This window comes from Arvicanthis niloticus, chromosome 3, assembly GCF_011762505.2.
Source record: "Arvicanthis niloticus isolate mArvNil1 chromosome 3, mArvNil1.pat.X, whole genome shotgun sequence".
In the NCBI taxonomy this organism is placed as follows: Eukaryota; Metazoa; Chordata; class Mammalia; order Rodentia; family Muridae; genus Arvicanthis; species Arvicanthis niloticus.
Window position 1 is genome coordinate 99,088,418 of NC_047660.1, and position 576,716 is coordinate 99,665,133.

The 576,716-nt window shown below is 40.2% G+C and overlaps 2 protein-coding genes and 1 long non-coding RNA gene across 17 annotated transcripts; all 3 read left to right on the forward strand.

The window, feature by feature from the left end:
• Positions 1-18,032: 18,032 nt before the first annotated feature.
• Slc4a7 (solute carrier family 4 member 7) lies at positions 18,033-107,107 on the forward strand. Of its 10 annotated transcripts, none has more exons than XM_034497712.2 (26): positions 18,033-18,270; positions 41,946-42,027; positions 46,505-46,651; positions 49,840-49,978; positions 50,665-50,825; positions 52,208-52,357; positions 58,530-58,645; positions 60,044-60,103; positions 60,754-60,911; positions 63,245-63,332; positions 65,275-65,421; positions 67,917-68,023; positions 70,004-70,178; positions 73,228-73,361; positions 74,454-74,699; positions 80,596-80,701; positions 82,075-82,236; positions 82,739-82,852; positions 84,506-84,667; positions 84,798-85,049; positions 87,570-87,638; positions 91,232-91,405; positions 95,379-95,510; positions 98,904-99,001; positions 100,927-101,034; positions 103,170-107,107. In XM_034497712.2, the coding sequence occupies exons 1-26, from the start codon at positions 18,223-18,225 to the stop codon at positions 103,249-103,251; spliced, it is 3,417 nt and encodes a 1,138-aa protein (XP_034353603.1). In that variant the 5' UTR covers positions 18,033-18,222; the 3' UTR covers positions 103,252-107,107. The 10 variants fall into 10 exon arrangements, with proteins under 10 accessions (XP_034353603.1, XP_034353607.1, XP_076787698.1 ...); XM_076931583.1 differs by lacking the exon at positions 60,044-60,103 and adding an exon at positions 55,016-55,384 and having other exon boundaries at positions 18,050-18,270; positions 52,208-52,396; XM_034497710.2 differs by having other exon boundaries at positions 18,051-18,270; positions 52,208-52,396.
• A 2,361-nt stretch (positions 107,108-109,468) lies between these two features.
• Positions 109,469-285,797, forward strand: Nek10 (NIMA related kinase 10). 4 transcript variants are annotated; one of them, XM_076931584.1, is made up of 37 exons: positions 109,469-109,650; positions 121,349-121,459; positions 121,668-121,728; positions 126,472-126,602; positions 128,086-128,184; positions 137,444-137,528; positions 141,812-141,853; positions 143,612-143,690; positions 144,727-144,794; positions 146,514-146,593; positions 147,574-147,660; positions 150,072-150,296; positions 152,991-153,130; positions 154,617-154,678; positions 156,646-156,723; positions 157,959-158,023; positions 159,188-159,290; positions 159,375-159,503; positions 160,015-160,152; positions 162,223-162,268; positions 164,465-164,586; positions 164,705-164,807; positions 188,749-188,824; positions 219,786-219,915; positions 220,502-220,572; positions 227,656-227,869; positions 238,785-238,968; positions 239,057-239,143; positions 241,067-241,121; positions 247,345-247,382; positions 253,650-253,679; positions 258,642-258,742; positions 264,822-264,932; positions 274,965-275,073; positions 276,861-276,913; positions 276,993-277,048; positions 280,089-285,797. In XM_076931584.1, the coding sequence occupies exons 2-37, from the start codon at positions 121,386-121,388 to the stop codon at positions 280,144-280,146; spliced, it is 3,390 nt and encodes a 1,129-aa protein (XP_076787699.1). In that variant the 5' UTR covers positions 109,469-109,650; positions 121,349-121,385; the 3' UTR covers positions 280,147-285,797. The 4 variants fall into 4 exon arrangements, with proteins under 4 accessions (XP_076787699.1, XP_076787700.1, XP_076787701.1 ...); XM_076931585.1 differs by lacking the exon at positions 253,650-253,679; XM_076931586.1 differs by lacking the exons at positions 109,469-109,650; positions 121,349-121,459; positions 121,668-121,728 and adding an exon at positions 123,119-123,251.
• Positions 285,798-308,862: 23,065 nt separating this feature from the next.
• Positions 308,863-313,687, forward strand: LOC143441611 (uncharacterized). 3 transcript variants are annotated; one of them, XR_013109175.1, is made up of 4 exons: positions 308,863-309,019; positions 309,857-309,949; positions 311,707-311,882; positions 312,316-313,687. It is a non-coding gene; the product is annotated as an uncharacterized LOC143441611 (long non-coding RNA). The 3 variants fall into 3 exon arrangements; XR_013109174.1 differs by having other exon boundaries at positions 308,863-309,015; XR_013109176.1 differs by lacking the exon at positions 311,707-311,882.
• Positions 313,688-576,716: the final 263,029 nt, after the last annotated feature.

Consider the following 576,716-nt stretch of genomic DNA (forward strand, 5'->3'; position numbering starts at 1 on the left):
CTCATTAAAACTAGGGAAAGGTTTTTGGAGGATTGCTGGGGCCAGATTTCTAGACTACTCTTTGCCTTTATAATTTGTGGTCAGCCTGAATATAAGCAGGTGCTATTTCCCTGTTCAGTTCAACTAGACCCTGACCACATCTGCAGTCACTTCCCAAAGGATTTGTTGTGAATAGCTCTGGTCTTGTATTTTGATGCTAATTCTGTTTTCCTGGGAAAGGCTGCAGAAGAGGAGTGAATCAGTATACAGGAGACTTCCTGTGAACCTTCTGCCCACCTTAATCTGTAATATAAAGGCTAGAGCTGGTGGTTGGGAAGTAGAAGCAGAGGTGGAGCAGAAAAGTTTGGGGACAAGGAGAGAAGATGGCCATGAATGTCTGCATGTCTCTAGCAGTCTAAGGTAGTTATTCATATCACAGTTAGGTAATTGGGTTAACAATTCTAATTGTGTGGGCATCTTGTGTATTGAGTATTTGCTAATATATAAATCCATTGGATAACCTTTAAGCATTAAGAGTCTTATTTCTACCGAGTACTGGAATTGTTATATCTACTGCATGGGGATGGTGGATATTCCCTGGGTTTTGGGGGCTGGACAGCACAGAGCTGATTGGTGGAACATCTCATGGGACCCAGGCTGGTGCCATGGGCCAGCCGGTGCACCTTTATTGTGAGAATTTAGTGCAGGAACATGGCGACCAGGCAGAGAGCTAGCTGGTGCCTCTGCCGCCTTTACAAATACCTCCCGCAACAAGAATTGACCACAAAGGAGTAAGGGATTGAAGCCTTACCTCTTTTCTCTTCTTTCAGATTTGCACAAAATATTCTTGCTTGAGTAATAGATGGAGCAGATAAATATGGACAGAAAGTTTGCTTTCCCTACTAACTTAACTTCTCCATGTACCACATCCTCTTTTGCAATACTCTAACAGGGTTGTATAGCCCTCCTCTCAGGCAACACAGGATCCATGTCAGAGCACAAGGTATCCAGAGGCAGAGCTTTTCCTCCAATCTTCAGAGTGAGCCAGACTCAAAGTGTCTTTTATTAGATTGGACAAAAGAAATTTTTATCACTTGATTGATTCAAGAAATCAATCCAAAAAAGTGTTAAGCACATTAGTCTACTTTCTTTCCATCTTTTTTTTATTAATAATGCTATCATGTGTCACCTTTGGTTGATCATTCATAGTCGTGGGTGATTCTATCCAGAAACAAAATGAAAGTTAAGTACTGTGGCCCATGCTTCTAATTGCAGTGCTAGGGAAACCAAGGAGGATGCCTGCAATTTTAAGGCAGATTGTGTTACATGAAGAGACACTGTCTCAGAAAACCAAGGGAAGAAGACTTGTCTGATGTAATGCTTCCTTCTCTCATATACTCTATATGATGCAGGCACTAACATATGTAAACCCCAAACCTTATACAACCAGCATTACTCCAGGACCATCATCTAAGAGATGCTACAGGTTGGCTCAGTCCTGGTGCTTAACCCACACAGGTCCTGTCACAGAGCTACCCTGCACAGTAACTGCTAACTGTACACAGCAGATAACCACGTTTTGTTTAATTAGATGACAAGCTGAAAGTTCCCATGATCCTCTACTTAGAGTAATTTTCTAGAGACTCCCTTAGATTTCAAGAAAATATTAGATTAGATCCAGTGGCCTCTTACAATCAGATCTCAGCAGCTATATATCCAATCAACTACAAATCAGAACATTTGACAAAAATTGTACCCAGATTGAACATGTGCAGGCAACTTTTACATGAGTAATCTTAGTACAGCCTGAGGTCTACTACATACCATTGGTATTGCATTGCAGAGATGACTGAAAGTATATGAGAGAATGTGTGTACCTCACACTTTAAATAAAGAACTTGAATACCATGAAGTGGGAGGCCCATGCATACTGAAGCATGATTTTTTTTTCCAGATAACAGATGCTTAGGGCAAAGTCTGGAAGGGGTTGGTTCTGTGTTCAGCAGTCCTATCTCTGTGGAATTGGAATGCATTTTTCATGGCTTGTAGATACATCCAACTACTCAGAACCCACCTGAACATAATAATACAGGACTCTGATGACTGAACTGACATGTGGGCACCATCTGTACAGGGTCAATACCCTCCCCTTCCCCAGGAGAACTTGGTGTAGTCTGAAAATACTAAATACCTAATTACGGTCTGGTCTTCCTGGTGACCAACCCTCACCCTGGAGCCACCTGGTGTCACTTCATTAGAACAGGAGAAGTTTCTGTCACTGAGAAAATCTCAGGAGATTGGGTTCTCTGTGCCAGGATTCAGGCTCTAAAGCCAAATCTCACAATAAAGGATAAAGCCTTACCCCATCAGTCAGGGTTACACGAGCTTTATTTAGCCTTACCCCATTGTGGTGAGAATCTGGAATTTTGGTTTCTTAAACACACACACACACACACACACACACACACACACACACACACACACACACACAGAGAGAGAGAGAGAGAGAGAGAGAGAGAGAGAGAGAGAGAGAGAGAAATATTATAAGAACATGTTTTCCATTTAATCCCAGATGTTGGGTTATGAGGCTACCTCTCAGCAGCTGACTATGGTTTGCCTCATGCTCTACCAGAGGCATGGTTTGTCAGCTGGAGATAGTTTCTGTGATTGTGTGACATTTGGAATTCTAGGAACTTCTCAGAGGGTATATAAATTCTAGAGCCCAGATAGGTGAGATTGGGGTTGTTGATCCTTCAGGAGGGTTAGTTGTAGTTTGTTGGTAGTGACATTCAAAGAATAAATAAGAAGAAATAAATTAGATTCAGGTCTCTCTCTCTCCCCTATATCCTTCTTTCTCTCCTATCTAGTGATGGGGGGGTGGGGGACCGAAGGGATAAAGGGTGGAAATAGAAGAACACACAAAGCAGCAAAGACTGGCTACACCCCACATCACAGTCTTACCCCATACAGGGAGCTTCACGAGCTTCGGGAGCTCTTGCCAAGAGTTCCTTTCTAGCACTGTCACAATAACACAAGCTTAATTCAAAATCTGTATCCAGAGATGTTCTAGATGCCGCATTGGTCCTTAGGGGTGGTACAGTGACCAGACACATCTCTGTTTTGACGGAACTCATTACTGTTTAAGTCACTCAACAAAGAAGGACATCATGTAAATAAATACCACTAACAAGAAATCACTAGAAAAGATAAGATTGTAAAATCACGGTTCTCAAACACACTTTTTCAAATTCTGGATATTGTGGTTCCATCCCAGTTCTAATGAATCACTCACTGTATTCCAGGAATTCATATATTTTACAAAAAAAAAAAAAAAAAAAAAAAAAAAAAACCCACTGTTTTGTCTACATTTATGTATGTGTACATGTGTGAGCTTGATCACTTTGAAGGTCAAAGATAGAATCAGATCCTCTGGTTAGAGTTTGGTGGTTGTGAACATCATGCAGATGCTCGAAACCAAACCCAGGTCTCCTTTAAGAGCAGTACGTTCTCTTAACTGCAGCGCCATCTCTTCAGCTCCACCTTTTCTTTTTAAAGATGCCATGGGAAACTAGGCTTGATGGTGCTCACCTGTAACTCTAGCATTTGGGAACTGAAAGGAGGGTTAAGAGTTCAAAGCCAGTCTGGCCTGCAAAAGCCCTTGTTTCAAGACAAACCAAACCAAACCAAACCATACCAAACCCAAACAGCCACAAAGTTACATGCAATTGCCTAGTTTCTGCCCAGCCTGTTGCCCTCTTAAGTATCTCAATTATACTATTATATTTTCCTTCGGTTGCAGAAGGAGATTAAGCCTGCTCATATTGATCCAGTGGTAGTGGCACATGATGAGTTTCTTGCTACCAGCCCCAATGTTCTGGTTCCTGAATGAAAGACACACATGTATGCAGCCTTATATTTTGTTATGCCTTAAACAGCTCAATGGCTGGACCATTCCCAAACCTCCACATGGTTAACACATTTTCTCCTCCAATATCCCCAGCTCATCACTTACTAAACTCTATACTCCACCCTTGTTGCCCTTAGACCCAGTGGGGGGTGTGTTTGTGTGTGTGTGCCCTGGGGATCGTTCTTTCCTGACTCTTACATGTTGGCTGTCTCTCTGTCCTGCACTTCTCAGGCCTGGTACTTCTCCTTTCCCTGGCATAATGGTTCTAATTCCTTCTTCCTCTCGTTTCCCTTGCTGGAGAATCCTAAAGTCCCATCTCTGTCTTCCTGCCCAGCCGTTGGATGCCGTCAACTTTATTTACCAATCAAAACCAACTAGGGGCAGGGCCTCTCAGCGTCTTACACGGGGATTCTCATGTAATTTTGGGAATCCAAATAACATAATACAAACGTTAGACCAAATCCACACTATCCCTCCACCAAAAGCATGTGACAAAAGCCAGTAAGATAACAAGAAAGAATGCGTCAGTTAAGAGTGCTGTGGCTTCATCAGCCATAGAGTATTCTATGCTTTCCCCCTTGTAGAGCCACCTTCTATCTCTCCTGAAGCTTCCTTTGAAGCTGTGTTCTTTATAGGTTGCAGAGTTTCACAGATTGTTTTAATGAAAAATACATTATCCTTATATTGAGAAAAAAATAAGTATTAAGATAAAATAATTTAAAATACCATTTGAAGAAGCAGAAGGACTCTGGTGAGTTCATGCCCAGCTTGTTACATTGAGAATTACAGAATGGCCTGAACTATACAGAGTAACTCTTTGTATACCATCTTATAATGCTTTATAAAAGAAACTTTTCAAAGTTCCATTTTCTTTTCTTGATCTACTCCTCTTCTTCCTCTTCTTCCTTTTTTCCTCCCCCTTCTTCTCCTCCTTTTCTTCTTCATCTTGGCTTGAAACATGATGTCACTCTGAACCCTGGCTGGTCTGGAAATCACTATGTAATTGTTAATGATGAATTAATGTCTTTCCTGCTTCACGTGAATTCTTGGTTTATGGATTTGGGTTACCATGCCCAGCTAAATATAACTTTCAAAGAGCCAAGCAGAGTGTTGGGGGTGTGGCTCAGCTGACGGAGCACTTGCTGTATACACCTGAGGCCCTGGTTCAATCCCTAACGCCATGTACATTGCATTTGGTAGCTCCTCCTTATAATCCTAATACTCAGCATGTGGAAGCAGCTGCAAAGGTCAAAAACAGGCAGTTTGAGGCAGCCTTAAGGGAGGCTACATGAATCTGTTTGTTTCTTTGTTTGTTTGAAAAGTTACAAAACTAAGCTCGTTATTAGTAACCAAAGCTTTAAAAAAATTTTTTTTTTTTGGCATTTCATTATAAGCCAGTCCTGGGAGCACAGGTTTATAATCCCAGCTACCCAGGGCAGTAGGATAGAAAGTTCAGGGCCAGTTTGAGCGATGAAGTAAGATCCTGCCTGAAAATAAAAAGTAAAAAGAAGCCAGGAGTGATAGTGCATGGCAATAATTTCAGAGGCAGGGGGATCAATGTAAGTTCCAGATTTATAGTCTGGTGATGATGATGATCATGGTGGTGGTAGTGATGATGATGATAATGATGATAAAGTGGACAGGATGGTTCAGAAAAGTATAATTATGTCATAGAAGAAGGAGTGGAAAGAATGTAAGAGCCAGAATGCTGTGCAATACTGTATGGGTATGGCATGGTTGTTACATACATGAACTCATAGCAGCAATGGTTACTTATACATTGTACTCAAAACCAAGCCAGTTAAGTTCGGCCTGCAAAAGAGTGGGGCTCTCAAAGTCCCACCCGTAGGAGGGGCTTTCGGAAGTTGGTGCCTGAGGAAGGAAAAGGAATCACTTTTCTTTAGAAGTGTGGTCAATGGAAAGTTCATGTCCCTGTAAATGAGTCCCTGCCCATGTGTATGTGCACCAGCTGGACTCAGGCTTAAAAGTGAATGAATTATAAAAGACGGACATGAAGTATGAGGGGAGATGTGAGGGGGCTGGGGAGGTGTTAAAAGAGAAGAATCAGGAACAGACATAGTCGAAATGTATACATGTATAAAAATTTTAAACAATAAACTCATTTTTTAAAAAGGCAAGTGCACTTTTAAAAGCCACACGTGGCTTGCTGATATGGCCTTCCCTATCTGAGGTTAAGCCAAAGCTGAGTGTGCCAAACATGAGCTTTCTGTGTGATCCTGGGTGATCTTGTGTGCTGTGTGAATGAGTGGTAGAACACAGAGCAAACATTTCCCACAACAACTTTTCTGGATAATGGAAGTAGAAAAGAAAACAATACAAAAGAAAAATAAAACAACAAAAAATCTGAACAAAGAAAACTGATGGATTTTCAGAAAGTGATAAGACTATAAGACAAAAGCCAGTGGGTAGCAACCCTTACCCGGCGACATAAAAGGTCAATAGGGACAATATTACATCCATAGGACATCAGCTTGGCAAACACAGATCCGAATGGGATGAGATTTCTGCCAACTGTTCTAAGTAATCTTCAAAGACTTTTCAAACAATCCTTCTTTAGAAGCTCCTAATATTACCAGTTGGTTAGGAGCTAGAATTTCCTTCTTTGTTTGAAATTCTGTAGGCCAAGATATTGGCTTATGTAGAAACATGGTCTGAGGTTGGGGGTATAGCCCAGCTTGCCTGACATGTGCATGTCCCTGGGAGCTATGCCCAGCTGGAGTAAGTGCTGTTGGTCTTCAAAATTGGGCCTTACAATTGAGAAATAGGACTGTGGACTGGATTATCCCTACTCCTCAAGTGACATGTATACTCAAGTCTGCTCTCTTCTTTTTGTGTCTGTCTGCTTGCCTTTTTTTTTTTTTTTTGATACAGGCTTTCAGTATGTATCCCTGGCTGGCTCATAATTCAGTATGTAGAGCAGGCTGGCTTTGAACTCACAGAAATCTGCCTGCCTCTGCCTTGAGTGCTGGAATTAAAGGTGTGCTCTGCTCCACCACTCTTGACTTTCCTTTGACAGTTTTAGATTGTAGTAATTGAAACTAGGATGCCTGTCATTGTGGGTAAGTGTTCTATCACTGATCCATACCTCTAACTCCTTAAAAAAAAAAAAAAAAAGCTTTATTTATTTATTTATTTACTTATTTTTCGGACAAAGTCTTAACTGAGTTACATAAGCTAGCCTTGAACTTACTCTGTAGGCCAAGGCTGGCCTCTAATTCATGACCCTCCCACTTAAACCTATTGAATGGTTGACATTACAGTCCTGCATCACCACATCTGGAGGCCTCCTCCTCTTCCTCTTCTTCCTCTTCTTTCTGTCCTCCTGCTCCTCCTTCTCTTTTTTTTCCACTTCTCTTAACATAGTGTTTCCCTATATAGTGCTTGGTAATCAGCCTCCAATTCATGATTTTCCTGCCTCCACATCCCAAATTTTGGTACTATAGGCAAACATCTCCATACCCAGCTTTAAGCAATAACTTACACCTGAATAAATGATAACACTGTTTTGAGAATTTTAACTCCACAATAAGACAAATTTTTTCTTTGAGTTCTGGTTCCCTAAATGTCTATTACACCTTCCTGTCTCTTTAAATGGGGCTCAGGGCTTTAGGTTCCCCTCCAGTGCAGGTTTTTTGTTTTTTGTTTTTTGTTGTTTTTTTTTTTTTGTTGTTGTTGTTTTGTTTTTCTGAGCTTGTTGCACTGCACTTCAGAGACTTCATTGAGAACACTTTCATGAGAGGGTTACTGAAGGAAACTTTGCTCTATGTAAGGAGTGGTATTCTTTATGTAAAATGGACAACAGGGATCTATCTAATGCTTCCATTGCCAAAGAGGAACCACCTCCTGAGAGTAACTGGATCATAAACCACACCTAGATATACTTAGGTGTGACCAGAGTAGACTCTTTTAAAGACTATTGCCTAAATCAAAGCACGTGACACCTTTATGCTGGAGCATCTCTGGAGTGGACCAACACACACTTCTTTATTCCCCGCCTGTTATTCAAAGGTACATTACAACATTCAAGCCTGACCTCTGAGAAGTCTAGGGGGTAAGTGACTTTGAAGTACCTTTAAATTATCAGAGCTACAAAAGAACAACGGGTTCTTAGCCTGAATAGGGCCCTTCCAGCCTTCAGTTTTAATAAGTGTAGTTCCTTCTGGATACATATGTGCAAAAAAGAAATTAGAAGCAGATACACAGTTGGCAAGAAACCTGTGGAAAGAGGCAGGGCACACCTACAATCTATGCACTTGGGGAGTGGAGGCTGGAGAATCAAGGCCGCTCTGAGATCTTCCCACAAACAAACAAAACAATAAATCCTAAAATAACTAAAAGGTGATAATTATAATTATGTTATTAAGGATGCTGTGGTAGTCGCTTTCAAAGCAAAGCATGATAAAACTTGTAGAACCACAGACAGGTAAAATCTAGTGAATGAGAGAGCAACCTACCAATCTTTTGCTTCTAAGTTAGATTTATAAGGCATTTCCATAGACTTCACCCACTAATGTATGGTTCTGTATCAGTTACTTGAACCTTACTGTGATATGATTTCTGACCAAAACAACTTAAGAGACAACAGATTGCTTTTGGTGCACAGTTTCAGACAGTTCAGTTCATGGTTACTCGGCCTCCAGCATAGCAGGGTACCATGGCGCAGGGTACCATGGCCGGAAGAGCATAAGGCTGGATGGAATAGGGCTCCAACTTTTAAAGACCAGCTACTAATGACCTACTTTTAGTTGCTGGGTCCACCTCCTAAGGGCTTCACACCCTCCCCCAAACAGCACCACCTACTGGGGAACTGCCAGCTATGTAAGTTCATAGTTTTTTAAGCAGTGTCTCTCAATGTAGCTCTGGCTGGCCAGAAACACTGTGTAGCCCAAGATGACCTTGAACTCCTTCTAATCTTCCCAGTGTGTACCACCATGTCTAGCTAATTCATTCTTTAACGTTTTAAAGCTTACATTTTATTTAGTAGGAGATAGGGAATTTGGCACCATGCATGTACAGAAGCAGGACAACTTGTGGGAATCAGTTTCCTCCCTATGGGTTTCAGGAACCATCAGGCTTGGTGACAAGTAAACTGCACTTCATCATTTGGAGTTTTAAAACATATTTAGCCAATTTCTGTTGATGAGAGACACACTCATAGTTGCCCCAAATTTTTGTTTATTGGGTTTTTGTTTTTGACAGTGTCTCTAGTGGCCTTAAATGGGAAATTGTCTTAGCCTCTTGATTGCTGTGATTATAGGCATGAGCCATCACCTGCAAGTTTGTACAGGGGTTGGGGGGGGGCACAATTTCCTTTGTGTTGTGTGTTAAGGTCCAGATTACTTGTATGTGGAAGACCAATCCTTTAAAGATGAGAGTAGGCATTACGAAGTGGAATCAGGTTTAGTGAAGGGCTGGCAATCTGGAAAAAAACCAGAGAGTTTCAAACTTTAAAGCACGACTTTCCAGGAGCTGAGCAGTACAGAGGCTTTTCTAGGGAGGGGAAATCAGACCCGAGTAAAAAGGGGGCAATATCTTTCATAATGTCATCCAAGATGTGTCGCCCTCCTCCCCCTATCGAATGTTTAGGACATCACATTGCACATGAGGTTTTAAAAGAAAAGCCCTGCTTTGGGCCTCCCCACAAGGCTAGGCTTAGCCACTGGCTCCAGTATGCCAATCAATGAGCCAAGAGACAGTAAGAGCAGAGAACATGCATTCACTGCGTTCATACTGGCAGGAGGAACAGTTAAAAGGCCCACCTATTCACATCCAACTTTAGGTTCTGACATGAGGTTTAGGCTTAAATGGAGGACAAGATCAACAGCTGGGCATGGTGACACATACTTTTAGTCTCAGCACTCAGAAGGCAGAGGCAAGAGATCTCTGAATTCAAGGCCAGTCTCATCTACAGAGCCAGCTCCAGGACAGCCACTACATAGAAATCCTATGTCAAACACACACATATACTACCCCCAGAACAAAACAAACAAACAAACAAAACCCAAAACAAACCAACAACCAAACAAAGATATATCCATCATTAAGCAGTCAGTTTTCTCTGAACCATCATTGATTAGTACACCATTTTCTTGGCCAGTCTGGTTCCTATGATATGACTCCTTCTTACCCACCCACACGGGCATGGGTCTGTCCTATGAGATTTATATCCTTTGACACCAAGGTGACCAAATGTTTAGGATAATGACTTTTTATCTTTCTGTCTTTTGCCACAAAGGGGTAGAGATAGGTTAAGTAGCAGAATCAAACAGGAGTGTGACCAAAATAAAGGACACAGTCAAGACTGTACCAGGCCCTCAGACCTTAGCAGGAGTGACACCTTGATCAATGTGCCATTCAGGCTGTAAAACTCAGTATGTAGCTAGCACTGTCTGCCAAAACAAAAACAAAGGCCTAACTCATCAAAAAACATAATTCTGGGAAAAGTCTTTAAATTAAACTAACCTTCCTTTTTTTGCTTAGGCAGTTCAGCTTCTGGCTAACTTGTTGTAAACTCAAGTTTGTCAGTTCAGGATATGGTGTTTTGTGCTTAAAAGTTCACCCTGAGAAAGGCTCAGGGTTACACTAGGATCAAACAACATCCAGTGTAGTCATGGAGCAGCTAATAAAGTTTTTCTATTGGTTTAAAACCCCAAGTGGTCTTCTCTGGTGGATAGTCCATAACAAAAATGAAGGCAGACACCAGACTTTCCTCCTGCTTTAGCTATCTTGTGGGTCTAGGTAGAAGTCAATGGTTGTTTTCTTTTTTAATTAACATCAAATTGTAAATGTATTTCTGCAACATAGTCCATCTCCTGTGGTTCATTCCACTAGTGTTCTTCTTTGCAATACATATTTAGTGTATAGCGTTGTGATCCTCCTGCATGCTGGAATTAAGGGTATGTGCTATCACACTCTCCACTTTTTCTGTGTTTTGTCTGTTTTTGTTTGTTTGTTTGTTTTGAGTCAGAGTCTCAGTTATGGAACCCTGGCTGGCACGAATCTCTCTATGTAGACCAAGCTATCTTTGACCTATCCTCTTGCTTCTCTTTAGAGTGCTGGGGCTATAGGCGCCACACTAGGCTCTTTTCCCATGTTTCCCTAAAACATACATATTTACTTTTACAAAATTAGAGTAGGGAAGGGCATTACAAAGATCAATGAAGGTTCTCTGCTCTTTGAATCTGAAGGGTTATTTCTTACTCAATATTATAATTACTTAGGTGAGGCTTCTCTTTGGAGTTTAGAATGCCATGCCTCAGGGAGGGGACCTCAGCCTCACCTTCATGATTAGTTAGCAGAAGGGCACAGGGAAGGAAGAGCCAAAGTTACCTCCTCAGGAGTCTGAGATCCAAGGTCCTTCCTTTGTGCCCACTTTTTCCCAGTGCGATTTCCAGTCAGATAACAGTGAGCTTTATCTGTTCTCACTATAGCCGCTCTACTTAACTGTTGCTTTAACCAACCATTACTGCAAGTCTGTAAGGATACTGTATTTATTCCCAAAAGAGCTTCCAAAAGTTGTTAAGGGGAGATGATTCACCTAAAGTCACAACTAGGAGCCTAGAGAGAATCAGTTCCAAGCTGTCCCAGCCACAGCTGTCAGCTTTATCACTGATCTTGTCGTTATTTCTCCTGTCTGAGATCAGGCTGTACCTTGCCTGAAGTTATTTTATTTTGTTCAAAAGTATCTTTCCAAATTGTGCCTGGCTCTGAGAGACTCCCTTTAATAAGCAGCTGTGAGCCCCATTTTCAGCATGAGGACAGTCCTACCTTTAGGTAGATGTGTGAGCAGTCTATCACACAGATGGCACTGTTTGATAGATGACTTATTTCTGGGACTTACTTATTTCTCAATAAACACCAGTTCATTTGAGGTGAACTGGGTGAGGGGCACATAGGTGTATTAAAGTATTATCAAGGAATCAGGACAGGGAATTTACTGGGCACACCAGGCCAAGAAAGAGGTACAACCCCCTCACCTGAACCCCATAAAGAGATGGACACCTGGTACTGCAATGGTGATTTTCCCCCTCCACTTCATCTTTTTTTCTGACTATCCAGTGTGGATTAAGAAGCAATAGACAGAACCTCACTGTCCTAGAAGTGTTAGGTTGGTTTGGTTCCCACTCTTGATGTGGCCTACTTGAATTGACAGCTACAGATCCTCCTGTTTGTCTTTAGGACCCACTATCCTTCCATCCTTCTGATTGTTTGTCTGGGTCCAGTTCTGGCTTTTGTCTTCTGCATCTGAACTCAACTCTATAGTGCAGTTTTGGCCCTGTACCCTGATTCTATGGCCTACAGTCAAAGCAGTCTCTTTAGTTAGGATTGGCTTTCCATTGATACAGAGAATCTTGCATCTCCATCAGCTCCCCAACTTCCACCTCTCATACTGGCAACTTAAGAGCACACCTGAAAGCTCTAGAACAACGAAAAAGAGATCACACCCGAAAGAATTAGATGGCAAGAAATAATTAAACCCAGGGCTGAAATCAGTAAATAGACACAAACAAACAAAAAACAAACAACAAAACCCAAAGAATCAATGATACAAAGAGTTGGTTCTTTGAGAAATTCAGTAATATTAAAAAGCCCTTATTGAAATTAACTAAAAAGCAGTAAGAAAATATCCAAATTAATAAAATTAGAAATGAAAAGGGGGACAGAACAACAGGTACCAAGGAAATCTGGAGAATCATAAGGACATACTTTAAAAACCTGTACTCCACCAACTGGAAAATTTAAAAAAATAAAAGACTCATTTTCATGATACATGCCACTTACCAAAGTTAAATCAAGATCAACTAAGCAATTTGAACAGACTTACAACTCCCAGTAAAACAGAAGCATTCATTAAAAGTCTCCAAGGTAGAGGGGAAGAAGAAAAAGAAAAAGAAAAAAGCCTAGGGCCAGACCAGAAGATTTGATTTCAGAATTCTATCAGAATTTCAAAAGAGTTAATGCCAATACTCCTTTAATTATTCCACAAAATAAAAACCAAAAAAAAAAAAAAAAAAAAAAAACCACTGTCCAATTCATGTTATGAGGTCACAGATACTTTGATATCCAAACCACATAAAGACCCAACAAAGAAAGAGAATTATAGACCAATTGCTCTTATGAGCCTACCAGCAAAAATTCTCAATAAAATATTTACAAAATAAATTCAAGAACCCATCAAAAATGATCACTTATATGATCATTATAATCTACCATATAAACAAACTGAAAGGCAAAAACCACACGATTATCTCATTAGATGCAGAAAAGTCTTGGCAAAAATCCAACACCCCCTCCCACCCCCATGATAAAAGTCTTAGCAATGTAAGGGACATATTTTATTTCCACATATTTCAAGTCCACAGCCAGAATCAATTTAAATGGAAAGAAACTTGAAGCAATTCCACTAAAGTCAGGACCAGGACAAGAATGTCCACTCTCCCCATACCCATTCATTAAACTACTTGAAATCTTAGCTAGAGCAGTAAGACAACTGAAGGAGATAAAGGGGATACAAGTAGGAAGGGAAGTCACAGTTCTTAATTTGCATATGATAAGATAGCATACATAAATGACCTAAAAATTCCAGCAGGAAACTCCTACAGCTGATAAACACATTCAGCAAAGTAGCTGGATACAAAATTAAATTAAAAAAAAAAAATGAGTTGCCCTCCTTTGAACAAATGACAAACAGACTGAGAAAGAAATCAGCGAAACAACACCTTTCACAATAGCCTCAAATAATGTAAAATATCTTGGGTTGTCTCTCACCAAGCAAGAGAAAGACTTGTAGAATAAAAATTTCAAGTCACTGAAGAAGATATCAGAGGATGGAAAGATCTCCCATGCTTATACATCAGTAGAATTAACATAGTAAAAATGGCCATCCTACTAAAAGTAATAAAAAATAATTCAATGCAATCCCTATCAGAATTCCAACACAATTCTTCACAGATTTTAAACAATTTTTCAGCTGTGTATGTAAACACAAAAATTCCAAGATAGCTAAAATAAGCCTGAATAACACAAGAACTGCAGGAGGTATTACCATTCCTGATTTCATGTTGTACTCCAAAGGTGTAGTAATAAAACCAGCAAGCACGGTATTTGCCAAAAAAACCAGACATGTTGATCAATGGAATTGAATTGAAGAGCCAGACAAAAATCCACACACCCAATACACCTAATTTTTTATAAAGAGGCCAGAAATATACACTGGGAGAAAGACAGCATTTTTAATAATGGTGCTGGTCAAATTGGATGTTTGTATGTAGAAGAATACAAATAGATCCATACTTGTCTCCCTGGGGGAGGGGCCAGCAGAATCAACATCAAATGCACCTAACACACTGAACCTGATAAAAAAGAAAGTGAGGCATGGCCTTGAATGAATTGGCACAGGAAAAAACTTTCTTAACAGAACACCAATCACCAATAGCACAGACACTAAGATCAATAACTAAAGGGGACTTCATGAAACTGAAAAGCTAAAAAAAAACAAAAAACAAAAACCAGGACAATGTATTTTGGACAAAGTGGCAGCCTACAGAATGATTTTTACCAACTACACATCCAATTGAGGGCTAGTATCCAAAATATATAAAGAACTAAAAAAAAAAATTTAAGAAAATAATAATAATACAATTTAAAAATGGGGTACAGATCTAAACAGAATTTTCAATAGAAGAATTACAAATGACTGAGAAATCCTTAAAGAAATGTTCAACATTTTTAGCTATCAGGGAAATGCAAATCAAAACTACTTTGAGATTTTATCTTATACCTGTCAGAATGCGTAAGATCATCAAAACAAGCAGCAGCTCATGCTGGCAAGGATGTAGAGTAAGAGAAACACTCATCCACTGCTGGGGGAAGTGCAAACTTGTACAGCCACTATGGAAATCAGAGTGGCAGCTCCTCAGGAAGATGGGAATCAATCTGCCTCAAGATCCACCTCTACCACTCTTTGGCATACATCCAAAGGACACTTCATTCTACCACAGGGACACTTGTTCATCCATGAAATTGCCAAATAGTGGGGAGACAGAGCCCCTAATGGCCATCTCTTGTCACCAAAGAAGCTTCCAGTACCAAGATTAGGTTATAATCTAATTGAGCTGTTGGCCAAAGAGCTCCCATCAGAATCTTCAAAGAACCCAGGCTGTTGCCAAGACAACAGGTTTCTCTTCACAAACTGAAAGTCAGGCCCCATTGCTGAAGACAACACCAACACAACTCATTGAACATGGAGAAGTTGGGCTGGTGCCTACATAGAGCTTTTGCCCTATGTTCTAGGGTCTTTGGTACAGGAAGGTATTATGCAGGCTATCAAAAGAGAAGCTTAAAATAATGAGCCAGCCACAAACCCTTTGATCTACAATGATGTGCCTAAAAGATATGTCAGGAAAATGGCAGCACAAGGTTTGTGAGAGAAACCAACCAAGTAACTGATTTGACTTAAGGGACACTCTACAAGTTGGAATCTATACCTAACACAGCTTGGGTGACCAAGAACCAGAGACTAGATTGCTCAGGGATTTATGGTTCCTATGGTGCCTATGGTAATAGCAAATACTACTGGTCTAAAAAAAAAGTAGTGATAATATGACCCATAGACAGACATTAGAGAGAGAGAAAGAGAGAGAGAGAGAGAGAGAGAGAGAGAGAGAGAGAGAGAGAGAGAGACCTTGGAACACACAGCTTTAAATGGAATGTCTCCACCAAACACCAAATCCCTCTTCTCAGGGTTGGGAAAGAGTTTAAGAGCCAAAGGTGATGGAGGACACCAAGATAACAAAGCCCTCTAAATCAACACGATCAAAGCTCATATGAACTCAAAGAGACTGAGGCAGCATTATAAGATTTCTTAGTGTGCAAAAGAGTGGGTCTATGATTCTTGTGCCTTGAGTTCTTTTTTTTTTCTATTGGTTTATCCTATCCAACTTTGATGTTATATATTTTGCTATAAGAGAGTTGAGAAAAAAATTCTTTGTGTGTGTGTATGCATGTTTGTTATGTCTGTAGGAACATGTATATGGAGATACATGTGCATATATGTGTGCAGGTAGAGGTGTAAAGCTGAGGTTGGTGTCTTTCTCTATTACCCTCCACTTTTTAAAAAAAAAGATTTGTTTATTGTTTGGACACACTAGAAGAGGGCATCAGATCCCATTACAGATGGTTGTGAGCCACCATGTGGTCGCTGGGAATTGAACTCAGGACCTCTGGAAGAGCAGTCAGTGCTCTTAACTGCTGAGCCATCTCTCCAGCCCATACCCTCCACTTTTATTTGTTGAGTCTGGGTTGCTCAGTTGGATCCAGACCAGTCTAGGTTGCTGGCTTGGTTGGGAGATCACTGTTTTCTGATTCCCAAGTACTAGGATTACAAGTAACTGCAACACCTGCCTGGCTCTTGTGCAAATTATAGGGATCTGAGCTTCGTTCTCACGCTTGCTGGAAAGGGCTTTATCGAGCAAGCCAGACCCTTTCTTCAATATAAAGTGTATTCATAGGCTGGGGGATGTTGCTCAGTAGTTCAACACTTGTCTGGCAGGTCCTAAACTCCTAGTTCAGAAAAAAAAAATCAACAAATTCATCCATCAATTATTCTTTCATTCTTTTTTTTACTTCTTTTTCTTTACTGACAGTTTTTAAAATTATAGCGTGATATTAGAATGGTACAGAAGAGATCTTCTACTTAGTAGAACCCTGAGTTACTTATCTCCATAAGTCTCTACTTCCTTATCTGTAAAATGGGAACATAACACTATATCCTACTCTATTTGGTGTGGTTATATAGAATGACATAATGTGAGTCATTTATAAAGAAAAAAAATTCTCACAGTTCTGAAGGTGGTGAAGTTTAAGGTGGGAGGGCTGCATTTGGTGAGAGAGACTTCTTCCTGTCAACCTGAATCTGAGAGCAGAAGGTCCCATGGGTATTTGTGAGAGAGCAAGGGAGGCATTTGCAGTCTCAGACCCTTGGATTATAATCTGCTCATGAGCTCCTGAAGCCCTTGCATCCTAAATACCCTATTTTTCAACACTATTGCAATGGGGATTAAGTTTCCAATACAGGTTTTTGAGGGACACAGTCAAATCACATACAAACATACTTTGTAGTATTGTGTGGATTAAAGAGGAGACATGTTTGCAAAATGTCACCGTCTGTAGTTCTAGGTCTTTTCAAATGGTAGCTGTTATTAATGGAAGCACACCTGCTTTTAGACAGTCATGTGCCAGCCTACCCTGTACCTTTCTGAGAAATTTAGAACAAAGCGGGGAGAGGTCTGGTACCCAAAGCGGGAACAGTCATCCAGTACCTTTTGCTATTTATTGTTGAAAATGGGCAGGAGGTGAGTCTTGACCTGCTGATAAGTATTTCTTTCCATAGTCGGATTTAGATTTTCTCAGCTCAACCTTTTATTGTCTTTATTATCATCCTGTTAACAATAGTGATAAGCACACCACAAGCGACACACCTTCACAGAGGGACAGAAATGTACTTAACCTTCAATGACCGTGTGTGATGGAGACCAACACCTACACACTCAGGTAGATATTAGACAAGACCTGTAGGGTCGACCCAAGAGTGGGATTGGTCGTGGGACTAAGCCAGTGCAGGGAGTACTCGAGGCAAGTGGCTAAGTGTATCCCCTCTTTTACATGGCCTAGATCTCTCCCACTGGGAGAGAAACTTGCACAGGCGAATGAATCGGGCGTCGTCCTGTTTCCCTTCTGCTTGTAAAACACGTGGTGAGGAGTCGAATGGGGTAATGACCCCATTCCACTTCGAAAGTCTGTAGAACTTCCGATTCGAAAAACTGAGTTCCACTCTCAGCCTCGGTCAATTAAGCCTTTACAAAGAGGGGCGGGGCCTCCGGGAAACTGACCGTGGGGGCGGGGGCGGGCAGAACCTCCAGAGAAGCTGATTGGCTGATACGGATGTCTGTCTGCCTCTGCCTCCGCCCTACCTCCGAGCCCCTTAGCCACAAGAGGCGGTCGATCGACGTCGGCCCTGGTGCCAAACAGGCAGGGGGCGTGCTCCGGGGGGGCGTGCCGGAGCGCGCCCCGCCCCCGGCCGCCAGCCCCGCCCCCGTCCCGCCCCCGTCCCGGCGCGGCTGCCTCCTCTGCGCCGCGTCCTCTGGCTCTCTCAGTCCTCGCGGCACGCCGTTGCCTCTCTCCCTGAGAACGCCCGGCTCCCGCAGCCGGCGCCGCACTCCGCGGCCAGCTCTCCGCGGCCAGCGCTCCGCACAGGGTCGCCCTCCGCGTGCCCATCTCTGCCGCGGTCGCGGCCTCTCAGAGCTCCGGGGCGGGCCATGGAGGCAGACGGGGCCGGCGAGCAGATGAGACCGCTACTCACGCGGGTAAGAAGCGGGGAGGCCGAGGCCCGCAGACAAAGGCGGCGGCGCGGCGAGGCTGCCGGCGGCCTGTGCGGGCGGCTGCGCGCCGTCGTCGCCTTTGTGTGGCGGGGGTCGCGGGGGACGGCCGGCCTGGAGCCCTTGCGGATGCCTCTCCCGAGGACGCGCGTGTCCGCCGCCGCAGTGCCCCGCTCTCTGCCGCGCGGCACCGGCCGCCGTGTTCTCCCGCCGCGTGGACGCTGCCGTCCTCCAGCCCAGGCTGCTCTTCCTGCGCCCGCAGCCTTCATCCTCTGGCCGGAGTCGGAACCGGCCGTCGGGGCCAGCGATCTGTGGAGTGTTGAATCGCAGGCCCATGAGAAGGACGGTGCGTGTGTGTCCTCCTCCGGGCCCCATAGAAAGAGAATGGCCCGAGAGAGACCCCCAGTGCTCTGCGCTGCGCGTCACCAGTCCAGCCGACCCCGCTTTCCCAGTGAGACTAGCAAGCAGCTTGAGTAAGGGCGGACTTGGGACCTTGCAGAAGTGGGGTTTTCATTTAGATGGGGGCCGGAGGCGGGGACGACGGCACACAGTGGCCCGTTCTCAAGAAACAGGAACGCGTATGTGCCCCACAGAGGAAACTGCCTTCTCCTTTCAAAGGCTGTGACTCAAAGGATGGGGTGGTATTAATTTTCCTACTTCCAATTTTTACTCTGACCAGTGAAAGGGGAGGGAAGGTTGCAGGGATGAATTTTCCAGTCTTTTCAAAGCAGGGTAAAGGACATTTTGCTTTTTTTCTTTTAAGTAGACTTTTCCTTAAGATCCCCCTCCGACGTTATTTTAAAGGTTATTGTGGAGGCCATGGGCAGTGGTCATTCATTAATTCACATTAATCAAATATAAGCTCTTTAAATATAAAGGGAAACTTGAGTCTTAAGACTGTGAAGTTGTTCTGCAGTGGTTATAGGTTTGATGGGTCACAGTGATGAAGTACTGGAAACTCTTAAGGATTCTTTTTCTGGCCTTTGAATGAACCTTCATGTCCTTCTCCAAGAGTATCTGTCAAATACACTGTTGCTTGTTCTTAACCTTATTTGCACATTTTCAGCTGAACAGTAAACAGTATTAGTTTTCATAAACCTGGGCAAAAATGATGTATTCTCAAACACTGTCTACTTAGGCAGTAGCACATAATAAGGCCATTGCCATCCATCCATCCATCCATCCATCCATCCATCCATCCATCCTGTGCAGTAGTTTATTGAGAATCTATTCTGTAGTGTCCAGAGTAGAACCAATTTTTCCCTAATAGAAGCTTCATTCAGAAGGGTGTGGGTGTATGTCTACAACAAGGGACAGGACAGGGGACAAACAGATGGCAAGGAACTCTCAGTTCTGGTATTAGTAGCATGATAGGAGAGTGTTTTGGAAGGTCATACTCCCCAAGTCTTTGGAGGATAAGACTTGACAATAGTAAAGTTAAAGAAGTTAATAATAGAAATAAGAGGCTGGAGAGATGGCCCAGCCACTAAGAGCACTGACTGTATTTTCATGGGACCCCGGTTCAATTCCCAGCACCCGCTTGGCAGTTTACAACTGTTTGTAATTCCTCTTCCAGGGGATCTGGCACCCTCATACAGACATACATGCAGGCAAAACAGCAATCAAGAGTAAATTATAATAGAGAAATAAAATTCTGTAAGCTTCTAGTTTAAAAGCAGCAGTGAAAGTAGGTTGAAATAGTGGAGGGCACTCTGCTTTTTGACAAGCTCGTGTTACTTTGGTAAGTGAAAAATCATAAAAATGAGATACCTGGTGATACTTGTCAATTATAACTTTTAATTTTTTGAGACAGGGACTCACATTGTCCTCAGGCAGGCCTCAACCTTGCTACAGTCCTTCTGTTTTAACCCCACTAGTGCTTGCATTATAGGCACGAGCCACTATGTCCAACTCTCAGTTATAACTTTTACCTCACAATAGACTGGCCTAGCCAAAAGAGTTGACTAAAATTTATATTTATGTACCACCTAAAGTTTATAACTATGCAAAAATATTTGCGTAGCCATTAAGTTGGGGGCCACTTATATTACTTTGTAAATGGAGCCCATCCCTCTCATAATTTAGTATTATGATTTTTCACTGACCATAACATTGGAAGGAAAACTTTTACCTTGCATTATTTTTTGTTTTGAGGGATTGGACTGGGATTGGACTGGGTGAGGGGGAAGCTCACATATGCAAAGCTTGTGCCACCATGTCTGGCTGCAACATTTGTTTTGCATTAACCAAATGTCACCGTTGTAGGTATCATTTGGAATTTATCAAAATTTTATTTTTTAGTGTTGGATAAGTAGTAATTTGTTAGTCATGTTTTCTAGCGTAGTTTTGTCATAGTATCAGTTCTCTAGGTTTAGCAAAGAAGCTTGCTTTTGAGCATTTTGGGAATGTCCCATGAAAAGGTTGTTTCTATGATTTCTCTCATTTTTAGGCTTTTTTTTTTTTTTTTTTTTAGAGAAGCTTTTCCTGTGTGTTTGAGGCTGATTTTTTGATTCACCACATAGCACAGACTGGCATCAAAGTTGTATCAACTTCCTGCCTCCATTTCAAATGCTGGAATTATAGGCATGTTTTACTTTACCCAGCTTTACCTTATAGATACTAAGTATCTCATGGATACTGGGTACTGGAAAGTAGTCATATCAGGTAGATAGAGCCCTGCTTTCAGAGGGTTTATCTTGGCATGTTGGGTGAACACGCTGATGACCTTTACATTTGATTTGTGAATGCCAGTTAAAATATTTCATGATTCTGTTAGAAATATTTGTTGGAAAAAAGTAGGTATTAGGCTAAAAGGAATAAGACTCAAATAATCTAGTTTTTGTGAGTCTGTAAATATCTTCCTTTTGGGGAACTGTAAGTCGCTATTGACAGCTTTTACATATATGGCACCACAGGCATATTACCAGAACTTCTGTTGTCTTATTGGTAATTTGAGGCTATACTCCATGGATTTGTAACAGTTAAGGGAGAGGCAGTACACCTGTCACTTGTCCAAGTGAAACTAGACTTAGATTGGATAGTTGTGTCTGATAGTGAGACCAGGCCAGGCGATGGCTGCTTTAAAAACACAGGTTTTCTTTTGACCAAGCAGAGGATATGAAAATTAATATGCTCTTATACTAAAGTCTCATTAGTTGAATAGGTTAAATTGAAAGAGTATTATGGCACTGGAGGAACCTAGTATATAACATTTTAGTGGCATGTGGTGTGCTTGCTAGACGATATATATTTAAACTTTGGTAGCTACTTGTCAACATCCTGTAATGGGTTGTTTTTCTTCCTCTTTCTCTCTTACTCTATCTTACCACAAATAAGATCTTAAAGTGGATAGGATTTGCAGCTATAGAAAGGGCTCTTTATGTTAAGGCTTGTTTATAAGGTTAATGCTGTGCTTTAGTTATGGATAGATATGCATAGTTTAAACTTCCTTTTTGTTACATGTGCATGTGTGTGTCTGTGTGTCTGTGTGTGTGTGTGTGTGAGTGTGTGTGAGAGAGAGAGAGAAAGAGAGAGAGAGAGAGAGAGAGAGAGGGAGAGAGAGAGAGAACGAGCGCACATAGCACATAAAAGAATAAGAACATGCAGTGGTCAGTTTCTGTTGTGGAAGTCAGTTCTAACTCACCATTTTGGTGCCACACATTTCATACAGCTAGGGTAATAATAGCCATGCACTGTTTATCCTCCTGCACTTTCATTCTTTGATGCATTCAGTAAATTTTAGTTTTGTAGTAGTATGTAGCAATAAGAAAATTATTACAACATTTTTATTAGCAATAAGATTTGGACTTGCTTTCTTTACCTGAGAGCATCATCACATATTTTGTTGAGATATAACAACTTGGAAAAGTTTGGAATTGTTTCTGTTTTTGCTGCTGTTAAAACATCCAGAGGGTCTGTGATTGGCATTGTGATACAGGCTGTAGCAGTGCTGAGGGCTGAGGACTAGAGAAGTGCTAGGTTGGGCCATGACTGCTATTAGAAGAGGAAGATTTAGAAGTTATGTGGTTATGATACAGATTTACATTTTGTCTGGAGCTGATACTGTTTGAATTTTAACATGATTAATGTGGTTTTTTTCCTCCATGGTGTAACAAGAGTTACAGCATATTTTGACAAAATGCATTACTGTTTTAAATACTTTATTCTTGTGCAAAGAATGCTCCGTGGACTAATGCCATTTGCTTCCCACTCTGTTCACATCTTTGTGGAGCTCTTCCTCTGCCTGTGGATTCCAAGATTGTATTTATTTTCTATCAGTCTAAGAAGCTGTTGATTGTATATAATTTCTGATGAGAAATCTAAGAATATATATTCCCTTGAAAGTACATTTACTTTCAAGGTAGAACATAATTTTTAAATTACAAGGTGCATATTTGATAACGAAGGAGTGTGGAATGGTTTCTACAGAGAGTGAGTAAAGGGAAGGCTGATAGAAACTTTTTATTTTTTTGGTTTTTTGAGACAGGGTTTCTCTGTGTAGCCCCGGCTGTCCTGGAACTCACTCTGTAGACCAGGCTGACCTCGAACTCAGAAAGAAATCCACCTGCCTCTGCCTCCCAAGTGCTGGGATTAAAGGCGTGTGCTACCACTGGCCGGAGAAACTTTTTTTTTTTTTTTACAACTGTTTATAACATATAATTAATAACTTGGTGTGCTTGTGCTTTTTTTACTTTTATATACACAATATTTCCTACTTATTATTTATTTAAAAATTCCTTTTGAGACAAATCTTGCTGTATAGTTTAGGGTTGCTTGGTCCTCACTCATCAGCTCAGGCTAGCCTTGAAATCTTAGTCCCTCTTCTCCCTCAGCCTCTAGAGTGCTGGAATTACAAGTGTGTGTCAGGCCTGGCAGTGGTGGCACACGTCTTTAATCCCAGCACTTGAGAGGCAGAGGCAGGCGGATTTCTGAGTTCAAGGCCAGCCTGGTCTATAGAGTGAGTTCCAGGACAGCCAGGGCTACACAGAGAAACCCTGTCTCGAAAAACAACAACAACAACAAAAAAACAAAAACAAAAACAAACAAACAAAAAAAAAACAAAAAGAAAGAAAGAAAAAAACTGAAGAGCTTCTTTTTTTTTTAAATTTTTATTTCCCTTCCCTTTTCCCTTCCCTTCCCTTTGTTCTCTCTGTCTCTCTCTCTCTCTCTCTCTCTCTCTCTCTCACTCTATCTCTCTCTCTCTCTGTCTCTCTCTCCTCTTTTGAGACAGAATTTTGCTATCCTTGGTCTATCTGAAGAACAGGCTGGCCTTGAACTCCATTGAACTTGCCCCCCTCCAGAGTGCTTGCATTACCTACCACATGGCTCTACTTTGAAGTACATTTAAAACGGATTTCTTTTCTCCTTGGTGTTCACATTTCTCCTCTTACATTGGAAGCAGAATCCTTTTTTTTTTTTTTTCCCCAGCAGCAACTCTTATGAAATGTAAACTTCCTTGCTCTCTGAAGTTGAGTTCTTACGCATGCCTGTGTTGTACTTAGCTACCTGGGAGGCTGATGCAGGGAGGTTGCTTTAATCCACAAGTCCACAATTAGTCCATGTAGTAAAGCCCTTAAGAAAAAAAAAATCTTGATTTTATATTCTATGAAATGAGTTTAAAGACCAAATTTTTGTTTTGTGAGAATGATTTATTTAAAAGAAAAAAGATGCCTGTATCAAAATTAACCACCCTATAACAGTTTCCATAGCTGTTTTCTTGATTACTAATTGTGAAAGGTGATTCTTGTGAGTCAGTTCATTTGTTTTGACTCAGAACCTCAGTGAATTTTTTTGCTGGTTTTTCGTTAGTGTTAAATGAAAAGAATTCTGGGTTCCGTCATAGTATACAAAACTAATACAAACACTGTATTTAAAATTGATTTAAAAATAGAGATAACTATGATGTGGCACCTGGGGGCATATGAATCACCCCCCAAAACTTAAAATTCCTTCCTTCCTTCCTTCCTTCCTTCCTCCCTCCCTCCCTCCCTCCCTTCCTTCCTTTCTCTCTCTTTCTCCCTCTCTCCCTCCTTCCCTTTTTCCCTCCCTCCCTCCCTCCCTCCCTCCCTCCCTCCCTCCCTCCCTCTCTTTTCTGGGAGAGATACAAATAGCTTTACATTGAAAATCTCAAAGTTAATTCGGAAGGTAGCTAAAGAACATGTCCTAAAAGGTAACATAGTTTGGCTCCTATCTTTAAAGTTTGCTTATATTTTGCTTAAGCAGTTGTTAGAAGGTTTTGTATCTAATCCATAACATTCACTTGGAATTTTTTTCTCAGATTGTGAAGTCTATAGGAGAGTCTGTCAAAGAACTGTTTGTAGTCAAATAAAATTAGGAAACATCACACATATTTTTTTTAGAAATTCATAATTTATAACAACATATTAAAAGTTCTTGAGAAATCCTGTAACAGATTAAGTATATTGAACTTGGCTGAGAGAATGCAGCCACGTGCAGTGGTTTTTTTTTTTTAAATGATGTACAGTGTTTAGCCTGCATATATGTCTACATGCCAGAAGAGGGTGCCAGATCACATTACAGATAGATGGTTGTGAGCCACCATGTGGTTCCTGGGAATTGAACTCAGAACATCTGGAAGAGCAGTCAGTGCTCTCAACCTCTGAGCCATCTCTCCAGCCCCACATGTAGTGGTCTTTAGAAAGCATGAACACCAAAACGCTAACTAATAGATGTCATAGACCTTGAAAAAGCAAATCCTATGACACCAACTATGTAAACCTGTGTAAGATAAGACTTCTCTGTTTTAGTTAATGTACAGGAGAGATTGAAAATGCATCATTTTTGGGGCCAGTAAAGATAGCACAGCGGTTAAGAGCACCGACTGCTCTTCAGGAGGTCATGAGTTAAGATTCTAGCAGCCACCTGGTGGCTCACAACCATCCATAATGAGATCTGATGCCCTCATATGGGTGTCTGAAGACAGCTCCAGTGGACTTTGGGCTGGAGTGAGCAGGGCCCAGATCGAGCATGGGCCCAGTGGGTCACAGAGCAAATGGGGCCGGAGCAAGAGGGAGAAGGAAATGGGGTGTTGGGGGGAGAATAATGTATCATTTTAAAGGTTGCTTTTTAAGTCGTGTATGGTGGTTCAGTCTTCCAAGCCCACCATCTGGAAAACCGAGGCAGACCATTGTTGTGACTTCCAGATAAACCTGTGCTACATAGGAAGATACCATCTTAAAAGACAAGACAAAACAAACAGAAAAAATATTATGTAAGTAGCCCCCTTGTATGGCAAAGGTAGAGTAAATTATGAGATATCTACTTTATGCCATCGAACAGTTGCTGAAGAGCGGGGATGGTTCTTTCTACTGATAGAGATAGCTAGGTCTAATTAGCTAGGTCTAATTGAATACAGGTGGTACTTTAAAAGAAAAGTAACAATATATATCTGTATAAGTACACTGGAGAGCTAAAGAGGAAACTAATATACATATATCACTATATAGCCAGTGTGTCATCTTTTTATATAAATAATTTTTATGTTTCAACATATTTAATTAAAAAATTTGAGCTCAGGCTGGCCTTAAACTCACTCTATAACTACTCAGGCTGACGTCAAACTTAAGGCAAGTCACTTGTTCACATATTCACAACCATACGAGCCTCTAATTTCTCCTCCTCCCCTCTCCTCTCTCTTCCTCTTTCCTTCTCCTATGTCTCATCTTCTTCTCCACCCCTTTTGGAGATTGGGCATCTCATTATGTAGCCCAGGTTGGCCTCAGACTTCTTATGTATTTCAGGTTGTTCTTGAACAAAATCACTATCCTCCTTTCTTAGTCTCCTTTATACTGCCATGCCCAGTAGATGATTTTTTTTATATTGTCTTATATCATGGGTTGACATACTTTTTGAGAGGTTATTAATAGAATCTAACAAGAATTACTTGATTTTCATTTTGTAAAGGTACTTCATCAATACTATAGTTTATAATAGTATATAATATTTCAAAAATTATAACTAGTATCAATGAACTGCATACCTCTTATTCAGTTATGTACTGAGTTCATTTATCCTTTTGATATTTGAGTTTGTAGTTACTGGTGTTCTAATCCTGTTTACATTTACCCAGGAATTTGAGTCAGTGAAGTGTAAAGGGAAGGTTAGAGACAGTATTTAAAATGTAGTGGCTTAGGTAGGTATAAGGCCATCACAGTTTGGTGGCTGTACTGCTTTTTTGTCAACTTGACACATGGCCTCTAGACATGGGCCACCCCTGGGCAGGTGGTCCTGGGTTGTCTAGAAAAGTGTGATGAGCAAGCCATGTTGGACAAGCCAGTAAACGGCAGCCTCTGTAGCCTGTGCTTCAGTTCTTGTCTGCAGGTTCCTCCTGGGTTTCTCTTGGTAGTTTATAAGCTGAAGTAAAAACCCTATTCTCCCAGAGTTATTTTTAGTCATGGTCTTCATTGAAACCATAGAAAGCAAGTTAGGGTAGTGATGTACAACTAACTTAGATTTTCTTCCTCCTTCCATTGTGAGAAGGTTTGGCTGACCTTAAACTCTAGGTGATCTTCTTTGACTCCCAAATGCTGTGATTACAGGTTTGTGCCACCATGCTGAGCTGGAGTATATTACTGCTTTCCCCTTGTGAAAATACTTAGCTTTTTATTGAGAATTAAAATTTAACATATTTTTATGTTATCCAAGGGCTAGGGATGTGTCAGTGGTAAAGCACTTGCCTCAGGTGCTCTGGTGCCTGCATTAGATCTCCAACTCCCTGAAAAGTAAACTTAACAATTAATTCAGCTGAGTGGGCATTTATTGAAATTACATTGACACAGTTGTAGGGGACCCCAGTCACATTACATTCTTGATTTTGCTACAGAGAGCACCATTAACCTTGAACTCCCTGTGAATGAATCATACATTCATATGTTTTATATAGACCATGTATTGTTGCATCTCTCACTTCCTTACAAGAGAGTTAGAGCTCTCTCTATGGAAATTATTTTTATTTAACCAAGTTTTTAAAATTAACATTTGGAAAAAAAGCATGTTTTTTGCATCTCTTGAAGTTATTTTTTTCATTAATGTATTTTTATGTTTGTATTTTAGCATAAGCCTTAGTGTGTGCTCACAGAATATACAGCATCTTAAGATGAAATGACCAAACCCTCTAAAGGTCTTTTTCTGTTGTTGTTTTGAGACAGTAACTTGTTTTGTAGCCCAGGCTGGCCTTAAACTTACACATAATCTTTCTGAGTTGTTGAGGTTTTTGCATGTGCCCATATATTTTGAGGGCATTTTAATTTTTTGTTTGTGTTTTGAGATGAGTTTTAATTACTTTATTGACCAGGCTGTCCAGGAATTTAGTACTTCTGCCTTTCATTTTTTTTTTTTTTTTGTTTTTTTTTTTGTTTTTTTGAGACAGGGTTACTTTGTAGACCAGGCTGGCCTCGAACTCAGAAATCTGCCTGCCTCTGCCTCCCAAGTGCTGAGATTAAAGGTATTCGCCACCACCGCCCGGCTACTTCTGCCTTTCCTAATGCTATGGTCACAATGTGGTCATTTGGGTATTGTTTTTCATTTAACCTGAAGTAAGGGTTTAAGTAGGTTATAAGTATTGAACACCAGAAAAATGCAAATCAGTTTTTTACCAGTTTTAGATATTTATTTGTTTTTTGGAAACAGTACGTATTTTTACTTGTTTGCTATTTCTTGTGTGGTTTTTGCTTTATGGAAAGCATGTATTTTTATGTACATGGCCAGTGACAAGGATTTCCAAGCTCAGATTTGATGACAGCTGTTTACACTATTCTGGAAGTGCTGAAATTGTGCTATTTCTATTCCATCTTTAGAATTGCTATACAGTAGGAACCTTTGGTATTCATTGTAGGCCTAATGTTTTTGTACACTGTCTAAAGTTTACCCTTGTGTTATTCAGATGATGATTTCTCTGCCCTCATATCTTGTTTCAACTGGGACACAACATTGTAATGCTTACACCAAGAATCTCCTGGCTCAAGTTTGTGTCAACAGTTCTTAACATTTATTCTCTGTGTTGTCAATAAATTCAGATTACCCAATGAGTGGACAGAATACAGAATAGTGTGGAACATCTGCAAACCAGAGGAAGGAGAGAGGGGAGAGAGGGAGATTTATATCATTGAGGAGAATGGAGGATTTAGAGCCATCAGGAAGTGGTCTAGAGAGAGATCGTGGAAACACACAAAAAGCTCAAAAAGCCAGATCAAAAATAATATGCAAATATCATGGGATGGGGATAGAAGGTAGCCAGATTAGTTTAGAAAGTAAAGGTAGATCATTTAATTGTTCAGCTATTGAGATAAAGTTTTAAATAATTATTGGTTTATCTGTATAATTATTGAGGACTAACATAAAGAAATACAGCCACCAGATTAAATCACTGGTTACATTTCTAGTAAGAATAATTTTTTAAATAATTCATCTGCTTTTAATTATGTGATTTAGGGTTTGTGGACCCTCTTTGTGACTAAAGTTGAGCCCCTAGTCTCATGGTGCATTCCTCAGTGGGACCTTTTAGGACAAGTGAATGTTCTACTCCAGTTGTCAGTTTATACAGGAGGAACTGCCTTAGGTATTTTTGCACATGTTGTACCTGCAGGGTACAGTGTCTCTTGGAAATATTTTTGCATTTGGGAGTCTTGGTCTATAATTTGCTAAGAATTTGAGATTCATTCAGAATAAATTTAGCCCTCATTCAACCTTTTACTTTGTTTAGCTGTTTTATTAAAAAAAAATAAGAAATTTGAGAAGTCATCAGATGGTCTTACAAACTCTTTCAAAATATGAGACAATTAAAAGGTGACACAACACATGCAACACATTCACAGTCAGTTTTCACACAAGGTCCTACCACCACCAGATGGCCCCCCGGCAGCCAACACAGCTTTGTCTCCTCCTGCCTGCTGCAGCTTCTTAAGCGATGGATTACAGACAGGCATGATTACCTTGTTGGCTTTATGCATTCTACTGCAATCCAGTTATCTGACTAATCTGTTTAATTAAAATCTATAATCTTAACCTTATTTAGAAGGATCCAGAGTAGAGACTCAGTTGTGAGAAAACGGAGCTGAAGCCAATGGAGATAGTGGTTTCTGGTGGGCCTGAGAAAGAAATGCATGTCAGAGACTAGAAGGTTAGAAGTAGCTCCTCTCTGAGACCCTGTCCTCATTGCCCTTTAGTGTTTGCTCATCATTTCTTGGAGCTCACAGAGAATTCTGTATGCTCTCAGAAAGAATCTGGGAAGTTTAAACAAGGTGCTAATGACCAGAAAAACCAAGAGAAGAATTTCTGTTTTCTTACTGAGATAAGAATTAACAAATATGAAATAGTAATAAAATAAGAATTCAGATTAAAGCATTGTCAAATTGTTATGCAGGTCAGCTGGCAAGTCTTTACCAGATTAGAGCAAATGCTTGTTGCCTGCATTCAAAGCTACTCTTTGAAGCTTTTTTTGGACATTTAGTTCAGCAACCCATATTCAAATGATAATTCATAGTGCAACAGTCCCCATGCTGAACATATTATAAGATAAAATTTCAAATACATTTATAAACAATTTTAGTAACTATTTTACTTAACATTCTTTAAAGCACAGAGATCCTAAACATGTTCCCAGTATTTTTTATGTTCTCTAACAATATAAAGATATAAATACCTCTTGGCTGGGCCTGGTGGCACAGACCTGTAATCCTAGCCATTTGGGAGGCTGAAGAACATCACAAATTGAATCTCCGTAGGCTCCAGAGTGAGTTCAAGGCCACTCTGGGTAACCTACTGAGACCCTATCTCATAACAAAAAATAAAAAGAAGGCAGGGCTATAGCTTGGGACTGTCCTTTCTTAGTATGTGTCGAACCCTAATGATAGTAACAGAACTAATAGTTACAGAAGAAAAACAACTCAGAGGTCATCAGATGAAAGATTTGGGTCTGGGTGATTTCTTGCCCCTTCTCATACTTGTTAGCACAAAAGTAAATTTTATGAGAATAAACAGACGAAGTTAAGGAATAGGAAAGTAAACTGGAGTAAGGCAGGAAGATTGCCAGCTTGAGGCCCGTCTGGGCTACATAGTGAGGCTCTGTCTCAAGAGATTATTTGAAGAATAAAACAGGAGAATAGTATATTAAAAGAGGAATTTCATAGAATCTTTGGGAGAGTTAAGGGAATGCAAATGATACACTCATCTGGAAAATCAATAGGAACTATAAAACAAGTACCCATTTCCAAGAGGTTATAAATAGAATTCATTTTCTTCAGTATCAGACTTTATTTCTTTATTCACTCAATTATCTAATATGTTTATCAAGGAGCAGAGATACAGTATTCCAAGACTTGGAAATTGAAAAAAATGTCTTCAAGTCTAATGAGTTGAGAATGGTTAACATACTGAACAGGAAGGAAAAGGACACAGAGGTTGCTCAGTGTTCAGAGAGTAGGTGCTCTTCCAAGCACATCTTTGGCAGCTCTTAATCTCCTGCAGCCAGGCATACATGTGGTGCACAGACATTCATGTAGGCAGAACACACATATATGTAAATACATAGCAAAGTAAACCACAGACACTGGTGGAGAAGGGAAGTAAGGTAGACCTTTGCCATGGATTCATCCTGAGAGCTGTGTATGTTAATTGGGGACAGCACTATCTCCTCACGAGAACTCTAGAGACAATTATGTGGAAGCTGGAAGCTGACTAGAAAATTACCACATTTTTCAGGCCAGTGAAGTTAGAGGCTTGAACTGTGATGATCAGAGAAAGTAAAAGGAGAAGCAGGCTGCCTTAAGATTTTTAGGCAGCTGAATCCATTAGATTTGTCACTTCAATAAAATAATAGAAAAGCATTGGACAATAGTCATATTTCTACTCATCAGCCAAACAAGAGTGTCATATTTACTGAGGAAAATCCAATGTAAGACAATGTTATTTTAAGTTATGTTCAAGATGATTTTCTAGGCCTCAAAATAGGCTGCTTCTGTTGTTTTAAGACAGAATCTATATAGCCCTATATGACTGTTTTGGTACTTTTAATGACTTTGAATTATCGATGTTTCTCCTGCTTCAGCTTCTATATTGTTAGGATTACATATATGTCTTAGGAAACTCAGTGTATCTTAAACAGAATTTAACAGTCTGAGTTCTGAATGGGCTGCATAGCAAGGCTCTGTCTCCAAACAAACAAACAGTGCAGAGACAAATTCTAGTTGACTTTACAGTATGTGGGTTATGTACTCTGGCTTCTATAGCTATTTTCACATGTGAAAGTTCAGTGCACCAAGGCTTTGTTTTGTAACATTTGGAAGCACATAGAAAGAAAAAGTTTTTCAGCTCATTTCTATGTATTTAAAAGTATTTTATTAAAATAACAATAGGAAGCAAGGCAGTGTTGGTTGGATAGTCCTTGATTTGAATAGTGACCATTAATGTAACTTAAAGAACTCTTGTGAAATTAAGAATATCTGAGTAGCCCAGTAAAGAATGAGTAGCTTCAGAAAGTAGGGTGCTCTAAGAGATGGAATGGGTCAGTGAGTGAATGAACAAGTGGATGTAGTTACTTGGGACTGAGACTTGAACCTAGGGTCTCAATGCATGCTGACCACGTGTAGCACTTAGTTTCATTTAAACTGTTGACAGTGTAGCAGTTGATAGATTTTTCCTCAACCGTAAACGCAGAGATCCTCCCTGTAAGACAATTAATAGGCTTTTTGTCTTGTTTTTTTGTTTTGTTTTGCCTTGTTTTCCTGTAATATGAAAGAGTTCTAAGTCCCAAGAGCTCGAGTTGTGTTGCTTATTTCTGTCTTCCCTTAAGTTGTTACATAAATTATAATATGACTATCAATCCTATTAATAATACAGTTCAAGTTGAAGATTATTTGCTCTAAATTTAGTAATCTTTAAAAACAAGCTCTGGCTAAAAATATTTGGCTTTTGCTGAAATTAAGTAACAAGTTTACTGGTCACCAGCTTACTGAAAAATACAGTAACACACATATATACATTTATATAGTCACACACAGGATACTTAGACTATGTTCTCTTTGTTCTAATGTAGAGATACTTCCTTTTAACTGGTTGCTGCATTCTTTCAGTTCATCTTTCCTTCTTTCTCTCTACCCTTTCTTTCCCTACACTTTGTTTTAAAGATAAAATTTCATGGGACCCTCCCCAACTAGGTGTGAAGTCACTATGTTGTAGAGTTTGGCCTTGGATTCTTCATCTCCCAAGTGCAGAGACTGCAGAAACACCTGGCTGCTTTCAGTATTTCTAAATGTGTTTGTTACAGTCTACAACTGGTTAGTGCACTGACCCTAAGTTGTAGTTATCAGCTTGGAAGATTAGGTAATGTAGAAGACAGTGATTGGCTGTGCCATAAAAGCAACTTAGAGGAGTTCATCTGTATAAAGCACAGTGACCTAAATCAGATGTGTCCTCACTGTCCCTGGACTCTTCAAGGGATTTACTGCACTGTGAAAAACAAGACCTATCCTGTCAGTTTACTATGGAAAGATTTCGGCTGGCGAGGAAGTTACATGTAGGTACCCATTAGGATACATAAGATTTGTGTTTTATTTGCATACTTTAGTATTTCTAAGCTTAAGAGTGAATCTTGGAGAAGTGTGGTGCTTGTTAGCACTGGCTTAGACTATTATCATCCCCTTTGGCTGTGGAATTCATGTGCTGAAGAGTAAAGCCTGTGTAAAGTTAGGAACATTTGCAACATCTTTACCACAAGGGAGGATAGGGAAGGGTGAAATGATGTAAATATACCATAATCTCGGAAATAAATAACTAAAAACAGGTGGCTAAAATGGTAGGAAAGAAATTGTCATTTTAAGCCTATTTAGAAGCAGGTAGCTGCTACATTAATAATCAGAATCTATGGGAGGGCTTACTCTTGGGTTATAGCCGCATGTCTTAGGTGATAGAAAAATACATTTCTAATCAGGATCTCTGATGTATCTTTTAATAATTGCTTTTGGAAACTTTAGTGTCAAAAGCTCTTATACTAGGTTTATAGTACATTTTAAGTAATTTAACATATTGTTCCTTATGCTGTGCCTTGTAAGTAAGTCCCATGTTTTGATAATTTGACCAAGAAAACTATATGTTGTAAATGTTATTTTTGCAAGCAAGAGAAATAAGAGAATAAATTAGTAAAATCTGTTATGTACACGATGTACATATATAGCATGTATTTTTAGTAAAAACTTTTTTTTTGGGGGGTCAGGATTCTCATTTGTGAATTGAATTTTCACTATGTTGATTCTGGGCTTTTAAAAATATAAATCGGCCCATGGAATTTTAAAGTACTATATTTGTGCTCTGTGTTTTGAAGGGATCTTTTTCAAGATTTATTAATATTAATTATGTGTAGGTGTGTATGCTGGAATATGGATGTGTGCATGTGAACCTGTATCATATTCCGTGGAGCTTGAGTTACAAAGTGGTTCTGAGCTCCTTGCTATGGGTGCTAGTCCTCTAGGAGAGCAGCAAGGACTCTTAAACTGCTAAGTCACCTCTCTAATTCCCGGAAGGGATCTTTAAGTGAACCCAATATAAATTTTTAATAATGTCTTATACCTTGAGATATACTGGACATTCGATGGGTTAACTAATAAAGGACTTCCCAGGGCCCGGATATTGCTTGGTGCTGAGAACTCAATGGAAAATAAACCATACATGGTTATTACCTTTTGTAATTTATTGTTCAGCCTGGAAGATAATTAAGTGATTCCATGAGTTTGTTATTAAGTAGGAAATGCTGTGTATATGACAGGTGACGTTGATATGTAGTCTAGTGAATCAAGAATTCACATAATGGTATTTCTGCCTGACTGCCCTTGTTCTTCACTGTAGCTGTTTACTGGCAATGTGATTGAACAGACTGCTTCAACTTTGTGAGTGGTTTTCATCTTTTATATTAAAAAATGAATGGAAGGAAGGGAGGAAGGAAGGAAATTGAACTGGAAAAGCAAAGCTTACTCTATAGATGTTTGTATAGATGTATAGATGTCTCATCATGATTTCAAAAGATGATTCCCTTGTCTCCAGGACCCCCGGCCCCCAGTCATGTCTAAGTTGGAGATTTGAGTTACCAGTTTTCATTCACTGACACTTATCCCTGTTTGTGGTATAATACTCAAATCTGCGTATTTGCTAAGTGAATGAGTTTTTAGTTCCAAGTCATTAAGGAAATGAGGCTTGTTCCCCTTCCTACTCCTTTCTTCTTTCCCTCTCTCCATCTCTGTCTTCTTTCCCCTTTCCTCTTTTTCTTCCTCTAAAAAAATAAATAAATAAATGGAAAAATTTCTGCTGGCAAGGAAGTTACATGTAAGTACCCATTAGTTAGGATTTATGTTTTATTTACATACTTTGACCTTATTCTATAGCTGATTCTGGCTTGGAACTCCCAGCATCCCGGTTATCTCAGCCTCCCAGTTGAGATTGCAGTTGGGAGCCACCACACCTGGTTTATGGACTGTGAAAAGCATCTGCTCAATCACATCTCACTTTGATTTCTATAATAAAGAGGTTTTTTGTTTTTGTTTCCTTTTTTTTTTTTTTTTTTGGTGATACAAGGTCTCACTATAATATACCTGTATACCTGTCTGACCAGGTTAGCCTTGAATTTCTGACAGATGTCTGCCTCCTGTCTGATGGGATTACAGAGGTGTACTGTTTATTGTGCTTTTCTGTATCCTAGGCTGTTGTGAATGGAGTATAGAGTCCAGAGTGGAACTTGTCATAGTTGTTGGCCTCAGCTTTTCATGCTAGAATTACAGGCGTCAGCCATTATGCCAGGCTAACATCAGTCATTTCTTTTTTAAAAATATTTAAAATTGTTTGTTTCTATTAATTTGTATATATTTGATGACTCTTAAGGTATGCCTGTGGGTCGTGGTTAAATCTTGGAGTTAATACATCTTGTAAAAATAGTGAAATACTATGGTTTGTAGTTTCACACGGAACCCCAGTGAGGTGTTTGAATTAGCTTACCACAGCAATCCTGTGTCACATGTCTAAACTTTCATTGTTGCTGAGGGCTTTTCCTTCCAGTATTTGTTTTATGCTTATACCACTTTCCCTGTTCTCATACCTTCCATATCTTTACATTTCATTCTCTCATCTCCTGTAGAGACTTTTTGTTTAAGTTTGGATTGTCTTTAGTTAAAATTCAAATTCCAGCATAATGTCATGACACTAAAAAAAAGTCAGATATGTAGATCAGTAAGTCAGGTGTGGCTACTTACACCTGCCTCTCAGCATTCAGGAGCTAAGATGGGAAGATTTCCTTGGCTGCAGAGTGAGTTACAGTCCCTCCTGGAGTATAGATTGAGGCCTTATCTCAAACCTGACAAACAAAAGTGGGAGAAGAAAAAGGTACCCAAATTATATCAGCATTCAAGTTTGATTCTCTCTTGTCCTAAAGAGATTATTATGCCTTATTTCTATGTAACACACTTTTTTGAGACATCCCTTTATCAAGAAATTCTAGGTATCTCCAGCCTTTTACTATTACAAACACTGTTGTAGTAAATTACTTTGGATACCTGTTAGATTCATATATCTCTTTCTGGAATAAGATATCCATATATCTTATGTACAGTTAATATTATCTTTTATGTTGCACTAAAGTTGTATTTATAAATTTAAAAAATGACATCAGAGCTGAATAATCTTAAGTATAAGATTAGATTGAGCCTCATTTACATTGAAGTAATTTGGATGCTTTTTTGTTCTTTTGTGTTTTTTATATTTCTTGTGACATGGCATTATTATTTAGGTGGGCTTTGTAAGTGATATGATAGATCTGAGGTTAAGAAGGAAACATTTTTATGTTGGTTTTGTTCTTAGCTATTACTGCCTTTAGTTTACTGCTATGTTCATAAGGGCAAAAATGTGGAAAGGGCCTTTTCTATGTGAAAATATAAAAATACTTAACACTGAAAGGGGAATATTTAAAAATTACATTATACAAGAGAAGAAATTTTACTAGGACTACCAGGCTCTGCTCAGAAGTGTGTCTTCAGTGACAGTTTCATTACAAACATTTAATATGTACATGTATTTTTATGTCAACTTGAGTGGAGAGGGAGTGCAGCTCCATTGGAAGGACAACATAGGCTGGCCTGACCACCCAGTTCTCTCAGAGACTAGACCACCAACCAAGGAGGGTACCTAAAGGGATCCATGGCTCCAGATGCATATGTAGCAGAGGATGGCCTTGCCCGACAGCAACAGAAGTGGAGGCCCTTGGTCCCCGGGGAGGTTTGATGCCCCAGAGTAGGGTGATGCTGGAGTGGTGGGGCAGGAGAGTGTGGGTGGGTGGGGGAGCAGTCTCATACAGGCAGAAGGGAGGGGGGAGGGCAGATGTGGGATGGGGTGGTGGTGGAAGAGTAACCAGGAAGTGGGATATTATGGGATGGGGGTTTGTAGAGGGAGTAAATAGGATATCATTCGAGATGTAAATGAGTGGAATGATTAATAAAAATAAAAAAAAAAAATAAAGAACACAAAATGATATTTTGCATGGAGTATTAATTTACTGTGTATTGAAAAATGGTATAAGGCATTATTCCAAAACAATCACATCTAAAGGCCATGCCTTTAGGAGAAATTATTCTTCCCTTCAGATAGTCAGTTGTAGTAATAAATATTAATCGGAGGTTCCTACCCCATCTTAGATCATTTAATCCCCAAATAAAAGACATAAACCTTTATATTTATAATAAGCCTTAAAGCACTAGAGCTGGGCAGATATCAACCCTCTGTGCTATTTTGTCTACTTCCCTGTCAATAACCCTGAGATGTCACTTGTCATGTTTGGCCTGGGCAGCTCCTAGTTCAACTGGTTGGTCCTTATGGCCATGGTCTCATGATCCACCTCCATAATGTCTTCTCTTCTCCTTCCTCGTTCATGGTCAAGCCCAGGAACCAAAGCCCTGTCTACCTCTCTTCTGCCCAGCTACAGGCTGTAGGCATCTTTATTTAACCAATAGTTTTAAAGAACAGGATTTGTACAAGAAAAGCTGGTAAACTTGAGAATTCACTAGTAGGTAGGCAACTAGATCTTCGGTACAGAATTTAGCTTTACAGTATATAGCAGCAGACCAAACCACAACACTCAGTGCCTTTGTTCTGGGAGTTTCAGTTTGTGGCCACATGTACCCCTGTACTTTTTTTTTTATCATATAGCCAGATGGCCAATCTACAGATGCTGTCTTTATTACTCATGTTTTACAGTTGAGAAATATATTTGTTGTTTCCTGTCTTTCTTTGGTCAGTTATTGCTGTGTGTGTGTGTGTGTTTTAAAGACAGAGTTCATATAGCCCAGGCTAGCTTTGAACTCACTGTGCAGTCTCAGATGACCCTTGAACTTCTGTTTCTTCTGCCTCTATATTCCAAGAAGCAATCACACTACTCCTGAGCCATATAACTAGCCCTATGTCTATAATATTTTTAGATTAAAAAAATTTACATTTAAGCCTATTTTAGTGCTTTAAACCTTTAATTTTAGCACTTGGGAATTTGAGGATTGTCATTAGTTCAAAGTTAGTATGGGTAACAGAATTAAGTCCCTCCCTTCCTCCTTTCCCCCTTTACTTTAGGGCTAGGGCTAAAACTTGGTGCCAGACCATAACATGAAAAGGTCCTATGTTTAGTTCCAAGAACTGTCAAAAACTTTCTAATAAAATTGTTTTCACTTTGTTACGATAGTTAAACTTCAGAACTGTAATAGCAACTAGATGATGTTTGACCTTTGTTTTCTTTCAGACACATTTTCTGAGGAGTTAATAATTTGGTATAAATTCCATCGAACCTTTCCCTTCTCTTATTAGGAAATGCAAATAAACAAACATGGAAACAAACATTTGGGCACAAAACTGGCTTAATTGATTTTTAATATCTCTTTGATTTTATTTATACCTCTGTAAATTGTTTTTTTCACTAAATAATATAATATTGAGATGTTTCCTAAGTCTGTATTTAGATCTACTTTCAGGGAACCTTGAATGCAATTTGTACCTTAAAGTCCTTTCCAGGGTCTCCTGCTTCTGCCTGGCAAGTGTTGGTTGGTATTAAAGGTCTTTGCTATCCTAAAACCTACTGTATTCGGATTTCACCCCCCCTACCCAGTTTGTATCTCTGAGTGTGTATCACCCAGAGCCTTGTACATGTTAGGTTAGCATTCTCCTACAGAGCTACATTTCCATCCTATACCCTCCGCCCCCAACTGTGTCAATTATATTTCTTAGTTTAAGATGGTCTTTTTTTTTTTTTTTTTTTTAAACAAGTGATTTTTTTTTTTTTCCTTTCTTTTCTTCTTTTCTTTATAAGTGGAAATTCTAGGTCTGGTTTGGTGCAGGAGGCCAAGATAGGCAGGTCTTTTAGAGTTTGAGACCAACCTAGTCTGTATAGAGAGTTTCAGGCCAACCATGGTTGCACAGTGATACCTTGTTAGGAGTAAACAGAGCCCACCACACTAAGATTGGCAGTGAACTGTATAGTGTAGTCTCCCAGGAGTAGACTGAGTAGATAGGAAAGGAGGCTCCCATCTACATCATAAGGATTCTGCTTTTTGTGCAGGTGGAGATATTTTTCTCTGACAAATATTTAAAATGATAGAGTATGTATATTTTAACTCAATATAGAAGTAAGTATAATGTAAATATAAAGTAAATGGTGGATTACTCACAGGGTAATTTTTTAGTGTAAGCTGATTAGTTAGCTTTGTTAATATATCTGAACACGTAAGTAGAGCTGTGTTGTTTGTTTGAGGTCAGGAGGCTGTTGTATTGTTTTGTTTCTTATCCTGGCAGTGGTGCAGGCTAAATGAAAGCTTGGATGGGAGCAGTTAATCCCTTTAGTGTGGACAGTATGTTGTCTCTGAGGACACAGCCTTGACCTCTTAGGTTCAGGAGAGAGCTTGTTAAATGCATGTGTGGGAACTTAAATGACATGTAATTGTTGAAGGGCAGCTAAAATTTTTAGTATGACTTGTTTAACAGAAGGGGTTTTTAGTTACCAAATCATCCTTTCTTTCTCTTATTAGAATACAAACAGTGATTTAAAAAATAATAAAATAGGATAAAATAAAAACAAACCAGAATAGGACAAAACAAACAGAAGTTAAAAAAAAAGAAGAAACACAAGAACTACATATAGATGTAGAGACACACATCCACATACAGAAATTCTATAAAAACATATCAGAAACCATAATACATATCTAAAAGACCTATAAGGCAAGAATAAAGAGAAAAAGAAAAATAATGCCTAGACAAAGCATTGTGAGACAAAGATATTCCAAAAAATGCCACAGCTTGTTTAGTGTTGGCTGCCTACTGTTGGGTATGGGATCTGTCCTTAAGATGGTTACATATCCATTGAGACTCCGTTGGAGAGAAAGAAATTGGAGATACTGGGTTAGGATTGGGGCTTGTGTCTACTTCCTCCTCTCAGTGCTGGGACTCCATCTGGCTTAGACCCATGCAGGACCTGTGCATGCTGCCACAGTCTTTTGTGAGTTCATATATGTATCAGTCCTGTAGTGTTTAGTTGGCTTTGTTTCCTTGGTGTCCTCCATTCCCTCTAACTCTTACACACTTTCCTCCTCCTCCTTTGCAGGGCTCCCTGAGCCCCAAGAGGCGGTGGGATGGGGTAGGTGGTGGGTTGGGGACTTGATGGAGCCACTCCTTTTAGGATTGAGTGCTCTGAGATCTCACTTGTACATGGTCCAGCTGTGGGTCTCTGCGTTTGTTCCCATCTGCTGCAAGAACAATGGCTGAACAAGACACTGATGTATGTATAGCAGAATTTCATTAGGAGTCATTTTATTGACTATGATCCTTTAACAGATCAGTAGTATTTGGATGTAGTTTCAGGTTCTTGGCTACCTAAGCAGCGTCACATATGGGTTTCCTCTCTTGGAGTAGGCCTTATAACCTAACACTGAGGACTCCTACAAGCTTGGTGCCACTCTTTTACCAGTAACCATTACAGGCAGGTTACCATTGTCAATTAAAGGGTTGGTAGCTGGGTTGATGCTTCACTTTCTCCTCTGATAGAAGATAGAGTACCTTTTAGTACCATGAACACTATTAGTAGGGATAAAGTCTCTAGTTAGTCACCAGCTTTACTTCTCCAGGTGGAGTAAGGTATGTAGGTACCATCTTCAACAATGGGGCCTACCATCAGTTTGTGGGGAGCAACCAAAAACCTTGGCAGTATCCTGGGTTTGAGGATGTTCTTGGGTAGGTCCCCTTTGGTCAACAACTCAATTAGATGTTACTCATCTTGGAACTGGATTTAGTGACGAGATGTTCGTTCAGTTGGGATTTTATTGTTACTCACTTTTGAGCCTGGTTTTGTTTCTGACTTTGGCCCTATTACTAAGGAAGTTTGGAGAACTTAGACTAATCAGACAAACTGGTGTCTTTTCTCAGTTCATGTGTGGAATCATTATAGCATGTTGAAGTGTCAAGCCCTATCAAGTTATTTAACTTCTCTGAATTAACTTGAATGCCATCCATTCAGAGATCCATGTGAGTTTTTCTTTGGGTGTCTAGCTTTAGAAAGTAAGTCTAGACAGCAGAAAACCTGTATTTCCTTGGTATGCTATGCCTGATGCTGAACTTTGTGGGTCAGATTAGTGAGAGCTGAGCTAGTAAGAAATTTACTTGAAAATTAAGCAGATGAACCCTGATCTTGAGTTTAAATAGTGAGAATTTGTGGAAAGCTATTAAACAGCTTGTTATGTACTGTGTGTATGGAAAGGCATTACACTGCAGGGCAGCACTAGTAAAGGTTGTGCAAACCTTTCCTGGCACAACAGCCTGTGCAGGGTCCAGAGCAGCCACATGTGGTTGTGCCCAAACACAGAACTAGACTTTGAGAGATGGGGGATGGATTCCTGTTTGTATCTGTTTGAAGGAATTGTACAAATAAGTTTGTACTATGTAGATGATAGTGATTATAATGTTCTTTTAAAGTCGTTAGGTCTTGAGAAAGGAAGTGTAAACTACAAGTTTCTTTTAAGATGCTACACACAGTATTTTGTAATAAGTGTTTACAGAACTGTTACGTTTGTAGTGCTGGGAAGGGAGCTTTGTGAAACTTAGTCTTAATTTTACATCATGAACCAGAATTTCCCTAGAGCTTACAACTTTGGCTTTTCCTTTTTAGGGAAATGAAAAGTTCTCACTTTTACTTGCTATTTGTTAACTAACAAATAAAAATGGTACTGTACATTGAGTGCACCACTTATTTTTGACCGTTTCGTGTTTAACTGTAATCCATTGCAGTAGTTGTCTTCCTTTCACTATAGGACTTTGGAGCAAATGACTAAACAAGCATTCCACGCTGGCATTTATGACAGCAATCCTTTCACATAAAATTTCTGTTTTCTTTGGTCCTGGGTGTATTTTATTGAGGATAAATTAGTATTTTTTTTAAAATGGTTTATGACACTGTCACTTTCATTCTTACCATGAAAATTATAATTATGGATTTAAAAAATTCCTGTAAACACTTTTTAAAAAGATAAGGTCACTCTCAACATTACTTTGTGAGAAGGCATCTACTTTTGGCTATTTGAAATAATAAAGATGACGAGGTCCTCATGTATATTGGATTACAGTAAAGGAGAATGCCTTGTTTTTAGGGTCCTGATGAAGAAGCTGTTGTGGATCTTGGCAAAACTAGCTCAACCGTGAACACCAAGTTTGAAAAAGAAGAATTAGAAAGTAAGTTCATTTAAGATAATTTCTTACGATTAGCAGGGAAATGACCACATGATGCTTGTCAGTGTTTTCTTACATTTTACTTACTGCTTCTGGAAATGTCGTTTACTTAAAAGACTATTGAGTACTTTTCTAGTGTAGTACAATGAATAACAGTGCTGCAGATGTCCATCTATAACCAGACTATTTCCTGATGTTTATTCTCTTGAAGTATTGCCATAGATAGATTTCCAAAACCCATTCCCACCTCATTGACAGTTGCAATTACTTGTGAAAAGAAAGGTAGTGATTAGGAAATGTATTCCTTTCCCATGGTTTTGGTACCCTGGCTGGAGTTCCAGATTTTAAGCCACAGGTGTCACTAGTTGCCATCAGTTGCTCATTTCATTGGTGCCACAGTAACTACCACTTAGAATTATGCAGCAAAGGAGTTCTTTATTCTCCCTAAAGGGGAAGAAATCCTGTTAGTTTCTTTATTTTTTTTGTCTTTGAAATAGTTTTGGAGTTATAGCATGTCAACATACACAATACAGAACATTTTTGTGTGCACTTTACACGGCTTATCTAATGTTAAGAATATTAAGCCATTTGTGAAAATACAAAAGCTAACACTGGGAAACTAGAAACAGGTTTACTTACAGTTTCCTCAGCTACAGGTTTTGTTTGGAATTGACTGGTTTTCTACTACTGGCCTTTTCTGTTCCAACTGAGTACCCCAGTTGACACAGTTTGAGATATGTGGTACCTTTACTCTTAGGTTGTTGTGTCTCCTTAGGCTCCTCTAATCAGTGTCGGTTTCTAATTCTGACCTGGTGGTCATGACATTGACAGTGGAGGAGAGTGAGTGGGTTATACTTTGTACAGTGGTCCACAGTTTACAGATTGAGATGAAGTATATACCACCACAAGGACTCATGCAACATGGCTGTAGATATTATTTTGTGTTATTGATGAATTAGTGTGGAACATTTGGCTAAATTCATGTTCATGGAAAAGTTTGCATAGACACTTTAAGGACTTTTTATGTTAAAAATTTCCAATTCTGTATTAGGCAATCTGTTGCTTTTAAGAAAGAAATGGAGCCCTTTGCATTTTATTCTGGATTTTTTGCCTCTGCCTTCTGAGTACTGGGCTTTTATTTGCTTGAGCCAACATGCTTGGGTAAAAATGACTTAAAAGTCCAAGAGTACCTCATGTAATACATTATACCAGACGATACCAAAGGTGAAAGCAAAAGAAACAGTTAAGATTCTGGAGCTTTAGTATATTCTCATCGTTCCTAGTCTTTCTGCTATGAAATCATAGAATTTTTATCTTAGTATATTAGGTTGGTGCGCCAAGTGTTAGTTGGGGCCATGAGATTGTATTAATACACAGCAATGGGGAGTTGACTCTTCAGTTAAAGTTTCACTCAAATAAAATTGTAAAATCACTGAGTTTACTTACAGTTATTTACATTAGTGAGAGCTAGTCACATGTACAATGAACCATTTAAAAGTCAGTTCAGGGTTTATATGCTAGTGTTGTACAACCTAGCTTTACTTCCAGAAGCATGCCTGTCATCCCTGCAGAAACCTTGAGTAATTTTTAAATCTGTAAGTTCTGGTATAATTTTCCTAATAATAAAGTCTTAATTTCTGTAGAGATTTTATCAAGTTCTTAGTATTTTAGGCAGAATGCTTGAGTACTAGGAGATGTTTCAACAAATAAGTTCAGTATGTTTCCCTAAGTCTGGTTATTTTTACTTTAAAAGTTGCTAGGTTACTTAATGCCTTTTTTTTTTTTTTTTTTTTTTTTTGAGACAAGATCTTGCTGTGTAGCTCATTCTGCCCAAGAACTTGCTGTATAGCCCAGGTCTGATGGTTAGTCTTCATTGTCAACTTTTAGAAGCCCTTAAAATAATTTTACACACCTGTGAGCATATCTGTGTGGTCATTTCTAGAGTTTTAACTGAAGAGGGAAAACCTACTTCTAATGTTAGGAATACTATCCCATCCATGGCCTAGGATCCCTTACTTAAAGAAAGACAGCAGCAGGGTGGCAAAGAAAACAGAGGACACAGCAGAGTTTTTGAAGTTCCCTGTCTTTGCTTCCTGATCTGTCAGGATACGAGCAAGAGCCTCATGTGTCTGCTGTCATGCCTTATTGAATTTAATAAACTTAATATATGCTCTCAAATTAAGCTGAAATAAATCCTTCTTTTTAAAAAGTTGTTGGTCATGTTTTGGTCTCAGCATTGAGAAAGCTGATGTGAGAAAAGTAGCCAATATACCAGGCTGGCCTTGAACTTAACGTTCAGCCTCCCAAGTGCAGGGATTATGAGCTGTGCCTAGCTTCATTTACTTGACTGATACTGAGTCAGCATATTTGTAAGTAGGGAATTGACAAATGATTAGGATCAATTGTAGTTGGTAAGGATCAAGTATACATTTAAGTCTCATCTCTGAGGCCAAACATGGTGGTACATTCTTGTATTTCCCACTTGGTACATAGAGGCAGGAGGATTCTGAGATTATTGCTAGCCTAGCAAGATCCTGTGCCAAATGCTAAAATGAGAACAGAAATTTGTTACAGTAAAAATTAATTGGGGCTTTCTGTCCCACCTTTGATCATTCAGTTTTCAAATAAAAGACAAAATCTATGTATTTATAATAAGCCTTAACAGCACTAGAGCTGGAAGATATCAGTCCTCTAAGGTATTTTACCTATATCCCTGTCAACCCTGAGATATGACTTGCCATATTCCACCTGGGAAGCTTTTACTCCAACTGGCCAGCCTTCATGGCCAATTCTCATGATCCCTTACCCCACCCACGGTGTCCTCTACTCTCTCTTCACTCTGCTCTCCTCTTTCTTCCTGGTCTCTCCTCAGACCCTCAGCCCTGGGAACTGAAGCCCCACATACCTCTCTGCCCAGCTACAGGCTGTAGGCATCTTTATTCAAGCAATAGTTTTAAATTAAGGAGCAAGGTTATATCATATTATTTGATGTACATGAGGTTTCCTTGTCCCTAAGGCAACCAGGTCTTGGGGGCCAGTATTTAGCATTGCAATACAGCAACAGACCAAACATCAACAAAAAGTCTCAGGATAAAGAGTACTTTAATGTATTTATTTCTTGACCATCTTATGAAATTTTTTTTTATGAAAAGACTCTTAATAGCCTAGTATTTCAGCGTATTGTTTTATTTTATATATAAAGGCAAGAAGCAAGTCTATGTCAAGAGTTTTCTTTCTATAGTTGCCTATATTTTAAATTTGTAGCTCACATCTCTCTGTATTCAGCAAGGCAATACAACTTAAATAATGAACTGTTTACGCTGTTTGAAGAGATCAGATTGTTACCTCTCAGTAGTAGACGTAGTATTGTTGCTATATGTACCCAGTCCATTTCATTCAGAGACTACCTTTTGTTCTTAGAGGGATTAGAATACAAAGGATAGTATTTTTCCAGGAGTAACTTTTCTTATTCTAAAATCAGAGTAATGGTGTTACAAATATAAACTCTTACATGCTGCTATTCTTTGCGTGTATATAGTGTATATATAAAGTATATGTATTTTTGAAGACATATTTAGTTTTTTTTTTTGTTTTGCCTTTATGTATATGTATGTATCATGTTCATACTGGTGCCCACAGAGGTCAGAAGAAGAGGTCTTGAATCCCCTGGCAATGGAGTTATAAATAGTTTTGAGCTTCTATATAGGTGCTGGGAATAAATCTGGAAAGTCTCAAAGCGAAACAAGCAGTCTTGACCCCTGAACCATCTTTCTATCCCTGATTGATGTTTTTAGATTATTTATTTATGTTTGAAGCTTATTGTTATTCAAATCAAAAAACAAACAGAAAAACCCCTTTGAAACAATGAAAAAATAGTAAACATTTACTTAAATGTTAGTGTATTATGACACATGAAGTACTTACTAACCCTTAAGACATACGCTAAGGATGTCTACAAACTTGAATTGGTCCTGAATGTAGGTAGAATAAATGTGTAGAGGTATGTTTGTATGTGTAGACTTAAAACACTTAAGTCTTTTTGTTTATATTTTATATAAGTACATTATCTGCTGTTTTTGTTTTGTTTTATTTTGTTTGCCTGCTTCCTATCTCTTGAAAGCCCTGATTAATCATGAACTCCCATTCTCCCACCTTAACTTCCTGAGTTCTGGAAGGTAGAATAAATGTATCCTGTATTGTATGGTATATGTAGCTTCTCTTGATTGAGTTTAGATGATAAGCTGATGCTTCCATGAGTAATCCATGTGGCTAGTTTAATGATCAGTTAGTATTACAAAGCTCTGCTCTAACATGTTGTGACAGTTTTATAAATTAAATAATTGAAGACAGCCATTGTTGATGTCTTGACTTTGACCTTACATGTCATTCTTTGTTTCTAGAATAAAGTGTGATGTGCTTTCTTGAATGTCATACTATCACTTTGGCTAAGCCATTAACACATTTTAAAAACTTGAAATAGGTCATCGAGCTGTATATGTTGGTGTTCATGTACCATTTAGTAAAGAGAGTCGTCGGCGTCACAAGCATCGAGGGCACAAACATCACCACCGGAGAAGAAAAGACAAAGACTCAGATAAAGAAGATGGACGGGAGTCTCCTTCTTATGGTAAAAAGAAGTTGCCCTCTGCTGATGGCTTAATGTTTTTCCCAAGAAGTTCCATCTTTTTACTTTAAAGTTTCACTATTTTTTTCTTTATAGCCGAGTAATATTCTGTCACATAGCATAGATGTATCATATGTTCCTTACAGGTGACATATGTAATCTGTTGATGGACATCTAGGTTCATGTTCATTTCCTAGTTATTGTGACTAGAGCAACAATGAATATGGATGAGCAAGCATTTCTCTAGCAGGCCTGGAGTCCTTTGGGTATATGCCAAGGAGTGGTATTGATAGATTATTTGGTATTTTTAATTTTTATTTCTTGAGAAACCTCTAGAGTGACTTTCAAAGTGGCTGCAGTCACTTTCGTTTTTATCAGCAGTATATGACAGTTCCCCTAGACCAAAATCTGTGGTGTGTGTGGGGTGTGTGTGTGTGTGTGTGTGTGTGTGTGAGAGAGAGAGAGAGAGAGAGAGAGAGAGAGAGAGAGAGAGAGAGAGGCTGACAGAAGAGAGTGTTTCATAACTTTCTCACTTAGCAGTTGCTTGTCATCCACATTGATTTGTCTGTAGATTTTTTTGTTGGCAGAATGACCCTTTGCTTCCTTCTCACCCTTCTTTGCAGGAGCCATTCTTCTTCGCTTTAGTAGGAAAGTACATCGATGCTTTTTGTTGTTGCTGTTTTGTTTGTTGACGGAACCTTTTATAGTAGAGACTGAGCTCAAACTCTACTGTATTGCAGAGATTGGGCTCGAACTTCAGAATCTCCTGCTTCCACTTCCTGAGTGGTGGGATTATAGGTACCCATCACATCAAGCTTTCCTCTCTCTGTTCTAAAAAGAGGTTAACAGTTGTACACACTTATGGGCTAAGGAGATAGCCCAGTGGATAAAGAACTAGCTCCTCAAGCAAGAGGACCTGAGTTTGATTCCCTGCACCCACATAAGAACCGAGTCGTGGCATGTGTTTATAATCCCAGTGCTGCTAGTGACTCTACATAGTCTAGCAACATAAGGTGTATGTTGTGGATTGATTCTGAAATTATGTTAATCAAGGTGTCTTTGTGTGAAGACTTAGGGTATACTCATTCTCTGAGCAAGTTGCAATTATACCATATATTATTTTTAACTCCCCTTAGGCCTGCACTTTGAAACTGTTCACTAGTTGGACAGAATTTGAAAACTAATAGTTCTGTTTCTGGATAGTAGGTAGCCCTGGCTCTGAATTGTGAGAAGAGGCAAGAAGGATAAGTTCTGTGTTTGCCTAAGCTAATTTCTCAGAAGTGGTTTTCTAGCCTGGTAACACAAGGCAGAGCCTGGCCAATTCTCAGGATCTGGGTTAAAGAAGAATCCAAAAACAGTGCAGTGTTTCAGTCTTGTTGAGAGTGAGAACTGTATGGGCAACAGAGATAGAGACTTGCACAACACAAGTGTCAGTAATAACACAGGTTTCATTCGGTTCAGAACTGTGCGAAGCCAGACTAACCACCAAATATCATCAGGTGCTACCAATGCAGTGCTTAGAGTCTTAGGCCATTTGATCCTTGTTTGTTAGAAAGAGTGGGAATCAGTGTAATATTATATTCTAACTTAAGAGATTAAGAGAAAAGGTGAAACATATTAAGCTGATAGAAAGTGAACAAAGACTAGAAATGGTAAAATGGCTCAGTGAAGAGAATTTGCTGCTCTATCAGAGGACGTGTGTTCAGTTCCCAGCATCCACCTCAGGCAACTCACACTACCTGAAAATCTAGCTACAAGGGATCCAACACCCTTTTTGGGGGCCCTGTAGGCTCTATAAACATGCATACAAACCCCACACAGTCACACATCCATAATTAAAAAATAAACCACTGGGCATAGTGATGCATACCTTTTATTCCCAGCCTTAGGATACAGAGGCAAGTGGATCTCTGTGCCTTTGTGTCTTTATCATTCTCTGCTTAATTGCTCTGAGGCTCAGCTCTCATGAGTATACAATCTCTTTCCTAGTGCTGGGGTTACAGGCACACATGGCTGTTCCTGGGTTTTTATGTAGGTGCTGGGAATTTGAACTGAGATCCTTATGCTTGCAGAGCAAGCACTCTTAGCGCAGAACTTTCCGTGTTTATGTTTTGAGTTTGCCACACACATTGTGATCTACAAAGCTCATGCTTAAGAACTATGTAATTGTGTTTAACAACAAATAATCTCATAATATTTTATGTAAGTATAGTTTTGGGCCACATTCAAAGCAGTCCTTGGCCAAATGTCTTAAGAACCTCTTTAGTGTCTCAAACAAAGGCTGAAGTATCCTGTCTTATCGCCTTTATATAGCATTGCGCTCTCTCTCTCTCTATCTCTCTCTCTCTCTCTCTCTCTCTCTCTGTGTTTCTGCAGATGTAGTGTCAAGAGGTAGTTAATCTGAACAGTGGGCAGAAGTGTGGTTCTGATTGGATTCCTTGGTCACAATAGGAAGCCAGTCTTTTCTCACTAGTAGCAATGAATACTCAGAAATGGAAGTTAAAAGTACTACTTATAGTGGCTCTAAGAAAAATTCTTTAGTAATAAAGCCATTAAAAATCATGCAAGTCCCAAGAGTAGAGCAGTTGATCATAGTAATATTGCTTTGGCCTCTGGGGATTCATTCAACACAAAACCTGTGAAAACCCTGTCGTTTTCTGAAGTTGGCCCTTCGTTTTCACATCTCTCACTCACAGTCCTCTTCAAGTATTCTGTTTGTTGCATCCACAGGGTCTGGAGGATTGCTTACTTAAGGGCTCGATTTTAGTGTTAACTCATTTCTCATGTACAGCAGGGTGGATTTTGTTTTTAATTGAAAGTCTTAAGGTTTCTGCTATTTAATGGGCTAGTGTCTGTTTTGCAAGTTTGTTTCTTGCAATGATCCTGACCTCATAAACCCCAGCTGACAGTTGTATTTCTCTAGAACAGGAGGAAAAGCTGACTTGTACATGTTGGTAGCTTGAAATTTCACTATGTATATTTTGGATTTTGGAAGTAAGACTTGTTTAGTCCTGGCTAGTCCAGGACTTACCGTGTAGATCGGGCTGGCCTAGAGCTTGAAGTTATTTTCTTAACTCAGCCCTCTGGAAACTAGAATTACACATGTGAGCCACCACACCCCAACAAATTATGTGACAAAAGTGTTTGAGTTTCACACTGTACCCAGAATATCTGTACTGTGGTTTGTTAAGACACACCATCACAGAGGGTGCAGTTCATCCTCGGCACTGAAGATGACGATGAGGAGCACATTCCCCACGACCTCTTCACAGAGATGGATGAGCTCTGCTACAGAGATGGAGAAGAGTATGAGTGGAAGGAGACTGCCAGGTAACACTGCTCTCTCTGTTTGGTGATGTGTTTACTTATTCATTTATTATTGAGCTTTTATTTATTATTATTATATTATTATTGTATTATTGAGCTAGGGTCTTGTTTTATAATCCTGGCTAATCTAGAACTCAGGATGTAGCCCAGGCTGCCCGCAAACTTGCTCTAGTCCTCCTGCTTCTCCCTACTTAGTCCTGGGATTATAGGAACAAGTCACTTGCTACTTGTTAATGCCTGGAATTTTTTTTTTTTTTTTTGCTTTTAATTTATTTTCTTAAATATTCTCATTTAATATGTTATAAGAGGGGTTATAATGTGATATTCAGATTGCTTTAAACAAATTTGAAATAAATATCTACATAAAGATGTGAAATACTGCACTTTTGTGGTCTTATTTTTTTTTTTTTAATATAAATTTTGTTTATTACACAAAGGAACAAACGGATGACTTATTTACATATTGTTAACCCTCAGGCTTATCATGTGAAACAGATATCAGGTTTTAATGGCTGCAGACAGTATAAACCATTGGCCTAATTTGTGGAAATATATTTGAAGCACTAATTTGTTCTAGTAGTGATTTTATTTTCTTGTTTTTCTTTTTAAAAATCAAGTTTGTGTTTGTGGCATTAAAATAAACAATGGAATGTTCATGATTGTTTAGTTTCTCTGTATTATTTATTTAGGTGGCTGAAATTTGAAGAGGATGTTGAAGATGGTGGTGACCGATGGAGTAAACCCTATGTGGCAACTCTGTCTTTGCACAGTCTCTTTGAACTGAGGAGTTGTATCCTAAATGGAACAGTCATGCTGGATATGAGAGCAAGCACTCTTGATGAAATAGCAGGTTATATAATAGACCGATTTTTTTTTTTTAACATTTAATGTAATTAAATAAAATTAGATGTTATTTAGGCTCAGGCCTAAACTCATTTCCCCCCTTGCCCAAAGAAGGGACAGATTAAGGTCACCCTTGACTTATTGGCCTGAAACATTGATTTTCTGTGGGAAGTTTTGGTGATTAAGTTGGGAAAGGAGTGATTCTGACATGTACTTTGGGAATATTATCCTGGGTTACTCTGGACTGGGATGGTAATGGAAGCAAGAAGTCCAGCCATTTCTCTGGAGTTATGTGAGGTAGTAAGGCTAGTGTTAGATACAGCAGTGGAAACAAACAAACAAGACAGACTTGAAGGATGGTAAGGAATTAGAGTTGGAAAAAAGAATTGTGATCATTTAATGTCTTTAGTCTACAGTTGCTCAATAACAGCATCATGTTTGTTGTAAAACAAATACTATATAGTCACTGCAGGTTATTACCACAGAAAAACAGTAGATCAAGTATTTGGGTTTATTAAGAAACCCAAAAACTTAACTGTAATTTGTGGGCTATAAATAACTTGAATTTTATCTGTTAGATTTGACTGTGTGCTAGAGATCTTTGAATTGTCATATCCCATTTGTGTATGAATGACTGAAAAATTGAGTTGGAGTTAAGAATATTGAGTATAGACAGATGAGTTCCTCTTTTTATAGTTGTCACAAAATAGAACTTTTATTTTTAAGAAGGAATATTGATACTTAAATTTTGAAACATTCATACTTGTGGTGTAGCCTTGATATCCAGTGCTCACAGAGCAGCTCAGAACTGTAACTCCCAGTTCTAGGGGATATGATACTCCCTTCAAATTTCTACAGGCTCCTGCACACAAATGGTGCACATACGCCCAGGATTAGGCATGTATACATAAAATAAATACTTTTAAAACTTTGTACATATTTATACAATGCATTGAAAGTAGTACCCTGACCACATTTGTTCATAGACGGGCACAGGCATCAGACCTATCAATCTCCCATTCCTTTTATTTCCTGGCAGAATTTACTATGTCAGGGATTTTATCTTCACTGGTTTTGTTCTCTGGCAGAGTAAGAGCTATCACTTTACTGTCTTGCTCCTAGCATAACACAGACACTTGGAGGAAATGTTTAGAAGCCTGTGCCATCGGATATTTAGCTAAATAGAATTTACTATTTCTGTTTCATGTTTTAATTAGAATTTACCATTTTTATATAGGAAAGCAGCTTCTTTAAAATACACTACTTAGTAAAATAAGAATCTTATTAATTATTTCTTGTTGGGTGAATTATGTTCATATTTAATCTTTATGCATATGCTTTCATAATGTTTATATATAAAAAAACTTTTTTTTTTTTTTTATTGACTAGATATGGTGTTAGACAACATGATAGCATCTGGCCAGTTAGATGACTCCATAAGGGAGAATGTCCGAGAAGCTCTTCTGAAGAGACATCATCATCAAAATGAGAAAAGGTTTACGAGTCGGATTCCCCTGGTTCGATCTTTTGCAGATATAGGCAAGAAACATTCTGATCCTCACTTGCTTGAAAGGAATGGTGAGAATGTGGTGTCCAGTTTTTGCTAACATTTCTCTAATGGCATTCCAGTATGTTACAGTTAATATGTGTTGCAAGAAAAGTTGTATTTCCACACTGTTATCATTTTTATTTATCCAAAATTATCATTTCTTAAGTGTTTCTTTTGTTTGTTTTTGTTTCTTTGAGACAGACTCATTATCTATCACGGCTGGCCTGAAATTGTGTAGCTTATGCTGGCCTTGAACTTGATTTTTCTTTCTTAGTCTCCCAATTGCTAGAATTACAGGCCTGTACAAACAAGACCAGTGTGAGATAGAAAACACTTGGGTGAGAAGAAAGCATTCAGTGTTATTAAAATGACATACATTTTTCTTAAGTAGTCTATAAATAAAATTGCTATTCCTTACCCTAAATCACATTTGTTTTTTTTTTTTTTTTTTAATTTTGATTTGAGGCTTCTTGAAATAATTAAATTTCTTAAAAATTATTTAAGAGGCCTAAATTATGATCTGTAACTTTAATGTTTTTAATTCTAAATACTGAGTTTGAACTTGATGCCTGTATCAGATTTTTTTCTTGATGATTTTTTCCTCCTAAATATGCTAAAAGTACTAATTATAGACAAGTGTTTTAAGAACTGATTTTAGATATTTATGTGCTTTGTGGAAGGTTTTCATGATAGGCCTATCTTATACAAATGTAGACAGGTTGGCATCTTTCAGTCTATTGAGAATGAGTCAAACCCAGTTGGTCAGACTTAGTTCTGCCTTACCTTTTAGGGAATAATAGCAGGTTTTGTAGGACTTGAGGAGATAGTGTTTTTATTTTTTAAATTTTACTTTTATATTATTTGTGTATATGTTTTGCCTGCAAATAATGTATGTGTTCCACGTTGGAACATTTGGTTTGAAGAGGGCATTGGATCCCCTAGAACTGGAGCTAAGGATGGTTGTGAGTCACCACATGGGTGCTGGAAACAAACCCAGTTCCTCTGGAAGAGCAACAAGTCTCTCAATTGACGAACCACCTCTCTCCATTCCTCCTGCACTTTAAGTGTTTCTGAGAAGTAACGCACATTGAATGCACATTTGCCTTGCTTTATTGTCTTTTTCCTAAAGTAGGAATGTACCAGTATGATTCTCATTTGGCTCTTAAAATGGAACTGGGATAACAAAACCTAGAAAGCCCAGATGCAGGTGCTTCTGAGGGCCCTTACTGCTTCTAACTGCTGCCATGACAGGAGGCCTAGGAGGCTTGCAGTTTGTGACAAATGGGACCTGGGACACAGTAGCTTTCTGGTCTTTCTGTTCCTAAATGGCTGTTAAATGGTTGTCTAAATTATCAGCCATATGCATAAGGCCTTAACATGTCAGTTGACATCAGCCATTGTTTGTAGCTCAGAATAAGATACATAATTTGGTCATTAAAGAATCTTTTAATCTGTTTAAAATTATGACATTGGTACATTTAAGGGACCTATGTTTAATTTACAAAGAAGTTATACACGGGATAGTTCTGGTTTCCTTCTTCTGTTGTGTTCTCCACTATGCTGAAGTGCGTTCATTCACCTCAAGGACTCTAATAACTTGTATTTCTTTGTGCAGTGTTTTCTCTTTATTTTCTCTGTAGTTTAATTTCTTTTCATCATAACACGATGATTATTTTTGAATGCAGTGCTATCATGTTAATTTCATTGCATTATAATTATAATGTAATCAACTTTTCTGGATGTAGCTCTTAAAAACTAAATATTAGTTGTTTATGTATTGACAGTTGTCTCTATTAACTTATTTTAGTTACCAAATAGTGGGTTTAATCACACTCTTTATTATATTTGACTTTTCTGACCATGTAGCTTTGATTACGTAGGTTTCAAGAGATTGTTCCATTTCTTATGCAACTACTATTTGGTTTTAAACAGCTACAGGAGAAAGAGTGTTTCTCTTTTAAGCCACACTTACTAGTAGTGCCAGGTATTTTAAGTGTAAGTATTTCTATGCTTTTGAAATATACTAGGCTTATTTCTTATTGCTCTTGCTAAATGCTTTGTTTTTAGTTAGCTAATTCAGTGATTGTGTATATGATATACTATGGTAGAAGCCAGATGATGTGCTTTGGAATCCTGATTTAAAACTTGATGTCATCATTCCCTTTGTCTCTCTCACTTTAAAAAAAAAAAAGACAGGGCCTCACTGTGTAATCCAGACTGGCTTGAAATTTTTTATAGACCAGGCTAGCTTTGAACTAAGAGATTCACCACACCTGGCTATAATTTTCTTGAAAAATAATTCCTGTGCTTTATCTTGTGTTTTTAAACTTTATTTAAGAACACTGGCCAGCCCTGTTACAAACATTTAATACCAGTTTTAAGTGAGTTATTAGGTTATGTGGGCTCTTAACGATAATGATCTGTAGATGTTGGTACAATTTAAGAAAAGTTTTTTAAAATAATCCATTCAGCCAGGAAACTGATGACAGTTTAAGAACTTTCCAGTGGTATTGCAATTAATAGTCTGACTGACCTGCTAACACTTACAGAGGAATTTGAAGCTTCTAATTTGTGGTTTGAGTTGAGTTTTGTGTTCTCTGTTGTTCAATGCAATGAACATCATTTTTTACTTATTTGTTTTATCTTAGGGGAAGGCCTGTCAGCCTCCCGCCATTCTTTGCGAACAGGTCTGTCTGCCTCAAACCTTTCCTTGAGAGGAGAATCGCCTTTATCCCTTCTTCTCAGTCACCTTCTTCCTTCTTCAAGAGCTGGCACCCCTGCAGGCTCAAGGTGTACCACCCCAGTACCCACTCCCCAGAACAGTCCTCCTTCCAGCCCCGGCTTAAGTCGCTTGGTCTCCAGAAGTTCCCAACAGACTCAGCCTCAGGCCCCAGAAGTACTGGTATCACCTGACAGGGATGATATTCCCAGAGTAGTAATTCATCCGCCTGAGGAAGATATAGAAGCACTCAAAGGCCAAGAGCAGAAGAATGAGGAAAATACTGACTTCACTCCAGGCAACTGTCCAGAGTCCTCCACGTGTGGTGCTTCCTGCCTCTGGGTCACTTGCACTGAGAATGCCTGTCAGCACATAGCTTGAGCAGCATATGTAGATAATGCTTATGATTGACTTCTGCATGATTTGTGTTTACAGTATATTACAGAAAAAGGATAAGTTTATTAAACTTAGTTATAAAAATACTACAAAGAAGGCTGTACATAAGTCAAGTTCTTAAATATTTTTTCAACTGGGATTTTAGAGGTCATGACATTGGAGTGCTTTAGGAAACATTTTCTGATGTGAACTTAGAAGGGTGGCTTTTCTTGTGGACTTGTAAGGTGAAGAAGCACAGAATGGTAATGAAGAGGTCCCTTTCATTTGCTTGTTCTTTTTTAAAGAGTAGTATATCTTTACTTTCCTAACAAGATAGGATGCCATGTTCATTTTCCCATTCTCTCTCTGAGAGGATTGAATAGTAAAGTATTTTGGCACAGACTTTAGTTTTTTATTTATGACTATGTTAGTCCAAGTTTTCCCTCATATTTTTCAGAACTGTAGGCTCTATACGTATGGTGAGGATAGGATATATTTATGTAAGTAAATATAAAACTTGTTTATGGGGCTGCAGAGATCACTGGTTAAGACTTCATATTGCTCTTGCAGAGTGCCTGAATTTGATTTCTAGCACCCTTGTCAAATGTCTCATGGTGCCTGTAACTCCCTGGAATCTGATGCCCTCTGCTACCCTCGTCAGACCACTCATATGAACATGCTCAACACACACACACACACACACACACACACACACACACACACACACACACACAGAGTAGAATCTTAAAAAATAAAGCAAACTTCTAAGGTAAAATTTTTTTGTTAATTCACAATTTAGGTAAATATTTTTTTTCAACATCATGAATTTTTATGACAAGATATATCAGCTTTTCTGAATAAATGAAATGAAAATGGATGGATTTCTGAAGGGAACTATCATTATTGAAGAAAAGTCACAGGATCAGACATCATTACTTCTTTTTTAACTGCCGTTTGCTCTTAGAACATTCTGCCATTTCTAGCAGGACTCCCTGGAACCTGATATTTAGAGGAGGACTACGCAGAGACAGGAAGCCATAGTTTTTGCTGACTACCTTGATTCTTAGTATAGGAACTGGATTTAGGAGCCAGAAGACATTCCTAATTAAGAAGACAGTTTAACTCATTTGAGTTTGGAAAGAGAGATTCTTGGTAGAATGCTTTTGTTTCTTTTCTAAGAACAAGGTCTTGTGTAGCTAAGGCTAGCTTTGAGCTTCTGATCCTTTTGTCTCTTACCTTCCAAGTGCTAGTATTAACAGGACTACTGTGCTTGGCAGGTGAACTGTTCTTAACATGCACCTGCCATTTTGAGAAAGGGACAGGTTGAAGATGACAGAGCAATTTCAACTGAACTTACTTTTTCTTCCTTTTCTTACCAACTTTGCACACACACACCCATCCTCACAAATTTCTTTGTTATTAGCTCTCAAATCTGATGGCTGAGTTCTTCTAAAATTTGCATTATGTTTTTGTTTTCATTATCTGTACAATATATTTGAGCAGTCAGTAGTGCCTAATACTCACAGTTGCCACCAGACTTTTGATAAAATGCTTCTCGATTTTCTTGTGTGGGAGCATTTTGAAGCCCTCTCTCAGGCTTTTTGAGCAAGGAAGAAACACTATTCTGAAACCATAGAGGCAATGGTCAAACATAAGGAATCTTAATATTTACCATGTTAGTCAGCATCTCAAAAAGTATTTATTTTAGGAAGTAGCTTTTATTTCAGAATTGTTTAATTTGTCTAGAGAATTATCTACATGCCTAAATTAAGTGCAATGCTTTTTATATGAAGGCGTTTCATTCACAATGATACCCCAGTTTGTTGCAGAGAAGTAAGTATCACAGAGGACTTATGTCCACTGTTAAACCAAATGCCTTAATTTTATATTCAATAGTTATAATTGTTCTATTCTGTGAGAATAAACATGCTTGGATTTACCAAGTACATCTGATATGCTTGAAATTGTAGAAGTGATACTAATTATAACAAAGAACTGATACTAATAAATATTAACGGAATTTCTATACAATGGTAGATTGTATTATATTATAGTCTCTTCCTCTTAAAATGTTCAGTGTTTGAAACATTAATTAGTTTATATTCTTAGAGTAGAAGATCTTTTATCTTTGAAGAAAAGTGAGGTGTATTTAGTAGTAGAAATCTGTGTGATGCAATTTGGATTTTAAATTTGTTGAGATTTGAGCTTTTTATAGAGCTTTGTGTTCATGATAGATTAGTATTGTTGATGCTTTTAAGCTGACTTACCATGAAGCACTGCTGTTGACTGTCACCTGAAGAAGACATACTAACACGTGAACATGCATCATTTATAATTCCAACAAACAACCATGCTTTCCATATACTAATTTATAGGCTTGCTGAAGCATAGAGATTGAGTGAATTAGTTGAGCACATGGCTACAAGTGATTTTTTTATAATCACTTGTATACACTTATATACAAGTATTATTTAGCTCAAATTTTGTTGATTATATAGTTTTAATCTTTATTCTTGGAAGATTTGTTTATGGTCTTTTACTTAGATTTCTTAGGAAAAATAACAGTAGAAATTAGACATACTATTGAAGAAAATCAAAATTCTTGAGGAAACTTATGATTAAGAGAGATTAAATGTAGCTCTTAAATTTTCTGAATTACACTAAGAGTTTATCAGTGGATTCATACAGTATTGATATGAGTATCCTATATGAAGCCAGGCCTCACTGAGTTCCATACAATTTACATGAGCTAGGGATATCAAAGTGTGTTTTCTAGATGTACTTGGAGCGATAAGACTCTGGTCTTAGCTCAAATCTTTGGTAGTTCCACACTGACTCACATTTCAAAAGGGTACTGTGTAGATTTTAGTATAATGCTTTGAATATTAAGATACACAATTTCATCCTGTTCATGTGTTCTAATCCATGTTGCTGGTATGAAGCTAACATCTGGCACCTTTTAACCTCTCACATTTGCTTTCATAATAAACCATCACTTTACGGATATATCAGGCTGCAAGATGGGTTTTCTCCTTACTAATTTTGGTTGTGTGTTTTCTTAAATACAGGGATTTTGGCCTCTCCACAGTCTGCTCCTGGAAACTTGGACAATAGTAAAAGTGGTGAAATGAAAGGTAACGGAAGTGGAGGAAGCAGAGAAAATAGTACTGTCGACTTTAGCAAGGTAACCCAGGAACTGCACATTTTCATTAGCTTTCCTACTGAAGAATAACTAGTAATGTGTTGCTTTGTTGCCATTGCTTACATAACTGTTCAGTAGACTGGTGCACATACACTTGCATGGCATGTTTGTGAGGTGTTATGGACAGAAGCTGGAATAGGCTCCAAGTATTTGGATAATTACATGCTTACAGTTTCAGCAGTTGAGAAGAAAACACTGTAAACAGTATGACATTTTTCTTTGTACCTACTTATCAGTACCATGACACATTTTAAAGAGGTCTTTTAGGAGTGGCATTGCAGCACTAACAGAGCCTTCTTCCTGGACTGGACTGCATCCCAGAGTTACTGATGCATGGTGTTAGCACTTTTGGGAATGCCCCTGGGAAGAATGGATGGATAACAAAAGGCACTGATTAAACAACAGCAAAAAGCAGTGAATTTATTTTGTTTCATTGAAATAAAAATACCCCACAAAACAAACAAACAAACAACCCTTATTACGATCAGAACAGAGCACTAAGCATAAGTGACAGCTGAGTTTCAAGACTACCTTTCTAGTGGTTGAGGCAGATAGTGTATTTTTAATGTGCTGCTGGTTAATTGACTATTATTTTATTTATTTATTTATTTATTTATTTATTTATTGATTGATTGATTGATTGATCATCCTGGAACTCACTCTGTAGACCAGCCTGGCAAACCTTGAGATCCTCCTGTCTTTGCCTCCCAAGTGCTGGGATTAAAGGCATATACCACCACTGCCCTGCTTAACACTAACATTTGTACTTCTTATTTCTAGGTTTTAGATGCCAACATGATCCAGTTTTTTAAAGCTTTTTATTCTGTTTTACAGTCTGTACACAAATCACACACACCTCACTGAAAAAAAAGTTGAAATGATTTGTATTGTAGCTTTGTGGAGCTTTGTACTCGCACATTATAGAAAACTTGTCAATAGAAATTTTGACTGTTCTGAAGGTGTTCACGTGGATAAGCCAGCATATGCCTATAATCCTAGTAATCTGAAGGCCAAAGCAAGAGGATCTCAAGTTTGTGGCTAGCCTGGGTTACAGAGTGAGCTCTAGACTACCCTAAATAACTAAATACTCTAAATACTACTAAATAACAAAATCTTGTCAAAAACAAAACAGATAAAAAGGGCTGTCACAGCTGTCACTTCTAACGTCCCTTGCTTTCATTGGTGCTGTTTCAGATTATCAGAAAAGTTTCCTAGCTCAACTGGAGTTTATTCTTTATTGGTGAATAAGTAAATGACTGTGATTTGCATTGTATAACTCTTCTCTGGGCATGGCAGCTGTGGTTGATTTGTTCCTCTGTCACAGTTTGACTTTTTTACTTGGCCTATCCTTGTGTACCCTCCCTGTCTCTTGTTGGGCAGGAGTCTGCCTCCTGGCACTGTAGTTGTGGCACACTGGGTGTGGGACTCAAGAGGCCCTCTGTAAGTGCTGGTTTTATCTTTTAGTAGATAGTCTTGTTAGTGGTTGTTTAGTAGCTTGTGTGAACCTGTGTATGAATGAGAGCCTCACCTACTCTGGTGTCATGTTTGTAACCTTTTGTAATTATACACAGGCAGCTTGAGTCTCCCTTACACATTGTCCCATGTTTCATCAATCAAGGCTATTCGTTGTGCATAACATTTTTTTCCATTTAAGGAAAATTCTAGGACATGATAGTTTTTTTTAAATAAGGATTTATAAAGACATAAGAAACAATAAGTCTGAATAATAGAAAATCATGTAATGAATATGTTGTAGCACTGTGTATAATTTCATTTCATGAGCATTGTTAGTTTGTGCACTGTATGTCCTCACCAGTTTTTAATGAATAATCCATTCATTGAAAAATTTTCAAGTTTATGTTTGATCATATAGAGCTCTAAAGTAATAAATGTTGTAGTAGTTAGAACAATGGATGGTGAGTTTTGCTTGCATTTTTTTGTATTTGTCTACTCCGTTCTTTAGATCTGTGGGAATTTTAGTGTGTATTCATCTTTTAGATCTCACGTTTTGATTGCCAGTAGTAGTCTTAAAATCATTCTTTCATTAATTTCTAAGTAGTCATATTTCTAAATTATTTATTTATCAATAGGTTGACATGAATTTCATGAGGAAAATTCCTACAGGAGCTGAGGCGTCCAATGTGTTGGTAGGAGAAGTGGACTTTTTGGAGAGACCTATCATTGCGTTTGTGAGACTGGCTCCTGCAGTTCTCCTCTCAGGGTTGACGGAGGTCCCTGTGCCTACAAGGTAAGAAGCAGTTTTCTTCATGACTGTTCACATCAATCCAGTGGCTGGAAGAAGTATTTGCTCTGTGTAATAGAAGCACTACTTAGTTACTAATTGTTGATATTCAGTCATTATGCCGAAATGCTTTGAGTGTTAGAGAGTATAAATTATCGTCCCCTTCTCTCAGCTTTTAGCTAGCTTCATTCTGGAACTTACTATGTAACCCAGGCTAGCCTGATTCTTCGTTTAGACTCCCAAATGATGAGATTGTAGACATGAACCACCTTTTCTAGCTGTAATAATATTGTTTGAAAACAACTCTTCACTTTTTTTTTTTTTTTTTTTTTTTTTTGGTTTTTTGAGACAGGGTTTCTCTGTGTAGCCCTGGCTGTCCTGGAACTCACTCTGTAGACTAGGCTGGCCTTGAACTCAGAAATCCACCTGCCTCTGCCTCCCAAGTGCTGGGATTAAAGGCGTGGGCCACCACCGCCTAACACAACTCTTCACTTCTATCATCATTAAAAGTTTGATATCTTATGAGCTATTTACAAAGCTAGTCATTGAGATTCCTTTTTGTGCTGGGGACCTGGCAGGGGGCTTGCTTATGTTCAGTTCTCATTCTGTTCTGGCTACCCTCAGTCATTGTAGACAATGTTCTTTGTGCATTCATGCAGAATGCCTCATTCTGGCCTGATGGAACATTTCCGTTCATGTATACTGTGTGTACAAATTAATCTAGATTGAGACTAAAGAATAATTAGCAAGTTGTGTGAAGCATTTTATGAACCATGGAAAGGAGGGCATCTCTGTGCTTCATTAGCATCAGAAACTTCATGTGAATGGGACTTGTTTTGAAAGTAACTTTATTATATTTTTGTTGGATTTTTTTGTTGTTTGTTTGTGTGTTTTAGATGAAGTCAGTGTGGCCTCAGTTGAATTCCTATCTTTGGAATTCCCTCTGCCTCAGCCTCCTGAGTGCCTAGCTTCTGACATGTGCCACTGAACTGTTTTTTCTTTTTTTCTTTTTTTTAAAATCAGGGAGGTTCCAAAGTAGCATGAAGAGGTTTCGTTGATAGTGTATTCTCATGACTGATTCAGTAAGCTATGAAGAATTAATAGGAATTTGACAGAAATGTACCCACTTTATGTTTTTTTACTCCATTTTCACTAACAATGCAGTGTTGATAAGTGAAGAGGATGATTTGATTACTTCATGTGTAAATTTTCATAAAGCAGGAGGATGCATATTTGGATAAGAATGTTAATATCTCACATAAGAATGAAGAAGTATTGATGAAACCCATTGTTTTATATTCTAGCATACAAAAACAGTTAAAATATGAATATCTGCTACTGTAGTATTAACAAGGATACAACTAAGTACTTTTATTTAACATTAAAAAATAACAGGCTTGATGTTGAAGCTAGAAATTCTTTTTCTACCCAGACAGGTTACTTGACTAATTGCCAGATTTATAGTGTTAAGGCTTTGGTCCAGTATAGTTTCAGAGTGCAGAATTTTTTGTGTGTATATTCTGAAATAATTTCATTTGACAGATGCTTACTTTCAAGAAAGCAGTGTGGGATAAGGGAGGTGGCTCAGATGGCAGATTGCATAGCATGCACAAAGCCCTGGGTTCATTTCCCAACACTACATAAACTGGGTGTGGTAGGGCACACCTGTAATCCCATCTCTTGAGACTGAAGGGGCAGTGGAGGCAGGAGGGTCCAGAGTTCAAGGTTACCTCTGGCTATATGGTAATATCAGGTCATTCATTGACTCTTTTTCTCAAAGAGGAGTTAGTGTGGAAACAGTGAGGTGCTGCTTACCTGTAAGCCCAGCAAGCAGACACTGACCGAGGAGTATGATGTCAGCCTGAGTGACCTAGTGAGACCTTCATAGAATTGTTACAGCTTTGCTTGTTTTTGTCACTTCAGACCAGAATTAGTTGTGTAATCCAGAATGATATGATGGAAATATTTATGAAAAAACATTTCTTTCGTAACTGTTTTACACTAAAGACATAAATTATGAATGTCTTTTGTAGTTTCATGATCTGATTTTTGCTTATTTTGTTTTAGTTTTTGATGTAAGATTTCCTGTAGCCCCAGCTGAGGATGACCTTGAACTCAGATCCTCTTTGCCTCTGCTTTCCAAGTGTTAGAATATCAGGCTTGTCCACCACACTCAGTTAAGTTGCATACTGTTAACATTATTTTATTGGTATCTGTGGGTGTTTGCAAAAGTCTGAGTGTTGTTTCTATGTTTATAGTAAAATAATTTTTTAAAAGTTTCTGGATTTGTGTATATATGTTGCTTCTTTTTAAATCTGCATATTTTAATCTTTTCTTAGGTTTTTGTTTCTGTTACTGGGCCCAGCAGGGAAGGCCCCACAATACCATGAAATTGGCAGATCCATAGCAACTCTCATGACAGATGAGGTAATTAAAATACAGTCAAATCCCTTTGAGCTAGACAGTAAATATGCAATTACAGTCCTTTCTCTCATAGTAAAGCTTATAAAATTATCTTTGATGTCTCTGCTATTTTATTTTATATTCACTCTTCGAACACATGCCTTTGTTTAGGGTTTGAAGACCGATTTCTCAGGAATAGATGTTTTTTTTTTTAGCCTATTTTGCTGCTGTTCTTGTACTTTTTAATCTCATTGATTGCATTGAAATTTTGAAATTTGTTTGGTCCTAAAATTTCAGAATGTTGTTTCTTTGGGCTTTCCTTGGATCTTCTCTGTATCTCCTTACTTCTCTCTTAGTTTGGGGGATGTCATTTTTGGCTGTAACCTCTTTAGTGATCAGCACTTCTGTTTCTTTGTGAGAAGTTTCCAGCAGTTCTTGCCAGACATTGCAATGCTTCTATCTGCCCAGGGCATCAGAAACCCTGGATATCTGAACCTGATCTGTGTCAGCTACTAATATTTTTTCATAATCCCTGCTATTTTTCTGATTTAGACTCTGACCCTTTGTCTTGCAATTCAACTGATTTACTAATTTTTTTTATCTATATTGATAATAACCTCTTCACGTGGGTCTAACATCTGGATTTTTGTTGTTGTTGTTTTGTTTTTGAGTTGGGGTTTCTATATAACCCAAGCATACTTCAAACTGGTGTATAGCCCAGGCAATTTCTCTTGGCAATCTAGCTTAGCCTCTCAAGTGCTGAGATAAAGACATGAACCATCCCATTTGCTTTAAGTTCAGATCCAAACCCTTTCCTGGTATTGTCAGAGGACTTCGCTCTCTTCCACATGCTTTTGCACCCTGATACTGCCTACCTGTCCTCTGCTCTGGTAACAGCTGCTTCCTTTCTGTTTCTTGGATAAGTTTTGCTGTTTATACCCCTATATGTTACAACTGTGACTCTTTTTACCATCCACCCTACCCACTCTACCTGTGGCATGATTTTCCCTCAAATATCACCTCTGTTTTGTGTTTGTTTGTTTGTTTTTACGAAGTCTTGCTGTCTAGCCCAGACTATACTCAAACTCACACCAATTCTCCTGCCTCTGTATTCAATTATCAGAGTTATCAGTTTTTTCTGATAGGCAGACATTTCTTGGTTGCCTATTTTAGTCAGCTTTCTGTTTTGCATTTTGCTTGTTTGTTTTTTGTTTGTTCCTCTTTGAAGCTTGTCATTCTGGGCAATTACTTAACCGTTTTGCCTGGAAAAACTGCATTGTTTTTTGTTTTCTTTTTTTTCCCTTTTTCTTTTTGTCGCGTACAGCATTACACCTATCAAGTCATAGGTAACCAGTAAATATTTGTTAAACAAAATAACTTCTTTGTTCATAATTACTCATTCAGGATAAATAACACTTTGATGGCAGAAATAGAATGACCTGACATTATTGTTATGAATTAATTTGTAATAAATTGCTGTTTATTTGTGAAATATTTTTCCTTTGTATTAACATATCATTTTCTTTTGTTGGTTGTTAATGATTTATCTGTTAATACTAATAATGGGCTAAGTTTTGCCAAGCAGAGTGGGTGCCTGCCACTGATGAGAATTTATGTCATTTGTGTGAGTGTGTGTCAGTGTGTGTATATGTGACTTTACTTGTATTATTTATTTAACATTATATGTATATGAGCAGGAGGGAGGGAGGGAGGTACGTGCACATGTTATTGCAGGTCCCACAGAGTACCTAGGATTGTGTCATATCCTTCAGAACTGGACTTACAGATAGCTGTGAGCCACCTAACAGCTCTGGGAACTGAAAGCCATGTCCTCTGAGCAGTACGCACTGTTAACATGTACTATTGCTCTATCCCAATATATTTGTATCTAAAGTGCATATTTTAGTTTAGGTAGATTTTTCTTTCCACCATAAAATCCTTATGCTTAGTATCTTCTTTTCTGTAGATTTTTCATGATGTAGCTTATAAAGCAAAAGATCGAAATGACCTCTTATCTGGAATTGACGAATTTTTAGATCAAGTAACTGTCCTTCCTCCAGGAGAGTGGGATCCTTCCATACGCATAGAGCCACCAAAAAGTGTTCCTTCTCAGGTAAGAGTCTAGAGATATACTTTTGGGAACTTTTTTCTGTTTTTAAGTTAAAAAAACTTTTTATGAAAAATGCAAGTTATGCGTTTTATGCTGTGAAAGTTACAACTCTTTACAATGGGTGTGGCTCAGTGAGAAGTCTTCTTTAGCACTGAATCGTAGCACTGAAAATAAATTAGTAGAGATCAGAGAGGATGTTCCAGTATTGCCATGCCCCATGTATGTCTTTATCCCAAACAGATTTCTTGTTAGCTGTGTGATTGTTAATGATATTTATTCTGTTACCTGGACATGTGGGTATTTATAGTCTGCTGCTAGTTTGTTATTTGTGTAATTTTAGGTAGATCATTGTATAGATTTTTAAAAAAAATCTGTATGTGCTATTACTAGTACAGTTGTTTCACAATAACAAGTAACTTTGGGGAACTGTTTCTCGAGCAATTTAAATAGTATGGAATAATTTGTCTTTGCACCTTTGGGAAATTTCTGATATATATTTTTGAACTATATCACATGCCAAGTATGGGCTTTAACAAGTTGCATGTTTCTTTTATGAAAATTGCCTTATGTGAGCTTTTTTTTTCCCCTTAGGTCAGTTCTGATTCATTTTGTTTGCCTGGCATATTGCCCATTTGCCCAAACTTGAAATTTTCTTGAAAAGTTTATCTATTACAGTCTCTTTGATTTGTGATGTTCCATTCTGACATATCTTAAGTTTAGCTAATAGGCTAATTATTTATTTTTTTTTTCAAGTAGTAAGTTTTGTTTTTTTTACTGTGTATTTTTTTCTACTTCTTTTCTGCTTTTAGCTGATTTACTTCACTCCTACTATCCTTTAGTAAAGATTTATTTATAATTTTGGTATATATTAAATTATTTTTGTTTGTTTTAGATTTATTTCATATGTATGAGTATTTTGTTTGCATATATGAATATGCACTATACACATGCCTGGTGCCCAGGATCACATAACCTAAAACTGGGGTTATGCATACTTGTGAGCCACCATATTAATAGTGGGAATTGAACTCAGATCCTCTGAAGAATAGCCAGTGTTCTTAACTGCTGAGCCATCTCTTCAACCCCCGTCTTTTAAAATGTTTCCTAAAAGAGCCACTGACTGATGCTTTATATTTTCATATTGTTTTAGATACTACTCAGACTATAATATTTAGTATGTTCTCTTGTTCTATAATGTGTTCTGTTTCTCATTTGATCTAAGATATACATTGGTTTTATCTTTGGCATTTTCAAGTGTGATCTTACTTTTGTAATCTTGTTACTCTGTGTTAATATGGTGTTGTATGTCTAGGTCCATGGGAGCCTTGAACTTCAGGGAGCTCTTAGGACTACATGCGTTACTGTGTCTCTCTTTTGCTCCCTGCATATTCCATTTTCTCCCTCTTTTTATTATATGTGCTTATCTGCACATAGATATTTTTTTAGTCAGTTCTCTCTTTAGGTAACTTGAAATACTCCTTTTGTGTTAACATGGGGGAGAAGATTCTGTATCTTAAAAGTGTTTGTTTGTTTGTATTTTAAGCAAAATATAAGAGAATAATGAAGGAATTTTTTTGCTACTTTTCTGAGAAAAATACTTTAGTAAAGAAAAAAATGTCCTTGGCTTTCTCTTTCTCCCAGATTGATCTTGAAGTCACAGTCTTCCTGCCTCAGCCTCTCGAGAGCTAGCAGTGTAGGTTTGAGGAAAAAGTAGTATCTTTAAAAATTAATGAAAACTTTGTTCTTTGGTAGTTAACTATAGTATTCTAAATATTTTGGTGAAAAACTTATTTCTTTAGGAGAATGTTTATGTTCATAGTTAGGCTGGCTAATGTTTTGTCAGATTAACACAAGCTTGGGTTATATAAGAAGAGGGAGTATTACTTGACGAAATGCTTCCATAGGTAGGACTGTAGGACATTTTCTTGATTGATACTTGATGGATGTGGAAGGGCCCAGCTCATTGTGGGCAGTGCCACCCCTGGGCAGGTGGTCTTGGATGCCATAAGAAACCAGGCTGAGCAAGACATGAGACCCAAGTAAGTCGTGTTCCTCCATGGTCTCTGTTCCAGTTCTTGCCTCAGGTTCCTAGCCCTTACTTTCTTCATGAAGGACTATGATCAGGACATATTAACTGAAATAATAAAGCCTTTTCTCCCCCAAGGTGCTTTTGGTCATGGTGTTTTATAATAGCAGTGGAAATTTATTAAAACAATAGCTATTGTAGAATAGAAATTTGACATGGTTTTATAAATATATCTTATAGTGCATTGATGTTAGAAAATTATAGTCAAGAAAGCTAATTGTAAATTTAAAATATGAACAGAAATTTATCTCCTTTTTAATTGTTATTGATTTAAAAGGTTATTCTAGGAAATTCATTTCTTCTCTGAGAGTACTTGGGTAAAATCCTCATGAGATGTAATATTCCCTCTAGCCATCTCAGATACCAGTTTTCTTAAAATTGAATTCTGAAAATATATTTTTGTGGAATTCAGGAGAAAAGGAAGATTCCTGTGTTTCCCAATGGATCTGCTCCAATGTCTGTTGATCCTCCTAAGGAGGCTGATCATCATGCTGGGCCTGAGCTGCAGAGGACTGGACGGTGGGTACAGATGTTACTTTGGGGAATTAGGTGTTGATTTAATGAAAAGGCACCAACAATCCTTTTTTTAACTCCTCAAGTATTTGGAACTTAATCTCGTACTTTTAGTTTTATGTAGTTTTAAAAATGCATTTTCTATAAGATAATATGACATTAAGGAAAATTTTCATGCATTTAAAACATTTTCAATAATATATACCAATTTTATTTTAAAATAATGGAATATATACTCAAAATTATAGTGCGTGTGTTTTTGGTGACCTCTTCAGAAGGTTCCGCAAGAAAATATGTATTTTTTTTCCAAGTTAAAGAATTATGAGATGAAAATGAAATTGTACTGAATGATTTTTGTACATTGTGCAAGATTTAAAATTTGTGATTATTACTTTTTAAAAAACTGTAATATAAATTTAGACAGAAAAACTTGATTAGACCCTTTTATTAGAGAAATTAGAAAGTTAACTTTAGAGTAAAGAATAGAAATATAAAATGTAATAAAATGTTTAAATTACTTGGTAGTAGTTAATTGTGACAGCATGTTCATACTGTAGAGAAGTATGGCTCTTGGTACTGCACAGGGTACTGGTAGTCACCGTGGAGCCAAACCTGGAGTGAAAGCTTTGTAAAATTAGGATATCATATATATACACACTGTTGACAAGACCAGCAACTAATATATTCAATGCAGACTTAAATTCATCAACTAGAGAGGTGTAAGAGCCTTTATGAATGTAACAGAATAAGATTTTATCTCTATGCCAATAGTGCTGGTCTCCTATTAGCTGCAACCATTTCTTTGTACATTAGAGATAGGGTTAGTTGCTGAGAAGTACCAGTGCCTAAGATGGATATCTTAAGCACCTGAGAGCCTCTTTTGCCACCTGTTAAACACTCAGTTGTTTTTTTGATGGTGACGATTTATTTTCTACATTATCATTGATGTCTTCTTAATTTAAAACTGATTCCATTGGCTACAGATTATAGAATCACTTCTACTTGTCAACATGCCTTCATGGTTTATTTTAGTATTTAACTTAAAAAATTAGCATGGTAATGCTTGGAACATCCAAACCCTCTACAGCTTAAATTTAATATTTATTCATATTCTTGTATTTAGTATATACATAACCACCCATTTCCAGTTCTGAATTTCCAGTTCAGCAGTATTTATATATACCTTCTGTATATACCAGGCAGGATTCAGCTAAATTGAGGTGTGGCATTGAACATGAAGATTCCCTATTTTCTAGGGTGTTTATATTTTACTGGAACATTTTCAGATTAAAAATATCAAAAAAGCTTAATTTTTTTAAAGAGTTGAAATGGTATGGCTTCGATGTTTTAATGTAAACAGATTTTTATTCTTACTAAAACCTCTTAGTTTTATTAATATATACACTATATAAGTAGTAACCTATGGAGATAACTTTTAAGGGTTTTCTTTTTCCCCAGACTTAATTATTCATATAAACAAAGAGTTAAAAGTCATAAAAGTAGTTATTAGTCAACTTCATTATTAAAAGCATAGCATACCACTACATTTACACTAAGAACTAAGTAAGATATAATTGCCTTTTCTATATTTCTGCCCATTGCCTTTTAGATCTGTATTACAGATAAAGAAAAGAGTTGCATTTGCAAATTTACATAAATGACTGGTTAGGTTTTGTTTATTGTATGTTAATTTGTATATATATTTGCATTCAGAGTTAAAATTACTCCTGTAAAGTCATTTGCCTGCAGCTTTTTCAGCATATAACCCATAATATAATATGTATTTTTTAATTTAATGAGATGTATCTTTCCTCTGACATCATTTCATGAGAATCAATGAGTGTATCTTCTATAAGTTATACCATTACTTAAATTTTTATTGACAAAACAGTAAGCACCTACAGTTTTATGTAGCCCATAGATTTAGTTTGAACTAGTTAGAATCCTCTAGTCTACAGCTTGACGAGTTTCATCTCACCTATTTAGGCTTTTTGGTGGTTTGATACTTGACATCAAAAGGAAAGCACCTTTTTTCTTGAGTGACTTCAAGGATGCATTAAGTCTGCAGTGCCTGGCCTCGATTCTTTTCCTATACTGTGCCTGTATGTCTCCTGTAATCACTTTTGGAGGGCTGCTTGGAGAAGCTACAGAAGGCAGAATAGTGAGTACAAAAGATTGGTAGTGGCCAGGCTCCCAGCTCCTCAGAGGCAAGTGTCTGTATGCATTTGTCTCATTATTCCTGCTTGTATTTGAAGAGTCTTCCCACAGCATAAACCTGTCCCCAAGCAGACTTCCCCCAAAGGTAATTGCTGTGGAAAACATGGGGAAGACATTTGAACAGGAGAAGATGCACAGTTGAGGTAAAAATAAATAAATAAACAAAAAAACCAAACAGTTTTATCCTACCTTGCTTGATGAAATGGCTATAAATTGAGTAAGACTTCCATTGCCTTCTGGGGGATGTGTGGGTTGTGGGGGAGATTCTCTGGGTGGGTTATGGTTGGAAATTTACCCATGAGGGTCCCCATCCTGTGTCCTGTTAGTTATCATAGGGTCAGGGTTATGGCTCCAGCTGGTGACTGAGCTGAGACTGTTCAAAACAGCAGAATGTAGCTGTAGAGAGGGTGGGATTTTGAAGTTATGTTTATTTTCATTTTGCTATTAAATTTGTTTGAAAGTTGCCAAAACTTTTATCTGTAATTGAATATGGCCTTTTTTTTTTTTTTTTCATGTGAATGTAGAGTCCCATTTGCTGTACATGCTGATACCATGCTAGGAACTGATTCTTTATAAAATCTTGAATGGCATATTATGGTGGGGTGTAAATATATTTTAATGGCATATAAGTGACATGATTTATAATTCTTGATTTCTGAAGTTTTTTAAAAAAATTTACTATTTAAAGAAATTTTGTATTCTTATAGATAAAAAGGTAAAAACAATGGGTAAATCTAACTGGCAATAGTTATTGGATTATAAAGGCATATCTTTTTTAGAACATGAAGTTAAAACCTAAAAATAGAAAATTTCTAATTCTGAATTTATTTTTTGTTACTAAGATTCCTTTTTACTTTTGCCTTAATCATTGTTTCATATATACATGTTTTTAGTTGTCAAAAATAGTGCTTGTAACTCTTCCTTGCCCTGTTGAAATGTGGCTTAGCTATGAGCTCTTAGAAATACTGCTGCTTGGCTCACACACTGTCTTCTGCTCCTGCCCTTTGACACTGTGTGCCTGACATTGTGTTTGGCACTAGAGTAGGAGGAGAGACAAGTGTAGCAGGGACTGGAGAGATGGGAAGTGGTAGCCTGTGTTCGCTGCATTGTTGTGAGAAAGCAGAGCTGTGGAATTGAAGTTATAGAAATGGAGAAAACAAGCATTTTCAGGTGAAACAATATAGATATGAGGTGCTTGCTTCCAGTGTCCTTATAGAAATGGCAGTTTAGGGAACTCATTTTTAGAGGTTACATAGTAGCAGAAGAAAGTGTAAATATTGGACCACTCATGTGCCAATGAGGGTTGAAATTCAGGTTTGATTATAGGGAAAAAAGGAAAGGTAGAAAGTTAGCAGATTGCTAGAATAGAAGGAGTAAATTGGCCCAGAAATTAGACAGCCAGAGCCTTAGAATGAAGAGAATGGATGTAAAGCAGTTCCATATTGGGGAAAGGTAGCTTAGGGGTCTTATATGGCGATGGGGTGGGTGGGGATAGTAAAGGCAGAGATTCTGCTGGAAATGTCTGTGTTTTTTAACCCACAACTTGGGGAGGGACCTTTAGTTTGTGCCCACCTGCTTCAGTTGACTTTTGTGATGTCCTTTTCAGTTTTTCTTTCTTTTTCTGAATTTCACTTAGATGTTTTCACTTTTAACTCAAGCTCATCCTAAGCTCAATTTTAAAATGTACATATTTTAGTAGAATTAAGGAGTTGGTGATAAGGACCTGTGTTTTGTAGTAAAATCCTATTTTTAAAAAAGAAAACAGTCTTTACATTTAACATGTTATTAATATGGGTACTCATTTTTTTTTTCATGTTGCCAATAGTTCAGTTATATTTTATTTTGTTACTTTGTGATTCTGTTTTGATAGTGTTTGATGATGGTGTTAGACTTGATGGTGAGAATTGCTACATTTGTGTGATATGCCCTAAGTAACAGACAGGGTTTAAAGGTTCCTGTACAAATACTAGTAGAGTTATAATTACCATCACCTTCACTTAAAAGCTTGGGCCGGAAACGAGCTGTCCCGCAGCTGCACTCCAGACTCTGCCCTGCAGGCTTTCAGCACAGCCCTGTTCTCGCCTGCTGTTGTGCTGTCTCTTGTTTCAGGACCCTTGTTTCTTACTACTTCTTGTCTTGCCTTTACCAATCCTGGGCTTTCTCCTTTCTGGATAGCATACCCCAGTTGGCCTTGATGTTTAAGAATGGTAAATTCTTTTCCTTTTTCTCTGACCTTACCCTTTGTCTAGTGGCATAGTACATTGTCATTGCTTCACCATCTAACCTCATTTGCCAGGCTATAATGCTGATAGTGAAATCCAATATTACTATACCTTACTCACTGAACTTCTGAGCTATTGTTGTCCTGTTTTATCTCATTTTGATGGGCTTTAATGATAAAATACTTAACATATTTATTGTTTTTGTGAATTTTTTACACAGGCCTCCCCATCCACCTTGTTTATGTTACCTATATCATTTTGAAGTAAATCAATTAAAACTATCATTCTAATTTTAAAAAAATATATGGAAAGTTGCTTTTATAGAAAACAGTGAGAAAGGGTCACATATTTACCTTCTTTTTTAATCACCATACTGAGTAATGTGCTTTTTATTTTCAGAATGAAAAATACTTACTTCAGTCATATAAAACTAGTAAAAATAACATGTGCTTTTCTGCTTGCATAGGCTTCTAAATAAAACAGCACAGATGAAGCAGAAGCCCCATGTGTCTCCCTTTGCGCCTTGTGTCTTACTGTATCAAGTGTTGAATTAAGGGTGATTGCCAAAAGTTCAATTAAATATGCAAACTAAAGCAAGTTTCTTGATGTACTTGATATATTTGTAATTTTCCATATATATGATTTAGTTTTTTTGCTTTGATTTCGTAACTACTTTGCTAGTATCCATGTTTTCAGATGTCTTATTGTGCTATTAGTAGGTTAGAGATAATTTTTTGATGTGTTGCTTTTGTTCATTTTCCTCTTAAACAGAGTGCAATAGAGTCTCTTTTTGGAGCATCATTAACTGGGATTGCCTATTCATTGTTTGCTGGGCAACCTCTAACAATACTGGGGAGCACAGGTCCAGTCCTAGTGTTTGAAAAAATTTTATTTAAATTCTGTAGGTAAGTAGAAATTCTCATCCCCTGTGTTTGTATACCTTACCTGTTAAATATATGTTACATCGTACCATTTGTGAAGGATATTTAGCTGTATAAACAGTATGTGTATCTTTAGTTTGTTTGGGTTTTTATGTGTTTGTCCTACCAACGTTCCTACTACCATTCCACCCCAGTAATATAGAGATGAGGAAAAATAAGATAGTCCATCAGTGGTAATTTAATGGATTGGAGTAATGATAAGCAAATCATTTGAGGAACAATAAAAATCCTTAGTGCTAGCAAAATTAAACCCATAAGATGTTTATCTGAACTGTTTGTTAGGTGAAATATAGGTCTTACAGAGGAAGTTGACAGTGAAGTAGATCTTGAAAGCCAAGACTGACATTGCCAGGCCATCTTGTGTAAAGGGATAAGGGCTCAAAGCCATCAAATTTCAGGGTTAGTATCTATGGCTAGGCTGTTGAGCATCACAGGCATACTGTAGGTAATAGACTTTGAATTCAGCATTAACAATATTGTTTCCTTTATGACGTGCACTTGAGTCTTTCAGTCTAAAACAGTGTAGACATTTGAGTATTTGATTGTTGTAGTTCTCTTGCTCTGGTTCTCTGCTCATTGGTTAACCTGATTATGATTTTGACGTGGCATGCTCCACTGACTAGTAGTCAATGAAATGACTTAAACTATAGCCCTTTTTAGTCATTTCTTATTTGAAATTAATTCTGTAGGCATAGTTGTGGCTGAAGAAGTAGTAGTGGTGGCAAAATATTGGGGTAGTGGTGTCTTTACCCTTCTGACACATACAGATTTTTTATCTTCAGATAATTTGTCATTTTTTCCATATAGCTGATTGTTAACGTGAGGTCTAATGGTTTTATCCCTGCCTAGCATATTTTCATTGTAAATCTTTAATAAAGTAACCAAGTCTCCCGTGGAAGCAAAAGACACAGCTTCATCCAATCGTGACTTGGCAATTTGGTAATTGTGATTTCTAAAGGAATCCTGTGTTTGTGTTTTTACTGCTTGTTATGAAAAACTTTAGGTGCAAATCTGTATGTACATGGTGATTATGTCTCCACTTATATTTCGAAACAGAGATTATCACCTTAACTATCTGTCATTAAGAACCAGTATTGGTCTGTGGACTTCTTTCTTGTGCATTGTATTGGTCGCAACAGATGCAAGCAGCCTTGTTTGTTACATTACTCGGTTCACAGAAGAAGCTTTTGCGGCTCTCATTTGTATCATATTCATCTATGAAGCTTTGGAGAAACTCTTTCATTTAGGAGAAATATACGCATTTAATATGCACAACAACTTGGATAAATTGACCAGTTACACGTAAGTGCTTCTATTTCATCCTTAGTTAAAATATATATGTTTTCTAAGATATCAGAGCATAAGAAAGATGGATTTTTGTTTGTTTGTTTTTTTAAAGAGCTGGGCATAGTGGCATACACTTTTAATCCCAGTACTCAGGAGGCTGAGGCAAGAGGAAGTACCACAAACTAAAGGTCCACCTGCGCTACATAACAAAAAGAAAGAAAATGGAATTTTTGTAATGTAGTATTCATTGTATTTAGCTGTATCTGGTAATTGAAATATTTATTTCATATGAAATTTTGGTAAAACATTCATGGGTAGAATTATAGTTGATGAAGTTTATTTACTTTTGTTTATTAATGTAATGGTAGGTTTAATTACCAACTTGACATAATCTAGAGTTCCCTGGAAAGAGTCTCGATGAAAGATTGTCTCGATCAGGTTGGGCTTATGAGCATGTCTGTGGAAGACTATCCTGATTACATTAATTGAGGTAGGAAGACCCACCAGCTAAGAGATAGCACCATTCCTTATGCAGGGGATCTTGGAAGTGAGCTGAGAACTGGTATGTATATGCTTCTTGACTATGGATGCAACATGCCTAGCTTCTTTAAGCTGCTGCCACCATGACTTCCCCATAGTGACAGACTTGGAACTGTGAGCTAAAATAAACCCTTTTCCCCCATGTTGCTTTTGTCATGGTATTTTACTGTGGCAGTAGGAAACCAGTACAACTGAAGTAACAAAAGAACTGAAGTATGTGGTCTTCTGTTGGAGTTGGGTTGGCAAATTTAAATGTTATTAGTCAAGGGTCTCTAAAGGAACAGAGCTGATAGAATGTTAAAAAAAACAAAATGTATGTGTCAGGGAATGGGAGTGATTTATTAGTTTGGTTTATAGGATCCATTCCACAATGTCTCTCACATTAGAGAGGCTGAGAACCTATAGTTGTTCTATCCAAGAGGCTGGCTGTCTCAGCAGTCCTGGGCAGGTGCTGGAGTTCTGGAGAATTTCTGGAGGGCTGCTGATCTTCAATGTACCTTGGACTCCCAAAGAAGTTGGTTCTAATATCAGGACCTCTCAGGAATAGGATAGATGCCAGTGGAGTGCAGGCAAGCAGGTAGAAAGCAAAGCTTTTCTTTTTCATTTCTCTTTGTCTCAGCTGCACCCGAAGGTGCTGCCCATATTTAGAATGAGTCTTCCTGCTCCACATAATCTAATCCAGAGACCTTCAGCTTGTGTCCAGCAGCTTGTATCTGAGTTGATTTCAAATGTAGTCAAGTTGACAACCAAGATTAACCATCATAATTGGCAATCTATGCTCAATGTATTTTCCTGTATTATTTAATCACTCTTAGGTATATGGAAGATGTAGGGAGTATTTTTTTTGTACTCACGTATTCGTCACATTTTATATTATTACCTTTTTAATTTATAGTATGTTCAACAAGTGTACTTCCTTAAATATTGTATACTGCTATCAAGAACTGTATTTCATTAGTACTTTTTGTGTCACTGGAGATGTAAGTCAGAGCTTTGTGCACGGTAGGCAAGCTTTATCACTGAACATCTCCAGCCTTTCATTTGACTATTTTTAAAACATAAGGTCTCATTATATATTCTTGGCTGATCTTGATCTAACTACATAGACCTGGCTGGACTTAAACTCTGACTTCTAAGTGCCATTCAGTTCAATTTTGCTTTTGCATTTTTTTTGGGGGGGGGGGGTGCTTTTATAAATGAGTACTGTATTAACATCATTTTTACCCAACCCTTTCCTCCTCCAACTCTTCCCATGTCCATTTCTATCTCAAAATCATGATCTCTTAGTAACTATTATTTTTACATATATGTATATACCAATCATACATACTGACACACATGTGTATATAAATGCAACCTGCAGACCCCAGTTAATACTGATCAAATATGTATGTGTTTAGGTCTGACTACTTGAATAACCTATCAGGATTTGTTGCTGTCAGAGACTGAGTCTCCCTCTCTTAATAGCCATTAGTTGTCTGTGGCTCTTCTTCTAGAGGTAGGGCCTTGTGAGGTTGCCTTCATCCCCAGTGGCATCTCTACCAATGTCACTGTAGGTCTTGACTGTATTGCTAAGATTTCATGGGTACAACTTTGCTGTCTTATATAGAAGGTACAATGTTCTGGTCCTCTGGCTTTTATAGTCTTTATATTCCCTCTTTTGCAATATTCTCTGAGCTATTAGTGTGTAGGTTGTGTTGTAGATACTCCAGTTGAGGATAGGCACCTGACAGTCACTTGTTCTTTACATTTAATACGTTGTGGTTCATTGTAATGGTCTCTGCTGCAAAAAAGAAGCTTCCTTGATGAAGGTGGAAATTACACATAATTGGAAATAAGAATTTCTAGAATGTAGCTAGGAATTGTGCTGGTTTAGGAAAGTGGTAGTAAGTTTGCCTCTCAAGTCCATAACCTCATCAGCCAAAGGTTGTTGGCTAGGTTTATAGTACTTGATATAAATCCCCTCTACTTGAATGGAAAATGAGAATTTTAAGCTTTAGTATAAAAGATTTGAAAAGTCATATGTAGTGGTTATAAAGAATTGCAGATATTGGGGTTGGTGAGGTGGCTCAGTGGCTAAGAGTACTGGCTGCTCTTAGAGAACCAGGGTTCAATTCCCAGCACCCACATGGCAGCTCCCAGCTGTCTGTAATTCCAGTTTTAGTGGATCTTATACCTTCACACAGACATGCATATCGGAAAACATCAAAGCACATAAAATAAAACTATAACAGTTTCTAAAAACTGGAGATATATAAAATTGAAATCAAATGCTTTTGAAGTCGGATCTGCCTAGTATGCTCTCTTTTCTAACAATTGTGTGTGATGCAAAGTAGTACTCCACTTCATTGACTTGCAAGGAGAATTGTAAGCTTTAGAACATGAAAATGTACTGGAGAGATGGCTTAGTGAATGGACTGTGCTTGCTGTCAAAACTGACACCTGAGTTCATTCATTCTCTAGGATTCATATGGTGGAAGGAGAGAACTGATTCCTAAAAGCTGTCATCTGATGGAGGATTGGTAAAGATTTCTTCCCAATCCGAGGCCACCATTTTGTCCTTTGCCTTACAGAAGCTTTTCCATTTTATGAGATCCCATTTGTTTATAGTGGATCTTAGAGCCTGGGCCATTGGTGTTCTGTTCTGGAAAATTTCCCCTTGTGACGATGTGTTCAAGGCTCTTTCCCAACCTTCTCTTCTATTAGATGATTCATTGTATCTGGTTTTAGGTGAAGGTCTTTGATCCACTTGGACTTGAACTTTGTACAAGGAGATAAGATTGGGTCAACTGGCATTCTTCTACATGCTGACCAGCACTTAAGCCAGCACCATTTGTTGAATATGCTGTCTTTTTTCCTCTAGATGGTTTTCACCTTCTTTGTCAAAGATCAAGGGACTGTAGGTGTGTGGGTTCACCCTAAATCTGATAGAAGACTAATATCCAATATATTCAAAGAACTCAAGAAGTTAGACTCCAGAGAACCAAATAACCCTATTAAAAAATGGGGTACAGAGCTAAACAAAGAATTCTCAGCTGAGGAATATCAAGTGGCCGAGAAACACTTAAAGAAATGTTCAACATCCTTAGTCATCAGGGAAATGCAAATCAAAACGACCCTGAGATTCCACCTCACAACTGTCAGTATGGCTAAGATCAAAAACTCAGGTGACAGCAGATGCTGGCGAGGATGTGGAGAAAGAGGAACACTCTTCCATTGCTGGTGGGATTGCAAGCTGGTACAATTACTGTCTCTTTCATTGCTGGTGGGATTGCAAGCTGGTACAATTACTGTAGAAATCAGTCTGGCAGTTCCTCAAAAAATTGGACATAGTACTACCTGAGAACCCAGCTATACCACTCCTGGGCATATTCCCAAAAGATATACATAACATATAACAAGGACACATGCTTTACTATGTTCATAGCAGCCATATTTATAATAGCCAGAAGCTGCTATTATAAACAACCCAGATGTCCCTCAATAGAGGAGTGGATACAAAAAATGTGGTACATTTACACAATGGAGTACTTTACTACTCAGCTATTAAAAACAGTGACTTCATGAAATTCTTAGGCAAATGGAACTAGAAAATATGATCCTGAGTGAGGTAACCCAGTCACAAAGGAACACACATGGTATTTACTCACTGATAAGTGGATATTAGCCCAAAAGGTTGGAATACCCAAGATACAATTTACAGACCATATGAAGCTCAAGAAGAAGGAAGACCAAAGTGTAGGTGCTTCAGTTCTACTTAGAAGGGGGAACAAAATAATCAAGGGAGGTAGAGGGTAGGAGGGACTTGGTAGGGAGAGAGGAGGGGGAGAGGAAAAAAAGGGGGCAGGATCAGGTGTGGGAGGAGACAGGGGAGAGTGCAGAGGGTCAGGAAATTGGTCAGAGGTGTGTAGCAATAGGGGATGGAGAACTGGGGGTAGCCAACAGAAAGTCCAAGACTCCAGGAAAGAAAAAGGCTCCCAGGGCCCAACAGGGATGACATTAGCTAAAACACCCAACAAAGATGATGGAGAACCTGTAGAGACCATATCCAGAGGTTAGGCATGGCCCTTGATTGAGGGATGGGGCCACCCACCTATCTCAAAAATTTTATCCCAGAATTGCTCCTGTCAAAAGGAAAGACTGTCTGTCCTACCTGGGGATCCATTCCATATGCAGACACCAAACCTAGACACTTGCTGATGCCAAGAAGTGCTTGCTGACAGGAGCCTGATACAGCTGTCTCCTGAGAGGCTCTGCCAGATCCCGACCAATACAGATGTGGATGCTCGCAGCCAACCATCAGTCAGGCAAGAGGACCCCAATTGAGGAGTTAGGGGCAGAGCTGAAGAAGCTGAAGGGGTTTGCAACCCCATCGGAAGAACAACAATATCGACTAACCAGACACCCCCCCCCCCCCCCAGCTCCCAAGGACTAAACCACCAACCCAAGAATACACATGGAGGGACCCATGGCTTCAGCTGCATGTGTAGTAGAGAACTGCTTTCTGATTTTAATCATCTCTTATCACATCTGAATGTAAAAGACTTTTGTTTGTAAAAGATTTTGTTTGTAAAAGACTATTAGTGGCTAAGAATGGAGCTAGTGATAGCCTATCATGCCTAAGGCTCTGGGTTCCATCCCTAGCAACACAAAGGGGAAAATGGGTTTTTAATCTTTTGTTAGGCTGCCTAATTAGCAATGGATGACTTTGAACTCTTACTCCTCCTGCCTCTACCTCCTGCAGCCTCTGTTGTATTTGTTTTTAGAATTGCTGGGATTGTAGTCTGTGCTCTCACTGTGCTAAGCATGAGTTTAAGATCAAGGACAGTGAGCATGGGTGGAGCAGGGTGCAGTGGGTTTGTTGGGAATACACTTGTGTGTGTCAAGAGACAGCAGTTCACCCTGCTCCGCAGAACTGGTTCCAGGACAGGCAAGGCTACACAAAGAAACCCTGTCTTGAAGCAAGGGAGAGCTGTGGAGGTAGACCAAGGAGATTGTGATAAAAATTTCACTGTCCACATGATGTCTTTTTTATCCATCTGAAATGTTATCCAGTGTTATATATATCATTGTTATTAAGTAAGTGTGTCATTGACAGACTTGCTTTTTTTTTTCTTCTCCTTTTTCCTCTTTCTGCCTCCACTGCAGAAGACAAGGTCTTTCTATATAACTCCTGATTTGGAGTGTCCTGTAACACACTACCATGGCTTCAGAGTTGGGGTACCCTGCTTCTGCTTTCTATTTCATCTCCTAGTCTATGTGTTTGCTACATGGAAGAAATGCTGAGGTGTTTACCTCCTTGTAATTGATTTAGAAAAAAAATAGAAATTAAATGTAGGATCCTCAAAAAATTATTCTGCTTATTTTTCAGATGTGTATGTGCTGAGCCATATAACCCTAGCAACGAAACTCTAGAACTGTGGAAGAGAAAGAATGTGACAGCATACGGTATTTCCTGGGGAAACCTTACTGTTTCTGTAAGTATATTAGGGACTGGGAAGTATCTTAGGTCCATGGGAAGCTGGTTTTTATATCTGCCTGTTTTGTTTTAGAGGTGGTGTCTCACACAGTAGCCTGAACTGGCCTAGAATTTGTAGCAGTTTTCCTATCTTAGCCTCCCCTCTGCTATGATTCAATATCTGAGCATCCGTGTTCAACTTTTCTCAGCCTTTTCTGGTTATATTTAACATTCATTCTTGATCATGAATATGTAGATTGTTTTTCAAAATATGTTGTTCTGTTATTTTTTTCAATTGTTATTTTTAATTTATCTGCGTGTATGTGAGTGTGTGAGTGCAGATACAAAGGCTGAAAAAGGTGTTATATTTGTGTCAAAGCTGGAATTTCAGGCAGTTGTGAGTATCCAATATGGGTCTCTGCATCTTGCACCTGTGAGCCATTTCTGCAGCTTCTGTTGTACTTGTTTTTTTAAGTGATGTGTCAGGCCTCAGACCAGTGGTTCTCAACCTTCCTAATGCTGCAACCCCTTTAATACAATTGCTGACCCCCAATCACAAAATTATTTCATTGCTACATGGAACTGTAATTTTGCTATTATGTATCATAGTGTAAATATCTGATATGTGGGAATCTTAACTTACAGGTTGAGAACTGCTGCCTTATCCCCAGGGCTGCAGATGTGCTAGTCAAGTGCTTTACTGCTAAGCTATATAGCACATAACAGAATGTGCTTTCATTAAAATTTTAATGACCATTTTGCTGCTCATGGAAGTCCATGTTTTAATCTTAGATATCAAATCAGAGCTAAATTGAATATCTTTTTTTTTTTCTGCTTTTTCTAGGGGAGGGGTGATGAGTTAAGTCTCATATATTCCAGGTTGGCATCAAATTATAAATAGCTGAGACTTACCTTGAATTCCCTGTCCTTCTGCCTTACTTTGAGAGAGAGAGAGAAGGATTACAGGGGTATGCCACCATGCCCAGCTCCAGTTGTCTTTTAAGGCAGTGCTTTGTATATGCTCTATTTAGCATCTGTAAAGACTGCAGGAGTGATTTTTTTTTTTGTCTGATGCTTTTATTTAAACTGTCTATTCTAATACTGCAGTAGTGGCCTACAGGGACGCAGAGGAGACATTTCACAGTTAGAACTCATCATGAGCCTTCTCTAAAGGGAACATGCAGTAGAAAGAAAGGAGAAGGTTGGTGAAATGTTCTTTGAGTGATTTTGCTAGGAGTATATTAATATCTATAATTGATGATATGTTATAGTTAGCCTAATAGAAGCTCTCTAGGTAAAGCATGAAACTGACATCTTAGATTCAACCATGTTCGTGAGTACTCTATTGGATACTTAAAAATCTCCATCTCCTTCCCTCTTCTGCTCATTCAGGAGTGTAAGACCTTCCATGGTATGTTTGTGGGATCAGCTTGTGGGCCTCATGGGCCGTATGTTCCCGATGTGCTCTTCTGGTGTGTCGTCTTATTTTTCACGACGTTCTTTCTGTCTTCATTCCTCAAGCAGTTTAAGACCAAGAGATACTTTCCTACCAAGGTAACTGGGTTGAATTTTGGTGATAATTATGTTTTCATTTATTTGGTTTATTTCAAAGCAAGAATTTATTATTTAAAGTTAGTATTTTATACTAAATAGTTAAAAGAAATTCCTTCTAGTAAAAAATATATTGTCCAGGTATGGTTACACATGCCTTTAATCTCAACACCTGGGAGGCAGACACAGATGGATCTCTATGAGTTTTGTGGTCATCCTGGTCTACAGAGCTAGTTCTAGGATAAAAGTGTGTGTGTGTGTGTGTGTGTGTGTGTGTGCGCACAGGAGGGAGATAATAGTACTGTGAGAAAGTGAAAGGTAGTTGTGACGTTGTGACTTGTTTCTTATGTTTTGAGGATGAGGTGGACATAAACTTATATAACATTGTTAATTATTAAAAGTCTCGTCCATGTATTAGTGACATATTTTATAAGAAAGATAAGAATTATGTGGAAAGGACAGGAAGTAATCCTATGTTTTTATTATTGTAATCCCTCTATTATAGGTTCGATCAACAATCAGTGACTTTGCTGTATTTCTCACAATAGTAATAATGGTTGCAATTGACTACCTTGTAGGAATTCCATCTCCTAAACTTCATGTTCCTGAAAAGTTCGAGGTAAGTATTGAAACAAGTGGCTATTTGGTTTTGGAAATACCAAACTACTTAGTGAGGAAAGGGCTTGAACCCAGGACCTTGTGCTTATTAGACAAAAGCTCTTATGATCTGCAGTCCTCAATTTACCTTTTGCATTGACAAATAAAATTTAAATTTTAGTACCTCTAATCCTTCAGAGTATAAAATTCTTTCATTTATATCTAGATTATGAATTATTTAATTCATAATCTAAAGATTAGTTTCATGTTACATCATTGAAATGTGCTTGAATCCGGTAAGGTGCCAGATTTTTGTCAATAATTGTTTAGTCTAGTTCTGACTCATGGTACTCTGCCATGACCACTAGTTTCCAGAATCTAACACAAGATACTTTAGGAGTTGGTACAAGAGAGATTTATTTTACCATAGATAGTGTATGTAGGGCCATGCTAAAGTGTCATTCTAGTTTACTTATCTATCTCTGCTTGCCAAACCTTTTCAATGAGAACACATTCTCTAAGATGGGCATTGTGGTGCAGGTCTGTAATTCTAAACTGAGGAAGTTGAAGCAGGAGACTTGTGAATTCAAGTCTGGAGTGGACTACATAGTGAGTTCCAGGCCGGCCTAGACTACACAGCATTACCTTGTCTCTTCATAAGAAACACATTCAAACAAACAAAACCAAAAAACAAAAGTTCAACTCTAAAATAGTCTTTGAATGATATACCTCTATTTATAATTGTTTAGCAGTTGAGCTTGCCCAGATGTGATTTGATCTAGGCAGCAGGCCTTTCACTTTCATGTCTAGTTATCTGGTGGCTTGGTGGGGACATTTGGAGTGGCAGTCTTTTTCTTCTCTGCTTCTGTTTTGTATCTTCCCTGAAAGGAACTGCATTCAACAGCACAGTCATCATCTTAGGACTTGGGGAGGTTAAGAAGAAACTTCATGGTTTAAGTCCATAATTAAAACTCATACATGTCACTTTGGTCTTACTTTGTATATATCTTAATTAGTTTGTTTCTTTGTTTTTGTTTGGTTTTTTGATTTTGTTTTTGTTTTGTTTTGTTTTTTGCTGTGAAGAGACACCATGACCATGGCAAGTCTTAAAATGGAAAGCATTTATTTGGGGCTGGCTTACAGTTCAGAGGTTTGGTCCATTATTATCATGTCTGCCAGTAGACATGTTGCTATAGAAGTCCAGAATTCTACATCTTGATCCGTAGGTGGCAAGGAGAGACTGGGTGCCTCACTGGTTGTTGTATATAGCTTGAGCATAGGAGACCTCAAATCCTGTTCCCACAGGGACACATTTCCTCCCACAAGGTCACACATCCTAATAGTGCCACTCCCTTTTGGCCAAGCATTCAAACACATGAGTCTATGGGGGCCATTTCTATTTATATCATCACCACAGTGTATTAAGTTTCAGGGTTGTCTTGAGTTGAAGAAGAGGGAATAGAAGCTACTCTAGAAAGAGAGTGGACAAGTCCCATGACAAGGGCATACTTGTAGGCACAGGATGGATTTCTGTCTTCGTGAATAATTTACCACATATCCTAATCCAGCCTCTTATCTGTCCCTTGGTATTTTATGGAATAAATTCACTTATGTGCTGTGGAAATTTAACACAATAAAGAAATGAAACTTTTTTCTTATTTTTAAACTTTAATAGCCTACTGATCCAAGTAGGGGCTGGATCATAAGCCCTTTGGGAGATAACCCTTGGTGGACCTTACTAATTGCAGCTGTTCCAGCTCTCCTTTGTACAATTCTCATCTTTATGGATCAGCAGATCACAGCTGTAATCATCAACAGAAAAGAACACAAACTCAAGGTAATTCTGAAAGCCTTCTTTTAGAGCATGGGGTATTTTCCATAATAACATTCTTCCTTCTTTATAATTAATGTAGACTTTTAATTTGAAGGAACAATCTATACTTATGAGTGTTCATTTCCCTCTTCAGAAAGGAGCTGGCTATCACCTTGACTTGCTCATGGTTGGTGTCATGTTGGGAGTCTGCTCTATCATGGGCCTGCCGTGGTTTGTGGCTGCAACAGTGTTGTCTATAAGTCATGTCAACAGCTTAAAAGTAGAGTCTGAATGTTCTGCTCCGGGGGAACAGCCCAAATTTCTGGGGATTCGTGAACAGCGGGTTACAGGGCTGATGATTTTTATCCTGATGGGCCTCTCTGTGTTCATGACTTCAGTATTAAAGGTAAAACCCTTGTGTGTGTTCAACAATCTTACTTAACATTTATACTTAGTTGTAAAGAAATAAAACATTGAAATATGTGTGAGTATATAAAATCGGTTTTTTTCCCTGTAATCTAAAATCCATTGAAGTTTAAAAATACCATTTGGCAGTGTTTTTTGTATAATAAGCATGTGGGTGAATCATAGTCTATAGATCCATTAGTTACAATCTGCAATTGGAAGGAATTAATCAACAGGTGGTTAGACCATAGTACAGGAAGTAATCGGAAAAAATGTCAGAAAGCTGGTTTCTTTAAATTACTGTTAATGAACTTAGTATGTTTTTTATACATAATATGTTTCTTGATACAGCACATAAAATGAAAGCAGCAAATAAACACTAGAAAAAAACAAGAATAAGAGTATCATCAGTGAAGCATATAAGAAATTTTGTTAATCACATTTTTCTTATGTCCAGATTTTTGCAGATGTGTATCCTACAGAAAATAGTGATTAAAAAAATTATGTAGCAAAGTATCTAATTTGAAAGTTTTTACTTATCATGTAAAAACCCAATTCCATATGTGTCTTTGCTGTTTTAGTTTTTTTTTTTTTTTAAAGAAAATGGTTGAATGAAAGCTTACACCATTTCTAAAGTAGAAGAGACCCATATGTAATGGCTTTAAAGGATATTCTTTATTGTTGGAATTTCTTGGTCTCATTTCATGGACTGTTTACCAGCCAAATGTCTGTGGACTACTAACAGTGCCCTTAGGCACAGGGTGGAGCAATAAACAGGGTACAGTGTTGTTTTCTTGCAGGAATTCCAGAACCTGCCAATGAAACGGATAGTAAACTGATAGAGCAGTGCTGTATAGTGCTGATTGTCTTTTAAAGGAACTTGGACACAAGAGAAATGTTTTATGTAGTCTTTGGAGGGTGATGGCCCATTGAAGCTCTTTGAAAATTTTCTCTTATGTCTTTTCTAATGAATTATATATTGCGTACAAAATAAAACTCAACTCAAACATGAAGAGAACTGAAATAAAACTTAGGCTCCATATTGATTTTTCAATTTTTAAAAACAATTCTTCACAGACAGTTCTTCCAACTTTTAGTAATTTAAATTAAGAAAAAAAATGTGTGTGTGTGTGTGTGTGTGTGTGTACACATGTACAATAGTGGGGGTATAAAGGTCAGAGAACAACTTCTAAGAATCAGTTTCTGTTTTTCTATAATGGGTTCCAGAGACAACACTAAAGTTTATCTGGCTTACGTAGCAGGGCTTTGACTTACTGATCCATTGATTGGCCCTCGATTCTGTTATTTAACTTACTCTGGTAGTATTGGGTATGGTGGCTCATATCCTAGCACTTGGCAAGTGTGAAGTGCAGATGGGACTAAGACAGAATTGTAAGTTAGAGGCTAGCCTGACTACATAGTGAATTCCAGGCTATGTCAGACTCAGTATGAGATCCTGCATTGAAGTAAAAGAGCAAGCAAGATGGATCAGTCAGTAAGGGACTTGCTGATACCAGGTTTGACAAGATTACTTTCATGCCCAGAATGCACCATAATGGAAGGAGATCAGATTATTGCAACTTTTCCTTTGATCTCCACATAACACATCAAGATGTGCATGCACTTCTGTGTATATGAAGGAAGAAAGTAAGTAAGTAAGTTAGTTGTTCTGGTAGTTATCATCATTGTAACCTTAAGTATTGTTATAATTATATTTTATACACTTAAATTTATGTTTCATCAAACAGAGATTTTTTTCAAAGTCTACTTCAAGGGCATTTTGGAGTTCCTGACATCCTGTCAGGATTCCATCGGGGTTTTTCATATATTTAATTCAAAAGAATGTATTGTCATACACTAAGTACAGGCACAAATTGAAGACTTTCCTTGTCTCCTGATAAGCAGCACTAAAGAGAGTTACACAATCTAAAACAGTGCTATTCTACAGTTACACTTTGTTTTAGAAATTGTAGATTTTTTTTTTTTATAAAATTGTGCTCCTGGGCCTGCTCAGTTGGTAAAGTGCTTGTTGTGCAGCCAGGGTTTCCTACAGAAGACCTGCCAGGATGGGGGTTTGGAATCTCTATGCTTGAATGTTTGAAAGACATTATTAGTAACTCCACTGCATTGATGCTGGGCAACAGTAATTTAATACTTTAGTGACTGGTGGAATGTGAGCTACTTTGCTGAATGTTCTATATATTTGAAGAAATTTAATTGTACAGCAAGCTGAAACAGAGAAAGGCTGTTTTTGTAAAACTAAGCTGTTGACTGCAGTTCCCTTGCTCCTCACACTTGAGCGTACTCCCTTGTAATGAACAGTCTGAAGATCAGCTGCCTCTCAGATGGATAAACAAGAGACCTATTTGCTTCTTTCCTGTAGGAATGTTGGTCTAGTCCTTATGACAAAAGAACTTTTAGTTCTGTCACCATAGTTATCCATCAAATATATTTCTTTATACTCATTACTGTAAAATTATTTCAGTATGATGAGTTCTAATTGTAGTAATTTTATTTACAGTTTATCCCAATGCCAGTTCTGTATGGTGTTTTCCTTTATATGGGAGTTTCATCATTGAAAGGAATTCAGGCAAGTATTTAATAATGGAACTATTTAAAAATTGCAGAAGTTGTGTTTGTGACTAATTTTGGTCTTGTTGCATCAAATTGACATTTACTGAGTGAGTATTGCTCATTGTATATCTTTCCCCAAGAATGAGATGATTATTTCACCTCCTTTTACTCAAGCCCAATGAAAGGCCACATACCCAAACAAACAAACAAACAAAAAGAAAACAAAAGAAAGAAAGAAAGAAAGAAAGAAAGAAAGAAAGAAAGAAAGAAAGAAAGAAAGGCCACATACCTACCTGCTCAGTGAGGACTCGTGTAGTGAGGGAGCATCAAAGGGTCAGGATGGAAAGACCTAGCTTTTATAAATGTGTATGTCACAAGGAAGCCTAGCACATAAATTGTGTTCTGTAATTCTTAAAATGATGACTGATGGAGGAAACGAGGAATTCCTGTTGTATAAACAGGACATTGAGGCAGTGGGGCTCAGTGGAGGTAATGCAATAAGGAGGCTAGAGCCAGTGATTACCATGCTTTGTGGAAACAGTCTGCTAAAATGTACTGAGATTTGTACAGACCTCAATAGAAACTGTAGATTAGCAATGATTCCCACAGTGGCTACCTCTTACAAAAACTATGTTCTACAGTCACTCACTGAGGGAAAGGTAGCTGTCAGCACTTCCCAAAGCCAGCATTTTTTTTTTTAAATCATGTCTACTATCTTAGTTAGGGATACTATTGCTGGGAAGAGCCACCATGACCATGGCATCTCTGATAAATGAACACATTTAATTGGGGCTGGCTTACAGTTTCAGTGCTTTGTCCATTATCATTATAGTGGAAAGCATGGTGACAAGAAGGCAGGCATGGTGCTTACTAGAGTTCTACATCTTGATCGATAGGCAGCAGAAGTTAATGTTACACTAAGCCTAGCTTGAGCATCAGACCTCAAAGCCCACCCCCTAGTGACACACCTCTTCCAACAGTCACACCTACTCCAACAAGGCTACACTTGCTAATAGTGCTACTCCATATGGGCCTATGGAGCCATTTTTATTCAAACCTCCACATTTCCTCCCTGGCTCCCAGAGGCTTGTAGCCATATCATAATGCTAAACACATTGAGTTCAACTTCAAAAGTCTCCATGTAGAGACTGTCTGTAACACTTTCAAACTTGTTTAAAAGTCTAAAGTTCATCATCTCTTCTGAGACTCGATGTAATCTCTTAACTGCAATATATAAAATCAAAATGAAAAAGCAGATCACATATTTCCATTATACAGTGGATCAGGATATACGTTATCATTCCAACAGTGAGCACAGTGAGGGAATACTGAACCAAAGCAAGACTGGCAACCCGCTGGGACAAAAACTCTTAAACTCTGCATCTTTATGGCTCATGTCAAAGTGCTCTTGACATCTCCAGCTCCTTTCAGCTTTTTTCATTGCAACAAACTTCTCTCTCTTGTGCGGGTTCCACTCCCTGTAGGTGACTTTCCTCAGTAGATATCACACAGCTCTGTCATCTCCAACATTTTGGGGGTCTTCAAGGCAGTCCAGGCTTCAACTTCACAGTTTCATATAGTGGTCCCTAGGCCTCCATGCAGGCAAACCCCTGACACATGCTAGGCCTCATGGACTTTTCTTAGTCCTGGAGAGAGATTTTATAATCCCTTTGTTCTATCCTTGACTTTAAAGCCAGAACCATGTGGCTGAAACTGCCAAGTTCTGCAACTTGCTGAGGCTGGAACATGGCCTCCTCATTCAGTTATTATCTTCACCAGCTTTCTGGTTTTGATGGTTTCTTTCACTGCCTAAGCTTGGCTATCCTGAAACTTGGATCTATAGACCAGGCTAGCCTTGCATTCTGAAATCCACCCACCTCTGCTATCCCAGTGTTGAGATAAAAGGCTGTATGCCACCATGCCCAGTTCTAAGCTTTTTTTTCCCATTTTTTTTTTTCACAAGTTGGAAGATTAGGTGGGTGGCATCTTCCCCTGAGGTCACCACTCCCTTTATATTCCATTTAACTTTAGGCTTTCCTTTCATCTTTTTAATCTCCTTGAACAGGTGACTCATCTCCATTCCACTTCCTGGCATTCCTTTTCTCCTCAAGTGGCACATTTTGTATTTTTACATGCTCAGCTTGTTCCTTTTCATTATAAGTATGCATAATCATGGCCATAGCCACTAATAACCAAGAAACACAGTTAATACTAGGCTGTCTGTTCATGTCCTCTACCAAAGCTGCTGATCCATAACTCTTCAATTTAGCTTCTGGCAGACTTGTTGGCCAAAGAAAGAGATGCACATCCTATTCTTTTGTTCTTATTCTTCTCTTCTGAAACTTCTGGAGCCAGGCCCCCATAGTTCAAACCACCCTCACACCACTGTCTACTATGCTCCTACTACTTTTGTCCAGTAAGTCTCACTTAAAACATCCCACTGCTTTTCTAACTCAAAGTCCCTTGTCCAAGCCTGTCACAGCAATACCCCAGTTCCTGGTACCACTTCTACCTTAGAGTGTTTCATTGCTGTAAAGAGACCCAAACCTCAACAACTCTTTTTTGTTTGTTTGTTTGTTTTTAAGACAGGGTTTCTCTGTGTAGTACTGGCTGTCCTGGAACTCACTCTGTAGACCAGGCTAGCCTCGAACTCAGAAATCCGCCTGCCTCTGCCTCTGCCTCCCAAGTGCTGGTATTAAAGGCGTGCACCACCACCGCCTGGCTCAACAACTCTTAATAAAGGAAACCATTTAATTGGAGGTGACTTACAAGTTAGAGGTCCATTGTCAGCATAGTGGCAAGCCTGGTGGCAAGCAGGCAGACATGGTGCTAGAAAGGTAGCTGAGAAAGCCACACTAGGCTAACTTGAGCATCAGACCTCCAAGCCCAGCCCCTAGTGACACACCTCTTCCAACAAAGCCACACCTCCTAATAGTGACATTCCCTGTTGGCCTATAGGGGCCATTTTTATGCAAACCACCATATCTACCATGGTGAAGGAATGATACTATTTTATTTACTTGATTTTTCTAAGTTTTGTGATGTCAGTAGGTTATTTCCAGTTCATAAATGAGGAAATTAAACTTCAAAAACATCCAGTGGGTGATTTCTGTTCATAGCCTTAGTGGTATTAAGCTTAGAAGAACCTTGGAAGACTGTTCGTATTTAATTTTACATTCTGGAAACAGTTCAAAGAGATTCAGTGCATTTGGAACTTGACCATATAAGATATACTTATCAAAATATTATAATCTACCAAAGTAAAATACTTTGTTTTGCTTTTTTGAGACAGAGCTACCCTCATAGGCTGGCTTGAACCTACAGAAGTCTCCTGCCTCATTGTCCACATTGTAGGATTACTGGTATAAACCACCAGCTCTGTTTATTTTGATTTTTTTTCTTCTTTCTCTTTATATCCAGAGATTCTTTCCCAGAACATTCTTCAGTACTATTAGAACATACCCAAGATGTTACAGTTTTATTTAATATACACTAACACACACACACACACACACACACACACACACATACACACACCCCTAAAAATTGTTTCTTAAATAGCTAAAGTGTTTTGATGGGTTCTTTTCTTTTTCTTTATTACATGTGTAGTTTTTTGACCGTATCAAGTTATTTGGAATGCCTGCCAAGCATCAGCCGGACCTAATCTACCTCCGCTATGTCCCCCTATGGAAGGTGCATGTGTTCACAGTCGTCCAGCTGACCTGCCTAGTCCTGCTGTGGGTGATCAAAGCCTCTGCTGCTGCAGTCGTTTTTCCTATGATGGTGAATTTTTCAGATTTATTTTGTTACTAATTCATAATGGAATTATTATTTTCATTGTAATGTTTTAAAAAATTATAATTGGCCTTGAGGAAGAAATGTATCCTTTAAATATCAGAAATATTTTTAAAATGTTGATGAACTGTTTCTAGTTATAAACTAGTACTTTCCATTTTGAGTATTCTCATATTCTGAAGTTGTTTATTTTTAATATTTTAGTTTTTGGACTGGAGAGTTCTATTTTGTAGTTCTAAGTAACTCTAGTACTTAGGACATTCATAGAACAAATGTGATAGGCAGATGCATAAAGCAAAACAACTAAACTATCTTGGTTTTGAAGTGAGTTTCTACAATGTGTCTTTTTTAGAAATTGACAGATCTAAAGGTTTAAAACTTAGGAAGGCCATAGAGGATTTTAGTAAGTCATAATCCACATAATTCATTAAATCATCATTCAATATCATTTTTGTACAAGAATTATGCATATAGGTAGTATTTGTCTTTTTATGAGTTCTATATAGCTTTAGAAAAACATTAAAAGACTCAATTGTTAAGACTAGCTGAGCAATACTTCCTGATCAAAATTAAATTTCATATTAATGTGAAACTATTAAAGTAACCTTACAGATTTAGAAATTAAACCCTGTACAAAATGCCAGGCTAAAGAATCCTGTGGACTTAAAACCATTGTAACAAAATGTTTCTGAAGCTTTGAGCACAGGTAGGGTTGTATACTCAGAGGAAGATGTGCACCATACATAGGCTTTACTATCCATTAAGGTAAAATAAATGTAGCAAAAATCAATAGTAGTCCAGTCTCTCCCAAGTCTGGGGTAAAAGGAAATTAGAGAATAAAGTGTTCATGTAAGCTCAAGAAGAAGAAAAGAGATGTAGCCAGCCACAGGTACACAAGACTCAAGTGGACTTCAGTCCATTGGACACCTAGAACACAAGGACCAGTGAATATTTCTCTGTAAAGGGCCATATAGTAAATACTTTAGACTTTGTTGGTGAGGAGAATATTCTGTATGTACTTAAATAATATGAGAAAAAAATACATTTTTATAATTTGTTACCTGTAAAATTAAAGGAATAGTTGAACTTTTTTTTTTTTTTTAATGCAGAAATGCTAAAGAGAAGAATAGCATTCTTTTTCACTGAGGGAACATTTCACTCTGTTCGGGTTCAAGGTCAATACTGTATTGCTAACGTTGGGAGTATTACTCAATATTAGTATTGCTTAGAATGTGAAAAGATGGAGTTTGATTTTTAGCACCAAAATAAAGAAGTAAGAAAGGAAAACAGACAAACCTCTATTCTCAGAATTATTCTAAAAGTTGTCTCTAAAATCCATTCTTAGTTCATGAGCTCTACAAAAATGGCTGGTGGTCCATATTTGACCTAGGATCTATGAATTACCACTTGATCTGTAGGAAGTAGGTTATTATTCTTCTATGTAATGAATTTTTACAAGTAGTTTAAACAGAAGGTTTAAACCAGGGCATAATCCAGGTGCAAGACAAGACTAGAAAAGTAGCTGAGAATACTAGGCTCAGGTCTATGAATGTTAAAAGATCAGATATTGACCGTATTTCTAGAGATAAGGAAAAGCTAGAAAATTTTCTCAGGGAACACTAGTAAGATCTCAGAATTAAACCTAATGAAGCTGTGAAAGATCTATAGTATCTTCTTATTCAATGCTCAGCTTAAAATGCTAGCATATGAGCTTAACTATTAGCATCATATAGCATAATAAAGCAGATAGTGGTGCTTCAGCATATATATATACTCACTCACCTTTCCACCCTTTAGTTATAATCTACGAAAAGAAACTGGAGAACCTTACTATTGGTAACAGATGTTATTTTGAGTGTCTGGGTAAAAACACAAGTAGTAGGAGATAGTATCTACCCCAGTAGTAGTGTTTAACACGGAAAATAAAAATCTTACAGTAGTGGCTAAACTCCAGAAAATGTTTAAGTTTAAACTGAAATAAAAAGGTTAAAAATGAGACACTTATTTTTTAAGGAAAAAAAAAAGCTTTGTAATATACTTATATACTTGTCAATTTTTACACTGTGGGTTTTGTGGGGGCAGTGTTTTACAATCCTTGTGTCTTAAAACTACAAAAATTACTATGTATAAATTCTGGAGACTAAAAAGTGTGAAATCAGGGTGTAGGCTCACCTTCTGAAATCTGCAGGGAGTCCCTCTTTTGCTTCTTCTTAGGTTCTTTGAAAGGCAGCTCATAGCTACAATCTGAATTGCCCCAGCATGTCTCTGACTCGGTTTGCACATGGCATGACCATTTTATAAGGATACCAGTCAGAGTGTTCTACTTGCCTGCCCCACTCCATCCAACTTAATTATCTTAACTATGTTGCAAAAACCCTATTTCCAAATATGGGAATACTAGGGTTACAACTTCAACTTGTTTTTAGTAAGGGACAGAATTGAGCTCAAAGTGGTATTTGGAGTTGATAAAGCTCTAACAATAGATTGCAATGAAATTGAGTGTTATAAAACTCCCCATTCTTTGAAGTAGTATACATAGATCGGATGTAGCACTAAAGCATGAATTTTACTGCTTTTATTTGAAATGAGTATGTCGGGATAAAGGTGGTATTGTTGTGAACCAGAAAAATCATTTTAAAAATTAGAGAAAGAGGAGTGGGGGGCAATGTTTGGGATGCAAATTAATTAATTAACTAGTTAGTTAATTTTTAAAAGATTTTAAAAATTAGAGAAAGAAATGTCAGGTTTTAAAAACCTGGTTGGCAAAAATGTTCTATATCTTGTGAGCGTGGGGTACATGTGTATAATATCAAACTGTACAAATATTATTCCCTATTATTTAAAGGCTATGTTTTTGTTAAAAATCAAAACTTACAAGAAAATAAGAAATCAGATAAGTATAATTAGGAATGGAGTTTTAATGTCTACTTAACTTCTCTGTGCTTCCATCATATTGTCAGAACAACCAAATGAAAACTAGTATTAAGTCCACACAGTATGGAACTGGCATAGCGATGAGTAAGAAGATCAGAGAAGCAGACTGATAAGGCTAGATGTGTGTGTGTGTGTGTGTGTGTGTGTATTTACATTGCAACTGGTTTACCATGGACAGGTTATTTCATTAAAGGTGGTCATTTTGTTCATCAGGAAGTTTAATTTAATATATGGTGTTGATAATTAACTGTCTATAATGTAACCTCTTATTAAAAAAGAAATCCTGCATGAACTCAAATTTTAAGAGGTAGAATAGAATGTATTAGGAAGGTATCTTTACCCCAGTGATTAGAAAAAACTTAGAGAAGATGGGAAAATTTCCTAGTAAAAGCATGGTAAAGATATTTAGCCATGTGAAGTGTTTTTATGTAATAGGAGGCATTTTAAACAGTGCAGAGTTGAGGAGTTGTACTTTGAGCCAGGAGAAAGTATTTGTAACACATAAGGTAGATGGAAGGTTTCTGCATAAACTAAATGGTACTCTAAAACATCTATGAAATAAGTTACTTTTAAATGAGGAGAAAACAAGGAGACGATGAAACATAGCAAACAACAGTATGAAAAGCCAGTCCCATCTGCAAACATTCACAGGAGCTTTCACAGGACAGCAAGCTGCATATACCTTTCCTCATTGAAAACTAAAGCTCAGACCTGAGGTCAGCTCTTCTAATGCAGTATTGAAGGGTTGCAAAGCTTTTTGTAACTATAGGTACTTAAATAAGGTAAAATCATAATTGAGAAGGGCAGTACAACTTTTAGGAAGATACAGATAAATACCTTTCCTTTCTAATAAGTGTGAATTCAATTTGGGGTGGGCAGAGAGGGCTTCTGAGACAGGATTTCTTTGTGTAGTGTAAACAAACTTTTAAGCAATGAATGCAGCATTTCCTATTATATTTGCTTTAGCAAGTTTGCTCTCTTTCTCTCAGTGTATATATTATGTTTCTGTCTCTCCCGTCTTCTTCAGGTTCTTGCTTTAGTCTTTGTACGCAAGCTCATGGATCTGTGTTTCACAAAGAGAGAACTCAGTTGGCTTGATGACCTCATGCCAGAAAGTAAGAAAAAGAAAGAAGATGACAAAAAGAAAAAAGAGAAAGAGGTAAAAAGGCATCTCTTTGTTTAAGGATTTGCACTATTTAGCAGATGTTGTTACCATCCTCAGGGAACCGTATGAAGCACAGGCACTGCTAGTTATTCCGTCTGCTGGAATGAGGCAGAGAGATAAGCAGTGTTACTCAAGCACTGCTTCTTACCCATTTCCCCATCTTGCATAGTCTATAAAACTGGGGGGGGGGGGGGGGGGGGAAGGTTTAGCAGTACTAAACCATCACACAATAATTTTATGACTGATTTAACCTTAAATACACTAGGTATGTTAATGTGTAGTACAGTAACAGTGTTTTAGTGGTCTGACATACACTAATGAAGTTTAAATGTGCTTAAGATAGTTCATCTGGTAAAAGCATTTACTGTACAATCACAAGTTCACAGTCTTTACCTGCACCCAATTTAAAAGCTGAGTATAGTTGTTTGTACCTGCAGTTGCCATCCTCTGCATCCTAGACAGGAAGCATAGCTCTAGATTCAGGAAAAGACAACAACTGTATCAAAGCAATAGATGAAGTGTAATTGTCTTAGTTTGGGTTTTATTGCAGTGAAGAGACACCATGACCAAGGCAACTCTTAGAAAGAAAAACATTTAATTGAAGAGGGTCAATTCATTATCATCATGGTGGCAAACACAGCACCCTGTAGACAGACATGGTGATGGAGGAGCCCAGAATTCTGTATCTTGATCCAAAGGCAACCAGGAGAGACTAGATTTCACAGGCATCCAGGAGGAGGCTCTCTTCCACACTGGGTGGAGCTTCAAAGCCCATTCCCACAGTAATACACTCCAACAAGACCACATCTCCTTCCCATGTGCCAAGCATATTCAAACCACCACAGTTATGGAGCAAGACACCCGATGATCTCTCTCCTCTATAGGTACATACACAGAGACACACGTACAAATAAACCCATAATCAAGCATAAGTCCCTCAAACTGTTGTATGTTTTGGGACAGGGGTTTTGTCCATGCTGCTGTTGAATTCTTGGGCACAAAGATTCTCCCCCAGCCTTCCAAGTAGCTGGAATTAAGGCATACCACCATGCCTGGCTGCTTTTTTAAGGTTTTTGTGTAATGCTCAGATGTGTATGTGGAGGCCTATATGCCACAACACATTTGGAGATGAGAGCACAACTTCTAGAAGTCAGTTTTGTTGACTTTGATATGGCTTATAGGGGCAGATCAAATTGTTAGGCTTGTATAGCAGCAGGCTCCTTTTCATTCTGAGCCTTCTCTTTAGCCTGGTTTTTGTTTTCATATTCACTATTATATACCACCAATAATTGATCTACACAGTTATATTTAAAAATAAATACTTTATTCTGGATTTAATATTTTGCTTTTAAACTATTTTTATTCTATTACTAAATTAGAAGTAGAAACTGAATATTGCTTTGTTGATTATAGTATTTTCCTCAATATTATTTTAGTTAGGGTTACTTTTGCTATGATTAGACACCATGACAAAAAACATCTTGGGGAGGAAAGGGTTTATTTCATTCACAATTATTTTCAAAAGTAGTAAAGGCTGGAATTCATGTAGGGCAAAAACCTAGAGGCAAGAGTTAATGCAGAGGTCATGGAGGAGTGCTGTTTACTGGCTGACTCCCCATAACTTGCTCATCTTGCTTTCCTATAGAACCCAGAACCAGCAGGCCAGAGGTAACCCCACCTACAGTGGGCTGAGCCTTCCACATCAGTCATTCATTATGAAAATGCCTTATAGACTTGACTACAGTTGGATTTTTATGAAGGCATTTTCTCAATTGAGGCTCCTTCCTCTCTGAAGACTCTAGCTTATATCAAGTACTAATTTTTAAAATGTCTTGGTGTTACTTAAATATAGATAGGAAACGAATATATTTCTCAGCCAGAATTATAACAAGAATAGTCAATTGTAACTACTTGAATGAGGTTCTGATTTTAAAATAAAAGAATTTTGATTCCCTTAACACTGAATGCATGAATATGTAAGTTATTTGTTATTTATCTTGTAAAATATTGTTTATTTGCAAAATATATAAAATAAGCAGGTTATGTTGCTTGCTTTTTATGCTAGTTGGTTCAGAACCATATAATTTAAAGAACAAAAGTGAAAATGCATTTTAAATGCCTAGGGATCTATTTTCTTACTGCTTTTTCTCTGGGATTCTGTGTCACTGTTCCCTGTGTCAAACATGTAGTTTCCATTTTTCAGATTTATTGTTTGGATCAGAATAGCTGATAAACCCCAGCTATCATGTTAGAACAGAAGCAGTAGGAAGAAAATACAGGCAAAAATGAACATTATCTGTGTGGGGAAAACTTTCTAAAACTGTCTTTCAGTTTATCCAAATCTACATTTGATTTACAAATTTGATTTACAAAGAATGCTGGGACTTGAGTATGGTAGCTGTAAATATGGGTACATTGTCATGTAGGCCTAATGTTTCTGTGCAGTGTGTAAAAGATTTTCCTTGTGTTTTTCAAATATTGATTTTTCTGCCCTCATAACTTGCTTCAATCTGGATATTGTAATGCTTACATAAAGAATCTTCTGTCTCATGTTTGTGTAAACAACACCATTTTATTCTCTTCCTTGTCTATCAGCCAATGGCTGGGCAGAAGAGATAAAAAGGTGGGGCTTATTCCAGCCAGGGGAGTGGGAGACAGAGAAGAGTAAAGCTTATTGTGCTATAAGGGAGGAAAAACATCATGGGAAAAATGTATCTGAAGCCCAGAGAGCCAGGCCAAAACTAAAGTGCAAGTGTCTTGGAGATGAGCTTGAGTACTCCCGTCCCTGTGCTTTGGGTCTTTCTCCATTATCAGTGGGTCATAATTTTAGTTCATGTTTTTTGTTCAGGTGGTTTTCAACCTAGGATGACATCCCACCCAAGGGACATCTTCAGTGTCAGAGATACCTTTTTATCACTACCGGACTACTGGAGGGATAGTGGCACACAGTTACATTTGGACTTCAAAAATGTCTTGTATCCACAGATGTTTCCTTAAAACAAAGAATCATGCCTTTTCAGTGTTACTGAGGAAACTCAAGCTCAGTAGAAAATCTTTTATTCTGCACTGTGTTGAGACATGGGATTTCAGTTTTATCTTCTTTGCTATATATGTATGGTAACTAGTGTTCAGACTTAAGTCATACTGATTTTACACAGCATTAGTTATTTTCAGAAATAGAGGTATTCCTTGGGAAATAAGTTTGTGCAAGTAATTTCATGCTGTAAGTATGTGTTTATATTGCCAGAAGAAGTTTTCAGTTAGGACAGATACATTGTTTAAATAATGCTGTCAGTTTGGCTATCCAAGTATTTAGGGTATTTCTGGTAACAGAGTCTACTAGAGATATTTTGGAGGAAGTAATCTCTTCATGTCTGTGCTTTAAAGGAAGCTGAGCGGATGCTTCAGGATGATGGGGATACTGTGCACCTTCCGTTCGAAAGAGGGAGTCTCCTACAGATTCCAGTTAAAACCCTAAAATATAGGTACGATACAATTTTATTTTGTATTTTTTTACATCTGTCAAGTGTATAGATAAGGCATGTAATATTTCTTTGAAATAATGGTGAGTAAATGTTTCTGCAGGGTAAGCACAGTGGCAGGTTAGAAGGCTGGCCATTGAACATTTGATTGATGTGGTGAAAGCCTGGTAACTGTTCCAAGGCTTTGTCTCTATTTTGTGGTACTATTCTGCAGTCTTAATGTTGGGTTTGTTTGGGCAAGATTTTACAGTGTATCCCTGGTTGACCTGAACTCAGCTTGTAGACTAGTGTGTCCTCCAATTCACAGAGATTTATTTGCCTTTACCTCCAGAATGCTGGGATTAAAGGTGTGTGCCACCATGCCCAGCTTAAACATTAGGATGTAAAATATGAACAGAGGTGGAAGTAAAGTACTAGTCACTTATAAGATAATGAGTATTACCCTGTTATTTTAATGTCATCTAATTTCTTCTTTTTGTAGTATCTGGTATTGAGTCTAGGACTGTGTGCATGCTTGGCAAGCCCCACTCAGCTACTTCCTTACTTTTTAAAATCTGGGTTGCTATTGCTATGATCAAGCACCATGACTAAAAGCAACTTGGGGAGGGAAGGATTTATTTTTTCTTGCTTTTCCTTATCACTGTTCAAGCAGTCAGGGCAGGAGTTGATGGAGAGGTCATGGAAGAGTTTGGCTTACTGGCTTATCTTATGACTTACTCAGTGCACTCTCTTAGGGCACCCAAGACTACTAGCCCGGGGATAGGCACCACCACCAACAAATGGTTCTTTGCCATCAATAACTAATTAAGAAAATGCCTTTCATGCTTGCCTACAGCCTGGTGTTGTCTCAGTTGAAGTTTTCTCCTCTTGAATGACTCCACTTTGTCAAGGTGGCATAAACTAGCCAGCACACCAACCCACATTTGTTCTTAGACAGGATCTTAATTGAATTGCTAACTGCCTGTGATTTACTGTGGTCTACTGCTTCATCCTCTGCCTCCTGTAGCTGTAGCTACAAGCTTGCATTGCCCATCTCATTAATATGGTCTAGTGTGACATTTGTGTTTGGATCTTGTTTGCATGAATTGTTTTTCTTTTTGTAAAGAAAATGGGCTAGTTGATATATTGCAACTTTGTCTATGGAATATTCATATTACTTGTGACCAGTAACATTGGACACATGTTATTTATGGGTATGATCATTCCATTGAGGGGTCTGACATCATTTTGTAGTATTTCATAGAAATGTTGAAAGGTTATGTTTGACTTTTATAGTAAATGGACATTATTACTATTCTTTGATTTTGATACAACTGGTGAAATAACACTAAAACTATGGGAATATCTAGTTAAAAGTTAGTGGGTTCATTTTTTTTTTCTTGTTGCTAAATTGCTACAAGCTTCATTTTCAGTTGTGTTTTTTGTGTGTTTTTTTCCACCATTAAAAAAAAAATGATTTGTAAAAGAAAAGAGTCTTTTTAAATTATATATTGTGAATTTTTAGTTGATGAGAGTGTCAGTTGTAAGAGTTTTGACTAAATCTCTATTTTTAGGCTTTTAAGCTGTTTTTTTTACGTTATCTCAGTAATGCAGTCTAGATGATCAGAAGGTGTTGTGGCTGGAACACTGCTGACAAGCTACGTAAATCCAAATTGAATTTTGCAGTGAAAAATTACAAGTGAATTTTGCTACCAAAAAAATGACTGCATAATTTTATGTGTTTAAGGAACACGGATTTCTCTGTGAAGACTTGATAACAGAATTCTAAGTTTATAATGATTTGTTACATCTTAGTTTAAGTGCATGCCAAATGTTTTCTCAATTTTTAAATTGGTGAAAACAAGAAATTATTTAATGCTAATAAAAATGACAACATTAATGCTTTTGCAAATACTGGATACTAACCAAAAAGTGTATTTGTTCTTCAGTATTGACCCTTCAGTTGTTAATATATCAGATGAAATGGCCAAAACTGCACAGTGGAAGGCACTTTCCATGAATACTGAGAATGCCAAAGTAACCAGACCTAACTCGAGGTAGTTATAACTGTTTATGCCTTTGGAACTGTTGCTAGTTTTCACTCAGTAATTTACCTAATGTATCTAAATATATTCTCTTTGCTGGACAAAACCAACTTCACTACCTTTTCTTCCATCTGTTCTTCTATCTTCTCTACAGCCATAACTCCCTGAATGCGCCCCATCTCGTCTGTTCTTCTATCTTAATTGTGTTGTGATGCGGATTGTGATGATTATGTTTTATAATTTTTAAATGTAAAATTGTATTTACAAAAAGACTTCCTTTTTATAATAATAATAACAATAATAATAATTTCTGCCTAGCAGTGCATATATATTTTGTAAATATAATTATATTAAGAAATTGAATATATAGTCACAATTACAGGTTCAACTGAATATAATTATATTCAAATTAAAAGAAAGTTACTAAAAATTATGAATGAATGCCACTGGGCATAGTGACCCACAACTGTAATTCCAGTTTTCAGGAGGGAGGCAAAGGCAAGAAGAAGGACCCAAGTTTAAAGTTGGTGTGTTATGTGTAGCAAGTTCCAGGACAGCCAAGGTTTCATAGCAAGAGTCTAGTATAAATAAACAAGCAGATAGATACATAGATAGATAGATAGATAGATAGATAGATAGATAGATAGATAGATAGATAGATGAGTGGGTGGGTGGGTGGGTAGATAGATAGATACATAGATACATGTGTGAGCAAATAAATAAGTGAATAAATAAATATGCTTTCTTTTGGTTCAAGAATAAAGAGTTATTTTCCTTTTTTTTTTTTTTTTTTTTTTTTTTTTTTTTGCTTTATTTGTTTTTTGGTAAGGTTACAGATTTATTCTCAGGATGATAATTTGGAAGAAATTTAATTCACATACACACAGGAAACCATTTTTATCACCATATATATCTGTATATATATGATATACATGTGTGTATATTTACATGTATATGAATAAATATAATTCAGTTTTATAGTGAATCATGTATTGAAACTTTTGAGCCCTTCCTTACATTTCTTTTCTTTTTTTTTTTTTTTCTTTTTTTTTTTCTTTTTTTTTTTTCTTTTTTTTTCTTACATTTCTTATTATACAGTACTTTTTTGTTGTTTTTCTTTCTTCACTTCAAGTCCTGAGACCTCAGGAACCTTATTTGATAATATTAGAACTTTAGTTCTTATGTTGGGAAAAACAAGATACTTTCCTGGAAGTGCTCAGTTTTTCATATACTGCAAGTGTTTTTCAAGATATGGCTTGTGCCAGGCGCTTTCTGAGTGTTGGTTATTTCAGGTTCTAGGTTAATGTAATTCCAGGCTGGCCTTTTCAATCTGTTCTGTGCAACTGCTTTCTCTTTGAGCTCTACCTTGTGATAAGTATTTATGTATTCATTCCTTTTCTCTTCATAAAGTCCATATTCTGCTCTATCTCCAACTTTTCTTTTTTTTTTTTCTTCCTTTTTTTTTTTTTTTTTTTTTTTTAATTTAAGACTGGGTCTTACTGTGTAGCGCTGGTCTGCCTAGAACACACTGTATAACGCTGGCTGTCCTAGAACTCAGAGGTGTACGTGTCTCTGCTTACCAATGCTGGGATTAAAGGTGTGCACTAGCACGCCCAACTCTTCATCATATATTTTTGATCTTTACTTCTAATGTTCTAAGCTTGACTGTTCCTTCTTTCAGTTTCTGTCTTCAGCCTATAAGATTTTCAGTTCTTTGAACTTCACTTAGTTCCTATTCACATTCTGCCAGCACCCTTGACTGGGATTGTTAATATTGTTGTGGTGAAAATAAAGGCTGTGTGGTAATATTAGTATATATCTTTTATATTTAGCTTGTCATGTGGGTGGGCCCTCTGTTCAAAATCACATGTGTAAATAAACTGTCCTCCCCTTACTCATGCTAAAAAAGTGATGTTAGGAACAGGAAAGGGTTCAGAGAGAGTGGGGGGTGAATGTGATCAAAAAATATAATATCCGCGTATAAGATTGTATAAGAAATAAAAGGCAGCCAGGTTATAATACCAAGTTAAAAATGGGTATTAGCAAGCAGTTCAGGAGTATATTGGAGATACTCTTGTTGACCTTTTGAAAATTTAGAGTTGATTCTTTTAAAAATAATTTGTTTTCTCATTGTTTGTTTTAAACAGCCCTGAAAAGCCTGTGAGTGTGACAATAAATTTCGAAGATGAACCATCAAAAAAATACATGGATGCTGAAACTTCATTGTAAAGTCAAACCAAAAGGAATATATAGAGATATATGCCTATCTGTATATATATTTATACGTATATATGTATAAAAAGCACATGTGCCATGCCATTATGTATAACAGTACTTTGGGGCTTTTTCAAGTAGCGTCAGATATTTGTTGTGAGCACCAGGGAGACTGCATTAATGAAGTGGTCTCTTACAAACGAGGTACATGGTTTTTTACTCCAGATATATAGATATATATATTTTATTTTTTTTTTTTTTGGAGGGTAAAGCCTTTCTGTTATGCAATAGAAAGATGTGGAGAATTTCGTTCAGTCTGCTTTACTTAAATCTCTGTCAGTGGCAATCAAATCATATCAACCTTAAGTGATACATACTTAGTCTATATACTTAAAATTTGGACCTGAATTTCAAAAGATTTTTGTTTCCCTTTTGGTAGTGTTTATAGGTAGAATAAGGAGTCTGCCCATGTGGTGGGAAAATGACATGTCCTGGCTTCTCTGTGGGCTTTCTTCATGGAACTGTCTATCATACTTCACAGGTGATGAACAGAGAGGTGATCATAAATTAATGGAGACTTTTTAGGAAGGAACTTTATGTCTTAGGAGTTATTTTTAAAGTTTAAAACTTTGATATCTGAGCTTCCATTTTGATGGAGATGTTAAAATTTTTTTTATGACACTTCTAATTTAAGACCCACATAAGTCATAACATTTTCAGTTTTAAAACCTATGAAGTGCCCATTATAATGGTTAAATTTTGTTACCTTTGTGGCAAGGCTTTTCCGGTACTCAATACTTCCCTAGAAACCAGAGTCCCACTGTTCTTTGTCTTTGTTCTTCTTTACTTAGGTGATCTAATGTGTCAGGTTCAGGTATCTTTCTGTTGTAAGTAGTAATAAAAAGTCAGCACCCTTTCAAGTAGGCTTGTGATCACTGTTCCTTTGTAAGAATTACCTTCCATTTTCTGTGCTTATTCTTTCTATTATATACAATGTATTTAATTGATTATTATCCATAATTTCCTTTTAAAATTATTTATTATAATTGATGTGATACTTAAATATATAAATATTTGAGACAGTAACAAATAATAGGGTAAATTGTTCCTGTTGTAGATATTTGGTGCTCAGTTGCATTTCTGTTCATTACCTGACAGCAGGTGACAAATTTTACATCCTCAGTATAAAGCACTGCCATATTTACATTTTAAAAGGAAGTTGGATATTTGCTGTACAGCTCAGATCAATGGCATTGTTTTCTGTGCTAGCATTGAGTTTCCAGTATTTCTGAGCTGTCTCTTAAACATGTAGCAAATATTCATAGCTCCTCACAGAATAAGTGAATGCTGTTTTGACCTTTGGGACAGAATGTTTGGGGCCATGAAACTTGATTTGGCAAGAGCATAGATAACACACAGAAATGGTGAGAAACTCCAGAAACACTGAAGGTGATAGAACGCAAAGGTTCGGGCAGATGTTTTAAGAAAATTCTAATGTTCTCTAGCCATTGCAAACTAAATTACAAAAGTATGAGGAAACTGATTTTTAGATCAAATGCATAGAATTGCCTAAAGTGAACTATTTTTATCAAGTTTGAAATCATTTTAGATTATTCTAAACAATGTACCAATTAATGTAATTCCCTCGTCTGAGATCACATAGTTGGAGTCTTATTAAAATAGCAGTTGGCAACATCTGGTACTATCTAAGGAGCTCTATTGGAATTCCTTAGCATATGATAGGGAGTGTCACCATGCTGCTTATGGTCATAGGTGACCTCTGATGAAGTGGTTTCTTTTCACTCAGCAGCACATTGATTTCCAAAGTTTCCATTTGCTGCTAATTATAACCCACCCTCACCCCGGAGGTACCCAAACGAGAATTTTCTCATACCATTTCCATATGTCAGGACATCAAAGGGTTAAATCTATTTTACAGGAAGTGATTTTAAAATTTCAACTGAAAACTACCCGATATCATAATCTTCCTGTGATTTATTTAATTATATATATATTGTATATGTATTATCCAGTCCGGGGGACATGACTTACAGAATACTTTCCATCTAAGATTCACTGTGGTTTTGGCTATTAATGGCTTCTGCTTTCTTTTGACTACTTGACTGACAAAGTGATCTGATATGACTACTCCCCTGAAGAGCAAAGGTAATTTACTGCTTCTTTCAGGTGGTTACATTTCTTGTGCTATTTTTGAAAATAACAATCATGAATATAACATTCATTGCAAGACAGCAAGAGAGATAATTTAGTATATATATTGATTTTTTAAATGCTGCCTTAAATAGGTGTATATGAGCAGTAGTAATTGCTATGTACTGATTTACCTCAAGGTGCAAAATAATTAAACTTGTACATACCCATTTACAGAATAAGTTCAGAGACACACAGCCCTGCACTTTCTTAGATGCCTTGATTTTCAGATGGAGCTTAGTGCTACTGAACACCACGGCCATGGGGCCACCTCAGGACGTTCTTCCCTCCACCATATTTTATTTATTTATAGATGTGTGTTTACAAAGACTATAATGAAGCCTGGTGTTAACTATCTGAAACTTTTCCCTTCTATTGCTATTTCAATCTGAAGTAGGAGCTTTTGAGAAAACAGTCAACTAGCTTCCCAATGTTAAAGGGGTAATTCTATATATATTTTAATAATATTAGATATGCAAAAGTGAAGTACAAGGTCTTTAAAATATTGTGTGAGTGTTTGTGTATGTGTATGAAATCACTCCTCTTAACTTTCCTAAAACTCGTGGCGTACCAATGTTCACATTTGCCAAGCTTTCTCTAAGACACGTAGGATGAAACGTTTTTGTGTGTTAATGCATGTATTTATAAAGATTTGTTTACTGCTGAGAATCATTAACTCTTGTCTTCATCCCCAAAGTGTTTGTTTCTTCCACACACTGGAAGGTTTGGCTTGAGTCTAAGCGTTCTGGCTTTCCTCTCACAAAGGCAGGTTCAAAGTTGTACAAAAAGAAGAGTGGTCTCTGACAGGGGAGTGTCAGGGCAGAGCTTCCTGTAGTTCATCAGTGTGTACAGCTCAGGAGCTCAGCATCTGCATCCTGACAGCGTGCTCAGAGTGGGATATGTGAGCCATTAATAGAACATTGTAACTCAAGTAGTTTATTTAAGTAACTTACATGTCTGAAATTTATTTATGTAGGTTCCATTATTGTTATCATTTGTAGTGCAAATACACGAACTGTCTTCATTTAGTCCAACAATTATTTATTTTTAGAAAGCAAATTTAAATACAAGCTGCATTCAACTTTTAAAATAGTGTTCTAATCAGAAGATGTGATCATTTAAGTTGTAAGGTCTCTTTTAACTTTCTGGAAAGTAAATTGTCAAAAGGAATCATGTAAAGATTATTTTAAAATTTTAACCTGTATGTACTTAGAGTGTAAGCCCCAGTTCTGTGGTTTCCAATCATATTTTTTGCACATTCAATTGTTTTTGTTCTGTAGCTTTTCTTTTGTTCCCTTGTTTAAGATTTTTGGCTTTGTAGGGGTAAGGTGTCTTCCAGTGTTTACTATGTTAGGCTTAAATTAAAATTTAAATTTATTGTCCATTTATATAATATTTGATACCTTGGTGTAACTTCTCAATACAGTTACAATTTTTATGACATTTATAATTGCAATGGTATTTTCTTTTGTAATAAAATCCAAAGTCAATTAAATAAATTGTAGACCTGATATTTTTCATCTATATGAAGTACACGTCTCTACCTGAGTCTATGATGTGAGCCATCCTGCCTTTCACATTTGTTTCCTAATTGTTAGAGAAAACTATTTTTTGTAGATGTTATTGAAAGTTGAAAGAGCAATAAAAGTCTACATAGCAAGTTGTTGGCTGTTGTGGTTTTTTTTTTGTTTGTTTGTTTGTTTTTGTGGTTTTTTTGTTATTAGGAGAGCTGCAAATGTTTTTTTGTGTTTTTTTGTTTTTTTGTTTGTTTGTTTAAGTTGTGGGTGGGGAGAAAGGGAAATGAGTGACTTTTGCTTCCTGCCGCCAGTCCTTATGTCTGAGAGAGACAGAGAAAGAAGAGGAGAAGGAAAAAAAATGATTTTATAATGGCATTTTTTATAGTTAGGAAATGTTGAAGGTAATGTTCATTTTAAATGCCAGTCCAACTTTGCTTTCTGTTTTAAACTTAGAAACTTTACTCAGTGGTGTGTTATCATTTTCTTGATAACACTGACCTCTCTACTCAAGGCCGGTCTCTCTTGATTCAGATTGACTTCACTCTTGTTTTTCACATCAAGAAACTTCTTGTGTCTCACTGTAAAATTGTTAAGCCATGGGAGTGAGATGAAGAAAAATACAGCTTTGGAGAGTTCTGTTACACTTGGGAAAGATAGTTTACACTTGCCACACACAGGACTATTGTTACTGTTGTTTACCAGGAGGGGGATCTATCACTTAGGGCTGTTTGCTGTGGTAGTGCCTGCCTGATCTGAGGTGAGTTTTCTTGGTCAGTCTTGTGTTCTCAGGGTGGGCCTGCTACTCTTCTGCTTGCAGTCAAGATTTCTTCCAGTGCTTGCAAAACTGTTTCTGTTACTGCTTTTCCCCCAATAGCCCACTTAAAGGTCTGCATTGACTGACTGCATTATGATCTCTGCAAATGTTCTCAACCACTAGGCCATCTCTCCAGTTTTTCTTACTTTATGCTATAATTAGGACTCAATGCATTTTACTTTGTATAGTTTAGACTTCATTTCAAGGTAGTAAAGGAAAAAAAACCAAAATCCTAGGTAAGTCTCCTAGGATTGAACTGTATTACAAGATAGGAAACATGGCTCAGGCTTGGCCCCCATAGTCATAAATCTTTATGTTGGAGCTTCTGTGGGGTCATGGATACTTACTGCACAGTGCATGGTGGATCCATGTTTGGAGATAACCATCTGTCTTCCAGAGCCAGGGTGTCATACTGCCTTACGGAGCAAAGGGAAGGTCAAAGTATTAATTTCACATTTATTTAATAGAGAAGTAGAAAATAGGAAGCACATTTGATATCCTACAGAAGACAGAGTCAATCTTCAGCTTGTCACGTTGACTCCCTGCTTGGTAGTTAGGAGTTTATAGAAATACTTTGTAGTCTACTTCAGCTTTACAACTCTATGACCTCTTTGGCTTGGTTGAAAGCAACAGCCTTGGGGTTTTATGCCCTGAAGTTTAGTGCTCTGTGTCTTTTCCCATGCTTCATTTTTAGTATACAACTGTACTTTTAAATTCTTATTTGGTTTTTGTTACGATTTAATTTTTTGAGGTGGTGTGCCATGTAGCCCAGACTACCTTTAAATTTCTGGCTCTCAATTCAAATGCTTACTGAGTGCTGAGATACCCCAAGCCCCAGTATCATATATACTTAAGTGAGTAGGGCCCTGTGCCCAGGGGTGTTGTCAAGGTCACAGCCTTGTGTTTAACACTACAGAACCAGTGGTCCTGCCCTCTCTCCTTAACTTAACTAGTTGCCAGGCTGCTCGGGCCATTCTCATTTACAACACTAGTAATGACTAGACAATGTGAAGAGCAAGTGAGATGACATTCTTAGGAACTGTCCTCACCAAAAATTGACCACGGAGTTAATTCGGTACTTTTAAAGATTATGTTGTGCCTTTTAAAAAGCAATTTTAATGCAATTCGAAATTTCGGGTTTTTTTTTTTTTTTTTTTAATTTTTATTTTTTTATGCACTTTCTGGAAAAAGTTGTGTCATTTTGCAAAGCTACCAAATGATCTGGTGACAGGAGTCTGATAGAGAGCTTTTATGTCTGTATAATTAATGTGTCCTCTCAGCATTTTCTGTCTGAGATGTGCTGTAGTAGCTTGAAGTAATTATGTGCCATCTAAAAGATTCTAAGTAGACTGTCTTGGAATTCATGGCCTCCTCCCCCACTCGCACCAAAATCAAGTTTCAGGCCCTTCACAACCCCAAAACAAGAAACTAAGCATGTGTATCCTTTCTCCCTATAATCTTTGAGAACTAATTTGCAGTTTATACAAATTCTTGGAACACTTGAGGCAATTCCCTTTTTATTGTGGTTGCCAAAGCTGTTCTGACTAGGTAGGATACAATGCCTAGATTAGGTCCCTGCATCCTGAGTTTCACCATGCAGTTCTCTGGTTGCCAAGGTAGCAGAGCAGGCGTCACCCGTTGCTATGGCGCTGCTGTACCTTGCAGCCTTGTCATTCCTGATAGGCTGAGCTCCGAGGCTGCGGAGGAAGAAATGTGAGCATTGGTTCACCTTCTCTGGGCCAGGAAAGGAGTTGACTGAAAAACCAACAGGTGTCAGGACTGGAGCTGGATTGAGCTCGCTCCCGGGTATTCTGCTGCAAGAGAAGGAAGATGACTTGAGGTTGGCCTGAAAGAGGGCCGCCCTCCTGCACGGTGAGTGGTGTAGGCTGTAGGGATGGCCCCCCTTCCCTTGAGGCGCGCTGCAGGGACCTTCCCTGAAGGGGGCGTTGACAGCTTTGGGGTCAGTCAGTCAGAGCCTGCCTCCTGAAAGTAGATGAGCTTCTGTTGAAGAGTGTGTGGTAGGAAATGTGTTCAGCTTTGCGTGGTGCTTCCAGAAACGAAGAACCTGGGATGGATGAACAGCGGGTATGTGTCTTCCAGTCAGCTCTCATGCCTTGCCTCTGGAGGCTTAGGATCTCCTTTGTGAAAAGCACACTCCTGCCTTTCTTTTATAGGATGATGGGCTCTGCTCAGCTCCACCTGAATGTGTCTGCCTTTAGGTAATTTCTGTTGCAGATGTGACTTAGAATGCTCCCCTAAGCCTGAGCCCAGCACCTACACTCAGCACCTAGCTGCAGTTGTGTGTACCTCTCAGTGCAACCCTACCTACCAGACCCTACTACCTCTGGGCTCCTATGGGTGTTACCGCTATCTTCATCCCACAACCACATCCTAGACACCACCTCATCCCCTACGAAAATGTCATTTCCACAAAGCTATCTCTCAGATTCTGCCAGTGCCATGGCTAAACTAATCTGTCCAGTGTTACTGATGGTCGTTTGTCCCTATCCATCCACTCAGTGCTCACCACTGTTTGACTTGTCTTTTTTTTTTTTTTTTTTAAGTGCCAAGGAGTATTTCCCTTTCTTCCTAGAAGCTCATCTTTCACACTTCCCTCTTCCAATTTTTAGTTAGCCAACACCAATTCCATCTTAGTCATGCACAGAACATGGTCCATGCCACATCGCCTGTCTGTACCAATGGACTGCCTCTGTAGGGCACCATGCTCATTGCCCCATCCTTGTCTCTGTGTTGCCTGAATACTTTGATGCCTGCCAGTGTGAGAAGGCGGACTTGTTCATTGTCCAGCGTCTAGCTCAGACACCTAGCAAGTGCAGTCAAATGTACTTGGTAAAAATCTCTTAAGTTATGAGCTTTCCCAGTATTAGCTATGGGTTTCATCTCAAATAATTAGCCTTAAGGCAAATCAGATAGTTTTTGGTTACTACCATAAGATTAGTGCCACCCACCATTGCCCTAGCATATCTTACAGAAAGGACACAACAAGGCCGAAGGAGTTGTGCCTGGAATGCATTTTATGCATTTCAATTTTCAGCATCTGAGTTTGGCATAAATCCAATTGATCCTTGAATTGTCAAAATGTGCACCTATTATTTATCAAGCAAACAAATATTCAGAATTGAGAATGAACTAAAACAGACATTCTAACATGATCATATAGCTAAGAAAAACAGAAATAAGTGTAGTCTAAATGTGAAATCCATACTAATTTACAAAATGACAAAAATAATTTTCCTAAAAAAAAAAGTTATGAGCTTTTCATAACATTCTTATGACTTCTGAAAAAGTCACAGGTATCCTCATGGTAAGTGAATGTTAATTTAGGGATTTTACTTGAATTGTAAAGGTCTGGAATTCATGCTGTATTTTATGCCATAACCATTATGATGGAAGTCATAAGGTGTGATTTCAGATTGTTAAAGAGAGAAATACAGTATGGTTTGCAAGAGATGCATCCTATACAGTTTAGTGTTTTAATTCTCTGCCTCCTATCAAATGAAAAAAAGCCCTTTTTCCTGATGCAAGTAATGATAATGTCACTTACCTCACAGGATTGCTTTAAATCATTTAAGCATTAAATGTATACCAGGCTTAGCAGCATACACATGCAGTTTTCATGTACTTAAAAACAGTGAAGGCAGCAGTTGTTAAATAGCCATAGTCAGTTTACAAAAGGTAAAATAAAGTTTTCAATTTAGTTAAGAGCAGTTTCTAAAATACCTCCTTGTCTTTAGACTGCTTGGTGTATGGCTTCAGTTCCAATTCAGGAAGAGACTCATGAATTCATTGATTCTTTACCGATCATTTGAAGGGTTCAGGATTTGGCCAACTGATGGTTGGGTAAAAAAGTGCTATCAGTAAAGGATGTAGGAGCTGGTGGGGAGTCTAGAATGACTGTCAGAACCAAGCTGACTTTGAGGCTGAGGTTAGAGGAGATAGAGATGTACCCGTGGATAGGTAGAGAGCACCTAGAAGTCCATTCTAACAGGCAGTGTTTCCTGAGAACCTGAGTTTTGGGCAATGAAAAAAGCCTGGTAACATACAAGGTACCAGCAAGCAAGAAGATGAGACAGGAGAATCAGAACTTTGAGCCACGGTTGTGCCTATTTGTTACTTTTCTGGTTCCTCTAATGTCTGATAGGAGGCTCAGGGCTCAGAGGAGAGTCCATCGTTGCAGGGAAGCACAGCAGCGGGGGCCTGGGCAGCGGGGGCCTGGGCAGCTGGGGCACGGGCAGCGGGGGGCATGGGCAGCGAGGGCCTGGGCAGCGGGGGCATGTGCATTGGGGGCATGGGCAGCAGGAACACGGGCAGCGGGGGCACGGGCAGCAAGGGCCTGGGCAGCGGGGGCCTGGGCAGCGGGGGCACGGGCAGCTGGGGCACGGGCAGTGAGACATGGGCAGTGGGGGCATGGGCAGCGGGGACATGGGTAGTGAGGGCATGGGCAGTGGGATATGGGCGGTGGGGGCATGGGCAGCTAAACATATTGCATGTACATGGAAGGGTGTTGGTACTCAGCAGACTATCCTTTCTGCCTTTTTAGTCTGTGATTGCGCCCAGCCTATCAGATGGCACTGTACATATTCAGGGTTGGTCTGCCCTTCTTAACCAAACTTCACTGTTTTCTCTAGAACACCTTCTCAGCTCAGACACAGTGTACTTTATCAAGGTCCTAGGCATTTCTTTACTTTTATTTTTCCCTCTTTTTTCTTTTTGACACAGGTCTCATGTCACCAAAGCTTGCTTTGTAATCTTGAATTCTGTGTCTGCCTTCCAATGACTGTACAATTTAGGTGACAAATTAGCTTGTCTCAGAAAGAATGAGGTGGGGGAATGGGTGGTGGGAAAGCCAGATGTAGGGACATATGCTTGTAATCACAGCTTTTGGGAGGCCAAAGAGTTTAAGGCTGGCCTGGACAACCAGGGGTGGGGGACGGGACTGATACACAGAGAAGGGAAGGGAAGACAAAGAGAGGAAAAAGGAAAGAAAACCAAAACCCACAGTCCCTTACTATTTGCAGGGACAGTGGAGCAGAGCCAGCAGCTGTAGGTACTTAAGCCAAGGTTTTGGAGGCCAAATCCCAGCTCCATTACTGCTGCACAGGGCATGCTGTGGCAGCCTCTTAATCTTTTGATGTCTAAGTTTCCTTACCTGTAAAATAAGGTGGTTATAATACCATATAAGTGTTAACTCTTTGTGTTAAGTTCTGTGCTGGGGACAGAGACAAATAAACAGGAAAAGTAGACCAGACGAGGGAGAACAGGATGTTTGCTTGAGACTGGTTAGTTAAGACTCATTGGGAAGTACTTAATCTTGGTGTAAGTCTTATATTTTAAATTTTGAAATGGAAAGTGAACTTTAAACATACTCAGACCTAATATAAATCATGATAAAAAAAAGAAGCAGATGAAAAGCATCAGTTTTAGCTTGGAATGAAATGTACTACTTCTCATTTGTAAAATAAGTATTTATTAAAAAAAAAAAAAAACCTCTTTGGTTTATTTGAAACAGAATCTTGCTATGTAGATTAGGCTACTCCAAGACTTACTTGCATAGCCCAGGCTGGACTCGGATTTACAATAATCACCCTGGTCCAGCCTCCCAGGTGCTTAGATTACACACTCAGCCACAATACCCTAATTACTTGAATTATTATGACCTTCCCTTGGGTCAGCTCAAATTGCTCAACAGTAACGATGACAGTTATGAGATCAAGAGTTTATTAAGTCTTGTATCGAGAGTATTTATAAGGGTCTTAATTCTAGGTTCATAGCCATCAATAAAACAATTGGAAAAGAAGTCCTCTTACAAAAATTAAACTGAAATTAGAGGAAGAGCACAGAAATCCTGGGCCACCAGGAAATGGCTGCTCTGTGTTCATTGTATTTTGCCAATATTTGGGGTTAATTAATTTTTAATAAAAATGTAGCTAGAAAACTGCATCTTGTGGAATGTAGATCTTATCTGTCACCATTTCTCTCCTGACTGTCAGGATAGGAAGGAGCTTGAGAGAAAAACCATGGAGGAACATTGTATACTGGGTCACTCTTGGCCTTACTCACTGCTAGATTTCTAATACGGACCAAGTCCACCTGCCTAGGGATAGTGCCACCCACAGTGGTCTGAGCTCTCCCACATCAGTCAGTCAAAGCAATTCTTCACAGGCACAGCCACAGATCCATTTTATCAAGATAATTCTTTAATTGAGGTTTCCTCTTCTCAAGCGACTCCAAGTTGTGCCAATTTGACAATAAAAACTTACCTGCTTAAGGATGTATTGTTTTTATTTGTGGAGTTAATAAATAAGAAGAACTTTAGGGTGCTGCTTCAGTGATTGTCATTGACTTATGAATATAATTTTTTCTAGATTCTTTTTTGGTTTATCTTTCAAATATTTTTACTTACTATATCTCCTGTCCTCACCCAGGCACAGAGTAGACTTGGAGTAGAGGTCACAGAGTGCACAGTGTACAAACATCATTAACGACAGTGGAGAGGTTTCTAGAATCTATATAAAGCTGTTGCATTCTGTAACAATGGATATCTTGACAATGACAAGGCTATCTGTTGTCATATGCTCTAATTTTGGGCTGGTACTCACACTGATCTGGGTTAGTCTTAGGAAAGAAATAAAGGCCAGCACTTTAAGGCGTGTCTGCTATTACTACATGGAGTTAGAAGCTGCTGCAAAGGTACTCCATTTATCAATCCTGCCACATCTGAAAAGGTAGTCATAAACGGACAATGGACTTATTTATAGTTTGGCCAAATGAGGAAGATTTTCTGTAGCAGTGTTACAGTTTCATAGAAAATGTGGAACAGAGGCCAGGAACTATGTTATGTAGGTCTCAATATTTCAATCTCTCTAGCTCCAGCCTTTCAGTCCCCAGCATGGGGACTGCCATGTGCTGAGTCCATTGTCTCAATGGTCCAAAAGCTAACAACTGTTTCTTGTTATAACATCTCCTCTCCTGCTAGGAGAAGCTTATATATAACTACGTGAAGAATGAAGGGGAAAGATCATATTACTATTGAAATTTGGGTTTTGTCTATCCCCAACTATGGGGATCAATGGTTTGTTTATGACTACTTTTACCTCATCCATTACTGTGGTACAGTCATCAAATCAAGGAATCGGCAATTATGTAAAGCATTGCAGCATGCTTGTTTTTGTTGCAGATGGTCTATATGAATTTTGTCTTTTAAAATCCTAAAAGAACATCCATTAGAGGAAGACCTGTAGCAGTGCTTCTCAACCTCCCTAAGGCTCTGCACCTTTAATACAATTCCTCATGCTGTGATGGCCCCAATCATAAATATTTCACTGCTACTTCAAACTGTAATTTTGCCAGTGTTATGACTCATAATGTGAGTATCTGATATGCGACCCTGGTGGGGGTCACAATGCACATGTCGAGAACCTCTGATCTATGGTTAAGAAATGTTGCTTTTCATTACCTGTTAGAGAGGTGGAAGTTCTCTAGATTCTTTTCAGTTGTGCAGTTGAGTAGAAGAGGAGCTGGACCTTGCCATCTGATAAACAAGGCTGAGCATAGTTCTTTCAAAGGCATCAAGAGCTAAGCCGGGCAGTGGTGGCCCACGCCTTTAATCCCAGCACTTGGGAGGCAGAGGCAGGCAGATTTCTGGAGACCAGCCTGGTCTACAGAGTGAGTTCCAGGACAGCCAGGACTACACAGAGAAACCCTGTCTCGAAAAACCAAAAAAAAAAAAAAAAAAAAAAAAAAAAAAAAAAAAAAAGAGCTGGACTCAGTATGCTTGTCATCTACACACTAGAGGTGAGGTGGAGGCAGGACAATGGGCATTCAAACTTATGTGAGACTGTATCTCTAAAACAAAGTATAAATGGTTGTAGACATGGGAGGGGAGGATAATCAGCATGATATCACCTGTATGGGATGTTCAGGTTTATTAGGATGCACACTCCCCCCTCTGCTACCTTCTGTAAGCCATCCTGTTCTTCTGATTATTATAACTAGTATATGTCACATGTAAATGTTATTTCAGATGTAAGGTGGGGGAAGAACAAAAGACAGAAATCAGACCCAGATCATAATGGTTAGTAGACTTTATATGATCCAGTATTTTTGTTCCTTAGTGGCTTTACAATCATTTGTTTCCTCAAAAGACTGTTCTCAGCCTAACCTGTGTCAGATCCTTGGAAGGGACCTTCCAAGCACTGAGGAACACACACAAAAAAAATTTGGCTTCAGCAGACACAAATTATGATTCCGGGCCAACAGGAAAACATGTGAACTGACGTTCTTGTTAAAACAAAACAAAAGTAAATAAAACACAAAACTGGGCCTTCTGGGTTAACCAGGCTGTTGCAAGGGGAAAGCAGAGTGCTGTGGTGTGGTGGGCAGAGGCTGGTCAGGGCTCGGCAGGCAAAGGAAGTGAGATGTTCAGGAAGGAAAAGCAAAGTCAGATGCTTGACTCTGAAGAGCATTTAAATATCTAATACAAAATCTAGTGCATTTTGTAGATCCAAAATGAGGAGTTGGGTCTTCAGTTTGTTTTACACTGATTTACAGTTTGTTCCCTGTGATTTCTACTTCTTTCTCTCCCTCCTTCCTTTTACTTATGGCGATTGTCTTAGGTTACTTTTTATTACTGTGATAAACACCATGGCCCAAAACAACTTGCAGAAGACAGGGTTTATTTTATCTTACATTTCTCTACCACAGTTCATTGCTGAGGGAGACAAGGCAGGAACTCAAGGCAGGAACTGGAGGCAAGAGCTGAGGCACCTTGGAGGGGTGCTGCTTAGTGGCTTGCCTCTTTGCCTCGACTGCTTTCTTATACAATCCAAGACCATCTGCCCAGGGCTGGCACCTCTTCCTGTGAGCTGGGCCTGCCCACGTCTATCATTAATTAAGAAAATGTCACACAGACTTGCCTACTGACCAATCTAGAATGAGGTATTTTCTCAGTTGAGATCTCTTCCAAGATGACTCTAGGTTGTGTCAAGTTGACAAAAAAACTAACCAGCACAGTAGTATATATACTAAATGTATTTTCTACTTTAGCAATTCACAAAAATGTATTGAAACTCATAAGTGGGGTTTTCTTTGCTTGTTGCACACCTGTGATAGGCTCTCTTACCTTAATGAGCTTTGAGCAGAGGATAGATGCAATAAGTTCTTACTGTTTTAAATGCTGTTACACACTCACTTAATTCTTTCTAAAGTACTCATAGTATCTGGCTTCTTATTGTGTACCAGTGACAAACGCCATGGCCTCTAAAAAGTCTTCATCTTAGCTCAATTGTTTGTCAAAAATATGACAATACTGGAAAAAATATTTTAAAGTCAATATATTATTTTTGTGCCTTTCAATAAACTTAGTTTCTCTAGGTTACATTGCAGTGAAACACTCATGAATTGGCAGTCCCTTGTCTCTAAGCAACCCTAGATTTTGCAATACATAGGTGTGTGTAATTCTAGGAAAATAACACATGTTTTTTTTTTCATTCCTGTACAACACACTGAAATCTAGTTGTGGCTAGAAAAGAGATTAGCTTTTTGGAATATACGATTTAATTAAACCAACATCATATTTAATTTTATATTTTCTATGTTATCTATACATTATAGTTTTGATATGAGATGTTTGCATTCATGCAAACACTTGGTTCCTGGTCCTCAGTAGTAGGACTGTTGGGGGAAGAGGGGTGTAGATGAAAAAAGAAAAGAAGAAAAAGTAGGTCACAAAGGACATGGATCTCATGGTTAAGGTTAGTCCTCATTTCTTACCAGTCTCTTGGTTTTCTATCTGTGAGTTAAGCAGTCTACACATATCATGTTCTGCTTAACAGAGATACAGGAGGAACACACCCAAGCATAATGGGTGGAAAGCTCTGAAACCATGGGTCCAAATAATCCTTTCCTTCTGTATGTTGTATCAGGTTTTGTCACAGCAGTGGAAAGTCTGATGAACACAGAAAAGTGGTACCAGAGATAAAGGGTTTGTGGTGGTTTGAATAAAAATGGCACCACCCATAGGTCCAAAGGCAGTTGTGTCGTTAGGAGGTGTGGCCTTGTTGGAGTGGTGTGGCCTTGCTGGAGGAAGTGTGTCACTGTGGATGCAGGCTTTGAGTTCTCGTACACTCAAGCTAGGCCTAGTAGGACAGTTTCCTTTTTGCTGCTTGTGAATCAAGATGTATAACTCTCAGCTCATTCTCCTGCACCATGTCTGTCTGCATGCTGCCATGCTTTTTGTCATGATGATAATGGACTGAATCTCTGAAAGTGTAAGCTAACCCCAATTAAATGTTTTCCTCTATAAATGGTCATGGTGACTCTTTACAGCAATAAAACCCCAACTGAGACAGGTTGTCTAAGTCTCATCGTGTGTGTGTGTGTGTGTGTGTGTGTGTGTGTGTGTTTAAACCCTTTGATTTGTAGGAATTAATTTGTAGGGAGATTTGGAAGAATTTGGACTAGAGAAGCCATAAAATTATTCTGAAAGTATCTAAAACCTCTGACAGCCATGTAGATAGTAAAGGCTATGGTCATGAGGTTCCAATAGAAACATTGGTTTTATTGGGAACTGGGACAAAGACTATTTTATCTACATTTTGTCTGTGTCCTTATACATTTTGGAAAGAATGAGTTAACAGGTGATGGTTTGGGCTGCAGAGATAGCTAAGCTGTAAAGAACACTTAACGATATTGTAGAACACCTGAGTTTGGTGTGTTCAGCATCCATTTATAAGCTGTAAAGAACACTTAATGATATTGTAGAACACCTGAGTTTGGTGTGTTCAGCATCCACTTATAGTAAGTAGCTCAAATCCACCTCCAATTCCAGCTCCAGGGAGATCTGGTGCTCTGGCCTTCTCTGTCACCTTCATACACATGTACATATTTTCTCTGCATATATACATACAAAATTTAAAATAAAACGAAAATATTATTACCTAATTAATCTGGTGGAGGAATCACAATTATCCCAGCATTTATGTTGTTAGAGATATTGATAGAAACGATTAGACAAGTTTACCATAAAAATTGGGAACAAATGCAGATTGGAAAGACTTAAAAAACTAGGACATACAGAAATTATTGGGGAAATTTGTGGTTCAGGGAGGCCTAGCTCCTAAAGAGAATACAGCATGAAAATAATGTCAGTTACTATACACTGGGGCCAAAGGCATGATGACGTGAGCATACCTCAAGATCTGGCAAGACCCCACGTGCAAGCTAGCAAATGCAAAGCTAAAGAGAAAAGAACATCTGTGGGCACATAGAGGGTTACCAAAGGATTCATTTTTACCATTCTTAATTGCCAAGGTATTCAGAGGTCAAAGTGACAGAGGTCCAGTGGGGTGTAGCTATTGGTCAAGTTGGTGGCAGACTTTGGTATCATTTATGAGGTACTGGGGTTTTACTTTGTTTGGTTTTTGTTTTGTTTTCAGATATGTACAATGAGAGTTAAAAGGTAATTTAGGCTGCAAAGGGAACCCTGGGAGGCCAGGCAATAAAAGGCAATAGTGGAGTTCCTCCAGTCGGCCCCTGAGACATGGAAGCTTATGTAGCAGTGGAGATCTGTGGATGGCAGGAACATAAAATGTGCATTGAGAAATGTGGCATGCAGCGAGTGCAATCAACCCCAGAAGGGTTTATGTAGGCTGCAAATGGCAAGGCCTGTCGGCTGCTTGGAGCTCATGTACTCTGTGTACTAGACATGGAGCTACAAAATTTGGTGTTTGCTCTGCTGGCTTTCAACCTTTCTTTGCTAGTCTTGTATGATTCCATTTTGGAATGAGGATGTCTATTTTGCACCATTGTGTCTTAGAACTGACCCTCTTTCTTTGTGATTTGTAGAGGCTCACAGGTGCTAGTCGGCTTTGGATTTCAGAAAGATTTTTCACTATGCACTTTTCAAGACACTCTTAGGGTCTGGAGATACTTGGAGAAGGCTCAAGTTATTTTTGCATTCCAAGATTGTTATGAGACTTAGAGGGGCACAGATGAAATGTTAGTTGCTTTCCACTTAGGAGGTTGGGCCTAGGAAGAGAAAAGTCACAGTTAGGGGCTTGACTTTGAAGGCTGTATCTTATTCTTGATCCCTACTTCTTTGTCTCTCTGACTCCTGTCCATCAAGTTGTGAGTTGCTTCTCATAAGCTTCACCGCCTTGATGTTTGGCTTCATGATGTACAGAAACCTTCTTTCACCATGAAAGTTGTTACGTCAGATAGTTTGTAAAAGAAGGAGAAAGCCATGCATATCTTCAGCTTTCTGTTTCTCTTATGCAAATGAGAATCAAAGTCAATTTAGAGAAAAAAGCAAACAGGTCAATTAGTCTGTGTATTGATGAACTCAAAGCTTTTGAGTGGGAAGAAGTAGGCTTAAAAATAACACTAGGAAAAGTAATCATGGCAATACTACAGTGATGAATTCCGAGTGTTAAGATGCCTATTGTGCTGTGTGTCCAGGTAGGCTATCCCCCTGCCACATACTCAGCTAAATTTGTGGACTGGACAAGAGTGACTTGCCCTCATGCGTGCTGTCAATATGTATTGTTCAAATATCGGTGTTCACACTTTAATAATTCTAGGAGGGAGCTGGAAAAATGTCTCAGTACTTCAGAGCACTTGCTGATTGTGCAAAGGACCCTGGTTCAATTCTTAGCTCCCATATCAGGGGACTTACATTTCTTGTAACTTCAGTTTTAGAATAATTTGAAGCCTTCTGGCCTCTACTTTCCCAGGCACTTGAACACATATAGTGCACACAAATAAAGAAAGGTACAGGAATGGAAGTACACATAAGTTAAAAAAAAAACCCATTAAGGAGACAAAGATCTTTAAAAAGAAAAAAGTAATTCTGGAAGCTGGACATTGTCACATACATCTGTAATCTCAGTGCTGGAAAGGGAGAGGCAGCAGAATCACCAATAGTTCAAGCCAACCTGGTCTAAATACTAAGTTCCAGGATAGTCAGGAATATCTAGTTGAGACCTTATCTTAAAAAAAAAAAAAAAAAAAAAAAAAAGGACAGAAGGAAGAAAGGAAGGAAGGAAGGAAGAAAAAAAGAAAGAAAGAACATCATAAAGAATTTTGAAAGTATGGCAACATCTTGACACTGATTGCTTACTTGTGAGTGGCTTTAGCTTTCTCTGAGACTTGTGGGGCCATAAACCATAATGAGAGAGGAATCCTGTGAGCCTATAATGTGTAATTAAGAGTAGTTATGTAGGAAGACAACTGAAGTTGCATAAAATTATTGCCAATTGATCTTCAAGTATTTGTTAGTAGACATATTTTGTAAATATAGAATAACATTTGTGAAAACTTAGTCAGAATACTTTAGTCAAGCCCATGCCAGAAGACATAGGCCAAAGACATGACCTAAATAGATCCAAGGAAGTCCCTTTGAAAGTAAATAATCAATACCATTCAACCTAATAATTCTAATTATTAATTTTTATATGTTTGAATAGACATCATGGATGAATTTGTCTGTTATAATTGAGGAGACTTTGGATTATATAACCCAACTGAAAGTTGTTTCTGTTTCCTTCACAAGGAATGCAATGTTAATTCTGAGGTGTTGATGTTTTACAATGCCTGATCAAGACACAAAGGTGAAGAGCACAGAGAAAGCAGCCGAGAAGAAGCAACAAGGGACCACCACCAGGTAAACAAGTGCCTGTAGTCATTCACAAGGGCAGTGGCATTGAGGTCTTAATGCTTTTGTGAGAAATTATCTCCTGGACTGTAGTGTTTATGCAAACCCTGAGCCCTTTCTAGAGTTTGGAAACAGGCATACTGTCATCTACAGAGACAGAATTCCAAGTGGCCATTTACCGTCAGTAGTAATGTGACCTTGTGCTCTTTTCTTCTAGGGACTATTCGGATCTTAAAAGACTTCGGTGCCTGTTGAACGTTCAGTCAAGCAAACAGCAGGTAGTGTTTTCAAAGGATGTGATGTGACTCCATGGGTTTTTGTAGGGTCCATTTTACTTCCTTGTGTACACTCTTTTTGTTCGTCCAGAGTTGTCCTTGCTTCCTCTGGCTGCTGCTCTCACCTGGGTCAGGCTGGCCAAAGTCTTGGTTGGCATCTAGCCTTTTTGTTTCTCTGCTTGTCGCCATGTGTTCTAATCATCAGGGCTCAAATTCTTCAGTCTGTAAACAGTCAGTTCTGTCATCAAATGCCAATGATTGCCTTTCAGAGCTTCAGGGAAATTCATTCTCTGAAGCACAGTTTACCACATCCTCCTCCTTCATAGAATATACCCCATAATCCTTCTCAAATTGCATCCCACCAAAGGGGGGAGGGTAAGGTTTTGGCTATTTATGTGGTAGCATTCTTTAATGCTTTTATTAGTCAAGAAAAGAATGGAACTATGGTTTTATCTCTAAACTTGACTTTTTAGTTTTGCTTCTAGAAGATTTTGGAAAGGGACGAGGGTACAGGTCTAGGGGCTTGGGAAACAACCTAGCAGCCCTCAGAACAACAGCAGACTCTCATGCAGCACTGCTGACTGATCAGTAGCAGGGATGGGCTTGAATCCTGGTCTCCTGTCTCTAGAGTCTCCAATATTAGACTTCTAAAGTTGTTTAAGAGTTCCTGAGAATTCGGCCATGGGGTGTTGATGTTCTTTGCTTTATATCATCCAAACTCAGCAGAGAACCATAGCGTTTTTATCCATTTGTTTTAGCAATGGCTTCCTCAGGTTTGGCGGCACACGAAGGGCAAACAGGGCAGTTCATGCTTGTGGATTACTTCTTACATGATGGTGTCTTGGCTACGTTTTTACCTTAATATTTGCAATATCCACTTTTCACGGATGGAAAAGCTACAGTATGGAGAAATGAGTATCCCAGGATAAAAGGCTGCTCATGAAATACAATTTTGTAACTTTGCCCTGTGTGCCCTAGCCATGGAGATGCTTTTTGATGAGCTGAAAAATTAACATACAGTTAAAATTCTTTAATGAGTCAAAATGCCCTTAAAATGGCTTGTGTCTTCCATACTATGAGATCCCTGAGGTCTCCTCTTCCCCACTTACTCCAGAAGGTACCTCACCTCTGTTATGTATTAGATCCCATTTCCAACTCTGCACATCCTCCAGTGTAAACACAATACCCCAAGCCACTTGTTCTTGCTTTTTCTCCTAGAATTCATTCCTGTGAGGGCTGTCATGTTTCTCAGGCTCAAATTGATGCCCCTCCCCCTCCCCCACCCCATACACAGCTGCCTTTCCAGGTTGGGTAACTCTTTCTCCATGGTAGCAGCTTTGTCTGTTGCCTTGGCAAGGCTTGTGGTCTCACTTTCTGATAATATCCTTTCACTACCAGCAACATTGACTTATCTTTTGATTCACCATATATTTATTCCACATATTTGGGGCTAGGTTTTCCTAAATTGAACTGTAACCTGAAGACTGGGTCACCATGATGAACATGGACAACCCTGGGCCTGCCAGGTAAAGAAATGCCTACAGTGTTTCTGGATTTGGTTTGGGACTTAAAGCTTTCTGTGTCAAAGTTCATATGGGCTAGATCTCTTTCCCCTCCGTCATACCATTCCCTTGTTACTACCTGGCAGAGTTGACTAAAGTTAATTTAATGATTTTCTCTCTTTAAGCCAAGTAGGAATTCTAAGTCATTTGTCTGACAAGTTCATATCATTTTGCTAAATATTTATACATAAATAATGTATATTTAAAATGCTTGAATTATTTGGGAAGCAAAGAGCTAGCTGCAAGTGAGCATGCAGTGGCTGCCTTCACTTGGAGCTTGGCCCCTAAACTTCTCAAATTCTATGCCTAATTCTATTGTGGAAGTTCCTGCATCTGTCATTCTGATAACAAAAGTGACTCTGAGCTCTGCACTCCTTTTCTGAAACAATGTAGACATGTATATGAGGGTTCTAGATGAACAGACAACTCAGGAATTCCCTTGTGCCTTACTTGTTTCAGGAAGAACATAAGGAGCGTATAACAATATACAATGTATGGAAGTTTATCATAAATTAAAACCAAAGCCAGACATAAAATGAAAAATAAGGACTGGGAGAGTGATACAGTATATGTGTGTGTGTGTGTGTGTGTGTATATATATATATATATATATATATATATATATATATATATATATAATATTATATATATGTATATATTATATATATACATATGCATATATATGCACTGTTTCTTTGTTTTTGTTTATAAAAGAGGTGTGATGACCAATTGCTAAAAGTTCTAGGGAAAAATAAGAATGCACCTGTGTGTTTGGGCAGAGTTCCCGAGAACTGAATGTCCTTCCTTTGATTCTCCATGGAGTCAGGTTGACATTGTTGAGTTGTGCTGTGGCCTTTGCCTCTGCCCACTGCCCTGACAGCCTTGTAGAACTGTCACATCGGAACTGATTTTCTGTGGGATTCCTTCTGTCTGGCAGACCTTGGTCCATGGCTACTCTCTCCTTTCACTTTCTGCCATAACAAGCCCTGGACACCAACCTTGTATAATGTTTCTCAAGCCCATGTTCAAGTTCCTTCTGTCCTGCACTGTAACCCCCCTGATCACTCCGTGTCCATAACTTCCTGACACATCTAGTATGCCATGTCTTCAACAGGTGTGTGGACTGGATGCACTCATCTCAGGTGATTTACTGGAGGGAAGAGTTGGCTGGGTACATTTGACAGCTTCACACTTAAATAGCTGCCATATATTGAGTTTCATGTGATGTGCAAGGAATGTAAGAACAGATAAATGTGATTCTACTTTTGGGAGGCTACATTCAGGGAGATGGGTGATGTGCAGGTTATATAGTATACTTGACAGTAGTAAGTTCAGTGAGCAAGGTCCACTTTGTTAGGGAGGTCTGAGCAGCCTCTAACCTGTGCCCTGGCCTGAAATCAAGAGCTATGGGCCCCTCTGACACAGGTAGCTGGGGCATTGGGCGGGAGGGTGACAGGAGCAGGAAAACTGTTGGGGGTTCTGGACTAAACTTGCTTTTCCATCTGAGGGAACTGGTGGTATTGTGGTTCTTGTTATCAAGTACCTGGTCTCTGCAAATACCGCTACCAAATACAGTTTGCCATTGTGTCTCTCTGAGTTGATTCTTAGCACTGGCTAACTGCCTGCCCACAAGGGGGGAGGCTGAGGCTGTGTCACATCCTGACCCTCTCTTTCTTTTGAGTGGCTTAGACATATTTGCTCTGTGCTTGCTACTTTCTTTCTTACAGACAACTCTATGAGTTTTGTCAATGGCATGGGGTTTGAAATTCCTTAGGCCTAGAGGCCTAGAAAATCTGCTTCCTATTTGTGTGTGTGTGTGTGTGTTTATGATAGTTCCTGTCTAACAGAAAAATGAACTTATTGCTGTGATTTCATATCTAATGTCTTTGGAGTCATAAGCCCACATTTAGAGATCACCTAATTTTTAATGACAAGGTTTTTTTGCCTAGAAGATTTATGGTAATGATTACGAGGCTCATAAGTGTATTTTAAAATTGTTCCTGTGCATAGCAGGTGCTGTATGAACAGTAACTTAAGTCTCATAACCCAGAGTTATACACTGTTATTATTGCTTCTATTGTAATGACATGGAAACCAGTGTACAGAGAGACTAAATACGTTCTCCAAGGTCACAGTGCCAGCTAATGATGGATTAAACATACAGAATCTGGTGTGGATGCCATCTCATCCCTATACATTGTCTGCTTATGTTCTTTTGACCCCTTGCTCATGAGGGGTGTAGATTGAGTGATCAAACTGATATACAAAGGTGTTTTATAGAATGGAATGTTTACTCTCACTATTTTGAAAATTCTACTGTGGCTTGAAGATAAGGAAGCATCTTGGGGGGCGGGCAATGACAACATCATAATTCATTTCTAAATTACAGGAAATAAGCCTTACAGGAAATAAGAAAAATCACCTATATGGAAGGAAATCATGGTATTATATCAATTTCTGTACAATGAAATAATTTAGCCAAAAATAATTTCTTTATTGTGCTTTGCTTACTTCATGCTTAATAATTGACTGTACTTATGGAGCCACTGGTTGATCTTAATAACAGCAGCACAGTTATACACTTATATTCTAGGTGTTCTAAACACACTTATTTTATTATAGTAAATGCAGACATTTAAAATCAGTGTCTTAAGTATCATTGTTCAAATTGAGCAATAGTGATGGGGTTTTGCCTGTTGCTGTGGCTGAGCCCTTGGCGAACAGTATGTACATTGCTGAATGCAGGCAAAGCAACACTGTTCTGGGCAGTGCGTGCTACTGGATTCAGAAACTCTCCATCTGTGTACCTGGAGCACATGAGAAGGTTAAAAATACCTTCTGGTCAGGCTCACCCCAAACCTTATCCCAGCACTGGTGTAAGTTCCCATGGAATATCACTGGCCCAAAATAAAAAGTTTTCTTCCTGTTCCTGTCAATATGAAACAGATTGAGCATACGTTTCAGTGAGCTGTGGCAGGTGATATTATTTGTGATAAAGAGAGCCCAAGTTAGAGGTAAATGCTTAAATCTTGGGACACCTTTACATTTTCAATGCTGTCATCTCAATGATTGGAAAACCCTCATTCCTTTGGCCTCCAACTCTACGTCTCCCGTTCTATGACTTGTTTTATCATGTATTGAATGAACCATGATGGTCATGTGCTCTCTGTTTCCATTTCTGTAGCTTCCAGCCATTAACTTTGACAGTGCCCAAAATAACATGACAAAGTCTGAGCCCACCGTCAAGATGGGGGGACACAGAGCTCGTGGTCAATGGCATGAGTCCACAGAAGCAGTTGAACTTGAAAATTTTAGGTAAGAAATCTCCTTTGCTGTCAGTAGCCTATTCAAGTTTAGTTATTTAAACTTATCATAAAAGTGAAAATTTGAAGTCTAACATATTCTTATTTAGTAATTTTAGTGAACATATAAAATGTTCTCCGGGGCAGGAGGAAGCCCAAGAAACAGGCCAAATAGGCAGGCCTAGGTAGACCTGTCTTTGGATTTCAGGACACCTTGCTGACATGAAGGCTAACAGTTGTCCACTGAGGAAAAAAACCAAGATATTGACCTGAGTAGGTCAAACCCAAGCTTGGTCTTAACTTTTGCTGTGTCTCCCTCTTTCCAGTGGTGAAAATGTATAAAAGAATCTACTGCTGTGAGCAGATGTGGTAGCTAAATAAGATGTTTATTAGGCTGGCAATATTAACTTAAGGGGCTTACCATCCGTTTTTACAGTCTGAGTTCAATACCTGGGACTTACATTTGTGGAAATATAGAACTGACCTTTGTCTCTCTCTCTCTCTCTCACACACACACACACACACACACACACACACACAGACACACACACACACACACACACAAACACACACAGACACACACACACACACACACACACAGACACACACACACACACTAGTAGTTTAAACGTCCAAATTTCTCAGTTGGATAGACAGTATCTTGGCTTTACCAAAGAGTGTTCGTCTGTGTTTCTTTCTGTTGCTGTGTAGACATTCTAGAAGCAGACATTTTGTGGGCCACACCCTTTCTGGGAGTGGCTATGTGTCACAATGTGTTCAGGTCGTTTACCAATAAATACTGTGTAAACAATGCAAGGCATGAAATAGCAGCATACATAATTATAAATGTTATATAAATATTATAAATGTTATAGAATGATCATTTACTTGTTTGGTTTAGCTTCTTTCTCTGGCATTTCATGAACTTAAAACAGTTTCAAAAAGTCATATGACATTCCATGACTTCATATTTTTAACTTGTAAAAACTAAAAATGTGTTGTTACATATTCATTTTACCAGTGATCTTATATAAGAATCCATTACAGCCCTGATCTGGTTGTATAGGAATGTATGGTTTAATGCTATATGAACATCCACAAACGCAGATGTTTACATGACACATGTCGTAGAACTTACTTTGAGGTGATGGGCGTGTAATTTTATTTTATTTGGCCTTAAAATTTATTTGATCTTAAAATTCGCCATTTTTTTTTTACATTGTGTGTGCATATGAGTGAGTGTGTGTGTGTGTGTGTGTATAAAATGTGCCACAGTGCACATGTGGGGTGCAGAGATGACTTTGTGGAGTTGGTTCTCTCTTCCACTCTTGAGGGTAATCTTTATTTATCAACTTTAGTGTTGAATTTGGGTCTCTTTTTAACAGTTGTTGCTTGCCCTTGCTAATATGTTGACTTTAAGACTCTAAGGTCTTTCTTTTTATTGGTAATTTTGTTAGCCCAAATAATGTTTATTATAAATTTTTTTTTCATCTTAGTATAAACTACAAGAATGAAAGGAATTTCAGCAAACATCCACAGCATCAGTTATTTCAGGAGATCTTTACGGCTCTGGTGAGAAACAGACTCATATGCAGGTAAAGCTCTGCCCAAAAGACAGATATCTACCCAAGAACGGTGTGTTTTACAAATCCTGTATGGAGAATGTGCTTTGAAGCAGCCTACAAGTAGAACACAGGGTGGTTGCAGTATTTAGGAATATAAATATTCCAGCATTTATGATTATGTAATATACAGTATATTCACATTTATGGCTTATTTTCTGTAATTGTCATCACATATAAGTATGAGCATATAGAACACAGCACACACACACATACACACACTCTCACAACTAAAGAAAAAGAAGTGATAAATTTCAAAGAGAGAAAAGGCAGGTACTTGGGAAGGTTTTGGATGGAGGAAATGGAAGGCAATACAATGTAATTATGTTATAATCTCAAATATTAAAATAAATAATTAAAAATATATGAAAGTAAAAGGCTGACAAAGGCTATGTAAAAGAAGACAGATGAGCTGGCACTCTGTTCTTATTGGATTCTCTCGTTGGACCTTGAATTTGGTTGAGCTTGGTAACGGGTAGGATGTGGGAGGACAGAGTTTTCTTTCATGTATGTGTTTTGGGTTTGGACACTCAAGGAATGTTTATTGTGTAGTCCTTATGAAAGAGAGGCATTGGTGACCACTCTGGATGACATGACAACATCTTTGCAGTTAATACAGTGACCAACTAGCTGGGCTCTCACAACCTGGACTTAAAGAAAGGATGAATATGTACCCCCGGTCCAAACCACATGTCCTGTTATAGAGAACTGATGAAGAATATTAGACTAGACAGACTTACTTTCTGGTAACAGGAAGAGCTAGGAGGAGATGATGCTTAGCTCCCTTCTTTCACAGGAACTTAGAATGCTGGGTTTTAAGACCATCCTTCTCCATCATTCTTGGATGCTACAGATCTCTGTGTTCAGTTCAAATCTGAAATCAGAGTTGGATAAAGGGTGGACTATGTATTGAGGTCCCCATTGTGCTCCATGTCACAGAATTTGTAAAGATGGCAGGACTATCTTCTCTTCTTAGCTTATATTTAAAGAAGAATTATATCTTAGAGCTTTTCTGGTATGGATCCCTAGCCCAGTCCTCTGTGACCATCAAGGATAATGTTGGATTGAAGGCATAGATTGAACTTACTCAAGCTGGTGAGCATCTGCCATTTGCCAAGAAGGGATGAGGCAACCAAGGAAAAGGAAGAGAAAATACTGAGATGACTGATATGTGGTTCCCCCCTTCTCTCAGCAAAACAATTACTCATATTCCAATACAAGAGGAAATATAGATATTTATAATTTACAGTCAGACAACTAAAGCCTGGATGATACAGGTGGGTGGGAACTTTAAATGTTGGCCCAATTTTGCTTGTGGACAATCTACACATACTTGAATGGCAATTTCACCCTGAGAGCATAGTGTCCTGGGGATTGGCCTTGGCTGTGGAGCATGGTTCTACTGTGCTTCATTTCTTCCCAGTTGTCAATGTTTTTTCTTTTCCCTGTCATGCTCCCAGATATGTTCTCTTATAATCCACATGTTCAGACAACTCCTTTCTGGGTTCTTTTCCTAAAATTGACTTATTCTCTGTTCCACAGCTAGGCTTGTTAACGCAGTCAGCTAGGATAAGCCTGTAAGTCTTTCATGGTAGTTCTGAAAGGAAGTACTGCCTGGACCTGCCGTCACAGGGCAGGCTGCTCTGGATGTGTGTCAATGTGCAGCACCAATCCAAATCTTTCATGCTCTAACAATAATAATAACAATCAATCTGTCCTAACAGGATTCATCTGCAGTAGAGTATGATATTAGAAATAGTCATGACATTTCCATCTCATCTGCCTGGTATCTAAGACCAAGTTGTCATGTGGTGGTTGTGCAGAGAAGTAGCAGTTGTCACAGTGGTGACAGATTCTTTGGTGACTGGTCAACCACACTGCTCTTGTATGCTCCTGCTTCCTGTTGCTCTGTGTTTTGCTGATATATGGCTTCTATATTGCAGTGGGATATGGTAAGCTTGTGAAATGAACTTGCTCATGGGACTGGAGGTAGAGGATTTCATGAAGTTAATGACACAGTAGGTTTGAACTGGTAGAATTTGGTGCACAAGGCTGGGGACGAATGGTGACATGGACAACTGAAGAAGGCAACAAAATGGGACTACAAGAGTTGATTTGGAATATTAAGGTGGGAGGAGACTGAGAGAAATGGCAAGTCATTCTGTTATATTTACAAAGAGGAATCTCCTTATGCCCTGAAAGCCAAAAATGAGTTAAAGGATGTCAGGCCACATAATATGACGATTTTCTTTAGAGAAATTCTGTCAAAAATATCAGAATGAATTCTGTGTTTGGTGTGGTTACTAAATTTGGTGATATTTTAAAGTAAGCTCATTTAGCTGGCCCCTTTCTGGTGTTATTACACTAGAATAGTGAGGCAAGCTGCTCTTTCTTGCCTGTGATGATTGCAGAGGTGAACGGAATCCAGGCACTCTGATTTTAAGTAGAAGAGACCTGTCCAACTCATTTAATGGACTATTTGCCCCAAAGCATCACTTGTTTCCCAAAGCATGCAAGTTGCCATCCTTGCGACAATCACTTTGCATCAGATCTCCTATGTATTTTTCATAAATTTGAGACACTTTGAAAACAAGACTGAAGTCTGTCCTTAATATGCTTAATATGCTTAAGCCACACACCAGAGGGAACTTTGTGCTCTAGATGATATCTGGCCAACCCATGACCTTTTTTTTTTTTTTTTTTTTTTTTTTTAATTTAAACTTTTAATTTTTGAGAATTTTCTATGCAACTACTGTATTTAGGTGCACTGTTCCTTCCTGGCCCCATTTAATGTTGCTCTTTTGTATATGTGTTTAGGGCTGACCACTTTGGATTGGATAACCTTTTGAGGGACTTGTCCCTTATAAGGGACAAAGACTAATTCTCCCTCTCGTATTAGAAATTGACTTTTTAAACAATAAAGTTTATAAAACTAAAATAATGATGGTAATGATAGTACATTACTGTAAAAACTGTCTGGGGAACGTGTGAGATGTCCACAGCTAAGGGGACTAATGCTGTGTTTATTTAACAGCGGGACATGTGCTGTCTAAACTGACACTAGAGTGCAGCTGGTGATGCAAAGGTTACTTTCTGTTTTGATGCCTCGGTCCTCTGCTTGGGCATGTTGGCTCATCACAGAGTGCCAGGACCAGATGTTAGGATGGAGTGAGGATCTCTTTATGGTTTTCAGCTCTTGAAACACACTGATTTGGGTTGACATATTTGTGCTGTAGTCTTACCTTATCACCCTGTAGAGAGGTCTGTACATGAGTGCCATCTGTAACTGATGCAGAACTTTGCTCAGGCTGATGGATTTCTGTTCTTAAGACTTTTTAATGCCCGTTTTTTTTTTCTGAGGAGTTTTTTACTTCTTCTTGGCCTCTTTCATTGGCTCTGTGGTTCTGGTGCTTGAACCACATGTGCTGAGCATGCGTCCTATTCCTAATCCACCCTCTGCATAGCAGCAGTGTCATCTGTTGATGCCACCCACCTCATCCCTGTGCTCAAGAGGGTCGATGAAACTCCCATTCCTCTCTTACTTCTGCATTTCTGCCATCCTGCTGGTCTACCTGAAGCATGGTACCCTACTTCTCTCTGGACCCAACTTGTTCTGATCCCTTATATAACTGGCCCCATCCTCCTCATTCTCATGGCCCTGGGGTCCTCTACTTCCTTAGTATACACTAACCTCCTGGATGCCAAAATCTAGTTCTTTATCCAGAATTCTAACCACCTAACTTAGCTTTTAATGTCATCATCTTGGGACAAATATACAGCTCTTACTTGTTTTTCACTTCTGGGAATGGAACCCAAAGGCTTTATACAGGCTCTACCCCATCCCCAGGAATGGTTTGCTGAAATAGGTCTTGCTATGTATATGTAGCCCAGTCTGGTCTTAAATTCATAATTCTTTTATCTTAGCCTCCAAGGTGTGTACCACTATGCAAAGCACTTGTACATTGTTTGTTTTCATAAGATAATAAAATTTCCTCTATACTCTAAATATGCGTACACTAACATATACATGCACATAGGCACACACAGTCACACACAGCATCACACAGGCATGATGTATATATGCCCATACACATGCATGCACATATGCACATACATACATGTAGATATACATACATGCATACACTTGAATGTATGCACACACATACACACTCACAAACACACATGCACAAAAGTCATAATACTTATGGAGAGGGAGCAGACTCTAAGAAGGCCCAGCTGATGGGTAGATGAGAGTACTGATACTCGAAGAGGGGCCAGGCAGTCTGGGCTGGTGCTTTGTCCTGTGCCTCATGCATTCCTTGACTTCTTTGTTTCTTGAGTATACCTTTAATGGTGGAGTTACAGTCAATAACCCATCCTGGTCAAAGCAGTTCTGTATGAGGGAAAGTAATAAATTTTATGTGGTACCAGGGCAAAGTTTCTTTTTGGTAAATATTCTCTCTCTGCTGTGTGCTGTGGCTTCTCATCCCAGAGAAGCCTGACAGGCAGGAAGCTGAATTACTCTCCTTTTCTAGGGAAGAACTTCTTGTCCTTGGCCAATAGATCACTACTCAAAGCAACTATAGCCTGGCTGGGATCATCATATCTGTGCATGACAGATGTGTTTACCATCTTTACATAAGCTCTTGTGAGCCAGGCATTGAGCAACAGTCCCATCCCAGGAGCCACACTTCAGAGCTAAAAGTTCATCTCTCTTCTCTTTCCCTCTCTTGTCCTTCTCTCCCTCTTCCCTCTCCCTTTCCCCCTGCCTTTTCTTCTCTTCTCCCTTTCCCAAGGCCTCACTTTGTAGCTCAGGCTAGCCTTGAACTCCTGATGCTACCTCAGCTTCCCAGGTGCTATGGTTATAGGCCTTGGGCACCAGGCCTGGCTTTACCTGTATAATTCTCATGTCCCCTGCTGGCCTGGCTCCTGAAGTGGCTTCTCTGCTGTGACACCATCCCTGTTTCAAATGTCAATTGGAGGATTCTTCCTGCTTTGTTATTTAAAGGTATCATTCCTAAAACAGGACTTTTAATTTTTCTCTCAACTCACAAGGAAATTTCAGCTTTTGTCACCACTGTCTGCAGAGCTAACCCAGGCTGCCAGCATTTCTGGCCTGCACAGTTGTAGTAGCCTATCTGGGTTCCTTGCTTCACCTGTGTGGCTTTCCTTTACTTTGTTATCAGCATAGCTTCTGGAAGGATCCTTTCAAAACCTCAGACAGCTCATGTGGGATCTTTGCTTAAAGCCTTCTAGAATATTCCTGGTAAAAACTTCCAAAGGCCCTATTCCTATCCTGCAAGTCCTCAAGTTCTGCCTGCTGCTATCTGTCTGACCACAGCTTCTGTTTCCCCACTCTGCTATTTTCTGCATCGAGCCCAGGGCTTGAGCTACAGGCTTTTTCTGCTGTTCTGACACAAGCTTCTTCAAAGCTCCTGTCCTCAGCTCATATGATGTTAATCTTACCAGAGAGCCTCCCCTGGCCATCCCAAAATAGCACCCTGCCCTAATGAACCGGGTTTTGGTTGTTCTTTGCCATTGCCACTTGATCTACATGGGTCTCTACAACTGGGACTTCTGGGTCCAGGCCTTGCCTCTGCTGTACTCCAAGCTCATTCAGAACCAGGCTGATGGGGCATGGTGATAAATATCTGGAAGCACTGTGCACAGTCCATCAATTAGAAGAAAGGAGACAAATCTTCTGTGGTTCTTGGCCTGAGTGCCACAGGTCCCACATGGTTTTCTTTCTGGGTAGAGCTTGTGGGCTAGACTGCGTGGGTAACAGAGAGGACGAGCATGGAGCACAGAGACCCGAGAGAGGATCGGTGGGGATTCCGGACAGTGGCATTCCCACACGTGTTCTTGTTTCTGTTAAGTTTTTATCAAAGTAGGTATGATGTTTACTTTTTCATTTATTCAGATGAGTCCTAAGGAAAACAGCATCTCAGCATGAGAAAGGCATTCATTCTGCCCCGCAGCATGCACTAGGAAGGTCTGAGCAATAGCCTCTCCACAGACACACACACCCATGTGTTTCCAGCTAGTGGCAGCCTGTCGTTTGGAGCACTCATGTCCCACACCAGCTTCTTCCTTTGTGAAAGAAACAGAAACCCCACCTCCCTTCTCTCTGGTCAGATGTTATGTGTGCAGTGACATTTTCCTTTTGACATTGGTGACAGAAAGTGGCATCCTGGATGAGGGTGGTGGGAGCTGACCGGACCGAGTGTATTAATAGTCCTGTGAAATCAGTGGCCTTCGTTCAGTCAGCAGAGAGCTTAAATACTTGCCCGCTTATGAATTCACTCCTGTGTGGCTGTCATGTGGAGACATCCTCCAGGGAAGCACTGTCATTGCAGCCACATGACTTTTCAGGGCTGCCTCCAAGGACCCATCTCTTGTTCCCATGGCAAACATGTCTGAGAGAGTACTTTCTCCATGTTTACCTGGAGTCCAAGCAAAAGGGGCCTACAGTGGCTGAGTCTGTCAAACAGATGGTCTTCTCCATTGGTGGCTGTTTGCTATGTAGTTCTTTGGCTACTCTAAATCCTGGGTTTTCTAGTTCCCCTGACTTTTGGTGAGCAGAGGTGCATGCAATCCCCCACAGAGCCAGGGCTGCATCCCTTGTGGCCTATCTGTCCTCCTCAGGGTTCCAGGCTAGGAGCCAAGGAAGGCCTCCTTCTGAGGTCATTCTCAAGGGGGCCAAACCCAAGGACTCAGCCATCAGGAATCCTATTTACAATAGCAGACTAATAACTATGAGAAATATTAATAGCCTTGGGCTTCTGTCCCAAAATTGCAAAGCAAAGCAAAGCAAAACAAAACAAAACAAAACAAAACAAACGTGATTTGCCGGGAACGTTCAACTCAGACTGTTCTGGATCTCTTCATTTGGTTAGACTCCATGAAGAGTAAAATTAAAGTCCACATTGAAATTTCACTTCTCTCTCTCTCTCTCTCTCTCTCTCTCTCTCTCTCTCTCTCTTCCCCCCTTGCACCTGTACCCCCGTGTGTGTGTGTGTGTGTGTGTGTGTGTGAGTGTGTGCACACACATGTGCGTGTGCATGCATTCACATATTAAAAAGAAAAACAAAAAAGACCTTTAAATATGAATTTTAATATGGAAAATACCCACAGGAAAGGTCACAGACTTCCCTGTGAAGACTGGCCATGGCTGTCAGGAAGAATACCGAGGAAGAATACTGTGCACGTATCTGTAGCACAGATCCTGTTCCCCTTGGATACTGAAATGCTGTTGGCATTCAGTGGCGTCAGGTTGCCTATTGCTTTTGCAAGCTGTTGCCAGCCACCATTCTTCTCTGGGCAGGGGAAAGGGTCTCTGAGTTTTGTCTAGCAGGCAGCCCAGGGGTTGGTTGAGTCCTATTTTTATTTTTCCAGAGAAACTGGGCTGGCCCCATGGCACAGGGGTCACTAATAAAGTGCCTGCTCTGGAGAGGGGATACTGTTGTTGGCACTGGCTGTGGGCAGTTGCCGATAGCCTTGCTGATGGTAGCAAGCATAATTCCCAGCGAGTTCTGATCGTGGGTTTTCCTTCTGCATCTGTGTACTGGGAGCATGGACTGCAGGGAGTACACAGGCATTCCTGGGAATAAAACCACGGGTCTAGTGCCTTGCCAACCCCCATCTCAGCAGATGGAAGGGGGAGGGTGTGTGAGTGGTTTTGCCGGAGAATGGGGGATGCCTAGTGCAGCCACCACAGATGTCATCCTGACTCATTCACTCAGCTTCCCAATGTGCAGGTTTGGGGGAAGAGTTGAATTCCTCAGTGCTATATAGAAGACAGACCTGCTTCTTACCTCTAGAGCCCCAGAATAGATCTAGGACAGACCAGGGGACAATTGGCCTGGGTTTTCAGCTCAGGTCAGAGTCCTATATGGTAGGGGTATTTATAGTAGTGAGGCAATGCCTTATGAACACCCAGGTGAATGACATTTGGAGTCTTAAATGCTTCCTGTTATTTCCTCATTTCCTTTGACTAAGGATGGAATTGAAGAACTTTTGTGTTTCAGGCCTTTGTTAATACTGGCACCATAAATGATTAATGTTGGATTAGCCTGCAGAGCAGTATGGGGCATGCATCACCAGGCTGGACTTGCCTTCTATGGACAATGACTGGCTGCACTTACAATAACAAGATCCAGGGCAGGGCAGTGGTTAGCTGCCCTTTTCACCTCAGGAGGATACTGGCTGTGTGGTTACTTCTGCACGAAACATGCTCTGTGGTTAGAACAGTACAGGTTATGGGAGTCCTGGTGTTGGAGAGCCACAGAAGGCTGCCATTGGGAAGCACTTTAGGCCCTGAATCATTGACAACCTGTCACATAGGCTGGAAGGGAACAAAGGACTGTGGCAGAAGGTGGGCCTAGAGGCACATGGGAAGACAGATCCCACAAAGCCTTGTGGGCAAGAGGATGGATTGATTGTGAGACATATTCTGAGGGGTGGTGGGCGCTGTTAGGGGTTTGGGAAGCAAGGTGGAAGCAAAGGCGGTTGGTTCCTTTAACATTTTCACCACATTTACTACCAGCTCTAGCTACACCCAAGATGCTGAGTGGTGAAGCATGTGCTCTCTGAGACCAGAAGGACTTGAAGAACAGAGACTGTTCCAGGGGAAGTGAATATCCAGTGGAGCTTCTGTTGTCTTTCTTCTGTATTAACCAAAAAAAAGGCAGTGGGCTACTGCTACTGCTTCTGCTCCAGCTGCTCCTGCTGCAGCAGCCGCTGCCATTGTTGTTCTGAGATGGTCTCAGTGTAGCTCAGGCTGGCCTTGAGCTTGATTTATAGTCAAGGAGGACCTTAAATTTCTGGTCCTTCCCAGCCCTAGGCTCTTCAGTGTTTTGTTGGTTTTGTTTTTGTCCTCTTAGTATATGCCTGTAACTTCTTCAGTAAGCACTAAGTGGTTAGGGCACTGATACTTATTAAGCCTGTCCTAATTATTGGAAGACTTAGCTCTTTATTTTGATTTAGGGAGAGCATGAACTACTACTAGGTCAGTGTGAGTCTCTGATCCAGGTCAGTTTGGAGCGTCCTTGAACCGCAGTGGTGAAGATGGTTTCTGTGTGTTTTGCATTGGTGTAAGTCAAGGGTCACCAAGCCACAGTCCCTTGCAGAGGAAGGACCACTGCCTCCTTCACAGGCCTCACTTTCTTTCATAGCTGTGTGCTGTTTGTTTGTGAACTGTCTAAACACCAACATGCTTTGTCTTCTCTTTCAGAGAGTGGGTGAATCGAGCTCCATCCATTCATTTCTTGAGAGTGTTAATTTGTCTGAGGCTGCTAATGCGGGACCCGTGTTATCAGGTTGGTCGGAAGAAGTAAAACTGTTCTTCACTTGTGACAAAAGTAAAATAATGAAATTACAAACACAGTGGGCCTTGTTATCAAAGTGAACCATGTTAATGTTTTCATTACAAGTGGGGATCTTACAAATATGATACACAGCTCACCTGCTCTTGGAAAAGATTATGAAGAAGCAACTTGTAGTCCCATATATCTGCTTGTTTCTACTTAATCTACAAGGTTCAATGACTGAGTTCTAGTCTACTTGTTCACTGCTACCAAACCTTTGAAGCCATTTCAAGTTCAAGGAGGCACACGGTAGGCCCCACACCAAAGCATGTGTTAAAGCCACAAGCCTCCCTAGGGCAAAGTCAGCAGTGACAAGAGGGGAGCTCACTGTGTGACTCCAGAGACAACCCTGAGAGACAGCATGGCCGTAGCCTGTTAGCTACCAAGATCCCATCCATTCCCAGCTTCCAGTTGGTAACTCTGAGCCCAGGAGAGCACAGGGCCTCCCTCTGTTGGTGTCAGGGGAGGCCTGTAGCTAGAATCTTCCCTTTTGATCACTAGCTGGGTTATGTTGTATCTAGTTTATAGCCTCTTGCATTTTAATGTACATAGGAATACATGGGAATCCAGTAGATACAGATTCTTCCTCAGGGGGTAGAAACAGGCCCCCAATTCTACATTTCTTTTTAAAGATGTATTTTCATTTATGTGCATGTGTATGTGTCTGTTTTGAGTGTGCATTCCATGTCTGTCTGTGTGAATGGAAGCTAGGAATGCATGTTGGGTGCCTGATACTGAAGCTGCAGGTGGTCATGAGTGACCTAGATTTGGGTGCTGGGAATCAAACTCCCATCCTCTGCAAGAAGAACAAGCACTCCCAACTACCGAGTCATCTTTTTAGCCCACTTCTGTGTTTCTAATACGATTCCAGGAGATATCAAGGCTGCTGGGCCATAGTTTGCCTTGAAAAGCAAGGGCTTAGTGCTTTAAGCGGTGAAAGTTTAAAGAATGGCATATCCAAGGAATCTGTGCTAGAACCTCATTCTTTCTGGCCTGGCTCGGAGATAGGGAGGGAGCCGCAGAGTACTGCTATTTGCTAAGTTTACTCTGTTTCTGAAGCACCTAGAGGGTGTTTCTGATCAGCAGGTCTGTAGGTAGGCAAGGAGAGTGCCAGGTCCTCGAAAACGAGGCTGCTGTCTGGGCTGACATGGAGTGAGCTACCTCATGGCCACTTCTGTTCAACCTTGCTAATATCTTGAGAATGACTTATTTGTACATACTGTTGTTGTTGTTTTTGTTGTTTCTTCCAAAGGACCTTGCTTTATGCTGTGTCCTTATAAACTACTGGGAAGGCACACTACCTAGGCTCTTATGGTAGACTCAGTTTTATGGGTAGATTTTTAAAATTTCAGCCAGAACGTTCCTATTTATTTCCCCAGTCATCATCTTTCCCAAACTTAGCACCTAAACAAAATGTCTCCCCTTGACTGGAGTGTTCTGAAGCTCTCGGTCACATTATACCTTCTATTCTGAGGCTGGCCATCTTCCTCACATATATTCCAGCCTGGCCTTGTGCTGTTACAGCCAACTGCAAACCTTTGCATGTGTTGTCAGGGCATCCACCAAATGGCATTCTGTCCTGGCCATCCACAGTCATGAGCTGCAATGAAGGGCTGGGTGAACCATGCTTTTTACAGCTACTTCTGCCAAGTAATGTGAGCTGCATATAGAAGGAGGAACATGTGTTGGGCTTTTCCTGTCAGGCCAGGACGTGCTGACTGATCCTACTCCATGAATTCCAGCCCCACATTCCTCCCCGATAAGTCTCTGGATGGATGAAAAGACCCAAGGCAGAATATTCAAGAGCATTCCAGGAGGAGCAACTAGTTCTCAGATTCTCAGATTCACAGATTCACAGGACATTAGGAAAGATTTTACCTCAGGACACTTTGTTTGCTGAGAAAATTAGTGATGATTGATCTGCTTTTAAAGCATTGCCTTTGTCTATGCTACTTTTGATTGATTGGCAGAAGGTAGATTACACCCCTCTTTAAAGCACAGAATGCACTGACTACTTTGTTTATTATATTTTGATACATGCTGGCCCAGTGTCCCTGGTTGACAGTCTTTCCATAGAAGGGGATTCTCCCAAAGCCTCTGCTCCTGGTATGCCTCCTGAACAGAAGACTGTGTGCTCTGCCAGTTGTATAACACTTTGAGTTGCCAAGAATTCTTGGCCAAAATCACAAGGCCGTGCTAGGGATTACTAGAACACACTCCAGTGAATGCCAGCAAGCCTTTGCCTTCACTGCTCTTTTTTCTCTTCTTCCTCAAGTCAGTGTGCGGGCCTAGGCCATCTCCACTTCTCATGACCAGTCTTACTGCTCATGGCCTTCTAAAGCCACATCTTAGGGTTTACAGAGGAACCCTAAGCCATGCTTCTGAGAGCCTTCTCGTCTTCTTAGTTATATGAAATGTTTGGGCTATTATGCAGATCTCTTCCTTCTTTCAGAAGTAATGTTCTTTTTCTGGCTAGGTTTTATTTACTTCTACTAATCCTATTTCTCATGATGCCTCCCCTTCGGGTTCTCCTCATCACAAAATTATATATATTTTTTCTCTCTCTCTTTTTGATTTTATTCATTTTTTTTTCTAAATCAGAATTTTCACTATGTAGTCCATACCGGCCTCTAATTCAGAACCCTCTTGCCTTGAGTTCTAGAACACTGGGCTTACAGGCATGGACTGTATAATATGTGGATACCTGAAAGCATTTTTTTTTCTTTATCCAGTGGTCCAGGTCTTCTTACATTTATGACTGCACTTTTTTCTTTTCCGTGTTTTAAAAATTTAGTTTCTATTTCTTTAGTGTGTGTGTGTGTGTGTGTGTGTATGTGTGTGTGTGTGTATGTGTGTGTGTGTGTGTGTGTGTGTGTGTGTGTCTGTGCAGGTAGAACACATGTGGAGGCCAGAGCAAGCTTATGAGGAGTGTTTCCATCCACAGTTTGGGTCTCTGGAATGACTCAGGTCATCAGGCTTAGAAGCAGTTGCCTCCATTTGATGAGACAATTTTGCGGGCCTCATGACTTCCCTTCTTAAAGCATCAGGTTATCTCCCCAGCCTACTTCTTTCTATCAAGTCCGTGTACCACTTAACTTGTAAGAACTTAATGTATATATTTTACTCTGGAAGCCAGTTAACTAGCCAGTCATGTATAGCCAGGCCTTTTTCTTTGACTCAGATGACTTCATAGACTTACCTTCTAGCATGTAGAGGCTTAGATAAATGCTTCATGGAACTTCCAACTGCAAGAAAGATGGAAACGAACAGAGAACCCATTTATTTTATTTTTATTTTATGTGCATTATTGTTTTGTCTGCATGTATGTCTGTGTGAGGGTGTCAGTTCTTGGAGTTGTAGACAGTTGTGAGCTGTTATATGGGCACTGGGAATGGAACCTGGGTCCTGTTGGAAGAACAATCTGTGCTCTCAACCATTGATTTATCTCTCTAGCCCAGGAAATCATTTTTAAAGATATAGTTATTTAGAATATTTTCGTAGAGGATTTAAGTCAGATTTTAAGCACAGATGGAGTCCCCCACAGGATAAATGCCCACCAAAGGTAATGATAGGAATCTCTAACACATTGCTTGCCAGAGGTGACAGTGGATCCCAAAAGGCTCCAGGCTGCAGTTGCATTGGAAATGATGGCAAAAGGTAGTGGCTGGATGGCCTTTCTGACGTCCTTTGGCCACATGGGAGCAGGGGCAGCAGCCCATTTGCCTGTGGCTTTGATGCCCTGAAGAGCCCTCCCTCTTACGTAGCACCTGAGTGCTGTTTGCTTCATCCTATTTTTAAATCTTGGCTTCCCTAAAATGTTCTGTCCCCCGTTACCATCGTCGCTTGCAGCGTCTGAGCTCCTGACCTCACCAGCTCTCATTTGCTGCTGCTGCTCTTTGTCCATGAGTTGGTATTTTTAGCCTTGGGAGTTTCCCAAGTCTAACTTTTTTTTTTTTTTTTTTTTTTTTTTTTTTTTTAAATAATAGGAAGACGTACGGAGAAAGGAGGTTACAGTTCTGACCAATGGTTTTTGCTTGTTTGTTTTAATCTCAACAAACACAACTCTTATATTCATTAACAGTTTATCTCAAGCATGAAATGACAAATGCTAAATACTCTGTGTTTCTGTTAGACCTTGAAGAAACAGTAAAACGTCGTACAACTTAGTGAAGGAATCGCTTGTAAAACAGAAGCCTCTTGTCCCTCATTATGCTCTGTTGCTTTTATTTCATTAGGAAATACTCCATAAACTGGGTGGCATTGAAGACCTCGCTCAGGTAAGATGGGTTCTGCCATAACTGGCTTTGCCTTTACATCCTGGGTTACGTTCTAGTCAAGGGTTAATTAAGCATGTCACAGTAGGCTAAACTAGGTGCCCGGTTCTCTCTCAGTGTCTGTGCTTACCGGGCCTCAGGTTAGAGGTAAGTGCAGCAGCCAAGAGATGGCCTCTCAGCTTGTCTTTAGAAGACACAGAAGGGTATTTGGTTGTGATGCTAATTCTCAAGGCAGTCAACAAACGCTTGTGGCTTGTGATGTGTCTGCTGCCTGCTGGGGCAGGAGCAGATGGGGTTGCTAACGGTGGCCCTGAGACAGTGACACTCACAGGCAGGAAATACTGTTCTTGGTAATTAACCTCATTTTACCCAGATGGTTGGGGGTGGGGTGGGGTGGGGTGGGAAGTGCTGTAAAAAGTTACATTAAAAAATTTTCAGTGTTTAAAAATAAACTTTGTAACACTACCACCAAACTCTATCCCAGCCTTTATGTTTACTTTTTTTTTTTGTTTTTTTTTTTAACTTTTGAGTTGGATCTCAGTATGGCACCAAGGCTGCTTCAAATTTGCAATCTTCTTGCCTCAGCCCCTCTAGTAGCTAAATAACAGGTCTATCCACATCCTGCTATTTTATTTTCTTATTTATTTTGCTCATTTATTCTTACATGAGAAATAGTCTCACCGTGTAGCCCGTGCTGGAGTAAAACTTCAGAATTTGCTTCAGCTTCTTGAATGGTGAGTCCTGGGTTAACAGACCAGCAAAAGTGATTCATGATAAATTCACAGTCTTGAGAACTCATTCTGAGTGATTAATAGTGATCATGCCTAGTGGAAATGCTATGTTTGAATATGAAATTCCCCTACAGTCTCCTGTGTTGGTACTTGGTGCCCACTGGTAGTGCTGCATGGAGAATCAGTGGGATCCTTTAGGTGGGGCTGAGCTGGAAAAAGTAGGGACAATGGAAAGTTGCCTGCCCCAGCCCCTTCCACCATTCTCTCTGTTGCCATGAGTTGGGCATCTTTTCTCTGCCTCACACTTCCTTTAGCTTGTTTCTCACAAGCTATGAAAACGGAACGCAGTCAGCTTAAATTCTAGGAAGGTGACCCATGTTCAGTTTTTTAAGTATTTGTTTGTTTGTTTGTTTGTGTATATGTATATAAGTGATTTGTGTTCCCACACATACAGAAGAGGGCATCAGATCCTATTACAGATGGTTGTGAGCCACCATGTCGTTGCTGGGAATTGAACTTGGGACGTCTGGAAGAGCAGTCAGTATTCTTACCCATCTCTCTAGCACCCTTGTTCAGCTTTTAAAGAGAAATCTAACTGAAGGTGTACCTCACAGGGTGAAGTGAGTGTCCATATGTTGTAAATGGCATCATCACTTTTTTTAACACCTGATTTCACACTGCCTGTACATCTCTGAGCCTGTTTCTTAAACATTTTGCTGCAAGGTAAATAAAAAAAAAATCAGGTTACCATGTTCATCTTACATAAACCGCACCATGAAACTATTCAGCTCAAGTCATTTGGGGGATTTTTGAGGGCTTTCAGAATTCCTTCAACTTTTTGAACATTCAGGAAGAAACCATGAATCACTAAACCCTGTGTCCCGCCCTTTAATACCACAGGCCCAGAGGTACTGAGCAGTATTTAGTTACCTTCCTGCCATCCCGGGCTCATCCTAAGACCTGCATTCTTGTTTCCTATGTACTTTTGGCCAGCTTTCTGACTGGCTTGTTGGGTTGGTCTTTTATGCAGTACATGGAGATCGTGACCAACGAGTACCTGGGCTACGCTGAGGAGCAGCACTGTGTGGACAAGCTAGTCAACATGACATGTAAGCACTGTCACCAGGCACCCAGTGAACCCCGTGGGCTTGCTGGGGAAAGCAGTGTGATGTTTATTGCAGGAGATAGGACACCTGCTGTCTTATTAGTGTTCCACTCACATGCTGTGTGCCTTTGTGCCAATGGTAGCACATGCCCCGTCTCCCCATGGCAGCTCTTTCTTTGGCAAGCATATTTGTTTCAAGGAAGAAGTCTTTCATACAAGCAACATCTGCTGTGACGTTGAAAGAAAACCTTTAGATTTCTGTGAAAATGTCAGATCTCAGGGTTTTTTTTTTCCTCTCAAATTTGGGTAATAATTATACCTAGCCCACATAATTTGGACTACCAAGAACATGAAAAAGAAAACTGAGACTCTCTCCTGAAGTCAGCAGCATGGAGGCTGTGGCTTGGGTAGGAGGCATCTTAGGCGTTCCTCTGGCTTCCTTAGAAAGCTTGACCAGTTTCTCTTCAACCTCTCTCCTATTGCCCTTCACCCTACACCTCCCCCTTCCAGTCCCTCTAGGTGTGGCCAGCCACAGGCTTCCTGCTGCTTGGGGTGCCAGCTCAAGCCCATTGTACTTGTGTGGACAGACTGGTTTCTCGTGCTTGCTCACTGGGGACACTCTGGCTCTCAGGGGCAGGGGAGATGCCAGGCACCAGGAAGTTACTTTGAGGACAGCTCTCTCAGTGCAGAAACCTTCCTAGGTTTTATGTTCTGCCTGGCCTCCCTGCTCTTTGTAAGCTAGAATATTTATGAGTAGGGTCTTTTAAGTACATGTCTTGGCCTTGTAATAAGTAAGGTTCAGGAACCTGTTTAGCTTTAAATACAAGGGGAGTTTTACTTTTGTGATATTTTCAAATTTACTATACCAGATGAGCGTCTAGAGTTGAAATATTCAGTCCTGTCTTCCACTGCTCCTTTTGTGGGTCTCTGCTCCCACTTTCTCTTTCTCTGCTTTCCCATCCCTTCCGAGGACAGGGTTTCATGACTACTGCTTCTTTCAATCTCTTGATCTTACTTTAAATGTTTTCTTTCTTTAATAGATATTTTTCAAAAACTTGCTGCTGTGAAAGACCAAAGAGAATGGGTCACTGCAAGTGGAGCCCACAAGGTGAGTGGGCCCCCGGAGTGCTCGGGTTCCACATGGCTCTGTGTGGCATCAGTCCACTGTCCAAGTTCAGTGCCTTGAAGCAACAAGCTACATGTCATTATAAGTCATAAGACTATTCACCCAGCCGGAGATGGTTTCTCTACTCATCTTCTTTTGTTCTTTACCAACACAAGGGATAAATAAATGGTGTAGCATAGAAGGCTTTATTTTTCTATTCTACTTCAGCTGAGTGCATGACTTAACTTTAATGTTGTAAATGGAATGGAGTTGTTTATTGTTTATTTATAAATAAACAAATGAAATTCAGCAAGTAAAAGATATACGTTTACATATAAGCAAAGCTCATCTGTCTTGTAGGGTTTTATTAGTTAGAATCATATGAAATCACCATTGTCTGTAAGTCAGAGATAATTGAATATAACAATTCATGGGATGCAGACTCACAGGGTAGTATGGTATTGTAAGCATATGGAGCAAGTATTCATTTTAAGGGGCTGAAGATTGAGTTCATATACCTAGGGTCCTGGCTCTGCATACCCAGCAACACTCCCCTACCCCCACAAACACGCACTCACACATGTCGGTGTGTACCTTAAAATAAATGAATGTTGGTTTAATGGCAACAGACTACATTTATTCTAACATTTATCAGGCAGATGTAGAGAGCTGATTTCAATAACCGGTTGAGTCCTCTTATCACAGGAAGCCATGTTATATACTGGATCACAACTGCCTAACCTGTGCTGCTTATGGTCTTATGCTTATGTCTAGGTAACACACGGTAGATTTCACTTCAACAGACAGTGATTTCATTGATGCTGCTTACAATTTGACATGACAATAACATTAAGTTCTTAAGTTGGCTTAACAACAACTTTGAAAATGATGTGTGTAGAATTGAAGTTTGTGAAACATATTACATAATGGTGGATGTCAGAAAGGAGTCCAAGAAAGATGCTAACTTCAGCATAAGGAACTATAAAGGGCCCCACAGGATGGAAACAGAAGTCCATCCCAGCAGGCAGTTACTCACAGAGCTCCCACCACAGAGCTCCCACAGCTTTGAAGGGAGCATGTTTGGCAAGAATGTGTTGGGGTACAGGGGTCTGTGTTCTGAAAATTTGGAGGATGAGAATTTACATTAATGAAGATTCAGGGAAGGCGTTATTCTCCAAGGAAAGACATAATAGATTAAGCAACTTGGTCCTAGTTATAAAAAGGCTATTTTTTTCCAGTGGTTCACAGCCTGTGGGTTGTGGCCCCTTTGAGGGTCAAATGACCCTTTCACAGAGGTCGCATATCAGATATTCTGAGTATCAGATATTTACATTGCAATTCATAGTGGTAGCATAGTTACACTTATGAAGTAGCAAGGAAGTAATTTTGTGGTTGGGGGTCACCATAACATGAGGAACTGTATTAAAGGGTTATATCATCAGGAAGATTGAGGACCACTGGTTTAAGTGTGTAACATTGGGAAGAAAAATACAAATAATTATAAAATTATACATATATATGCATATACATATATATATATATATATATATATATATATATATATATTCTACTTGTGTACATACCTTTTTTTTTAATTGAGCAAAAGAAAGAATCCAGAAAAAAATAGCAAAAGGTCAGTGTCTGTGAATTTTTAGAAACAGTACACACCATTCAAGAGGCTTCTCAGACTTTGGTAATTATGTATTCTCTTCTCTTCTTCAGACATTAGTGAATTTACTTGGTGCCCGAGACAACAATGTCCTGTTGGGTACTCTTCTGGCACTGGCTAGCTTAGCAGAGAGGTGAGTGTATCTCAGTATACTCCTCTGTGCAGGAATTGCAGCATTGTAGATGGGAGAGATACAAACACACAGGCTATTTGGTCACCTGCTCAGTTAAAAGCTGATGTGGGAGGCACATGGGGAACAGCGTAGGCTAAAGATTCACCTGGCTAGGAAGCATAACTTAAAATTTAAGTTAGAAAGAGATTTGCTTTTTCTGACTTTTACTCTCAGGTTTCTGACTGCTGTTTGGAGGAACATCTCTGATGTTCTGTCCTCTTTCTTTGGCCTTCAGAACTACTACATTTCTATGCTAGTTGAATCTCCCAGACCTTGTTTCTTTATTCTTAACTATACATTCCTTGTAACATATAGGGCATTTTCAATGATAAAAGGTGGTTTTAAAAACCCACTTTTCTATAGTATCATTATTTTAAATGAAAGAACAATAAATATGTTTTTATGTTAATGAGCAGATTATTATGTTTTTGTGAACAGTACACCATTCCATTCCTCTTCTTGTGGAATTGTGGTCTCTCTTCACAATTCCTTACATGGTATCTAAGTTACTTTCCTGTTGCTGTGCTAAAACACCATGACCAAGGCAAACCGTAGAAGAAAGAATTTATTTGGGGCTTATAGTTTCAGAGGGTGCATCTATGACCATCATGATAGGGAGCATGGCACCAGATAGGCAGACATGGAACTGGAACAGTAGCTGAGAGCTTATATCTTGAGATATAACCATGAGGCAGAACGAGTCTACTGAGTATTGAAACCTCAAAGCCTATACCCAAATGACACACCTCCTCCATTGAGGCCACACCTCTTAATCCTTCCCAAAGAATTCTACCAACCAGGGACCAATTATTCAAATGCATGTGCCTGTGGGGGCTATTCTCATTCAAACTACCACATAAAGTAATATGATCTACAGGGTACAAAAGTGTGGCTGTAGTAGGATATGTTTTTAGTAACTACTAATATTTGTGCACTTGCAGTCCAGAGTGTAGGGAGAAGATCAGTGAACTCAACGTAGTAGAGAATCTGTTGATGATTCTGCATGAATATGACTTACTCTCCAAAAGGTAGGGTCTTATCATCATGAAAGTGCTTCTACGGCAGAACATGGCCTTTGTAGTGACTTGTATCTATGAACCTCAAACTGGCTCCAGAATAAAACTGTCTCTTGTTCTCTCTCTCTCTCTCTCTCTCTCTCTCTCTCTCTCTCTCTCTCTCTCTCTCTCTCTCATTTGTGGTAAAAATGCTTTTTTAAAAAATATCATCATTTATATTTTTAATTAAATATCATGAATCAGCTTGGCAGTTTTTTCCGTTTAAGGCAATATGCAGAAGCTCACAGAGAGAGGTACACAGAACACAGTCATATAATCTTATGATTGGATCATTATTAATTTTGTCTAAAAGAAGTTTACAAGAAGAAACTTTAAGGGTTTTTTTGTTTTTATATATTTACTTATTTATTTTAGTTGGTTTTTTTTTGGGGGGTAGGGTTTCTTTTTGGTAATTTCAGGTTAACACGTGGAATAAAGGAGGTTGCTAAAAGCTATTGTGTTTAAGATATATGAGATGAGATGACTGACTTGTGTTTTGATCACATGTTAAAACCCACATCCAAAACGGAAACACAATGGATTCCTTTCTGTTTAAGCTGTACATTGTTCTAGAGGAAGACTTTGTACAGATGGAATTAGGTGTGTGCAGGCTTGCAAATCTGCACTGTTTGGCATTTAAATCACATTTTTTTTCCCTGTGAAGCCAGGAGTGTAAAATCCTGAGCAATGGAGACCTGATACTTGCGCATTTTTTCTATGCCTTTTCAAAGCTGACTTAACACTGTTTTGTTTTGACTTGATGATTTGAACTCACTCATGGGGCAAGGTGGCAGATTCTATCACTGTGGAGTAAGATCAGAGTGTACAGTGTGAGGTAGGGGTAGGCAAGAACTCCTTAGGTCCTTGAAGTACTGTGGTGCCCTGGAAGAGGCAGTCAACAAGGCTCAGCACAGAATAAAAGTTCCTAATCAGAGTGAAGGGAGATAGAAGAAAATGTCTTAGCACAGGGTATGCTGTAACACAGAGGCAGATCCTGGGTGTGTGAGAGGAATGTGCTGGCAGGCTCAGCTGGGCCAAAGGAGACTGTGTCAAAAACTAGAACAGTTCCCGATAAGTCAAAAAATGTATCTAATTCTGATGAGTTCTTGTTCTATGTCAAGATATTCCCTGAGCCCTCACAAGTCCTCATTTTATCTACACAAAACTCTATTGTTCTTCATATTTTAGAGAGGAGGTAACATAACATGTTCATCCAGATTTTTAGGATGGGTTTTGCATGGTAAGATATATGGAGTTTTACTTGAGCATTATGGGGAATCACAGAAAAGAGGCAGAGTAGGAGTGGACTACATTCACATATCAAGATGTACTTAGCCCAAAGAGAGAATGTGTCTTGTAGAAAGTATGAAAAGATAAAGCATGCTGCTTACCAAAGGACATACATTCTTTCTTGTTGTTTGAGACAGGTGTAATAAGCAGCCCTCTCTAGGCTGGTCTTGTTCTAATAGTGGTCTTTCTGTCTACCTCTTAAGTGCTGGGAGAACAGACTTGAACCACCACTCCCCACAGGACATGTGTTCTTAACAACAGCTGGGAGAGGAGCGGGGCTCAAGAGGGAGAGAAGCATGAAGTTCTCTGGGAATGGAATTGCAGAACAGTGTGGGAATGTGAACCCTGGAGTGTTTAGGACAAAGGGGTGGAGCAAACAGAAAGCTCCAGAAAGGAACAGACATGAAATTAACCTTCAGGAAATGAGCTTTGTTAGAAGACAGAGAGCTATATAACCACTAGCCATGGTCAGGCTTTGAAGGGGAGGAGCAGACAGAGGCAGCATATGAAGTTGTAAGGAGGGACAGTATTGCAGATATTATTAGCTTAATGTGAAAGTAGGAAAGATAGCTATCATGGACACATGGTGTATGTGAGGGACTAAAAAGGGGTGATATATATATATTTCTTTATATATGTAAACTATATGTATTTCTTTATATATGTAAACTATATATTTATTGATGTAAACTATATATATTTCTTTGTATATATAAACTATATATATTATTGATGTAAACTATATATATATACTTTAACCAGGGTATGGGGAACTTGGCTGTAGCTCTGTAGCTAAAGGCAGTTACAGCATATAGAACTCCTGATAAGATAGTAGAACATAGGGACCAAAGCAACAGGGAGCTGGTTACAACAAACGATAGGGGAGGTATATCTGATCTTAAAGTGGCAGGCTCTGAACTGACAGAGAGGCAATTGGCAGAGAGGCCCATCTATCACCCACGACCAATGATCACAAGATGGGAAGAGCAGTGGCTCAAGTTATAGCTTCTGTGTCCTCGTGGTAGCTACAGTCTAAGTGTGACGTCACTGACACATAATTAGTGTGCATCTCACCCTTGCTCCCCTCACACTAGACTCACTGCCGAGCTCCTGCGCCTGCTTTGTGCTGAGCCCCAGGTGAAGGAGCAGGTAAAACTCTATGAGGGGATCCCCATCCTGCTCAGTCTGCTCCATTCTGACCACTTGAAGCTGCTGTGGAGTGTGGTCTGGATTCTGGTCCAGGTATGTGAGGACCCAGAGACCAGTGTGGAAATTCGTATCTGGGGTGGCATCAAGCAGCTCCTTCATATTTTACAAGGGTAAGTAGGGGCTTGGATCTTAAAAATTAGTAGAATATTCTAGTAGCCTTTGTTTATTTGTTTGTTTTGTTGTGTTTTGAGACAAGGTCTCTCTATATAAGCCTAGCTGTCCTGGATATCACTATGTAGACGAGGTTGGCCTAGAACTCACAGAGGTCCACCTACCTCTGCAGTCACAGCACTGGGATAACATGGATATGCCTCTTGTCTTAGTTAAGGCTTTATCGCTCTGGGAAGGCACCATGACCATAGCAGCTCTTATAAAGGAAAACATTTAATTGAGGCTGGCTTACAATTCAAAGGCTAAAGTCCCTTATTATCATGGTGAGAAGCATGGCAGCACCATGGAGCTGTCATGGAGCTGGAGAAGGAGCTGAGAGTCTACATCTAGACCCAGAGGCAGCAGGAAGGGAGAAAAACTTGGCCTGGCTTGAGGATTTGAAACCTCAAAGCCCAACCCAGCAACACGTTTCCTTCAACAAGATTATACCTCTTCTGACAAGGTCATATGTCCTAATCATTTTAAATGAATAATGCCACTCTCTATGAGCCTATGGGAACCATTTTTTATTCTAACCACCTCATCTTTACCCCTGCTTTTTAGTGGCTTCTCTGCCATAAGCATAAAAAGAGATGGTTTGTTAAAATAGCCTTGAAGTTGAAAATTTTGGGGTTATATATTACATTGTAACTATATTTTATGAATTAAGTATCTTGAAGAATTGAGTAATAACACAAATTAGTACCATGTTTGGGAGCATGCTATTACTTAATATTATTATAGAGCATAATTCAGCCCTAAAGGTGTCAAGTCAGAGCTACAGATAGATCTTTCTGCTCAAAAGAGACCACCATGCTTATGATCTCTGGTCCATCAAGAAAGCTCATTCCAAGCCCTAGGCAGATTGGCTAATCCATTTTAGCATCACTGCAGATTATCAAATCAATATGACTAAGACTACATGTTATTTCTTTATAGAATTTCTCTGTGGGAATATTTCAGAGCATTAGAAGAGACTGCAGAGATATGAACAACACGCTTCATTAGTGATTTCTGCCACTGGGAGAACAAAGGAAACGTATATAGCTTGCTGATAATCCCTTTGTTTTTTACAAAAGCCTTAGTTACTTGGAGGTATAGATTATAAATATTTCACCGGTCCTATGACATAATAGGCTATTCTCTTGGTCAGAATAACTGCAAAGGCTGTGCGTGCTTGTAGGATGAAGATGGTGGATGGAGTTATTCTTAAGTAGTTGCTATGTTTTTAATGATGCCTGGAATTCTATAATTAGTTAAGTATTATTTAGATTATTTAATTATAACATAAGGTATTTTCCCCTAATTTGTTCAAGTCATAGTTTTTATTACCACTGAAAAGTAGGAGTTCTTAATGGCTAAAAACTCAGTTTCCAACCCCATCCATGGCATGGTGTTAAAAAACTTGTCCCCAGGAAGGTGATATATGTCAACTCCTGTTGGATGTTTAATATATATGGGTATTTGGAAGGATTTATTTTTTGCTGGGCACCTGCTAGTTGCTGCTGGCCCCTGGTGTAGGTGCAGCCTGGTGGCTGGTAGCTATAGTGTTCACAGGCCGCTATTGCGGGGCAGTTTTCTGAAGGCCCAGTTAGGCTTGTATACCTGCAGCCTCCAACAGCAGGCACATTCCTGATCAGGCACAGTGATCACCACAGAGAGCTCCAAGGTAATTATGTCCACAGATAAGACCATCAAAGGAACTGTTCCTTGCCCCAGCTCATGACAGAAAGAACAGAATGACCCAGATAGCATGGAGATTCTATTTGTGTTATGTGTGAGAACGTACAGATCCAAACAGCTGATGTCATGAGAAATAAATAAATAAAGTAACCATATAAACCACAGGGAGCAAAACAGATAAGAGACAGAGTCTGTGCTGGGAAGCCGTGCACCCAGGGCACAGCAGACGTACTGCAGAGCACAGATTTGTGAGCAGTGGCGGAGGATGAGTAACTGAGCTGGAAGGGAGGAAGTCCACCGCAACGGTGGAAATGATGCCAGGGTGATGACCACAGCCCTGCAGACTAGAAGACCTGACCAGGCCTGGAACAGCCAAACAGAGGGAAAGGTTTAAAAACCTACTTTCAGCCAGAGGAAAGAGAAAAGAGGAGACCAGACAGAAATGGCTGATAGGGCCAGGGGCAGGCAAAGGCAGGGCTTCAAGGTGTGCTCATGGAGACTCCTGGGGTGGGGGTCAGAAAGGAAACACAGTTTAAAGACTCAGCAGGATTGGTTTTCACTAAGAGAGATTTGTAAGGGCGGGGCTGAGAGGAGAGGAAGGATGGGGGCCATGATAGAAGCATAGGGACATAAAGAGAACGAACAAGCAGACAAATAAAAGAACTCAGAGGTGTTCTGACTGAGGTGCACCCACACAAAGACCGCAGTGTCCCCAAGAGTTCAGGCATGAGGATCAAAGAAGGTTGGTCAGGGCCTCGCATCTCACACCGTACACCAAACGTGGTTTTAACTGAATTTGCAGATGAAGCAATTAAAAACATAGAAAACCTCATGACCCAGAGGAGGCAAAGGTTTCTACGTATTTGTTCATTATACAAAATATGAGGGTTTTTTTTTAATGGCATTTTCATTGTGTTTGAGGCACAGAAGAAAAAGAATAAATGGTCTGAACAATAGCTCTCCTTTTGTAGAGACAGAAATTTTGTTTCTGATCGTTCCTCCATCGGAAGCCTGTCCAGTGCAAACGCTGCAGGACGTATCCAGCAGCTTCATTTGTCAGAAGATTTAAGCCCTGGGGAAATCCAGGAAAATACTGTCTCTCTCCAAGCAGGTATCTGTCTTAGAAGACTGAGTTTTGTTACTTAAGACTGCATTCTTTATTATTGTGTTGTTATTCCTTGTTCTAACATTAGTATAGTGGTGTGGTGTATACACGATTTGCGGGGTTCCCAATGTGTAATGGTAAAAACATGTGAATGCCAGAACTTCCTTCAGTACAGGTCTTGGGCTGGAAGGTTAACTACACAAAGATGTGATCTCTGATATGGCTGGGTTAAAGCACACAGCTTGATCTGGGCCAGAGCCATGCTTCCTACAGTTTCCTCGGCCTTAGAATATCCTATTTAATACAAATCTCCCACCTTGCAAAGGGGCAATGAGTTTTTTTCCACACATCAGTTCCAAGGAGGAGAGAGAGTGAGTTGACAAATGCATGGCTTTTTCAAAGGATGCAAAAGGCAAGCTGGCTAAGTCTGTTCCTGGTAGACTTCCTCTGGCAAGCACCTGTCAGGATGCCTGACCTCTGGGCTTAGTAGAGCAACCATGCAGTGTGTGTGCTTCTGGTCAGTCTGGAGCACAGAGCAGCCTGGGAAGGAGCAGAGGGTGCTGGAGACTATTGGAGCTTGGTGAGGCACTGAGACATGGAACAGGTGTGGCAGTGGGCAATGTCATAAAACTGGCTTGCTTTGTTTACAGCTATTTCCTACTGAACAATTGAAGAAGTCTCTTCAGAGATGCATGAGGGCAGAGAACTAAGATCTTTTTTCTCTTTGAAATTTGTGTGCACTTAGAATGCCCTCTACATCTCCACAGTCTTGTGCTGGGTTACCTGGTTAAAGGTCTCCCAGAGTCCATGTTAGCTGCTCTCAGGGCTCCTGGACTTCTGGGTGTTCTTAGAGTGGTGTAATTGGTGGTAACCACAGTGTGATTATAGGGAGAGCCAATGCCTAGAGAGGGACACAAGAGACTTGGAGGCTGTAATTTCCTATGCATTCTGCTCAGTGGGGTACCTAGGGGACACATAAATAGTCTTCTGGAGCTGTATATGTCACATAAGTTTGCTTGACACTACCTGTTTCACATATAAATAAGAAAGGTAAGCAGCTAGTGGCATCTAAGTATTTCCCTCCATCTAGGCCATGCATCTTTAGCCATGTTCCTCAAGACCATAGCCTTCAGCTTTCCTCATGTGAAACATTGATGGCAAGTCAGATATTGTAGCCAGAAGGGCATTGTGGAATTATCTGGTGATGGATGGATGGAAGAGTTCAGCATAACACACCCGTGGAAGGGCTCAGGAGGAAGAATTGTGTATCAGTGTACAGTGTCATGAGAGGCAGCCAGGGAGCAGGAAGGGCTTAAGACTCCTGGCCCCATGAGTGGCAGTTTGTCACTCTCTGAAATGAAGAACAGTCTGATCACCAGGGACGATATTGAAAGCAGTCATTCATTTACCTGCCAGTGTGTTGTATTCCTGATGAGTGTTGGCCACATGTTGGACATTGGAGATTATACAGATTTGGTTGCTTCTCTTCCAGCCTGCTGTGCTGCACTCACTGAGCTGGCCCTCAATGATACCAATGCCCACCAAGTGGTTCAGGTAAGAGCATTGTAATCTGTCCTGTTGGGTTGTATGCATTCCAGAACATTGGCTTGAGGACCCATCATGCAGTTTAAAAAATATTTTAACATTTCTTCTCATTTAGCTTATAGGATTACATCTTATAGTCTTGTCCTTCCTCAGTTAACTTGGTTCAATCATGCTCCAGTTTGCTTTCCTGTTATGATGAAACCCTGACTAATAGCAGCTTCAGGCAGGAGATGGTCTATTTGCCGTACTCTTCAGATAACAGTCCATCACTGAGGGAAATCAGAGCAGGGACTCAAGGCAGGAAACCTGCAGGCATGAACGGAAACAGAGGTCATGGAAGAATGCTGCTTCCTGGCTTGCTCCCCCTCGAGCGTGCTCAGCCTGCTTCTTTATATAACCCAGAACCACCTGCCTTGAGGTGGCACTGCCCACACTGTGCTGGACCCTCCTAAATCAATTAACAATCAAGAACATGGACCACAACACTCATAGGCTAGGCAGAGTTATCTGAGGGCTGTGCCAACTTGATAGCTGAAGCCAAACATTACTTAGAAAGACTGATGCTGACTGATGCTGGTATCTCCTGCCTGCGTAAGTTGCAATCCTTTTCATTTGAGTTCTTGTTGGGGTAATTCCCTCTTGATAAGTTTTACAGAGGGAAAGACAGAAACCTACAACTTCATCTTCAGAATACACGGTGGAAGCAGGGGTGAGATAAATCCATGGACAGTCTGGCCAGTGGGAAGAACAGCCAGATTGCCCATACTTCCTGTTGTCATGGCTGGCCAGCTTTACTACCCCTGAAAATGGCTTCACCTCTCATGAATTTACTTATGAATAAAACAGAGTTATAAGATGATCTATAACATAGCTGTAGCTATGATTAGATTCAGCGAGGCAGACAAGATGTCCACACAAACATACATTAATAGCTGGCAGAAAGCTGAAACAGGCTTCTGTTTCATTCCTCTCCATGTGTATGTTGGAGTAAGTCCAAAACAGTGTCGTTTCCACAGTTAACTTGATTTCTCTAGAAAGTTTGCCCATGTCATTTTTCTTTTCCTTAAAAAGACCTATTTTGAAATGGCTAATCTCTGGGTATCCTCTAATAATCAAAAGCAGAAAGGGAGAAACTATGCTTTACAGTTTAAAATGGGTATTTTGCAATGTATGCACACTTGTGTTTTTATGTCTCTGTTCGTTCATGTGTGTGGGTGTGCAACGCATGTGTGTGTGAAGGCCAGAGGTAGTGATCATTAGGAGATGTCCACCTTAAAAAAGACATTAAGATAAAGCAAACAAAGGATGCATGTGTGAGTTTGCCTATGAGTTTGTGAACATGATAGTACTTGTGCCTGCAGAGCCAGAAGGGGGCGCTGCATTCCTGGAGTTGGAGTTACAGGTGTCTGTGAGTCACCAACATGAGTGCTAGGGACCAAACTCTGGCCTTCTGCAGGAACTGTATGTGCTTTAAACTATGTGCTGAGACAGGGTATTTCACTGGCACAGGGCTCACTGACTCAGGTAGACTGGCTAGCCAGTGATGCCCAGGGAGCCTCCTGCCTCTGCTACTTCAGCACTGGGATTACAAGTGAGACACCTTACCCAGCTGGTCACTGTTTATTTTAACTTCAGCTCTGGGGACTGAACTCAGGTCCTCATGCTTGTGTGGCAAGCACATCAGTGACTATGCTGTCACTCCAGCCCCATAGTTTAAATAGAAAGATGTTTGAATTGCTTTGCTCGTTCATATTCTCTATCCTTTGTTATTATAACATTTAAATCACTTCAAATTTATGTAGACAATTATATAATATTATTATACAATTCTGCAGTCTTTGGCACTTAAAAGTCTTGCTTTGGCATTTTTAGTATTGTTTTTTCTGTTTACACTATTGTGAGGGCGCGTTACTGCTTCTGAATTGCTTGTCTCTATTGCTAATGGTCACTGATACACGATCTCTTTATTTTTCCAGGAAAATGGTGTGTATACAATAGCAAAATTAATTTTACCAAATAAACAATCGAACGCAGCAAAAACTAATCTACTACAGGTAATAAGCCTATCTGTTGCTCTTTATCTCAGCATATGGAGATGTGGGGATCCTGAGATAAAATGGTGTGTGCTTTTGGGGATTGTTTAGGTTAACAATGGGTCCTATGCTGATGGTAAGGGCTGTGCTTGGGAATGGAGTCTGTGAAAACCAGTGACTACAGAAGGCACATAAGACTGAGAAAGAAAGAGAGAGAGAGAGAGAGAGAGAGAGAGAGAGAGAGAGAGAGAGAGAGACTGAAGTAGCTTATTTAGTGGCTTCTTTGGTCATCAGCTGGTTGTACTTTCAAGAACATTTCCCTTATACACCAGAATATAACAACAGTGGAAAAATGGTTATAAACTTTAAACATGAACCATAGTCACCAACATTTTGCCTTTGAAAAGGAAAGCCCAGGCAATAGACTTTGCTGGATGAGAAGTGTTTAAAAGGCGATGAGAAGTCACTGGGCACAGCTGCTCTAGGGCAGCAGAGATCTCCATGGGAATGCTATCAGCAAGGTAGACATGGGAAATTCAGAGAGTACTTGGGCACAGGTAGCATACTAAGCAGCTTGGGTGTATGTCTTGGACAGAGTGACAAAGGCCCAAAGTAGGCACACACACACACACACACACACACACACACACACACACACACACACAAAGACTCCTTGGTGCTTTACTGAGGAGTGAACATTAGGGACTGTGTTCTCAGTGACACCAGAATGACAGAATTCACTTTTGTGGAGCTGTAGGTCATCATTCTTACTAAGTCACAAAAGGAAGAAAGACAGCTTTGAAGGTCAGGTTTGCATCCAGCATGCCTGTTACTGTTTTTATATGCCCTAGTTCCTAGTGGCTACTCACTCACAGAAGCTGTATGAATAGTGAGGTGTTCATAGCATCTAGCAGAGAGCGAGTCTTGAGTTCCTGCAAATCTTTGGTGGTTGGCTTCCCTGCCAGAAGAAGGCTATTTCTCATGTCTCTGCTCATTTTGTACTTTTTAGAAAGGAATTAACCGATGGTGAGAAGTAAGCAGGGCCACATCTCCAGCGTGGCACAGTGTTGCAGTATTAACCTTGTAGGCAGGAGAGAGATCCCAGGGTTGGTGGTAGCTTATGAGTCTGGCCTGCAGCTGAGGTCAGCCTCTCCCAGGGAAGCGTCTGTAATGTTTACTTCCTGGTGATTCTGGACTGAAAATGTCTCACTTTGTTGCACTGCTCTTTAAGAGTGATGTTCTCTTTCCTTTCCTAGTGTTATGCTTTCAGAACCCTGAGGTTTCTCTTCAGTATGGAAAGGAACAGGCCACTCTTTAAAAGGTACGAGCTTGGGGCGACATGGAAGATGGGAAGAGAACGGTTCCATGCAAGCCATGCCTCTCCAGACCTCTCAGTTTCCACAGCTTTAACAGTTTCCACAGATACCTCACATGTGACCGCTGTACAACTCCTCACAGGCCATGTAACTGCTTAGGCTCTGGTTTTAATTAAAGATTTTAACATCTTGAATATATAGAATCAAGATACTTACTTTTTTCTAAACTATTCAGAGATTCCAAAGTTAGTCTGATCATTTCCTCTTACCAACCAAGAGTTTGTTTAGGTGCCCCTAATAGGCTGGGCTAGAGGAGAGTTGGTAAGTCTGGTGGAAATGCAGGCCTTAGGAAGCAGACACATTCATTACACATATGGGGGATGCATACCCTTTGAACAAAATCTAGGTCCACAACTTCGCCAGATTTTATTGGTGAGAGAAGTCTGGATGTTATAACAAATCTTTTGTTGAGAAAGTGTAAATTATATTATTGCTTTATTTTCCTATGATATTTGAATTTAAGGAAAAATATAATTATTATAAACCTTCATTTCATGGCTCCAAACCATCTATTTCAATGAATTCAAACATTTTGAGAGGCCACTGAAGCCAAAACTTTATAAATGCATACTTCTCTCCATTTTTTCAGTTACCGGTATTTTATTCTCATAAAACATTTAAAAATTAAAAGGATATTTAAATCCTAGAGCTAAGTTTAGAACTGTAACAAATGACTTGATGTAAGTGCTAAGTACTTAGTAAAAGTCCAACAAGCATTCTCTCTTAAAATGACTATTGTCTGTAACTCCCAAATAAATTACAAAGGAGGCCTTGGTATAATCTGTTTCAGTTATGTTGTCTTCTATGGCCATAGAAACAAATAATGTAAGGTCCACCCCTCCCTAGTTCTAAGTGTGACATGCAGTACAGGTAACCTCAGTGCTGTGCTGTTCAGTGGGTCTTTAGAACATGGCTTACTCTACAGGAACTACAGCTGTAGTGCAGATTTGTATGATATGCCAGGGCATATTGCTTCTTACTCTGCTGATGACCTAATGAAGTTAGGTTTGTTGGTAGGGTTAGTTGGTGATCCAGCTGCATCCAGAAGGGAAGCATTGGCTCTCCGTTCCCCAGCTCCACTTTAAGTGTGTGTGTGTGTTTCCCTGTAGACTTTTCCCCACCGACCTGTTTGAGACCTTCATTGACATAGGACATTACGTTCGTGATATCGGTGCTTATGCAGACTTGGTATCCCAGTTGAATTTGCTATTGGTAAGTCTTGAGTTTTAAATATTTGGGCATGCTGCTCTGGAGTCAGGATAATAGCAACCAATTTCCCTTTTATGACTTGATTAGGAAGATGAGCTGAAGCAAATTGCTGAGAATATTGAAAGCATCAATCAGAAGAAAGCGCCCTTGAAGCACATAGGAGACTATGCTGTGTTGGACCACCTCGGAAGTGGAGCTTTCGGCTGTGTTTATAAGGTGAGGCTGCCCTGGGAGATAGTTCGCATGTTTTAAAACAAACTTGAAGTTACACTCCAGATGTCCACAATCATTTCAATCGGAATCCTTGTCATTGAAAACTAGTGAAGAAGGAGAGATTGAGATGAGAGTGGCTGGTTGTGTCTGACACAGGGTGGTAATTATGTGGGTGTTGCCTTGGCTCTCAGCTCTAATACCTGGTCACTGACTAAGAACAAGGTGACCCCATCACAGAAAATTTTTTCCCCATCCCAGGAAATTAATCAAAATAGCTTGTCCCAGTACATGACATAGTTTATAAACTTACACCTGCACAGGGAAAGCCTACTGAGCACTGCATCGGGGACCAGAGCAGAAGATAACAGATTTAAGCTCGATCAGCTTAGTGTAAATGCAGCCAGAATCTCATGCTATGGCTTAATTAACCATGTAATTTTGTTATTCTAGTTCACCTGTCTTTGTCTAACCCTCAACTCTCAGAGCATTTAATTAATTATTTTCCTTATTGTAGGTTAGAAAGCGTAGTGGTCAAAATCTCTTAGCAATGAAGGAGGTCAATTTGCATAACCCAGCATTTGGAAAGGATAAGAAGGACCGAGACAGCAGTGTGAAGAACATTGTTTCTGAGTTAACAATAATTAAGGAGCAGGTAAATATTTGTCTTATTCCTGGGATGTCTCCGACATAAATGCCATTGAAGGTGAGCTCTGCTGCCGTTCCTGTACATGCTGTTTATAAACCAGTTCGGTGTGAAATACTGGACATTGGTGCAGTGATATTTTTACCAGTGTTTTTCCTAAAGCTTGTTATTGAGTCATGGAAACTTCTTTTTAGGAGTTTATAGCAGGGCCTTGGATGCAAAACAGTTGAGCTTACAAGCCACAACACACCATGTATGCTTAGCTACCAACTCACTACACAGGAGCAGGAGAAAGACACCCTTACTTCAGTGCTGGGAATCTGAGAAAGACCACCCTCCAGTTTCAGTCAGGAAAAGCCAACCTGATGACACCTGTCAAGTCTGGCTTATGAAATCTAAAATGTAGGTTCTGTTTTCCTTTTCTTTTCTAGACCAGGCTTGTGTAGTCTAGGCTGGTCTTAAGCCTGCTCTGCAGTGGAGAGCGACCTTGAGCTCCTCTCCTTCTGGCTTCCTGTCCTAAATACTGGGATTAAAGGTGTGCCTCATTACCCTCTGGGATATTTTTATTATCACGAGCAGTATATGCTAGTGTGATATAATAGCCCAATTAGCTGTTATTATGAAGGATTATTTGAGGGGAAAAAGGAACACCGAAGAGAAAGAGGAATTCTTTTTGTGATCCAAGAACATGCTGGTTCCTTTTCTAGCTCTCCTTATTTGTGCATTTCTGTTTTTAAGTCCTAGGAAGCTGCCAGCCCACTGCGCTCTGCAGTCATGTTTGCTTGGTGTCTGGGCCAGAGCATAAAGAACAGTCCAAACATGATCTTTATTCACTGGAACCTACAGTTTGACCTCACTCAGTTAAATAGTCATCACTAATGGCATTGCTGTTGACTTGTATTAAACATTAATGGATTAGATCATAAGAAGCCATCCCATCCTTCCACACACCCACCCTGTCCCAACCAGCAGCACAAGCTTAGAACGTGGCTTTGATCTGAGTCCATCTAACGTTTTGATTAGGTGCCAAAGCTAGATGTACCCTGGCTCGTGAGCTAGGACCAGAATGCATTTCTGTTTGTTAGCCTTCCTCCCATATGGCTTAAAGCTGGGGGTCAATTGCTAGTTTATTTGGGTGCTAATTTGTTTAAATACGTTTCCTAAGAAAAAGGGTCTAGAAGAGGTCAATAAGGTGCCTCAGCTTAGACTTTGAGGTCACTGAAGGTTATATACTTGCTCCCTCCTGTGCCCAAAAGAAGGACATCATGGAAAAAGAAGCTGTAGGAACAGGACAGGAACGGGAGGCCCTGTCTGTTAGAGGTGACAATGAGCACACACCACAGAGGCTCTGAGCTACCAGGCTTATCGAGTGGCACAAGTTAGTGTTAGTCCCTGTTCCATGCATCTCCTGGTGATACCTTCCCATCCCTGGTGGGAAGAGAAGAAGAAAGGACATTCTCAGGGCCGAGGGCTCCTTTTCCACTCTGTAAGAGCTGAGGGACAGACCTACTCCTGCTGTAGGAGAGGCTGACAGATGTAGCCTCTGCTTGGGAAGCCACATCCAGGCTACTCTGCTGCTGCTGACCCCAAGGCTGCTGGGTTTTCGTGAGTAGCAGCTAGGTGGGCCCTGCTCAGAGCGACACACAGAGGCCCAAATCACTTACAGGCACAATGGCGACTCCTCTGAAGCAAGCACTTTACCTAGAAACCACATTGTAAGTGAGTAGTTGGTGAAATTTTACATCATTTTTCTTTTTTGAAACTATTTCTTCCTCCCTGTGTAGCTGAGGCCGGGCATTAGGGCAGACCATGCTAAGGGAATTGGCTAGGAACTGCTTACTTCTAAAACTTTCCACTTCACATTAGGAAGTGCAGCACATTCTTGCCTGGTTCACAAGGCAGAGAGGACACTGTCCTTTTCATTAACCTGAAAGCAATACATTTAAAAAAGCCATCGAAAACCTTAAACTGCAGCTGACAGTCTTAAACACAACCACAGTGTAGAAACTCTAAGTAGTCATGGGGGGAAGCTTGTGTTCTGAAAAGTCTGATAAGTGTTTGCCATTTGTTTTGTTGCAGCTTTATCATCCCAACGTTGTACGTTATTATAAAACGTTTTTGGAAAGTAAGTATGAATTGTTTTCTAAGTAGGGAAACATATGTTCGTTACTTATATACATTTATGTTGTTAGAAAATAAACTCATTCAGCTATTTTCTTTTGATTTTTGTTATTTAGAAGCATTGCTTTCTTAGGCAGTAAAATCATGTTTTAAGTGATGATCTGAAAACACATAAACTATTTTGATCCCCGTTGTATAGAGGACCAGTGTGAGTAAACCAAAATAGTTAAATTACTGTACAAAAAAGAACTGGATAGGATCAAGAGAAAAAGGAACTAAAGCATGATGTTTTCTATTTTGTTTTTTTTTTTTTGCAAGCTCCCAGCAGCTTGTGTGGCATCTAGTGGTATTTTCCACTCTTAATAAAATGGATTGGACTCTGCTTTCCAGATTTTTTTTCCTCACAAAATTCAGTAGGTGCCACCAGGTGGCGACGGAGTCCTGGCTGAGCCTACAAGGCTGGACGGCTTGCTTCCTGCCTGTGGGATGGAGAGAACAGTCAAAACTTAGACAAAGCCAAACTTAGTTGCTTGTTTACAAGTGAAGTAAGTATTGAACTTAAGGATCTGTAACATAAAATTCTGAAGTATTAGCCGGGCACGGTGGCGCACGCCTTTAATCCCAGCACTCGAGAGGCAGAGGCAGTCGGATCTCTAAGTTCGAAGTCAGTCTGTTCTACAATGTGAGTTCCAGGATAGCCAGGGCTAAACACGGAGAGAAACCCTGTCTCAGAAAACAAAGGAAGGAAGGAAAAAAGAAAGAAAGAAACTCTGAAGCACTTCTGTGTAAAGGCAGATTGATGGTGACACATAGCTGTCACGACACACTGGGTGCCACTTTACCAGGGCTAATATTAAACCTTTTTTGAGCCAGGCATTATGGTGTATGCCTTTAATCCCAGCGCTCCAGAGGCAGAGGCAGGCTTTATGTGTCCAAGGATAGCCTGTTCTACATAGTGAGTTCCAGGACAGGCATGGCTGCATAGAGAGACCCTATCTCAAAATTAAACAAAAATCGTTCTGTATGCTGGACCATTTGTTGTGGTTTTACTTATTTTCCTTCTTTAGATGATTTCAATGGACTCCTTCCTCCTTAACTTCTAGTTCTTAATAATATCAGGATCATTTCCCGCAATTAAAGGGATCAGATTTAGTTTCTGACTTATACTTAAGAGGTAAGTACAAGTTATTACAAAAACAAAACCCTTAAAGAACCAGACGGCTTCCAAAATGAATTGGAGGAAACTTAAAATATGTGAAATATTATCAGGTTAGAAATTACAACAAAGAAGACTATAATGTGAGAAAATGAAAATAAAGCTTTAGCCAAGCATAGCGCAAATAATACGTATTTCTTAGAATGGTGAAACATGGGATTTATAAATGTCTGTAAGAGAGACGTTAAATGGCAGGCTTTGTTTATTTTGTGCAGTCCTGTGAAAAGCAACAGGAAGAACAGTATGCCTGCTTTCATGCTTCAGTGTAAGGCTGGTGGGGAAGTCAGTGGGCAGGATGAGAGGTGTCTGTCCTTTGCAGACAAAATTGTGTATGTCTATATTTTGTGTACATCCAACAGTCAGAAAAGACACATATCACATACTATTATTAATAGTTCAAATTGGCTTTAGAGGAGGGTATTCAGAGAACAAAAACAGCAACAAGAAAACCCAAATAGTGCTAAACCTTTGTAAACCACAACATAAGATCAGAGTACAGGTCCCTCTACTTAAGAGGGGCCTAATAGTAGTTTCTGTCATGGGTGTTTTAGTCTGTGTTATTGCAATGTCATAGTGTGATCCTTGGGTAAATTTCTATGACATAATCTATGTCACTGTACAGAATGCAGTTTATAATGTAGTTTTCTGAATGTCTTACTTGATCTGCGGTACTAAGAGGCAGGCCTTGTGACTTGGGACAGTTGGCTTGTTGTCTTTGGCACCTTTCAGGCATTCCATGGTATAAGCAGAAAATGATGACACTTGCCAGACAGGAGAAAGTCTGGAGGCAGAGGAGGTTGCTTCTGGGCTGTGACTGCCCCAAGGGCGGCTCTGTGCTCTGCCAGTGTGTAGTGGATCCTGCCACTAAGATTTCAGTTTTGTGCTCCACACACTCTTTGGAAAGCACAGGTCCTAATTTGTGACGTTTTTCAAGGGCTTTACTCTGACTTTACATTTCTGGGACCCCTTTATGTTTTTGCATAGATGATAGGTTGTATATTGTGATGGAGCTGATAGAAGGAGCCCCACTTGGAGAGCACTTTAGTTCTTTAAAGGAAAAACAGCACCATTTCAGCGAAGAACGACTATGGAAAATATTTATACAGGTACACTCCACCCATCATTGAAATTTTCATGATACGACAAAATTCTGGGATGCCGTAGAAATGCACTGTTGGTTACATATACAGCAGGAATCAAATTCGCTTCCCTTCTTGTTTCAAGCTGTGCTTAGCTCTTCGGTACCTACACAAGGAGAAGAGGATTGTTCACAGAGATCTCACGCCAAACAACATTATGTTGGGAGATAAGGACAAAGTGACAGTTAGTAAGTATAAAAGTCTTCAACTTTTTTAACTGAGGAAATGAACCGTATTTCAGAGTGGTGATGCATGTCAGTAGAACTTTTGGCGTGGATGGAGATGTTCTCTCTGAGTTGCCCGGTGGAGTAAGCGCTGGCCACATGATACTTTTGAGCAAGTGGAATGTGGACCGTGTGGCTGAGGAAATGACCGTTTGTATTTCATTAACCTTTGAGCTGGGTATTGGTATGCACACATGTAATCCAGCCTTTGGAAGGTGGAGGCAGATGGATCTGAAGTTCAAGGTCAATTTCAGCTACATAGTAAGTTTGACACTAGTTTAAACCACATGACAGTCTATCCAAAAGCCAAACCAAACCAAACCAACCCCCCCCCCCCAAATCAATAACAAAAAAACCAACAAACAAAAATTATTTTGTTAAATTTTAATTACTTTCCACATCCCTGAGAGAATAATGTTCACACAATATTGGATAACGGCAATACTGTTCTAAATGACTGTTTTGTTCATATGAGAGCTACAGCACTCTTAGGATGCTTCTGTGTTTAATTTAACTCCTCAATGCTTTCTGAGTTTGACTTTATACCTCATAAACGGAAACTCTGATGATTAACACGTTGAGCACATTGCTTTGGACCATTTTACTACACAGTCTGTCTTAAAGTTGTCGGACTTGCAGGGCTTTACAAATACAAAGATTTGTATCCTTTGACATAGCTGTTTGCTTGTTTGGCTGGTTGGTGTTTTCATCTGTAGCAGAAAGATATATGACAGGAGATCAAATTTCATTGGTTAAGACAGAGTGTGGGGGCATTTCCGCACTGGGGAGGCAGAGGCAGAGAGGCAGGAGAGGCAGGAGAGGCAGGAGAGGCAGGAGAGGCAGGAGAGGCAGGAGAGGCAGGAGAGGCAGGAGGGGCAGGAGGGGCAGGAGGGGCAGGAGGGGCAGGAGAGGCAGGAGAGGCAGGAGAGGCAGGAGAGGCAGGAGAGGCGGGCAGAGAGAGGCAGGAGAGGCAGGAGAGGCGGGCAGAGAGAGAGAGAGGGGCAGAGAGAGAGAGAGGGGCAGAGAGAGAGAGGGGCAGAGAGAGAGGGGGGCAGAGAGAGAGAGGGGCAGAGAGAGAGGGGCAGAGAGAGAGAGGGGCAGAGGGAGAGAGAGAGAGAGGGGTAGAGAGAGAGAGAGGGGTAGAGAGGGGGGGCCGAGAGGGGGCAGAGACAGAGGGGCAGAGAGGGGCAGAGAGGGGCAGAGAGGGGCAGAGAGGCAGACAGACAGAGAGGCAGAGAGAGAGACAAAGGCAGAGGCAGGTAGATTTCTTTGAATCAGAGTCCAGCCAGTTCTATGTAGATTCTATCTCCAAAAGATAAATGAATAAGTAAAAAATAAATATTACTACTACTAATAATAATAAATCAAACTTTCCCCTCTAAATTAGAAGGTTTATTTTTACCCCTATATTTTTCTAACTTTCTAGGTGAACTAATTTTTAGTTCAGAGTGATATCTATTTTTCCCCTGAGCCTTTTTCCTCTTGTTTGGGATATTTATAGTTCACTAACGACAAAGAGGAGGCCCTCTTTATGTAGACTTGTAGTCTGTACACAGGTTGATTCTGAGATCCCTACAGTAAAAGGATGTTTGAGAATACACTGCTAGAATGCAGGCTTATCTATGAATTCCTGTAGGAAGATGCTGTAGAACCCAGCAAGTTCTACAGCAATGGATGATAAAAGGATGCATTGAAAAAACAAAACCTGGCCACTTGGTATTGGATAACCAGCTGCTTGCTCTTCCCTGGGAGACTGTTTCTCCCTCTCTGAAAATTCCTTAGGTGCCAATAGTCCTCTGTGTGGGGCTAGAGCTCCTGAACGTTTCCCAGTTTGCTTTCCAATGTCTACTATTGTTGTCTTTTCTAATCTCATTGGCTTTATGAGTATAGCATCTGACATTCTTAGGAAGAATAGTCTCTCAGCAAAGTCTCTGGTTTTCTGGCTACAGTTGTGACTGGGCTCCACAATTTGGCATTTTGATTAGTTATGGTTTTCTGTAATGTTACAAGATACAAGTAATGTTATCCAGACTGAGTAGGTTGTATTTATGTAATGTGTGTGTGTATGTATATATATGTATATATTTTGTGTGTGTGTGTGTGTGTATATATATATATATATATATATACACATATATATATATATATATATATATATATATATATATATATATATATATACACATATGTATGTGACAACACTTAATGAACAAAGAGGCCATGAATTTAAAAAAGAACAAGGAGGGGGTATATTTTGGAGAAAAGAAGGGAAGGGGAAAATGATGTAATTATAAATCTCAAAAAAATAAAAAAAAAATAAAAGTAGTGGTATTAACATTTTTTCTGATCATTGCCACATCCCAGTGGATTGTTTAGACATCAATTTGTAGGTCCCAGATCCCCAATGGGAGGGACATCCAACTTGCACTTGATTTCGGAGCATAAAATGTTTTATAAAATGGGGGTGGTGATGTGGTGGAAGAGAGCACCTCAGCTGGCCCATGTCAAGGTGTCCCTCCCCTACCTCCTGAGAAATTGGCCCTAGGACAGGCTAGTATAAAAGGGAGTTTTATTTTTGGGGAGTAGGAGAAGACCTGGAAAAAGAGTAGAGGCAGAGAGAGAAGTGAGATGAGAAGGATAGAAAGAGAGAAGGGAGAGAAGCAGAGAGGAAAAGGCTGGCTAGGGTCATGTGGGAAGAGAGAGAAAGAAAAAGAAGAGGAGAGGGAGGAGGAGGGGAGGGGAAAAGAGGAAAAAAAGAGAGAAGAGAGGGGAGGGGAGAAGGAGAAGAGGAGGGGAGAGGAGAGGAGAGGAGAGGAGAGGAGAGGAGAGGAGAGGAGAGGAGAGGGAGAGCAGAACAGTGGGGGGGGGGAGAGAGGGAGGAGGAGGGGAGGGGAGGGAGAGGAGAGAGAAGAGGAGAGAGAAGGAGAGAGAGGGGAGGGGATACTGAGGGGTCTTCTTATATGCCTTACTCCTGGCTCCTAACTGGCAGGGTGATTGTTGCTAGGTAATAGTTGGGCAGAAGCTAACAAGAAAGCCATTATATGAACATTCCCCATACCCAAGTGCATTCACAAATCAGGATTCAAATTTATTGCCAGATTTTTAAAAAGTAGAACATACTGTATTATTTTGAAAAATAAAAAAACAACTTAAAATAGAAACTCTTTAGATAAACCTTCAATACAAAGTCACTCGGTAACATTCTCAAGCAAATGAATTATGAAATAAAAAAAAAACCAAGAAATCAAACACTTGTGATCTTTATCTTGGACAAACATTTGCTTAATCATTTGAAATCAACCATAATTGTGTTTACCACAAGCTTTTTACAGATCTGCTTTGTTTTTACTTAAGATTTTTAAAAAATAATTTATTTCTACATATTTCAATTTATAAATCAAAGAGTATTATTAAAATTGTGAGCTTGAATTTCATAGTAGATTGTGGTATATTCTAGAAAAACACACTAAACTCCTCCTATATGGCCATTTAAGTGATTTTTTCCCCCGAATAATAATAATAATAACTAACTGTACATATTAATTTTTTACTGGATAAGCTACAGTCATCTCCTTTGGCTTTATTTAAACATACTGAATTTACTTGATTTTTTTAACTTAGGTTTTTTTTTTTCTTAAAAAAGCTTTATTTATTTATTTAAAAATGTATATAAGCACACTGTCCTTGAAACACCAGAAGAGGGCATCAGATCCAATTACAGATGGTTGTGAGCCACCATGTGGTTGCTGGGAATTGAACTCATGGCCTTTGGAAGAGCAGACAGTGCTCTTAACTGTTGAGCCGTCTCTCCAGCCCCCTTAGCATAGTTTTTATATTTATGCTTTATTTCATGGCACACATTGAAACAGTTTACAGAATAAAATAGTGGCACGATGCTTATGACGTTAATTTGTCCATTTTTTTTTTTTCATTTCCAGATGGCATTTGACTTTCATTGTGATGGTTTAGTTTTTTTATTCCCAGTCGGCCGTCAACATGCTGTCAGTCCAGCTCAGGGTTAAAGCAATGCTCACTGTTGACATCATCGTCAGTGTGCAGTTATTGCCCAGGAATTACCTTTCCTTTCTCACAGACCTTTTTGTTTTCCTTCGGGTTAATAGTTGCCTTCCTTTCTGTGTGTGTTTCTCGTTGTCTGTGTACTCACCCTTATCTCTTTTCAGCTTATCCATGAGGATGGTTTTATCTGCATGGTGTCCACATCGTAGATCAGGGAAACTTATAGTTTCCTATTCCTGGATACCCCACTCTTGTGGCGTGGTAGCAGTGTAGACCGAACTTTCCTTTAGGTCTGGAGCACAGCCATTATTCTGGAAGTTTCCATTTGCTCCCGCTCTTTGCCCTCCATCCGTATCTTGGATACCGAGGCTTCAGCTAAGCGCGAGGACCACCTGACCTTCCTGACTTTGGAGGCGTTTCTTCTTGCTTCCAGAATCCTGCCTGCCTGACAGGAATCCCAGTGCCGTTCTAACTCTTGTGGTACAACCCATGAGCTACTGTATCTCTTCAGAGGATTTCAGGATGTTCCTTTCATCCTTGACCTGGATGGGCCTCTATTTAGAATAAAAGTTTATGTGTCTTTCTCTCTCTCTCCTTGTACTTCAGTTATTTCTTCAGATTTATTTTTTAGTCATTTTAGTCAAATGTTGACTACATTAGTAGTCAATTTTGACTACATTAGTCACATGTTGACTACATTAGTAGTCAATTTTGACTACATTAGTAGTCAAACATTAGTGGTTTTGGTCTCTGAATGTTCCACGATGTTCTCTGCTCCATCCTTGAAGGACCTGGCTTTTATTCTTTCCTAGTGGAAGGGAGACTTCCTTCCTCAACAACCCACATGGCTTTTGTATTTTCTGGGTCCATCTTTGTTTCCCCTTTGCTTAGTTGCTTAGTCTGGTCTCCTTTTTCCTGATGAATGTTTTCCTTATGCCTCTGATAATGAAGGGCTGCCTTTAATGTTACAGAATAGACTGGAAACAGTTGTTGGAATTACTCTGTGTTCTAGCTAAGGCCATCACCTGGAGACTTGTAGCATGGTGGAGAATTCTTCAGAGATCTCGAAGTTGGTAACCATGCAGGCCTTGCTCCAAAGAAGCTGTCTCATGTCTGGCCCATCCCCCAGTCTGTCGCTGTGCCGCCACTGTGGGAACCATGTGTTTGGCAGGCTCAGGGGACCATATTCAATTTGGATTTTCACCCAATTCCCTTGAACACAGCCATCTGCTGCCTGGTGCCTAGTTGGCTGTGGTTCTTTTGGACTTTGAATCTGTGTGGGCACTGTGTGGGCAGGAGGGGGCTTGGGACTCCATCTTTAGCTCTGCAGGCTTCATGACGTTGACCTTTGAATTGGCCTTTGCTCTTTCTTTTCTCAGAGGTATGGAAAGTATGTGCAGGCAGGTCTGTACCCTGTGCTGCTCCTCCCCATCTTCCAAGGTGTCATTGCCAGAGCTCCTCCTTCTCTGTCACCACACCCATTCTCAGAGACAGTCCCTTCCTGAGTTTCATCAAGGCTTTGAGAACTGCAGGAGATAAAGAAGCATGATCAGTCCCCCTTTCAAACGGAAGTGGGCAGGTGGCTATGTCAATTGGGTATAACAGTAGGCATAGCAACACACTTCCTTTTTATGTTGACTCTGTAACTTTAAAAATATATCCTCAGCTTGTGCCAGGTTCCCTGGAAAAAAATAACTTGGGTTTAGAAGAATAGGCAGCTGTTCGCTGTGTTTTCCTTTCTGTCTCTTGTTCTGCTCAATCCTTTGACTTAATACTTATTAAAGTTCCATTTAACAGTTAGTAAGCTAAAAGCGTTTCCATCTTTCTGGACATTTTAGCTTGAGTGAGGGAGCATAAGACCCAGAGAAGCTGGGAGGAATGGCCTTGGGTCAGATCTGCTGCAATGTGGTATTTCTACCACAGCAACGGTGTGACCAGAACAATGCATGACAGCATTTTTGTCAGGGAGTAGAAGGAGATTTTCTGACTAACACAATAATCCAGAGCCTTTACACAGCTCTTTAACAATATCTTAAATACAATAGTTCTATCAAATTCTATCATTATCTGTCACAGTTGATTAAAATGTGGCCATTAGACTCAGTTTTAAGAGGGACTATGGCTTTATTAAAATATTATTGTACTATTAACTAAATATTATTGTATTATTAACATTAATTTTTAACTAAGTATATGGAATCCCCATATTTCAGGAAGCTGGATGAAGTATGTGTGTGTGTGCCCTCACTTGTCAATGCTACTCACAAATGTGCTGTAGCTGATGAAGCGTGTCACCACAAAGGGGCAGTCGTCACACGTCGGAAGCTGCCAGAGCCAGAGCTTGCAATAGCTAGCTGCCTGGATGGATTCATCATGTCTCCACAAAGGGGCAGCCTTCCCTGTAGTAGGATTTTCTTTGTGGAGAGGGAAAGTTTATTTACTTCCAGAAAAGAAGCACATATTTTTCAAATGATATCAGAGATGAATGGGGCAAAGTGAATTGAAAAACAAACAAACAAACAAACAGACAAACAAACAAGATAAAAAGCTGTGAGAACCCAGATGTTCTTCTTCTCAGTATATGTGTTGAGGCTGGCTTGCAGTTGTTTTTAGTAAGCATGCCAGTGGAGTTTGCTGTTACCCGGGAACAGTTGGGAGCACCAGCCTGTTCTGTGTGCATGAACTTAAAGATGCTTTCTCTTTGATTTCCCAATTGAATGCTCCTGGGCAGGCTATGCTGCTCCTTTCTAACCAAACCCAAAACCCAGTCTCTCTGCTTTCAGCATGTGAGTCTGTGTCTATTTGAAATCTACCATTGGCACACAGGCAATGCAGACATGGCTTCTGCATATTTTGGTGGCCTTTGAGGCACAGGCGGAAACAGACACTGGGTGAAGTGGTCTCCCCTTAGTGCTGTCACCTGCCACGTGGCACCCATCACAGAGCGGCCCTGGGGAACACATGCCCAAACCTACATTTCGTATTGCTTGGCCTTTTCAAATGTCCATATTTTAATGGAAAAATTTCACCTCTCCTGCTTCTTTGGCACCCAAATAAAGACAAGAAAAATAAACCACAAACTCATATGATAACAGGTAGTAATTTCAGACATGGGCTTTTTTGTATGTCTTAGAAAGTCACATGTTCCTGCTCAAGGGTGTATATTATACATGTCCTTGTCAAATGATATCTGGTTGATGTTGGTGGTAACAAGGCCATACTTGATTCTGTATGACATTTATCAAAGCTTGATGCTTACCAAATGCTACTGTAAAGCAGGTACCCACAGGGTGGATATAAAGCAAAAGGCCACAGCTTCTGCTCTCTGACTTAATGGACATGTGCTGCTTGACAGCAAGGAGAGCTGGACAGATGGGACCCTTCCTTCAGGAGTTTGTGGTGATGGTGCAGGGCAGGGAGGGCTAGAATGCATATGGAAGTACTGCATCAGTCAGGATGGGACAGGTTATGCTGCGACAACAAGGAGCCTGAAAGTCTCAGCAACTTAAGACAGTGGCAAACAGCAGACTGTGGGACAGATTCACGCATGTCTGTTTTTGTGTGTATTGTAAACTGTTAATGGTTCTTATATTTATAAAGTTTTTGTGCTTTTTAAAATTTTCTTTCTTTCTTTCTTTCTTTCTTTCTTTCTTTCTTCCTTTCTTCCTTTCTTCCTTCTTCCTTCCTTCCTTCCTTCCTTCCTTCCTTCTTTCTTTCTTTCTTTCTTTCTTTCTTTCTTTCTTTCTTTCTTTCTTTCTTTCTTTCTTTCTTTCTTTCTTTCATTTTACATCCTGACCACAGCTCCATCCCTCCTCTCAGCCCCATTCTTACAAATCTCTCCCCTCATTACTCCCTCCCCTACTCTTCAGAGAAGAGGCAGCCCCCCACTCCCACCCATGAGTATCAACCTGCCCTAGCACATTAAATCATTATGTAGATAAGGCTGGTCTTCAGCTCACAGACATTCATGTCTGTCTCTACTTCTATCTCAGCCTCCTGAGTGCTGGGATTTGATGTAAGCGCCCTCGCAGGCAGCATGAACTTTGTTCATTATTTATTCATTTTACATCCTGATCACAGCCTCTCTCCCTCTTCCCCCTCCCAGTTCCACCCTCACAGACCCCTCCCCTTTTTTCTACTTTTTCTCAGAGAAGGGGAGGTCTTCCATGGGTATCCCCTGCTTCCCACACATCCAGACATCCTGTCTGAGTAGGACTAAGCACATTCTCTCCCACTGAGGCCAGAAAAAGCAGCCCAGCTAGGGGAAGGGGATCAAAAGGCAGGCAACAGAGTCCAAGTCAGAGACAGCCCCTGCTCCAATAGGTTAGAAGACCTACATGAAGACCAAGCTGCACATCTGCTACAGATGGGTAGTGGGCCTAGATCCTGCCACTATATGCTTTTTGGTCTGTGGTTCAGTCTCTGTGAGCCCCTATGGACCCAGATTAGTTGAAGACCTCTGTAGGACTTCTTGTATTCTTGACCCATCTGGCTCTCTCAAGCACCTCCCCCTATTCTTCCATAAGATTTCCCGAGATTGCTTAATGTTTGGCTGTGGCTCTCTGATTTGGTCTCTATCAGCTGCTAGATGCAGCCTCTCAAAAAACAGGCTCCTGTCTGCAAGCATAGCACAGTATCATCAATAGTGTCAGGTGTTGCTTCTCTCCCATAGGTTGGGTCTCATGTTGGGTCAGTCATTGGTTGGCCATGCCCTCAATCTCTGCTCTATCTTCATCCCTACACATCTTGTAGTTAGGAAAAATTTTGAGGCAAAGGTTTTGTGGGTGGGTTGGTATCCCCCTTTCTCACTGGAAGTTCTGCCTGGTTACAGGAGGTGGCTACTTCAGTCTCCATATATCCTACTGCTAGGAGTCTCAGCTAGGGTCACCCCAAGAGACTTCTCAGAGCCTACCTTGTCCCAGGTCTCCAGCTTATCCCAGTGATGCCCCACTCCCACTGGTTTCTGTTCTCTTTCTTAGTCTTCTACTACGCCCCAGCCTATCCCCACTCCAACCCTGTCATACCCCCTCTGATCTAGATCCCTCTGTGTATCCACTTCAAATGTCTATTTTATTTTCCTTTCTGAGTGAAAATCACACATCCTCCCTTGGGCCTTCCTTGTTACTTAGCTTCTTTGAGTCTGTGGATTGTGTCATGTTACCCTGTATTTTATGGCTAATATCAATTTATAAGTGAGTACATATCATGTGTGTCATTTTGGGTCTGGGTTACCTCACTCAGGATATTTTCTGGTTCCATCCATTTGCCTGCAAATTTTATGATGTCTTTATTTTTAATATCTGAGTAGTATTCCACTGTGTAAATGAACCACATTTTCTTTATTCATTCTTCAGTTGAGGAATATTTAGGTTGTTTCTAGTTTCTGGCTATTATGAATAAAGCTGCTATGAACATAGTTGAACAAGTGTCCCTGTGGTATAGTGGGAAATCTTTTGAGTATATGTCAGAAATAGTATAGCTGGGTCTTGACTTAGAAGTATTCTGTTTTCTGAGAAATTACAAATTGATTTCCAAGGTGGTTGAATAAATTCACACTCCCATCATCAATGGAGTGGTGTACCTCTTTCTCCATATCCTGGACAGCATTTGTTCTCACTTAAGTTTTGAGTTTTAGCCATTCTGATGTGTGTAAGATGGAATCTCAGAATCCTTTGGATTTGTATTTCCATCATCACTAAGGGTGTTGAACAGTTCTTTAAATGCTTCTCAACCATTATGGATTCCTTCTTTGAGAACTCTGTTTGGCTCTGTACCTCATTTTTTAATTGGGTTATTTAGTTTGTTGCTTTCTAATTTTTTGAGTTCTTTATATATTATATATATAGTTCTCTGTTGAATATAAGGTTGGTGAATATCTTTTCTCAATCTGTAGGCTGCCATTTTGTCCTATTGATGATATCCTTTGTCTTACAGAAGCTTTTCAGTTTCAAGAGGTCCCATTTATCAATTATTGATCTTAGTGCCTGAGCTTTTGCTGTTCTGCTCAGGAAGTTGTCTCCTGTGCCAATGTGTTCAAAGCTATTCCCAATTTTCTCTTCTATTAGATTAAGTGTATCTGGTTTTGTGTTTAGGTCTTTGATCCTCTTGGACTTGTTTTGTGCAGGGTGATAAATAAGGATCTATTTGCATTTTTCTACATGCAGACATCCAGTTATACCAGAATCATTTATTAAAGATACTTTCTTTTCTTCCATTGTATGGTTTTGGCTTTGTTTTTTTGGTAAAAAAACCAAGTGTCTGTAGGTGCTTGGGTTTATTGCTGGATCCTGGATTCTATTCCACTGGTCAACCTGTCTATTTTTATGCCAATACCACATTTATTTTTATTGCTATTTCTCTGTAGTATATCTTGAAATCCAGGAAGGTGTTACCTCCAGAAGTTCTTTTACTGTACGGGATTCTTTTTAGCTATCCTGGGTTCTTTGTTTTTCCATATAAAGATAAGAATTGCTCTTTTAAGGTCTGTAAAGAATTGGGTTAAATTTTGATGGGAATTGCATTGAATCTGTAGAATGCTTTTTAGTAATATGGTTATTTTTACTATGTTAATCCTACCAATCTATGAGCATGGAAAATGTTTCCATCTTCTGATATCTTCAGTTTCTTTCTTCAGAGACTTGAATTTCTTGTCATACAGGACTTTCACTTGTTTGGTTAAAGTTACACCAAGATATTTATGGTTACTGTAAAAGCTATTATCCCTAATTTTTTCTCAGTCCATTTATTATTTGTATAAAAGAGGGCTACTGAATTTTTTTTGAGTTAATTTTATATCTAGCCACTTTGCTGAAGATGTTTATCAGCTATCAGAGTTGTTTGGTAGAATTTTTGGGGTCACTTACATGTACTAACAAATCATCTATGATTAGCAATACTTTGACTTCTTCCTTTCCAGTTTATATATCCTTGGTCTCCTTTAGTTGTTTTATTGCTCTAGCTGTAACTTCAAGTACTATATTGAATAGGTAGGGTGAGACTGTGAAGCCTTTTCTTGTCCCTTAGTGAATTTACTTTAAATTGGCTATTGACTTGCTGTGTATTTCCTTTATTGTGTTTAGGTATCCGCCTCATATCTCTGATCTCTCCAAGACTTTTTTTTTTTTTTTTTTTTTTTTTTTTTTACCATGAAAGGGTGTTAGATTTTGTAAAAGGCTTTTTCAGTGTCTTATGTGGTTTTTTTTCTTTTAGTTTGTTTATATAGTGTATTACATTGTTGAATTGTTGTACATTGGACCATCCCAGAATCCCTGAGATAAAGTCTATTTGATCATGGGAAATGATGTTTTTGATGTGTTCCTGGATTCAGTTTGCCAGTGTTTTATTAAGTATTTTTGCATCAATGTTCATAAGATAAATCAGTCTGAAATTCTCTTTCTTTGTTGAGTCTTTGTGTGGTTTAGGTATCAGGGTTACTGTTGCCTCATAGAATGAGTTTGGCAATGTTCCTTCTGTTGCCATTTTGTGGAATAGTTTGAGAAGTTTTTGTATTAGTTCCTTTTTTGAAAGTCTGATAGGATTTTGCACTAAAACCATCTGGCCTGGGCTTTTTGTGGTTGGGAGACTTTTAATGACTGCTTCTGTTTCTTTAGGGATTGCAGGACTATTTAAATTGTTTACCTTATCTTGATTTTGCTTTGGTAAGTAATATCTAACAAGAAAATTATCCATTTTGTTTAGATTTTCCAATTTTGTAGCGTACAGGCTTTTGAAATAAGATCTAATGATTCTTTGGATTCTCTCAGTGTTCATCGTTATGTCTCCCTTTTCTTTTCTGATATTGTTAATTTGGATTCTGTCTCCTGCCTTTTAATTAGTTTGGCTAAGGGTTTGTCTATCTTGTTGGTTTTCTCAAAGAACTAGCTCTTGGTTTTGCTGATTCTTTGTACTGTTCTCTTTGCTTCTGAGTGAATGATTTCAGTCCTGACATTGATGATTTCCTGTTGTCTACTCCTCTTGGTTGTATTTACTTCTTTTTGTTCTAGAGCTTTCAGGTGTGCTTTATATTTCCTAGTTTGAAATAGCTGCAATGTCTTTATGAATGCACTGAATGCCACTTTCCTCTTAGCACCATTAAAAAAATGAAAGCATTGTGTCCCATAAGTTTGGGTATATTGTGCATTTATTTTCATTGAATTCTAGAAAGTCGTTAATTTCTTTTTTTTTCTGTCTGCCTTTTCCCATTTCTCATTCTGTAGAGAGTAGTTCAGTTTCTGTGAGTTTGTAGGCTTTCTGTAGTTTCTGTTGTTTTGAATTCCAGCTCTAATCCATGGTGATCTGATAAGATACAAGAGGTTATTTAAATTTTTTTTTTTTTTTTTTTTTTTTTTTTTTTTTTGTATCTGTTGAGGCTTTCTTTGTAAGGAACTATATGGTCAATTTTGAAGAAGGTTCTGTGAGGTCCAGAGAAGAAGGTATATACTATTTTTGTGTTTGAGTGAAATGTTCTGTAGATATGTTAGGTCCATTTGATTCATAACCTCTGTTATTTTTCTGTTTAGTTTTTGTCTCAATGACTTGTCCATTGATGAGAGTGAGGTTTGAAGTCTTCAATTATAATTGTATGTGGTTTGATCCTTGATTTAAGTTTTATTAATGTTTTCTTTTACAAATGTGGGTGCCCTTATATTTAGGGCATTAGATGTTCAGAATTAAGATGCCATCTTGGTGTATTTTTCCTTCAGTGAGTGTGATGTGCCCTTCCATCTCTTTTGATTAATTTTCATTGAAAGTCTAATTTGTTAGATATTAGAATGTTGACTCCAGCTTGCTTCTTAGGTATGTTTGTTTGGAAAACTTTTTTTTTTCATCCTTGTACTTTGAGGTAATGTCTATCTTTGTTACTGAGATGTGTTTCTTATATGAAGCAGAATGAAGGATCCTATTTTTGCATCTATTGTGCTAACCTGTGTCTTTTTACTGGGGAATTGAGTCCATTGATGTTGAGAGATATTAATGTCCAATGATTGTTAATTCTTATTTTGATGTTGGTGGTGATTGTGTGTGTGTGTGTGTGTGTGTGTGTGTGTGTGTGTGTGTGTGTGTGTGGTGTGTGTATGTGCTTACTTGCTTTTCTTCCTTTGGTTTGATGGTGTGGGTTTTTTTTTTATTTCCTTGCTTTTTTGGGTGTAGTTAACCTCCTTGGATTGGAGATTTCCTTTTAGTATCTTTTGTAGGTTTGGATTGATGGATAGATATTGTTTAAATTGTTTTTTCATTGAATATTTTGTTTTCTCCATCTATGGTGATTGAAAATATTGCTAGGTATAGTAGTCTGAGCTGACATCTGAATCTCTTAGATTCTGCAAGACTTCTGCCTGTTGAGGCCCACACTGCCTGGCTTGGGGGCCACTGTGTCCCACCCGAGCTGCTGCTCTGGTCTGTGGGTCAGGGTCTAGCAAGAGAGAGAGTGGGGATGGAGGGGGAAGAAACAGAAAGAATGGAGACAAGCCATAGAGTCTGATCAAGGATCAAGTCTCTAGTCTCCTGTCTCCAGTCTCATTTATTGCCTTGTCTATTTAAAGGAAATCCTTGGTATTTATAAGCACAAGCAGGGGAACACAGCTGAAGACTCTTTATCACGTGCCTTGTAGCCTCGGATACCATGTGCACCTTGCAGCTGGGGGCACTAAACAACAAAACAAGATATGTGGGATAAACAAGATATTTATCAGAGTGTGCTCAGCTGTTGTAGGCTGTTGAAAACAAGTCTCTTGTCAGGGTATATGGCTCGAGATTGCTGCAGAGATGATAGCTGCTTTCTGCTAGGAGTCAGCTCCCAACATCTGTCCAGGCCTTTCTGGATTTTAGAGTCTTCACTGAGTGTGTGTAATTCTGATAGGCCTGCTTTTATATGTTACTTGGCTTTTTCTCCCTTGTAGCTTTTATATTTTTCTTTGTTCTGTATATTTAATGTTTTGATTAGTATGTCAAGGCAAGATTTCTTTCATGGATCAATCTTTTTGATGTTCTGTAATCTTCTTGTATGTTTATATGCATATCTTTTATTAGGTTGGAAAAATTTCCTTCTATGATTTTGTTAAAAATATTTTCTGGGATTTGTAGCTGGTAATCTTCTCTTTGTTCTATTCCTAGGCTTGGTCTTTGTATAGAGTTATATATTTCTTGAATGTTTTATGTCAGGAACTTTTTAGATTTATTGTTTTCTTTAACTGACATATTGATTTCTTCAATTGTATCTTCTACTCTTGAGATTCTCTTTTGTCTCTCATATTTTGTTGGTGAAGCTTGGGTCTGTTTCTGTTCTGTTCTCTTCTCTAAGTTTTACATCTGCAGGATTCTCCCAGTTAGTGTTTTCCTTACTGCTTCTATTTCCATTTTCAGGTCTTGAACAGTTTTATTCATTTCCTTCATCTATTTGATTGAATTTTTCTGTATTTCTTTAAGGGATGTATTTATTTCCTCTTTAAAAGCCTCTATCATCTTTGTAAGATTGAAATTTAAGGTCATCTTCTTTTGCTTTGGCTGTTTTAGGATATCCAGGGCTTGCTATGATAGAATAGCTGGACTCTGATGGTGTCATATTGCCCTGCCTCTTGTTGATTGTGTTCTTTTTAAAAATATTTTATTTAATTACATTTTAACGTGGCCTCTAGCCATCTGGTTGTCCCTGGTATTTGTTGGAATAGCATGCTGTTCACCTCTGCTGGCTGTGTCCCAGGTGGATCTGAATGTTCCTGGAGCCCCACAGACCTCCTTGGGAAGGTAGGCAGAGACATAGGTCAGAAGACAGAAGTCAGGAAAGAGTGTGCAGCTCACCTCTGCTGGCTGTGCCCTAAGTAGACTTGGCAGGCAGGGGAGTGGTGGAGGAAGGGTCTAATCTGAATGTTCCTAAATGGAGATCAGAGGATAGTACACTTCTGATGGCATTTTTTTCTTTTAGAAAGAGAGAGTGCAAGTTGCAAATCTGTATGCTCCATGAGGCTAAGATGGTCAGTGACTAGTCCTATATAGAGAATTGCATTTACAGTCCTAAGTTAAAGCAACAAAATTTTTAATTGGTTGCAGCTTGCTCCTCAGATATCACTAATGGCTGTGCTGGAAGCACATGGAACTCGTGGAAGCTGGACTCTTGTCTCATACCTCAAGGGATATACCTTGAGGGAAGCCACACTTTAGCTCTCCAAACATCTGCACAGAAGTCTAAGTGTTTTTATGCTCACTTTATTTGTATTTCTTTATTTTATTTAAGGGTGTGAAGGCAAGTATGTGGCTAGAGAACAGCTTGTAAGTGTTGTCTCTCCTCTTCCACCATGTGGGTCCTGAGGTTTAAATTTGATTGTCAGGTTTGGAGACAAGCAGTTCTACCCTCTGAGCTATCCAACTAACATCATTCCCACATATCACTGGTTAAAGTAACTCAGAATTAACAGTATTCAGATATATTCTCCCTGGTCACCAGTCTCCTCCTCAGTTCAGGACACTCCATTTTAGACTCAGCATGCCACTTGTTGAATTTAAATATGAAGTTGTTAGTAACTACTGAACTTGGTTTGTGGGAAGGACAGGAAGGAGCCTGTAGGTGGAGATAAGGAATCTGTGACCTTTGGAAGAGGATGTGCAGCAGGGTAGGACTCTACTGAAGGAAGACTCTGAATTTTTTTTTTTTGGAAGCCCATGCATGTTCTTCTTGGGTCTTGTATAGGTGTTTTTGAGGCTATGGGTATCTAGAAAGGCAGCAATAAAGAGACTGACTGCATGGAGTTGGGTTGTGTGTTGGCCTCCTCCTGCCTTAGCACCATAGCTATGTTCAAGCAGCCTCCCTTCCTAGGAAACATAGGCTTCTGCCTGTGTGTTTCCTGAAGTTGTTGAAGTTGCTTTATCAAGTCCTTTGCTTTATCATGCCCAACTCCCACATAATCCTTTCTGATCCACTTTGCTCTTTGAAGGTCTTCTCAAACTGCAGATGCTCACTGAGACCATGTGAGTGACTCCTGATTGTATATGCATCTTCCCCACTCGTTCCAAAGGTCTGTGTCAGAGGTGGCTCCTGGCCTGCTGGTCATCCTCTTTGTACCTGGCTCAGTACCTGGAACACAGGTCTTGACATCTCAGTGAATGGACAGTTGATGACAGTCTTAAAGGCTGGATGAGAAAGATGGAGAGCTAAGCACTGTGATCATCTGGTACTTCTGTGGAGCCTTGGTAGTGACGTCATGGTTGGGAGCCCTTCTTTCTGAGTGTCCCTCAGACTAAGAAGAGTCCTTCTGATGGCATATACATCAGAAAACTGGGTTTCTAGTACATTAAAACTATGACCACAAGCATAAAAGCAGAATATGAGTACATAGTGTTGGCATTGGAGAGGAAAGGAACAGAAGAGCAGCACAGGAGATGCCATCTGCTGTGCCAGCCATCTTGAATATCCCAACCAACTGTGAGTGATGGGCTGAGTGTAGACTGGGAATGGTAGGTGCTTCATAAGACTAGAGGAGGAAGCCTACAGGAATGTTAGGCCTTGGTGGCTGGACCGTGGTTTGGGAGAAATTGACACTGCTGATCGCCAAAAACTTGTGACCAGATAGGTCTCTGTGCAAAAGCCCAGACACCTTATATGTTAGAATATAAGTGTGTTAGAATGTGTCACATCTGTTGTTGTGAGCAGGCCACTATCCATCATCTAGAGTGGCAGAGCAAGGGGCAAGGGCAGTGTCACAAAGGAGCAAATAGTAAGAGGACAACAAGCATCTAAGACTCAGCTTAGAGACTGTTGAGTGCTTGAGAGCAGGGGCTGCAGGCTGAGTGAGCAGTATCCCTGTCCCTTGTCCTATCAAAGCTTTCCATGATATAGTGAAAAGTTTTCAGTTGTCAGTGATAACTTTCTGTTCAAATACACAGATGCCTTTATTGTGTCATAAATAAAGCATTTCTTCCCCATTTGTTACTACAAATGAGTAAAGTGTAGCAGAAACATCTCCCACAGCTACTAAAATCTTTCCAATGGCCAGTGTTCGTTCTTTGCTATTTAAGCATATCCCAGTTAGCTATGTTTTTGTGAACATCTGTCTCAGCTCATGCCATTATCTAAATTGATTGGAGTAAACAAAGATGATTGTAACATTCCTTGGTTTTTACCCATTGAAATCAATTTTCATAAGGTGATTTTTCTCATGTTACTTTAGATATTAGGTTTACCAAAGCTTACATGGGGTCAAATTACAGGGAGCTCCCTAAAATTATTGCTGTAACATACTTTCTATTTTCTATAGTGCCAAGCAGTCTTACTAATTTCCTCCACTATATACTAGATAAGCAAGCTATCCAGTTTGTAGATAGTGGTCAACCCTACAGAAAGGTGGGTACATATATGACCTATGCACAGACGTGTGTACATACTTCATCCAACAATGGCATGCAATACTAAGATTTTGCTCCCACAGAGAATACCAGACCCTAAACAAATATTTAAATAAGTAAAGTTATGTCTGATAGTGACAGATGCTCAATCAGATGAATGGATGGAAAAGGGCCTTCAGAAGGGAAGTCGAGTTTTTGAGAGCACATGCTGTAAGCGTCTCTCTGAAAATCCAGATCATGTCTAGTCTCTTGGCCTGGTAGAGTTTGGTATTTAGTCTTCATATTTATCAGGAGCTTTTGCAGAATTAACCTTGTCGCTACTGTTTGTGGTGTGGAGAATTATAGGTTTTTTTTTGGGGGGGGGGACAGAGACCAGTAGTATAGGAGCTGAGTTATGTATCCAGTGCTGGTGACATGACCTAGAAAGTTCATTGGTGGTTAACCTAGTCCCACGGGATTTAGAGGCTTAGAACAACGATCAATTTTTTAGCTTCTGAGGGTGAGGGATTTAGGGGCAGCCTGACTGGGTGACTCTGGCTTAGGATCTGTCACAGATCTGAAGGAAGCGGTCAGCTGGTTGTGCTGCAGGAAACTTTGCACAGGTATAGAGAATAAACTTTCAGGACAGCTGTGTCACATAGCTAGCACCAGCTGGCTCTAGTGTCGAGTGAGTGAGTGCCTTGATTCTCTTACATGTGGCCCATTCTTTGGAAAAGCTTCTCTTCTTGGTGTGGCCTCTTTGGTAGATTTTGACAGAACCAGTAAACAAGAGCGAGCATGCCCAAATCAGAAGAGGGAGTCACTGAAGTCTGGTATCTCATCTCAGGTGCTGTGTGCTAAGCTTTAGTTACAGGTTGCTAAAATAATAATAATAAAAAAATTTTACACCTACCAATTGGAGTTCAGAGTGTTTTCAAAACTGTTGCCACAATGGAGGGGATGCTCTCAAAGCTGCTTTGGTGAGGTATGGTTGAGCAGAGCAGGAAGCCCCATAAGATGCTGACACACCTCCTTGATCAGCATCAGTGGACTCTACTGAAGGACTTCTGACTGGGATGCCCGTGACAGCAGTTGCTTGTTAGAATGCTATGGACCATCCTGACAATCTCTCTGTGAGGTGCTGTGATCCAGGGAAGGATCCAGCTATGCTGCTGATGACAAAGTGCTATCTTCTGGTTCTGTGACACCTGTGGGAAGCTGGTGGGTGCCAGCAGAGAAGTACATGGCTGGCCTTGGGGGAGTGAACTGCCCAGACTCTCTCACTATGTTCTTCTTCTTCTCTCCTAGTCTTTTCCACTGCGAAGCTCTCTATCTGGGTAGCCGGAAAGGAAAAACATTCTAGAGGCCCACCCCTGTATCACAAAGGAGTTTTGATGGGGTTTTTTAGTACAGTCAAATTAATACCATAGTTGGACATTTTGGCAATCTATGCAAAAGTTAAAAATTATCTTAAGATCAGAGATCTATAGAAAAGACTTAATTTAAGTCATGTATAGTTCCAGTAGTATTGAGCCCAAAACAGGAAGATTTCTGAGTCTGAGGCCAATCTGAAATACAGTCTGAGACACTCTTCAGAAGAAAATGAAAAAACCCCAAACCCAAACCACTTAAATTGTAAAACACTTAGAAGAAAACTAAGCCTTATAAATGCAAACAGAAAACAGGTTAAAAAAAAAAAAGACAAGCTGCAGATTGGGAAGAGAGCCTTGCAATATATTTATCAGCCAATGAACAAAGAAAGAAATGAACAGAAACTAAGCTATGAAGCAATTCACAGATATCAACTAAATAAGAAAACTCTCTGACAACAGCAACCATCAAAGACATGCAAGCGAGCCCTGCCCTGGGCTCGGATACATGCTATGATGACCCTGTAGAAGCACTGCTAGATCCAGTGCTAGACTGGGTGCAGCAGCTGGGGTCCTCTAACACTTCCTCGGAGAAGAAATACCAACTCACCATTTTTAAAAATCAAATTAAACATACACTTACAACCCGATTGAATCATTTCTATTGCAAAAGAAAGCCAAGGTTTTGGTTCACATAAAAACACACATGCAACCATTGTTGAATGTTGGGTAGAAATGTAAATGGCCAGCCCTGACTTTTAATTTTCATTTTTTTGAGACAAGATCTCTACTATGTATTCCTGAGACTATGATCCAGAAACCACTATGTAGCCCATGCTCACCTTGAACTCAGGTCCTCCTGCTTCAGCTCCCCAGTCCTGGGATAGTGTGCATGTGCTGTGACATCAACGTTCTTGACTTGGTTTGAAATTAGAAACAAAGCATTCAGTCTTTCAACATTAGCTAGTGTGTTAGCCATACATTTCTATATATGCCTTTTACATAATAAAGGGGGTATGCATTTCTACTCTGCTGAAAGGAGTAAACACTGTCAGGGGCTCTGTGCATTTACTATAATGAGTATGGAGTCTCCCCCCTCTGTGTGTGTGTGTGTGTGTGTGTGTGTGTGTGTGTGTGTGTGTGTGTAGGCCAGAGAACAACATCTGTTGTCTCCACAGTCATTCTTCATCTTATTATCTTAGAGAGTGTCTCAGAGAACCTCTCAGAGTAGTTGGCTGAACTGTGTGACCAGTGAGCTGGGCAGATCCACCTGACCTGATGCTGACCATTGTGTGCTAGGTGCTCACGTTTGTCCAGCAGGCACTTTATCAACTGGGTCATTTCCCTAGTTCTAGTCCCTTCCTCCCCCTGGTAACCTACACTGCATGACTTTTAAGGGCTGAAGCAGCCTGGTATTCTCCTGTGCTAATGAAACTCCTTTGTAGCTATTAGGTTTCCAGCTGTGTGGCTGGATGGGTCTGTGTATGGTTTCTCAGTCTTCTTCATCTTTGCTTATGGGAGGTAAGATTCTTGTTCCTTTTGTGTCAGGGCCATGTTGTCCTAATGATTGGTCATTTGTGTGTAGTAGATCTGATTCACTACTCCAATATCAGACTGGATTGTCAGTGAGTTTTTTCTTCTTTGGCACTTTTTGGCATTGTTGTATTTTGTTAGGAATTGCTTGTCATCAGATTAATATCTGATTGTTGATGTCTCTCTGAAGGACATTAAGCAAGTTGCTCATTGTTTCTGAGCCTCAAGTTTTCTTACATCTATAATATGGGTAAATTTGAAGACTAGTCATGTGCACATTATAATGTAGTATACAGTATACTAACTACACTACAAAGCTGGAGTAATCAAAGCAGCATGGTATTGGCAAAGTAGTCAGATCAGTGGAATGAATTTGAGAGTCTAAAAAGAATATACATCTAGATTTTGTGTATATACATCTAGATTTTGACCAAGGTGTTAAGAATATATATTATAAAAGCAGAATTTGGAAAACACAGTTTTTTAAAATGAAGTTTAACTACTTAACTAATTAATTAATGTTCTGGGAAGGTTTAATATATACCTGCAACAGAATACGACTCAAATGCTTTCTCTCAGCCGTTATAAAAACCAATGCAGCATGAATAAAAGATGTAAATGTAGATCAAATAGAAAAAGAAAACAGGAATGTTTGAAGACTTTGGGATGTTTGGATAGGAGCCTAAAGCACAGGACACAAAGCAAAACCTGACATGTGATTCCATCAAACTGAAAGGCCTCTGGAGATGATCCTAAGGTAGTGAGATGTCTGGAGAGTGGTAGCAAAAAGGATAGGCATTGATGTATCACAGAGACAATGTCCAGGACACATGGATCACTCTCTGCATCAATAGCAAAACCCAAACAACCCATAAAAAGTAGGTATCTTTGAAGGACATGCAGAAATTAATAGTAGGTGTTTTTAAAAGACCCAACACCACTAATCTGCAGAAAAAGCCAAATTCAATCACAAGAATATCATTTCACCCCAGTTAAGAAAGAAATAACACTGATAAAAAAAGATTAGAGGTAGTTTTGTACACCAATTTAAAATAAATAAACAAGTGGCTACTGCTGGGGGTGGAAGGGAGCAGGTGCTGGCCCAGAAAGGGAGGAAGGCAGCCCTGCTACAGAATGTAAACTAGCATGGTGATTATGGCAAACACCAAGGAAGCTCTCAGAATGATACACTAGGACTGCCACATGATCTGGCCCACTGATTTCACTCCCAGGCAAATGCTGTGTTCACAAGAGATAGCTGGACCCTCAGCTTATTGCAGCAGAGTTCAAGTAGGTAAGAAATGGAGACAGCCAGGTGTCCATCATCTGACAGATACGTGGAGAACATAGCCTGGGCAAACAGTTGAATATTATTCAGCTGCACAACTAGAATCCTGTCTATCGCATGGCAACATGGATAGAAATAGATAATTTACTGAAAAAAGCCAGGCACAGGAAATCAAGTGTCCTGAGGTTCATTTGTACATGGCATATAAGAATGTTGATCTCATATAAACTGAGGAGAAGTATTAACCAGAGACCAAGGAGATGAGGGGAGAGAAGGACAGGAAAAGTAAGCCTGCTCCTATGAACAGTAGACTCAGAAAGCTAGAAGAAAAGATTTTAAATGTTCTTCTATGAATAAATATGTTTAGCCCAATTTAAACATTATATAATGTATACACAAATCAAAGTATAACATGAGCCCATAGAGATTTTAATGTATCAATGAAAAGCTCATTTAAATAAGAAAAATAAACATCCTTGATTTTAATGGATGTGACATATAGATATCAACATATCTATTGAGCTAGCATACTGTACCCTATAAACTTGTACAATTCTAAATTCATCAAAAATGTGCAACTATAGGTCTGCTGTGTCTCAGCTGATGAGGTTTCCACGGCAAAGCTCTGATTTAAACTCTCAGCGTAAGTGGGGCGAGTGGCTCATGTGCATTATCTCAGCACTTGGGGGATGGAGGAGGTTCAAAAGTTCAAGGCCATCCTGAGCCACATAGTGAATTTTACACCAGACTGAGAACATAAGATCCTGGGCCAGACATGTGTTAAGTGAAAAACAACAAAACATTGGTCACTGTGTCCAGCATGGCTTGGATCTATAAACCTGACTGGGGAGGCAAGGGAATGAAGAAGGCCAGACACTAAAGAAGAAACAGACACACAGACACAGAAAAGCATGGGTCTGATGGTCCCTGTGTACTCTGGGGAAGTGACACCCAGTCGTCCCCAGCACACTGTCCCCTTTGAACTTGTTATTGTGTGGATCTCAGAAGGAGGGGTTGGCCTTAGATAGAGCTCTCAGTGGTGCAGCAGTCTGAGTCGTAAATATCTGGAAGGAAGAAGCTGCAGTCACTGGTTTTTGCACACACTGGTCAATTGTTAGTAAACACTTGTATGTACTGCTAACATTTGCACTTGGCCCAGAGGGAGGCTTTGACACTTTCCTATGGGACTGAGGCATTGGTTGTTGTCCATGTCAACAATATACATTCATTCACAACTTCATTTTTTTAAATACATTCACTTAAGGCTTCTTCAGATGCCCATGACCAGCTATTAAATACTGCACAGTGTGTGTGTGTGTGTGTGTGTTTGTGTGTGTGTGTGAATATATAATTTAATACTGAATTATTTAATTTTTTGTTGTATTTTTCTTTACTATGCTATGCTATTTTAATCCTTTTTTTAAAAATAAATATGGTCAGTGCCAATAGATGCTATTTAATTTCTGGCTCTCCGAGCTCCATGGTGGTTGTTAAAATTTACTTTACTTTTAATGCTTTTAATGTTTACTTTCTTTCCATCTCCTCCCCTTTTTTTCTTCCCCTCCACCACTCTTTCATCCCTGACCACCTCTATCTGTCCTTTCTCTTCCTTCTTTTATTTCTTCCTTTAAGACAGGATCTCACTGTGTAGCCCAGGCTGGCCTTGAACTCTTTACTGCCTTAGCTCCAAAATGCTGGGACTTCAAGGATCTAGTCACCAGGGCCCAGATATATTTTAAAAATGATCATTTAACTTGGATACCTGTGGTTCATTAAAGAGGAGAATACATAGCACACTTAATAAGGTTATTATCTCACAGTTTCAGTTGTTCATTTTTGGTTGTTTTGATCTTCCTTTTTCTTCTTTTGCCTTCTTTCCCTTTCTTTTCTTTCTTTTTTTTAGACAGTAGTGTACTGAGCACCACATGCTGTTCTGCTTCACTGAATGCTGGGTCACAGGCTAAGCTATCCACTTTTTTTTTTTTTTTTTTTTTTTATTTTTTTTAATCAGATACAGCTTTGAAGGCAACTATATAGCAAAAATGCCAGTCTTCCTATTCATTTGAGAACTCTAAAATAAACAAAACAAAACAAAACACAAAATAAATCAAAACTTCCACTTGCTTTAGTTAGCAAGACTTATGTTAGGTTGTTTGAAAAATGATAGATACCATCATGTCAGAATAAAAAGCACAGTAGTGTATAGTGCATGTGAACTATGGTTGGGAGTAGACAGAAGATGTGGGAGGAGGGGTATCATGAAAACATGCAGAGGAACACGTGGTCTTCTGGGAAATGTGTTAGTTACTTTGCAAACGTCAGGCTAGGGATTGCTAATCCTGGGGAAACACAGTAACACTTTACTCTGTTTTGTGAATTGTAGCTGACTTTGGCCTGGCAAAGCAAAAACAGGAAAGCAGTAAGCTCACATCTGTGGTGGGAACGATCCTCTATTCTTGGTAAGAATGATTGTTTTATGGCTTTCAAGTGACGCACTTAACTATTTTGGTTTTTGTCATTATTCCTGACTTGCAAAGAAGATAGAATTAAAAAAGGAAGTGTATTTAGTAAGTTTTGTGTTCCTAGGTAGTTCACATGAAAATAATTATGCATCCGTATGTATTTAGAGCAACAGCTATAGGAATAGCTCATTTATAACCTATCTCTATCCATTCGGGGCTATCTTCTCTAATTTCTGATTGAAATAGTCATGAACACATAAATCTGCAGATGCATGAGGGCAGGAGTGGCCCAGAGGATGCCTGGGGCAGCCCATCCCCTGACTTGCGTGCAGCAACTTGGTACCTTCCTACCTGGGGCAGGATTTCTGTGTCTTCTTACCTGCCCTGTAGATGGACAGTGACAAGGCCTGGGTCAATGCTGTTGCATCTTGAGTAGATGATGAGGCAGTTGCTTTGACTCCCGTCCCAAAGGCTGGATAGGTAAGTAAGTGTTCTGCTTGATGAACAGACTCCTGTGACTTATTGCGAGCACTGTGAAGGTTCCTTTGACAGCTGTTTTCACAACATGAGACTGATATGTGGCTTGTCACATGGCCTCTATCTGTGTGAACATGCAAGAGAGTAAGATGACATATTCTCAGAGAAAATTTCTGAACTCTCACTTAACAACCAACCAGCCAAGAAGCCTACAATACTCCTGCATCTAGCCAACTGCTATAAATGGAATCCCAGGAAGAGAGCTAAAAATGATCTTAAGGATGTTGCAAACTTGTCTGGAAACAATAACGCTGCTTTGCCCAGTCCCTTCATGAAGCATTCAGAGACACGTTTGCAGAGGATGGGCTTCTATTTATCTTACCAGAACTGTGCGGGTTTGCTTTCGAAACTCACTAGTGAGAAGATGAATAGACATTGCCAATCTTCCTAGCATTTCTTAGACACTGGGGCTGATCTTCATGCTAGAGTTCTTAAGCACAGGATGGCCTACTCGGAACTCAATCCTGGGATAATTTTGTCATAAAACATTAATTAGTCATGCATTCAGTCTCAGCAGATCTCACTCCCAAAAGTGCATGACAATGAGATACGGAGTTAAATTTCAGTTAGTCATTATTTGATATTACATTTTTATTGCCAAGAGTATGAACTAAATTTAGAGTGCTAATACAATAGTACTAGGTTTTTAGTTAGTGTAATGATGCTAGATTTCATTATGACACATGCAGATATGTATATTTATATATGTGTGTGCATGTATGTGTATGAGTATGTATATATGTATATCCATGTGTGTTATATGTATTATCTTACTTTGCTCAGATTTGCCCCAACTACCCTGCTCATCCATCTCCTGCTAGTTTCCTTCATTCCCTAAATTATGTCCCTTATGTCTTCATGTTATGTATGTATGTGTAAATATTTATGAATATAGACTTGAATTTAGATTCTGCATATGAGAGAGAACACTTGTCTTTTTACCCTATCATCTCTCTCTTGTCATTCCTCTGCTCTCATTAGACTCCTTCTCCTCATCTCCTAGTCCCCCTTCTACTTTTATGCCATTAATTAATTCATTAATTCATTAATTTACTTATTCACTCATTCATTCAAACCTAGAATCTGCATATGAGAGAAAACATAAGCTTAGTCATCTTTCTAAGGCTGACTTGTAATGTTGCCCAGTTCCATTGGTTTTCTTGCGGATGATGTCACAATTTCATTCTTCTTTACAGAGGATTAAAATTCACACACACACACACACACACACACACACACACACACACACACACACACATGCACACACGCACACACACACACTCCACTTGTATTTTCTTTACCAATTTATCTGTTGACAAACATGTAGGCTTATTCCATATCTTGGCTATTGTGATCAATTCAACATATAGTTGGACTTACAAGCAACTCAGTGTTTTCTCAAATTATTCTTTCCAGTGTTTTAAAAAAATGTTTATAAGTGTCTGCCTGCAAGTTATGTACAAACACTATATGTATCTGGTGCCTGCAGAACCCAGAAGAGTTGTTATGCTTTACCATGGGGGTTCTGGGAACAAAACCTAGGTCCTCTGAAAGAGCAACAAATACTCTTAACTGCTGAGTCATCTCTTCAGCCCCTGGACAATGTTTTAAAGTGTTCATTGTACAAATCTTTTACCTTCTTGGTCAGGTTTATTTCTTGATATTTTATTATTATTTTGAAGCTATTATGAATGGATTTTTTTCCTGATTTGCTACCTGGCATGTTCATTATTGGCATATAGAAAAGTTAGTGACTTTTATATTTTGTTTTTATGTCTTGGCATTTGCTAAAAGTATTTATCTCTTTATAGTTTTTATTGGTATATGCTAATTATACATAAATATGGATTTCATTGTCATATATATATTATGTATTTTGATCATATTCTCCATTCAATCCCCTTTCTTGTCCTTCCGTCTCTGAACTCTCTTCTTCCCAATTCGTTTCTTTTCTGCTTTCATGTCCCTGTTTGTGATTCATGAGCTGAGGGTTGTTTACAGAAGCACAGACCACCTACCAGTGGCTACAAATGCATCTCTCTCCCTTAGCCACTGTGACATGCCTATCAATTCTCAGGGAGCGTGAGACTTTGTGAGCCCCTCTCTCCTAGCAAACACTACTTGACTATAAATCCTCAGGGAGAGGTATTCCTCATAATTATAAATGATGGTTAGAGCCATGTGCTTAGAAGAAAATATTGTGAGACATTTTCCATTGGCATTCTCCTCCCAACCCTTCTCTGTTTCTTCAGATCGTCAAAGCACACATCTCTGGAACCCCTCTCATTCAGATAGTTTTGGGACTGACTTTCTGTCTTCATTCTGGTCTTTGCACAGTTGCTACTTCTACCCAGTTTTCCTCTGATCACCTGTGTTGCTTGTAGATTCGTTTCCCATATCCTGTCTCTCTCTGAGACACATTGTATTATGCAGGTGGTCCCCAGTGTGTGGCCTTTTAACTTAACAACAAGACAGAATTGGCACACATCCAGTGGAACTGTATTTTAAAGTTTTCCCTTTCCTGGACAACTAATATGCTGCAAGACACCTTTGAGATGTTGGGTGGGGGCTTAAGGCCACCTTAGTTTCTGGGCAGCCACACAGTTGAGGCCAATACTTTACACAGTACCATGTATCTAAGCTTTCACATGCATAGGTAAGGTGTGATATGCATCTTTGACTTAAAACCTTTTCAACTTACAAGGGACTATGGGGTGTGACCTTATTATAGATGAGGAGCCCCATTTCATCTGCTTGGTCATGAACCTTCCCCCCATGTGTCCCCAAGTCCTACTGTGGGACTGACAGGATTTTAGTAAATATTTCCAAGTGACGTGAACTAGGTTAAGTGAGAGCAAGCCATTCCTTACGACACTGGATGAGAGATTAGTGCGCTAATTAAGTAGCTTCTTGAGACTTGCCTGGTTTGGGCTCCATGAAACCTGAAGTGACCACTGTTGGTCTAAGTGTGTCACCCCCTTGAAGACAAGGCCTGTGTTACTTTATTTTTTTGATTAATTTATTTTATTCTTATAGTTTCCACAGTTACCGGGATGGCAAATAGTAGAACTGAGCACACTAAGAATAAAGCGTGGGAAAATTTGGAATTATTGTAACGTTCTTCTATAGTTGGCACATAATTCTGAGGGAAATTACAAGGGAAGTGCCTGCAAAATAAGGGTATAGTACTGATGCAGGTGAGTGGCTGGCTGGAGAGGACAGAGAGAGCAGAAGCAGCGAACAAGGTTGGGACAGCTGTGTGTATGATGGAAAGACTTCTAGAGACAGCGTCAGTGAGACAACTGTACTTTAGTGTTTCAGGGGGAGGGGATGTATGGACTTTTGAGGTTATGGTTGGTCATAACACAGTGCCTACCTATCATATGGGCAGGAAGGGCTGATTGTTCATAACACAGTACCTAATTGTCATACAGTCAGAAGAGCTGAGCAGGATCTACATGCTGGATCATGACACACTTGGAGGAAACTCTGTGCAGGGTCATCATCCAGATAAGGTCAGGCACCTGTGCTTAGAGACACTCCCCGGATAAAGTCAGAGGAGAAGGGGAAGCACCATTGAGAGAGAGAGTCTTCCATTTTGCACCAAGCTTGGAGAGCCATTTGGGCATGGTGGACTGCTGTGTTAATAGCAGGGTCATCCAATAGGTGCTCAGACTAGAATTAGACTACCTGGCTTTAAATTGAACCTCATAATGCTGGCCTCAGTTTCTTTGTCTACTGTATGGGTATAATAACATCATACCCATCTCTTTGGACTGTTGTAAAGTCAAATGCGACATTCATGTCTTGTGTCTGGTAACCATTAAGAGCTTGCTGACACAGAATGATTGTTAATGACTTGTGCTTAGCCCACACCTAGGAAGGGAGGTGCTCATGGGAACAAACAGAACAGATGGCCCCAGGAGTCATATTTGCTTTCTCATCGTTAGAGTGCAGGGAATTTATCTAAGCTGTGTTTGTAGCTCCTCTCCTCTCCCCCATCTCTGATTTTGGTCCCTTGGTGGCTGCTTTAGGATTTTTATGACAACCAGGCCAAGGAGCTGAGAGTTCCAAGAGGAAATGAAGCTGTCGCTAGTGTGCAAAGACAGAAACTTGTGGGGCAGAACTGTGGTGTCTGTTATGATTCTTTGTGGCAGGATAAGATTACCTGAATAATGTCACCTATCTCTGGCCCCCGAGCTCACCCAATCTCTTGAAAATCCATAAACAGGAACACACGAACACACAACTCATGTACACAAATACACACACATGTGTACACATAGATGTACACATGCACACACACTCTGGAATGGGGGAGAAAAGAGAAATGGGTGGGGGGCTTTGTTATCTCCTTAGGTTAGATAGCAGAGGGTTTTGAGACAGCTCAGAATTTACTTGCATTAATTGCACTTAAATTCTAAGTACAACTTGAAGACTCAGTGGAATAGGTCATGTGGTCTCTTGGATGCAGATAGGATCTCCTAAATAGAAACTGATGGAGAATAGCACAGTCTTTGCACTGTCTGCCTCTAGTGCTCAGCACATAGCTTTACTGGCTGATACTTGTCGCACATGTATGCAGAGCTTATTGAGTGGCAGACACCGCCAAGCACAGCCTTTTAATCCTCACGCCTCTGATGAGAGCAGTATGACTCACTTCGGTAACCTTCAGAGAGGCCAAGCATTCTTTCCTGTTACACATCTTGTAAGAGAGGAGCTGGAATCTAACAGCCATAGTCCAGCCCCTTGCACCTCACCACCTGCTTCTCTGCCTGTCCTATGGGCCTTGAGTAAGCGGAGGACAGGCCTGGTGTGTCAGAAACAAAAATTTTGTGCCTCAGTTGATGCTTTGCAAGGACAAGTTTGGTTTGATTTTTTGGGATATAGATTTTTCTTCAGATGGAGTGTTTAGGAGAGTGTGTCCTTAAATGTGAATAAGATGAGTAAGATGACTATAGGAAGTCAGAAGAGCATAAAAGAAAAGTCTTTTTAAAAGAGTGGGGGTAGTCAGAGCATATGAACACAGAATAAGACATAATTGACCACTTCAAGGAAGAGATGAAAAACAATTGATCTCTGTTACATGACTATGTTTAGCTTGTCTAGTTTTAGTTATTTATTTTGGTTTCTTTTTAAAGAGTCATATTTCCACAATTTAAATTTTTTAATTTTATTTTTATTGTATGTATGTTATATGTAGCTTGCCAGCATGTATAGCTTACATACTGTATACTACTGTATAGTTGTCATAGAGAACAGAGGAGGGCACTGGACTCTCAGGAACTGGAATTAGATCACCGTGAGCCATGTGTGAATGCTGGGCACTGAACACAGGTTTTATGGAAGAACTTCTCTCCATTCCTGAATTTTGATTTGTAGTGAGAGGATCTTACCGTGTGAGAGGTCAGGAACGTTTTATGCACATTAGGATGGCTGCAAGCTTTGGCAGCTTCATGCCTCTGCCTCCAAAATGCTTTTCACCTTGTCTTGTCAGGAGGATAAACTACAGGGAATAGCTTACTCAATGGTACATCTCTTTATGCTAATGTATCTAGTAGCTTCCATAGTTAGTATTAATATTCTATACTAATAATTTTAAATTTAATAAGTTTTTCAACTTAGTTGACATTTTAGGATGTCCATAACACCATAGAAAGAATATCTAAACATTTTACCTACAGGCACTTTTCTAAGATCAGCACTACAGGGAGTTAAATTTAAGTTAAACTTATAAATTTGACTGATATCACTTTAGTGACAGGGCTTAGGAGGTGGGCAATAGCTTTTGAAGAATGTGGTATTCTCAGATGACCTTCTCTGCTCCTAAATAAAGCCTCTCAATGTGCTTAGGCCTCTCCCCTGTTGTCTCCTTTGCATTCAGTTCTGGTTGTAATAGCAGAGTTGACAGAGTCTGTGAATGTGATGAGCAGTGTCCTGGAGCTGCAGCCATGAGCTAAGCAGTTGGGGCTCACCACATAGCATTCTCTTCCTTCAGCAGCCAGGGGACGTGCTGTAGATCTAGAGGAAAAAAATCCAGGTTTACTCTCTGAAATGATGCATGTATCCACGTGTATGTATGAGAGGAAGAGTGGGAGAGATCACTACAGTTTTACATAATGAATTGTTAATGATAGATGGATACGATTTGCTGCTTAGCAGGGAGTCAAGAAATATCACTTATTCTGAAAGCAGCAGCCTCATCTTTAGAAGAGTGCTTGCCTTGCTCTTCCCCCGATCTATGCACATGGCTTAAATGCCTGGTAAGCCTCATTACTTCAGACATCTTGCTTCCTTAACTGTCTATATAGGTGGGCCAGCCCTAGTGTTGCTGCCTCTGTTTGCGACTCAGACTAGCTCATGCCGGGTCTGCTTTGAGCAGGAGGATTTGGTGCCATGGGAGGTGAACCCTCAGCAGGAAGGAGGAGAGGGAGTGTGATGAGAGATTTGTAGCACTGTCTTGTCCTCTCGCTTTACTTGAAGCTTGTTCCTCTGTACTCACAGGAACCTGGCACACATCACCTTGCATTCTTGTCTTTCATCATTTGTCTCTTTTGTTTCACCATTTGTCGGTTTGCTCTGCAAGCATTCCCTGAAGCAAATATTTGCTAGAGTTGTTGATTCTGGAGGTGAACCTGGAGCACATGTGGAGGAGGTGTACAGCTAGAAGCAGAGAAAGCAGCATAGAGAAGCATTCTCGGTGGGCTCTTCTCTGTTCCCATGCTTGTTGCAGAACTCAGGTGCATCTTTTATCTAGAAATCCCCTTCCCTAAGGGGGAAACTTTCCTAAGTGTATATTCCTGCCAGTCAATGAGGGGCCAGTCCTATGTACATGAGCATGCCAGGCCTCTCAAGCAGCAGACAGGGTGGGCCTCTGCCTACACAGACTGCAAATGGATGGAATTTCTATATGTTTGGGAGAATTAAGACCAAAGGGTCAGCAGGACACACATGACATTTATGTTGACTAGAGATGCATATTGATAAACAAAACAGAGATATAGTTGCAGGGATAGTCCCCAAGAGCTCAAAGACTTTGTATATGCCAAACCATGATCCCTCTTTTCTGGAAAAAAAAAAACCCCACAAACAAAAACCAAAGCTAAAGCTTTCCCCTCATCCCACAGATAAACTCATCTGTATTGACAGGTGAGCTTCACCAAAGAAGACCCACCTAGTTAAAAGGAATGAAGTTACCCCCAACACATGGAGGGTCCTCCCCTCCCGGTCCTGATTTCTCTGGTCTGGCAGTCATTCCAGGACATTTACAAGTGGTTGTGATGACATTGATCTATCTGTAGAGGGTGGGATGGCCCTCTGGGAAGATTCCTACTCCTCATAATTGCTTTTGTTCAGTCTCCAAGGAACAAGAACCCATGTTTTATATTCAGAAAAGCCTTTGTGTAATCACATATTGTCATTGAGAGACTGCATTATCCTTTATAGAAATCACCATAATTACTTACTCTAGTAATGCACTTGATTAGTATTTTAGAAAGTTGGTGATATTTGGCTTAAATGAAAAGTATATAATGTCACTCTGTAATGCCAGCTGTCCTACCCCATTAACACAATCCTTGGAGACAAGCAAGTAGCAATTGTTATACGGTGAGAAATTTCAAGATTTTTTTTTGTATTAAACATGATTTGTGTTTGTGACTCAGAATTAGCTGTTTCTCCTTGACATATGGAGTCTTGCACTGTACAAGTACTTGCAAACTTGCCTGGATTGTGCTTTTCACTCAAGTGTGTTCCCTGTCAGGTCTGCAGGGACTGTGAAGTAATAGATTAGAAAAATATGTTGCATCATTTGCTTTCAAAAGCAGCTTTGAAAGTAAAGGATTTATTTGGTTTACACATCCCAATCACAGTTTGTTACTGAGGAAAGCCAAGGCAGGAAGCCAAGGCAGGAAGTGAAGACTGGAGACAGGGAAGCCCTGGAGGAATGCTGCCCACTGGCTTGCTATCTATAGTGGGCTGGACCCTCCTACACCAATCATTAATCAATCTTCATGGCAGGTAATGGGGAATCTCTGTGTGGTACTTTACACAAGCTACTTAATGCTTGTGGATGTTACATAGCCTGAAATCTAGGACATCAGAAAGTGTTCTTACATAACTATGTACCTAAATTAAATACAATGAAAGTAATTAAAGGATAAGATAGATTGCCACTAGAATATGTTTTATGATCCTGTAAAAAATAGAAATATTTGAAAATATCACCAGAAAGCAGTAATTACACCATGGCCTCTGCTTCAATTCATGTCTCAGTTTGGTCCATTGAGAAAATGGAGCTGGCATAGTTCCCCACAACAGGAGGTTACACCGGGTATGTAGAAAACAGAGACTTGGGAGGGACAGCAGATGCTAATACAGATGCCTCACCCAGGGTCACCTCGAGGAAACAGAGATGCTGAGATGTGTTAAGAGGTAGAGTTGGGGTTAATCGTTTTGCTTTAAAAATAAAACCACAAATGTAGTAAGCCAGAAGGAAAGATTCAAACTTAAATTTGTTTGGTAATGTAACAGAAAAAAAATACAGTACTTTATATAGCAAAATAATTACCAATAAGTAAAAAATAGTCGTGACCAGGGATCTCGTTGCTGGTCTCATTTTCCCAAAGAATTTTCTCACTTCCTGACTACAAGGAATTTCTTCTTTTTGTAAGCTAAGCATATGTTAATTATATATAATAATGAGTTTGATATGACATTTTCTATTTCTTAAAAAGATTTTGCTTTTAAGTTATTAATGAATGTATGTGGGAGAGAAGGCTTGTGCACACAAGTGCATGGCCATTGAGATCAGAAGAGGATGTTGGATCCCCTGGAGCTGACGTTTCACGTAGTTATGAGCTGACTGATGTGCTACTAGTTCGTCTGCAAGAGCAGCTCGCTCTGTTAGACACTGAGGTGTCTCCAACCGTTTCCCTCATTATGGCATTTTTGTGTGTGTGTGTGTGTGTGTGTATGTGTGTGTGTGTGTGAGTGTCTGTGAGTGTGTTTCTACATGAGTGTGTGTATGTGTGTGTGTGTGAGTGTCTGTGAGTGTGTTTCTACATGAGTGTGTGTATGTGTGTGTGTGTGAGTGTCTGTGAGTGTGTTTCTACATGAGTGTGTGTATGTGTGTGTGTGTGAGTGTCTGTGAGTGTGTTTCTACATGAGTGTGTGTATGTGTGTGTGTGTGAGTGTCTGTGAGTGTGTGTCTACATGAGTGTGTGTGTGCACATGAGTGTGTGTGAGTGTGTTTTTTATATTCACCTCTATTATCTTATTCTGTGGCTTTGTACTCCACACCTCTTTCCTTTCTCCCTCTTTTTCTCTCTCCCTTCCTATCTATTTTTGATGGCCAAAATACATTTCTCCAGGGTTGCTTACAGGCTCCCAAGTAAGGGTGAGGGATTGTTTACAGGAATATATGCTCCCTACCAGTGCCTGTACTGGAGAAAATCTCTCCCTTCCTAAGAAACCATTACATGTCTATAGATATTTAGAGACATGAGGTTTCATGAGACTATTCCCTTCCTCTATATCTCTCTGCATAGGTTGATGGGGAAGAGCTAATGTTCCCTTACTCCTCCCTTAACAGGCTATTGAGAAGTCCAGTCTTGCACTGGTCCTGTGTGGAGAATTACAGTAGCTATGATCTTGAGAGCACATAAGATGGCTGGGGAGATGACTCTATAAACATGACTTTCCCCCATAAAAAGCCAAGTGTGATTACACATGCTCATACCCCTGCGGCCCTGGCAATGGGGCTGGAGACAGATAGATGCCAAGAGTTTCTTAGTCATCTATCTTAGCTGAAAGCCCAAGAGCTTCCACTTAGTGAGAGAACCCATCTCAAGGCAACGGGACAAAGAATAGTGGACAGTGTGCTTGGCTGGCTAGATGGCGTAAACTAAATCTGTCTGGACTCTCAAGCCTTTTGATTGAGTAGTTTTGGACCACACTGTCAGTCATTCTGTCCCTTCTTCCAAACTCTGCAGGGAAAATGGCAAAATGGCTACTTATGGCACAGGGTGTGGCCTCTCTTCCTCATCAGCTTGCATGCAGTTATAATGAGATTGCCATTTTCTGTTTAAGCTCCATTCATGGGAATGAAATGTTTCCACTGTGCATTTATATTGAAGTCATGACTGTTGAATGGCACACAAGCTTCTCCAGTGAAACGTAGTTTTTTACCATGTCCCCCTTGGCTGCATGACAAGGCCAGCCTGGTGGACCTCACAGGCAGTGGAAGGGCCTTCAGGAGACCAGGGAATTGTCTGTATGCTGGGCTCCATATGGAGGGAGTATGTGTGAGCAGGATTGTATCTGATAAGATTAATTGCTGAAACAACTCTAGGAATATAGATGTTAGACTGGTTTATTTTCTCCTACTAATTTTATTTCCATTTTCTTATCTACCATGAGTAAAAGCTATAATCTTAATATTTCAGATATTAACTGGTTGGATAATGCTATTCTTAGGATTTTCTGGCTAATGGCCAATGATTAACAATGGAACACATAGAATCCCCTCCTGCTCACTTAGAGGGCTGACTCCTCTTCAGAGCGGCTGAGAAGATACCAGAGTGACCCTGTATTAAAAGTGCTTAGCCTTTTCTGCCCCAGGTACCCCATGTGTCCCATAGATTCCAGCAGCAACTGTGTGGGTCACTTGGTAACAGCTGCTTCTCAGCCAGACCTTGGGCAGTGTGGAGGCCTACATAGCACATTTTGCAAGAAATATCTGATAGAATATTCTTCTCTCCTTTTTCCTAGTCTTTTCTATAAAAACTATATGCTATATTTTTTGATTGTTCCTATCTAGTATAATTTCAGTATTTGAGGGAAGAGTTGTACCTTATGAATATCACTCCTGAAAGCATCAAAATGGGGCTCTTTGTAGTGTAACCTCAGCAGGACTTGGGCTTACAAGTAGAAGATGGGATAGTGCAGAGCTGGACAGAGTGGTGGAGTAGGGGAAGGGTAGCAGTGGAGGATGACAGATGGGGTATTGTATTTACTGTCCTTTCAACTGAGTAGTTTTGGTGTTGGTGGCTTGTGATATTTCTGGGGCAATGTCCTCTTGATTGCTGCTATCTTCTTTACCACACAGCCTCCAAGCATGACTCTGTGATCCTCCCAGAGTCTTTGGAAGCCCCTAGCAGCCTTTCACAAGTGCCATTTCTATATAGATGAGCTGTAGAGCTTTTGTGGGGTAGTAATGGTTTTTAAGGCAGGACAATAGAAATTAAGGGAGGGCATGGTCCATGTGCTTTCTCCAATTCCCTCACCCTCACCACAGTAGAGAAGGGATAGACATGGCTATGGAACCCCTAAATTTTAAATTAGCAGCCATAGGTAACATTCCCTGAGCACTATTGTTTCTAAATCCTGTGCTTTTCATACTTGTATATAGTAGCTGGGTAGTTTGTGATAAGAATAATCACTTTCTCTGCTTTTAGTTGTCGAGGTTTGCACATAGACATTGCTTGACTTGATAAATCTGGATTGCGTTATTCAACCCTGTAAGAAGGATGATGTGTGCATGGAACACCTAGAGCAGTCCTTGTCAAAGCCCATAGCTGTGGAGTCTCAACACCATTGCACGAGGAATCAGTTCTCAGGAGCTAGACAGATAGATGTACTAGGAAATGGGAGTCTCCATGGAATAAGCTGCCAAAGGACAGGGCAGGTAGGCAAAGAGTATCCTTGTAGCCTTTGCTCAGTCTCTATCCCTGACATCAGACAGCATTGTGTCTGGTCTCATACTCTCTCTATATTGTCTGATATGACAGTGTTCTTATAGGATCAAATGCACCTAATCAAGTGAGACCTTACCTTAATGTGATCATATCTTGAAAGCAAGGTCACATTTATAGAGCCTGGGCTTTGGGACTTCACTGGATCCTTTCAGAGACGCAGCACTTGGGAGACTTAGAAAGATGTAATTTTCAGGGAAAGAGAAATAAGCCATTTAATTTGGAAAATGCTGACTTTGGAAAAAAATTTTTTTTAATTTTATTTTTTAAATAATGAGGCAACATGTCCAAAAGAGGAAAAGGATGCCACAGTCAGGCATCTGTTGCTGTGAAGCAATCCCCAGGAAACTTAAAGTGTATATTTGACTTGTGGTTACAGAGGTTTTGATCTGTGGTCATTGTCTTCACTGTTTCAGGGCCAGCAGTAAGACAAAACATTATGGTGGACAGCAAACCCAAAGCTGCTCATCTCATGATAGCCATGGAACAAAGAGAGAGAAAGCAGCCAAGGTCAAATGCTATACTTCAAGACACACCTAATGACCTGCCTTTTTAAGTAGGCTCCCCTCAAATATCCACTACCTCCCAATATGTCAAACTATAACTACATGAATGAGTGTTTCCATTGATAAGATCAGGTCCTCATGATACAATTATTTTCAAGGGCCTCATTTCCCAAACCCGCTTTACCACAGACCAAACCTTCAACACATTGTCTTAAGGAGCCACATATACAGAACATACCATCCTATGTAGAGTTTGCTGTCAGGTGACTCATGCTGGACTGGATTGGCGAGTGGAAAGGGTGGATATTTAATGGAGAGAGGGGGGCGGGAAGAGGGAGCCCTGAGGCAGCTTTGAGCGAAGAGGTGGGAGGTAGGAAGAAGGAAAGTTAGGAGAGATAGAAGAGAGCAGCATCAGATAAGACAGTTTCTATCAGGGAACAAACACCTTTGCTGAGGTCAGTGGCAGCAGGATAGACTCTCTGGCAGCTATCCTTTTCATGAGGTAATGTTACAGAATCTGATGTCAAAAACCAAAGAACATCCCATGGGTCTCTAATAAACAGGGATGGATTGATTACCCATTGAGGTCTCAAAGGAAGCAGCTTGACAGAGTGATTCAGGCAGTTCTGGGTTACTTGAGGTCATGTTCTCATAAGGCGGTTACTTGTCAGAAATGAATGTTGATGCTGTAATTATCTACACTTCAGTTCCTAACTAGCTGTTACAATTTAGAAATATATAAGCTTTAGCTTTTAAATGTTAGTTTTCAGTTGCGGGAAAAACATTTTTCAGCACTGAACTATTTAAAATACATGTGGAGATTTTAATGCCAGAATGAGATTTGATGCTGGTTCATTTTGAAGCATATATTAATTACACTTTAGTAAAAGTGTATTTTGTAGTTCTTATCCTAAAGTTTCTGATGATAGCTTTTGGAAAGTCACATGTATTCTATTGAGTATTATCATTATAAAAGAAATTAATGCTGGTTGAAAGAATTTGAAAAAATGCATAAACTTACACACACACACACACACACATACATACATACATACACACACATACACACATATATAACTAGCTATCATTAGCCATTACATATTTTTAATTCTCTTATATTGTGAAATATTTCATAAGTGTGACAAATGTACAATTAGATATACTAGGTTTCAAATACATTCTGTCTTATTATATTTATTTAATTGTTTTGAAGAAAAAGGAAATGACAACATGAAAGTTAAGAAAAGGCACTGCCAGAAAGGAGGAGGAAAGAGGAGGGAAAAGGAGGGAGGAAGAGGGAGGAAGAGAGAAGGAGAAGGACAGAGGAAGAGGAAAGGGGGAGGAGGAGAGAGGAGGAGGAGAAGGGAGAAGGAGGAAAGAGGAGGGAGGAGGAGGGAGGGCAGGTCAGGGTAACCAAGGAGAGTTCATGTAACAAGAGTACATTATATGCATTATGAAGATTGGCAGTGGGGCCCAAAGGAAAGAATGTTATCGAACACTTCTTATGTACATTTTCCTTCCTCCCCAGAGAGAGACACTTTCTGGAAGTTGGGGTCCTTCCTTCCTACTCATTTATATACCTTGCTCCGTGTGCAACTTCTCATTACTAAATACAGAAGTATCACCAGTGTCTGGAAGGCCTGCCCCAGAAACTCCTATAAGGAAAGGCCTGAGCTATGCGGAGTAGAAGAGGCTGAGCCAGCAATGCAGAACAGCTTACATGCATGGCGGGAGGGCTGGGGAAGGAACAGCTCTGGACAATTGCCTCTATAGGAATGGCAGTTCCCTACCACCTGCAAAGTCTGCCAGGTAAAGCCTCATAAGTGTCATGGGTCCTGCCTGCAAGACTGTAGGTGGGAACTTGAGCTCCTCAGTATGGTAACTGGTTTGATTCTTTTGAGGCCAACTTGTCTTCCAAAGTGGCTGCACCATTTGATTCCCACCAGCAATGTGTGAAGGCTCCAAGGCCCCGCTGCTCAAGCCTGCTTTTGCCATCAGTCCTTTGAGTGTCCTTGTGACTAGTGATGTTGACTGTCTGCCCATTAGTGTCTCCTGCATGTCTTTATTATTGAGATGTAACAGCTTTTGCTTTTTTTTCTTCTTCTTCTTCTGGGTAACAGACCCATATCATGATGGTGCATGTTTTCTCTCATTTTGTAGATTTTCTTTGTACTGTTTATTTTTAAATTATGATGAATTCTAACTAACCACTTTGGTTACTTACACTAGGGATTGTTATCTAATTGAAAGTTAGAGTCTCAGAACTGTTTTCTTCTGTAAGTGTAATCTGCTTACCTCTTTCAGTCATGTCTGTGACTTGTGTAGAATTAGCGTTTTATATAGCATGAAGAAGGTCACTTCACTCTTTTGCCTATAATTATCTAGTCCCAGCACCATTGGTTAACGTGACTATTCTCCCCACGTTGTGCTGTGTTGGCATCTCAGTTACTTTTTTGTTGCTGTGATGAGATGCTGTGACCATGACAACTTGTAGAGGAGTTCAACTGAGGCTGAGTCCATGACCACCAAAGTAGGGAGCGTCACTGGAACAGTAGCTAAGAGTTCACATCTCAGGACACAACCATGATGTAGACAGAGCCAACTGGCAACAGCTACCCCCAGTGACACACCTCCTCCAACAAAGCCACACTTCCTAATCCTTCCCAAACAGTGCCATCAACTGGGGACCAACATTCACATACGTGAGCCTATGTGGGCCCTTCTCATTCAAACCACCCCACATCACTGGAAGACAGAGCATCCAATGGCTGTTACCATCTGTCATGTTGGTTGTGGTGACAGGAGTGGATATGGTGGAAGATGTCGTTGTGCTTTTGATGAGCTTTTCCCAGTGCCTAGTGAAGTTAAATAACCGTCTTTCTTCTCCATTCAAATTTTCTGTGTGTTTTTCATTACTGAGATTTTTAGGTTTGACTTTCAGTTTTATTTCATCTCTCCTTATGGGTGTTCTTATGTGTGCCCAATAGGGTCAATGACTGTAGGTTTATAGTATGTTTTAATAGCACTGTGTATAAGCTCTCCAAGTTGTTTTTATTTTTAAAGATTTTTGTCTATTCTGCATTCCATTGTTTTCATGTGGTTTGGGGATCCACATGTTAATTTCCACAAAAGTCAGCAGTCTTAAATGGCAGAAGAGTGACCCAGGTTCCACGAGTCCACACCTGTGAATATATTGTCCAACAGTGAAGGGGAATTAAGGTGGAAGATGAATTTGAGAGTGCGCAGTGAAGTGTAAGGAAGCTTTTAACGTGGAGAATGAGGCAGAAGAAGAAATGGGAGGGTGAGTGCCAGAAGGAGGCCTGATTGCAGCTGCTGACATTGAGTCTCAGCCAAGGAGCATGGCACTCTCTGGAAACCTGAGAGATCAGGGCAGGAACTCCCCAGAGTTTTCAGAAAGGAACACAATCATACCAAACCCAACTTTAACCCAAGAAGAACCACTATAGAATAATCTAACTATAAATCTGCCTTACACGTCTAAAGATCTGATTGTCATAGGACTTAGTGAAAACCACACAGCTGTTTATGCAATAGGAAGTCATTAAAGTTTTTAATACAAGATTCTTTAGGCTTTTGAAAAAAAATTTTTTTTAAGATATTAGATAGATTTTAGTGTACACATCACATATTTTTCATAATTTCATTGTCTTGTAACTTCTTTGATCTATTGATTATGTAGGGGTATTTTTTTAATTCATATTTTTCTAACTTTTATCACAAAGCATTTATCAAAACATGTGTTGGATTTATAAGAGACATCTCGTTTATTTACTCTGCATTGGGGAAAGAGCCTTATGAGAAGAGCTCGCTCACTGTGCTGTGTTAATGGGCTGAGAAGGAGGCACTGGCTGCCAAGAGCTCCCCTGTGGCTGCCACTGTATCCTCCACTGACTTCCATATAACCTCTTTTTGGCTGCACTGGCCCTGTATTTTAATGTTCTGGATTTGAGAACTGAGAGAGAATGTGCCAAGAGTTCTGAGAATGCAGCACTCTCCAGCCATGTGCTTCATGTATTTGTATCACACTTGCCAATATCTTATTGCCTAAAGCCACTCACATGATGAAACTTAGATGTAATGTAAAAGGGACTTCTAATGGCGCACAGACCAATCAAGCTGGGTTCATTTTAGAACACTAAGTGACTTATCTGCTATGCCTGATATGTAAGAGTGTTATAAATTCATAAAAAAGTATGTGCTTTGTTTTTTGGACGTGTTCAATACGTTCAATATTCAGCTATACATATTGAAAAATTATTCAAATCTGCTACAGCTTCATTTATGTAAAGGATGCATTGTGTTTTTATTATTGTATATTATTGAAATTACTTGTTTACTTAAAAGTAGTAAATTAGTATGATAGTTGTTTCTGCTTTGTGTCTGTGGGGTTTTATGTAAGCATCCTAATTCTGAACTTGTCCCTCCCACCAGTAACACATAGCTGCTATGCTAGGGATTTTGTTTCCTTGTCCCAGATGCTGTATCATGTTGTTATGATCGGTTATTATTTTCATTACCATCCTCAGTCATCTTAAGTTTTGGGCTGAATTTGTAACGACCCTGTCCGGCTCACCTGTCTCTCATTGTTTATGAACATCTCTCCTGGGCGGCTCTTCTTTCAGAAAGCTCACCAAGCTCCTCTTTCTGCTTTATTTTACCCAGTGAGGTGATCATCTCTAAAGTCCCCTAAGTATTGCACAGCTGGCAATCCTTACTTCGTCTTTGATCTCTCCCTCATTCCACCATTTTACATATTCAAGAAAAGGCAGAGGTAAAAATTACTGTAGTAAAGATATCCCAGGTCTCATATTTTAAACAGTGTTGCAGTTTATAGCTCCTGAAAGTCTGAAAGGAAACTGAGCAAAAAGCTGCCCTGTCCCTGGGTATCACTGTATCCAGCCACATAAAGCCTTGGCCATCACTGTAGAGTTTCCTGCAGCCACACAGAGCCCTGGCCATCCCTGTAATGTCCCCTCCAGCCACACAGAGCCCTGGCCATCCCTGTAGTGTCCCCTCCAGCCACACAGAGACCCCACTACAGAGGAAGCAAGGCAAATCTGGAGCCAAGTAAAGTGCTTTGTTCCCTTCTGTTCTGAAATCCCCAGTAAGTGTACTGAAAGACAGAACAAATGATTGCTTTTACCTATGTTAAGTGGTGGTCACAGTGCTATAAGGAAGTTGGGCATATGAAAGTCTATCCTGTAGGCAGATGCCCTTAGGCCAGTGGTCCTCAACCTTCCTAGTGCTGTGGCCCTTTAATATAGTTCCTCATCTTGTGGTGACCCCCAACCATAGACACTGCCATGTCATAACTGTAATTCTACTACAGTTAAAATCATAATGTAAGTATCTGATATGTGACCACCCCAAAGGTGTCTAGACCCACATGTTGAGAACCACTGGTAGAGGCAGAGATGCTGGGCAACTGCTTATCTTTTAGACCTCAGTTTCTAGTCAGGCTGGTAGAAATAGTATGTGGCAAACCAGAATGTCAACAAAGCAGAACAGCTTAATTTGTGGTCAAGACAGTTTTTCTCTGTAACCCAGACTGACCTTGAACTCGCAGTCCTCATGCCAGGCATTCTACTTATCTCGAGAGCCACAGCTTCAGGAGAGAACACCTCCTGCCCGAGTCACAGACGCCAAGGAACGGTTGAGGAAAAGGCTCTTCCACCTTTGTCTCCCCGTTCTGTCTCTATCTCACAATCTTAGGGAAATTGCTATGACGCCTTACCATGTAGCCTTGACACAATGTAGCCATGTTAGGCTGTTGCCAGATGGTTTATCATTATCCAGACAGTCATGATCAAACACACATATGATGGCCCTGGATATCCCAAGTTTAAGGAGAGGTCTCCGAATGTGAGAACTGAGGTGTTTCCTCAAGGACGTTAGGGGATGGGATTTTTCTTCATTTTCTTCAAGCTGCATGGCTTTTGTTTTGCTTTTGTTGGTAGCTCTCTGTATACAGCTTAGAGAATGGTTTACAGCAGGTGGCAAGGAGTTAGAAGCAAATCAGTGTGAGCCAGCTGCATAGCCCACAGCCAGGGTCTCTTCCATTCTCCATCAAGAAAGGAACATTTATTTCTTGCCTTCGTCAGCCTCATGGGAGGGTAGAGTTTAGACTTACTCACCTAGCATTTTCTGAGCAAACAGTAACTGTTCAGTTTGGAGCATCAATTACCTGTCTTGTAGAATAAGAAATTCCTGGTTTGTTTAAAGACAATAAAATATAAAATGTATGTGTTAGCACTGTACCAGCTGGGCACAATGGCATACTCTGAAATTCTAGCACCTAGGAGGTTGAGACAGGAGCATCCTCTGAGTTCAATGCTAGCCTGAGCTATGTAGTCAGCCCCTGTCTTTGAAAAAAAAACTTTACGTTTTTTAGGATTAAAAACAATACTCATACCACCACCCACTTTAAAATGCCAAAGAATAGGGAAATGCCAGTTTATGAGGTAAACTTTATATTTTAAAGTAGTCTATCTTCTTTATAGCAGTTCATATATTTTTATTAACTTACGTGTTAGTCTCCTTAGCTAGGATATGAATTCTCCAAGGCTATGTTTTGGCCTTGCTTGTCCCTGTTTAGTCAAGTCTAATAGTAGCATGAGTCATAGAGTACTTGCTCAGTAAAGATGTTTGTTGACTGACTGAAAGGATGACTATCTGGAGAAGCTGAAGCATGTCTGTGCTGTTGGAGCTTGTTGCAGAACATCCTTGCAGAGCTGCATGGGAGAACCTGTTTTTCCCATAGGAAACCTGACCTGGGTTAGAGGGCAGTGGTTCTGAGGATGAGCATGCTGCTGGGGTGGTGCTGGGTAGAAGAGTCACAAAGAAAGCCGGGGGTGAGGAGAAAGGCTGACCTGCATGGAGCAGCTGAGAGAGGTTATATCCTGATCTCAAACTGGGCCTGCAGGAAAGGATAGCCTGATGTCACTGTCACCACTAGCAACTTTTACACAGGACTGTCAATGTCCCTGACTGAGAAATAAATTTCTTTACTGTACTACTACTTGACTGTACTTCGTTGACTATAGATGCAATGATCAGTTCCCTGCGCCCTGCCCCCGTGACTTATCTGTCTTGCCGAACTGTAACTCTGTGGGCAGAGTAACTCCTTTCTCTCTTAAGTCATCTTTACTAGTGGTTTTTTGTTTGTTTGTTTTTGTATTTTTGAGATAGGCTTTCTCTGTGCAGTGCAGGCTGTCCTGGAACTTGCTCTGTAGACCAGGATTGCCTTGAACTCACAGATATCTGCCAGCCTCTGCCTCCTGAGTGCTGGGATTAAAGGTGTGTCTCATCACACCTGGCTCAAAGTTGTTGTTGCTTTTTAATCCCAGCAACAAGAAAAGAATCTATGGCATCATTTTCTTTCCCCTGATGAGTTTGTATTTCAGAAACCTCTAAGCGATGTCCAGCAAGCACATCTTGTCTATCTGTTTGATGTCAGCTGGTACCTGTGAGCTCAGAGCAGTGTGATGCCAGACTACAGACAGTGGTGGCTCCTGGATAAGGTTGTAAAGGAAGACTGTTGACACACAGCACAGTGACAGCTATTGCCGTGCCCAGCCATGTGTAGGCTATGACTGGTAGCCATGGGTACCAGCATGACTGTTATGCTCCAGCTGTTCTAACTTCTTCCTCCATGTCTGTTTCTCCTGTCTCCATGTTAAGGAGAGTGCTATCCACTGAATTGAGACAGAGACCTGGGAACCAGGAGGAGGAGGAAAAGGAGGAAAAAGAGAGGCCTTCCCCGCTCACATTTAGTCAGTGTTGAAGTCCAGAGGTTGCCAGGTGTCAGCACAGTGGTGGAGGCCTGCCTGCCTTCTGGCTCTGTATTTTTACTCCTCCACAGGGCGTCAGGGTGCTCTTTGCCTTCTGCTCTGCTGGGATTCATAGTAAGTGGGGTCTCAAAAGAAAGAATGAAGACATTTTCAAGATGCTTCTGAGAGTCTTTTTTTTTTTTTTTAAGTTTTGCCTTTCACCAGATACTCAAGTAATGTGTTCTTTCTTTCCAGAAACTGTATCCAGACCTTCATCTATCTCAGTGCCCCAACTGCCTTCCTCATTAATTCCCATTGACTCACACCCTGCCATGGTGATTACCTTTCATCCATTTCTCAGCAACAGTTTATCTATCTCAAGCAAATACAAACAGCCACACAGGCTTTTATGTGGATATAAATATACACATATATGCATAGATACACACATTTTAGGGCTGTGTGTTAAATCTTTAACTGAGTCACTTCAAGCTCTCTCCATAGGCTACTTTCTAGTTCAAATTAAACATATATGCCAATATATACCATTTATCATGCCACCTTGGTGGGATTATATACTCATGGTGCAGGGGAAACTTGGTCTCCATGGCTGCCTAGAACAGATTCCTTGGCTCTGGTGTAGATGCTCTGCGTTCTTTCCAAATGTATGTTTGGGTGTCCTGCTTGGTTTATGGTGATATGTTAGCTTACTTTCCTTTAAAAAAAAAAAACTTTTTATTTTAACTTTAAAAAAATTTTTTTCATTATGTGTATGCGTGTAAATATATGTTTATTTGAGTGCAGGTGCCCACAGAGGCCAGAAGAGAGCAGTAGCTTTGGGCTGGACTTAGAGGCAGTTACAAGTGACTTAATTTGGGTGCTGTAAACTAAACATGGGTCACCTCCAAAACCAGCAAGCACTCTTAGCTGCGGGGCAGTTCTCCACTTCCACCCCCATTTTCTTTCTTAAAGACAGTCAGAAAAGAGAGGGACATGAATCAATACCTGGGAACTAAATGTACTTTTTAATAGACACAGAATTAATACATTTAGTGGGATGTGAAATTCCTTTTCCATCTTTTCCTTATGGAAATATTATCAGGTGAATTATTTCAATCAAGTGCTGAGTCTCTAAACACTTAGCTCTTACTATGACCCAAGCTCCTTAGGACCCTATACTAGTATTTCCAACACTTGTTAGGGAAACATTTTCTCTTATGGAGTCTCCAGGGACCACTTTTATAGTGATACATTGTCAATGAGATATTTTCTCATCGACCATTTCCAGTTTCTCTCTAAGTACTAATTTCACAGACTCGTCAGCTAATGATCTGTCTCAGCCCTGTTATTTCTCTTCATAGTCATCTTGAACAGTTTGGTTCTTACAAATTTCTATCTATCAAATGTAATCTTGCCTTCTGTGGAACAAACCGATGCCCGAGGGGTATAAACTTGAGTCATTAGTGTGAGGTGGAGACACAGGAGGAGTTAGGAATCCACATGAAATATCAGATGCAGAAGAAACATTGAATCTGAGCATCAGAGAAGTCTCATGGGAGGAGGGTGAGCATCCTTGAGGGTTTCAGTATAGGAGCAAGCTTTTGGGCACCCATGTGATAAGGTGACAAATGACAGTGGAGGTGGATTAAAAACGGGAATGTTTTCTCAGGAAGAATCGCAGGGGAGAAGCTGGTCAACCAGGGACAATGCAGATGCCTGGTGAAAGCTGTCTCCTAGTTGCAGAAACTGGTCTGTATCCTCAGAGAGACTGAACCCTGTGTACCCCTTAGGACCAGTCCTATAAATCCATGAAGCAAAGGAGGCTGTGGACATCAGGGTCCTCAGCTCTAGGTTGTAATTGGTTCAATGAATCAAGTCATTGAACTCCATGGTAGAGTCAAGCTGTCACTGTACCCCAGAGTTCCTGGTTTGTGACACAGCCTGGCAGTGGGTTGAACTTCCTTCTCTATGGTATCATGAGCAGTAGAACTTAGCTCCAAGAGTTACCAGGAAGTACTTACTTACTTACTTACTTACTAATTGCATACCTAGTATTAGGTTTCATTATGGCATTTCAGTCATAATTTGTTTTGATTGATTTTCTTCCTCCCTTTGTGCTCCCATCCTTTTATTAAGTATATCCTTTGACTCTGAGCAGCCTTTTGCTCATGTCCTATTACCTATTCTATTACCATCCCTGACCTTCCTGAACACCTTTTGCTCATCTTATGATCCCCTTCTTAGTTTCCTGTCCTGTTGCTATGATAAGACAAAGGCAACTCAGGGGAGAAATGGGCTCTGTCTCTGGAGGTATCGAATGGATCAACGTTGCATTTGGAGAAAGTCCCCTTGGTGTCTCTGAAGAAGGTAGCTTAGAGCAGGAGAACCTCTCTGCTTTTAGGACAAGCTCTGGCTGTGTTTGGGGACCCATTCCATTTCCTTCATATGACTTCTACTTGCTCTGCATCCTACCAGCTTCAGTGGAGCCTGTCTGTCCCATCAAGGAGCTCTTTGTTATCCTACAGTTCCAGGCAGGGGCCATGTCTGCCTCCCAGTGCTGGTGGTACCCACCACAGAGTGCAGAGGAGTGATGGCTTTCCTCTTCCATCCATGTCTCCAGTTTTCCCTCTGCTGGACTCTCCTTGGAGATTCAAATACCAGACATCACTGTCTTGAAAGCAAGCTCAGTCCTGCTTTTTCCATCCTCCCCCATCTCACAAGCTCCTGACCCATCCCTACGCTTTGCAGATACAAGTCCTCAAGTAAGTTATCTAAACTTAACATGAACCAAATCCACACCAGGGCACTCTACACTCTAGTCTTCCCCAGCATCTGTCTATTCCACCCTTTCCTCAGGCCGCCTGCAGACTTGTAAGAAACAGTTGATACTGAGGTGGGGGCCTCCACTCTGCCTCTTTCCTCAGTGTGGGTGTGTGGTGTGGATGTGTGGTGTGGATGTGTGGTGTGGGTGTGTGGAGTGGGTGTGGTGGGGGTGTGTGGTGTGGGTGTGTAGTGTGGATGTGTGGTGTGAGTGTGTGGAGTGGGTGTGGTGTGGGTGTGTGGTGTGGGTGTGTGGTGTGGTGTGGGTATGTGGTGTGGGTGTGTGGTGTGGATGTGTGGTGTGGATGTGTGGTGTGGGTGTGTGGTGTGGGTGTGTGAAGTGGGTGTGGTGGGGGTGTGTGGTGTGGATGTGTAGTGTGGATGTGTGGTGTGAGTGTGTGGAGTGGGTGTGGTGTGGGTGTGTGGTGTGGTGTGGATGTGTGGTGTGGGTGTGTGGTGTGGATGTGTGGTGTGGATGTGTGATGTGGGTCTGTGGTGTGGGTGTGTGGTGTGGGTATGTGGTGTGGGTGTGGTGTGGGTGTGTGGTGTGGGTGTGGTGGGGGTGTGTGGTGTGGATGTGCGGTGTGGGTGTGTGGTGTGGGTGTGGTGGGGGTGTGTGGTGTGGGGGTGTGAGCAATCAACAATCCCAGCTGGGGTGACCTTTTGCAATGGGGCAGGGCCAAAAATCCCCAAGATGGCAGTTGGTTGGCTCTAAGAGCAGTCACTTACAACAAAGCCTTGTGTTGCTTCCACCACCTCCCAATAGCATCAGGCTGAGGAATAAGCCTTTAACACTTGGGCCTCTGAGAGACACTTGAGCTCCAACCTGTAGCAAGAGAGGACAAAACAGAACTAGTACTTGTGTGTGAAGGAAAGAGAGAGAATTTGGAGGGTGCTTGCCTCATCTCAGGTTAAGTCAGGTTATTTATGCCACTTGGAGAAGCACGTGTCTTTGCAGGAAGTCATTTCCAGAAACACAGAAGTCTGGCTGGGTGAGTGTGAGATTAAATATTGATATTTTAACAATATTCAATATCAATATGTTCCAGAAATTTAGTATATTATATGTGGTTCTTCAAAATGTTCATGTTGAGGCTCTAACTGCCCATGTAGCCACGTTTGGAGGTGAGCCTGTTGTGAGGGTGAGCCTCCAGGTCTGATCAGTGCCTTTCATCAAGCAGACATCAGAGAGATTGATTCCTTTCCCTCTGCCCCATAAGAGGACATAGTAAGGAAGGTTTATCTTCAAGGAAGAAATAGAGCTCTCGCAGGACTTGAACTGGCTGGCACCCATACTCATGTGCTTTCAAGGTTCCAGAGCCTTAAAGAAATAGCTATTGTTTGCTGTAGTCTATGGCATGTGGTTAATGGCATCCAACTTGATTAGCAAGCTACTGTATTTACTGTGTTGCTCAGACTGTCCCAGGTCTCACCTCTGAATCTCTGGGACATACGCAACTCATTATGAGTAGTTTTGTTTGCATCTTTTGTTTTGAATAACCTTATACATGTTCTGCCTTAGCCCAAGAACCTGCTATTCCTGAAATGAGATCTGATTTTTTTTTTTTAATGGAGGAAAAGGAACAAAAGCTGAGGTTTGAGGCATTGTGACCATTGCTACTAGGCCTTGTGTTTCTGGACCTCTGCTGACTTGATGTTTCTATGCATACAGCCATCTGCATCTCCATGAAACTGAATGGAGTTTCTTCTGTAGTCTCCAAACTTTTGGGGATAGACTATCTATCTCTATTGTCTTCCAACCTTATAGCTAACTAGGTTTTAACCATGAATTATTGCCTTCTTTTATTCTAACACACCTGTACAGCTGTGGTGAAATGGTTGCTCTGAACTTCTGTGGAAAACAACTTGTTTAGTTCAAGTATCATATTAATGTATATTTCTGCCTGGTTTTTACATTAGTGCTTCCAAAACCTTGGATGTTTCAAACATATGTATGCCTTCTTGCACAGGGTTCATAACAGTTTTCAGTTTTCTCTGTGTTATTCATCAGGGTAGGTGTGTGTGTGTATGTGTGTGTGTGTATGAATGTATGTATGAATGTATGTGTATATGTGCATATATTTGTGTCTATGTGTGCATGTATATGAATGCATGTATATATGTGCATATTTGTGTATGTGTAGATTGTGTGTGTATATGCATGTGTATGTGTGTGTGTATGTATGTATGTGTATCTGTGCATGTGTGTATATGTACCTGTGCATATGTGTATATGTTCAAGTGTGTGTATGTGTATATGTGTGCATGTGTATATGTATGTGTGCATGTGTGTATGTGTATATGTGCATATGTGTGTATAGTGTATGTGAGTGTGTGTATGTATGTATGTGTGTATGTGCATATGTGTGTATAGTGTATGTGAGCGTGTGAGCGTGTGAGCGTGTGTGTGTGTGTGTGTGTGTGTGTGTGTAGTGTGCACAGTGAAATTTAGCTACTGAGCATCGCTGCTGTGGAAATGAAGAGTCTGCTTGTACACATGAGGCTTTCAGCATGGATCATCTCATTTTGTTCACTTAGTTCCATTGAGAAGAAAGTAAATTATTTAAAAACCATCATAATGTCCAGGTCTAGCATGCTTTGAAATTCACCAAAGTCCAACATTTGTTTTCCTTGTTCGATGAGTAAATAAGAATTACTTGTAATTAGCAGCTTAATTGATTGTATATCAGCAAGGGAGCACTCATGAAAAATTAAAATTGAAATGGTTTGTCTTTGATTCTCAATTAGATCAAACCTATTCATTTTGCTCTCATTTTGCCTTTATTCTCTGTGAAATCACCCTTCTAGAGCAGATGTGTGTGCTGTGTTGTGTGTTTGTGTGTGTATGTGGGTATGTATATACGGTATGTTGTGTGTGTGTGTGTTGTGTAGTGTGTGTATGATGTGTGGTGTGATGTTTGTATGTGGTATGTGTGTGTGTGTGAGAGAGAGATGTGTGGTGTGGTGTGGTGTGATGTTTGTATGTGTGTGTATTTGTGTGTGTTGTGGGTTGTAGTGTATGTGTAGTTCAGATAAATGGTATTCCAGCCTCCCTTCCTATCAAGCTGGTTATGAACTCTGCTTATTTGATTTCTAGAATATTTTAGTGGAATACATGTAGCTCCTTGACATGTACTCAACCCTACACTACTTTTCTGTTCACGTGAACATTTTTATTGTCTATAAAGTACAGCATTTACAGTTTTACACACTTAATTAAAGATGTTTTCAGTTTTTCCAAAGATCTCCTATTTTTGTTAAATGTCATATAAATTGAGCTCTGTGTGTGGGTTGCGCCTTTACACAGTGACAGCACAGACTCCTCTTGGATTAGTTTGACCAAGAACAAGCCCAAATTAGAGTTCTTTAGTTCTCTCTGTGTGTCTTTCAATTGTTCTCTCTTTTATTAGACAATACAGAAAGAATCACACGGGGAAGGAATACTTTACAAAAAAACTTTATCAGACAGCAGTGAGGGAAACCACAAGAAAATCCACATAATCAACTAGGCAAGTCTCTCAGGGGCTCGCAGGTACTGAACTGACAACCAGAGAGCCTGCATGGGACTGACCTAGGCCCTCTGCATATATGCTACAGTTGTGTAGCTTGGTCTTCCTGTGGGACTCCTAACAGTGCAAGCAGGGGCTGCCTCTCACTCTTTTGCCTTCTTTGGGGGCCCCATTTCTCTTATTAGGTTGCTTCAGCCAGCCTTAATATGAGGGGAGGTACCTAGTGTTACTGCAACTTGTTACACCCTGCTTAGTTGATATCCAAGGGAGACTTGCCTTGTTCTGAAGAGAAACAGAGGGAGAATGGAGGGGAGGGAACAGAGGGAAGTAGGGGGAAGAACTGGAAGAAGAGGAGGGAGAGGAAACTGCAATTAAGATGTTAAAAAAATTAAGAAAAAACCCCTTAAATTAAAGAAATCTTTAGCAGAGTTTTACTAAGATTTAAGTCACTGGCTTCTGCTGACCACAGTGCACCCTGAAGCACTCAGTGCTGCAAACACAAACTCTATCTGCAGGTTGTTTCCATCCCATTGGCTGCTTTTATCAAATTATCACCACAACACACTTGTATGTGCCTTACTCAAAGTCGGGGACACAGAAGAATGAATTACTATAAAAATGTTAGGATTAACGTTTGCATTAGCTTAGGCTATAAATGCTGATTGCATGGGAGAATTAGTGGCAAGTAAGGTTGGGTTTTACACTGTCCTCTTAAAAGGAGGCTAAAATTAAACAGACTGATTCACATTAGGCCAGCAGGTTAAGTCAGAAGTGATCTCAGGGCATATTGTTAACTTTGGCTGTGAGGGCCAGGAAGGTTCAGACTCTGAATATAAGAGATGTTTCCAGAAAATTGTATCATCATGGCTCAACACTCATTTCTTTCTTCTTAGAAAAGTCTATCTTAAGTTAGGAGTAAGGGAGTGTATGTGAGGCTTCATACAGTTAACTCTCCTCACCATACATTGTATGCTGGTACATGGGTTGGTTACAGCCGAGGCTGTGAATCAGTGTTGGCTATCCCACTAAGGCTCTGTCAGCCCATGTGTCACCTCAAATAAGCTGCTGTGGAGGGGGCAGTGGAGTTAGATGCTCATCACCCAGCAAGCAGGAGTAGGGAGAGTTGCATGGCTGTGTTCACAGGATTTCAAGAGCTGGGAAAAGAGAGGAAATACCTTGCAAGTCTTTTTCTGAATCACTGTTACCAAAGCCAATCATGTGGTCAACCTCAGGCACCAGAACTGGAGAGTCTCCTAGCCCACTACAAAGATCATGCCAAGGATTTGGGAACTTTGTGGTATCATTGAGGAAGAGGAGCAACAACACTGAGATAAATAAGCTGGGTTGTCCTCACACATGCGCACTACCATGCCTCATATTTTGAGTTCCTAGCTGAGCTACGTTCTACAAGGTGCTCTCCTTCACACTAAATTAAAATTAAAAGAAAATGCCAAATCTACAACCTCTCTTAAATTAAATTCACTTTTAGGTTGTTGAAGTTGCATGGTAATTTCAGAAGAGATACCCAAGGTAGAGACTACCGTTTCTCACAGTGGATTTAAATGTAGTTACCCTCACACACCCGATTTACAGTCAGATAGCTAGAAAGGGAAGAGGTCACATCCATACATTTTTAAAATTATAATCCTGTGTTTTTATTATCACAGAATAAAGGTCATCACATGACCTTCAGCAATAAGCATTTATTTGTTAGACACACAGGCCTGTGGGTCTGCAGACTTTAGGCTATAGATTATGTGGTTGTTTTGGAGAAGTTCTGTACCCTGTATATTGTGTCAGGCAAGCTGTGAGGGGGAAAAGTGACTTGGGACATTTTCTGGTAGTGAACATAAGGTCCTTGAAGGATAGATGGAAAAGCTCTGTGACTCTGAGGCTGAGACTTGGTCCTGATACAATGCTACTTCCATAGCCCATTTTTCAAAGCCAGAAAGCACAGTTGAAACCAGAGATAACTGTAGGTGCTGTGCATAGTTGTCCAAGAAGTTAAAACATAGGAAGGGATGCTGGGACTCCTAGTTCTTTCTGCTTAGGAAAATGTGCCTCTGCCAGGAAACTATGAACCCAGGACATGTGATGGGTGCCTGAGTGATTTTGTGGATTTTAGTTCTTAAACTGTGCCCTAGCTAGGGTTACTATTGCTGTGATGAAACACTATGGTCAAAAGCAACTTGAGGGGAAAGGGTTTGTTTGATGTACACTTACTGTTCATCATTGAAGGGAGTCAGGACAGGAATTCAAAACAGGCAGGAACCTGGAGACAGGCACTAATGCAGAGGCTGTGGCGGGGTGCTGCTTACTGGATGCCTCCTCATGGCTTGCTCAGCCTGCTTTTTTATAGAACCCAGGATTACAACCCAAGGATGGCACCATGCAAAATGAGATGTGCCCTGCCCCATCAATTAATAACTAAAAAAATGCCCTGCAGACTTGTTGTATATAGCATATCTTATGGAGACATTTTATTAATTGAGGTTTCCACCTCTCAGATGACTTTAGCTTGTGTCAAGCTGACATAAAACTATCCAGCACAAACTGAACTGCTTGTTTGTGCTTCTGGATTCATCTGAGGTCAGCACAGTTTAGGGACACTATGCATTTGTCTATTTGTGTCCTATAGTATTGGTGATTGAATGTAGAATCTCCCACATACTAGGCATGCATTTTCCTGTTGAGTCATGTTCCAAGTCTCAAAAAGACTCTTTGATATGTTTACTTAAGCAGTAATTAAGAATTTCAAGCAATTAATTAGTTTTAAATGTAGACATTTCACTTTTACATTTACATTTTACATTTACTTGTGTGTCTGTGAGGTATATTTTTAAAAGTCAGAATACAACTTACATTAATCAGTCTCTCTCCTTCCACCCTGTGGGTCTTGGGAATCAAACTCATAGCATCATTCTTGGTTATCAGGCACCTGTACTGATTGAACCATTTCAGCCTTTGGACTTGTCAACCCCCAAGTACAAGTGTGTTTTAAACAATATTTTTATTAACTCTTTGAGAATGTTATACAATGTAATTTGAATCTATTTTTCTGCTTCCCCATCTCCTCCCATAACCACCTTCTCGCACACCCTATCCTTTCCTTCCCAACTCTGACCTTTCTCTCTCTCTCTCTCTCTCTCCTCTCTCTCCCCTCTCCTTCCCTCCCTTCCCTCTCTCCTTCCCTCCCTCCCTCCCTCCTTCCTTTCCTCCCTCCTTCCCTTCTTTTCTTCTTTCTTTCTTTCTTTCTTTCTTTCTTTCTTTCTTTCTTTCTTTCTTTCTCTCTCTCTCTCTTTCTTTCTTCCTTCCTTCCTTCCTTCCTTCCTTCTTCTCTCTCTCTCTTTCTTTCTTTTCTTTTCTTTCCTCTTTCTTGTCTTTCCCCATACACTTTAGTTTATATTGCCCAGCTGTTCTTGGCAGCAAAGCCTACCCTGATATGGGATAGACCTACCAGGTGTAATATCATTAGAGAAAATAGACTCCATCACTCCCAGTATCTATCAAGTACCAGTGGCTCCTCAGATAGTGACGTGATGGGTTTTTGTAACCACTTTCCCCCTTTTATGCTGGGTTTTTGTCTATCTAGAGCTTGCATAGGTCTTGAGTATACTGTTGCAATTAGTGTAAGTTCATAAGTGCTTCTGCCATCTTGTGTCTGGAAACAACTCTATTTAATGTTATTCATTGCCTCCGAGTCTTAGAATTTTCCTGTTTTCTCTTCTGTGAAGATCCCTGTGGCTTCAAGAGGGAGGATGTAATTCATACTTTTTATTTAGGGCTGAACACCCTCAGTCTTTTACTATCTGTAGACTGACTAGTTGAAGGATCTTTGTGTTAATTGCTATCAACTGCAAAGAGACATTCTCCAAGAAGGGTTGAGAGAAGCATGGGTACAGTGCAAAGTCATTAGTGGTCATTTTAATGTCCATTGACTTGTTTTTTTATATCAACACCACCAATGTGAAAAATTGGACTTATTCCAGTGCCAGTTTATTTTCAGTCTTGTAGTATGTATTAACGTTCCTTATGTATTTCAGCCCAGAGGTCCTGAAGAGTGAGCCGTATGGAGAGAAGGCTGACGTCTGGGCTGCAGGATGCATTCTTTATCAGATGGCGACTCTGAGTCCTCCCTTCTGTAGCACCAACATGCTTTCCTTGGCTACTAAAGTAGGCCATGGGGCACAAAGGGGTCTCCTAATGCTAGTAGATACATCCCGTTCTTCATAAACCCTTGTGACTTACACCACTGTCCTTTCAAAGTGTGTACTACTTGATTTCCTACATGATCCATTCTATCTTATCTTCTTTCATCTAAATATGTATTACACTGTAATAAACTTCTACCTAGTTATATTCATTTGTCATATAAAATTATAAAAATGAATTTCTGACTACTGTTTCTTTGTGGTGGTGGAGATGAAGCCCAGGGCCCTCACATGCTAGGCAAGTGCTCTCCCACTGAGCTACGTCTCCAGTGCATGCATTAGGCCTACAAGCCACCATATTATGTCATCCCACCTATTACTTTATCACGTGCCTAAGGTTAACTTTAACTCAGCTTGGAGAAAATGATTCTGTAGCCTAAAACTGTCTAATTTGCATTGATTTTTATTTGTTGAGATGTTTCCATTTCTGATTAAAATTTGTGTCTAAAGTTATACTATTTATCAGCAAGCCACACTGTAGCCACAGATGACTGCTCACAGACACCCTGGTCCTTTGACACTGCTATTGTTTTCTCTTTGTCTTGCAGATAGTGGAGGCTGTGTATGAGCCAGTGCCAGAAGGTATCTACTCTGAAAAAGTGACAGATACCATTAGAAGGTAAATAGTCTCACAACTTACAACATAAAGCAACCATCATAAAATACCTCATGCCTCTATGTATATATTCACTGCATATGACTAACTACTTATAAAAGGCTCCCCAGGCAATCCAAACCTAGCAAGGTGTTTAAGCATCCTTAGTAATAGTGACTCCTTGGAAACCACTGGGACATCTGAGAGGAACGTGAGATATTGTACAGCTATTAGACCAATCTATAAGGATTTATGCCAACACGAAAAATGTGTGTGTGTGTGAAACAAGTTAAAAGTATGAAAAGCTATTTTTGTGAAATAAAATACTTACAAATATGGAAAAAAGAGTAACATATAAGCTAAAAGAGCTGTGAACAAAGATAAAACTGAAAATATTTTTAAAAGTTAGTGATACTGTATTTTATATTAAGTTATCAAAAAAATGAGAGGCTTTCTCCATTAATATAGCAGGAGTTTAATAAAAGCCATTGCCCCTCTGCACCCTGAGACCTGTGTCAAGTCCCTTCTGACTTCAGGAACTGTCCTTGACTACCTCACACTCAAGTTGATCCTGTCTACTGCTCTCCAGGTTCCAGCTACTCCCTTCATGACCTTTCACCTGCTGAGTTTTCCTTCTGAAACCCTCTCCTCTCAGACACATGCCATGGTTCTTGCCCCCACTCCCTCGAATTGCCATAGAAACATCTCAGATCAGGAAACTACTCCGACTACCCCACTGCCTAGGTGCCTTTCTGCCCACTTAAAAATCATTGTGTCTGTAATTTGACACAGTAAAATTTTGTCAATTTGTTTGGATATCACTTTAGGGACATACTATTGGGTATATCTGTGGAAGAGTTCCCAGAAATGTTGAACTGATGAGAGAAGTCCCACCCTAGATATGGGCAGTCCTTGGAGATCGGGTCTCAGACTGAAGAGAAAGAGGGAGCTGAACACCGGCATTCTCTCTCCTCACACAATGTGTGTAATCACATCACACACTTGCTCTCTCATGCTTTCCCATCATAAGGAATCATACCTCATCTTATGTGATGAGCCAAAAGGAACCCCTTTTCCTTGAGTTGCTTTTAATTGCAACTCAATTGCAATTAAATTGAGTAATTTGATTGTGACACCAAGCGTGGGGGGTGGAGAAACATAAAATTGGTACTGACAGTGGCATTGCTGTGAGAAACCTGAGTACATCATTTGCAGACCTTTGTGTCACTGGTTTGTAGAATAGAAATGGAAGAACTTGGAGCTGCGGCCTAAAGAAGCTCTAGAGTGCTGTAAGCAGAGCTCCTGAGCCACCCCTGAGGTTTCAGGAAGGAACACGAATCTTGCCAGAAGCTGGAATAGAAGCAGCTCATGTTTCATTGCCTCATGCTCCTACTACTGTGCTGTCCTACCATCGTGGATTGTATCCTGCTTTAAGCAGGAACAGAAACAAACCCTCCCTTCATCCCTTAAACTGCTTTTTGCTCAGGTATTAATATTTGGTGACAGCAATAGCAATAACAAAAAAGTAGCTAATGCCCCTAAAATATCACACATGAACACACATGCTTGCTGTTGTGTGCTTCAGTCTCCCTCAGTAACTAGCGTTGAGAGCAGACACTTGTTACCTTGGTTTTGACCTAGTTAGTAGCCGAGCAGTGCCTGGCATAGACCAGACCCCCAGTCAACACTGCCTTGAGAGGTTATGGCTGATAACTTGTGTCACTGTCAAGGCCATCTTGGTGCTTGCACAGTACCACTATTATTTCTCTGCTCCATCAAGCTGAACCAAATCTTTTCTATTTTGGATGTCAGAAGTCCTAGAGTCTCTAGATGGACACATTTCTACATTTTTCTAAGAGTCTGAAACCCTGGTCTCAAGACCAGGGAAAGGGTAAATGTCACCAGTAAGATAAAGACAGGCCACCATCATGAAATACACTCCAAGGTTAGCAATGGCTGTCTGGGGAAGCTAAGCTGTAGGAACAGGCTTCATGGTATGTCCTGAGTTCACTGCCATCAAGATGTTTCGATAAATGGCACTTACTGGGGACTCCAGACTAAGTGCTTTGTTGCTGTTGTTTTGCATTTACATGAGTGTGTAGTGGTGTTGTGGTTTGTGTGCATGTATATATATTTGTTCACATATATGTGGGTGCATGTGTGTGGGCACATGTGTCTAGAGTTCAAAGTTGATGCTTGGTATCTTTTTAAACCATTCTTTACTGCATTTGTTGAGTCTGAGTCTCTCAATTGAACCCAGAGCTCACCAATTATAGTCTTGTTGGCCAATTTGTCTTGGAGATTCTCTTCTCTCTGACTTCTAAATGTGTCTTTAAATGGGTTTTTGGGATCCAAACTCTGGTCCTTGCCCCTTTGTTGACAAGTGCTTTATCCACTGATCCTAGCCCCCAGATAAAATGTTTTTCAAGATGTTTATAATTTAAAATATTAAGAAATGACAGGAAGTTAGACCTGGCAATTTAACTTTATAGCTAACTATAAATTAAGATTGCAGGGCATATGCTGTAGCAAACATTTTCATTTAAAGTTAGTCAAGATTCTTCATTTTTGACATTTACACTGGGAAACTTTTATCTCTAGAAAACCTCAAGCCAAAATCTATTGTGTGTTAAATGCAATTGCATATTTAATTTGCTTTGAATTTATAAACTAAGTTGAAAACTAAGTTCCACCATCATTAGAGAATAATTTCTGATTTGCCATTTTCTTAGTTTCTCATTTTCTTCCAAATATTAGTATAAGTTTCATATATATATATATATATATATATATAAAACCATCAACAACTCAGGAAATTATTAGGTTCAGAGCCAGTTGCTAGCAACTAGACAGAGCCTTGGAATACAAAACAACCACTATACCTGATAATAATTTAGTGATTTTTTTTTATTAGGTAGAATCCTGCTATTTAAGCCAGGCTGGCCTGGGTTCACTATCCTCCTATCTTAGCCTCCTGACCGCTGGCTTATAGGCCAGTAGCAGCTCTTACAGTTATTCTTAAAACTGTGTTATCTCCAGCCACACACACATCGTTTCTTGAGTTTCCCAGCACCCCAGTTTTACTTTGCACATTCTTGTCAAGCACAGCCCACAGTATTTGCATTTCTATTCACACATTTTGTTATCGCAACTTTTCTTTTATAGGAGATATTTTAAATTGGGAGAATTATTTAGCAGTGCTGAAGAGTCTGGAGCCATGCTGGAAGGCTTCTTACTGCTCAGCCTGGTACCAGCATTGCTGGTTCTACCAGTTAGTGCATGCTGGAGCTGCAGGGAAGTAGCAAGGCCGAGCACTTCTCGTCTTTCTTTCTTTCCCTTTTCTTTCCCAAGGAAGAATATTTTCTTTTATGCACTACCTATTCCAAGTATGTGAGTCTTGCTTTATGCCTGGCTGCATAAGCTGTCTAGTGCTTTGTTTTCAAGCAGACGTGGAGACTAGAGAGGTAGCTATGAACTCCAGTAATAATGGAGTCCTTATAGGCTGGCCTTGCCTTCAACTCTGTTTCATAAAAACATGACGTGAAGACAGTTGAACAGTATCCCTTGCAATTTTTTCCATCTCATCTATGACTGGAGCATAATTTTGGTGAATGAAAGCAATAATCTAGGGTTCTCCCCCCCCCAGAATATGATTTTATGCTTATTTGGTTGGGGAATCTTTAAAGAGTACCTTATGCCAGTCTTTATCATATATGTGTCTCTGAAGAAGATGTCTGAGATACTCAAGAGAGCAATGGAGCACCATGAGGTGATGGTGACAACTATGGTGGTGGTCCTGATTACAGTAGTAGAGGAGGTTATGGAGGTGGTGGACTGGGCTATGGAAACCAAGATGGTGGATACAGTGGTGGTGGAGGAGGATATGATGGTTACAATGAAGGAGGAAATTTTGGTGGAGGTAACTATGGTGGTGGGAACTATAATGACTTTGGAAATTATAGTGGACAGCAGCAATCAAATTATGGACCCATGAAAGGGGACAGTTTTGGTGGAAGAAGCTCAGGCAGTCCTTATGGTGGTGGCTATGGATCTGGAGGTGGAAGTGGTGGATATGGTAGCAGAAGGTTTTAAAACAAAACAGAAATGGCTACAGTTCTTAGCAGGAGAGAGAGCAAGGAGTTGTCAGGAAAGCTGCAGGTCTTTGAGACAGTCGTCCCAAATGCATTAGAGGAACTGTAAAAACCTGCCATAGAAGGAACGATGATTCATAGTCAGAAAAGTTACTGCAGCTTAGACAGGAAACCCTTCCTGTTCGGGACTGTCAGAGCCACAGTTTGCAAAAAGTGCAGCTAGTGATTTATGCAATGTAGTGTCAGTTAGATGGACATTCCTGAGGTCTTTTGTCTGTTGTAGCTTTTTCTTTTTCTTTTCAGGTATATTCAGGTATATCAGGTATATTGCCCTGTAAATTGTAGTAGTGGTACCAGGAATAAAAAATTAGGGAATTTTTAACTTTTCAATATTTGTGTAGTTCAGTTTTTCTACATTTTAGTACAGAAACGTTATCAAAATGCGGTTTTGAAGGTGTTTCCTTGTCAGCTAACAAAAAAGAAGATCATTGTTAATCACTACTTTGTATGAATTTTGCTAAAGTTAACTGTAAAGAAACACCTACTGAACTTGCAATTTAGGGGAATCTATTCTCCCCATTTCCAAAACCGTGATGAATGGGCACTGACATGTGGAGAGAATAGATATTTGTATGTTTGCAATGTGTGTTTTAGATAATTATAATTGGGTAATAAAAATAGCATATCTGTGAATTTTAATAGCATTAAGATTACCTTCAAATGAAAAAGATCACAAAAGTTGCTGTTTGGTTTTTGTCTATTTTCTTTCACAATGTAATCATGATTTTAGTGTACTAGATTTATTGAGTCCTAGCCATGTTAAGAACATCTGCATTCCACACTGACCTTGATCACATTGAAGCTGCTGCCAAGAGTTTGGGGTATAAAGTGTTGATGCTGCCCTCTACTTACCAAGGGTGGTAGATGGATGCCATCTCCCAGTTCAACAGTCGTTCACTTTTCATATAGAACCACCAAGTCTGCTGTGTCTGAGAAAACTGATAGTACCTGGTTTATTTCTGCTTCTAAATTTTAAGGTCTCAAAGCCACATTGGTCTGGTCACATTTCTTGGTTAAGTTCCCCCCACACACAACTTTTCAGAGCAAAGGAATAAAAGTCAGTCGTTCGAACCCCTGACTGGCTGGCATGCTTTCCTGTTTATACTGTATCCAATTTGCTGGATGATGAAACAAAGGATAGTAAGGGATCGTCCAAACAAAGCAGCAGAAGATGTAGCACACAGTTGTCCATGCAAGCACCTCACTTCCCCAAATATCTGAATTCAAATTAGGAACATCTTGAGTCCTTAATCCCCAAAGAACACATGGTTATTCTTTGTGTATATATATCTCATTCTAAAACATGTTGGGTGTGACTGTTTGGAGACCCTGTTTGAGAGTTTTAGATACTAAAGTCATATCTATGAAAAATGTCTACTGTTGCGCCAGCAAGTGCTTAACAATCTCTTCCAAGTCCTAAGTATGTGCCCTGCTGTTATTTCTTTGGCAGTTGACCGTTGAATTCAGATTTTACTTGGTTTTAAAAGTATAAACTAAACAAGCAATAAAAAGGGGACTGGGGTGTGCTAGTATTTCAGTATGCTCTCTTGTTGCTCTACTTCTGTGCCTCTGTGAATTATTCATATTTGGATGCATGCAATGCTAGCATGGAACTTTGGTCTTCACAAATACTGCAGTTTTTCCAGGAAACACTCACAAACCAATAAATGTAACAGAAAACATTCCATTTATTAATGGGCATATGTGCATAAGCAGTGTAGAAAATAGGCTCATGTTAGAAACATCCTTCATAACAAAGTGTGGTTATATGAATGGACACTGTCAATGTTCATAGCTTAAACCTGGGTACCTGGTCAAAAGGCTTAGGGAACATTGAAATTAAGCTAAATTGTCAAAAAAAAAAAAAAGTAGAAATGTGAATGGCACTCACTTCACCATGCCTGATAATATTTCCTGCCTGAAGACTATGGAAACATTAGCATTCAATGTGCCAAGTTACTTAAGCAAAAGTTCTTAAGAAAAATTGAGGACATATTCCAATGAAGACTGTCCATAACAGTGTATCCCAACTTGAGTTATCTCTGTGCCCCTGAAATTCTATTATCAGAAGTAAAACACAGAATATTAATATAAGAGTCTCATCAACAAGACCCAGTGAAATGAAGTTAATCAGGTGGAATGAGTGCAAACACCTTTGTTGGCCTAGAAAAGAATGAGAATCCTAATAGCCAGTTGTAAGAAAGGTCAAAATGCCCTCTGTTTTATATTTAATCAGCTTTCACACATCAGCTTTTCATTTTTAGCTCAGATTCTCCCAGTTTGTGACCTGTTCTTTTATACACCAAAATAAGCTATAATCTTAAAAAATTAAAGATATATTTAAAAATAACACCCCCCCTTTAAGATACTGTAACCCAGGTTGGCCTCAAGCTAATGCTCTTCCTGACTCAGACTCCTGAGTGGTGGGAGTTTACTTTTGACTCTATAAACATCTCACACCTATTGTACTGTATTTTATATTTGTCTGTGTCTTGTAAGATCCTCTACTAATTATGCTGTGGTAATATTGACTAGATATGGCTGGAAAAGGTATAAAAAGTTGTGACCTCCCAGAAACTTCTCTTCCTTAACTTGCTTCAAAGGGGCCCTATTTGTTTTGCTGACTAGTGAGCAGGAAAATTCTGGAAGGCAGTCAAGCATACAGGAGAAGATGACCCCTTTTTTTTCACCTGAAGAAGAGACCTGGAATTCAAGGCCTACCTACAACCCTGGGCAATGAGCCCAAGTGTAAAGTCCTATAACTATCCCCTTTCCCCAGAGTTCAGGTATCTTTTAATTAGTGCTGGATTCAGAGCCTTGTCTGATGCTTGCCTTGTCCCAGCTGCTCTTGGGTGCAGATCCCATGATAGACACTCAGTTACACTGACCTTGACGTCCCTGAACCCCCATGCCATCGCATCGATGACCTTTGTTACAATACTTTGTGTTCTCTTAGGTGCCTCACTCCTGATGCAGAAGCCCGTCCAGATATTGTAGAAGTTAGTTCCATGATATCAGATGTCATGATGAAGTATTTGGACAGCTTATCCACATCCCAGCTAGCCTTGGAGAGAAAACTGGAACGGGAGCGGAGGCGCACACAAAGATATTTTATGGAAGCCAATAAGAATGCTGTCACATGTCACCATGAGCTGGCTCTTCTGTCCCAGGTAACAAAAAATCTCTTGATCCTACTGGGGGCCTTTTCATAGTCTGTCGGAGAAAAACTTGCCTAAAGTAAGGAAAATAGTCAAAATCTGAACTGTTTAGTCATTATATAGTTACATATTTGTATCCATTATTATTTTCTATAAATAGATTTAAATAATTCAGAGTTACTGATCTTCCACAGAACATATCCATGTTTCATTGTCTCATGTGAAGGCAGAGCAACAGGAAGAGCTCTTAGACAGTGCTTGTGCTAATCTAATGGGTTGTGTGTGCAGCACCTAGTGCTTATACATATTTATTTTCCTTAGTCGTCTTGTTGCACTTTAGGATAAACATGTAAGTTCAGTCAGAGAAGAAAATAACGTTTGCCTTTCAATTTCTCTTACTGGTTTGTGTAGCCTCTCTGTCTGCTACTGGTATCTTGACCTTGGTGCAAAATCTCACATCTGAATATTTTTGAGTTTTTCTGTCTAGTTTTTCTTTGACCTGTATTTTGGTATTTAGTATATCTCTGATCATAGCTTAAGGACTCTGGAGCTTTTGCCTGGGCACACAGTGGCTGGCAGTGTTTTTGCTCTATCTGACTTTCCTTTCCTGGACCTCAGTAATCCACTGACTGCTGTAGCTACCCATTAGTAGCCACTTGGAAGTGTTGTTCTTGTCTCAAATGTGGGACTCCAGGCCATAGGACCACAGGACTCATTCTTGGTCATCATATCTGGTCATTGAGTCTTTCCCTCTGTCCGAAAGACTTGTTCTCTGTGAGGGAATGAGGCAAGAAGTCCATCTCAAAGAGATAGTTATGACTTCTTCAGTAACAGCATTTCAAAGAAGGTATTCGAGAGGGAAGGAAAGCACTGCTGTGGAGTGAGCTTGTCCCCCCACTGCTGTGGAGTGAGCTTGTGCTGATGTACTCGTCTGTTTTGAAATTGAGGATTTCATGTTTTTGTTTCTTGGGGAAGACTCATCCTCATTACTTTTAGCTGCTGAGCCCAGCTGTGACTCAAGGCTGATGTACAATGGCCTTCTGGTGTTAGGACAGGGTGACCTGGAGCTGTGGCTCTCATTGCTGTTGAGCACCATGTGCGGAGCAGGGCTCACCTTCCCTGTTATTTTCTACCAGACTTCATAAACTCAGGCAGCAGCATGAAGTACACCCTCCCATGCACATTACATACCTTTAGTAGATTAAGATGTTGTTTCTGCCTTAGTGACAATTTGCAGCCTGGCATTAAATCCTGTGACGCACAGCTCTTAGCTAGTTTTCAGTTGGATATGAAAGGGTCAGTTTTTTTTTTATTAGATTGATGTGGGAATGGGAATATTTCGTTTAACATTGAGCAAGAGAAATCCTCTTATCTTTAGCAAAGCACCTTGAGAAGGACTATTTTATATATTTATTTTCAATTCAAAGCTATAAAAATATATCTGTGGGACATCTCAAATATATCAGTAACCCATTCCCCCAGCCCCACCCCCAGCCCCAGCAATTGGCTCCTCAGAGCTAATCTCTATCACTTTTGTCCCATCTTCTTCCCACTCCCAGCCTTTCTCAGATCACTTTAGCAAATCCCAGAAGCACACGACTGTGACTGTACTCTAGTGTGTCCTTACATCTTTGGAGATTGGGTTCAGCTAGAGACATCAGACTCCCAGGCCATGGCTGGAAAAATGGGGCATTGTGTAGACTCCAAGGAAGGTTTTCGAAGAAGCATTTACCAACTTTGGAGAATACTGGAATCAAAAATTTAGTCTATTGAAATCTACAGTATAACTTCAAAAGTCAAATACAATTTTTTTTGAAGGATTTGATTTACTTCCATAAGTGTATGAAGAAATTATTTAATTGTAAGCATGCATTTTTGAAGACTTTACAGCTTGAGGGGTCTGTGGATCTGTGACATAAGAATTCTCTGAAATTACTGACCCATCTGACCTGCAATTTGGCAGTAGTTTTCATAAGCATTGCAGTGGCACATTTTTTTTTCTGTTGAAAAACAAAATACCCAGGAGACAGGAAGCTGGGAGAATGGCTCAGCAGTAAAGAGAACCCCGGCTAGTCTCCCAGAGGACCAAGTTTTGATTCCCACCACCCACAGGGTGGCTCACAATTCCAGTCATTCAGTAATTCCAGTCCCAGTGGATCTATGGCCCTAATCTGGCTCCTGTAAGCACTGTCTGCATGCACTACACAAGTGTATAGGCAGACAAAACACCCATACACATAAAAGTAAAAATAAATAAATGTTCAAAAATGTTTCTTAAAAATGGAAAACAGGGCTGGAGAGAAGTCAAAAAAGTATGTACCTTGCAAGCGTGAGGAGCTGAGTTCAGTCCTGGTACTGCTGTGAGATTCTTCCTATGAGAAATGAAAAGTGTCTACTCCAGACGAGGTACCAGCAGCAGAGCAATGAGTCCACCAGAGTCTGATTAGCAAACTAATGCAGGCTACTTACTAGACTATAGATGAAGGGTTACATAAATGCAGACATGATTCAGATGCAGCTGTGTCACCAAAGGGCTACCCCAGCATGAGTGACCACTGCATACTTGGAGTTTGTTGTGTGACCTGCAGGTAACTTGGCTGCTGGTGGAAGAGCATCCCAGAAGCCATTTTCTTGCATCTGCATGTGGGGAAAGGCTTGTGAATCCTGTTATCTTCAGGAACTTCTTGTTATTTGTGAGTTATTTATTTCCTCAGCCCTATGAGCTTCTCCATTCACTTCTTTTAGTTAAAAGAAAATCAATGCATAACAAATGCATAAAAAAAAAAAAAAAAGACAAAACTTGCTGACCAGGGCCTTCTCAATGCCCGGGGTGAAGACACTTGCTTCCCTGCTTTATCAACTTGAGAGTGACTCCCAAAACTCACGTGAAGGCAGAGAGAACTGAATCCACAAAATTGTCCTCTGGTCTCCATATGTGTGCCACAGCATCCTCCTGAGGCCCACAATGCACCATGCACAGATAAACACACAATAGAAATGTCAACAGTAAAACTGCAGACACCATGGCAAATGCTTGCAATCCCAACATTGGCAAGGTGGGGAAGGGCTGGTCACTGGGCCAGCCTGTCCTGCCTGCTGAACTCCAGTCCTGTAAGAGACCCTGCCTTGAAACTAAGATAGGGCTGCTGAGAGCTGGGAGGTAAAGGTACTTGACCCTAAGCATGGTGAGCGGAGTTTGATCCTAGGGATGGAGGATAGGAAAGAAGTGACTCCTACAAATTTTCCTCTGATGTCCACACACATACATGCCATGCACATGTGGGTACACACACACACACACACACACACACACACACACACAAAGCAATAAATTAAAAAGAAGTAAAGGAATGACCTGAAGTTGTTCTCTAGCGTCAACACACATGAACATGCATGCACACCTGTACACACCCAAAACCACATGCCAAACACACACCAGCCATCTAAGAAGAAAGAAACCACAGGTGCACCTTGTTTACAGGTTTTATGGCTCATTTCCTGGTTAAGTGACATACAATTTAAGATGGCATTGGTTATATCGTATGTGTAATGCCTGCATTAGAAGGGTAGTTTTAACCTGTTGCTGGCTTGTCCAAGTGACAGCTCTAGTAAATCAATGCATGTCAATCATGTGGATTAACACAATCACTGGGTCCCTGATCCCGCCTGAGTTACTTCATGGAGTGTTCAGTCTTTATGGCCCTTTGAGAGATGCTTGACTTCAAACTCAGCTTCAGTGACTGCCTTGAAGAAACACAAAACACTTCTTTCCTTGTACTGTCTTAAGCACACTAATAATCTTTTATTTTCAAAAATCAATCAAATACTAAGAGAGAAACACAGCTTTGTGAAAGAGCCAACAAGAACGTGCTAGTGCATGTTAATAGGCAGCCAGTCTGCATCACCCTCACTGGGCACCCGTTGTTGTTATTATTACTTTTCACTTCATTGTTGGTTTTATTCTAATTAATAATGTTCAATTAGCATATGCAGAATTGAATTTCATTATGGCACCTGTAAACTATCTTTTTAGTCGACTCTCTTCCCTGTCTTCTCCGTTCTCTGTGATATCTGCTGACCTTTTCCCAGTAGCCCTTTGTGCCTTGAGGTTGCATGTGAACTATTATTGCCTTTTTCATTTTTCCAACTGTGTCTAACATTGTCTCTACTTTCCTTAAGGAGTATTATTATTGTTCCAAGTATGAGGAAGGCTGTCCCAGAGCAGCTAATATCAATAATGCAGCCACAGAGCTCATTATGAACTAGTGCCTAAGGGAAGAGAAATTAACGGAACACTGAGATCCCCACACCCGGAAGGAGGTCTATGGTGAATTGGCTGAATGCTGCAGATTAGTGGGTTAGCTCATAATGGGCAGAAAACATTACACAGACCTCCATCTCTTGGGGCATGTACTATTTATTCCCATACTTTACTTATTCTTAATTATGGAAGTTTTCATAATAGGCTGCTAAAGATGAGTATAAATTTATATTTCAGAAAAACCAAGGAAGCTTCATTAACTACCTTCCTACTGGGCCTGCAGTTACCTACTGTGAAAGTGAAGCAAGGCCTTCCCTTTAACTTCTGAAATTCCAAGTGAGAACTGATGTTAAAAATGAGAAATAATTAGAACACAATAAGGTACAGGCTTTACTCAAATACCTAACAATGAGAGGCATGTGGGGTACATGGGCGACTGTGACAGTCTTATAGTGTTTGAGGTTCTGGCACTGCTCACAATGTGTTGAGCTCGCAGTCATTACCCTGTGATTGAAAATTAGTATGAGTATTATAACGAGGACTTTGTTAAGTTCTTTAAAACGGATAGGTGACAGGCATTAGTGTTGGGATTACAGGTACCTGCTTAACCGAGATGTCAGGCTCAGCTTTCGATGTGGGAGCTGGGGATCAGAATGCGGGTCCTTACACATTAGCAACCCTGACTATCTGTTTTATTTCATAAAATTTGGGTAGAAGTTAGGTATGCAACCATTGTCCCTGCTGGTGGCAGAAGGAGGTAGATGTAGCCACTGTTGATTTTATGTCTCTTAGGACCTAAATGTTTGTTTTCCATCTTGAGAGTTCTGTTCTCCATCTCCTCTTGCCAAGACGGCAACTGAGTACAGTAGGAAACTGAGGCATGCTTACAGCAGTGGGAAGGCAGGCCATTCTGGATGCCTGGGCTGGCCTCTGCTGACAGTCACTACTGTGAACCTACTTCTACTTTTTGGTTTGGTGAAATCAACTTTCTTTGTTAAATGTTGGTGTCATATGTGTTCATGATCCTTCAAGCCTCATCTCTAACATGGTAGTCACCATTCCTGCCCTCCTCTGAGACCTGCTTGTGACCTCTCATTGGTACACACGAAAGCTTGAGATACATGTTCATGCTATGCACATGCCATGGGCATCTTACTGGGAGTTGGAGGCACTATCTCAGTCCTGCCAGCTCTTCCTCCTCTCCCGTTCCAGGTCCCTACCATTTAGTTATCCATTCAACAAGCAATATTGTAGGCAGCGGTGGTGGTACCATAGTGCCCAAAGTGTACTAGGCCTTGGCTTTCATGGGCTTTTTGATAAATGTCCAGAGCAAGCGAAGCATTGTGAAGCTGGTCTGAAGTGTTCCCATATTCTCTGACTGCAATTAGACTTTCTTAAACCCTTCTGTATTTCTACTAACACCAGACTCTAGTCTTGGGGTTCAGCTGTGTTGGAGCAGCAGAGAGGAGTAAAGTCACGGTCCCTTGCAGCAAACCTGTCACTCTGCTCTGACTCCTGTCCTCCTTGAGCTTCAGAATTTTGCCATTTCTCTCTAAAATAGCCACCTCCATCCGCCACAGTCTTTTTTAGTCTTTTCTTCATTCCACTTTCCTTGCTCTGTCGTTGTAGCATCATGGCCTAGTCTCAGCAGTGTAAGAGCTATGGGATCGGAGAGTGCATTTTAACATAGCAACTGTATGTTTACATGTTGACATGTAGTCACTGTACGTCACAGCCCCAGCCTCCAGTTGACTTGTCTGACTTGAGCCTCACCTCAGCCTGACAGTCACCTGCATGGCTAACATACACAGAGCTGTAGTAAGCCTCATGGTTAATTAGTCAGGTTCTATAGAGGGACATAACCAATAGAATGTTTATATATTATAAAAGGGATTCTCTCCAGGCGGTGGTGGTGGTGGTGGTATATGCTTTAATCCCAGTACTTGGGAGGTAGAGGCAGGTGGGTCTCTGTGAGTTCGAGGCCAGCCTGGATTACAAAGTGAGTTCCAGGAAAGCCAGAGCTGCACAGAGAAACCCTGTCTTGAAAAAACAAAAAAACAAAACAAACAAAAACAGGGATTCTCCAGATTGGCTTATACAGGAAGTTCTGTGTAGTCTCACAATGATTGTCTACACACCAGAGAGACTGAGAAACTGTAGAATTCCAGTCTACAGGGCTGGGTGCCCCAGCCCTGTACTAAAGTCCAGTACTTTAGCCTGGATGCCACCTCTACTGTCTACCTACCAGGGACCAGGAGTCACTAGGGCATGTGTCAGGGAAACATGTAGCAGGCAGTCATTTCTGCTTACCACTGTGACTTTGAATACAGTAGGCATTTAAAGTGTCACCATGGATTCTAACTACCTAGTGCAGCACAGGTCTGTACCAGCAGATTTGTGAAGAACTGGCTTATGTGCCTGAAGAAGCAGGACAGGCTATCATAAGGACAGGAGTGGGAAGAGCAGGCAGGAACTGCTAGGTGAGAGCAGCGGATGCTATCCGCTGGTAGTTAGATCCTCTCACCTGGGAGGATCCCAGTTGTGCATGAAAAGCTGTGCCCCCAGACTCCATCAGCTCCATCTACACTCTCTAGGCTTTGTCTTCCCTTCCCAGCCTTCCTTCACATGCTGACCAAAGTTATCATTTATAAAACAAATCCATACACTTGACATTGACAAATTACTCTACAGTTAAGATGATGTTTGTGTCCTAGAAAGTTTCAGCTTTCAGTGGATTGGGTGTTCATGATAACGTGGTACTGTCAGGCAGCTTAACTATGTCATCCTGGAGCAGCAGCTTAAATCCCACTCAGAAAGCGGAGCAGCTGGTGTACTAATTAGCAGCAAACATCATTTTTAAAATCATGAGTCTTTCACAAACTCACATCATGACAGGATTCTGACAATAGCTTTCTAACACAATGTGTTCTATGTCTTAGGATTCTTTATTGATGAGGTCTGATCTGATTTTTTCCCTTAAATTCTCAGATGTCTTTACAGTGGGATGCTTAAACTGAAGAGTATGCAAGCATCTGGATGCTCTTTTTTTTTTTTTTTTTTATTTTGGTGTACTTCGGACTTTTAAAATTTGCTATTTATTTATCCATTTGCCTTGTTTTTATTATACCATATGTCATTCACAAATGCTGAGCCTACTGCTAAAAGCTTGTGCCTAGAATCCTCCGCTAAGAGATTAAATTAAGCCATGCAGAAAATAATGTATTTTAAAAGGACAGTGTTTTGGTGAACAATTTTGCTTTTATAGTCTGGTTAATTGCTGACTGAATTTCTCCCAAGGCCCTGAAAATGCAACAAACAATGATGTTGGGAAAGAAATATTAGAAATTAGGAAATTTTGGCTTGTTGGGAAATGTTTTTTGGTTATTAAGTGTTAAGAAAACTAGTCTTTCAGAAGTTCTACTCTCTCCAAACAGATACAATTCTCTCATCCACTCTTCCCCTTAAAATCAGCATAATTTACATATACATATTGTTAGTGTGTTTAAGTGCTGAGCTTACTGGCTTTTGACACATACAATCATTACCCACACACAATTCTGTACACATCCATCTGAAAGCTCCCACACACCACCTTAGATGACTACTACCTGGGGCTGGGGCTGCAGGTCCGGTGGACTTCATATACATCCACTGATGGGTTCTAGCCATATCTACAGGAGTTCTCCATCTTATGTATATTAGTTCTACTTGCATTAGGTTGTATCCCAACTCACCTTATTTTTATAATTTATTAATTTTTATTTATACATTTAAATGTAATATATATATGTATATATATATATATATATATTTTACTTATGTATAAAATAAATGCCTGACACATTTCACTGTCTTGTTACAGACTAATTATTTCCATAATTGGAATGTTTTAGCCAAGACTGCTATAAACTTTATGGCATGAGACATTTTGTGGATATGTTTCTATTTCTTTTAGGTGATACCTATAAATAGGACTTCTCGATCATGAGTAGTAGTGTGCTTTCCTCCAAAAAGAAACTGCTAGCTTTCCAACCGTATATTGTTTAACAGTCCATAGAGCAGGATAAAGAAGATGGTGGTTTGAATGAAATGGCCAATACTTGATCCCCAGTTGGTGGTTGTTTGGGGAGTACTAGGAGGTATGGCTTTGCTGAAGGGGGTGTGTCATTGGGGTCAGGCTTTGAGGTTCCGAAAGACTCACACCATTCCCAGTGTACTCTCTGGCTCCTGCTTTTGGGCTCTCAGCTGATCCTGCTGCCATGCCTTTGCTCCACCCTCACGGACTCTAACTCTCTGAAACCATAAACTCAGGGCCTTGGTCATGGATGACACTTCCTGTACATATTTATCTTACATTGAAAATAAGAATGTTTATGATAAGAAAATACATTCTTCATGTAGTGTAGTTATCAGGTTGTCGCCGCTCTCAGAAGTTTCCAGGACACAGAATACTGTGGCGTGCTGGGCAGCCTACGGGACTGCCTTTCTTCCTGGCTGACGCTCTGGCTGTGTGTGAGCAGTTGCACTGTTGGTTGCACTGAAGTTGGGCTGTGTAAGTCCTCAGCTTTGCTTTTTTTTCTGTCGACTTTGATTGGGATGGTGCGGGTCTCCTGGTTTTCAGAATTAGTTTCTTTATGCTCTTTTTCTTTAGGTTAGTACACAACGTGATGAGTCCACCACGGGGCCTCACTACTTGCTTTGTTTTTATTGATCCTCCCCCTCTAGCCCTGGCCACAGAAAAAAACCCTTTGCTGCAGGATTTGCAGATCCTCACATCTAATTGCACTGATGTCATAAGAAACGGTCTCAATATGTGCTATCGTATTGTGGATTGGACTCACCTTGATCATGATAGGAGGAAACTCTATCCCTCATCTACACCCCAACCCTCTCCTCAAATGCCGAGTATTGGTCTTTACAATGCAGCAGGAGATAACAGCTTATTTAGATTGACCTTGTCATGAGCACAAAGCTTAAAAGTAAGATGTTGATTGTTAGGACAGTTTCTCCTAGATAACAATTGGGAAAAGTTAGAAGAAGCAGAATTTTGTGTGTTTATTTAGAGGAAGAAAAAGAGCCAGTACAGAGAATTCTGAGTAAAATTTGGGGTCTTAGAAGATGGTCATAGGTTTGGAATCAGAAACTAGATATGGGCAGAGCAGAGATGTTAGAAATCTCTTGAGCAACGGAGGAATTAATCCAGGCTCGTTAAAACACACTGGACATCATTGGCTGGAAGACTAGTTACAGAAAATCAAATCAGAAGTGTGTTTCTTTAACTCACATATTAACTCCAACGAAATAAAAGTTGGTGAACCTGAGGAAAAGATTGCTGAAAAGACCCTGAGTTATGATATAGATAGCGGCAGGGCAGGCAGCCTGCAGGGCACACATGTCCTGCTGGGCAGGCAACTTGCACTGCACACATGTCCCGTTGGACAGACAGTTTTCAGTGCACAGATGTCTTGCTGAGGTAACAAGCACATGAATGCTCTCATGGATTTACTAACCAAATACCACAAGATCTTGAGTTTTCTTCCTCCACAAATTTTGGCACCAACTGATTCTGAACAACCTGCTCCTTGAGCCCAAGAGTGCAGCTTAAATTGTAGGAAAATCTGTGAAAAATAAGTAGGCAAACACATACCAGCCTTACAAGAAGGCTTGCTTTGCTTTGGGCATCTTAGTGCCTAAGCAATGGTAGAGTCATGAGAACAGCCTCTGACAGGTCACCAGAAGGCTTCTCTCTCCAGTGTCACAGCATCTGTCCTTCTTACTCTTCTGCCTGGAGCCTGACCTCTTTAATGGCTTCTCCATTTGTATCCCTGTTCTGTATCTTAGCTCTTCTGGTGATCTTTGGCCAAAAGCCCAGGCAGTTCTCTACACTTGCTGGGAATGGATCTACACAGAAAGTGTCTTTGGTATTGTGAATTACTTGGGTGGCCCCTTTTTCAGAGTCATCTGCTTTGACAACCCTAAGCTGTCAGTCTTTTGTGTCATTAAACATCTTTATTTTTATTGAACCTAAGAGACATATTGCATATGGTTTATAATACAGTGTAGCAGAATATTGAGGCCCTGGGCCAGATGAATGACTTAGGTGTGGTCTCACAGTCAACCTCTTTCATCCTCTCAGGAAGTTCTGGAGGAGCTTGTGTTTAGTTCTGCAAGAGAGAAGCTGGAGCCTTGAGTGACAGAGTTCTCATCACTACTGTCCCCTCCCCTTGTAGGGCATGTCATTGCTTGTTCCTCATGGCCTGGCTTGACTGCTACTAATGTTCTTTGGAAAATCTCTTAACTGATATCGGACTGAGCAGATGCCATTGTAAATATTTGAGGAAAGGCTCAAAGGGGAGAGGTTTCTGGTAAAGTGGCCCCTGAGCTCTGTTCCTTGGAGATACTGTTAGTTTGCTTGTTCTCACGGGCCTTTGGTGTGGGCACCCTTGCCTCCAGTCTTTTCTTATATTTTCTTTTTTTTTTTGCCAGTTGGTTGATTTTAGATTTACTTCTTGTTATGGATTAAATGGACACCATGGTTGAAGGTATTTCTTCCGCATTAAGTATTTGCAATGGCATCTTAGACACCAACATGCACATAGTAACAAGTGTGGGTTGCTGTAGAGAAAAGAGAGGATGAGGTACTCAAGACCAAAATTCTCCTTCCAGGAGACCTTTGAGAAGGCAAGTCTGAGCAGCAGCAGCAGCGGGGCAGCCAGCTTGAAAAGTGAGCTTTCTGAGAGCGCAGAGCTACCTGGAGAGGGCTGCCATATCCCCTGCGGGAAGGAGGAGGACAGGGTCTGCGAGGAGGTGCTGTCAGAGGACAACTTCCAGCTGGAGAGTGTGGAGAAAGGTGGGTGTTCTTCGAGCAAGGGGAGGGCAGGAAGGCTCGGGGGACCTTCTGCTGCTAGTCTCACCCTCTTCTTCTTTTCCACATGCAGACCTGTATTCTGAGCTAGATGATGAGCTGGACGTCTCAGACAACTGTAGCAGCTCCAGTTCGAGCCCCCTAAAGGAGTCTACATTCAGTAAGCTTGCTGTACAAGTCTGCCTTTGTAGGACTGCAGTGAGCATGGCCATGGGAGAGAGAGGGTAGATGGAGTCTGGGGCTCCTGTCTCAGGTGCAACACTCCTGTGGGTAAAGCCAGAGGCCAGACACCAGGCAAGGAGGTGCTTTTTCATTTTTACCAGACAACACAGACTGTGAGTAGGGAGCTGAAATGATCAGGCTGCAGACAGCCAAACCACCTTAGAAATGATGGGTGTGGCATCTCATCAGTCCATGGGTTAGAGGAAAAAGAAACTTAGGAGAGAAATTAGCCACCATGCAGCCTAACTTTGGTACAGTTTTTTTTTTTTTCCCACCCTCAGTGCTCCTGTTTCATTTCTGTCACTGTGATAAAACGCTGACAAAAGCAACTTACTGGAGGAAGGGTTTATTTTAATTCATGGCTCCAGGTTACCATCCATCATAGCAGGGAGTCAAGGAGGCAGAGACTTCAGTCACATCACACCCGCAGCTGAGAGCAGAGAGACGTGAATGTGTGCACGCTGCTGGTGTTCAGGCCACTTTCTATACTCACACAGTCCAGACCCAAATCCAGGAAATGTATCATTCACAACAGGCATACCTTGTTAACCCAATTAAGAAAATCTCTCACTGGCATGCCCACAGGCCAACCTGGCTAAGGCTGATCTGAGACTATCTTCTCAGGTGACTCTGGAATGCATCAAGTTAATGAATGAACGCAAGCATTGCAATGACATGTTTGGTGCATCTAAAGTAAAATCAATATCTTAACAGCCTAGGACTATGAAAAATACCATATGTAAATCCAGCCCAATATTAGTCTGAAATGGAAACAATAATAAAAAATTTAAAAACAGATTGAGGAGGAGGAAAGAAAATAAAATGATATATTTAGATAGAATTTAAAGACTATGGAAAAAATAGGATCAAGTCAACTTGGCAGACATGAAACTGAAAGAAATGTTAAAATAGAATTGGAGAAAAAGATAAATATCTCAGAAGAGTACGTTAAGTGGATTTAAGTTTTCTAACTAGAGATACTTTAAAATAAGTGAAGTAAAAATACTTCTGTCTCCTCAGTGGTTATGCTATGAAAACCTCAGGGAAGAAGACAGAAAATAGTCTTCCTGAAGATCCATGTGGAGTGCCAAGGATTTAGTCACAGTCTTTGTCTTCTCTCTATATAATGACTCGATCAAAATGTTGACTAGATCTTACAGATTTTCTGAAACACTCACAATGTCCAATTCTTTGTTCTGTATTTCCTAAAAGCTCTTGCCTGAGAGATAAAATGCCTTGGTTTGCATTTGGGTAGTGATGGGCACCATGCAGGAGAAATTCATGATGCATGTAAATGTATAGCACATTCTGGAAGCACTTCTTTGTTCTGGGGATGAGAATGGTGGTCTTTATCTCTAGAGACAGTGCTGGAGACGCACAGTGGGGAGGCAGCAAGAGAGGCAGACCTTGACACAGAGATGTCTGCACACAGGCTTGAGGGTGAAGGTGATGCAGGCATGCTGTCTTGTCGAATACCAATCTTCTGTTTAGCATCTTTTCTTTGGAAGGAAAACACCTTACAATAACAGATTAAGTGTGTGGTAATGGTGGTTACAATGAAAAACAACTGCCAAGACAGAAAAACTGACCAGTACATAGTAATTTTTAACAGTATATTTGAGCTAATACTGTCAAGAAGAAAAATGGTCATTACAGTGGAGGGAAATTGCCAGGACAGTAGAGCCTCTGCCCTTTAGAAAAGGGGTGCTGAAAGGCACGATGAAGCTTGTGGTTGAGCACTGACCTCGTATACACTGGTCCTGGACTCTCTCCCCAGCACTGGAAACAAGTAATACACAACAATGATAAAAAACAGTTTCTGGAGCAGTAATTTACAGCTATTTCTATTTTCTTGTTCTAGGCATTTTAAAGAGAAGTTTCAGTGCTTCGGGAAGAGAAAGGCACTCACAGGCAAGGTATGTTGTTTTGAGGAGCAGTGGACTTAAAAGTGTATTTAATCTAGGCAGCGTTGGGCCACTTGGAGCGAAGTTGCCCCATGACTAACAGAAGTCACTCTGGGCATGTAGACATAGCAACTGTCAGTTCCTGCCTCCCAGAGCTGGAACCTATGGCTGCTTAGTGTGCTGAAGGGTGCTAAGCCTCAGCCTGGACACGGTGTACTTTGCCTTCTGGTTTTGTGACATTGAAACAACCAGTCTCTCTGAGCATACACTGGATCAAGACAATGGATGGAATAGCTTATTGAGGGTACCTGAGACAATTAAGACAAGGATATGTGACTCAATCCATGGCAAATGTGGGCAAGGCAAGGGACACACACTCCACCTCCGCACCCCCCACCCCCGAGTGTGCTTGTGACTCCTGCTCACACATAAAGGCCGAACTCTTTTATACAGCCACAGACAGCTGAGAAGGACAGTGATTACATATACATATACATATACATATACATATACATATACATATACATATACATATACATATACATATGCTTATATATATGATGTATATGATATCTGATTTATATCATATGTATGCATCCTTGTTTAAGAAAAAGGAGAAACTTTTAAGGAACATTAATTATCTCTGACAGTAACCTCTTAGGGTAAGAACTAAAACTAAACTATTATTAGATTTGGCCTTTGCAAGTCCCGTGATAGTTAAGAGAACAGTTTGGGTGGCATTGGGTGAGGATGCAGGGAACCTCAAAGGCTGACTGTAGTAGTCTCAGAAACTCTAGAGGCAGAAATAGCCGCAGAATATGCGGCGTGACTGGGGCAGTTAGCTTATGGGAACAAGCCTCCTGGGATCAACATAACTTCAGGGTAGCTTATGGAGAGGCAATCTACAGGGAAGATGCCTGTAATATGTATTAATCACCATAATCAGTGGTGATTAATTCAAAAGAGATAGCACCAGATATGTGTGGCCAGAGGGTTGGTGGCAGGCAGAGCACCAGATTTCTGTCTGCAGAGAGAGACCTATACAATTGAGATGGTCAGATCGAGAGGAGGCCATTTATGAGAAAATGTTCTGGGCCACTGTATAAAAGATTGTCTAAATTAGGAATACTTTCATCCAGAAGCAACCAGTAAAAGGCTGGGAAAGATCAGCAGATAGCACAGGGATGTTCAGAGGCTAGAGCATCCTTAATGCCGAAGCACACCTAAGCAGTGATCCACCAGCCAGCAGTACAGTCAAATTCTGAATACAACTGCATGCACCAGTTACGAGGGTTTCACTTAAAAATGGAACTTTCTAACCAGATAAATTCAGACATCTTGAAAGTGCCAAGTAATTCTAACCTAAATTTCTAGAAGGATCCATGGGATCTTTCCTCATGTGTAATAGTTCTGCTTGCAAATAGCCCTTTGAAAATAACAACACACTTATGAACAAAACAAACAAACAGCCCAGCATATTTTATATCTTTAAAATTAGAAATCAGTTAAATGTTTTCTTACAAATTATATAAATTGTAGTTAGTGGGTAGAAGTTCATCTGGATGCAGGGACACTGTACAGTCATATCTTTACTATGTACTTATGAATCTGTGAACACGACAAGAGGCCACTGAAGCTGATGCTTCCCAAACCCTGTTCCAAAGTGGCTGAGAACTGTCCTTAAAACCCATGTCTGCATCTGTGTCACATAGTGGGATGTGCTGTGTGACAGACAAGCCACCAGGAAGCACAGTTTTTACTGCAGCCACAGTACAGAGTGGGCAAAGTGACACAGGCCAGACAGAGGTGGGTGGGGCTGGGGATGGGGCGGGGGTGGCACAGAGCAAACAGCCCCGTCACACAAAGCAGGGAAAAAGAAATCAAAACATTCTATACTCCTTTCCAGATGATTCTAATAGCCTCTCTGAATTAAAATGAGACAACTCTAAAATATAATTTCTATTTCTCTTATAGGCATTAAGTAAAGCTAACATTCCTTTTGATTTATTTTGTTTAGGATTTTCCTTGGCTTCCTAGTGTATTAGTGTGAAAAGTGAATTAACCCTCTAAAATATGTAGGACCCAAATGATAAATTTAAGTATAAAGGAAGGCCACGATACTACATTCTATAGTAAAAATAAACAGGAAAGTCAACCCTGTAGATGCTTTTGGCTTTTCTATAGCCAGCATCAACAAGTGAGGAGGTGACAGGAGATCCTGGGTAGCTGTGGTTAAACAAAACAGAGAGCATCCTTAGGCAAGGAATTCTCAAATTTGATCACTCCAGATAGAAGCAGGAAGATTTGAGGAAACCATGAGTTCAAGACCAGCCTGGGCAATGCAACAAGAACCTCATCTCAAAAAAAAATATATATATCTTCTCATGTTATGTTCATTTATCATTTATTACGGTATGCCAGGCTTAGTCTGAACTGTGTATGGGCTCTTCTTTACTCTCCTGGTACAGCATGTTGCATACAGATGCTGGTCCACAGATATTTGTTGGATGCTTGTATTAGTGTATTAATGAATTACCTCATTGCAATTTCTGAGTTTCTTACTGTAAAGGACTGAAATCTTGTTCACTTCCTTGAATTAATTTATAGTGTTAGCCATAGATTAAGTCCCATTTTTTTTTTTTTAAATTCTGTTACTTAGGCAACAGGATTTCTCCATGCCTACTTGCCTTCTGTTGCCAAGGCAACAGGGTGTAGTTGGCTGGCTGCTCTGAAACATTGGATGTTTGCAGTGTCAGAGATTACTGCAGTGAATACCTTCTTTGTGAGCATTAGAGGGTGTCTCCTGACTCCAGTTTTTATGGAGAAAGGTGGCTGAAGAGGTTTCTGACCATGCAGCTTCACTGATGTGACCAGAGGGCCCTCATGCTGTCTCAGGATCCATGATCCTTCCCTCCCAACAGCCATCTCACCATCTACTTACGGCTATTCTGTGTCTACTTCTTACTCATAATCTGGGTCTCATTTCACTTTTATTGAACGTGGGTGCTCCATCACTGTTTACCCAAAACAACCAGGCTGTGGCCAGTGTCTATCCATCAGTCTTCCTAGCCACACAAAACCAATAACAGTACTATGTAGCTGTGGGAGAGGTATTCCTTTTCTGTGGCAGTTCTAAGATGCCTGCTTATTGCTCGTTTGCCTTCATCCATCAATACAGTGTGAAGGGAAAGCTGAGACTCTGGTCCCACCTCCTCACAGAGATACCAGCTCTGCTAGCAGTGCAGTAGGTGAAAACCTTGACTAAACACAAGAGCCCAACCCCTGTCAAGTCCCCTGTCACAGCTGTCACGGTGATGAATGTTGAGAATTCTTGTTACTTTGTATGTCATTGTTGCAGTAACCTCACAGGACATGTTCTTAGTGTTGTAAGCCAAGCTTCCGATGATGTAGTTAAAGGATTTCCTTGAGAGAAAATTCTAGAGCATTATCTCTTTCATGGTTGGGATTTTAATGACAAAATAATTATCCAAGTAATTCACGCTCTTCTGACAAAATAATTACCAAACCAATTCACACTGTGCTTGCATCAATTCGGAATAAAATCTATTTTAAAAGCCATGAAATTCGGCTGTATTCTCTGCCTTACCGCTGACTGGAGTGGGTGGACTTGCAGACTAAATCTCCACTCATCACTTCAGACTCTTCAAGGCATGAGCTGTGGACCAGGTCATATTGGGTCCAAGGACAGCTAGAGGTCATGACCTTCAGTGTCCTTTCAGCCTCTAAAACACGCTTACTGTCACCAGCTTCAGGCGCTATTTGTGCCCATTTTAAAACTTTCATTAGATAGGATTTTCAATATGCTAAGTCTTCTCACCAGAAAAATATGTCTGAAACTTCTTCATGTTAAATCATCCCTGTGGCCAGCTTGAGCTATTGTGGGAATGTCATCATCTGGAATCACAACGCTCCATAGGTCATAAGCATCCTGTGTGCTCAGTCTAGAATTTCCTCAGGCTCTGTATCATTTCCACCATCTGTCCATCTATTGCTGGGCATTACCGTGGCTTCTATTCACAGTGGATATATGCCTTTTTGAAATTACAAATGACTGTCCATTCTTGCAAGTGATGATTTATCTTTGAGGAAATTAATGGTTTTTCTGCTGTACTGCACAGTAACCTTAGAAGCTCTAACACTGTGAGGATGGTTTCTTTTCATTACATGTGTGTAGTGCAGGGCCTCCAAGAAAACAGTGTGCGTGTGTGCATGTGTGCGCGCGCGTGTGTGCGCGCGCGTGTGTGTGTGTGTGTGTGATATTTATGTAAATGTTCCCCAATGCTTAATATTTTAAGATTTATTTTATTTTTAAATATGTGTATGTACTTATGTGTATCTGTGATTATATGTACCCACAGACACCAGGAGAGGGCATTGAGTCTCCTGGAACTTGGAGTTGTAGATGGGTATAAGCTGTATTATATTCTGGGAATTGAACCTGGGTCCTCTTCAAGAGCAGTATGTGCTCTTAATCACTGAGCCATCTTTCCAGCCTCCACCTCACAAAAAAGGAATCTAGAATTCTACAGAGCAGTACAAAACCTGGAGCAGCTGGGCACAGTTGCCAGATGCCAGTCCTGTGTCCTATCACATATACACTTAATAAGAATATTTAAAATAAAAGACCTTTCAGGACAACAAAATGGCCATCCAGATAGCTCAGTTTGTATGTTATCAGCCTTTCAAAGCCATACATAAACACAAATGAAAGTTTTCCACAAGTTGCATTTTAATTCACCTTTAGGTGACAAGAGCCATGGGGCGTCAGAGCCAGCAGCTCTATGGCCTGACTAAAGCAGTGAGCAGGAATGGTATGTGACACCTCCTATAGAAAGGTCTGCCATGTTTAATATGGAGATAGCTGTGCACCTGTGTTGACTTGAACAGTCAAAATGTGGCAAGTGCAATGGAGGTACAACATGTTACTTTAAATGTAAAACAGTATAAAGTATTATTCATTTAAAATATTGATATTTTGGATCTATTTGATGAAATAAAATACAAGATTAATCTCACCTTTTTTCTTTTTTTTTCTTTTTCGAGACAGAGTTTCTCTGTGTAGTCCTGGCTATCCTGGAACTCATTCTGTAGACCAGGCTGGCCTCGAACTCAGAAATCTACCTGCCTCTGCCTACCAAGTGCTAGGATTAAAGGCGTGCGCCACCACTGCCCGGCTACCTTTTTACTTTTTAAAAATGTGTCTAACTAGAAAGTTTGAAGTCAGTGGTAAAAGGAGGTAGAGAGGAGGGAAGGGAGAAGTCCTTTGTTAGCCTGAGATTCAGGGAGTTTTCTAGCATTTAAATTGGATTGGTTGGTAAATGCATACCAACTTTGTTATGCATAATAACTTAGGTACAAGCTACAGGTGAATACTGAAAATCCATGATGAAATAAAATGGTTGGAGCAAGACAACTGTCAGCCAAGCTTACTGCGAGTCCTTGCATCCAGGGTTGCTGAGCAGACTCCCGTGCTCCTCACTGGTGCTCAGTATCTACCTGCTGGGTCGTGTGGCATCATGTGACCTATTAGGGTTCAGAAAACTACTAAAAAATAGGCTTTGCATACCACTTTGAAGGGTAATAGGGAAGGGTGTTCATAATGTCCCTGATATGAATGAAGGCCACCTCTACTCACCAGAAGGCTTTGGGACTGACTTTTAAAATGATCAGACAACCTAAAATTTTGAGACAAGGAGGAAGGACGTTAACAGCAGTGGAGACTCTATGGAGGAGTAATTGTTACAATGTAAATTCATCTCCTCTCATAGAAATATATAGTGGTTAGTTTTTATTTTTCATTTCAAGGATAAATCATGAAACATACAAGACATAAAAAGTTAACATTAGTTGTTTTAATACACAAATTACAGGCAGTCCAGGTACATGGTAAGTTTGAGACTAGCCTGAGCTACATGAGACTCTACCATTCATATATATATGTATATGTATGTGTATGTGTATATATGTGTGTGTAAACATACATGCGTGTATGTGCATGTATATATGTGTGTGTGTAAATATACGTGTGTGTGTGTGTGTGTGTGTGTGTGATATCCCTGGAAGAACAAGGTGTGTCTGTTTACCATTATAAAGTCTATTCTACATTCAAAATGTTGACTTCTCTCTTAACTGAATACATAAAAATGCAATTTTCAGCAACTGTTCATCATTAGGTGGAACTGTCCTAACGGCTCCTGTCTTATTCTGTTTTCAGGGACTTCATTGGTGGGCTAGGATCAAGACCAAGACCAGGTAACTCAAGCTGATACCTCTTGTGCCTTCCCGAAAGCCAGTGTGAGTGAGCTTGTCAGTTCACCCCTCTCCCCTATTTTCTTCAGCTTTGTCACCTCTCCACCTCTGCTTGCGAAAGCACCACCCCTATGCCGAGGGCCCGCCTGAGGAAGGAGAGGACAAGTTAGTGCAGAGTGGCAGTCCCAGAACCTGCCTGCTGTGTCTCTCCACAGTCCCAAACATCATGACAGTGCTCAGCAGACCATTTTGATATTAAGTACATGACTAATGAACACAGATTGAGCTTAATGTATCCTGAATGATGCTCTAGGGGAAATTGTGACACAGCAGAATTCTGACTGACTTCCACTGCTGCAGTTCAGTGGCACCAAATGACTATTAATTACTTAAGCTATAAAGCATATCTAACTACTCCAAAAAATTGACATTTTTATATAAATATTTGAAAACTCAACCTCTCCAATGCCAGAAGGTACTTTCCTCTCCTTTTTTTGACATAGTTCTTCTTTTTTGCTCTAACACAGTTACTTTTCTAGACAGTTAGTTTTGTTTGGTTGAAATGGAACTATTAGATAATTTCTTTAAGTTAAAAATTATCCTTAGATTTTATTTTATCTGTATTACTCTGTCTGTGCTTATGCATACCTGCTCTGGTACATGCATGCAAGTCAGGGGACCACTAGGTGGTATCAGGTCTCTCCTTCCATGGCAATTCCTAGGGATTGAACTCATGTTACTGATCTTGAAGAGCAAGTGACTTTACCCACTGAGCCATCTCACCAGCCCCAAATTATGTCATGAGACATAAATATTTCTAATGATGCTGTGGGGTGATAAGGATAGTTTTCTAATTTCTAGTAAGGTCGATTGAGGAAGACCAGTGTCCAATAGTAACCCTAAAACTATCAACTCATTGTAGACAATGCTGCAGATGTGCGATAATTCTGCTTTGAACATATGAGAGAGTGTGATGCCTGAGCAACATGTTTTATTTTCATATACAGGCTATTTGGAATTATTCTTTGGTGCAATTATACTTTCACCCTTTAATTCATCATGTTTGGTCCATTTAATGCTTGCAGTGAGCATTGATAATGTGGGTGGAGTGTCAGTAATTTTAGGTCACGTCTCTCCAGCTATTAAGCTTCCTTTGAAAGTGTTATGGACAGTTTAAGGCTGTCAGAATGTCAGCATAGATACAATGCAAGATGGTTGTATTGTTAAAATTCCTGAAAGTACCACATGGACACTGGCTGCCATGCTGCTGGCCTGGCGAAGGTGAGTTAGGAGCATAAGTGTGGGTCTGAGATGATTGCTACTTTCAGCTATTTAACAGTGAGAGCAGAGCCCCTACACATGCAAGTAACCACGGGCCAGTGCAGCCATGGGCTGGTGCAGTTCATTATAGGAACTCATTTTTTTTCTGAAGGGGGAGTTAAGTTGGTATAGTTTAAGAAAATGATTTATACTGCAAATTTAGATGTGATCTCTTTATACTTTGCCTTTAAAAAATTGTTGATTTAAATATTAAAGTTTGAGCCACATGGCACTAAAACATTTTAAGTGTCAGTCAGGGAATGCTACCTCTTACTCCCAGAATGAGAGTTTCCTTTTTGCTGGTCTTGTGGAGCACACTGCTACACTGGAGGAGCAGGCTCCCCCTGTGGGCTATCCTGCCTCCAGTCTAAACTTAACTTTCCCCCATTTTAATGCTAAATTTCTTTTCTGCCTACTATAAAAGTGCTCTTGAAAGTGTGGCGGGTAAATCTGGGCCAGTGTTGGCTTAACAAGTTACATGTAGCTGGCAGCAGGCAATTTGCTCAGTCACCTCACCTGCTGGTATCATCACTCCTGGCACCTCAAGACACTCCACTTTCCACCATAGGTGCTAGTTAGGGTGTCAGTTGCAAAGTACACCAGCATGCTTAGTTATGAAGAAGACGCACACCGGAACATGTGTGAATGACTTGTGTAGTGTCTTAAGGCACGTTTTATTATTGTATTTTTTTACTTATTTAACATTAAAGCTTTCTTAGGTGGAGAGAAACATGTTAGAAATTAAACATAACATCTACAGCCTCAAATTTCCTAATTATTCTGTTAACAATGTCAGGAAAAAGAGAAGTTAGTCAGGCTCTGAGCAAGCCCCAGGAATGCATCCAGTACACAAGAATCACTCTCCTGTGTCATTCAACACAGCACAGATGGGAACTGTGAGTTTGGACTTGCATGTCTCTGTCTTATACGATCATGCAGACTGGTCCTTCTGGTGTCTGATTCCATAGTGTGATAACAGCAGAACTGAGAGCCACCCCAGTCCTGTAGAACTATGAACACCAAACTACTCCAGTAATGCTGTTAAAAGATTCTCTGCCATATCTTATCCTATTACCTAGATATAGCAATAGTATGTTATATTCCTTGGGCTGAGTAAGATGTAGTTTCCTGTCTACAGAACTGAAAACTTAGGGTTGAAGTGTTGGCAGGCATTGGCCAGGAATCAGTGTGTAAGTTATTTTAGTCACTTGAGACACCTTCTGCAGATTTTACCATGCCCAAGTGCAATTTATGCCGTTTCTCTAAGCTTTTTCAATTTGAACCATTTTTAAAATATAAAACAGTTTATATTATCTCTGTAATGGGAGCCAGCAATGTTCTTTGCTATAAATAGATGGCAGTTCTAAACATAAACAAAAATCTTAAAAAACATCTCTGTGCATATACATGCCTTTGTGTATAGTTTGTGAATGAGTTAATGTGTGTGTATCTGGGTGTGCATGCGTATGTGTGAAGGTGTGGTAGATGCCAGAGATTGAGGTCAGGGGTCTCAGTTACACTCTACCTTAGCTTTTGAGACAGGGTTTGTCACTGAACCTGGAGCTTATCCGTTTGACTAGGCCAGTGGTCAGTACATTCCAGGATGTTCCTGTCTCTACTTCCACATTGCTGGAATAGTAGAGATGCCTTTTAAGTGGTACTGGAGATTCAGGTCCCGATTAATGATCAGTGTTTTACCTGTGGAGCATATAAGCATCCAAGTCATTTTTTTCTTTTTAAATTTTTTTTAACTTTTCAATAGATTCTTCATGAATTTCACATTATGCACCCCAATCCCATTCATCTTCCTGTCTCTTCATATTCACCCTCTGGCTTTGCAACCTCTCCCTAAACCAAACCAAACCAAACCAAATCAACTAAACCAACCCAAAACCAAACCAAACCAAACCAAACCAAACCAAACCAAACAAACACCAAACCAAACCAAACCAAACCAAACCAAACCAAACCAAACCAAGCCCAACCAAGCCAAGCCAAGCCAAGCCAAGCCAACCCAACTCAACCCAACCCAACAATGTCAACAAAATCTCTCTGTGGAAGTTGCAATGTGTTCTACAGTATACCCTTTGCCCAAATATCTTTACTTGCAAATGTTTATTGCAATTAATCATTGGTCTGGTTCAAAACCTTTGGCTTTTGCTATACTATCGATATAGGATCCTCACTGGGATTCCTCTCAGATATCCTGTTGCTGTCTTGTGTCATGGAGATCCTGCATCTATGGTTCTGAAGGACAGACCCTTCATGTGCTCCAGTAGTTCATAGACAGACAGGGTAGGCCAACTCAGACCCCCTAGATCTGGGCCTGGGTGGAGGCTGAGTTGACCAGCCTGTCAGCTTTCCTGTGCCTACTCCACCAGGACCAGGTCTCTCCCTTTGCCCAGGCTAGCCACCCCCTCTCCTGTGCCCCCAGGTAGGTTCTCTTATGCCAAAATAACCAGGACCAGCTTTACTGTGCTGCTCAGGCTAGGTGCTGGGCCCATTTTCCAGAATGCAAAAAGCAGGGCCAGCTCTCTCAGTCTCATGACCTCAAGCTGGCTCACCCATACCCCAGCCACCAGGGCCAGCTCTACTTTGCTGACCAGGACTGCCAAAGTAGAGACTTAAGCATGAATGTGCTGTCAGCCAAGAGTATGGCCTGACATGGTTGCAGTGATCCTGATGGTTCCCCCCTTCTCTCAGTATTCACTTAGACAAGATTGCTAAGCTCTTAGTAAGTGACTTTAAATGACTATGGTCTATCTTTGTATTTGCTTTTTGTTCATACAAGTCAGATCTGAATAAAGTAGTCTGTGTTTTACCTGAATGTTCCACCGCCACAGTTCACATTCAGGCTGTCTTCCTGTGGGTGCCTTTAGTGGCTTACTTACCAGTTAGTTATTGGCACATGACTTTCCACCCTTTCATCTTTATTAAAAATGAGACAACATTTCTCTGTGTAGACCTGGTTGTCCTGGAACTGGCTTTGTAGAAGAGCAGGCTGGCCTGGAACTTATAGAGATCCACCTACCTCAGCCTCCCGAGTGTGGGGATTAAAGGCATGCGCCACCACCACCTACCAGTATGTTTACCTTATTTAATGACCTTCTCATAAGCTCGGCAGAGTTTAGTCCAAGTCCATGTGCTAATGCTAATGGCCTAACAATGCAATTGGCACACAATTGTGTGCTTTTCTGTATTTCCATTGAAATTCGGAGTATGTTGTTTATATCTCTCAACTCGATAATAAGCATCTTGAATAGACTTGTATGTGTATGTAAGCATACACACACACACACACACACACACACACACACACACACATACACACACTCACACACTTACTTGTGCTCTTGTGAGGACAGGCATTAGAAATGACTTATTGAGTAACCAGTGCAGGTCTATTGCTTTAACGTTCCTTGCTTCTCTTCACACCTAATTTGAAATCCAAACTCTGAAACACTCCAAACTCAGGAGCTTTAAGTGCTGACATGAACAATTTTCACCTGATCTGACATGCTGAACCCAAGTCAGTGAATATGTGCAAAATCACAGTCAGGTTGTATGTATCTTATGTGTAGACAAACTATTGTGTATTTAGACTACATATGAACTGTAAATGAAATTTGGATTCAGACTTTAGTCCTACTCCCAAGATAACTCATCATGTGTGTACCAATATGGCCAAATGTGAAACAGTCTAATCTTCAAAGCATTTCTCTTCAAAATACTTCAGATGAAGGCTTCTTACCAGAATTTTTCTATTAGGCTTGAGACTTGGGTGGGAGAGGGAGGGACAAGCTTGCTTTACCAGTGATGACTTGCTTCCTAGCTCTTCATGTCCAGGAAACACTGAGCAAGGTATGCCAGGTCCCAGGAGGATGCCGCCTGTTGATGACGATATTTTTAATAATTTTTCTATATTTTATTTTTAATTATGTGTATGTGTGCATGTTTAGTGTGGGGGTATGTGTGCATGAATGTAGGTGTCAACAGAGGCCAGAGGTATCAGATCCACTGGATCTAGAGTTAGAGGTAGTTATGAGCTTTCTGACATGGATTCTTGGAACTGAACTTGGATTCTCTGCAAGAACAGAAAGAGCTCTTAATCACTGGGTCACCTCTCCGCGCCCCCCCCCCCCCCCCCCCCCCCCCGTTTCTGTATCTTTGAATTCAATAGTCAGGGAGTAATGATCTTGTGTGGACTCAAAGATGCTTTTTAAAAGTCTCTGCTGGGCTTTATTGAGATATCCTTGTCAATGCAATTAATATACATTTCTTTACCTTAGCCTCAGGCTGAATCTTTGGACAATGGCAAAAAGCAGCCATTTTCTTTACCACAATGCCATAAAAAACCAGTCTCTATGCTGAAATCTCTTGGGCTGTGTCTGCACAGTTCAAATCAGTCTCAGCAGCAGTCTTCTGTGTTCCTACTAAAACTGTTCATTAAGCCCTACTTAAAGCATTCTATGGTTTTCTAAATCCAAAGTCCCCAAATCCACATTCTCCCAAACAAAAACATGGTCAGGCATATCACAGCAATACCCCAGTCCCTGGTACCAACTTCTGTCTTAGTTAGGATTTTACTGCTGTGAAGAGACACCATGACCAAGGGAACTCTTATAAAGGACAACATTTAATTGGGGCTGGCTTATAGGTTCAGAAGTCCAGTCCATTATTATTAAGGCTGGAGCATGGCAGCATCTAGGCAGGCATGGTGCAGGAAGAGCTGAGACTTCTACATCTTCATCTGATGGTTGCTAGGAGAAGACTGGCTTCCAGGAACCTAGGATGAGGGTATTAAAGCTCATACCCACGGTGACACACCTATTTCAACAAGGCCACACCTCCTAATAGTGCCCTTTTCTGAGCTGAGAGCATATGCAAACCATCATACCCATGTAGTAAAACAGAGGTTGAATGGTTTTTTGTTTGTTTGTTTGTTTACAGATTCAGGAGGCAAACCAAGATCAAACAACGGTAAATGTCATTCTCTGAGGATGACACTGCAGCAGCCATCTTGGCTCTGGCTGTCTGCAGACAGCTGCCATATGTTGTAGGTTCCCCCTAAGGTGTGCATGGCATCAGCCTCCTGCAGTTTCCTCCTTTTTACTGTGCTCCTGCTTCGGATGAGGAAGCAAGAGCTCAGCAGCCTGCTTTGCCTGAAAGCGTGCTGCTGGTACCTAGAAGAGAAAACACTCAATCCCCAGGCCTCTGCCTGCAGCTCTCCGCCTTCCTCACTGTCTATGTGGCTCCTGCCTTCCTCTCCTGATGAGCACTGACTGTATCTTTCATGGCACTGCCAAACCAGGCCAGAACTGGCTGACAATGTCATTTGTGAAACTCGTATTCTGCTTGGAGGCCTCCAGTCACTTGTGCCCTCCATCGTGCCAGAGCTATGTCCCATTCTAGTAGAGACCTCCTCATTCCTTACAGTCCTCACAGCATGTCCACACCTGGCCCCATTCCTGGCCAGTCTTCCAGAGCACTATTTCCCCTTGTTCTGGAGGCCCTGTCTCCTCTACTGCTATGTTGTCCGCCGTCTCAGAGTTTCTGATTCGTGGCTGGAAGAACTCAGAAAATAACTGGTTGATATTTTACCCCGGCTGTTAGAATAGGGTGCTTTCTTTTTTGTTACTCTTCTGTTTTTAGTAGGAAAACTATAAAGAATTATAAAGTTAAAATTCTAAATCTTTATTTTATTATTTTAAAAGATTTATTTATTTTTTATGTATATGAGTACACTGCAGCTGTCTTCAGACACACACCAGAAGAGGGCATTGGATGCCTATTACAGATGGTTGTGAGCCACCATGTGGTTGCTGGGATTTGAACTCAGGACCTCTGGAAGAGCAGTCAGTGCTCTTAAACACTGAGCCATTTTTCTAGCCCCCCTAAATCTTTATTTTATTAAGAATAATTTCATTACATTTTTAAATTTTAAGACCAAACAATGTATGTATAATATTATGCTGTTAGAAATACATTGGCACCATATTATAGATGATTGTCCTTACATATTCCTTCTTTTTTCTCTCTCTCTCTCTAAATGTGTGTGTCTGTGGGATGGTGTATGTGGGAGGTACAGTGTATGTGTGTGGTATGGATGATGGGTTGTGTGTGTGTTGTGTGTGTGTGTTATGTATGTGTTGTGTGTATTGTGTATGTGATGTGTGTGTGCATTGTGTTTTGTGTATGGTGTGTATGTATTGTGCATGTGGTGTGCATGTGGTATGTGTATGTGGTGTGGTACATGTGTGTGTATATGTTCTGTGTGTTGTGTATGTGTGGTATGGTGTAGTACATGTGTATGATATGATGTGTGTATGTGGTGTGGTGTGTAGTATGTGGGTGAGGTATAATGTGTGTGTGCATGTGTGGGTGGTTTGTATGTGGTGTGTGTGTGGTTTGTGTTTAGTGTGTGCTGTGTGTGTGTGTGTGTGTGCATCCAGAGCCTTAATTATTCATTGGTGTTTCAGGCAAACTTCTTTTATAAAATATCCTCATTTGTAAGAAGGATATTAAAGAATAGTCCAGGGATGATGGGAAAAGAAAGGGAGAACAGTGACCGTGGATAATAAAGGGACATACTATCACCTTAGACAAACATGGCATGTCATACTGACCTGACATGTGCAATTAATATGTATTTATTAAAAAGCTGAAAACATTTGGATACATCTTTCAGTGCTTAAGAAGTGCAGAATTGACAGGGAGTTAATCTGAAAATGTATTAAGAAAAATTATTCAAAATGAGATAACATGATATGACTGGGATTGCCATGATCTCGGTTTCCTAATTAGTAAATAAGGAGAAATAAGAGAATATTTTTACTTGGTTTTTAAATTGCTATAGTTTGCCTAAGGGCTAAGTTGCACTTTACTGTAGGGGGATTCAGCAAAGCTGAGTGTCATGACAGATGAAGAAAATTGCCTCCCAGACTGCAGTTATCTATGGACTGACGTTGTCTGGGAAATCCTCTGTTTGCAAGTGTTAGATGAGGATTCCTTGAACACTAGACTCATTTTGAAATTTCCTTTGTTTCCTAAAGCCAACTCATGCCACAGGACAGTATCTGTGACAGACATCCTTCTCCCCCATAGTGTGACAGCAACAGGTATTCAGAGATTTCTGGCAGGGTGTGGAACTTAGAATCACCTTATTCTATATGTTAGTAGTAAGAAGTATCTTTGAATCAAGGATAAGTAACAGATCAAGTAGAAATATATAATACTTTTAACACAAAAGTCAACGGGAGAATTCAGGATATTCAAAGAACATTTGCAAATAAATAAAAATATAAGCAATTATCCAACAGCAATGACAAAAAAAAAAAAACCCTAATAATTTCACTAACTAGCCTTCAAAACTACAAAGTTGGAAAACATATAGATTGATGTACTTAGAATTTGAAAGTATGTAGTGTTGATCTGGGTATGGAAAAATACATTTACTTCTGGTCTGAGTGTGAAATAATTCAGTCCCTTTAGGAGACATTTGTTTCAATGAGAAATGAGTACGTCTTTGGCCTTGGCTCCTCAGTGAGACATGGACTATAGCATCATTGACAGCCAAGAGAAATTGATGGCAGCTGAGGTCCTCGCCAGACAAAACTTAGTAAGCAAAGCCTGGGGCGCACAGGCAAACCACAGCTTCCTCCACTGTCGTATGGAATGAGCCGGAACTGCTCTATCCATAATGCACTGAAAGACAACCCCTGAACCCTACCAACAGTGTCTGGGACATAATGTGTCACTGTTTAGCTGAAAAGGAGGTGGAGGGGAAAGAAGAGGAGAAAATGAATGAGAAATGAAATTTCATATATACACATATACATAAATATGTACACATATAAACACACACACACACACACACATTCTTTTTTATGGTTTTACCTTTCAAACTCTGTTGGAAGTTGCCCTCAGAGAGCAGTAGACTGTTGTTGACTGAACAGCCTCTTGCTGCGTGTGGCATACTCCGCAGGCTCCAGTACTGTTCCAGGCCATTGCGTTCATTTTTCACAGTGCTGCTCATAACCTATTAAACTGATGTCAGGGCTCAGAGATAGTTTGAAAGTTACTATTGGGAGTTACTTGTGCATGCGTGTAAAATAGATATTGTATGAGGCAGAAAGGTAACACACACAGCTAATGTTAGCAGTTATTTCTGAGCGACTGGCCCCGAGCCTCATCTATAATAATGTTTTTGTGTGTTTGTTTGCTTGATTTAACATTTATTTTTAAGAAAGCAACCAATCAAAGCTATTTGCAAAAGTTAAGAACTTCCTAGAACTGAGGAGCAGTGGTTGGATAGAGTTAAAACCCAGTTTTTTTTTTTTTGAAGTTAAAAGTGCATGTATGTTGAACAGTAGACATTCTGGCTACCTCCTTGTTTTTGTGTTTAGGGCCACAGATTAGCATGTTTGTGGTAGAGTCAAGTCTGTGGTACCCATTCAAATTGCTGTCACAAGCCTAAAAGTGCTCAGCCATGCTGTAAGCCTTTAGCTGGAAATCGTGGTGAACGAGCCAACATGAAGGTGACACAAACCCGAGGCTTCCAGTTTCCTGCTGCCAGCTGGAACTTAGTACTTCTTACTGGAACTTAGTACTGTCTTTAGGTGGGAACTTAGAACTGTTACACTGTCCTGTCTTCAGGGGGAAACTTAGTGCCATTACACAGTCCTGTCTTCAGGGAATTTAGACAGAGGTCTGCCCTTTAGGGGGTCTTTGGGTGGGGAGCACAGAAGCAGAAGTTAGGGCTACTGTTCCCCAGGCTGGTGCACACTGTAGGGAGCAGCCAGCATTGCTGCTCTCCTCTGAGCTCTTGTGATTTGATTTCTCAGCTTTTCACCCCAAGGGTAATTTATTAAATCACATCTTAATGATCCAATAATTGATGCTTATGAGGAGATTTCAAAAGAGACAGAGCCTTTACATCTAAACAAGAAATTAGCCTCAGATGGTACAGAGCTGGGTTATTTTATTGTGTTAAATTTCCAAATAAGTACATAGAGCTATCCATAAAGAAAATCTTCATATTTTTACTTTCCCCTTTGTTTTGTTTCTGAAATGGATAATTTCATGTTTTTAAATAGCCACATAAAATTCTCCTTAAATGTTTTGAAAATAAACCATTTATGGCAAGGCACACAACCTTTTTCTGAAAGTACATGTAAGAATCTTTAAAATTGCAGGTACTGCTAAAGCAATTACTATAATAGATTTAATTTCTTAAATGCTTGGAATGGTATGGAAGGAAGAAAAGAAGGCTTTAGAAACTTAATTTTAATAAGATTATGGCAAATGAGTATATGATGTTATAGGTGTGTGTGTGTGTGTGTTTCAAAGGGAAGAGAGGGCATATTATCAAGACAAGGTTTGTATGTATAGTCCTGGCTGTCCTGGAACTCACTCTGTAGACCAGGCTGGCCTCGAATTCAGAAATCCACCTGCCTCTGCCTCCCAAATGCTGGGATTAAAGGCATGTGCCACCACTGCCCGGCGAGAGGGGATATTATCTTTTGGCATCTTCTGTGCTCTCCATTGCAATCTGTGAGTGAGAAGAGATGGGCAGGGAGGGAGGCCACTCCTATCCTAGCTCTGCAGTCCTCAAGAATAGACTGCCGTGTAGAGGAATATAAAGCTGAGGAAGCAGCTGTTGTGCACACTGACAGCCATTAGCCAGAATCTGTGAATGTGCAGTGAGTTTACAGGGAGAATTCAGGACAAGTTAACCCAGACAGAAATCGAAGTAACCATTAAGATTTACAATAATCAAGGATTTGAATAGTACTTAATTCTACTATAGAGTTTTACCTATTTGGTGTTTGTGTCTAGTAGCTTTGATAAAATTAGCTTTAAAATGTGTTATAGGCAGTATGGATAATTTATTATTTAAAAGCAAGCAAACAAACAGCCCTCTTCTGACTTTATCACCCACAGCATCTGCAGGCATTGCTGTATCCCAGCGAAAAGTGCGGCAGATCTGCGACCCCATTCAGCAGATCCTGCTCCAGCTGCACAAAGTCATCTACATCACGCAGGTCAGTGTCTACAGGGGTACACTTCTCAGCCATGAAGCAAGCAAAGCTAACACAGATGAAAGGACACAGCCTTGTGGGAGCTTGAATTAGAGTGAACACAGAATCATTTTCACCCCTCTGACCACGTATGTGTATGTGGGGACCTGCCTAGAAGTAAATCTGTCCAGTTTTCTCCACAGCTTCTGCCTGTGCTCTCCATCCTAAAACAGGCTTCCACACAAGTTGATTTTTATTGTAGGGTGCAAAGAGGGGGCAGAACTGGGTTGCTTTTCCTACAAGCAACCCTATCATAGGAATAAAGGCGATGGGACCTCTCCTTACATCTGATTTGACAACACAGCCTCTCAAAGATATGAAAACCAGACTCCCTCCCCCATTTCCATCATACCCAGGACTATTAAGACCTCCTGTTTGTGAATCTGAGTGATAATTCAGTTCTGAGACTTCAGGGCTGAAGACTAGCTATTGGTTATGGACCCACAGGTCTAATACTAAACACTGGGTACTCCTCTATCTAAGGCATGTGCTACTTACTAGTGACAACATTTTTCTAAGTAAAGCTATTTGGGTAAGAACATAGGTACTTTGAAGTTCAAGATAGTGCCATCTGGTGCTTTTGTTAAATCCTTCCCTCACTTGTCTTATAATTACTAAGCACCTATTCAAGCACCAGACACTGCTCTAGGCTTTGAGAGGCATATATGTCTTATGATGGTTAATCTTGATTTCCAACTTGATGAGCATTAAAATCAGTATGAAAGAAATGTGAGGGACTGAGGGATCATCCAGAAGTTGTAAAACTATGTGAAGTTGTAAGACCCATCCCAGATGTGGCTATATCAGGAGCTAGAGTCCTGGGCTGGATAACGAGGAGAAAGGGATCTGGACATGAGCTGTCATCCAGTGTGACCAGCTCTATTCTGCTTCTGGATGGAACCTTCCCTGCTGTGACAGACTGTAAGCCATATAACTGTAAGCCAAAGTAAAATTTCCTTCCCCCTTCCCTCCCTCCCTCCCTCCCTTCCTCTTTCCCTCTCTCTCTCCCTCCTTTTCTTCTTCTTCCACCCTTATCTTTTCATTCCTTCATCCCTCCTTCCCCTTTCCCCTCTCTCTTTCTTTCTCACTTTCTCCTCACTCCCTCTCTCCCTCCCTCCTTTTTCCCTCCTTCTCCCCTCCCATCCCTCCCTCCTTGGCTCCTATTTTTCCCTTCCCCCTTTCCTTTTCCCTCCCTCTTTCCCTTCTTTCCTCTCTACCTCTCTCCTCTTTTTCTCCCTCCTTCCCTCTTTTCCTCCCCCCATCTCCTTATTCCCTTTCTCCCTCCTTCTATTGCTTTTGTCAGTGGTTTTTGTTTGTTTTTTTGTTTGCTTATTTGTTTGTTTGTTGTCTAAGCAACAAACTAAATAACTAACCCTGATCACCTTGAGGATGTAAGAGCCACCATGGGAGCTGTTGCAACCAGTTATGACAAGTCTAGTTATACATCCAGAATCTGCAGAAAGGTGCTGCAGGCATGTGCACTGGCTGCCTCCTGGTAAAAACGATGTGCACTCAGACTTCATCTACCATCACAGCCCCATCTTGAAAGGCAAGACTAAAGGTGTTGATTTCTATAAGCTAGGGACAGTTTAAAACTGTAGGAATCACTGCTGATTTATAAATAAGCACCTAATATTTCTGGGAAGCTTGCATATTCTTTTTTTCTGGTAGATGGTACTTTGATAAATGGTGACACATTATCCTAGGGAGAGTGCAGAAAAAAAATGTATGGAGAGTTCTTTTTGTAATGTTTCAGAGTCCCTTATCCAGGGATTCCAGCTTCCCTATTTGCCAGGGCAGTTGGCTGGGCTCTGAGTCAAGTCCAAAAACTACGAGAGGCAGAGACAGTTCACTGAAACAGCAGCAACTCAGGCCAGAGCTTTGCCTACAAAAACTGGGGTTCCTTTTCTGCTGTTAAAACAAACAAACAAAAGCAGGGAGCAACACAACTATCAGCTTACTTTCTGGGAACACCTGACTAGTTACTTCCAAAGCTTGCAGCAGCCAAGCTGCTCTGTCAGTGAGGCTTGCTTCTCTGTTGTGAGTGTTCCAGCTGGTCACTGGAGATCTGCTTTTATCACTCTGCTTCTGATGTCTGATGGTGCAGGGCCCCCATTGCACTATCCAGTGCTGTCCCAAAAGGAATACCTTCTGGAGGTTCTGGGTCTCTCAGAAGTTTTTATCTACAGAACTTAGTATGTGGCCATTGAGCCAGGTAGAAGTGTGCTGGTGTCCTAGCAGGCCAATTAGGATGGCCTGACAGGTACTGACCACCACTTACACCAGCGACCAGGCTGGCAAAGCCACTCCCTTCCTTGACACTTGCCAGCCTTCCGGTTCTCCTGGTTTCCCTTGTGTCATTTGCCCCCTACATTGGGACATCTTTGCTTGGAGATCGGTCTTATCAGACAGAGTTGCCCCAAACCTTGTATTCTTCTCAATTCCCTTGTCAGCTGCCCTTCTGGACCCAAGAATCTAAAATTGATTATTTTTATCACTATTTTTTTTTGTTGTCAGTCTGTTTTTTAGGTAACCACACAGAACGTTTTGACTGATTAAATGAAAGCATGTGAAGCAACATAAGCAAACATCTGGGAGAGAACTTGATTAATGAATATGAATATCACCTACCAGATCAGACACAAACATATATTGAAATTAATGTCCACTTATGCACTAGCCCAGGAATTTGGAGAAATACCCCTTAGTGCTATAGGAAGATCTGTAAATAGCTCTGTAGTTAACCTAACTGTTAATCACTAAGCTGAGAGAAATATCCTTCGAAATTTAACATACAAGTTCCTATGTAGTAAATAAACTCTTTAATGGATGCATACTCTTTCTTTATGAGCTTCCATGCATTTTAAAGCAAAGATGAAACTCTTGTAAACGTGTCATTATCCCCTTAAACTGTCGGTGGGCTGGATGATTCTTTTTTTGTATTTTTTGGCCAGTGGCATGGATTCATTCCATGCTGCCAGCTCAGGCATAACGACTGTAGATTTTCCAAATGTGCTTTACAACGCTTTCAGCTTCATGTTATTAGCACAGCAAGGAAAGTTTTCCCTCTGCAAATTTTAACACACAGTGCTCAATACAGCCAGTGTCATCATAGGAAGGAGAGGAACACAGCTGGGATGATATGTTGGTGCAGAAGACCAAGCTGTACAAAGGAAGCCTGTTCAAAGTATGATTGACTTGAGGCAATCCCCCTTCCCACGGTCCTCTTGAGGACCTGAGGAGAAACTGACAGAAACCCTTGCTTCTGATCCTGTCCAGTTTCCATGGAGACATACCTGCAAAACTCACCGAATGGTAACAGTTCTACAAGTCAGGATGTCAGACTCTTCTTCCTTCGATTGCACGTTTTAACCTGGAAGGTTTTCATTAACCTGGAAGGGCAGCCTTACGGCATGCTAAGAAGGCGATGAGTAGTTCATCTCAGATGCTGGAAATCAGTGTGTCTTTGAGCCGCTGCTGATTAATGCCCAAATATTACCTCGTAGTTCTTGCATAGGTGAGACCCACAGAGCCAAAGGAATCAGACTGGCTTTAATTCTTTACTGTACTTTAGTCAGTTTGTTAAATAAAGATGATGCTTTGAAGTCATCATCTAACAACTTAAAAAATTACAACACATCTGTTTCCAAGAGAAGAGACGGGAAGTTTGGGGAGGTCCCGCAGCACTGCCCGTTCACTGGGGTGTTAGCGGCAGCAGATGTTGTCCCCAGGCTCTCAGTGAGCCACACTGTGATGTCGCAGCAGTACAGAGCATGATTTCACTTCTCATACCAAATCTGCTTTTAGGGACTCTAAAACCTAAGAGAAGTGTGAGATTTTATTTCTTTAAATGGTAATCTTAGAACATTTGCTTTTAACATTTAGGGAAAAAATTGTTAAGCAGTAAAATGTCAAAATAGAATAAAGTGCTATTTTGGTCTACTATTTACCCATTGGAGCCCTGCAAATTGCTGGTGCCTTGCTAATGTATAACTAGGTAGAGAAAGCAGGGTTCTGGAAAGAATTCATATTGATGAAAGTTTGAGAAGACTGGGATTTTTTTCTCCTTTTATTACTTTGTGTGGTATAATAAAAACCATTTCCAGGTTTAAATAGAAGAAAATAGTATCTTCTCTAGAATCATTTTCTCCATCAGTTAAATGGGCATTCTTGTGGGCTGTGTGTGCCTCTGATGTAATAGACTGTTTATAATCTGTGAGGTACAGTATGACAGCCGTGTGCTAGTGGTGTTGGCTTAGGGATAAAGCTAATACAAACACCTATACCTCCGAAGGAAATAGTGACCCATCCTTTACTTATCTAAAACTAGAACCTGCTTTGCAGGTTTGCTGCAGGAGAGATGCAAGAATAGAAGCACAAAGAAGTGCTCACAGCACCCGGCAAGCATGAGCCATGGGTTTTGATTCTGTTTTTGTATCGACTATGTTATTATATTTACTTCATCTACAGATAAGCCATCATCATTCTACGTAAAGTTTTAAATTCTCACTGAAAGCTTTATGGGTGGGACACTGTGCTAACCATATTTATCCCACTGAGACACACTAGCTTGCTTGCACCATCTATGTGAGGATCTTAGAGATGTGAGCTTACTCAGGTGGGCTGTTATCCATTGAATTCAGGGGCAACGTTAACCAGAGGCTTATCAAGTTCAATAAGTATCAAGAATTGTCAAGATCTCTGTGACAATTATTCTGATACCTTCCAGCCTTAGGCTGAGCCCACTGGTGATCCACATCTTCAAAATGCTGTGGTAGCAAGCAGGGTGTGAAGTCTTTCCCTTTCATAGACTTGTTGCAGTAAAGCTGGGAAGTTGCTAGTTGGACCTAGGTCACCACTGCCCTCTGCTGTTTGCTTTAGGGAGGTGGTGCCTTCTATGAAGCAATAGGGAATCACCAAGGCCTGTCTTTCTAGGCTGGGTGTCCATCTCTGTGCTCCACCTCTCCCCTCACAGAGACTAATGCTGACAACTGTCCCCTTCACTTACACATTCCTCCGTTAATTCATGTGAAAGGCAAGAATAATTGTGAATCTTGAGGGCTTTGAATCAGCCTTCCTTCATGGTGGTACACATACTTTTATTACCTCCAAATAGTTTCAAGGTAGCAACTCAAACTGAAGCATTGCAGGTGGTGAAGCAGGGCTAGGGCGTTATCATTTCCGCAGCTTTCCTCTCTTAGCCACTATTTGATTTGAGTTTATCATTTTCTGTTTCTTTTTTATTGGGAGCACTCGTTTCACTGCCCGCACCCTTTGCTTTAGCTCTTCCTTTTAATGTCAAGCTATTACAAAAACAAAACAAAACAAAACAAAACAAAAACAAAAACAAAAGCTTATTGAGACCAAGTCCCCTGATAATTCTGATCCTACTTCTTCACTTCACCCTCTGTGCCACCAGAACTCTGATTCTCCATATAAATCCTGCCTGCAAAGCCCTGAAATTGGGTGGTTGTTTTAAATCCCCCACTTTTCTAAGATTCTGCAGGGACTGCCTATGTATTTATGAAATCCACATCATTTTATCCAGGTCATAATGCATGTCAATCCATACTTTCCTGGGAGTGCTGGCCCCTAGGATTTTGTTTCTGTCTGGCTGAAGAACTGTCACGGGTAGACACACAAGCAGATACAGAGTGGTTGAGATTTTGTGTTTTCTGGTCCAAAGTATCAGATCTTGTGAAGGCTGTGGCTGGGTGCTTGCCATGGTTCTGGCATGTGACAGACACCTATATATGAATATAATGTACCTCCCTTGTCAAGGCTGTTCTTTAGTAAATGGGATGTCCATGCGCATAGCTGTTACGTGAAGAGTGTTATCAGTAAGTGTAAGCACGGCAAGATAGAAAAGCACAGCCATCCCTCTATACAGAGGATGACAGTATAGCTTATAATTTGCTAATTCGGATTCTTCCCCAGTCTTGTTGAGGGTGTATTATTGTGTTGGCCCTGTTTAAGTGCTTCCTGTAGGGGCTGTTGCACTTGGAGGAACCGGTTGTAATATCGGTCTTCTTGCTTTCTGCAGCTCCCTCCAGCTCTGCACCATGATCTGAAGAGAAGAGTTATAGAGAGATTCAAGAAGTCCCTGTTCAGCCAGCAGAGCAACCCGTGTAACCTGAAATCTGAAATTAAGAAGGTATGTGTTCTCCATGTAGGCCCCTGTCCACAGGAGATGTCTTCCTACCAACCCTGTTCCTTGATCTCTGCACACCGTTAAAGGGTAATGCTTAACCTTACCTTATGCTTAACCAAATGGGTCCACCTTTCCTCTGATTTCCCTTCTTCTTTGCTTGGCTATTATTTCCAGGTGACTGACTGATAGAGCTCTTTCCTTGTTACTATGTTTGCCTAAGAATAAACATTGTTTTTAATCTAAAAAATATCTGTTGCAGCCTGCCTTTGAAGGGTCTGTCCCAGTATTTTTGAGGCTATTCAGTGAGCCCCTAAATTGCACTTTCTTTCTGAAACAGTTACTTGACCATGCGAAGCCATGATTTTAATCATCTACGGGGGCAGAATGACCTTACCCTTCCCATCTTCAACATTCTGGAGGCTTTTCATATTTGGGTATAACAAAGTTTCTCTTCACACATGCAGAAGGTAAATGGTTATACCAAATGTGAAGAAAGTTCTTTATGGCTGGCAACATGAGTTGGAGGCAGGAAATCCACAAATCCTAGAAGTCATATAAACCCTTTGTCCTGTCCCTGAAGGTCCTAGAATGAGGAAAGTCTAGCTGCCTTGTTGGAGATAATTTGATTTCTCAATGTCATTTCTTCCACCTCTCCTTAAATTTCCTCATATGCTTAAATGTTAGTATTGTATTGAATTCTTCCTCTGATGGTTTATGTTTTTTAATTAGTGAGTTTACTTTTAAGCACAAGCTTATATCACTCAGGAAATATGCCGGACTCTTTGATTAAAAAAAAATATAGTAAGCTGCCTGTTTTTGCTTTGTTGGCACATAGCCATAATGATGCCTGCATCATTGATGTATACACCAGAGGCAGCTGCAGGTAGGTAAACAAATCAGGAACCCATCCCTCAGAGACAAGAGAGTGAGCTGCCCTTCACACGCTGCGTTGGCAAACAGGGCAAAGACGAGGAGATGGTGAAGATGAAGCAGAGGTCCAGGAGGTTTCACACTTAACTACAGCATCCCAAATACCAAGAAATACATTTTTAAGTATCAGAAGCTCAAGTCTCCCACAAAAGACTATAATATGCTTGGCTTTTATGTTCTTACTAAAGTGATATTAAAAATAAGCCAATTTACATACAAATTTATTTTAGCAGAAATTTTGGTTTTATGAGACGAAAGCTTCAACCTCAAAAGGTGTTCAGAGGCCCATTTCCCCACTCCATGGATTTCTGTTGTGCCTTCCCTGAAGGCAAGTTCTTCTGTTCTGATGCAGGCGCCCCTGAATTTCTTTCTTTTGTACAGTGAAGCCAATTTCTTTTGTTAAATCACTCTTCCTGCTGCTATCCTTGGTTCACTTCCTGTATCCTGAGAGCATCTCTAGCCAGTATCCTGGCCTGAGCAAAAAGGCAGGATTGCTGGGAGACAGGGGGTCTGGGGAGCTCATGTGAAAGTCTCACTGAGCCGGCCTGGCCCACACACCTGCCTCAAGCCCACCAAAGAGCCAAATTAAGGGTGGAAAGCAAGTAAAGAGATTTCGTCAATGTGCCCACATGGTGAAGAGGGACACAGAGGTCTAGTGGCTCTTCCAGGATGCAGTGGTCTTCAGGAGCCTAAGGGGAAGCAGCTTTTAAACAGGAGGAGAAGATATGAATCCATTCCTGGCTCTAATCTTTCAAGGTGGTCTGAGAAGCTGTCTGAACTCTGGTATCTCTCGCAGGAGACAAATCCCCCTCTGGCACAAGTTTCAGCCTTTTCCTTTTCCCAGCATGAGATTCCTGAGGAAACTTTCAATTCCTTGATGTCTCCTTGTTTCACAGTCTGATAGGTAATGGTAGAGACACAAATTCATCTTTAGAATGTCCTCATCTTTGTTTCTGGTGGGGCTGGGGAGCGTTTTATTTTAAGCAGGGTTAAAGGCAGATGGTTTCTGGTGGGGCTGGGGGGAGTTTTATTTTAAGCAGGGTTAGGAGGCAGGGCACACACTAGTGAAGGATGCCAAGGGCTCTTTTATGATGAGGTAGTGGCAGCTCACAACACAGGCAATTGGGGCCCCTCTGCTTGGGGAAGAGGACACTCACAGCTGGGATTCAGTTGTAGTCAACAGACAGGAGCACAGTCCCAGTTTTCTAAGGGAAAGTAGGCTACATAGTGAAGTAAACCATGCTACCCCGAACCAGGTGTCAGCTCCTCCAGAGAGGCCTGGCAGAGGCTTCCCCGAGCACAGCCTCCTCTTCCATGGCTAGCTCACTTTCTCACTCCCATGATTTAAACAGCTTTTATTGGCCTGTGTGTATCCCGGTCTCTTATCTTCAATTTCTCAGCATCTTGTACATCTTGGCTTATGGTCAGTGTTTCATATGTATAATTCACATTAGTGAATGGAACATCAATATTATATACTTATATATTCTGCATGACTGTCTTCATTTCTTCAACCCTATTAAAATGTATGTTGGTATGCTATAGTCATACAGTTTTACATATATAGAAAGATCTAAACCCACGAAGGTTTAGAAAACCCCTGTCTTTCTCTCTTGCTTTCAGTCTTCTTGCAATGACTTTTTGTTCAGAGATGAGCATTCCATCCCTTTGTACAGTCACAGAAGCCAATTAGCCTTCAACTGTCAGACACACACCCTCAACACCACCTCCTGATCCCTGTCTCACCCCTCACTCCCCACCCCCAGGTACTTGTCTTGAACTTTTTCCTTCCTTTTGAGACCCAGGGAGCCTGCATGTACAGTCTGAAGGAGCCATTATGGGATGACTGTGGCGACCTATCAATGGTACTTATCACATACCAGTGTGATATGTGAAGGAGTCTAAAAATGGAATAACCCACTTCTAAGAACTAAGCTTCTTCTCTGTAGCTCACCTAAGCTGGTCTTTGATCCAGGCTTCTTCGTCTTGGCTGGAGTAATTCAGGGGCACCAAAGCTAACCGAGTAATCACACTGTGGCCTTGGAGCTGGGATTTTCAGCATCGGAAGAGGGAGGAGGAAGACAGAAGAGATTAGTTCAAGTCAGTATTTTAAATAGCACTGTCAGTGAGTGTAAATTCATGATATTTTTTCTTTTAATAATACACTCACTAAATCACTCTAGAAACTGATTAAGCTGCATTCAAGTCTTCTCCTCATGTTTTTGAGGAAACACAGTTGATTGGCCCAGGGCAGAGATTGCACAAGCTGGGACTGCTCTATTTTGAGGTACAGGCAGCACAGCACTGCCAGGGACTCCTGACAGTGTCCAAAAGACTGGAAGCCACGCTGAGGCTGTCCCTGAAGCATCGCTAAGAATGCCACCACAGCAGGGCAACAACATTCAATCCAGGAGTTAATATTGATACTAAAGGAAAGAGAGCTCTCTTTGGTTACTCCCAAAGCATGCAAAAATAACTCATTCATTGTTGTAAGACTTGTTTCTAAAGGGATTCAATCATTTTCTTCCTTTCTATTTAAATTCTGTCTCAGGGAAAACAAGTTGCTGAGGAAGGGACATTTTGTATCGCAGACAAACTTCAGCTAGCACTGTAGCTTTGCAGTCTCAGGGCAAGAAAGGATGGAGGTCCCACGGAGGGGGCACCACCTGACAGCGTGTGCCACTTGATGCAGGACACAGCCCTGCCAAAAGCCTGCACTGCAGCTACATCTGATCAAGCTTCTAAATGTGAAGTCAGCAAACCATAGTTCTCAAGCCAATTTGGCCCACTGTCTACTTTTGTAAAGAAAGTTTTATTTATAGAGCCACATGTTTTCATTTCTGTCTGGCCTGTGGTAGCCAGCTAAGCAATGCCGAAAGCACTGCTGTTACAGGCAAAGCTGAGTAGCGGAGTCAGAACTGTATGTCCTCCAAGCTGGAGGTAGTTACCGTCTGACTCCACAGAACAGTTTTCCAGTGCCTGCTCTGGATCTTGCAGTAAATAGAAAGATAAGGACACATAATAGGCAGCACAGTTGCCAGGGCCTGAGGTCCTATAGCCTCCCACTGCTACAAAAACAAACCAGGAGAAAGACTGATGGAGGAGACAGTTTTATAAAAATGGGACTAAGACTCCATGTCTCACAGGAAGATAGTTCCCATCTTTTCAGAGGGGTGTGGCTCAGGGGTGTTATGGGAAAATAAGTGCTTACAGCTCTTTGTTCTTCCATGCATGTTTTCTAAAGGGCCATGACGTGTTCTAACTTTCCTTAGACGAGTATATGTGTGTGTTTTCAGGGCTGACCATTTAGTATCGGATAACTAACTCCTGCACTTTTCCTTGGGGAAGACTATTTCTCCTGCTTTCGGCATCCCTTAGTTGCTGGTAGTTCTTTATCTAGGGTTGAAACCGCATGAGCTCACCCCTTTTCATGGTAGCATATCTATTGGTACTGCCCTTGCTCAGCTCATTGTTTAGTCAGCCATGATGGTTAGGTTTGATGATACTTCTATGAGACACAATGTCACAGCAAACTCCCTGATCCCCTGCCTCTTACAATCCCTCCACTCCCTCTTCTATGTGTTCCCTGAGTCTGACATGCAGGAGGCTTATATGTACCAGTTGGGAATGGGCTCTATAATTACAAATTTTGATTGGTTGTGGGTTTCTGTGATGAATCGCAAACAGAAGTTTCTGTGATGTGGAGTGAGAACCCGTGGGTATGCAGACCAAGACTTATAGTTTGGGACGATGTTGGTTTATTGAAGTGGCAGTTGTAGGTTCTCCACCAAGATCCATGAGTTCGCTAGCCATAGGTAGTAGACTATGTTTCCAGTATTGGGCACAGTTTCCATCTTTTTGAGCAGATCCTAAATCCAATTAGAGAGCTATTGATTGCTCCCAAGGTACACATAGCAGTACTACATCATTAGGGTTATTTTACCATACTGATTGTTTTTCTTTTTTTTTTTTTTTTTTTTTTTTTGGTTTTTCGAGACAGGGTTTCTCTGTGTAGCCCTGGCTGTCCTGGATCTCACTCTGTAGACCAGGCTGGCCTCGAACTCAGAAATCTGCCTGCCTCTGCCTCCCAAGTGCTGGGATTAAAGGCGTGCGCCACCACCGCCAGGCCATACTGATTGTTGATGTGGTTTCAAGGCATCATAGCTGGGTAGGATTGTTGCTTCTCTTGTTGGAAAGCTTCCATTGGAGTCTTTTGGCACCATGAAAACTAGTCCTCAGGGAGGAGGCATTCAGGTAAGATCTAGCTTGTATCCTTTCCACCCTCTTTCTGAAGTACATTGTATCTTTAGCAACAGGATAAAGATACATTGTATCTTTACCAACTTGCGGGAGTAGAGGACAACTGAAGACCATAGCAATAGCCTACACTGTTTTGGTAGTCTCTTGGACAGTCCTACCAAAAATTCAAAAGAAGACTTTCCTTTTTGTACTGGGCTCTTAATAAATGGTTTATGGTTCTTGGGTGAGCATTGTCAGCCCAGAGAGAATATTTTCATCTATGATTCCTTGTGACTTCTCCATATATCCGTGCTGTTATTTTACACCCCTCTCCTCTTCTGCTATATTTATACCTCTCCCCTTCCCTAATTAGAGCTCTACTACTTTTCTGATTTCCTCCTTCTGGTCACTTGTATTCTGCTATTATTCCTCTTTCTACTGATCCTCTTCCTGACAAGGATGTCTTTTTGTTTGCCTGGATTCTGCAGTCACTAGAGGTTTTTATCCTCACACATGAAGATTCAGAATGGAGAGAACATGTGATGTTTGTTTTTCTGGGTCTAAAATATACTCACTCAATCTTTTGGGTTCATTTTTAGTTCCATGTGATTTTAATGATAATTTAATGAAGCAAATACATATTTTTTTCAAGAACCATGCTGAAATATTATGAATATAAAATATATTGTACAGAATTTGACATCTGATTCCTGAAGGAAGGAGATAGCTAGGAAAGGAACCAGAAGAGATAAATGAGGCAATATTGGCCATGTTCGAGCAGAGGGCTAGACACATGGAGTTCAGTGTATTGTCTCTACTTTTATGAACATTTGAGGTTTGTTTGTGTACATGTATGTAATGTGCATTTTCTGGTGGGTGCCCATGTATATCCAGATGATAGAAGTTGAGGGGTTACTTGACAGTTACAGAGGCTTTCTTGCCTCAGGTGAACAAACACTGGGCATGAGGGTCCCTAACAATCAATGGCCACCAAAGCTATCTTGGATCAGTGGCTTCTGAACGCAAAGAATGAATTTAATGAACAAAGGCAGGGTGAGGTTTTTTGTTTGTTTGTTTGTTTGTTTTTTGTTTTCAATTTGACTGAGCTAAATAAAGTTCTATGAGAAGTGGGAGCCACAACTGAGAAAATGCCTCCAGAAGATTGACCTACAGGCAAGCCCATGGGGCATTTTCTTAATTAGTGACTGATATGGGTAAGCCTAGTCATTCTGGATAATGCCACTCCTGGGCAGGTGATCCTGGGTACAGAAAAAAGCAGGTTAAGTAAGCCAAGAGGAGCAAGACAGAAAGCAGTACTCTTCTATGGTCTCTTCTTCAGTTCCTGAAGCAAATACATATTTGGTCTAAGGAATTTAGCCTTTCTTGGATGGTAAACCGTGATGTGAAAGGTGTGAGCTGGGGCTGGAGAGATGACTCAGCGGTTAAGAGCACTGACTGCTCTTCCAGAGGTCCTGAGTTCAATTCCCGGCAACCACATGGTGGCTCACAACCATCTGTAATGGGATCTGATGCCCTCTTCTGGTGTGTCTGAAGACAGCTACAGTGTACTTACATACATAAAATAAACAAATAAAAAATTAAAAAAAAAAAAGAAAGGCGTGAGCTGAAATAAACCCTTTCCCTCCCACATGGCTTTTGGTTATGGTGTTTATGACAGCAATAGAAACTGAAACTAAGATGACAGGTTTCAGAAAGGAGTTTGTTATAAGAGAGGTGAGAGCTGAAGACAAAGAACACCTGTAGCAGGAGCATGTCGCCATCAAAAGACTTGACTTTGAGCAGTGAGTTTAGAGATTTCTCATGGTTTGTGGAAGAAACCGAGTGGAGGCATAGAGGAGAGCTGGTCAGTCTAGCTGGTCTCCCCACCAGATGTCCACGTGCTAGGTTGCATAGTTCGTTTGGTTACACACTCATGTTTAGCTCTCAGGGAGCTATACAAAAGAAGAAAGATAACAGGAACGTGTACTGGGGACTGGAGCCCCTAATCACTTCTGGGATGTCTGTCTTCTGGCTAGCACGGAACAAAGGGCATTTCTAGCTTCTGGCAAAGGACAACAATTGAAGCCCTTATCCCCAAGTAGTCTGACTAGCTAGTATTTCCTGTTCCCATTATTCTCCTTTCTGAAGAGCTGTAACAGTTGTTGGGGACTTGAGATGACTGATACAACTGCTCCAAGCTGAGTGGGGCCATCAGGTACCACCCCTCCAGTGGGCCTATCTAAGAGACCTCTAAAATGCACATGTTTACTTGCATCTGCATACCAGCTGGGTGAAATGAGGAAAGGAGTGCTTCCCTGGCACCTGCCTGTTGTTGTACACATGTTATTTATATACTGCTCTACATATACTTGGTCAGATTTCACATGACATGGAAGGTCATTTTTGAATTCTGCAACCCAGGGGCAACTTAAGATTTTTGTGTGTGATTGTTCGTTTCTTTTTAGTAACTTGATTGCACTGCTCTCAAGTGTGAACTCTGTATATGACAGGCTCATATGAGCCACAATGTCAAAAGGGTATGCACTGTAACACACAGTAAAGTGGGGTGGGGCAAGGGGATTAGTTTGTTAAAAGAATATTTACACCTAGACTCTAAACTACAAAAAGGACCTCTGAAAAGTTCTAGAATAAAAATAATCTCACATCTAGGTTCAAACACAAGACCAGTAAATTTTTGTAGCAGCCTTTTTCTCTGGTTCATTTCCCAGTTTCTGGGGGATCTGAGGCCCTTAAGCTAAAGGAATGTGCCAATATGACACAAGACACAAGTCTTAAACAACTTGCTCTTAAGGGCTAAACACCAATAAAAGAGCCGCCCTTCCCTTGCCATCTTAAAATGGCAGTCTTGAGGTCCCTTGCTCACAAGTTAGATTCTTTTACTTGAGGCTTTAGGTCTTTTAGTGGTGAAATTTTTAGGACAATAAGGTGCACTTAATAGTTAAAGTGAACAGGATTTCTGTAATAAAGATGAACATTTCAGATATTCAGACCACCCCTAGCTGAAACAACTCCATATGAAGACATTCTAACACCAGGAAGTTGTTCTCAGAATCACAGGAAATGTTCTAAGGCTTAGTGAGAGTGACTACTGTTAGCCAGGCTGGAAGAAAGGCAGAGTGCCCAAGGCCATCAGATTCTTCTGCATTCAAGGCTTGACAGTCTTGTCACACTATGCATGAGTGGTCAGCTACCACTGAAGAACAGTAAATGTTCAAGAATGAAAAGGACAGGACCACCTTTTCTTCTAATATAGTATGTATGTGGAGACTGGACAACACATGCAATGTGTGCTCATAGTATCTGATGTGCAATCATGGAATAGTCCTGACTAGCTAGTTTAAGTGTATCAAGATGATGCAGAATATATAGTGAGGTACGTGTTTACTCCTGTGACCTCCACCACAGCAGTACACAGAGTCTCCCTAACTGTCCATCAGGCTCCATCTTAGTCACACCACATCCCTGACATCCATCATCATTCATTGGTTTGGATGGATTATAAAAGATAAAAGTATGCATAGATGAAGCTTTCTGCTATGTCTCCTTCTGTGTCAGGCTTCATCTGTGTACTATTCATCTACATTCTGGGTGTTGATCATTTGTTTCATTGCTTTGTAGAATGCCACAGTGTGGGCACATCATGGTGTATTTGTCTGTGTAGACATTTGAGATTTTTCCAGTTTTTAGTTACTATAAATAGTACGCTATGAACATTATTATACAAATATTTTGATAGAAGGAACAGGGAAAGAGAGAATAGAGAATATGGATGAATGTGAAAGGAAGAGGGCGTGTGCCCATGTGCAGACACACACACACACACACACACACATGCACGTACACATGCACACACAAGTGCACATATGCATGCATGTGCACACATGCACACACACATGCGTGCACATACATGCTCTCACATATACACTCACGTGCACACACACGTGCTTGAACACACACACACACACACACACACACACACACCATGTGTCTTCTATATAGCAGGTGGCACATGTTGTTTAGTTGTGGTTTTGCTGCCAGTCTTCTCAATCAATTGGCAACAGAGGTGCTTAACTCATAAATAGTTTATAAATCCAAATTAACTACTACTGCCCAGTTCAAATTGTGCTGTCTGCTTCTGGTTTATTAATCCTTGATGTTTTAACAGTATATTAACTCAGGCACTAAAACTTGGCCAATCTAAGTGTTGGGTAGAATTAAAGGTATAAAGAGTTGGAAAATATTTATAGCCTAAAATTCCATTAAGAAATTCTATTTAAAAATTCAGCTGTACAGAAGAGCATTAAGCAGTTGGGACTTAATAAATTCTGTCACTGGGTGAATAGAGTATTAGGAACTAATGTTTGGAGAACCAAGTTAATTAATAGTAATTTAGAAAAATGTATTAAGAAATTTGCTTGCCATGGTCTAGCAAGAAGGTGTTGTTAAAGCAGATGATGAAAAGGGGGCTGGATTTGGACTAAGCATATTGTTCTGTGGAATAACTGGGCTTTATTACTCCTACGCCTGATTAAAAATAACATCTTGCTGTTCCTGGCCCAGGCTCTTATATTTACATTGCTTTTCTTTTGCCTTTACAAAGCATGCTTTTATCATGTGACTACGGAACTGTCCGACTTGCCTTCACCGTAATTTTCTGCTTCTAATCTTTTAGTCCTTTGGAAGCAGGATGCTGTTTCTCTGTTTACAAGGGACCACAGAACCCCAACATTCCCACACGGAAAAAGAAAGTTTCCAAACTGAATGGGACTCCTTGCCCAGAAGTGGCCTGCCGTCTGTCTGCCATCTGTCTGCCTCTGATGCACTTTTGCATTTTCCTTTTTTCAGTTATCTCAGGGGTCTCCAGAACCCATAGAGCCGAACTTTCTTACCTCAGATTACCACTTACTTCGCCGTTCACAGGCTGCAAACAACTGGTCCCCAAGTGACCCCACAGGTAAGAGGGACCTGGCTTCCACAAAAAGCAAACAAACAGAGAAAACTATTTTGCTCATATAGTCATCTGTCCTAAAATACCATCTCTACCACATATACACAAAAAATGGAGTCTTGTTTCTATTCATTCACTGAGGCAGCAGTTGGAGATACACAAAGCAGGATCTAGAGGTTCCTAGAGACCATGTCTCCACACAGGCAGCCCCCTCCATTGCTTATGAACACTATAAACAAACAGCAGGGTCTCTCTGTGTGAATTGTATTTCCTTTTATTTTTTTTTCTTGGTTGCCTGATGAAGTCAAATCTAGGAAGATAAAAGGCAGAAATGGAAGGCTTCAATATTCAAAATGGAGATAACTTGAGATACACACAAAGAATCCACATCAGACATCTGACTTTTTTTTTTTTTTTTTTTTTTTTTTAAAGAATAATTCTACATAGGGAAACATGAGATCCCAGACACAGACTCTGGAAACTTGGACTTCTAATTCAGATCTCAGCTCAGCCATTTAGTAGCTGATCTTGTACCTCTGAAGCTCAATGTCTCCCATAACATGGGAGTAAATATAGCACCACAATAAAATGATGAGCAAGATAAACACCTTTTAATGGTTGTATAGTCTATGTGAAGAGTTCCAGTAGATAGAACAAGAGCCAGGCCTTTGGAGGGACTCAGCATGGCCACATTCTTCTTAGAAGATGAGAAGCAGAATCCCATTCTTGTGAGATTTCAGAGTTCCCTAGCAACTGCAATGGTACTGGACACAGGCTCCAGAAGAGAAGCCTCGCAGCTAGATAATTATTTGATAGCTCACAGGGGTGTATTGTTGTTGCCTAAGAGATCATTTTTTGCATGTTGTCAAACTTTGTCTGAATGTGTTTTCTTGTCACAAATTAAATCCTGGTGGGCATAGTGTCATTTAAACAGAACCCTGAGAAATTCCCAAGCAAGATAACATAATGTCTGAAGTCATTTGCTTTTAACAGCTGCTCCCAGATTTCGTCAGTTCACCTGCTGGTCAAACTCATCAGAGTAACTGAGGTGCAGTGGACTCTGATGGAAGTCTCTCAGAAGCCCGAGACTGGGTTAACTAACTCCTCCTAGGGCAGCTAGCCACTTTACTGTAGAGTGGAGGCTTAGCCCCTGTCACAGGATGTTTAGCGAAAATGGATGCCAGGACCTGCTACACCATAGGCAGCACCTTTAAACAAGGCTTTAAAATGAGCCAGTACTCTGTCCTCATGCTTCTCCTCAGCCAACCTCATAACCCTTCTCTTGCCTGTCTCCAGGGAGCTTCCTGCAAGGGGTCAATGCAAGCTGGCTCAGGGGAAACTGACAATTGGTTTTGGCAGCTTCCCTGTGCGTGCAGGTGCTGTGTGTCTGGAATCAGCATAACACACATCCCTTTACCTTCCTTGTTGTCGTGTTGCTTCTATGTCTTTGTTTATTGCTTTGTAATGGCCTTACTTGGAGCAGCCAAGCATGGAAGAGAAGCAAGGCCAAGACATTAGAATTTACTTATTATTAATAAAATTTATTTGTGTGTGTGTGTGTGTGTGTGTGTGTGTGTGTGTAGGTTGGAGATAACATTTAGGAGTCCAGTGAGGGACCTAACTCAGGTCATCAGGCTTATGACCTGCTCAGCCATCTCTCTGGCCCTGGAATTTGCTTTTGAGTATACTTAAGAAATTGACCATATTCACTGCTGTTGAAATACTAATTACCAGTAAGGTATAAGTAAGAAATTATGAACAAAGATTGATGTTCTGTAACTGCTCTGTTTCAGGTCCACCAAGTAGCCTTGAAGTGGAAGAGGGAATCACATATGAGCAGATGCAGGTAGAGTTTCCCCAGCCCCTGTGTGCTTTTACTTGTATTTCTTGCAATCCTGTATTAACTGACTGACTGTCGATTACAGACTGTGATCGAAGAAGTCCTAGAGGAAAGTGGCTATTACAACTTTACAACTAACAGGTAAGATCCAGGGTTAACTTTCAAGTGAAAGATGAATCGAGGTACATTGGCCATTAGATCTGCTTTCTCCATCCTTGATTCCCCAAAGCTGAATTTCTACAAATTAATTTTAGACACCATTGCATTTGCTTTGAGGGGGGTATGTTTTGCCCAGCTTCCATGGAGACATCACTACTGTGTTCTACAATGAAGTAACAGGTTGATGTGTAGTAGTCATTGGCCGCTTATAAGATAATGAACATGAGACAACGGGAAAGCATTTCTGGGTTAGTTGGTTGGGTTTCTATTGGGCCGTTCTAGAAGAGCTGGAAGCTCAGATATCCATTGCTCTCATAGCCAATCAAAGCCTACTCTGTTGACTTTGAGAAAAACAGACCATCTGATAAATTTAAATCCAGTTTGGAATTCCTGTGGTTTTACTATTAGACAAAGTGATGGCACAATAATTTGAATGCACTTGTTTATTTGAGAGGTGGTTCTGGGAAATAAAGACAAGAATGATTACATTAGTAAGATTTCACTGTCCAGCAAGTTTCCATATTACGTATCTCAGTCACGGGCCACGAAACCACTTGGGGAGGTATTGTCAACAGTGCTCTGAGTTCTCCCACCGAAAGGGAGAGAGCTGGAGTAGTTATTTTCCAGCTTCACAGAAGCCATTGTTGGTTGCCTTCCTCACCAAATGCCCGTTCCTGCTGATTCTGGTCTTTCCTAAGGACGGACAAAGAAGTGAATAAATACCAGAGAAGTTCGATGGAAAAGAAGTCAGACCTTGCCATTTGGGGATTGGTCAGCATTTGTGGGAATACTATGCATAGAAGGGCATGCATGGGCTATGGGAGTAGCAGCTCACAGTTTGTCCCTCTGTGTTCCCAAAGAGCCATTAAGCTGAACTGTCTACATTTAGCATGTAGCCCAGATGCTCAGGGCTATTTTAGGATATACAGTCCTTTGGAGTGTGCTCCCCTGCAGCAGGCTTCTCTTGGGGGAAGAACACACTTCCTACTGCATCCAGGAGAGCTATTTTGTTAGTTTTCTAAATTATCCTGGAAGTGTTCCTTAAGGACAGCTAGTAGCCTGGAAAATGAGGACTCAAGATCAGCTTGCAAAGGTCATTACAGAGAAATTACATTCTTCTTAGGGTTCAATTCAGTCTCTTACTTTTCTCTTCCTGCTGCCATTCCAGCGAGCCTTTCTTATGAATCACACATGAGATTATTCAACCACTTGCTCTTTTGGCTTGATAGCATATTTCTAAAATATAACCTTTGTAAATTTACTGGTGCTTGTGATTTGGGACTGCAGAGCCAAGATGAGTCTTCATTCATGGTTGATAGAAATCACCATCCTTCAGGTGCTCTTCTCCCAGCATCCTCGTGGAGATATTTGCATTCTCACTTTTTGCTCTGATCTAGTGCTAGGCACACAAGCTTTCTGTGCCTGGTGTGCACATCTCTGTTCCTGACTTTCAAGTGCCCTTGGTTTGAAGTTGTGGGGCAGAAGGTGTCATTCTGCAACTGTTGTCACTGTGTGTGTATTTCTACAGAAGCTCAGCAACAGGGGAAGCAAATAGCTTCACATTTTTGTAGAAAAACTGAAGACTGTATCAATGAAAAATTAGGTGTGTGCACTTATAGAGTCTTAATGGTTGACATTATCGGTTTATTTAATTGTACTTCTCTATTCTCATCGGTGACTAAATGTAAACCCTGCATTCTAAGCTAGAAACATAGCAGATCTCGGCTTACTGACTCAGTGATTGGCCAGGTAATCGGTGCATCAGTGAGAGAGAGAGTCTTAAGTTGTAAGTGTGGAGCTGAGGAGGCTGCTCAGTGGAAAAGTGCTTGCTCTGCAAGTATGAGGATAGTCCCGCCCACCCCGCCCCCACTCATACTCAAAAGAGCTAAAACAGGCATGGGGACTGGAGAGATGGCTCAATGATTAAGAACATTGGTAGCTCTTCTAAAAAACTCGGGTTCAATTACCAGCACCCACATGGTGGATCACAACTGTCTGAAACTGCTGTTCAGGAGATTAAACACTCTCATTTGGCTTTCCAGGGCACCAGGCATGCAAGTGGTCCACAAACATACAGAGAGGCAGAACACCTGTAGACATAAAATACTTTGTTTTACAAAATTTAGAGATAAAAAAAATAAAACAGGTATGGTCATACGTGCTTGTAATTCCAACGCTCACTGGTCACTCAACCTCATCTAATCAGTGAGTTCCAGGCCAGTGAGACCCTGATTTGAAAAAAAAAAAAAGGAATATTGTGTCCTGGGGAACAACATTCAATGTTGATATCTGGCTTCCACACCCACACGCACAGGGTGGGTAAGAGGAGGGAAGGAGGAAAGGAGGGAAAGAGAGAAGAGTGAGAGGGAAGGAGATGGAAGAAGAAGGGGGGAGATTATCAATATAATAGAGTTTTTACATAATTCTCTACAAATGGTGCTAAATTTGAGATCATTTAAAAATGATTACGCTTTTAATACTTTTGAGTGTGCGTGTGTGTGTGCATGTTGGGGAAGCAGGGTTAGACAGTTTTCTTTCACCATGTGGGTCCCAAAGATTAAAGTGAGGTTGTTGGGCTTGTTGGTAAGTGCTTTTACCCACTGAGCCAGCTGGCTTGGTTATGATATACATGTGTAGAGGAAACATTAAGCAGCATATACGTAGAAGATATAAAAACAGTGCGCATCATATCTGCTTGCCTTCCTCTGTTTGTTCAGACTGATGAATGTGTAATATAGGTAAATGAACATAGACATTCATGTGGCATACATTACTTTGGATGGCATTGATTTTCCACTGTGAAGAATCACTGTTTCTCATTGTATTTAGAACTTAAGAAAAATCTTGTTATTAACAAGTTTCAAGAGAAGATCAGAGCTCTCTAAGAGTTCCCATTTTATTAATTAGTTTTTTTTATTAATTGTGGTTTATTTATTATGTCTGTTTGCTTAAGCCAGAGGTATTGAAATTTGAGGGTTGGACGGAAATGTTTGTAACTCTATGATACTGTTTCTACTTCTAGATCTTCTAGGTGTCACTCTTATCCATGGGGGACCAAGAGCTACACAGCCAAAAGATGAGAACCCTGCTTTGGAAAAAATGGAGTTTCCCAGTCAAGTTCAAGTTCCGGGCGGGCTTCAGCCATGACGTGACAGCAAGATGCCGAGGACTGGATGCTGCTAGGACAGCATAGGAAAGACAAAGGGCCACAGTGCTACAGGAATACTCTTATAGTCCTATGAGGTGTGAGGCAGCCACAGTGCTGGCCTCTGTCCCTGGTGTACACTACAGTGCACAATAACGGGCTATCGGTGTGCTTCTGGGAGAAAACACTGCAAATGGCTATCAGGGCTGGGGTGGAAGATCATTAGCACACAACTTTCCTCGAGGTTAAACATGAAAGTGACTTATATTTTTCAAAGGAACATTTATACTCAGGATGGCTGAAACTATACTTAAAACTATGTAGCCTTCCATGTACACAGAATAGTTTTAGGTAAAACAACTACAGAACCCAGTGCAAAATATTTGGTATTCCATTGGGTTCCCATTTTTTAATCCTAAAAGAAATCCAGAATATGGTAGTTTATAAATGGACTGATTGGTTCTCTCTGATCCACTTGGGTGCTAGAGGTTCTGAAACATGACACAGTGTAGACAGTATTTGTAACCTTGCACACAAGTATCTGAGCTTGGATACTCGGATGGCAGCTAGACTAGTAGAGTCTACTGCTGTACAATAGGTGTACATGGCATATGTCCAGGGAAGGAGGGAGGCTTGCTTAGGCTGGTGCTTGCTGTTAATCAAGCTTTTAGTGTCTCTAGAACATGTTAAAGTCATAGGCTGCGAAAGAGATGACAATTCTTATTCTAGACCTTACTGAATTACCTGTGTGTAAGATTCCGAAGTTATAAACTAAAATATAAATTCTTTCTTTATCCTCTGAGATGGTCCAAAGAGAAGTCAGAATGTCAATCCTAGGGGTGAGGATAGCATCTGCTTGCATGCAGAGTGGATTTATTAGGCCTCTGAGCTCAAATTCCTCCTCTTCATTAGCTTCTGATGATTCCAGTACAGCACCAACTCAACCTGTACATGTCCCCACTTCAGGGACAACTCACTGCATGGAATTAGGGAGTCGGAAGCTGTAATTACACATTTAACTTCCCATTGGTTTTCATTGTCTTTAATTACATTGCTGTATTTTAGCATGATTTGAATAGTGCAATATATTGGCTGTCATTAGAATGCAGTATAACCTTCTTGAATAGTATGTGAATCACTTAATGTGAAGTCATACTATTTCTTAGAATTAGTGTGTCTAGCATTTAAACCACACCTCCGTTCTCCTTGATCACACACTAACTGATGCCTCTGAGGGTTACTGATATATTTTTTTCTTTAAGCCAAGATAACAACTAAAATACCTGAATTTTTAAATATTAAATACAGTGATGGATTGTACATTTTCAGCTCTTAAAACAATTCCATCCATAGATGAATTTCACATACAGAATCCAAACCTTATTACTGATTCACTGAAGCAATGCTTTATTTCTGTCTGCACAGTTTTGTTTTTTTTTGTTTGTTTGTTTGTTTGTTTTTTTTTTTTTTTTTTTCTCATCTGATATGTGGCAGGAGGCAGAGCCCTAGAGGGACATAGGCTTGAGTTATGCCAGCAACCCCACATAGGATATACTAAGCTGTGGGGTGAGTGTTCAGAGAGGCAAACTGTTTCTCAGATGACTATACATATACATATAAAATGGTGACATTCATTGCTTTGGTAAAGAAAAAAATCAATTGAGGTACTTTATTTTAATGAGTGTGGTCTACTGAGGAAAAGGTGAAAGAGATACAGTTTCTCTGTACCTCTTTTAGGCCACAGGAGTGGGATTTATTATTGTACAATTAACAAAATAGTAAAATTAGCAAAACAAGCCAACATATACCCCTGTTACAGCTGCTCAGATCCAGCTGTGCAGTAGCTGGTGGTTTTCCTAAGAGAAAGTATGTGTGTGTTTCCCTTGAGTTCCCACCCCCACACCCTCCTTCCCCCATCTCTACAGTCAAGGATGCCTTATCCTCCATGTAGGCACTGTCTGAGGAAGCTCTGTAATGCAGCTGTTCTCCCTCAGTGAAGTTAGCCTTTCAAAGTCTCATTCTGTGACCTTCAGACAGGACCAAGAACAGTCATTTTGTCTTGATCAGTGGAATCGTCTTTACTGCAAAGAAGTGGCTGCTTGAGATTAGCGTGCCCCATAATCTCTTCTTGATTGCATTTACATTTTTTTCTTTCTGTCTTGTATAATTTTTAATGATTTGTTGTACAATGAAATCCTGTGAATTGTTGAATCCATCTCATTCCCAGTGACCGAATATTGTATGGGGTAGAATTTGAATTAATCTCTTCAGATAACTTTTGATGCGCAAATGCTTTGGCTAATTATGTTTTGACCCAGCAGCTCTTACTATTTATCCGTACTTGAAACATCAATTCATTCCTTAACAGCAAAATGCTCCATTCTCAGGGAACTGGCAACAGCAAAGATATTTCTTGCTATATATTTTTTTTTTGTCTCGTGACAAATGTGCAGTCTTTAAGGAAATAAGGAGTGACAGGCAGACAGACACAGTTGTTAGAGGAATTACAGAAACCCAGAGATGTGCTATTGGCTTTCATGTGGGTATCTGTGTGGTACTCTAATGTAGAACACCAATGGGCAACAGACTCACAAGACCATGGGTTCTATCCCCTGCAACACACACACACACACACACACACACACACACACACACACACACACACACACACACACACACACGGGACACTGTTATGAAGTTTATACAAGTTAAGGTCTTCCTACACAAGTGCCACCTGAGACTCATTAAATGTAATGCATTTTAATGTTCAGGGAAAAATAGAGAATATCACCACCAAGTCACCACTTATGTTTGAGATTTGTGAAGGCAATACTATTGACTAGTCCATTCTATCAGTATTAATAAGCATAGATCAGACACATACCCCCTTTTTAATCTCCCTTTCTCTCTGGAATTACCTAAGTGAACATGCTGTGTTCCTTTAAAAATGCCCATATCTTCTGTGTGTGTGTGTGTGTGTGTATGTATGTATGTATGTATGTATGTATGTATGTGTGTGTGTGTGTAAATATAAAAACTTGATTTGAAGCAACTTTTACTGTTCACTTCCTACTTTTTTGAAAATATTGGTTTCCATGAGTACCAAAATCACCTGCCAGACAGTGTAATGCCACCTGAGTGCAGGCGACAGTGGATTGAAGCTGAAGGCTACCACACCCTGACCTTAACCCTGCATGAAATTCTGTCTGAACACTAAATTCTTTACGTTCAGGACTTGGATGTGATACATATGTTTGTTGCCTTTTGGATTATGTTAATGTGCTTTGGTGTTAGGTGACAGTTTTGAATAAGTTGTTTTTATGGTTACAATGTTCTGCTAGCACATGCCACTGTTGGATGCTGTTAACCCACATGGATGCTAAGTCACATGTCTCAAGGAAGCAGCTTCACGAAGAGACTTTTTGTTAACTTGCATGTGGCAAATGTGGCTGTTAGGACTTCACTGCGGATGTTATTTTGAGATTTTAAGAGGGACAGGGAAGACTTTGCAATTTTGATGAGGTGACAGGTGGAGATTAGTAGCTTATGCATCCTCTGGGCAATAGTCATTTGCAAAAGTGAGGATGGTACACCCTGAAGTCCAGCAGCCTCTTCATGTGGGAAGTCTGCTGGACCTCACATCTTGGCAGCATTTGCCTGATTATATTGAGATGCTTAAGTTTGGTTCATATTGTAAAAATGAATTCATCTTAATGAAAAGTGGGCTATTATGTTCTGAAAGCTGCTTCCCTTCCTTTCATTATGTTCTGTGAATCCAGCTCTTCTCTATCTATTGTGATCAGAAATAAGAAAAACACACAACATGTCTGGTTCATGACCTATTCCAGGTTGCTTATCTGTTTCCCCTGAACAAGGTGTCTGTTATGAGAAATCATGTCTAGATGCCATATTGATGACCAGCAGGCAAGATGGCAGCTTGGAATTGATATGGTAAAGTCACTAGTGAACACTTAGTATTGGGAAACATGTCAAGAATGAACTGTCTCCCAAAACAAATAAAGTCTATACCAGAAACAATAATCTGAAGAAGGCAATGTATAAGGACTTGTCACTGCTTAGCCATTCACTGAAGACCCCTTACTGAATGTATTATTCCATCAGAATAGTTCCATATTCTGAGTGCCATTGGAGCCAAGGTTCTAAGAGAGAGTATAAGAGGTGGAAATGCTATTGAGTTTTAGCTAAATCCCTCACATTCCCTGTCATGTTTGCCTCACACTTCAGTGGACTTGAGCAGGAATAGTACTGTTTAGGGAAGCTTCATGTTATGACAGAACATAGTGCTTGGGGGGCCCAGAACTTCGGCCTCGTAATACTGACAGATTTTCAAGGAAGTTAAGCCAATTCCCAAACAGAATCTTGCTTTCAGTAGATGGAGGGCACAGAATTCTCAGGGTAGGCCATCACCTAGAGGTGTCTCACTGGGGAGCAGTTGATCAGAAGCCCAAGTGATCCTTGCTGTTGGGTCTCCTGGGACTATCAGTTAGGCATGATCACAGCAAGCTGGCCTCTCAGATATCAGCAGAGCTCCATTAAAATCTCATGAGAGTGGATCCTCAGGGCAGGTCCCTGAGGCATAGAGGCATTGAGTTTCACGTAGAGCTGCTGCTGCTGCTTTTGGTGCTAGGGATTGAGCCCAGAGCATGGCACACACTAACCAGGCACTCTGTTTTTAAATAAGAAACAGGCCCCAAAGCAGCAGTTTTATCTGTAACATGGCTGCATCCCTGGGGCCTTGTTCTCTTCCCCATCTTCCAACTCAGGCTCATTTTGTATGACAATAAAATTTTCACAAAACAATTTGTGAAGAACTTGAATGGGCAGTTGCAGGGATGTGTGAATGTGGTGGTTGCTCAGTGTGATTGGCCAAGAGATGCTGCATATACTTTTATGATTTGCCAGTAGACTGCATGGTGACTAGCTGCGGGAAGACCCCATTGTTTGCCTCTTCCAAACTGGGGAACAGAAATCATATAGAAGAAAAATCATTTCAGTATTTTGCTTGCTGACATTTAGTAGATATGGTCTGAATTGAACGGCTTCCTGACTCTTATGGTTTCCAGTGGTGATTCAGTGACGATCAAAAAGAGCGGTGCTGTCCACGGAGAGGAAGTGGAGCCTCTGTTCTGTCTCCCACAGCACAGAGTTGTCTTTCAGATGTGCCTGCAACAGACAAGAATCCTCCCAATGTGCCTTCTCCTTAGTTCTTGGAATAGGATCTTGTTTTGTTCTAGCACCTTCCATGCAGGTCACCCACATTTTGCAAACCCTCAGTGCCCTCATTCCCACAGAAGAGACTGTGACTCTTCTGAAGGGGGGCCTACATTTTAGGGGGACACCGGTTGTACCACTGCCCTGTAAGGCAGCAAGCATGTCCATTGGCTGTCCCCCAAAGCTCTCTATGAACATAGTAATGCAACCGCACAGTCATAGACTGAAAAAAGGGAAAGAGATGGCCCTATAGAAGATTCACCTGAAAGATGAAAGCATATGTTATTTTTTTCTGCTATTGTATAAATGTGCTTTGTAAAATGCTAAAGAAAATAAAAATGTATTTTTAAATTATTGGAAAACTAATTTCTCTTTTGTCAAGAGTAAATAGTGGTCACTTCTTAACTTTTCCATTCTTTGCTTTTGTTTTAAATCTCCTACCCCACCTTCCTTTCCCCCAATGTCCTTCTCTCCCTTGCCCTTCCCCTCTCCCCATTTCATTCTAAGAGCATTTTACTAGCTGGATCCAGTTGGCCTGGATCTTGCAATGTATTCCAAACTCCCCACTCCAGCCTTTCCCTTGATGATATTATAGATGCTTGTCACCACATAATTCTACCTAAGCAGCCACATATATCTGTAAACTCTGTGTCCCTGGGCTATGATTGGTGGGTTCTTGCAATAAATACCCATTGATATAAATATTGTATAAGGGCAGGCAGATGAGCTAGCACCAACCCCGGACCCTAGAGAACTCTTGATGGAAAGAGAGAAGGACTCAGATTTCTCACATCCCTTCTCCTCTGGGTGTCCCGAGAATTGTCTATCCAGCACCTAGATGTGGTTTTATGACAAGAAGAACTAAAGAAAGAATGCATGACTTCTTTGTCAAGTTGCAAATTTCAGAGTGTTTCAGGCTCTCCCTATTTCCCCCAACCCTGGACCAAGCGGATCTCATGCTTGAAGCCAGCATGAGTAAGGAAAGATGGATCAAGTGCTGACTGCTCCATAGCAATTGCTATGAACTGAGCACTCTGGAGCAACACTGCACTATAGTTTTTAGAACCCTAAACACAGCCCAGCTAATCATCTGCTAAGTGTCTCACCGCTGGAATCAAATGCTGACTGTTGCCACTTTCTGTACTTTGGGGACTGAGATCCTCAGCATCTAAGTACTGCCTACAGCTACTGCCACATGATTTAGTCTGTAGACAGTTCACACCAAGGTGTCTGGCTCTCTCTGCAGTGGGCTGAGACAATACCTTTCAAAACCAACAACAAACTAAGCAATATGGAGCACACTGCCCTGTTGCCATGGTGAGCAGGGATGATAATCAAGGGGAGGAGACTGAGGTAGTCTGCAGGGCGAGCTTAGCAACCAGGACCTTTACCTGCATTGAGGCACACATACACCCTGCCTCAAACAAAGCAATGCATATTACCCCCCCCCCCCCCATAATAGATGTATCTCTGAATATATCCTGGATCTAGGTGTAGTAAGCCTATCCAGCCTGGACTGATCAAGGTCCATGTGCAGTAAGACAAACTTTGTCTTCAAAGTGAACTTTTAGAGAGAATCCTCTGCTTACCATCCCCTGTGCACGACGGTGGGGGCATGCTTAATAAAAACCTCGAAGTACCTATCCCTTGTCCCTGACAATCAGTTCTTCCTGCTGTACACACAAAAGGAAGTAATCCTCAGTTCCTAGGGCCCATTGCTCCCTGGTTAGTATATCCACCCTGCATATTTGCTGTTGTCTCAAACTTCTGCTGCCTAGCTATTTGTGTACCTTTCTTCAATTAAGACACACACACACCAACTAGAAACGCCAAGTCCTGGCAACAACTCCCAGGAACAGAGCCTGTGCTCAAGCACAGGTCAGTGATGTTACATTGGAGTGTTTCTATCCTAGAGTGCGATACCAAACAGGACAGGAGACAAGAGCCGGGCTTTCACCCCCAGAACAACACTCACACACATACAAACTCACCTAAAGCCCCAAATCCCCTAAATATATTTGTACATGCTATAAAAAAATGAACACAATTAGGAAATTTGCTCCATTGTCTCCTGGACTTGGATTCAAACACTTGCTTTCTAATTTTCTACTTGGACTTCAGATCAAGGGCTCAAGGGCCGTGTATATTGAGAATGGGGAACTCTCCTTGGGGAGAACTCATTACAGGTCCCCAAGAGACCTAAAATGGAGGCCAGGATTTGGAGAAGGGATGATGGGGAGGGTGCTGAGACTGTCCCTCTGCCCCAGCACTGTGGGTACCCACACATCCACCACATTGCAGATGAATTTCACTGTGTCAGACACTATGGGAGAACTCGACTTTTCTCCTTGCCTGTAGCCCTGTGCCTCACCCCTTCATCCCAGTCCCATCTTAAGCCAGGGACACCTGTAGCTGTCTTTACTACTTTATGGTTTTTTTTTCTTCCACTCTTATTCACCCATTTTCTTTGACCCTTTCAACCCTTTAACACTAGAAAAAGGGAGAAAAATGGATAGAAAGGAAAGAGATCCTTGTATAAAGTCAGGGGTCAGAAGGGGTGATATCATTGTTAGACTACTTTCTGCTGATTATGGATATCTAGTTCCTCGGGGCACCTTTTATCTTCATCATCAGGATATCTAATTTGCTCTTCTTGTTGTTTCTTCTTCACATACAACTACTTAACAAACCATGGCCACTGCCATCACTACCACTACCATCAGCCTGACCAATCAACAATCAACTCTACCCTACCTTTTGGGGCCCTAGCATTTATATACTTGCTGAAAAGTCCCCAGATTTCCAAATGTCACATAATCACAGAAACTATCTACAGTTGACAAAAATGACACCCCCTGCTAGAGCAAGAGGCAAATCATCGCCAGCTTCTGTGGCCAATCTGAAGCAGCCTCATATCCCACACCTGGCAATAAGATGAAAACATATTCTTATAGTATTTCCGTGTTTTTCAAAGAAACCAAAAACTCCAAAATTGTCACTACAGACACCCTACTCCGGCAAGACTGACTTCTCATATATGTTGCAGAGGTAGAAGTTTTTGAAAATGATATTAAATGGTAAAGAACATCTCATTAAGCAACTTTGACCTGGCTACTAAAATCATTCCTGTGATAAGTTATTTTTTTCCCTTGTTCTCTGGAATGGGTTATCTTCTCAATTTAAATAGCAGGTGAAAATTATCACTTCTGTTCAGCTAGAGTGTGACAGAAAATTAGGAGAGGTACCTCGAGATTAAAGTCAGGGAAGAAAGTTTTCTGAGGAAGATGGAACCCTTACTAACATAGGCATGTTATACCTAAGAAACAGAGCATGCTCAAAAACAAACAAACAGACACAAGAAAACAAAAAATAAACACAACAAAACAACAACAACGCCCCACCAAAACAAAACACAAACTAACAAAAACAAAACAAACATAAAAAAAAAAACCACCCAAGAAATACAAAATGAGGGCAGTGGGCGGGGTGGGTGTAAGAGACCATACATACACCTGCGTGCCTGGTACTGTGGGGTCTCTTCCTTCTGTTCTCTAGCCCACTTCCATTCTTGGGAGTGTTTTTTCCTTTTGTAAGAAGCTAGCCATTTGGCTATTTCTATTCTGTGCTCCACTTCAGAGGCATGATTTATCCATCCCTCCCCACCCCCGCCCCAAAGACTGTTTGGATTTTCACCTGACTGTGCTTCTTTTTTTCTTTAGTCCTAGTAAAACATGTCCTTGAGCTTCTTACTAAGTCTGTTTCTAAATTGTTTTATTGATGATAGTGAAATGCCCCTGAGGGAACCTCAGCTTTCCTGGTCAGAGGTCACCATTTCAATTTAAACTGCTGTGACCTTCACATCTGCTGAGGTCATTCATGGAAAACACCCATGACCCATGGCCACAGTTTAACAGCTGTAGGGAACAACTGAGGTGAGGGACAGGTTTCTGAATTAACAGTTACTGGCCACACAGTTTTGGGGTCCTGGCTTTTTAACCTCTAGAGTGTGCTAGACACGCCATAGCAGAACGAGCTATAAACAGCCAATGGTTCTATGTTGGGCACCAGCGTGCAGGGAGCACTCAGAGAGAGGCCTTGTGAGATTTCACTATGCAAGTTCAGAAATGTGCTTGGTGTCTTTTCAGTGTGGAAGAACACAGAGGGCCAGAGAGAGGCTCTCCGCTATTAGAAGGATATATCAGAGAGGTCCTGCTTGGCACCAAACTGCCCTAGGCTGCGCTTCTTTCATGACTACTCTTTAGCACGTTCAGTGTATGCTGTGGCCTGTCACAATGCAGCTCTTTCAGCTTCTGATCTGGATGACAGTGACAAATGGGAAGATTGTAAGCATGCCTATGCTACTGAAACATTAGAATAATTTCTCTCCAGAGTGCTATTTTTTAGAGTAATGTATCCATTTCTATTTTTATTCCCCCTCCTCTATGAAAAGATGAATACAAATGAGCGGAAGAGGGGACAGATGACAGTGACACGGTTGCTGTCTGGAGCAGGTGTTAGGTCTGCACAGTGGTTATTACTTTTTAAGGCCGTTTTCAGCCAGGTGTGGTGGCACACACACACACACACACACACACACACACACACACGAAACTTTTGGAACCCAGCCCAAGAGCTACCTGGTGACACCTTCTCTTAAACCATCCAGTGGCAGCTGCTCTCTAGCCTCGTACTTTCCACTTGTCAATAGAACGTAGACATCTTATATATCAAGGAAATGATCTACATATGGCTCCAGCAAACTACAGCTCAAGACGGAAGCCCTCCCAGTCCTGTTTTTGTAAATACAGCTTTGGGAGAACACAACCTTACCTGTCCTTATGTGTTGTCTCTGACTACCTTTGAGCCACAACGCAGGACTGAAGAGTTGCAACAGAAAACCCACCTTGATATGAAGGCTAAAATGTTTACTATTTTAGCCTAAAAAAAAAAAAAAAAAAAAAAAAAGATATCTGACCCCTAAACTCCAGGTCATGTTTTGATATTGAAGAAACATTTAACTCAGGGTCTTGTCAGCCTTGTCATTGTTCAGTCTGGAGAGATAATGACATTGTTTCACTTTGAATTTTGTTCTCATTGTTTGTATTTGTAAGAGACACAGGGCTGAACGTCTTCATCAATGTTTATATCTTTATCTTCCACAGGGAGACACTCTTAATGCTGAGGCTTCACAGGGCTAAACGTTTTATTCTTAACCTTTTTTTTAAATACTAGCTGAAATGGTTAGTATCCCTCTCGGGCAGCTTGATACTGTGTGAGTTCCAAACTCACACTAGCAGCCTTAGGAACTGCTGGACAAAGATCCAGGTGTCTAAATCCCCATCATTTTACTCTCTAGTTCATACTGCAGTCCTCATGAAAACAACTTTATATTTTTCTTTTTTTTCCCATTTATATGTGGTGTGTGTTTGTACACATGTGGGTGGGTGGGTGTGTGCATGTCTGGATGGAGGCCCAAGGACTGATGCTGGGAATCTTCCTCCCTCATTTCTCCACCTTATTTCCTTTGGAGGAAAGGTCTCACATCAGGCCCAGAGCTCACCAGTGTGGCTAGTCTTTCTAGCCACATTGCTCTGTGCATCTCCTAAAATGAAGGAGCAGGGTAGGAATTGGGGTTATGAAAGTGAGGTTGGCCTTGAATGTGCTCTGGTCCTCCTGCCTCAGCTACTTGAATCCTGGAATTGCAGTTTCGAGCCCTACCCAGTTCTTTTATTTTGAAGCAAGTTCTCACTCTATGTCCAGGAGCCTGAAACTATGTTCTTGAACCAAGGGCAGTCAGATCCAAGTGCTGGGTTCATAGGCAGGGTTTCTTCACCCACCTCCTTGCGTGCATTATTAAGACAAACAACCTTTATTTGTTCAAAGAACAAAATTTAAAAATACTTCTCCCCAAAGCCTTGCAGACAACCTGACCAGAGTCCTGAATTCTGTTCTGAGCAGCTGCGACCTGAACGTTGCTTAGTGATACAGGTAGTAGTAGGAACAAGCACACTTCCTGAGACACGTTCAGAGACAATGGCAGGCAGAGGGAAAGTCTGTCCAGGCTCACCATGTCTGACCTTTGCTATTGTTGGATCCTGGCATGGAAGCTTGCCCATTTGCCCTAATAGCTTGCTGTGTGAACACTTTCCATTAAAAATACAGTTGGGGGAGGGGTAACGCTTAGTGGTTGAACTTGTGTTTACTATACACACAAGGTCAGAGGTTTAATCCAGTACCTACAAAAATTAAGTAAGAAGGCTGAGGGGATAGGTTTGGTGGGAAAGGCCTCATCACACAAACGTGTTGACCTGAGCTTGATTCCTAGCTCCCAACTGAAGATTCAGTCACAGAAGAGACATCAATGGGTACATACCTGATGCTCACTGGCTGGTCAGATTAGCCAGATCTGCAAGTCCTGGGTTCAGTAGAAGACCTGTTTTTTTAAAATAAAGTGAGGAGTTATTTGAGGAAGGCACGTGGCCACTGACCTCTGCCTGTCAAATGGCACATGGATATATATGCATACACACACAGACACAAACACACAGACACATAGACACACACACATGCAGGCATTTATACAGGTTTTTAAATAATGTATTCATTTTTATGTGTCTGAGTGTTTTTCCTGAGCATACATACATGTATTACCTGTGTGTTTGGTGTCCACAGAATCCAGAAAGAAGGCATTGGGTTTCTGGAACCTGAAGTTACAGATGGTTGTGAGATCCCATGTGGGTGTTATGAGATGAACCCCAGAACTCTGTAGGAGCAGCAAGTCCTCCTAGCCACTGAGCCATCTCTCCAGCCCCCACCCACACCCCTACAACCACACTTTCACAAATTTTAAAAAAGAAGTCACGGCCTGCAGTTAAATGTCTCAACTTTGGAAAGTTGCAGGCCGAGGTTGGTTCCAGCTTCCTCCTGTTTCATTCGTTCCTGTCTCCCTGCTCCTGACTCTGTGTTTATAGTTAAGTAGTTGTCATAAGGAATACAAGTATACAGACAGTGAAAATCTCTATGTAGATTTTCAGGTAACCCATCTGTGCTTGCACTGACGTGACTGTCACCAAGAAGCACTATGTCATTCATATCCAAATGGCTTCATGGGTCACAGGAATAGGCTGCAATTTGTGTTCTCTTTTCCTCGCCCCTCCCTCTGATCTGCTCTCATATGGCAGACATCCTCACCAGAGGCTTCCTTTGCATACGCATCTGAGTGACACCTTCTTTGGCATCACACATATGACTATGCACTGATCTTCTGCATATTCTCTGTGGCCTGTGATGTAGCATTTGGGATTTAAGTTTCAGGACCGCTGCATTCTACAAATACTACTTTTAGAAAAGTTTAAATTCCAATGCAGTAGTTCTTAGTTGGTGGAGAATTTACACCATACATAAAGAGAGGACAGGAAGGAGAGCCTGGAGTTCTCAAGCTTGGCCCAGTTTCTTCCAACCCTTAGCCTAAGGATAGGCTGCGTGCCTGCAGAGATAGCAGGTGGGTAGACAGGATGGGAGGTACCACTGGGTGTAGCTCTGTGATTTAAGTTCACTGCAAGTTCAAGGGCTTCACTTAATCCACCTCCCTGCCTTCCGATCTTCCTGGTTACCAGCTGGGGTTCGGGAGCAGGGGAACACGAGTATGAACTGGGCCTTGACTCTCAGCTTCTTCCTTTGCTACCCCCTCTTCTACTCTTCTGCATTCTCTCCGGCTGCCTGTCTAGTTTTGGGGGGGGGCTCTCAAAAATAAATTACTTGCTCTCAAATTCTGATCTCAGGATACACCTTCTTTCCCTTTTCTGAGAACTCCCCAGGAAAAATGTCACTCCACTACATAATCTCTTATATTATTTGCACACATCTCTGCTACCATTTGTTAACTAGGAGGCAGCTGAGGCACCTGGTCTGTGCCATTCTCATCTGCACAGGCCTTGTCTATGAACTCGTCTCTCTGCAGGCTCCCAGTAGTTTTGAATATATGTATCGTAGATAAGCCCTGCTTCTCTGAGCAGGCCTGGCTCTATCCTGGCATGTCTGGATGCATCAACAGTTTTCTCTGAACCTCTTTTGCCATGGGCATCTTCACTGAGAACCAGTCATATTATTTTAAGCTTCCTTGGATCTCAACCAGCATAGCAAGGAATAGCTATTGAAAAATCACAGAGGTGTCCAAAGGTTAGCCAAATTTGGAATTATGAAAAGTTCAACCTAATAGCACCCAGGGAATTGTGAATGTTTGTAGGATGATTGCCAAGCAGGAAGGTTAGGCTAATGAGGATGGGCCCAGGACCTGGCCAAAAAGAGTAGATGCAAGTTGCAGATCAGGCTGGGCCTACCAGCTCCCACTTAGCAGAACATTAGAGAGGGCATTATAGTAACCCTTAGGATGAGACCAGAGACACCAACTCTCTATAGTTTAGTGACCAGCTCACCTTAGCCTGGGGATAGGCAGGTATTGAAGGACACACTAGCTAAAAAATTTCCACTGAGCTACTGATGATTAGGTAGAAACCAATGTGGGCAGGGGAGTTAGTAGGAGTTCAGGAGCGTTGAATCTGGCCAGGGGCTGGGGAAAAAGTTGGAAGAGCTATGTCTGGTCCCACAGCGAGGGTCTTTGGCTTGTCAGTTGTGGGGGCAGGTTTGGGCTTGGCTTGGTGACATCACGGACCCACTTTCCCCTCTACTCATACAGGCCTCCGCAGTCCTACAGGAAAGAGCCTCCCCCATCTACATCCAGCATATCTGATCTCACAGTGCCCTGCCAGGCAATATATCTGAGGAAAATGCACTTGCTGACCAAACTGCTTCAAGAGGGACATTCATGGCCTCCACTGAGCAAGCAGACCAATTTCATTCATGCACACACAATCTAAAGGGGCTTCATGCCCGCTTCCCCCACATCCCCTTGCTTAGCTCCAAAGGATAAAAATATGCTCCTCTTGTGCATCCCTCATTACCACCCCGGCTTTGCAAACTATGTGCACCAATCCCCGAGGTCTCAAATCCAATGCTTTATGGCAAATTGATGTCACCCACATTCCACAATTCAGTAGACAGAAATAAGTGTTTGTCACCATTAGATACCTACTCACAGTTTATATGGGCTACAGCCCAAACAGGTGAAAACTCAAGGAGGTTAATTCACCATATGCTCTCCACCTTTGCCATCATGGGCATTCCTCGACAGATAAAAACTGATAATGGCCCTGCCTTCACTAGATCTCAATTCAAAACCTTCTGCACATGTTGGGAAATTGCCCATTAGACAGGAATTCCACATAAACCTCAGGGCCAAAGAATAATACAACAGACACATCAAACCCTAAAAGTCCAACTCCTAAAACAGAAGACAACCACCTACCCTTCTAATGTACAATCAATGATGGCTCTGACTACACTACATATATTTAATATCTACAAAAACTCCAAACATCCTCTTATCTCTCTTCATTGTCACACACCAAAATTAACCACAACTCCCCTCCTCCATCCTAGTATGATGGTGAGATCCTTTGGATGGAATTTAGAAGGGACCAGATCCCCTTCTTACAAGTGAGAGGGGTTTTGTTTGTGTTTTTCCACAGGACCAGCCTAAGCCTATTTGGGTTCCTGCCAGAAATGTCTGACACCACCCTACCAACCCAAGAAGATGGCCCACCAAGAGTCCCGGTTAGTTGACTGTTGGTCTTTCTATGGAGTTCCCGTCCTTCCCTCAGCTCTCCCATAAGAATTCCAGAGCTCAGTCCAATGTTGCCGATAGGTCTCTGCATCTGTTTCAGTCAAGTACTGGGTGAAGCCTCTCAGAAGAGACAGCTATGCTAGACTCCTCTCTGCAAGCATAAAACAGTATCATAAATAGAGTCAGTAATTGGTGCTTACCCATGGAATGGGTTTAAAGTTGGGCCAGTTATTGGTTAGCTTTTTCTTCACTCTCTGGTGAGCCCCACTTTTAAATAGAATTTCCTAGTCTGTTCCTCAGGCCAGACATCCACTGTCGGGACTGAATATTTGTTCTTCCCATTCTGTTCCTTCTGGGATGAAGAAAAGCAGAGTATGAACTTTTCTGGAATGTTCTAAGTGGTGTTACCTGTCCTACTTTGCTTTCTGGTGCTGTGATAAACATCATGATCAAAAGCAATTTGGGCAGGAAGGCATTGCCCCATCTTACAGGTTACAGTCCTGTAACCAGGGCAGGAACTTGAAGCAGAAAGCATGGGGCAATGCTACTTATTGGCTTGCTTTCTCATCTCATGCTCAGCCAGCTTTCTTATAAACTCATTGCTATCTGCTCAGGGGTGACACTGCCCACAGTGCCCAGGGGTCCCCCACATCCATTAACAAAAGGCCATGCAGACTTGCCAACAGGCCAATTTGAGCCTCCTCTGATAACCCTTGGTTCAGACAAGTTGACACTGAATCGAACCAGGAGACTAGCAGTGTAGGAAGCTGCAATATAATCTGCCACCCCAAGTTGGCGCTAGCCTTGTGTTTTCCCAGAAGTAAACAATTATCTGCGCAGATGCAAAGGCAGAGAGCCTGCCAAAGTCACTGAATATTGGGTGGTGAGCGAACAGCCAATCAGAAGTGAATATGTCACTCTAGACTGTATTTAAGCCAGGCCCCTTCCACAGCTCAGCCCTTCTGCGTTTTCCACGTGTGGATTACAGATTAAAGCCTCGTCTGCAGTAACTACCCGATCTCTGCGTCTCGTGCTTTATCTTCCATGGATGCAAGGCTCGGGGGTGTGCGTTAGATCTGGTGCCAAAACCCGGGAATTTCCAGGCGCGCAAAATTTCCAGGCACGCAAGTATTTCTAGGCGCACGGGATTTTCTAGGCGCGACAGAATTTCTAGGCGCAGCGGAGGGACCCCGAGACTCGAGGAAGGTTGAAAGACTGCGGGTGTGCAAGGTACACCTTTAGGAGATATGTCTAAAGTAGGGGTCGTGGCAAGCAGATTTAAATTCACCGCGGCCACTACATTAGTTAGCCTCTTGCTTATATTGCAATTATTCTATGGCTACTCGGGCATATCAGAACTAAAGTGTGTTAGCAGGCAGCTACAGGCAAGGCCTGGTGATGAAATAGGGTGTTCAAAGGGAACACGGACTGCTGCAGAGTCCATGGAACCACCGGCAGGTGGGGGAAGGTCGGAGAAAAAAGGAATCCGCCTTTATAAAAGAATCTTTGGGGGAGCGTCTGGGTTCCGCTACATGCGGCAGGCAGAACAGGCTGGGCGGTGGTGGCACACGCCTTTAATCCCAGCACTTGGGAGGCACAGGCAGGCAGAGGATGCCGAGGCGGAACGTGCAGCCGCCTCTCATGGGAACGGGAGGCTGCGAGATTGCCTAGGGGCGTGCTGCGGGCCAGGAGGAGAGGCTATTTGTGCTTATTTCACAGGTGAAAACAATTTAATTTGGGTCCCCACTCGGCTGGTGCAGCCGCGATGACGGAGTGAGGCCTGGAGTCGCCGGCCCCCCTAGGTGCAGGTGCAGCTGCAGGAGCTGGAGCTGTCTGAGGAAGCTGGGTTGCAAGATTACAGTCTCCGGACACGGAAGTTCCATTTGGTGATGTGTATACTGCCGTGGGCCATGGTCAGATACATAGTTAAACGGCCAATATTCCATTGGCTACAGTTGGTAGCTCAGCCAAGAGTTTAAAAATTTTTGATTTGCCTATGTTTATAGAGAAAAGATACAACACGTGTCTTTTAAGGTTTACAGTTTAAATTTAAGGCTTTAAGTACATTTGAATTAAGACATGCAGGCCGCGGCCACAGAAGCCCAACTGCTAAGTTTTGTTCTGAGTCTTCACAGACCGGATCCTAGAAATGTGCTTATAAAATATGGTTCAAATTATTTTAATTCCTTTATATTCAAAGTTGCTAAAAATGAGATGCTTTAGATTCCTCTAATATGTGTAACAATTGTTAGAGAATAAGGTTGGCTTTTATCCGATATTCTCATGGGACAAAAAAGATTGGTTATTAAATTAATCCAAAATAAAGTTCAAATTTAAGATTTATACAGCCTAACCTGTCTTCTCCAGCTGCCATTTCAATAAATGTTTACATAAAAGATATTTTTATACCATTCCTTTACATTTCTGGTAAAGGTAAAAGGTTTACAGGTAATAAATTTATTCATAATGTTTAAGAGCCCATGGAGCGATATTTGTTAAAAATAATTGCTTCAAAAAATGGTTAATGTTTTACAATATATATATATATATATATATATATATATATATATATATATAAAAATTTTGTTGCTTTAATACAAAAAGGTAAGAGGTTAAATCTTTTGGTGTGTATTATTAGTGGATTTCTCTAAAGAAATTTTTTCTGCAAGCTATTGCTTCAATATAATGAACTTTAAAAAATTTTTAAATACTTGTTACTCCAAAAAAGGATTCAAAGACAGTGTCTTTCAATATTTGAGTCAATTTGGCGTTAGAAATAGCTCAGCCATTAAAGGCTGGACTTAATTTAAAATATAAAGGCTAAACTCCCAGCGGCGACATGGTGACTCACAACCATTTGTGGTGGGGATCTAACGCCATCTTCTGGCTTGTGAGTGTACATGCAAAGGAAAATAGTTTACTTTTAATCTTAATTTGCTCTTAGTGATTTTTAAAAGTTGTTAAGGAATATTATTTGACTAAAACCTCATCTTAAGCTTAACATAGGAGGATTTAAAACCTCTGTTTAATGTTTTCAAAGAGATGCAAGTCCTAAATTAAATCATATGTGTATTTTCTTGAGTTTATCTTGCTTCAACACAATTAAATTATGTGTTGTAGCCACTGTTTAAAATGTTAAAAAGGGATATATCTGCCTTTGTTTTGTTGAATGATATTTTTCATAAAGTGCAGAATGTTTCGGCTACAAGATTTAATATCTCTAGCCATTTGAATAACATTAAAAATTAATAAAATGTTTTGGGAATGCATCTGCACAACCGGTGTTGGTGTGTGTAGACCCTTTATTTTTCTTTATGTTATCCAACTTTCAAAATAATTCTGATATCTTAGATTGCAAGAATGTTACATGCCTTTAGCACAAGGCTAGAATGGATCACTAGACCTAGCCTTGGTTGTGCATGTGCCTACCTTTGTGTCCATCCCAGTACATCGTTATGGAGACTTAAAAGAGACTTTGGTCAATCAGAGAGTTGATTGGCTCCAAGCCCATGTGGAGCAGCTCACAGATGTGGTTCAAATAAGCTGAGTGTCAGCAGCCCCACATCCAGGTGTTACACCTCTGAGATTTGTGAATGATGCATTTACTCAAAGCCATAATCTTTCTGCTTATTTAAAAGGAAAGTGGAATGGGAAGTTGGACCAGGTACAGCAGCAATTGCAAATCCGGATTTCGAGCCGTGATGGAGTGCGGATGGAACCTGTTTCCCGTGGAGATTTTATTTCTTAAATTTCTTCTGCCTTTTCTTTCTTTCTTTCTTTCTTTCTTTCTTTCTTTCTTTCTTTCTTTCTTTCTTTCTTTCTTTCTTTCTTAAGAGCGGGAATAGGCCTGCTTGGTACAGCCCTATGTTGTGAATTAGTATTCATAGATGGTTGGTTTGTAAGCTCAAAGCCCAGCAAAAAACGTGACAAGGTAGCTTAAGCCTAAGCACTCACAGCCTTAGAGCAAGTGTCTCTCCCTGAAATTTGACTATCTAGGCTAAGAAAGTAGCCTATGACAGAGGTCCTCAGTCTATGCACCCCAGGGGTTCAGCCCATTGCACTGGGTTAGATGAGAGGTCTAGTCCAGCCAGCTCTTGCCTAAATAATTTTGGTACCTGAATAGTAGGTTGACAGCCCTTGCACTCCTTGGAGCTATACTCCATTGCACAGGAATGGGTGTTAATCCCTCTTTACATCTCCTTAGCCCTTGCACCCAGAGGACTGGTTTCCATTGCACCTGGAAGGGTAAGGGAAAATCTTCGGGCTATAAGCTCTTGATCGCTTATTCCCCCAAGATGGAGTTTGCTTGATCGGGTTTGAGTTCGAATCTTAATTGGTACTACATTTAATAGGCAAAAGGCTGTTTCATATTAATAATTTAAACAGGGGGAGATGTAGGAAGCCACAATATAATCTGCCACCCCAAGTTGGCGCTAGCCTTGTGTTTTCCCAGAAGTAAACAATTATCTGCGCAGATGCAAAGGCAGAGAGCCTGCCAAAGTCACTGAATATTGGGTGGTGAGCGAACAGCCAATCAGAAGTGAATATGTCACTCTAGACTGTATTTAAGCCAGGCCCCTTCCACAGCTCAGCCCTTCTGTGTTTTCCACGTGTGGATTACAGATTAAAGCCTCGTCTGCAGTAACTACCCGATCTCTGCGTCTCGTGCTTTATCTTCCATGGATGCAAGGCTCGGGGGTGCGCGTTAGATAGCAGCTTCCTTAACATCTGCTGCACATGTGGTTCAGGTGGTTGGCTTGCATGCTCACTTCTGAAGTTTTATGTGTACCTTCTCTTTTCACTCTTTCTGCATATGATCCTAGAATATGAGAGGTTACCAGTGTCCAAAGCCATTCAGTGTTGATTTCTAACATGGGGCAGAGAAGGCTGAGAAGTCAGGTATGGCATAACTCTTGGCTTTCATTGCTTGCATTGGTACCCAAAAATCTTACCTAGTACTGCCAGGATGGCCCTTAATGCCTCTCTGCAAGCTGTAGGAGCTCCATTTTTGGACTTCAGGATTCAGCTGTTTGTAGCCATGCCAATGTGTTCAGGCATCACTGTCACAGCCCAGGCCCCATGCCAGAGAGTTTGGACTTTATATGTTTTTTTTTTTTTTTTTTCTGGTGACAGGTGATAGAAGGGCTAAGAACAGTGCACAGAGAACAATGAATCGGGCACAGAAGTGTAGACTGTCACCTCTGAGGAGCCCACGCACTTTGGGGCACTAAAATAGTACAATTTCCCAGGGGAAATGGCAAAGGTCTTAAAAGGTCTGTGGGATTATCTCATGGTTGTGTCATCTGCCTAAGTTTGTAGGCCTGTCACAGAGGCAGGCTCAGGAAATGGACAGCTGAGTCAGGTTGCCATTGACACTGGAGTCTGAGCAAGTGCCAAGAGAAGACCTAATTTTACCCATTTTCTTCCCAGTGATGTCTCCTGTGAAACAGGACCACAAGTTCCCCTCTCTCCTTTTCTCTTCTTTCCTCTTCTCTTCTCTTCTCTTCTCTTCTCTTCTCTTCTCTTCTCTTCTCTTCTCTTCTCTTCTCTTCTCTTCTCCTCCTTCCTTTCTTCTTCTCTCTCTCTCTCTCTCTCTCTCTCTCTCTCTCTCTCTCTCTCACACACACACACAAACATGTAGACCCAGACACATAGACACAGAAATAGACATACCCACACATAAACAGATACAGACATATCTACACAAACAGACACACAGACACACCTGGACATGCACACACAGGCACACATAGATAGATACACAGTAGAGACACATACACACAAATAGACATACCCCACATACATACATACACACAGACATGCCCATGCCTACATACATACATACATACACATACACACACAGGTATACACATACAGAGACACATATGCAAACATATACCACACACATAGACACATATACAAAGACACACACACAGATACACACACACAGACACACACACACAGACACACATACACACTCAGAACTCTCTTTTGGGAGCCTTGATGATGGGCAGGCAGCTGCCAAAGCAGTTCCTTAACACTTAAGAAGCAGTTACTTGGGTGTTGACTTGTGCTGTGATTCCTGCAGAGTGTTTGTGATTCTGTGTTTTTACCCCTGGAGACAAGAGTTCATGTCTAATAGGATATTCAAGCACAATATGAGCAGACCTATGGGTTGTGGGAAGTGTGCTGGAGGGAGTGGTCAGCAGTGACAGGAATGAGCAGGAGTGGAGGCAGAGAGATGCTTGAAATCTTTCTGGTGACGGCTCCTTTGGAAGCTTTGTTATCATAGCCACTTGTTTTTAATCAAACAAATAGCCCAAGAATATTGACATAAACTGACAACTGTTCTCTTGTAGAAAACTTTTTATTGGTTCTTTGTGAATTTCACATCATGCACCCCAATCTTACTCATCTTCCCCTCCTCTGAACCTAACCCCCAAACCTTGGAACCTCCCCCGACAGAGAAAAATATCCTGTTGTGGAAGCTGTAGTGTGTCACACTGTGACCAACAGTGTTTTCTTTTCTCCAAACTTCTTTGCTTACAAAGTTTATTACAATGGCTTGTTCTGGTAGGAGGCCTCTGGCTTCTGTTACTCTATCAGTACAGAAACATCACTGGGACTCCTCTGAGATATCTTGTGGTTGACGTGGGGTCATGGAGACCCTGTAGTTTTGGATCTGTATGACCTGCCCCTCCAGCATTCCAGCAGTTCATCAGTGTTGTAGGTGTTGGGCTGGTTAGTCATTGTTTCCTGGCAGAAGGGGTTGGCAGTTTTCACAAGTCTTGCCCAAGGTGGTGCTGTGCAGAACCCCCTGTAGGATTCAGGAAATTTATGTTGTTCTGTGTGTTCACACTGAACAACCCACAGTCTTCAAGTCAAACCTTGTGAGCTTGGGGCTGGAGGAAGTTATAATGATGTCACTGAGGAATGTGGACAGGTTTTGGGGATTGTAATTGGTGTTGTGGACTTGGGATGCTTGATAAGGAAGATGGGAACTTTCACTGGGAGATGGCAATTAAGAGTGTTTTTCAGTTACTGCCCCTTCATTCTTTCCTGTCTTCAGGATTATGGGTGTTCATGGGAAGGTGCTATTGAATGATATCATTCTTGCTAGACAGTCCACAGATTCATCCTTGACTTCTGGTCTTATCATTGACCTGGAAAGACAGCTAGTACATAGCAGAGTGTGGAACACACTCCAGTCTTCATGAGATATTTGTTTATCTCCCGGTAGCTGCTGGATGCTGCCCACTGACCTCCTATGCAGGTGGACCCTAAGAAGTCTTCTCTATCTCTCCCTCATCTCTTATTGGAGAACTCTTTCCCAGTGCTGCAGGAATGAGACAGGGCAGCTTCGTGTCTTCACGCCAAGTCCATTAGTGACCATAAAACATTTGCTCTCTGCACCTCAGAATGCCAAGGCTCTATCAGAGCACACCTTTCCCTTTCAAAGCATCTGTCTTCTCCAAAGACTTTTGAAGGATATTGTGAAATCCGAAGCTATACAGCCACCCTTTCTCAATAAATTTCTTCTTTTTATTCTTGTCATAATGATAATAACCCGAGGGCTTGCTGTGGAACAGAACATCCTGTTTTCTGTGTGTATAGTGCAGGGAGTGGATGACAGAGAAACGGAGAGAGCAACAAGGATTCCATGTGGTGGACTGGCTGGCCTTGCCCAGATAACCTTACAGAACAATGCAGAGGATAGCGGTGGTAGTCATGTTACCTGCCCAGAATTTATGCTTCCATTGTTTCCCTCAAATGAACTGAACTCTAGCTTTATTCGGGTTTCTGTTCTCAGAATCACATACTCCAGGGAAAGTGGACATCGTGCTTTCTGCCTCAGTTGACCTCTGAGAAGTGAGGGAGCATGTTAGTGACTGTTCCTGACCAGAGAGAGCCGTGGAGCAGTGCTTTTCAGTGGACACATGGGTGTGCTCACTTGAAGCTTGATGTAGTGACTTACGACACTCAGAGGGTACAGCCAGCAACACTGAGGATAGGAAAGAGTGAAGACTGTAACTGAGGACTCAGTAACATCACTACAGCTGTGAACCAGCCCATGAAGGCTGCTTTACTCTTGGATTTTCCCTTACTGCTTTATCCAGTTTGAGCAAGTAGGTCCATTTTCTTCAGCACAAAGAATCTGAACTTGCTGGGAATACCAGATAAGAACAAAGCTTTTACGTTTCTATTGGCTGTGAGAAAACACCATGACCAAGGCGTCGTATAGAAGAGTTTGTTTGGGCTTACAGCTCCTGAGAGGTGAGAAGAGTTCATTGTGGTGAGGAACTGTGGCCGCAAGCAGCAGATATGGCAGCTAGAGGAAGAATCAAGCTCAAAGGAGAGAGAGGAACCTGGCAGTGGGGCAGGGCTTTAAGTTCTCAAATACCATTCCCAGTGACATAATTTCTACAGCAAGGCCATAGCTACCCCACCCGACCCACCTTCAAAGTGTTACCAATAGGGCCCAAGCATTCAAGTACAAGGGCCTATGAGGGATATTTCTCATTCAAACCACCACAAGTACACATTGCTTATGGCTTTCATGGGCCTACCTATAGGGCTGGATTCATCTTCTTAGACCCTGGCATATATGCTCTCCATATATTTCTTACTGTCGAATCTCAGCATTTAATATTTCCAATTCTTCTAAGCTGTGACCACCAAGATAGGGAAGAATGTGTGTGTGTTTATGCAAATATATTTGTGTTTGCAAGCATGTATGTTATATAATCATATGTGTTTACAACTACATCTATTTATCTATATATCATCTATCTATTATCTATCTATCTATCTATCTATCTATCATCTGTCTGTCTATCTATCTATCTATCTATCTATCTATCTATCTATCTATCATCTGTCTGTCCATCTATTATCTATCTGTCTATTATCTATCTATCTATCTATCTATCTATCTATCTATCTATCTATCATCTGTCTGTCCACCCATTATCTATCTATCTATCTATCTATCTATCTATCTATCTATCTATCATCTGTCTGTCCACCCATTATCTATCTATCTATCTATCTATCTATCTATCTATCTATCTATCTATCTATCATCTGTCTACCTACCTGCCTGCATACCTATGTTCATGTATGTACATGTAAATTGTTACCAGAGTTGTAGGGTTGGGGTCTGTGCCCTGGAAACCAGAACAAGCTATCTGTGGCTTCCCATCTTCAGAAGCCAGTTTGATAATTAATAAAATATGGAAAGCTTCAAAGAGATTTATTAAATGCAGCCACATGGGGAAGAAGAACGAAGAGGCTCAGAACCTTCTGAAGTACAACTTTGAGGTCCTAACATGAGGGTAAGGTCTAAATAGAAGGCAAGAGGAATGCATAGCTAAGCAGTCCTGTCAAGGTGTGGTACTGACTACCATGGTTGTCTCACCACAGTCTGTCTTGCTAGGCTGTCTGACAAACTGTCACAACTGTATGAAATCTGTTTATGGGAGAAAAGCTCCCTCCACAATCTCAATATCAAGATTCTAGTGTTTTTCATCTGCCCGTGTGAGAGTCCTGGGGAAATCCCAAATTTTTGGAGTCCATTCTTTCAATAGTCAGATAACCACAAGAGAAGGCAAACTGTCTTTAAAACACAGTCATTGTTGCCAGTATGGCTACAATTCCTCTCTTCTGTTTTAATACTTTATCCTTTTTTTTTAATCCAATAAATATTTAATGATTATGGACTACATGCTAAGAAGTCTGCCAACACCAGGGAAAACAGTCAGCAAGTTCTAATTATGAGACATGGAGATTTATATTATAGTGGGTAGAGACAGACAATAAATACATAAGCAAGAAAAACACACTGCTTCATTCCTTGACTCTGTCTGTTCTTCTCACCTTGCACTTTATTAACTTCTAATAATTTTTTTAACACTTCATTCTCATGGCGATATATGCTTATGTGTAAAACAAATATGGCAAATAGCTTACAAATAGGAGCTAAGGTTTAAAATGTATTCAGTTAGTGAGGTGGTTTGAATGAAAATGGCCTCATAAGCCCATAGAATGTGGTACTGTTAAGAAGTGCGCACCTATTGAAGTAGGTGTGGCATTGTTGGAGGAAGTGTGTCATTGGGGGCAGGCTTTGAGGTTTCAGATGCTCAGGCCACATCTAGTGTCTCATTCTCTTAGCTTCTCTCCAGGCCTGAGTCTGCCTGCACTCTCCCCATTCTTACCACCGTGATGATAATGGTCTAAACCTCTGAACTGTAAGCCAACCCCAATTAAATGCTCTCCTTTGTAAGAGTCACCATGGCTATGGTGACTCTTCACAGCAATGAAACCTTAACCAGGACAGTTAGTGTCATATTATGGTGTCAACAAGCCATTTGCTATCATCTCTTTCTTAGCTTGTTTATTTTGAAGGCCTACTTCAAAAGTACCTAGTACCATCTTGCAACTCCATCTTGTTGGTTTGAGGCAGGGATTGGTTATGAATCTTAGGTTAGCCTCAAATCTACCAACTTCCCATTTGTAGCTTTCCATATGCTGGGATTGCAGGGAAGTTCTACAAAGCTCACATTGGCATCATTTCCACTCTGATAACACCCTTTTCTTAGAACAATATATTTGAAGTGCATTGCTGACTAATTTCTGGGTGGTTTGGTCTCTGCTGTCCCTGTGGATCTAATCTGATTGCATGTTGTGGCTCACGCATGGAATGATTCCACATGATTCCAACAAGTGTCAAGGAGTTGGTGCCAATAGACCCTTTGTCACATACATACTGCGTTTTTTTTTCTCTTAGGATTTTGCCAGATGTTCCTTGGTTTATCTCACATCTGGCTCCTTAGACCCATCAGGATTTCCATTCACTCTCTTAGTCCTCCTTAATGTTGTCTCTTGGTCAGACTTTTTTGCATTTTCCTGGTGCTAGGTATCTCCACAACATGCATTAGCTTACTCCCCTCATCATCAGGATTCCTTTACTGCCTGAGCTCTCTTATGTTCACTGGGATTTGTGAGGTATTCCAAACAGAGACACAGTCATCACAGATACCTTGTCACAGAGAACTAAAATGTGTTTTTACTTATTTCTAGGCCCAGATCAGATCAGCACACTAAAACTACCAACCACATGCACTGAGCACCACTGGAGTATAGTATTAATAGTACATTGTGCTTCCAAGCCATTGTACAATGAACCTCTCATGCATAATCCCAGTCACCCTGGGATATATGGTCATCCCAGGCCAGCTTTCCAATGCTGTCTCTGAGAACTGCTAGCTTAGGGAGATCACAGGTTACTAAAATCCTGGGCTGTTCATGTTACCATTTTGCTTTGTTTATTTTCCAAAATAAACAGAGAGAACTGGGACTCTATGAATTGCGAGCTGCTGCTGTCTGAGGCAGAAAGTAAAGAATGTTAAATGTGTCTTCTATCAGAGCAGGAAAGGCATTTTCAACTCCATTACATTTCTGTAATTAGGGAGTAGTAATCCAGACTTAGGAATACTGTGATTGTGTGCTATTGGCTGGGAGATGGGTTAAGTAAACAGTTATCTCGGTTTGATTGAAATTCATTTCTCAAGGTTAATTCAGTGTTTAATTTTAGAGGCATGTATCTCTCAAGGGGAAATATACAGCTCAGACTCCTTGTTGGGTGAAACACTAATTCCTTTCATGAGTATTACTTTGTGATCAATTTCTCAATACTGCTGCAAAGTTCATTAACAGCCTTTCCTGCTAAGAGAGTCATTGGCAACTGTGTGTCAAGGATTACTACGGTAGATGACCTAGAAAACAAGGAACCAACTGATAGAGAATCTTCAACATCTACTTGGCCAGTAGTTTTATCTTCAAACTCTTTTGTTTAGATGGTAATTAAATAGATTTTAATATGCTCTTTTGTGTCTCTGACATGGGGGAAGTGGTATAAAGGGTCATGGTTACATTTACTGAGCAGATGAGAGTTTCCATCTCATTCAGTTTTTTGTGGCAGTACTTAGATTCTGTTGCATGTGAGAACTTCCTAGGAGAATTCTTATAAGTTCCAGAGACAGGGCTGCACTCCACACCAAACCCGCAGTACTTTATGAGCTCCCAGGATGTTCCACAGAGTGCTGGGGGGTGAAATCGTTGTTATATATGCCCCCCACCTTGTACACTGGCACCTGAGGGATAGGAGTGGGTTGGAGAGGCAAAATCTGAATGCAATTCTGCTCTGAAATGCTTTCACCTTTCACCTGAATATAGCCTCTCATGCTCAAACAAACAAATACAAAACACAAAACAAAAAACAAAAATCCCTCATTCTTTCATTCCTTCATCCCAGAACTGGGAATTAACGTTTAGGCCCTTGGATATACTAGGTAGGTACTCTACCACTAAGCCACGCCTCCAGCCCATGACTGGAGTATTCTAGGCAGCAACATTACTAGCCACAAACTGATATAGTTAAGTACCTTAGCACAGTATTTATGTTAACACTTAGTCAATTTTCTATATTCCATTATTTTAAATCCTCTTTTATTGTGGTTGTAGCTGATTTCTAGGACTATATTATGGTGGCAAGGCAGTCAGGACAACCACTGGGGTCCCTGAAGCAGTGGCTGCTCTCCAAACCCCACCCCCATACCCTTCCAGGAGCCTGAGGAGTATTCAGCTATGTGGGAGCTTTCTTATTCTTTGTTGCATGTTCCTCTGTGGGTACACATAGCTGTGGCATGGTCAATGTTTCACGTGTCTTCCAAGGATTTATATATTGAAATTTGATTCCCATAATGAGGCACTAATTTTGTGAAAGTGAGTGTGGTAAGGCCATGTTATTGAGAGGCAGGGTTTGTGGAGGTGGTTAGATACATACAATCAAGATCACCAGGCTAGAGCTGCATGTTTAGTCCTGGCAAATTTATAATGTTATATAAAAATCAGGGTACACACACATACTCACTCCTGTGCTCTTGTCTCTTGCCATGTATACCCTCAAGCCACCTTGGTACTTTTCCAGGAAGAAAGCCATCTCTAGATACGAGCTTCGAATTTCCAAATCTGTGAGCTAAATCACCTCATTTCTTATACAGTTAATCAGCCACAGTCATTCTGTTACAGCAGTGAAAAACTGGTCAATGCACACTTCCTGAGGTGGGCTCTCAATGGGGACCCTGGCTTTCTGTGCAGAGCTGAAGAGCAGGTGCCTTTGCTCCTCTAGCTGAGGCCCGCAGGTGGCAAATAGCACCCCTGCCTGCTCCTTTCCTGGTCTGCAGAGCAGTGATCATTGACATTTAGATAAATAAAGGGATGTGTTCTTAGATCTTTGTAGCTAATTTCCTCTTGTCATTTACAAACCTCGGGAGATAGCCTGGTGTGACAAAAGGCATTGCAGGAAAGTCTGAACTTTAAGGAGGAAATGGAGCAGTTGGCCTGTGTGAGAACAGCTGGGTAGAAAATGGGCTTCCTGTTCTTCTGATTGAGGTATCTGAAGGGAGAAGCCTTGCCTAGGACCCTCCTCTCTCCCCTCAGGTTACAAAGAGCATTGCTTGTTACTAAGGGTAACAATGGGCAGTGAGGATGGAGGAACTCAGGACAGAGGAGTGCAGAACCCAGGCACTAGAAAACATCTAAAGAATTGTAGATAGCTACCAAGGCCAGGCCACACGAGGGAAGATAGCCCTTGTTTCCCATCAGCTATTTATTCAGTGGCCTCCCCAGAGATTTCCTCTCCCTGGACCAGCCTTGCAGGTGGATAGGTAGGCTAGCATCAGACAGTTTAGGTCATGATTCTGTCTTGCTTCCAGGCCTTTCAAGAGCACAGAGCCCAGGCTGTCTGTTTCTGCAGCCAGTTTCCAGCCTACATCGTGGATGTGCTTCACTGGTGATGAAGGCAGCCGGAACAGGTGCCCTGCAGAGCTGGTGGGTAAGGATTTTCTGCTAGCTTAATTTGAAGTGCACAGGGATTCCAGCAAAATAACCATGCCTACAGGGAGGTAGCTTCTGAGAAATCGTGGTCTCTGCCTCATTCTGGTGATTGCTCGGCAGAGAGCTAGGAAATTGTACAGGCAGCCTGCATCCAATGAGGGAAGTTCAGAACATCTCTGAGAGTGAAACCATGCTAAACACAGTGGGCTCTGTTCTTGGTTGACAGAAGCATCTCAAGACACAAACAGACTTGTGGCAATGACCTAGGAATGTTACCAAGGGGTTAATTTAGCCTCTCTGGATGGACATTATATGTCAGTAGGAGTATAAGAGCCAAAGCAGCAGATTGTGTGACAGATGAACACAGGGATAAAACCCTGTCTGTGAACAGCCTGGTAACATTACAGGAATGGACTCTTACCTGTAATGTTTAAGCCTGTTCATTCTCAGAATGACTAGTGTCTATGGCTTTCTCAGGAATAACAAGTTTTCATGTCTCACAGATTTATGTCCTAAAACCAAGTCTCAGACTAACTGTGTGAGCTGATCACACTAGCTGACCTGAGAGACACACTAGACTTTGCTCTTGTTCCCTCTAAGGGACAGACATGATACCTACTGTCCATCGAATGAGTGAGGCCTATATAGAAATGGGTGGTAGCAATGGGATTTGTCTCATTTGCCAAAAGAGAGGGTCCTTGTGAAGTTTTGGCATCAAAATTTGTCTGGAGAGTCTGCAAACCACCTCTAAAGATACCTCACACTTTGTGCTATGCTTAGCTGTCTTCTATGGGGTTCAATCTCTAGATCTAAATAAAGATTTTGTTTCCTGTAGTTGAGCAACTGGCTTCCAATGATTGGAGGAGGAGCCAGGGCTCCTCAGCAGACCTTCTGGTTTCAAGCTTAGGCTGTAATCATTTATAATCTGGTAAGTAACACTTACATGAATATAATACCACAGGCACAGCACACAACAGTGTTTCAGTTTTCACTGAAGGCTTTGGTATCAGAAAGAAATATGTGGTGGCAACTTTTCTCAGATCAGATCTGCCTTATCCTCCAATACTAACCCTGAGAAAGACATTTTCTATGCAAGACCTATTTAACTCTTACTTCTTTTTTTGTTTTGTTTTCTGTACTAGATTTCCCCTAAGGATCAGGAACAATAGAACCAACATAAATTACATTTGGGATTTATTAGATTGGTTTACACAATGAGGGCTGCGTGGTTGTCTGCGCACAGTGGTTGTCTGTGTACTGGAGAGGCTCAGAATCTGGGATCTGTTCAGTTCACAAGGCTGAATGTCACAGCAGTGGATCCCAGTCTGCTTCTAAAGGCTTAGGGGATTCCTGGAGGGTCATTGGAAGAGTCCACATGGGAAACCTAAAGATGTTAGGTTTCTACAGCATTGAAAGAAGGCAGCAGCAGGAAAAACAGAATAAATGCACTCCCAGCAAGGAGCAAAGGCAGGATGGCAAAAGCAGCAATAGCTTTCCCTCAACCTCTATATCTGGGCTGGTGCTGCTGCCCCTTCTGAGTAGGATCCCCTCAAAGACCAGTGCTGAAGCACATCTCTTGACTGATGGGTGATCCAAGACCTATTCAAACTAACAACCAAGATAAATATTCCCTAAGGTAAGCTTCCTTTCATGAGGCCCCAGAAAGTTAAATTTCCTGTGCAGAATAGTAATGTTCTGCAGAATAGTGTGAGTATGTCATGTATTGACACTTCTTTTCATGTTCCAGACAGATGCTCTTTGGGGTTCTAAGGGAAATAGATCTCTGTTGAAACTGCTCACTCTGCTGCTTCTGGGTGAAAGCAGCCTGAATGGTAGCCAGCAAGCATGGCTGTGTCTCAATAAAACTTTATTTACAAAAACAAGTGCCTATCATCCCTGCTCGGTGTCATCCAGTCCTTTTAACTGCACTGAGCTTATTGTATAAGTCATGAATTGCTTCTTTGTATTTAAAAAAAAGTGGAGGACCAGACAGAGATAATGACATGGATTGCCCTGCTGTGTCATGGATTTTGGTGATTTGCTTGTTTTCTGTGTTAATTTATAAGCTCCTGACCTTATCTGTAGTTATGGTAACCAACAGATTTTGATATTAATAATTCCTACAGAGCTATGACTTGCCATCATCACTGGTCTCAGTGTGAGAACCCGTGCTACCTGTATTTGTAGAAGAAAGACTTCTAGAACAGACCAGGGGAGAACATGGATCAGAGATGGGCTGATGAGATATTCTCTATGTGGAATTAAAGCAGATGGAAATCAATGGACCCTCGGGAGTTGGTTTTGGAATCTAGGCTAGTAATAAGGCTGAGTGGGGTTGCACTTTGGTATGCTGTTGGGTGAACACAGATGCTTTCCCCAGAAACAGATGAGCGAAGTACACAAGAGATGCCAGCCTAGAGTTTGTGGGGACTCTGAGGCTTGGGGAGCAAGAAGGAGAGAGTTACTAAGCACCAGTTCCCAGAGCCACATGCTCAATTGTATAGCCAGACCCCTTGGCATTCTGAGTCATGGGCCATATTAACTTGCTAATAAGTTTCCTTAAATGCCTTTCTTTCCCCTGCATATTTAGAGTTTAGCCTAAGGCTCTGTGTCACTCTGGGTAACATTTGTACATTGTGTGAAGGTTTGTCTCTGTATATTCAATTTTTAATTTTGTACCTGCAGAGCACTATGATACATCACATTCACCTTCCTTATTTGCTGATCGGATTAATAAAAAGCTGATGTGTGGACAGGAATGGGGAGACAGAACTTCCTTGCAGAGCAGGGGTCTCTGGAAGGAGAGAGGGTTTTCACCAGCAGGACAAGAGAGAAACAGATCTGTCAGGGCTGCAAGAGAGGTAATAAGAACTGGCCCTGTGGTGGGATGTGGGCTAGAATGCTCAGGATAATTTTGATGAGTTATCTGAGAATCTGCCTAGATGTATGGGAGGGAGATCTGGCTGTGACATCTGTCACCCCATTGATTGCCAGAGTTGATTCTGCTGATCTGGCTGACTAGATGGGTGTCCCCTTCCTCCCTCTCCACTCCATGTGCGTCCCTCCCGAAGCTGTGTGTTCTGTCCAAGAGGCTGACCTTCCCTGAATAGAGGCGGACTGGTCTTCGGTCAAGTGTATATCAGTAGCTGCGTTCCCCTGACAGAACCTCCAAAGAAGCTCTCAAGTGTCAATAAATATTAATAAGTTTCTGTGTAATCATTTAACCCCTGGCAGACATGATCAAGTCTCCTTATATTATTATTCTTTTTCTTTTTTCCTTCTGTGCTTTCAAAGCCACCAGTGACTTTCAAAGCCACAGTGACCACACCTGTTTGGACTGCTGACCCTGTGAACTTCATAGACACCTTAACGTCAAGTCTGAGAAAATAGAACGCCACAGGAATACAACACTGGATAGGAAGATCATGAGTCTGCAATAAGGGGCATCCAACTTTGGCATCTGACCCTCCCATGTGCTGACTTTGTGGTCATGGGATAGTAGTGTGACTGGCTTAACCCTGAACAGCCTTGTCTGTAAAACCACACAGGCATTGGACTGTCTCATTTGGACTGAAGTGGAGATGGAAGGAAGAGGTGCAACTAGATGTCATGGTATGGTGTTGCCACCATGTTGGGGCCCCTGAAGATGGCACTGCAAACCATCCACATCTGAGTTGGAAGACAGAAGGATGTGGATTAGTTTAGTGTTACCAAATAACATCTATCTGGAGATGCCCAAGAGTTGAACTCAGTGATCCAAGGAAACAGAGTGAGATTGTGTAGCCTCCCAATATCCTGGAGAAAGAACTCTGCACATGTGAAGGGAAGCATGAGGTAAGTAATTCATCTGAGAAGTCTTCTTTACGTGGGTGTGAGCCTGCCCTCCCAGCCTTCCTGATACACAGGAAATTGTACCTGTCTGCTACTCACCCTTTTTGCTCTGTGTTCCTTTGGCTATGTTTCTGTCCTGTGATTCTTCACGATGTACTCTACCTGGTGATTCACAACACAACAGACCCTGAGGACATCTAGCCGACCCTTACCCAGTTCAACCTGTGCTTTGTATGCTGAACTGAAGAATGACTTTGTTGAGTTTCTACAATGTGCACTCTGAAGGAACAAGTCTTGTCAACCCTTCTGGTTTCCCATGTTTATAACAGAACTCATTTTGGTCTTAGCAGACACTTTAAGAACAAATGAGACTCATCTGCATGGAGTCATTGTGCTCTCAATTCCTCTGCTAGGAAACAAAGAGCAGCATTTGATGCCTTCCAGCTTCTAGGACAAGGATAAAGTCTACTGGGCCTCTAATGAAGGACACATGGATTCAAGCCTGGCTGGAAGCTCCCCAGGACACGGCATTCAGGGTATCATTGCTTCCTGCACATGGTAGAGTCTATGCTCACATGTTCAGGTAGGGCACACCGTTTGGCCTTTGATACAATCAAAAGATTGGTAAATATGTACAAAAGATTGGTAATATGAACAACAGGTTGTTGCTGCTATGATATCATTCTGCACTCTTCTATAGTTTATCTATAGTTAAGTAGAATATTATTTTTTCAAGTTCTTTATTGGATATTTTATTTATTTATGTTTCAAATGTTATCCCCTATCCCTTATCCCTCTGGAATTGCAAGCTAATAATAAACTCTCTTTTCCTTAAGTGGCCTTGAGTATGGTGTTTTACCACAACAACCTCAAAAACGACTAATACAATGATCTCATAACTTTTACTTTCCCTACCCTAGCTCCTGCGACATGGTATAGAAGTCTCTATTTGCTCTTCAGGCCAGGGACAGTCCTCTCTGTGCTCCCTTTACACAAAGCTGGTATCAACTGGATGGCCCTCAAAATTTGATAACTGACAAATGGATGGGAGATTAGTGTTCCTGAGAGCAGTGGAGTAGTTTTGAGCCAGGGAAAGCATAGGAACATGATAAATCCTGTATCTGGATGTTGATGGGTATCCTGAACAGGACCTCAGGAATGTAACCCTAGTTGCTAAGTCCTGACTTCTGGTCTAGGGCCATGCTGAGCTTTCCTAAGGTTTTCAATAGCGTGAAAAAACAGAAAATGACAAAATCAAGTTCAAGTGATCATCATTAGGGTTTGCCTCACATAGATACAACAAGTACACTGAGCTAATTAGCACATTGATGAGCCCCTGATTTGAATGAATGTCAGGCTTGATTGCATGTCACTACTGCAAACTCCAAATGAATCAAAGTTGAATAATCTTCATGGCGACGGAATGTAATGAACTGAACCTGTGGAGCCCTTGACAGACTTTGTCTGTCTGTCTGTCTTTATTCCAAGCCCACACCATCTCCAGCATGGACCACAGCTTGCTGCAGCCCCAGGACAGAAATTTATCACCCACATGCAGTAAATCAAATCCTGGCTGGGAGTGAGTCTGGAGGGTTTTGCTGTCATTGTACAGTGATACTCTCAGTACTCACCAGGCCTTCTGGAGAACGGGGAGCAACACTATAACTTAGAAATGGGCCCTTTTTCTCTATGTTTTTAGTGGGCAGGGCCTGGGGTGTTTGGAACAGTCCAGTCTCTGGGGTTACTCATTTGAGTTTGTTCAATGAACAAATGAATTAATGAACAGGTGAGTGAGTAAAGGAATGGAGTTGTATGTATGAGTAGAAGTGTTCAGGGGACACCCACATTCCTCATATTTCTAAGTACTGGTTGGTGCAATGAAATCAATCATGCATCTTCTTACTATCACTCTGAAAATGGGATGTGCTGGTTCCCTCATGAGCAGTTCCACAATGTGCCCTGTAGGACCTAAAGGGAGTCAAGTGAGTCTCCTTGTTCCTTCTTCCTCTTCACCAAGGGAAAGAGAATCTAAGAGAACACTGCATTTTACAGCACATACAAAGCGCTTGGCAAATGGTGGACACTCAGTTAATGCTGCTTCTCTTTCTTAGTCAGGATTTCCGAGTAACTGAGTGGTCTGTTGAAGGGCATTATTTGGAGGGTCTATGGTATGTTCTAGGTGTGAAAATGTGGTCAATGTTTTCCTTCATTCCCCAGGAGTAAGATCATAGAGGCACAGAACGCTAAGGCCTGAGAATTCACTACACCAGAGCACAGGCACCTGAGAGCATGGCAGAGCAGCCTCTGGGCTGTGTTCACATGAACAGCTGTGAGAGAACTGCTTGGTAAGGTGGCATGTCATCAACCTTCTCTCTGTGTGATAGTGCCAGGTCTGCCCCCTGTGACCTGGAGAAAGCCCTGCTGTCCCAGCATGAAGGGAGAAACAGGCATAGACAGAGAGCCTGTGTGCCAGCATTGTCCCTGAGGTATGGCCGGAAATGTCACTGCTTTAAATTATTGTGTCTTGCTGAGGAAGACAGAATTAGTCCCACCTAGTTCTCTCCCATGGCTTTAGATCTTAAATCAAGAATGACAAAACATCTAAAAAATGAATCACCACACAAGAGATGGTTATAGTGATCAGAAAGGGCTAGAAGTGGGCTGGGGCCTAATAAAACAAGGCTTCTTTCTCCCTTTCCTCTTCTCTCTCAGCTCTGCTTCTAAGCTTCATCTGCATTATACTCCCCAGGCTGTGCAAGACATGAAACCCATATCACAATGGTGGATGAGGTTATGGGTGAGGCTGGTGGTGTAGCAAGAACCTGCTCAAAAGAGCAGAGAGAGGGATCATAGGAAAGCAAGCTGGGCAGTGGGAGTCTCTACAGAACAGTGACTTGCCATTTCCCATCTGCATTTGCTGGTCTCCATTTTTATATAAGGTATGGCTGTGCAATTGAGGGGAATAGAGGGTTGTTACAGAAAAAGAAGGCTTCAAAGATAAAGGGGGAAGTTCATGAAAAGAATAAATAGAAGGTTACATTCCCTGGTGTTTTTTCTTTGGTCAGAGTTTGCCTTTGATGAAAGGACTTGCTGAAACACAAACACATCAAAATATGCTTTCAGATGTCTGGGTTAGAAAAGTCTTTGGAACAGGTGTTCACCTGCTCACTGTGAAACAGCCCTGCTTCTGCTCCCAGTGCCTGAAGGGAGGAGAAGGGCAGCAACTGGAGCTGTACAGGAATTGCTGCTGGCCAATGTAGAGGAAGGTCAAAGGTCACTTGTGAGACCTGATAAGAGTCAGAGAAGATTTGGTGCGAAGGAGTCTTCAAATATTGTGCTAAATAACTTAACAGTATTGAGATCCTCGAATTAAAGGGATAGTCAAGGTGGGAGATACAAAACCCCATCTGTGACGATGCAAACAACACTATTCTTTCATCTACTCAGATGCTGACAAAGAAAATGTCTCAATATAACATTGTCATACATATATCATGTGTCTTCCTCATATTTACATGCTGTTTTCACCATTGTTAAATTTTTATTAGTACAGAACAACAAATCACATAATTTTTCATACATATATTAAATTTTTACATTTATTTACTTTACTGTGTGTATTATGTGAGGGGTGAGACCTATGAGGTACATGTGTAGAGATCAGAGGACCACTTACAGGAGTTGACTCTCTTCTACCATGTGTATCCCAGAGACTGAACTCAAGTCATCAGGTTTACAAGCAGGCACCATGGTGAGCCATTTTACCAACCCATCACACATACATTTAATGTATATTCTGATCCCGTTCCCCTGTATGTGCATTAATGTAGTTTTGATTTGAGAGATAACAAGTTGGATGCTTTTCATCATGTATTCATTTGCCTTTTGTACTTGTTTTTGTTTTTCTCTTCCTCCCTTCCCCTCCCTCTCTCCACCCCCTGCTTCTCTCTTCCATGTTAGGACCAAGCCTAGGGTCTTAACTGTGCTGGGCAAATGTTCTGCTATCAAGCTGTACTTCAGTAATGTACTATGTCTTTGCAACAGTATCTGCTCAGTTGACTTATCCATTATTTATGCATTATTAATTTGGTATTTTGGCATTCAATTTTTAAGTTCTTTATATGCACTGGATATTAACCCCCTTAGGGTGCCTACCTGGTAAAGATTTTTCCAACTTTCATTTGCTGGGCAGACACTTTTTACCTCTGTGTAATCCCACTTGTCTGTCAATTCCTGCAGCTGTTTCTTGACTTATCAGAGTAAACAGTGTCTTGTGGACATGGCAGGACTGCTGCCTTCATGAACTTGTAGCACCTTCATGAACTTGTAGCTGCCTCCACGTGCCCTGCTTTGTGACTCACATCAGCTCTTTTTCCTCCTGTGCTTTCATGGTTGTGCTTGTGTTCTTCTTCACTGTGTGGAATTCCTCTGTTTTTTTCTATAGTATAACTTACGGTTATTAATTACTTTATTGAAATATATCTTGGAAAGTCTGATTTTCTCCTTCAGCTTGTTGGATATGGTGACCTAAGTTGAGACTTAATTTCTTTCATTATTTCATGGTCTCTTGGCCTTTAGTGCTTTTACTGAGATGTGTTATGTGATGACTTTGCCTCAGGACATGAGTTGGCACTGCTCTTTTGTGGTTGCCCATATTCTTTCTTTGTAGAGTTGGCATTTGACTTTAATACAGCCTAGGGAGGATCTTTTTCTTGTCATAACCACTGGGGTGCTAGACAGCCCTTGTGCTTGCTGTCTACTTCCTTCCTCATGTGTTGTTAGCTCATGAACTGGGCTTTCTATGCTTTTAATCTATAACTGAAAATCTTCTACAATATGTACGTTTGTTACTTTACTGTCCCAGTAATATTTGTAGTCATAGTTTCTTACTTTTTTCACTTACTACTGAATGTCTCAATCTATCAACTTTGTGGTGCTTAATTCTTAAAATTTTTATTATTATTATTATTGTTAACTTGTTCACATTACATCCTGCTCACTGTCCTCCTCTCAGTCACCCTTCCCACAATCCTTCGCCCATCCACTCTTCTTCTCCTCTGAGTGGGTGGGGGCCCCCTAGTATCCTCCCATCCTGGTATATCAAGTCTTTGTGAGGCTAGGTACATCCTTTCTCACCAAGGCCAGACAAGGCATCCCAGCTAGAAGAACATATTCCACATATAGGCTACAGCTTTTGGGATAGCCCTCACTCCAGTTGTTCAGGCCCCATGTGAAGACCAAGCTGCATATCTTGCATGCCAGGAGGCCTAGGTCCAGCCCTTGTACGTTTTGTGGTTGCTGCCCGAAGGGTCTAGGTTAGTTGACTCTGTTGGTCTTTCCATGGAGTTCCTATCCCCCTGCATTTTTGTCAACTTGGTGCAAAGTAGAGTCATCTGGGAAGGGTGAGCTTCAGGTGAGAAAATACCTCCATCAGATTGGCCTGTGTGGCATTTTCATGATTGACCTGGGAGTGCCCATCCCACTGTGGGTGGTAGCATCTCTGGGCAATGGTCTTGGGTTGTATAAGAAGACAAGCAAAGCAAGCCATTGGAAAGCAAGACTGTAAGCTACATTTCTCTTTTATCTCTTCTTCAGTTCCTGCCTCCGTGATCCAGACTTGAGTCTTTGCATTTGATCCCTCTAGTCTGAGACTGATCAGGATGTGTAAGCCAAATCACCCTTCCCCACTCAAGCTGATTCTGGCCATGATCTTTTATCACAACAAGGTAGCTCAAACCAGGACAATCTGCAAACCCTGAAATATTTCTGTTTCACCTAGTTTGTTAGTATAACTTTCCACTAGATTTTTATTTGTTTAATTTTGTATTTCCAAGATTTCTGTTTGGTTCTTGTTTCAAAAATTTTTATCTCTTTAGTAAACATCTCTTTCATATCTTATGTCCCTGATTCATTTAGCTATTTTTTCTTTATTGTAATGAAGTCCATTGATGTTTTATTAAACAAATGCTTTGAATTCTTTATCTGACATTTAATTAAGTTTCATCTCTTTGGAGTTAGTTACCAGAGAATTGTAAACATTTGGAGGACATGTTTTCCATATCTTTTAACATTTATTAGTTGATGTTTATACATCTAATTGGGTGTATGAATTTTGTAGTTTTACTTGAGGATATTTTAAAAGATTATTGTTGTTGTGTGTGTTTGCCAAGTCAGTCAATTAACCTGTTAGTAAATCTGATTAAGTTTTTTAAAGATCTTATTTTTAAAAGTGTTGTTTCCACTGGGGAACTTGTTTGGGCAAGAGGGAATATATCCTTCCCTAACAATCAGTATTTAACTCCATGTCTTTGGGGGCTATGCTGTATCCTGTAGAAAGCAAACACTAAAGACTCGAAACCCCTCTTTTATGGCACTGGTCACCAGTTGTTCAATGGGAGTGGTTTGAGATCCCAGTTAACTGGAATAATTTTGCTTCCCTGCTTTCTCCGACATGGTGGTATGAAATCAGAGGTGTTTGGTTTTGGCTGGAATTTACCTTGAACAGCTTATTTCAGATCCCCTGGGATGGTGCACACTGAATTGAGCTGTCTGTCTCTGAACTGGAGCACCATTTCTTTACCCCATGAATTTTACATGGAAGTTGGAGCAACAATCTGAACTGTAAAGAGAGTTACAGTAGTACCTATGATTTTCAGTGCCCAAGACTAGTTTTTGGGACCTAGTTCTTGTAGACAAATCCATTACCAGGTTGTCCCTCCACCTCAATTTATCTGGCCTTTAGAACCATCACTCTAGTAGAAAAATGAGCTCTACCTTGGTCCAGGTTTCAATACAAGCCCCACAGCACAGATTTTTCAGTGAACTAACTCTCCTCAGTGGAATCCCACCAGTCTCATGGGGTAGAGGCTGGCTGGTACTTTAGAACAATACTCACTGTGAGTTCCAGAAGAAAGGAAGACAGTGGGAAGCAGGGTTTTTAAAATAGCAGGCTTGGGTGTGACCTTCTCAAGATGGATCCTGCTCTAACAGCAGCATTTATGTGGAGATATGGAAAGATACTCTCCAATGGAGCTTATGGAATCTTCCAGATAAGCAAAGTCCATTGTCCTGTCCTATATTTGTCTCTGCGCCCATTGTCCTCTGTGTCTTTGTCCTTTTATACCCCACATTGCTACGCTCAGGGCTGCTGTCAGCTGAAGGCCAATGATTGGTTCCTCATTGTTCCAACAACCAGAGTCTCTGGGTCTTTCCAAGGCTCTGTCTCTCCCATATCAAAGTTGAGCATGCTCCCTCAGTCACCCATCTCACTGAGAAGCTGTATTTTGGCTCTAATGACTATGAAAATTTTTGCTTTCTATTAATTGGCCATCTTGACTCCTTAGTAAGATGTTTGCAGGAGGACATCTGGATTAACACCTAGTCCCAGGAGAATATGAACAGTTGGAACCAGTGCTGAGGCCAGTTTATACCATCTAGGAACACATAGCTGCTATTCTAAGCCACTGATGTAGCTTTGATCTGTTTCTCATATTCTTAAGACAGTGTTAGGGGACACTCCTATGAACACAGCACCCACAGATGTAAGGTTTATTATGTAAGGTTTATTTATGTTGTCTGAGCCTAAATTTTCTAGGCTGTGGTAGCCTAAGAATCCTGAAATGAATGGGACTAGTAGAAAAAACTTCACTTTTGTCCAAAGTGAGACTCAACAGAACCATGGGAAATTCCACCATCATTAGTTGACAGTGGATAAAACTTTGTGTGTAAGTTTTGAGTTACAAAAATATTGAAGAACCTTGGAAGTTAGTATGTGAATTTGCTGTTACCACATACCTGGTGATTGTACAATCAGCAACCTGTTGGTCACTGGCTTCCTTTATCTTTTTAGTTCAATCAAATGTTCAGTAAAAAAATTATTATGTGTTAGTTCTACAAAACAATAGGTTTCCTTATGATATTTTATGCATGTAGATAATGTACTTTGATCACTTTTGCCTCTCACTGCTGTGGCTTGCTTTTTCTTCCCTTCTCACTGGTGATCCTCATCTTTCAAAACAGGCCACATTCTATTATTCTATTTTTGTGATTTTTAAAAAAATTAATTCCACATACAAGAGAAAACATATTTTTTCGGATCTGACGTATTTTGCTTGGCAATATGATGCCCAGTTCCATCCTTGTTCCTGAGAGTAACATGATTTTATTCTTTATAAATAAACAGAATTTCCATTGTGCATACGTACCACATTTTAAATTGAATAATCTATCAGTGGCCATCCAGGCTGGCTCCACATTAGGGTTGTTGGGAGCAGTGGAGCCATACAGGGTTTTCAGTGTCTCTGTGGTATGTTGACTTGCACTCCTCTGGGCATACACTAAAGTATAGTGTATGGGTCCTATGTCAGTTCTAATTTGTGTCGGGGCACCTCCATGCTGATCGTCAGTGGTTAGGCCAGCCAGCCTTTCTGCCAGCATGTATTAGGCTTCCTCCACCCTCATCCCTCTAACATGGGTTGTCTTTTGCATACTTGATGATGGGTATTTGGGCCAGGGCGAGGTATAATCTCACTGAGGAATCTCACTGAGGTTCCAGTTTGTATTTCCCTGTTGGCTAACAATCTTGAGTGCTTTTTATGTGTTACTGACCATTTGTGTTTCTTCGGAGAATGTCTGCTTGCCACTTACTGTCTAGACGGTTGTTCTTCATCACCAGCTTTCCTTCCCTGTGGTGGAATCTCTGGCCTCACCCACCTCCTTGTTTTCTGGGTTAATGTCAGTCTGTGTCAGCCAAGGCCTGATGCTCTTTTGGACCCTAAATGATGGGCCATGTGGGGACAAGAAATTTCATAGTTTCAGAAATGGAAAATCCAAATGCTTTTTTTCAGAGTGATTAAAGTCCGTAACTAATCCATTATTGAGGTAATTACTTTTTAATTTGCTGAAATGTTAGGGCACAGCTGGCTGCCACACCAAGAAGAAAGCAACTGCTTGGGGTGTTAGAGTCAAAGGGATTAAACTGAGAATGACAACAGCAGAATGTTTGCTGGGGTGGAGGGGGTGGAGGAAGCAGGCTGCATTGAGTATCTGATAATGTTCTGCTCAGTGCTGCAAGGACACAAACACAGACCATGTCCTTTTCTTCAGCTTCTAAGACACCACACAGAGAGTTTCCCCCCTGAATTGACTACAAGTCACAAAGGATGACTTTGACAATCACTTCCCCTTCACAAGCTGTGCCCCCAATCGACACCTGCTTCCCCTTAGAAAGGAAGGCTTGATATGAAGCACACTCTGTGTTGAAGCTGTATGATGCTCAGAAGTTGTGGTTAAGAAGATGCCATCCACAGAGAGTGAATGAGGACCCTGAAAACTCTTGGAGACTGAGTGGAGCCCTGGGACGATCAACAGGAACTCTAGTTAGCATTGTTCCTGACGAAGATGTGTCTCAAGGCATCAGCTGCCCACCTGTAAGACAAACTGGGAGACTCGATGCTTCAGCAGCGAGATGCTATAGATGGCAAGGAAGGCAAGATAGAAGAGAATGGAGTTGAAGGTACACTGTGTGCCCATCAACCCCTGGATGGCACCATTTGCTGGCCTCCTTTGGTTTCGTCTTAACTGGCTACAGAGATAGCACAGCAAGCGTAGAACCTACTGAGGTTCAGAGAAAGCCGCATGTGAATCCCCTGTTCATTTTTCAGCTGTGTCACCTTAACTCCATCATATAACTCTGAGGTATATCTCAAATATAATGTTAGAAGTTTAATAGCAGTAATATCTGTCTCAAATATGAGATCTAAGTTAAAGTTGAAACAGTGCACATGGTGAAATATCTCAGCTTCAACCTGAGCTAAAACCCTGTGGGTTTTGCATCTGATGATGGAATTGCCTCAAAGTTGCCTCAAAGTAAGCAAATTCCCAGGGGCTGTAAGGGGAGGCAGGGTTGACAAACTTAACTTTTTTGTGGTGACAGATAAGTTTGTAAAAGGAAGCCACTTAGAATTCTGAGCAGTAAGTCTTATAGTTTTAGAAACTTGCAAATCGTCCATGTAAGCCTGTGCCTTTGTGCCTCAGGGGCAGTGGTTAAAAACTGAAAAGTAAAAATAAAAGTAAAAATAAAGCACCAGAGACCAAAGGGGGGAAAATCTGTAAAGATGAGCTGGAATCCATGACTATTTCTCTCATCCATAGGCAGAGGGTTCTCTGTCCATGGTGCTAATGTCCTATCCTCTACAGCCAAAACATCTTGGTCCAGGACTGAGTGAAACAGAAGGAAAAGGCCCACTGAAAGCTGAAAGAGCAAACTATGTGCAGCTCTCACTCAGCCAGGTGAGTCTGCCCTTGGAGCAGTGACACAGTATGTGGTCCAGCACCTGATGCAATTACCTCAGAGCTTAGCAGAACTGCTCTGTGTATATTTGTACCTTTTATATCTAAGTGAGTTTCTCTGTAGTCAAACTAGAGCCACATAAGGGAATTTGGGGGTGTCATTTCAGCATAGAGAAGTTGGCAAAGAAAAACCCTATATGAATGATGCTCTAGGAGGCTGCTCAAAGAAACAGAGCACTGAGCACAGAAAAGAGGCCACAGCCTGGCCCAGACTCACTAAGGATGATGCGGAGCATGGAGTCAGTGAGGTCAGGACAGTTACACAGGGAAAGAATATGAACAAGAGGATTATAGGAAAATAATAACAGTAAAAGATGATAAATAATGAAAATAATAAAATAAAAACGAATATGGACAAGGAGATAACAAAGAAGAGAAGCACCCTCTGGGTACTGACTTGAAAATACTAATAGATTACTAATTGTAAATTTTGTCAGTGATGCATCCAAACCACATGGATTTATGTAGGAAGCTGACCTGACAGACCTGACGGCTGGAAGGCACCGCAGGTCTGTCATGTCAGCTTGAAAAGCGGGCCGATTCAAAGCTGCTAAAAGCGGCGGAACTGCCGCCACTTCAAAGCAGCTACCTGTTTTTTCTTACGGTGCAGCCGCCGACTCAAGGCGGCTGCCCGTTTTTTCTCTCGGCGCCACAGACTAAAAGCGGCTGTGGCTGCCAGCCGAGAGAAGCAGCGCCGCAACCTCAAAAGCGGCTGACGGGCTGACATTCGCCCGTCAGCCGCTGAGGTGACTCCAAGATGGCGGCTAACTCAAGGCTTTCAGGGAAAACCATCAGTGCACTGCGCATGCGCAGTGCATTTAGGAACTTGACTCCAGCCCCTCCCAAACGGGGCATGCAAATAAGGTACAACTAGGGTACCACGAACCTGGCCAATCACCCCGCCCGGGCGGGGTATGCTAATGAGTATGCTAATGAGTCATTGCAAATTGACCAATCGGACACCTCCATGTGCTTTGCCACGCCCAGGGCTGGGGGTATATAAGTAGCCCATTCTGAGCATTCCAGTTAGTCTCTCCCAGAAACCTAAAAGAGCGCTTCCAATAAAGGCTGTTGAGAAGAATCCGGTTTGTCGCGTCTTCCTTGCTGGACAAGCGGGGCGCGACAGATTTATTTCATAAGCACCAGTAAAACTTGATGCTTTGGAATCAAATGTTCCTGTTAATATCTCAGAAAACAAAAGCAATCACACTGATACCATGACAGCCAACATGCTTTAAAGAAACAAATTTATTTATAATTTCATCTTTTATATCCTCTCCATGTATGCTAGGAGTGGAGTAACTCTTCGTATGGAGGGCTCCTGCTAATCAAATAAAAACAGGGCATTTCCTACCACAGTGTTCCATTTGGAAATGTAAGATGGCAGGCTTAATGGGAAGATAGCCTTGAAAGAGGGACCTGGGATGGACCTACAGTTTGGGTCCTCCTGACCCTCTATTTCCACTTCCAGTGTGTGACACATAAGGATCTGAGCATCTGTGGGTGGAGTACCAACCTGACAAAGTAGGGTGAAGTTTATCTGGGTGAACAGTCTATGCATAAAATGAGCTGAGAACAAAGAGCCCCAGGTTTCATCAAGGCTTCACCCCTGGAAGCTACATGCCATGTCCTACATGTTTGGAAACCCCAGTTCTTAGGGTAGGTCACTCTGAGTGATGTTTGTCACTTGGCTAAGCTCTCATGACTCATGACATTTAATAGACATACTTTATGATTTTTTTTGGTAACTGATTTTTTTCCCTTTTAATGAAAGTAAAACAAATTCACTTACAAAGTAAAAAGAAGAGGCCAGTATCATGAATAATTATGGCATCCTTGAAAGCTCACTATTATTGTGAGATTTATGAGGCAGTATATAGAGACAGAAGACAGGAAAAGACCAGAATTTGCCCTTCAACAGATGAGACTGTGTTTATTAGCACACATATCAAGGAGGATCCTATCTCTCTTGGGAAATGGAAGGGTCTGCATGGGGGTGGAGAAGCTGACAGAGAGCCTTTATAAGTGTGGAGTGAGGGGCTTGGGTGTGATGAAGTTGTTGCAGCTATAGGGAACTATGTGGGGGTTTCCTTCCTGAAATTGTTTGCCCAAGGTGAGCAGACAATCTTGGGATACAGGCAGTCCCAACAGACATTTCTCTCTGGGTTGACTGAATAAGGCCAGCTGAAAACTCATGGGAGTCATGTTTGTTTATTTATTTATTTATTTATTTATTTTGGAATTTGTATATTAAATATTTTATTTATTTACATTTCAGATGCCATCCCCTTTCCCCATTTCCCCTCCCTAGAATCCCCCCCCCCCCCTATTTCATCCCTCCTCCTCCTTTTTGCTTTTATACCATTTTAATTACATGTAAGTATTAAGGTCAGTTCTAGGTTGAGGGTCTATCAATACAATAGATGCAAATAGCCAAAGAACAAGCAAGGCAATAAACAAAATTTTGTGAACACTCTGTGATCACTGTTTCTAAGGGCTTATCAGGATGACCAAAATATCTGAGCCTACTTCCCTGTCCTAACCCAAAGTCATTTTCATGTCTGAAGCCTACTTACTTGTTCTAGCCTAAAATTTATATTCCTGTCTGAAATTGCCTTTTTGATCTAGCCTTATGTCAGCTTTCTGCCTAAAGCCCATTTCCTTGTTCTTGGCCAATGCCATATTCCTGCCAAGCAGCCCCTTTCCTTGTCCTTGGCCCATGTCAGATTCTCACCAAGCAACCCCCAAAGCTCTCTGCCTCTCCCCCTTTTAAATTTCATTAACAAGACAGAACACTTCTTAGGTCATTCTGACAAGAATGTCTTCCTTACCTGCCATGGAATAGGCATTATCAAAAGCAATGCCCTTCTGTCTTAGGTTGGTAAGGCTCTGTGCCAGCCTGTTAATTAAATAACTCTATCTGTGGGTCCATTTTCAGGTTTAAGCCATGTACTTTGGCTGCCAACATGTTGACATTGTTAAACACAAGCTTTAACATGATGGGCAGGAATAAAAGCATTCCCAGGACAAAAAGGGTTGGTATGATCAAGAGTCCTCTTTTTATAACAGAGGCACTCAATCAGTTACCATTTTGCTGTATTTCTTTCCAGGTAGTTTTGTCATCTAATTTCCAAGCTGTTGATTTTTCTAGGTATGTTGATTTTTCTAACATATAATATATGCATGTCATATTTATGAAGTGCCAATCTACTATTATTTATTACATAGTTTTTCTTTTAAAAATTATACTTCATAATTTTTATAAATCATTTTAATAATTAACATAAAATGTTCTCTCTGTATGATATATATTTGTATGTGTATATATATGCATATATATGTATGCATATATATATGTATATATTGCATTTAAGACTTCCCAGTATTCCTTGTTATGGACTATATAAATATCTCTTGTTGTATATGTACCTTTGGTCATTTTCAAGTTCTTGTCATTAGAAAGAATGCTAATAAATAAATCTTGGGGCTAAGTCTTTGCACAGGGCCTTTGTTTGTCCTTCCTTTCTTTCTTTCTTTCTTTCTTTCTTTCTTTCTTTCTTTCTTTTTTTCTTTTTTTTGTCTCAAGGCAACTCTGAGAGTAGAAATGCTAGATCAAAGGGCTATATGCACTTTAAATTGTAGTCTTCTGTGTCACCAAATTGCTTTCCAGGAAGGTTATGTCAACTCCTTCCTGTAGCAGAAAAACTGGCTTTGTCTTAAAGTAATCCCAGAAAAGGGAGTCCTGTCATTCCTGCTATATAGAATGAACATTTGTCATGTACAATGTGTAATAGGCCAGCATCCCCCACCCCTGCCTTTGTTGCTAATATCTGCAGGGTGATTAACATTTCACCAAGAAGTCATGGTGGCCAAGGGTTTCTGAAACCCTCTGGCAGTTGTCAGCAGTAGATCATAAGGGCACCAACTGAACTCAAGTCTCAGCAACTTTAGCTAAATGCAACAATCTCCTTTGACTTTTGTCATTGCATGTTCTGAATGGAAATAATGAGACATTCTATACATAGAGTCGTATGAAATTTAAATATGACATGTAAAGTATACAGTGTTTAGCCTGCCATGGAGGAAGGGCCATGACTTAAAAGTGTTCAGTGTTAGTACTTCAACTAAGGAAAACTTAGAAGAAACAGGCAATCTAGAAATAGAACAACCTACACTGCTTAGTTGTTAAAAATAGGTTGGTTGAACGGGGTTAAACTGGGTCACAGCAAGTCAATACTGTCATTCTAATGCCTTTCCGAATGTTAGCTTTTGCTGTACAGCAGTGTGAAGAAAACCAAGGCTACAGGTGACAAGGACGAATGCTAAGAGGGGTTAGCAGAGCAATCCCTCCTGGAAACCATAGTGAACTCCACAAGGACACCTTGTTAGGGTGAAGGAGTGTTGTGGGGGGCAGGTTCTGTGGACCAGAAAATCAAAGGCTGCATGCAGGTGGTGCTGTTCAAATCTGAGAGGCTTGTGGGGTTGGAACGGCTCCCACAGGGTGAATGCTGAGACTCAGAGGTGGGAGAGGGACTCATAGCTGTCGGCCCATTGAGATCAGAAGTGATGGAGAGTTGAGCAGAGCCAAGAGCTCTAAAGTCAGGAACTGGAGACAACAGGGGTCACTGACAAAATCCTGGGACTGCATGTTACCTAGACAACCAACTTTAGCCAACTGGTGTAATTCTCCTGGGAACCAGCTCTCTCCTTTCTTATTTCCTGTCTCTCCCTCCCCAGTTTCCTTACTGCCTTCCCCTCTTTATATTTTTTCTTTTTCTCAGCCTAGCTAGAGGTCAAAGAAAGAGAAGACTGGCAATGCCCTTCAAACAGAGAGTCACCCTGATGTCAGTGAAAAAAAGCTAAAGCTGTTAGCCAGCTGCTTTTGCCTTTGTTGTTGGATTTAATGAGGGCATTAAAGGGTTTTTGATGGGGACTGGAATGACTGCTCATGAGTTAAGAGCAGAGGACCCCAGGTTCATCAGCCTCTCTCATATCAGGTAGCTCACAACTATACCTACAAGGGACCCAACGCCCTTTTCTGACCCTGGAGGGCACTTGCACATGCACAAGTGCACACATGAGCTTGAACACACAATTTGTTTTGAAGTCTTTTTATTTTTGGAATAATCTTAGTTCACAGGAGAGTCGCAGATAGTGGACAAAATGTGCATCATCAGCCAATCTCACCAATGTTAACACTGAGTTACTCTGGACTGCCAAGTCTTCAAATCCAGAAGCATTGCACAGTAAAGAGCAGATGTAGCTGGACATGTAGCTGGACTTCACCACATCTCCTATGATCTCCTCTTCTCTGTCTGTGTCTGTCTGTCTGTCTGTCTGTCTGTCTCTCTCTCTCTCTCTCTCTCTCTCTCTCTCTCTCTCTCTCTCTCTCTCTGTTTCTCTCTCAGTTTGTCAGTGTCTATGTTTCTATCTTGCTCTGTCTCTCTTTCTGTTCCAGGTTCCAATTTTGGGTACTGCATAACCTTTAGAGACCACGTCTCCCATTTCTATTAGTCCATGAGATATCTCAATGCTTTCTTTATTTTTCCTGTAGTCTTGAAGACTACCTTGGCTAGTCATTCTGTAGCGTGACTGTGGTGGTTTGAGTAGGTTTGGTTCCCATAGACTTATATGTTTGATTCTTTGCCCACAGGGGATGATACTATTAGGAGGTGTGTCCTTGTTGAAGGAAGTGCATCCCTGTGTGGGTGGGCTTTGTCAGGCTTCTCCTTGAGGCCTTCAGATGAAGATGTAGAACTCTCAGCTCCTCCTGCACCATGCCTGCCTGGAAGCTACCATGCTCCTGCCTTGATGATAATGGACTGAACCTCTGAGCCTGTAAGCCAGTCCCAATTAAATGTTGTCCTTATAAGAGTTGCCTTGGTCATGGTGTCTGTTCACAGCAGTAAGACCCTAAGACAATGATCCATCTAGCTTTTCCTGAACAGCCCATCCTACCCCAGAATAAACCAAAATTATGGGTTTTTAAAAAGAAAATTACAGGGTTAAAGTGGTCCTCTGGTTGAATTCTGTCAGCACATACATGGTGAATAAAAAATAAAATAAAAAATGGGAGACATGTATAGAGAAGAATTTAATAGTAGGTATAAGGGAGGAAAGAGGCAGAGGGAAGAGTCCAGGCTGAACATAGCTGTCATACTAAATTTGACTATGAGTAGAAGAAGGAGGAAGGAGAACCAGAGAGTAGCAAGGGAGGCAGCTGGGGCAAGAGAGCAGTTCTAGCCAAGATATATATATATATATATATATATATATATATATATATATATATATATATATATATAGTACTGAAGCTGAGGATGTTAAGTTCGAGGTTTAGAAGCCTTAGCTATAAAGGTACTTCCTAAGATTAAGTTTAAGTAAGATTAAGTACTTCTTAAGGTTAAGTTCTTAACCCCCAGTGAGCCAGCCACTGGCCACTGATGGGCTCAGGGATCATACCCTCTGAAGCTCCCCTAAGTAGTTCCTTTAGTCAGACATCCACATAAAGGAAGTCACAAGAAAAACTCGACTGCAGCACTGTGAGGTGCCCAGAGGGGTTGGGGTGGCATGCACAGCGCCTGTCCCCTCTGTAGTGTTGCCTCCACCTGCCCCTTCCTGAAGACTAAGACTTTAGACCATAGCTCAGCAGGCTCTGCACTGACTCCTCTGCTCCTTTGTTGACAGTCAATTGCCCCAGCAGAATTATCCTCTTGGGTTCTGATTAGAGAAACTGAGTCAGGACAAAGGTATTGCTGAAACCAAGTGTGATCCACTAACCTAGAGCAGCACCCCAGGTCTAGAAAGCAGTTAGTTAAATCTTGTTTAATTTGTAACCATTAAAATTTATTCCTTTCAAATTCTGGATTCAAGCTTGGTATGTTCTTCTAGAGAATTGAGCCTGGATTCTAGAATTACACAGAAAGTCAAAAGTATTGTGGATGGCTTCCTAAAATAATAAAAAGGGAAAAATAAGTCAGAAGTAAATTCCTCCTCAATTTATTTGTGTGCAAAGACATTTGTGTGCATATCTTCTTGTTTTCTGGACCTCCACTGTCAAGCACAACCCCACAGAAGGTTGGTATTGCTCTTTTTGTATGAAAACTGAATAGTGAGGGAAATAGAGCTGTCTGAGAAATAAAGCTTCTAACCCTAAAGAAAGTGTTACATCATGTCTCATTTTTGGTTGCAGGACCACTTTATAAATTAAAAGATTATTGGGACACCCTACAACACAGAGTTTTTGCATGTTATATTAGGAAATTTATATATAGAAATTAATATTAGGAATATAATATATAATTAATATTAGAAGCTAATTAATTATATTAAAATTCTTATCATCAATAAAATCATTGCACAGTTACATACTATTTTATGCCAGACCCCTCCCTGTTTTACCAAAGAAAAGGAGAAGAATGTCTTCTATTTGCATTTTGTGAGTTCTTTAATTTCTGTCTCCATAGAAGATGACTGAGATCAAATAATCCACCTTTTCTTTTTTTAAATTGAACCTTCTGTGGTCTGTTGTTTTCCTTGAAGGATATGAAAAAGCACATGAAAAAAGAGCTTTTGTTCTCACATGTGTATAAATCAGCCAGGTAGGACCATTAACTTGTGGAGGCCTCACAGCATTGGTGTAACCACAGAGAATCTCAAAACCCACACTGGGAATCAGTGCCCTAGCAGCCAGGAACTAGTAAGGTTCAGATTTGAAATACGGAGGATCCATTGTTTCCAGACAGTTGAAGGGCTCACTGGGAGCATCCACAGTCAGCCACACACAGAGCAAAGATCTGCTGTGTCTACATAGGAGGAGTCCCACAAGTCGTAGCGGCTAGAACACTAAAAACTAATGAAAAAAAAAAAGGCATATACTTATTGTTAGAAATGCACATGAGTTCCCAAGAAAATGATCCCACGATACAAAGTATTTTGACAAATTCTAAGTTTTACCTTTGCAAAAGGATGAACAGCCTCTTCGATATCAGGGCCAGTAGGCCACCCAGGAGGAAGTCTGCTGAATTTTCATCCTAAACTCAAAGGGTCCTGTGCATCATTCTGATTGGTCAGAACCAGGCCTCACATTCTTACATGATTGGCTAATAGGAATGGTGAAGTTTCTAGGAAGAAATGAAACCCGAGCATATATGTTGATTTCAGGTATTGCTGGCTCAGGGGAGTTTCACCAAGTAGCATCTAAGTGTGACCTTGTCTCAGCTACTTCAGTTTGTAAAAACTGTTTCCAGGCAGGGCTGCATTCTCAGCATCTAGAAAGGGTTTGGGTTTAAGAGGAAGGATATTGCTCAACTCAGAATTGATAGATATGATTTCTTTCCTCATTTTTAGATTAATAAACCAGATGGTGAGAAGTAAGCTTCCCAGGGTCACGGGGCTAATGATGGCAGAGCTGGAATTCAAGGCCAGGACATGAGTGGCCAGAGTCAATGTTCTTAGCCAGTGTACTTACTGTATTGCTTCCTAAAAGGAGAGTGGCTAAGGATTAAACTACTGGTTTTTGTTGGGAACACTGCATTCATTGCAAACTGGTTTTGAGGGTAAATTCTTTTCTAAGAGGACTCAGTTTCAAAGTCTAGATTATACATGTGGGGTCACAGAAATCAACCTTTGTTGATTTTCAGGCAGGAAGGACTCAGACAGGACTATCCAGAATGCTCAGAAGTGTGTCTTGCACCTCTGCATCTATGCACTATTTCTGGTGTGCTAATTTAGCAAATAAATGGCTTAACATAATTTTATTTTTCAGTTATAAGTTAAGAAGTACTGAATAGTTCCCATCTGAAATCAAGGTGTCAGCAGAGTTCATGGGGAAATATGTTCCCTGCCCTTTGCTAGACTCCAGGGTCCACTGGAGGTCACTTGCTGCCAGCCTGATCTTCTAGCTTTGAGGCCAACAGTGTAACATCTTTTTGATTTTAACTGTTCAGCATCTCTCTGCTATCCCAAGGTCACTTTTGATTGTACTAGACTAACTCAAGGGAATCCAAAATGACCACAGGTTCAAAGTCCCCTTTGCCATGTGACATGACGGTTTTAGTTTGCTTTCCATTGTTCTGATAAAACATTTGGACAAAAGGAAAAAAAAAAACAGTTTGGAAAGGAAAGATTTTATTTGGCTTACATTTACACATCACAGCCCACCATCGAGGGAAATCAGGGCAGGAACCGAAGCAGAGACTCTGGAAGTATGCTGCTTACTGGCTTACTCTCCATAGTTTGCTCAGCCTTCTTTCTTATATGACTCAGGACTTCCTGACCAGGGGAGGCACTGCTCACAGTGGGCCGGGTGCTCCCACATCCATCATGAATCAAGAAAATGCACCACAACCTGTAAATGTTCTCACTTGAGGTTTCCTTTTCCCACATGACTCTACCTTGTGTCAAGTTGTCAAAAACTAACCAATGCAGTGGTATACTCACCGGACATGGATACCTTTTGGGCCACTCTCTGCTTACAATGATGCAGAGTGAGCAGAGGAAGGAGCTGGCTGTTTGCGGTTGGCAGAGCTTGGCTGGGCACAGGCTGGGTTTGTGTTAGGTCACTGAAGGAAGAGCCTTGTCATGAAGCACAGGATTGACTCAGGCAGTGCTGAGATGTGTGGTGTATGAACCTTAACATGAAGCTGGGAAGGTTCAGGTAAAAAAGAGAGAGAGCAATGCCTTCTGCCCCAAAGGGTCCCAGAATGCCAGTGATAGGGATGTCTAAGAGTTCAGCTAACTAACGTCTTGGTCCACATCCTGCAATTGGTTGTTCCACTTTTCAAACTGAACAGACACCATAGAACCCAAGGTCAACCTCATACCAGTCAACTAGTTTTCTTTTCGGCCTTATGTCTTTCTCAACACCAGAGTTCTCTTTGTAGACCTGTTGGTTGGTTAAACATTTTGTTGGGACTCACCCTTCCATCCTCTCAACAGTATGTATATTTCACACCCTTAGTATGTTTGTATCACATACCTTACGATACATACATTCTGCATTCCTTACTATATATACATCCCTTATCCCTTACTACATATACATTCCTTATCTCTTATTACATACAGATTCTTTATCTCTTACTACATATGCATTCCACATCCCTTACTATCTTGTAATGACTTATCACTGAAGCACTTGTCATCCCAGAGTTCCTCAGACCCTTCTGCACCAGCTGCCTGCAGTGGTCCTCTGATCGATACTGGATGGCTAGTTGATTCAGTCTCTCATCTACTTTCCCTGTCCTCCCTGTATGCTGGAATACCTCTCAGATTAACTTTGTTAGTTGACCCTTTGTCATAGAGGAACTTAGATAAACCAGATTTCCACCAAATCTTCTATTCACTGTCTTTAAGGGTAAAAACAAACCCAGGGGAGGGTGTTTGCTAGAAAAACTGCAGAAATAGATATAAAGAAAAAAGGGCAAAGGATGTAATAATATATGATGAAAATGGTTATTAGGAAATTGTAAATCTGAGCCCACGGTCAGGGTAAGCATGACACGGGAAGCTATATCTGTCAGTCACTACAGAGAGATTCTACTGAGAGGACTGGAAAATGTTACGATTTCCTAATCAGCACAGACAACTTTGTAGTTTGTATACTGGGAAGAAGTTGGCTGAACTCTGGCTTCACATATTCAACTTGCCTGTCATTATCATGGGCAGACATCATATGAGTCAGCACACTTTTCTATAAAGCCCATCACCTGGAAACTCTCCAGGAAGATCCAGATGAGTGCTCTCCTTCATGTTGCCTGAAAGACTTCTTCTCCCCCGGACTCTAGGTAGTGTTGAACCACTGGGTACATGGTAGTTTCCATTTTACCTCATGGGTCAAGGCTTACTCCTGATACATGTCTTCCCTGGGGCTTCTCCCAACCATCTGTTATCAAGCAATGTCTTACTGGCAACTTCCAGTCTGTTTTCCTCATGGAAGTACCTTGGGATGCAAAGTGTAGAGCCATCAGAGGAAATAAGTAACCATAACGTGCACGAGCTTGGACAAAATGCTTCAACCTCAGAACAACACTGAGGATCTCAGGAATACCTCCATAAAAAGTACCTTCTTTGGTTGTCTTATATCTAGTAATGGACTTATCTTCAGGCTCGTGGCAGGCAGTTAAGTACATGGGCAGCAGAGAAGATCAGCAGGTCCAAAGAATCACCATGAAATCAACACCATTTCATGAAATTCTGCAGAAGAGTCACCTGCCAGGATTAGCTGAGTTGGGGACCCCTGGCTGACTGACTGGCTTGGGAGCAGAACTGGCAGTTCACAGCAGCCTCCCTCCAACAGCTTTCCAAACAAGGGAAGTCGGAAGCTAGGACTTTGCCCACCCATTCGTAACTTTCCACTTCCTGGATGGGTCCTTCTGCTCCATGGCCTACATGCCATGTAAGGCCTGGAGTCTTAACTACGTAATTGTGTGTTGCTGTGGTCAGTACTGTCTTGCTATCACAAAATATAGATGTCATTCTGATGGTAGTGCAGGAATTCTCTGACAGCAGTGGTCAAACAAATGCATGAGTTGTATGTTCACAAAAGGTTTGTATTAGTAAAAACATTCCAGTATTCCAGTATCTTAAATATTAAGAGGAAGATGGCTAGTTGGCTAAATAAACTCTTACACACACACACACACACACACACACACACACACACACACACACACACACACACCCCAAACAAAGCCTATACATAAAATCTAGACCCTGGACCTAACAGAAGTTCAACAGACTGCCTAAGTTTTATATACATGTGTGTGTGTGTGTGTGTGTGTGTGTGTGTGTATGCTGGGAACCAAACCTGTGTGTGCTAGGATGTCCTCACCCATGGAGAGATACCTGGCCCCAATTATTATTTCTATTGTTTTTGCTTTTAGGAAAACGAATGGAATGTATAAATGAATTGTAGAAAAAGTGGGACAATTTTGTGACTGTGAATGACTTCTGCTTAAGAAGTGCAATGCAGGGAAGCTTAGGGGAGGTTTAGAGGATGGTGGGTCTGTGCTGGGTAGTCTGTTGACTCTGCTGAGGGCTCCTCACTCTGAAAAATGCAGACTTGATGGGACTTGATACAGCCCCACTGGGGATGTTAAAGAATCTGAATGGTGTGATCATATGGTGAATGACATCTCTCCAAGGCAGGGTGGGTGGAGGAAGGAGTGGATTTCTCACCATGATTTCTTTCACATGTACCACAGGACTGAATAGGTTGAACCATATGAAATCATATATATATATATATATATATATATATATATATATATATATCACATACTTCAATTTTATGTAATTCCACCTAGTAAATTCTAAGTAAAGCAACTAGAGTCAGCTAGAAACTTATCATCTGGAGATAGACTCTAGGCTGTTCTTTTTGTGTACTGGCAGCTGCTGACTCCTGTCATCTGAATGATCAGCTGACACTCGGGGGAGAAAGCCCCAGTGTGAACACCCTCCCTTTCCTGCCCCTGCTTGGTAGAGCTAGACTCCTGCTGTTAGCTCCAGTTTCCAACTCCTCAAGGGGACTCAAGGCTAGCCTGTGTTTCCCTGAAAGGGCAGTTGGCCTGTCAAAGGATGGTGCCCTGTGGGATCTTCCAGAGTGTCACTGGGCTCTCCAGCAGCAGAAGCAGATAGCCTTTCATGATCCCAAGGTTGCCTACACGTCATCTCATACATGTGTGAGGAAATTAGAATAAAATGGCTCGAAGGAGGGAAGATGTGAAGAAGGAACAGCACGGGGGAGACATGGAAGTCAAACTTGGAAATAAAGATGCTTTCCAGGTGGATGTCTGCACAAAACTCTCATGAGGGGAGCTAAACTACCTACATCCCAAACTAGGAATTATCTGTTCAAAGACTTATTGATTTATTCCATAAATTTATTTGTATGAGAAAATCCTAAAACACATCTCTGTCTCTGTCTCTGTCTCTCTGTCTCTCTGTCTCTGTCTCTCTCTCTGACACACACACACACACACACACACACACACACCACATTCTCCTTTGTATTTTTTCTTTTTCTTTTTTTATTTTAAATGAGTTTCCCTCTGTAGGCCAGACTGGCCTGAAACTCATGGCTGTCATCCTGTGTCAGTCCTGAGAGGTAGACTCACAGGCTTAAGGAACCACATTTATTTCTGACTTTCCTTGTGGCTTAACGCAGAGCTGTGTCTCCCTTCTCTCCTGCAGACACCAGTATTTTAGTCAGGGTCTGACCCAGCTATACTGCTGGCTTGTTGAAGACAATGGGGCTTGAGAAGGAGCTGGGAGGGCCGAGCTCTGGCTCCCACATAGCACTGTGACCATGGTGCTCCTAGAAGCTGAGTCTTTTGTTGTGCTCCAGCTTCTTTCTTAATTTGGAGACTCTGGAGCTTTCGGATAAAAGCCTTTTCTATCCTGTCTGTTTTACCTCAGAGTGACCCCCAATGTCTTTATGTTTCCAAGCACCTCTATTACATCATTTGCGTAAAATCCAGCCAGCTATTATCTTACCCACTTCTGTGAAGACGTTTCATCGTTGATGGAAAAATAAAACAGAAAATTAGTATGTCTGCTAATAAAGGCATTTTGTTTTTATTTTATTTTTTCCTGAGAGTTTCTGGTAGATGTGGCCTGATTCAATATTTGAATGTAATGGCCTGAGAATTAGATTTCAGAAAAAAATAAACGAGATTGATGGAAACACTGTCTGTGCCCAGGATCCAAGGCACCTGCGGGAGCGTTCCATTATCTGTTTCTTCATTTCTGCTTTCTCTGAGTGCAGCAGAGGGAAGGCTGAGGTTTTGCTTGAGAAAGCACTCTTATTATCCGCCCCTATTTTTAGAACCTTTAGACGGCTGACTTATTGATGTGAGTTTATAATTTAGGCTTACAACCTTCAGAAATGAGACTTCCCTTCGAAATTTCTCATGCGTTTTTTTAGCACAGAAGAAAATTTGGGGAAAAAATTTAGCTGAATCTGTCTCAGCATTAGAGTTTCAAAGCCATTCACTAGTGAAAAAAAAAAAAAAAAAAAAAAAAAAGAGTGCTGGTCCAGCCACTTCCCAGCCTCATTATGAAAGATCATGGCACATACGTGAACGAGTTAGGAGAGTTCTGGGTTCTATGTAGTTAACACTTGCTCATCCAGCGTTCTTGTGACGTTTATTTTTTGTATAGAAGGCATATTAGCTTATAGTTGATATTTGAGGCATCCATGGGAGATGTTACCAAGTAGTTCTTTGGAAGAACTGCCATTACCATGGTAGCTGCTGATGGCTGATAGAGGGAGGTACCTATCACTTCTGTAGACGTGCTAGGTGTCAGGCAGCTCTGACTTGAATGTGTGTCCTTTTAAAAGTCCACATTTAAAATTTCTTTCTAGTGTGGTAATATTAAGAAATAGGGTCCACTGAACTCAATAAACAGGCCTATCATCCTAGCTTCATGGAAAGCAAGGAGATACTGCTTCAAGTTCAAGGCCAGCCTACACCACATAGTGAGAGACCCTGACTCAAAATAAAAGTAAAGGGACTGGGCATATAGCTCAGTGGCAGAGAATTTGCCTAGCATGGGCAAAATCTTGAACAGATGAGGGAGTAATAAGGCTTACAGAGGTGACTGGGTTGTGAGAACACTGCTCGAATATGTGGGGTCATTGAATCAATACTGAAAGGATCTGTTTTCCTCTCTGGCCATCAGAGGACACCAAAGATGCCATCCTGAGCCACCAGTCCTCATCAGATTCTAAACTAACTAGAACCTTGACCCTGGACTTCCCAGCTTCAGAACTGTAATGGGGACTCTCTGGTTATATCTGAATTTCTGTATGTGGCATTTAATAGCAACAGCAGATTAGACGATGGTGGATCAAAGGCTATGATGGATGTGACAGGCCTCCATCATAGAATTTTTAGTCAATGGCTGAGGCCTCTTCTTCTCCTTCAGTCTTGCCACTGACCACACTGATAGTACAGAACCAACACTTTCCCATGATTAGTCAACTCCAGATTCGCCCATCATCCAGGGTCTGTGGACTCTACAAGCTTCAGTGGACTCAGTCTTATAGCCTCTCCCTGCCCAGGCAGCTCTTTCTTCTCCCTTTCTCCAACCCACATGTGCAGGAATCATCACCATGGTTTTGTAGGGAGCATAAACTAAGTCACTACTATAGGTTTTGTTGCTGAATCTTAGGTATTTTTTTTTTAATAAAAGTCATGTTCATTAGTGAAATAAGAAAATAAAAACAGGATACAAGGATTACAAGGGTGAATAAATGATTCCAGGCTTCAGAGCTTTCATTGTTTACCTAACCAGATGTTTGTTTAGTTAGTAATGTGTTGTGGCTATTATGTTCTTGACCCTCCGCAGACTCTGCCTCTGTCTGTGCCATGCTTCTTTACCATGTTAGTGTTTTGTCAGGCATTGTGTAAGCAGAGGCTTGTCTATGGGCCTGTGCTTGCCAAGTTCTCTAACCTTTAGTCTTTGATGCTCTAGCATTGCGGGACTGGTTCCTGGGGACCCTGCCTCTCAAGGACTAGCTGATTCCTCCTGATAGCAAGTGTTGTCCTGAAGTGTGATTTTTGACATACAAACCTACTGGTCGAAAACCCCAGTGTCTTCCTTTATAGCACTCATTACTCCAAGCCAGTGCTGCTCTGCTCTGTAATCACCATGTGCCAGCCCGGTACCTCATAATTATCTATACTTTCCAAACCCTAAGCTTACTCTATGTGCCTATTCTGCCTCAATCCATTTCCAGGAAACCCCAGTAAGGGTTCCAGATGATTGTAGTGGTTTATCTTTACTATAAGCATAACTGGACTTAGAACACACTAGGAGACACATCTATAGGCATGGGTGTGGGGCTACATTAGAGAGGGTTAACTGAAGATGGGTGTAGCCAGAATGTGACTGTCCCCATCCTATGACCTGAGGGACCAGACTTAATAAAAGAGGGAAAGAGAAAGACAGAAGAGTGTAAGCATTCTACACTTTATTATTTATTTATTTATTTATTTATTTTTATTTTATTTTATTCTTTCTGATCTATGGAGACCTGAGAAGTCTCAGCAGCATGTGCCAAATCCATCATGCCCCTCATTTATGGGACCTTCAACTGAGAGACAAAGTAAATCCTGTTTCTGTTAAGTTGCTTCCACCAAGCACTTTGTCATGGCAAAGAAAAAACCACGGATACAGCTATGCTCTGCTGCTTCTTCACAGGGCCCTGTACCCAGGCCCCTTCAAAGGCTTCCTGCTCATCAGCTTCTTTGCTCATGGTCATATCCTGCCTGAGTGTCTCACGCTATTAGAGCCAAGTACATTTCAGAGAGTTTTAGAACAGGAGTCCTATCACACATCCTCCATGAAGCCAGCCCTCCACACATAAAGAAGTTTAGGTGATGCTACTGTCTGAAGAGCCAAGAAGCCATGTGGGCATTCTGAGTGTCACTGCATAGGTAACCTCAGCTCCAGCCCATGGGACAGAGTTGGACATCAGAGCCTGCCTTCACTGCATAGGTAACCTCAGCTCCAGCCCATGGAACAGAGTTGGACATCAGAGCCTGCCTTCACTGCATAGGTAACCTCAGCTCTAGCCCATGGGACAGAGTTGCTTATCAGAGCCCTGCCTTCCCATGGTATGCTGACCAAAATGTCATTGTTATCTTAAAGCCATTGAGCTTTAAGGTGGTTTTCCATGCAGCAGCAAATCTCTAAAGTAATGTCATACACAGGAATTGCTTTTTGCTCCACCAGAGTGCATCTCTCCTCCCATAAATCTAGAAAAGGAAAGTAACTAACTTCAGTGATCCAACTCTACTAAGTACAATGTCTACTAGGGGGCAAAATCCTGTGTAGTTAAATGGTTGTGTGTGGTCTACCTTAAGCAACTGCTTACTCTACACAGTAAGGCCAAGAAGACAAATTTAGGACTGAGACAGGTAGTTATCTGTAGCAGGAGGTATTAAAAAAGAATGCGTCCTGCTGGCTCCCTGCTTAGCTGCCATGTTCCTGCACCAACAGTGGTACTGGCAGGCTGCCTGGCCCCAGTTGGGTGTCTTCATCTCAGCAGGCTCTCCAGTGGGGCTGGAGCTCCAGAACTTCCCTCGTGGCCACACTAGCCCACGCCATGATTGTCCACCCCGCATCAGCCACCACACCCATCACACAGTAAATCAAAACTCTAGATGCTTAAAGTTAAGCAATGGATACATAATACATATATACATACACACATATAATTATATGTAATATATATATATATATATATATATATATATATATATCAATAAAATCTCAATACACAGATGCCCACACAATTTAGAAAGTTATCCCAATTTTCCTAGTCTTTAGATTTCATATCTACCATTTTACTTGAAACCACGAAGATCCACATCCACTGCCATTTTGTCTTCCTCACTCTCTCCTGTGGTTCTCTCTGTCTCTCCCTCTTTGCCACCCTTAGCTCCGCCTCCCTTTTCCCTATCCAATCACAAGCCTCCTGCTACAAATAGATTGGACAGGGAAATTTCTGCCACATTTCACCCTTTCTGTTAGAATAAAAGAAAACCAAAAAACCAACTATCTTTCTCTCAAAATATAAGTTGAGCACAGCTATTACCATTTTGTAATTGTAAGGTACAAGATAGACCTAATACCCAGTTCAAAATTATTGTCAATAAAAAGACTACTGTCATCTATCCTAGCTTAAAAGACTATAGTTCTGCACCTGACTTTTGTCCTGACTTTCGATTGAATGCCATTTGAAAACCATCCTCCCAAATCTGTTCTCTCAAAGTAAATAGCCTGGGTTGGCAATGAAACTCTAAGTCTTCTATGGTTGTAAGGGTAAATATTCAGAAAGCAGTTGGATACTATCAACAAAGTATTCAGAAAGCAGTTGGATACTATCAACAAAGTAGTGGTATTATGTTTTGCTTATGTGAATCTATGACTTCTCTAGGCACAGATTCTTGGTTAGATTTACCACACCAGGCATCAGTTTCCTCTTTCTTGTCAGGTCTTAAGTCTAATCCTGCAGCTGTTGGTTGCTTCCAAGATAGTAGTGGTACTGTTACACTGATGGGCCCATTGTGAGCAACTAATGGTTGTTAAGGAGGCAGTCAGTTTTCATAATTAGGGTCCTTGTTAGGTTGCCCGAGTTCATGTGGTCAGCCCTAAGTGCACATGGAGAGCAGTAACTGGATTCAGCAGGTCTTATACAGATAATAATGTTTATAAAGGACAAGGACATGAATTTGAGAGGATGGTATGGGGAGACAGGAAGAGTTGGATGGATGATAAAAAATACACTGTACTAAAGTACAGTACTAAAGGCTCTCAAAATAAACATAGTAAGAAGAAAAAAGGAATAAATACATAAATAAACATTTAAAAAGCAATACACAAATAACTTCATGAAGTAAACAAGTCCAGTCTGGCTCTTCCCTCTTTTCACAAGGAGGCTTCAGCAAAGTCCTAAATGTGGTTGTGGTGGAGGTTGGGCCCAGCAATGTCACCCAATTTCCATCTAACTGACAGTTTACCAGATAATGTCTTGATGCTTTATTTTACCTTTTAGATTCTTTCTTTGTATTCATCTTGCTTGGAAAGCCAAAGCAAACAGGGACACTGGACATGGCAAAAGCCAGGTCTTAGCGAGTTGCTGTCCCCCAAACAATGCAATCAAAGACACTTTATATTTCAGTTTTTCAGACTTTGTTTTTTAAAATCAAAACAGTGTCATTTTTTATGTTTGCCCTGTAGCATAAAGTACTACAGCTGTATTTTTACATCAGTTAAAAAGATCTCCAATGGCAAAACATCCTATCAGGTGAACATTCAATTTGCATAACTGATTAAAAGTTAAAAACTTGGGTCCTATTATTTTAGTACGATAGTAATTGATTTTCATAGACACAAGATTTAACACTGCAGAAAGCAAGAAAGAAAGAAGGAAGGAAAGAAGGAAAGGAAGGAAGAAAGAAGAAAGAGTGAGAGAGGGGGTGTGGGGATAGGACTAATAGATTGTTACCACAGCCACTGTGTCTGGCTGAGGATATTGTCAGCAGAAGACAGTTCTGTCTTCTAGGAAGACATCATACAGGTTACAGAAGGCCCGGTTGTCTGTGCTCTGAGTAATTGTCAATAAACAAGTAGCAGAGTTGTGATTCTGGCTTAAGTTCTGAGTCTGCCCAGATCCTGAATGCTCCTCAGACAAAATGAACCCCAGTACAGACAGTGGGGCATTTTATATTTGTTCATGTTGAATATGGGGAAATTAGGATTAAATCTAAATATGTTTCTTCAGTAACAACAGCTCTCAATTTCATTTTATTTGGAACGGTTTAAATGATCAAAAGTAAACCTTTTGTTATGTTCAATAATTAAAATACTTTATAATCTGTAATAACTATGTAACTAACCTCAAATAGACAGTATGTGGTGAGCTGAAGCAGAACAGAAAACACTGAGTGGGTCTGTGGCTGCACCTTGAGTCTACTTCATAGACACTCCTCCTTTTACATGTTTTTAGTTCAATCTCAAAGTAAATACATTCTGCATTTTCACTATAATAAAAATGACCGGACTGGAGAGCTGGCTCAGTAGTTCAGAGCATTTGCTACTCTTGAAGCAGATCTTAGTTCAGTTCCCAGCAGCCACATGTGGCCCCTGACAATTTTATAATCTCAGGTCTAGGAGATCTGATGCCCTCTTCTGGCTTTGTAGGGCACTTGGTTCTCCTTCTCTCTCTGTCTCTCTGTCTCTCTCTCTCTCTAACACACACACAAACACAGAAACAGACACACACACACACACACACACACACACACACACACACACACACAGTTATTGTGATAAGTATTCCTGAGCCTGATTCAGGGTGCATTGACAGTCATGGCATTGTGTACCACACAGGTATTTGGTTGTTTACAGGGCTTGATAAACACTGCTGTAGCCCCTCCAGGGGAAGACTGTGCCATTTTGGTAGTGGAAGGTGGGTTAGACATTCCCTGTCACATTATCATTGCTGGTATTTTTATTTTTACAAGAAAGACTCAATCTCAATATTTCACTTTCCACCTTCATTACAAAAGAAGCTAAATAATTTTTACACTTTTTATGTACCATTCTGATTTTCACCTATGATTTGATTATGCATAACATTTAAAAATCTTTTAATTTGAATATACTATCATGTAATCAGAAATCCACATCCGATTGGCTACTCAGTTTATAAATTATGGAGGTCTTTTCTGGAAGGCTCTTATTGACTTGACCCAAAACCAAAAATGTATGTCATGTGCCTTGGGAACACACCTTTTCCCTTGGTAGAAACCCAACATACTGCATCTTCTACAGTCCAATCCTCTTCAATCTAGGTTGGAAAAGAAAATTCTTCTTTTTAAGATGAAAATTGTTATGCTATTGCAACAAACATCAAGTGTCCATGTACCCAGACCATGGGAAACCTCTCTCAGGACTCAGATTTAGTCCACACAGGAAACAGTGTCAAGGTCTGTAGATCATTTTTTTAATGATTGGAAAAGTGTCAGACAGAAACATTCTGAAAAAGAATCCCTTGATGTGGTCTCTCTCTCTCTCTTTCTCTCTCTCTCTCTCTGTCTCTCTCTCTCTGTCTCTCTCTTTCTCTCTCTTGATGTGGTCTTAAGAATATCAGAGACACTGGAGGTACTTGCTGATAGCCTGCTGCACTGGGCTGCTCCATCACCTTTTGCTGTCTGAGCCTTTGGTTCCAGTTTGAGGAGGCCTCATTGATGTGAAGTGTGTGGTGAAGTGTGTGGTGAAGTGTGTGGTGGCCTAGCACTTATTTTGCTTCTAAGATGCAGTGGCAGTAGGGACCAGCAAGAGGCTATCCTGAGATTAAAAGCTGAACACTTTTCCTTTTTCTATCCTTCCTTTGATCCGTCTCCCTCTTTAACTTTCTGGCGGCTGCTTTCAGCTTTGCATTTGCAGAGTGAACAAGAGCTCTCTGGTGACCAGCAGTCACCTTCTATGTTGTGTGAGCGAGGGCCAATTGCATATTTGAACATTGCTCACCTGGAACATTTGCTTTAGATTTTAATCCTACAGCTTGAAGTGGTTGTTATGGCTACTTTTGCAAGAGTGGATTTAATTCAGATTGCCCATCAAATGAACATTGCAGTTCTAAAAGAAATTCTGTTTCATATAAGGCACCATGAAGGCAGGCGTTTTTCTCTGGGACTCTTGTGTACCTTCCAGGAGATAGAATTCAGCAGTGAAACCAATGTTGAGCTTGTTTTCCGGTGCTATCATGGAACAGCCCTTGTCACAAGGCACCCATGTGATCTGTGTACACTAAAAATCGAGACCGCTAATTGGAAGTTGATAATTTTACAATTCTCAGATGAGTTTGTCTAAACCTCATTGTTTTTTTTTTCTTAACCAAAATTTCTTGTAATGAATGCATTTGCTGCATTTAGATGTCTGTCTTTCAGTATAATTTAGTATGTTTTCATTTATCCCTTCAAACTTTGCTTCTTTCTACTTTTTAAATATTTTAAAATTTTTGTTCATTTGTTTTATGCATATGAGGACACTGTAGCTCTCTTTAGACACCAGAAGAGGGCGTCAGATCCAATTACAGATGGTTGTTGCTGGGAACTGAACTCAGGACCTCTGGAATAGCAGTCAGTACTCTTAACCGCTGAGCCATCTCTCAAGCCCCCCATGTTTCAACCTCTTAAAGAATTTATTTTTGTAGGAGGGACTGTATTCTTGTTTTATTACTTCTTTTATTTTCATACTCCTTAAATGTGAGTTCTGGGGGTTGTCAGGCAACTTTCTGAAAAGCCCTCAAGCCAAGTAGAAGTCCCTCTTGGGACCCAGGTTTAGATCTCTCTTCCCCACAGTCTGTGTGAGGATCTCTCTGCAGCGAGCCTCAGAACTTGTTTTCACAGGGCCACCTGAGTAGTAGGTGCCTTGAGCCATGCTCCCTGGATTCTGCTTTGTACATGCAATCATTTCTCATAGCTTTTCTAAGGCTGTCAAGGAGCTTTCCAGTTTTTGACTCTGAAAATTGCACTTGGTATCTGAAGAAAGCATAAAACAGCACAAAAGACAGTAGTTTTAGTAATCAGGAAAGGTTAGAAGACTATAATAGGTTAGATTAGACTATATTAGCTTAGGTTAGACTTTCTTAGGTGCAGATTAAGAAGAAGAAACACAGGATTTTGCTTTGTAGCTTCAGTCAGCTATTACACAAGGACATCAGCACTGGCCCTCTTGCTAGTGCTACTTACTAGCTCTGTGACGGACATCGCCTTCCTCGGCAGATACTTGTTCATCACCCAGCTCCACATTTCCAAGTGTGTCTACTCTGTCAGTCAGGTTTGCAGAACGATCTCTTAGGAGGAAGGGTCACAATGGGAGGCTAAAATGCACAAATTATCCCATAAGCCACTTAGCAAAACACTTGTAATGGTCATTCCTACTACTATCTTTTAGTTGTGATGAGGTGTAATTTCCATGCTTATTAAACACAGTCCATCTTCTAACCTACCCCCCAAAATTGGAGATTGGGGAATATTATTATTTATAGTTCACATAATAGGAAACTGAGGCTTATCAAAATGAGTAAGTTGCTTGCCCAAAGGGCTACACTTAGTAGATGTGGAACTTAAGCTTAGATTAGACTAACTTACACAGTACCTGCTCTGTTGTTAAGGTGCCATGGTCCTCATCATGGTAAGAAGTCAGTATCACCAAACTTAACAGTTGGTGGAGAATGTCTCTAACCCTGCTTGGTAATGGGATGTATTCTGATGGGTTCTCTTCTGGGCTACAGTCTGGGGACTTCTAGCTATACTCCCCCAAGGCGGAAAGAGAGCAGACTTTACTCTTATTATTGTAAGGCCAGGAGCTCAGTTTGTCACAGAATTCCCGTCTCCATGATCTTCCTGCTTCTTGACAGTTCAATCTCCAAATACCACAGTGCTAGCAAGTAGACACCAGTACGTGAGATCTGAAAGAGAAAAATTCTCCTGCAGCGGGGTGGCTTCTTCAAAGCCAGTGGGACCTCTGACTTCAGTCTTCTCTGTGTAATATGACATCATCATTTTTCCTTACTGAAACCAAAGTCACAGGCTGGAAGGGGCCTACACAAAGGCAAAACTCATTAGGGGTCATATTAAATTAATTCTGCCTCCTTTGATAATCCAGTTTAGAGAGGATTGTATAGCAGGTGACAGAATGTCTATACAGGTATAGCTTTAGAAATGAACCTTTCTCTTAGATCTTAAGCCTGGCATCACATTAGAATTGTCCAGGAAACATTAAGTTCACATAAGTGGCCTTATCCCCACAGAGCCTGATTTCTTGACTCAAGGTAAGACCTGGCCATCACAACTTACAAAATATCTTCCTGATACAGCCAGGGAAGCTGGACCCCTCTAGGGAAGGTTTATAATTACAGCTACTCAGGAGGTTTATCGGTTGAGTTCAAAGCAATCTTGGGCAACTTAGCAAACCACCCCCCTTATAAAACAAAAAGTTAAAAATGGTTGGAGGTGTGGCTTTGTAATGGGGTACTTGCTAGTTTAAGAGGCCTTGGTTTTAATCCCTAATTCTAAAAACAGAAACTAGGGCTGGAGAGCTGGCTCAGCAGTTAAGGACACTGGTTGCTCTTTCAGAGGTTCTGATTTCTATTCTCAGCAGCCACATGCTGGCTCACAACTATTTATAATAGAATCTGATGCCCTCTTCTGGCATTCAGGTGTATGTGCAGATAGAGCACTCATACATAAAATAAGTTAATAAAATAAGTTTTTTAAAAAGAAAGCAGAAACTAGATATCAAACACAAATAAATCTAGTCAGGCAAGGGAACACTGATCTATTGCAACTGCTTTATTTTACAGAAGTCAGAGGACTCAAGGCAAATTATGTCTTTTTGACATCCACATTCAGAGGATATTACCTTGGTTTCCTAGATATGGCATGCATTCCCAAAACTTAGAAAAAAAAGTATTCTCCCCCTGCCCACCAGTAAGAGTTTCTATGAGTAGTCCTGGCCATCCTGAAACTCACTCTGTAGACCAGGCTGTCCTTGAACTCAGAGATCCTCCTGCCTCTCTCTCCCAAGTGCTGAGATAAAGGCATAAAACACCATTACCTGGCAAGAAAAATATTGTAGAATTTGCCATGAGACCTTTCAAGAATAACATATCTTTAAATTGTATGCAGATTTAGCCAAAGCCAGGGCAAGTCTTTCTGTTGTGTAGACAGCTTAGTAACTGGCATGATTCCCCAAACTGTTTTCTGTCCCTAGGTTCAAGACAGGGAAAATGTAAGTAAGTAAAACACATTTGTGAAGTCTATAGAAAAAATTTCTGACATTTGGGAGAAACGTTTTTACCCGTTGTGATTTAAGCCTTACAGAATCTGATGCTTCTGGAAGAGGCTACATTGTGTGGCATGGATGGAATGGGTATGTGGGTAGATGTGTGTTTGCAGTGGAATACCCTAAGTATTCCACTTAGGTCTGCAAGTGTTGACCATGCCCACTGACAACTAATGGACACTGATCTTCAATCTGATGATTGGTGGGTAAGGCCTTTCTCTGCTTTTGCCCCCGTCTACTCACTCTCCTCAGCCACCTGCCCAGCCTGTGCTGCTGTGGAACCTGCCATTTAACACAACGCTTTCTGAGTTTGAAAGAAAAGTGCTGGTCTGCAGAAAAAGCCACAGATTCTTAGAGACACCATATTCTACTGCTGTCACTAGGGTTTATGATGCCTATGTCCTGTGTGCATCTACATCCTAGGCATGAGGCTTGCCTGGCTTGAAACTCATTCTGGAGCAATCTGGAAAATCTGCCCCTTTGCTTGGCCTCTGAGGTCTCCCCACGTTGTGCCTAAGATTATGGACTCCTTTTGTACTGCAGTGCAAAGATGCCAGAGTTTCAACAATAGAGGACTACCTTGTACGCTCGTTGTTCCTGTAGCAGGATGCTACCAGTGGTGGTCCTGAACTAGACAAGTGACCTCACAAGGCTTTCCAGATGGTGACAGTGAAACTGGTTGTCCTCAAAATTCCCCACAGACAAGCTCCAGAACATGAACACAACTGAACGAGTTTTACCCAAAGGCAGAGTGAGTGTGTTGCCTCTTTCAGACTGCAAACTCTTACAGTTAAACTGAAATATGTTTGCAATTTCTACAGAGTCCTAAATATACAATTAAACAGCAGGTAACGGTGGCAATCACTGTGGAAAGTGGCGTGAGTCCCCAGGAGCCTGAAGGCCATAGCAATTATGCTCCTGCTGTTTATTCAGGGATTTTTCTCTATATGGCAATTTTCTCTCCTCTTCGTTAAAATAGTTACCAGTCACTGAGAAATGCAGCCTCAGTCTGGAGAGATGCATGAGTCAGAGAGGAAACCGTTTATATAACCAACTCTCTGGTTCGGTGCAGGGCAGCAGAACTGGAAGGCTGAGAGCTGTCTCTCAGAAGATTGGGCAGTGGTGCAATCTCTGCAGGATTTTGCCTTAACCACCATGTTATGCTCCCTTCTGGCTTAACAAGCAAAGACATGGACTTTCCATAGAGTTATTTCTGTTCTTCTTTATTCAGGTGGCAGCAGATGAATTTGTCATAGAAAAGGCAATTTTATTCAGATCTGTTCATATGATAAGATGGATCATCTATAACCTTCTGGTATAAATGGATGATTAATAAAATTAGCAAGGAAACCATATGCTGGTAAGATGGCTCAGCAGTTAAAGGCACAGGCTGCCAAGCCTGATGACCTACGTCCAGTCCCTCTGACTCACATGGTGGAAAGAGAGAACCAATTTCTTCAAGTTGTCTTCTGACCTCCGTGATATGCCATGATCACGTAACCATCTCTCTCTCTGTCTATGTCTCTCTCTCTCTCTCCCTGTGTCTGTCACACACGGTCTCTCTCTTTCACATACACAAAATAAGTAACGAATAAAAATTAAATTAAAAATGAATGCAATCCACTTAGTGCAGTGTTTATGTAATGAAGGCTTGATAAAATTGAGTCGCTGCTGATATATTACAATGAGGAGAGTATTAATGACAATGACTTCTTCCTCTTCCTTCTTCCTCCTCTTCCTTCCTCCTCCTTCTTCCTCCTCCTCCTTCTTCTTTTTCTTCCTCTTTCTCCTCTTCCTCCTCCTGTTTCTCCTTCTCCTCCCTCCCTCCTCCTCCTCTTTTTACATTTCAGGATCTGTGTCATCAGAATTTAACATAATTGTTTAATATTCCAAAGAATCTTACTAAACAAATGTTACCATTACCATTTGATAGGGAACCATAAGGCAAAGTAAATGTTGTGGACTGGCCACCATAGAACCAGGGGAGAGATTACCAGGTAGTAGATAAATTCAGTTTAGACAGGGTAGAAAAAAACCCAGGTTTATTGAAAAGTGTAGGTATCCTTTCTCTGCTTGGGGTGGTGGTGGCCACAGGCCCATGGAAGTAGAGGGAGCAGAAATGGGGGCAGGATTTGGATAGCCATGAATTTGACAGAAGAACTTCCAGAGACAGCTTCAGTGAGATGGCTCTATTTTTCTGTTCCAGGGATAGGATTTTTAAGAGCTTTTAGGGGTACAAGTGAAAAAGGGTGATTGGTCATAACATAGTACCTAGTTATTATATGGACGGGGAGGGCTGATTTCTTTTAACACAGCAATTAATAATTGGATAATTAATTCCAATTATCATATGGGCAGGCAGCTAGATCAGGACTTATGTACTAAGTCATGCAGTATTTGAAAAATTCTCTGCCTAGGGTCATACTTCAAACAAGGTCAGGCATCCGTGCTCAGAGACACTCTCCAAGCAAGGTCAGGTAGAAAAAGGTAACCCCACTGAGAAAAGGAGTCCTCCAGTTTGTGTATAGGTCAGAGAACTATGCAGACATAGTGGACTGTGACCTTACTAGCAGGGCTCTCCAACAGAAAAGACTACAAGGAGTGACGGGTGGGCAGTAACAAGGGGAAGGAGGAAGTGATGTGGCATTACCAATGTTGCATCTCTACCAGCCTAGGCTGTGTTGTAACCTAGATTTCACCTTCTCAACTTTCTGCAACCACCTCCCAGGGCCACGTTGCAAGTGTAAAATCCATGGAAAATTACCCCCTGACCCCATCCCTTCCCAGAAAGATGGGGACACACAGTCCCAAGAAAAACCACAAGATTCCTCCCTTTCCAAAAAGGGTAAAGACACATGGTTCCAAGAAAAACCTTGGGTTATCAGACATATGGAGCCATCTGACAATAGCTCCCTGTCAGAGGGTTCCCCACAGCCCATCAATGCCAACTGACCAGTATCACTAAAACACCTGCCCTGTTCAAACTGTATATATGCTTCTGCTCGAGTGCATTCTTGGCCGCTTCTTCTCCTGTGTGAGTAAGCAGCCCCAATGCATTGGACTAATTAATTAAATCCTCTTGCAATTGCAGCGGTTGCCCTCTGTGAGTTTCCTTCTTGGGGTCTCGGTAGTGTAGCCTTCCAGCTCCACACAAGGATCTGACATTGCTACTCCAAGAGACTTTCTGGATCCTTGCTATAAATCTCTATAACCAGATGCTTCTTGGCTTTTTCATCCTGCATAACCAGTACCATGTGGACAATGCAGATAAGTTCTGTTGTGGTTTCCAGATGTCTTCCTCGGGCCCAGTTACAAAGGCCTCTATGTACCTTCAAGGCTGAATCCAAGAAAACACTCCCCTGGGTAGGTTATTTTGTAGCAAGAACCGCTTCAGATCTCTTTTCAACTGAATTTGCATTTTCACAAGGCAGAATCTGTATGTGTGTGGTCTTGCCCTCAGAGCCTTTCCTACTGTCCCAGAACAAAGCGTGAACTTTCTCTCGCTGCTTCTAAGGAATGCTCTAGCTTCACCTTCCTTGCTTTTCAACTGGAATTTTAAACTGGTTCACATTCCTGTGCTTTGTTAAACTTCATTTTCTTCCATTTGTCCTTTCTTGTCATAGACCTGAGTAAGAGCAGAGAGCAGTAAACTGAACCCAGTGCTGCCATGCCCCTCCCCGCAAATTAGTCTACTGTCTTTGAAGTCAGCCTCACTGAAAGCCTCAGGACACAAGCTTAATGTGATCACAGTTTGCTACAATGTGACATGAATATCCTGTAGCTCAATTCCTAATAAAATCTTTGTTACTCCTGGAAATCTCAGGACAATGGAGATTGTCTCATGAGTCTCTATTGTCTGGTAACTCTTGTGTCTCCATTGTCTGTTTGCTTAGATTGTGGTTTTCCAAGCTGCTGCTGAAATAGTCTATTGAAGTTTTCTTACAGCCTTCTAGGCCATCTCCAGGCTACTGCTCCAAATTATTCCCATTTTAGTAAGCCAGTTCCTAAGGCCTGTCAGCCACATTGTCAGGCTTACTACAACAATAGCACCACTTCTTGGTATAATTTTTCTGCTTAGTTGTTTTTCTCAGTAGGATGACAAAGTAGCTGACTTAAGAAGTGGGAGAGGGGGTTTAATTTATGTCACGGGTTGAGGGGATATAGTTTATCATAATGGGGGAAGTGAAGTGACTTGTGAGGTGACTGGTCACATTGTATCAGTAGTTAGAAAGCACAGAGAGGACAATTAAGGCTGGCACTCAGCTTGCTTTCTCATTTCTAATCAGAGAAACACTCTACCTCATGCAGTGGTCCTACACATACCTCTTCTGGGTCTTCCACCTCACCCAACTTCCCAGGGTATTCCTTCACAGAAACACCCAGAAGTTTGTTGGCACTCATGATTAACCATCACTGGAGTGAAGTTACACACTCTGACCTATTCAGTGAATGGTAGGTATCAGATTTAGTTATGTCTCCTTGATTGCGTTGACATCTTTGGTCATTCTGTATAATTTTTTTTTTCCAATGTTATTTCAATTGCTGGAATTTTCTACTTTGAGTTCAGTTATTTCTTCCTTTATTACCCAATATTAGTAACAACACTAGATTTATTTGATTCCCTTGTCTCTTTGTACTCCATCAACACTGATGCCACACCCCCTAATCTTGTACTCCTCTGAGGGGCTCAGGTAGTGTTTAGAAAACAGTCTTGAATTTCCTAAGTGTAAACTCTAAGAGAAACTATCTTTCTTTTGGCCAAAAGATGTACCTCAGATGTGAGTCTAAATCACTGCCTCATGCAGCTGCGAGTCTTGCTGTGCTTCTGGGACCCTGATTTCCACTTGTAAGCAGCAACAGAGAAATGGATGAAGGAAGGAGGGTGAGGTTCCCCTAAAATACTTCCAACCTCAGTGTTTGGGACTCTGGGATTTGTCTCTTCTCTAGAGATTTGGAAGGATCTTCAGCAATATTGTTAAGTCCTTGAGAGAGTGAACATTGGTATTGTCTGATATTTTATGTTGATGAAAAGTTGAGGAATCCTCCCTCAATAGCCTCGATCCCTGTCTTCTCCAGGCCTGGTAGCAGCCTAGGGAACTCCAACCCTACTCTTTTACTTTTTGCTGGTAGCTTTATATTTCTCCAACCTTACTCATGTTTCCAAATTTTTTACTTGTCCTTTTGATTTTTTTTTTAATTTTTGAGATTATAATATAATTACATCACTTCCTCCTTCCCCTTTCTTCCTCTAAATCTCTTCATATACCCCTCTTTCTTCTCTCTCAATTTCATGTTTCATTTTTTCATTAATTACTATTATTTGCAAATGTGTATATACGTTCCTATTTAAGAATACATATATTCCTAAATATAACTTATTTAGTCTGTATGGTATTACTTGTATGTATGTTTGCAGGGCTAACCATTTGGCACTAGATAACCAACTGGAGTGTTCTTTCTAGCAGAAGACTATTTTCCCTGCTCTCAGCATTCCTTAGTTGTCTGTAGTTCTTCCTTTAGGATGGAGGACTTCTGGGCTTTCCACCACCCACTTTGGCATATCTATTGGTGTCGTTGTACAGTTCATGTTTAGGCTGTCATGTCAGTGGGACTTTATGGGTGTAGCTTTGATACAGTCTCACAGCAAACTCTCTGAACTTCTGGCTCTTAGAGTCTTCAGACCATTCTTCCACAATGTTTTCCCTGAACAGGAGTTGTGTGTATCCATTGAGATTCGGCTCCACAACTCTCCATCTTGATTATTTGTGGTTTTCTGTCATGGTTTTCATATATTGCAAAGAGAAATTTCCTTAATGAAAGGCGAGAACTGCACTTATATGTGGGTTTAAGGATAAATATTTCGAATATACTTGGGGGTTATGCTGGTTTAGTAAATTGGTGGTTGTAGATTCTCCTCCAATGTCTGTAACTAGGTTTCCATTACCAGTTGTAACTCCCCTCTTGTTCAGCAATTCAATTGCAGTGGTGTTGTTTACTACCCAGGTATGCATGCCACTACTGCACTTTTAGGGTTATCATGCCATGCTGGTCATTGTGGTTCATAGACATCATAGCTGGGGATGACTGTTGATTGCTTCCCTCCTTTAGAAAGGACACCTTATCATACAGTGAAAGTTCATCCTCAGTGGGCAGACATTCTGGTCAGTTCCAGCTTAGAGGCCTCTGGGCTGTGTCTGAAGTTCATGATGTTTTTCACAACAGAAATTTATTTTCCACCTCTAGGAGGTAACCAAGGGCAGTGCCAATAGTCTACAATGTTTAGGGGGTCTTTTGGACAGCTCTGACCAACTCCAAAGAGGACTTCTCATGCCTGGTGTTTCGGTTTTTATTAGGTGGTCTTTGGCTCTCAGAGGAGATGTCAGATTGATGAGATTTTGTTTGAACTATAAATGTATATACACAGACTTACATGTATTAGTGCTTACTAAAAGGTGGATAGTTAAACTATGATTCCTTAATGATTTTTCAGACATCCTTACTGTTATTTTACTTTCTTTCCTTCTCCTTCTGTATTTGTCTCCCTTCCACTTTTAACTGGGCTTTCAAGCTTATTCTTATTTTCCTTTTATTATCCCCTTTATTGTTCTCCAGCCCTTGACAATGGTCTCCTTTTGCTTCCCCATTTATGTAGTTACCCCAGGCTATGTGCTCACATCTGAAGATTTGGAAATAGGTCTGGGCTATCCCACTTAATAGGATCTTTTCTAGTTCTACCCATTTACTTGCAAAATTGATGATTTAATTTTTGTTTATAGTGAATAACATTCTGTAGTATATACATACTACATGTAATTCCTGACATTCTTCATTCATGCTCTGTTACTTAACAAATAATAACTTGATGGATCTTACCACAGACATAGTGTTGAGGGAATTGAGATTAATGACATTATCCAGACTGAAGAGCTCATGGTGTAATACTTGTGTGACAAATGTAGAAACAGGAAGAAAAGTTTGTAGACCCTAAAAGAAAGAGACTAAGGAAGGCTTGGGGGAAGAATGTCTAAATGTTGCTGATCCAAGGAGATCCATCTTCACTTCACAGTTTCTTCCACAAGGTGGCATGGGAAATGCAGGTTCAGTGGTGTAGAGAACACCCTGCTTGGATAGCCTCAACAGCTTTTAGGGGACGAAGGGACTATTAACTGATTTGAAAATTCAGAAGAAAAGCCCAAATGTGGCAAGGTATGAGGTCATCAGGAACAAGACGTGGATAGAAGAAAAGTGCATGGGCCCTTCTGTGCCAGAGGTTTGAAGAAGTAACTGTGGCTCAGAACCAAGAAAGCTCAGGCCTCTTTCTGCCATCTTTAGCTAAGTATTTGTACATTATAGAATTAAGTGTACTCAATACAAATACAAATACATTTTGGAACCTGAGGAAGGAATATAAACAGTGGAAGAGAATTTGTATTACACATGAAAAACAATCTCAATGAAGGGATTCAGAGATGGAGGCCTCTGATCTGAGAAGCCCAGGAAATTATGGATTCTACAAAATTGAAGGCCAAAGGCATCACACGTGAACACTACTGTAATGGAGAACACTTCTAACTCCTCCCCTCCCAGGGTCTTGTATATGCTAAATAAGTGCTCTACCACTGAGGTATCCTCTACCAGTCCTGTACATATGATTTCTGTCCAGTTGTTTCACAAAGTAGGGTATGCTTGGCCCAGGGAGTGGCACTATTAGGAGGTGTGACCTTTTTGGAAGAAGTGTGTCATTATGGGGGTGGGCTTTGAGACCCTCCTCCTAGCTGCCCAGCTCCTAGCTGCCCATGAGACCCTCTGCTTTTGGCTTCCTTTAGGTGAAGATATACAACTTTTCAGCTCCTCCAGTGCTATGCCTGCCTGGACGCTGCCATGATTCCTGCCCTGATGATAATGAACTGAACCTCTGAACCTGTAGACCCAATTAAATGTTGTTCTTTATAAGAGTTGCTTTGGTTATGGTATCTCTTCACAGCAATGGAAACTCTAAGACAGATGTCATCATTCTTCCCAGCCCACACAGGAATTGAAGTACCAACTAAACATATGGCAGGCATCAATGTCCAGTATTCTCGAAGGTGCAGTAGGAGTTTATGGATAACAGCGGGCAAGCTATGGCTGATGTGGTAAGGAATTAGAGTTGAGAGTCATCACCGTGAATCCTGCTTGGCTTGGTATTCAGATCCTCACATATGAACTGTTTACAGGCATGTATGTGTACATAGGTTACTATAAGCATACATAATCTTGCTCTGATCACTGAGAGTCTAAAACCCCAATATCAACCAACTCTCACTGTTCTAGTTCTTAGTGTCATTTATAAAGAAAGGAACCAGGTAAACCTGAAGAAATGACTTAGAAAACTAGGGAAGAAAATACAGAAGAAGATCTTGGGTTGTCGTGCAGTGCCAGATAATATACAACCACTGCTCAGAAGCAAAAGGATGGATGGAACCCTCTGTGAGATCTCCTAGCAGACAAGGCTAGACAACCTAAGAAAAAAGAAACTAGCACACAAAATAAATACCCCTGTGTCTGTGATGATAAAAATATTCAAGCAGGTTAATACACAAGGAGAGGGTCACAGTTTTAAATGTCCCCATAGGCTCGCATGCTGGATGATGGGTCTCCCACTTGGGGCACATGTTAACAGCAGATTTCTGATCCAGGGATGGAAGGCAGTCCATGGGGGCTGGGATGCTGTAATGCAACATGGTACCCTAGTTACTTTCCATCTCTCTGTTTGAACATCACAGCATCATGGCTCAGAAACTACAGAGCCAAGGGTCCACTGGATCTGAGGGACCATAGACAGAAATATCCTCAACCACAAGAGTAAAAAAGGACTTCATTCTTTGAGTAGTTTATCTCAGGGGTTTGTTATAGCCTGGGAAAGCTGACAATAGTGGGAGAAAAAATTGTCTCCTGGTGGAATTCTAGGTAGTTGTGTAGACATTCCACCCTGAGGAGGTAGAGCAGAAACCCTGTGGTGCCCCAGGTGCCTCTGTTCCAGATGACTTCATAAGGCATTAGCGCAGGTGTAGATACCTGATACATATGCTGCATACTCATGGCTTGTCATTAAAATAACCATGTTAATCCTTTATTTAAATGGAAGGAGGAAGGGGTGGTTATTTTCAAATCTTTATGAATTGAGTTTCTGATTTGTCCTCAATCCCACCACCACCTCTGTATAACAATATTCCAATGAGCAGCTGTAAGCACTATTGATTTAACCATTTTGTCCATGCTGCTTTCAAACAGGGTGCAGGTTGGTGGGAGGAGTTGGGTATCTATGGAAACAAGCACACTCTAAGTATCCTTGTCCTGTATGAATTTGTATGAAGTAATGAGATAAATGACCACTCAGCAGGGGTTTTAAAACCAGTCCTTGTATCTCAGCTTCCTGGGCTCATGCTGTGCTCCCTTCTGATGAGACAGCCTTGTGCTGACAGAGACAGCAAGAATACTGAGAGCTGGGACACACTGACAGGACTTAGTCACCATCAGGCAACAGTGGCCTATTTTGGCTTAGACTCTGCTGCTGTCCAGATGTCATGAAGATAAATACAGCCAAACTGCCTTTCCTGCCTGTTGAAAAACAAATGCTCCTAGGACTTACCCACACTCTGCTAGATACAAAGCCTGGGTCTCATCAAGCTTCTTTCACACACACACACACACACACACACACACACACACACACACACACACACACACACTCACACGTGTACACACACACAAACAATGGGTAAAAAATGAATAGTTTTTTATTTAGGATTATTTCTTTCAGGCAATTTCATTGTTTAGGATTGCTGGGCTGTTAAGCTAAACAAACAGACAGACAAACTCACTCTAAAAACCAGCGTATGTAAGTAGGATTCTTATTGTTTGCTATGATAAAACCAGGAGAAGTTGGGCCTATGATTGATCTTATCAATGACTACAGTTATTTTTGCACTTTATCATTTTAAATGTGATGATTTTGTTACCTCATTGATTCAAAACAGTTGTTGCAAATCATGTACCTGAGTCTAGAGGCTGAAGCATCTGGAGAAAAGGAGCGTTCTCTTAGCTGAGAGACTTTACAAACTCTTCAGATTGACTCTGATAGGAAATCTTTCTCAGACAATGATATCACAGGCCATACTTTTCTTTGTTTTTCATTGACTATTATTGATCTTCTGCTTGTGCCTTATCTGACATAGAAAATGTCACCAGACTTTGTGTTGGTCCTTGTCCACCCCCAGTGCTGCCACCAGGCTGATGTTAGGCTTCAGGGGAGCTCAGAGATAGAACTCTGGGGATGGGAAAGTAGAGTCTGAGATGTGGGAAAGCCAGAGCTGGTTCAGGGATACCCAGGCCTGTGACAAGGCTGGGGCCAAAGGGAGGTCTTTGACTCTTGGACATCTAGGCACCACTGGGAGTCACAGAAGAGCCAGAATTAGGGGACCAGCAAGTCTCCATCAAGGTTTATTGTCCCACAGTTTTGTACCATGATAGGACTTTGCCAATAAACAGGACAAGGGGCTATGAGGAGGGGGAGTGACCAAGCATGTCTACCCTGCCATGTGACCCTCAAGACATCTTGAATATGAACAGAACACTGGAGATCTCTTTAATGCTGTTCCCTGATGAGAAAACTGGAGTACCTTAGATTTCTCAAAACACCCAGACTTTCTCTCTTCTCCAGAGCATAGCATGGAGGAGAAATGTCCTATCAGAACCATCTTCATGCAGTAGGCATTCTGAGGAGAAGTTGATCCGATCACTTTCTCTTGATTTGTCAAATTGATAGTGACAGCCCATTGGAAGGGTGAGGCCCTGGGCCTCTGCAGGAGATTTTGCTCTTGCAGCCTTAGATGTTGCTTTCCCCTTTGGAAGCACCTTAGTCAGTGGCATCTTCTCTTGCCATTTCCAGTGTCCCACTCAGGACCTGGAGGACTGCTGCTTGAGGAGCTGGCCACCCTCTCTTTTCCAGCTGCTGAGCACTAGAAGGCCCACAGCCTTCCCCTGGGTCCTTCTGGAGAAGACTTCTAGAAGCAGGCAGTTGGTGCTGGTCCTGGCTCTCCATTCTCCTCTCATAATAGCAAGTGAACCTTACCAAGTCAGATAGGTTCTGTTTATATCCAATTCCGTACTTCTGGAACAAGAAGTTCCATTCTTGTGCATGGAACAAGAATGTTTCTAAGGAACAAAGGAGTCTAGATTCCTAGAAGAGTGTCTTCTCCAGCTGACAACAGATACAAGCAGGACCTTCAGTATCTGGCTCCACAGTTCTGACCCATGAGAAGGGAGAATATATTTCCTTGTTCCTTGGTTTGGGACTCACTCAAGTGACTTACTGTGGGCCACTGGGTTGTTTTTTGTCAGAGGCGAATTAAGCAGAGGCTTAATGAGTGGTTCTTTAAGCTCCCTGTTGAATGTTTACCATCCCTATGAAGACAATCCTCAGGGTCCAGCTGCACTGTTCGTTGTTTGCCTGTCTGTGACTAAAATACCTAAGAACACAACTTGAGAGTAGAAGGGGTCATCTCTCAGGTTCACAGAGGTTGGTCTAGGGTTGCTGGGTCCCATACATGGGCAGCCCCTTATGGTGGTGGGAACATGTGGGAGAAGATGATGTCCACATCACACCTGATAGGAAGCAGAAACAGAAAGGATAGGACAGTGGACTCCAAAGGGATTTCACCAGTGACCTACTTTATTCAGGCCTCTTCTCCTAAAGCTCCCAGCTGTACCCACAATCGCACCTTTGCCTGGGGGCCACACATTGAATACACAGTCAGTTGTGTGGGGACACTTCAGAGTCTAATCACAACATGGTCTCAGGAGGTCGAGAAGGAATACATGATGGCAAGATGTTCCCAGCTGTCTCAGAGCAATCAAGCCCCAGCCAGTGTAAAGATTCAAGAAAAATAATTAAAAGCATGTTCTTTTAAGCCACTGAGTTTCGGGTAGCTTATTAAACACACATACCTGACATGGTTGGTCTTCTTATGAATCAAGCCCATATTGTGTGGTGTGCATTCATGGTGGAGGCGCCCGCCCTTTCTGTTTACATCGGGTAGCTCCCTGGCAGGGTATCTCTGAGCTAATTTCAAGCCAAGCCTAGCATTTGTCACTTGCTTTACCAAGTCATTTTCGCATGCTCTCCACTGACTCAAGCCTATGAAAGGGACAGTAAAATTTATGGAGGTGATAATTGCATCTAATGAATTTTTCAAGTGAAATTTCCCAGGAGGGTAATTGGAACTAGAAGCGACATTTTTTTTTCTTCTTGAAACCCATCAGGATTGGCAAAGCATGGAGTTTTCTCCTGGACTGTGGTTTGTTCTTAGGACTCTTTTCAAGTCCTCAGATTTGTCACAGGTTGCTGTTCTTCTAGTGCTTTATTCATGGCTTTAATGTGCCCAGCAGGACGCAGGCAGAGATCTACTTCAGTATAGCTTCATTCTTTCTTCTTAGGAAGAAATCCATCTGATTTCTTTCATAAATCAAATATTTCAAAGAGGCTGGAAGGAATATTTAGCAGGCAATTACAGATAGACTCTAGATGTGGACTGATGGGCTGTATGTACATTACAGGTAAACAGCAGCCAGGAGTGCTCCTCACACTGCTTTGAACTGATCTGGACTGTGCTCTGCTTGGATCCCCTTAGGGTCTATTTCAAATCACTAAAAACAATCATTTTTCAGGGAACTAGTTATTTACCAACAAGCCAGAAGGACAGCTTACATCCTGGATTTCCAGCATTAACTCACCCCATATGCCTGTGGAGTGTTTCTATTACCTGTGGCTATCACACACCCACACATTGTTGAGACTTGCCTAAGTACATATTGATTTAGTACATAGATGGACTTCCCAATGTTATGAAAAAGCATTCATAGAAGGAGATGACTAGAAGGACCTGCATATTTCATTTTCTTGTAACCTAAGGCAGGATAGAGTTCCCCTGAGGCCACAGCAAATGCCATTTTCGGGCACACAATAGAGCTTTAGTTGGTGAGGGACAAGGCATAGAGTAGCAGTCACTACTCAACCATTCCTTCTTCAACACAAAACACTTGGTATTCAATATGCAGTTGATACTTATATCTATTGAATACTTCTCAAATGCTTACTAAAATACCCATTTTCATAAAGAAAGAGGACATATTAATATCCTTAGCAAGAATGAGGATATTAAAAAAGATATGTATGCCCTGCTACTTGGCCATCAAACTATTGAAACAATGAAAATTAAGACATTTAAATTTCCCATAGCAGAAGGAGAAAGCTGAAGCACAGTGCCAGCTAAAAGGAAAAAGCATCTCAAGACAGAAGTTTTATACAGTCTGACAATTTGATAAGGTAGATGAGTTGGGAGCTGAGACCAAGACCGGTCTGTGACGGGTGGGCTCACACCTTGACCAAGACTATGTAATTATACATATATTTTGCCTTCTATTTAAACCCAAGCTTCATGTTAGGACCCCAAGATATACTTGTGTGTCTGTCTTACTACACCTCTTTGTTCCTTACCATTGTGTCCACATGAAATAAAAGTTCTTTTCCTGATTTTCAGGATTATCTGTTTATTAATTGGACTTCTGGAAACGTGTTTGTTGGGGCTGACATGGTCCATTCTTTGATCTAACAGCCCTGGTGAGAGGAGTGGTAGTTAGAATTAGTCTCACTGCTTGAGTAATCTGTATTTATTTTCATGAATGCCTTTTAGCTGTCCCAGGAGAGACAGCAGTTTCCTACAAAAGTCACATGGAGGAAGCAGAAGTCATGAAATATCCTTAAGATGGTGACTAAAACCAGGGGAACACTGTAGTCTGGTGCCATATGGATGAAGAGTCTGCTGACCCACACATAGGAACTTGGTTTGCATGACAGTGCTGTCTGGGGAGTCGATATCAGCATCTCTGAAATGGTGTACAATCCATTTTTATACAAGTGAGTTAACACAGCATGCTGAGAGTAGCATGAACTTTCATAGAGCAGCCTGCCTTAAACCTAAGCTCTAATGTGTGCCACAAATAAGCCAAGGAAAACAATATAAAACTCACTGTCAGAGATAAAGAGATGCTCATGACCAGACTGGTTAAGCTATGGCCACCCTTTTGATACTACATTAATCTCAGTGATCCAAATTATGGCTAAATTAAAGTAAGCTTTATTTTGTGTACACATCAAAATTAAATCTATGGCTGTCTCTTCCTAAGGAGGCTTCATGGGACCAGCCTGGAGCTAATTTCTTAAGCCCCTCTTATAGGGCAAAACCACAGGGTGGAGAATTTTCATATAAGCATGGTTATCCATGGCCTGAGGTCAGTATTTCCATTTTGGTCAAACCTCAGAATGGAATATATAGCTTGATCAGGCTAGCCCTTCTTGTCCTGGGAATACTTTTATTCCTGCCCATCATGTTAAAGCTTGTCTCTAACTACATGAACAGGCTGGCAGCCAAAGTACATGACTCGAAACTTATAATAGACCCCCAGACAGAGTTGTTAATTTAATAGGTTGGCAAGCCAAGGACTGGTAAGATTCTGCACAGAACCTTATCTACCTAAGACAGAAGTGCATTGCTTATGATAATGCATATTTCACAATGGGTAAGGAAGGCTTTGTTGTCAGAATGACCTAAGACAGACTCAATCTGGTTTATGAAATAAAAAAGGGATAGAGGCAGAGAGCTTTTGGGGCTACTTGGCAAGAATCTGACATGGGCCAAGGACAAGGAAATGGGCTGGTTGCTTGGCAGAAATATGACATTGGCCAAGAAGAAGGAAGTGGGCTTCAGGCAGAAAGCTGACATAAGGCTAGAACAAAGAAATAATTTCAGGCAGGAATCTAAATCTTAGGCTAGAACAAAGAAATAGGTTTCAGGTATGAAAATAACTTTGGACAAGGACAGGGAAGTAGGCTCAGATACTTTGATTATCCTGATAAGCCCTTAGAAATAGTGATCACAGGACTCTGTTTATTGTCGTGCATGTGCTTTAATTATCTGGGTTTATTGTCTTCCTTGTTCCTGGACAATTCAAATCTATTGTATTGCTAGTTCCTCAACCTGGAACTGACCTTAATACTTGCATGTAATTTAAACAGAATAAATGCAAAAAAGGAGAAGGAGGGATGGGGTAGGGGATTAATAGGTTGGGGGAATGGGGAAAGGGGATGACATCTGAAATGTAAATAAATAAAATATCGAATAAAGAAAAAAAAGTGAGACCAGACGGTTAAGGAAAGTGGGACATGGCACACCATTTTTGAGAATGAGTAGTTCTGGGAAAATGAGTAGTTCTGGGGGGGGGGGTGTTTGGTAATTCTATGAATATGGGGTATAGAATGCATCCCTGCACCAAGAAGCAGAAATTTATATTTTATAATAAACAGAATCTTAACTTGACTACAGATTCAAAATGGCTTCTAGGAACAAAATGGAGACTGACTGATTTCTCAACTATTGAGATAGGTGTTGTCATTTTAAAAGTTCCTTCTCAAGAATTGAGCTATTGAGATGTACCACAAACTAATAATTATTTTATTTTTTAGATTTATTTTATATGTATAACTCTTTTGTCTATATGTACTGCATGCATGCTTGATGCCACAAAATCAGAAGAGGACACTGAATTCTCTGGATCAGGTGGTTGTGAGTCATCTTGTGGGCGTTGGGAAATGAACCAAGTCATGTGCAAGAACAATAAGCACTCTTAACCACTAAGTCATCTCTCCAGCTCCTTATAACGTTTTAAGTAAGTTTATGATTATGTGTGGAAACATGTCCTAGCTATCCTTGGCTGAGAAGTGTGAGTGTATGTGTGTCCTCAGCATGAGGGCTTCAGTTTATAGATGGAGAGATGTTGGGGGGAGGGGCTTGCTTTCTAGGTCAGCTTTGATCAGGCTTGGAGTTGTCCAGTGTGATTGACCTATGAGATATCCAATAATTCTAAATACTTTTGGGGTCTTCTGCAGAAAATGTTAATGTATAATATATAAATGCAATATCAGAGAAAATCTTGGCCCAGTGCACCTTGCCTAAATTCCTATAGTAAAAAGTAGTAGAATCAGGATTTGATAAGTCTCAGACAGAATTTTGGCTCTACTAATTCCTATTATGTGAATCAACAGCTATTCCTCTGGTTTTGCACCGTGGTTCTAATAGATAACTATGTGTTTGCATGTATATGTCTGTGTTTGAGCATTAAAAGAGAGGGAGAGCAGTTTCCTCATAATTTTTTTGTAACAACTGACAAATTTCTGCTCATTTAATAATACAAAAACATTATTTACACAGAATAGAGTATATGTCAAATTTATTTGTATTCTGAAATGTCTACTGAAGAGTCCAAATACATTTTAAAAACAATTGCATATACAGAGTAGTCATAATCAGAACATTAGGAGGCCTGTGTGAATATCAGACATATATAGGACTTATTTCCATTTGACTGAATATTGTTATTACAGCTCTTCTTCAAGGAGCTAGCATGACTTCTTCAACGACATCCTGCCCTGACATTTCTCTGCATGATTGTTGTCCACATAACCTCCATTTGTACTTTTAAAAGATTCCTTTCTAACTCAGATGGTATCTTATTTATTTATTTATTTGTTTGTTTTCTTTTATTGAAAATAATTTTTTCTCATACAATATATCATGATTAGCTGTTTTCCTTTCTTTACTCCTCCCAATTCTTCTTCACTTTCCTTCCCATCTGGATTCACCCCCCTTTCTGCCTCTTCTTATAAAACAAACAGGCACAGCTAAACTGGTGAGGATGTGGAGCAAGGGGAACACTCATCCATTGCTAAGGGGAGTGCAAAAGTTTATAGCCACTATGGAAGTCAGTGTATGGTCCCTCAGAAAGATTGAAAACAATCTACCTCAAGACCCAGTTGTACCACTCTTTGGTATATGCCCAATAAAATGTTTCATTGTACATCAAAGACACTTGCTCAACTATGTTCATTGCTGCTCTATTCATAACAGTCATAAAACAGAAACAACCTGGATATTCCTCAGTTGAAGAATGGATAAAGAAAATGCACATTTACAGAATGGAGCACACTCAATTGTTAAAGATAATGAAATCAAGAAATTTTCAGGCAAATGGATTGAACTAGATTTTAAAAAACCATCCTGAGTGAGGTAATCAGATAAAAAAGATAAATATGGTATGTATTTCCTTATATGTGGATATTAGCTGCTAAGTACATTATAACCAAGCTACAATCTGTAGATTCAGACAGGATAGGTATAGAGGAAGGAACTAGAAGATACTAGGATCTCCTTGGGAGGGATCAATATAATAGATTTTATGGGGCACAGTAATGGGAGGATCAGGTGGGAAAGGGCATGGGAAGATCAGGTTGGGAGGGACATTGGAGGTAAGATTGAGAAAGAGATTGCAAGGAGAGACAGCTAGATTGAGGGACATTTGAGGGAGTGTCATAGAAACTTTCTAAAGTGTATGAAGGTAATCTTAATGAAGTCTCCAAATAATGAAGGAGATCAAGTCACAACAGGTCACTAATCAAAGCATTCAGTACTGGGACTAGGTCACATCCAGTTGAGTTGTTGACCAAAGGGGTCTCATGAAAATCTCCAAACAACCTAGGCTATTGTTAAACAGTGGATTGCTCTCCACAAAATTACAGCAATACTCATTGCTGAAGACAACATCTACACAAGTCATTGACCTTGGAGAGGTAGAGCTAGAACCTGTATCCCTATGTTTTAGTGTTTTTAGTATGGGAATGTACTATGCATTCTACCAAAGAGAAACATAAACACAAACCCAGCCACAGAACCTTTGACCTACAGTGTTTTTCTGCCTGCAAAATATATTAGGGCAAAGGTGACACAAAGCTTGTGAGAATAACTAACAAATGTCTGATTTGTCTTAAGACTTACTCCATGAAATGGAACCAATGCCAGACACTGTTTGAATGACCAACAATAGGAGACTAGATAGCCCAGACACCTAGGGTAAAACCAAATACTACTGATCTTAAGAAAATGTGGTGATAAAATGACTCCTAATAATATTTTCTGCTATACTCATAGGTTAGTGTCTTGGTCAGCCATCATCACAAAAGCTTCCTTCTGCAGCAGATGGGAACAAACAGAGAGACCTGAAGCCAGTCATTACACACACACACAGAGAAGCCTTGGAACACACAGCTATAAATGAGATGTCTCTATGAAATCCCTTATCTTTGAGCTAAGGTAACTCCACAAAAGAGAAGGCACAAAGAGTATAAGGGTCAGAAGGGATGGTGAATACCAGGAAAACAAGCCTCTCTGAATCAACTGAGCAAAGCATATATGATCTCACAAAGACTGAAGCAGCAAGCACAGGGCCTATACCAAGTTCTCTGTCTATATATGATAACGTTTATGTTAGTGTTTTTTGTTTTTTTTTTTTTAACTTAGTGGGTCTCTAATTCATGTGCTTTTTCTTGAAGTCCTTTTCCTTCTGTTAGTTTGCCTTGTCCAACTTCAGTGTGATTGTTTTTCTCTTATCTTATTATATTTTTTGATAGGTTTTGTTATCTCTTAGAAGTCTGTTCTTTTATAATGAGAGACAGAAAAGGAATGAATCATGATGGGAGGGTAGGTGGGGAAGAACTGAGAGGAGCAGAGAAAGAGAAACTGTAATCAGGATATAATGTATGAGTAAAGAATATATTGCCAATAAAAAAAGAAAATGAAAACAAGCGGGCTTTCAAAGGATGATAATAATATATGATGTGATGTGATGTGATAAACAAAACCAAACACATTGGAATAAGACAAAAACAAATGAACAGAAGGTAAAGAGCCCGACAATGGGCACAAGAAAAAGTTATAGATGTTATAGGTGCAGAAACCCATTTGTTGTCTTACTCAGGAATCCTGTAAAAACACAAAACTGGATGCCTTAGCGTATGTGCAATGGACCTATTGTATAAGCAAAATAAAACAAAAATAGAAAGATAAAATTTCAAATGAGAAAAAAAATGGGAAATTGTTGATGGGACATTAGGAGAAAAGGAACCTCCAGAGATGTCTTTAAGTTCATTATCTGTTGTCCATTTACTTGGACTTGTGGCCTATCCTTCCCATTGAAACTCCCTTGGATGAAAATAAATTTTCATTTGTAAGTATTTATCAGTTGGAGATAGTTTCTAAGTTAGGGATAGGGCATGTATTCACTACTCCTTTAAGCTCTAGTCGTCCCATGTTTAGATGGCTATGTTTTCATGGTGACCTCCATCCCCTTGGCTCTTACACTCTTTCTACCTCCTCTTCTGCAGGTATGGGTTACATCTCCTGGAGTGGGCCTTAAGTAAAGTCATATATTGGTTGGTTGCTCTCATAAGCTTTGTGTCAATAGCATAAAAAAGCTTTTGCCCTAACATATTTTGAAGGCAGGACAATTTACTGTAGATCAAAGTTTTTGTGGCTGACTTACTGGCATAAGGCATGATCCCCATCAGATATTTAATATGGAAAAGAGGGCATGTTTGTATTTTTTTCTGCAGGATGCTGAAGGAGCATGGTGGCTGTGAGAGCAATGGGTGAGACATCTGATGCCAGAACAAAGAATGATGCTGACCTGTGAGCTTGGTGAGTGCCCTGACAATGGTGACTAGAAAGCTGTATTGGACATATGTTCCCAACCCATCATTGCTTACCTATACCCAAGATGGGACAAGCTGCCTTGCCTCAAGTTTTTTGACCTTGTGGAACAAAGAATCAAAAAGAGAAGTTTTAATGACTCTTGTATTTTTCTTAAATGTGACCAGTTATTTGGACTCAATCGTGTAATGGTCTAGAAATAAATCCAATATTGGAAATAACATTCTTCATTCGTAAGTCTGGTTCTGGACATTTCACAGAATTTTGTTTATTGCCTTGCTTGTTCTTTGACTATTTGTGTTTATTATCTTGCTTGTTCCTTGACTATTTGCATCTGTTGTATTCCTAGTTCCTCAACCTAGAACTGATCTTAATACTAGCATGTAATTAAAATGGTATAAAAGCAAAAAGAAGGAGGGGGGATGGGATAGGAGACTTCTAGGGAGAGGAAATGAGATGACATCTAAAATGTAAATAAATAAAATGTTCAATTAAAAAAAAAGTTTTGTGGCTGGGTTGGTGTTTATATTTCCCCTTTGCAGCCAGCAGAGTAACCTTCTATATCAATGATGCTAGAGTATAGGGGCAAAGGCTTTATGTTGACATCAGCTCTACTTCTCTAAGTTGTATAGGTGTTGTCTTCAACAATATGGTTTTGTTGTCATTTTAAAGAAAGAATCCTGTATCTTGGCAACAGCCTGGATTGTTTGGAAATTCCCACTGGACCCCTTTGATCAGCAAGTCAATTAGATGTAACCCAATCCCAGCAGTGGAAACTTTATTTGGTGACAAGAGATGTCTGATTGGAGCTGTGTTTCCCATATCATTTGATAATTTCATTTAGATTGCCTTCATATATGTACATCATTTAGGAAGCTTCTACTATATGAGGTTTTCAAACTACCACTCAAGTGCCTCTTAATTTCAGCCTTTTCTCTGTTACCCACCTCCTATCCTTCTTCCCTTTCCTTTCTCAAGTGATCTTCCCATTCCAGTTGCAGTCCCACCATTCATAGTCATCTATCTTTTTGCTCAATTAACAGCTAATATCCATATATTAGAGAATATGTACCATATTTATCTTTCTGTGTCTGGATTACTTCATACAGGGTAGTTTTTGTAGGGCAGTTGGCTGTGAGAGGCAGCTGGGTATCTGGTTGAGCACAGGCCTTGAACCCTAGAGACCCTAAAGGGACAATAGATGTTCTGCCTTACTCTTGGGCCCTGGTTCCTTTCACTTAGGACAGCCCTCTACAGCCCCTCCCAAAGAGAGGTTTGTGTCATGTGGCACAGGTAGAAGGCATGACTATAGGCCACAGAGCCTCAAGAGATTTCCATATTAATGAGATACCTAAAGCCCAGAGGGCATAGCCAATTAAGCATTCCTTCCCAGACCCTCCTCCTACTTGCAAAAGTTATTTAACCTCAGGCCCACCCTGAGAACATGGGGTACAGCTGTACAGCTTCACCTACTTTACGCCATGACAATAAACCTTTTTTTTTTTTTCTTTTTGGTTTTTCGAGACAGGGTTTCTCTGTGTAGCCCTGGCTGTCCTGGAACTCACTCTGTAGACCAGGCTGGCCTCGAACTCAGAAATCCGCCTGCCTCTGCCTCCCAAGTGCTGGGATTAAAGGTGTGTGCCACCACTGCCCAGCTGACAATAAACCTTTTAAAATTATGAACTTCCTCTCCTCTTTGGGGTCTACCCTGGGGGACTGTAGAGAAGGTCTTCAACTACCAAGCTGCAGTCTAATCTCCCTCCGAGGACTTCTCTATGTTCTAGCCATGGAGAGGCCACCAACCCAAGCAGAACTAGCTGAACCAGCCATGACCCAGCCAAGTGAGTCGTCTTGACCAAGAGTCTTATCTACCATGTGCCCGTATGGCCCCCCCCCCCAACCCCAGTCTCAGTCCTTCTGTGGCCTCTCAGCTGTGCCTGGGAGCCTAAGGGCTGACCACCTCGGCCCAGGGACCCCTAACCCAAGAGCTCCCACCCATGTGGGACCTCAGACTGTGATCTCCCCACGCCTGGAGTGGAGCTCTGTGGTTTCCCATAGCCTGGCATTAATCTTGGTGCTGCGTGGAGTGAACTCAGTAGAATTCTTGTGCTTTTGCTCCTTGAGCTGCAGCTACAGTTGCCTGAGGTGGCAGACAATCGGGACCCACAACTCAGCCCAACAGGATCCATGCCTATGCACAAGCCACAGCCCTCCAGATTTTTTTCTAGTTCCATTCATTTATCTGTGAATTTCATTTTTTAAATAGATAAGTAATACTACATTTTGTATTTATTCATTCATCTGTTGATGGATATCTAACTTGTTTCAATTTCTGACATTTATGAATAGAGCAACAATGGACATAGTAGAACAAGGGTCTCTGTGGTAGAACAAAGTGTCTGTGGATATATGCCCAAGAACAGTATAACTGAATCTTGCAGTAAACTGATTCCTGTCTTCCTAAGGACCCACCATACTAATTTTCACAGAAGTTGTTTTAAGTTTGCTGTCTCACCAGTATTTCCCTTATTTCGCATCCTCAGCAGTATGAGCTGGCTTTTGTTTTATTGATCATAGCCATTCTCAAGACAAGCTTTACCTTTTTAATCAGTTTGCAAGTGTGTAAAGCTCACATCTCCTATTTATAAAATTTTATATCGTTATCATCATTTCCACTGAGAGAAGACATGCAAAGGGATAGGGCCTCTTGGACTGTAGACAATATTTGTAGATTAGCAATTATCCTTGGAAAAGGGAGTGTAATGATGCATAGGTGAGTCTGGATGATATTTCTAAGCAGGGCTTGGTCTTCTGAGATGATATTTCCCATGTTCCACCCCTTGACTTTGAACTAGGGCAACCTCAGTGATTCTGCTTAGTGATGAACCTAGTGTCTGGAAGGTACAGAAGCAGAACATGTGAAAGTCAAGATCAGAAATGGAAGTACATTTTTTGCTTGTTTGTTTTTGGTACTAAGAGTGTATGCAGGGACTTGTAGGCAAGAATTATGCCATTAGGCAAGATCTTAACCATTTTTTGTATATTTTTGTCTTATTGTGTAGACCAGGTTGGCTCTGAACTCTTTTTTTATGCTCTCTTATTGTGTAGACCAAGCTTGCTCTGAACTTGGAATCCTCTTGCCTCAGCCTTCTGAATACTTGAATAGCAGGCATATGGCACCAGGCCTGGTTTCAACACAAGTTCATTTTCAATTTTCACCAATGATCAGAAGTTCATTAAGGGGAAGGAGGCAACCTTATTTTCCAAATGAAAATGATGGCTTGTGCTTTTCTGTTACTTTAACTGACAGAAGAAAATGCAGTAACTTTGCTTATATGACCATAGTCACTAAAGAGGTCAGTTGGAAATGTCCTAAAACATGTTGTGAAATATAGTGGAAGCTCTCCTCAGCTCTCCCAGGCTTTGGCCTGGTTCAGGTAAAAGCTCTGCCTGGGAAGATGAGACAAGTGGTTTCACCTATGACTCCTGTTGAGACCTTGCTTTACCTCAGCAGCTGCTTCCTGGAATTCCAATGGGTTGAGATGGGAGAGAGAAACATACCCCTAGCTGTTAAGCACTGATAAGTTCTGTGAAAATCACTTAGTTGTAATGATAAGATTTTTACATTTTCTCTATAAGCAAAGCTGCTTCTGATGCATGTTTTTCTGTACATCAGCAGAAACCTTGGGGCTGGGCAATTGGACTTTTCAGTGGTTGGTGTGGGACTCTTCCTTGTTGCCTTTCCTGCCTTGAGCAAAAGGACTATCAATCAGGCAGGCTAGCCTTATGCCGGCAACATCTGTCTTACATACTCCATGAATACCTTGAGGAAATAATATGGTAATCAATACTGTTTCCTCAGTTCCTGAAGGTGTCTTAGTCAGAGTTGCTTGAAAAAGTTTGTCCAGACATTTGCTATCATGGCCCTCAGTGAACTCTGAACTTACTGTGGTTTCCCTCCAGGACAGAGTCTGGGCACTAGTAGGACTGCTGTAATTGGTTTTAAAGAGGAAAAGCTTTGACTGGAACAGACACAAAACTTTATTTAATATGTCTTCATTTGCATGTCAAGATTACTGTGATTGGTACAAAACAAACCTTAATTTGCATGCAAGATATGTTGTCATTCATTCAAATGTTGCTTCTCTGACCATACAAGCAGGTTACTTGGGCTTACTTGGTGTGGTGGCTGGGAGATGGTCCTTTTTGTTGACTCTTCTGCTTTTGCAATGGTAGGCCCAATCAAAGGCTTCTCTCTTCAGTGTTCATAGTACTGGCCTCCTCTCAGTACTATGAACTGACCTGGATGCATAAAAAGAAGCAACAGAAATAATAGAGCAGTGACAACTAGTGTTAGCTTGGCCAAGCTGGGGCACGGAAGCTGGTTACTTGGCAGCTGAAGACATGGCTGAACAATGTGGTCAAGGCCAGGGAAAGGGCAATGGAAGTCGACTTATAGCAAGATAAAGCAGTGAGCTGTAGCTGAAGGATGGAAGGAACCAGAGAAGAGAAAGCACAGGCTCTAATTGCTGGTAGAGTTCCAGAGGGCTTTCAAATCTTAGATTCAAGGGTCTCAGATTTCTCAGACCAAGAAGTTAAGGAATCCTGACTTCTAAGACTAACACAAGAACTAGAACACTGGTTAGTGTCGGGGCTAATGAGTCCTAATGATACGCAGGTCTCTCTGGAAGAAGTAAAACAGGAAGCAGGTAAGTGCTGAGGAGTCTCTATCTGGTCCATAGAGGAGACAACGTTCCTCCCACCTGCCTGCTGCTCTAGCACTTGAATAGCTTTTCCTTGTCACTAAACACAGCAATCCAGTCATCTTATGGGTAGCAGGGAGAAAGAGAGGAAGAGGGAGGAGAATATGAAGTAGAATGCAATACTTTGGGACCAAACAAATGTTTAAACTTCCAAGTGACACTTAGACAAACTCATGGAGAATGGGCTGGCTTCTTCCCCCCCCCCACTTCCTTTTTTTTTTTTTTTTTTTGTGGTCACTAGGACCTAGATGAACATAGTGCTATTTCTGGAAGAATAAGGGGATTCATTCCTTAAGTTTCTCAGGAATTGGCCAGCCAGTATCCCCGTTCATTCTGTTTTGAATCCTATTTGCTGGCCTCTATCCCTGGAGAATCCTGTTGGAGAGACTGTTAAAAACTCTGTGCTATGCCTCTTTTTCCTACTCACCATCCCTCTTTCTGATCAATGGAGATTTCATGTATCCCATACTCCATTGAATTCTGAGAGCCCATGGCATGTTCAAACCAGCAGCCTCCTGAACACCACGACAGCCAGTTAACCTATCTCTGTGATTTGTATGCTTACCTGGGAGCAGAGGGGTAGGAGAGACTGTGTGCTAGTTTTCTGAATGGAGAACAGTGAATTTTGCAAGAAGCCTTTTGTGACTTCCTTTTACCAGGCAGCAGCACTCTCCAACCTCTGTCCTAGGAGGTAGAAGACCTGTAGCAGATTGGTATTATACTATAAAGAAATTCTCCTGAAAATCTTCCTCCTCCATTCTCCAACATCTCCATTTGACAGGAGAGTGTGGAACTTGTTCTCAAGCTTCCTTTATGAAGGTTGAAATGTTATCTTGGCAACTTGCTTTTTATTTTCACATTCATTAAAGCATTGTGTGGTTCCCCTGTTCCAGATGGTGTCCCAAGACATCTTTGGCCTAGCCTGGTGCAGAAGTACAGGCCAAGGGGGCAGAGTGCAAGCAGGGAGGGGAGATCGCCTGCCTCTTCTACTGCATCTGCTCGTGTCTCCGAATCTCCTCTGTCGATGCTTGGTCACTCCCAGGTGCTGCGCCTGTCTCTCTGCACTGAGCTGGTCCTGGCTGGGCTGATAAGAAGCTGGCTAGCTGGCAAGGAGGCAGTTTGGTGTCCCAGGCAGGTTCCAGGAGCTCTTGCAACAGAAACTGTTGGACACTGGGGTGATTCTTGCACACCTTTACTTCTGAATAGAGCCCTTATATACTGTTTTGGGGTGGGTTAGGGTCTGGCAGCAGATAATGCCTATTGGCTTGGTCTGAGAGCTTGGAAATACCTCATCTACATGTGGGAGAGCCTGGGGCACTGTTCCTCATGACTGATGGTCATAGACCTCTCTGTGGGAGGGGCTGTGGAGGGATGAAGCCGAATGAAAAGAACCAGGGCCCGGAAGCAAAGCCAAACACCTGCCGGCAGATAAGGGTCTGGGGTTCGAGGCCTATGCTTGACCAGGCACCCAGCTGCTTCTCACAGCCCACTGCCCCACAGCATTGCTACCCATAAAACCTTCAGTTTTAAAATTCTGTTCATTGAATTCCATCAACCAAAAATGTCATTTTTCTACGTGTAGTTGCATCATCTCACTACAAGTCAAATCAGCTAATTGCAACAGGGTTCAGCTGAACTCACTGTTTATTACAGGCATGTATGTGGACACTAGCTATATAATCATAGACACTGGTGAGCACTACACCAAGGTGATCTCGCTAACATAAGGTTGTGGAAAAAGCAAAAGCAGAAGAGCTTTTCTCAGAGCAGCAACAGTAACAACAGCAGCAATAAAAACAGTAGTAGTAGTAGCATTTGTAATAGTAGTAGTAGGTAGTAACTGTCTATTGCAGGAATAGGTAAAGCATTGCTTCTCCAAGATGAATTTTGAAGAGGGAAGGGACTTTCTCAAACAGTGAAGATGTATGGATGTCAGAAGCCAAGGAAGCTGTTCAGTGTCCTTGAGTTTCAGCCTAGATGTTTATAAAATGATTGTAGTTATCTCAGAAGACTTTGGAAAACCTCATAACTTGAACAAATTTTTTTTTGTATAATATTTTGTTTTGAAATTCAGGTTCTTTGAGAAGCAGGTGCAAATATAGAATTATGAGCTTTGCAGGTAAATGGGTGGACGTATAAAAATGTCATTCTGAGTGAGGTATCTCAAACCCAGAAAGACAAATATGGTATGTATTTGTTTATATGTGGATATTAGCTTTTAAAGCAGTGATGGAACAAGCAAGCTGCAGTCTGTAAAAATCACAAAGGCTAAGTTTAGAATATGGGATCAATCCCCAAGGAAAGGGGAACTAGATAGTTATTGATGAATGAGGGTGGGGTGGATGATCTGAAATGGGAGGATCAAGTGAGAAGGAGGATGAACTAAAAGGAGAGACAGCTAATATTTAAGGGCCTTCGAGTGGTAGTATGGAAATCTAATACAGTAGAAGCTTCCTAAAATATATACATATATGAAGGCAATCTAAATGAAGTCACCAATAACAGGGGAGATAGAGTCCCAACTGACCACGTGGAGTCATCAAATGAGGTTTTTAGTTCTGGGATTGAGTTACATCTAATTATGTTGTTGTCCAAAGGTGTCCTATGGGAATCCCCAACAAGCCAGTGTGTTGCAAAGACTATACATTGTTCTTCACAAACTGATGGCAAGTTTATATTGCTGAAGACAACATCTATACAACTTATTGAATGTGGAGAAGTCAAGCTGGTACCTACATAGAGCCTTTCCTTTGCCCCCATGTTCTGGCATGTTTGATACAGGGAGGTACTCTGCATATTACTAAAAGAGAAACAAAACACCAACCCAGCCATGAACCTGTCATTTATAATGGTGTCCTACCTACCAGCGAAACGGTGGTACTACAAAGCTTGGTGGTACTAACCAACCAATATCTGACTTGACTAAAAGTTAACTCCATGAGATATAACCCATATTTGACACTGGTTGGGTGGCTAAGAACCAGAGACTAAATAGCCCAGAGACTTAGGATAAAAGCAAATACTACTGGTCTTTAAAAAAACAGTAATAAAATGACTTCTAATGATAGTCTTCTCTACTTATAGGGCAGTACCTTCCTCAGCCATCATCAGAGAAGCTTCCTCCTGAAGCAGATGAAAACAAATAGACGCACAGCCAGACATTATACAGAGAGTAAGAGAACTTGGAACACTCAATCCTAAATTGGATGTCTTTTTAATTCCTCTTCTCAGATCTCAGGAAACCCCATAGAAGAGGAGGCAGAAAGAGGATAAGAGCCAGGGGGATAGAGGACACTAAGAAAATATGACCCTCCAAGTCAACATGAGCAGATCTCATATAAACTCACAGAGACTGAAGCAGCGAGCACAGGATGAATGATCTCCACCAGGTCCTCTGTGTATACATTGTGGGTTCCAATTTAGTGTTTTTATAATAGTCCTGAGTGTGAAAATGAGTGCATCTCTAATTCTTGTGCCTTCCCTTGGGTTCTTCTTTTCTAATTATTTTGTCCAGCTCCAATGTGATAGTTGTTTTTGTTTTATCTTACTATACTTTTTTTATATTAAAAATGTGAGGGTCTTGTGAATAAAAATGATCTATATTAAAAATCCAGAGATATCTATGTAATCTATGGGTGGTTTGACAAGGTTATTGATGTGCCCTTGAGTTATAATTGAGTGTCAAAATTCTGTGTCCAGTATATAGTGCCTTCTGTGTCTCCTATAATGTCATTGCAAGTGCTGTGCCTGACTATGAGACTAACAATTCAGTGCTGGGGTGGCAGTGTGGGTCAGCTGGGGTCATGCAAATGGAGGTACTCATAGGCAAAGTTCTAAGAGGAAAATTTGTTTAAGGAGAAACCTTGGTGTGTAAATGGTACTTATTTATATTTATAAAATAGAAACTATAAAAGCCAATAGGAACTGAAAATAAAAACACATTTTATAAAAGCACATCAGGTTGCCCGATACCATTTAAATATAAAGTGAAAATTTAAGAATAATAGTAATTGAGAGGCAGCAGGAGCCAGGTCTCTTGGATTAGTCAGTGTAGGCCTACTGTATTGTTTATACAAACTCGTATCAATGTGCTTATTTATTGTATGCCTGAGGAAAAAGCAGTCTATATTCTTTGGTGAATGGAGGAAGTCAGACCCTTCATCTGGTGGCTCTTTTGTCACTCAGCCCCATGATCTGCACTTGCCTAGTGAAGGGGAAGTAATCAGTGAGGACTGGAGAATGCTTTAATGTTAAGCTACACTGTGATTATTCCAAGCACACCTCTTCTACCCACCCACCACCTCTTCATGCCAGACTTGCCACCTTGCTGCACCGAAGTACAGGGCTACCTATACGATTCTGAACATTTGTTCCTCGGATATAACTCCATGCTAAAGAGAACCAGGACAGATTATGACCATATAGTGAATTGCCTTGGCTTCCATGGTGCTTAGGTGAACTGTGTGTGGGAGACGACCCCTGTAATGACTATTCTTGAATGTCAACTTGATGGCATCTGTAATTGACTAAAACCCAAAAATGAAGAGGCGCACCCTATCAGGGATTTTTGTTAGATTTCAAATGGGAAGATCCACATCCAACTTGGACTTATGAGACAGGAAAACACTGTTTTAATCCAGATATTTTGAGGTGTGAAGGCTGGCCTCTAGTCTGGACCATACCTTGTGCTGGAAGCAGAAGTGTAAGAACAAGTAAAAGGGAAGCTTAACTCTGCCTGCTTTTTCTTGCCTTTCCAGCAAGTCATTGCTTCTCTGGCATTAGAGACTACTTCTTTGAGATTCCACTGTATACTGAAGACCAGTTGAGGCATCCAGCCTCATAGACTGAATAATTACTGAGTTCTTGAGTACAGAAAGACATCCTTCCATTCATATGTAGCCATTCTTGGACTAACTGGACCAAAGCCTGTAAGTCATTCTAATAAATCCCACCCCCTGGCCTTGGTTCACTCTATAAGTTCTATTACTCCAGAGAACCCTGACTAATACGGACAGCCCCTAAGGCATTCTAAACAGTAGAATAAGGTAATGACCTTTTCATTGTAAAGTCACAAGGGAACAATGTACAGGGACAATATTCTATGTGTGTTACCTGTATTTAAAACTCTACGTGATTGCATGCAAAGTTTTGTTGGGTAAGTCACCCATGGCAAATGTAGGATTTTTTCCCAGGATCCCGAGTCCTGAGTCTGTAGTATTAATAATTTTACCAAACAATCTGGGGGAATGTGTGTGATATAATCCAGAACTCCAGCTGATTTCACAGGCAACAAGAAGTATGCTCTTCATACTGAAGTCGAACTAGATGGCTTCAGCCAAATGATGTTTGCAACCACCCATGTTTGAACTGCTTTTCTCCTTTACAAGCTAGATGCCTTTTAATCTATTGGATGAATTGGGGCAGAGTGAATAATTAGTATGTCATACAGTGAATGGCATTGAGCAGATAGTAAGGAGTCAAAACCCACCTAAGTGGTTCATGTTGCAGGATGGACAGCAAGAGCTAGGGGGCAGTGCGGAGTCTGTTTCCATGGAAGGCAACACTTAAATCACTCCATGTCTGCTGTTTTCCCTTCTGATGTGGCCCTGAAAGAACAGAGCTAGGAGATGTAGCAGTTGTCAGCTGCTGTTCCTTCTTAGGGACAAGGGTAGGATAGCACCAATTAAGAGTTGTGAAAAAGTACAGGTCATTTGTCCTGCCTTTTCTCCTTCTCCAGTGTGGCACCTGAGGGATGGCAGGGGAAATGGCCTTTTAATTAGCTTCTTTCAGTGACATACACAGAACTATAGCTTCAAAACTATAGAACGAGTCAGGTGAGACTTGTTTTCTTTCACTTTGTAAATACAATGCCATTTCTGTTGCAGAATTAGTTTCTTACATTTAGAGCTATATTCTGAGTGTCCAAACAAATGTAGCAGGCTGAAAAATAGCATTGTTTGAATAGTTGGCAGTAGAGTTTCTCTTAGGGGAGAACAAATACGAATTTAGACAAGTGCCTTGCTGAAACACTTAGGCAGTAGAAGATGAAGCCTGGGGGAAATGACTAAGAGGCAAGGGTATTATAAAGGCAAAAGCTGTTATGCAAATATTTTGCATAAGAAATAAACAGAAATTTGGGAAAGAGCAGAAATAAGGAGAGGAAAAACTTCAGGCAAGATGGCAATATGGTAGGAGGACCATCTGGGAAGAGGGTTGAAGCCAACGGAGCATAGGGCTGAGGGGCCAATTTAGTCTTTCCTTCCTTCTCTTCCCACTCATTTCTCCCTCATTTCCTTCTATCCTTTATTCCTCTGTCCATCTCTTCCACCATCCCCTTTACAGTGTGAACACCTGTCATTGTCCATTGGGTTGTATGAAACACACAAACTACCATATGGCAGATTTTTTTTTTTAAAAAAATACAATTAAAGGAAGGAGATGGTATAATTTTTAAAATTTTAAATAGATGGAGCAAAATGTGAGTAGTCCAAATGCAGGAGGAGAATGAAAAGCAAGACCAAGAGCAGAGTAAAGGCAAGGAACTCTTCCCGTGTGAGTGATGTCCAATATGAAGACAAAGGAGACGACACCTAAGCTAGCACTTCTCTGTGGACAGGGAAACACCCTGCCATTAAAGACACACTAGACTGAAAGCCCCATCTCTCCTTATTTTCAAACTATAGGTAGAAGCTGCTAAGCTTAGGCTCTTAATGACAGAATTCCATCTCTGATCCAACATATGGGCTGGAAAACTGCCTTGCCTATTTGTAAACTATTTTACAAACTGTGCTTGTTTGTAAACTGTGGAAAGTTAGATATTTTATCTCATGTGTTTGTTCTTCTATAGTACTTAAGATTTATATTTTGTTCTTGGTTTACCTGTTAATCTCTTTCCTCAGCCAGGAGCTGACTTCAAGGTTTATACAAGATGACAGGGTCTGTGTACTACTCTTGCTTTTGTATATTCCAATGTCTCAGCACTTATGTCTTGCACGAGTGCATAACCATTTTATTTTTTGTTCTTCAACTTTCAAAATAGCAGAGTGGCAACAGTATCCTTCAAGGCACAGTCTATAAGGAAGGGACACAGCAGGCACTGAGCCCTACTGTAAGCTTCCCAGTAAGCATCCACCTTTATTGCCTATTAGCTTGTAGCCTTATTCCTCCCACAACCCTGTTGTGTTTTCTATGCCACCAAAGCATGTCTTTGGTTAGGTAAAGATGGCAGAAGAGAACAGTGGATGCACTATGCAGTTCTACCAGGGGCTTTGAGAAACATCCCATCATCCTCTTTAGTTGGGAAAGATCCATGACATGAGATTCTGCAGAGCTACCAGAGGCCTGGAAAGCATTTGTTTGGTTCCTGACGACAAAGGCTTTTCTCTGCATGTTTTAGATTAGAAAACCTTGAAGCAAATGCTAGGATTTTGTTAACTGGTAGTTACCAAAAGAGGAAGCCATTGGAACGCTTGCAGGAACAAGGCAGGCAAAGGGGGAAAAAAAGAGCATGGTGGTCTTGGGGTGGCCAAGAATGAGGCTAGCTAGTGGATTCAAAGGACAACTCAGCTCATAGGAAGACACAGGACATAGAGGGCACCTATATAAAGAAGTCCTGCCCAAGCACAGAACCAGCCTTGAAACCATGTGTGGTTCCAAGTTTACAAACCAATGGGCTTTCAGAGTTCATGGATAGAAGGTAGCTGCCAGGAACAGCAGCCCCCATCTGTTTCGATAATCTGAGATTCAATTCCTGAGTACTTATGGAACTTGGCTCCTGGATGGTGGGCTTGAAAGGTGGAGGTTTCTTTGAGGTTCCTGGGAAATAGGTGTTTCTAGAGCCTGTTTACCAATGAGAGATTATAGGATTGCTTGTTTAGGTTATTTTACATAATGCTTGTTATAAATGTTTTAGGTTGAGCACTATAGAAGGCATCATTTTATATAAATATTACTATGTATATTATTTATGTTTGAAGAAAGAAATGTATCAACTGTGGATATAATCAACTTACACTCTAGATTGACACTTTGTTTTCTGAGCTCTATGACCTGTGGAAACCCTCAAGCCCTCTCTAAACTCACAGAATGTTTTATATATAAAATTAAATATCACTGTGGAAACTTTCTTCATATAACTTGGGAGGTTTTGAGATTCCACCTTTTCAAATGATGCCCTCCTTTTGGGGTAGGTTCCTGCTGTGTTTCAAGAGTGTGTACAGTGATACATACTTCCAACTTGATACTCAAAATAGCAGAAATCAGTTATATTTGGGATGTCTCCTCCATTTCAGATTTGGAATTTCAGATTCCAAGACAGGGAAGAGGATGGGGGCAGTCCATGACCTTCATTTTCATGGTCATTGCTATTTATATTATCATTGACATTTATAATATCAAACTTTCAGGTTCAAAGGAAACTCCAATTTTCAAACCTCCAAAAAGCGATCCATATACCCAGCAGTACGATCAACCTGGACTGTAGGAGGATTTCTGTTGGTTAGATAAAAGCCAACATTCCTCAGGAGGTTGTGAATTGGTTCCCACCTGCCAAAATGCCAAAATGAGTCTGGCAAAAGACTTAACATATACCTATTGTATCTGTCAGCATAATCAAGTTCCATACTAACTCCTAGCATCCCCAGTCTCTACTGACAAGTGCCGGTTATGTATTTCCAATGTTCCTATTCCAGTCTTCTGGCCTTTCCCTCACCCTAGCTTCTAATAACCAGCTAGTCTCACTAATCTCATCTCCAGCTCCTGCTGTTCTCAGTGTGCCTTTTCTGTTCTTTATCCCCTGTTATTCTTCCCTGTCTCACAGACTATGTTTGTGCTTCCATTTTTTTTCCACTTGTTCCCTTGTGATGTCCAAGTGCCACTGTTGTACACTGAATGGAAAAAAAATGGAGTGGAGCCAAGCCCATAGACCCATGTCTTCCCATGGTGTATTTGGATTCCAGCACACACCAGGTGCAAATGGATGAAGTGAATCCAGGTTGAGTGGGTCACTAGGACCCTGTTCTGTCAGTGGATACAGGGCACCACAGCAGGGGAGGTTCCTCTGGAGACCTCAGTGTTACAGACCTTTAATGTTACAGCTCTTTTAGACTGTCAATGAATACTTTCAGACAGTATTCAACAAAATAGCTTGTGTGTGCATATACTTTATTTGGGGTGAACCAAGGGTTATATAATTTTAGGGAAGTGATTAGGAATATCCAGAGGTCAGAAAGGTCATTGGCTGAAGGCTAAGGTATTGAGATGCCTCATTAGCATGGGGAGGCAGTCCAGAAATCTCAGATTTTTTTTTTATTAGGAGGGAGGTTTGGACCTATAATTCACTAAGAGCTGTGTGCTGTGTGACATTTCTCAGGGAGGTCTACCCCATGTAGAGAAGAGCCTGCTGACAGCTGACAAAGGGAGTTACCATTTTGCACTGAGCTCAGGGCTTTCCGATAATTTTAGCATCAGGGTCTCCTGACATATGTCCAGTCTGATGCTCATGTCTACTCTTTTTTTCTCTTTGCTCTGGGAGTTTCCAAATACCTCTAGAAGTTTTCTTTCTGGATATTTCTTCTCATACTTTCAGTTAAAGCCTTCCACTTAATGATACCACAGAGCAATCTTGTCATCAGTTCATACACAAACCCCAGAGACACCAACATTTAGAAAAATGAACACCATCCTGGAAAGCCAGATTCTAAACACATTGCTTATGAATGTGAGAGTTGTCTAAATTAATTAGCGATCTGATTCTTCATCAGTGTTGTCCTCAGGAATTGTTGGGAGAAGTTTTCACTTGGGAATGACAGAAGATAAATAGGACAGAGAAAGCACAATCAATCATGTCACGATTTGAGAGTTAAGCAGAGCACCCAAGACCTTTGCTCTGTGAGACTGACATTTTCCTTCATGGCTCAGTCTGTTTAATCAGTTTTCTTGCTGCTCCCTGGATTATGACAGGTGTTGACATTCTGAGTTTGTTCAGTCAACTGAATTGTTCTAGAACCATCTGTGAGCCACTCCAATGTGACTGAGACTCCAAAGCTAGAACTGGGGGGTGGGGGTGGGGGTGGCAAGCATTTGCCAAATACTTCTGAGACAGGCTGATTCCATGGCAGGCTTCAAATTGGCATTTCAGGCCTATATCTCTGTTTCCAAGAACTGGGCAAGTCCAGGCAAGTCCAGGCCTCAGAAGCTACCTCACTACCTGGCCTGAGGCGAGGACAATGGGTCAGCAGCAGTTTCCAGACTTCCTCAGCCACAGTTTCCAGCCCTCATGCTCTGGTAATTTAATGTCCCTAGACATGGAGCAAGATAAAGGTCACCTACCCTGGAATCCCCTAATGTGCTTTAAATCAGACCCTGTGAGCCCACTTAGTTGTCTCTCTACCTTGGTAATGGGAGAATGCTGGACTTCTGCAGAATAAAACACTCTGCGTTTGCATACTATTTGAGTCTGGGATAGCATTCTTCGGTAAACCAGGGACCCGTAGATTTTCTGTAAGACTTACGAAGAAAAGAGTGTTTCATTCATTCATTTATTCACTCACTAGTTAATTCATTCATATTTTCATTAATTCTTAATCTGTCCATCTGTGCAACTTTCCATCATTAATTTTAATTTTGCAGCAGGAATGGTGATTGGCAACAAGTCATAGATTCTTTCATTTGGAAGTAAAGGTCATGAAGCAGAGACGGGGGAGATTATTATTTTCCTGTCATGGTTTTCTGAACCACCAGGGATGTGTGGGTTTCAGATGCTTCCTCTTCAGGGTAAAAGGCTGCTGTGAACCACAGTACAGACTAAAATGCTCTCCCTACCACTGGGGACATGAAAGAGGTAGAAAGCTGCTCCTGAGAAGAGTAGTAACCAGGGAAAACTTCCCCATATCCTAGGCTCTCAGTATGCAGCTGTGGGGGGCTCTACATTGGACACAACTCTGCAGGCTTTCTTTATAATGGCCTCCTACTGAATATTCTTCTAGGATTAGATTCTAGTGTAATGCAATGCATAGTAAACACACTACAGGAAACTCTAAATGTGCCTGCCTAAAATAAAAGCAGTTTACCTACAATGTCAAAACATGAGACTTCAGTCTTCGATTTATTTCCTCAAGCATAAGGGTTTTATGAAATTCATACTTGTAGTCAGGGCATAATGGATTTATATTTATCTTCCCCAAAGGCCAGTCCTTTGCTGTCCTGGTGCCAGTTGACTTAAGCTCCTTTCATGACCTTCTTGGATGGATACATTGTGAAATACTTGGAAACACTTCAGAAATAAAAAAGTAAACTCAAAGTTTATTGTCCAGTCAGCAGAAGCATTTGGGCATTGGGAAAGGTGGTAAGTCTAGCCCGAATTTGGTGGGAGCCAGGCATGATTCCATTCACCTTAGGAACAGGAAATTCGAAGGAGAGAAAGAGAGTTGGATGATATTGAGCTTCCTAAGGTAGCTGGACACCTTCATGCATGTCACTCTCTTCTCTGAAAGCAACACAGTGTATCTGCCATTTCTGTTGAACAAAGAGCTGTCCAGGATTCTCAGGTTTCTGATATGTGGAAGCTATAGGTGCCATGATTTGGAGTTGGATATCCAGGTTAAGACAAGAAGGCTTGTTGTTCTGCCAGGGCTTCTTTCTCCAGGATACCATGAAGTATAAATTTTGGAGTCTCCTTCAGCCCAGATCCATCAGCCTAGGAGGGCAGCCCATAGTGTTTATCCAGGGCTGTGGAAGAGAACATGGCCAATAGAGGTGTTCATGCTCAGTCTCACTGACTCAGGGACCTCCATACTGGTTAAGAATGTTTTATGTTATTACTGATTCCCATATGTCTGCTTCAGCAAAAACATTCTCTTGTAAGATAGTTTCCAGGGAAACATCACATGACACAATTGAGTCTCCAAAGAAACCAGAAATTTCCACTTCAGATAATTGCTTACATGAAGAAATCAACCCAATTCTCGAGTCTCAGGAAAAGCTCAATACATGATAGTAATTGTGATATTTTGGCTCTTCATGTCATAGTCTTTCCTTGTGTAAACCCTGGAATTAAAAACTCTATGGACTGTAAGAGGGGAAATGTTTGCAAAGCCACCCATAGAGAGGTGGCCACTTAGATGGAGAGTCTGGTTTCTCTTGACTTACCTATCACAATGAGGTTACCTTCACAGTAATCAGGAACTTCAGACTCCAAGGAGCAACACACTCAATGCTTAAGGACTGGGGCAGGTACTCTTGCTATCCTAAAGTACTTCATTACATCATCCTGTTGGGACAGGTTCTATTGGTATCTGAATATATCTCCTTACATCATCCTGGCTCTAACTCTGGCTTTAACTCTGGCCACGGTATCTTCTCTTTTAGAATTCCCTCAAGGCAGACTGTATATAACAGGCTCATCCCCTTGGCTGCTTGGCTGCTCAGAGAGGACAGCTCTGAAAAGATTACCTCCTTTCCCAGAGAAATCACCTGGGTTGAGGGACATTTTGTGCTCTGTGTTCTCTGGAAGGATTCTGCATGAGCTGCCTTTCCTCATCTGGAGCATACCTTACAATAAACTTCCCTTTGAATCCCTGTATCATGAGATAAAGCCCAGGGAAGAACATTCATCAGCAGCCTGGCTTCTCTTGCCTTTGTCTCCCTAGGTAATGACTTAGGAGAGACAGAAGCAGTGAGGTTTGTGTTGTTCTACTTTTTATTTTAATTTGCTTTTAGTCAAGGAAAGTTTTTAATATAGATGTCAGCATGGGCACTGATAAAACAGAAGATGGAATCTAAGAAAAGGACAGCAACCTATTTCTAGAGTGGGTGTAGTTTCTGCCGAAAACGTCATTTTTGTGTCTTAAAAGTGCTTTTGCTGGTGAGGAAAACTTTGTGTGACCAGGTGTAAGTTTATTTATGGTTTCAGTAGGACCATGTTTTAGCATCCTTGGTGGGCACAGTGTTTCATGGGAAACCTAGATTATGGAGCAGGAGAATCCCAAATCCCATGGTTGGTCCATGAGGTCTTCAACATAACCTTTAACTCTTCTACTGTAATTTGAAAGCAACCATGGACATGGAAGGAGCATGACTGTCACCCAAGTAAAGAATTATCTAAACGTCAATCTGGAGATGGCCTTGGGATAGTGGCTTACTATATATATCTGAACATTCAGAGCTTTTTTGTGCATGATGGTAGATAAATGGATATTCATATAGAGAACAATAAGTAGTAATGATGGTAAAAATGGATATTTATATAGTTCAGCTTATCTGAATAATTTATTGAATTATGTATCTTTTTGTTCCTTCTAGTGCACATAAACTTGTGCAAAGTTCTTCAGTACAATAGTAAACTTGTACATTTCTCTTCTTATCCTTTGAGTGTTTTGAAGGATACATCATTAAGTAAATAGAATGTTAAACTAGTATCACACTAATGGATCAAACCTTTTATTATATTAAAGTTTCCTATCACATGAGATAATGCCTGCATTGAAATCTTTATTTCTAGATATTAAGCAAGTTACATCAAGTTGTGTGAGTGTACTTGGTTGGTTTACAGTTCCATATATTGAATTTCCTTTTCTTATGCCTGCCACACCCCATTATACCTGCAGTAACCCATTATACCATTTTCCATTTCACATATAGTAACATACAATGGAAGCTTTAAAATTCTCTACAAAACTGTAAAACGCTCTAGCATGCATAAGTTTTATGTTACTATTGATGTGCCTGGGGTTAAATATATCATTTTACTTGTGCTTTGAAAAATAGCTTTAGGTATGTACACACACACACACACACACACACACACACACACACATATATATATGATACACACACACATATATATGTATATATATATACACATATATATCATATATGCCTAACAGGTGTATGTTGTGTGAGGGGTATATGTTTTTTGTCCTTACATATATGCATGGGTACATTGTGCAAATGTGTATGTGCAGGTAGTGATAGAAGACAACCTTGGGTGTTAGTCTTCAGAAACCTTCTACTTTAGAGTTTTCTTTTCAGTTAGACAGCATCTTTCACTGGCTTAGAGCTTGCAAAGCTGACCAGCAATCCACAGGGATCTGTGTGCCTCTGGCTCACCAGATTGCAAATGTTTACCACAATGCTCAACTCCTCTTATGTTGGGTCCAGTTCAGGTCATCATGTTGATGATAGCAAACTTCCATTTTCTGAGATGCCTTCATGCCAGACAGAGTCAGCTTGTTTGGGAATTAGAATTCTCAACTTGTACAGGAGCACTGTAGCCTTCATATTTGCATAGCCATTCATATTTGGAACTTTAGAAGGCAATCTCATAATACCCCCAGCAGCTGTTGACAATTTTTTTTGCAGATGGCAGACCCCCGAGCTAACTTGCTTAGGCTACGTTGGATAGCAATACTGGGAACGACACCACAGTACCAGGAGCTTCTTTATGTTTTGGAGTGTTTTTGCCTACATGCATGTATGGATGTCATATGTGTGCCCAGTGCCTAGAGAAGTTAGAAGAGGTTGTTAAATCTGGAATGGGAGTTAGAAATGGTTATAAGCCACCAGGTGGGTGTGTCAGAGGGACAGATCCCAAGTCCTCTACAACAGCAGCAAGTACTTTTAACCACTGAGCAATCTCTCTAACTCTGTACCATATTCTTAAAGAGGTTCCTTGATCCAAAGGAAGCTCCAGCATCCAAGCTGCTGCTGATACAGTTAAAGAATACCTCTAGGGCAGGTGCTTTGCCTATTTCTACTAATTTTACCTTTATCACCATCATTTCTGGAGTTTAGAAAAATCTAAGATTTCTTGCTGAATGTATATCTCCCCCTCTACCTACCTTTTCTCTCCCTTTCCTCCCACCTCCTTCCTTCCCCTTCCCTCCTTTTCCTTCTCTTCCTTCCTCCTCCTTTCATTCGTTCTCTCCTTCTACTCCTCTCTCCTATGGGTCTTTCCTGTCACTCTGACTCCCTAAATGTTTAAGAACACGTTTGCCTGTGTGTCATGTCGCTCAAGCTTCCGAGTTTATTCAGGAGTCTCTAGCATTGGGCAGCAGTCAGCTTTTCCAAGTGCAGCTGCATCAATTCTGTCTTTGGAATTATGTAGCGAAACAGGAATAATCTCATTTCCTGTATGTTTCCTTTCCTGTAGCCTTTTGAACACCACAAATCCCGTTTGAAATGTGGCCTCCAAGGCTTCTTCCAGCTGAAAGCCTACCATTCTTTCAAGGCACAACTAGAAGCCGAGCCATTTTGTCCTCACAGAGGATGCCATTTGTAATGATGGCTCACACTTATTGGGGGCTTATAATGTTCTGGGCATGAGGCTAAGAACATTTTGGCAAATGTTATTCTTTCTTTGCTTACATGTGGGGGTGTGTTCATATGTGTGTGCATATGAGGGGATGTGTGTGCATGTGGAGGCCTGAAATTGAAACAGACATTAGTGCTTTCCTTTGCCGTTCTTTATTTTGCTTATCAAGGTAGAGCATTTCACTGAACCAGGAGTCCATCATTCCCAGATAGAACAACTAACCAGCTTGCCTCATGGATTCTCTCTCTGCCTCCTGAGTACAGAGATTAGAAGCAGGGATCATGCCAAGCTTGCCTAGCTTTTACATGGTTTCTCGAGACCCAAACTTGTCATGTTTGCACCGTAAACACTATCTATTGAGCCACTTCTCTAGGATGTAGCAAATATTTAAACTCAAGCTCTTCAAGATTTAGAAAGACTGGGATTAATATTAGCCTCAGGAAAAAAAGACAATCTCCCCAATGGAATAGAACTAAATCTTCTTTCTAAGGTCCATAAAGTCTAAGTAGCTTGCAGACAAGCAGACATATATGGTGCTTAAGGCATGGCCTTTCCATTTGATAACTCTTCTATGCTTAGCATGTACCTGCGGTCTAAGCCTTCAAGATGAAGAGTAAATGATGACACATGGGAAGCTTCTGTGGACTCCCATTCATTGTCTATATGGAATCATGTAGCTATTTAACATCCACAAACCCGTGCCAAGGTAACTCACCTGGTGAAAATTTAGAAGATATACCTCCACAGTCATGGTCTCAATGTGCCTCTTCAGAGTAATATGTTGTAACTTAAACCCAACTTGAATGGAATCTGCAGGGTAGACGTTTGGGAGGACTAGGCCATGAGGTGTAGAACTCTCATGTTTAAGATTAGAAAACTTACCAAAGAGGCCTTAGAACTCCTTCACTCATGCTTACCTATGAGGTGCAAGGGGCCATGCTTCATAAAGCTGAAATCAGACACTCACCAGGAAGTGGCCTCCACACAGGGAAAAGTAAGTCCCTCATTAATAGGATACTAATACATAGCCATTTTATAACAGTCTGAAAGGAACAAAACTGTAATTAAGAAGGAAGGTCAATGCTGAGTTGTCCCTAAGCCCTGGTTCCTGAGCACAGCTAGAAACCCCATGATCTGCTATGTTCTGAGGAAAGCTCACATCCCCAAGGTTTGCAGACTTTGGCTGGTCCTTGAGACAAGTGGCATATTATCCTACCTAGTCTCTCTTCTGAGAAAAGTTTGACCTCATAGTAGATGGACACAGTGTCTGCTGTGAGCACACAGATCCTCTGCACCTGCTCTATTTATCACCCCACTCCTGAGGTTCTGCTAATGCTGCTTACAGTTGAGACATAGCAGATCCGAGGGCATCTTCTTCCCATGGCCAAAGTGTGTCTCTCCCTCTGCAGGGACATTTTACAAAATGGTTATTTGTTATGGTTGTCTTTACTTGCTTCTTATTTGATTACAGAACTGTAGATCCAGTTTGAAGGGGAACTCACCTTCATATTGCCTGTATGTAGCCCTTAGGCCTTTTCTGTGGAGCAGATATGGTGGGACCCAGCTACCTCATCAGACACTGAGCTTTCAGCTCCTTGACTTTAAAAAAAGTGCCTGTGTATGCAGGATGTCATTCCAGGCAAAACTCTACAAGTGCCTAGTGTGCCTTTTCTCTGTGGTTCTTTCAAGAGACCTTGGAAGATGCCAGCATAATAAATGGAAAGCACTTGATGTTATTGCTTCAAGAGGAGGCATCCTAAATACCCACTTGAGCAGATAAACGAATACACCTAGCAACAAGAACACATTAATAGCTGCCAAGTGTGCTGTAGTGGGGCCTGGACAGTGTGCACTCCCTACACAGGTGCTTTTGTGCTGTGAGCCTCCTCGGCACCCAGTAAGTCCTGTACAAATGGCAGCTAGGTTTAGAGCCATTTGTTCACAGCATATACATCTTCAAGATAAATTCAAGCTATCAGTGTTCAAGATTGAGCAATTTCTAACATGCGGCATGGCCTGACTGTTCAGATTGAGTGAAAGATCAGTCTTATTTTCAAAAAAAAAAATTTTTTTTTTTACATAGGAAGAATAGATTTATTTTATTAGCCATGGTCATGAGTATAAAGCATTTTGGAAAATTAGGCATACCATTACTTTTAATCTCATCACTTTTCTTGTCACATTTGTTTATTTTATGTTAGAATTTCTATCCATATTTACAGCCTTAGTATAGATGAAATTTGCTAGTTTGTAATTTAATTTTATAAGATGGTAATTTTTGCTTGCTGTCATTTTGTCTCTATAACCATTGTTTTTAATCCTCTTTATTCAAGTAAAATGGCATGACTGGGCTATTTGTTTTGATATGTACTATTAGATATAGCTTGAATAAAAACCCCAGTGCATATGGTATTTCCATGTACTTCTTTTTATCATTTTCTTGGAATAAATTTTCAAGTATAACATGACTATACCAAAGAGTGTGAGGATTTTCATTGCCGTTCATAGATGCTACAAAATTCTTACTAGAAGATTTGTACCTGCTGACAAATAATTACTGTATTTTTTGCTAACATGATTAAGAATGGAACGTCTTTACTTCAACTTACATAAAATACTGCCTTGTTTTACATCACATTTTGGATTGTTCAGAAGAGAGATGCCTTTATGTTTCCTCAGCTATGTCTTCTCTTGTGGATTTTCTATTTCTGTCCATTTTAATCATTGCTTTACTCAGGAAGATTTATGGTGCCAAGCAATGTGGTGGAAGATCCAGCAGAAAACAAGAATAAGATGGCTCTGTGGGCAATAAGTGTTCAGAATGTAGAGAGAAGGAAAGCCACTGAGCAAACAAAGGACAGTGAGACTTGCCCTGGTCCCAGGCTTTATTTAAGGTGGCCCACAAATATAGCCCAAGAATAATATTTAGCCATGACATGAATATTGCCATTGCTACTGATGCCCTGTATTATATGGGATGACGATTCTGAGTGAAGAGACTGGGAAGTGTAAGGATGCTGGAATGCAGTTAGTCCTGGTACATTTTGGAGGAAGGGTATAGTAGCTGGAACATTGTGAGAGCTGGGAACAACTAAGATGTGCAGGGAGGCTGTAGTACTGGGCTAGGACGTATCATCATGGAGATGTGCAGGTAAGGCTGTAGTGCTGGCATGAAATGGAGCATCAAAGTTCCACAGGCCATGGTAAGATATGTGGATTTATTTTAGTATAGAAGGAAACAACTGAAGACTTTTAAATTCAGTGATACGATCACACTGAATGCTGGGTGGAGAATAAAATTTGAGGGAAAACGTTATTAGGAGGCCGTTGCAGCATCCTTACCAAAAGATGATTTCTTTTGGATTAGAATGATAATGATGATGATGATGGTGGTGGTGGTGGTGAGGAGGAGGAGGAGTTAAAGAAAGAGGAACAAGAGGAGGAACAGGAAGAGGAGGAGGAAGAAGAGCAGGAGGAGAAGGAGGAGGAACAGGAAGAGGAGGAAGAAGAGGAGGAGAAGGGGGAATCTGTTTTCTTTCGGGTAATACATGGACCAGAGAAAAGAAACAGGATTCAGAGGTAGATAAATCCCAGAGAAGGTGGCTCTAGCAAGTGAAATTGGCATCACAAGAAGTGAAATGAGAGGATAAAGAGTTCAGAAGAATGCTTTGAATCACAACCACAGGCTGCTCTTAATGTCTTCTGGGTATGAGGTACCTCCCATGGCTGCCTATCCAAACACTTCAGCCGGTACCCTTCTCTCTTGCCTTCAGAGCTCAGATGGTTCCTGCATTGACCATGTGAGTCTGACAAGCCACATTGAGTAGAATTTTAAAGCTTTTGGGAAAAGCTTGGGGTAAAAAATGTGGACCGAGGCAGATGGCCCTTGAGATGACATGCTGGTAAGCAGATGTAGTTAGCTGTCCATCACAGAGGACTGTTCAACTGTACATGTCCTGAGTGCATCCACATGTGACACTGAAGAGATCGACACATACATAGGATATGAATTTTTTTTTGACAGCAATTTTTTTTATCATTAGGAGTAGACACTGTTAAGAGTATCACATTCAAAACAGGCATCAAAAACTAATGCCGGCATCTATCTGGTTGGTGTGTAGATATTGAATTACTGTAAAATGTTGGTAGAATATTTATGTTTTGTATTAAAATATTTAGTATATAATTAAACTTTTCTCCATGTTTGAAATTTTTCATAAGGATTATATTAGAAAGAATTTCTCAAACATAAAGGTCTTTAGTTCCACTGAAGACACCTTGAAGAAGGTAAATTTATAATTTATGTAACACTTTGATCTTTGTTATTCTAAATAGTTTTTCTTCTGCAAACTTCAAACATTGATTGCCCACATGAAAGCACTTGAAAAAGGCAGCCATGAGGCAAGGGGCTTTGCTTGATGTCTCTGGTGTTGGCACAATGGTTTCTCAAAGATGTCTGTGTCTTGAGCCCTGATGTTTGTAAGTGTGCTACCTTACACAGAAGAAAAACAGTGTGGATGTCATTGTATGATGTACTGTGGACTGAAGGATCATTCTACGTCAGTGTGGAATCACAGGGCTCTTGTAAGTGAGTGGAGAGAAGAACATCCATTACTGAAGATATGATGAGGGCTGACATTTGGAGATAGAGCAAGGGTCTGCTGTAAGAGAGTTGACTGGGGAAGGGAGTGGGATTTCCTCTCATGTCCCTGGGAGTAAAGCCCTGGGTTTTAGTTTACTGAGACCTGTGTTAGATCTCAGTAAACATATGCCATTTGAAAGTCACTTAGCCTTGATAATCCACAAGAAGTGGAACTGGTCCCATCATCAGGATTCCAAAGCATGGTGGGGGACAGTAAGACTGAGTGGTATGGACACTGATATCTATTTTGGGGAGGCTCTAGATTAAATCTATGGGAAAGCTTACAATATAAGTTTTGGTGACTTAATTTTAATGGAAAGATAAAAAAGAAGAAAGCATGATGGAAACCCAATAGCAACTTGATGCCCAGGCATTGTGGGAGCATCTCTGTGCTGGTAGTTAAATACCAACTTGGCATCTGAAAGGAGAGAACCTCAATTGAGAAAATGCTTCTATAAGATCTGCTTGTAGGCAAGCCTGTAGGGCATGTTCTTAAATAGTGATTGATAGAGGAGGGCCTGGGCCATTGTAGGTGGGGCCACCTCTGGCCTGGTGGCCCTGTTTTTTTTCTTATATAATGAAGGTTCCCTGTGGTTACAGGGAGCAAACCAATAAGCAGTATCCCTCCATGGCCTCTGTGTCACTCCTGCTTCTGGGTTCCTGTCCTCTTTGAGTTCCTGTTCTGATTTCCTTCAGTGATGGACTACAGTGTAGAAGTGTAAGCCAAATAAACCCTTTCTTTTCATCTACTTGCTTTCTGGTCATGGTGTTTTACTGCAGCAACAGAAATCCTAAGACAAGCCCATCAAAGAAGACTAAGGTTTATGGAAGTGTGGAGCTGGACATCACTCAGCCTTCAGGGAAGAATAAAGACCTCACCAGACATCACCTACTGGGCCTAATGTAGTTCACCTTTCCTGTACTCTAGTCTACATCTGCCATCCTGTGCCAGGCACAGCTGTTCCCACTGAGCACACTGAATTTTCATTCAGTGACCTCGCCAGATGTTGTAGACACAGTGATTCAGCTTGCAAGTGGCCCTGTCTACAAGTTCTTTGGTTTCTGTTGTTTATCCCTTCAGTTATTGTTTCTCAAGGCTTCTGACATCTCCCACTCTTGTTCCTTTATAATCTTATTCTATGTGCTTCCCTCTGAGTTTGGGTTTTAAGAGTGCTTTTTTTTTTTTTTAAATTTTTCTTTTACTGCCAACTTCTTGATTTTCAAATTGCTCATTTGATTTCTAGAAACAAGATTCTGGTTGATTAAGTTGATCTTTGTTTGAGAAGAGCCTTCTGTTCCAAAAAATTATAACCCAAAGATTCAGAAGCTTTGGATAAGAATTTCATCTCTGGTTTGATACAAAAATAAATAATTTGGAGAAGGGAAAGAACCTGGGGGAGCCGGGACAACATCTGTCTCACCTGGCTTAGGTTTCAATGCTAGTGGGTATGTTTTTATGCATATTTTGCTTCTGTTCAATGAATATTTGGAAAAGTAAAAGCAAAATTGGAGCTAGCATATGTGCTGATGAATTCAAGCCAAAAATATGAATAGGACAATCGAAGACGACCTCAAGGGACCAAACAGAAAAGAGCACGCATGATTAGACTACTCTGTCAGTGTAGTTGCTTGATTAGAAAAGGATGCGTTTGCATGCTTCCTGGTAACCAAAAAAAGTGCGATTAAAATGTATGCTTTGTTATAGGAAAGGAAATGATGGCATTTCTCAATTTGCTGGGTAGCAACGACATTAAATAAGCCTTTGCTCGATTTCCTGCCAGCAGATGGTAGAGCTCAGAGAAAGAATTGTTTGAAAATATCTGTCAAGATCAGAAGCTTGAAATGCTCATGGTTTAACCATCATAAAAAGTCAGGGTTCTCTAAAGGAACAGAACTGATACTGTGTGTGTGTGTGTGTGTGTGTGTGTGTGTGTGGCCTGTGGTTCTAGGAGTCTACCAACAGGAAGGTTGAGAATCAGGCAGTTCAGTCGTTCAGTTAAGAGTCTGGGTGTCTTAGTTTTCCTAGTGCTGGAGTCCTGAATGATTTCTAGACAGATGATGGTCTTCAGTCTACACTAAAATTCAAAACACGTTGAAACACAGGTGAAAGGATACCTTAGCAACAGGGTGGACAAGCTTTTCAGTGAGAGGGTTGGCAAGAAGGCAAAATGCAAAGTTTCTTCCTACATCCTTTTGTGTGGGCTGCCACTAGAAGGCATGGCCAAGATTAAGGGGATATATGTCTTCCTGCATCAAATAATCTGATTAAGTAAACCTCCTGAAAGGCATGCCTAGCAGCTTAAGTTTCAATTGATTTCAGAAGTACATTTATAACAAACTAGATGTTTAATTTATTTTCTTATAACTTAGAACAGTATCCCCAGGCAAAGAAGTTCTTAATAATGTGATATTAAGTGTCTTCTCTACTTGAATATACCAACAGCTAAGTACATAAGCTGCCCCTGTCAAGCTGAGTAGCCCTGTGTGGAGTGACTCAGTACCTGGAGGGACAAGGCTGGCTATCACATTCTTCTGCACACAAACCTCCCTTGCAAGATCTTAGGCAGTTTCAGATCATTCTAACTTATGAGAGCAACCAGCTCTGATGTAAGGAAAGTTTAAAGCCTCTTTTGTTTATTAACTGCCTCAAGTCCAGGATTGGTGATGGGAAGAGTGTGCTTGTTATGTCACAAAAGTTTGTGAACTCCAAAAAGACCAGCGAGGAGCCGATTCCAATGAAACTACATTAGGGTCTCTTTATCCAAGCTTAAGTTTGGTCCACACCACCATCTCTCATACAGGAGAACTGGTGGGAAGCTGATTCCAGTTTTAGGCAAGCATGTATAGATGCAAGAAGGTTGTATCTAGCCTGCTACACATATGATTGTGGAGCCATTTTGGTTTTTAACATAATTGGCTGGTTCTGGGAGCCAAATCATAAGCTTTACTTCTGCTTTCTTCCTGATTGGTGGTTATTAGGAACTTAAATGTCCAGGGCAGGCTTGTAACCAGGAGATGTAGATTTGTTGGGGAATAACCTGGAAACTGATGTTAGACATAGGTCTTGTTGGAGGTTAACCTGGAACCTGGTGCTAGGTACTGGTCTGTTAGTTAACTTGAGTTTAACCTTAGGTCAGGTTCTCTAAGATGCAGTCTGAATCCAAAAGATTTGCTTTTTCATGCTGACCTGAGAATCAGGGGTGCAGGTTTCAGCTCCTTAGTGGGACTGGGTGGTTCCAGTTTCTTTTGTTATGATTTTGAGGAACATGAAGACTGTGAATCCCTATTTCATAAGGCTTACCCTGAAGCATTACTTATAAAGACACAGATTCAAAGCCTGCACTCCAGACCTAAGTCAGGTTCACTGGAAGTGAGACCTGGCTCTGCATTTTTAACAAATCCTGGGGTAGTTACAATCACTGTTCGATATTTAAGCCATAATCTCAACTGTCTATACTTACAGGGTACATTGTAATCTTCACAAGCTGCTCTCTGACTCACATTCAAGTCTGAAGATCTTTCTGTCCAGTCATTCTTTCCAGCTCAATATTATTTGATCCACATGTCTGCTTGTATCTTTCTTCCTGGTAGAATTTTCCAACTATACAATACCAGAAAGGGTTACAGGGTTAAAGAGATAAAATGGATTTTTCTGTTTATTTAGATGTATGGCCAATTCATTTTGTACATTACTCCCTCTAAATCTCCAGGTAGTTTTTGCATTGTTCTGTTGGATAGCTACCATAATGAAATATCTCCTGTTTGAAATATTGATCCAATGACTAGCTAGGGGCCTATTACAAGAGAGCTGTGAGGTGATAAAAAGAGAGTTGTTGCCAAAACATTTTAAAATGAGCTTTTGATATCAGCCTAAAGATCCACGAAAGCCATTTTGATTACATTTTGACACACATGGGCCACCGTAGCACAGCGCTCCTGTGCTCATGCTCCCTTCTGCAAGCTGATTTCACTCCTTAAAGAAATGATGACCAATGTTTCCACAAACACTTTTGCCTTCAAAACTAAAGATACACATGATCAAATGCATCAAGTACATGATAAAGCTGAGAAAATGTATGATCTACATCTGTTTGCCCAGTTTATTGGGCATACTGTAGTAAACAAGACTTGCTTTCGTAATTTAGTTAATATTCTTAAATTCATTTGAGTACTTAGTTTTCCTTTTATTTTTCCCTCAATGATGCAAAAGGATCTATGGAAAACACTTTGAAGAACACTGTATTGCATAATCTTAATTTATACACGCTGCAATGTTTTTCAGCACCTACTGATAGCCTTAGTGCAGAGTGTAGAATAGACAGAGGTAATGATTGCAGGAAGCCAAGTGAGATAAAAAGAACACAGTGGGTGCTCACCAAGGACAGCATTCTGAGATGTGTCCAGCAGAAAGCCCATTTGTGTTGGAACTAAATACCTGTAAAGAGTTTTCTCTTCTCTAATTGCCAGAAGATAGTTAATAGCCCAGCTCAGCATTGAAAAAGGAGCCTGATTTCCAAGTGTGGACCTAACCTCTGGAGAAATCTGTTGTCACCACCAGGCCTGAGTCAGGCCCTGCATCATTCTGCATCCCCACATCCCTGAGGGAAGTAGAAGTGTACCTGTAGGATTTTATCTCCTTTTAACAACAGACTTACTGTCTAAGCTTTCAAAACCCAAACCCATCTCTCGTAAAAAAGGATAGAGAATGAATCACAATTTGTTTGTGTAACAAATGAGATTCCAGGCACAAAAATGTGATGTGGAGGACTGTTCAGGGTGGAATGAGTTTTCTGGTTTTCCTCAGCAAGGGTCTCCTCCGGTTCAAGTATAATTTAGGTAGAACTCTTGTGACTGAATGGATGCAGACACACCATGTGCAACCCCAGGGATGTGACTGAGTGGATGCAGACACACCATATCGTATCCTAGAGATGTGATTTTGTTTCTTTGCTGAGATTTTAGCTGTAGGTGCAGTAGCAAGGATATGGCCAATGCTGTGTGGGTCAAGCCAAAGAAAGGCACTCTGCCTGTGAAAGGTGTCTATGATCCCACTAATACACTAAGTAGAGTCAATTAGAGGTAGGTACACATCCATCATTCTAGCACCCCACAAAGCTCTTCAGTAGAAAGCACTAGGCCTTCTTCATAGTTTCTCCTTAGAGAATGAGCTAATCATAAATTGATAAATAGTGAATTAAGATTTCTGATGTCTAAATTGTTCTCATAAAGAAAATGAAAAAATGAGGAGATAAAGTATAATTTGAGAGAAAATACTTTCGACACACACACACACACACACACAAACACACACACACACACACACATATGTGATAAAGTAGTCACAGTCTTTATATAAAGTGAATTCCTCCAAGTTAATACCAAAATAGTCAACCTCCTTCCAGTTTAGAAAAAGGGGCAAACTATTTGAACAGAAGGAAGTTTCTCAAAGGAAAACAGTATTATCTAATCCACCAAATAAAAAAGAAAGAAAGAAAAGAAAAGAAAAGAAAAGAAAAGAAAAGAAAATGAAAAGTGCAATGAGATTCTACTGCACATCTCAGGCTAAAACAGAAAGATTCATAAAGTTGGATGAGTCATGGTTTCATGATTTTTGCTGGTGACACTATAAATGGTACAATTGCCATTAGAAACGGTCTAGACGTTTGTTATAGAAATAAGCGTGTGCCCCCCCCCCACCCAGCAATCTCATGCCTATGTATTTTCCAGATTAATGCAGACAATCTACAGAATACTTCAACAGCAACATTCATATTAGATTCAGGGTGAGCAGGTATACCACCCCACTTCAAATGGAGAGTGAGCTTCATTTCTTTGAGACTCCTATGGCAATACCCCCATTTCTGTTGAAACAAGGCCCAGGAACAGGAGGAAGGGGTCTGAGTTGGCCTGAATTGGTTTTAGGTGCATTGCAATAAATAAAAATAATAAAAAATAAATGAACTGTTAGGAAGAAGGTCTTTATTTACCACTCTATGCCTCTGCAGAATTAAGTATATAAAATTTAAATCAAATGCATCATAAGAACAGAAATGCACTGTGAGTAAAATTTACAGAATCCAAGGTTGTCCATCAAAACAGAGAACTACCGACATATATACCCCTTGGCAACCTCCTTCTCTTAGAGTCAGTAAAGAAAGACACTTAGCCATACCTATGCTCTTGATGATGGCAAGTCCATGAGCCCACAGCTTGCTGCAGTGCATCTGACCTATACTGTTGCTTTGCTTTTTAATATAGCTTTTTGCCACTTTGCAATCTTATGTGCTTCTTCAGTTCTGTGACCAAGATGCCAAGAACCTGAAAATATCAATTCCAGACAGTGACTTCTGAGTAACAGATTTGTTTACAGTAATTTAAACCAGAAATCATCTAAAAATCCATCAACAAGCCACTGTATGGTTAGCTTTGCAGTGAGATGCTTTTCAGCAGTGAACAGAAACAAACCATGAATATATGCGACAATATTGATGAATCTCCAAAACATTTTGGTGAATGAAAGAAATCTTGCACAAATGAATAGGTGGTATAAGATCTCATTTTTGTGAAACTTTAAAAAGGCAAATGAATAGCGAAGTGTGCTAGAAAGGTTCAGAACAATGGCTGCTGTCAGTGTGTGTGTGTGTGTGTGTGTGTGTGTGTGTGTGTGTGTGTGTGTAGAAGGAACTGTGTGTTTGGTGTTTGAGAGTGCTTTGATGTGTGTAGGTTCCTGTGTGTGGGTGCTTGTGTGTAGGAGGGTAGTACTTTTATGTGTATATGGGGGGGGGGGCCCTCTGTGTGTGAGCCTTTGTGTGTGTGGATGCCTTTGGTGATGGGGGTTATATGTGTAGGAGGGTGGTGCCTGTATGTGTATGTGTTTGAGGGTGCTTGTGTGTATGCCTGAGTTTGTATGTGCGTGTTGCCTATGTGTTTTGCCTGTCTATGTAGCAGTTACCTGTATCTGTGTTTGTATGTAGGTACCTGTGTGTGTGGTGTGCCTGTGTGTGTAGGGGGGTTCTCTGGATGTAGAAGGGTGATACCTGTATATGTATGTGGGGTACCTGTGTATGTGTGTGTCTGTATGTTTGTGTATGTGTGTGTGCTTTGTGGGGGTGGATGACTGTGTGTGTAGAGGTGTGTGTGGGGTGTCTGTGTATTGGTGGGGTGCCTGTGTGTTTGTATATGCCTATGAGTGTGTGTGCTGTGTGGTGTCAGTGACTGTTTGTGTAGGGTTGTGTTGGGGGTGTCTCTGTGTTGGTGGGGTGCCTGTGTGTTGAGAGGTTCCTGGGAAAAGGCTGGAGGAACATTTTTGTGATGGCAGAAACATTCTAATTCTCAGTAAGATTTGGGTTACACAGTGTGCATCTGTTGTAAAAAGCAGTTCTTACATCTCACACTGTAAAATTATTACATATGAATTTTATCTAAAATGTGTTAAATACTTAACTACAGTTATGACATACACTGTAAGAATTTGTAGTGAAACACTGATATTATAGTTTACACTGAAATCTATAAAAAACAGGATATACTTTATATTGTGAGCTGGGGATAAATGATATTTGAAAAGACAAACATGGTAATTTTTTAATTTCTATTCTTTGTTGGTCTTACACATGTAGATGGTGAGTTTCAGTGAATTTTTAGACTTCCAAGAGTCCTATTTTATCTCCTCTTCTCCCACTGAAGCCCTTCTTCCTTCTAACAAGTCCTTCTACTTTTATGCCTCTCTCTCTCTCTCTCTCTCTCTCTCTCTCTCTCTCTCTCTCCTTCTTCTTCTTCTTCCTCTTCCTCCTCGTTGTCTTCCTCTTCCTCTTCCTCTTCCTCTTCCTCTTCCTCTTCCTCTTCCTCTTCCTCTTCTTCTTCTTCTTCTTCTTCTTCTTCTTCCTCTCCCTCGATGCTCCCCATCCTTACAGGGATGGTATGGATGACTCACTAGAGACTGAGACTCCACCATATTCTTAGCTTTTCAACAAGTTGAGCCTATTCAATAACTGCTACCCCCCACTGCAATATGAAGCTTTTCCGACAAGGTGGTGAGCTGCACTAATTTGGGTTACAAACCTGAATGTTTAGAAAGTAGTTCAACCACATGTCTATGTATGAGTTTCCTTTCATGGGTCTATGAATCCAATCCAAAATCAGTTGGTTGGCCAAAAAATATCCATGCTGCTGTTACACTGATGGGCACAGCTTAGTATGTCAGTTATTAATGGTACTCACAGGGTTTAGAGCTTGGTAATGTGGTAGATGACTTTTTCTCTCCCAGTAGCTTAGATAGCACTTTACAATAGTATGAAATGAACCAGCAGGGAGAAAACAGGGTAAATCTTAATTGTAGATTCAAGGTGAAGGGCATATTGTATTCAAGGTAATAGCTTTTGATTTTTCTATAGGCTTGAAATTTTTCATAGAAAATGAGAGGTGAAACATTAATGCTAAGCTTATTAAATCTGTATATTTAAATACTTAGTTTTCATTAACACTTGTAGTTTGGTTTTTTAAATCTTTATTTTTAAATGTTATTGATTAAAACACCCATTCAAAAGGGGCTTTGTATGACTACTATAGTGAGGATAGATTCTGTTATACTGCAGTAACAAATTAAGTCTGCAAAACTCTAACACAGTGGTTCTCAATCTTCCCAATGCTATGACCCTTTGATATGGTTTCTCATGTTGTGGTGAACCCTAGGCATAAAATTATTTTGTTGTTTCTGCATAACTGCAATTTTAACTGTTATGAATCATAAAGTAAACATCTGATTTGCAGAATACCTGATATGCAACTCTAGTGAAAGGGTCGTTCAATGGGACCCACAGGCTGAGAACTGCTGCTCTAGTCTGTCAAGGACAGAGCTGCATTTCTTACAGCTGTTTCAGCCTGTTACAGGACAGGTGGCTTTCCTGGACATGCCTTGTCCCAGGTTGACTAGCAATCCTCAGTTATTTTCTTCTGGCCATTTCAGAGCACCTTGCTTCTGCTCCAAGCCTTAGTCATCTTACAACAAATGGAGCATCCCTGGAGGCAAAAGCCAGCAGCAAGATCTCATCACAGCCTCATTTCTAGTACAGCTGGGAAATAAAAATTCCTTGGATGCATATGAAGAAGCAACATTATAGTAAACATATATTATTGCAAAAATTTTAACTCTCTTAATTAAACTCATTTAAATATTTTAAACTGAATCTATGCATTTAATACACACTATTTTCTGTTAAGTACCTCAGTTAAGTACTTAAGATAGTCTTATGAATTCAATAAATTAAATTTCTATGTATTATGACTAGCAAATATTATTTAATGACCTAATAGTTCGGAATAGTTTAGTAAAATCTTAATTTAAAATTATTAGTCTATGAGTATATTAATAAAATCTTAATATTTCTTCATAGGGATAGAAAACAAGGTTGTGGTAAGGAATAAGAAAATTAGGAGAATATTATTTGTTAACATATTTATTTAGTCATTTAAAGGTTATCATTTTTTATAAAAAATAAAATTTACAAACCAATAACTCAATTCTACATTAATTTTTTAGTTAAAATGACAAGTCAAAGTTATTACTTTAATATCCCAAATTCTGTTTATTATAAATTTTCATAAATACCAAATATGTATACATTAAAAAATAACATTATGACTTGTGTTTTCTTAATTTTTTCTGCATTTAATTCTATGTCTACTCTATGTTGAAAGAGGCAACCAGCTAATGACATAATTACACTAGAATAAAATATTTACGATAGTTCTTTCAAATAATTCTTGAGGTTATGTTTGGGCTGGCTGAGGTCTTCGATTAAGGTTGCTTCTATCTGGGCACTCAGATGGGTGTGCTCCAGGCTTATGTGGCCTGCTGAGCTAGTTTGTACTGGTTTTCCAGCTTGACTCAGTTCAGCCTCATTCCAGATTCACTACCACTAGGTCTGCTTTTGTTGTTCCTCAGGGATGCTGCCTGCCACTTAGACTCAGACAATCCACTGCCTATCCTCTAATCTTTCTATGAGATAGTGACGCAGTATCCTTGTTTCAGTCTCTCATGTGACTTTTATGTTGGGCAGTATCAGTATGATGAGGTGCCTATCAGTGAAGATTCTAGATACAGACTGCCTAATCCAACCTTGTTCATTTATATGCTGTGTTACCCTTACCGAGAACCAGACTTCGTCCAATATTTTTACCTACTAGTAATACCCACTTTGCAAGGTGTTGAGATGGTTGCGTTAACAAATATCAAAGCTATTGTCATGATCATTGCTATTGACATTACCATTTGTGTGATCTCATGTGAGTGGCACTCAGAGGCTGGAGAGCAGAATCTCTCATCCATTTTGGTTTATCTGCTTGCTTGTTTGTTTTAAGACCTTCTTGGCCTGGAACTTGGTATGTAGACCAGGCTGGCTCCAGGCTCACAGAAATCTGCCTACCTCTGTTTCTGTCTCCCCAGTGCTAGGATTAAAGGCATATATCACCATGCTATACTTGACCCATCAGTTTATATCATATTACAATCATCTCTCAGACTTTGTGGGAGATGAACCCCAGCAGCCATGGATGCTGAAGTTTCACACTTTAAAATAGCATGGATTTTGCATGTAGCTCACATCCCTGGCTATTCTCTAGCTCCTCTCTGAGAGACTTAACAATGGCGAGGACAATGTAAATACTCAACAGGTATTGTTAGACAATGATGGCAGGTAGGCAAGTCTATTGTTCAGCTCTGATGCATTCTCTCCTCTATTACTGATCCATGGCCTTGTTGAGTCTGTGAACACAGCACACAGACAAACAGGGCTTCCTGTGTCCTGTCTTCCTGGTTCTTGATATCTAAGCCAGGTACATTTGTGCTTGTCATGGTTCTAGTGCTCATGCCCAATTTGTAAACATGTTTGGTGGGGACGATAATCTCACTGTCTTTATCTGCTTCCCAAAAGCCCCTGAAGTGCTGCCACTGGCTGCTTTCGCTGGAGATGTTCCCGGGAATCACCACTGAGTAAGTACTGCAGCCACTGTTCAACTTCTGGAAGAGACATTCACCTTCAACACGGGCAGGTACCTGGAAAATCCTCATGTTGGTCTGGAGACAGATGTACAGAGAGAGCAGGACGACCAGGGTGAATATGCTTCCCATACCTGGAAATGTTGAGATAGGCTGCTCTCTGGGGGGTATCCAGCTCTCAGTCTTTGATTGGACAAATATTATCAAGTGCACAATGCTTTTATTCCCAAAATAAAAACACATACTTCTTTAATGCAGTCCTTTAGAGGCCTTATCCAGTGAATGAAGTCAGGAGTTTGAAACTCAATAGTTTATTTGCTTAAAAATACTATTTCACAATTTTAGTAGCTTAGATACAGATTATTTAAAATTATTACATAATGTATTTTATATAAACTTAAAAAAAATTGGAGAAAATTCCCTTTGAAATTTGGGACGTGTAATATTAAAATTCCCACAATTTATGAGAGAATCAGGTAAGACATGGCTGAACAGCTGCCTCTTCTTAACATGAGTGCCACTTGACATCACTGGTGTATCTGTTTATTATTTGTTTCTTCTCACAAGAAAGTTTGGCACAAGCACAGTGGCTGAACAAGAATGTGTTACTCACACTTCACCCTAAAGACTCCAACAAGGTCTCACTGGACTGACCAGGTAGATCTGTCCCCAGTTAGGGTTTTAGGATAGACTTTATCCATTCCTTCAGTAATTCATTCATTTGTTTGTTTATTTCTGCAGTTTCCAGGTGCTGCCTGTAGCTGTGGGTTCTGTGATCTTTTCTGCATTTTCAAAGCAACAAAGCAGCATGCATCTGACAATCCTACGCACACATACTTCTCTTTTTGCTTTAAACAGGAAAGGGTCTTCATTTTCCCTGTAACTTGGTTAGATTTGGTCCACCCGGGTAGAAGAGATTATTTTCATCTCAATGTCATCACATACACTGTTAAAGTTTCTATTCTCTTGGTCTCATGTTACAGGAATCTGTCTCATGATGAGGCCTTTCTCTGCTGACTATAGTATACATTGAACTTTGTAACCTAGGATATTAAAGAAATATTTTTTAGAGCAGACCCAGAGTTGGCTTTATTTCTGTTGAAGGGATGATTTTCAAATTACCTTGGAGGTGGGCATTCTTGCTTCTAGGCCTTCCAAGCTTGACTGTCACCATGAAGCTACTATGTTCTGTCACCATGGAGCTTCCATGCTCTGTGACCACCACCATGGTGCTACCATATTCCGTTCCCAGTCTCTAGAGGACAATTGTGGAGCTGTAGCTGGCCTCAGAGGCATTTGGTGCAGGCACAGAATGTTCTGCTGCACCAATTCAAATTCATGGGCAGACTGGGAGTTGACAGTTTCATTGCCTGTTCTCAAATTAGCATTCTCATTTCTGAACCTGTTTTGTAATCTTTATCTGCTGAAACTCCTGAGGACTGGAACAACAGGGGAATGCTGACAGGATATGAATTTTCTAGCTTCTAAGCCAGGTAAATGATAAACCATGAAGCATAGCAAAGCATTTTTAAAAAAATGTTCTTTATAGAAATTATTTTCAATGAGCCCTCCATATAGTACGGTATAAGATTTTTCTAAATGACTATGATTGTTAGTTTTAGATACCAACTTGCTATAACCCAGAATCATTTGCCAAGAGAGTCTCAATTGAGGAATTATCTAGATTGGGTTTTCTTGTGTACATGTGTGTGGGGAATTGTCTTGATTGTTAGTTGATGCAGAAAGATCCAGCCTGTTGTGGGTGGCAACCATTTCCTGGACAGGAGTCCTGAATTATGTTGAACAGGAACAGCTGGATGATGCAGACAGGCAGCAGGGTCCATTCCCTTTTTTTCCAGCTTTTCTCTGTGGATGTAGCTGCTTTGGGTTTCTACTTTGATTTCCCTTCAATCACGGACAGTGCCTGGAATTTAAGTTGAATAAACTCTTTCTTCTCCAAGTTGCTTTTTGTTATCAGGGTATCATGTCATAATAACAGAAATGAAACTAGAATAATGTCCCATGGACACATTTTTTTAAACATTAAAAGCATTCATTTAACATGTATTAAAAAAGCAAAACTAACACAGAATGTCTTGTTTCGTTGATGTTGGGATTTAGTTTGAGGTATTTTAAAAGGGTGGATTATTTCAATAAAAAAATTCAAATCAGCAAATGAATGACGGTATGTGAATGAATGGCATGTAGGTGAATGAGTGGCATGTGAATGAATGACACGTGACTCGATGGGTGTGGATGAATGAATGGGGTGTGGAAGTGACAAAAGCAATGAGAGGCAAATCTGTGGAGGAAGCTCTTGGGTGCTGGATGGGGTGACTCTGAGCACAGAGGAGATAATGGCTTCAAGGCTTAAGTATTGAAGCAAAGAAGGAAAAATGAAGATACAAGCATTAGTGTATGCACCTATCTAATTAATATATCTTCTTAGGAATTAGGTGTGAGTTTAATGTTAGGGAGAATGATCAAAAGAGACCACACTAGTCTTCTGTTACTAGCAATGTTTTGATGTTGAATTGGAGCTAGTTAGTTGGTTTAATTTAGTGAAAATCCATTAACATGGACTCCTTAACTGCTACAATTTAGATATGCTTTGTCCTCATGTATTCATGAACAGAATCTTGGTTTCCCATTCAGTGACAGAGAGGAATGGTGGAGCCTTTAGAAGGCGTGTCTTAGTGGAAAGTAATGTGGTCATTGGGTGTTGCTCTTGGAATGCATTAATATTAATCTCAAGCATCAGGTTAGCTTTTTCTTATAAAGGTTGAAACTCCTTCCGTTACAACGGGCTAATTCACCGCAAGACTGCCGGAGTAGAGCCCGCAGCTGATGGCAAAGGGTCGTGGTAGTTATGAAACACAGATCCGGTCAGCGAAAACCTGCCACTTCTTACGTGAGAACCACCATTAACAAGAATGCTCGGGCTATCCTCAGCAGTATCAGGCACATGATCCGAAAGAACAAGTACAGCCCCGATCTGTGTGTATGGTGGTCATCCGCAGGGCCAGTGCCATCCTTCGAAGCCAGAAGCCTGTGGTGGTGAAGAGGAAACGGACCTTCCTCACCAAGAGCTCCTGAGCCCCATGCCCAGATGCAATAGAGTCCACTGATTTGTTTTACAAAGAAAGAAAGAGAGAAAGAAGAAAGAAAGAAAGAAAGAAAGAAAGAAAGAAAGAAGGGAGGGAGGGAGGGAGGGAGGGAGGGAGGGAGGGAGGGAGGGAGGAAGGAAGGAAGGAAGGAAGGAAGGAAGGAAGGAAGGAAGGAAGGAAGGAAGGAAGGAAGGAAGGAAGGAAGGTTGTTGTAAGATGAAGCTATTCCGCGTGCTTGGCTACATCCACATGTTACCATATCCCTTTTAGTTTCTTTACCATCGTGTGACTTAGTGAGGGATACCCAAACCAGAGACTGAACAGATGGAGTGAGCCAGTCTTGAACTTTTAACTTCTCAAAGTGTAAGCTAAATAAAAGTATTTCTTAAGTGATGTATACAGCCTCTGAGGGTTTGTTAATGCAACCAAAACAGATACGTGCTTTGTTCAGTTTTCTGCCCAGTTACATTTAAGGAAAAAAAAAAAAAAAAAAAAAAAGGACGAGATAGAAATAAAAATTTTCTTCTCTACCCTTCTATTCATAACATCAATAAATTGTAGCCTGCTCTATGTCAGGGATTTTATAAAAGATGTATAATGCAGACAAGGAGAGAAGTGAAGCCTGTATGTCATTTTCTCATGGATACTTACGATGTGAGCTTAATGACTTTAGAAACCAGTATTGTTTTCATTGTGATAACTGGAAACTACAGTTAGTATTGAAATAGACATCCAGAGTGTGCTTACAAACATCACCCAATGCCTTGTACCAGGGCAGAGGAAGAACAGGGTATCTCAGGCCATCACTGAGAAAGCACATATGTACTTCCAAACCTAACATCCCTTTATAATGATCTGAAAGTACAGAACTCCAGGAATAGGTAAAGTAGACCTATTTGAAGTTGTGGCTGCAATAACAATAGTTGGCCTCACTCATAGTTTTAATTACAAAGATTGCAATACAAAAGAACCCAAATCTCTGCTGAACATGAAGGAATAGCAAAAGTAACTTGCAAAATTTATCTTTAAGATCTTATTATGGAAAGTTACACATGGACACACACACACACACACACACACACACACACACACACACACACATTCTCTCACACACAGCATCACTCTCTCCTTCCTCCCTCCATCTTCCTTCCCGTAGTTCAAGACAAGATCTTTTCATGTAGTCCAGGTTGACTTGGACTCCAAGCTGGTCCCAAATGTGAGCTCCTTCTGCCTCACATTCTTAGATGGAAATGTTACAGATATAAGCCATCATATGCAGTTCAATGAATATCTGAAAAGATGTGAGGTCACATGAGTTGTCAAAGAGTAGCATCTTAATATAGCAAGCTGCTGTCCTCAGCTGTAAGGTTAGCAGTAATTAATAACATTAACAATGCTTGGTTTGATGTGGTTGTGTGAAACCGAGCCTAAAAAGTGGGATTTTAAAGAAGATACTGTACAACAAAACACATTTATATTCCCTGCGTATGAAGGAACACAAATGGTATTCCTGACATTAAACCTTTGGACTAAGCATGCTTAGACTTTGCAAGCTGTTCACTTAGGCACACATATCAGTAGGCCAGGGCCTGATGCAAAAAGTGAAATAGATCATGGAGGTGCAAGGGACAGATAATTCATGCTTTCTCCTGAGCAGTTGACCTCTAAGATGGGGAAGCATTGTCTGTAACTCAACAACATGGGTTGCGTGAAAATCAACATGGATCTTTTAAAATATCAAACACATATTAATCTAGCCTTACCTCTCATGTCAGGGCAAAAGTGCACAAAATAGGACATTCACTGCAATGCTGTGTGTGATTACATTAGAAACAACCTCCATCCACACAGTCAGTAAAACCATTGTTCACATGCATGGTCAGTCCACTTCATACTACAGTATGCAGTGTTAAAGCATGTGAGGAAGATACCAGGTACAAATATCCTTCAAAATGTGACAGTATTGCATCAAGATGGGAAGATTCTAGGTAATTTTCTCCTTTATCTGCTCTTATATGGCTTAATTTCTTTATGCATTAGGCATATATATTTATAAAGCTAGAACACAACAAATTAATTTTAGGAGAATAAGTATGTGACAATGAAATTATAAACCCAATTTTTGCCTTCCCCACTGCACTTTTAAAAAAAAATATTTTGGTTAATTTTTGTCTTCCCTGAAACCTCTATCTAATGGTTTGTTTATTTAACATTCATTCCATGAGTCATTAAACTTGTTTTTTTTTTTTAATATCTTTTTTTCTCTTGATAACAAAATGTCAAATGGGCAGAATGTGGTCTCTGCTGTAATAAAGGGGGTATGACAGACAAGTGGGGTCTTCTGTGAGTATCTTGAGTTAGGCCAGTTCTAATGCCAGTCCCATGAACTTCTGATTTAGTTTTGACCTCACCACTCAACTTCTTTGACACTAAGTTTCTTAAATGGAAAACTGAATGGCCGATGCCTATCTCTCCTAACCACTGTAAAAATAACACTAAACCAAAGGCCAAACACTCTGCTCCAGCTCTCACCTCCCATGCTGCTCTCTCATCCAGAGAGAAAATTGAATAGTTTACCTGCCACCTATTTGTGAAAAGAAGAGTAGATATGTAGATATGGAATCTGGAACCTGTGGATCAATCAAGCATATCAATCAATCAGGTGAATGCACACAGGACTTTGTGTCCTGTGAAGAAGACCAGGGCCTCCACTCCCAAGGCTAAGGCTCTGAATCTGCCAGCAGTCACTAAAAACCCATTCTCAAAAGGATAAAATATGGGTGAGGGGTTTTGGCTAGCTATTATCACATGCTGATATGTAGATAATTGATTCATGGTTGGATGCAGAAAGATCTAAATTTTGGGGACCACAAAGATCTGAAGACATGAATATACCACATCTAGAAATGGGCTGTCTTTAAACTTACATTGATCTGAACTCCCATATGCTCTTGATGTGTTTATCTAATCACTTTAATTCCCTTTCAATAACTTTGCAATCCTAAACTGTGGGGCAGAAACCCCGATTTGAGGATTTGAGATTAAATATTTTCCACAAGTACCAGTGGATGTGATGACCTTCATGGACACCAGTCATGGTCATGGTCAACAGACATGTATGTGAGTAAAGCACTCATATATATGAAACAAACAAACTAAAATCTAATAAAATAAGAAAAAAAAAAGCAAATGAAGAAAACTTGCTGGTGGATTCCTGTTTTACTAGCATACTAGTTACTTTTCTCATTCCTGTGAATGCATACCTGAGAAGCAGCAACTAGAGAAAATGGGGGTCCATTGTGGTACATTTTAAGGGGAGAATTCATTGTGGCAGGAAAGCCACAACAACAGGGATATGAGGCAGCTGGTCAACCTGCATGTACAGTCAGGATGTAGAAAGAGATGAATGCTGGGTTTTATTCAGTCTGAGACCCCAGTCCACAGGATGGTGTCCTCCACATTCAGGGCGAGCCTTCTCTCCTCAGTTAAGTCACATGCCATAAGTATGTCTCTTCCATTATTGTGATGATAATGTTAATTTTCAACTTGACAGAACCTAGGACCTGGGAGAAGGGTGGCTGGGCAAGCTTGTGGAGGATTGTTCTCTTGGTTGTGCTAGTTAGGAAGACATATCCACTGAGGGCAGTTTAATTCCCTGGCTTGAGACCTGGGCCTGTGTGAGGAAGAGAACTAAACAACAGCTCCTAAGTGTATCACTCTGTTTTTGTCTGTGATTATGATGTGACTATTTATGTCATGTTCCTGCCAGTATGATTTCTCACCATAACAGACTATACCCTTAACTGCTATCAAGAAGAAAGCCATTGCCTCTTAAGTTGTGTTTGTGATAGTGTTTTATTGGCAGCAGGAGAAGAAACTGAGATAGTGAAGAGATTTCAAATCCAATCACCATACCTGGTAGAAACATACATTTCCTTGCAGATATCAACTTAGATGTTTCTCTGTCGAAAACTTTTTAATAGTTGAGAATGTTTAAATATTTAAAATGTGCTCTTACCTTTATGGAGGAAGAAAACCTAAGCTAGGAGTGTGCTAACTGTTTTAAAGGTCAAAAACTGCATTCTTCTTTGGAGTACTGTTGAACTAGGCTGTCTTGGGACATCCTTGAGCTGAAAGCAAGTATAAGTTTTGAAAGTCAAGGTAGCCTTATCTTTCGCAGTCCTCAAGACGTTTGCTCCAAAGAATAAGAACATAAAGAAATTGAGCAGACTTTTGACAGGCTCTTGGAGACAAAAGAAAAAAGAAACAAAAATTAAAAAAAAATTGGGACCCATCAAAGGGGAAGTAACAAAAGATCTAAAGATTTTATTTAGAATTCCCATTTTGGGAGGGGGGGGGAGGGGGGAGAGGAAGGAAAAGTAAACACAAGGGGGGGGGGAGTAAGGAAAAGTAAACACAAGAGCTGAAAGTGATCAAATCAGCTACCGATTTGATTTCATTCAGTCAGTATTCCTCTAGCTGTCAAACAGACAGGGGGCTTTGCTGGAGGAAGGTAGTTTTCAGGCTTCTGCTTTCTCTGTGCATCACAATGTAGTTCAGAACTCAGCCAAAATTAAATAATCAGGTACACAGTAAAGGAAGAAGAAACTGAACTAGGTATGATCAGGTGACATGTAACTCTTTGTGAGCTTTAACTGTGATTAATGTTCATAGAACACACAGGTGCATCTCACTGGAAAACTTGAAAATGATAAGAATACAGAAAAAGGCATAGAATATATTTGAGAAATAAAATTGTCAAAGTGGAAATTTAGAGATTTAACACAGATTTTAATGCAAGATCCACAGATAACAACAAAATAAATAGAGGATAAGAGAGATTGGTAGCATCAGTGAGAAGAGGGTCTTTTATTGTGATGAACAACTTGTTAGCGTTGATGAAATAGTTGGTTGGCAAATCTACAATCTCTGGTACACCTGAGCATGTAGCTAACTTATTTGTGTTTGGGCCTGGAGTGATGTCTGAAGACCATCATAGAAACCTTGAAATGATTGTTTCCCTAGTGTGTCTTTTACAACTCACCAACTGCATAGGTGCTCCTTGTGTTTTTGCCTTGGAACTTATGAAAGGAAATGGCTGGAAAGCTCCCCTGCCAGCCCCAACCATTTCTAGCAGAGTTGGTGCCATCCTAGGCTTTTGATATATGGAGTTCTTACCAGGTCCTAACTTTCTTAGTAAAGAAGAAAAGTAACAATCTGTTGATGAAATCAAGTTGCATTGCCTGTATTGTCAGTGTATCTGAGACAGCGCTTCCTCTGTCACCATCATTGACACTCACTGGCGGTAGAGGGGGCGAGGGGTCTTTTAGAATTTGTTATCATCACTTAAGGCAAATTCCTGGCCTACTAAAACCCAAGAACAAATATCTTCTTTTAGGAATTTTCTATTTTCCTCTGGAATGTAAATGCCATTTAGACACCTTGCAGCAATTTTATTTATAGGACTAATCATATGAAAGGTGGAACCTTCAAGGGCAGGCAGGATTATTGATCAATTGTAAAATATTTCTAGTATAATCTGTGAGCCAATTTAATTCATAAAAGATAGTATTTCATCAGAGCTGTGTTCCAAAGAAGTCCTCAGTAGAAATGATCCCCTGGAATCTATCAGTGGTGACATTGTCCCAGGGTCGATGGTCAACTAATGGGAAAGTCTCATGCACTGGCCTGCCTGTGTTGTATGGGATATCTGTCAATCATGTTTGCTAGCAGGCAAATGGGTACAGGAATAAATGACAGTCTTAGTATTTTCCCCATTGTCCATCTCCAGAAAGATGGACAACAGCAGTCAGAATCATTTTTATTTTACTGCTTTAATACACATAACTGGTATGACAAGCATACTTCCTTAAACTGCCTAGACTCCAGCCTTCTTGTGAACTCCCAGTTATAAAACTTGAAGAAAACACATTTAATGAAGTAGCTGAGCTCCGAGTTTCCTGTGAGCCTAACTAAATTCAGTGCGCACCTTCACACCACAAGGACTTGAACACTTGTCACAGGGCTCCTGATCATGAGGACGTGGCGTGCACTTTGGATTCTGAGGGCTGGAATTAAATCTCGGCTGCAGAGTGTATGATTTACTTTACTTTAGGGAAATCAATCTTCTGGAATTTGTTACTCCGAGTGAACAGGTGATTTGGGGGAATCAATTAAAAGACTGTATTTAGATCTACAACGTGTGTCCTTGGGATGATGACTCTTTCATTTATTTTTCTTTGTGGGGCTGTGGTGTGTAGATCCCTTAGTCTCGGAGAGAGCATATATTCTGTACATTGTGGCTTACATACCTGTTACTAAACCAAGGTCCAGTTGCTTCACAGAGGCTAGCAGATGTGCCTGAGATGAAAATGAAGAACTGAGCACATGTAACATTTCTTCCAGAGGCTCAGTTCGCTTCCCTGTTAATAAATGAAGCCAGTGGATGAGGTTAATGACAGATACCAAATACTGCAGAGTGCCAGCAAATGATGGTTCTGTACTGCCATCATTTTCTCTCCTAGAAATTAGGATGTGTTGAATTTTAGATCATTTTCTCTGAATAATAGTTTTATGCATGCTATTCAAGGACATTTTCTTTTCTTGGTAAAAACAAAGCATTCCAAAACAATATAAAGGAAGTACTGTTGGTTCAAGATGGAACATCAAACACGAGTACCCCTCTTCACACATTAAAATAACAGATAGCGAATTTAAAACTGAAGTAGCCTCACACAGTAGAAGTTATTGGTGACTTCCTAGGTCATGCTAGGCACAGAGTGCCTGCTCACCCTTACTGTGAAGGCTACTGTTGTTATTGTCTGGGCTGGGTGTTTCCAGGTTATTCAAAGGATAAGAAAGCACTCATGGATGAAAAAGTGGCAACATCAAAAAGCAAGGCCATAGTGAAGATGAGATACCTTGGAAGCTCCACGTTCAGAGTTGGGGATGGTGGTGGTAGTGGTGGTGTCTCCCTTTATGGGGAGGAGCTGATTGATGTCAGAGTTGTGGTTTGGTTAGTTCTCTATTTGATTGACAGGTTATGTAAGATTTTCTCTACTGCATGCCATTTTCTATCATGCATCTGATTTTAGTCATGTATGTGCCCTACTATACACACGAATAAGAAGGCAAATAAGGGATTGTGGTGGTTTGAATGAGACATATCTTCCATAGGTTTGGGTATTTGAACACTTGATGACTGACTAGCTGGTGAGAAGGTGTAAATGGTACATTCTTGCAGAAGTAAGTTAGTTATGAGGTTGGGGGGGATGGGAAATGAAGGCTTTGAGATTATACAGCTTTAATCTACTTCCAGTTTCCTCTCTCAGCTTGCTTGCAGTTGAAGATGTGATCTCCCAGCTTCCTGCTCAGGCTGTCTGCTGCTGGTATGACAAGCCCCACCAATATGGGCTCTCTAGCTCTCTATTCCAGAATCAACTCTTTCTTCCAAAGGCAGCAAACAAGCTATGTTTGCTCACAGTGTTTATCTTAGCAAGAGAAAAGTAGAGAACACAGAGATCTTTGTCTCCTTCAGAGAGCAATTTGCTTTACAACACACACCCCCTTAACAAGTCAAGCCTCTAAATAAATGCCCATTGCCCTTGTTTCTAGGACATATTCTGGAACTACATATGTTAACCCTGCGATTTCCTGGAAGGAAAAAAAAAAAAAAAACAGTTCCACCATTTGAGCCCAATTTGAAGGAGGCTTTTAATTAAAACTGTCAAGAAGAGAAGAATGGGCTTTGGTCAGAGTCAGGGTCACTCCCTGGAATTCCCAGCTAAGTGGCCTCAGACATGTTTTGTTTTTGTTTTGTTTGTTTGCAGGGGTTTATAAGGGTAATCCCGTAGAGCCACTATATTTTCCTGTGAGGCTTTCTTATTTTCCAAGAACTACAACTCCCAGCATTCTAGGAAGTTACTTTGTCTTTGGGATGGGTTGGTCTTACAAGTTAAGTTTGGGCCTTACACATACTTGAATAAAAACAGTATTGTCAGGGAGTTGCTCAGGTAAAACCAAACCAAACCAACCAACCAAACAACAAAAAGACAGTTCTACTGTTTAAGTATGCAGTTGAATGTAGGTAGTTGGCTCAAAGCTGCCAACAGGTCACTGAGTGTGCGGATAGTTCGAGCCAGGTGGAGCCCCTTTTTCCCAGAGGTCAGGCTGTTGTATTATTTGTTTGTTTCTCAGTCCTGAGACTAAATACTTGGTGAGAATCAGCTTAAGGGAGGAGAGGTTTGTTTTGATTCCTAGTTGAGAGATTACAGTCCATCACATCAAAGCAGTTAGGCAGGCAGGCTGGCAGGCAGACAGGCAGAGCTCTGGCCCATGGCAGCTTGCCCAATTCTCCGAAGATCAAGAGGCAGTTGAAGGGGAATACAGGTGCACAGGAGCCTCCCACCTTCACACACCTTTTCCCTTGCATTCAGTTTGGGGCCTCAGCCCATGAGCTGCTACCACCCAGACTCCGGGGGTACTTTACTTGTATTTAATACTCTTTGGAAACATCCTCCCAGAGGGTATTCTAGATCCAGTCAAGTTGACAATTGAAATTACTCACATCTGCTTAGGTCATCAGTGGATGACAGCTTTTAATAAGGTTCTCAAAATGGAAAGTAAATTAATAAGCCAAGGCAGTTTGAAGCCAGCCCTGGGGAGAGAGATTCTGGGGCTCAATATTCGTTGGAGAGGAGTTGAGAGAGGAAAGTTCTCATTTGAAAGAGCTGAGCAAGTGCTATCCCATTCCCAGTGAACTTTCCACCCTGTAGCATCCAGAGAATTAGGGATATTTGCGTTCTTTGCCTGGCCGAAAACCGCAGGGCTTCTCTAGAAACAGCATCCTTCACATAAGACCCAGCCCAAAGTTCCTTGCTGTGAGGAGAGGGTGTGGCAGCCAGCTAAAACTGCAAATGGCGCCTGGGACAACTGCCAAATCTTATGAATGGCACCTGACTTCCTCATACACCCCGGACAGAGCCACGTCCGCAGAACTATTGCGCAGACTCTCTGCCACGAAGAATCAGGCAATCTCATGTGTGCCAATTGATATATGCCCACATGGCAGGCTCTGAGTGACCAGGCATGAGGATATAAGGAGGAAGACGGAAAAAATCGGGGGCTTCCTGAAAAGAGGATTGAAAAGGTTCCTGAATAAACTGCTTTGAGAAGAACTCCACATAGCATCGTTCCTGTCTGCCAGTCACACCTTGCTCCTAGCTGGCAGGCTGCTTCCTGTCAATTCTTGCTTATGTTAGTAACGGAGTCTTTTACCTTTAGATCTGATTGTACACAGATCATCAGACATCAAAATGAGCCAGTAAGTGCAAAATATGACTACAAGAAAATAATTGGAGTAGTAGAAACAGAACACAAGCTGTCTTCAGTGTGTGCACAGAGGTGAAGATATGATGGATATAGTAAGCAAGCCCAAGACACCATCTAACATTTTCCACCTAAAAGGAAGCAACACAACAAAAACATTTGAGTGACTTCAAGTGATTACGAAAATAAAACAATCAGCAGGATGCTTGAAAGGCGAACTTTTGATGTTCTTCTAAAAGCAAAAAGAGGACAAAATTCAAGAAGAGGAAGATACATAGTATATGCCTATGCTGCCAAATGTTGCAGCCTGCAGTCACACACAGCTGATATAGATATGGGATCAGCCCTAGAAATGAGGCTAGCCCTATGTAGGGTTACTTCAATTACAGAATATATGCCAAAATTTAAAGCTTTAATACAAAACTTAAAACATAAAAAATATTAAGAATATTTTATATTAAGTGGTGACATAATATCTTGGATAAAATTATAAAAAAACAATGTATTAAAATGATGTGTCATTAAAATAATTTTCCCCTCTCATTTTGCATAATGAAATATGTCTATAATCCCAGTACTGGAAAGACAGAGGCAGGAGTTTGAACCTGGCCCGGACTACACAGAAAGCTCCTGTCTCAATAAACAAAAAGAAGAAAACAGAAAAGGAAAATTTGAAGTTCCATTTGCAGCTCACACTTGTGGTCCACATCATTTTCCTTTGGAAATTGTTGAGATATGGACTGGGAAGAAGGCAATTACTTAAGTGGTGAAAGGTAAGTTTCTGGGCCTAATTAGAACTATCATGTTGGAAAGTTGAAAAGTGTGCATGTGTCTCTCTCTGTCTCTGTCTCAGTCTCAATGTCTCTGTCTCTGTCTCTGTCTCTGTCTCTCTCTCTCTCTCTCTCTCTCTCTCTCTCTCTGTGTGTGTTGGACTATTAAAATGACAGGCTTTTTATCAAGCAAGAGGAAGATGACACCTACACAGTCACAATAGAAAAACCAGTTACAATGACTTCAGCCAATTTCAAGTTACAGAGAAAACTCAGTGAAACTTTCAAAATTGCCTAACAGTATGTCAAAAATGAGAAGACAAAAGATGTGCTTAGATATAACAAAGGTTCAGGAAGTTTCTCACTTCAGGCAATTTCCCAATGAGCTGTACAAAGATAGATATCACCAAGCCAGGAAAAAAAATTGCCCATGATAGAGAGGTGTGGGAAGAGAAGAGCTATGGAATCAGGTCAGAAACCCACTTGGTGTACCTGTGAGCCTCTTAGGTAGGACAGGGGACATACACTGAAGTAGAAAAGTAAATGATCTTCAAGGTGTGGCTCACAAACCACGCAAACACTGATCTCAGTCAGACAGGGACCATTTATTGAGCATATGGCCCAGGTCAACCAGGGTCGTGGTCCAGATTTCGCAACTGAACCATAACTGCGAGTTAAAATCCTACAAGGTTTTTAAGCTCCAAATCCACGAACATCTGTGTTAAGTTATTTCACCAATCAGAATTTAGGGATAGGAAGTTTCCTTAGGAACATGTCTTTGTTGTATATTTATCCTGCTCCCATTGGTTGGGGTATTCAACTGTGGCTGGGGACTTGCCTTATTGAATATTCACATCCTAATTTGTCTACCAGGATGGGACTTGTCTAACATTCATGTCTTAACTTGTCAACCAGTGTTATGGGAAATATCAAAAAAGGAACCCACAGGCTTCCTACACTACTGCCACAACCTTTATTCCTGGCAGGCTGGCCAGCTATGCACTGGCAGCAATGGTCAGCCTGTTCTTATCTCATAGGGACTCTGACTCAAGAGCTCCACGCCTGCCAACTCCACTGCCTCCACAGGTAGCCCCAATGCAGTGACCGATTACAGTCTTCCCAGCTCTGGTTTGCTGTTTCAGTGCCACCTGTACCCTCTCACCCATAACCCCTCTGGTCTGTGGTCCCACATTCCAGTAACCCAGTAAAACAAAACTCTTAAAGCTTATATTTATATATCAACAAATATCAATTCACAAGATGCACACACAATAATTTCAGGGTCAATTGATAAAGATACAAGCTGCCCAACTAGATAGACAAATCCCAATTATTCTATCCCTACATGATATTCATAGCCACCTGTGGCTATTTAAGACCACACAGGATTAGAATCTTCTTTCTGTCTGTCCTCCATCTTGACTCATTCCCCTCTCTCCTCTGTCTCCATCTCTCTTCCTCCAACTCCTAGCTCTGTCTCCCTTTTCCCGGTTCAATCACAGGCTTCCTCCTGCTCCAATATTTAAATACATTGGACAGAGAAAATCCTGCCACAAACCAGAATGTCAGTTACTGATGCACATGTCTCTTTCTGCCAAGTAGGATGTCAATTCCTAGGAAGGTCTTGGGAACTTAAACTTTACTGTACCACTACTCAAAATGCAAGTCTTATTCTAAATAGTTTCTTATATTGGTGCAGGTGTCTCTTTTATATTGGGGTCTATCCTAGGGAAGTTTATACCATAAAAACTTCTACACAGGTGCAGGAAATGCTGTTGAGTGGTTGGTTTGGGTCCAAGCTTATTGTGGGTAACTATACAAAATAGTTTTACTGACTTCTATCATGGTTGGTTTCCAGGAGCAAAGAATGTAACAGAATATATAATCAATCAAATGTTCCTAGTAATGGCAGGAACGTATGAGAAAGTTTCCTTATAATGGCAGGCTATCTGGGTAACAGTTACATAGGCGTTAACATCCCACCTAGGTCTTAATATTTTATCTAGACCTCAACAGAGGAAGATCAGAATGGATTTGAAATTACCAACGTGATACAGGGGGACGTGAAGCCAGTTCTGTTTTGGAGTAGAAAATATGCTTCTTTTACTGAGAAACAAAGTCAAAGCACACACATACACACATACGTACACATGCACACACACATACCACAGACAAACACATATGTATAGACATATGCACATACATACCACAGACACATACACATGCACAAACACCTACACCACACAAGCTTGTACACACATACAACAGATACATACACAAGCACAAACACCACAGACACATACATACATGAAGTCATAAACATACACACGTACACACACGACAGACCCCCACATGCACAATCCCACATATGTATATACATACACACACATACACACATGCATAGACACATATCACACACATGTACAAACACTCCATACAAACACATGTATATACACACACTTATGCACACATATACATGAACATACACATATAAACACACACACACACACACACACACACACACACACACACTACAGACAACAAAGATTATGCCCTAGATCTTTGCAGGAAGAACCTCTCCCCCTTCAGCTGGATGATGTTGTACCACCTGACATAGAGAGGAGCAACTGTAGCTTTAATTTACTACATAACTAAGTCATAGTAATATAAACAGCATTAATTAGTTTTAATTCTAGGACTCAACCTCGAGTCTGTACTTCAAAGACTTAGTCATGGTGATCGCACAGATTCTTTCTGTATTTAACAATACAGAAGCTGATGGATCAGATGGTCCATGAGAGTTGAAAGGAAGAATTAAACTGTAAAAGGAGCAATTCAATACCCGAAACTCAGAGTGTTAAGCACTTTGCTTGCAGTAGTGACTTCATAGCCGCTCTTGAGGGACCATCAATGTTTCATCCAGGTTGCCAAAGCTAATGTAGGGCTGGGATGATACCGGGCCATGATTTCAAGGATGCTAGGCAAAGAGATCCCTGTGGAGAGGGTCATGAGGAAAGTAGAAACTTCACAGCTCTTCCCACTCTAGCCCAAGTCTCAGCTCCTCAACCTGTCTGTGCCTCTTCTTCATCACAATTTTGACTCAAGAGCCACTCAAAAAAAAAAAAAAAAAAAAAAAAAAAAAAAAAAAAAAAAACCACAATAAATTTAAATCCCAGGAAAGCACAGAACTTCTGTTCTTCCTACCTGACACCTGTGTGGCCCCAAGAGAGATGGCACTCTCAAACATTTCAGCATCTCTCAGCATCTCTAAACTCCATTTTCCTCTTGAGAAAAACAAGAGCAGGGGCCACTGGTATAAGAATTGGAAAAATTTTAAACCCCAGATGCTCAGTTGTATGGTAGAGACAGGTTGCTTTATTTGGGTGGTTTGTATTTACTTTGGTTCTCCAGAATTTTATTTTTATTTCTGGAACGAATAGCTTTCTTTTATACTAAGTTTTTGTAGCCTCAGAACAGGTGTTTAACAAAGGGCTGTGGGATCCTGGCATATCTGCTTTGGCCACTACTGAACATCGCCACTGTGTCTGGGAACCCTAAGAAGCCAGCTGTTCTTGAAACCACAAGATTTTATGCAAATCAAATCATTCTTTTGCTTCCAGTAGGGCTGCATCCCTATCTCAGACTCAAATTGCTCCATGGGTTCTCACCTATTCTTAAGGGACATAGTTCAGACTCTCCACTTGCTCTCTCAGCCCCTTAAGGTAACAATGATGTACAGGCCTTGTCTTCATCTTGGTGTGTGTCCTGCCTATTACTGACACCACCATGTATTACAGTCCTCATTTGCCAGACTCAAGCTTGTACTCCCAGGGCACTGGTATGGCTGCTGCTTATTGCTTTCCTCGTTAAGGAAAAAACTGAGTTCTGTTTGTAACTGCTGTTTTCCTCGTTAGGCATTGTTGGAAAATCTAATTTTTTCTGTGGTTGTTTACTCCTGCATCCTTTTCTTCAACCATCATACATTTTTCAGTGGCTGGACACCTAATGAGACAGTCAGAAGATGTCTCCAAGCGATCTGACTTCCCAGGCTGTGACATGCCTGGCTTGAATTTTCAATTAAAGGAAAGTTGAAAAGAGAGAGAAGAAAGCAAGCAAGTAATTAAGTAGCACCAGGGTCTTGGAAGGAGTTGTTAAATGAATTATTTAATGAACCAGTCTGATGCAAGAGACCTGGCTCCCCATGGCTTTCCACTTCCTGTGCAGCCTGGGTGGCAGCTTCCTGGGATTTTGTTGTGCACCCACAGGAGGGGCTGCTGCATCTAAGGGGACATGGTGAAAAGAGCGATTTGAAAGACAAATGCTTTGTAGGAAGATGTGAGCTGCACATAGGCTCTGTGTGGAAAGACCTCCCATAGGAAGAGGGATATGCCTTGTGATGCCCAACAACGCACATGAGGATGTAGCAGTAGGAGTGGCTTTCTTAAAGACAAAACCCTCAAAGATCTCTCTCTTTCTTGTGTGTGTGTTCATACGTGTGCATTGTGTGTGCGTGGGTGTGTCCATTCTTTCTGTATATGTAAGTATGTATGTGTGTATATCTGTGTATGTGTGTTTATGTGTAAGTGTGCATAACTACATGTGTGTATGTGTATGAATATGTGTGTGTATGTATCTATATGTGTATGTGTATGAGTATATGTGTGTGTTTATGTGTTTATATGTTTGAGTGTATGTGAGTGTATGTGTATTTATGTATGTGTATTTGTGTGTGTGTATCAGTGTGTGTATGTGTGTGTATATGTGTATGGATGTGTATATATGTATGTGAGTGTATCTGTTTGTGTTTGTGTGTGCTCCTTCTCTCTGTGTATAAGTCTGTCTCCTGTTGTGTGTGTTTCTCTTTCCTGTGTGTGTGTGTGTGTGTGTGTGTATTTATCTGTGGCTGTTCCTTCCCTCTGTGTGTAGGAAAACATGTTTGGGTGCTCATGGGGATCAGAAGCACACCCCTGGAGCTGGTGTTACAGACAGCTGTGAGCTGCTGGATGAGGTACAAAGTGAGCTAAGATCTTCTGCAAGTGAAGCATCCATTTTAACCACCAAGCATCTCTCTAGTACCCAGGAATGACTTTCTTTAACGGGCAGCCTGATATGAGTACAGGGTTTCAAGGTCTAATAAATTCAGAGTTAAGAAGATTGAAATGAGTAAGGCAGCATCTGGATTTCAGTATTTCACGTTTAATCTCCCTCTTCTTTAGTAACAAATACAAAACACCTTACCATACTTTTTTGGCTGCATTTAACACCTGAGCCACCTGTTTAATTTGGAATCTCTTGGGTCAAGCATGGAACTAAAAGACAATGGGAAAAGAACTAGAAAGCATAAGAATCAGAAGCTACACAGAGCTGGTTTTGAGCACAGGCTCCACTGACTCGGAGTCTCAGCTGCTTCACCAGGAGCACCACATATGTGGCAAGTCTTGCTGATGTGTCAGAAAACGTTCTTTCAGTGCAATGGGATGCCTTATGACAGGACACCAAGGTAAAAGTAAGTGGAAGCCCTTGTGTCTGCATTTGTAAGCCATCTTTCTGATCCAAAGGGATGAAGTCTATCATGCAGGGAAGAGAAGGAAGGAGGAAGGGAAGGCATGATGCTAGAAGCAGGAGACTGATTGACAACAGTGCAGGTGCTTTGGAAGCACACAGAGTGGGGCTGTATTACCTCAAGCCACACCCACACTGACCCAATTCCTCCAACAAGGCTCCACCTAGTAAAATTCCACAACTTTCCCAAACACTACTACCAGTTAGGAACCAAATGTTCAAACACACGAGCCTATGGGGGACATCTTACATTTAAACCAGAACAGGCCCATCTTCCATCTTCTTAAGTCTTGAAGCTTTTGAGTTCAGGTTTCTGCAGTTCCAGTCTAAGAATCACCTTGAGCCCTTCTTGTCCATCTCAAGCACTGGCTTCAGTTAAAAATCAATCACCAAATAAAGCAAAATCACACTACACCAAGTATCCCTGAAGTTAGCTGTCGCCTTGCTGTGGATTTTCACCTGCCCTGAGGCAACCCTCTTCTGCCTTCTATGCTATTATGGTAGCCCACTTGGCCCTCTGCTCTCTAGGAGGTCTTTTCCAGTGCATTTTGCACCACTTAAAGGTCTGTGCAACCCAGATAACTCAGATGCCATTTCATCTTTTGCTAAATGATTGATGCAGACTTCCCTTTGAACACTGGCTCTAGACTCAGTCCTTCCGGTTTCCCAGCTGTCTCTGCGGTTCTGCCTTTGCTGTCAGTCACTTATGCTTCCTGGCAAATACACTTGCAATTCAAGCTATTTTTCTCTCTTAAAATACACTTTAAATCCCCCTCTTAAAATCTTATCTCCCAAGGTCCCTTCAAAATGTCAGTTTCTTTGCTGGCTCCCATTTTACTTTAGAGTAGAGTTATCTCCCTGGACTCTAAACTTTTAAGATTTTTTTTTTCCCCACAGCCTTTTAAAAAATGTATCACCAAAGAGCCAGTATGCTTTCCCCCAATTCAGTGTGAAATGATCCATTTAAAAGTTACAATGAAAACAAAATACTGAAAAATAAGATGAAGCGACTTACAGGGTATTAACCCCTGGTATTTGTTATTACACTCCTAGTCACGGAAAGCCAGGATCATGGGATGCTGCACCATCTCCAAATGACATCAACCTTGCTACACAGTTGTTCTCAAACTTTGTGATTTCCCATTGTGGGCAGAAGCCAATACCGCCCATACTGGCCTGGGTTGACGGACTTCGCTGGGTGAAGGAGTCCTTCAAGACCAGATCAGGCAATTATCATTGAGTGACAGTGAACTAAACTTTCAACTTCTATATGTTCTCTGCTGAATAAAGCATCTAAAGTGACAAAATTGGTCTTTTTTTTTTTTTTTTTATTTTGAGAAAGCCTCCTTGTATAGTACAAGCAGGCTTTGAACTTGTGATCTTCATCTTTCAGCTACCCAGTGCTACCATTTAATTATGCATTTACAAATACCATTTACAAATGTGCACCATCACACTTGGCTCTTAAAAATTTTTTATATCTCGTATAATCCAGCAAAATGTCTCATGACTAATGTTTTTAGAGTTACTGATAAAATGAGCAACTGAAAGATTTTATATATATGTGTGTGTGTGTGTTATATATGTATATGTGTGTGTATATGTATGACAGTCACACACAAAAATCCAAGAGGCATTTACTATCTTAGTGTTCACTTTGAACTTCATTATACATTTTTTTCTGATTTTCTTTTCTCCTCTGCCTAAATTAATTTATTGGCTTTTTGTTCTATCAGCACTTCCAGCCAATACAAAGTTATGTTCCAGAACATAACCATGTTTTTATTGGGAAAATAAAATTGACATAATTGGGAAAATAAAGTCTGATTTCTATTAAAAGTAGCATGTGGTAGATACTAATATCAAACAAGAAATTGTCTTTGCTTGACTTTGAACCTTTTATTTTCAACTTCTATTATTTTTCTATTAAGTTTTTAATGCATTTGTGTTGTGTACCTACAGACTGACATTCTCATGTACTCTAAGAAAGCACTGGATGTTTTAATAAACCTTTTCTGGTAGTGTAAAAAATGTTTGGGAGTTAGCTGTACTTTCAATGTTGCTGTTGCTAAATTATAAAAGAAGAGCTACCCAATTTTGGGAAAAGATGGTATTAAATCTAGTGGCAAAAGGTAAGGCAGGGCAGGAAATATTGGGGATACTCAACACCCATCACAAGGCAATGTCTAAATATAAAGAATTAACCCACACTAATACCCCTCCCAATGCATCCCTGACCCAAGATATTCATAGCCATAGATATTTAGAGATTTGCTTGGTTCATGGAGTAAAGAAAAAAGAAATTACAAGTCATGAGAAGCATGATAATAGAGAGCCTTAGAGTTGCAGGAAAAGTAGGTGTTTTTTCCTTGGCTTTTCTTTCTGTTGTTTGGGGAATGCCCTCCTTATGCAGTGCACCTGAGTCTGGGCTCAGTACTTCTGCCTTAGCTTCTCTGGTGCTAGTATTATGGAATTGTACTGCTTTGTCTGTCTCTTTCCTCTTTTCTCCTAAAATATTTTTAAATGAAGTTTTCAGGTAGCAATACAGATTCATGAGTTATAGTATGGCATTTTTATTTAGATTTGTTATTATTCCTTCATCTTCTTTGATCTGCATTGCTTACCTCTCTGCCCCTTCCCCTTTCCAGCAGATTTCCTTCTTTCAAGTAGTCCCAACTTTAAATTCATCTTTGTTTTATCACATGTACTGCATTCCCATATTGCCTATTTTACTTAAGACTTTCTCCTCTTTCTGGAAGCCCTTTCTAGTCTCTCTCTCTCTCTCTCTCTCTCTCTCTCTCTCTCTCTCTCTCACACACACACACACACACACACACGGTAAATCTTAGCTCTACACTTGAGTAAAAAATGTGATATTTTTCTGTATCGGATTTATTTCACCTAACACAACGATATCCAGTTGTACACATTTTCTGCAAATGTCATGACTCTTCTTCACTTTTAAAACAGACTACATTGAAAGATAAATTGCAGATTTGCAGTAAAATTAAATGGAAAACAGAGTTCTTACATCCCTGGCTCTGTACAATTTCCCCCAATATCCAGATCCTCATGGAAGAATATAATTCCACTGATGATCCTCCCTTCCTTATCAGCATCAGTCAAAGCTTCCGTTAGGGCTCACTCCTATGGCTTTAGAACCTAAAGGTTAGATGAATGTGAAGTGATATTTATAATATCATACCAAGTGATTTCACTATCCCTGTCTCCTGTTTGCTTCATCTCCCCTCTGTACTGAATGCATTCAGTTTTCATTGTTTGCAGCTGAGATCAGACATTTATTCTCTCTCAGACTTGTTTCTCACACGTGCATTTTGATTTCTTCATGTATTTTTCAGGGCTTAATAGCTCATTTGTTCTTGGTGCTGAATGATATTCTGCTTCCTGGCTGTAATATACTCTATTCATTCACCTATCCAAGGATAGGATGGTTGGTTTCAAGTTTTGTCAGTTTTGAGTAAACCTGATATAAACATCTATATGCAGTGTGATGGTTGATTTCAGCTGTCAACTTAATGAGCCCTGGAGTCAACTGAGACTTGGCTTCTGGCCTTTTTATGCATCTCCTTCTCCTTTCTCCTTTTTCTCCTTTCTCCTTTTTCTCCTTTTTCTCCTTTTTCTCCTTTTTCTCCTTTTTTCTTTCTCCTTTCTCCTTTCTCCTCCTCCTCCTCCTCCTCCTCCTCCTCCTCCTCCTCCTCCTCCTCCTCCTCCTCCTCCTCCTCCTCCCTTCTTCCTCCTTCCTCCTTCCTTCTTCCTCCTTCCTTCTTCCTTCTTCCTTCTTCCTTCTTCCTTCTTCCTTCTTCCTTCTTCCTTCTTCCTTTCAGTTTTTTTTTTTTTTTTTTTTTTTTACAATGTTTTTCTGTGTGGCCCTGGCTGTCCTGGAACTCACTCTTGTAGACCATACTGGCCTAGAACTCAGAAATCCACCTGCCTCTGCCTCCCAAGTGCTGGGATAAAAGGCATGTGCCACCACTGCCCTGCCCTGTTATGCTTCTTTTGACAGAGTATTTTGTCATAAGCTCAGGAAGAGTAACTAAAGCATCACCTTTTGTGTAGACTTATGTTTGGTTAATTACCAAGAAGTGCAATTTCTGAAATTACTGTTTTCCATCCTCAAATAAGCATGAACAAGCAATCATACAAACATTAATTAATACAAAACTATACTATGCTTTATACTTTCTATGTGCTGATCTAGTAAGCTGAGCTTACCACTCTGAATACCCCTCCCCAAGTCATGAAATCCTTGATATACAGAAATTGAGTCTTGTATACTTTTTCTGTAAGTTTGACTGTCTTTCAGAGGCAGACAAAAACCATACCAATATAGAAAAAATTAAAGCTGTAAGGCCGACAAATTAAATCCTCGATATGAAATGGCCAATGCAGGATAGGTTTTAGAGGAAGGAATTCTGTTCCAATCAGAGGGTAATTTTTCTCTTTTCACTTTCTCTTTTCTCCCCTCCCCTCCCCTCCCCTCCCCTCCCCTCCCCTCCCCTCCCCTCCCCTCCCCTCCCCTCCCCTCCCCTCCCCTCCCCTCCCCTCCCCTCCCCTCCCCTCCTCCCCTCCTCCCCTCCTCCCCTCTCCCCTCCTCCCCTCCCCTCCCCTCCCCTCCCCTCCTCCCCTCCTCCCCTCCTCCCCTCTCCCCTCCTCCCCTCTCCCCTCCTCCCCTCCTCCCTTCTCCCCTCCTTCCCTCCTCCCCTCTCCCCTCCTTCCCTCCTCCCCTCTCCCCTCCTCCCCTCCCCTTTCCTCCTCTCCTCTCCTCTCCTCCTCTCCTTTTTGTTTGTTGAGTTTTATCTCAAAGACAGATTGACTAGTGTTCAGCTTTGATTATATGTCCAAGCCAGTTCAGTCAGTCAACAGGGTCTCAAGGGAGGGAGGGAGAATTTAAAAAAGAAAAGACAATTAGACAACATTATAAAGTGACTATAGCCAGTGCTGAAGCAGGTTTATATTTTTCCCGTCTGCTTTTATATCATTTTAGGCACATGCAAAGAATAGGGTCAGTTCTAAGGTCAAAGACAAAGTAGCCAAGGAACAGACAGGGCATAAACAGAGTAGTTAAGGAACAAACAAAGCATAAACCAAAGTTCCATGATTACTGTACTCAGGGACTTAACTAGATGATCAAGACACAAAGAACACACCCCTCAGTTGTATTCATCTTGAACCTTGTCCTACCCCAATGTCAATTCTTGAGCCTATTCCCCTGTCCTAGCCCAATGTGAATATTTTTTCCAATATTGTAGAAGCAACACCAAGAACTCTCCACATTGCCCCACTTTTTATTTCATAAACAATACTGCATCTGTTTTAGGTTGTTCTGACAAGAATACCTTCCTTACCTGTCATTGAATATTCATTATCTGAAACAATATGTTTCTGTCTTACATTGGTAATGCTCTGTGCAGAATCTTACTAGTCATGACTGCCAGCCTCTTAAATTAATGAAGCTGTCTGGGGATCAATGTTTTATTTTTGAGCCATGTATTTTGCCTGACAACATGTTGATGCTGTTAAAGGCAAGTTTTATCAAAATGGGCAGGAATTCCCAGGACAAGAAGCGTCAACATGATCAAGCTATGTACACCATTCTTGAAGCTTAACCAAGATGGAAATACTGACCTTACAAATACAAATTAAAATTACAAATAATAAATAAATAAATAAATAAATAAATAAAATTACAAATAATTTTATCAACAATATCTGGAGATTCAAAACTTACAGTAGCAGCATTCTTTTATTTGATAATCTTGATATGAAAAGTTAAAATATCCAGAGAGGTGTTTGAATTATGCCAAACACGCTGCAAATATCTTTGAATTTTCTCCCAATTATAGTGACTGTCATTGAAAATTTTAGACATGACACAAATCCATTGGTATTTAGCATGACACTTGAAATGGTTTCTTACTCTTAAACTCTGAACATCCTCTCCATAATTTGAATAGTATTATAAAGAGCATCAATTTGTTGTTCTAAATGCCTATCTAAATCTTGTTGAATACTCAGACCATTAGTAACTTTGTTTTTTGCTAAATGATTAACAAAATGGCTGTCTGAACTTCTTGCATCAAAGCAATTGCCGAAACAGTGGTGCTAGCAAGTAAAGTAATAAAAGCTGCTATACCAGCAATAATCAAACACACTACCCTTTTGCTTCTGCTTAAAGCCTGACTCACTTCTTTTATTATTTGTAAGCCTTTTTTAGAATACCACAGTCCTTTCATACTAACAGGCAGTAAAAAATAAATCTGGTGGATAGATCACCTCAGACATGCCAGATTTCCATATACTAACACAATTAGAAAGTGTGCAATCAACACAACTTACATTAAATACCCTAGAAGAAACAAAGGTAATTTTATCATGGACAATTAGTAAAAGATTAGGAGACTTAACACATGCACTAATATTTGTTTGAAATCCAGATCCTATTCTAATTTTACCCACTGTAAATGTAACTTCATACAAAGCAGTGGCCAATTTTCAAATATGTCTCTGAAATGTCCAGAACCAGCCTCCAAATGCTCACTTTCCATTTCTCTTTTCCAATATTGGAATGATTGAGTCAGAATAACTGGTCACTTTAAAGGAAAGAGAAGGGTCATTATAACAACTTCTCTATTTGGTTAATTTTTCAATGGCAGTTTTTACACTCTTCACATTCTGTGTCCTACAAGGTCTAAAAACTTGAAGCAAGGCAGCTTGTCGAGCTTGGGATATAGACAAGCAAAGGTGGGTCAGGAACATATGCCCGATACAGCTTTCTTGTCACCATTGACAGGGCAGTCAGCAAGCTCATGGTCAGCATTATTCTTTGTCCCCGCATCAGCATGTCACTCTGGCAGCCACCCTGCTCCTTTAGCATACTGAAAAAAGAAAACCTATTACCACCAACAAAACAAAGCACTACAAATTTGCCCTCTTCCCCATATTAATACCCAATTGGAACCATGCCATATGCCAGTAAGTGAATCCATTTCATCTAGGCATAAGTATGCCAAGTTGTAGGGTTCCATTGAAACCTAGTAGAGAGTTCCTTTGCATACAAATTAAAATAAAAAGAGCATTATTAAAATAGGTATACTGGAATATAATTCCCCCATTTTTATTTTATGAAGATATTGTTTTAAAGTCTTATGGATCTATTACACAATAACTTGTCCTTGAGAATTAGAAGGAATACCAGTAATGTGGGTAATAAAATGACAGCAAAACTTGTCAAAGGCACGACTGCAATAGCCAGTTTCCATTATCTGTTAAATCTGATTTGGAACGCCCAGCATAGAGAAACAACGTAGGCAATGAGTAATTACAGTTTTAATTGCTTCTCCTGGTAAAGTAGTTACAAGAAAGTCTAAGAAGGTGTTAATAGTTACATGTACATACGTTAACTTTCCAAAATCATAAATATGAGCAACATCTATTTGCGTTAATTGATTGGGTATGAGTCCTCGAGTATTAACAGTATTATGTGGTATAGGAAGAAACTGAGGATAAGGCTTTACAATTTGATGTGCACATTTTCTAGATTTAACAAATTGTTGTCTCAAACTATGACTATTTTGATGATGTAAAGAATGAGATTGTTTAACTAATTGTTCCTGTGTAAGGCCTATAATGTGCCTGATATACAAATCTGCTGTGACATTGTCCTCACAAAGGGGTCCAGGCAATCTAGTATGAGCTCTTAAATGTCCTATAAAGTAAGGAACAGTATGTTCTCTTAAATTGAATTGTATTTGCATAAATAATTGCAAGATTTGAGAATTAGTGGTATCTAAAAAAGGAACAGTTTCAAGCAATTGCAAACCTTGAGCTATATATTGGCTTTCAGTATACAAATTAAAAGCTTGATATTTCAACATTTCAAAAACAATGGCTACAACACATAATTTAATTATTTTTGCTGAAGCCAGGTGGGGGCATAAGTCAAGAGAATAAACATGTGATGCAATTACATATGCTGTCTTCCCATTAGATGAGCCATCTGTAAATATCGTAAGTACATCCTCTATGGGCTGCATATCTTACAGAAGATACAAAAGCATGCATAGAGGCAAATTGTAACATCTTGTCTTTTGGATAGTGATTATTAATTTTGCCTGAAAAGTTTACACATGCAATAAGACAACTATCAGTATTCTGCAATAACCAATTTAATTGCTGTTTGGAATAAGGAATAAATATTTCAAGAGGCTCTTGTGATTGAATTGTAAACTGCAAATGTTCCATTAGTTTTATATATTTAACTATAAGTTTTAAAAGTTTCTTTTGCAATTTCAGAGCATAACCAGAATTTTGGAAAGCAAAATCAACTTTTTAACAGTGTAAACAATCCAGTCTCTCTGAAATCAATACCAAGAACATTATTTTCATGTTGCAAAGTTTTGTTGCCAGTTTTTGTATATGAATGCATGATGGTGTACCTTTTAATACCTCATTAAAGAAACATTGTTTTAAATCCTATCTTTTATAAGTCTGGTCTCTAAGACAGGAATTATATAAAGTATGGTCCCTGTTTAGAGGTATCTTTAAAGACCTGTTTCCCTGGGTTTGCTCCTGTCATGTGTTGTTGCCCAGAATGACTCCTACCTGAGTTACCAGTTTTAAGCCAACTTTCTGTTACCAATGTTACAATTTCTTCACCTTACCCAATAATTTATAAGCCAAAATCTATAACCAAGACATTCAGAACATATTTAGACATTTAAGATCAGTCAAAAATAAACAAACAATAGCTTCACACATTTACTTATTTAGACTAGACAGACAAAATGTTCCTACTTTTTCTAGCTATAATTTCAAGGGAGGAGCATCTTGTCACCTGGTGAACCCAACAGTCACAGAGATTTTTTTGTTGGAGAAACAGCTACCAACTTCCTGTCCAGAGAATCCCAAAAGCTGCTGGCCCCTGTAAGAGTGGCTTGTACAGACAATCAGCCCCTGGCAGGACTTCTCCAGCAGTGCTAGACTCCTAGATACAAGTGAAGGGCTCCATAAGCAGTTTATCAGTTTTTGTTGTGTCAATTTAGACTGCTTTTCTTTTTAAATGAGTTAAAACTAAATCAAGGGGTGAGTGGCCAGCAGATAAAGTTTTAACCATTTTAAAATTTTTAATATTAAACACAGAGCAACATTCAAGCAATGAAATAAAACTATATAAGCTGACAGACATAAACAGATTGGTGCACCAGGGACACACAATAGACAGAAAGGAAAGAGTACCAGATATTCCATCAAAGAGACCCAAAACCAGGACTAGCCATTCATCCAGTGTGAGCTAGAGAGGACGCAGGATGTGTCCTAAACTCCTCTTGACTTTAACAAATCTCTAAGCATATATACAAAAAGCATTCTACAATTACCCTGTCACATTTTTACAGGGTTTACACACTGCTGGCCCAAATTTTTCTTTGTGAGTGGTTCATTTTTCCTGCAGGGTCCTTCACTGTACCTCTTGTATCCAAGCTCTAACAATGAAGGTACCATCTGACGAAGCCAGCTCAGTCAGTCAACAGGGTCTCAAGGGCGGAAGGAAGGATTACAAAACAAAAAGACAATTAGACAACATTACAACATGACTACAGCCAGTGCTGAAGCAGGTTTATTTTTTCCAGTTTGCTTTTATACCATTCTAGGTACATGACGCCATGGAAGTTATAGGTCAAAGACAAAATAGTCAAGGAACAGACAAGGCATAAACAGAGTAGTTAAGGAACAAACTAAGCATAAACAAAAGTCCCTTGTTTACTGTATTCAGGGACTTAGTGAGATGATCAAAGCATAAAGAACACATTCCTCAGTTGTATTCATCTTGAACCTTGTCCTAGCTCAATGTCAAATTCTTGTCTGAACCTACTCTCTTGTCCTAGCCCAATGTAAATATTCTTACCAATATTGTTGAAGCAACACCAAGAGCTCTCCACAGATATACATATACATATGCATGTATATAATGTTTAAAATAAAAGTCTTTATGTATCCATCATTAATTCTCTTCTCAATGAAGAACATTTAGAAAGCTTTGAATTCTAGAAAATTTGACCAGGTAACCTGTTCACATGAGCAGGTTTTTGTTGTTGTTTAGTTTTGGTTTTCGTTTTGTTTCCCATACAACTAGGCACAACTCCTCCTATTGTGGTTAGATGAGGAAGCCCAGTATGGGGATAGGGTCCCAAACATAGGCAATGGAGTCAGAGATAGTTCCTGCTCCCATTCTTAGAAGTCCAACACGAAGATCAAGCTATACAACTGTTAAATATTTGTGCAGGGGGCCTAGGTCAGCCCTATGCATGCTCCCTGGTTGGTGGTTCAGTCTCTGTTAATCCCTATGGTCCCAGGTTAGTTGATAATGTAGGTTTCCTAGTGGTGTCCTTGACTGTCTGGCTCCTACAATCCTTTCTCCCTCTCTGGCTTAGTTTTGGCTTCTGTTGCTGTGAGGAAACACCATGATCAAAGAACAGGTTGGGGAGAAAAGGATTTATTTGGCTTACATTTCCAGATCACTGGAGGAAGTCAGGACAGTAACTAAAGCAGAGCTGAAATGGTAAATTGTTAATCTGCTCTATACTTCCTGGAGGTGAGTCCATGCTTCTGGCTATTGCCCCAAAGCTCTGTATTCCTGAAAGAAAAAACATACACATATAGCCTTATATTTTAAATACCTTAAACAACTCAATGCCCAGGCCTCTCCCTAATTCCATGTGGCTAACACATACTCCACTCTGATATTCCTGAGCTGATACTTAATAAATATACATTTTATCTTTGCTGCCCCGGAATCTGCTGGGCATTCTTCTTAGGGTCACTTTCCCCTGTACCTACATGTTAGCTGTGTTTCCCTTCTGTACCTTTCCATTGTGTTCTGTATGTCTTCCTCATTGTGAAATCTCCTCCTTTTCCTTCCTTGGTTCTTTCCTGGGAATCCTAAAACTTCCACCTGTCTCCCAGTTCAGCCATTGACTGAAAGTAACTTTATTGACCCATCAAAAACCAAATGGTAACAGTTTACCAGTTCTATATGTTGTATACTGCAAACATGTTTTTGGGTAACATAATTAGCATGAAAACACAATCTGCTACAAAGGGCAGGAACCTTGAGGTAGGAGCTGATGCAGAGGCTATATCGGAGTGTTGCTTACTGAACTGTTTTACATAGCTTACTAAGTCTGCATTCTTATGGAACCCAGTACTATCAGCCCAGAGATGGCACTACCCACAATGGGCTGGGCCCTCCTCCATTTATCACTAATTGAGAAAATACCTTACAACTAGATTTCATAGAGGCATTTTCTCAACTGAGATCCTTCCCCCCGATGACTCTAGCTTATGTCAAATTGACACACAAAGCCAGCAAATAAACCCTCTTCCCCAAGCTCTGAATAATGTTTAGCTATGGGTCTCTGCATCTGTTTCTATCAGTTGCTGGGTAAAGCCTCTCCAATGATAGTTATAGTAGGCTACCATCTCTAACTATAGTGACTATTATTAACAGTGTCAGGGGTAGGCTCCCACTCATGGCATGGGTCTCAAGCTGGACTTGTCATTGGTGGCCACTCAATTTCTGCTCCATCTTTATCCCTACATATCTTGTAGGCAGGACAAATTGCAGGCTGAAGATTCTGTGGCTGAGTTGGTGTCCCAGTCTGTCCACTGGAAGTCTTGCCTTGTTACAGGAGTTGGCCAGTACAGGCACCATATCCCCCATTGCTAGGAGTCTTAACTAGGGTTACCCTCATAAATTCCTGGGAGTTTCCATTTCCTAGGTTTCTAGCTCATCTAAGAAATTTCCACTCTCTCCAAGTACTCTTCCCTTCCATCCTACCCACACCTGGCTCCCTCTCATTTCCATCCCCACTCTACCAATATACAGTCACTTTCCTCCATCCACCCACAATGTCTACTCTATTGGCCCTTCTTAGTGAGATTCATGCATCATGCATCTCCCCTTAGGCCATCTTTGTTGCTCAGCATTTATGAGTCTGTGATTGTAGCATGGTCATCCTGCACTTTATTGCTAATGTCTACTTATAAGTGACTGCTTACCATGTTTGTCTTTCTGGATCTGAATTACCTCATTCAGGATGATCTTTTCTAGTCCCATCCATTTATCTTTAAATGTCATGATGTCTTTATTGTTTAATAGCTGAGTAGTATTTCATTGTGTAGATGGACCACATTTTCCTTTTTTTTTTTTTTTTTTTTTTTTGGTTTTTCGAGACAGGGTTTCTCTGTGTAGCCCTGGCTGTCCTGGAACTCACTCTGTAGACCAGGCTGGCCTCGAACTCAGAAATCTGCCTGCCGCCTCTGCCTCTCTGCCTCTGCCTCTGCCTCTGCCTCTGCCTCTGCCTCTGCCTCTGCCTCTGCCTCTGCTTCCTCTGCCTCCTCTGCCTTCCAAGTGCTGGGATTAAAGGCATGCACCACCACCAGCCGGCTCACATTTTCTTTATTCATTTTTTTAGTTAAGTGTCATCTAGGTTGTTTCCAGCTGCTGGCTATTACAACTAAAGTTGCTATAAACATGGTTGAGCAAGCGTCCTTGTGGAATTATGGAACATCTTTTGGGCATATGCCTAGCAGTGGTATAGCTGGATCTTGAGGTAGAGCTATTCCCAATTTTCTGAGAAACTGTCAAATTGATTTCCAAAGTGGTTGTACAATATTGAATTCCCAGCAGCAATGGAGGAGTGTTCCCTTGCTCCACATCCTTGCCAACAAGTACTGTCCCTTGGGTTTTTGATCTTAGTCATTCTGACAAGTATAAGATGGCATCTCAGAATTGTTTTGATTTGCATTTCTCTGATAGCTGAGGATGATGAACATTTCTTTAAGTGCTCTTGGTCATTCAAGATTCCTCAGTCGATAATTCTCTGTTTAGTGGTTAGATGTGTATTTAATTTTTTAATCCGGTTACTATATATGATATTATCTTCTGTCAAATGTGGAGTTGGCAAAGATCGTTCCCCATTCTGTAGGCGGCTATTTTGGTTTTATATTATTGACAGAAGCTTTTCAGTTTTATGAGATCCCATTTGTTAATTGTTGATCTTATAGCCTGAGCTATTGTGCTCTCTTCCGGAATTTGTCTCCTGTAACAATGCATTCAGTGTTATTCTCTACTTTGTCTTCTATCAGCTTTAGTGTATCTAGTTCTATATTAATGTCTCTCATCCACTTGGACTTAATTTTTGTACAGAGTAATGGATATGGATCTTTTTGCATTCTTCTACATGAAGGGTGACCAGTTAGACCAGCACCGTTTATTGAAGATGTTTTCTTTTTCCATTGTATAATTTAGCTTCTTTGTCAAAACTGAAATGTCTATAGGTGTTAGGATTTACTTCTGAGTCTTTGATTCCATTTTGTTGACCAACTTGTCTGTTTTTATGCCAATATCATGCAGTTTCTATTAGTATTGATCTGTATTACAGCTTGAAATCAGGGATGGTGATCCTCTAGAAGTGCTTTTATTATACAGGATTTTTATTTTTAGATATCCTGGCTCTTTGTATTTCCACATGAAATTTAATTCTGTTCATTTAAGTTCTGTAAACTATTGTGTTGAGGTTTTGATGGACATTGCATTGAATCTGAAGATTGCTTTTGGTAAAATGGCCATGGTTAATATGTTAATCCTACCATTTCATGGGCATCTTTCCATCTTTGGATATCTTCTTCAACTTCAATGTCTTTCTTCAGAGACATAAAGTTCATGTCATATAGGTCTTTCACTTGCTTGCTTAGAGTTAAGCCAAGATATTTTATACTATTTATATCCATTGTGAAGTATGTTGATTCCTTAATTTTTTTCTCAGACTAGTTTTTCATTTGTATATAAGAGGGCTACTGACTTTATCGATTTAATTTTGTATCCAGTTACTTTGCTGAAAGTGTTTGTCAGGTGTAGGTCATCCCTGGGAGAATTTTGGGGGGCACTTATATATACTATCATATCATCTGTGGACAGCAATACTTTTTCTTCCCTTCCAATTTATTTACCCTTGATATCCTTTAGTTGTCTTATTGCTATAGCTAAAACTTCAAGCACTACATTAAATAGATATGAAGGGAGTAGATAGCCTTGTCTTGTCCCTGATTTTAGTGGAATTACTTTAACTTTCTGTCCATTTAATTTGATGTTAGGTATCACCTTGTTGTACATTCTCTTCATCATGCTTAGGTGTGTACCTTGTATCTCTGATCTCTCCAAGACTTTCATGAAGGGGTGTTGGATTTTGTGAAACACTATTTAGCACCTAATGATATGGTCATGTGATTATTTTCTTTCAGTTTGTTTATATAGTGAATTACATTGATTTATTTTTGTATTATGAACCATTCTTGCATCTCTGGGATAAAGCCTACATGATCATGATGGATGATTTTCTTTATGTGTTCTTAGATTCTGTTTGTGAATATTTTGTTGAGTACTTTTGCATCAATGTTCATGAGTGAAATTGATCGAAATTCTCTTTCTTTGTGAATTCTTTGTGTGTTTTAGGTATCAGCATGACTGTGGCCTCATTAAACAAACTTGCCAATGTCCCTTCTGTTTCTATTTTGCAGAATAATTTGAGGATTACTGTTATTAGCTTTTCTTAAAAGTCTGGTAGAATTCGGCACTAAAATCTTCTCATCCTGGCTTTTGTTGTTGGTGGTGGTGGTGATGGTAGGATATTTTATTGACTGCTTCTATTTCCTTAGGTGTTATATAAATCTATTTAGATTGTTAATATGAACTTGATTTAACTGTAGTAAATGGTATCTATTGAGAAAGAAGTCTATGTCTTTCAGATTTTTCAATTTTGTGAAGTGCAGGTTATTAAATTAATAAAACGAAAGGATTTTTTGAATTTTCTCAATTTCTGTTGTTACGTCTCTCTTTTCATTTCTAATTTTGTTAATTTGTATACTGTCTCTGGTACCCTTTAATTTCTTTGGCTAAAGGTTTGTCTATCTTGTTGATTTTCTCAAAGCAAAACTTTTGGTTTAGTTGATTCTTTGTATTGATCTCTATATTTCTATTTTGTTGACTTCAGCCCTGAGTTTGATTTTTTCCTGCTGTCTACTCCTCTTGAGTGTGTTAACTTTTTTTTTGTTGTTTTAGAGCTTTCACTATGACATTAAGTTACTAGTATGAGATCTTTCCAATTTCTTTATAAAGGCACTTACTGCTATGAACTTTCTTCTTAACACTGCTTTCATTGTATTCCTTAAGTTTGTGTATGTTGCCTGTAGCTTTTGCTACCCTGCCTAAGCTTTGGAATTGAGTTGTGCTACCAGCCCCACCCAGCTTCCCTTGAATCCACAGATAAAACACACACACACAAGTTGCTCATTTTCAACTTGCCTTCTGACACAATTGCTGGGCGCTACAGTGTCCTGCCTGGAAAAGCATGCTCTTATCAATATTCACATCTCCACACCTCTCCATTTGCCCTAAACTTTAGTTGCTCAGATACATCTAGTTCCTACTAAACATTTCCAACCTCTAACCTGTAGGAGTGGCCACAGGCCATTACTCCTTCTGAGATCTCACATGGCTGCTTGGTTTTTCTCTCTTTGAAGCCTGGTGAATTCTATCTCCCTCTTTGCATCTCTCCACTTGCCTCCTGGGACCCAGAAGTCTCACCTATTCCTTCCACCCAGCAATTGACCCATGGCTTCTTTACTGACAGATCGAGAACCAACTGGGGAACAGGACCTTAGCATCGGAACCTTCCCTACATGTATATGTGGTGGACTCATTTCCATTGAATTCTTGTAAAGTTTTTAATTTCTTTTTATTTCTTCCTTGACCCAATCTATAGTCACTGAGTAGAGAGTTATTCAGTTCCCATGAGTTTGAAGACTTTCTGTTGTTTCTGTTGTTGTCAAAGTACAGCCTTAAGTTATGGTGATCTGATAAAGTGATGGGGTTATTTTAATCTTCTTGTATTTTTTGAGACTTGTTTTGTGTTTGAGTATATGGCCAGTGTTGAAGAAGGTTCATGAAACGCTGAGAAGAAGTTCCATCTTTTGTGTTTGGGTGAAATGTTCTGTAGATTTCTGTTAGGGCCATTTGTGATGAAGTTTAGTCTTTTGCTAGGTATTGTAATGCTAAATATTGGTCCCCAAGGCCTAGCTGGTTGTCCCCAGGGATGATAAAATCTGCATGTTCACAAGTGATGCTATGTAACCTTGCCACCCAAGTTATCCCCGAAGCCTACAGATATAAATACCCATAGATTATATCTAGGCAGAAGAGAGATAAGCAGAGTTTTGGTTCCTCGTGTTGGGGTCTGAGGAGAGACCATGAGAGGAGAAGGAAGAAGGAGGGAAAAAGAGAGATGGCACAGAGTAGATGAGTTATGAATACATGGCCATGAGAGCTGACCAACTGGAGTTAAGAGCAGCCCAGATGGAATATAGTAGTTATCATTTGGGGTTATTGTTAGGGAAGTAGACATACTATCATGGTGGGTAAATACCTGTCCAGCTTTAGTACTGATTAAGGCTTAGTATAAATATAAAAGTTGTGTGTCTGGAAAGTGAATGATCTAAGGCAGGTTAAAAACTCCTATTTAATATTAAATATTTACTACAACATATTGGTGTCCAACATTAGTTGCCAAATGTGGAAGGAAATTATAATCTGAATAAGACTACATACAAGACACACAATTCAGGTATTTTATTTATAAGTCATAAGCCTAGATTGGGCAGATCTAGAGCTATACTAACTTATTCCCAAGCTATAAAGCTTCTTGTTACTTGCTGTTTCTCCTGGCCGTGAGGTTTTGGTCCATGCCAACATCTTCCTCCTCTGTATTCCTCTCCTGTTTCTCTACCTGCAACCCCCTTATTTGAATTTTATGTTCTACATTTTTCCCTTCAGTGCCCAATCGCAAGCTCTAGCCTTATATCAACCAGTTACATTGGTGAGAAGATTCACATTGGCATCACTGCACCATTTTGAGTATGTGAGGATCTGCTCATTGGGGGCCACCACATTTTGAGAAAAAAGTATTTAGCAAGAGAATACAAACAAAGTCAGACCAACCCATACACATTTGAGTCACAGCATTTGTTAGTGCCATTATTTTTTTGTTTATTTTACCTCTGACTGTCCTGTCAATTGGTGAGAGTCAAGTGATAAAGTCTCCCATTATTGATGTGTGATTTAAGCTTTAGTGATGTTTCCTTTACCAATGCAGGTGCCCTTGCATTTGAGGAATAGATGTTCAGAATTGAGATATCATCTGTGTGTATTTTTGTTTTGACTATAAAGTGTCCTTCCCCATTTCTTTTGATTACTTTTGGTTGAAAGTCTATTTTATTAGCTATTAGAATGCTTGCTTCTTCAGTCCTTTGGCTTAGAAAATCTTTTTGCAGCCATTTACTATAAAGTAGTATCTATTATTGTTGTTTATGTGTGTTTCTTGTTTCTTATCTACAGCAGAAAGATAGATCCTGTTTACACATTTATTCTACTAGTCTGTGTCTTTTTATTGAGGAATTGATTTCATTGATAGTGAGAAATATTAATGACCAATGAGTGTTAATTTCTGTTATTCTGATGTTGGTGGTGCTTTTGTGTGTGTGTATGTGTGTTTGTGTGGTGCACTTTCCTTCTTTTGGTTTTGCTGGTGTAACTTTATTTCTTGTGTTTTCTTGGGTGCATTTCAACTTCCTTAGGTTGAAATTATCCTTCTACTAAATCTGTAGGGCTGTATTTACAATAGATATTATTTAAATTTGATTTCATTATGGAATATTTTATATTCTCCATTTATGTTCATTGCTAGTGTAATAGTCTGGACTGACCTCTGTAGTCTCTTGGAGTCTGAAAAACATTTGCGCAGGCTCTTCTAGTTTTTAGAGTTTCTGTTGAGAAGTCATTTGTCATTCTAAAGGTCCCCCTTTGTATTTTTCTTGGCCTTTTCCCCCTACAGTTTTTAATATACTTTCTTTATTCTGTACATTTATTGTTTTGATCATTATGTTGCAGGGAGATTTTCTTTTCTGGTCCAATATGTTTGGTGTCCTGAAGGCTTCTTATATGTTTATAGGCATCTCTTTCTTAAGGTTAGGGAAATTTTCTTCTATGATTTTGTCAAAATACTTTCTGGGTCTTTGAGCTGGAAATCTTTTCCTTCTATTCCTATGATTCTTACATATGGGCTTCTCATAGTGTTCCAGATTTTCTGGATATTTTGTGTCAGTAACATTTTAGATTTAACATTTTTTGACTGATGTATCAATTTCTAATATCATATATTCTATGCCTGAGATTCTCGCTTCCATCTCTTGTATTCTGTTGGTGATGATTACATCTGTAGTTTCTGTTCACTTACCTAGATTTTCTACCTCCAGGATTCCATCAGTCTGTGTTTTCTGTATTGCTTTTTATTTCCATGTTCAGTTCTTGAACAGTTTTATTCATTTCATTCACCTGTTTGGTTGTATGTTTCTGTATTTTATTAAGGGATTTACTCAACTCCTATTTAAAGCTTCCTATCATTTCCATAAGATTGGATTTAAGGTCATATTCTTGTGTCTCAGATGTGTTGGAATATCTGGAGCTTGCCGAAGTAGGATAGCTGGGCTCTGGCTACAGCATATTGCCCTGGCTCTTGTTGACTGTGTTCTTATGCTGGCCATTAGTCATCTGTGATTTGGAATTATTACAGGTTTAAGTGCTGACTTCTGAGCTTATCTTTTTTAGATGGATATTTTCTGAATGTTTTTCCCTTAGTATCTGTTTCTTCTCTGGTTTTCTGGTGTGAGTGGCCAAGGTTTCTGGTGAACAGTGAGTCTTCAGGTCCAAGTAGGGTGTCTCCACTGGGGTTTAAATGGCCTATGTGATCTCTGGGGTTTTAGGTGCCAACATTGCTTCTGGAGGCCATAGAACTGGATTGGCCTCTAGAAAAGCAGAGTTTTTTTTCCAAAGTTGTGGGCTGAAATATGGAACCCAAGCAATGGATGTTTGTAACTTTTGTTTTTAATCTAGGATTGTTGATATGGAACCAGGTTACAAATTTAGGAGAAGCCCAGGCAGTGTAAATGAGGTTAATTTCCAATCCCACAGCCCCACTTGTATTTTTCCACTGCCCTTTTATTCTTTAAAAAGGCTGGGTAATCATGGTCAAAGCTGGAATCCTTCTGTGACTATTTGTGCCCATATCTCCAATATCTGAAGTACTGCTCTCAGCTTGCTTTTTTAAAATTAACTTTTTAATTATATACCTTGCATACACAAAATATAGTATTTTTGACCTTCTGAAGTTGGATTTACAAATAGCTTCTGAAATAGAGGCTGTATAATTTGGGAAATATTTATGCAATTTTCAGTCAAGTAGTGAACATGGCTGGAATATACATAATTTTTAGTGTTTTGGAAATATAGAGAATGATAAATTTAGAATACAATGACAAGCTGCCCAGGACATTCTACATAGCAATAATTGCATACAATGTGAATTATCTGTTCAGCTCTTGGGGAAAAGTTGAAACTGACAGTGATATATGTATTCTAGATATGGTGAATGTTTTATGAGAAGATAAAATTACTGTACATTGACAAAATAAGGTTCTTTTTTTCCTTGGGAAATTAATTGAGTGATGCTGAATAATTTTGTAGTTTTGGAAGTTATTTTTGACTCTGGCCTCTAATAAAGACATATCACCATTAATTATTTGCCAGTTTCAGAATTAACACATTGTTCAACTTGCTATCAATTATGATCAGCCCCTGCCTCATTCTTCTTATCTTACTTCTAGAGCTGACAATGAACATAGGATTTTTCATAAAATAGCATCAATTTAAAATTAGCTCACACATGTAATTTTAGGACTCAGGAGACAGAGGCAGGAGGATGGCCATGGGATTGAGGTCACCCTAGGCTATAGAATAAGCCACAAGACAGACTGACAACAGAGTAAAACCCTGATTCAACAAACCAAACAAATCACACATACAAATTCTTTTCAATCTTATGGTGACACTTAGCCTCTCAATTGATGTTTCAAGAGAGAATAAAATAAAATAAAATAAAATAAAATAAAATAAAATAAAAGCTTGTGTCACAGTTTTGTTTTTTTCTGTTTAAGAATGTTGTAAGAAAGATTGATTTTTGGCATGAGGTTGGTTTTGGGGGTTTTTTTTAAAATCATTGTGAATAAAGTTTTTTTGTATATACTATTACTGTCAGTTTACCCCCACACTTCAAATTGGTCATCATACATGTGATAAACAAAAAGTGTACAGATCTATGAGCCAGACCGGAAAGTCTTTAAGATTCATTGGCTTAATCTTCTACGACATTACTCCTAGTCTCTTATTACTAGGCTTAGGGTTGAATCTTTAACCTTAGAGATGAGAATGAAGGTTTGCTGTAAAATTAAATTGCTGGGAAGTTGTTCTCAGTTGTTGTCCCATGTGTCACAAAACCATGTGCCTGTGATTACAGCCTAGATTCACACGCAATGTCCAGATCTCCCCATCTCACATTTTTGGTGGCAAAAATAGTGCCACTTAATAGATATGTCTTATTTTCTTTAATGCTGGTATAGCAGTGGTTAATGGCTCTTCCATAAGAAGATATTCATGCTTACTTAAAGAAATAACTGAGAAATTAGTGATAATTTTGAAGTGTATACTTGATTAATAATAACTTAAATATACCCAAATTAAGAACATTTTCAACACTGTTAACATTTCTCATTTGCACCAATTAAGTTGAAATTTAGTAGAGAAAATTTTAGTCTGATAGTGCAAGTTAAAAACCAACAAGATTTCTTCATACAAGACTGAAGAAGCCTATAATGTCTAAGTCAACTTCTATGGTTTGCATCTGAAATGTTCTCTCACAGGCTCAAGTTTTTTATTTATCCATCCCCTGTATGTGTCGTTATTTTGATAGCTATGCAACCAGTATGAGGTAAGGTCTATTTGGCAGAGATAATCACTGGGGATGGGCCTGTGAGCATTGTAGCCTGGTCCTGATGCCATTCCTGTCTCTGCTTTCTCTTCCTACAACATGTGAGTCAGTTGAGGTGTCAGCTCCTGCCATGAACACTCTTCACCTAGCAGGTCTACCCCACCACAATGGGCTGTAGTCTTCGAATTGTGATTGAAAATACACCTTTCTTCCTTTAAGTTACTATCATATTTCAACAAGAAAAATGTAACTAACACAAATATCCAAACAATAAACTATAGCAACTTGAATCACTTGCTGACAAATGTCAGAGTTAAAGAATATATTTTAAAATTCAAAATTGACAGGAAATCAAATATAGCCTTTAACTCACCATAATTAAAAGGCCTTTTGTGTAAGTTAAATTCTGTGTGTTTCATATTTCTATTGTAAAACATCTTAATGAAGATAAGTTAAATTTTGTGCTAAATGCATTCTAAATTTTAAAATATGTAAGCACGAGTTATTAATGTAGATAGCACACTTCAGTTATATTGTAGTGTTAGTTGCTCTCTAAGGAGGCCTGGCAGGGTTAGAAGAGGCCAGCAGTGCCCCCTGAATGCTCACTTTCTAGAATCAGCCATTTTCAATTTAGACTGGCATCAGAGACAACATATGACTGCATGTAACTTTGAATGTATAACTGAGAAGTAGCTCTCCAAAATGAGCTGCTAGAGTAGAAATTCATAATATTCATGGCTCTTGGCTAGTGTTCTGTGAATTGGGTATAAAATCTACAGAGACATAGAGACATAGTCTTGGTTTCCTCTCTTCATACTTTCCTTCTTCCCTCTATCTTTCCATTCTATCTCTGCACCTTCTATCTCTCCCTCTTCTCCCTTCTGTCCCCACAACCCTCACAATTAAATTTACAGTTAATTTGAAAAGTTCCTAAAGACGTGATAAACCTATAAAAGTGTGTGAACAATGGCTTAAAAGTAAAGATGTCTTAGTTTTTAATTTGTAGTAAGTATATGCTATCCCTATTTGCCATGGCACTTGCCATTAGCATAGAAAAATAATGTTATTTCAGGCTCTGGTAATGTTCTCTATCTTCAAAGGATTAGACTCCCATAACCAATCTCTCTTCACATCTTGTGGTGTGACCATTGTATTTGGGGTTGTGTTTCTGTTTTTAAGATTACACAGTGCTTGCAGTGTTGCTGTTTTCACTGGGATAACATAAAGGCCTTGTGTCTTGTCCTTCCTAAACTTTGGATAAATAGTAGTTCATTTCTGACTTCTCACCATTGCTGTCTCTAATGAATAATTCTACGCTTGACTGGGCTAGAAGATACCTAAGATAACACATTGTTTCTGGGTATGTCTCTGAAAATATTTCCAGAAGAGAGTGGCATTTCCATTGGTGATCTCTGCAAAACAGATGGTTCTCCTCCATGTGGGGAGATGTCACTCAGTGTCCTGAGGGCACAAACAGAAATCCAAAGGTAGAGGAAAATGACCACCCGTTTTAAAAAACTAATCTGAGACATTGTCTTCTGCCTCTCTCTGTAGTCCTTGATTTATGGTGAGACCAAAATTTGTTCTATTGGTCCCTGATTCTCAGGCCTTTGAACATGGGTTCAGACATAATACCAGTGTTCCAATTTCCCCAGCTTATATGTCTTAGTCTCCATATTTGCATCAATTTCTTGTAGAATATGCTTGTAACTATCCTACTGGTAGCATATGCTTGTAACTATCCTACTGGATATATTTTATTGAACAGTTTTAGTATACTCTCTTTTTTTCATCCCCCGTCTCCCTTTTTGATGCCCTTGACTGTTTTAAGGAGTACATTTGTCTGGTGTTCCATGATTGAATGGAGGTTACAGGTATAAGGAAGAAATGCCTGGAGATGAAATTCCTTTCTCATCAGGTCACAGCAAAGATGACCTATCATGTCTGGTATTAACTGTGGTCATCCAAATAATTTTTTCCCATCTATTTGGCTCAGACCAAATATGTGGGTCACATGCAGATGTAATGAGGGTTTATCCCTTTGCTGCCCCCACACTTCTCATGATGGCACTACTCCCTGTGATCCCCTTGTATGTAGTTTGGCTTTTGGCTTCTGGTTTGAGTATGGAGAAATGCAGTGTGTCCTGTATAAAGTCCCAGTTTACATACAGACAACAAAGTAGAGCTTGCTTGTTTCTAGGTACATTTGTTCTTACTGCATAGTATCTTGATAAGACAAGCTGAATTTAAATTTTCAGTTCCCATTTATGACATCCTGTTTATGATATCCATCATATCTTCTCTGCCAAGCAAGTTATAATGATTTCTGTTCTCAGAAATTACCATTAGTTTAGCAATTCCTCCACTCAATCTGTGACATGCTTCATTTTTCTCTCTTTTAAAATTTATTCATGTCTTTACATCCCCAAAGCTGCTACCAGTCCTGGTCTCCCCTCACAAGGTTCTTCCCCCAACTGCTTTCTCCTTTGCCTCTAAGAGGATGTCCCCCCCCTGGATACCACCCCACCTTGATGCATAAGGTCTATGTAGGATTAGGTGCATCCTCTCCCATTGAGGCTGGACAATGCAGCCAACTGCAACATATATGCCTGGAGCCTCTTGGGTTGGTAGCTCATTTCTGGGAGCTCCCAGAGGTCCAGGTTAGTTGACACTATTGGTCTTCCTATGGGGTTGCCATCCTATTTAGGGTCTTTAATTCTTCCCCTAACTATTCCATAGGGGTCACCAACTTTTATCCAATGTTTGGCTGTAGGTACCTGTATCTGTCTCAGTCAGGTGCTGGGTGGAGCCTCTCAGAGGACAGCCATGCTAAGCTCATGTCTGAAAGCACAACACAACATAACTAATACTGTCAGGGATTGGTGTCTGACCATAGGACAGATCTCAAGTTGGGTCAATCTCTAGTCAGCTATTTCTTCAATCTCAGCTCTGTCTTTGTCACTAAATTTCTTTTAGACAGGACCAATCTTGAGTTGAAAGTTTTATAAGTGGGTTGATGTTTCTATCCCTCCATTGGGAGTTCTGTCTGGCTACCGCAGGTGTCCTCTTCAGGTTCCATATCCCCACTGTTGGGCATTCTGGCTAAGGTTACATACATTGACTCCTTGGAGCCTCCTTTTCCAGGTCTCTGGGACTTCTTAGAGATTTCTTCTACCCCACGCCCAAAAGCTGCATGTTTCCATTCATTCTCTTGGCTCTCTGAGCCTCTCACCTGTCTCTCCCTATACCTGACCCTATCCCCTTATTCCCCTCACCCTCTCCTCTCCCACCCAGTTCTCTCCTTCCCTCTGCCTCCCATGACTATTTTGTTCCCTCTCCTAAGTGGGATTCAAACATCCTCTCTTTGACCTTCCTCTTTGTTTAACTTCTTAAGGTCTATGGGGGCATATCATGGGTACTCTGTACTTTTTGGCTAATATCCACTTATCAGTGAGTACATACCATGTACACACTTTTGGGTCTGGGTTACCTCACTCAGGATGATATCTTCTAGGTCCATCCATTACCTGCGAAATTCATGATTTTTTTTCTTATAAGTATAACATTTAACTGGGGGCTAGCTTACAGATTCAGAGGTTCAATCCATTATCAACAAGGCAGAAACCTGGCAGCATCCAGGCTGGCATGGTGCAGGAGGATCTGAGAGTTCTACACCTTCATCTGAAGGCTGCTAACAGAATACTGGCTTTCCAGCATCTAGGACTAGGGTCTTAAAGCCCACACCACAGTTACAAACCTACTCTAACAAGGCCATATCTACTCCAACAGGGACACACCTTCTAATAGTACCACTCCCTGGGCTGAGTATATATAAACCATAACACTCTACTCCCTAGCCCCCATAGGCTTTTTCAAATATATGAGTCTAAGGAGGCCATACCTAAACATAGCATAGTCTATAGAAGTTTCAACAATGTTAAAAGTCCAAAGTTCAAAGTCTCTTCTGATATTCCTCCAATCACTTAACTGTAATTCCCAAAGGAAGACAGGAAACCAGCTGGGAAAATTCCAAACTCTGCATCTCCACGTCTGATGTCATAGCAGTCTTCAGATTGCCAACTCCTTTGTTGACTGCAACAAAGTTCTTTTCCTGGGCTGGTTCAATTCCCTCTAAGCAGCATTCCTCAGGCGATATCTTATGGCTTTGGCATCTTAGGGTCTCCAAGGCAACTTCAATGTTACAGTTTATTGTTTCAATGTCTGGGATCCACACATGATCTTCTGGGCTCCTCTAAAGGCTGACATCACTTCTCTGGCTCTGCCCTCTGTATCACTATAAGCTCAGGTTGATCCACTCCACTGCTCCTGATGTTCTTGGTGATCATCCCATTGTACTAGCATCTCACACATGCTGGAATCTTCTGCTGCAATTTTGCTTTAAAAACAGCCTCTCATGGGCGCTTTTCATGGTGCTAAGCCTCAACTCCTTTGTATGACCCTTTCAGTCCTAGGTCATTAACTACAACTGAGGCTGTACTTTCTTTCTTTTTATTTCTTGGATATTTTATTTATTTACATTTCAAATGTTATCCTCTTTCCCAGTTTCCACTCTAAAAACCCTCTATTCCATCCCCCTTCATCTTGCTTTTATTAGGGTGCTCCCCCATCCACTCCCTCCTTACCACACTGGCATTCCTCTTCACTGTCACATGTAGTTTTCACAGGACCAAGGGTCTCTTCTCCCATTGATGCCAAGTAAGGCCATCCTCTGCTACATATGCAGCTGGAGCCATGGGTCTCTCTATGTGTACTCTGACTGGTGGCTTAGTCCCTGGGAGCTCTAGGCAGTCTGGTTGGTTGATATTGTTGTTCTTTCTAGGGGGTTACAGACCCCTTCAGCTCCTTCAGTTCTTCCCCTAACCCCTCGATTGGTGTCTCTATTCTCAGTCCAATGGTTGGCTGTGAGCATTCACATCTGTATTTGTCAGGTTCAGGCAAAGCCTCTCCAAAGACAGCTATATCAGGCTATATCTGTCAGTTATATCAGCTATATCTGTCAGCAAGCACTTCTTGGCATCTACCATAGTGTTTGGGTTTGGAGTCTGTGTATGGGATAGATCCCCAGGTGGGGAAGTCTCTGGATGGCTTTTCCTTCAGTCTCTCCTCCACACTTGGTCCCCATATTTTTTTTAGACAGGAACAATTCTGGGATAAAAATTTGGAGATGAGTGTGTGGCCCCATCCACCAACAGAAAACCTTGTCTAACCTCTGAATATGGTCTCTACTGATTCTCCCTCCCCTTTGTTGGGCAGTTCAGCTAATCTCATCTCCATTGGGTTCTGGGAGCCTCTTGTTATTTTTGCATCTGGGACTTGCTGGTGGCTACCCCCAGTTCCCCATCCCCCATTGCTACACACCTCTGTTCAATTTCCTGATCCTTTCTATATCATCACCATCTCTTCCCTTCTCTTATCCTGCTCTCCCTTTTTCTCTTCCCCTTCTTCTCTTTCTCCCCAATCCCTCCTTCCCTCTACCTCCTGTGAGCATTTTGTTCCCCCTTCTTAAAAGAACTGAATCATCCACACTTTGTCCTTTCTTCTTCTTGAGCTTCATGTGGTCTGTGAGTTGTATTATGGATATTTCAAACTTTTTGCCTAGTATTCACTTATCAGTGAGTACATGTGTGTTCTTTTGTGACTTGGTTACCTCACTTAGGATGATATTTTCTAGTTCCATTTATTGGCCTATGAATTTCATGAAGTTGTTCTTTTTAATAGCTGAGTAATACTCCATTGTGTAAAAATACCACATTTTTGTATTTTTTCTTTGGTTGATTAACATCTAGGTTACTTTCAGTTTCTAGCTAATATGAATAAAGTTATTATGAACATGATGGAGCATGTGTCCTTGTGGTGTGGTAGAGCATCTTTTGGGTATATGCCCAGAAGCAGTGTAGCTGGGTCTTCAGGTAGAACTCGTTTGTTTTAAAAAAAACTGCCAGATTGAGTTGAAGAGTGGTTGTACATTTGGCAATCCCACTAGCAATGGAGGAGTGCTCTCCTTTCTCCACATTTTCTATAGCATATGCTGTTGTTTGAGTTTTTGATATTAGCCATTGTGATTGGTGTAAGGTGGAATCTAAGGGTCATTTTGATTTATATTTCCCTGATGACTAAGGATGTTGAACAATTTTAAGTGCTTTTTAGTCATTTGAGATTCCTCTGTTGAGAATTCTTTGTTTAGAACCTCTGGAGAAATTACCATTTCTGATCACAAGCTGTACTACAGAGCAATCATGATAAAAAAAAAAAAGCAACTACATGATACTGGTACAGAATCAGACAGGTTGATCAATGAAATAGAACTGGAAAGCCAGAAATAAAAGCATATATCTATGGACCCTTGATTTTTAACAAAGAAGCCAAACGCATACAATGGAAAAAGAAAGCATCTTCAACTAATAGTGCTGGTCTGCCTGGCTGTCTGCATCTAGAAAAAGGCAAATAGTTCCACATTTATCACCCCACACAAAGCTCAAGTCCAAGTGGATCAAGAACCTCAGAATAGAACAAGTCTTCCCAACCTTCCTGCATACTTAATGGAATTATTTTACTTGGCTCATATACAAATATACAAGACATAAAAATGGAAGTAGAAACAATAAAGAAATCGCAAAGGGAGTCTACCCTGGAGATATAAAACCTAGGAGAGAAATCAAAAGTCATAGATGCAAGCATTATCAACAGAATACAAGAGATAGAAGAAAGAATATCAAGTGCAGAAGATACCATAGAAAAAATTCACACAACTGTCAAAGAAAATGCAAAAAGCTCCTAACCCAAAACATCCAGGAAGTCCTAGACACAATGAGAAGACCAAACGTAAGGATAATAGGTATAGAAGAGAGCAAATATTTCAAACTTAAAGGGCCAGTAAATATCTTCAACAAAATTATAAAAGAGAACTTCCCTAACCTAAAGAAAGAGATGCCTATAAACATACAAGAAGTCTACAGAACTCCAAATAGACTAGATCAGAAAAGATACAATGGAAAGACCACATACATGTGGAAAGTGAACAACACTCTACTCAATGATAACTTGGTCAGAGAAGAAATAAAAAAGTTAAATACTTTTTAGAATTTAATGAAAATGAGGACACATCCTACCAAAACACAATTAAACAACACTTAGAGGAAAACTCAAAGCTCTAAGTGCCTACAAAAAGAAACTGGAAATTTGCATACACTAGCTGCTTGACAGCACACCTGAAAGCTCTAGAACAAGAAGAATCAAATACACCCAAGAGGAGAAAGTAGATGGCAGGAAATAATCAAACTCAGGGCTGAAATCAACTAAATGGAAACAAAACTATACTATGATCATTTTCAAGTTACTTGTATGAATTTGAGAACATCTACAGAGAGAGTTTGGCTACGGTTTCTTGATCTAAGAAAGAGTCTTCCCAACCGTCCTGCATACTTAATGGAATTATTTTACTTGGCTCATGTAGAAGCACTGAAGAAGTAACATGGGTCAGTCTGTTCTACATGAACAGAACACACATTGAAGGGGGACAACTGAAATTCTACAATGGTCAAAATTCTCTTATGAAGAATTTGTCCACAAATCTATGTGTGGTCAAATGTTCTCTCTCCCTGCAAGGAAGATTGCCTTGTGTTGGCCATGTGCAGTATTTAGGAAAGGAACACAGTGGGAGGACTGGTCTACGCCTACATCCAGATCACAGTGTGTATCTTTTTATGTTAAAGGGCCGGCTAGGGCATTATGGTAGAAACATCACAGGAAAGTTCTGAGATGCTTCCAGGCTTTCAAAATAAGGAATATAGAAGAAATAAAATTGCTTGGTCTCTTGGATCAGGTGGAGAATTGGCCTGTCCAGCAGGGTATTAAACAGGGGTCCGGGGAGATTACCTGAAAGAAAAGATGGGGGACAGGTGAACGCAAAGAATCATGGCTTATCTATAGGCTGATCAAACTGCAAGTTTTACTTTTTTCATACAAGGGTTATATACACAGAAAGGCAGGATGTGGGTTATATACACAAAAAGGCAGGATGTGGGGGAAGGGGATGATGCAGGAATGTAAGTGTTCAGGAGGAGTACAGATATCTTCCAGAACACAGTATCAGCTGGGTGAAGCTTCACGGGACAGGTCACTATGACTCTGCCTATGATTCACTTGTCCTTATCTAAGTTGGTACTATCCACCAAGGCTACCCAAGGTCTATGACTATTCAGGCTGGCAATTTTCCACCAAAGCTGCTTGTTTACAATAGCTTCTAGCCATCTGTTTCAGGGTTTTTCTACAGAGATCTAAGACTTTGTGTTAGCATGCCTGTATGTCAGACCTATAGCTGACCCCAGGCCTTCAGTATATAAGCAGAGCTGCCCCTGACATAGAATATTGACTGGCAAGGAAGATAAAAATAAGTCTTTAAAATAAAAGTGGTATATAGATTAATTCCTATACTGTAGGATGTACCATCATAGTAACATCCTCTCCTGAGAGGTGGCTGGCAAAATGCTTTAACAATAATGTTTTCATCAGTATTTCATGCCTGTTCAGATTCAGGAACTGCACATAAATGGAGAAGAAAAAAACTCATTTTGGAATTGAATCATGTGAGAATAAATTATGCGGCATAACACAGTCTTCCCAGCACATGTACCTTACCAACCTACAGAGAGCTTCGTTCCCATGGTGGCCACAGCTGCTTCACACACCTGTAAAGCTTTTCTTTGCATCTTTTCAAGGCTTGGTGAAGCAGAGACTTCATGTGGAGAGCACTAGATAGAGGGAGCGCTGACCTTAAACACTAGGATGAATCCAGACATATTTTCTATGTGTATTTTGCTGGATGAGCTGCAAAATCCAGTTGGGCGTATTTTCTAACTTTGGAGGAAGCAAAAACGTGCCAGCCTCGTAACAATCCAAAGCACAATTACATGATACTGATGAATAGAAGGCATGGGTACCATGTTATAACGATAAACATTGTATCATTTTGAGTAAGTATATAATATATAAATAAATATATTTGTATATTTTTATACATTATTTAAAATATTTTATATGTAATATATAATATTTACATATAATTTATATAATAAAATATAGTATATATATTATTAATATAATATAAAGTGTGAAAACAATGACTTTATTTGCTTTTCATACTTTTGAATTTCATTCTTATTTGTATATGTCAGTGGGGTTTTTTTGTTTGTTTTACTTTTGAATTGCAAAATACTACCATATTGTGTGGGCTGACAGTAACTTGCAAGTACTCACCAGTTCAAATAACATAAGTTATTTCATTTGCAGATTTGGAGGCTCTTACAAGTGAAGCTGTCTGAGGAGGTTTAACATTTCCTTTTGTGAACATAGTTTTGTTTTTGTTTTCCTTCTTAAGAGGAATAGAAGTTTTCATTCTTGTTGAAAATACTTAGTTTTTAAAGAAACAGTCCAAGGTTCATAAATTGACTGAACTAGACTTTTCATCCACACTTGGTTTTATCTTTTTCTGTTAATCACATTTTGGTGAATTTCAATAATCACCATTATGTTGAATTTGAAATTGCATCTCATTGTAAATTTGCATTTCCCCTGTGATAGCAAAGTTGAGCTTTTCAAGTGTATACTTTCCTTTTTCACATTTTTATAATAAGTTGTCTGTAAACTTTCACTATATATTTTTTATCATTATTTCTGTCTACTGATTGTTGAGTTAGGAAAGTTCTTTGCATATTGTGGCAACACATTACTGATCAAAAACACATTCTGCTCACATACTTTCTATTTTGTCAGAGAATAGGTGCCAATCTGCAATAAAATAGTGGTTTTTTTTCTTTTTTGGTTTGTGCTTTCTATTTGTTTGTTCATTTCCTAAAATGCCTTTACCTTCATTGTGGCACAAAAGTTTTGTTTATTTTATTTTAGCATAGTCACATCTTAAAGTTTGTATTCTCTTTTCAGCTAATTTTTAAACATTGGGTGAATTAAAGTTTAATGTTTATTTTCCTAGTTATTTCAGTATATTTAATATGATCATTTCTATTGAATATTTTAGTATTTATTTTGAAAACAAATTAACTGTATGCACATAGAGAGAGAGACACACACACAGAGAAAGAGAGAGAGAGAGAGAGAGAGAGAGAGAGAGAGAGAGAGAGAGAGAGAAGAGAGAGAGATGTATATATATACTCGCACCCAAATACACACATATCTGTTGCATTTTTGTTTTTCTGATCATGAGTCATGACTGCAATTATAGTAAACATCAAAGTCAATAATATAAGTCTTCAACTTTGTTCTTTTACAAAATCATTCTCTAGGAAAAACTGAGCTTAAAATAATAGCTCCTTATGTTATTTTGAATGTTAATATCACAAGTACCCATTATCTCTGGAATTTTATGAAATAACATGTCCTGTGACTCAGATTTGATTAAATATTAACAGAAGGATGGACTTCAGGAACAATATTTCTTAAGCAGCTTTTTGTTTCATTTAATATTAAAATATAAATGTCAAGATATTAAATTCCATATTAAAAGTTAGATGAAAATAGTGTTAAATAAGACTAAAATAATATTAAATTTAACATCATAAACTGGTCTTGAATATGCTAAAAATATTAGCTTGTGAGCTTAAGTGATTTGACTGTTTTGAAATTTAATGCATGTATTCCAAGTGTAGATAAACACTGTCCTGATGCCTGAGTATTGAAAAAGAAATGTGTTGCTGTTGCAAAGGGTTCAACAGTGGTTGGGCTGCCAGAGAGGATCATGTGGGAATGTCCAGCAAGGTTAAACTGTCATACAGTGATGGTCTGTGACTGTGTAGCACTGTGACCTCCTTTATCCAAGGCCCTTGGTTATAGTCTCAGTCTTGGACTATTTGAGAAGTTAAATTTTCTCCGGAAAAGGAAACAGGCTAACCTGTGGCACTGTATCCCTGCTCTGGAGACCGTTGTCTAGAGAACATCAGTGGTTAGCAGAGAAAATTTTGTTGTATACATTTTTCATACCTGTTTCTCAGAAGTGTCTGCTCCTTTCTCCTCCCCCTTATCCATTGCTCAAAGCCATGCCTGACTAATTTCTTGAGGATGATTGTTCATTTTAGTGGTTGAAATTAAATATCCCTTTTAGCTCACATTCGGGTATATATCTATTCAGCTGTAAGAGCACAAAAAAAGAATAAATTTTATTATAAGAATAAATAAAGAAGAACTAAGAGTTAGTCGAGTCTAATTAAAACATATATCCACAATATAAACATTGGGCAAAGAGAGGAATGAACATGATTGAAATAACCAAGAAACCAACAAAAATCACATGACTGAAAATACATCAGTATGTTATTCCTAAGTGTGAATAGTCTCAACTCGACAGTGTGGGTGAGTAGATTAATAAACAGGATATAAACACTTTTCTCTACAAAGAAACAGCTCATTGGCGGGACACTCTTAGTCTGAGGGTGAGTGGGTGGAGGTCAGCTCACATCAGAGGTAGAAAAACTTGCAGCTCAACTTGTTCCCATCTCCAAAGAGCAGGAGGTACAGACGTTAGTTGAAAGTGGGTCCCAGCAAGAGCACTCGGGGCCTATGTTACCCAACTGTATCCTATGTTTCACAACCTTCCCAGACAGTGCTCACAGCTGGACATCAAATGTTCCAGCATGAGCCTGTAGAGACGCTTTCCTCTAATTAATTGATTAGATAATAAAGATGACATGAAGCCAATCGCTGGGTGAGAAGGAGGCGGGCCTTCCGGGTCTGAGAGAGGAAGAAGGGATGTAGGAGGGAGAAACAGTCCTTTTTGTATGGCAAGGCAGAGAGCCAGGAGCAAGATGTAGACCAGGGACTGTTAGATCTGGTGGCAGATTGTATGCCTAGGGAAGGTGGTGCACATCTTGTGGTGTGTGTAGTCGTGGACAACCTTTGGAAGTTAGTCCTCTCTGCCCCAGGAATTACACTTTGGCCTTCAGGCTTGTGGGAAAGTGCTTTTAGTTGTTGAGCCATGTTCAGACTTATCAGCCTGGATCTCCTGTTCTTTTGGTCCTATACCACTGCTTATAAAGTGTAGAAGGCATTTTTATGTATAACATTGGCTTCATAGCAGCCAGTTATGTCCCACCAGGCTTCACAACTATATTTGAGTGGAGGCAATACTAAATGGCCACTGAGCAGATAGCATCAGGAGATTCTGTCCTGAGCTCTGTGCCACTGTGCTAACTAGACCTCACTGTTCTTCCCTCCCTTGGTTCTACATTTCCAGGTCGAGTGGCTAACTGCCTATAAACAGTTGACAGTGAATTTTCTAATTTCTCATGATACTTGGAGCTGGTAGATTAACTATTCTTGGAGGGTCTGTATTTTGTGACGAAATCACTAAAATGACTGTGTATTTTAATTATTAAGCAGGTCCTATGGTTTGACGCATATTAAATACTGGGAGAAGACCCAGAGATCCCTGACCCCAGCTTAGGATTATTTCCTGGGTCTCTGATGATGTCCTTGACTTGTTCTTCCTTCTGTTTGCTTTGACACTATGATGGATTTTAATTGGCTTCTGCAGACTGACGAAGATCATCATGCATGGGAAAGTCTGTGTAAGAGAGATTATGCTTCCTCTGCAGGTCTGTGGAGGCCTTTGAACATCTGATTCAAGTGCCTGGCAGCTGGAGGGAAAAGTAAATCTTCCAGCACAAAAAAGCAACTTCACAGTTCCATCTACTCTATGTTCCCCTTGAAGAGCTCCATGCTATGTTTCTCAGAGATATGGGGAGAAAGTTATACTCTGAGAAGAAATGTGGTTTGCAAAAAAAAGGGGGGGGGGCAATACTGAGGAGAACTTAGACACTCAATGACCAAAACTCAATTTTCTAATACTATCTGAGCAGTTCCCAAGTGTGAGTACTGTGGAAAACATCTACTTCAAAAACTCTCCTTGCACTTCAGTGTGTGTTCTGGAGAATGAAGCACACTGTAAAATGTATGCTGATTCATTGGGTTGAATTTTGTTGGGGTGTTGTCAGGGGATGGAAGTGGTTGGTCTAAGCATCAGCTACGCAGTGTTGTTCAGCCTGAAATGCTTCTGTACATGAAGATCCTAAGCTACCACACAGTGTTGTTCAGCCTGAAATGCTTCTGTACATGAAGATCCTAAGCTACCTGAGCTCAGTGAGCATGAAGAATGTAACACAATGAGCACTGAGATGTGGTCCATCTATGTAATCAAATACCAGCCTCTGCAGGAAACTGCTCCAGATCACATGCACAGGGGACAGCACTGATGCTCTGACAGACCCAGGGACATCCATCTGCTCATGAGGGAAGATAATATGGTAGTCTGTGCAATGCCTTATTCTGTTTATATGAGATTCTTCAAAGGTTTCACATGTCCACTTCCATTTTCAAGTAAAGAATCCGAATGCTGGATGTACTTAGAAATTCCAATTTGATAGACAGCAAAGTACAAGTAACAGGCTGCCACTTGGAGACACAGTATGAAAGTTAATTCAGCTATGAAGAACAAAATTATTTTCTTTTCAAGAAATATAGATGGAACTGAAGATTATCATATTATGTGAAAGAAATAAGACCTGAAAGTCACATGCTGCTCATTTTCTATGGCATGTAGACTCAGATTTTAAAATGTAACACACCCCTTCGTTTCCTGTCTGTCTCTTTTTGTGTCTGTCTCTTCCCTGCTCCCTCTCTCTCTCTCTCTTGCTCTCTTTCTCCTCTCTGTCTCTCTGTCTCCCTCTTTCACTCTCTCTCAGACACACATTCTGAAAATAAAAGGGGACAATTTCAGGAGAGAAAAAAGTCTAGCAGAAGGAAACCTGGGGGCAGGAGAAGATACTAATAGATACAGATAAGTTGATAAGTGGATGATCTATAAAAATGTCATCGCACAACTTGGTACTTTGCACAGTGAATATATACTAATAAGATTTGTTTAGAGCAAGGCACCCCAGGCTAAACCTGTGCATAGGCTCTTAGATAGCTCAGGTGGAGGATGAAGGATGCACTTCCATTAGAACATCCAGGAGGCCATGTGCCAAGCCAGGATGGGAGTTGAGATAGGCTGCAAAGCCAACTTACAAATGCATAGAAACAGTCTGAGGCTAGATTTCAGTGATATATGTTAGTATAGATATTTTTTCCAAATCCTTTATGTATTTCACGTCCAATGAGTAAATTTATTAGTATGAAATTATTTTTCAATATAGTTGTGAAACTTTTCAAAGCAGGACAATAGAATGTTTGACACTAATTCAAATTAAATTCAAGTGAGGAAGTTGGAACTTGGCCTGGCCAATGACTGAATATCCTGAGAGCTTGTGTCAACATGAGGATGTTTGATGTGGTCCAACCTGGGGCTCCTGTTCTGTTACTTAATTTCCACTAGAAAGAGGAGACTTGTGTTTCCTGCCCTCTGTTCGATGGATTCTCTACTGTTGGTAGAGAGTTCTTGTGGAACTCGTCCTCTCCCTCTGCCTACGACAAATCATTTGAATAGTGACAGCTGTAAGGATGGGCAAAAGTGCTCATGGCCTTAACAATTTGTGGAACAATTTGTATAAGGAGCCTGAAATCCAGACTTTGTAGTGCTCAGGAGTGTGTGGGCTTGATGAGAAAAATGACACTGAGAGCAGCAGTGGTCAGAGGATCTGCAGGCAACAGTGGGACTAGATGTGCTTGAGTAAGGATGACCCATGAGGGACAAATATCCTGCCTGAATGTTAGTGTTTCAAGACTGAAGGAGATTTCCAACTGTTTGTCAAGAGTGGTTATCACTGTTTCCAGAAAGTATACAGAGCTCAGATCTAGAATTAACTTGAAAATGGATATTCAGAGTGAGTTGCTTAGAGAGCTTCCTCCAGATTGCAGAGTAGACACAATTTAGGATTCATAAAAAAATAGCCATACAAGCATCTTTAAATCAAGAGCTAGATGGAGATTTATCCACAATTATGCAAACTGACCCACAGCCTTTGCCTGAAACTTCTCAATTGTGTGTGTGTGTGTGTAGTCAGAAGGGACTTTCTAAAGTAAGAATGAGAGAAACTTCAGGCCTGAGACCAAAAAAGAAGCATCCCCTTCCCCTGCAAGGGGAAATCAGAGAATGCCACGATGGTAGGTCCCTGGTATTTGGTATTATAGCCATTGTTTACATGTCACATGTCAAGACTAGGACTCATTATTATGGTGAAAACATAAGATGATAGGTTAGTAGTAAAAAAAAAAACTAAGACTACTGGTAATGAATGGTAAAAGGTATTTTAGCTTATTGTAACTAAGAACAGATGCAGAATAGATTCAGTGTGAAGAGATTGGTTGTGTAGCATTGTGTAACAATTGCTCACCATCCAACCTTAAATCATTCTAAAGTTAGGTTTCACAGTTTGACTGGGTCAGTCTGGAATTGTTTGCCTGGGTGTTTCTGGCTCAAGGCTTTGTGGTGTGGTTAGCATGGTACCCAGGGTTGTAGTCATTTATGTTTATACTGGGGCTTCAGGACCTCTTTCCTGCTGTCATGTTTGATGGCAGAAAGTCACAGTTGTTCATCTGTACTCTCTTGTTTCCTTTCCTTCCTTTATATTCACCCCTCATTGCCTCTTCTTTCAATTCTTTCTGGTGCTGGAAGTAAACCCAGAGCCTTGTATACATTAAACAAATGCCCAGCCAAACTTTTACAGTCTTCTAAGGAGACTTATTTCAATGGAGGCAGAGAAAGTTTGCAGTTATGTTTTGTAAAGTAAATGATATAAGAAATGGGAGGTCAGAGGGTTGCAAACAGGAGGGGCTTGTCTGAACTTCTGCAAACAGCAGGAGCCTGTCTGAACTTTTGCAAATAGCACAAGCCTGTCTGAACTTCCTGCCAGCTGTGAAGACTGTCTTGAGCAGAACTTTTCCTTTGGTTTAGGGTTTTCTGAAGAGTTCGTCAAGGCTGGATGCCCACTTCTGACAGCCCAAGGCAATTAAACCTGATATAGCAAACTCTGTTCTGGACAGTGGATCCTAGCTGAGCCATTTCAAGCTGGATAATCAGATGCCCACTGCCTAGTTAGCTCTGCATGAGTCAAAGTCCAAGTGGAAAAAAGAGACACCATCAGGTACTTAAATGGGATGGAATATGGCATCTTATTCTTAAAAACCTTAGAGAGCAATAAAATAACACATGAGCTTTGCAGAAATTGCTGGAAATATAGACATAATTATTACTGGTTTTTGTTATTACAGACACAATTATTACAGATGCAGCTTTCATTGCAAGTAGGTTTCATTGTGAGTGGATTTTGTGGCTAGAATGTCCTCCAAAGGCGCATGAGCTGAAAGCTTGGTCCCCAGCTGATGGTGCTGTTGGAAAGGGTGACTAGGTTTGCCTTATTATATCTGTCCACCATGATGTTCTGCCTTGCCCAGAAAAAAACTGAATCCAACTAGTAATGGGCAGACAGCTCTGAAAGCTTGACTCAAACTAAAAGCTTCTCCGTGTAGATGATTCTCTTAAGTACTTTGTTACAATGGCAAAAATTTAGCAAAGGAGGAATCATCAGTGCAGAGGGAGTTTCAGGCCATATCTACAGCAATTACTAAGGTTTCACTCTTTTTTTCCCCTAAATACTGGGAAGTCGGGGGGAGGGGGGGAGGGAGGATTCAGCATGCCTCTTCCTTCCTTTGCATAGCTTCACTCAGAGGACCCTGGGATAGCTGTTGTGAAGAGAGTGGTGCAGGCATCAAACAGGAGTTTGAAACACAGTCCTTGTGTGTATCTCCATTGTAGCCTTCTGTCTGCTGCTTCTGCTCAAGACCATAACCTGGGGTTGCTAATGGTACTGTCTTTCATTGGGCCCACCACGTGCAGCTCCATCTTGTCAATATATTATAATGGAACAATACTGTTTAAAGAGCTGTTTAATTCTCTGGATCTGTTCTTTTTGAGATTCATTGCCTGTATTCCTGAAACCTACTAGAATGGAGAATTTGAGGGGATGTTGTTTTTCACTCTGCCATAGGCCGACCTCCTTGGGGATTCTTCCTCTCTGGAAGGACAAACCTACAACAATCCTCTTTCTTTTGGTTGTCCCTGAATTTACAAAAACAAACAAACAAACAAACAAACAAACAAACAAAAAACAAAAAAAAAACCCAGAAATAAATGAAAAAGGAAAGGATATGAGTTATTTATAGGTATGGTAGAGTAAAAAGTTATTGTGGATAAAAGGGAGAGTGTAGCCAGAGGCAGGAAAGTATAGGACAGTCCAGAGTGAACATGGAGAGACCGAGGAAAAAGAGGAAAAAGAGGAGGGGAAAAGGGGAGAGGAGTGGAACCACCAACCAAGAGAGGTGGCTTGGACCAAGAGAATTGCTAAAAGAGTAGACCATCAGGTAACCAAAATTTCTGGATTATATATGGATGGGTAGCTGGAGGAAAGGGAGCCATGGGCTGGAAACGTTTAGGGTAGGGGCAGGGTACTCCAGTCATAGTCTGTCATTTGTAGAGACTGAGAGAATCAGGGAAAAACTGTCTGCCAGCATCTGCTTTGATGTTAATGAGTACCTTAGTTAACCAATTGTCCTGTGTTTGAGACCTAGCTTTCCTACCATGCAAACTTTGACATCATCTTCCTGTACCCTGGGGAGATGTGGTTTCTAAACTATTCTGAACTCTGAGGGCCTTGGCATCCCCTATTCTCACCTAGCTGTTGTATGCCCCATGCACAAGTTCTGTGAATCATATTTTTCTATTTAAAACAGCTAAAGTCATTTTTTTTCTGGATTGAAATGTCACTAGCAGTGAGTCCATACTCTGGAAGCCTATATAGATCTTTAATCTGCAATCTAATATAACTTTGATTTTGGAGGCTGTCTCTGATGTTCTCTGGGAAGTCCCTAAGGGAAACTTCTGTATTGTTCCAGAGTCACTCAGGTGCTGAGCATATGGAGGTAACAATGTGCTAGCTAAATTCATTGTAGTTTACCTATTTTTGCAGCAGTTCCTTTAAGCTGGAAAAGACTGAAGCCAATTGCAACCCTCGGGAGGTTTCCTTTGCTTTGGCAGGAAGAGAAAGAGAGATCAAATTTGGTAGTTACAATAAAATTTTGAAAAGCTTTCAAGTGCCAGTGTCACATTGCCTAGGAGAAATGTGCAAAAACTAAACAACTCACAAAATAAAATTATGCTTTTTAAAAATATCTTAGGTGGGTGCGATATACCTGAGTAAATTGTTTGGCTTTTGTTGTCCTGGTTGTGCTGTTTTTAGTTACTTCTTTCTAAGTAATGTAAAGCAGCCGTGTTTGTCTGTTTTTCAATAACACAATGGTACACTAAATGCTTGCTCAATAAACAAATTATAGTTTAGTTACTAGTAACTGTAAGTACTGATTGATTCAGAAGGTTCTTTTGGCTTGTAAAGAATTAAAGAAGTCTGGTGTTTGACATTTATTTTTTGGTAAAGGGATTGGATGGTAATAATCAATAGTTAACTATTTGCAGGCTTACTCTTTAAAGACATTCCCTGTAAACCCATTCAATTTGCAAAACTCTTTTTTTTTCTTTTTAGCATTCAGCAAACCCCCTTGATAGTCCTTGAATACATTTTAGAATTCATGAGTTTTCTGTACCTGATTCCTGAGTCCTGGGATGCCCAACCATTCACTGTAAAACTTAGGAGTCTTGAAGCTAGGCTACTAGTGAGGTTCTCTGACAGCTTCCTCATGTTACTGGGCACATGGAAATACTGATGATAGCAATGCTTTCACACTGATGAGTTTCTTAAAGGAATATGTTTCCACTGACTTTGCAGTGAGATGAATGTGACCTAGACACATCAAGAAACATGAACCAGTATATTTGTGAATTCTTCAGACTTGGTTACCTTGAATTGCCTTGAATTTTGGAGTTGCCTGTCAACTCTTCTTTTTACTCTGTTAGTGTTTTGTTGTTGTTGTTGTTTTTCCCAAGTCTGTTGTCAGCGTGGATGACTTTCAGCATGGCAATTTGCATAGAAATATGATGAAGATCTAGAGAGGATGAGGTGGGCCCTGAGCTGCCAGACATGTCTGTCAATATGACTCTCTAGTGAAGGAGTTCTCATTGACCTGATTGTTACTCTCTGAGCTAAAGAAGGTGAAAAAATGTTGAACAGTTTAAAGAGGCAATGAAAGAATATAAAATGTTTAAAAAATCTCAAGTAATAGCAGAAATTTATCAACTTCCTTCTTAACAATTTTTTAAAGTATGGCTTATTTATTAGTTCTCATTTCCTTCAAAATTTATAATTGGTAAGCTTGGAACTACCACAAGCCTCTGTCACAGAAAAGAGTCCAAGATTTCATGCTAAAATTACACATACAACCTTGGAGTAACAAGATTTGGGAGTAATTATTGGGATTAATTTTCCAACACTTATAAAACAAATAAAGCAAATGTATTGTCTATTACTAAGAATAATAATTACATTCTTATTGTGTCTTCTACATGCTAGGTACTCATTATATAAAAAAAAGAAACAGCAGATTACATAAATAGTTCAAATCTTCCAATTGTCTATTTATTTGACCAATGCCGGTTACAAATGGCTATGTTAGCTATATATAGGTAGAGAGAAGTTTTATGTAACAGATACTCAATTGAGTTCATGAAGATATCAAAGTACAACCTCATATAAGTCATTTATACGTTCTGAATTTTAGTTTTATTTGGTAACTGAAAGTAATAACAAGTAACTTGTGGGGAAGAAATCTCGCGGGTGGGGGGAAGGGAGGGAGTCCGGCGACAGAGTCTCAGGGCGGTCCGGCACCAGGGCTTCCCGCGCCGCCAGCGGAAGATCCCACATTCATGCAGCTGTCGGTGGGCGGGCTGGCGGCTGCATCGGCAAGGTTCCAGGGTTCCAAAAGCTGGGAATCAGGCGGAGAGACCATGGACTTGTGGAGTCGGGTTTTCCAAAGCTTTTATTGTTCATGGCATGGTGAATGGATGCAGGTGTTGTGCGCTTCCCCCCCCCCCCCCGCCCCCAAAAGCCAGGGGAGACCAGTCTTATAGGGAAGGGAGAAAGGGGAGGGAATAACTTAATTAGCTACGCCCCTGGCCTTTTGATAATTCATTAATATTTAAATCTCTGGAGGTAGAGACTTGTTAATCACGCCCCCTACCTGTGCCTTACGTGACTAAAGGTAACAGGTTAAATGGAGTTACCTTGTCCAAGGCCCAACAGTAACTTGTATAACTGACACATTTAGTTCATGTCCTGAGACATTTGAGATATGGTCATGGTCAGAGAAGGAATAACTAAAGCATGTATGTACACACATGTACATACATGCCATGGCACACATGTAGAGGTCAGAAGATAACCTAAGGGAGTTAGTTCTCTCCTTCTACGATATAAATTCTGAGGATTAAACTTGTGTCAGGAAGCTTGGTGGTTAGCTTATAGTTAAGCGGTTAAGCTGGCACCCTAAACTACTGAGACATCTCAATGACCCCCAGATAACTATGTTTCCTCTTAAAAGCATCTCCCAGTAACCATTAGTTATCAATTACATGTGACCATTTTGTTTTGGTAATAAATGAGCTGTGCCTCTAACAATAAGAATAATCTATGTTCTTCATAATGCATACATAGTACCTTGTTTCTGAAATCTGGACCAGCCCACTGAGACACTGCCAAACACCCAAGGCCACACACTTAAGGCTTCTCATGCTATATGCTATTTATAGTCTATGCCTGATCTTGCTCACGGAGCTTGACATTGAAAAGAAAAACTCCAAGATATCTGTTTGGTATAAGACCCATCCTGGAAGCTCTGAGTTCTCTGTTTTCGGCTAAAAAAATATAGTTTTAAATATGTAAAAGATGATTGAAGTAAGCTAAAGCAAACTGAAACTTTGTTTTTATTTTGACAGTTTGTGCAGATTGTGTAGTTACCAATGCAGTAGGGATGGCATGGGAAAGCACATACATAATGATGCCTGCAAAATCGAGAGCTCTTCTGGGTGCAAGCTTTAGGCCTGTATGTAAATGGAATGCTCATCCTGGAAGCCTGCATACATCATGTGTAACAGGAGAGAATGGGGCTGCTGGGGGCAGGCTCATTTGCAGGCTTGTCTGTGTGGGACGATCCATTTCCAGGAAACTCCCTCAGTGTTCTAACATTTTCAGGCTATAACACAGTTGAAATAAATTTAATGGGATCAGTAAGAGCTACTTTTCAAATGAAGCCCAACTCACACCAATATTCCAAACTGTCTAAATGAAGAAGTAGGGAATGTGTTGGTGGATAATTCTTTGATTGTTCTGGGATGGAAACTACCACCAACACTGGTAAGAGTAAGCCATAATACTACCAGAAAATTCATCAGTTCTTGTTTTTCATTCACTCTCGAAATTGGCCCATTGGGATGGTCCTTTCTCTGTTTATGACTAGAAACAGCCAGAACATTGGAGACAACACAGGATTTCTGTGGTCACTCTTGAGAATAGTGATTGGATTTGCCCATCAACTCATGTTATAGCTTCACTGCTGCCACTGAAGGTGGTTTGCTCTATACAGCACCCAAAGCCTGACATTGACCAAGTGTTAGAGAGCTCTTCTCTCCCTGGGATAGAGACTAAGACACAGGTAGACTCTCCTGCTAGTGTCAGTGTACAAGAGAAGTAACAAAGAAGAGAGAGAGGTAGGTTGTTGTCATCAGACTCCCAAGATCAGGGTGGGTCTTGAGTGTCAGGCTCTGTACTGGGTTTGGGCTGATGCTCTCTGGTTCCTTAAGTAAACTCTGGGGGCATCTCCTTCTGGATCTCACTGATACTTACCCTCCTGATAGGCAGGACTTCTCCTGCTGCCCAGTTTTTAATTCCCCTCCCCTCACTGCCTCTGACTGAGTTACCTATGGAGTTTCTCCTTCCTTTTAAAGCTACATTCTTAGGCAGTCATTTATTTTTGGATCCTGGAGTAAAATGATTTTTTTTCAATATAAAAACATGAATAGCAAGTTCAACAAAACACAGCCATTTGAGACCAACAAGACAACTCCATGGGTAAAGGTGCTTTCAGGCCAGTCTGAGGACCTGAGTTTAATCTTCAGAATCCACATGGTAGAGTGAGAAAATGGATATCTGACGTTATAGTCTGAGCTCTGCATGCATGCATGCATGCATACATGTGTCTCGTCTTTCATAAAATAAATAATATAATTAAAAATTTAAACTCCCAAGCAATTTGGAGATGGAATATACAAACTAGACAATATCATAAATCAACAATAAATAGACCAAGAGACAGTATCCAACAAGAGGTGAGGCATTACAGAATGTAATGATAAGGACATTTTCTTTTCTCTCTGTGTTTTACTTTCTTCACAAATGGCCATGTATGCCTTACCCTGTAGTTGGTTGATTTCTTGTCATGTGAACTGGTATTGACTGGAAAGGCTCTGAGTAACAAAAGACCGGCTAGGAAAGCCTTTCTAAAGGTTCAAAGCCAGTCAGTGTGGTCTGACCTTTCTTGAGCAAGAGGAATGGAAGAGCTAACATGTGAGGAGAGAGAATTGCTCATCAGGGCACTGTGGGTTAACACTGCCAAAGGGGACTAGGACGATAAAGTGGAAATGCACCCATTCTAGATAGAGAGCACATGCTGGAACGCATGGGGAAGATGGGTTTAATGCCCATGTGTGCTTTTAAAGCTCCACACAGAGCAATCACCTCACTGCCCATACTGTCATGACTACTATCACTTCTAAGGTCTAACAAATTTGCTTTTGTGGTTTGTTTTATATGATGAATCTATACTGTTCCTTTAAGTCAGGGAAAAAGTTAGCTAATGAGAGCAGACAAGCACAGTTGAGATTCTACACACACACACACACACACACACACACACACACACACACACACACCTGCATGCACATGGCTTCAGAAGAAGAAACAGGGTCATTGAAAACCTGTGAACAACAGCTGTTATTGCTGCTGCTATGTGTGGAGATAGGATTTCTGCTTCCACAGAGAAGTCTAGGTTTTATTTAGAAGTCTTTAGATGATTGGCCAAGGCCCCTCGAATCACAGAGAACAATCTCTTTTGCTTAATCTCAATAGTTGATATTAACTACTTCTATAAGACATCATCTGAAGTTTCATAGTTTACATTTGGTTGACTGCAGGACACAGTGGCCCAGACAAGAACACATTCTGGGGATGCAATTTTGGAAGTCCTTCCAGGACCACACTCAGCATACATGTACTTTTCTATGTATATATTATACTTTTGTTTAAAAGATATCTTACCCTATCTACAATTGAAATTAGAGGTGATCAGGTAAGGGTTTCTCTTGGTAACTTGCCTTGTAACAACTCTGGGTTTTATATAAAGATTTTTGTAGTTGTATCTGGTCTTGGTGGGTAGACCCCAGGGATTCTGCCCCTAGAGTGATATACCTCAAGCAAGTATGAAGAGACAGAGTTAGCCTGAATTCATCATATAATTTTCACAAAATTATTCTAAAAATGTATTCTAAAATAATAATTTTGTTAACATTGTCTCAGCAAATAATGACTAGTTAAACACATACTCATTGTAGAAGTCCCAACATAAACTCTGCTCTATGACAACATACCTTCAAGTGGGTCTTTAATTCCCTCTCTTCCTTCCACAGTACACAAACATCTCTGGAGTTTCGTAAATGTGTCCAGCAACCTTTATAGCAGATTAGTCTCATACATGGAATAACTACTATGATCAAACATTAATCACATCATAATGGAAAGTAATACTATCAATACCTAAATGGTGCCTGCTTGTCCAGCTGCAGTAGAGAATCTCACAGTTCACAGGAGCACTGACTGGGGTACTAAGAGAGGCTGCCTCTATTTTCAACAAAATTAGCCCTGGCCAAATGTAATGTTTAAACATATTTAAGTGTAATACTAAAAATATTCAAATTGTTTTCAAGTAACTTAACTTTATCCAAGAACAAAGCTCAAGAATGCTTGTGATGTATTGTAATACATTGCATCCAGGGAGCCATCATATCACAATTGCCAATCAATAATTAGTTCATAACCATAAGTTAGAGTGTCTCATTGATTTGAAAAAAACCAAATTGATTCAAGCTCTGTAAGAGCTGCCAGAGGTATGAGAATGACTAGACAGGGCACTATAATAGTTACTGTAACTAAATCACATTTGTTGAACAAAGTCAAGATAGCCTTGTGGGACTGAGCAACTGCTAGATCCTTGGGCTTCCATTCACAGTTGCTGCTGACCATTGTTGGGGAGTTGGACTACAGACTGGAAGTCACCAACAAATTCCCTTACTATATAGAGACTATCCATAAGTTCTGTGACTCTAGAGAACCATGACTAATACACTCTCTTTAAAAACCACTCTTGTCAAGCTGTCACAGGAACTTCACTTTGATTGGGTAAAACTCCTACCCCTGGCTCCTTTCAGGCTATTAGCTCTCCCCAAATGACCTCTCCTCATCTCACCCTTTGGAGTTATGTATGGATGTCCAGTCTCAACTCCTGGTCTTTTACCTAAATTCTGTTTCTCCCCAGACCATCTACTCACCCCATTACTTTGTCACCTCTGCTCTCTCCTATTGAACTTTGCTGACCACCATCTACCACAACCACACACTGTGGTTGCCTGTCAATAGTGGAAAGCAAGTCTTTCTATTTTCTCCAGACCATTGGCCCTCACCTCTCTCTCCTAAATGGCAGGGCACTTTTAAGGTAATTCTCATGACACCAACAGCTGGTAAACTCAAGGGACTCTCTCATTGAGTCCACCTGTCTTACCTCAAACATTTCATCCCTCCACCTAAAAATTCTTCATACATGTTGATCCTAACAAGACCATGTTCTCTTATGCTCCAAAAGATGTTGAGACCTTCCAACTTGTCTCCCATCTCAGAAAATGAGACTTGACTCTGGCAGCTGTGCTCAACCCCACTGTATTAGACATGGGCTTCTCATCCTCCTCCTGCTGTTCATTTCCATCCAGGGCAGCCCTTACATCTGGAGATTTGAGGTTCAAGAAACGCCTAGAGATAACAGTCTTTCCAAATACGGTCAGGAAACTGCTCCATAGCCAGATGCCAGGAACCAATCCAAATTGCTGTCACCCCTGCACCTGTTATCCCATTTGAACATTATGATCTTTTTACTTGCTTTGTCTTTGACCAGATAAAAGATCATTATAAAATAATGGCCAGACAAATATGGGGGCTATCCATATTGGTCTTGTGAGATACATATGCTAGGGTCACAGACCAATCACTTCTATCAACAATGCAAGACACTCTTTTTCTACATACAAGACCCATGTAATTCCAATTGGGAGACAGGAGTTGTTGGTAAGCAATACTGTAAAAATCAAGCCAGTTCCCCAGCAAGTATTACTGCTTCCTGATAAATTTGTCTCAATTGCCCAACCTCTAGGTATTAGAAAAGTAGGGGAAGTATCAAACACTCCTTTGAGGTTTTTACCTCTTTGACATCACCCTTAATAAATGGCACTAACTTGCTATTTCAACTTTTGCTTCAGACCTTGAACTCAGCATTACACCCTTACAGCCAACCTGGCTGCTTTAAAGACTATTGGCTATGTGTATCCCCTAGAACTAACTCAAAATTGCCACTTACAGCCTCCTCAGTGATACTGCCAAGTAACCTTAACTCATCTTTTGTCAGCTGCCTTGACTCTGGTGCTGCCATTACTCTGTTTCTTTCCTCTATCCCTCTTTTTGGAGTGGCAAACTGTTTGAAGATTTCCAGGACATGTTTTGTAGGAACACTAAGCTCTCTAGACTGCAATAGAACCACAACCTTTGATACCTCATCTCTGCCACAATGCCTTGCAGTCCAAAACATGTCAACTCTTTGTGTCACTCAGGTATGTCATTGCCTACCTGCCAGCTGGTCAGGAGTTTGCACATTGGTACTCCTTTTCCTTGAACCAGGAGTAATACAGGAAACAAACCCCTGCCAATCCCAGTTGTAGATATGATAGCTGCCCAACATAAAAGAAAAGTTCAAGTTGTGCCACTATTGGTCAATTCAGGTATAGCCATAGGTGCTTGTACTGGAATTGCAGATTTAACTCCTTCCATGACCCAATTCCATGCCTCATTAATCTTGTTTTTACATTCCTTCAATGGCAAATGCAAAAAATTTCTAACCAAACTATTAATTAGTTCCTGTTACAGCATTACCAGCTGCTGCCCACAGCCTCATTCAAATGTTTACCAAGTAGACCCGGATGGTGAAAGTCCTATACCCTGAAATTAACGATGCCCCTAGACAGCAGGAAGCAGTTTAAGAAATCTGACGCCTGTATTCCCCTTTCACCATCAGCTTCCCCCTCCCCTTGTTTCTTCTCTTTATAATAAGAAAAAGGGAGGTATGTTGGCATCAAGATCTGGCTTTACAGTCAGGAACCAGCCTTACAGTTGCATATTGCCTCCAAACCCAGTGATGACGGTGACATCATCCATTGGTGGCAGGGACCCGCACATCTGTTACATTTACAGAGTCCACCTGGCTCACCTCCCACCTCTAACTGCAAGTGGCTACATCACAGCCTAAATAAAAGGCAGACCCTCTTTTCATTTCCCTTTAATTTCCTTTACCCCCTTGTCCCTTTCCTTCACAGTAAACCTCTCTCATATGGAACTGTACTGGCCTGGTGTTGTCTGTCTAGACTTGAACTGTGTTCCTAACATAACACCCACATGTGCACATGTGAACTCTTACCACATGAACACATACACCACACATAGACACATACACAGCACTAACTTGTGTTACAACACGAAGCAACTCAAAAGTGTCTAATGAGTTTCTAATGGAGTAGAGAGAGAAGTGGAGATAGAAAATTGTATCAAAAGAGATAGTAATAAACATTTTTTAAATTTCAGTGTATCTGTAAGTCAGTTCCAGTGCCTTCAATAAACCCCAAGGAGGTAGAAAACAATAACAATATCTATAGATAAACCTCAATCTTGGAGTGTAAAGGCAACAGAAAATGTCTTTTAAGGCCAGTGAGATGGATCAATGGGTAAATGTACTGACTTCCAAACCTGATATTCTGGGTTTCATTCCCATAACTCACATGGTGAGAAGAGAAAACTCACTCCTTATATTGTCCTTTGATGTCCACATGGGTACCATGGCACAAATGTACCTATACACACAAACACACACACACACAAATACACACATACACTCACACACACACACTCACATGCACACACACACACACTCACATGCACACAAATGTAATTTTTAAAAAGCCAAAACTAAATCTTTTAAAAGCAAAAACAAAATGAAGACTTTTGGTTATGTACAAAACCTGAATAAACTTGTGAACAGCAAACCCACTACAGAAAACAAAAGGAAGTCCTTAGGCAATGGGAAACTGATATTATGGAAATAAGAAACATTCACAATGACGAAGGATGAGGACAAATATATTAGTTAAAAATTGTCCACATGATTCTCCTGCCACCTCTCTACTTTTCTGCCTACCTTCATCAGTCCTGCTGAACCTGCCATACAGGTTAGATTCCCTTCTTTTACCCACCTTCCCTGCGTGCTGAGTCCTCTGGAGCACTCTCAGCTGCTCTGGGCAGTCTGCTTTCTCTGGTGGACCTCGATTCACCCATCACCTCTCCAACTCCTTCATCAGAGCTATGGATCCAGAACCATTCAGACCTGCTTACCTGAAACCTTACAATCCAAGGATACACAGCAGAGGCATGTCCCACCAGGGTAATCAAGGGTGAGTCCTCTACAATACCTACTACAACAGGAACATTCAGGGACCAAAACCAAGCATATGGCTAAAGGCCCTCAAAAGAACACAGTCAACAAAAGCCAGGGCAATATGACATCTTCAGAGTACAGCTACCCTAATATAGACTAGATAGTCTAAAACAACCGGGGCACACAAGAAAATGACCTCAAATCCAATTATATAAAGATAATAGAGGCCTTTCATGAGGAAATAAATACGTCTCTTAAATAAATACAGGAAAATACAATCAAACAGATTGTTGTCTTTAAAGAGGAAACAAATAAATCCCTTAAAGAAAAGAAAAATACAATTAAACAGGTGAAGAAAATAAATAAGACAGTTGAAGACCTGAAGATGGAAATAGAAGTAATAAAGAAAATACAAACTAATACAGGAGATGGAAGAGAGAATGTAAGGCAAAGAAGACACAATAGAAGAAATCGATACAACAGTCAACAAAAATACCACATCTAAAAATTTCCTGATACAAATCATTCAGGAAATCTGGATACCATGAAAAACCCTAACCAATAATAATAAGAATAGAAGAAGGTGAAAAGTCCCAGCTCCAAGGACCAGAAAATATTTTTAACAAAATCACAAAAGAAAATTTTCCCAACTTGAAAAAAGAGATGCCTATAAGCATACAAGAAGCTTATAGAACAACAATTATACTGGACCAGAGAAGAAAATCACCCCACCACATAATAATCAAAACACAAAATCTATAGAACAAAAAAGAATATTAAAAGCAACAAGGGAGAAAGAGACCAGTTAACATGCAAAGGCAGACCTCAGAATTACACGGGATTTTCTCAACAGAGAGTCTAAAAGCTAGAAGGGCCTGGACAGATATCTTCCAATCTAAAAAAAAAAAAAAAAAAAAAAAAAAAAAAAAAAAAAAAAAAAAAACCCACAGATGCCCACTTAGACTTCTATACTCAGAAAAACTCTCAATCACCATAGGTGGAGAAAATAAGATATTTCCTAACAAATCCAAATTTCAACAATATATCCACAAATCCAGCCCTACAGATAATATTAGAAGGAAAACTGCAACCCAAGGAGGAGAAAACAGGAAATAAGTAACTCCATACCAGCAAAAACTAGGGAAGTGTGTGTGTGTGTGTGTGTGTGTGTGTGTGTACCCCACCACCACCACAACCACCACCACCACCACCACCACCAAAGACATCATCAAAATAACAGAAAGTAACAATCACTGGTCATTAATATTTCTCAACATCAGTGGACTCAATTCTACAATAAAAAGACATAAGCTAACCGAATGGATGCAAAAACAGGATCCATCATTCTGCTGCATACAAGAAACACACCTTAGCAATAAAGATAGACATCACCTCAGAGTAAAGGAGTAGAAAAAAGTTTCCCAGGCAAATGGACCAAAGAAGCAAGCTGGAATAGGCATTCTAAAATCTAACAAAATAGACTTTCAATCAAAATTAATCAAAAGAGACAGGAAAGGACACTTAATATGTATTAAAGGAAAGGAAATATACCAAGATGGCATCTCAATTAGGAACATCTATTTCTCCAAACACAAGGACACTCACATTTGTGAAAGAAACACTGCTAAAGCTTAAACCACATATCAAAACCCCACATTAATAGCAAGAAACATCAACACCTCAATCTCACCAATGAAAAGATCATCTAGACAAAATCTAAATGAGAAATAATGAAACCAACCAACAATTTGAATCAAATGGACCTAATAGGCATCTACAGAATATTTCACTCAAACACAAATGAATATGCCTTTTTCTCAGCACCTCATGGACGCTTCTCAAAAACTGACCACACAGTTGGTCACAAAGCAAGCCTCAAAAGATACAAGAATATTGAAGTAACACCCTGTATCTTACCAGAACACCATGGATTAAAGCTGGATTTCAACAACAACAACAAAAACACCATAAAGTCTACTTACTCATAGAAACTGAACAACTATCTAGTCTATGATCTCTAGTTCAGGGAAGCAAGCAAGCAAGCAAGCAAGCAAGCAAGCTAGGAAGCAAGGGCTTTCTAGTATTCAATAAAAATGAAAGTACAACATACCCAAATTTATGAGACACAATGAAAGCAGTGCTAAAAGGAAAGCTCATAGCACCAAGTGCCTTCATAAACAAATTAAAAACTTCTCATACTTGTAGTTTAAAAGTATACTGAAAGCTCTAGAAAAAAGAAACAAACACATCAAAGAAGAGTAGAAGACAGAAAATAATCAAAATCAGGATGGAAATCAATCAGTTAGAAACAAAGAAAACAATACAAAGAATTAACAAAACCAAGATTGGTTATTTAAGAAAATCAAGAAGATATACAAACCCTTTGTCAAACTAATCAAAAGACATGGGAGAGATTATCAAAATAAACAAAATTAGAAATGAAAACAGAAACATAACAAGAGACACTGAGGAAATTAAAATAATCATTAAGTCTTACTTTAAAAGCCTGTACTCCACAAAATTGGAAAATCTCAACAAAATGGGCATTTTTTTTTCTAGACGGATACCAACTACTGAAGTTAAATCAAGATCAAGTAAACTGTTTAAACAACCCTATAACACCTAAAAAAATATGTAAGCAGTCATTAAAAAGTCTCAAATCAAAGAGTCCAGGCCCAGATAGTTTTAGTGCAGAATTCTACCAGACTCTCAAAGAACAGCTAATACCAATACTCCTCAAACTTTTCCACGAAATAGAAACGGAAGGAACCACAGTGACTGTGATACCTAAACCACACAAGGACTCAAGAAAGAAAGAGAATTTCAGACTTATTTCTCTTATGAACATCAATGCAAAATTACTAAAAAGAGATAAAAACAAAACTTGCAAAATGAACCCAGGAACACATCAAAAACATCATCCACCACGATCAACTAGGCTTCATCCCAGGGATGTAGATATGGTTTATAATACAAAAACCCATCATTGTAGTCCATCATATTAAAAAAAAAAAACCCTGAAACTAAATAAATATGTGGCACTTTTATTAGGTGCTGAAAAAGCCTTTGACAAAATCTAATACCCCTTCATGTTAAAAGTCTTAGAGAGATCAATGATACAAGGTGTATGACTAAACATAACAAAAGTAATATACAGCAAGCCAATTGCTAACATTAAACTAAATGGAGAGAAACACAAAACACTTCCACTAAAATCAGGGATAAGACAAGGCTGCCCACTCTCTCCCTATCTCTTCAATATAGTACTTGAAGTTCTAGCCAGAGCAACAAGACAACTAAAGGAAACCAAGGTGATAACAATTGAAAAAGAAGTAAAAGCATCACTATTTGCATAAGATATAATAGTGAACATAAGCGATCCCCAAAATTCAACCAGAAAACTACTACAGCAAACTGACTGGATACAAAATTAACTAAAAAAATCAGTAGCCCTCCTTTATACAAATGATTAAAAATTAGGCAAACAACACTCTTTACAATAGCCATGAATAATATAAAATATTTAGGTGTAACTCTAACCAAGTAAGTAAAAGACCTATATGACAAGAACTTCAAATCACTGAGGAAGGAAATTGAGAAAAATATCAGAAGATGAAAAGATCTCCCATGCTCATGGGTCAGCTAAGATTAGCATATTGAAAATGGCCAATTTACCAAAAGCAATTTGCGGACGCAGTGCAATTCCCACCAAAATTCCAACACAATTCTTTTCAAAACTTGAGAGAGCAAATCTGAACTTCATATGGAAAAACAAGAAACCCAAGATAGCCAAAACAATCCGGAACAATAAAGAACTTCTGGAGGTCACATCTTCCCTGACCTCAAGCTATGCTACAGAGCAGTCGTGGAAAAACCTGCATGTTATTGGTACAGACACAGACTGGTGAATCTATGGAATCAAATTGAAGACTCTGAAATAATCTCATACACCTATGGACACTTGACTTTTTATTAATTATTTTAATTAGTTATTTTATTTATTTACATCCCAATTGTTGCCCCCTCCTTGTCCCACCTCCCAGAGTCCTTTGTCCTACACAAAGAAGGCAAAACAATACAATGGAAAAAAAATCTTTAATAAACAGTGCTGGTCTAACTGGATATCTGCATGGAGAAGAACACAAATAGATCCATATCTATCACCTTGTGAAAAACTCAAGTCAAAGTGGATCAAAGACCTTAACATAAAACTGGATGCACTACATCTTATAGAACAGAGAGTGAGGAATAGCCCTGAATTCCTTGGTACAAAAGACAACTTCCTGAACAGAACACCAATGGCTCAGGCTGTGAGATTAACAATTGATGAATGGGCTCCCATGAAACTGAAAACTTCTGTACGGCAAAGAACATAGCTAGTAGGACAAAATGACAGCCTACAGACTGGGAGGGCTCTTCACCAACCACACATCTGACAGAGAATTGATATGAGAAATTAATAGAGAATTCAGGAAGGTAGATACCCCAAATAGCCCAATTAAAATGGGGTACAGAGTTAAACAGAATTCTAAACAGAGCAATCCAGAAAGAATGAGAAGCACTTAATGAAATAAATGTTCAGAATCATTGGTCATCAGGAAAATGCAAATCAAAACAACTCTGAGGTTCCATCTTACATTGGTCTGAATGGCTAAGATAAAAATCTCAAGTAATAGCACACGCTGGCAAGGAAGTGGAGTAAGGGGAACAGTCCTCCACTGCTGCTGGTAGTGCAAACTTCTACACCACTCTGGAAATCAAGTTTACAAATTCTCAGTATTTTTAGAAAACTGAGAATAGTTCTACCTCAGAACCCAGCTATACCACACCTGGACATATACCCAAAAGATGCCCCACTATACCTCAGGGACACTTTCTCAACTCCATTATGGCAGCTTTATTCATAATAGCCAGAAACTGAAAACTATCTAGATGTCCCTCAACTGAAGAATGGATAAAGAAAGTGTGGTACATCTACATAATGAAATACTCTTCAGCTGTTAAAAACAGACAGCATGAACTTAGCAGTCAAATGGATGGAACTTGAGCACATCATCTTTCGTGAGGTAACCCAGACCCAAAAGGGTGTGCATGATATGTACTCACTTATAAGTGGATATTAGCAACAAACACAGGATATCTAGGCTACACTCTACAGAACCAAAGATGCTAAACAAGAAGAAAAGCCTAAAAAAGAATGCTTTAGGAAGGAATAAAATTGTCCTGGCACATAGATGAAGGAAGGGGACAGGGTAGAAGAAGGGATGGGGAGGGAAATGGGGAGGTTCAGAATCAGGTGTGGGGAAGGACAGGAGAGATGGCCAGATGGCCATGAGAATAAGTGGGGTAGGGAGGAGGGGGCATCTCTAGGACATGCCAGAGACCTGGGATAGTGGAGAACCCCAAGAATCAATGGGGGTGATCTCAGCTGTGGCTCACAGTATTGGGGATATGGAACCTGAAGAGACCACCTCCTGTATCCACCAATTCACAAAACTTTTGACCCCAAATCTATCCTATCTACAAGAAATGTAGGGATGGGAAACGGAGCTGAGACTGAGGGAATTGCCAAGCCCTAACTGGCCCAACTAAACACCTGCCCCATGGGTAAACACGAATCCCTGACACTATTAATAATACCGTGTTATGCTTGCAGATAGAAGTCTAGCAAGGCTGTGCTCTGAGAGGCTCCACCCAGCAGCTGCTCAGACCAATGCAGAGGCCAACAGACAAACAGTGAATGGAGCTTGGGGACTCTTATGGAAGACTTGGGGGAAGGAATGCAGGCCCCAAAGGGGATAGGAACTCCACAGGAAGACCAAGAGAGTCAACTCACCTGGACCTTGGAGCTCTCACCAAAGAGCATACACAGGCTTGACCAAGCACCCCACTCCCAACATATGTGTAGTAGGTATGCAGCTTGGTCTTCATGTGAGACATGAACAACTGAAGCAGAGGCTATCCCAAAAGCTGTTGCCTCTTTGTGGGATATATTCTCTTAGCTGGGCTGCCTTTTCTGGCCTCAGTGGAAAAGGATGCACCTAACCCTGCAGAGACTTGATGTGCCGGGGTGGAGGGATAACCAGGGGGGCCTTCCACCCTCTCAGATAAGGGGAAGGGGAGGGATTGTGAGAGGGTGTAAGCAGGAGTGGGAGCAGTAATCAGTATGCAGAGAAAATAAAATTTAAAATAAAGAATAAAATAAACATTTTTCACATGTAGCAGTACATCTTCATGGAGTTCAGGATGTTATCTTCAAACATATACAGGTAGAATCATGTCCATCACCCAGATTTGATTCTGATACTTTTCCCAAGAGCTCATCTCTATTCTACTTCCTAGTGGGAGCCTGAGGATGAAAGTAAATATCCTACAACAATTCCCATCAGATTTTATCTAACAGCATAAACAAACACACAGAGAAAACCCCACAAATACTACCACCAAGTGAAGCTTTTTACAAACAACATTTATTTACTTTAATGAACTTTTGTTAGGGAACAGAAGCACTGTGCTTTCCAGTCTACATACCCCCCTCTTCTAGACACCACATTTTCAACATTCTGCAGAACACTGATACTTTGTCAAAACTGATTAATGGACCTTGTGACATCATTCTTAGCTGCATTCAGGGTTGGCATAAGGGTAACTTGGTGTCATGGGTACAAACGCATAAGGTTGTATTCCCTTCTTGAAGGATGAATAATATACCATTGTTCACGTACTGTTGCCTTTATTCCTCCCAGGTTGTTTGTATTATTAGTGAAGGACAGTTACCAAAATCCCACAGTTGTCCTAATGCTCAGTTTCGGAGCGCTCAGTACTTTCTTATCCCATAGGCTGTTCAGCAGGACCTTTTGGTGATGTGTGCAACTTCTGTGCTGTGATTTGCTTTTTGTTTCCCCATCTTACATAATTTATTCCATGTATTCCTGTTTTCTTCTAAGAAAGACATGGATTGGGTGTTTATTTTCTGGGCTCTGCCCACCACCTTTTTATTTCACATCACTCTTTTGCCCTAAATTTCTTTCGTCTTTAACATGAAGATTGATTGCCTGCCTTGCCCTTTCTCCATTCCTTACAAAATGTTTAAAAGTGACTTTTCTAATATGGAGTATAGGTATCTCTTGCAACATTTATTCATTGCTGTCTTGTTGCTTAGACTTTCTAAATGTTTTCTAGCAAGGGTTTACTTAGACTTCCTAAAATCTGCTAGCAACATCACTGTGACTGTTGAAGAACTGAAAAGGCACCAAATATTGTTCTGAGCAGTGGGAACACATGACTTGAATTATCAATGATTTCTGCAAAGTCTTTTATTTAGTTATTTAATTATTTTTTTATTGTTTGATTTTTACCTTTTGACTTTACATCCTTCCCATTGCCGACCGTCCTGGTCACCTCTTCCCAAAATCCTCCCCTGACCACCTACTCCTCAGAGTGAGTGGGGGCCGTTCTGGGTATCCCTCCACCTTGGCCCTTCAAGACTTTGCATGGCTAGGTGCTTCCTCTCCCACTGAGGCCAGACAAGGCATCCTAGAAGGAAGAATATCTACCATGTATTACAACTATCAATGATTTCTGGAAAGTCTTAATTCAATCTTGAATGATTAAAATCTTTTCATGCCTGTCATCTGCCAAAAACAACTCAAAGCAGTGTGTAGGCATCTCCTACTCACTAACATTGTCCAGATTCATTATTAAGATTTTGAAAGAAAGACCTAAAACTGTCAGTGGCCCTAAAGGTAGTGATGGTGTCCCAGACAGTGGTGACTCCAGGACTGTATAGGAGTTGAGTGAATTGCATTTTGTATAATGTGCTGTGAAATTCTAGTTCCTGGATTAATGTCAGAAAATGAAATTATTGCTATGTTATTTAGCATTATAGAATTGCCACTCTCCTATGTATGTTTTCACAGTAAGACTTGATCTAGGGCTGGCCAGTGAGAATTACACTCCTCATATTTCACATTGACCCCAGTAGGTGGGCACAGGCTCAGACTCTGCCATCTGACATCCCCAAATCTGAAATCCCTTCAAAAGTATAACTTTGCCTTTGTTTCCTGATTTTCAAATATCCTCTGTCCACAGAATGGCTGGGAATCCTGAACCCATGATTCTTTCCCAAGTGCTGTCACAGAGGTGGTGGGATTATACAGTCTCCCAATGGAGTAGCCTCTGAACAGGTAGATATTGTATTCCCACTCTTGGTTGTGCCAGTCTAGACATAGGAGGTGAAAATCATTCTTTTTCCAATATGGAATGTGCAAGAAGGGATGATGCGGGGCCCAATGGCATAGATTGGGGCCTGACAACCACTTGGAATTTAAGTGTGATCATAAACTGTGAAGACAGAGGAAGCCATGAGTATCTTCAGTCCTGAGTAAATGTCTGCTGTTGACATGCATATGCTATGCCAAGGGCCATTGCCCTAAACTCATAGGAAAATGGCAGGCCCCCTCCTCTGAGGTGAGTCTCAAAGGAATGTTGATGCCTTCCTCCTGTCCACGTGCTGATGATATGTATACAGGAAAATGTCCACCACAGCTTACTCTCCCTAAATATTTATGGCCTGAAGACTTACCCTGTAGAGAATGTTCCTAGAGAGGTTAGCTTAACCTGTCCTGTCTATCCATCTGTACACCATAAATTCTGCATCCTTGTCTATCTGTATGCAATAACCCTACCTCCTTGTCAATCTATATGTAACAACCTCGCCTCCTCGTCTATCTGTATATAATAACCCTATCTTCTTGTCTGTGTGTGATAACCCAGTCTCTTTGTCTATCTGTATGTAATAACCATACCTTCTTGTCCCACCATATGTGATAACCCTGCCTCCTTGTCTCTCTGTATGTGATGACCCTGTCTTCTTATCTGTGTGTGATAACCCCTCATCCTTGTCTGTCTGTACGTGATAATCTGCCTACTTGTTCATATGTATGCAGTAGTCCCACACCCCTCTGTTCAACTCAATATAATAAGGACACAGATTCCAGGGTGCTAAGGTTTCTTTATCAGAAAGCACAGTGTACCCGATCCCTTCTTTTTTGTGTGTCCTTTTGTCTGTGTTTGTCTTTTCATCCTCTCATTATTCCAGTCAGATTAAATCCCTGGAAGTTGTGCGTAGAAACAACAACAAACCATTCAGGAATGTGAAAGAGCAGGCACCCTCTGAAGGCCTGTGCAAATGATGCCTTCTACTGCTCCATGGGGGTGGGAATTTGGAGTTCAGTGCAGAAGCTGCTCCACCTCTCTGTGATGCTGGCTTCTGCAGCACTACTGGAAGCTGGAGCTGTGAACAGATGGGAGATTTATTTTGAAGGAAGAGCTGGAAGCATCTGTTATACACAGAACTGTTAGCTGTTAGCTAAGAATAAGAATCACCTTAACAACATTAAGGGAAACGTTTAAGGAACATGTCTGCTTTCTCATCCTCATCATTTTGCTTTAATTTGCTGCATTTTATCACCACTTAAAGCTTTACAGATTTTACCTTTCTTAAAGCCCTTTGCTGCATTCTTTATGGCTCCGTACCTAACATTTTGTGTCATCTGACTATAACCTTTGGACCTAAGCAATGCAGATTTCTCTTATGCTAATTTGTATAAAGAAATAAACTTCAGAGAGAGTAAAGTGTCTGTCTCATGATCACCTAGAAAGCATGCCATAAATTCTCAGGTTGTTCTTCTGCAGTGTAGCTCAGCCCAGTCTGGTAGAAGCAGATTTGATGAAGAACCTCTACTTTGTACTCTGCCTTTCTTCAGCAGTACATCATCCCTCAGTATTCTGTGTTCTGTCACCTCATTAAAAACGGGGGGGGGGAGGGGGTATATTGCTCTCAGTTCTGGAAGTTCAAGGATCTGATAGGGACACTGGTGAGGAACAGATTACATGGTAACACAGCTCATAATGTGATTCACAGGACCTGGGTCAGCCTGAGATAATAATCCTTGTGACAGAACTAGCCAGTGGGCCCCTGAGAATTACTACATCCCTTTTGCAGCAGTGTCTTTTATAACTTTCCAGGCTACAGCCCTTAAAGGTCCTACAACCTCTTAGCATCACTGCACCGGGGCCAAGCTTCCAAAACATGAGACAGTTATATTCAATCCACAGTGAGCCCTCATTTCTTCCTGTCCCTTGGAACCATTTTATTAAAGCAGGAATGTTCTCCCCTTTTTATTCCAATTGTCAGAGCTGCTGGCACAAGGAGCCAGAAAAAGTTTCTCATTTACTGAAACTCTGAAGACCTAGATAGGAATGCTTTGCAAAGAGTATAGAACTGGAACTCATGGGGCCGAGCCTCTACTCTGACAGTAGAATACTTGCCTAGCACTCATGAAGCCTCGGATCTGATCTCTGGCACCAATAAACTGAGTGTGGTATCACAGGCCTGTAATCCAGCACGTGGGTGGCAGAGGCATGGAGATCAGAAGTTGAAGATCATCTTTTGTTATATAATGAGCTTATAGGCAGTTTGGGCCACATGAGACCCAGTTTCCAAACAAAACAAAGCCCTCCACAAAGCAAGGAAGGAAGGAAGGAAGGAAGGAAGGAAGGAAGGAAGGAAGGAAGGAAGGAAGGAAGGAAGAAAAAAATCTAGCAAGCAACTCAAAACACCTGTATTTCACAAAATAAACCATCAGAAAATACTCCTTGAGTTGTTGGAAAATTCCACATGGAGAATCGAAAGTAGCCAGTGATGCTCACAGATTAGTTTTGGGGAGAAGGTTGAAACAGTAAAGATACTTTAACAGTTAATGTACCTTGAAGAAGTTAAATGCCATGAGTCTGACTTGGTCATCATTATGTCCAGCTCTCTAGCTCTGAGATGGTCTCTGCACAAAAAAGTCCATGTTTCCCAGAAATGTGCTGTTTGTGATTCTGTCTTCAAGCAGAGAAAGACAGCTTTTGTTGTTGTTTGTTTGTTGTCAGAAGGTGTGATAGATAAGTCAGAATAACCGTTTATGAATCGTATGGTGTCTTGCCTAATTGCTATTAATTTTACTGTTTAAGTCACTTAACTGAGAGTTACTTGGTACTACAACCCCTCCCCCAAACACTCCACAGAGTAGTTTCTGATTGTTTATTTTGTGAATTATGGGTGTTTTGGGTCGTTTGTTTGCTTGCTTGCTTGCTTTGTGGAGGTGTTTGTTTTGTTTGGAGACTAGGTCTCATGCGGCCCAAACCGCCTTTAAGCTCATGATCTTCAACTTCTGACCCCCTGCCCCTGATATGCACTGCACACATGCTACAACAGTGTTCAGCATAGACTTAGGGTGAACATCAGCCACTCTGGCTCTCCTGTGCTCCAAAGAGTCGCTGGTCACCAGGAACAAAGCAGGATGAGTCCTCCAAAGGACCTTATTTTTCTCTCCCAAACCTCTCATATGTACCTTCCTAGTGAGACCTTGTCAGGGATGTTTGTCATGGTTAGCTAGCTGAAAAAAAAATATAGACTCACCTGGGAGAAGGGCCTTTGGCGTGCCTCTGGAGATGATGTTGGTTATCTTAATTGATGTGGGAAGATCCACTTTACTGTGGGAAAGACCATTGCCTGAGCAGGAGACCCTGGACTTTCTATCTAAAGTGCAGACAGGAAGCTGAGCACAAGCAGGCTTGGATGGCTCGGTTTTGGCTTCTTAATTAAAAGAAAAAAGTTTTGTTTTTTTTTTTTAAATGTGTGTGGGTTCTTATTCCTCTGTCTATTTCTGAGGCACATGTGTGCAGTGCATACAGTGGCCAGAAGAGGGCATCAAACCCTTGGAACTGCTGTTACAGGTGGTTTTGAGCCACCATGTGGATGCTGGGAATTGAACCATGGTACTCTAGGAGACTAGCAAGTGCTGGTAAATGCTGAGCCACCTTTCTAGCCCCACTCTCTTCATCGTAACTGTGGATACATGAATGAAATTCATGCCTATATTAAAGAAACCGGCCTGTGATCTGAGCACATCTGTGCACTGTGTTCCCTGTGATGGTGAGAGTGGCACTGAGTGGCACAGAAGACAGACTTGAGGCTCACAATGGGTGTGTAGCCAGGATGGCAACAGGAGACAATGTGAATTAGCTGACATACAGGCACTGACTAGAGCTGGTTAGGCAAAGGAAAGGCACAGCTAGAATGATACAAGCTTGACTCTGGCTTGGGCACAACTGTAAAGGATGCCATTCCTGTTCATCCTACAAATAGCTGTGAGATGAAGAAGAGAAGTAAATAGCTGAGCAGCCTCTTGTGAGTGATGCAGCCCACCATGTCTAATTCCCACCATATGACACTCTAACCACAGAGATATGGGTAGGCTAAAGTTCATACCTGGCTGGCAGTTTATGACATCTCTGTTTTCCTTTGCTTGGTGTAGACTTACAGATTATCTTGCGTAAGGCTTTCTTTCTTCCTGACAGGCACTTCTCTGTGCTCTCTGAAACCTTGAATGTGGTTCCCTAGACTTCCTTTCTCTGCACTTTTCCTCACCACTGTCAGCAGCAGGGACTTACAGATTAGAACGTATCTCACCCATTTGGGCTGAGATTGTAAAGAAACCTAAGCCTAGCTTTCATGGCCTGGCATGGCTTGCTCTTATGGAATTCATTGCTCACTCTTTTGCAGGCACTCTTTTTTTTGGCTGACTGGTTTCAGCATCTCACTGCAGATGACATCTCATGTTATTCCAGAGCTGACCTGTTGTCCGAATCCAAGGCCGTCTCACTTCCCTGAGGAGATGCCCCACAATACACACTCATGTTCTTAAATGAAAGACAATTGCAGGGTTCCATGGGTTAAAGGACACCAGGAAGGAATTTATGGAAAATATTGCCCTCTCTTTCCTGGCTCCTCCCTCTGTTTAGTGATGGGGCATTGTTCTTTGAGGGAGGTGTGGCAGACAGGCATCCTGGTTGCACAAATGAATCCTCCTTCACAGAGGGAACCAGTCTTTCTTCAGGGTGGAGGAAGCAATGCTCACTTCCTACCGACAGACAGAACCCAGAACCCAGCCAGCAGGGGCTTCTGCAGAACACCTAACTGTGGGATGCTCATTCTACATTGTTCCACAGCCCAGACTGTTTCCTTGGTAAATTAGGCCGCTCTCGGCAAACCCAACTTCTCAATCTGTTGTCTTTTTAGAGTTTGCAGATAAATCCAAGTTCACACCTGGAGAGGGAGTCTTTTAGTGCAATAGGGTGTGCTGCAGCTTTAACATGTCATCAAGTCTTCAATAATGGCTTTTGCCTATGACATTCAAATCATATGGTTTTGTTTTTGTTTTTTGTTTTTGTTTTTTTTTTAAAGAAGGGCTCTCAGCTCTAGTCACACATTAGAATTATGCAGAACAGGAAAAAAAAACAATCAATCAAACAAACAAAAAAAAAAACCCTAATCAAAACACTAATGCATAGATCTTGTCCAAACATCCTTATAGTTGATCTGGGTGTGCTTTTTCATTTTTTTTTCTCACGGGACCTGCCACCATTAGTGTAATACAGCAGAGTGGGAAGCCAGCAGGCACCAGTGCGTGATGCTCCAGGCTTTGGGCACACACCATTGCACCATATCTGGGCCTGTTTCAGAATCCCGAATTCAAATTTCTTACGTTAACTGGAAAAATATGAACATCTCCTCATTCATTGGATTTGTTCATTGAAATACAAAAAAAAATAATGATACACTTCGAAGTGTGGTTTGAAACACACTCAAGCATTTGTATCTATGATCTGGCAGGTCCACAGTCATCTCTTTTATCTTGGGGTGGGGTGGGGTGGGGGGGGCAGAATCCTCATGTGTCCCAGAAGTTATCATAGTTAAATTGGGTTCCCGTCTAGACCTGTAGGTGGAGCTGTGAGCTGCCTTTGCTGGGATTCTTTGGCACCTGCTCAAAGCCCAGTGTGGGCTTTGAGCCGTCTTTACATAAGTGACTCCTCTACACTCTGGCAGCCAGACTCAACCCTGACCTTTAACAAGTAGCTTGTTTCCTTGACATTTCCTCAAGTTCCTAGTTCCCTGCAGACTTGGTGGTCTGCAAAGGGCAGGGAGGCGTGTGCTCACCCCCACACCTGCTGTCTGAGCGGCCTGTCCACAACCTGCGGACTTTGTGGGCTTCTCTGATCATGCTACTCCTGTCCCTAGTCAGAGTGTGCATCTTCTCAAAGGGCAGCAGTTATCCTGTGTGGCATGCCACTGTCTCTCCTGTATTTACTCAGAAAGGAGGAAGAGAAACAGAGGAAGAGCCAGTATCTTCTCCTGGAAGCCAGCAGCAGAGAGATGAGGAACTTCCCTGGTAGGGCTCTGTCTCCAGTGAGAGGAGAGCAAAGGATGTGACAGCAGCTGTGAGCGGAGGACATGTGCCGAATGTTGGTACCACAGTGGTTGGGACCAGAGGCACCTATGTTCCACTCTGGTATCCGATAGCAGAATTCAGAGTTCCTACATCGGTTTCAGTCACTTATAGACGCCAGAAAACCTTAATGCTGAACACTGGTGCTTATGCTTATGACAATAAAGAAGAAACAGCTGTGCAGTTTACTTGAATTAATGCAAGCATATTTAAAAACGTACACATTTACACACAAGTGTGTGTTCTGTTATATAAACAAGTAATAAATACATTACATCTAATTCTGCTTGAATTAGTATAATAAATTATATTTATATTTAAATAATATATGTTAAATTAATATAACTAAATTAATATTAAAATATACTCAGCTTATTTAATTGTGTATTTATACATGATATAGATCAATGTATTAAGCATAATAAAACTAAGTTAAAACATGATAGGAACTAATACCTGCATATTAATTTTATTTTTTCAGGAAGGCACTTTGGTAGTCCTGGAAGCAGACCAGCTACCCACCCTCACACAGGGGTAGTGATCGCACCATGATGTATATCAGGTATCTTTTCCATTCCTAGAAGTTTTGTGCTTTTAGGCAAGTTCCTTTGCTTTGTGCCAAAGAGGATTTACATTCAGTAGGCTGGGGTCAACTTGCCTGAGAAAACGTTTATTCCAGCGGGTCAGTGTGGAACATATCAAGTTGTGAATGCCCATGTAGGAGGACTGGGTTATTTAACACTTTGTATATGGACAACATAAAAGGCAGGATAAATAAATGCCTTCTATGCAAAGTACTTCTGTGGTCGCCCTTCAGAGCACATCACTGTATTTGGGTGGAAGAGGGAAATAACATTAGTGAGCTGTCTTTGTGCTGGGGCATTCTGCTCGGAGAACAGTGGAATGACTGTCTACTTTCCTTTCACAAGTCACTGTGCAATTTTTTTCTGATTCTGAGGCCACGCTGTGTACATCCCGTACTTTCTCTAGAGTAAGACATGCTCTGCTAAACCAGCCTGTGGTAGAAAACATAGGGAAGGAGATGGGGTGTGTCAGCAACTGTCCTCCAGCTTCCAGGGGACTTGGCCTCAGCAAGGCATGTGTGCTAGCAGTTTCCTGACAAGAAACATTAGAGAGGACACAAGAGCAGAGTGGGAGCCTTTGAGAAAGTGCCCAGATGTTTTCTGTCAAGGCTGTAACTGAAGGAGTCAGAAGAGTGTCCAGCATGTGGACACATGTGCTTTCTCAGATGCATCTTTATAGTTCTGGGAAGACTAGAGGTGCAAAGATAACGTGCAGGGTCAGTTCGTAGTCAGCTGGGTGTCAGGTGAGATCTGCCTCTGTATGTTAACTTACCTGCCCTGTCTGGTGAATGTGGATCCCTTTAGCTTTGAGGTTGTGGAAAAGTTACTTAACTGCCTCCCAATTTGATTTCAAAGGTAAGAATATAAATCCACAAGGAAAGCATATGTCCTAGGAGGAGACAGTTCTAAAAGCTGATTTAATTAAAGATACATACAATTCAGGATTCATCCTTTGGAGTGAAGCTGGGTTTCATCTTCTTCCTCAGTAGCGGCACATCTTCTCTTCCTTCTCTGCAAATTGGGGATAATAATAGTTCTATTTGGCAGGATTTTCTTTCCTGTTATAAATAGATGGCTTCAAATCCAGGAAGCACTCAGCTTGTGTTCAGCAAGCTTTAACTTTAAGCCTAACAATTATTATTTTTCAGCAAAAGTATCAGCAATATGTGAGCAAGGTGTAGTTCTGATTGAAAATTTTCTCTAAGCTTACCTTTTTATTTTTTGTAAATTTTCATTGGGTTTCTTATATAGAAAGAGTCTTATTATGTAGGCCAGCCTGTTCTCAATAGCTTTATCCTCAGGCCTCAACCTCCCAAGTAGCTGGAACTATGACATGTGTCATCAAACTTAGCATTATAGGCTTAATTTTTGAATTAGGAAATTCTTTGTAATACTTTAGAGAGTGGGTTGCTATTACTATATTTGAAATTTGCAAATGAAGTGAGAATGTGTTGATACCTTATATTAAACAATTTCAGACTTGCATAATTAAAATCTCCATGATTCTAATTTGCAAAAGCTATGAGTAGCTATGCATCTCACTAGATGAGTATTAAATGTGTTGATGTCAGCTAGTCACTTAGCCTAGGGCCTGACATTATTAATGATAATGATCCATAGCAGATCTCAGAGTGGACACTACACATAGGAACAATGACGACTTCTTTCTCCCATAACATCTCGCTCACTATAATTTACCAGTACTTGACTGTCTTTCTGGTTTAGTGCAAAAAGTATAAGTGGGAACAGGAGAGAAGACCTTGCTGACTCCTGTCACCATAGACCCATGTCAGAAGGTGTTCCAGAAAACTAGGGTAAAGTTGAGAACGCCACTGAACTCTCTTCTTGTCTCTTCTTGTCTTGATTGCCTAGGATGTTCTTGTCTTGAGAGCTTGTTTGGAGGTTTTAGCAGGTGTTCGAAGCTACTTGTATACCCTTGAACAAAGACCAATCCTCCTCTATTCGGGGAAGGTCATCCTCTTGGACAGAACACAGAGCTTCGGGAGGGACACACATGAAGTGGAGAGGGAGAAAGGGAACACCTATCTAGCCAACCAGATCAGCCAAATCAACCCTGACAATCAATGGGGTGACAGATGTCACAGCCAGATCGTCCTCACATCCATGTATGTTCTTATTAAAAAAACAACAACAAAGCATGTGGAAGAATGTAAAAGATAATAACGTGGTCAGGGCTCCTGGTTCATCTCATGATGCCTCGAACTCATGGGTGTCAGTTTCGATAAGGCAGATTCTAATATTAACCTATTTACTGAGGATAAAAGTCAGCTGAGAGTTTATACAGAACCAAAAAATGAGTCTTGTTTGCCTGTCTAGAAAAAATTCATATTTTCTCTGTGTATCTATTAGTCAGTCACCGCCTACCTGACTGTATCTATATTAGTTGTTTTCCTTATTGTTATAACCAAATTTCTGACAAGCACCAACATAAGAGAGAAAGATTAACTTTGGATCATGGTTCAGACACCAAAGCTTCCAGAACCTTCCCAAACAATGCCACCAGCAGTGGGAAAAATATTTTCTAACTATATAATAAAACTAAAAGTGTAAGACAGTGAAAATTAAAATTAAAGATTAATATAAGCCAACAATGCTTAGAAAATATGAACATTAGCAATTGGTTCTTCCATAGCTTATCTCCGGGAGTCTGACATGATATGCATCATTTTGAAAGCAAAACAGCTCTCAAATGCGCACTTGTTTATTTATTTAAAGAGTCATTTTATGTTTCTCTATCGCAATCTAGGTAGAAATACATTTTACCTGGGGCTATAGCAATACTCTAATGCATTTCTCATCTGTCAACCACTTCAAGCTAGGGTGCTGCTCTCATCATGCTGTGGTAACAGTACCACAAGGGGAGTGAGCCTGAGCTGCTTACCTCATGTAAGCACAAAGCTATTACTCAAGGGAATCTCTACATGTCCCATGGGCACAGCCTGACTACAAAACTGCCTCATCTTGATCAGGTCCATGTAAACATTAAGTCACAATGAATTAGCCAGCTTACAAAGAGATGCTGGAAGATACTCTGCTGGGTGGCCCTGAGGCTAGAGCCATGTCAACAGTGTGCTGCTTACCTCTTCCCCATCCTGACTGTTTCCAAGTGTGGTTCCTTAAAAATGAGAACTCAGAGTTGGTCCGCAGGGAAATGGCCCCATGGTCCTTCATCTCACTACCCCAACTTTGTGTTTCTGAAACCACTTTCAGAGCAAAGAGCTGTGATCAAGAGAACTTGTCTTTCTGAAGGATGGTTGGCTTGGTATCAACTTCTGCTGAGGTTTTGATGAATTGAAACATCAATTTTAAAGGCAATCTGAAACTTGGGCTCCAACAGTGAAACATGAATTTGTGCAGTTTTCATCTGAGAACAGCTCTCCATTGTAACTGTTAAGACCTCTGTGCATGTCTTGACCTTTCAATCCAGAGATTAAACAATATATGTGACTATCAGGCCTCACTGAGCGTTACCGAGTAACTTTCTCATACACTCCATTGTGTCCTGACATAGATTTTTAAAAGCGTTTTCAGACGACTGAGTATAATGGAAGGCAATCTTGAAAACTAATCCCGGAAGTCATGTTTCATTAACACCTTTGGTGGCAGCAGACAGGAGTGGTGACAGAGTGTTATTTCACTTACAAAATCAGACAGAAAATGAAATTCTCATTGTGTAGCATCTGTATTCTTAGGCATAAGTGTTCTAAACCAGTTTCTAAAAGCAAGGGCTACAGCCCCGGGGAAAGCGTTAAATTGCCACAAAAAGGAAAATAATTAGCATTGTTCCTTGTAATAGGAGTGAAGAAAGATCCTCACTCAGGAAGAGCGGCCTCTCTAGCATGTAGCTCTGAGCTGTCATCCTGAAGGCTGCTACAGTGCTGCGTTCCGCCTAAGCTCCGGAGTCTCTCGGTGGTTAGATAGTCACAGCTCAGGTTATGGATATGTGTGCTATGGCAGTGCAGCGATCAGAATATAACCAGAGAGGGAAGTGGCTCAACATCCAGGCTTACTGGAAGGCCAGTCAGGAGTCTACCCAGCATTCCTACAATTCCTATGGCATCAAGGGGAGCATCTTACTCTTGGGACCATATCATACTACCTTGTCTTGAAATCTCATCTTTGCTGTTTACTGAGAATTATTTGCTAAATATCTTAAACTTCTTGCCTAAAGCATGGCCTAAATAACATCTATTTCAAAATTTTGTTTTGAGACATAGCATGGAATTTATAAGATAGACAATGCCATACTAACATACCTATTTTTTAGTTGAATATCAAGATTATTTTGAATCATATGTAAATTAGATATTTACATATATGTAGTATTTATAACATCTACATAGTCGATAATACATAATTGACCTAAACATTTTCATTGAATAAATTTAAAAACCACTTGGAATAAACTTAAAAAATCACTATAAAAGAGATTTTCCCAGAGCAGCACCCAGATGTAAACTAGTGCATCTTGATCAGCAGACTCCAATAACTATTGGTGTACTCTCTATCTCTGTACATCTATGCCAAAATCCACAAGGCAGAGGAGAACCCTGTGCTGTTTCCTCTTAAAGAGAAAACAAAACAACAATAGCAGCAACAACAATAGCAACAATAAAACCTCAAAAAAAAATTCTCAGCACAATGAAAAACTGCACTATCTAGGTGCTGGTGTGAATTACTTGTTATTTTATTCTAGAGTGGGCCTAAGTAAAATCCATTAGTAGTTCTTCCAGGGTAAAGGTGAAGCTACTACGTGGTAGATTGAGGATTTATACAAGGTTTAACTGAAGTAGCATTTCCGTATTGTAAAAACAAGTGTCATCTGATCAGGAAACAACAACAACAGCAAAACAATTATTTCAAATTACTTTATTGATAAGACTCCTCACCATCATCTTTAAATTGTAGAATATTTAATTGACAAAAAAGTCGCAACAATATATAAAGTAGCTATTATTTATGCACATAGTATATTCTATAGCTTCAAAATATATTTTCTTTTCTCTTAATGTTTTCATTTGTTCTTTCGTAATTCCACACATACATACAAGGTGTTTTGATCATAACCACTCCTTATGTCACTCTTCCAACTCCCTTGGACTTCCTTGATCATAGTCCCTTCCCAGCTTCGTAAGCTTGCTCTTGTTTCATTTTGTCAAACAATCCCACTGATTAGCTCTGCCTATCTGTTCCTCTATGTGTATGTGTGTGGGGGGGTGGGATTGTCATGCACTGGGTCGCAGTTATGAGTGACTACATCCTCATAAAAATGAGAGAAAAATAGCTCTCCTTCCTCCAGCAGCCAGGAGTTTCTTGCCTACAGGTGCTGTCTCATGAGTTCCTCCACCATTCGTGTTGGAATTTTGACTGGCTTTCTTTCTTTTAGGAGTTGGGCAGGTAGTCACAGATGCTGAGTTTAGCAGTGCATGCAGCCATGTTATGTCCAGAAGTCAGCAGTTCCCATTGCCTCACTCCAGGCTGAGTACACATGCACAGACTCTTATTCTCAGTACGCTGTCTAGTTAGGAGTTTCTGCTCAAACTGTAAAAAGAAGTTTCCCTAACTGAGCCAGAAAGGTATAAGCATACATATTTAGAAGGTAGTTTAACAACATAACCATTTGGCCAAGGGACAATAGTAAGTTTACTCTGAGGACCTATAACCAGCCATGGGCTTTTGACCAGGATTACAGTACTAGATATGAAATTTCCTCTTGTGGAGCCAGCTTCAAATTCAATCAGAGAGATGTTAATAAGTTATACTGTGGTTAACATTTGTGTTTTCAACTCTTAAAAGAGCCTAAATTCTATCCTTTTCACCCATGGGTCAGGTTATTGACAACAAATGGGCCACAGCAGGAATGTGCTCTGTGGAATGATTTGAGTGGCTTATGAGGCACCTCCATTTCTCAATGGCAGATCATGGGAGACTGTACAAATGATTAAAGTCATAAGGGAGGCATTAAAATGAATTACTGGAGAATGTGATAACAGATGTTCTCATTAATACTTATCACTATGAGTCTGGTGGTGGTGGCTCATGCCTTTAATCCCAGCCCTCAAGAGGAAGACATAGGTAGATCTCTGAGTTCAAGGCAAAACTGGTCTACAGAGAGTTATAGGATATTATACAAACACTGTCTCATAAACCAACCAACCAACCAACCAACAAACAAAAAGATTGATCGCTCTGATGTTGGCAGAATGAACTACTACTGTTGGCCATGTAATTTCTATCATAGATTTAATGGCCATCTTTAGAGTTTCAGAATTTTTAAAGCCTACTGAGTGTCATTAGAAATCAATGGCATCACTTTGTTACCAGCCAGAGATATAGAATTCTAGATTCTAGTTGATTGTGTTGATACATGTGCTTTTGCTCTTTACAACTGGCATGACAGCATAATGACAGACTAATTCCAGTTACTTTGCTTTGTCTTATTTTCTTTGATTATTTTGACTCAGTTACATGTCATAGAATGTAGATCAAATTGCAACACCATTATTAAAGATCTATTCTCGCATTATCTTAAAAAGACCAATTGAGAAATGAAATTTTTTAACTATAAAATTTTTAAGCAGATCCACTTACTTTTAGATTAATATTAAATTATCCAATCATGGTCAAGATATGAAACTACATACTTTTGACTCCATCATCTGGTCCACTTTCATTGCCACCACCAGAGAGCATACCCTGGCCTCACTAGCTTTCCCTTCTCAATTGTCTTTTCTATGTTCTAGAACCAGGTACTTTGCCTCCACTGTCATCTTTAGAGTGGCTGTATTTAGACACTCATAGGGCTGACTACATGACTATTGTCATTCAACTTTTAGAACAAAGTAGAAACCAGAGAGACCTTTGATGTACAGAAATTGCTGCTTCCCTTTTCATCCTTCTTGGGACATGTCACTATGTAAACTCACTTGGCTTATGTGTCTTTCTGTCTATTCTTCTGTCCCTTCCCAATTAGAACGCAAGCTCCAGAAAGGTTCTCTTCCCTACCTGAAATACAACTGATCTATTTCTTGAATGAACATTTGAATATGATCTTTCCTGCCTAATGTGAGCATTTTTATTGGATGCTTTGTAACATTTGTCATGAAGTTAGGATTGTGTCTCATAGTGGCAGATCTAATATATATTGACAAAACCATGTTAACTCATCCTTGTCACCTTTGAATTGACTGCTCCAGCACTATGTAGGTAGATTTTTAAGGGTATGAGAAGTTCTCTTGCATTCAGTAAAGCCTGGCTTCTAGTTTTACTGCCACTAGTGAAAAATGGTATGCACTTTCCTCAGTGCATTTCCTACGGCCTTTAGTGAACTTGTCTCTGAAATCATTCCAAAGATTCCCCAAATTCTCTGAAATAATGACTCTAACTTCTAATTTCTGAGTTAATGACTGAAAGTAATATCCCATTTATGTATTGCCTTAAACTTCTCTAAGAGAGAAGAAACTGGTCCCAAAAAGCCACAATAGAAATTGGATGGGGGGAGTTGGAGGACTAAGATTTTAAAAACCTACTTTAAATAAGGGTTCTTTAACGCTTTAATCTCCTTTCTAGTCTATCACCCACCAAAGGTAGTGGATAAGAAAGGCTAATAGAGCAAAGGAGAATATGGGCCTGTTAAGTAATAGTTCTTTGGAGTAAATCCAATTGGTGTTGTCCGGATATCAGCAGTTCAATTCACATGAATCAGCGGCAGGCAGCTTGATCCACTTGCAAACACCGTTCATGAATTGGCAATGTCAAGTCGATCCAGAAAAAAACATGAGGCTCTGCAAATCATCTGAGTCCATGGAACCAGCAAGAAGCCAGAACATTACCAGTATTTTGGTGCTTTTCTCTCTTGTTACGAAGTCCCAGTAAACAATGACCAGCAAAGAATGGTAAGATGGACCAGTAACATCCATTGTCATCCACTACTTGTTGGGCTATTTTTATATCCAAACCTCACATGTTCTCTCAAGCACCTGCTCTAGAAAAACATCACGTGTCATTTTTCCAGGCTGCTTCCAGAAAAACAACACATATCTGTTCTCAACAAAACATCCCCCCACATATTTGCTTCAGGAAAAACATCCTTTCATAAGGATGTTTCCAGAAAAAAAATCACATGACACAACCGAGACTCCAAAGAAACCAGAAATTTCCACTTCATATTCCCCTTTCTGTTTAAAAACTTGTCTTTTCTTCTAGCACCAATTTTCACACAATAGAATCAATTATAAGAATCACTAAACTAGAACTTTACATCACACCTTAAGCAATCAGACTTTGTACATGATAGTTAAACAATAGTCTAATGAAACAACCTTAAATTTCTATTAATATACAATGATTAAGCAAAAAAAAAAAAAAACCCTTAACTTTCTGTCAGTGTATAATGGTTAAGCAAAACAACCTTAAATTTCTACTAACATTCAATAATTAAGCAAAACAACCTACTACCCAAGCTGAAAACAAGCATAACACATCAAAGGACCAAAATTATCCACCTCAACTTAAGGGATTGGGATGACGGTTTTCTTATATAATTGATTCCTGTTGAATTGGGGTAAAAATTCCTGTTTGAGATACAAGGGGGGAAATGGTCAATTTAAAGACAGCTAACTGTAGCAGTTTTGCCCAGTTCCTGTGTTATCCAGTCTCAGTGTTGTCCGTCCAGTCTCCATGTGATTGGTCATTTGGTCTAGCCCCTTTGAAGTTGATTTTCATGCATATTTTGGAGAAATCAGTAACTGAGACATTCTGTGAGAATGAACCACCTGGGCTGCTTGCTTTGTGAAGACATTCATGTTTCAGCCAATAAGAGGTTTTCCCTGTCAGATCTAATTTCTATAAGAATGTTGGTAATTATATTTTTTCATTTCCTGTACATACATAAGCATAGCAACTTCTCCGTCTTAAAACTACTGCAGGTTTCCATTCTAATGACAACATGTCTTTATAGTATATTGTTTGGCTTGTTCCTCAGTTCTTTTGGTAACTCAGTTCTTTTTGTCTCTCAACTGTTGTTCCTTTTCAACAACATTTAGAAACTTTAGAGTTAACAAAACATTATTTAGTCTGCCCCTGGTGTTTTTTACTCTCTCTTTTTGCTTAATAAGCATCTCTTTTAAGGTACAGTTGTCTCTTTCTAAACTGCTTGTCCTGTGGGATTGTGTGGTATTCCAGTAACATGCTTTATATTGTAATATGCAAATAGTTTTATCTTATTGGATACATATGTGGGAGCATTGTCTGTTTTAATTTGTGCATATACCTCCATAATTGCTATTATTTCCAATAAGTGTATAATTACACAATCAGCCTTTTTAGAACTGAATACAGCTGCCAACTGAAAGTTTGAGTATGTGTAAATGGTATGGAGTATATACCTTTGTTCTACAAATTATGCAAAAGTTCCATCAGTCTGCCAGATGTCATTTCTTTTGGTACTCCTAGGGTTACTACCAGCAGGTAATTGTATATGCTTATATAGAGAACTCACAGGAGATTTGGGTTTTTTTTTTAATTATTATTCCTTTTGCTTGTTGTCAAGTGATAGGAAACTTTTCGTTAAACCTTTCCCAATAACATGGTGCTTCTCATGAAATTTTTGAGGCTTCTGACACATTTCCTATTAGTAATTGGTCAGTTTCCTCATTTCCTTGAGCTGATGGACTAGGCAAACCTGCATGAGGCTGAATATCAGTAATATATAATGTTACTACTTCTCATAGCTTGTTGCAATTGTATAAGTAACAAAATTAATTCTGAGTTTTCTGGTACAAATTCAGCTGTCTCTATATGCAAAACAGCTCTTTCTGTATATAAAGAATCAGTAATTGTGTTAAGAGTTTCAGGATAATCTAATAATACCATAAGGAGTTCACACGATTCTGATTTTTAAACTAATGCATATGGACTTTTGATCTCCTTGCTTATTTTGTCTGACTTAAAACCTGCCATTCCCATCTTGTTTACATCAATATAAAATGTTGATGCCTCTGGAATGGATGTTCTCTTTACTATATGTGGAAGAATCCAATTAGCTCATTTTACAAACTGTGTACATTTGCTTTTCAGATATTTGTTATTGATTTCACCTGAGTAGTTACTACAAGCTGTTTGTAAATCTTCATTGATCACCCATAAAAATCTCAGCATTTGTAAGAGATACTACAATTTCAGCCATAGATGTTCCTGATAATTGACTAAATCTTATTCTACCTTTGATTAATTTACAAATTCTTTTCTGTATATGTTCTATCTTGTTTGTGAGCTAAGAAAATCCATACCACAATACTATCTTCCCTTTACATAATGAGCCTAGTATGAGAATGAGTTGAAGGTAAAATGACCATAATAAAATCAAATTTAGAATCAATTTGGTAGACATATGCCTCTTGTAGTCTTTTCTTTACAAGAGTTAATTCTTTTTCTGCTTCAGCTGTTAGACATCTTGAACTTTCAAAATTTGAATCTCCTTGTAAAGTTTGAAACAAATTACTTACGTCATGTGTACTTAATCTAATTGTAGATATCAGCCAGCTAATGTCTCCCATTAATTTTTGAACATCATTAAGAGTTTGCAATTGGTCCCCACAGATTTATACCTTTTGTGGTCCTGTTTTGTTGACTGATTTTCTAAGCTAAATAACTAAGTGAATCTCCTTTTTGTATTTTTTTTTCTGGAGCATTCTGTATCCTCCATCATGGCAGAATTCTCTTTGTTACTTTAAACATGTTCTCTAAAACATCTTTGTCAGAATCAGCCAATGGAATGTCATCCATATAATGACAAGTGATAAACTGAGAGAATTGCCTATAAATTGTTTTCAATGGTTGTTGAACAAAATACTGACATAAAGTTGGACTATTTAACATCCCCTGTGGAAGTAACTGCTAGTGGTGGTATCTCTTTAGTGGATGGCTATTATTTAAAGTAGGTATTCAGAACGTAAGCCTTTACCTATCCTGTTCATGCAAGCATATTATGAAAAAGCAATCTTTCAAATCAATTATTGCTATAGGCCATGATCTCATTAACAAGAATGGTAAAGAAAGTCCAGGCTGTAAAGGACCCATTTGGGTGAATGACCTTATTAACTGCTCTTAAGTCATTAGCATCCTCCAATTACCTGATTTAAAACATGGGCTGGTAGACTCTTTGTTGAGCCTCCAGCTGCTCTTAGATCTGTTGTTCAAGTACTTGCAATTTTTCTTTTGTTATGGGCCACTGATCTTTCCAGAAAGGTTGGTTTGATAACCGTTTTAGGGGGAAGGTTATTGGTATGTCAGTGGTAGCCTCTTTTATAAATTTGGAAATTCACCCTATAATGTCCTATGTTTGGATAATGGCCAAGGTTGTAATGGTTTTCAACCACTCATATAATACCTTGACCAGGAGCATCTACTGTATCACCTCTAATTTCTTCATTTGCTTTCTGTCAAGCTGCAGGAATCTTCATTTGATACAACACGGTTGTAAAGGATCCCTTCCCTAGGATCATTTTATGGGTATGTCAGCCACATAAGGTCTCAACTGTTTGCCCTTCCAGTCCCACACAGGTAGTCCATCTTAATCTTTTTCTTATGATAATTTACCCCTTCCCTATAAATTGTATGTAAACCTTCTGAAGTGGCCAATCTGGATCCCAACATATTTGAGAAAGTATACTAACATCAGCTCCTGTATCCACCAAACCTTCTATGTTTACACCATTCATTTGTATCATTAATTTGGGTCTCTGATCATTAACCAATTTTTGTCAATACACACATTTTTTTCCAGTACTTCCAAAAGCCCTTGTCCTTTTTACTGGAGTGGCCTTGCTCTTGATATAAGGAAACAACAACCATTGAGCAATTCTATCCTTTGAATCTTCTTTTCACATATGCCATAACCTTTATTTCTTCCTTGCTATCCACATCTACTATACTATACCATCTACTATATATATAATACTGGACACACAATAAATCTATTGGAAGTTAATTCACTTCTTCCCAAGATTATTCCCGTTGTCCCTGAAGGCAAAGGACTGTAAATCCATATAACATTCAAATTTTGGGGACAATGTAAGAGCTGTGTCCAGCTTCAAAGCTACACTTACTTTTGTAGCATATATAATATCATAAATATTCAGTTTTAATTTTATTGTCCATTTGGTACCACCTGGTTGACCAAAGGAAGACAGCTTATATTTTTTGCTTTGGTGCTTTGAGCTGACAGGCCCTTCAGTTCATATCCTGATGGCAAGAAGTGACCTTGTATGTCTTTCTTATATCCACAATCCTTAGACTAATGTTTGCCCTTTCCACAGTTGCTTGTATATCCTGGAAGCCTTTGTGGCTCAAAGCAACCAGCACCTGCTTATTCTCTTCTACAAATACCATATTCTCTAGAGTCAATGTACCTGCTATTTTGAGCTCTGAGTCTTTTAGCCTTACAATTTCGTTGGAAGTGACCAAATTCACCAAAATTAAAGCACCAAGCATTTTGATTCGTGAAATTTCTACTAAAATTTGCCCTATGATGTTGGCATTATACTCCTAAGAAACAATACCAATTATTCCCCTTATCTAGTCATCTACTAGGGCTCTTTGTATTTTCAATGGTCTGATTTCTCTCTTACATCTGGCATTTGCATTTTCAAATGCCAATATTACTATTAATGATAGTCTTGTTTCAGTGTCCAATATGGCTCTATTTACAGGTGAATCAAACTTCTGTAAGAATTCTGTAAAGGTTTCTCCAGAATCCTGTACTATCTTAGTAAATGAGGTATATTTTTTCCCAAGTGTCTCAATCATCTCAAGCTCTTGAAGCTGAAACACAACATTGTATAATCACACCATCATCAGATTGGATTTGTTCTTGAAGGTCATCATAATTCCCTTCATCAAGCAGCTGCTATTTAGTAACATTTATTTCCCTTGCTACATTTTGTTGTTCTATTTTTGTGGCTTTGTGACTCTACCATGACAACCATTGTAATTGCTGTCCAGCTTCTAATATAGCTGATACCAACTCTTTCCAATCTTGTGGGATTACTCTATGCTATGTAGCCCAGTTATTTAGCATTTCTTTAACAAATGGAGAATGCAATCCATACAATATAATAGCCTATTTAACTTCCTTTAGATCTAGCATTTCTATCGGATGTCAAGTCAGTTTATTATAGGCAGGAATACCATCATTAGCAGGCATATGCTGAACAAAGATTGGGACGGCTGAAGGTGCCTGTGTAGGACAAATCAAATCCTCTGGTGGTACACTTGCCAGAGCATTAGCCCATTGTACCTGTACTATTTCCAGCTCTTCCTGGCCCATAGTTTCATATAGGAGCTCTGGGCACATACAGTAAGTCTGACGAATGTTCTTCTCCTTCCACTGACCCTGTTGCTTTCTAAGCACTTCTACCTCTATCTGAAAACTCTCTAAGTGCATAGCCAACTCTTCAATATTCTCTAACAGAAGAGAATTGTAGGATTTCCTCAAAACCTTTTCAAAATAGCATACAAGAAAGCTATGAAGCAAAACCAAAATACCTTTGCTGGGAGCATGGCAGAAGATCACCCAGTGGCAGTACTTGATTTTGCCAACCTCCTTAAGCAACATTGCTAACTCATCAAAACCTGCTTTTTCCTTTACTACATTAAAAGCAGAGTTACCCATAATACCTAAGCCATGTTGAGTACTACCCATAGGCTTAAAATTTTTAAAACCTACCTTTAATAGGGGTTCCTAAATGCTTTAACTTCCTTTCTATCCCACCACCCACCAGAGGTAGTAAAAGAAAGGTTAATAGAACAAAGAATGTTGTGGACTTGTTTAGAAATAGTTCTTTGGAGCAAATCCAATCTATGTTGTCAAGATATCAACAGTTCAGTTCATATGAATCAGAAGTGTCAGCTTGATCCACTTGGAAACACCATTCATGAATCAGCAATGGCAGGTCGATCCAGAAAAAAAAACACAAGACTCTGTCAATCAGCTGGAATCTGTGGAACCAGCAAGAAACCAGAACACTACCAATAGTTTTAAGGTGCTTTTTTTCTCTATGAAGTAATGACAAATGATGATAAGCAAAGAATGGAAAGGTGGACCAATATAGTTCATCATCATCCACTGTCTGTTGTTCTATAGTCATATACTTTTCAAACATCACATGTTCTCTCAGGCATCTGCTCTAGCAAAATATCACATGTCTTTTTTCTCCAGGCTGCTTCTAGAAAAACACCACATCTCTGTTGTCAGCAAAATATTTTCCCAAGTGTCTGTTCAGCTAATCTATCCTCTCACGACACAGTTTTCAGAAAAACATCACATGACACAACTGAGTCACCAAGAAACCAGAAATTTCCATTTTAGGGAGTGGACTCTCACTGGTGTCTGTAAGCATGTCAGCCTGCTCAGGGAAGAAGAAAGCTTGATGTGAGGAAGGTGTCTTCAATGGACACATCTAACACTCCTCACAGTAGGAGTTACCAAATGAATAGCTGTTACTGTGGGCTCACCGCTCAATGACCCTGTACAGTGAAGTGGTTATTGATCTATGAAGTGACCTCTCATCTGAAGATAGGGAGATAGGAAACAGTAATAGTTCAAAGGAGAGTCTATATCTCAGAAAGTAAAACACTCTTTTTAATGGAACCCGCAGGGATATCCTGATTATAACAACAAAGATTCTGTTCATATCTAAATTTTAATTATCTCCTGCAAAGCATTCAATTCCTTATTTTTAATCTAATAAAGCACAACCACATTTTATAGGCTTTATTTACGAGTGTATTTTTCATTTATGGGAGTTCATGACACATGTGTGCAGGTGCCCATGGAGGCCAGAAAAAGGCATCATTACTCTGAAGCTTAAGTTAGAAATGGTGTGGCTCACATAATGTATGTGCTGGGGACATACTGCATTCTCTAGAAGAGCAGGAGGCATACCAATCTCCCCAGCACTTCTCTCCTATTTCTGATTAGAGACTTGTTTTGTCTCTAGCTTTTCTTCTCCTGTATGCCACTGATTGGAATTGTAAAAATAATTTAAAATCCTCTTTGTCATCTTTAAATCTTAAACATAATTTCTTGGTTATAAAAACTTTTAGTAAAATCTGTAGGCTTTGTCTAATAAATAAAGCAAATTTCCTTTGCATGCTCTTATTTCTAGTGTCTCATTTTTTTTCTCATCATTATTCATAAGGCTTCTATTCTTTTAAATTTTCACAAAGATCAATTTACTAGTTTGTTTATCTCATTCACAATCTACAATATATAAAGGGGTACACAGACCAAAGTATCTATGAAATTTCCAGTGTCTCATTACAGTGGGCTATATAATGTGCTATTAACAATTTGCTCAAGGTAGCTCATCAACCTGGCTGAGAGAGGGACTGTCTTTACAAAGCATCAGAGTAAGGTGATGAATAGCATCTAGGCTTTACATGAGCTCTGCTTCATTTTCACAGAGGAAAACCACAGATGAATCACCTAGTGATCATTACCGATTATTACTGATCTTACAGTTGGAGCTTAGCAATATTGCATTTGATTTTATTTTTAGAGGTTTATTTTAACCATTTAATTATGTGTGTGTATGTGTGTGTGTGTGGGGGTGTTGTGTACATGGGTCCAAGTCCCCACAGAGGAGTGAAGAGCACATTAGATCCCCCACAGCTGGAGTTACAGGTAGGTGCGAGCCAACTGATATGGGAGCTGGAAACCAAACTTGAATTTTCTGTAAGAGCAGCAGGTGCTTTTTTGACCATTGAACTGTCTGTTCTCTCTACCTACAAGGGCCATTTTAATTTTAGCAAATGGTGCATGATACCTATGAGTCTATCTATGGTCTCATGAAGAGCATACTCCTTGTTTCTAAAGTAGATGTTCCACAGGATGATGCTTCTGTTCTGGATCATTTATGGGTATGTAGACGGCAATAAAAACAAAATGCTGTCCTATCATGGTATTTCCATGTCATTGTGATTACTATATTTAACTTAAGTACTAAAAAGACTTATGGTTTTACGTCTATGTGGTGGAAAGCTTGGTAGAGTGGTTTATTTCATGATGGCAGAAGTGTGTGGTAAAGGTTATTGCATAATGGAAAGTGGGCTTGAAGCTAGGATCAGGCTATAACCTTCAAAGACACCTCCAGTTCTTTACTTCCACCATTGAGGCCCCACCTCCAAAAGGCTTCCCTTTAGCCCTCTTCAAATAGTACCACCAGTTGGAGAACAAGCATTAGAAGCATGAGCCTCTGAGCAGAAGGATAGTTTCAAATTCACCCCCATTTCTGGACACCTCACCACAAAGGCTTTTGTTCATTTCATGGTTGAAAATTTATTCAGTGTAAGTTAAAAATCCTCATAGCATTACAGTTTCAACATTGTCTAAAATTTAAGTACAATGTCTCTACTGAAACTCAAAGTAATTTTTAAATTATGAGTGTCTACAAATGAAAAAATAGTACACATTTGCAGAACACACAAATCACAGAATGAGTGGTCCTATTTAAAAATGGAGTAATGGAAATATAGACAAGAATAACAAGAACAAAGCAAAAATAAAAACCATCATGGCAGCTGATAAACCCTGTAGCTCCATTTCTCGCACTGATTGCCCATGATGACATTTCCTAAGTACCAACACATCTAGGCAGTCCCATCCCTATGATCTTACCATCTGATGCTCACGTAGCCTCTTTATTAATTTGGATTGAGTAGGTGTCCACAGCATTCCTAGAAAGATGTTTGACAGTTTTTAGCATTCAGTGTTCTGGAATTTTCATTATGGATTAGGCTTTAACTACAGACTCCACACATTTCTCTGCCAAGAGCTGGCTTTATGAAACCTAACCTTGCTCTGCATACTTGGTCTTCTGTAATTTGCTTTACAACATTGATTTCATAACTCATATTTTATATGCTTCCTAAACCAATACCACATGGATACTGTTGATTCTGCTGCTTTCTTGAGCAATAATTAACACCCTTCAGACTAGGCAGTCGAACAATACAAAGAACTTCCTTTGTAGTAGGTTGTCCTGAAAATTCTGTCTTTAAGTCAGTTTAATGTTTATACACTGGTATATATATGCTAGTGTCTGTCCAACTCCAGAAATAGCTTTAAGGCATTCTATTTATTGTCTCAGGACAAATTGCTTGGCTTCTTTTTAATGCCACTAAATTCTTTAGAAATTTTAGATAATTTTCAATATTTACCCTGCCCTTGGATTTAAGTAGACACCTCTCCTGTCATAATTATATATTTTTTCAAATATTTTGAATCTATGTATTTTTCTTGGTTCTATCTGCAGACTAACTAAAAGCTGATGGCAATGACCATGCCATGGCCAAATGCTATGTTGTCTTAAAATTTCAACATCAAATTAATTAGTCTCTTATTTTGTATTCAGCCACATTCATATTTCCAAGCAAAGGCAAGCCATAGGCACACTCTTTGCTTAGATGTATACAAATTACCTCTAGTCCAATTCAATAGAATTCTTGTGAGTCTCATCTGAAGACTTATGCACCTGTCCTTCATTGTCTGTATTTGTAGTCTTTTAAATACCCACTAAAATCACAGGTAAGTGATTTTACTACACACTTACTAGTGTTTCTCCAGAGGATATTTCCAAAGTCTTCTAGTTTTCTCCTGGAGACCATTTTTAACAACCTAAGAACCACATGGTCAGCTTCAGTCAGAGCAATGACCCTACTTGTTGCTACCACTTTTCTGTATCAGTTACTTTCTCATTATTTTGACCACAATATCTGACAGAAACAAGTCAGAAGTAAGGACTTGTGTTGTCCCATCATTTTAGAAGGTTCAGTCATCATAGAGCACAAGATAACAGTCCACAATAGCAGAATGATTAGACAGAGTTTCACACTGCAAGAGGTAATGATTCAGAGAGTAAAACCAGATATAGAAATCAGGCACAATATTCAAAGGCCACCCTTAGGACTCTTAGAATTGTTAGACATTCCAACTTGTGGTTTATGACCACATGTCATTGATGATGGTTACAAATATGATCTAATACAAGTTCTTGAACTTACTTAAACTATGAGATATTTTGGGGATGGTGGGGGTGGTTGTGATGTGTGTGTGTGTGTGTGTGTGTGTGTGTGTGTGTGTGTGTGTGTGTGAATATCATAGATTTTGAATATAGACTTTGTTCATGACAATGTGTTGTCACAATGTGTGAGAAATAAATGAGGTCAACTTGGAAAATGGTATATGAGCTTTATTTAAACAGAGTGTTTAACTAGAAATGCAAAAATTCCAAGCCTTAGTTTTGTTTACTATGGCCTGCAGTTTGTAGAAAAGGGTAATATTCATTCCCTCTGTAAAAAAAAATGATAAAATTATTCATACATAAAACTATTTATGAGTTGTGTAATATAATGAACAGAAACTATGAGCAAGTTTTACATATATATATATATATATATATATATATACTCTAAGAGAAGGTAATATAAGATATATATATATATATATATATATACAGACACATATATATATATGTATATACTCTTAAATACACACACACATACACACACATATATATATATATGTATATATATATATATGTATATATATATTCTAAGAGAAGGTAATAAGATAGATTAAATAGAAGGGTAGACAGAAAGCCACAGTGTCTGTCAAACATATAAAAAGGTTTGTATTTTTGTATTTTTAAGCCAAAACTGAAAAATAAGAATGACTATAAATGCCACATTGTGAAATTATAGTGTAACCAGCCCAAAATTACAGAATAAAAGCAGAGAGTAACTGCAAAAACTGGGCCAAGCTTAAATATAGCTGAAGAGAGAACTGGTGATTTGGAAGGTAGGTTTTAAAAGGTTACTTCAACAATGCATAGAACTTTAAAAGATTTAAAATTTCAAGGAGGGAGTGATACACAGATTATAATGAGATGATCTTATGACCATATCCTGAAAAGTGAAGAAGTTGGTAGGAAGGAGAGGGGAGGCATTTAAGGATTTATGGCTGTGAGCTTTCTAAAACTTATTCGAGATGAATGAAAATATATATTCAAATTTTGAAGATACATATATATATATACATACACATTAAAAATTATCTACTAAGCAAAATTATCCTTTCAAGAGTGAAAGCAAATAAAGACAATTTGAAAAAAGTAGAAGAAACTTAGTATTTAGCCATTTGCATTGAAAATCTTACAAAAGTTCTTTCTCCACAATACAAATGAGTTCAAATAGTATGCTGAAGATGCCAGAGTAAAAATAATTAAAGAAATATAACATTTATAACAGGGCAGTGGTGATGTATACCTTTAAACCCCAGCATTCAGGAGGTAGAAGCAGGCAGATCTTTGTGAATTACAAAAAATAAGCAAGCAATTAAACAAACAAACAAAATCCCCAAACAATGAAAGAGAATATAACATTTATGTAAACACTTAAAGAGATTTGGATTGCCTAAAAATAGTGCCTATGATACTACAAGTCTACTTATTGATGATATATATATATATATATATACATATATACATATGTATATATATATATACATATATACATATGTATATATATATACACACACATGTATGTATGTACACATATACATATGTGACTAATAGTTGGCAATACAGCAAAGTAGCATCTAGCAAAAATTCTCCTAAGGTTCTTGCATCATTTTATTATGTAGGATGAGAATAAAGATAAAATATATATTAGACTGATAAGACTAGTTACATAGCTTTTAATTCATTTTTTCCAAGAATTTTGAATATGAGTACATCTTAATTTCTTAATTTCTGCTCTCCATTCTCTCCCATTAAACTATGTCCCCTATTTTTGCTCTAAGTCATGATCTCTTCTATAATTATGATTGTGGTACATAAATATATACACACTCACTCACTCACATACACACAACCTACAGACTCTCTTTTATGTTATTTGCATGTGTTTTGGACTGACCCCTCGGATTGTATGACCTATTGGGTCTTTTTCTAAACAAACAAACAAACAAACAAACAAAAAGTGTTTTCTCTTCTTCAGAAGCCATTGACTTCCTGTAATTCTCCATCTAATGGTGGGGGCTTCTAAAATTCTCTTCATTGGCATATTGACTGGTATGATCATTAGGAAAGTATTCTCTAGAAAGCTTGATTGTTAAGATTTTATGGATACAGATCCCAGTCAGTCTAGAAGACACTGTCTAACAGCAGGTGTCTTCCCCATCTGGCTCTTCCACCCCTTCTGTTCTATCTTTTGTGAGGTTCCCTGAACCTCATGTAACAATATTCCAATCTATCACTGTAGACTCCTGACTTTAACTAGGACTCTTCATTCTACATCAAGCCTGGTGTTTAGTGTTACTTGCAAGTAGACTCTGTACTCCCCTTCCTAACTTTGTTTATTTTACTTACTCACTTTACATCTCATTCACTGCTTTCTTCCTAGTCACCCCCCCCCCACAATCCTTTTCCCCATCCTCCCCCCTTCTCCTCTGAGTAGATTGTGGCCCTCCTGGGTATCCTTCTACCCTGTCACATCAACTCTCTGTAGAGCTAGGCATAGCCAGGATCTCCAACTGAGGCCAGACAAGGCAATCTAATGAGAAGAACATATACCCTGTGCATGCGATAGCTTTTAGGGTAGCCCCTGTTTCACTTGTTTAGGACTTACATGAAGACCAAGCTGCAATCTGCTACATATGAGCAGAGAGGCCTAGGTCCAGTCCATGTGTGTTTTTTGGTTGCTAGTTCAATCTTTGAGAGGCCCAAGGTTAATGTTAGTTGACTCTATTAGTCTTCCTGTGAAGTTCCTATCCCCTCTGGGCCCACAACCCTTCTTCCTGTTCCTCCATAAGAGTCCTCAAGCTCCATACCCATTTGGCTGTGGTGTACCTATCTGAGTCAGCTGCTGGGTGGACCCTCTCAGTGGTCAGTTATGCTAGACTCCTATCTGCAAGCACAACAGAATATCATGAATAGTGTCAGGAATTGGAGCTTGCCCATGGGATTGGTCTCAAGTTGGGCCAGTTATTGGTTGACCATTCCTTCAGTCTCTGCTCCATCCCTTGTCCCTACATTTCTTCTAGACAGGATAAATTTGGGATCAAAAGATTTGTGGGTAAGTTGGTGTCCCTATAGGTCCTCTGGGGTTCCTTACTGGATACAGGAGGTGGCCTCTTCATGTTTCATATCCCCAAAGCTGTGAGTCACAGCTAAGGACACCCCCACTGGTTCTTGGGTGCATTCCTAGTTCCCGGTCTTTGTCTTGTCCTGGAGTTGTCCCTCACTTCCCCCTAACTTTGTTTTTTTAAAGACATCTTCTTCCTTTCCCTTTCTCTCTCTTTGTCTCTGTCTCTTTCTTTCAACTTGAAATTTGTTGTGTTAAACTTTGAAGATAAAGTTAACAAAATGACAGAATGAGTAATAGTTTAACAAAATCTTGCTATCCAAAATTTAATGAGTACAACAAGCATGCAAAATTCAATGTTGTAGGAATACTCATTTAACTTAATCATACTCTTAAAATTTATAAAATTTGACTCTATTGTGTATTTAATCAAATCTTAAGGCATATAAAATTTCCCGGTAACAAGGCAGTTAAAATTGTAAATAAGCAGCAGATTGTAGCTCTGTATTTAATTTGAATTTGGCATTTTTCAAACTTTCTGTAAGTTACTTTATTATTAAAACAACAAAAGTGCACACATGTGGAAGAAAACCTGGTAAACAGAGCCAAAGGTCAGTATGTGTAATTTAGAGTGATTTTGTGGCCACCTATTTTTGTTGCACAGTGCAATCTGTCCAGAGACAACTATCATCATGATGGTCACTTAGAATTCTGACTTCTGCAGGATTTTAGTGAATGAAGCATAAGATATACTCTAAAATTATCAGGTATGCTGCTTTGTATGGTGGAGTCAAGATTTTGTTGTAAAGGCAGTGAGAAGCCAGTAGAGCGTTAAACTATTCAGCAGCAGTAGTGAACACACATTTTATGAAGAGTATGGACCAAAGTTCATGAGCTGCTGTTTGTTTTCAAGCATCAGCTGTTAATTAATTTAAGGCCTCAAAACAAAATGGAAGAATTAGACCATTCTGAAGGCCCGATTTTGAAATTCAAACTGGAATACACAAAAACAACCAATTTAGTTTATAAATATTTTATCTTCAGAAAGAAATACATTCAATAAAGAATCATTTTACTCTTAGGAATGAAAATTTATACCTGCTATTCCTTACTTTTCTAATTCTGTTATGGGCCATGGGCTTTTGCTACTGTTTAATCTCTGACAGCCATAGTTATTGCCCGAAGAAATGCTCAAATGTTTGAATTCTTCCTTAGATGCTGACATCTGATGCTGTATGTCACCATGTATCCTCCTCATAGGAATCAAGTCTCCAGAAACTCTCAGCCATGCTGAAGGTCCACAGTTGGTAGAGGCCTTTCCATGTCTCATCAGTAGTCATGTGGGAGGTTCAGAGTTGGAAATCCAACTCTTTGTAATCCTCCTGAAAGAAGCCAATGGTTGCAAGCACTTATATAAAGCCTCTTACAAAACTATAACTTAAAGTTTCCATATGCTAGGAACTGGATCACAGCAGAATTTTCTTCTTTACATTTTCTACAAACATTTATTAAGACTATTTTTTATTAAGAATAATTTACCCCTCCCTCTTCTATGTCTTCATCTTCCTCCATTCCTCCCTCAACCCCATTTCCTGTCTCTCTGTCTCTCCTTCTCCCTGATGTTAAATATCACATTACTCTGTAATTAGATTGTACACTAGGATAACTGGATTTTCTTCCATTATGAAGACTCAAAGTAAAATGGCAGGCAGAATTTTCCTTTCTGCAGTCCAGGCATAGGCAGTGGAAAGGAAGATGCTAGATTATACACAACTGAATACTTTCTGGCATACTTTATTAGCATTGCTAACTGGTAAAGTCTAAGCAGAAGCTTTTTATATACAGTAGTTACCCTTAATTAGTTCTTATACTATACTCTGTGGCTCTTTCCAATGACTTTATAAAACTAGAATTCAAAGGAAATAGGCACTCCGAGAAACACCATACATGCCAGTTCTGTCAGCTGGTTTTGTGTAGTACTTCCCTGATAGAAAAAAGTGAATACATATATTCTAAAGGTTTTGAACTAAAAAACATATAGGGTGAAAGATATAGCACTGTAGTCAAAGGAAAAAGGTTGCTTTATTCAGACCAACCTTGTTTCCTTCCCATAGATTGTCATTACAAAAGGCTATAACTACCTATCCAAGATCCAAAGAACTATTCTCTAGATGAGTGTTTTTCCAAAACACCTGTAGTTGGTAATGTTGGGGTGGAATAATGAAAAGGTCATTTCTGTACAGCATAATCAGTTTGAATTAAATCTGCTCTCTCTCTCTCACGGATCTCTTACTACCTTGTCTTTTAAAAGTTAAGGATTTGGGCTCCACTTTTCTAAGTGTCAGCTTTAGAGCTAAAGCTAAAGAAGTGCCGATTGATTATCCCTGACAAGGACATTTCTGAACAATTGCAGAGTAAAGAGCAGTAGTTTCAGAACATCTTAGGTCTCCCGATGCAAACCAGAGGGACATATATAAATGATAGATAGATAGATAGATAGATAGATAGATAGATAGATAGATAGGTAGGTAGGTAGGTAGGTAGGTAGATAGGTAGATAGGTAGATAGGTAGATAGGTAGATAGGTAGATAGGTAGATAGGTAGATAGGTAGATAGGTAGATAGGTAGATAGGTAGATAGGTGATAGATAGGATAGATAGACAGACTTGGTCCAATGATATAAAGCCCAAGTCAGTGTTTTCCTGCTATAATGCAGAGAAGAGGTCTGTTCCCACCAAGAGTCATTAGTGGTAGGCTGCACTAAGGCTCATTGACTCCTGACACTTTCAGACTGTCATTTATGTAGCAAAGGGAACTCCAAGACCTGGGAAATACAAGCAAAGATGCAGGTGTAATCCAGGGAGATGTGCACTTAGTCAGTGGGGCTAGAGAGTTTTCATGGGCTCTAGAAGCTTCTTTATGCATAACGACCTGAATCTTCTCACAGTTGTTTCTACACATGCCTATATTTTGGGACTTACAAAGGCTCAAACACTATGAGAAAATACTTCATATTGTTTGTTCACAGCATAAGTAAACCATCATTGCAGAAAATCAAATATGCCTATTCAAGTGTCATGGAAAAACCACTGGTTTCTTTTTTTTCCCCAAGAAATATTCCCTCTCAGATATCTGAAAATGTGTTTTAAACAACTCAGTAGTGAAATTTATCTTCTCATTCCTAGGTCTCACCTTTATTTTCTGAAAAGCAATATCAAAGAGATGTCTGCTCTCCGAATTGAATTTGTTATAAAAGGAAAATGCTAGAAGCAACTCCTTATGACAGAAACAGGTTCTAAGAGTCAAGTAAAGCCAAAAGTGAAAAGAAACACATCTCCCTGGGGCTGGACCATAGCAACAGAAGAGGAATTAAATGTTACTCTTGCTTTGGAGGCTGTGACACAAAACCCTTCTTAGCTTTTATAATGGTTTATTGTAGCCAACACATGTTCAACTGTACCCAACAGCTGGGAACCACCCTCTTCTACCACCTGCTTCTGCCTCCATTCCCCATCATTGGTCACATACTAGCTGTGCCAGAGGTTGTTACTTTTGCTGGCTATTAGCAAAATGGAAGGATAAACATTGCCTAGGGAAGTATTAAAGGTTAGGTGCCAAGACCCTTTTTGATATTTTCAGCCTTGCAATATGTGACCTGAATATTTTAGATACAGTACAGGGAAAGGAGGCCATTTTCCTCTTCAAATTGAGATCTATTTTAGGAGCAGGGAACAGCCTGCTTATGTCTTCAGATTAATTTTTCTTCCTAAACACTCTTCCCATAAAATTATTTTTCTGAACCTTTTCAATACACCATCTGATTAAGTCATTATTTTTCATTATAGATATGCCATTTTTCTGTATTTCTCAAAAGAAAAAATGGTCATTTAATGCAGTTGGTTGTTGGCATGTTTTGCTTTAAAACACTATTTCATGAAATGTGTTTTACAAATCTTTGCAGCTGCTCACAGCTTCCTAATTGGATTGCTGTTACTTTCCTAGGTGATAATTGTTGCCTAATTTGCATTGGCACAATTATTTCAAAACAGAAATGACTTGTAAGTAGTTCAGACTAGGAACATTTCCAGGTGTAAAATTCCTTGATTCTTTCATACAATTTCATGTTGCACGAACATGTCTTGAGGAGAAAAGAAACACAGCAAAGTTAGCAAAAACAACTTCCTCAGAACAAATACAAATATTTTTTAAAAGAAATCATTCCTTATTACTTGATATGGTCTGCTTATATACCTTCCCCAATTTATGTATTGAAGCTCTCACTCTAAATGTATTTAGAGATGGACCTTTATGGAAATATAGTTAAATGGGGTCATAGACTCTCATGCCCCGAAGCCTTCCAGAAAATGTACTCTTGGTTCTCAATTGTCAAAGTGTCTGCAATGCAAGATGAGATGACTAAGTGAGGGTTGTATATTACATAGTCTACTAAGCTAAATTGATATCTAATAGACCATGGACCCATGTAGAGTGCTGAGTTCTCCACTGACAGGAACTGAACACCATGTAGGTAGGCCTCAGAAGACAACAGACTGCCGCCATTGCCACTGGAATGTTCTCCTGAGGTTCCAGCCTTGTTTTAACAATTTTCCCCTGGACAATACAATTCCTGTTATTCATCTTTCTACTTGTGTAAATGTACACAATGTTTAGCTTTGAGTTTTTTTCTCCATATCACTTCTTGAGTATCTTGTTGAGTGACTTTAAGCTGTGGTAATGCATTACAATTACTGAGGCCTCATGATGATATGGAGAATGCTCCAAAGACTCACCTTCTGGGGATAAGACCACTTGGCAACATCATATAGATGCTGATACTTACTTCCTCTGTGTTAATATCTAGAAATGAAACTGTGCATGGCTCATGGCCATGTGTAAGTTTAAAGAAAGTGGCTCTGTGTTCAGATCTGAGAGTGGGAGCTATTGTACATTTATGCCAATATTGGTGACATCATTTTAAACTTCTAGACAGTCTGTATAGTTACAACATTGTATTTTATATGACTTTACCTCATGACACATTGATGCATCTTTTCGATACACTTAATGTGAGTATATTAAAACATTTTGCCCATTTTTATTGGGTTGTTCACCTTTTATGTGTGATTTGTGCAAAAGTCCCTAGTCAGATATATTTATATTATGAGATCCTCTCTTATATATCATATTATGAATGCTACATATTATTTCACAAATATATTTCAGTACTCTATGGCACCTTCATTTTCTTAAAATGGCTTTGCTAGTGGAACATTTTAGAAAATGTGGAAGTCTAAACTATAGATGGTTTTGCCATCTTATCTAAGAAATTTTGCCCCCAAATTTCTTAACACAGAGATACTCTTATCTTTTCTTCCAGTTGCCTTATTTTTCTTGTCTGTTTTTTTTTTTTTTTTTGTGTGTGTGTGTGTGTAGGCCTATGATCTGGATCAACTTAATTCTCATGTATGGAATGATACAGGGATCAAAATTTAATTTGTTTCTTAAGATGGATATCTACTTTTAACAATAACACTTTCTGACAATGATTTCCTGTTGGATTGATTCAGTTCCTTGGTTAATGAAAAAAATGCTGACAGACAGAGTACACAGTTCTTTCTGGTCTCTGCTGCTCCACTGGGCTGCTTGGTTAGTGTTATGGTTGAATCTTGATTAACTGAGACCTTCACCAAGCCTTGGAATTTCATAACACAAGTCTTTCAACATCATCTTGATTTATCTAAGATAATTAGACTCTTTTTTATTCATCTTACATGAATTCCAACAACTGTAAAAAGGCTTTATGGGACTCCACTGAATGTACAAGTTAAATCTTTAAGCAATGTAGTTGTTTTCTTGCTTTCCCAGTTAGAACTTGAGAATATTTATTGAAAACAGTATTACTAGGTATATTCTTACTACTAGGTACACTGTTATTACTAGGTGTATTGTCATTACTAGGCATATTGGTCTCAATGGTACAACAAAAAGCCATAGCAAAAACAACTTCTGGGATACAAGTTATTTTGACTTACAATTTAGTGGTAATAGCTCGCCACAGTAGCAGGTTATGGTAAAAGGACCAGTAGGTGGTGGTCACATTGTGCCTGCAGTCAGGCAGCAGCAGGAGATAAATGCTGGTGCTCAACTTGCTTTCTGATTTTTATTTGGTCCAATATCTCAGCCTATGGAATGGCACTTCCCATATTCAGGTTGAGAGAACTGAACACATTATGTCCATCGTAGGCATAAATTTTTTAACTTCCTTTATTAAGGGTTCAACTTCTTCTCTAGCCCATCACCCACCAAAGGTAGTACAAAAAAACAACAAAACAAACAGATAAACAAAAAAACAAACAAAACAACAACAATAACAAAAAAACCGTAATAGGACACAGGGGAAGTAGACCTTCTGAGAAATAGTTCTTTGGGGGTAAGTCCAATCTTTGTTGTCAAGATATCAGCAATCTGGTCCTCTAGCAAACATCAACACAAATCAGTAGCAGCAGTGAAGGTCATTTACCAGTCACCACTCAGGAGTCAACAACTGCAGTTCAATCCAGAAGAAACCGCGAGGCTCACCAACTGGCATGAGGCCGCAGAAGCAACAAGAAGCCACAAAAACCTCATGAGAAGTTCTGTGGAGAGTTTCTCTCTATGACATCACCACAGGCAAAGCTCAACAACACAAGATAAGCCGAACCAATACACGTATATCTTTGGCGAAGTATAGTGTGGCAGAGCAAAGCCACCCAGTGCTTGAGTTCCCACTGTCTTTGGGTCTTATTTATATTTTAAACATACATCCTTTGACATTTCTGATATAGCAAAACCTCCTTTCACCTGTGTCTGCTTCAGTAAAACATTCTCTCATGTGTCTGCTTTTGCAAAACAGCCTTTTACCCGTGTGTCCCAGCAAACCTCATTTGACATAACCGACTTTCCAAAGAAACCAGAATTTTCCACTTCAGTTCATAGTCAAGAACAGAGAGCAGTTGATTAACGCATGCATGCCAGTGTCCAGTTTGTCTTCAACATTTAATTTCCAGGATGTACTGCTCAATGAATGGTTCCTCCTACAAATAAAATGGATTGTTCCATATGAATGACTTGAGAAAGTTTTCATAGATGTCCTCAGAGATCTTTTTGTCTAGATTTCTCAAGCTGATAATCAAAAGTAATCTTAATGTTCTCCAATCTGAATGTCCTTGTATGCTTTTTTTTTTTTTTTTTTTTTTGCTGTATTGCACTGAAAAGGCTCACAGAACTGTTATGGGCTTTACTGTATTACACTGGAGAGTCCCACAGTGCAGTGATGGGTTTTACTGTATTGCACTATAGAGACCTATGATACAATGATGGACAGGTCCTGACCTCTCCCTCACCTTCCAGGCAAAACAGAGAGTAGCTCAACCTTAAGTATATAGGCTATACAATTTTTATAAATGTTGTTTTCACCCAATTTTAAAGCTTTATTAATTTAAAGATTGTAATATAATTACATTATTTCTATTTCCCTTTTGTCTTTCCAAACACTTTCATATAACTTCCATGCTCTCTTTCAAATTCAAGACCCACTTTTTCATGAATTATTGTTTCATATATATATATATGTGTGTGTGTGTGTGTGTGTGTGTGTGTGTCTACACATACCCAAATGCACCAATGCATGTACACACATACACACACGCCTAACTATATAAATACCTTCTGCTCATTCTGTAGAATGTTTCTTGTATTATGTTTTCAAGGATAACCATTTGTTTTTGGGCAGCTGGTTGTGGTGCTTTTCCTTGAGGAAGACCATCCCTCCCACCCTCAGTATTCCTTAGTTGCCTGTAGTTTTCTGTGTATAGTTCAGACCTCCTAAGCTTCCTGCCTCTATCTCCACTCCCATTCATATTACCAAGTTTATTGATATCATCCCTATTCAGCTCATATTCAGAAAGTCATGCTAGTGATATTTTTATGGATGTAGCTCCTGACTTTTTTTGGAGACACCTCATATCAAACTTCCTGTCCCTCTGTCTTACATGAGTTTCATTTTCTTGAAGTACATTTTTCTGCATCAGTTCTGATCATTGTATGATTTTGTTTCTTCTTCATCCTGTTAAAATGATACCATACACATTCAAACCTTAGAAGTAAATCCATTTTGAATTCTTAGAATAAAACTCATCTATTTATGTAGTGGTATGTATTACATTATTATCCTAATTTGTTTTCTAATATTTTCAATATTAGAAATATTTAGAAATCATTAAATCCACCCATTAGTATGTTGGGGTGAATGCATCTTATATCTAGTGGCATATGATGAAACTGGATGCACCTGAGTTTGGTGTGTATGTTTAGAATATTAATATTCTCTTGATTGATTGTTTCATTAATCAATATACAGTGACCTTCTTTTTCTCTCTTTCTGATGAGTTTGAGTTTGAAGTCTATTTTATCAGACATTAGAATGGCTGGCCACACCTGTCTGTTTTCTGGTTCTATTTGCTAGGACTGCCTTTTCAATTCTTTTCTTCTAAGGTGATGGTAAGGTTTGTCTCCTGGAAGCAGTGGAACATGAATCTTGTTTTCTATTTTTTAATAAGAGAACTGACACTATTAATACTCGATTATCGAAATTATTTGTAGTGGGAAGTATTAAAAAAGTCGGCTGCCTGGCTCCTGGCTCAGACACCATGTTCCCATACCAAGTCGAGCACCAGCTGGTGGTTTCAGTCCAGCCAGCTTGGGGCCCCTGAGATGTTGGCGAGGTTGCTGCTTCCTCCCACCATCAACCTCGAGGTTAGATATCACAATACCCAGTAACCCAGTAAATAAAAACTCTAAATGCTTATAGTTAACCAGTCAGATTTACATATCAATAAAATCTCAATACACAAGATGCCCACCCAATTTAGACAAGTTATCCCAATCATCCTAACCTTTTGAGATGCATAACTACTCGAGACTAGTAAAGCCACATGGGTTCACGTCTGCCTCCATTTTCACCCTTCTTTTCCTTTTCCTGCGTACCTCTCATTTTCATACTTAGTTCTGCCTCCCTTTTCCTTGTCCAATCATAGGCTTCCTGCTGCACTAATATTTAAAATAGATTGGGCAGGGAAATTTCTGCTACATTTATCTGCTTATTTCTGTTATTTTACTGATTATATAGCATCATAGTCTTCCTCATTTAGTTAACCATTATAGTAGTGTTTAATTTTCTTCTGTGGCCTCTTTGTTGTTTTTTTTTTCTTCTCCTCAATTTGAAGTATTCCTACTAGTCAGTATCCTGTTGTGCAAGCTAAGTTTTCATAAGCTTTTCAGTCTGCTTTTGTCTTAGAACAGTTTTGTCTCTCCTTCACTTTTGATAGAAAGTTTTGGTGTGTATATTATTGAGAGTCAGCAAAAGTGTCTTCAGAACATGAACTCAGTCTCTCCTAATCTTTCTGGTTTTAAACATTTCTGTCAAATTATCAGCTGTTATTTGAGAGTCCCGCCTTTGACTGTGATTTGGCCCCTTTCACTTGCATCTTTCTGGGCTTCTCTATTTTCTATGTGCAGTGTTTCTATTATCATGAGGAGAGTCTTTTCTGCCCTTTTTTCTGTTATGTGTGCCTCTTGTACTTGGAAGGGCACCCTCCACCCCAGATATGAAGTTAGTTTTGTGTGTGTGTGTGTGTGTGTGTGTGTGTGTGTGTGTGTGTGTATTTGACATAGAGTTTTATCCTACTTCTATACCCATAATTCACAAATTTAATCATTTCATAGTATTCCATACATTACATGTTTCATTTATTGTTTCTACAGCCTTATCGCTAATCTTGATTGAGTGATGTAATTCCTCTGCCTTGGCTTCTCACACTTATAGTATGTCAATCCACTGTACTGGTGAGGCTTTTCTGCTTGGATTTTTATTTTACTTATTGAACAATTTTTTTTAGCATCATTTCAGTTTGTTTTTCTTTTTTTCTCAAGTATTTCTAGCTCTACTGAATTATGTTTCAATAGCCTGAATTGATTTCATCTTGTTCAGTTGTTTGTAAATATGCCATCTTTGAGATTCTTGAATATTTTATAGCTCTTTTTTGGAAATTTTTGTTGGAAATTTCTTCTAACTTCTACTCATTTGGAGAGTTCTCTGTGGAGTTAACTTAAAGGAAAAACACATTGTGTGTGTGTGTGTGTGTGTGTGTGTCCCAGCTTTCATGACCTATATCCCTACTGATTCTTTCCATATAGTTTTGGAACAATTACTGGCATAGAAGTATACATTTTTTTTCTGTTTTTCCCTTTGGTTTTGTTAATTTCCATAAGCTTTGTATGTATTAGATACAATTAGATATTTAAGGCATTTTAATGAGTTTGCCTTTTAACACCATTGAATTTCCTTATGGCTAAAAGTATGTTTGTTTGAAGTATACAGAACCTAATAGAAACATAACAATCTGCTTATGTTTGCTGTTACATGATGCATCTTTTTTCATCATTACACTTCTGACATTTCTGATGCAGCTATGTTGTTGTTCTCTGTGTTGTTCTGTTAATGGGATTTAATAGACACTCATTCTCTCCTATTGCTCCATCATGGCATTTCTATCTTCTTGCCTCTGTCTCATTGGTTTGTCTGTTGGCTTTTGGTAAGTGCCTCACAGATCTTTATCTGATTTCTTTTCAGTCATTTTTTTTTCTCTTAGTGTTTCAGTTTAAATAAACAATTTTGAGCTCCTGACTTGTATTTTGATATCTGTTATCTTCTGTGTATAATGTATTTTTCCCATCAAATGAATTATTCATTTCTGAGTCTGTCTTCATTACTAACATTTTTTTTTTTGTTTGGTTCAGTCCTTATAGTTTCTGGATATCTGCCAAAATTTACATGCAGCCTCAATTATTCATCGTGTCGAATAATGATGATTTACATTACAATTTCTAAAAATCCTGATAAAATCCCAACATCTGATTCACCCCAAACAGATATTATCTTTTATTTTTTTCAAAATTTAAGTTCCAAAAAATATATGTCAGGTGTATTACTGTCTTGATCAGGCTTTCTATCTCTGCATAAACATCATGACCAACAAGCAAGTTGGGGAGGAAAGGGTTTATTCTGCTTACACTTCCACATTACTGTTCATCACCAAAGGCAGTCAGGACTGGAACTGAAGCAGGTCAGGAAGCAGGAGCTGATGCAGGGGCTATGGAGGGATGTTACTTACTGGCTTGCTTCCCCTGGCTTGCTCAGCTTGCTTTCTTATAGAACACAAGTCCAGGGATGGCATCACCCACAATGGGCCCTCCCCTCTTGATCACTAATTGAGAAAATGGATCTCATGGAGGCATTTCCTTGATTGAAGCTCCTTTCTCTGTGATAACTCCAACTGGTGTCAAGTTGACACAGAAAACCAGCCAGTACAATGACATTGTAGGATAAATATAGTTGAAATAGTAAAATATAACCTATCGGTCACATTCCTTAGGTACTCACCTATTTTGTTATTTTATTTTTAGCAGAAGCAGATGATTTCTATACACTTAGTATACATCTGTTGAATGAATAAGAAGCCACAGAGCTAATAACTAATAAGAGGACTGTGAGTGGATAGCGCCTGTAATGACTACAACCTGCTGTGTACTTACCATCTTGAATCCGAACTCTACCAAGGCACATAACATTTGCTGTCTCCATTCCTTTCCCTCTTCAACAACTTGCAGCCCCACAGCATCTCTGCCTCCTACATTTCAAGGGGCTATTATTCTTTATAGCACAAACACAAATACATCTTCCTTGCTTTCATTCCTGTTGATGCAACCATATCCATTTTTTACACTGCATGATACCATAAACTTTTCTTGTGATTAACTTCTTGTTCCACAATGCTTGTGCCTCTCATGAGAAACCAAATTGAGGACTCTGGAAGTGTCTGGCTTCAAGGTTTGGTCTTGGTGTCTCTGCTGTGTCTTGGTCTCTCTGCCCAAAATTTTGGTGATAGTAAGGCCAGCTGTGGCATCCAGCTGGAACTCTCCCCTAGGTGTGAGTAAACTGGCTGGTCGAGATGGCCTTCAGAACTCTGAGCCCTCCTGTTCTTCTGAGTGTACTGAATTCCCTCTAAGAGTCGACTGGTTGTTGGAATTAGTTGGTGCAGTTTTATGTGTTTTCCTGGGTCCTTTGGATCTTTTTAAATATAGTCATTATATAGTTGTTCTGGTTTGTTTTTCAAGACATGGAGACAGTTGCTGCCCATGTATTTCCTCGTTCTTTTTTGAATTAGACATCATCTTTAGGTGAATTTTATTTTAGAGATTCACAATGGAATTCCTAACTGTAATTTTCTAGTTGGTCTTTGTTTTACTTTTGGATAACATCTGCTCAGTGGACAATGCATCTCTCCAAATGACAAATTAATAGATAATCATTTCATTTTCTCTGCAGTTCATTTGTTAGAACACTGTGCTCTTTGTCTTTGGCTCCCAGGTGTGACTGTTTTGGGTTTCACTGTTGTTGCTCTTCACTTTGAGTTGGATGCAGTGTTGTCATCCTACTGTATTAACATGTAACTTTATAGTTTCATGTGGCTGTGTATCTCAGGCTTACAGTAATATATATATATATATATATATATATATATATATATATACCAGTCTAGCTGGGAATACTGTCATGTGTCTTTAATTACAGAATTTAGGAGGCATAATCTATGAGTTTAAAGCCAATGTGGTCTTCACAAAGAGTTCAGACCTGCCAGGGCTACACAGTGAGACTCAGTCTAAGAAAAAATCACTATATATGGATATAATTTAATGTAAAGGTAACCCATAGCTTTATGGTAGAAATAGTATTGGGGGCATTTACTTCTCATCTATGCCCCATCGTCTGCCCCATCAGCTCTCAGGCTTGGTGTCCTTGCTTTATTTCATTACTGTGTGTGTCTGACATAGTAAGCTCTTCATTATTTACCTTGTACCAAATGGTGTCTGAGCACCATTGTGAATGGCTATGCTTCCTGAGGCACAGCACTGCAGACATCATACTGCTTGCTATGCTCCTGAGTCAGGCACTGTCCACAATTGTTCAAACCATACTCTCCACTGCGCTGCTGAGACAGCTATCAACCTAGGTTGCTCCTGCCATACTGTCTCATATTCCCACACACTCACCTCTTTTCACTTCTACAGTCTGACATGTGTCCATCTGGATAATCATCAGAACCTAGACTCTTGCTTGTCAGCAGCCAGAGGCAGAGGATAAATCAGAAATAGATCTGACATAAATCTATAAACACTTACCAATCTAATGCCCTCTACCTAATATACATTCCAACAGAGTTCAGTCTCATATTTGGAGGAGGTTTCTTTTAAAAATTCAGAGCTACCTTTTTCATAACAGCTAAAATCTGGAACCAACCCAGATATCCTTTAGAGGATGATTCTTAATGAGTTGGGACAACTCTACTATCCCAGATTGTAGAGTAGCACAGACCCCATTCTTCTGCTCATCCTGGGTGAATGACAATCCTGAAAGACAGGGTTACTAAGAACAGGAAGTAGAAGATGAGTTAACCAATAATAGTTTCACTACCCCTCACTTGTCACTATTACTCAAGTGACATAATGTCCCAAAGTTTTATAATGGAGGGTAGCTGCCAGGACATATAAAAGAAGATATTATAGCTTTGATTATAATACCTACATATTTTGGGCCTCTAGAATATTGAGTCAGATGCTTGGGAGCCCATGGCTTCTTGTCCCCATTATTGTTCATTCTATAAAGTACCTAAGTCAGAAAACCTGACAAGTTTTTAAAGTTTACTTGAAGAACTGAGAATTTAAAAGCTTACTGTTGTGTGAGTAACAGGTAGTCCTGCAATTTATGATCAATTTTTCATGAAAGTAAATCTGACAGAGGCACACTACAGGATCTGGGATGGTGGATGAGGGTGATGTTTATAATTGGTGTTGATTTATTTTAGACTTTCAGAAACCTTTATTAATATGTTAACCTTTGAAATACTTACTTCTGAGCAAACACTTTTCAAATCTAACTTTTAGCTATTTTGTGTATAAGATGGTCTGTAACACAGATTTCATGTAGGTCACAGAGTAACTGAAAAGCCTCAAATGTCATCATCAGGGAGAAGCAAAGTTGATTCCTGACTACTTTTTTTCTTATACCACAAACAAAACTCACAGCTAGGGAAGGAGTTTGATTGTCACACTTGTAATCCCTGCACTCATGAAGTCAAGGCAGGGGAATTGTGCTATATTTGAACCTATCTCTCCCTGAATACAAAGCAAAACTCTATCACAAAATCAACCAATCAATTAATAATGAATAAAAATTCTCAATGTCAACACTAGCATGACTTTTGGGACATCTACCATATACAATGCCAGATGTGTTCCAACAGTAGCTCTAAATGACTCAAAAAGCTCCTGAGTCTGACAAACAGGAGCTGCCTGCTATGATTCCTGACATATGGTTGACTCTATCATGGATCTCCAACAATCTTGTTTTTATTTCCCTCCTAATCCACACTTAGAGGCTCCTGTACTTCTGTTCTACCCCTAGGTAAACTAAAAAGAGAAATTTTCTTGTAGTAATATACAGACTGTACACAAGTGTGTAAGAGTCGAATGAAGCCATCTAGCCAAAGCTCTCGAAGAATGTTATCATTACAAATTATTGGTTTCAACCTTGAGACATATAATTTGGTTCAAATTTATTCTAGAGCTAGCGAGTGAATACGTTAATTATAACATATAAGTGTAGAATATTTTCAAAATTCCCCAATGCACATGACAAGAAGTCTGTTGATAAAAGGAAATAAACAAAACAAACAAGCAACCACCTGCCAAACTCAAAGTGTTTAGGAAACTATTTTTGAATGACATTGCCTTTGGAACAAAATAAAAAAAATGATTAACACATATACAAGTGGCCTTATTTAATAGCTAATTGCATTCTATTTGTGAATTAGCTAAAATGTGAGTGGATAAATACATTTAAATCTGAAGAAAGCAGAAGACAGAAATCACTCTGGAAATATTCCTAAAGGAGAAAATGCTTCTACAGCCATCCATGCTGAGAGAATCTGCAGTGCAGCCATCCATGCTGAGAGAATCTGCAGTGTGGCCATCCATACTGAGAGAGAATCTGCAGTGCAGCCATCCATGCTGAGAATCTGCAGTGTGGCCATCCATACTGAGAGAGAATCTGCAGTGCAGCCATCCATGCTGAGAATCTGCAGTGTGGCCATCCATGCTGAGAGAGAATCTGCAGTGCAGCCGTCCATGCTGAGAGAATCTGCAGTGCAGCCATCCATGCTGAGAGAATCTGCAGTGCAGCCATCCATGCTGAGAGAATCTGCAGTGCGGCCATCCATGCTGAGAGAATCTGCAGTGCAGCCGTCCATGCTGAGAGAATCTGCAGTGCAGCCATCCATGCTGAGAGAATCTGTAGGGCTAAATGATAAGCTCCTCTGCTTTTCTGCCTCCCCCAAACTCTCTTTTCCTCCTCAAAGTCTTATTGATGAAGTATATGGTCTGGGTCTCCAGTCAACTAGCCAGGCTTTCTTACTTCTCCTGTTTACAAATTTGTATTTACCAGTGCATAACCTATGCTTCATATCTCTGACAATTAATAGACTCCCCATTGCAATTTCCCATGAGAAATCAAATTTTGTTCTGAGTTTTAATGCAAAAACTACTACAGTTACTACAGTAACTACAACCTTGGGAATGATGTGGGAGAGCTGTATCACCATTCCATCTGGGCTCCAAATCTTTTTCTTTCACCCTCTCAAGGGTCCAATCTGGATCCTGAACTTTCCTCCACACACTCCTGAAAACAGACTTATACTTGTCAGTACTTTTTTCACTGGACACTTCCAACCATGTGTAAAACACAAAAGGAACTCTGACACTCTCCCTGAGGGATTGACCAGCAGTTAATGTACAGTGCAAGTAAAAGTAGACAAAATATAGAAAGTGTACATTTTAAACATCACAACACAAAAGGAGCTAAAATCTTGCATAGATTGAGCAGGATATTATAATGGAAGGAAATAGAAGATAGTACAGTATCTATTCCTTTATGAGCTTCATTCTGTTGATGTGAGAAGCACTCCTTTCAAAAGTGACTTAATGAGGAGAGGTCTTATTTCATTTTACTGAAAGAAGTCCAGCAGGAACTAAAGCAGAAACCATGGAGGAACATTCCTTAATAGCTCACTCCCGGTCTCATGCTCAGCTACTTTTTTTATACTTCTCCAAACCACCTGCCTAGGGATGGTGCTGCTCATAGTGGCTGAGCCTTCCAACACGAATCATCACTTAGCACAATGTCGCATGGACATGTCTGGCATGGTCATATGCCAGTTCCTTTGTAGCAGGTCTTCATTTGAGGCTCCCTCTTCTGAGATGACTTTATGTTGTGTTACGTAGACAACAAAAGCAAACCAATGCACCTCTAGGTCAATTCCAAAATAGTATCTTAATTTCACTATATATTTTGAGTCAGCATTTTTCTCATAACACCAGATTTTTAAGGACTCACAATTTCTGTTTTATAAAAATTTCTATAGAGAAGAGAAACTAATGACAGAATTTGATATATCTAAATATTCTTTGACATCAGAAATAAGAAGAGAAACCTTCACTTTCCTTATAGTGTCGAAAAATTATTTTTATTGAGCATATTATGAATACTATGAAAAATGTAATTTTATTGAGTTTATTATGAAAAAATGTCATTATTATATGTATTTGTTTTCATAATTTTAACATTGTTCCCATTAGCATAAGTTCCACTCATTATTGTCATAATTAATTTCAAAGGACTGTCACATATAGGATATATATATATATATGTATATATATATACATACATATATATATGTATATATAAAACTTGCAAATTAAACTAGCTTTTACAAAAATAAATACAAATAAAAACGGTAAGTTGTTAAAAGTACAATATTTTCTGATAGTGAAAATTCTCTCCTAGCAAATATATTAAAACACCCGCTGTCCTGATAGGTCAAATATTTTTTTCTCTCCTTTTACTGTTATAAAAGCAAAATCTCACCATAGGGATTTAGAGTCTAGCCTTTCTTATATATCTTGTATATTTGTTGTGTATGTGTGTTGTGTATGTTTTCACATATGTATAATGATATGCTTGCCTGTGTATGTATGCATGTGCAGGCCTGAGGTTGACTGTCAGCAACCCTCTGCTGTTGCTTTCTCCCTTGTTTGCTGAGGCAGACTCTGGCTGAACTTTGAACTCACTACTTCAGCTACAGTATTTGGCCAGCAAGCCACTAGGATCTGCCTGTCTTAGTGCTACCTGCAGCACTATGGTTGTAGATTTTCCTCATCATGCCTGGCCTTTATGTGTGTTCTGGGGATTTGAATCCAGGTCCCCTCAGCCTGTGGATTGGTCCAACAAGTTCAAGGCCAGATGAAGACTTGTTTATCCCAAAGTTATGGGCTTGACAGTATTCCTGTTTCTGTTGCAACTTTAAACAGCTAAATAATTGTGGTTGAAAGTAAGTGTTCTCAATTGGGCAACAGCCCCTCATAAAATAGGACCAACCTCTATTATGTTTTTGTAGTAATTAGCAATTTCACACAAATGCTTCAGTTTTCTAGTGAATTTCAGGCCAGTCAACACTATTTCTTAAGATAACTAAATTTAAATATTTGTTTATTTTTATTTTATGTGTATGAGTGTGAGGTCTGGATGTATGTACATGTACTTTATGTGTGTGTGTGTGTGTGTGTGTGTGTGTGTGTGTGTGTGCATGTACGCACTTGTATGCAGACCAGAAGAGGGCACCTGATCCCCTGGAACTAGAGTTACAGACAGTTGTGAGTTACCGTGTGGGTGCTAGGAACCAAAGTCAGCTCTTCTACAGGAGCAGTGAAGGGGTGCTTTTTACTGTGCAGTCTCTCTAGCCCCCAAACAACTAGATGGAAGCATTAGTGCTCTAATTTTATCATTGCTCTTTACTCAATGCTTCAAGGTGAAGTGCCATTACTTCCTTGTCAGGAGGAGTAAAGGAAATGGGTCCAGGGACGAGGCACCATGAAGATGGCATGGTGATGGCAATGGTGACTCACCACTGTTTTGTCTGACACAGTTCAGTTACCTTGGGACAGACACAAGGTTGGAATTACAAAGCTAGTTTCCAACTGGATTATTTAAAAACTGTTCTTTTCCAGCACTTGAGACGCAGAGGCAGGCAGATTTCTTAGTTCGAGGCCAGCTTGGTCTACAGAGTGAGTTCCAGGACAGTCAGGGCTATACAGAGAAACCCTGTCTCAATAAATAAATAAATAAATAAATAAATAAATAAATAAATAAATAAATAACTGTTATTGCTTCATAGCTGCTGCTGAACAATCACAAACACACCCTCTTTTTCTTCTTTTTTTTGTAAAAAGTCTTCAGGGACAGATCTTTGCTCTCTGACTATGAAGCTATGGCTGGTTCTCACTATCATTTCTGGATTAGGGCCTGGATTGTTACACCTTTTCCATCATTGTCTTCCTCCTCACCTTTTTTTCTTGCTGTCAGATTGTAGAGTTTTACTCCCTAATGTCCCTGTTGCTAAGCTTGGGGTACTAGTTGATGCATTCTAACTAATCCCCTACACCTGTTTTTTTTTCCTTTCCTTTCTTCTTTCCCTCACCTCTCTACATAACTGTTTTCATCAGCCTATGACTGATGCCAGTATCTCCCTCATAACAAGCTCTCTGACTCGGACTTTTAACTGAGATGGCCCAAGCTCGCTCTCGGTTCAGAAGGCCCTGCCTTCCAGGAGAGATGACATATGGCCAGAATACAGCCTGTGAGTGCTGATTGACTAGAGTCTGTCTCCATCCCCACACTAAGATCTTCACTATCTATAGACAATTAGGTCAGATTGAGCCCACCTACCTCCCTAGACATTGCTCATCTCTTTATGATAAGCTCCAGGGTCCTAAGGAGTGAGTTCCTGCTTACTAAGTTGGGACATGGTGTATGATGCCCGCCAGGCTTTCAAGTAGCCTGTGTGGAGCTGGTATTTAATCAGCATGGACTGTCATGGCTGGAGTGCATGGCCTTGGAAGAGAGTGTGCCAGAATTTTTTCCCATTTGGCAAAATCTTTGGAGTTAGGACCAGCTAAGTGTTTAACAGAAGGAATATCATACTTTTTATTTTCTCTTTCACAATAAAGTAAAAATATTTGACCTATCTCTTACTGGTGCTTTTTTTCACACTATGTATTTCTCTAAAGATATTAACAAAAATAAATTTGGGGTGCTTTTCTGCTTCTTTAGAAACTCTTGTAGCTTCAAGTAAAAGAAAAATCTATTCTTGGCTCCACAATGGTTTAGAGAGGGAACCCTGTCTCACCAGCCAGACTTTGCACGTGAGTGCTGATTCTGGGCTCTGATTGCATGGGCCCTCTTTTAACTGACCAAAGTTATGCAGTCTCTATAAACATTAATAGCATCTGGAAGATCAGTTAAAACAGACTATTAACTCTCGGTTCAGATAATTGATAAAACTTGATCAGCTCATGATTTTCCTTCCCACTGACTTGTTTGTAGCAGTAACTCATTATTCATTAGATTATTTACATGTTTAGAAAGCCAGACAAAATCCAGTTGTTTTGCAATTGAATATTACCATTTTAATAATTCTCAGAAAGGCCTTAGTTTTATTTGTGCTATATAAGCATCATCTTAAGAATTTATTTTGGCTCAATTGGAGGAGTCAAATCATGCAAGGAAACGATTGTAACAGGAATAGCTACATTTTGGCTCTGAAAGCAAGGGAGTTGGAGAATAGAGCTGGGCTGTTACCTTCTCATCCCAGCCTCAGGGAGTTACCCTTTAATCAAGGCTCTGTCTCTGAAAGGTTCAGAACCTCCCAAAGAGCCTCTCTTGTTGGGACCATGTGATCAAATAGACAAACTTCTAAGACTTTTTACATCCAACATACAGCATCACGGTGAATATAATTTTGAAATACAGAAAATACAACTTATAATATTCATTTAGGGACTAGTTTTAAATTTTATAACTATACTCAAGTGATTGTTCACTTGAATCATTAATATCTCAAAAGGGTGGAAATAACAAAAGCTTTCCATTAGCAATCTAGAGAACTCTTTGCTAAGTTTAATTTAATTTTCTCAATATAAAATCAATAACATGGGTATTTTTGAAGGCTTCCATTGTGGTGAGACATGATCTGGCTATGAGGATTCATCATAATTAGTTAGGCAAAAAAAACCCCAAACAATCTGAAGCTACTATTTATTGTTATATGAGTAGAACAGCAGGCTAAGGACGTCTGTGATTGAGCGATAATAAAAGATGAATAGTGTGTCGAGGGATGTGAGCAGTGGATTGTGAGAGATTGTATCTTAATCCGAGGAAACAAATCCAATACATAGATTTTCTCCTGGTGCTCTGTATAATGAGAATCTCAAGATAAAGATCTGTCTTCTTAGATAGCCAGAGAGGCAGATGGACAGACAGACAGACAGACAGACACACACACACACACACACACACACACACACACACACACCTTTCTTTGCAGAATAAAAAATATAATTCTGTGAATACTTTGCTCCAAAGATGATAAGTGGGTGACAGAAAAAGAGTCCATGTCTGAATTATCCATTCACTTTCGAATGGTTGTCATTAAAGGCAACAAAATTTAAAGCAGCTCCTTTCGGTCTGGGCCTGAGCACTGAGCAGATCCTGGGTGGCAGCTCTGCCACCAATCTCACAGAACCCAAAGGAAGCAGGCCTCCCAGGAGCTCTAACCCAGACAGTATCTTACATAAGGAGACAGCAACACCTGCCCCAAACAGGCAGAAACTGGGACCCACTAGGACCCAGGAATTCACTCTTGGCCTGGAACACTGGTTCTTTCCTGTCTGTGCTTGAGCACTGGGCATATCTTGGGTCATAGCTCCAACCCCAGTAGTAACACCCACCCGACACAATTCTGATACAACAAAGATAATAGGAAAAACAGGCTCCAATCAGAGACAGGGCAGGTAGCACTAAGGAGATCCAGATGGCGAAAGGCAAGCACAAGAACATAAGCATCAATTACCCAGGGTACTTAGCATCATTAGAACCTAGTTCCCTCACACAACATAGTCCTGAATTCCCCATATCACTAGAAAAGCAAGATTCAGATTTAAACTCACTTCTAACAATGATGATAGAGGACTTTAAGAAGGACATAAGTAACACTCTCAAAAATTTAAAGAGAACATAGGTAAACAGGTAGAAGCCCTTAAAGAGGAAACACAAAAATCCCTTAAAGAATTACAAGAGAACACAACCAAATGGGTGAAGGAATTGAACAAAACCACCTAGGACATAAAAATAGAAGTAGAAACAATAAAGAAACCACAAAAAGAGACTACCCTGGAAATAGAAAATTTAGGAAAGAAATCAAGAGTCACAGACAGAAGCATCATCAACAGAATACAAGAGATAGAAGAGAGAATCTCAGGTGCAGAAGATACCATAGAAAAAATTGACATAGCTGTCAAAGAAAACTCAAAATGCAAAAAAGTTCTTAACACAAAGTATCCAGGAAATCCAGGATACAATGAGGAGACCAAACCTAAGGATAATAGGTATAGATAAAAGTGAAGACTCCCAACTTAAAGGGCCAATAAATATCTTCAACAAAATTATAGAAGAAAACTTCCATAAGCTAAAGAACAAGATGCTCATAAACATACAAGAAGCCTATAGAACGCTAAATAGACTAGACCTGAAAAGAAATACCTCCTATTACATAATAATCAAAACACCAAGTGCACAAAACAAAGAAAGAATATTAAATGCAGTAAGGGAAAAAGGCCAAGTAACATATAAAGGCAGACCTATCAGAATTACATCAGACTTCTCACCAGATATTATAAAAGCTAGAAGATTCTGGACAGATGTCATACAGACTCTAAGAGAACACAAATGCCAGCCCAGGCTACTATACCCAGCAAAACTCTCAATTACCATAGATGGAGAAACTAAGATATTCCATGACAAAACCAAATTTATACAATATCTTTCCACAAACCCAGCATTACAAAGGATAATAGCAGGAAAGCCCCAATACAAGGAGGGAAATTATACCCTAGAAAGAGCAAGAAAGTAATCCTCTTCCAACAAATCCAAAAGAAGATAGCCACACAAAGATAATTCTGCCTCTAACAACAAAAATAACAGAAAGCAATAATCACTGTTTCTTAATATCTCTTAACATCAATGGACTCAATTCCCCAATTAAAAGACATAGGCTAATTGACTGGATATGTAAACAGGACCCAGCATTTTGCTGCATACAGGAAACCCACCTCAGTGACAAAGACAGACTCTACCTTAGAATAAAAGGCTGGAAAACAAATTTTCAAGCAAATGGTCCTAAGAAACAAGCTGGAGTAGTCACTCTAAAATCTCCACCCTGAGAGCACAAAGGGAGGGACTCAACTACCTATACAGGGGCTCCACCTATATAGGTAGTTGAGGGTGGCCTTGCCAAGCATCAGTGGAAGTGGAGGGCTCTGGTGCCTGAAAGTTTGGATTCCCTAGTGTTGGGGAATTTGAGAGCAGGGAGGTAGGAATGGAGGATGGTGGGAGCACACCCTCATAGAAACTCACAGAATTATATAGATTAGACATGACAGAAGCTGGCCACCAGAAGACTAGATTCCAGAATTCAAACAAAAAATTATCTTGGTACTAAAATTTGTTTTAAGAATTGTATATTGCAGAATACACAGCTTTGGTGTATTTACTCATCAGGCAAGCTGAGCAGACCTGCTTGAACCTCTGATGTCCTGGAATTCCAGCTGCAGCGAAGACACAGCATCAGAGGCTTATCAATTTACTCTTCCCCCTGCCCCTCTTCTAATATCTCAACGCCCATAATCAGCTTGAAGAAGTTAATGAAGAGTCAGCACCCCTATTCCCTGAGCTTGGGGACTGAGGTGGTTAATATTGATCTGTCTTTATAGGGAAAGGTAATGGTTTTGTTGGAACAGAGAGGATTAACTAGGATTTATTGCATAGCCATAACCTATTGGTAGAAATCTGTATAATTATTATCAAGATGAAGTTATAATTTCTTAAATGGTACAAAATTTACTTTGATTTCAAATTTAAGGTTTTCATTGGTATGAGCTTTTTATTGATATAAAAGTGAGATTAATATTGTTAATCTCACAGGCATTGTGCCTATATAACACATTTAGGAATACAAGACTTAGACCCAGTCCTTCTTTAACTTTTTTAACTGATTTGAGATGGTTAGCCTGTTAGTTAAGGGACTATAGCAAATTTATGGCTTTGAGTTTATTGTTATGGTATTTTCTATATTTTATTTAGAAATAGCTGAGAAGAGTTAATAGACAACAGTCCAGATTGCCTTACATAGATAGTTGGTTTTCAAAACATCAGAAGTCCACAGAATTTGACGTTACAAACATTTCTGTATTAATGTTCATTTTGATTAGAGACCTGTCTGCTCCTGACAGCTTCCTGTCTTGGATTCTAAAAAGAAATTGAGCATCTTTGGAGTTACTCCAGTTGTGGTGAGACAGCCACTAGGCAAGAATTGCCTCTTTTCATATACAGACAAATTACTGTCCAGAAAAGGACACACTTGTGGAATAGTTGACTGATTATATCTGCCAAGACAGAGTAATCTACCCTTAATAACTGCATCACTAGGTCGGTCAGATGATCCTGGGACAGAAGACTGAAGATTGGATGCTCCAATATTTTGTAATATAGGGATTGTCCAGGTGTTCAGCAGTCTCTATAAATTGGCTAAGTTTTAGAAGCTATGCTTTGTGCTTTCCATAATTTTAGTTATCTCAGTCATTCTGGATTTCTGACAGGGTTGAAAACTTATAGTGTCATAGTCAATACCAGCTATTTATTTTGAGAGAAAAGATTTGAGAGGATGGTTTTCAGCTGACATTCATTCTAAAGCCAAGAAAAAAGCCAGGTTCAGAACTAAGTTTTTAGTTAGGAGAGATGACAGAGGTTCTGCTTAGTCAACAAAATGACAGACTGTGTATTAGGTCTATCTTGTACCTTACTGACACAAATTGGTATAGTTATGCTCTAACTGTATTTTGAGAGAAAAGTTTTATTTCAACAGGAAGGTGATATGTAGGAGGAGCTAAGGTGGGAGGAGTAAGGAGAGGAAGAGGAGGAGTAAAGAGAGGAGGAGGAGGAGAGGAGGAGCTAGGTGAAGAGAGAGAGAGAGAGAGAGAGAGAGAGAGAGAGAGAGAGAGAGAGAGAGAGAGAGAGAGAGAGGTGTGTCTCTGCCAGTCAAAGATAGTTGATATATCTAGGTTGGGTATTGGGTTACACTTCTGATTGTATGGGCATCTTGTTATTGAGCATTACCAACCTTATAAAGCCTTTTATTAACATTAAAAAATTGATAAAAGCAAAAAGGAGAAGGGTGAATGGGATAGGGGTTTTCTATGGAGGAGAAATGGGGAAAGGAGATGGCATCTGAAATGTAAATAAAATATCCAATAAAAAAATTAAAGCAGTATTAAAATATTGCTTCTTTTGGTAAAGAAACAAACCTTGAGTCTACTATGTAGCCCAAGTTTGTAACTGGGCTCAAATTTGTAATTATTCTGCTTCAGCCTCTTTGGTACTGGGATTACAGGCTTGTGCTACCATGGCTGGCTTTGAAATATTGTAACAATTCAAGTATTATTTCCTATTGCAGTTGCACCAATGACTTATGTCCATCTCACACACAGAATAAATTTATCTCATCACTGGGGCCCCCAAAGTCTCAATTTAATGTTATCGTCTCAAATTTTAAAATTATATCAAAATATCACAGATTCCAAAGTCCTAAATCTAATTATAGAAGTGACTTAAGTTAGATAGAAAGGAGAATCTGGATTTATTTCATCCTGGTACAAATTTCTCCCCATTTGTGAAACAGAAACACTAAAGACTCAAATTTGATTGAATCAACATAAAAGGGTTGATTGGGCACACTGATGCCCATAAAATCATGGGGCATCATGCCAACCACATAGATTGCTACCTCAGAGAGGAGGAAGACAGAAGATGACAGAGGCCCCAAGCAGTTTCTGAGCTCAATGTCAGCATATACCTTTAAATTTGAACCTGGGTAGCTGGGCTTGCCTTCTGGTCCAGGGCCCTGTCCTTCAGGCTAGCCACTCCATACATGTAGAAGAGCATGGATCTGAATGAAAGTCAATTGCTTGATCAGCCTGTTTCCTTCCTGTCTGAAAAATTTGAGAGTCCAACCATTTTCATCCGCTTCTTCTCTTCTCTGTTCCTCTTGGTTCATACTGGCAGTTTTCTGATGGTGTCAAAGCCTTGCGAAAATCACTGATTCCCCTTTATCAGAGACTCATCCCATCAGAGCCAGTGTCTTTTCCAGAAGAACTGGAAGGTTATTTTCTGATACATGGCTCTACAGAGATGTCTCAGAAGACCTGGGTCTCACAGAAGTCGCTGCTGCAGGAATTGCTATAGGAACGAGCATTCTTGACTTACCTTTATCTGGTATCTAACCAAGGCCGCCCAGCAAGACCCTTGCACTTCTTAGATCACTCTTCTGAGACTCTATCTTCTGGGTTGGGACCCTTTGCATTATAGATAAGTGAAGCCTTTCTCAACCCATCAAGCCCCTTGATTTAAGAATCATTGTTTGGTTCCATTTACTACAGACAGTGAAAGAATTCAGGCTCCACCAATCAGCCTGCTTGGATGTCTTAAAAATTCTCAAGGTAACTGTGTGTGGGTTCTGTTTTCCTTACATAGAATAGTGAGGCACTTTGTGAAGAATTCTCTTACTGTGACCCCATGGTGACCTTCCCTCCACTCTTAGTAGGGTTGCTATTTTACTGTGTCTTGGCAGCATGCCTTTAACAACTGTATTAACAGCTTTCTCTTAAAATAACTATTTTAATATTCATTTGTAAGCAAACTTTCTTTCTCAGGTTGTTTCAGACTATGAACATTTAGTATCCAGATTTCCATTGAGAACATGGCCATTGGAGTCTGCAATTCCCATGAGCTCTCTCCAGCTTTCCAATTATACAGTTCCAAAGCTACATTATTTATTTTTAGGTATTTTCTAGAGAACATTTTTCTTTTTTAGGGACTAAAATTTGACTTGATTTTAAATTTCTATTGCAACAAACAATAGAATTAAAGCAATGTCTTAAAGCAATAAAGTCAGACCCTCTACCCAGAGCTATACCATACTGCCTTTAAGCAGCGCAGGTATATCTACGTATACATCTGAGGCAGACTACTGAACTTTGTAGGTCTAACTTCATTGGTTTTGTCCATGCTGGCATCTCTGAGAAGAGATGCTGCTAATTCTTTTCTACGTCCCGTGCCATGGCTACCTGCTTCTCCCTTTACCCCTGACCAGTTTTTATACTGGACAACCATTTATACTTTCTTTTCATTCACTCAAGCTTTCTTCATCTTTCATTGACCTTGTAGAATAACAGTAGGGTGGCCCAGATACCCTGAATGAACTGCCATCTAGACCCCTTTATTTGTCACATAGCAGGTCTTCTCTGTTAGGAATTCAGTTTCTGGGAAAGAGGCTGTAAAATTTCCTAGAAGATTTCTTGGCAAAAGCAAAGAATGTGAATTTATTATTGGTTTGGTACAAATTATCCAGGGACTTTGGCAGCCCTCTTTTAACACAACTTTCTATTAGATATGTGAGCATTTAAGAATTGTCTCCTCTGGACCCGGCAGTCTGTCAGGATCCATGGCTACAAGAGATGATTGCTGCCCTCCCATTCTCATAGCCAAGAATGGGAGAGAATAGAGACACAAGAAATTGGAAGATGGAACTTGAGCCAGAACTTCACCTGAGTGGGCATCAGTGCCCTATTCCCCATTCCCCAGTAAGTGCAATGACACAAGGAAACCTAGCAGATGCATTACAAAATATTGACCCATTTATACCCAACTCTTGAGAGCCCCAGGTGTATGCAGGCTAGCTCACAAGTCCTACATGTTTTATTACAATTTGGGTCTGAGCAAAGGGCTTTAGAACTGCATTTTTCTTCAGCAGGAATCATGATAAGAATTTACCTCTTGGCAAGTTCTCTAAATTCCAATATTGGCAAGTAGTCCCAGAAGCATCAGTAGTGCATACTGCCTACTTTTTTAGAATTATGTGAAGAGAATTTGGATTCCTGATTCAAAGGAAACTTGGAAAAAACACTCTCTTAGTTAGGGTTTCATTGCTTTGAAGGGTCACCATGACCATGGCAACTCATAATCAAACAAACAAACAAACAAACAAACAAACAAAAATTTAACTGGAGCTGGCTGATAGTTCAGAAGTTTAATCCATTGTTGTCATGGTGGAAAACATGGCAGCATGCAGGCAGACATGGTACTGGAGAAGGTCAGAGTTCTATGTCTTGATTTGAAGGCAACAGAAAACTGTGTACATCAAAGTCTACCCCAGTGACATACTTCCTCCAACAAGACCACACCTACTCCAACAAGGCTACACCTACTCCAACAAGACCACACAACTCCTAATAAATAATGCCACTCCCTATGGACCAAGCATTCAAACACATGAATCTATGGGTCCTGGGGCTATTCCTATTCAAACCACCACAAGCACCCTACTGGTAGAGGTGGGATTTGATTAGAGCAAAATGAGTGGCCATAATACATTCTCCTTAGGTGGGAGTACAGGACAACTGAAGGTAGAGAAGTTACAGGAGACCTTTGGATTTCTTCTTGGAAGAGCCTTAGTGCCAGCATCTGTCTTGGTGATCAAAACACTCTGCTTGTCAAGAATTTTGGAAAAGCTGATATTGAGTTTTTCCCATACAGACTCAACTACAATCTATGACAATGCATGTCACAAAGAAAGCCTTGTAGCCACAGGAAGGCCCAGGGCTGCAGAAGCTGTAAAACTGTCAGGCATGTCTCTCTGCATACTTCACTGTTATTGTTAACAGTACAGCCCTGAGCACAAGCTGGCTCAGAATATAGCTCACTCAACAGGCCCAGCACTTTGTTGTATAATGTTCATGTTATGCTGGTGTGGAATTCTTCCAACCATATTCTGCTGTGTTTCCAGGAGATGGGGCTGAACCTATTCTTATGAAGTGGGCCAGTTCCATGGCCCCCAGAGTTTTCTAAGCAAATAAGTAGTATAAACACAGGCAGTGTTTATCTGCCTGAAGGATAAAGGACAAGATTTAATTTTAAGCTTTTTAGCAGATATCTTAGCACACACAAAGCCTCTGTCATGTGGACAGCTGTTAGCTCTCCTGGCAAGGCATTTCAGACACTCTCTAAACTTTATTTCTTTCCCACTGACCAGGTACCAGTGTGTTGTCACTCTAGGCTCCAGGTGCTGATGGCTCTACAGCTGCAGCCCTGTTTGGGCCTTTGCAGTTTCTCTTCTGCTTTCAAATACAGGAACCTGTAGAAAATAGTTCACATTCAAATCAGAACACCTCATACCCACACCTACACACATGTGCGTGCATAAATGCATGCTTGCTTATGTGCATACACACACCTTAATTCAGCTCACAATGCCTTGAACTAAGAGTCCTAGGAATTTGTCCTATGAATAAAGACGTTTTCATCTCACCACCCCAGTTGATACCCTATTGTGTTATCAGAAAAACACATGGCGAACTGAGGCTGATATTCTGGACAGCATCAGCCTTGCACTAACTCACTGTTAATACTTAAGTGAACCATCACTACATTGGGAGAGATGGGTTGGTTAAGAAAACACTTCTGGTCCCTGGGAATGACACTGCTGGGGCAGCAGTCATCAGTCACTCCCCATTCCATGCATGCATTCACTTCTACTTAGCACTTCTGTCAGCTTTCCCTGTGATTACTCCAGGCAGCTGACATCAGGATGCTGCAAGCTCAGAGTGTCCCACAAGCTGCCCTGGAGAAGTCAGCAACCAGCTAATCCACTTAATGTTCTGCATCATGTCTACTTGAGAATTTTAATCTTCTAGATGGAAGTCCTATCCTTTCTTGTGAAAAATATTGATCATAAAATTATTTAAAGGAGTCTTTTCTCATCCCCCAAAATGATTTTTCAAACCTCAGGTTTTAAGGTCTAGAAGGATGTTTTTAGACATTTTTAATTATAAAATGCATTTAAAACATTTGTTTTATAAAATGTAATTATAAAACAAGAATATGAAAGAATATAACACCACTATCGCAATATAAAAATATCTTGTTAACTATTATTCCTTCCCAATCCCATTAAGAATACTTTCCAGTCTTCATGTCTATGTATTGTATCTCCCCTCCCCCACCCGCATGTGTGTGTACCCAAGCTTTCTCACCTGTGGTCACAGTAATTTTAAGCTATGTGCACTGGTGAGCAGACAGAAATACAGATGATTGTAACAGAGACTTCGTGGTAATCATACAGCTGAGTGCAGGGCAATTGAAGGATTTACGGGACACATTTCCATTCTGATTTCTCCAATATTTTCTCCTTAGGAGTATAAAGTATAAAGTACTGCAGAGACTGTACAGTACCATGAGGATACAGGTGAGAGGATGCTGTGAACACACAAAGGGCTGCAGCTCAAGAAGGCAATGAACCTGCGTTGCTGAGCCATCATCCTGTACTTTCCAACCCAAGACTTTAAATTGTAGGGAAAAAAAATCATCTCTTGTATTTTAAAGCTGTAGTTCTGTTTCTAGTTATTTGAAGCTGTGTTCATTCTGTCATATGCAGCTGATAAGCCAAAAGATTCTTTTGCAGAAGTTATACTTCTGAAGACTTCTGACTCAGCCAAGCAGTACCAATGCCCAGAGTCATAGCAGTGGTAGCAGCAATTCCCATCAGAGTCTCACTCTGCTGCTTCTCCTCCTGTCACTGGCCGGCAGACACAGGTGGACATGCTGCACAAATTCTCTACTCTGGTGCTTTTCAGTCAGAGTACAGCCACCACTTTACTGGTACCCAAGACTGACAATTGTTAGGGTCTAAGTATATAGCAAGATCAAGGAAGAGAGGTGCTTCTAGAAGTATCTGATTTTTTTAAAATGAAGTTTATGTGTTAAACGAATGCCTACTCTGAGCTGAACTTTGAGTTCTCCATTGAGTTTTCTAGAGAAATCTCTTAGGTTTTAACAAAACATGTTGAAGCACTGTAGCATGTAAGGCCGGATGATGCCACAATGACCAGATATTTGGCAACGAGGAAGTAAGCACAGAAAGGAACCAAGGCTGCTTAAGAGACAGAAAAGGATGAGGCAGGTCTGAAGTGAAAGGCAGATGAAAGAAAAGACAAAGAAAGAGATAACAGAACACTTCATTGTTGCCCTGGCCCTCAGCTCCTTGAGATTGTCCATGAGGTAGTGAGTGAAAAGGTGAGGAATCACCAATACAGACTCCCAGAGTCAGGTGAGGAGCGGAAGCAGACTTGTGTATTGCAGAACTGGGAAGTGCCTTTATACCCTCCACCCATGCCCCATTGGTCCATGACATCTTGCCCCTTGTTGCTGGCATCATCTGATTGGCTGGCCAGGTCATGTACTTGGTCATCATTGTCTCCATGGTGCCAGGCAGATCGTCACGTTGTAAAATGTGGATGCAGCCGCTGTGCATGCGTGGGCCATTATGGGCCACCAGTCAGGGTATGCTGACTTAATCCTCCTGAACTTCATTCCTACTTTAAAAACAACCAAGTACTTATTTATGTATCACATACACAAAGGTAGTCCATAGTAACTGCAGAGGTCTGTGAACTTTCACAAGTGGAGGATAGATGCTCTGAGAGCCAGGCCAGTGAGGACCTGACCCACACACTCAACATAGCTCCACCTACCTGTCCACACAGTCGCTCCTGGGAAATTGATGTCTTAACACTATAAATACATTTTACCTACTTTATTACCGTGTACTTATGAGACAATCCAGCACAGGTTATCCTTTGTGCTCCTTCATTGGTTCAGCTGAGTATCTCCTGTGTCCCGAGGCTAACACTTGCGCTCATGGCTTCGTAGTTTTCTATTGTGCAGATGTCCCATGCTTTTTTTATTCTTTTACATTTTCATTGTTTTACAGTATGTATGTATGTATGTATGTATGTATGTATGTATGTATGTGTGTATGTATGTATTTGTGTGTGTGTGTGCCCAACTGCCATGGTGCACAGATCAAGGATAGAGAACATCTGGTGCAAATGGTCTCTCCTTCCACCATTTGAGATATAGCTATGGCCACAGCACAGGTGTGTGTCAATTCATAAGGATATCACAGAGTGGTGTATTTAGTTTTCATAGCAAATACTAATGTTTTGTCAACGTGATTCCAAACATTCTATTTTTAACAGCCATACTTGAGAATTCTAGTGCCTGATATTTTTGCCAGGTGATTTCCACTATACTTAAATTCAGCCACTGGGGTAGCACTAATTTAGTCTTGTGTGTTTATGTTAACACTTTAGTAAAAAGTAATCTAAATATAGTGAATTTGCAAAACTCCTGAATTTAAGGAATTTTTACAAATGTGTTCACATTTCTATCTAACAGAAATATGAACTATTTCTTTTTTCAGAGTTTTTTTCCCCTCCACACAGTATGATCTGAGCAACCATTGTTTAGGTGTTAAAAATGTTTCTCTCCAGGGCAATTTTATTTTGGTGCTAGTAACTTGACATGACCCATCAATATGAGAATGCTTCTGTTCTCCGATACAAGCTTCATTTTTTACATTTTTCTTCCCCCACACACTTCCGTTTCTGTCCACTGACTTTATAACTCATCTTGCACCACCTAAGTAATAGCAGTCATGGGAAGTTACTGTCATCCAATAAGTCTTATGGGACTTTAGTCCAAGAACAACCATTTAAGTCTCTAGACCAACAGCAATTCTATGACTCCTGTTCCACCAGGACCTTGGCAGTCCATCCTGGGACACTTCATTCAAATTGATGTTCCCTTTGCTCCATTTGTTAGTATCGGTGAGGACCTAAAGGCCCTTTAACAATGGCATTCACCTTCCTATGTTATCAGATGCTGGTGTTTCCCATTCCTACCAGTGCAGTGTGGTGGTGTCATTTGCTTGGAACTGTTCTTGGCTTCTTTGCACTGTTGCAGTCGGAACTGATGACAGGTAGTCACTTTCAGTCTGGACAGAAGCATTATCAGCAAAAGCACCAAGTAATCTGACACTGCCCTATTGGCTAAATGCTTGTCACCTCTCTGTACTTAACTGTTCTCACCCAGCTGTCTTCCTCTCCTCCATCCAAATTGTAAATTTTTATTTTTTCTTGATTACTGCACCTGGGTGTTATGAATCTTCACCATGTGTGTCTTATGGATTTACAAGATGGTTGTGAGCTGCCAAGTGAGTGTTGTGAACCAATTCCAGGTCCTTTGCCAGAGCAGTATGTGCTCTTAACTCCTAAGCCAGATCTCTAGCCCCTCTGATTCTGTTTTCCCTGGCACATATTTGTGGAGTATAGTGTGATATTTGAACACATGCATGCCTCCATGTAATTTCAACTTGTGTTGGTTAACTTGTAACATCACTTCCAGCATCTGTCATGTCTTATGCATGGAATGCTCTAAATCCTTCTTCCAGCTACTTTGAAACATACACGAGTGAACTGAGTTGGACTTTCCCTATGGGACCAGTTTCACTGCAGGCTTTAGGAACAGCTCTCCCCAGTCTGCTCTGATGAATTCACCTCAGGCTCAACATATCCCCATGAAGTATGAGGTATGAAGTTCAGGGTGCCTCCCATTGAAGTGCAGGCTGAGTGGTTTAATTTTGCTTTGCTTTGCTGACACTGTGGCTTTCTATTATTCTCCTCTCTCTGCCTTTCCTAGTTTTTCCTCTCCACTTCTTTCATGCTTTAACCTGTAGGCACTGCATGTGAGAGAAGCCTCCACCTGCCTGTTCAACCATTTCAAAAATTATCCTCTTGAAATGACCCCAAGACAGTCATGTTTTTGGTATATTCTTTTAGGGTTTAGACAGTATATTTTGGCTTCACCTGCAGCCACTATCCCACTTTTTAATGGCCGTCTGGAAGAGGAGATAAAAAGAAGACACAACCCAAGATTATTATGAATGGTCTCCATTCTTCCTGGAGATCTCAGCTAACAAAAAAGATTATCCAGATTTTTAAAAGTTTAACCATCAGTATTATTAAAATAAATTCTACAATCTACTCCTCTAATTTAAAGCTATTTATAAATCTTCAGAAAAAGATAATTCTAAAGATCCTTTGAAATTTTCATAAGTTGTATGTTGAATATCTTCACTCCCAGCTCCTCCCAGATCCACCTCCATTTCACGCTCACACAACTTTGTGTCCTCATTTCTTTTAAACTAACTAGTGCTTCCTATACTTTCTTAGATGTGTGGTCATCTGTAGTGTGAAATATTTAAAAAGCACCCACACTACCACTGGCAAGGCATCAGCAGACAGGGAAGCCTGTCCTCAACCTGGTGGACAGGCTGTCTGTCCTGTTCTCATCTCAGCAGACTCTGACCTGGAGCTCTGAAATCTCTCCACCTGGCTTGATAGTTTCCATGGCGGGTTGCTGCCACACCATCCCCAGGCTTCCAAATCCCTATGGATGGCTGGGGTGCCCCAATGCCATACCTTTCTCTGGAACTCAGCTGAGTCACTGTGTGAAAGAAAACACAAAATCTTGGTTTAGAATCAACAGGGTAACTCAATCACTGGGAGCAGCAAATTGCATCCTAATTTTGTAAGCTATTCTAAACATAGCTCATTTGGTGTCAAATCCTGGTATATCTGCCATCTAAACTGTGGGCCTCTTTCTAGCTACATTTTGTCCTCCAAGCTCCTCTGTTCAAAAGGAAGTATCTTTCTCCTGCCTCCCCCTTTCCCCACTCCAACCTGGAAGTTCCAGACTACTTACCCAGTGATTGGTTCCTTGAAATCTTTCTTCATTAGGGGAAGGTGAATTAGCATCAAAATCCAAATAGCACCAGGGCAATCAATCTATAAGTCATCCACTGGAACTTAGATGACCTTGTATGTCCAAAATTAGAAAAATATAAATCTTTCACATTCAAAGGGACTCCAACTAATACTCTGTCCTGTTTGAAATTCTAAGTGTTAAACTTAAATAATTTAATCTCAGTCTATAAATTTTTAGGTTACATTTCTCCTGATAAAAAATGACAAGAAAATGAGTTCAGTGTACTAAAATCTCTGTTCAAATGTGTAATGTCAACTAATGTGAACAGAAGTGCTGTTCTGTATTACTGGCACCATGTTTTAGACAGAAAGTGACTGAAGACTTTTCCAGAGATATGTCTATGTTATCGGGAAGCAGGGACACTACTCTCAAAGGCAAAATTCTTTTAAGTATTGTGAACTCTTTAAGTAACCAAGAATACATTTACTACCACACACTAATATAACAATTCTCTTACTCATGTCTACATTTACTTTCTGATTTCTCGAACGTGAAAGATTCTTCAGAATCACTCTTGTCTTTGATTCCTGAGAATGGCTACATAGATTCTAGGAGACCCAAACTAAACTACATTTCTATTCTCTCTCTCTCTCTCTCTCTCTCTCTCTCTCTCGCTCTCTCTCTCTCTCTCTCTTTGCGGCAACTTTATCAGGAACACCAAATCTTAGTAGGACAAATGGCTATCACTCTGTGTGAGACCCATCAATATCTTATTATTCTGTCTATTCAAGAAATTTTGTGTTCTATAATACCTTATAATTTGGTTAATTTAAACACCATGATATAATTTTGAATTATTGTTATTTTTAAGATCGGGAGTATAGAAGCTTTGTTTATTTCTATGAATCTCTACTTGCATGAACAGAAGGAAGAAGGTATATACTTTATTTAAGTGATGGGAGGACTTTGGAATTCTAATGACCAGAATCTCCTCAACTAGTGTATGTGGGCACGGTGCTTTACTCTGTTGAGCCCAGGGACATTGCTACCACAGAAGAACTACCCTCTTTCAATTGTATTTTATCTCTATATACACATTTACTAAGTACTTATTAATATCTCCTGCTATCAAGTGCCTCATCCGGATACAAACTTACTGATCGTTGGGTCTATACTATCTATATGCTGAAATGTGTATTAGGAAGGTCTTGTCATTTAAGGACTGGAAGAAGTTGCTTACAGAAGGAGAGCAACTGGACAGTGGAGTATTAAATGCAAAGGTCCTCCATGCTGTAACTTTGGGTGAACATATATGGAGGAAATAGAGATGTTAAAAAAGAGAGAGATAGGCAGTCTAGGGAAAATGTCAACCTTCCACGAACCACCTGCAAATTGAGGAAATCATTTAAGAAAGAAAGTGACAGTCTGTACAGCAAAGTACAGAACAACTGTCACATAATCCTCGGATGAACCATGACTTTTACATTGCTGCTTATGATAGCCTGTAATGTAGCATGCTCTAAGAGTCTCAGGGTATGACGTCTTACCAGAAGGGAACTTCTGTGAAAATTTACAGACCACTGGCTTTCTCTGGCCTCTGACTAAAGCAGAGGGTTACCCTAGTGCTGTCTTTTTTTTTTTTTTTTTTTTTTTTTTTTTTTTTTTTTTATATTTTATTTTTTTTTTTTTTTTTTTTTTTTTTTATTAGATCTTTCATTTACACTTCAGATACCATCCCCTTTCCCCTTCCCCCCCCTTAGAAAACCCCTATCCCATGCCCCCTTTTCCTTTTTGCATTTATACATTTTTTAAAAAAAAAATGTTAATCATAGGCTTTATAAGTTTGGTATTGTTCAATCAGAGGTGTAACCCACTACCCAACCTAGATATATCTACTATCTTTGACTGGTGGAGATTCATGAACATCTGCTTCCCTGTCTCCCCCCTCTATCTCTCTTTCATCACCTAGCTTCTCCTCTCCTTCTTCTTCTCCTCTTCTTACTCCTTTTCTTCCTCTCAGTACTCCTCCCACCTTAGCTCCTCCTACACATCACCCTTCCTGTTAAAAGGAAACTTTTCTCTCAAAATACAATTAGAGCATAATTATGCCAATTTGTACCAGTGAGGTACAAGATAGTCCTAATACCCAGTCCATCCTTTTGTTGACCTACCAGCACCTCTGTCATCTCTCCTAACTAAAACATTTAGTTCTGAACCTGGCTTTAGGATGAATGTCAGCTGATGACCACACACTCAGATCTTTTCTCTCAAGGTAAATAGCTATAAGTTTTCAACTTCGTCAGAAATCCAGAATGACTGAGTTGACTATAATTGTGGGAAGCACAAAGCATAGCTTCTAAAACTTAGCCAATTTATTATAAGGGTGTTCTCTATGTTTTATTTAGAAATAGCTGAGTGGAATTAACAGGCAACAGTCCAGATTACCTTACATGGATAGCTGGTTTTCAAAACATCAGAAATCCTTAGAATTGACATGACAAACATTTCAGTATTAATGTTCATTTTCATTAGAGACCTGTCTGCTCCGGACAGCTTCCTATGTTAAATTCTAAGAAGAAATTGAGCATCCTTGGAGTTACTCCAGTTGTGGTGAGACAGCCACTAGGCAAGAATTGCCACTTTCCTTCTACAGACAAATTACTGTCCAGAAAAGGACACACTTGCAGAATAGTCGACTGATTATATCTGCCTAGACAGAGTAATCAGCCCTTAATAATTCTGCAGCACTAAGGTCTGTCAGAAGATCCTGGGCCAGAAGGCAGAAGAACAGATGCTCCAACGTTTTGAAGTAGAGCGAGTGTCCAGGTGTTCAGAGGTCTCTATAAATTGGCTAAGTTTTAGAAGCTACCCTAGTGCTGTCTTAGAAAATTTTCTACCCAATAAGCTCTGAATTCCAGGGACCAGGTATAAACCTTATACTTCTTTTCATGAAAGCTTTCCTAGAGCAGGGCAAGCATCACACAGGCTGGTCCTGGACAGGCTCCTCACACTAACCTCATTTACAGATCCAGATCCTTGCTTGCCTATGCCTGCTTTGCTTTCCATTTTCACAGTTACTATCTCCATGTTTCTGGTCTCTAGATAAAGAAAGGACAAAGTCTTGAGTTGGTCAGTACATGTTACTTAGGAGCCTCTTGTTGGTGATCTGAGTTTTCATTTGTGAGACCATTATGGCCAGTGATTTGGTTCCTATAGGGACACCAGCTCCTGCCAGAATCACAGCATAATTTATATTTTCTTTATAATGCCCATCCACCTGAAAACTTTATCGTTTACATACAATTAGTTTGTCATTCTCCAGCTGGATTACTGGTGAAGACCACTGGTGAAGCATGAAGATGCTGAAAAGTTGGTTCCTGAAGGCAGAGTTCATCACTGATAACTGTAAGATGTGTGGTCCCGTGCAAGTCATTTTTACTCCTCATGTCTCTGTTTCACACTGTAAAATGGGAACAATAATATCCCCTACTTTATAAGTTGGCTGAAAGTCTGAAATGGTCAAACATACCTAATACCACTTGAAACATAGGTAGTGCTGGTGGAGTTTTTCTAACTATCTAGGAGCAAAAAAGACAAGTCATCTGTGGGCTTTTCTGCAGTGCATCAGAAGGAACAGCATGCAGGTTTTCTTCCATTTGGCTTGCATCCCGGGATGCTCCCACTAGTCACTCTCTTTTCTAATCTGAACCTCCTTAGACTCAAGAATCACACACCCAACAACCTCAGATCAACTGTTCCCAACAGAAAAATGGATTCAGGCAAGCTAGATATTTTATTTGGCCCTGGGAACACCTTGTTCTCAAGCAGAGGTATATAGTTATTCTGGCTGGCTTGTTTCTTGTAGACCACCTAGAAAGGTACATTCATGATGTTGATTTCCCTGGATATTTCTGGATTCTGCCCTCCGAGCATTCACTTGACTCTAAGTTGAGAATTATCCAGTGCAGAAGATTCTGCATGAATAAACAGTAAAGGATTTTATTATCTGAGAACTGTCCTGGCCAGAAGTTTAACCAAGTGGGAGTTTGAAGAATGAGGAACCTGAGTGCCATCTGTCTGCCAGATCTCTTCTGCCCACAACTCTTTAGCAGGGTTTTCCATTGTGTTCCTGGCTGCATCTGTTGGTGGGTGAACACTAGTATCAACCAGTCCCCTATTCTGAACCCCATTTCATTTCAAATGCCACCCTCATTATCATGCTCTGCATGCAAGGGCAACTGTTCTGGTCCAGGAGTCCATGCTTGTTATTCTGCCTAACACAGATGGTGTGTGGGCAGGGACTGGGGATTTGTAAGCTACAAAAGACCAGCTACGTCTTCTCTACCAGAGATTTTCAGTAGAACTTTGTGTGATGATAGAAATAGTTTCTAATCTGCCATCAATGTGGTAATCATGCCACATGTGGCCCTTGATATCTGACTAGTGGAACTGAGAATGTCAGTCTGAATCTAATGTAACTTTATTCGATGTCACTATGTCTGCTAACATTACAGTCTTGCCAAGTGCATCACTGCACAGCCCTGCCAGCACCTGGACAGCCTTTCCTGCTTGAAAGGCTGTATGAACTCTCTTGTGGGCTTTGCATTAGTGTTGCCTGACAACTGCAGATAGTGTAGTGTAACCATTTTCTAGAAAATTTCCAACACAGCAATGTCTGGGATTTCCCAAGAGCCTTGGTGGACTTCTGAGAATGCTCGGCACAGTTCTAAGCTCATTTTTCTTGGGTTTTGCTGACTTCTGGCTAGCTATTGAATATTTATAAAGAGAGTCATCTGAAAACTGAGAAATTGACACTCAGATAGAGTGTGACTATGAACATTAGTCCAATGGAGAGAGCTTCAGCTGAAGGATAGAGAGATCACAAAAATGGCACAAAGAATCCGACCTGAGCCCCTGACTAGGCACACATGCTACAGGGTGGGATATTTCAGTTGTCTCCCTCTTCCAGACATCAATACCACACTTTGGGGTTAAACACTGAATCTCCTACGCTGTATGGAACACTGACCAGAGTGGAAACAGACAATAGTCAAACTTCTCCCTTTTCTGTTCCTTCCTACTGCAGTTCAGAGCTTTCTTGCTACTAGGTTCTCCATAATTTCCCAACACTTTCTATTCTCTTCAAACTGTTTTCTTCATGAAGAACATTTTTGTTACCATGGTGTACTATAAACAATTTGTGATACACGTTCAAATATTAAACACCTGTGATTACTTTACATATGTTTTCTATTTCTCAGAGGGAACCCTTAGGCCCACTCTGTGGGATTCCATCCCTAATAGAGCCCTTAGCTCTATAGTAGACTTGAAATGGATCTTCATATCACTTCAAGGCAAAAGGGGTGTTCTGGCAAAGCCCAGAATAACAAGAGTAAAAAACAGGTGAACCAGAAGGAAGGGAACAATAGGCAATAGAAGTTTACTTCTCATTGAAGAAGATAAAGCACACTTTTGTCCCTCTAAAGAGAAGGATGGAAAACTCCTGATATCATGTTAGAGTTCTTGGTGGACCAAAAGAGATTGATGAAATGGAGTCAGTCTTGAACTTCTTGGTCATTGCAAGTGCTTCTGCAATGCACTTGGCTTTCAAGGCTCTTTAGAAAACAGGTGTGTCTGCACAGAACTCCTATGTAAGCCTCCGGTTCCTACATTGGAGAAGAGCTGCACTCACAGTGACATCCTGCATAGTACTGGGAAGTGTGATACACAGGGACAATGATGAGGAGTTATGCATAAATTATTTGACAATTGAACGAACTGGTAGACATTAGAAAGTTTAGTAGGGTACAAAGAGTGTTCCAAAGTAAATGTTGTAATAATTTTCTATAAATTAAGATTAATGGTCAGGAGCATGTATAGAATCTTGAGAAGTTTGACTGCTGGACATGGTTTGAGTAGTTCATGTATTGTCTTTGAAAAATAAACACGAACAGTCACATTTAAGTCAACTGATCTATTAATGTGAGTTGTAAAACAGGCACAGATGGTCTTATAACTTTAAAATAAAACATGTTTACCCCCAAAATAAAAAATCAATGTTAACAATAAATTATGTAGAAAATCAGTCTCACAGAAGTTGCTGGTGCTGTGGGCATAGCTGGAACACGAACACACAATGGGATATGAGGTCAGTGAGTGAGGTGATTCAAGTCAGCTCCTGAGACCAAACTGCAGCAGAGGGAGATTCACTCTTTCCTCCAGGAGTTCTAGTCTTACATCATTGAGCCAAACTGAACAGCCATCCAGCTGGATTGTGATACATAATCTAGGGCTTTCTCAGTACGAGACAGCTCCTGAAAGTCTCAACATAGTGTCATCTAAAGTCTTGATACATCATCACAGACTCCATCTCTATTGACGCAAACCATATTCTCACCCAACCTTTGTTCTCATATATACTCATCTAAGAAACAGGGATATGAAATCTTTTGTTAGGAAGCAACTCTGATGCTGTTTGCTTTAAACCTTGGTGGGAAAATAATTAGAAAAATTTTAGGGATCTTGGAGAACTGAAGGAGGAACTAACCCCATACAATTTTTTTTTTTAAGTGGAGATATCTTAACAAAAAGAAAACCAACAGCAAGGAAATCAGAACTTCTTTGTAGTATGTCACCATTATTAGAAACACATCTACTGATTACCCTTCTCCCTGTGTCGCCTTGCTCTACACTTTTCCTGTCAGTCTCACTCTCTTCCCTCACCCCTTCTTTTTCTCACTATCCTCTCCTTTCCTCCCTCCCCACTCCCTTCTCTCTGAATCTTCCTCTCTCCCTTCTGGTTCACTCTTTTTCCCTTCTTCCTCTGTCCTTCCCTTTTTTCTCACTCCCTCTCTTCCTTTCTCCCATCCCCTCCTCTCTCTTCCCTCTTTTTCTTTCTCTCTTCCCTTTTTTCATTGACACATATTTACTGAATGTCTCCCATTTACTCAACACAGAAAAGCAGTAGGAATTCAAAGAACAATACATAATAATGCTTACTGTCATAATTCATAGATTCATAATTTTATGAGGCATGCAGAATGAATAGAGTGAAGGACTGGTTCAATAGACATATAACACATATGCACACACATGCACACACACACACACACACACACACACACACACACAACTACTCAAGGGAAGCAATTGGTCCCATTAAAACATTTAACACATATGCTCCTAGTTACCTCCCTGTGTATAGTTGGAAATAGGGTGTTTAGAATTTTACCGGGTAGCAGTAGCAGAGGATAAAGAACATTTTAAGTAAAGGAAAAAAAATCACATGCCTGTGGTTATAGCAAAATGAAATCTTTTGGACACAGATGACACTAAGTCACAAATGGCCTTGACACTGTGCAAGGAAAATCTATTCAGCCAAGTACCTATCATTTTCTCCCAAATCTTTGGCCAGAAATACAGTAAGGCATGGAATGCAGTAGAGATATATAAGCCTTACCTTCAGGCATGGCCCACAAAATGGCCCACTCAAGTGTCTTATCTAAATGCCATTCCTCTAAACTCTAAGGATTGATGGAGGCTGTAATTGGAAAGTTCCCTAGTAGCATGCAACAGACCAATTTCCTACAAAGTTTTTTTTTTTTTTTTATTAAAGCCAGACAAAAAAATACTTTTGCTAGACTTAGCCATTTATGTGTTGAGGCTATTTCAGTAGTATTTTGGCCTAACAAATGTATACACTTATCCCAGACAGAGCGGTGAAGGGTTTTTATTAGGAGAATCCCAGGTTTATACTCTTGGGAGAGGAATTTCCAAGGATTTTCCTGGACTGAGTAAGCAATCTGCCCGTAGGTCAATACAGCAGGGCTAGGGAGTATAACTTTCCAGCCCAGCCCACTTCAGCAGAACCCAGTGCTATACAATGGCACCTGTTCCTAGAGACAACGAAAGGGGTATGTGTCAGTCAGGTGAGGTTTCTCCTATAGGGCAGGTTAAGTAGATTTCAGGGTGAGGATTGAAGATCAGGGACCAGTGACAGCCCCAGCACTAGCCAGATCATTTCTGTTGTAGCAGTTTCACATGAGCACTAAGTCTAATGGAAAAGCATACATTATTAAACCTTACCTATTTGACTGACAGCAGAACCTGGCCATACCCAGCAACAGTTTTATGAGTCTCTCCTTCTTCATGCTGGATCTAACTTCATGTGCTAAGTGTTCATGAAAACTGAGGAAGGGGATGTGCAGGAAGTTGTGGCTCAGCAAATCATCCTCACATCTGATATCATAGAGGACAGTGATGGGTTCTCAAGCTTTTAGACAGCAAACTCTTTCCTGGAAAATGAAATGGAGGTAAAAAAAAAATGAGAAAAAAATTTCTAGAACTTCTGGAGAAAATAGGTAGTCCTATCCCAGGACAAACTGGAGAGTTCTTTTGGATGGAAAGAAAGCAATGTAGATCTTCCAGCAGAGAAGATATTAGTCTGAGGTGGCCAAATCCTGGCCCGGCTACCCAGCACTACTGAGGTGGCCAAGTACTATCCCCACACCATCTCTCCAATTGGATCACTTATCTGGGCTTTTTGTCTTAGGTTTGTTCTTAGACAAAAAGTAACTGTGGTCAGGTTCTAGGAGATTTTTCCAGAAACTGGGATTGTTTTGTGTCTGTTAGAGATTGGGACAAGGTAGATAGGATACTGCAGATCTTCTTTAGAAAGGGTGGGTTTGGGAGTAGGCCAATTTGGGGCATAGTCAGACTCAAGCCAACATAGGGCCATCAGAATCCCTCTGGTTGTTCGTCATGAACTAAGAAGACTGGATAATGTTCCTCCTGAGACATGGGCTGCAATTCCCCCTGCACAGCAGGAGCTGTTTTCCAGAAGGTGCAGGCCTCAGGAGGGTGCAGACTGCTGAGCTCGGTCTGATTTTGTCATGCTCTGCACCTCATGGAACTGTGGGCTCAGGCTGTTGTGGTTTCCAATAATAGCATTTTGTTTGTTTGTTTTGCATTTGTTTCCAAGTCTCCTAAACAAAGGGCATTGCCATTAAAGAAAATTCCAAACCTTTCATTTTTGGAAACACACAAAAGAGGACAAGAAAGAAATGAGACTCTTTGTAGAGAGTAGGGTGTGTTTATGAAACACTTATATGTAATTAACTTCTTCATAGTCCTTTTGGAAGGGTTGCTAGCTATACATTTGAGGATTCAAATACTATATTTTGATAATGATCTCATGGGACTGGAAAGGACCTTATAAGACAACAGACAGATGGGTGTGTTCTTTCCATTAAGGCTGTATCAAGGCCCTCTGATCTCTTACCCAGCTTCTGGAGATCACTCCCAATGCTCTAACATCTACGTATTCTGTAGATGCAAATGGTGCTCCTCACTGTACTTCAGCATTTCTTGCCAGGCAGAGTTTTGAAGTATAATCTTGTATTTTAATTTTGCCTTCTCAAGTCCAATGGATCAATCAGTATCCTCTGTTGGTTCTGTTCCAAGCTCAGTAGGATATTGTCAACAGAGTTCTCAGTTGTTGGATTCTATAAATCCACCTTGTGAGATCTCATATACAAACAAACCTAGAAAGAAACTGAAAGGACAAAGGAGGTTAGATGCACTGTACTGCAGCTAAGGGTAGTGCTTTCCAGATACTTACATACTCAACTTCTATTGTCAATATGCTAGGCATCCTTGATGGATACGTTTTGTCCTCATTTTCAGAAACAGAAAATCTGAGATGAAAAGAACTCATCTAAGGACAAACACATCTGAAGAAGTGGACTGAATCTAAAACAGGATAGGGTGACTCTAGTGACAGAATTCTGTGTGAAAGATAGTCCAGGGAGCTTTGAGAGGACTGGGGGTTGGGGCTTAAAGAGGATGAGCTCACTGTTGCCTTTCCATACAATCCCCCTCAACCTGGGAAATAGTGTCATTCACTGCGGAGAAGCCATCTGTACCTGTCTTACTGCACCTGATATAGCTACTAACTGCCCACAGCTGAGATACCCAGGAGAGTACAGGTCAAACATGAGCAGTGCACGCAGATTGTTCTTGCCACACAAACTAAAGAATGCCAACTTAGGACCCACGAGAACCCTTGACAGACAGAACCTGAGTCCCCAAAGTATGTTCTGTGTTTAGTACTGAAACTTGTTACCTTTTCTGCTAAGAAGGATGGCCCCATCCTGGAACTCTTGTCTTGCTTGAGGCTCTAAGTTTAGATCTTGAATATAATCAATGCTCACCTGCTGTGGATTGCTAGTCAGTTCTATTGACTTGTAGCTGGACTTCACTGGAGAGGTCAGATCTCCACTCAAGCTCACTTACATTGAGGACAGTAGCTCAACTCTGGCAGCCATTCTTTAGAGCCCCATCTCTGCTTGTGTAGTTGCTCATCTTCAACAGACTGGTTAGGCTGTTCCCTGACAGTAACTGTTTTCTAACAGAGAAAGAAATACAAAGTTCAATTTCAAGGCTTTGACTATATGCAGATAGTTTCTGTGACATCAGGAAAATCAAGTTTCATTGCTGATCCAGAGCTACAAAGCAACAAGGCAAATGAGTTTTGGGAGCTGTTTGAAATTGAAACTCCCTCAGGAAGGAATGGCTTCCTACTGTGGCAGGTCTCTGGAGACCTTTATTGAGTCTAGCTATATCTCTCTAAGTCTGTTCAAGCTACTAAAACCCCATCTTACCTAATTGATGGCTTAAAAGTACACAACAATTTAAAAGGAAATCCACATGTCCTATATACCAATGAAGTTATATTTAGCCATTATGTACTGTATGCTTCTTGACTGTGTGCCTTAGATTATTAAATCTAACCAGGGATAAGAAATGAGTTGAAAACATATGTTAAGGATACTGATGAACTGGGCTATTGTCATCCACACTATATTCTGGAAGAGAATTCAGCTTCATTCTTTCCATGCCCTGAGAACTTGTGAAAAGCTGAATTGAAAAGAATGGACTGATGGGGTAGAATAAACTCAAGACAAAATAACATTGGGCTATGCTTCCTGAACTTACAGGAGTCTACTGTTCATGAGAACATCAACCAGAAACATAAGAAAAATGATTATTTGATAAGGATGAGAATATATATGGGTTTAAAGTTATAGAACGTAGTTCATAAAGTACCTGTAACTTTTAAAGGCATTAGTGAAGAAAAACTTGCTGTTCTGCACTTGAACAGTGGCAGGTAAGATTCTATCTTCCAACTTATACAAATGCAAACTTATTTGAAAGCACAGAGCTGATGAAGGGGTCCCTGCTTTCAGACAACATCCTGTAGATGCGTTTTCTCAGGTTTGGTATCAAAGGTATAATGAGGCTGCTTGCTGCAGCTATGGTTCAAGGAAGGCTGGAGATTGTGCGGAAAGCTACATTTTGAGCTGGCAGCTGAAACTGCCAGCATTGTCTACACAAAACTAGTTCACCAGACATAAAATATACATGTGTTAGAGGTCATGAAAGCTTGTGTCAAGATTCAAGTCACTGAAGCAAGGCAATCTGAGTCAGTCACGGAAGCAGAGTCTCTACAATGCAGACTTTGGAAATCAATGCATGAAACTAGGAGGTAATGCATGAAACTAGGAGTCTCTCACAGAGACTCTAGAACAGTGGAGACTCCAGGAAAATGGCATTTTCACCAATGAAGGCTGCAGAAACTGAATGGCACAGAGTTCACAAAAAGAGGGACCACATGCATTCATGAATTAAGAGGCACCAGAATTAAGAGGATGGTGTTGTCTAAGTCTACTGGAACCCAGATGATTTCATCAAAAGTACCAGATGCCAGATATGGAGCTGAAGGATTTGATGTTTCTTTTGTTGGGTGTCAGTCTTGCCTTGGTTCACTATTTCTTTCCTAGCCTCTGTTCCTTTCTTTTGGAATGGAATGTTTATTCTATAACATTGTATACTGGAAGTACATAATTTGTTTTTTATTTTATAAAAGGGGGCTTATAGTTATGAGATTGGAGGTCTTACAGCTATAAAATTGCCTAGAGTTTCAGAAGAAATATTAAATTTTAGGGCTTTAAACAGCATTTCATCTCTGGGGATGTTAGAGAAGATCTAAATGTATTTCACATTATGAGATGAAAATGAGACATTGGAGGCTTGGCACAGAATGTTATGATTTAAAATAATGGGTTAGGGTATCAAGTTAGCAAAGGGTGCAGAAGTATTGCTTAATCTACATTACCGTCTAGGCTGAATTTAGTACCACACATCTCTGGGTATGCCTATAAGAGTATTTCCAGACAACTTTAACTGAGGAGAGAAGACCCACTCTAAGTAAGGGTAGCTATATCCCATGGGTAATGAGTTGTGGTCTCAGATCCAGGGAAAAGAAGAGAAGCAGCATTGATCTCATTCCACTTCTTTTTTAAAAGGCTTATATTTATTTATATGCATGTGTGTGTGTGTGTGTGTGTGTGTGTGTGTGTGTGTTTATTTGTGTATGCTGTGTCTCTGTGTGTGTCCATGGAGGCAAAAAAATGGAATCAGATCTCCCAGAGCTAGAAAGATCAGTGGCTGTGAGCCTTTCAACTTGGGTTTTGGAAAGTAAATCTGGGTCCTTTAAAAGAGTAGGACATGTTCTTTTACACTTAGTTATCTTTGCAGCTTCTTCTCTCCACATCTTAACTGAGGATTTACCATGGCTAGCTGCTTCAGGCTTGCTCATATGTCCGACATCCCCACCATGCAGGACTGTATCCTCACACTTTGCTCCACTATAAACCACTTTTAAGTTACTTTTGCCACAGCAAGAGAGAAGTAACCAATATAGGTATGTTAATACTCACCCAGCAACTACCACTGTTCTGCTCACCCCCACATGCATGTGTCTTCCTTGCTTTTGTATGATGTGATGTGTTTTGTCGGGTAGAATGTGAATGGAAATGACAACTCGCTGGCTCAGTTGCTGGGCCACAGGGTGGACTGTCACTTGGTCTGCTGGCATCTTCCCAGTTGACGTTTCTCCCTCAGCTCCTTGTGATAGTTTAAAGAGTTAGATTCCCCCACAAAGAGCCCAGACCACTGAACTCAACCTGAAGCCCTATTTTGCTCATGCTAACCCATATCGGAAGGGCAGTAGCTAGCCTGCAGCTGTGTGGATGAGCTCTGCAAGATGAACAAAATGTCGCAATCAATTTGCAAGTGGACAAGAAAGATCTACTAATATTGGATAGTAGCAGAAAAGTGATGCGATTCATTACACAGCCTTGTTGTGGGAAGCACTGATTGATCTGTTTCTTCTCACAAGCAGGCAGAAGATGAGGAGAAAAGATAATGGTATACAAGCAGTTGCAGAACAAACCATGGTCTGTTTCCTGCATTTGTTTCCTGGGAAGTCAGAGAAAAATGAGGAAAATTTATTCTCTCCTACTTGCCTCAAAAACTCTTGGGAACAAATTTTCATAGAACTTGTGGATTTGGAGACATTCAGGTACCAGGCGGCTTGGGCAGCACGGCCCTCTGCTCTCTTTCCTCAAGGGATTCTTCTCAGTCCCTTTGTACTTCAGATTATGACCAAGGAAACTGAGATTCATTTTGGGAGGTCTTGGACTTGTTAATAAAATAAATTGACTCAAAAAGAAGCTCAAGGACAATTTCCTCACAGCTTAAGAACAGAATGCGGGTTTGGTAATAATCCCAGCAGCGTCTAAGGAGAGAGTTGGAGGGGGAAATGCCTTTGAAATTAGGCAGGGACATAAATAGCTAGCTTGTCACGAAAGTAAAATTCCCTCCCCAGAATGGAAGTGGGTTAGTGAGCTGAGGAGAGAGCTCAGAAAGCATCTAGCTGCACATTTCCAGTCTCTGCCCACCTCTCATTTGTACTTTGCAGTCTTTGAGTCACAGGCTCCATTTCTTAGATGATGGCAGGGTAAGGAAGGGTTTCCAGTATCCCTCTCCAAGCTGGCTTCTTTCACATGTTAATTTCTACTTAGGATTCTTTCAGGTCCAACTCCCTTGTCACAGGATCCGTGCTGCCTTTTTCTTATGAGGCTCCAGCTACTGGAATCTGGGCCAGCCTTGAATCAAGGCTGGTCTCATTATGGAATCCTTCACCTAGTCTCATCTGTGACAACTATATCATCAAAGATTTTGCTCAGAAGAGGTGGTAATGAAGGCTCAGCCACCATTTTTGAAAACCTACGCAATGCATTACAGCCACCATGAACAGTTCAGGGAGCTCAACACTTCACCAATTAAACATTGTTTTAAACTAGTGACTTACCTTATAAGTTGAGAAAGCTAAAGAATTGACAACTAAAGGACATTAAAACAGAATCTTGCGTTGGCGAGTGCTCAGTAAATGCCACCACCATCACCATCCTTATTGATAATTTTTTTAATTGTCAAATAATTTAGACACTTACAGTACCTTCCCTACCTCAGAGTTATGTGAAGACTGGCAAACATTCTTTAAAAATATTTTTTAATCATCAAAATTATTTGAAATATTGCTTCTAAAAGTTGTATTATTTTTTAGTAGGAAAATTCCACCAAGTTGGCAAGGAGTGCCAGGTGGGAGACACAGCAGGTGAATCATTTATGAAGTGTAGCGTAGCCCATGTTATGTGTTCTGTGACTCAGACTTTGGATAAGTCAATTATGTAAAGAAACACTTATCTGCTCATTCTGTTGCCCATTTAGCATGCTGGGATACATGGAAAGTAAAACTTTTGACCTAAAAACAAATTTACTGTGGTTACTAGCAATTTTACTTTCCGAAGCATAGCACACATTGTGGTATGTTTTATCTGTATTGACAGCACTGGTGAGTCATGACTGGAGATGTGTATTGGGGAAACATGTTTCCACTCAATAAAGTAGGAATGGCGAAAGAAAATTCTCAGGAAACTACTTTAATTTTGACATGTCTTTGGAAAGTCTACTGGTCTTCTATGTAGACTTATGTCCTTTTAAATATGTGGTGGAGTTTTGGGACAGACGTGGAAAGGGAGGAATGTGTCAGCCAAGAGACAACTTTCAATATTTACCCGGGACTAGTCATCCTCTGTACTAACTTATCTTCACTTCACGCTGACCACTGTCCTGAGATTCATGATGGTGGCATTATCATCATCTGTTTTCCAAGGGATGCACTGACGTGAGGGTGGCTTTTGTTGAACATTACTTGATGCAATGCTAATAAAGCATAAGCTTTTGACACTGTTCTTCTATAGATCCATTCCAAGGCTTAGCATACATCTTTCTGAGGATTAAAGTGGGAAGCAAAAGCTGGGCCTTGGGTTTCCAGATTTATCTGTCCATCTTCAGTGATACTGGACACCTGTATCTTTTACAAGAACAGGAGTCTGCCTTTCTACACAAAGAAGTGTCTGAGGGAGATATACCCCTAGAGATCTATGGCCAGTCTTTATAGGATGCAGAAGTGAGGAAGAGAAGGTACAGTACAGATTTGCCTGAGACTGTTGCCAGGGGCGACCCCAAGAGGTGTCACATAACAGAAGGGAGTAAACAATGCTTGTGGGTATACTAGATACATTTTGAAGTTGCTTAAACCAATACTTGATAAGAGGCAACTTGAAGGAGAGGGGAAGTTTATTTTGTTGTAGAGGTGGAGAAGATACAGTCCATCATGATGGGGCGACACTTGGCAGCAGCACTGTGAGACAGTGGGTCATTTTGTTTTCATAGTCAGAAACTAGAGGAAGCAAGAAGGAAGTTAAGTGGTCCATTTCTTCTCCTGAGATTTTATCTTTTAACTGTTCTACAGTCTCCTAGAATTGCACTAACTGGCAGTGGACCAATTTTTAAACACATGAACCCATGAAGGATGGTTCACATTCAAATCACAATACTTCCTGGACAAAACTCTACATGTTAGTTTACAGTATTGACATTATCCTATCCATGTGATGACATGCCTGTCAAATTATGAGAAATGAATAACGTAAATAAATATATTCACAACAGAGAAATTTGTAAAGTAACCTAGAGATAAATTATATAACCTCCATGGTAAAAGGCAGAGATATATAGTCACAGTCATTAACTGGAGACTGGGGAGATGAATTGGGAGTGAAATAAGTTTGATCCTCAGAAGCTCACATAAAAAGCCAGGCATGATTGTTCTTGGATTTCCAGAGCTAGAACAGCAGCATCAGGAAGCTCCCTGGCGCTTGCTGGCCAGTGTGCCTGCCTTATTTGGCAAGTCTGAAACTAGTAAGAAACTCTGGCTCAAAAGCAAACATGGGTGATGGTGCCTGAGGAATGGCATTTGAAGCTACACTCTGGCCTCCATACCTGCAGGCACATTCATGTGTAAACATTCCTCCACATGTGTACATCTCACATATAAACGTGCAAACACACACAATGAAACACAATCAGGTGAGACATTCTCTTGTCCCCTTCCTCACCTCTTTCCCCACCCTTGCGTTCTGGAGGGAGCCCAGTTGATACTTGCTGTCAAAGCATGTGTCTGAATCTCCAGTACTCATGTCAAAAAACATCCAAGCCTGGTGGCACATCTGAAATCCATTGGCCAGGCAACGTAACTAAAAATGTGAGCTCAACATTCAGTGAGAGAGTCTTTCTTTAAAAATTAAGAGCAACTGCAGACAACATGGACATGAACAGTAACAAATACATATACACTTTAAATACCCAAAAAGGTAAGAGTCAGGTCAGTTATCAGGACTGGGGGTAGGGTGTGGGGTGGGAGGAGTCCCGTGATGTTTCCTGGCAACGTCAGAAACCATCATCCAGAAACCATCATCCAGATGCAGAGCTAAGTTTATTGCACATCCATATGCTTATATGCAGTGTTTGAGCCAAAACCAAGCCCCTAAATCCTTGGCCAATTGTATCTCGCCAAACTGTGCTCCAATGAAAGCCTTGCCTAATGAGATAACTCTGAAGGAGTGGGATGCGTGGATTGTAAGGATTTCTGTGAAAATAGAACAAGCAGCCACACCCTGGCCTCGGTTCCTTTTTGCTGTCTCACCGATATGTCACCAGCCAATTTAGATGTAGTGTCCTGTATGGCAGATCAGAACTCTTCTATGAGGAATCACAGGAGCCTGTGGCACCTTGCTCTACATACCACTTTTTTCCTTCACAAGATTCACTTCCACATCACCCACAGTGTGAGGTACTCAAAAGCAATTTGGGCAATCTCCCAACCCCTAGACAATTTCAAGGGCAAGATTCTATGGAAAGGAATGTGACTGTCTACCTCTCTTGGAAGGGAGCTGTGGGAGGAAGAAAATGCTAAGGGACTGCTCACAACTCCAGGGTCCGTGTGGCCTTTGTTATCTTTTCTGAGACTGATTTTTCTCACATCTAAAGTCAAGGAAGTGGTGTTAAATATCTCAAGTAATTTCTCTGAGATCCAATGACAAAGTTTGATGATGTGTTTGCTTGCTGATCATGCACAGATGGGTCAGACAACATGCCTACTGTGTGCTCCAGTCTACAGTAATGGCTATCTGTCTAGGAACTTTGCTTCCAAGAGTACTTGTATTATATGGTCTTCTAGGCGTTTGCTAGCCTCTGAATATTGGGTATGACTAATGCATGCTACTTTTGGTCCTTCACGGCAATGTATTCCCATGATTCTTCCTCCCATGTCTTCTTTCCAACTTTTAATTGGATGATCCAAGTGTAGTAATTATATCTGTTGTTATAAGTGTAGCAAATATCACTCCCGGCTGGCTCATATGTTGACTGCTTGGTCCTGAGATCATGGTGACATTTTAGGGAGTTACGGAAGTTTTAGAAAGTAAGCTGGAGGAAGGGAATCTTTGGGAGCAGGGACCACAGACTTTGGAGTTACAGAACGATATTAGAGTTTTTGTGTTCTAAAACAAAGAAATGGACGAAAGACACATAGATAGTAGCAAGGAATTTATTAAGAAAGGGTTTGTCAGTGTCAGTAGGGCAAGAACCAGAGCTACAGCACTACACTGCCACCAGCAAGCACCCTAAGGTGTACTTTCCAGAGACCTCCACTCAAGGGAAACAAGGATTCTTGGCTTCACTGCGGAAAAAAAAAAAATTCATTAGAAAAAAATGTATTAGAAGAAATGTTAATATGGAATTAAACACAAAGGTGGATATAGAGGCTTTCAAGTAAGAGACAAGACACTCACTCACACATGTGTGGTTCCCTCAAGAGAAAGTTTTGCTAAGTTGTCACCATACAAGTGATTTGGTGGGTTCTGAAGTTCTCCACTCAAAAGGATGCTTAGGAACTTAAATGAAATTATAGGCTGGATCCTGGAGTATATTTGCATAGGCCTACAGTGGGAGGGGCAAGATGCTAGCTCATGAAAGCTGCAGAGGAAGTTAAAAAATTTTTTGTAGCAAAATTTTATGGTCTTGTTTTTAAAATGCCCAGAAAATTGCATATTGGCATCTGAAGAATGTATACGGTTGTGTGTGCTTAGTCACAGCTTATTAGTGTTTTATTTGAAATGTTCTTATTTGATATAAATATTACTATTTGAAATATTTCTACAAAAGGAATATTGTGTTATCTCTATAAAGGTAACGTTAATAGCAGCTGTTGTTGATTGTGCTGGGATTCTTGTTTATTAGCTGGAGTGAGGCTTCAAGCTGATGCCATGCCCTTTACCTGTCCACATCCCAGTACCTTCCCTGCCTTTTTGTCATGCTTCAGACTTACTTCCAAGCAGGGAGAGTTTAGTAGAAGACAAACTACTAAATAGGAACTGGGCCTGAGTAGCAGCTTAGTACCACACTACATTAAGAGTTACGGTTTCAGGATTTGACGTGTAATACGCATATGCACACTAGTGCATGCACCATGGCATGTGTGAAGGTGAGAAAAAGGTGAAGTTGGTCTTCACCTCCCATCAGGGACTGAGCTCAAATTGTCAGAGCCAGCTGCAAATGCCCCTCAGTTCCTTTACTTTTTCAAGAGTTGGGACTTAATTTTAGTTTAGCATGGGCTTTTTGTACTATAACGTGAACCACAGGTCATTTGGCACACTCTGGAGAGTCCTGGTAGACACATTCTCTACCCTACTCTCTTGCCTCTCTAGGCGCATACATTTACCCACTGCTTCCTCCCTTACCCTGTGTATGTTTTTGTCTGTCTGTCCGTCTTTCTCCTTCCTATATGCCATTTGGTGAGCAGTCTCTACAACAGATTCCCATGCCATAAAATTCCTCAGTGTCACAGGGACAGTGGAGGCAAGGACTGTGTACTGAAATCTCTGAAACTACCAGCAAAAACAAACAACTCATCCTCTACCCCTTAATTTTTTTCTATCAGGTATTTTGTTAGTGATAAAAGTCTGATCATCACACCAATGAATCTTAAAGCTATGGGATAGAAATACATGTCTGTGTATTATCCCAAGAGCCTTGCCACACAGGCAGCTTTCCAGGAGAAAGGGTGAAGACAGAAAAAAAAAAACCCTGCATGTTTATTGTATTAAAACACTGAGACCTTGAGCTGTTATAAAGTCATCATTGTCTGATTAACAGATGCTGCTACTTGTATTTCTATAGGTGAATCACTAGACTTCTGTTTACCTAATCACTACCAGAATTCCATGTTTCCTACACACTGTAACATGGGTGGTAGGTCTGAACATTGCACAAGATTACTATGGGATATCAGCAACTTTTCATACAGCTCGAAGAAAGATGTCTACTAACCCAAACTATGTGAGCAAAAGTCATTCTTTTCTCTTTAAGAGCTACCTCTATGAGAGTGTTCTTCCAAGATTCTTTCAGCTTTCATCCAGACAACCAAAATAATATAGGGTGTTTTATTAGTGCTTCAAGTAGCATAGAAATTTAGTAAACATTTACTCCTCTAATGGCACATCCTTTAGAATTTATTGATTGAATCAGAATAGAATACACTTGACTCTCAACATTTTTAACACACTATAACTCTACACTTGCCTTGCATGTCTACTCCATGTAGTTCTGTGGTGGATTCAGGGGGACACAGTTGCTCAGGATCTGCCTCTCATAGCCTTGCTGGGTTTTGCCTTGGGTTTCCACAAGGATTCAAGATGGATTAGAGTGGATATCACCATTGTGTATTCTGAGTGGTGATGTCAAGGTGGATTTGAGGGAACATCACAATTCTTATGTTCTGGATCTGACAGCTCTAGCACTGCCATGGTACCAAGCTCAGGTGTAGGCCTGGGGGATTAAAGGAAGACACAGACTAGGGTCATTCTTTATGAGAGAATGCCAAAGTTTTACTGAGCAGGTTCAATATATACACCAAGCCAGGGAAGGAAAAACACAAACAGGAACTCAACTCAGGGCAAGGGTGGGGTGGGGCATAGGATGTCAAGTGTAAATTCCCTTCCTGGGGCACCATGCCTACATCAGGATGTTTTGATCTTAGAGGAACCGCAGAATGTTACTTAGTAGACAGCAGCACAGGGAAAGTCGGAGCCAGGGCATGGCAGCCCTTGGGGTCCTACAAGATCTACCTTTGTTGAGGCCTTTCTGTGCATCTAGCAAAAGGAGAAAGGCCTTGCAGGATCCTTTGAGAGGACTTATTAGCCCAGCTTAGAAGTGTTGCTTTCACTTCTGCTATATTCCAAAGGCCAAAACTCAGTCCTGAGATTTTTACCCAGCTGAAAGAAGGTGAGAAAATAGCCTAGCTGTGCACAGAGGAGGAACAAATGCCTTGCTTCTGGTATGGACTGCCACTGTGACAAGTTATATACCTGAGGGATGAAGGCTCTGGAGAAGGAGCTAGGAGTCTGGGTCTTGCACCCCTCAAAATTACATTAGGATCTTCTTCCATTTCTTCTCTGAATCTTACTTGAATCAAGCTTAGATTCCATTCAACAACCCCATTAGTCTAGGTAGATTATCGCATCTCAAGATATTTTATAATATCAGGATATCATTTTCCTACATTTTTATATTAATCTATTTTGCATGTGTATATGCGTGGATACCCACATATCTCAACAAGCATGTGGAGGTCAGAGACAGTCCTCCTAGGTATTAATTCGGGTCACCTATCTTGGAGACAAATGTATTTACCCACTAAACTATCATCTCACTGGCCTGAGCCTTTGCTCATGGGAGATGATGAGCTCAGGAATTAATTAGGATGTAGACATTATGGACCCCCTAAGTGGACAAGTCTTAGGCGATTAAAGGCAACGAGGAAACAGTCTGTAGAAAATAAATAGCACCTCCCATCTCAGATGAATGAATGAATGAATGAATGATAGCACAATTCCTCTGAGTTGACAAGAGATCACTTCTGACTTTCTTTAGCCTAGAGATTAGGATTTATAGAATAAATACTGTCTTGGAAAATCAAACAAGAATTAAACATGACTTCAATGTGAAAGAAACAGGGTAAGTTTGGAACACTTGGCTGGATGAGTAACATTGGGGGTTTTGACAGAGATAAGACAGTAGCCCATTTCTTCAGGCTCCTTGGCTAGCCCTCTTATCTAAAATAACTGAAAGTGTCGCTGTCACTCACATTTCCTCCAAGATGGAAGGTGTGATTTCCACCTGGTGCCTGCAGACCTTAGATATGAAAACCCAGGCATCCTATTGCAGAGTCTCCCCATAAGCACAAAATCTGTTTAGCGCCATGTTCATTTTATGAGGCATAATTTAAAATATCTGTGTTTGCAAATTAAAAGGCTTTCCTACCACTAATTAAAACATACTCATTAGCTTTTGGCAGGCAACTGCTGTTCTTAATTTGAGAAAACAAATCTAGAAGAAAGGTTTAGAAATATTTAAGGAGGAAGAACAGACTTCACCAAATGCTCAGATACAAGACCCGATTAACTATATTCATGGGACGAGAACACCAACTATGTGTCAACTCTATCATATTAGCAATCACCCACTAGTAACTTAAAATAACACTTTTCTTACCTTTTCCAGGTTTTAAGTAGTCTGAGTTTGGTGGCTATTTTTCACTTGCTTAGGGATATGATGAGTTCTTTTGAACAAGCATCTGTCACAGGTTCTTCTGCAGCTATTTGTTAGGAGACATGCCAAGATACTAGTTGGTATGCTATCATTCTAGGGCACCCAAATCTTTCTGAAATTATGGGATAATAGATCCTCAACTGTAAATCTTACAAACTATCGACCTGGACCCTCTAAAAGTTAAAGTTTGACTTAAATAAGGTGAGTAACACTGCTTGTTGCTTATCCTAACAAATTGAGTTTGATCTTAAGGCTCACATGTTAGAAGGAGAGAACTGAAACTTGGTCTCTGATATTTAAGTGTGTGACATGGCACATGTAAATTCATTCACACATACACAGGAGATAGAGTGAGAGAGAGAGAAAGAGGCAGACAGACAGAGAAACAGAGACAGAAAATAAATGTAAACATTGAAACTTGTGGTATATAATTGTGTCTCTATGAAGTAATTATTTAACTTATCAAAAAATAAAATGTTGCTTGTAATAAAAGAAATATTAAGTTATAAAAATAAAGTATCTATGGCTATAACACTCATTTAAAAGTTTTTTATTATTATTATGGCATCTGATCTATAAAATTCCTCTCAGGAATAGCCTACACTTTAAACTTCAGAATAGTAAAGTAAAAATAAATTTTGAAATAAATTTACTTTGGAAGAGAAATGTATGTGTTTTTTAACCAATATGCTTTTATTTAATTTAAATATTAGCCTTCAAGAATTGTTTACATTTAGTTTCAGTATTCATTCACTCATTCCCTTTTGTGATTTGATTGTGAATAGTCCTCCATAGATTTATGTGTTTGAACACTTGGTCCCCACCTGGCTGGTACATTGAAGAAGTTATACAGTTTAGGAGGTAGAGTCTCACTATACGGAGAAATTCACTGGGTTGGAACTTGAGTCTTTATAATGAAACACCACTTTTTGCTTGCTGCAGGCTTTCTGAGTTTAGATGTGTTACAACCAGCCAGCTTCTTGCCAGCCTGCCTTGCCTACCATGGGGACCTATATCTTCCAGAATTTATAAGCCAAAATAAACTTTTAAGTTGCTTTATTAGGGAATTTTATAACAATAGGCAAAGCAAAGAAAGGCTTTGGTAATGAGAAGTGGGTCAGTTGCTATGGTAAAGTTAAACTGTGGTTCCGGGCTTTTGGAACTAGCTTGTAGGAGTAATGTGGAAGAGGTGATGTTCCGCTGGGAAAAGCCTAGCATACTGCAAGTAGAACTAAGTAAGTCATTCTTTTGGGAGCTTAGAAGACAGGAATGTAGAGAAAAATTCAGACATTGAAAAACTGGTTCCCAAGCTTCTAGAGGAAGAACAAGGACTGAATTTGGCTAGAGTCCATTGAGACTACATTCAGTTAAAGAGTCTGGCTGCATTCTGTCCATGTTGTAAAATCATGAGTGAATAATGATCGTATTTGTTGGACAAAAAAAAAAAAAAACAGTAAACAAAGGATTAGTGTTATTAAGGAGAAACCTCCTTTTTTGCCCTGGGACAGTAAGAAAAGTTTCCCTAGGATAAGAACCCATCCATGAAAGGTTCCAGCTTGTGAAAATGACAATTTATTCAAAAGGAGAAAGCATATATTCAGATTACAAAGGGGTTCTGGAAGCAACTACCTAATAAAGTCATTCCCTAGTGTCAGTATAGAGAGGTTGCTGTGACTGATATACCCGGGGACCTAGGCTTAACCCTGATGTGGAACCAGGGCTTATCATCTACTTGGTGCTGTCGTTTTGCAGATATTAAATATGCAAGATTGAGGGGGTCATGGAATCCTGCACTCCAGTTCTGGAAAGTGTTGAAACCAAGGTCTAAAATTGATTTGCTGATTTTTCAGAGCCCTGCCAGCACTAAAGCTGACATCATGAAGAGCTGACTGAGGAGATAGAAAGCACATATATAGTCATTTCCGTCTCTCCTGGATCAGACTTCACTTGAGCTCCAAGACTGTTCAGATAATTTACTTCTAAAGCCTAGTTGTATTGCATTTCCCATTTGGAAAAGAAATAAAAGACAGATGCTTACAGGTATAATGCTTACAGAATGGTGTGATAAGAACTGGCAAAAAGTTAATATACAGAGTTTTATTAACCCTGACAGGCTGAGTTGGTTGGAATTGAGGTACTGTAGAACTTTGGCCAAGCTATCAGGATGCAGGAGTAAACAGAACCTTTCACTCTGGAGCCTAGTTGAATGAGACTTCTCCCCAGTTGAGAACCAAGAAGTCCAGCACAGTCAGCAACATTTGCTACGAATATTGCTTATACAGAGACAGTATTCCTTTTTATGTAGAGATATTTTCAAAGTAGAATACTAAAATTCAGTCAATCATGCTTAAAAGATAAGCATATAGGACCTTCCAGTATGGCTTTCCTCTTCCCAAGCCTCTTCTGGGAATTTCAAGAACAAGATGTTTATATCAACTTTGGTTAACAGTGCAGACATCCTGACTCCCTGTGCCCCTGTGACAGAGAAATTCTCCCTATCTATCCACCCTGCCCATTGCATCTTAGGATCCAGTCCACAATCTCTTTAGACTCTTTAGCGTCCCTTTGCAAGCAATATTTTAGAACTCATTAAATCATATAAATTAATGTTCAAAAGGCCTTAATATGTGACTCTCCTTTGAGAAGCTTACACCACATTTGGGGATACCATGTTCTTTCCCTAAGTGCCTTTATTTTTATTAAGTTAAGAATATAATTTTAATAAACTCCAGAACTTTCTAATACTGGCTTATCCTAGAATTCTTTTCTGTGATGAAATTGAGTACTTAGCAGAATGAAGACAGCTGAGGACACACTACTCAATGATGTGTTCACCCTGCTACTGATGACAACAGTTCTGTAGCATCTGTTTTCTATCAAAATGTTCTCACCTGGAAGTAAGCTGTTGCCTTTTGCTCTGTTGATCACTGATATTGAATTCCACTGGGCTATCAGTTGCTACATACATGGCTGTTATTTTTATAAACTGTGACTGGTAATGGAGCCTGAACTATCCCCATTTTTGGACACCAAATAATTATCCCTGTAATATGTCACAGTGTTTCACAAACCTCAGTAAGGATTCAGAATGTTCACAAGAGGCTATCATTTCTGTATGGATGTCACAAATGCTGTGGGTTTGAAATGGATCAATCTTTCTCCTCTTTCAACTTTGAAAGTGATAAAAATCACCTGCAATTTGAACTGACTGGAAACTTTACAGATAAAAATAGAAAACTTCCTGCCAGTCACAAGTTTCCATTCTTCCTTCATCTCACCTCCACAGAAGCTGAGAAGTCTTGAAGCCAAATACTGCATTTCACTGCAAGAGGAATGAGGTTGCAAACGAATTGTCTTTGAAAGTCTAGGAAGACACATTTTATTCTGCAGAAACTTCTGGAATATATTCTGGGGTAGCTTAGCACTAGACTCCAATGTAAGCATTATGCAATGTAGTCTTCAGCTCTGCATTGTTTGCTCTCTATCAAAGGCTTCTTCCTAGGTCTGGAACTGAGCTGTTGTATTCTGCTCTGTTGATCACTGACATCAAATTTCACTGGGGTATCAGCTAGAAATGGAAGGAAAGGTAAGGTGCATGCATCAAATCAACACACACACACACACACACTGAGAGGGAGAGAGACAGAGACAGACACACACTGAGAGGGAGAGAGACAGAGACACAGAGACAGAGATACATGACAGAGAGACAAAGAGACAGAGACAGAGAAAGAGAGCCAAAACAAAGCAACTAGAAAGAAAAAAGAAAAACATAGGCAAAAAAAGAGAATGTAATTGGGATAAAATAGGCAGTTACATGGCTAAGACATTTCTGTGTACATGATTGCACTTTCTTGTTTTATAAAACAATTAGTTGTGTGCAAATGTGTGTATCTCTGTGTGGATCTGTGCACATGAGAATAGTTGTATGCGGAGACTCGGAAAGGGTGACAGATTCCCTGGAGCTGAAATCGCAAGCACTTGGGAGCCACTCAGCCTGGGTACTGGAAGGCACACTCTGGAGGAGCAGTGAACATTCTCAACTACTAAAACATCTCTTCATCCCATTGCTCTGAACTTTTAACGTGGCAAAATATTAAGGATAAAGAAACTTTCTGTCCTGTAAAATCCTTGGCATCCTTTTGAAAAGGCAGCTTTCTGGGAGAAAGGGCCAAAACTATGCAGCAGACGAAGGCTTTTATGAAGGACTCCTCCTGTGCTGATAAAGTTTAGCAAATCTGCCTTGAACAGCAGCCTTCTAAATGGGATTATCCAGATTAATTAGCTGAGTCAAAGAATGACTTCTTTTATCCTAATTAAAAAAAAAAACAAAACAAACAAACAAAAAAAAACCTAACCCTACCCCACACCAGGTATAATATGCACAGGAGTTGTCCCGCCCCTCATCTGGGAGGCATGGGAGAACTGTCCCTGGTGGCTTGGGTGTAAGAGAGTTGGCTTGTTGATGTGGGCACAAGATATCCAGGAGTACTGGCCCCACTCTTCGCAGAGATGATGAGGAAGATTTGAACCTGAAGGTATGGGTATGTAGGTGTGGGCGTGGGAGAGCTGATTCGGCACTTTAAGATGGCCCCACTCTAACATCCACCCAATCTATGAACTGCGAGAGTGTGCAAAGGAGCCTGTCCTACAGATTCAAAGCTGTAGGATCTCCATGACACAGGGTAACAACAGGATATCCAAGAGTCTCTGTGATGGACCAGTGACAGAAGCCAGAGGTCTTGAACTAGACCTCTAGTTCACAAGTAAAGCTGTTTGGGTGAAAGATTAACACAAACTTCCAATGCCACTATGATAAACAGAAGTGTGATGGGAAGGTCAGAACAATGGAGAAGCAGAATGGTACATGTATAAAAGACTTCAACTGATAGAGGATCAGATTGTTGCCCAGAGATGGTTAGATGGTCCAGAGGTTAACAAGATTATTTTTTGTTTTGTTTTGTTTTCTTTGTTTTGATTTGGTCTTTTTCCCCCTTTTTTATTTTTTAATTTCCTTTTGTGAGGAGGTTTATAAGGGTGGAGGGTGAACATAAAAAGACTGAAGAATGAATGGGATTGGGATGCATGATGTAAAATTTCAAAAGATTCAATGAAAATTTATGTTAAAAATTTAAACCTAAGTTCTAGATGGTTCACATAAAATTTGACAGTTGGATATTTAAGGAGTAGAATTCAATGCTTTCAAATCAGCACTGGCTCAATTCAGAATGACAGGCTAATAACTTGGTGAGAAGCTCGTTACAAGTTCTAACATTGTAGAATCCTTCCCAGAACTTTTTCATAACTGTTCCATGAAAAGGGGCTTTCTGGAAACAGTTCTTAATGTCAATGACGACTGACCTATAATAGTACTGAGAGATGGAGATGGAATCAGAATTTTGGAACCATTCCCTCGTTCAAAGTGAACAAAGGACAAAAATGATAGAAAGGATGTTAAAGTTAAAAGTCCTCTTCAAGCCAGGAAAAATGCTGTTTAGCAGATGAGAGAGCCTTAATCTCCTGTTCACTTGCTTTAGCCCCCTGAGTGTGGGTATTGATTCCTTGCTGGTTACCTGCTGGCACTTTCTCAGGGATACAGAGCACTGAACAGGGATTGTCACATCTGGGCACCATAGTTACCTCTCCGGGATATAAAGCTCACTCTAGCATCCCATGGTCTGGATGCATGGGTGTCTTTGATTTTTCAGAAGCATCTCTCTTCAGTCAGTCAGCTGATACCACGTAGAGATGCCTCTTAACACTGAGAATATCTCAGTAAATGCATTTCCTGGGTCTCCCACAACAACTGACATCGTGAGTCCAAGCTGTGATACCAAAGCTGAATTTAAGCTCAGATTGATTTTCCAGCTGTTTTCTGCTTCAACTTTTCTTTTCTTTCTTGGTGACTGCCAACTCCTGCAGTTTTGCCTTTAAGACTCTTATCCACTTTGCTACATCCCCAGCTAGGACTCAGCACATTCAGATTCTGTTTCCTCTTGGGCTTATGTAGGCACTTTAAAGTTGTTTTTTGTTTACCATCAAGACAGTGACATGGTAACATTCATTTTCACAAATTTCAGAGTCTCCAGTCCTACACAACACCTGGGCTCCTTTCTATGCGCATTGCCCAGTGGTTCCTCCACATATACTTTCAAAAAGTGTCACCTGGCTCCAGCTTGCATGAAAGGGGCTCAATAGATAGAGTTCACACTTGGCTCAGCCAGTGTTCCACAGAGTGCATCAGAGCAGACTTCCCTTTAAAGTTGGTCTTTTGTGGTCTAGAGTTTGGTCCTGTGAAGTGCCTCTCACTGGTGCTGACCCAGTTTTGTGTCTCAGTGTTCCAGAGTTTTGAAGAATGATTCTAATTCTCTCCTGGGCTATTTCTTTCTTCATATTTGAAAATTGATAAATTATTCTCCTAAGTAACACTTGTGTTGAAACCTGATTGTATTTGTAGACTTGGTATCAACAAATAACCTCCTACTGATAGAGGTAAGAGATCTAATCATTCTGTGAACAGATGAAAATGTTCTAGATAAAAATTAAGCACTGTAAAAGAAAAATGGAAAATTAGAGTTCATGTTTTTCTTTCAAAAAAAAAAACCTTAGTTACAGTTTCCTCACTCTGCTACATTATAATTTCCCAAGTCCTGAGGCTTATCTTATTTCTTGGATATGTATGAGTAGTCTAAGTCTGGCACAGGTACCAAAATAATAGAAAGGACAAATGGTAGCAATGTTACTTATTTGCTTAATTCACACTTGTATTTAGCTTATACATGCCTGCCACTTACATTAATTAATTCCAGTATGTTACATCTCTCAGCCACTAAATAATCACTTTCTGTGGTGCAATTGAGCCACTGGGCCGATTGTAAGAAAAAGGAATGTATTTATTTATGCTAGAATTCCTGTCTTTAGAATCTAAAATTCTCATTTATTGTCACTGGTAGACATTTATTGGCTAGAGACTTGCCATTATCCCCCTTCAATTCCATGAAAAGAAGCAGAAAATCATGTTTGGAGATTGTAGATAAATCACAGCTCAGTCGAGCATCCCACTGGAAGACTGCATCTAAACTGGCCTCTCTGTGTCTTCATGGAGCCCCAGCTGTCCTTTTTTCTTTTTGGTTCTTCTTGAGGCAGCAGAGAGGAAAGAGCATCAGCAGAGTTAGACTTGGTCTTAGGAGATATTTAGGATTGTTGTTTAATAATAAAATGTTTATCTATCTTAAGTCTAAGTCACTTTGCTACTATAATACTATAGCTGACCTGACTTCTGAGTTCCGCTGAGATCAGAAACTGTTTAGTAGTTTAACCTGTTTAACAGCAGGGGATTAAGTAAAGTGGTCTTTGTTCTATCTCCATAGAAACTTCAGGGTTCTAACTCCCAGCCTGTTAGTTGAAATCTCAAGAATAAAAAGGGGCACATTTGAAAGTGATTTTAATCTTTATTTTTAAATTCTCTCTAAAAAGTTTCCCATGAAAGTTCTCTAAGAAAAAGGGGATCAAGGGCTTCTCTCTGCTCTTTGTTCTCAGCACTTCCACATCTTTCACAATACATGATCACATGGTCAAACGTTAGTCATAAGTTTACACATAAATTCAAATCATAAATTGAATAAAATATTTACAAGAGAGAGTGTTTACAAACATGTCTATTAGGAGTGTCACTAGTACTATAGGTTTATGGAGAGTTAAAAACATAGCTTTGTGAGTTAACTTACTAGTGAAGTTTTGTATAGATAAACCCAGTCAATATTTTATCTTTTGTCTTTGTACCAATCATAAATCATTAGGTTTTTTTTATATTCAAATCATAAATTGAATAAAATATTTACAAGAGAGAGTGTTTACAAACATGTCTATTAGGAGTGTCACTAGTACTATAGGTTTATGGAGAGTTAAAAACATAGCTTTGTGAGTTAACTTACTAGTGAAGTTTTGTATAGATAAACCCAGTCAATATTTTATCTTTTGTCTTTGTACCAATCATAAATCATTAGGTTTTTTTTTATGACCTCTGGTTAATGATCTTGCAACCTCTTGGAATGTGCTCTAAGCTACAGATGCCTGCTATCTCAGAAGCAATAAACTTATGACACTTGAAGACTGGCAGAGTTCTCATTATAGTTTTGATTATCGAAGAGGACTTAATAGCAGTCCTATTATGAAAGAGTTTAATAATTACTGATATAATTTGAGAAATTCTTATAGTATCACCATTAAGAGTTAAGAAGTCATATATTTGTCTATATAGCTTCACTACAAGACAGTACATCTTCATTGTTCTGCAGAAATCTCTTCAAAAGGGTGGGCTAAAACCTAGTATTGTTATATATATTTAATAATAACAACAGGAAAACATATTAATAACAGAATCTTTCTTAAAATGAAATCTCCTGGGCCTTGCCTGTAGAAGCAAATCTGTCATTAACTGTATAGTTCATGGTAAAACTATCTCAGGAAGATCACCTGCTAATTTTTAGCTTCTTTTTGATGGCTCCTGGCACAGTGTATCGAGTGCTGTATTGGTCAAGTATACATTGTGAAAATAAGAACAAATGCTAAGCTCTTATAGGATGCACAGACTCGGAAATGGTAAACACATTTTCTTTCCCAAGGATTGATTTTAAAAGAATCACTGTTGTATAAAAGAAGAATATGGGTTTTATAAGGGTGAGGGTGTTGTTTTAATCCTGTTGTTAGTAACAGCACAAAGACATCTCCCTGGGGCTTTTCCATGCCTTCCACTGGATTTCTAGCTACAAAACAGACTAAAGCTTGGCTGCTCAGTACTGTGTTATCTATTACCTGAGAGCTCTAAGAAGTGCCTCAGGAGGTGATTCATGTAAGCCATGGAAATTCACTTAAAATAATAAAGAAACTTAAAGGCATTGAACTCCATAGTCCATGACCATAGAGTTCTACTGGAATTGACCTGATATGTGACCTGGAAGTACTTGTTTCCATGATAGAACTTTTATATTCAGTCAAGGTTTAAGACCATTGCCATTAACAGTGAAGTTCAAACACAGGAGGTCACCAAGGAGTTGAGTTTATGCCTCCCAGGAGCTTCTTGACAAACAAGATGGGCAAGAGATGCCTACTCTCACTTGTACATTGGAATCACATGGTGATTTTACAACTCTCCACCACCTGCTGGAGGCTGCCAACAGAGGAGTTGCTACCCTGAATATGTTTTTTTTTTTTTTGAAGATTGAGACCCACAAGACTGATGACCACATGGGTTTACACCATCTTGAGAGCCCCAACTGCTTTTACTAAAAGGTGCTAACAATTCATCAGGGCCTTCTAAACTAAAGGTGTGATACAAGTCTGGCATCTCTGCCTTCATTTAATACATAACTCCTTTATCTGTACCTCTTGGGTATGGTGAAGAACATGTATAATCCCAGCAGTGGGGAAGCTGATAATGAGTTCAAAGTATCCAGTATGATGTCTTGTGCTATATAATGAGATCCTGCTTCAAAAGCTCAATAAAGCCAAATAGAAAAACAAAGGACTCAAGTACTGCACATTTAAACACTGGAGATCCCTAATCTGTCTCTTCCCCTGCTGGAGTTAAAGATAGAACAAGACTTTACATGTATTACTGTTTGCTTTATAGTATCCTCTCCTAACCTCCCAAAAGTGCACCTGAAAGTATATAGTCACTCTCCTAAACCTGTATCTACCTTTGATTTCAGAAACAGCAAATTCTCAGCAATAGGTCACCCTGTGATAAGATGACCCCTATCCAGGAGCCATCATCTCATGTGTATTTCTTTTCCCTTAAAATAATAGGAGTTCTTTTGTCATAAAAATCAAAACTGAGGTAATGGTCAAGCAGAGACCATATTGGCCAACACTGTCTAAAGGTACATAGATCTCTAACATGCTCCAGTTCTGCATCCACTTAAACTGAAAGTTTTGCCAATATCCCAAAGATGAAAATCATCTGCCTGGGCCAAATTTCCTCAAATTGGGCTCAAGATAAGTTATGTTCATTCCCTTTGAAGTTATTCCCATGTTTTGAGTCAACACTAGAAACTATGTGTTAAAAATGGATAGATAACTTATGACTCTAGCCTTTGGGAGGCTGAGGCAGAAAGATTATAAATTTGAGGCCAGATTAGAAAGAACCTTGCCATCTGACATCTATTTATATTAATTATAAACCTTGTAAAGACTGTTGAAGAATTTTCTAATGCTGTGTATCTTTCCTCTTCACAACAAGTTTGAACTAATTCCTCAGTGTGCTATAGTTTATTTCACTCTGAAGGTTAGTGTAATGGTTTATATATGCTGAGCCCAGAGAGTGGCATTCTGAAAAGGCATGGCCATGTTGGAGTAGGTGTGTCACTGTGAGTGTGGTCTATAAGACCCTCATCCTAGCTGGCTGGAAACCAGTATTATGATAACAGCCTTCAGATGAAAATGTAGGACTCTCATCTCATCCTATACCATGCTTGCCTGGGTGTTGCTATATTCCTGCCTTGATGATAATGGACTGAAATTCTGAAACAGTAAGCTAGCCTGAATTAAGAGTTGTCCTTCTAAGAATTGTCTTGGTAATGGTGTCTGTTCACAGACCCTAATTAAGACAGTTAGCAGTTAGCAACTCTTTCTAGGGTGCTAGTGTGATTTTAGTCTATTAATTTAGGCATTTCAGACTAAATTCCAAATTTCAATTCAATATTGTGAGTGGGATCACATCCCCACTGTATAGAGCAAGAATCCTAGCCTCTTGTCTCTTTAGAAATTCTGACTTTGGGGCTGGTGAGATGGCTCAGAGCAGATGTTTAAGAGCATTGACTGCCCTTCTAAAGGTCATGAGTTCAAATCCCAGCAACTACATGGTGGCTCACAACCATCCATAATGAGATCTGATTCCCTCTTATGGGGTGTCTGAAGACAGCTACTGTGTACTTACATATAATAAATAAATGAATAAAAAAACTCTGGGCCGGAGTAAGGGGGAGAAAGGAAGGGAGAAAAAAGAAAAGAAAGAAAGAAATCCTGACTCCTTCTTGCCTATTTTTGCAATCGAGCTTTCTTTGTTTATATAAATAAGACCATTCAAGTAGGTATTGTTGCTCCTCAAGGGAAAGCTAACCAGTACAAAACTTTTTGGTTTTTTCCACTGAAACTTTTTTCAATTAATTTTCCTACAAGATGATATATTGTAAAAGTTGGAGAATTCTCTGTAGGTACCAACTCAGTTTCTTTACTGCCTTCTTTTTTTTTAATTGGATATTTTATTTATTTACAATAGAGATGTCATTCCCTTTCCACATTCCCCTCCCTAGAAGTTCCTATCCTAAACACCCTCTTCCTTTATGTTTTTATACCATTTTGATTACATGCATATATTAAGGTCAGCTCTAGGTTGAGGGTCTGGCAACACAATAGATGCAAATAGTCAAGGAATAAGCAATATAATAAACACAAATAGTCAAAGAAAAAGCAAGGCATTAAGCCCAATTATGTGAACACTCCCATGATCACTGTTTCTAAAGGCTTATCAGGATGACCAAAGTATCTGAGTCTACTTCCCTGTCCTAGACAGAGGTCATTTTCATGTCTGAAGCCTACTTCCTTGTTCTAGCCTAAAATTTAGATTCTTGTCTGAAATTACTTCTTTGTTCTAGCCTAAAATTTAGATTCCTGCCTGAGATTACTTCTTTGTTGTAGCCTAAAATTTAATTTCCTACCTGAAATTACTTTTTTGTTCTAGTCTAATGTCAGATTCCTGCTTGAAGCCTACTTCTGTGTCCTTGGCCAATGTCATATTCCTGCCAAGCAGCCCATTTCCTTTTCCTTGGCCCATGTCAGCTTCTTGCCAAGCAGCCCCAAAGGCTCTCCACCTCTCGCTCTTTTTATTTTGTTAACAAGACTGAGCCTGCCTTAGATTGTTCTGATAAGAATGCCTTCCTTACCTGTCATGGAACATGCATTATCAAAAGAAATGCACTTATGTCTTAGGTTGGTAGAGCTCTGTGCAGAATCTTACCTGTCCTTGACTTGCCAGCCTGTTAATTTAATAACTTTGTCTGGGGGTCCATTTTTAGGTTTAAGCCATGTACTTTGGCTGCCAACATGTTGATGTTGTTAAAGATAAGGTTTAACACGATGGGCAAGAGTGAAAATATTCCCAGAACAAAAAGGGCTAGCCTGATCAAGCTGTATATGCCATTTCTGAGGTTTGACCAAAATAGAAATACTGACCTCAGGCCATGGATAATTTTATTGGCATTATCTGCAGCATCAAAGTTCAACAGAGCAGCATTCTTTAAATTTATAATCTCACTATGCAAAGTTAACACACCCAGAGAGGTGTTAGTTTTATGCCAAATATCCTACAGGTGTCTTTAAATGTTTTTCTAATTATAATGATAATCATTGTGAATTTCAAAAGTAACACTACTATAATGTTATTTGTCATGACACTTGGGATGGCTCCTAACTTTTGAACTCTGAACCTCTTTCAGATAATTTGAATGCGTTATAGAGCATCATCCATTTTTCCATATACCTATATAAATCCTTTTGTATACTCAATACATTAGTAACATTTTTTTTGCTAGATGGCTAACAAAAATAGTTGTCTTAACTCCTTGTGTCAATGTTATTGCAGAAGCAGTAGTGCTAGCAATTAATGAACAATTACTTGAATTAATGTTATAACAGCAATAATCAAGCCTGCTAACCTCTTGCTTCAGCTTAAAGCCTAACTCATATTAGCCCTAAAGCTCCCAATACTCAAGATACAACTCACAGACCACATGAAGCCCAAGAAGAAGAAGAACCAAAGTGTGGGCACTTCAGTCTTTCTTAGAAGGAGTAACAAAATACTTATAGGACCAAATATGAAACAATGTGTGGAGCAGAGACTGGAGGAGGAACCCTCCAAAGCATGTCCCATCTGGGGATCCATCCCAGGTGCAATCATCATATGCAAACACTGCTATGGATGTTGGGAAGTGCATGCTGACAGGAGCCTGATATACCTGTCTCCTGAGAGGCTCTGCCAGAGCCTGACATATACAGAAACAGATGTTTGCAGCTAACTGTGGAACTGATCACAGGGTCGCCAATGGAGCAGTTAAAAAAAAAGACTGACGGAGTTGAAGGGCCTTGCATCCCCATGAGGAGAGTGACAATACCAACCAATCAGAGTTCCTAAGGTCTAAACAGCTAACCTGGGAACACACATGGAGGAATTCATGGTTCCAGCTCTATATGTAGTGGAGGATGGCCTTGTTTGACATCAGTGGGAAAGGAGAGCTTTGGTCCATTGAATGCTGGATGCCCCAGTGAGGAGAGATTTGAGGGTAGAGAGGTGGGAGTAGGTGAATTGTTAGGGTACACCCTCATAGAAATAGGAGGAGGGATGATGGGACAAGGGGTTTCTGGGGGTTGGGGAATGGTGAAAGGGGATAACATCTGAAATGTAGGTAAATAAATTATCCAATAAAAAAACAAAAAGAAAAACAAACAAACAAACAGATAATGGAACTGACTATCATAGTTCAGCATTTGACCTATTGGCAGCAATTAATATTACCCATATTACTGGGATTCCTTATAATTGTCAAGGACAAGTGACTGTGGAACCAGCCTATGGAACTTTAAAACAATATCTTCATAAAATAAAAAAGGGAGAGGTATATCCCCATACACCACAAATTTATTTAAATAATGTTCTTTTTATTTTAATTAAAAAAAAATTGGATGCCAAGGAACTTTCTGCTGAGTGACTGTGGCATTCTACATCGAGGCTTACTTATGCACAGGTGAAAGGGAAGGGTCCACTTACTGGAATATGACATGATCTCGGTCAGGTATTTAATATGGGGAAGAGGGCATGTTTGTGGGTTTTTTTTTTCAGGATGCTAAAGGAAGCATGGTGGCTGCCAGAGTGATTGGTAAGACATGCTGATGCCAGGACAAAGAATGGTGCTGACCTGTGAGCTTGCTGAGTGCTGTGACAATGGTGACTGAGAAGATGTATTGTTCATGTGTTCCCAACCCACCTTTGCTTACCTATACCCCTGATGGGACAAACGTTTTTAGACATTCTGGAACAGAGAATCAAAAAGAGAAGTTATAATGAGTCTTGTATTTTTCTTAAATGTGACCAGTTATTCAGACTCAATCATGTACTGGTCTAGAAATCAATCCAATATTAGAGATAACAGTCTTCATTTGGAAGTCTGGTTCTGGAAATTTTCAGAGACATATTTGGAAATTAGCTGCAGTTCTCCATGATGTTATGTTAACAAGAGATAAAGTTGGGGTAGTTACTGGATTTCAAACAAATGTTAGTA

Coding starts and splice junctions, on each gene's coding strand:
- Slc4a7 (XM_076931583.1), top strand. CDS start 18,223: ATGGAGGCAGACGGGGCCGGCGAGCAGATGAGACCGCTACTCACGCGG. Junction 63,333..65,274: donor CAACTCTCATGACAGATGAG/GTAATTAAAATA, acceptor TCTTTTCTGTAG/ATTTTTCATGATGTAGCTTA. Junction 70,179..73,227: donor AAGCTACAGAAGGCAGAATA/GTGAGTACAAAA, acceptor CCTCTTAAACAG/AGTGCAATAGAGTCTCTTTT.
- Nek10 (XM_076931584.1), top strand. CDS start 121,386: ATGCCTGATCAAGACACAAAGGTGAAGAGCACAGAGAAAGCAGCCGAG. Junction 144,795..146,513: donor CTGCAAGTGGAGCCCACAAG/GTGAGTGGGCCC, acceptor TCTCTTCTTCAG/ACATTAGTGAATTTACTTGG. Junction 277,049..280,088: donor TACAACTTTACAACTAACAG/GTAAGATCCAGG, acceptor TTCTACTTCTAG/ATCTTCTAGGTGTCACTCTT.